This window comes from Colletes latitarsis, chromosome 1 (genome assembly GCF_051014445.1).
Source record: "Colletes latitarsis isolate SP2378_abdomen chromosome 1, iyColLati1, whole genome shotgun sequence".
NCBI lineage: Eukaryota > Metazoa > Arthropoda > Insecta > Hymenoptera > Colletidae > Colletes > Colletes latitarsis.
In genome coordinates, this window is record NC_135134.1 from 54,567,807 (window position 1) to 55,086,784 (window position 518,978).

Here is a 518,978-nt window from a genome sequence, read left to right on the forward strand (position 1 = left end):
TACCTGGCTCGGTAGAGGACGCCACGTCCTCCTCGGCAAGTGCTTACGTGCCAGACGACTTCCAAGACTCGTTCTCCCCCGTTCCCTTCTGACGCTCGCCTCTTTCTCGCTTATTCGTAGGCTTACACGCTCGCGCCAAGCTCGTCCTTTCACTCGCTCGAAGCGTTCGCTCGTTCGCTCGCACGTCTCCCTGGCTGCTTATTTACCTACTCACACAGCGCCTCGTTCTTTCGCTCCCTCATTCACTCGTTTTCTTTTCTCGCTCGTGCCACTTCCGCGCTCTCTCGCACGCGAGAGCTCCGACTCCCTCCCACTCGGCTCGCGTCCTCCGGGGCCCGCGTTACCCCCACTTCGTCGCGACTCGACGTTCCCACTCCCTCTCTCGTGGTGCCCCGTCGCGAGGCTCAACTTGGGTCCCCACCTAAGCAACGAAACTGCATGAGTAAGTGTCAGAGCCACTCAGTACAGTTACTGACGGCCCGTACCGTGAACGATCGCCGTCGTCGACCCGTTGTCACCGTTGAATAGAGTCGAGTTCGTTTCACCATGCGCTGCTCTTGATAAACACATGCGGTCAGTAAGTGGCGGTACTTCTCTGTAGCTTGATCCCCGTCTATCCTTCATTCTCTCTTTCTTTTTCTCTCGCTGTCCAGTCTCCGGGGGACAGATTCTCCGCGACTCGCGCGCACCGTCGCGGATGCTCGCAGGTGTTTCGTATTCCGCGCGAAGGACATCCTAGAGCCACAACAAGTAACGCGATAACGATCCTCGAAGGGTCGCCAGTGTGTCTTGACGCGATCATTCGGTCGGTTGTCGATTAAATTACGAGCGATCCGTCCGTCTGGTGTAACTGTTTGGAAAACGCGAGCAGCGATCCGTCCATTGGGATCGATGCTTTTCGGGTGCTGTTCATGGTTTTCGCAATATGTTTCGCCGAATGTCTGCTGTCTTCAGGGAAAATTTCGTTTTGCCGTTGACCTCGCGATGAATCGTCGTTTACTCAACGTGTCTACATAGTCGGTAGATAGAATCGTAGATTGTAACCACGGTTACAGATTCCTGATCGAATTCGTCTATTGCGCAGAGTCCCATTGAAAGATTACGATCAGATTAGCGGGAGAGTGTGGTAGAGGGGACAGAAAGAGTGATATCGCGAAAAGTTCGATTGATGGCTAGGTGTAGTTCGCGGAAGAAGTGACAGTGGTTTCGAATGTGTATATGGACGAGGTTACCACGATGACCGTTCCACCGACACTGCCTGCGAAGGCTCAGGCCAGGGATGCGAGTCAGGTTGCCCGACAGACTGTGTCAATCCGAACTGTTTCCAATCCCCCCACGACCACTCTGAGCACAGGGGCCGGAGCAACGGTATTTGTCGGACTTGGCGCTCCTGGCGTCGATTCCGCGGCAGCCTGCAGGAGAAGAATCCCGGAAGTGCAATCCGCGAACGGCTACGGCAAGCAGAACAGCGTGAAACCGACGGCGCAGCAGAGCCAGCAACAACAGCAGCAGGGACAGCAACAGCAACAGCAGCAGCAGCAGGCCGCACACGTGGTGAAGATCAGGATTAACCCGGATGGTGAGAAAAACGGCAGGGTGATATCCACCGTACGACTGACTCTGGACGAGAACCTCGGGCACGAAGTCGAGCAGGAGAACGGGATCGCGTGCGAACGTTCGAGCAACCGTGACGGTGGTGTGGTCGTGAGTGCGACGAATCTGGTGAACGAGCAGCGTTGTGGAAGTGCCGGTGAGGGCTGTGTGAGGATCAGTGTCGGCTGCAACGCTTTCGAACGCAACAACAATAACAACAACAACAACAACAACAACAACGAGAAGCGAAACCGGAACAACGACAGCTCGGTGAAAGACATGGTGCACCGCGACACCACGGATACCCTGAACTCCTCGTCCACGAACAACCGTTCGAGCGCCTGCTTCTACTACAACTCGTACCAGAGCCCGTTAACCGCGATGGTGATGGCCAGCGGACAATGCTCGCCCAGCGACACCCTGGACAGCGGGACCTGCAGCGACCTGGACGGCACGCCTCCGCCTCTTCCGAAAAAGAAGAACGCCAGCACGGTCACGTTGGCCAGCGAGCAGCACAAACGCACCGGAAGCCTGACCAGCAGCGGCGCGGAAGTGGACAGCGACGACAACGAGAGCAACATCAGCTGCGATTCCTTGAACGCGGGCGACCTCAACGATCGAATAATGCCACGAAACACGAACGGCACCGATCGAGCGTCTCCAGATTTTCAGGAGGCCTTCGAGAATGGTGTGGACGATCATCCAGCGAACGATACGGTCCTGAACCTGAACCGACTGGATCTGTCGAACGGGGGATCCGCGCCAGCAGTCACCACGCCGGAAATCGAGTCGAATTCCTGCTCGACGAGCGTCTCTCCCAGCGTCTCGCCGTCACCGTCCGCGGCGTCCACCTTGTCGAAAGCATCCTCCACGCCCAGGATTAGGAGCCCGGATCCTCTGATCGAACAGAACGGGAAACCGTCGTCGCCCGTGGTCAAGGAGTGCACCTACGAGGAGAGGAAGCAGGAGCAGGAGAGGATAGAGCAAGAGTCCATCGCGGCGGACGTCGACACTAGCATCAATCCCGTGACTGGCAAGAAGTACCTCTACGAGTACGACAGGTTTTACAAGTTCCACGTGAACGAACTGAAGGGCAACAATAAGGACGCGAACAGGGGAGTGGTGTTGGGGGATAAGGACACCGACGAGTGTTTTGCCGGTTACAAGATCCTCGATAAGGAAGCCATACGCAGTGCCAAGGGAACCGTGCGCGGTGTCAAGAACAGGGTACGCGCCGGCATCGCGACGTTTCTGCAGAAACCCTCCTCGCAGGTTGGTATTACTCGTATTCTGTTCACGGGCTACCAGGAATTCCTGTTGCGTGCCAATTAACGGCCAATCCCGGCCGCGGCGGAATGCTAAAGAGCTATACAGGGAAGCGAATGAAAACTTTAAATTAACCGATGTTTATCGCCGCCCGGGACGATGTCCGCCGAGCGTTATCCGGCTAGAACTGCGACTCCGTGTTAAAGGTAGAACGAAATAGTTGACGGAACGCGCGTAGATGGTTGAGCTTAGTTTTAAGATTGTTTTAACCCTTCGAATAATAGCCCAAGTACCTAGGCCGTGCTTGGAAATACCATAGATCGAGGCAAAGACGAAGGAGGGTAGTGAAAGGTGTTGCGGCGGATCGGAAGGGCACGGTGTTGAAAAATCTCTGAATCGATGATCTAGATTTCACCGAACGAGCCACCTTTCGATGAACACTCTCGAGACTACTTAAAACCGTGACTCGTATGCTAAGTTCGCACGTGAGTTCCATCGGAGCTAATTTTCTTATGGAAGAGCGAAGAAACGCATTAGATTTATTAATAAACTAGCTATCGCCCGGAGTTTCGCTCGCCTGTGCACCGGTTCGAAAAGATCCGTTAACGGATGCCAATTTATGGACGAATTCACGAGATCTAGACGGTGATGCTGTAATTGACCAGCGAATTAAAAATTCTAATTTGTTATTCGGAAATGAAAATCGCTCAACTCTGCCCATCAAGTCGTAGAGGCATATACGGTTGCATACTCCCATAATTAATTCTAATGTAAGCTATTATGTCTGCGAAAGAAAATTTAACGCATAATGATTACGCGTTCGTTCTTCATCGACTCTCCCAGAGAAGGGACGACACTCGACCGCGTGCATTGCGATGTCAAGCCTGGAGAGTTCAAATAGCGAACCAAGAAAACATAACGATTTCTCGGACCGATTATTCGAAAAAAGAAATTGCCCAGGGAAGTAGTTAAGGGCAAACGTAGGGACCATACGGAACGAACCGTGAAACACGGTCGTCCGTGGCCAATGATCGATGCGCTTTAAACGCAGACTACTGCCGGGTCTCCGTAAACGTCGCGTCGATTTGTTATGCAAATCGGTCGCCGACACCGCGACGGCCTGACGAGCGTTTCAAACAGGGTGGAATCGAATGGCGCGGAACGACAGGAGACCATTGGACGCTGGTGATGTTCGTGGTAGCCCTTCTCGCGCGTCCGATACACTTGACTCGAGCACGCGAAAAGCGTTAGATTTACAGTTAGATCACCTCGCGTCCGCGGGCGACCAGTTTGGATCGACGTTGACTGGCATCGATCGATGACGCGTACGTCGTCCGACACGCGTCCCCGTGTGGTCCCTGCTGCAAGGTTCCCGATGTTGCCATGCGAGAGGCGTCCTGCATAGGCGCGGGCAACGGGCGAATCGTACCGTCGATGCAGAACAGATCGACGTAACGGTAGATCCGATAAAGCGATATCACTGCAACGTGCTAGAGAGCGTGCTAGTTGTCCCCGGTCGAGAACCAGTCTTCCATCGGTGTTCCCGCGCCTTTTTACACCAAGGAGGTCACTGCGTGGAAAATGGATGTACACGTGCGATTGATACGACTGGAATTTTTTCTGCCGTTAGGAACGATATTAACCTTCAAAATCGTTGGTCATATTCATCAGGAATGCTCGCGTGGAAGCCAAGAGGCTCTTACAGTCCCATAACTGCCGGTACGTTTGGATGAAACGCGGGTTTAGATGCATTAGAGGGGACGCGAACTCTGAACCTGGACGTTTTAATTCGCCCGCCGACTTCACCGCTAATGTCCTTTCTGAACGGCTGAACGCACAAAGTGCATCTGTTGGTCAACTCCGATCTTTCCACTTCTTCTGGAACGCGATGACCTAATGTACATATATCGCGCGTCAGTCAGCGCGTTCAACTTCAGAACCGCGAGGCGCTTGCATCGATCAACTCCAATGCGCTTCGCCTTTCCTTCCGTCTACTAATTCCTTCACTTCATCTCCATCTGTCCACTATTCAGCATCATCGCTTACTTCTGCTCCGCCTCTTCGCTTAACTTTTTCCCGCTACCTTGCTCGCGGTAGTCAATTTAAACGTACGATCGCTCCTTTAACATTTTTCTGATACTCCTGACGTTTCGCGTCGATGCATCTTCGACGCTTCTTGCGCTTGGTTAAAACTGACTGCGTGCATTTATGTTAAATCTAGTATTCGGTTTACTGGGTACCCGATACCTTCGATCGAGATAATTTATTAGATGTTGCCAGTATTTATATGAATATTAATGGTCAACAGTTTGCGTTCCTCGCTATCTATCGCCCGTCAGGTTGTCTATTAGCGTTCGTGGATGTCGGGGAACTCTTACTCCACGGACGATTTAATTTATGTGGTCGATTTTACCGTTAATTTTATTAACTGCCGTGATCCTGGTGTGCCCCATCTTAACCGGATAATGTCTACTTTGTCTGTTTCGCAATTGTGTTCTGAATGCACTCGAGTCCCTCAAACTTCATAGAGTTTGCTTGATTTAATCTTAATCAGCAGTGATCTTGATACATTCTATGTAATAGTAAAAATTTCCACAGTTTATACGAACATAATTCTTGAACACAAAATAAGACGACACGAAATATAAAATTAAAACCAATTGTACGAGTCTAACTGCTGCCTAACTTAAAAATGGAATAAAAAATGTAAGGAGACGCGTAGTAAAATGTTTAAATGTTCACGGTGGAACGTTTGAATGCCTTCTGGAAGGAAGTAATATCGTAACATAAAATGCAAAGTATCTCGTAAACTATTGTGTCCTTAATGTTTATGACACGACTCTTTTACATGTAGAAAGACGAGAAGAAACAATTTATGTAAAACGAAAGAATATGCATAGTTCAGTTATTGCGATGCATAATTCATTTAGAAAAAGACAACTGGGTTTTCATACTTTTTTTTTCTGTATAAAATTTATCATCGCTATATGTTCGTTAATTGCAGTCTGGATAATAAGCGACTCGTAGATCGTAGTTCGTTATCATAGAAAAGTAGGACACCAACGGTCAACCGACCTCGTCTCTTCTTAACAATGACTGCACGTAATCCTGTCAGTTGTGTATAATAGACCACTGTTACAATAGTTTTATACGGTAAATGATCGATTAAAAGAGTATCGTTGACGTCCCAGAAAGGTTAGTGGCCATACATTCCACTACATTCTTTATTGTGTTGTCTTAGGATCACAATGGTGATCGAAAAATAGATGTTCCACAGTTCGGTATCGATGGTGTCAATGTCAAGGAATGTATCAACGCGATGTAAATGGTATTGATGTCAAAGGTCGTACTGACAACATATCGATATCATATAACGTACCGTCAAGATGTTAATGGTATCGATGTCAAAGGACGTACTCACAGAAGTCGTTGGCATTAATATTATATAAAGTACCAACTACGTATAGATGATGTCAATATTAAAGAATGACTGACAGAATACTGGCAGTGTCAATGTTATAAGACGTACCATTGACGTGTTGACGATATTGATAACTTTGGTATCAACATCAAAGGATGTGGTGAAAAGCCTTGAATAGGCGGTGATTGAAGGCATTCTCAGATCTGACATCAACAATGACCTTTGTCCCGGGATCGCAATATAATAAAAAGCGATTTGAACGCAGCGTTATGGTTAATGGATTTTCAACCAGTTTCTGGCTGCTTCACCCTTTTGCCTTTATTTGTTTCTATCATGCGTGTGGTCGCGCGGTTTATTTCGCGAAATTACAGACGCGAGAGAAACCTCGAGTGCACGTGCATCTCCTAGCCGCGAAGCAATCGCGGATTCACTACGGTCTGTCTCATGGGATTTCGCCTATTGGCTTGATCGACGCGTTCGAAAGAAGATGTTCCGTGACCAGAAGCGTCCGTTGCGAAACTCGAAACGAGAGGAGAAACCTGTTATTGCAGTTTTTCATCAAAGTGGTAAAATAGAGTCCCAACTCCACGTGGAACGAAATTTAGGTAGACTCGTGTTGCAGACAAAGCTGGGTAGAACACTATCTCAAACAGTAAATTGTAAATCCATTGTATTTTAGAGACTTTTAGAAAATATTTTAGAGTCTAGAGAATTTCTTTAGAGATTCGTATATTCGATAGTTTCGAAGGCGGTATCGGAAGGCTGAAGCTTTGAAGGGTTGTTTCATCCTTTAACCGTGAGTTACAGCAGCTACTAAAATACGTATCTGTTATTTTTGGCTGCTGTACAAACCCGCGAAGTTTCATCGTAATTTGAAGAAGGGATGGGTTTGTTGTTTCGTGGATGTTCCTCGTGAATATCAAATGAGAACTGCTAACGCGAGAAATAAGCAACCGATAAAAGTGAAACCTTTTTAATTAAGGACTCACTGTATACAGAAATAGGAACGGAATTTGAAAATAGGGAAGAAGGACCGATGAAGAATAAGTAGAATTAGGAAGCGATGGTCAGACACATTGAAGAAACTGTGTGTGTAACGACTGCTTTCCTTGGTACTGGTTTTCTTAATTATGTTATTGATTAAACACAGTACATATCCGTACCTTAAACACGGACACCTTTGATGCAAGAGAAGGTCTCAGTAAAGCAATGTAATGGCCGCTTTCGCAATGCGTTTCTTAAACCGTCCTCGCAACAGGTACATTTACGGGAGTCATTTACTTAGCGACAATTTTCCTTGGTTTCTTAACGCGTTTCATTAGAGAGGAAAAAGGAGAACACCGACACTGCTACGGTCAATGTTCTGGTACAACGAGTACCGAGAAAGAATCGCTTACAAAGCTAAGATTATAGCACTCGTTGGAAGTTGGTAATCTGTAACTGTTGCGTTGTAACTGTACCGTTTTTATCGTGGAGGAGAAATGATATTAAAAAGTATGCAATTCGTTCCTGCTTCTGGCGTTAAAAACGTGATTCGTTTATCTGGATAAAAGTGCAAATTCATTACAATCGAACAATACGTGCTATAGCGAAAATTATTATTATACAGCACGCAACTACAATTTAATTGGCTTAAATTACTCGAGCTTGACACGATATGGGAACTGCTTGGACGTAACACGTTAGACGTTTGTGGCTATTTTACAGGTCCGTACATGCCAATCCATTTGTCTCTAAACATGTTATTCAGGAAATTTTTCACTACTCTGCATTTACGAGGCGGGGCTCCATCTAGTTCAAAATACACATCTTGGATAATGGACAATGACTTTAAAACAGTCCTAATAGCACATTGTCAATTACATCACACTACACACACTAAAAATCGAGGTTTTTTGATTTGTGTTCAGTGTGACGTAGGAGGGCAAAAGATTATAGTAGCGCTTCGCGATCCGGGTAAAAGCCACCTGTAGCCTCGCACGGTGTTTCCGCGATGAGAAAACGCGGGATAGGAAGTCACGTGTCCGCTTCCGTGTATTTAACAATACGAAACTAACGTTAGATATCGCGGCGTCGCTGACATAACAGAACGCACACGGACGGAAGGCGCTGTCGTAATTTCCTGGTGTACGAGCCGACATTATGCATCGAGATGCATCGATGGAAGGAGATCCTTTCCAGTTCCTAGAACGCTCGTCTCAGTGTTATCGCGCATTATCGTTGATGTAACGCATTTCATGCACATCGTTGATGTAATCATCGCATTTATCGAGTTTCACGCGAACGCATCGGGGCTAGAAAGTTCTGTGTATGCGGCAGAATGGGAAAAGAAGCATAATTAAAGTCGATGCTTGTGAGTCAGAAGATTAAATTAAATACCAAAATCCTCGGTAGACGTGCATTGTTATTTATTATAAACGTTTCGACATCGGGGTTAAACCAGGTTAGGTCTTAATTACTTGCTCGTACAAGCTCTATATTTATTTTACTAGTTGTTCGCCGGAAATATTTTACTTTTTACAAATCTTAAAGTTTCTCTGTAATAACATTTAGCATTATACAAAAAGATAATTAATAATTTATTATTTTGGTTTTAATGATAACAGTCTAGCAACCGTTGTTCTTCGATAATGAGCGGGTTTATAGAGATTCGTTAGACCGAAGGAGCGTATTATTAATTTTAATTATCTTCTCAACGTTCTGGTCTCAGTTTTAGGCTCCCCTCAATACTATGTGTACAAAAGACGCAACAAAATCTATGTTCGGATAGGATGACTTCGTGTTAAGTGTAGAAACTGATAAATAGACGTTGGACGATCGTATCGAAGCTTACGTTAATTACTTTTCATACATAGAAATGGCTTTCTAATTTAGAAATTGGTCGGAACTGAAATGCAACAGAAACGTCGCTAATGATGTACATTAAAATCATATTAGTGTGTTTGAAATTAATCGTATAAACCAGAACAGTTAATTATATTTGACACCTCCATTGAAATCAATTATTGGAAATTATTCCGTTTAGTTTGATGGGTACTTCGCGCGTATAAATTCTGTGCGATGAATTTGTAAACACATTCCATAAACATCATAAAGTATGTTCCGTTACAGCGCGGAATGTTGGAGAAATATTATTATACGATACTCGATATACTTACTAGAATATTTCTGATGCACGTTTATGCAGCACTTCGGATTATATTGTTCAGATATTACAGTTACGTTTTAAGAATATTTCAGGAATGTTCTAAGAATATATTCCTATATATATTTGTATTTGCATATGTATATATTTCACTTGCACCGTTGCATCAAACAAAAAATTTGTATCGTCGAGAGATAACTTTACACAGAAGGATATAACCGCTTCACGAATAGTTTGTATATTTGCTTAGTAAAAAGATACAGCCCATTCTAGTGTCTAGAATCGCCGTGTATACTTTATAGTCATAGTCTCTTTATAACACAGACTGTTTTTGCAATATTTGCAACGCAACATTGCAAAGGTGTATCGCTGCAGTCTTGCTGTAACTGCATCAATAAAACTTTGTAGCAATATTCCGGTAGCGTTCCGTGCTATATGGGTTATTTCCATTCGAATAAATCTCTGGGGTTGCTGTATTTGTTTATGTAAAATATGCGTTTCAACTATGACTTTTTTCACCGAGTTGTTACTGTCCCGACCGGTACCAGTTACGTAACGAATATTTCACTACACCAATCCCGGATTACATGTAAAATATGTAGAGGCCGGGCAACACGATAAAACCCGTGTACGCGATTGAACGAAAAAGCGCACGCGCTAGTATCGCAGCTTTGGGAGCGATTAACTAGCATTACGCGTGTAATTAAAACGTCGGAACCTTACCGGTCGAGTAATCCAGTTTCGGAATGTGTGCACTAAATTAAGGCCCCCGACGTGCCGCGGCAAACGGAGACCGGTCGGTCCGTTTCGCAGCCGGAAAATTTAATTAAAAATCGCTCGAGGGTATCTCCTTGTATCGCGGGCGCACAGCAATTAAACGTAATTTGTAACGTAGTATAATTGACAGAATAACCAGCGACCGTCTCCCGAATGACTTCAATGAGTATTTCGCAAATAATTATCGATTGAGTCGGTACCTCGAGCCGGCGTATGTCGTTTCGCGATCGGTAAAAGAACAACCGCGGAGCAAAAACAAGAATCCAAGTTGAACCAATCGTGCAGGGCTATTTGTCCGTTCGTTTGGATTTCGATGGAAAATGTAAGACTATCGGAAGTTCGACGGGAACTGGCTAAAGTCGAATGTTTTCTGACCAGCGTTAATCGATCGATTAATGTGATTTTTTACCGGAGAAGAAAAGAGATCTCGTTGTTCCTTCCGCGATGAAAGTCATCGTGTGCAGCATAAGTTCCCGCGAGCAGCATAAATTTTCGTGAAACTAATTCGCACGGGGTACACGGCGCAACCCACTTCGCCCCGGGTCTGACGACCTCCTGACGAAGAAGGTGAAATGATCGATGATAAACGCGCCAGAAACACGACCCACTTCATCGTCGAACGGCAACTTTCTTTCCGATCGTTTCTGACTCCGCGCGGTTCGAAATCGACACTTATGGGCAGGCATGTCACGCTTCATGTTCTATTTCACCGCGATGCTTATTTGGCCTGCCGCGGAATAAAGATTCAAATGCTCTTTGTACTTCGTGCCAGCTGCGCGATAGAAGCCGCGGGGAAACCAGGTCGATGAGAAGTTCTATTGAGTGGGTATTCTCGTTCGCGAACCGGAAAAGAAGGTGCTCCTCGTTGAATATTTCCAGAGAAAATTATAATTTCAAGTCGTTTGAGATCGTAAATCGATTAAAAAGATAGGACAAGGCATGTCGAGTTGAATATTTTCAAAAAAATAATGGTTACGTTAAAACATGTTACCAAGCAAAGTTTAAATATTTCAAAAGGTATAAGGTGTCGAGGATCTGCATATTTTTTAATATTCATGAATGTAGTTTACCATAATCGCTCAAGGTCAATCAAGGTTATACGTACGAGCACACACACGCGGCGAAAGAGTTTAGGGGATAGCCAGAAGTGGAAACATGCTTTTTTGTTCAGACACGGTTTCTTTTTCCAGGTGAGAACAGTACTTCTGTTACGAAATAAAAGGTGAATTTAGTATTTGCTGGCAAATACACAAAGGACTGTACGTGACATTAAGGCCGTAGTTTCCCTACCCTAGAAGTTTCTTTATTGGCATGAAATTCTGCGCTTCTAGCGATCACGTGTACTTGTAGCATCTTCCTGCCTTAGCCTGGATAGCGATTGTGCTCGAGCATCTCGTTTCGAAAATTCCCGAGATACTTTGACAAATTTCCATTCCCGTTCCTCGACAAAATAATTTGCAAACACTTCGGCATTCCTGGTTCTCAATATAAACTTATTATAATCCGAATAATTATACCCTACATATATTATACGTGGGTCTACGTAAATCGTTTCGCGTTTTCGTTGGATTTGCGTTCCGCGACAAAAAGAGCAATTTCTCCGGCGATTGCGCCACGATTCGGGCCCGTGGCAGTGTTGTAACGCAAATTTATTCGTGTCCACGCTTCTAGTCGATGCGTTTCTTGCCGAACAATTTTCGAAAGTGCTCGTTCGGCGCGATGTAACCGCGCTCGAAGGTTGAATGAACCGCGAAGCGGCTACAACCGATAATCGGAATCGTGCGAGTACGGTCGACCCACTTCTGCGAACGGCTTCCGCCTTCTCGTTCTTGCAATTCCTCTCCGCGGAGGACGTTCAGGCAGAATTCTCGTTCGGTTTCCCATCTTTTATCGCATTTTCCCCCTCAGAAGCTGTTCAGAGTCATCCTCTTTCTCCCATTGTCCATTTTTCGACTCTGTGTTGCTCGATATATCTTGCGAGAGATATCTACTTAAATTTGTATCGTCTCTCAATCCTTGATGGCCTTTTACAGACGATTCCAGAGTTAATAACTTTATACCTTTAAAATCAGTGATTGTATACGCGTGATGAATTTCAGGGGCTCAGGTGTTATATATCTTTTTATATTAAATCCTGAAGGCTACCCTAGAAACGACGTTCCCACTGAGAATACCCTCTTAACTCGGAATCGGCTATCGACCGAGTCGAGCTGAGCGTAGCAGGTGGCAGGAGCCAGGCATCGTGAGTTTCCCGGATAAAGAAAACGCGGCAGGCATGTCCACGAGACAAATCGGGTGGGAAAAGAGAAAGCGGGTCAAAGAGGCCATCGCGGCGACAGCAACAACGCGACCGGCAGCTTTAACCTCCTCTTGGATTCGTTCAACCTTCTCTCTGGACTCCTTATTTCGTCTTCTTTCTCGGATGCTGCGTCTCTCACGGTAAACGAACGCTCGAGAAGCATCGCGAAACGCGTTCGAGTTCGCTTCCAGCGTAATTTTTGGACCCACGTCCACCGCTACTCATCGGCCGAGTAATTGCACCGGTAGTTTGCCATTTAACCCTCCATAACTCTGCGTGACTTCGAGGTCACGTTGTAATAAGTCTACATTCTCGAAGTTTAATTGCATCTTTTATCTCTGTGCATCGTTGTGCCTGGGGAAAAAGTATGCTTATCAAACTTGGAATGTTGTTCTTATCACAATTTATCTGTCTATTTATATTTCATTGTTGTTGATCGATGGTGCATCAAACGTTTCGCTGAAGTGTGCAACCTGCTAAGTTCTTTCAGGAAATTATGAAATTTAAAATGACTTGTTTCACTAGGAACGTGTCCTATTATTACGCATATTGCGATTATTGTGAAACAGTAGTAAGGATTGCAGATATCGTAACTGTAGAATTGTTCCTGGATCGTAGCTAGACAGGAAACGACTCTAACAAACAAAAACAGTAGGAATGAACTGTAACGAATACTGTACATTTATTAAGCTCCTTTTGTTTGTTTCGTTAAATACTTGGTGTCTCGTAACACATTAAATCGCACGTTTCACGCAGACTGGCCGCTGGCGACTTTCACAGGAGTGTTAATGTAACGAAAGCTTTCAAACCATCTGCCGATCCCGAATTCTTTACTTCCACGTATTGTAAATACTTACAAATATCGCCACACAATATTTCTGTCGTTTTCTCATGGATATCACGGTAAATGTCAAGCAGAATTTCTCGAAAGCTCTCGTTACAGAATTTTTCATGAATTCGAACTTCCACCGTACTCAAAAGTTTCCTGCATAGATGGGTGAAGAACCACGCATGTTTCTTTTGTTTTGCAGCGATGTCCGGTACGGCTGGCGTAAAAATATCCAGCGATGCATCCAATCGTAACCGTAATCGTAGCCATAAGCGTTTCAGAGTCCCTGACCGTAACGATAGTCGAAGAGAAACGTCGAGCAGTCGTGGCTTCGATTATCGTTGGTCGCGTTATCGACGAATCCCGCGTAAAAATGGTCTCCGATGGCGTTTCGATGAAGAAAGTAAGCCGCTTGACGAGATACTCGTCCGTGTACCGTTATTCAATGCCGAACTTTACATAACACAGGTGTACGCGGACGCGTGTATGCGGGCTCTCGCACTGGTAACCCAAAATTTCGGGAATCTGGACGCGGAACCGGTTTACCAAATCTATAACGGAAACATCGGGACATTCGAAATGTCGTAACGGGAACGCGGGCGTACGTCCTCGCGAGGATACAGCCGCAACACCTGACTTCTTCCCAAAGGTTTCCTTCTCTCCTGGATAATGAAGTTTCTACTCTATTTTCGAATGAAATAAAATTAAATAATTACCGTTCCGAACGGAGGAAACGTACTGGAATTATCTCGAGAAACCCTCGGCGCAAGACGAGCCGATATTTCCAGAAAGTCGGTGGAATCGTGGCTTCTTTTAACGCGCGGCTAACGACGCGTCTCAGCCGCGTGCTACATCATTAGCCTTACGTCATTTCGAGGAACTACGGAGCGTTTCCCGAGCCGTTTCCCACGAGACCGTGACTTTAGAATGCAAATTTGTCCGGCGATTAATTAACCTCTTCAAGCCGGGGAACGTAATTTGCATTGATTTTATGACTGTTTTTTGTTGCAAAATATATTTTACATTTACGGAGACGAGCGACCAAAGTCGAAGGGTGCTATTCTCGATTCCTCGAACCACTTTTGTACCGTTCCTTCGCTTACACGATCGCTTTGGAACGTTGCACTCGGTATCATTTTTCTCTGTCGAATAATAGTGTTTAGTTTCGTGTAAAATCTCTGCAGTCTTGGACGAAACGTCTCGCGCGTGGAAGAAGCGCGGTAATTGCTCGCGGAAAAACGAACAGGTCCGTGAGAAAGAAACGATTCCACGGCCGTCATGCACCAACAATGGACGCGTTCGCCACTTTCCATTCACGGCGTCGTTGACATTTCTGCGGCGCGGCTGCCGTCGATCGTGCATAAATAATTAAACTGCGTTTATGAAAGCGCGCTTTCTTCTACGAATTCGACATTCCTGTCGCACCGCGTTCAATTAACGTGGTTCCCTGGAATCGGCAAGCGTTTCGAAAACGCGCGAACGAAGTCTGTACGCGAGCCAAATTTGCATTCGATCGAGAGAAAGAAAGAAATCGCACGTTTTTTTTTTGCAAATTCGTGCCGCTCGTTAAATATGTGAGACCGATTGATTGTGCAGGGTGATTTATTTCAAGCGATCGATCGAGTTATATCCGAGACGCCACCCTGATGAACTATAAAAATAGGTAAATTCTATTTTTTTCCTCCCTGAGAATCGGAACAACTTAGTCACGTAAACACAGCTTCTTTCAGACTCGGTATGAAATATTAAATCCTCGATTTCGTTACGAGTTGGAATATTATTATTGCTACGATTGTGAACGATGTCTTTATTACGCAAATTAGAAGAAAGTATAAGCATCGTAACGGAGAGTAATTGCATAACTTCGTAAAAGCGAGGTACAGCGAGAGGCTGATTGGAAACAAACGTCAGAGCTGTTTCGCGAAATCGAAACGGGAACTGAGGAAAGTTAGGCGAAACGATGTATAAAAAATCTGAGAGTTCGTTTAAATGCAGAATAAGTAGAAGATTGTGTATACTACGTGACTCGCGAATAATTTGTAAAGAAATACCCTGGCAGAGCCATAATGATGCTTCGGTACAGGATCCTTTAATTATTTCGAACAGTATAATTTCTACCTGCCATGCAAAAGAAGCAGAAAGTATTTTTAATTCCGCCAGTTAATTGGCCTTCTCTTGTAAGATCACGGTCCGCGAACAATGAACTTTCCGATAATTAAACCGTAAATTGACACGCTATGAGAAATCGATGTTTCCGTCTGATTCAGGAATCAGTACGTTGATCGCGAGCGCGTATGCACCGGGAATAATGAGCAGCGAAAGCCCGTTGTTGGAAATTCGTCAAAACAAGACTGGCTTCGTTAAATAAAACGCCTCGAAAAATCGAGTTCATGCATATTGATTCCGCGCGAGCGAAATAGGTGCCGCGTCGGATGAACGGTGAAATCGTTAATTAAGGAAGAACAAGGAAGATCGACGACACCTTTTTCCCGTAAAAATGCACGACGCTTCGCTGTAACGAAATTGCGAACAATGTCTATACGGTCAATTCGTCGAAACGTTATTTTTCTCGCGACGATATTTCGAGCATCGATGGGATTTCTAATTTCAAACTCCGCTGGCGATGCTATGCCTGGAACTCTTTGAATTTGTTGGAGAAGTTCAATTTAAATTATACGACGGTATAGTTAGAACGATACGGTTCAGGTTACCGTGGAGGCGGTCAATTTGAGAAATGGGAGACTATGGATGCACGGTATGCGTATGTTGTAGGTACTAATTGCTTCGAAATACTGAGTGGTCTCAGTAATCATAGTGCAACCAGGAAAGGGGCGATCTCCTCGCGCAGAGACGAATTTTATTTGTATATCCTTTCGCTATCGAGAAATATGTCAGAACAAAATTAATTGGGTACTCAAGGACACTGACAGACTCTGTGTCCACCATATCGTTTCTTTACCTCCATCGTTCCGTCTGTCGAGTTCTCCATTTCCGAAACGCAGTGGCAAATTGGCACAGTTCAAGTAGAAGTCATATCTTGCGTAATTCATGAATGGGTGGAGTGGCCTTGAATGGTCAATTGAGTCAGAGATTCGACAATAACTATCTAAATTGGAGGAAAGACAACCATGGAAACTCAATTTCCCAGGAACCCATGGAACTACGTGACACAACTCACGCTTCCTCCGACATTAGTTGTGACGTTTGAGAAATGGCGATCAGGAAGATCCAATTTCGTACATATTGCCCTTTTAAATTACTTCTACCCTCGACACGCTCGAAAGATATTCGTTAAAATATTGTACGTTGAAGCTTAACCTTAACGTTTTCGCGTTAGTTCGACAGTGGCAAACGAATCTGACGAGGATCAAGTCGCAACGTTGCGACGTTCGTAGCGTTAAATGTAAATTAACCGGTCGTGTACAACCGCGAATAGAGATAATGATTCTTTATTCGTCGTTTTTATAAATCGTAGAGGAATGTCTGCTGTTACGACGTCGGGAAACTTTCTAACAACATCGGGGAAATATGGGAACGAGTCCTTGGGAAATCAGAAAAAACTAATCTTCGTCGAGTCAAAATTTAACCCTCCTGTATTGCAATCCAGATATTAAGCAGAATGGTGAGTCGGTGTTTCTTTCTAGACATTCCCTCCAATGCTGTTTTTTAGAACAATTTATTCTCCTTTTTATTTCTCACCGTTCTCGCGAATTAATTAAGGTATTTTCTGATCAACGCCTGTCGAAATGTTCCACATTCAGGTTAAGTAACTATTTATCGGAGGAATTTATCGATAGCTGCCAGTCGGACTTGAAGCTCCAGTTGCATGAACATGGCAGCCAATCAATAGTAGACGAGAGCAATGCCTTTGCTACACGATACGTCGAACGCGTCTCAACTGGAAAGTTTAATTAAAGGACGTATACGTTTAGGACATTGACTACCAATGTTAACAACGAATTTATTTCTACCATGGTGTATTTCTCTTCCGTCGAGCTTTGTAATTTTAATCAGATGGGACATTAAGTATTCATCAATGTTTTCTAAAGTAGGGGACGTCTCGCAATCTAAAAACTGAAATGACAGAGAATTCTAAATGCCCCCGTTTTTAAACTTAAATTTAGTATATTTGGTAAGTCGGAAAACGATAAACGACAACTTAGCTCTGAATAAATTGTCTTTTATAGAAACACGTTCCGTAAGACGTAAATTCGTTTCCTTTCTTACGTACAGCTATTTTCTTACGTTGATTCATATTAAAATTCTTTCCTGTTTCACAATATTGTCGCCACACGGCAAATCTTAAAAAATTCTTCATCCTGCTAAGTTTCATATAAATTCTCTGCAAACAGGAAACTGTTCAAACATTAATACCGTCTAAGACAGTGTACGTTGGAATAATTCCACTGAAAAATCCTCTAATGATGCCTAATTTGCATCGTAACAACGGCTTCTTTTAAACTTAATAAACCGAACGAACGAAAATAATTTACTTGAGTCGTAATGGTAACTGTATGCAGGGAAAATCGACGTTGGAAATTTATCGGTTACGGCGTGTAATAAAATACGACGTAGACATCAACGTAAGTAGAAGCAGCGAGTAATGGACGGACGCGCCAGACAAATCGCATTCGATCGTTCGAAGAAATTTTACTAAATTTTGATTCTCATATTTCTGAAGATGATCCCGAATTAGAGGATAGAAATGTAAATAGATATTCGTTCGAGACTTTCAAATTCTTCTTCTTTCTCCTAAATACAGGGTGTTCGGCCACCCCTGGGAAAAATTTTAATGGGGGATTCTAGAGGCCAAAATAAGACGAAAATCAAGAATACCAATTTGCTGATGGAGGCTTTGTTAAACAGTTATTAACGTTTTTTTCGTAACGTAATTTTTTCAGAACGATTTGAAATTTTTGAATTTAATTGGTATTCTTGATTTTCGTCTTATTTTGGCCTCTAGAATCCTCTATTAAAATTTTTCCCAGGGGTGGCCGAACACCCTGTATATGTTTCTTTCGTTACTGCTGAACATGCACGCACGCTTTCTCTTTTACTGAAATTCCTTGTAATCGTCGAAATCCCGTTAGCGTTATCAGTCTCGCGAATTCTTCGGAGGGAACGAAATTTTTCAGAACGAATCCTTTGCTACATCGGGGCCGTGGCCCAATTCCTTTGGAACTTAGGCACATTTATTTTTGGAACGTTGTCCGTCTCGGAGAAACCAAACTCTTTCTTGGCGCGCACTCTTGAAACGAAAGTCCGACGCTAAACACAAAACTGTTATTAGCGAAATGACAATGTGCTGTTCACGGTTATTGTACTCCGCACCGACAGTTATTAGAGACGCCCCAGCTACTCTATTTCAAATAGGAAAATTTGTGCGTACTGTCTGCTCCAGAAAAATAATTACATCGACTTAGAAATTGTGTTTGTAATGGCAGAAACACAGTCTCGAGTTCGATATTTAATATTATTCCAGTAAAGGTGGTGGTATCGCCGGATATTGGTTATTGAGAGCACGTCGGCTGCTCTGCATTAAAAAGTAAAACCTAGCATACGTTTCACTCGAATAATTAATAATTTCTAGTCTAGGGGAAACGTGTTCGTTCGTACAAAAGACTGGGTTGTTTCAAATTCTGTAACCAGAGAAATCGAACAGATTAAAAATTCTCGATCCAGCTCGTGCGTTTTAGAATTATCTTAATGTAATTAAGAAATGTAAGGCACGCTGTATTGTGTTAAAACGAGAGACGTCGTAGTTGCGTGATTTTCATGCACAGGCTTTGACTGCGCGCAGTTTATGAGAACGAGGTTTTTTTCCTTTCTAAAATATGAAAACGCTCGGCCGCGTGCTGAGCATAGCAATATCTCGTCAGACTCAATCCATTAAACTTGTGCGCATCGAGACGCTGCAACTCTCGAGACTTCGTCTCAGAAAATTCCAATCGCGAGGCGACTGGATCTCGCAAATAAACAGTATCCCACTTCCAGAGAAATCGTCGCTGATGTCATTTGTCTACGAAACAGTCGTTCCCCGCATAATTAATCGTTGATCCATCCTGATCTCTGCTCCCTCTGCCAGGCAAACGAATTCCTCTTCAATTTTTTAGCCGCACAGACGACCCGTGGATTCATATTTGGGAACGTTTGTTACGTAATTGAAAAATTCTAAACGAGAAACGATCTTGGCATAAGCTCGTGATTTCGTACGATTGTTTGCTAAGTCGACTCGTCTCGACGATCTGGCGTTAAATCGTGCCATTAGAAAATTACTATCGGCGCGTAAACGCAGGAAACAAAACAACCGACAGGATCCTACCGAGAATTCCTATGCAATTATAGTTTCCTTTTATCGCGTCGATCATGCACCTGGATCGACAGATCCGGTTTACACGCGTGTTCATTAGCGGTCCCGTTGAAAGTAGCCGCGCGGAGATCTATAATATTCGTTAGCCTTGATCGCTTTGCTCGCGGATTGAGTAACACACATACGTGAGAACTCCGGATTCGGTTGCTTCCTCTCCGAGAAACGGAAACGTTTAACTACGATTCGTACGCGAGCGCTAATTAAGTTATTGCGACGGACGATTCCGCGAGAGGATGCATGATTTTTCGATACCGTGGTCGCGGCGTCGCGATTTCCACGCGAAGACAAACGGTAGACACGTTTCTAAGCGCAAACTGGTGCATATAACTGGAAATCTCGATGTTCCGCTACGCGTTATGGGAATTCAGTGTATTTTCGCCGCGCGATATTCAAAATACTTATCACGGAACTCTTGGGAAAGGCTGAAGCCACGAACCAGCGTTAACTGTATTAAAATTACAGGACGGTCGGATAGCACTACTAATGGAAACTGGCCGTTCCGATAAAAACTGAAACGGTATTATACCATCGGAGTACTACGTGCTGAGCGTACTATTAAGTTTTAATAATGCAACGATATTGTCTACGTACTCTGATAACGATCGTATTTTTCTGAGGGTTCTGTGTTATTAAAATTTTTTATAATCTATAATGGAATTTGTCTTTGGTAGATAAGTATAGATCCGATACTGTCTACTCTGTTTCCATAATTTTATGCATCGTTGTCCACCTGTTTGCGCACTCTAATCGTCCCCCCGTTCCAATTACATAATAGGCAACTTCTGTGATCGCGTGTTATTCGCATCTCAGTCCCGTTTCTGATTCCACATGTATCACGTCGGCTGTCATTATCTTGTAACACCCACGTTCACGGTATGCCTACGTGAAGTCCATTACCTTCACTCGATCGTGTATCGTGAATGCAATATGTAAATAGAGTAGGTACACAATTACAGGCAACGTTGTTGAACGTATCGCGTAAACGGTTACCGTTTACGGGTTAATGAAATGGATTTAGCGATACAATGGACCGCCCGCGCGGATCGGAATATCCTTACGAGCCTCGGCCTGCAAACGCATGCAAATCCGAACGAGGATCGAAGTTTCAATGGCGCACGGTGCGTACGACCCGGCTCCAAGGCAAGATATCCTTCGTTAAAGGAAGTTCAATCGTTCCGAAAAGCGATATTATCGCGGCGATATCTCTGTTACCATTCGCGGTTCAATTTTCAATTCGATCGGTTTACGATAAACTTTTATGCGGCTTTATATTGCGATTTGCAACCGATCAACCACTATAACGATGCAACAATTGCTTAAAACATTGTTCTCTGAAACACTCGCAACAAGAAAGGGGTACAGTCTCGAACAAAGGATCAAATTAACCTCGAATTATTCATAATTTCTCATAAAACCTAGATTTCATTTTACTCTATTAAATACAAGTGCGTTTTAATTGAATTCTGTACAAACTATCTGAGCGTTGAATAGTCTCTATTTTAAAAACCTATACCAAAATGGTTGAACCTAGTTACGCGCCAAGAAACCTCTATAAAGTAAATGATCTGAAGCTTCCTGTCTCGTAACTGTCCACTTTAGCGTCAGTTGCTCATTGTCCGTCGTCTTTAACGACACGTGTAGACCGAAGCCAACAAAATGGCGCTCTCACGGTTGGCATTTGCGGGAACTTGAGTCCATCGAAAGTTGCGGACCGCAGCACATACAACGTTATTGTAAGCCTGATATTAAATTACAGGGGTTCTCTAATGGACGGTCACGATCGACTCGAAATTTCGACCGACGGACACACAATGTACACGTTGTCCGCGATATTTAACAACGACCGTGTCGTGTCTGGTTTCAGGCGTACATAAAGAAGGAGTTGGGCAAGGTGGTGGTTTACACGACGACCTCTGGCATTGTCAGGAAAACGTTCTACAACTGCAAGAAGGTGAAGCAGATCCTGAGGACGCACATGGTCAAGTACGACGAGCTGGACCTTTTCGGCGACGCGGAACTCCAGGGCGAATTGAGAGATCGTTTGGGATTGACGGCGATACAATTACCACAACTCTTCATCGATGGACAACACATCGGAGTAAGTAAATTGGATACTTATTATAACCATATTTTCTGTTACAAGTACGTTGACCTATTAAACGCAGAGTAGAAAAGTTACAAGGGACAATTGCAATAGACAACGTCAGTCTAAGATGCAAGTTACGAAAATAAGTTTCATCTAGATTGTGCTAGCGAACTTGTTAGTTGAGCTGACTCAACAAACCTTGCCTCAGACGCAGCTCTATGTTCCATCGAATCTAGCAATAGAACATTTGTGTTGCGATGTTTGTTAAAGCTGGAGTTAGAAACGTCCACGTGGAGTTCTGTTACGTCAATCGTTACCGAGGACAAGTAAAATGTGAGAAATGCACGTGCTCGCCAGGAAGGTTGAAGGTTACCAATAATAAATCCATGAATATCGCGGCTATATCGAAAAAGTATCGTGTACCAAACATCTGTGTCGGAAATTCAAGTATGAAAGTTCTTAGCAACGTCTATTGCAATTATCTCGCGGCATCGATTTATATCCGGACATAATTGAAAATTTCCTTATGCATGTTACTTTCTTGGCTCGCGCGTTTGTAGTTTGAGATGACTTACGTATCCTACCAATCTGAGCACGACACCTGACCTTCAACTTCAGGACCTAACTCTTACTTACACCGCAACCTCTAGCTTAACCAGCATCTCTAATTACCAGCATAACTCTGGCACACTCTCGCCTTCGTACTCTGAGGAGAACGCTCGATTTCACTTTTCATCTTCGGTCATCGGTACTTCGTCTTGTACTGTCGTCTAAATTGTCCAGTAAAAGTCGTAGCGTTTCACAAGTAGATTTCGAAATAAAAATAAATTCTGCGAGGAGCGATAACGTTTCTCATATTTTTATTATGGTCCAATACGCGTAACAGGACAATAGCCGCGTACTTGTAACAGAACTTATGGCAGGGATAGGTAGAATATTCGTGCATCGTGTAATACATGTCGTCGCGCGTGACTACATAATGCGTGGTATGTGATGCCTTAGATTCTCATTAGACGCGCCTTGAGAATTGCTAGGCCACCCCTTAAACGCTTTCAGATAAAATTTATTCCTATTTTTACACGTGTATCGGCTTCCATTCATTGAAACAGGATAATGTTACGCTGTGTTTCGTTTCTCGAAGATGTTACGCGAATATAGTGTGAAAAGAAGTAGGCAAGGCTAATGACATGTACGCTGAAAGGTCGCGGAACGTAACGCGATAACGTCAGGACGAGATTAGGGCAAGCTGACGATTCCAAAGGGCTGAACTCTGTTCAAGAGAATCTTTATTTCACTGTGCCGGAACGACGGGAAATTCGATCAATTCCGAGCGGATTTTGATCCTTAAATAGACCGTGCTATATCGAGTTTGCATTTGAAATCACCTTCCCCATATCTCTATTAGTCCAATTAATCACGCCAACGACAATTATCGATACTGAACGAAGCTGCCGTCAAACGCGATCAATTTGCCAGTTTAATTAGCAGAACATTTCAATCCTCGTTCGCCGTAGATTATTATAGTAATTCCTGCCGGCACGTGTCTTCTCTCGATAAGGCTTACGTTTTACAGCTACCAACGAGACGACGTTGAATAATGAAACGTGAGCATCTGTTGCTGGCCGGCCGTTGAGCTGTGTTCGACGCTCGTCAAACTCGACGACCGTCGTCCATCATCGATTTTTTCACCTTTGGAAAACTATAATTTCTCCGAAGATGTCACTTCTCTAAAGCGTAGTTAAAATATACAGGCTGCTTCGAAAATGCAATTTCAAACTATCGTATCGTTCGATTCCAAGGCATTCGACGCTCTAAATCATAAGTTGCTGCTGGCTCGGTAGCTTAGCTAGAAACGATACTGCTTCAAACTGGTTTAGCACATATCCCACATCTCGTACGCAACAAGTTATGATACTAAATCCATTTCCGACATTTTTTGCGAATCGTTCTGTCTACAGTGCCGTTTCACAGGCTTCCAGTACTGGGTCTAGAGTTATTCAACATCGCAGAACTGCCCTACATCGGTAGGACATACTAATGACAATCTTGCACACACCGCCTCCGTAATATTCCAAGTTGAATTGGATCTCGCGAAGATTCACGAATACGATTCTCACGGAGTACATCCCGATCCTCGCAAATCTTCTCTTCATTTCGCCAATTCCTTTGCACTTTCACAACCTGGTACTTTCCTTCCTGTTAAAATAAACCGTACCCTCTGTTCGACTCGATCATATCTTTGGAAACACTTGGTCCTACTTTCGATTCTGCACGGAACGTTTCGTCCCACGTAACTATCGAACAGCTCGCATATGTCGGAAACAGCTGTATCCTTTTAGAAATATCATCTATTTCCTCTGACAAAAATTGGTTGCGTTTGCGTCGCGTTACGCAATCGCGTGTATCGGACTGTTCGAGAAAGTCGAAGTCGAGAGGACGCGACCGGAGAAACCGACGAGCGAAATGTCAAAGATGATCAAACGATTCGGTGGCTCGTTTTGAGTAAGCCTGTAACCGGAAATTTGTAACACGCGTGTAGTTGCGCAATCGATCGAGATAACATTTCGTACACAACGGGCGCTTGCTTGCTTCTTCATCGATCAACGAGTTTCGATGTTTCATTGCCAGCAGGCTCCGTTGTTCTCGATTCTACCGTGTACTGGCGATTCGTAACGGTGTTGTAATTCCGATTTCTTTTTTGTCTCGTCGACGAGAAGTGAGGAAACCATTGAAGCAGAGTAACATTTGCACTGTAAAAGTTATGCACAGTCGAGACACTGAGAAACGTAAATGGAAACTAAATTTGACGGGGTAAAATGGCTGTACGTTTAAGACGTTTGGACATCTCAGGTTCCTCGTTCAGAAAAATGGAAGTAGAAACTATCGATCCAGTGAAAATATCAGAGTATTTATTTTCCAATGGATCCGAAAAATGGGTCGAGAAAAGTAATTTGAGGAGAAACGTGATATCGAGAAAAGTTTGCTTCTACGTTCAGGAAACTGCTCCATTACAGTCGAAAATTGTTTTCTGAATGTTTTCTTGACTAAAAGACAGTTTAAAAGTACGTCTCATTTTGTATATCAGGAAATAACAAAATAAATATTGACAGAAAATACACCGAAGGAATATTGAAAAATTGTTGTTTCACCGATGAACGTATACTCTCTGTTTTCGGGGCGCAATTATTCTAGCATGCAACTAGACTTTTTAACAAAAGTAACATTCTAATAAAATTCTATCCTGATACGAACCGGAGATACTAGCACGTGAATGTACGATACAGTTAGGTTTTCAGTTTCGGTGTTGCATTCAGCGGAACAGATTACTTTGCTTCGCTATTTTTCCTACGTTGCATTTGCAATAGACTTTTCGCTGTTGTTTGCAGTTATTATACGCGCCTTGTGTCGGTTTTCTGCTACGTTTACGACGATAGTTTTACTTGCTTGCTCGAGTGCGTGCAGAAAGTTCTTCGCAAATGATTTTACGTTCCATTTTTTTCGCACGCTACATATACTGCCGACGATGTTATTATTAAATATCTTCAAAAATAAGACACAAAACGTAAAATAAAGATATAATTAATCTGGAAAGCCCGGATGCAGAGTACAAATGCTTCCAATAAAATATTTATATGATTTTTTACAAGAAAGCATTAAAGTCCTGGTTATAAAGAAGTACTAGTTTTTAAAATATGCTAATTCGTTGCATAAAACGAAACTGATTTGCATATATGTTCGCGTGAGTTTAATATGCAGTATGTCTTTGTAATTTCTGGCACAGACACTCGTACTTAAAAGTAATTAATAGCAATCTGAATACTTGCAGTTTTTGAGATTAGGTCTTAATAACAGCAATTAAGTTGCACCTAACCTGTTCCGAACTTGCGTTTTTCTTGTTTTGTTCGTTTTCACGTTATGCATGTCATCTTCTACATTTGCGTAATAAAGACCTTCGATACACATTTACATTTTGATGTCACTATAATGTATGAGCACCACGAGTTTCCTTCTAAACTATAATATTAAATACAGTCCGAACAGGCATAGCTTACAGCCACAAATATTGATTATTAATAACTCGATAGTAAAATATTAATCCACCGAAAGTGATAGAATAATAGAATAAATTCAGATTACGTTTTACGATGAACGGATAATGGCTTGTCCGAATAAACATTAAGAATAAATCGTATACGCGAATTTTTATTGGTCATTTATAAAATTTTTCCTATCTCTGGCGACAACGAATTTGTAACTCCTAATTTACAAATAACGCCATAGTGGTGTCGGCAGCTTTCAACGCTTAATTGAGAAATAACGCTACACTGACGTTAGTGGCTTGTATAGAGTTAAGGCCGCTAAGTACATAATATATAACGTCCTTTGTTACTATGTTCAATACACTATATTCATAAAATGTTTCAAGAATAAAGTTCTGTAATATACGTTATCATAATTCCATTATCAGAATGCAGAACTTTTACAAAGGGGAGAATTTATCACTTCTAAAAGTTTGAATTGGTGTGTAATTGAAATATTTTGAATGAAAACAGCAATAATATTCGTATCGTGACAACTATATCAATCCGAACAGCTTTGGCTAGCATTTATTTTAAAAATAATACTCGCACGGACAGCTACCGAAGAATATAACAACAATGCAATCAAGGTGGAATTGATCCGTGCCTGTGGAGGGGAAAATGCAATAGAGGTGGATTTATTTTCCATTCGAAATTAAAAGGATTAAATCTCTCTGTAACATTGGACGTAGACATTATTTTATCATTAAAACGATTAACAGTTGTACGATATTTAATAATTTAAAAACGTCTGCAAGATTACTAGAAATCAATTGTTCAAAAATGTATTCACCGTGCTGCAATGAAACGATGCAAAAACCGTTCGTTGTTATTAAGCTCAAGTTAATTCTGTTCTATGATTATTTAATTATGCTTCCCTTCGCTATATACACGCCATGGATTAATATGCTTTACATTCGTAGGCATAATACGACAAGATTAATGAGAGAAACTCGGTATGAAATATTCTTAGCCATCGAAATAAACGATCAACGATTTCAACACTTTCTACGAATAAAAATAAAAGTCGCTAGACATTATTTTTATATACACCTTTTTGGCTCAAATAAATGTCAGTTACGTTTATATTGCTCTAATAAATTTCATAGGCTCTTTCGTCGCGTAAAACCTCGTAATTCTATTTCAATCGAGACTCGAACAATTTTTTTTATTTGCAGTACGCAATCAAAAACACGAATAGTCGAAAGAACCACGGAACATTTTGCTCGTAGAGCGAAAAAAGAACGAAGGGGAAAAAGTATGCACGAACCAACGCTACTCACGTAATTGTGTCGCATTTCCATTACGAAAGAATTCCATCGCGAATGAAATCGCGAGACCGACTCGATGAAAACCGGCTGTTTTATGAATATTTCAAAATTATTATCCGTGCAGTTAGTCAGAAGTACGAACACGACGCCACGCATTCCGTTATCATTTGTTTCCATTGACCAAATTCGGTCGCGAAGTGCCCGCGCGTCTCGCATTAATTAAATGGCTCCTAATACGAGGCGTTAATTGGGGCAAGGTAACGGCTGCTACGACTCCCAATCCGATTATAAGGAGCACGATACTTTTTCGAAACTTTAGTATATCCGTGACCCGTTCGAGGGTGTGAGGCGCGCTTAAACTATATCGGTCAACCCTTCGGTGGTCTGACTAAAAATGGCGACACAGTTGTTTTGATAAAGTTTCCCAGACCCAGAACATAACTTACAGTGGAACATCCCCATCTCGGAAACTCGGAAAGTTATGAAACTACGAGGATATATAGAACATATGTGGAGACGCGATACGCAATTTTTCTTTTGCTGCCCAAATTCACTTTGAAAGTTTGAAACCATTCCCTGGAAATTCGAATATTTTTAAAGAGACGGAAAGAAAGATTCTCAACTATCCAGCGTGACTTTATCTGCATAAGGATTTCTGTAGCTCCCTGTTGGTATAGTTTACCCTAAAGACATCGAGTACACGCGCGCAGCTTTGTTAGGGGTTGCGTAACATTTCGACTCGATCCGTTCGATCGGGAACGCTCGCAATTTCTTTGGAATTTTCTCTCGCTTCTCTGTGATGCAACTTATTAACCAGCACAGTACGGTGTAATTGCGCACCGGGTAAGTCGAAACACGCCTCTAATTACACAACACAGTTGCACGGTTTTTTTTTTGTTCGTTTCGAGTAGACTCTGTTTGCTTCCAGATGCATTAGAGATGGAATTCTTTTGAGCGAATGTACGAAACCAAGCGCACGGAAGTGTCATTATAGGGACAAAGAGGCTCGCCATTCTCCAAAAAGAAATCCAAATCGTAGCAGAGCTTTCACAGTTCGAATCTCTGTTATATTAAAGTTTAATGAAATCCCAATTTATTTTAATTAAAAAGATTGCCCACGTGTAGGCAAACACCTTTATAAAATTGTTTGCTCGTTTATTCATATTAGGAATTTACTGCAACAGTCGAAGTTTGTTTGCGCGATTTCCGACGCATTCCTTCGTGTTTTGCTGCCGGAGTCGCCGTTTCGCGAGATCTTTTCGAATTTATTTTGCTTCCTGAGCACGTACCCGACGCTATCCAAAGCGTGCTCGATCGTCGCCACCGGAATTGCTCAATTTCCCAGAACATCGCGATGCAATGAACAGTCAAACTATAATTTCTCGCTTAAAAATAGAATTTCAGCGGCAGATTAACCCCTTAACACCGACATTACTCCACTATTTCCCCTAGAAAATGGTCAATTTTATTTTGTGGATTACTCAGCGTCAGATTATACGAAGAATTAATTTCAGAAAACAAATTTCTACTACTCGAGATAACTTCCATGTGCTTAATTACACACACTCGCTATTCTCTTTGATACTGATGAGCAAAGTGTAATCTGATTACATTTCTCATCATTACTTCTACAAAGTAGTCGCTCCATAATTACAATGTAATTACAATATAATTATCGTTTAATTGCCGTGTAACGTTAATCGTAAATCATTAATCTATATAATTGCTGTTTAATTATATACAATGCTATTACTTTGTAAAAATAATTATGCCGAATATAATCAGCCGACTGCTTTCGAGTGAATTAAGACTTTAGTCATTAATGGCACAATGAGCTTCGATCATTTTTGCTTAAAACAACAGTCGAACGAACGAAAACAGTTGTTATATCCGAATACATGTTTGTCCAAAGACAAAGAACCGCAAAATCGAAGCTACTCTTACGCGGATCTCCTAGAACAAGAAGATAATTACAGTGGCGGAGATTTATCGAGTGAAAGAAGACTATCATTTTGCGGAGACGTTAAAGTTTTACTACAATAATCGAAAAGTAACACGCTTTCTGCAGAGATGTACGTAGAAAACGACGGTAGAAATCAAACCGTTTCTGAACGCACGTGGAAGTGCATGGCTTCTAATAGGCGTAATTTACAAAGTCGACACAGTAACGACAGTTTGGCTGCAAAAAGTGAAAGTGTTGCTATGAAAGAGTGCTTTCATCTTTTTATCAACGATGAGATCGTGGACATAGTTGCGCGATCACATAAATCAGATAGCAAAGAGAAGTTTCACAGGGCGGTAAAAATGAAAAATGACGACGCTCAGGGCCCGTGGAAATTGATGCGTCTTCCCGACTACTATTCATCGTTGGTCTTCAGCTTGTGGTGAAAGATCAAATAATAAATCCAGAGAAAATTTTGAACGCGACTCTTATTTACCACGTTGAGATCATAATGTGTATCACGAGCTCCTATTTGTCACGTTTGAACGAACGATATTACGAGAGGAAGGGTTATAGGCAACTGGGCGGGGCCGATTTTGGTTCATTAAGCGAGGGATTAGTGCGCGTCTGGCGCATCTCCGCTATCGCTGGCCACTCACGACGATTGTCAGCGGCGTCGGATAAGCGCGTAAAAGCGAAATGTCAAACTGCTGACTCCAAGGCCGGGAACCGAGAAAGACGGAGAACGAAAGGTGAAGTTGCTTGCGTTACACGGCATTACGGTCCTCCGCGGTCTCTCGCGAGAGCGTGCAAACGAAAGACCGTGCTCCGACTGCATTCCTGTTCGACCACGCCGCAGCGCCGATTTCCATACGCTCGATCATTCAGAGACTCGAAAAACTGCCGATCGGTGTCTTAGCGAAAGTCTTAGGTGAGAGTTGCTTAACGCCTACCAGCCACCTAAATCGTACCTTCTCTGTTTCTTTGTATCCACCGAGTCTGACCACCGTCTGTCCATGGCTGACTTTTTCTACTTACGCCAATGTCCAAGTCGTACTCTCCTACACCAACATAAAATAGGAATGAGGGTGATTATACGGTGAGAAAATCAATGGAAAGTGTAGAATAAAATTTGTCAAGGTTTGCTAGGTCGACCATTTTTGATAAATTGATTATTTAACGATTTCTTTTTCTATTGTGTTGTTTTTTTCATTCGACCGCACCTGGTAGAATTCGTAACGCGGATCGCGTTCGGTGAAAGGCATCAATCGTTCCTTTTCGTAATGTCGTTGCGACAGCCAACGCAAACATCGGACGGAAAAAATGCCTTTGGAAGTTTCCTCGCTTCGCGTCGTGGCGCGTGTCCTTCGTTTGCTTCAATTCTCGCAATGGAGACGGGCTTTTGCAAACCTAACCTGTTTTGTAATTACGACCCACGAAAGAGCATCGCGAATCGTCGGACGCTGATTTCGATTAAACTTTGCAGAAACGTTCGTCTCAAATCAAAGTACGAATAAACAAAGAAATGTTACCGTACGTGGTACGGTCAGTTCCTATTCGTACGTCACAGCTTTACAGTAACTCTCGCTTAATTGTCACTTCATTAAAAGTAACGGAATCGCGGAGTAGTATGGACAAGTATACTCGAAGCTAGTTTACCGTTCGACGGGGACAATGAACGAGACTGTAAAAGTAACCAAGACCGAGCGAGCTTGGAATTATCTGCGTCTGGCACTCGAACGCTTTGACATTTATTCTACGAAGCAGCATTCCTAGGAAATTATTTAATTACGCTCAAATTGATTCTCATCTTGCAACTCGAGGATTAAAAAGACAAATGTTAAAATGTTTTCACGGCGCATTTTCGTTCGCATCGTTAACTGCTTTCCTTGGAACGCGAGCATAAAAATATTAATTTGAAACTTTACAAATGAAGAGATTTGATTGTGTCATCGTTTAAGCCGCGAAGCTTCATAAAACGTTCATTACCACGACCATTGTCACGCGCGTTTATGCTCTACTGTTAAATGGTCGACGATAAAATAAGGTAAACCAGGTAAATTGAACGACAACAAAACCAAAGTGATTACGTCGCCTGTTATTCGTATCGTAAATATTTTAATACGTTTTGCCTCGTATGCGCGCAATTATACAGCCTTCTCGAAGTTTGTACCGAGCGCATCACAAATACCACAATTACGGCATATTTGCGATTATAATAGACTAATTTCGCGTACATCACAGTTCACACAGTTCAAATGAAAGCAAATTCTTAACTAGATTCTTCGATATTTCAATTTTGATATTTCGCGTCGTTAAAAGTTATTTCTTGTTACAGGGATTTGACACGGTGGAACGGCTCAACGAATCCGGAGAGCTGAGGGATATGCTTAAGCCTTACCAGGTAATTCGTAGTTGCATTTTAATTTTCTGACTCCGCAAAACAGGGTTCTTTCTTAAATCACCGTTTCTCGGAATCTGGGCTAAAATAAACCTCCAAATATATTTTAGTCTTGAAAGTTTCGTGTAAAATCCAGCCATGGTCGTTCTGAATAATGGCAAACAGCATTACGAAGCATGCATCATTCTCGTATCTCAAAAATTACTTTGCGCGTCGCGCGAACAAATAGTGAGTTGTCAACTGCACCGTAAAACAAATCGTAAATGCGCTGTTTCAACGTGGACAGAGATCGACGTGTAACGTGAAGAATAAGAATACGGAGTATCTGACAGTTTTCCGGCCAGAGGCAGCATACTTTATGGCTGAAAGTAAGAAGAAAGTGTCATATAAACTTCAGCCCATAAATCCTGTATTAAAAAGTTATAATAACAGAGCATAGAATTTTCCAACGATCAGTCTTGTATTGACAAGAATGGCTGACATTTTGAGAATGGGTTAGAAGAGTAAGTGATAAATTGAAATTACATTGATCACCTTTGATAATCGTAGTTTATACGAAAATAATTCATCGAACCGTAAGAAGTTTCGATACTTCATAAATATCCATTATTATTTTGACGCGTTTATCGCGCAATTACAAAATAATATACTCGCCGTAATAGAGCTTTTTAACACGCGTCTGGGAGGTATTTAATCCTTCCTTATTAATATATGAGTGCAGTAAGAAAACTATAATAACCTTGAGAAAGTAATTTATTTAGCCGATGTTTCGACTTCCTTCCTCGGAGCTCTCTTCGTATATAATGCAAAGATTCGAAATAAGAGGAAGCATTTTGTTTCGCTTAATGCACGTGAATAATAAAATGTTCCATTTTGTTAATACATAAGAAAACTATAGTAACGCGTGAACAGTAATATATTTCGCGTCTTAACTACCTTCCTTGGAGCTCTCTTCGCCTGAACGTCTCCGATAAATTATTCTCCACGTGTTAGTAGTTTCCTTATCGGCCTTATAAGATACGTAGGCTCTGTATAAATTATAAGCATATGTTGAACATTGCAAATTTACTACTCTCGGAAATATTGCATTGTCTATAAAAGATAATTCTATATATAATCTTTGAATCAAGACAGATGCTTTCTCACGGAAGAACGGTGTCACAGCCAAAGTAAACTAACATGTTTTCTGTAATAAGCTCGAATCAGGATAAATAGATCCGAGTGATAAATTTGTTACGCGTTGCAGGGTCGTGCATAGCGTAGTCTCGCGATCGTCTGTCATAATTAAAAAACCGAGTCAAGAAGCAACGGAGGAACTGTGCCAAAACTAAAATTTTATAAAAGCTCGAATCTTCTTTTTCGTTCGTTATTAAAATGAATTCATTTAAATACTGAAACGTCGAAGAACCGTTTGGAGGATCCATTATTGCAAGGACTGGCCATACGCGCGCGTCGACGTGTAATCCTCGGAAGAGTCCAGGGACAGCCTGTCGATATTCCACCTATTCAAGAATTATCTGACCCTTTTGGAATTCCGTGTCGGTTCCAAGAATTCTCTATGTAACTGCGTTCCATGTCGTCGGAATATTTATGCCGCGTAGAAGAATGGAACGACCGTGTGTGTCGGGCATATAACCGCGAGTTACAAAGGAACCTGAGCGCGCGTGCACCGTAATCCGTCGCGAACGCAAGGTTGTACGATCCTTTCACTTTTATCTGGCGATATCTGCCTCCACCTTCCTTTTCCAACGCGATCATAAATTTCGATGTCGTGCGATTGAGGTTTACCTTGCAGCGAGTAAAGGTCGTTTACACTGTCGCTGCCACTGTCACTTTCCTGATACTCCTTCCGCCCACCGTTGGGCCCTACGGACATCGTGGGCGTCCTTTCGAATCTTCGAAGGACGAAAACAGACTTCGCGAATCTCCCATGGACGTTCGAATGCTAAATCTGCGCTGCAACTGAAAATGCAACCTACTTTGTCGGGTTCTCTCATTCGGGAACGTTCCTTCTTCGACGGATCTCCAAATAATTTATCGTCTCAAATACACTGCCAGCGATTACTGATAACATTTCGTGGGAAGATAAGGCACCGAGAGTCGTCGCGATGAATCAGACACGACAGTTCGACGAAACTGCGTGGGTGTCCGACACCGTACGTTTCGGGGCGAAGAAAGCATTTGTCAAGTACGAAAAAAGTGTTTCTGCGATTCTGAAAGCCGAATAGTTCGCGCTGAGGTTCTCTGTTCGATGTAAAAGTATGTTATTAAACGACGCCCACGATGTATCCACAGGAATCTTTACGCAATTCTTGCATAACGTATCATCGCTATTCTCATCTTCCTGCGCACAACAAACGCGGTCTACGTGTGCAACGTGTACTTGTATAGTTTATTTCATTAACGCATCGGATGCCAATCGCGTCTCGTCACCTATGCAACAGTAAAACTTTCGCTGAAGAAACATGCATCTGTGTTATGTCAATATCCCATTAGAGCCTGATTATTCTTTCACGCCGGTCGATGGTAATTTTTTTTTAATTGGCTTCCACCGACGATCGAAAGGTTATTCAAGTGGTATAAACTGGTAGTATGAATTGATCAATCCTTTTCGTATTTAAGATTCACTCCTTCTACAAGTGTTACGTTCACATTTGGAGTTTGCCGTTTAAATAATTTTAGAACGAAAGGAAAGATATCGTGAGCGATCCCATAAGTGCACCTGTCTTTGACTCCCTGTTAACTTATTTCTGATTGCGTTTCAGAGCGACGACGCGTGCACGGTGTGCTTGTTCTGCGGCGGTTACCAATGGCAACTTTGTCCAGTGTGCAACGGTAGCAAAAGGTCCGTGCACCGCAACGACTTCACCGCGGAATTCGTCGCCCTGAAGTGCGCGAAATGCGACGTGAACGGTCTGATTCGCTGCCCCCATTGCTGAAGGACGATCATGCCAGGGGGTAACGACGCTCACGTGCACAGACGACACCATAAATCCTCGAAGCTGCGATCGGACAACTGGCATACACCTCTCTCTATTTAAGACTAAGGTGCTACGAGAGTATATTGCATTACACGTTAAGGAACACGCGCTGTCGCGTCGAAAGAACAATAGAATCGCTCGTCCGACGCTCAAATTGTTCGTTTCGTTCAGACGGGGAGCGACAGGGATGTTCGATTCTTGGTAAAACTTGGTATCTCGCGCACACTTGGAAATCTTTGAGTCGGATCTGCGTAATTTATATTTAAGACGAGGCAGCAAATTAGCTTAGAAATTAAGCGTCAAACGAATCACCGTTTATCAGTGATTTATCGTATGGTAGTCGATTTAAATAATGTCTGCTTTTGAAAATGAGCGTTCGGCTGGAACGGACATTCTCTACGGTTGGTAGATGCTATCTGATAACAACAGTTAAAAAGGAATATCCAGTAACGAGGCAGAAGCTCTGACAAAATACTTGCTTTTAACGTACAGAAACTTGAGAATCGATTTAAAAAATTCTTGATTAATCAAACTTGTAGGCTAGAAGAATCGAGTCAAAGAATCGGTAGTTGCTTTGAGATAAAGGTTCGTTTATTCGTACATCTATTCAGAAACGAACATCCCTAGGTATGGTTTCCATCGCTGGGAATTCCCCTCGCGAGTGACCGAGAGCTCGCGGCGCAAACACGAATTGGAAATTCGAGATAAAAGCGGCGCTCGTACGCTCGAATCCGGCCATCGAGCACAATTCGTAGACGCTAATGGCGCGACCGCGCCCGTGAACTGTAAAATATCGGTTAATAAAGCTTATCTAAAGTTTTTTAATACGCAACCGATCCGATCGCCTTTCTTTTTCACTGCCTTTCCCACCCTATCGCGACATACGAAAAAATATACGAATTTTTACGGTTTCAGCTCGACTCTGCACGCCACTTACCAGGTATCAACGAATATCGTCGAAATTATTTATTTATTTATAACTAACGAGACTAACAAGACCCATTTGGTTTAGTACACAGTTATATTATTGAACAGCACGAAGAAACTCTGAGTCCAACCCCTCTGTGGATCACAAGTTTGAAGTTTCGAAGGTCAGTGATATTCTGTAAATTTTTCATTTTCCATAACCATGATTATTCAATTTTTCAGAGTTTTTAAGTTATTCAATTCCAAGAGGGCTGTTTTAGGGTGGAGCGTAATTTTAATCAAGGTCGAGTGTCTTTCGAGATTAAAGGGTTACCTCTGTTTTCATTTTTAATAAAATTATACGTTGCTCGGTCCGACGCGACCACGTTAATAATTGCGATCTTGAAAAGTAGCTTGTCTCCAATATCGTTAGAACGAATTTATTTCCACGCGAGCGAAAGTCCGATAAGAGGAGTGGTTGGTTCCATAAAAGAAGAAAAACAGAGGCGAGCTCCAAATCTTGGAAGTAACTTACTCAAATCAGAATTATGCTGACATCCCCCTCGAAACGGAGTAAATCATAGTCGACCCTCCATAAATGGCTCTTCCAACCTTGGGTAGCTTCGTAGATAATCGTGTGGAAAAAATAAATCGAGATGCCCTGGGTAAATTTGTCGAAAATCAAAGCGACGAATCGAACGGGAAACAAAATTTTGTCCACCGTGTTTTCGGACAAATCTGTTAAACGATTGTGATAATCGGAGCACAGACAGTTACGCTGCATAATTAACGCACTTTCGTTTCGTACATGATCTGATTACGACGTAAATAAGTTTTACAATTAACGCGGTGCGTTTAATTCGTTACAGTCTGATAACGATGGGACCGAGACTGAGACATGTTTTGATACTCTTAATATCGTAATGCATTTTATGTCCATGGATCGAGGTTCTTTCCTAGAACGTTCGTTGGAACTAAGAATTAGAAAGTATTCACGTATAATTAAATACAATGTATAGTAAATAATTTCGTTGGAGATACTTTAATTTCAGAAAATGTGGAAAGTAGTCCAATTTAGACAGCTTAACTCAATTCCCGCGACTCGACACACTAAATTCGTTCCAATTAAAGCCGAGCGTTCGATTAACATAATCGTGAACGAAACGGTATCCGATTCTTGATCACACCACGACGTTTTCGCGTCAGGATCTTAGCTCAAGGTTGCCTTAAACCCAACATCATAAGTTCTCACGGATTACAAACTCGCTTAATCCGCGGTCTCGAGCAAACTTTGCCATTCCCGTCGTCTGCTACTTGGTATCACAGTTATTTAATCAATATAGTTACAATTGCGTTTGCTACGACGATTCTAAAACCGTTTGAGTACAAGATACGATTTCACATTAAATATTTTCTTGCGAGTATTCCCAAAGTGTAAGATCTCGAGAACATACGTTCTAAATATCAAAATTCAAGAAATTACAAAAGTTACACTACCTTGGAGGATGCGGTGCGAGAAGTTGATATCTTTGGATCGTGATTGGTATGGAGCAGAGGATGAAGGAAAACTTGAAAATTTTTAACACGGTAAACCTCCACTTCTGGAAAAAGTTTCGCGGATGGTAAAGTCGATTTACGAAGATATATCGATGGACGATTTATTAAAAAGGCTATGTATTTTTATAGAGAACGTAGAAAGAATCGATTCCTTTTTCTAGGAAGCCAACGGTAGATCGAACGCGAATGTCCATTTCTGCTCGAATATTTTACACTCCAGATACTCCGATGGCTAACTTCATCCCGAGCGGGCATTTTCGTAACAAGCCGCGTCACGCGAAATGGTCCGCGAGATCTGGTTCGTGATTGCACACCTCATTCCGCGAGGGAAAAAGGTCGGTTTCGAAGGTTACTTCGGTAGAAAAAAAAGACGATACAATGGCTTCGTACTCGGCCGCATTTAATTGCGGAGCCTGAATCGCGACGTAAAGTAGGTTTCGTTCTAAAAAAAAAAAAAAAGAAAAAAATATAGGACGGAACATTCTATGGAGAACTGTCGCAGCGAACTGTCCAGGAAAGACGTACTTCCTGCTCGCTCGTACCTTTAATTGCGGAACTTGAAATGGAATAGCGTGTTAGTTATTCGAAACTTTCTCACGCATGTGAATCTGTCCGTGGAAGAACAGACGGGGTTAGACGATGCGTGATATATACAGGATGAATCTTCTAACTTTACCTTAAGTTATCACGATTCCCGTAGATCGGGCATACCAAAATACACGCCACCTTAGATTAGAATATTTATTTATTACTGAAAACGTGAAAAACCCATTAGTGCACAGGGTATCGGACTCTAATCTATGAATGCAAATTACTCGTGGACTAGCAACGGCATGAAAAATGATTCAGACAGAAATTTAATGGTATCGAGGTGGAAATAATCTGGTGTAATTAGCTTTTCTGCAGAGGTCGTACGAAGGTGACGTACGTGTTCTCAAATGGACTTGTAAAACTTTGAATATAGTAAACAGTTGTAGAATGGACATAATATCGACTTTGACTAGTGACCAACACGAATATAACGAAAACAAATCAAAGGCAGAATGTTACAGTAATTTAGCTATTGCTGTGAATTAAATTAAACTCTGTAATTACTGTCGGAGATTCGATTTCATTTCGGTTACTATTAATTTGATACGCGGGTTTCGAAATTTCAGGTAATGTAAATCGAAACTAATATGCTCGTACGCATGTTGTATATTTTTAATTACAAGCCACGAAACGTGTAACGGAAGGAATATTTCGCTGCGTGTGTTTCTATTCCGTTAATGTACATTATACGAAGCTTTAATCGAACCGATACAAAGCGGTAATGATTTTAATGTTTGCTCCCCCACTGGGAGCAATTAGCCACCATTTCCGTTGCGACTCGCCTGGTTTATGACAGATTACCGACATTCGAATTGCAAAACGCGACGTCGTCCGTCGAACGCGCGTTTCTGTCGCAACGAAATCTCATTTGCTCGGTTCAACGATCGGAGAACTTCGCGGCGTATCTTTAACTTCGAATCGTGCTTCGATCGAGAGCAACCCACAAACTAATAATACGATCAGATGATTTTCAACCTCGAATGACCTTCGAACTCGTAATCTTAAGTGTTCGATCGCTCCGTTTGAAAACGCGCGGCCTACATACCTTTCCTACTTTCCTACCTACGAAAAAAAAAACGACCGATCGTCTATGTCAGCCTTGAAACCAAGTAAGGTTGGTCTCGCGGATTTTTTTCCATCGCCAAAAATAGGCAAGCTATTCAGGCGGCCTGTTCGAAACGCCTTACCCGGTATATCTCATTAACCAACGTTACACAATGGGTTCAATTATCTTCATTCTGGTCCAATTATTCTTCGCTTCGCGGAGAAAATTAATTATAAGGAACTCTTAATTTCCAGCCCGAAATTCCTGAGTGTCCCGTTAAGTCGCTTCGCAAATAAGGTACGGTTTAAAACGTCACCGACGCGCTTACGTAACCTGCGAATTGAAAAGAAAGAACCGAACGAACAGGACCCATTGGAGCCCGTTGTCAGTTATGCAAGTTCGTTAGTGACGGATCAACAGTTCTATTAAAATTCCGTTTATTAACAGTGGCGGATCGAGCGGTTCGTTATATTGGCACGCCTTCGCGTTGTCGATAGAACGTCGCGTGCAGCGTCGTGTGCACGGAGCGAACGACACCTTCCGAGCGGACATTTAATCCGTCCAGTCGATACACACGTGTCGGAAACTTAAAAATAAATGTCAATCGTATAATAATAATGATCACGAAAATAATACGTTTTTATAATACCGTGCTCGTATGGCAGGTCTGATCAAAAAGGGACTGGAGGACTCTATCCTCGAGGCTTAAGCTGTCGAACGAGATACGACACAAACCCCTAGTCGTTGTTCCATCAAACTCGTGCTCCGAATTTTAAACAGTTACTACCCCAAGTAGAAGTTCACGCAACTCCTTCCACCGACAGAATTTTTACACTGCCTTTTGTAAAATATATAATGATGATATTTAATGCTACTGTGGACTGTCACTCGGTAATTTTTAAGAGAAATCTTGGTAGCCTCGGTAAGTAGCCGCGATCGTCGACGAAGTTCGAGTGATTCGTCGCTAAAGTGCAACTACGTTGATTAGACCTCGAGTTACAAAATTACTCGAGCGAATCGATACACCCAGGGATGGCTCTAAAGTTCCATCCGGCTCTGTAACGCGCGGTTAATGTGCACAGTGCTCGTATGACAAGTATCGATTGGTACTCCTGGCCATTAAACAATTTTCGTTCGTTCGTAGGGCAGACTGCATCGCTAATAACTATTAGTTTGCACGGTGTCCTTTTCGTGATCCTATTAAAAACTTACGTCTATTTCCGCGACACGCGGTAGAGCGAGTCTCTTGATAGCCCTCGTTATTAAACGCGTCTCGTTACGACAGTTCACGGTGACATTTAAAGGTATTTCACCGTGATTCTCCGCAACCGCTGGCAACAGTTTTCGATCAAACGAGTTAACATGGCCGCGGAAAAGGTTATTTACAAATTAAAGACAGAGAACAGTTTCAAAAGAATCCGCTTTCACCGCTTGGCAAAAACCGGAATGCACCGTCGAGCATATTTTTATTTCTATAAACTTTTATTCCTGTCTCGTGGATAAAGTTTTACGCGGATACGACATTCATCCAGACGAAGGTATATTTGAATAATATTTTTTAGATTACAAGATAAAATAAAAACTTATTTAAGTTTAAGTATTATATTTACAACGATTCCAATAGCGATAGAATATTTTATAGTAAAATTGTGAGTCAAAATAAATATTGGTATCGTCAGACGACGAAGGTTCAAGTAGTACGAATTTAAATTTGGTCCAACAAGTGGAGGAAACGAGTGCGCGCGGGATTCGCGGCGAACAATCTTGAAAACGAACTTCATTCATTACCAGGGCTAATAATATCGTTAAAAAATAATGTCAATAAGTACTTTGTCAATTTTTAGCCCCTTTGAAACTTGTAACTAGTTGCTATTCGTCTGTCTCGCGAGACACGCTCTGCAAGCAGGTGTGACTTGTTTACTGGTACTTATCTTACTTAGAGCTAATTCCCTTAATTGGAGAGCACGTGTCTTTCCCGACAAGTAATTACGAATCGAGCACTATATATCTCCGTTGGATTAGTACTTCGTCGAAACGAATCGTCGATAATTTTATTTGGAATTTCCAATTCTTTGAGGCCTACAGTGAGAATGATTTAGTCCACCGTTGGTCAGGTGCGATTTAATTCAGAGCTAATCTCATTAAGCCTCGAACGCATGCCTTTCAAGACAAATAATTGCAAAACGAGTTCCATGCGTCGATGGAAGTAAAATTTCATTAAATGGAAATCGCCTTGCCTCAGGTTTTTCTTTACGTGGCTATTTATTTCGTATTTCTGAAAAATTAATTCTCTAAAATCGTCGAGTATGCGTATCACGGACTGGAGTATCAACTAATCGGATCTAAATATGGACGACTGCTTTTGTTCGTTCTATATTCATGAATGCAAGTGAGCTCGTAAAATGCATGCCCTTGTAATACATAACGCGCAGAGCTTTTAAAGTATTGAGTCGAGCGATAAAGATATTTAAGTAGGTTATCCTCCAATTACATTAAACATGATCGAGAATATATTCGAGAACGCAGTCTTACAAGCGTTACGAAGTGTCTCAGTTGCGGGAGATAACGAAACCCATAAACAATATTAGACTGCATATCGGAGTGCCTCAAGGCTGCAATAGGACCAAAGCGCCGACCATTGTTCATGTCTCGGAGGCACAATTAGTCTGAAAGTTGTTTATTTACTTAATTAAAAGTATTATGACTGTATAATAAAATATTATAATTATCGTAAAAGTATTACCCCTTTAATTAAATCATGTAAGAAAAAACAAAAATGATCTTTTATATATTATAGCTAAAGGTACCAATGTACCTTTAGAAAAATTGCAAAAAACGACGATGGGCTGTGTTGAACGATGGAAAATTTCCCTGTACGATATTTTTCCACCCCCGATAGAAATAGTGGCGAGACTTCGGTCTGTATTCGATACGTGGTGGGTGGTTCGAAACGGTATTTTGAAGTGGAATAATTTGAGAATCACTGGTCCAGGACACGTGGTCGTGGTTCCAGGTGTGCAGGTACACGTATTCGCGGCGTTGTCCCAGGCAACCCAGGGAAAAAGTCGCGGATGGTACGCCGGCATACAATGAACTCAAATCGATCGTAGCTACACTAGTTGCGCCGTTGCACGCGTGTACCCTCTGTACGCATGCACAAATCCAGGGAGGCGGCGAGATCATTCGATCGATGTTAAATGCAGCCGCAAGAGGCAGGGTGGAAGGCGTAACGGGAAGGCCGTTGGAACAGGGAAAGTGGAGCAGGAAGGCGTAGGGGCGGGTGGGTGGCGGTGTCGAAAATCAGAGGGGAAAGCCAGCGCAACCCCCATCCTCGAGCAGAAGCGAACGCAGGCCCAGGGAGAAACCGTCGACCTTGGGTGAACCCCGATCGAAGCGGTCCTTGAAATCCTTGCATCCTTAGCGGCCGACCCACGTGTCCGACGATGCTCGAGGAGCCAGAATCATGAGATCAAGGCGTCGAACAGGCTGCTCTGCTTCTCCGTTGACTGCTCTGTTGCGTGCAACAAGTCTCGCTCCTGACGAACCACGACCTCGCGCCACGTGACTCGCGGGGGTGGAGAAAAGAAATTGAAAGTGGATCAAGTTACAATTAAGTATCCTAGCTCTCCTCCGGCGCGATCGATTATTGATCGGCGACTCTTTCTTTCGGAGAACATCTTCCATACGTTTGTTTGCACGGGGGAGGCTGCAAGCCTCCAACCCTCGAGTGGTATCGTATTTTAGAAATGATGAAAGGCACTCTCTCGAGTCTTAGATTGCTTTTATTGGTCAACGTAATCTCGTAGAGAATCGTCGATCGTCAAGAAATTTTTTTTAAGTTCGCGTATCACTTTGCTGGATTAGTTATTAACTAGGATCCAACGCGAGGTTATGACATATTGTTTCGTGTTTGACCAGACGAAGACAACCGTATTCTGTAAAATAACGTACGTTCGTATTCGTACCGGAGCATGCGGTTCATCGAAATGGAAACTGAAAAAAAAAACCGTATTTTTCCTTCTTGCAAACATTGCACCCCTGAATAAATTGGGTATCGTTACACACGTTAAAACGTATTTGGATCGTTACGGGACGACAAAATATTTTCGACGCGGACCAAACCGGATTTCAGCTGGAAATATAGCTCCGGGAAAAGTTTGCCGTAAAAAAAACGAAAAAGAGACACCATGTGGTTCGGTTAACATCGATAATTACGCAGTTATCTCATTCGACCAACGGTATCCACGGACGGCAGATTGCTTTTCCCTTTGTTTACTGCGTCGAAAGAATCAAACGTGACGTCGAATCATAGGAGTTTTTCTTCGCTTTCCTAATAAATACATAAATAAATAATCGAGGAATCCTATATCTCCTTTCCCCTTTTTCAGTGTAATAAATCCATCTCTCCATCCTTGAAGAGCTATTTTTGCGCTTCCGAGAACAAAGTTGCTCGACAGATTCCATTCGATGGCCAGCCTTGGGTCCCATTAGCTTCTTCCCAGACATCTTTAAAACATGTTACACACCGTGGTGTGTTTTCTGGTTCAATGGTTGACTTCAAGCGAAGTTCCATCGTACCTAGTGTCTTTTGAACTTAGGGTCACATTCTTCGCAGTAAACGCCATGATAAGAGAACGTTACAAATTGTCTTAGAATTTAATTTTTGAGGAAAATAGCTTGCAGCACTTTATTTGGACCAATTCAAATCGCGATTAGCAGTCAAATATTATTATAATTACACGAGTATTTGTTGGACCATACAGAGCAGCTTATTAAGCTTATTAAACTATTCCGTATGGTCCAATAAATACTTTTCATATAACAAGTTATCAATGATGAACAAAGGAGTCATGCATTAATTGAATTTATGTTTTAGAAACTATTACGATTCAACGAATAAAAAAGACAGCAAATTAATATTTACAGTCTTCCCCCATAGCTGTCCGACCATTCGTGTTTAATTCCCATAATCCACATTCGCGCGTGCTAATCCTTTTTTGGTTGTCAGTTTCAGTCGTTTCGGGGTTTCCAGGGTTAACATACGGGGCTGAAAAATACGCTCCAAGGGCGGAAACTAGATAGCTGAAAAAGGGTGAACGCGTATCGGGGAACACGACAATTCGGGCGTAGTTCAAACACCCGAGTTTACTCGATACCATGAAGTTTCAAGGACGTACACGTGCCAGAGTTGCGTTGCGTTCGCGTTCTTGGAACTCTGCTGGACGTGAAAACACGGCTGTTTGCAAACACTTATCAGAAATAACGTTCTTCAGCGACAAGAGAAACTATTACTCCATCGAAAATTACGGAGAGATAGAAATCGAGACGGGACGTTGGAAAACCACGCTGCCTACAAAGGTAAAAACATTGTTAATAGTTCTATACGAACGTAAAAAAGAATTTTAACGATGGCTAGAATATTGGAAAAACCCGATACTGGTTAGCCAAACGCCGATCGACGTTTATAGAAATTTTCTTTTCGATTTTAAGAAAGTATAATAGATAAGCCACAAAAATATAACGGTTGACCTGCCGTTTTGACGTACGAAAAATAAGCGGGAAAAATTTACTACTGCATTCTATCCTCCGAATCGTCGATAAATATCGACGACAAGATTTCAGCGTCAAAACCATAATACATTTATATTCACGTGTTATTGATTGGAAAACGAGTGCACACGCGTCCGATTAAAATAGAAAATGCATGGATACAAAAATAGATAAACGCATTAACGCGATGTGGATGTCGTTTGAACGGTCGATGCTTCGATGCTCTTCAAAATATTTCCGCTCAAATTGATCTGCGCTCGCGAAGACACACTTCCGAATTGAATTCGAAACCATTTAGCTGCTATAACGAGTTAGCTTGAGCTGGTCCCTTTTTTTACTTCTACGTACATTAAACTTTATGAACATGAAATGCTGTTGTATCGCGATGGAAACGAACAGAAATACTTGGTTGATCGGTCAAAATTATCCCTTCCCGATGCGCAGAAAATTAAACGATGCACCCTGTCCACAACGGGTGTGGCCTAATATATAGGTTAATACGAATCTTGCGTGGCGCGAAGGGAAAGCGTCCATTAGAAAAATACGTGTAGTTCCCAGGTAGGTTTCATCACGGTAAAATGGTTTTCCCCGCCATAAACTGACCCGTGTCTACCGCGTACGCGTACGCCTTCGCCAGAGGGTTAAGATCATTAATGGATAGATCAGACGTTCACCCTTATTAAGATTTATCGACTCTCACAAATCACCCAGACATTTTACGAAAATTACGATTTTTCAGTGTCGCTCGCAGAAGCATTGGCTCCGCGATCCAATTAATCGTATCGTTTTCTCTGCCCACGGTCCAGTGATTAATTCGAAGCTTTCTGTTGAATTCAATTTTTCGAGAGCATCGTATAGTACGCTACAGTATTATCGAAATAAATAAATTAATATGCTTTCTACTATTGCAATCGCTCGACGTTCTACAATAGACGTTGATAGCTGTGGTCCTGGGGGATGCATCGTTTCAAACGACCATTAGCAAATTGTGATGCTCTTTGAACGGTTCTTGCAGCGGTGCGACACTTCGGGACGGTTTAAAAATTCTTTTGAAAACGCTCCAATTATGCACGGGACAATTTTTCACAGTTGAAACGAAACACGGTCGAGCGATGGGAGAAAAAGTACCAAGACTGTCAAAGACGAAGCCTCTACGAGCCAACGTAAAGGGTTGGAAAATTATTTTCTCATCACTGTACAGCACACGTATCGTTTCAAATGCATAACAAAAAAAAGGGTACCAAATTGGCGAAGAATCGATCGTCGACCGTGGTTCGTTTTCGTAACGTCGAAAGGGAAAAACGCGAGGCAAAAAGGTTGCATTATCGGGCACGGGTAGCCAGCCGAGACCTTCACCGAGACCCAGTTGGTCGACATTGCCCCTGCCTGTGTCGGTTCTGTCCTCACCCCTCTGTGCAGCTTGGCCGCTACAGAGCACCACCGACGAACGCGTGAGTAGCGACAGAAGCAACCCCCTACCGTGCCCGATCGTACACGCCGGGCTGATCCTAGCCAACGTTCACCCTGGCCTAGGGATTGCCTTGCATCCCCGTTGCCGTGACGCGTTGCCGCGGCAAGGAACACGGAGGCAACGGGGTAGGAAGTCCAGGGGGGTAGGATATACGCGAGGGTCAAGGAGGGAAGAGCAGGATAGAGGGCTCAAGGGTGACGCGAGGGACGCAGGCGCGAAACGCAGACGCGATAAGTCGGCGAAACGGCGCCGAGCATTCCGACGACGGCAGACTACGCGGCACGATCGAGCCGCCTAGGTAATCCCTCGTGCACCGATCCCATTGCGTCGCATACTCTTTCAGCGCGTAGTACTCTTTCCATCCGCGACCCATCTCGATCCCTGGACCAGTCATGGGGGTGATGAAGACCGCGTCGGAGAGCATCCTCGAGGAGACCGTGGTCCCCAGCGAGGAGGCCAATTACTCCGTGGTCGGTCACGCTGGTAAGTATTCGTTGGTTTTTTTTTTCTTTTTTTGAGTGCACAAACAAATCGACCGCGTCGGGGGTCGTGGGCAGGATCCACGTTCCGATCGAAGAACGGTGTCTGTTCGGGTTTAATCGCGGCGAGAATTTAAAGGCGAGCCGCCCACACGAGCCACTGCTAACAGGTGTTCGAAGATACAGATATACCGGCGGCTGCGCTTCCGTCTGTGTGCCGTTGCGCTCGCGGCGTACCAAGCGGTTCCCGACTTTGCCCCCGGAATTATTCAGGATTTCCGGCGCCTCGATCCTTCGCGGTGATTGTTCCTAACTCCGCGACACGGCAGATTAACGCTTTCGATCAACAGTTCCGGCGAGCTTGCGGTTCGGATGGCTTTGAGAGTCTTGGGGTCTCGTTGTGGGACTCCTCCATGGGAGGACGTTCATCTTAGGACGAAGGAAAGGGGCGGGAGGGTGTCTGGGTGGGCGGTTTTTATTTTTAACGGCGGTCGGCAATCGATGCCCTTGATTGGAAATTAATCGAGCGAGAGGGAAAGGGCGAGTAAATGTTTACTTTCCGTGGACAAGGTACGGGGAACTTAAAGTTGCTGATACGAACGCGCACACCGGGCTCCCGGGTTTGTTCACGGGTATTCGGAGTAGTAACTAATTACAGTGGAACGTTAATTGTCCGAAGTAACGACGCGATATATTCTCTCCGATAATACATCATTCGGATAATCGATCCGGAGGGGAACTAAAGTCGAAGTTTAATTGATCGTCTCGCCTTTGTAATTTCTTCTTTTGATTTTTCGATGCTTACAAGCTTGGTAAATGTTTGCACGAAGCACACGGTAAACACAACATAAAATGTAAATTAATAATTATCTGTTGTAACTAAGACTTCCATTTCGTTTAAGATTATATTTAGACTTTATTTTGTGGTTTTGCTAATTGTGCACTCTACCTTCCAATAGTGTTTCATTTTTTATTTGCATTATTAATGTGTTTAGATATAATATTTGCCCTACGGTAAACTAGAATGTTTGTAGGTATAGTATATCCCAGAGGTTAGTGAAATTGCTTGCCTATGGTTTCACCGTGTAAACAGTGTAGGATTTGTAATAGTATAGACATGTGTCCCATTTTGTGCTGCGATAATCTGTCGTTAATCGATATTTGGATTATCGGCGTTTCGATAATCGACCCTCTATACTAAAATCATTGAGCTTTCTTGATTTCTTTTATTATTTCCAATGTCTTCATTGTCGATACGCAAGTGTGGACGAATTACGAAGTATCACGCGATTTATTTACGCAGGTCAGTGCCATATTACGCGTGACGCACTATTCAAATTACTCGGCTGACCTATTTAATACATTTTGTTTGTACCTAGATATCAGCGTGCGTTGCATCGAATAAAATTAATAAAACCTGACATGCTCTGTGACTGACAGTTTTTCAGACGCGATAGCGAACGTGTTAGTATAAAGAATTTGTTGTTTATATAAAATTTAAGTTTGTCAGATGGCTTCTCGAGACTTCTGTTGGTCGATAGACGTTTCAATGCATCAACGTCGCCCCGTCTTCGCTCAGATCCAATTTTACGGATGTTCCTCAAAAGTGCTTCTTCGTGTCCCACGGGAAAATAATACGACTCTAGTTTTTCGCGTTGTCTTAGAATTTCATGTTTCGAGCGAGACAAAGTTCGCCAGCCGAGCCATGAAAGGCTTACGAGTCTGGTCGAAATTAAAGTCCTCGACACGATTTATCACGGTGCGTTTCGAAGCAATGTATCGAAAGCAAAATCGTGTGGGCGGTGCGTTTATTCCGAAAGCGGCACGCATCGACTCTATTTATATTTACGAAGAATCGATACACGGCCGATGCAAACTTTTTAAAGGAGCAATCGTTCTTACACCGCGGCGAAAGCAACAAAAAGAAAAGCTGCGTGCTTCGCGTTACAAGTGAACAAAACGTGATCTGTGTTCCACCGCGGTGCGCTTCTCTCTTCACAGACTTTCAAAGATGGTATTTTCATACCGTTAATCCCTCCTTATCGAACGTTTATTTAAAACGTTTCCAAGAATATTTATCCTCTATAATAATAAAACTCCATCGGAAGATACGATGGGTAATTCGTTCCTAGGATTCGTCGCGGCGAGAATGCTTTTTCTTCCGTGCTTTTCCGATGTAACGTAATTTCCCGTCTGTTTTCAAGGGTATCATGAAAAAGGTAAACCAGGATGCGAGTGCTCCCGGCGAGAGAAGCAAACCGACGTCATATTAAAGACGCGGAACAATGTGGTACAATCGTCCTTGGCCTCGTAAAAGCGCCTATGGCTCGATAGGAAGCTCATAGTCTTCTGGAAATAGCGAATTTTAAGCTCATGCTACCATACGGAAATATTAACGAGAAACGGGACTGATAATCAACTCGAGATACTATGAGCCTTTGATCCGTTTAAATTTCGAAACCACTCCGGATAATTCAGCGACTTAACGTTTTCCTTGTTCCCCTTTTCCATTTTTCCCTTTCGTTTTCATACCGCAGTTGCGGTCCTGGAAATTGCGTTCTACAGTTTTTGTCAATTTCTGCGGTGCACGGTAGTATCCGATCCATCCGCTTTAGTATTTTCCCCTCGCTCGTTTGTGTCATTTTTATTCCATCAACCTTCTTCGTTGTTCCAATTTTAAATAAGAAATCAAATTTACCCGCGTTCTTCGACCGAGAAATTGCAGCGTCGCCCGCGGCTGGAGGGTTAAATTATGGCTCGCGACCACTTTAGGATCACGGAGAGCCTGGAAAACCGTGAAATATGCTATTTATATTATAATATATTACTTTTGTTGAGAAATTTTTGTTTGCTGCTTATACAGGTGGTACGATTTTAGGAACCTGTTGCTCGAATCGTATCTCGTGCAGTGCTTTATAAAAAGGCTTGTATCTAAAATAATTTTGAAAATACTTCGCGCGCGAATGCCTCGACCACTGGATTCATTGATAATTCATTTATGCCTCCGCGTCACGGATATCTTATACGCTGCATTGTTTTCTTTATTTTTCATTTTCGATGCTGTGTACGTTTCCGAATTATTACCATTTTACGGCACAATTTGAAAGTCAACGGAACCGATTGATACGCTGTTCTATCGTCGTTATGCGAATACAGACACCGGACGTAAATAATTCAATGGGATCGAAGCGACTATAAATATCGACGTGTCTTTTGATTTTTGTTCATCGACGGTAGCGTAGAAAGAGCCTAATTTTTAGTCGTTTTCCCGTGGTCGATGGCGGGGTGCATTCATGTAAAAATTTGTAATTGGCGACACGCTGGGACGCTCGACTAGCGTCAGACGAACCAATTCGACTAAATTGGCCCTTTGACGTGTACATTTACGACAGAGTTATTTTCGAACCAAAGCAGCTTTCGCAGCTTCCGCTGCGCGAGCACGAAACGGTCAAGGACTATGATCATTCAGTTCCGAAGCTGTGTGAGCGTATCCACTGCACCTGGAAATGAACGTTCCGTCGACAACTATGCGTTTCCTTTTCTAAGAGACTCAATTAACGGTGCCGATTAATTCCTACCTTGACACTGAGGGGCTTTAATGGGTTCGAGACTTTGGAATATTTCCTGCATTCTTCGCGATGCAAATAAAATTAACGAGAGAAGCCCCACGGGAATTGAAATTTAATATTCTGGGGATGACAATTAAATATATTATTAGTCCACCGAATACGAGACTCAACCCCTATCGCGTACCACCGCCCACAACTTTCCGATAAAGACGTCCTTACCTGATCGAGCTATCAGAGACATCTCTTCAAACCTTTGTCGCGCGAATCCTATTCCTAGCATCAAAGAATTTTTTAGCGAGAAGATGACAGAACAATTACTTGGGAACTATATCTAATAAACATTTTAGTTATTTTTGGGAACAAATGATGTAAAGCGACGAAGCTCCGTGACCATAATCGCTGTACAACCCAATTTCCACTACGCACAATATCAGGTCCTCATTACCGTCTTTTATTTATTACCACGTGTGACCTAGAACGTTATTACGTAATACGTCAAAAGATTCATCTTAATAGCCACTTTCATACGATATAAATAGATTTATTGCTCTCCAACGAAGAAGATTAAGGTCACCTTTGTAAATCCAAGCTCGTTGCAAATTTCGATTAAATCTCGTTATTGCCTAGCAAAGATACAAACTTTTAAATCAAAACAAGCACCTAACCCAGACTCCCACGCGAATGGAATCCGAAGTATCGCGGTACAATTGGCAAAGATATCTTTATTCCGACGTCGTACGGTATCTGACCACGATAGGGCTGTCAAAGAAGGCTGGGCGTTTCTAATTCAGCCCAAGAGTCGATGCTCGCTTAATATTTCAAACGAGTAGAACGAAACGCGACCATCGCTGCAAGTCACGGGCGCATTATCGAAATCTTGTCTCGTAGTGATCGAAGAGAGGCCAGCGACGTGCGGGGCATTAGCATGCGGGGATCATCGGACTACAGGAATCCCGGAGACCTGGTTGGCTAAATGTTGTCGTTGTTACGAGGACGCCCTGATCAATTAACAACCCCGTTTGTCCAAACTTCGAGTTGCGTGTCGGTTCGCGGAAGAGGCTCGTTAAACGTCATCCTTGCAGCAGTCCTCGGTTGCGACGGACTCTGTTTCACCCTCCCTCTCGTGAGATATCGTGTCGTCGTAGGTGAAGCAGGGAGTGAAGCACGGGGTGACTCTTGCAACCCCACAGACGTCCAGCTCGCTGCTGGTTGACGTTCCGTCAACGTCGTTCTGCTGGGCCTGTTCCTTCAGCGTCCTCATTATCTCCTCGTCCAGTTCCTCCGGAGATAGAATATCGTTTTCGTACTTTTCGATCACGTCCAGGACGGACTGCATCGTCTCCGTGAAGTCAGGCTCGAACATCTTCCCCTCTGGATTCTCTTTGAACAAGTACTCAGCCTGAAAGAATCAGATTTCGATTTTAAGGATGACAACACTACCTTGATTAGTCAAATAGAACTAGGTCAGAACCAACCCTTAAATGAATGACACGCGTTATGCACGCTCTGTATAGATAACAATAGATGGAGGACAGATTGAGCATGCATATTGATAAAAGTAGGCTGGCAGTGCTCGTACGAAGAGTGACAAAAGTATGACAGCGCTGACGAGTACTAGTCCTAGTTACCCTTATTAAAAGAATGTAATGATGTGTCAAATAAATCACATACACTTCGTTCTATTATCAGACACATTCGATCCAGACGTTGGCATGTTCAACGGGGATTCATGACAGAGGAAGCTAGTGACGGAATATCTCTCTATATTCTTTCTCGGAGCACGATGCAGTCGTTGGACGCACAATGCTGTGCACGCGTTTACTGGTCCACTTAAAAATGGGTCGTGTCACGTTTCACGAGTTTCCGGCCCAGTTTTACCCTCTAATCTCGCCTACGTTACATTGTTTACTCTTTACAATACACTCCTACGGTCGTTGCAACCACTTCTTTCAATGTTCCCGGATCAAAGTCGACCGAACAAAAAACGACGCGTAGGTTTTTAAGTCGGTTACACGTAAACGTATAGTAGAATTAATAACTCCGACGATATAATGGACGAAAAACATTAAAGATTAGAACAGATGCAGTCATTTACTCTACACTTTTTCGAATCACAGCCTAACACAAAGCGCGTTAGTGGACGGTTTAGGGTAACATACAGTTTCGATTTTGTCACGTTCGCGTATTTCCAAAACCTTGCCTGTACTTACATAATAACATGGTAGGTTCTGTTATTTCGAGACTCGTTCATTATTTAGTCGACTTCTGAAAGCAGAAGCCTCGAATCGAAGCCCGAGAATCCTTCTTCGAGTGTTGTCGACTGCTCGTTTTTCGTTATAGAAAAATGGAGCTTCGTCGAGTACTCCGACGTTGGGACAAAGATCAAATTTCGTAAGCCGATATTAATCGAGGAAAAAATAATAATGTTGTGTACAAAGCAATGTTTTTTCGAGGGAAAAAGGTCTGTGTATTCGCATCTGTCGTTTCAATTAAATAAATTGGCTTTGTTCCACGTTACGCGGATCCCTAAACCGTTTTAATCCGGAAATGATTACGCAAGGATTTCTTGACAAATAGTTACCATTATACGTCATTTCATGGTTATTTCAAGTTCAATATATTTCTATTTAAACAATTAAATTCTGCTTTAATATCGCGGCAGCGTAAAACGAAAGTGCATTCTGCGAATTCACACAGGGTGACCTTCCACGTTCACGGAGGAACGCGAGTTATTTTATCAAACGAAAAATCAAGATGCGTATCTGTATTTAATTTCACAACTTGTACTCTCTATCGCCTTCGAACGCCACTGTACACGGTGGTCGTTTAAACGGAGACTCTGAATTCTCTTAATTTAGTAAAAAGCATTAAATTTACTCGTTGATCTAAACAATTATTTGCAGAACGTAACTATAACGTCTAGTATCACGGGCGTTTGTTTACTTTGGAAAACACCGCGGTTCGATGTTATCCCAGAGGAAATATCGAAACTAGTTTCAGTGGAATAGCAGTTGTTACGACGCAACAGGGGATGCTAATTATGTAAACGCGACGGAGACGTCCAGGACTGTGTCTACTCGTTTTCAAACGATGCAGAATAATCGAGGGTTCTTATGTAACGTTTAAACGCGAGACAAGACACCCTGTCGTCTTTAATTTTAGCGAAATGTGACAATGCGATCTCGAAGAAACCTAATGGTCCTCGTAAGATTGATATTCGTAAGTTGGACGTTCGTCGTAATTCGAATACGTATCTCGTGGAATGCAACCACTCGGTTCATCATTAATTTTCATCCCCGTTTTCAGCTGACTCTTCCGGTGTAATATCAAACGATAGAAGTTTGTTTATTAAGCCCTCCTACCGCGGTACGTGCTTCTGCATCGCGTGTACTATCTCGTCACTCGCTGAATGTCGTTACCATTTCGCGATAGTGCACCTGAAGTTTCCGTTGTGTTTGTTTATCCTGCCATAATGTGGCGCTTAACAAGACCCGGGAACTTCCGTGCATCGTATTGTCTGCTGAATCATTTGCAGTGGCTTTCCCTTAAACCCAGGATTTACTTACGAGCAAGAACATTTTAAAACATATAATAATTCGTGTCTTGATAAATTCAAGACACGGTCGTTTTGTCGAAAATCTTAAGATCCATTCTATTGTACTCTTCTTCGGATAACGAAGTTCCAAAACACACGCAGGTCAAAGCTGACCTGACCTAGACCACTCAAGAATTATGGGTTTTTAATCCGGTATTTTAAGAAAATATTTTTAATTGCTATCGCGTTATATTCAACGCGAAGCAAAAGTAAACAGTCGCAGAATTGTCTATTTCTTGGTAGATTACGTACACTGCTAGGCCACAGAATGCATTCTACAAGGTCTTAAATCAAATTTACCATGCCTACGCGAATGTGCATAGAAATCGTGGCAAATTGAATCCCTGTGGCTTGCTGGTGCGCTTTGCTCGCGAAGACTGTTATCTTGCACTTTATTCGCGCAACTTATTCACGACGCCTCGACGAAAAGCAGCTTCACGGAGCGTAGAGATCGTGACTTTGCCAACAGGCCTTTTCGCCATGAACTTCGCTCGTTCGCGCCGTCTCATGAAAGTCCGGAACACCAGCGAATAAGTTTCGTCGCTTTGCTTTCCACGGTTTTCATTTATCCGTCGCGCAATTATGCGAGCTATACAAATCAGAGGTTGAGTAAGTCCGTTGCTAAACTATAGTTTGCTCGTTGTTTACAGATATTTGGACAGGCTTTCTAATTTCTTCGCGGATGATGTAACAAACGTTGAAGTTAGATTTAAAAGTAGTGGATCGTCTTTCGGCAATTATGTAACTACTATGCGACGCGTTCGCTTTCTTCTAATTTGCGTAACAAATACAGCACCGAACAAGCGTTGATATTACAAATTACGATTGGACAAAAAACCGAGTTTTGCAGAGCAAGGGACGCCCTACCATTTAGTCGTATTTCATTAAATTCAGCAACGTCTACCGTAAAAATATTCGTGTTTCCACGTATCCCCGTTTGCGTAACTTTAAAGCGACCCTGCTCAGCGCTGTTTCGCTTACCGCCCTAAATGTTAAGCCCTCATTGACCCGATGGGTACAATCTTTTTGCAAGGATCGTCAAACAAACGCATCCGTGACACGAAAGTAATCTCTGTGTCGGTGGTTCTCGAACTTCACCTTCCCTTTTGGAAAATCAAAGCTATCGCCGGTTGTCTTTGGACCACCCTGTACGTTGTATACGGCGAAACGATCCCCGACGCGTCGAGTAAATCATAATAAATGCCGCGACGTAATATCACGCGTGCACCGCGTTGATTTTCCGCGATAACCGCGAGTCTGTTGCGAACACTCCGAGTTACAGACACCTGCGACGCGAACGCGAAAACGCTCCTCGCTGTTACATTTACGACCGCGTCTGTAACAGAGCCGCGAAACTTTCACCGTTACGAGCATGAGTGCGAACGATGATATCGTGAAATTACGAGCAGCAACACGTACGTTGACCCCCTGTTACATCGTTTGGACTACGCTGCAACGACTTCCAAACTTTTCAAGAAGAAAATCTTTGCACAGTATCGTTGTAATAATTTGGCAATAGTTTCGTGACCCCTTCAGAAATATTCCTGGCCTTTTACATTTACAAAATTTAACTCGAGGCCCCCAAGAAATATGGCGTGGCTCGCTGGGGAGCTATATCCTTCGACGTCAAAATGATGTCGCTCATCCAAGGTAAACGCGAATACTCCGCCCATATTTGAATATTTTCCACCGCACAGTAGCTATTCGCAATTTATTTTAGAACCATTTCGTATTTATTTATCGCGCCACAATATACTCCTAATTGGAAGTAAATACAAATAATACCCAAGGATATGTCTCCCGCTGTGAATGATTGCTTTATTTCTTAGACACCCGGTGTGTACGCGGGAGGGGGGGGGGCAAACATTAGAAGTTTCAGACGTTTCAGGTAACGACCAGGGGAATTGTGTGGCGTGTGCTGGAAAAAGGAACACCCGAACGACGGCTACACATTCGAAAACGAAATCTTCAATCTCGTTCGCGTTTATGCCGTTGACGAGCGCGAGTTTCTCGCGAGAAAAATACGGAAAATGTTTTTCAGATAACATCGAGACCCCGGTTCGTATTATCGACGCAGACACGACCGACATATAAAATTGTTCCGCGAAGATTGAAAAGCTTCGATCACACACGGTTCTTGGAATACCTCGCGCGATTCAGCCCCATTAACCCTTTGCGGTCTTTCGGTTTCATTTTACCTGGAATTTAAATGCTCCCACTTACGTCTATCTCACGTATTTCTACCTTCGTATTTTATCCGTAAACTCCAGATTGACAGGAGCTATATATTTAATCTCTTATCTCGCGAGTTTACTTAACACCGAGTGTACCGTAATCAAAGCCTCGACTCTTTACTCTACGTCTAACAAGTTTCGACGTCCGTTAAAACGACGAATCAGAAAAAGTTGTAAAAGGTGTGATACACCCTCGTGTTATGACGAGACCTCCATTATGCTCGAATGTTTGCTTTGCATCCTGAGGCTTCAGCCTTCCACTCCTTTTCCAATAACTCGTTTTTTCCAGCACTCGTTCTATCGAGCAATTATTCTCTCGTTTCCATTCGTTCAACGTTCCCTACTCGAAGGTTAAACGACTCGATCTAACAAATTTACAGTAGCACGCGGTTCGCCGAAGCGTTACGTTCTGTATACGCTTCTCCGTTTTACGAGTATGATCGTCGAAGGCCGCTCTCGATTTGCCATTTATTCATCCCCGTCCGACGTTTTCATTGCCTTGAACTTCCGTAGACTTCTACAAGGTCATCGTGACGCAAGATGCTCCAGAAACTTTCTCACGGATCGCATTCCGCGGAAATACGATTAAACGTACGTTATACGCACTTGCATTGGCGTACCAGACCGAACAACCATAAATCTCCTTCGATTCTGCTCCGGTTAACTCTACGATTCGATGAATTTGAGAATACAGTGCTGCGAATAATTACGAATCCACCCGTTCTAGAGTTTTCAAAGTGATACGAAACAAAAATGAGAAAATAATCAAGCCAACCCAGATTAAATTCCCTCTTAGCAAATTTATTCCCGTGTAATTAGTTCACAATTAGGTAAGAACTTCATTATTATGGATTCGTTAAAAACGATGAAACGTTTATTACGATGTAAATTATAAGTTTCAAAGAGATACAATTTACATATTAATTGTCCTATAAACCAAGATACCCATTACTGTCGACGCTAATCGTTCTATTCCTAATTTTCATTTCTTAATTGCATTTTCATACGGTGTTAACCGCGTAAGGAGATGTCACGCCTAGTCCAGTAATGCTAGTACAGTAATCGAATAGGAAGGAAAGGCATTGCAGTAGTTTTTTCTCCAAGGAAGAAATACTTAAAGGCGTCCATTATTGGTGCTTTCACCTTAATATGGATAGAACATAAAAGTTCTGACAGTTACTTTCTTCGAGCAAAAGGTTCTTTTCCCAAAGAATAGTATGTCTGATAGGCGATATATGTCTCGTATATGTTCCATCGCGTTTCTAAAAGATGGAAATCATAGAAAGCGTAATGTTTTTACGAACGTGGCGTTACCGAGGATTTATTGCATCATGTCACCTTTTAAACAGAGAACGCCACGTCGAAGGTCGACACGCGAATAGAAGCGTGAAACGCCAATTGCTCGAAACCAGCCGGGGGCACGTCGAAGGGTAATGGGAATTTACTTCCCGTCGATATTTCACTTTTCTTTTTCTTCGACTGTTCGCGGCGGCAGTTTATCTTACATAAAAGCGGTGATCGATACCGCTCGAACGCAAACATCGTTCGAGAGTAGCCTGCCGAGAGGCATCTTCGATCCCATCTAACGTTTTCGAAAGCACCTTGAACGTGAACGGGATCCAGGCGTCGACAAAAGGGTTAAACGCGACCGACTGACAGTTAATCCGGGACTCGTCACGCTCCCATTACGATCGCGGTTCGATGTCCCGAAGCGGATCGTCGTCCGATCGAAAGAACCAGATCCATCGATCGTTGATACCGAGGAATTTGTCGTCGCGAAACTCTGCGAGCCCGAGAAGAGAGTGTAGCTCCAGGTAATGACGTTGCAACAGAGGTGGGGAACCGTTTGACATCGGAAGGCCGCGTGTCGCTTCAACGATTTCTCTCTGAGACCCCAGCTTTTGTTTTACGATTAATTTCGTTGAAAGTAACACGCGCGCTGCCTTTAAATTTAAAAATTTTGAGAGACAATAACTTCTTTCCTTTCCGAAAATAAATTTTAACGAGCAGCGTTCCTATCGATCGACAACACGCGTACGAAATTTGGCGAGGGTTCCACTCCCCTTTGGTAAAATATTTCAGACACGGCCCTGGCGCTTCCACCAGTCGAAATTCTATACTCCCTTCTAAACAGGCAGAACCGTCTCAGTTTACAGTGCGGATCGATGCTTCGCCTAAAAAATATCCGCTTTAATACCAGCCCTCTGGCGATTAGTTTCCATCCGCGATAGGAGGAGCCTCGGATCGTTAGGGTGTTTTTTTTCGACGAATTCGATAAAACGGAAAATGCTCCGAAGGATGTGCTTACTTTAGAAAACTTTCAAACTTTCAACCCTTATTTACTTACGTTTTCTCCAAGCTACTGAAATTTTTCAAATAAAGCATCTCACCGAAAGTTTATAATTTCTGTAGAATAAATTAGAATACCTACGCCAAAAGCTTTTATTTCGTTTCCTCGAAAAACGTACAAACGAACGTACGTTTGATATTATAGGTACCGGTGAAGTTCCTCGCGAAAAAGTTACGGGATCGGGGAAGTTCGTGAACTGTGCTTTCTTTTTTACAACGCGGCTTTTACTATTTAATCGCTGGAACCTTTTAGCGTCGAATCGTTCCGCAGCGAGAAGGTTAGCGACTTTTAGATCGATCGGAATCGAATGGATATCAGGGAAGGCAATTCATCGGAAAAGCTTTCCATGCGTCCGAGTTTAATCGGTGCTGCGGGACACAGTGATCCCGATCGTCGCTCGAAGCTTCGTTCAAAACTAACGAACGTTTGTTTTATTCATACGTATAGACGCTTCTTTATTCTCGAATATCAGCGTACTCGTTTTCTTAAGAGTCGGAAAAGGCAATACGAATCGACTTAGAAAAGGCTATTAAATGTTTATGGCTTAAATGAATTTCACGACGGAATTGCGAAATTGCTCTTTCAATATTCATAGAGTAGTATTAATGTGGCGTAGTCATGCCCGTTCGTTTGCGTACCAGCGTGCATTAACTTTAATATTTCGAATTACCCGTTCGCGTGAAAAGACATTTTCAATGGCGAAATCTTCTTACAAATCGAACTTGTTTAACGAGCAACGGCGAAAGGAATTTATATTTTGTGGAAATTATTCCAAGCCAGTCGCTGAGAATAGTGAATACAGCATCGATGTTTGTCTTTGGATCGCAAAGTGATAATTAGAGGATCGTTTCTACACTCCATAATGTCACGTACGTTGTTGATATTTTGCCCGTATCTGGACTGTATTTGCTTATGCAGGCTATTCCAATAGTAGACGACAAACTGAAACAGAAGTCGATACGTGTATGCTTCGTAAAGAAACGTTTGCGCAAACTTCAAACGAAATAAAAATCTGTTATTTTAGAAAATGAAACGTGTTCGTAATCGTAAAGTTATGATGCTCGAAACATAGTCGAAACGAATAGAACCAAGCACGAAAGATTCCACAACGTATTGCAATGGTTTCTGTTAACGATACAATGTATGTCAACGTATATCTTCTCGTGTTTGTCTTACGTGACCGTGTATAATATCTGTACGCGTCCCAGACTGTCTGACGCTTAAATAGCGCGACGGAAGTCAGACCCTGAAACTTTCCTTATACCTTGAAAATGGAACCTCAGATTGTAAAATGGTAAATAACATTCTGACTCCATTTGTCGCGTGGAATCACGTGTCTCAACTTCTGAGCTTGTAAACTAACTCAACCGAAGCTTCCGCTAACTCCAATCTAATAAACGCCCACAAAGGTAGCAATTTATCTTTCGATAATTTCCACGACTATGGTCGACCCAACTGTTTCGACATTAAATGTAAAATGTGGCTCGATCGATAAATATTCTCGAGTCAAATACGATGCTGTCACGAAATCTGGAGTATCGTAGATCTAATAAACGATACGTTAGAGCACAGTGGAATATTGGGTGATCGCTTGGAAAGATTGTCTGTGATTTCAGCCTCTAAACAGAAGCGTAGACGCGAAAGTATGTCCCGTTGCTAAGCGTACTACTTTTCCGGAAGATTCGTGGCACAATAATCCTATTCCTTTGTTTGTTATGCGGCATTTTTGCAATTCTTATACGGCCTTCGGTAAACCAGATAAAAAGAAAACAATAACAACAAGTTCCCTGCCGTTTGTTCGATCCTCTGAACGATAACGGAGGTAAAGAGAGGAGAGTAAAAGTTTCGCAGATAATTACCGTCGAAACTTCGAACGCGTTTTAATAATAATTCGCGAACAATGGGCTTATAAGATAATTTCGATGGACTCACGAGAAAGTCGACGGGGTCGTCGGGTCGCAAGTTCGCAACTTCGATGAGGCCTTGCGTCAACGTCGGGAAGATGTACTTCACCAGGTAGTGTCTCAGAGGCATTCCCATAAGACTGAGCCTTTCCTCTTCCTCTTCCTTCAGTTTCTCCATCAAGCTCGTCTGCGAATAGGAAACTCTGTGGGGATATCGGTCTCGCGGAACGTTAATCTCTCGCGAAGGCTCGCGCCGTGTGCATTTTACGCTGATTAGTTTCGCGCAGAAACGATAACCGCTGCCGGAGAACAATTCCGCCGTTAATATTTTGTGTCTGCGTTGGACGGGGGTGGAATAGGATGGGTTGCTCGCGCAACGAATGATTTATACGCGGTCCCTTCGATTTCCGATATTCATCTATCGAAATAGGAAACCAATGATTGGCATTTTCCGATAGTTGATACGAAAAGGCATTGTGCAAGCGATTCTAATGGAATCGCTAATTCTATATTACAATTAATACCGCGTGTCTTCCATTTGCCATCGACGACTAAAATTGCCGCGACTCGAAGTGTTTCTTTTTTTTTAAATATTGAATTTAAGAAAAGGAACGTTTATGAATCGAAGCAGCTTCGAGCAACGAATTTTCTTGTATTTTCTACGGTCTGGAAACACGATCGATTATACGAGGGACAGATGGACGTTACCTCGGTGGAAGAATATTAAATTTAATTTGAGAAAAGAAACGAAGGACTCGTCGATGATCAAGGAATATATTTTCGTAAAGTTAAAAGCAGACAAAAAGAAGTTTGCCTAGCTTTTACGAGGCAGATGCAATTTATCGTGTTATTTTGACGAAAGCAAAGAAAAATCAAATTAGAATTACAAATGGTTCTGTCCGTTCTCCCGGCGACGGCGAAACCTGAAATTCGTTTTTGCGGGATACTTTTTCGTGTCTGAAAGCAACTTTTGGAAGCTGAAAGTTTCACGACCGTAACATAAATCTGCAATCCTCGACACGCGTTTACGAATAAAACACGGCTAAAAAGGATCTCGATTAAAAGTCATCCTGAGAGTTGTCGAACTAGGAATGTTTCGCATCGCGCGAAGATAATTTTAATTTAAGCCAGTAAAAATAATTTTATAGAATTTGTCAACGTGTGTCCGTGTTACAACCGTTTGGGAAACGACGATGGTAGAGGAGATCGATATAAATGCAATTCTCTTTTATCCATTGTACCCGGTTCTTTATTTCGTCATTTTCGTTCAGTCGTATCGAATTGTTCTGCATTCTACGTTTCCGCGCTATAACGATTGTTGTATCTGTAAAGCTTTATCGTAATAAAGGGATGTGCGTTTTACGAATACACCGAGCAGAGCAAAGCAAAGAATAGCAAGGAGGTTATGGAAAGTTGATACAATTGTATTGCAGCCTTCTTTAAACGTAATCCGTTGCACGAGCGTATTTCAGAGATTCTCTTCGCGTTGTTTCTGTAATTATTCCGTAATTTAATTTAATTTTTCTATATAAATTTAGAGCCCATCTACAGGTTTAGAGCAACCGTCTCGAGCTCCGTTCTCCAAGTCCCTATACATTCTGTATATTCTGGATTAAAGTGGATAAACGGAACGTACTGCAATTACGTATTCTGCGAGTAACCAATTTGCCTTGACTATTAATTCGAAACAATAAATTCTAACCCATTCCTCCATTTTCTCTTGGCGTTCCCTCTTGCGTTGCAGAATTTCTCTCTCCTGTTGTAGCTTCGCGGCGGTTTCCGCACTTTGCGCTTCCGCCTCGTTGCGTTTTCGCGCTTCTCTCGCCTCCTCCGCGGTTAATCCTGACCGAATAAAAACCGCTATAGAAATTCACACGTTGGGAAAATGCGGGAAACGAATTACTGTCCACCTAACTCGACGTTAAAACGAACGTAATTAAACGTCTGTTTCGCTCGAGTTAATTGTAATATTGAAATATAAATTCTACAATTTCTATTTAACTCTCTGCCATCGTGGAGAAACTCGCTGGTTTAGCAGACAATTTCGTGTGTGTAAACGACGGATAATCAATCTGTCTGAAGCATAAATAGGTTCACGGTATTCCGGTGCCAGAGAAGTTATCTCAATATTTTTTCTCGGCAAGAAAAGACTGCTCCCGTCTCCAACGAAGTGATAAATGACAAATTCGACCACATTGAAAGTATCTTGGTCCTCACCGTAGTTCCTCGGCGGGCCGAGTCTCTCGAGACACTGATGAATCGAGGGAAACATGTCTGGACAAACGTCCTCCTCCACACCGATGATGAGCGGGTGAATTTCAATTTCGTCGAAGAACTGCAAGGGTGTGTTGTCGTCGGTGTTTCTGCTCCTGGTATCGATTCGTGAGAACGATTTATTTCGACGATTTTCGATAGCTTAGAGTTGCCAAATTTTTAAAAAGGGAATAATTCTGGGGCCACGCGATCGCAATTTCGAGAAAGAACGATCCAACGAACGCGAAATCGCGTCGACTAAATCGACGTCTGCGGTTCGTCGGGGCGATATCGTTTTACCTCGTACCCTTTAAAAGGTTTCGAATTATCGACTGCATCGCGATACACAATACAGCGACACGCGAATAAACGAGCTTTTCACATGCCGTGTTACGTGTTTTCCGATTTAATAACATTTCCCGCCATCAATTACTTCGCGATTCGAAAACATCTCCCTTTGGACCGTGATAATTTTCGTCGTATTGTATTCGATATTACCAGGTGCGATTCATGGCGGCTGTCGCGCTATTCAAACTCTTTGGTTATTTATTTTTTAACAACGAGGCCACTTTCCTCGCCAGACAAACGATAATAAAGTCTTGTTTTATCTTATAAAATCCCCAGAAAGTGTCGTCGTCGGTAGCCGAACACCTTGTATAATTATACGAATAACATTTTCAGTTTTTATCGATTCGGGTTACGTAAATAAGTCGAACTTTGAATCGAACAAATCGTTCTCTAATCGCTGACTACGAGTCAAGCTCGTATCAATGTTTTACCACATTTTATTTAAATGCGTGCCAGGTAGTCGTAAATTCCGACCGGCTAAGTGGAAATGAATTTTTTGTCGGAGATCAACAAGTCACCTATAAATCTTCCTGTTACGTCAGCGTATAATATTACGCGACCCTACGAGCTATTAAACTCCGCGTACCGTTCAATTATGCCGTGGTTTTTTCATAATTAAACTTGTTACGCTAGTTTTCTCGGATTCAATTACCGTTTCATTCAGGGGATAATTCAGAAATTCTTTAAATGTTAGGTTCAGCTTTTTTCAGCGTTTGCCATACATCTGTGAAACATTCTGTTCCTCTGGCTGAAACCGAGCCTCGAAAGAACGTTCCCATTACCTGTACTCCTTCAAACGTCGTATCATGTGTTCCTCGGTGTAATGGGTACCCTGGATCTCACTCTCTGGTTTCTGGATGATTCGTTCCTTCAGAAATTCGTCGCTGGCATCCAGAGCCACCACCAACTCTGGCACGATCGAGTGACCAGCGTCGCCAGCGTCGGTGGCTTCTTCGTCGACGTCCTCGTCCTCCGCGTCCTCTTCGTGCAGATTCTCCCCGGCGAACAGCTCCGTTGCCTGTTCCAAGGTCTTTGGATACCCATCCACGACGTACCCTTGATTTCGCGCCTCCTTGGAGCGTAGCTTCCTCAGGAACAATCTTGAACGGAATTACGTACGCGTCGAGTGACACGACTCATTGAGAACTTTCGATAATAACTCGGAAAAGTTAATTTCCCGAGAAGCAATCTCGTGAATGAGACGCCAGTAAAAGGAATCGATCGCAATTATACGGTAACCCCGGCCTGGCATCCGGTTGCTTGACAACTCCCACGCACGTTCAACTTTACGAAAACGAGTCTCAACGATCGCCGTTGCGAAATGCAGTTCTATCGGGTCGAGTAATGAGTTTGGTTATTTTTAACGGGACGCCGACCCGCGTTCCACGTGGCATTTTCTTATTGCAAGAACGATAACCCAGTTTATAATAATATATTTAATATACGTAAGCGAAACAGTAACTTGGAGAAATATATTTTATCGTTATTTTGTTTGTTAATACTCTCTATCTGCTTCTCTTTCTTTTCCTTGCTCTTTCTGTTGTTTATCGAGATTCTGATTATCAGCACTGGGAAGTATTGTAATCCGTATTGGGTCAGACGTTTTAGCCAGCGTTCGTCGAGCGCGCGTCTGATCAAATTACTCGACACTGTCCACATTCTACTTACTCATGGTACCATACTCGCCTTAACCCAGGAGTTATAATGTTTATTTCTTCTAAGAGTATAAAGAAATATTATTGTATCTTTACTTTCTCGTTAAACCTACGTATTACAAACACAACGTATACAGTAAAATTCTTTTTCATTTACTGCATTGTATTCCGTGTTGGATTAATAACAGTAACTGCATCTTGTTTGAGCACAATAACTGCATATTTCTCTTTGGTATAATTTTCGCTTCAATTCATACCATGTGCAGCTCTGTTGTAATAAATACGCGCTATTATTGTTACTCTGGACAGAAACGTCAGTCGAGCAGAGAAATATAAAAGTTTCATTATGAAATTTAATACACTTTTTTCACTTACAATTGCTAAACGATCGATCACACATGTAAACGTCGACACAAAAGAGTGTTTTTCTCGTTCCATCGAGAAAGCTTTTATCTAGAAAACAAAAAAAATACACTTCGATCCAATCATATTGAAATTTCATAAAAGCGACTATTCTGGGCACGACCTCTCTTTGTTAACTTCCTGTCAGCAGGAATCAAAAAACGTAAAATGGGTGAATAATCGTTCGGAGCGTCCATTAGGTCGAGGCAAAAAATTTCTATTTGAGGAAGTTTGGTTATCGAAGTTTTATTACGGAGGGCAACCAGTGACGCGTTATAATATATTCCTGGAATCCATAAGGCAAAATAGGAGTCGGTTTAAATAGAAAACAAATAAAAAACTGTTTTAAATATATTAATTTTAAAGCGATTCCCATGAATCCCTTGTTTTACAATTAGAAGCGTTTAAATATTCGTTGAAATTGGCCCAACGACGACACGCGCGGGAAAAGCCAGACGAAGGCTATAAAAGTGATGGTTCAAGATACTGTCGCGCGAGGTTGCTCACCTCGGAGAAGCCCCGACGAAATTTACGGGCACGACACGCTTCAATTTTTGATGAAGTGTCGCAGAATCGTGCAGCCACGTCGAGTATCATAAATTTCGCCGGAGCTTTTGCGAGGTAAGTGAACTCGTGCGAGAGTGGCTCTGGCTATCCACTTCTGTGCCCTTTGCCCTTCTTCCCCGCGTGCATCGACGTTAGGCAGGTTGTCGCGTTTCAGGCGTATTTTACAGACTAACTTGTACAACGTTTCCAACTTCGTTCTCTTTAAAACGTGAATTCTTTGCTCTTTTCGCGCAAAATGTTACAGGTTATTGTCGCTAATGGCGACGGTCCATCTTTTATTATTCATTTTAAATCTTCTTTGGCCGCTTCTCCTTTCACGTAGCTACTCTTTGAATCGAAAACAGCCTCACCCGTACCTAATTCGGTCGTCCAATTCCTCTTTCGAGCAGCCATATTCCCGGGGAAGCTTAAGTTCTCTCGTCAGTTTCAAAGCGACGCTCATAGGGATTTTAATGCCGTTCTCTTGGATCGATTTTCGCGACTGTCGACGCATCGTTTGAACCTCGTTCGAGCAGAAGCATCGTTTCTCGGTATCCAGACTAGTCAAACTCTTACAAAAAAAGGAGGGAAAAAAGATCTTAACAAACTGAAGACTCTATAAAGCCTCTGCAGCCTTCCGTTCCCGTTACCACGCTCTGGCTGACGATTAAAAAAAAAAAGTTCCGTTTATCGCACGATACAACACAGTCGACGAATTAAATCGTCGACGTCCGTGAAATTAATGAAACCGTTCGATCCTGTTCTGCTTAAGTTTCTCGTCCCTCTCTTTTTAACGGAATCGACGAAGCGATTTTTATATTAGGCATTATTATCCTCTCGACGGGAAACTTATTGCCTCTCGTACGGAGTTTTAGTTCTTTGGAACAGCTCCGGCAATCCGAATCGATAGGGTGATTCTGCAATCGCAGATGTGTACCGGTGGTCTCTATTTGCTACGAGCACCGAGTATAGGCTGATTTATCTTGCGAATTTGAAAAGTTATTTCCAAGATAAAAATTTCGGGTACACAGAATCGAAGGACGAACGATACATGAAATAGTATCTTAATAAGATCGTTTTCTAGAATTGAGAGTGACTAAAATGCGCAATATCGCGCGAGACATCCTAATTTAATCGTACACATGCGGTGCCATAAGATTTAGGGTACTAGCGTGGAGTGACCGGTACAGAGGGTTTACGAAGGGCCGGCCAGTATCTCTCGTCCCTTCCGACAGAGCTACTTCGGACGCCGTGCCCAGCAATGGTCGGTTAAACAATAAAATCCCGCAGGGAAAGGCAGCTATTGCACGAACGTACGCCGTCTACACGGGATCCCCTCGAAATGAAATTTCTTACACGTGGGGAATGGAGCATGAGAGCAGTCTTGTAACCGCGCTCGCCCTCGTCGCGTCATTTGTGGCGAAGATGGGCGAAATTCTTATCTTAACAAGAATTTTAAGCAACGAACGAAAGTCGAATTTAATTCGAAATAGAATTATCTTGGATCAAAAGAATCAAGGACGAATTCTGATATTGTCAAAATTTAGATTTCAAAGCTAAACTTGACAGACATCGAAAATAAAAACGTTCTACTTTGTGTTCACCGCTTACAGAGAAATGGGTTAGAAATTAGATTCGTTGCAAAACAGTTGCATAGGAATATCAAAAGAGCTTATCGTGCATTATTAATGGGAGATTAAAGTATACTTGCTGGTAGCTGTGTTGCCCGATTACCACGAACTACGGTCGATAAATCAAATTCCGTCTGGACGAGCGAATGGCGCTACATCGGTCGCGACAAAGGACGTATGAAGCGGTTAATTAAATGAACGCGGTCTCCTAAATACTGGCTTGATGTCCAATTCATGCAGTACCTTATTGTTGTAAGTTAGGACGTTTTAAACATACGCGTGAAATTTCGAGGAACCATTTCTGGCCTCATATTAGATTTTCGGTAAGGAATTTTTTTCTCAAAACTGCGTAGGATTTCGAGGGTATGTGTAACGACCAAAAATGATTGTAATTAACCCCCTTAGCTAAAAATAATTTTTTTAGAACGATTTGAAATTGTTTTTTTCGTCGAAAAATTTACAGTTAGTTTACGAGTTAAGTGTTCAACGTTTTATCGTTGCTGGGAAACTTTCCGACTAACTTGTTCAAAAGAGAGTCGTCGAGACGGCCCTTGTTCCTCTCCATGTTCTGCTGCATTTCATCTAATAACTCTTGAAGCTCCTCCAGGGTTTCATCCTCTTCTGGGTCCTCGTCGTCCTCGTCGTCGTCGTCGTCCGCGCGATCGCCTCCACCCGCTTCTTCGGTGTCTCGTTCCGCAGCTATCGTGGCCTCTTCGATCTCACTTGTCTGTTGGAAATATGAAAAATATTTCGAATTTTCAAGCGCAACGAACGAGAATCTACTTCAAAAGCATTCGTTTCCCGACCCCAAGGCTTGTTCTATACCCTTCTGTCTTCCTAGCCATTAAGCTGGTTAATCGAGGTCTTACTTAGCGGATTTATCGTTCCACGGGGCAGGAAACCTGAATACGCCATAACGAGCTCCTCCGCTTCTTTTAAAGCCACGAAGGATTATGCGAAAAAATTGCTTCGTGCATCATTTTTTGTCGGGATCGATATATTTACGAATTACTATAATACGCAAAGCTTAAACTGACCAACTTCTTGATCGTGTCCTCGATGAGAGACTTGGCGTGAACGTAATGGATGTCGTAATGATTGGCTAGATATCGGGCGACTATGGTCTTTCCGGACGCGGGAGGTCCTAGAACGATTATTTTCACCGGATGCAGGTTCCTGGCTGCTCTGTATTCCCTGACGATGGCGTTAATATTGTCACGAAAGGGCGTTTCTAGGTGCCAAGATATCCTGTCGACGATGTACGCCGGGTCAATGTTGAGGTTCACCGTCATTAGGTCGTAGGTTTGTTGTGTGATTTCTGGCAATAAGAAAGCTTCCTCCTGCTCGATGTTTTTCACTTTTCCGGTGGTAAGCGCTCTGCTGATTTTCTGCGAGAAAAATCGAGACGAACGAATGAAAAATATCGTGGACGATTCGTTCCATTTCTCTGGAGAACGTGGGTACGTAGACACGGCTTCTTTTGATAATTGATACGAAGATAGAAAACGCGAGGTTAAAAGCAGCAATTAATCAAGGTAGTACACGCATTATCTTCCGTCACGAGCGTAATTCGCAAGATCAAGGTTAGGCCTTGTATACCCGGTGAAAGCTAACTTTAAATCTCGTAAGTTTTCCTATTCTAAACTTTTTAATTCAAGGTCATGGCGTGCTACATGACTGAACTTATCCTTGTGTCAACTATAACGTACGTGGGATAAAAATATAAGGTTCCGTTTAAAAAGGAAAGAAGAACTTAAATGACCTTGATAGCCTCCGCAACCCTTATACCGTTTACATTTTCATTGGTCTACGACTCGAAACGGAAGATAAATGTCGCGATATAGAGAAGTATTAGAGCATTTCCGTGTGTTTCGAAGCTGCGTAAGTCAAAGAGGAAGATGGCTCGTTTCCGAGGGAAATATATTCCGGCAGGTGAAAATTTTTATTACTCCATAAAACTTCGATAGCTCGTAAAACACGACCCTGAGGAAAATGTTCGCCTATCGGAATATCTACCCCTTCGAACAATCTTCTCTTTCTCTACCCCGGTTTCCCTTCGCGAGATACGAAGATACTCCGGCTATCTGCGTAGAGGCAAACAGCTCGTAGAATTGACAGTCAATAGGATAAGCTTCGGCAATTCGATTTACAAGCTCAATAGGAATCAGGGGCCAAAGACAAGCTGGAAAACGCGTTGACATGGTCTCGTAAATTGGACGGAAAACGTGTCAGACGGCAGTTTCATATTTAACCAACCGGATTATCCACGACGGGTAGAAAGTAGAGATTTCGTAGGAGGATAGGAAAAACTGAGACAGGGATTTGGTCCACGTTGGACGCATAATGTAAGACGCGAGGGAAAACAGACCGCGTACGAGCCCGAGGATGATCAAAAGGGGAATCCACGGGGGATCGAGAGAGAAGTCTACGAGAGATGGACGGTAAATGGCGAGAGATGGCTACGAGATACGTAAATAGAGCGTTACAGACCGCGACAAAGAGCCGTGACACGATCTCTGTTCATCATCCGCCGTAATACCTTGACAATGACGCTCTGCGAGGTCATTTCTTGTTCCGTGGCCACGATGTACCGCAAAGGGGGCCAATTTTGCACCGCGTCGAGCACCACTCTGCGTACCGATGCGAGCAACAATCGTTAAACGTTCGAACGTTCAACCGTTCGCGATCGTTAAACGTCCGCGCAGCCTCCGAGTCGCGTTATTCAACGACGAGCGTGTTCGTTGCGCGACAAACGTTACACCCGGATTCCGTTTAACGGTTAATTCGTTTCAGAGAACGGACCATTAACTCGAAACTGGTCCCACTGCTCGGAAGTGGCCACTTTCGATATTTCGCGGTCAAGAAAAACGCGACAGAAACGTTGCGCATCACATACGAGTCACAGTAACGCGACACGAAGGACGACTGTGTTCCACTTTTGACGCACAGACAGGGAACGAATTAACAATTCTGAACATCGACGAATCGATGGAATTTTGACCGAGTTTCAAACTCACGCGAGCAAATCGCGTACGTGCAATAGGGGAATTTTGTTGTCGCCACGGCCGAGGATGGGTAGAAACGGAGCGTTGCTCCAGGCCATTTTGAACAGATGGTGGAGAGGACCTTGCTCGTCGCCGTAAGTTATTCCGCAGCAAACCACAAGCGTTTTCAGCTTGTTCCTCAAGTTGAGCTTCTTCCTCACCAACGTCACCTCCTTCTCGCATTGAACGTAGTCCTTGAAGTTTGGGTGCGGCTTCCGTTTCCGGAAGTCCTCCTCGGTGAAGGGCAGCTCCGGCTCGTCCGGATCCAATGGCTTGGTCCGCGCCCAGGTCATCAGAGTGGATATCAAAACGAAATATCGTACGTCCTCGTTCCGCTTGAAAGCCTTCGGTGCTTTCTGCTCCATCTGTTCCAACTCTCTTACGATTTCTGAAAGAAACGGGGAACGCGGTGGCTTTTCAACGAACTTATGGGGTGTGTCGTATTATACTTATGCGCGCCTATTGTACGCGCGTTATAGCGCGCGGTCAACGTTTATGGCGTTACACCCCTTCTCTGGTAAAAAAAATTTCAGAAGCTGGTCACATTCTCGCGTTGAACGATACGGAGACCGTTTATGACGTTCTGAAAAATATTTTAAGAGCGTGTGAAACTACCCCTCGAATGTACGCAAAAAAAATTTCATTTTCCTATGTTTTGTTCCTAATAAAAAATTCGTTGCGATTCCGAATACGATATCACTGGGAAAAATTCATCAAATTCCCTCTTATTTTGTCGCCGGTCATGATGGAGTAACCCCTTGAGGGAATCAAGAGAGAATAATAGTAATAAGAGTTCGTGTAAACGTACGTGCCGTTTACTCTCTTTCCGAGTTACAGAAATTGATCCGTGTTCAAAAAAAAAAAGCTGAAAATAACCGGAAGCTTGAGATATTGTGAAACTCTGATAGCTTTTCACCGACCTCGCGGGACGTATTGTTTCGTATGGATGCCATTTAAGGGGAATGGAGATAGAAAAATAGTAAGGAAAGTTCGTGCAAACGTACGTGCTATTTACTTTGTTACGGAGATGTGGAAATCGATACGGTGCGGGAAATATACCTGTATTTAAAAAAAAGAACCGAAGCGACTCTTTTACCGATTCTTTTTATGAAAAGCTTGAAAAATATTACAGAAATAGTCACCTCAGATTTCAAATATATTCACTAAAATTTGATGGAAGAATAATATTGGTTCAGATCTGTCTAGAAAATGTTTCAATATTTAAATTCGTTTTCGATGATCCATCGCATATGTCCGAGTCGCGCTACCGGAAAAAAATAGGTCGCTTCTCCATTTTTGTTGCAGATAGGAACAAACAACAGTGGAGATAAACTTTGGAATGGTTTAACGAGCTGTAACTTGCTACAATTACGCTTTTTCCACAGTTGCAACGATGTCACTCTAACGTCTAATTCTACACTTTTGCAGACAGATACTAGATACTATTCTCCATGCAAAATTATCACAATACGATAATCATTAAATTGAAAAAATCAAATATATTTTCGTTACATTTATGAAACTAACCAACCAAGCTACTTGGTACATTCAGGAATAAAAATAAAACTCATCGGACATCTATTGCAGGGTTTTATAGGAAACATAATCTGATTCAATAGTTTTTTCGTAGATGAAGGCGTAGGGGAGACGTTGGGTCCTATCCTCCTAGAAGTTGTATTAAACTCTGGCAGCAAAAATGACCCAAGAGAAAACTTCCTTGCTCCAGCTATAGTCTGGCAGGTTTTCCGGAACCGACCCTTTATAACTTGGATAACAATGAGGAAGCTATAAAATTATTCCAAGTCCAATAACTCCCCGATAGTAGTACGCTAGGGAGCTCATGTTCGTGATGTTTGAATCGAGGATGTACAAATTTTTATTTTTACGTAGCCTCGAGATAAAATTCTTTGTTCTATTCAATAATATCGTACAACGTTTCGTCTGCTAATTTTGTAGAGCAAGATATGGAAAACATTTTCCTCGTTATTTTCAATTTCATATTGTAATCTCTTTCAGAGTATTCTCCGCACGAGCCAGTGCACTCGCTCCAACATTATTTCTTTTTTACGTGATCACTTGGGATTTTTCATTTGCTTCGCTTGAAACAATGAATAGCTTTGCTTTGATAGTTTTCTGTTCCCGTCGAAATAAAGCGAGGGGAGTTTTGAACAGGCAATGCCTTGTTGTGAAGCAGAGATTGGCTGATCCATTACAGCAACGTTTCCGCAAACACAGATCTGTTCAACAATTTTTAACATAATAACGTAGAACTTTTATATCAACGAACGTGAAAAAAATTGCATTGAAAACGATTCATTGCTGTAAACAAAGTCAACGAGAAATTGCTGGAGGGCATAAATAATATTTCCATTGAAGAGTTCCAGAACAAATTCAAACAGTGGAAAACACGTTCTGATAAATGTGTTGATTCGCGCAGATACTTTCAAAAAGATTAAAATATGAAATTTCTGTTGGATACTTCTTGCTTGGATCTCTTCGTGTTTCTAGAAGTCAATTAAAATATTAGGTTCTTTGAATTGTTATTTAACTTGATAATATACTGACGATCTATCATCTTTGAGGCAGCTTCGTAATTCTGTTCTTAGAGAAATTCCTATCTTTCTTAGGGAAAAACTGTTGCAGGTGGTTTCTGCAGTCGTTCGAGATGATGAATGTTCCACCGCTAGGGGAATTCGGTAGGAATCTAAACGAGTGATAATCTGAAGAGGGAGGATCAAGAGAACATCTCGATCAAATTCCAACAATTTTCGCCGTCGCTATAAAGGCATGCGAGGGCCTGACGTTATCGTGTTTGAACAAAGCTCCCCTTCTGTTGGCCAATTCCAGACACTTTTTGTCGATTATTGCCTACTAAAAACTGTTATCAATGCTATAGCGCTGATTCTTCCGATTCAAGGGCAAAGCACGCCAAAGGAATAATTGCAACGCGGCAGGCATTTCCTTCTCATAATGCGTCGTCCTTGAAGACTTTGGGATGTAGCGCTAATTTCTCTTTGTTTTTGCAGGGAATTAGAGTCCACGGCTTCCCGCCACAACGTTCTTCCATATTTCAAACGCGTTTTCCCCCCGGAGACTACTCATTTGTCACGGAGAAAAAACTTTTCCCTCCGACGAGCCACGGCTTTACCGCTCCTATAGCGACAATGGATAATTACCAAAGCAACGTCGAAGTCGGTTCCAAGTTTTAATGACCGAACACAGCTGGATCGCATTTTCAAATTTGACCACGCGACCGAGCGACACCGTATATTCTCTTGCAAAGCTGTCCACCGCTAACGCAATTACCTATGTGATTTGATTTCGCATTCGAAATCAAATTGTCCAGCGAAAAAATTGCATTGTTGGCGAGTGAAAGGCTGCTGGGCCTCGCTCGATGCAATTAATTCACTGTTCGAATCACGTATTCCCGATTCCAACCTTTCAATGCCCAACGCGCTTCGTCGACCTGGTCCTTGTCGTTCGTGATATCGTATATAACGATCCCGCAGTTCATCAGCTCGGCCAATAGGGCGTCACGATCCCTCGCGTCCTTTATAATCATAGTCACGTCCTCCGGCGGCGAGTTCTAAAAAGGGAAAATGGAATTTCGAAACGACAAAGGCGAATCGAAGTGTCGATGACTCGCGAGACTATTAATTCTTGGGATTAAAGTAATTTCTAGCGCGTAAAGTAAACAGAATTCCCTGAAATTGGCCTCCGTTGGACCCTCGACGAATAGGAAAATAAATTTACCGTGAAACGGGATACTTGGAAAAGGAAGGATGGTGGATTAGTGGGGGAGTAGCCAGTTAATCAGACTAAAAGGGAGCTGCAAGTATTATTTACCTCAGGGTCTGAAATGGTACCGATCACCTCGTACTTTTTCGAAGTCTCGTCTCTAGCTGCTGCACTGTGAAACTTTTCATCCACAACTCCATTTTCCTCATCGCCGATCCTTTCATCCTCCTCGTCAACCTCCTCTTCCTCTTCTTCCTCCTCCTCCTCCTCCTTATCGACACTTTGTGGATTAACGTACTCTTTCTCCAACAACAGCTACAATTTTAATTTTGTCCCCTTTAAACGAGACGCTACTAGTTGACAAATTAATTGACAGCAACAGGCATGGATTTCGTTATTTCGATTCCAGAATTTTATTTTTAAAGGCTGCGGTTATCGACACACGCTGCTTTACTCACACGCATAGACATTCTTCGATGAAATTTGTGACGTTATTAAATTCTACCCATCAAAGGGAACTCGCGACTCGCCGTTAAACATCTAATTAGCGTCGCGCTGACGAAGTGACGTTATAATTGTAATTAGCTTGTTTTTGGGATGGAAAGAGGAATTCGATTGTAGGACCGTAATAACATTTTCTTTTACGATATTTTGGAAAATTGCGTTCGAGGTGAATTAAATAGCGCTATTGGTAATGAATTGAGCGAACGGAACGTTGCACCACAGACGAGAATAATTGTCTATTGACTGAGTACCAAGACTTTCTATGTTCGCGGGTAATGAAATTTTCAAGTAGAATGTATTCTAGGAAACGTAACCTAGCATTGACATTAAATTATACTTGTAATTATGTGGTTGGTCAGAGGTACGCTTTGCAATCGCGAAAGTGTGAGTTATTAAAAAATTACAGAACTGTTCCATCGAATTAATCGAATTGGGGAAACTCTTGACCGTTTATAAATGAAATTTTTGAAATTTCCCAGAAATAAATTACTTTTATAAGCTGAAATTTATACTGAAATCGAACCGTGACACCAATGCTGTAACAAGGTTACCGTGTTACGTCGTGGATTTAATTATATGCATTTATTCAAAGTTTTATTGCCATAAAATAACGTAAAAACTAAAGAGATTAATATACATGGTGATTTTAGTAATTGAATCAGACTGTAAACTATCTTAGGCAAAGAAAATGATTGATGGTTTAATAACCTGCATTATGCTATGATCTCTCACCGAGCGGTTGCACTTTGTTAACGCACGGATGCACTTGTAGATATTAATCGCATCATAGGATAATAGAAGTCACTATAGTTCCACTTCCATTGAGAACAGAATTATACTTTGATCCAATAAAATGTTCAAACTGATGTTCTTTCATTGTATTTCAAATCAATAAATAAATATTTACAGGCCAATGTTTCATTTCTATTGTGATATTTGGTTAAACAACGAGTCCAATGTAGCGCGAAATATCAGAGCGTAATATATATTGGTATATTTTTAATCACAAAAATCCATTCGACGTTTGTAAACTTTTCCACGGTAAAATATGAAACATTAACGTTCCCAGCTGATTCATTCCGTGGATATCTCGATTCGAAAGCGTTGCCCTATATCGCTCGACTGGTAATTAGGGTATATGTTATTCGTTTCGGAAATATTAGTTTCTTGTCGTTGAGTTCCTGCAAATATTCACGCAATTTCCTTAATTGCTGCATTCCCGTCGCGAAACCTCATAAGGTCTTCCAACGTAATGAGTAACGAGCTATCAAAGCGACGACGAATTCACGGACCCGTAATTTGTACATAATTTCATTATAACTTCTTAGTATAACGCCGGTCAGGGACGCGCCTGAATATTTCGGCACCTAAGCTTCCAAACTTCTCGTGTTAAGACAAATTACGAAGTTCCGATGAATATTTATTAAAATTGTCCGGCACCCGAGCTCTCAAGTTTCCTTCTACTTATCGAAAGGCCTGGCCAGTAATGAATTTTAATTCTCCAACGCTTTATTCAAGTTCTAACCGTAGTCTCGCCGTGACATTCGTCGAATCAATTCTTCGTGACAATTATTGTACCATTCTTCGTGCTGATAAATGTACTGTCGTTCCTAAATCCCATCTTCTCGTCAGGATTTTTCAGAATATATTTCTCCCCTCGCCACTAGCAAATGGAACTGTATGAATTCAGAATCTTGGCGGTCCTCCACGCGTTACGATATTTAAATCGACGCGCGCGTGTCAATATCTTTGAAGAGGTTAAAGACTTGCATACGGATGGAAAATATCAGCCTACATCCTCTGGAAAATACGCCTGCACGTCGTGACGACCTCAATAGCAATCGACGCATCGTAATCCCACACACAGCGGAAAAGGAAGTCTGATTTACCGGTCGGTTTTCTCGAAGAAGGGACTCTTGTGCAACGTCTCCATAAAGACTGTTTGCAGGACGAAGGCATTACACCCGTAGGCGTTGTATAACCTGAAAACCGCTTTGGAATCGTCGCTAGCGTCCCCATTTACACGTATAATCCTCTAAGACGGTCTTGGAGAGACGATTATAAACTCGAGAGCTCCACCAAACTTTTAGAAATCACAACACGGTTAAACCTTGAACTTTGCAAGCACAAAATGTGGAATATTAAACATGAATATTTTAAGCATAACATATTTCATAAATCTCTTTTCGTCCCCATTACGTACATAAAAGGTGTTACTCGTTCAAATAAATAAGTACGCGTTGCACTGTCGTTAAAAAAAGCTCCTACCTGTAGGACGTTAAAGAGGATGTACCGGAACTAATTTGAAATCGATAAACCGAGTTCTACTGCGTTCTCTCTCTTTTTCTCAGGCTGGTAACGCGGCCATCGAGTCACGCCAGTAACCTAGACATTGCATCGTAATTTCTCGCACGCGGTAATAGCTGTATATACGCCGGGTACGTAGATGAAAAACGGGACGTCAGATTCCGACAGCGACGCAGGACTTACATCGGTCAATTTCCTCCCGTGATAACTGTCAACGTGATTGATAAACACGCGCCATGGCTTGAAAGGGGATTCGACAGGTTCCTGCGACGGAAGAAAGATCTTCCGTCTCTGAAACAGGTTAAAATCGCTCGCGGTGTTGGAACTCGAGTCTCGTCTCTCCTCTGGCTGTCGTATCGTAGTCTTCTTCATCGCTTTTTGTACGTATGGGGATACAAGAGTCGACACGAACCGTGATTCCGAGTTTTCTGGGTGTCTGAAGTTGAAACGATTCGATGGCACGCGCGACTTCACGTCTTGTGATTCGTTATAAAGGTTGTTTTTCGAATTATAACTTACCTTAGGTTATCTTCGACCACCCCTAACTCGAAAAGGACAGCTCCTTCGGATTCACACCTATTTCTGAAACACTCTGACCGGTCTAACAAGAAAGGACCGCAACAATTCGGGGTAGAAATGTTGATCGCGATAGTTTGGAGGGTTGAATCGTCACCGTGTATCCACTTGGAGATTGCACCGCGTGCTAGAAAGGTAAGGTCAGGGTCAGGGATATTTGGTCACGGGGGCGATCGTTGCGTCACGTAGCACCGCGGTCGTGAAATCGAATCCTGCAAGTAAAATTTATCGATCGGTGGATCGGACGCTGTTGCTCATCGGAGGAGAGTGGCTCGGGACCCTTCGTTAACCGAGACGAGCCTCGAACCGTGCGTATCGCCATCGTAAAAAGGAAGGAGCACGCCACAGAAACGCACGAACCACCCTCGACGGCCTCGCCGCCCACGCAAACCGGGATGTGAGGGTCAAGGCTGGCTGGGAAATCATGCGGAAGATTGAAAAGCGTGGTGAATCGATAATTGGACGCGGTTGACAATGGGGAATTCCCGAATTTAGGAATGAGAAGCGTTAATCGGAATTCGTTTCGCCCGTTCAAGAGAATAAATGGTATAGGCGGGTGTTAAATAAAGGGACGCTAAAAACAATGGCGTACCAAATGATATACAACGATCGTGACCAAATATTCACAGCGATTTCAACACTGGTTTCGCTTTGAAAAACGATAATTCCCTGTTCTTTCGTAAATATAATGGCGAACGTTTACTTTGGGCGTTAAGTAGAATAAGCGTTTTTGGTCAGACCTTTAGTCTCCGGTAATCGATACGGGAGAATCGTGCAAATGAATCGTAGAATGAATTGGTATTAAAGTTTTGGCCCTGCCGAGGGCCTTGTATACATTCTAAATTTATTGAATTTGCCACAAGTGTAGAAGGAAAATACGATTAACAGGTGCGACGAGGCACACGAGCGTGGACACAACGCAAATTTGTAGCGAATCGATAGAAAGATTTTTAATGATTATTTATTTTAAAAAAGGTTGCAAGGTTTAGCTTGCACTGTGATGTCGTGAATCGAACGTCACGTGATTTGAGCTGGATCAAATGGGTGGACAAAAAAATATTTCAAACGAAAGTTTATTGGTATCTCTGCTAACCTCTGTTGATCTTTGCCGATCTCTGTCAGCGTGTGCTTGTCTCTGCTGAACTTTCCTGGCCTCTACCGAACGCTACTGACCACTGCAGGTATTTCTGATAACCTATAACGATTAATACTTACTACTGCATGCCCCTACAAGTCTCTGCTTGCCCTTGCAGGTTTCTGCTTGCCTGTGCATGCCTTTGCTGGCCTCTCCTGAACTCTGCTGACCACCCCTGATGCTTCTGACATCGTATAACAATTACTGCATGCTACTGTTCGTCCCTGCTGATCTCTGCTTCCCACTGCATGCCTCTGCTCGTCTCTGCTGAACACTGCTGACCACCCCTGATACTTCCGACAACATATAACGCTTACTACTTGCTACTATTCGCCCCTGGTGATCTCTGCTTGCCACTGGTGGCCTCTGCTGACTACTGCTGACCACCGTTTATATTTCTGGCAACGTACAACGATTACTACTGGCTACTGCCACGCTCTGCTGACCTCTACCAACATCTCCCGACTTCAGCTAACCATCCCTGACCATCGCTGACCAACGCTGACCAACGCTGACCACTGCTGACCGTTGCTGACACGATGTAATATAATATAATATGTTTATATGTATTAAAGTGTTGTATAATGTAAATCTATGGTAATAAATGATATAATTTCAAAGAATTCTATGTGTTCTCATCATTTTTACCCTTCTTTTCCTATCGAAATCATTCCCTTAGTTATAAGACACTCCGAATCTTTTAAAATTTTCTAAGTTCCCCGGAAAGATTTCAAATTTCCCGCGATTTCAAATTACGTAATATTACGTAACATTACGTAATCTTTGCCGAAAAATTCCGGCCGCGAGAAATTTTAAAGAGCTATTACGTAATATTACGTAATATTACATAATGTTACGTAATATTACGTAATTTCTGCCGAAAAATTCCGGCCGCGAGAAATTTTAAAGAGCTATTACGTAATATTACGTAATATTACATAATGTTACGTAATATTACGTAATTTCTGCCGAAAAATTCCGGCCGCGAGAAATTTTAAAGAGCTATTACGTAATGTTACGTAATATTACATAATGTTACGTAATATTACGTAATTTTGCCGAAAAATTCCGGCCGTGAAAAATTTTAAAGAGCTATTACGTAATGTTACGTAATGTTACGTAATATTACGTAATATTACGTAGCGGCTTTTTAAAATTTTTGCCGAAAAATTCAGGCCGGAATCTTTGCCGCTGCCTGAAACTTCTTGGAAGTTTCAGGGATTCCGAGAAGTTTCAGGGACGCCGGTAAGTTTCAGGGATCCGAGATTTTTCAGGAATTTTTAGAAATGACGTCATTTCCAGGAATTCGAAATTTGGAGAGGGAAAGAGGGGTAAAAAATGATGACAATACATAGAATTCTTTGAAATTATATCATTTATTGCCATAGATTTACATTATTCAAAACTTTAATACATATAAACATATTATATTATATTACATCGTGTCACAAGTTGTCAGCAGCGGTCAGCAGTGGTCAGCGATGGTCAGCGATGGTCAGCTGACGTCGGGAGATGTTGGCAGAGGCCAGCTTAGGTTGGGAGATGCTGGCACAGGTCAGCAGAGGCTGGCAGTAGCAAGTTGTAATCGTTATACGTTGTCATAAGTATCAGGAGTGGTCAGTAGCGGTCAGCAGAGTCCAGCGGAGGCAGGCAGAAGTCAGTAGTAATCGTGATACGTTGTCAGAAGTAACAGGAGTGGTCAGCAGCGGTCAGCAGAGGCCAGCGGAGGCAGGCAGAAGTCAGTAGTAATCGTTATACGTTGTCAGAAATTCCAGGAGTGGTCAGCAGCGGTCAGCAGAGGCTGGGAGAGGCTAACAGTAGCCAGCCGTAATCGTTATACGTTGTCAGAAGTATCAGGAGTGGTCAGTAGCGGTTAGCAGAGGCCAGTGAAGACCTGTTGACGGGAGGTCGGATATTAGTTGTTCAAGAGCGAAAAGGGAAGTGTGAGCCTCTCTTTCTCGACTTCCACGAGACGGTCCGAACTTACTTTGGACAGCTTCGGAGAATCGAGAAAGAGGGCATGTGTCATTTTGCCTTTGTCGGGTTTCCAAAACTCCACGAGCTCACGTACGCGTGATCTGACATAGTGTGAGAGAGCACCTTCGGTGCCTTTCTGGCATCTCTGCTTTAGGAAATAAAATGACTTCAAGGATTGATTGGAAAATGAATTCTATCGAGGATATTTTTTACACCGATAAATCCTTCGCGCGAGACTTTTATTCGAGACATTTTATTCTTTAACTATCAAAACCAGCTTAAATATTCTAGCGATCGATTTACGACCCACCCTCGTACATATACGGGCACGCTCGACAGCCAGATTTGCGCATACCCATGATTTATACGGTTACTTTCGTAATATTTTATGCCAGAAAGTGAAAAAATCTTATACGAAGATTACATACTATTAAAGTGTCTAGTCAAATGCTGCCTTTAACGCTCTAGGATTCATATTGAACTATTACCTTTATTCATACTCAAAATTAGAACATGGTGGGGCTAGGGTGAAGGCTATCCTTGTTATAAGTAACGAAAACCGAAGCTTAGTTCCATAACTGTGGAATTGAAACTCAATAATTCAATAATAATCGTAGCCATACAATCGAACAAGAGTTAGATGTCCTTTGGACAAGTATTAGAACGAGAGACGACACAAGACAACCGTATGAACTTTCTTCGTTCTTACTACACACTACATTTAACCTTGTTGTTATGTTACCGTATCATAAAACATCCTGTACGAGCTTCCCGCCCATAAAATCGAAATACCCACCACCTACAGTAGCTCAAGCTGTTCCCTCTTCCACGCTATTCCTTCGACGAAGAAAATAATTTTCAACCCTCTCGATGTAACATTCAACGTGTTACTTTGCTGGATTCCAAAGTACACATTGGCATATTTATTTAATTCTAATATAAAATTTGGAAAGAATCGCCGATCGGAACAATTTAAATCGTCCAACGCGTAGTTCTATCACGATCCTCGACTCAGCGTCTCGATCAGCTGATTTTTCTCCGTTGTTTTCGAGATATCGAGTCCCATACGTGACCAGGAACGTTCCCCCTTAACGAGTTGGTCAAACAGTAGCAGACCTTGGTCGAGGGCCAAACAACAGACCCGAGTATCCATCGATAGTCTAGATATCTAACCAGGGGGAACATCTCGCAAATGAAAAATCCAAGTTGAAATCCTGTTGGGACTCTTATGCCGTTCGTAATAAGGTTCTCTGGGTAGAAGGTTCTCGAATTGTCGAAACATGAGGCGGTGTCGAGGCCATCGAGCACATATTTCGAAATCGATCGCGAAAGCACGACGAACGGCACGATAATAGACTCATAATGGCGGCACGTACAATTCCGAGAAAATGACATCTATCGCGGCAACAAGCGCGCAGAATACGTTGCGTGCAAATAGATTAAGGCGGAGGAATTGTTCGCGATAGAATTCACTGGGAACAATAATCGAGAGGAGATCGTGATTGTTCTACCAAACGTTGACACGCGACGAGAAATAATCTTGAGAAGCGCAATTGTTTTTATTTTCCTTCGTTTCCGACGGGTCAGAGTGCAACCTGTTCCCAATTGTTTCGCGCGCTCTGTGTTTCAGCGGTGAATTCGTTTACGTAAATGCGGCGTTTAACTAATAACGTTACCGTGTCCCGGGAAGCGAATAGAATTTTAATGGATCGATGGGGTCTCCACCGCGACGCATAAATCCTTCAACCGGCGATGAATCACGCCGGAACAGCGTAATTACTGAAATAAAGGAGAGGATATGAATTCCCCGCGGATAGGAATTGAAATCGAAACGCGAGGGGGCGTCGCCACGCGGAGGAGACGCCGTGGGAAATAATTGTTCCTCGCAAACGGCACGGACACGCGAATAACTAATGAAGCGTCTTACCGGTCGTTCGAAAACCCGTCTTATTTGCATTGTTCGCGAAGGTCCCGTCGTATTATTGCGCAAACCGACAGGCTGAAAGCACTTCCTGTCATGGGGAATTCCCATTAAGAAGCCGACTATTTACGCGGTTATTGGAACTTTTCTCAACGAAAAGCTCGAGGAATACAAGCACCAAAACTTTGTTCGAACACTTACTATGCGATATCGCCATATCGTACGAACACACAAATTTTGCCATTCGTATTCTTGTCGCCACAATAGATTTTCGTCACCCGTCGTTAAAGCGATAAGGACAAGACGTCGAGAGAATGTCTCGCGAACGAGGCGTCGCTGTTTGTCTATCGGAACAAAACTGCTGACAATGAGTCAAAGATCCTTATGGCTTTCTCTTCCTTCGTAGGATGTGCACACAATGCTGCACAATATATTGTCCGTTAATCATTAAGGCGTACGTGCATATAGTTTCCTCGAAACGTCGCGATTTGCGTGGATCGTCTTCGGGACGTTGCGCAAACCCGACGCCATGTTTACCTGTTGCCACAATGGGACGTCCGACTTCGATTGCAGCGTCGCGAATAAAAATATTATAACGTCGAAATACATCGTGGGACGCAACTTTTTCCCGTATCATTTTCTTGTAACTTCGAATTTAAAAAAGTGCTTGTCCCAGTTTCGAAAATCATGCTACTTCGACCGTGCGTTAAATCAGATTTCCTATTTCTATGTAAATTTTCTGTAGAATATCGCAATATATATTTTACACGTTATTTATTCTTTACTGGGTACCTTATAAAAAGACGTTGTAACGATTTAAAACAGAAGTACTTAATATTCACGAGCGTCTTCGGGATGGGGCACCTATTTAAACTAACCGAGGGTTTGATTAACTCAAGGTTCAAACGGTATCGCAAGTAATTAACGAACGAACCGAGCTGTTCTCAGAGATCATGTTCGCGGAAGGGCTTGAACAATTAGACATCGGGTGGTTGGAGGATTTTACTTTCAAATTGAACGCGTATGAAATCGAGCACGCACGCGACGCTAACGCGATGTGAATTTGTTCACAGAAGAATGGACGGAAACGTTCCCGTATCAGGTGCTGGTAGGAACAGGAATAGTGTTAATGGCTTTATTCCTGCTGGCCGCGGTGAGCTTCCAGTGCTCGTTTACCTGGAGATGGTTAATGAGAGTTAGGCGGCACATGAACGAGGAAGACAACGAGAGCGATTTATCACAGCAAAACGCTATACGTATCAGCCATTCGCTGCCGGATCTTCAATCAGAACCGATTACTCACGAGTACGTCCAGGAGCAGAAGGATAACAAAAAGGTACCGACCGTAAGAAGCCCTTGATAATAACGTAACGTCGCGAATTCCCATTCACGGGCTGGATAAAGGATGTCCGTGGAAATAGCTTCGCGGTTGGAATTTCAAGATAATCCCGCCGGATGTCCTGAGAAAAATACTTAACCCCGCGACCTTACGCCCACGCTACCGAACGAAGATATACGCACTGTCGACGCGCGTGACAATGACTCAACTTTCCACAGTTTTAATTAATTAAGAAAACTTTACGCGTAATTCGTCGTATTTTAGGCCGTTAAATAATACTTTGCTCGCTAAAGAGGAGTTCTCTCGTAAAAGCGAATATTCCCTTGTAAAAGACGCGAATGAAATTTTCATACGGCGAGGAAAGATCGCTGGGGAAAGTTCCCGGGGTAAAAAGTTGGGTAACGAACGTCTCTTCCTGGGAGATGTTTAAATATTGAAACGCGACTCGTTCGCCTTCTTTTTCCAGGTGCTGCGACAGACAACTTTGCCCATCGTGCCGATGAGACATCAGAGCTTCCAAAGGCAGCTCTCCCATCGGCTCGATCTGCCGAACATCAAGTTTAGCATCTGCAGCCTGGAGAATCGCAGCGATTCCAGTCTCGGGTTAATTAAGGTGCGCTTCGAAACACAGCGGCAACTCGTTCGCTCGTTTTCCCCGTCCGCAATCTTCTCAGGCCAACTTCCGCGTCGAGCAATTAAGCGGGGAACGGAATTTTTCTTCCCACCCCCCATTCGAGACGAAACAAATTAGCGAATTCAGTTTCCCCTCCCCCCCGAAGTTTGTCGTTTTTTCTAACAATGCGCGTCCGCGTTCGCAGCCGGAACTTTACAAGAAGGAGTTGGTGAGGCAGGAGAGCACCGAGAGTTCCAGCACCACGGAAATGGAGTACGCGGGGAAGCTGCATTTCGCTCTACGCTACGACAAAGAGATCGAGGGACTGGTCGTTAAAGTGAGTTTTACGATTTACCTAATGGATTTCCATTTGTTGCGCGAAATGATTCTTGCGAAGTTACCCTCGAGAATGGTCGGAAACGCGCTGAATGGCCCGAGCGAAATACGCGGTGGAACGTCAATTTTTCGAACTAACAGGATTGCAAATTCGTTAATCGATTTCTGCGTGTGTTTTACGAATTTTCAGAGCCTGCAACCAGATTTTCGAGTATCGACTGTGCTCGATACTAAATCACAAGCTAAGATTTCCTATATTTTATTTTCTTTATCTGATTCGCGGCCATTAAAATTTTTTTGCGCCGGTAATCGAACACCCCGTGCATTGTTGGAAAAGTCGGGAACGCAACGGAAACGTCTGTCTATCGAGTGACGCGCATCGCGTATAAAGCCACGCGCTATTCCAAGCATCTCAATTCCCGCTACACAACGAATACCATCAGCGAGCAGAAGCTGCAGGGAGCTTTTTCTTTAAGCAACGCACGTAACTGCGAAATCAACATGGGACACACAGAGGCATCGAGAAGAATGCTTCCCGCGCAAACGATGACCGACATTCGCGTTCCAGTTTCGTCGGGAGCTTGGAATTATATCGGACTCGATTTATGATATATTCGATCGCGTGCGGTCGCATCGATTAAGTCGCGGCTGCGTGTCTCGAGGCTACACCCTGCCGCGGAAAGATTTATTCGTTTCGGGGAAAGTGCATAAAAGTAATCGATGGCGCAGAAATTAATTTCGTACTCTCCGTCCCTCGATTTTCGTCCTCCGGCGACGTTCAATCCTTCGCGGAGCCCCCTACGTGCGCGGAAATTTTAATGAAATTTCATTTCCACGGTAAAAAAATTCAAACGAGATCCTTTATACGATGATAGACAAACTTATTCGACGAAAGTCGGTAGTTAATTAATTTTTAAGGTCGATGTCAAAGTTCTTTCCAAGTCTGATTTCTTCAAGTGTGTATTTAAAACTTTACACTCTATATCTTCGAGCTGTTGTTGACCGTCCAATAGAGTGCAAAGAAGTTACTATGATAATAAAGTGATCCGATAAGAAGATATTTCATCCAGCTGCTTCCGATTGAGAGCAAATTGTTCCCAGACTTCTTTCGAAGCGCGGCGTCTGATCGGTTACAGCATTATCTACTTGAAACTTGGTGTACTTTATTTTCAAACTATCGATGGACTCCTGAAGTGCAAAGTTGAGTTACCAAAACGACTAGCTCATCTTTTTAGCCATCGATCATTTATTATTAACATACGTAACGAGCTCGACCCGTGGTAGGATAGATAAAATAATTAATAATAAATAAACCTAAACTTTTTCCCGTAATTCAACGTACGTATGAATTCATTTATAGATTAAAATATGGGAAAAATTTTAATGGGAGATTCTAGAGGTCAAAATAAGACGAAAATCAAGAATACTAATTTGTTGATGGAGGCTTCGTTAAAAAGTTATTAACGTTTAAAGTTCCGCCCGTACTGAATTTTTTTCTAGAAAGTGGGTAGGATTTCGGGGTTATGTCTATTGACCAAAAATGCTTGCAATTGACCCCTGCAACTAAAAATAATTTTTCCAAGACGATTCGAAAGTCTTTTTTTTCACCCAAAAATTTCACATCTTCTCGAATTTTTTTCTCGAAAGTGGGTAGGATTTCGAAGGTATATCTAATGACCAAAAATGATTGTAATTAACCCCCACAACTGAAAATAATTTTTCCAGAATGATTTGAGATTTTTCAATTTAATTTTTTAATAACTTTTTAATGAAGCCTCAATCAACAAATTGGTATTCTTGATTTTCGTCTTATTTTGACCTCTAGAATCTCCCATTAAAATTTTTCCCAGGAGTGGCCGAACACCCTGTATATCATTTTTCAATTTTCCTTTCTACTTCGCCGGCGAAGAGGTCTGAAATGGAACAGCTTAAGTGTCTCGATTAGATTAATTGCGTCTTCATTAAGACGCTTTCTCACTGTCCAAATTGCAGAAAATTGTTAAATGCAGTAGTTCGCGAAAATTCAGGATGAAAACTCTAACAATGACAATCGATTATAGAATAGAATCTCAGAAAAATTTCGAAACAGTTTATACGTACTCCGAAGAGTGAATCGATTAGTAAAACTCGATGGATTCCAATTTACAAATGAATTTCCGAATAAAACGAAAACTAGTTGACGGCCGAATCGGTTGTTTTAATTCGTTATTCGCTAACGAAGTTTACCCGACTCTGTCCAACGCGCAGCAGCTCGATCCTCGTTCACCGTGCAAAACGTTTTCGCAACACTTCGCGCGCGTGGGCAAATTCAGTTCACGATTGCACTCTACCGGCTAATTACGTGGCCGCCATATTTAGCGCGAGTTATTGGATAACGATAATGAAGTGCAGCGGTGCTCGTGCGACGGACACACGCGTCCTTGGCATCCGTTTGATTACGATTCACCGTGGATTGGGTAATGTCGACGGAGTACCATTCCTGCGTCAGAACGGAATCGAGAGAGATTGAATTTGTTATAAATAGGACAGAACCCACGTTTTGTGACACAGAAATATAAATCGCGCGCTCGACGCGCAACGCGGTTCATTCATAAATCCGACCAAGGACGTGAATAAAGAAGCTCGCGCGAGCAACTGCCCACGAAGACCTGAATTTTTCTCCCGCGACCGTGTAATTATGTTAATATCCGTATTACGTAGAGTTTTGCTGGACAGTCGCGAGATTAAGAGTAGATAGAATTTTCATACGAGAATAGGTCGCTAGTTCTGGAGGAAAAGGATTTATAAAGAACGAAAAAAGTAACCCCATATCGTTAACTATATGTTTTCGATATTATATAGAGTATGTACAGAGATTATTAAGCACAGAGGTTATTAAGCATGCAGGTTGTACATACGCAGTCGAACTTGGTTTTAACGAGCATGGGAATAACGAGATCACGGCTGTAATAAGCTAAAAGCCATAATGATTTTAATTTATGGATATTCCCATACAATTGCTCGCGTCCCTAACGAGCCTGCTACACGGATGCACGGCACAAATTTCGGAAAATTTGAGAAATATCAAAGCGTAATCGCTTAAGTAAAACGTTTAATATTAAATGTTATTAAATAATATTATTCTCTCTGGTGGTACCGAGGACAGGTTTTTAATATACGAGAAAGGTACACAAGAGGAAATGAAGTGTTGAATAAAAGAAAAGAAAATATGGGGAGGAAGGTACACATGATCGACATTATATTGGAATATCGACTATTAGAAATAATATTGACCATCTAGGGTTGATACAGCGGATTGATGGAATACTTTGAAACAAACAGAAGGTGTGACATTATTGAAATCCTTTCAATATATTCAAACGCGTGTGGGCAGTATCGTGGTATATTAACTTTGCTCGTGTGTACTTTTGCATTATTTACATCGCTCTGCGACGCCGTCCATTCACGTTTAAAAAAGATTATAGAAATTTCTGAATACCATTTCCCTCTGTAATAATACACGACTCTATTTGACGTTCCAAAGACTGTCGAAGACGTTCAAACATTCCTGGTGTATTGCGAATATTATCGCAAGCGGAAGGGAAAGGTCTTCCTGTAAGAGACTCTGCCCACTCCATATTAGAATGCTCCACGTCCTAATAAGACTGTCTTGATTATCAAACGTTTACGTAGAAACTGATTTACTACGACATAGACTACATTCCACAATATTGATTTACATTAGGACAAACCTTGAATGAAAAATAATGTCGCGTTTAGGTGTTAGAAGCTCGAGAATTACCGGTCAAAGATGTGACAGGCAGCAGCGATCCCTACATAAAGATATACCTGTTGCCGGACAGGAAGAAGAAATATCAAACGAAAGTGCACCGGAAGAACTTGAACCCTGTGTTCAACGAGACATTTATCTTCAGGTGAGTACAGTTCTCCTGCTTAAACTTAGGTGCATCGTTAGTGTCTCCATTGATCCTGCTAACCCTTGCACGTTCTGTGGAGTCTCAAACGATCTAGGAATTAATTCAAGTTCCCTGACAAGTATTTATTAATATCTGTCATCAGCGTATCCTACGAAGAACTGAAGGAACGGTACCTCCAATTCTCGGTTTACGATTTCGATCGATTCTCTCGGCACGATCTGATCGGACAGGTTGTTGTCAAAGGATTGCTAGAGTGCACCGACCTTGAGCAAGAAATCGCCTACACGATGAACATTCTATGCGCTTTACAGGTAGCCTGAATTCGTAGCTCAAGTAGCGATACCGTAGTCGATTTCTAAAAGCGATAAAAAATAAACTGAGCCGTGGGTCGTATGTTCTTTCAGGAGAGGATGAACCTGGGAGAATTGATGCTGTCGCTTTGCTACCTCCCAACAGCTGGCCGACTAACAGTGACCGTAATTAAGGCTAGGAATCTGAAAGCCATGGATATAACAGGATTATCCGGTAAATTTATCTCAATTGTTCCATGGATTCTTTTGTGTTGCACCAGAACGGTCTCGCGGAAGATTCTGCAACGCGTTGCGCAACGTTGATTCGCGTACAACCTAACGTCAGTGTTGTTCGTTAGGTATTGAGTCACAGTCTCCTGTTGTTACTTTATTACTATTCGCATAGTAACGATATAATTAGCATAGTAATACGTTTTTGGCTTTGTATGCACCGTCGCGTAAAAATCTCCGAACAAACGTATACTCGCTCTCGCGACAAAATAAATAATACATGGGGAACAGTAATCATCAGTAAGCAGAAAGCATAGTGATTTGGTAAATTAATGTTTCAGCATCGTGATTATTAGCGAGCTTGATATTCTGTTGTTTAAAATGATTTCGTACACAAGGTTCGAAGGGATAAACGAATTTTCAGATCCGTACGTGAAGGTATACCTGCTCTGCCAAGGCAAAAGGATCAAGAAGAAAAAGACCACGGTGAAGAAGAACACGTTATGCCCGGTTTATAACGAAGTTCTAGTGTTCGACGTGCCGGCAGCCAACATCGAGGACGTCAGCCTCATAGTAAAAGTCATTGATTACGACAGGTGAGCGAGATGCGATTATTGAAAGAATCGCGAGACCACCAGAGCCACGATCGACGTCGTCTAATTACCTGTTCAGGATTGGATCGAACGAATTGATGGGTTGCACGGCGATTGGCTCCAGTTTCATCGGCGTTGGTCGTGACCATTGGTTGGAGATGCTGGATAATCCAAGAAAACCGGTGGCGCAATGGTACCCCCTTCTAGAAACAGTCGCTGGTCATATACCATCTGTGAATTCGGAGCCGCTTCCGATGAGCCTGAGCTGCTTAAATAAGAGGCGAGTTATATTTATCAAATAAGAAATTTAAACGTAGAGTGACCATTTATTTAACGTCTTTAATTTTTTAAATATTTTACGTCTTCGTCTTTTCTTTTTCCAGATGAAGACAGCACGGCCGAAATAAGTTTCGCGGGAAGTCGCAGTTTTTGTCGGACGTCGGCTTGGGCGTTGTTTCCTTCTGTCGTCATTTAATGCACACCGCTTGACTGACTTAAGTACAATTTCTATCACAAATGGCTCCGAAGAAAAAACAAAAAAAAACAAAACTCTGTGCTTTGGAATATAATCATGTGGCGAGCGTGGAATAGTAAACCGAGTAGTGGAAACGTTTGCGAGGCATAGTATTAAATAGAGAAACGACGGTAGGCGAGGTTGCTCAAAGTAATCCTGACGAACGAACGTTTCAGAGTAAAACGAAAGGATTGAAAAGAGAAACAGCCAATGCAAACGATAAAAGAGAGAGCGAAGAAGATAGAATAGGTTTATTTTTTGACAAAAAATAAGAGAAAAAACGGGTCCAGGCTGGCCCTGGACTCGCGCATACAGATGAATACGGACCGTTTGTCGACTGTACTCGTCATATTTTATCCAACGAGAGAGAACTATATTTGACTCAATGGACGGTTGTGAATGAATCAATTTTGTACAAGGCCCGTGTTTAAGCGCCGACTGTTTCACCTTCGATAGCTTTCGGCGTGTAAAATTGCAAAGATGTTCTACTTGCTTTTTGACCGAACGAAGCGGGCACAATAGCGAATGACGACTATCGACGGGTGCATAAAGTTTCCACGGATAATATTGAAAAATAATTATCCAACGGACCGGGATCTGGAACAGAGTCCTCGCTGCAGACAATGGTTCTCCCAGTAATTGTTGTACCGTGAATCGTCACGAAGGAAAAACGATCGAACGCGCAATGTTTCCGGTTCAAATTGCTTCCACGGTCGTTCGCGGCTTTTTTCGATAACCTCAGCAGCCATTATTTTTATCTATTCGGTCATTTTAACGTCGGGAACAGATTTTTATCCGAAGGTTAAGTTCAGAGCATATAATTTCACCGGTCATTACGGATCGAAAATGTATTTTAAATACAGAAAACACGACTTCAGGATATAAACTCGAACGTACAGTAGAACCTCGATAGTTGCAAAAAGGATCCCGTGTCGTCATTTGTTGCCAAGCGATCGTCACTTCCACTCGTTAACGCAATGCAAGTATCGAAAGTCACATGCAGTTACCTGGCTAAGGCTAGCATGCAAAAATTGAAAGGTTTGTTTGGGAGTTCGTATGCAAGCGTAGAGGTTTGTATGCAATTATCGAGATGAGAAAAATATTAAGAAACAGTTTCACTTGCACGATACGTCCCCTACTTAACGGCACTCATGGCAAAGTGACCATCCCTTCTACTTGGTAAGACAGAGCAAGTATCGAGACTCGAGATATACGACCAAGTATCGAGGTTCTGTCGTGCGCAGACATAGTTGCCTACTACATATACACAGGCGAAACAATATACGTACACTAAATGGCTTCCAACATTGGTTCTCGCGAGTCATCGATCTGCAACGATCAGACTCCTCTTTCGTGCTTCCGGGGTACCTCTTTTTGTCGATCAATTTATGCATGACACCGCGAAGAGAACGTTCTAACGACAATAAGCCATGTAACCAGGTAGACCTCTCCTTAGACTTTAAATAGCAATATTCCTAACAGTAACGCTGTATCGTTGTGCATCGTGCAAAAACCAAACACTAAAAAAAATAAAAAAAGCAAAAAAAAAAAATGAAATAAACAAAATGCAAAAATGAAGAATAGGTGTTTACTAATTCACGCTCTTCAGCCATTTTTTCCGTGCAAATGTTCTTGTATTACCGTGATACGTGTTTAGATTTAAAGCTCGTCGAAGGGCACCGTTTGTGATAACACACCTGGACAGGCGCGCGAAACGTGACCCGAGAAGAATGTGGATGGATGATGGATGGATCGACAATCGATCGTGTACTCGATAATAATGCGTGTGTGACGTGCACGACGAGTCGCACAGTAGAAAATACGCATCGTGAAAATGTGTACGCGTACGATTTAATTTCGAGAACACGGGTTTGTGTAACAGTAGCACAGAATAATAGAATAAAATGGCGTGATTGTTTTACTCGTACTCCGATGGATCACGAAACCGATGGTTTCTCGATCGGAGACTTCAATTTACAACACGAGACACAACATGTACAGAATTGAACGTGCATGGGCGTCTCTGGACAGTGGATAGAGTAAGAGGAAAGAAGATGTTCGATCGAACATTACACCGTTTATTTAATTGTTTGAATGGAATATTTCAGAGGAAGCAAAGCTGAACGGAATCCATAATGATTAGCGAAGAGGTTGTGCATGCATTTATTACCGAGTATGTGCATTAACTGAGTTTCCGCTCTACCTGTAACATACACGTCGGTGATGTTTTGTTTGAAGTTGTGACAACACTCTGTGTTCCAAGTAGCTGAGAGTAGTGATGGGAATCGAGACACTTCGAAACAGTTTGAAATAGGCCTGGGCAGAAATTAATGAAGATACGATTTGAAAACTACTTCGGTAGTCGAACAGCGATCGAATCGAATGAAAATTTGGATGCCCATCACTAGTTGAAAGTATACTCGATCTATATCAAGAATTATTATACAATTACGAAACGTAAGAGAATACCAATACAAAATACCTGAGAAAAGGTGATATTATAAGTAGCGAAACAAATGGAAATGTGCCAAGATACAAGTAGTCGTAGAGTAGCGTAGCGAAACGTAGTACACACGTATGCTTTCCATAGTTAATCCTCGATGTATATATTTGTAACGTCCTCGTACCAAACCGTACCTAGTCAATTTGGCCATGGCTGCCCGTCAGTTTTAACGTCTCGTCTGTTACTCCAGCGATGCCCATCACTTCGCATCACACGAACAAAAACAAAAAAGAGACAAAAAACACTGTATTTTTCGTACGAACGGAACATTCTACTACAGACTGAGCTTACTCGTGTAACTTTCGCGTAGCAAACGTAACGATGGATGCGTCATTTCACAATTGGAGTAGCCGTTTGAATGAGCTTGCTACGGTCGGCCCCTCGAAAGAGTCTACTTGATCGCTGGAGGATGGTGGGACATCAGTGGCCTTGACGGGATTAATCATTCTTCTGTGACTGTAGCGAAGGCATTGGTAAGGCTAGAATACTCAGGGTAGATAATTTCTGCTGATCAAGGCCACTGACTACCCACCCCTTGGCCTTTGGATCTCTCGGTAGGCAGAGAAAAGTTACGATACCACCCCAGAGAAAAATTTTAATAGCTCAAAGTCGCTGAGCAATTATCCTTATCGCTGGAGAAACGTGGGGATAGCTTGCGAAGAATCTTAAGGGTTAATCGATGTTTTTCTAACGACAGTGATCGCATCGTATAGACTAGTTATACTCTAGGAGAAAATGTTTACTGCTCAAGGTTGCTCAGCTATCCCCCCTACGCATACGATTTGGAATACTGACCACTCGAAGCGATCGACTACAATTTGGTTTTACCATGCAAAGTGGGAATACCTATCGATGGACAAAATTTACAATTAATCTCGTTTTAATTCTATAAACTTGTTCGATACTACTTACGATACGCTTAAACCCATCGCAAGCGGTGACCCAACAGAGTAGAGAGAGAAACTCTTCCAAGTCGATTCTTTCAGCGGGCCGAGCGTAGGAACATTTTTCTACATACAGGAAACGCTTCGTGAACTTTTAGAAGGTTAGATGACATTGGGCACGGTATATGATACTATTCCGTGCGAACAAAACGATTGTACTCAATCTGTATCGTTTTTTGAATACGGATAAGCGTTAGTCGAAGCTAGAGAAGACACTCGATGTACCTAAAGTCAAACTGTCCTGTATTCGTCGATGTACCGACTCTTTTAGTCTGGAGTTTTTTGTATTCGTTCCCGTGTATTATTAATGTGCGTAGCGTCGGTGTTCCGAGTTAAATGACGTTCTATTTTGTACGTGAACGTCGTCCGGCTAGCACCGGGACGCAATGTCGTCGACCACGCGTCGTTTCAATCTCTCCCGAGTAACCTTTCGCGACGCCCTCCCTCGCAGATACCGTTGCTGATCAACGACGAACAATAAACAATGTCTATGTGCGTGCATACATATCAACTGATGCGAACAGAACGGGCTGACAGCAGAGAAATCACGCTGGGGATGAAATTTCCAGAGGGTGGGAGAGGCGACAACGTTTAAAGTCTACTCTGATCATGAAAGTGATATTCGTAATCGTATTTAACCAAACTGCAGGCCAATGAAATGATTACCACCACGGTACCGATGATAGTATGCATTTTCTAACGAGTATGTATATCTATACTGTATAACCGGGCACGCAGTAGCCTCTTTGTGATTGTGAACGAAATAAATAAATCGGTACCACGTAGAAACTCTCGTTTTTCCTTCGAAAACCTCGGTAATATTTTATTCGAGCAACGGATAACCAATAAAATAAATTTATTCGTGATGTTCGTCGACGGAAAACGGGACCAGCGTGCCGATCGAAAGTAAAAGAGTAAAACCGTCTGCAACATCAAATGTACTTTTCATTTATTTGACTACTTATCTTTACAGATTAGTCTACCTTATGCTAAGATACAACTTTCCCATTATGTTACCTCTAATCGAAACATTACGATAATACTAAGTATAAAATAAGCAATAGAGCTTATATTGGTATGTAGCAACGACTTAAGTACCTCTACTTAATAGTACTCCTTTTTTTTTTTTTTAAAAAGATGCCGGGAATAAACCTGCGTCGTCCGTATCGTCGACGAAGAGACTGATCGACGTGGGTGTCGCGGTTACGAATTTGGTTTATTCATTTTATTTCATTTACGTATCGGAGAAAATCATATTAGACAAGCATCGAGGTTTCTTTAGAAGATTAATTGATTGCAGTCATTTGTTCGTCGATCGAACATCGATCCTGTTTTCTCTTCTACCGGTTCTCGTCTGCACCCCATCTACATCGTGCCGTGAATCGTAAAAAGTTAGGCCATATTGATGCTCCTCGCGCTGCGCGTGTCCTCGCGTCATGCAATTTACTCGGTTTCTTTTCAATCGTTTCGTCGTTTCTTTTTTTTCTCGCTCTCTGGCTAATTGGAAAATTTGTAACTACGCGTTCCAGGCGCTGGCTCGATAATTAACGATCGTGACGCGGCGTGTTAACGGTGGGCGGGTGAAATTGTTCGAAATATTAATTACGTTTACCGCGGGAACGATGTTCAGTCTTGAATAAATGCAACTGCAGCGATTAATAAGTCTCGCGGTACCGGATGGGCTTAAGCTTAATCCAGAGCGGATGGCTCAGTTTTTGCGTTGTAGCATTACGTGATGCTGTACAATGTTTATCGTTTATCGCTTATCAATAAGAAACGGGATCACGATTATAAAACGCTACTTGACGCGGATGAATCTCGATGAAATCTCGCGTTACGATCGCGCGGCACTACAATTTCTCGCTACTTTGTTTTTTCTCTTACTATTTCTCTGTGTTCGTTTTCATTTTTTTTTTTCTTGCCACCTTGTTTGCTCGGTTTCCTCTATGATATCGCGTGTATATTGACTTTTATCGATTGATTGGAAAATTACTTGGCGCGGCGCGGACGAAGGGCGCGCGATCGAAAGAACTCTTCGGACTCGCGACGATCTCTGGCGATCTCTGGCGTTTTGATTTCGACTCGATTCCAGCGATCGCGATCCCCTTGACCCGCCACGCTGTTAAATACTGAACGAGTTACGAATCTAACGACTAAGCGTCCGAGTAAGTGTTATTCCCGCGACATTTTGCGCGCGTCCCCCTCTCATCCGCCCCGTGATTACGCTTAGAAACGCGGAACGTTCGATTAATCTACACTTAAGTACGTTCTACGGACAGCTCCGTAATCTAAACGAACCCATCGATTCTTTTTTTCGCCTTTCGTCGTCCGTCTGTCCGTTTGTCTCTTTGCAACATACGTTATCCTGCATCGTACCTCGTCAGTTGCAAACAACGCGAACAACGCAAACGGTTGGCTCGACACGGGAACCGTTTGCACCGGAACCTTGAACGTTCCTCGAATATACAAATATCTCCGTGTGTACACTAGCGTTCAGCGATTCATCGTTATTAATAGTTAAGTACATACGTATCGAATGTAACACCACAAACGTGTGATAAGAACACTAACAATTATACTCGTAATTAATAGCAATTGAGAATAATAATTAATGTTAATAATAATGAGAATAAAGTGTAGTTTGTTAATTGATAATTATAGGCAAACCTTTGTTTGTAGCGTTGTACTTAGCGTTATTTAAAATAGTAGCGTTTAACCCTTAACGTGTGTGTACCGAAGTTCGAGTTACGGACAGAAATCGACTTATTTCTTTTTTCTTTATCCTTTTAACTTCCTTTATATATAATAGCAATATGGAGGGAATTCACTAACAACTTGCTCGAGAAGTGCAGCGTTCTCACACACCTATAAACAAATATAAAAACTCCTTTTGTTTTTGTTTTTTTTTTTTTTTTTTTTGTAATATTTTTTCTCCGCTCTTTTCGCTTGGTTTTTCTATTTTTTTTCTCGTGTTTTCTCTCTTTTATTTCGCGTTCTGTTTTGCGCGCGTTGCGCTGGTGTCGATTCCTGCGCGCACGCGTTTCACTCTTCTGGTTCGTCGACGTCGTTTCCGACGCCTCTTCGTTCTCGCAGTCTTTGAATCGCGCGCGCACATACGAATTTCTCGCGCGCGTCTCGTCGCCGAGCGATTTGCACGCTAGTAAACGCGCTCGAAGCTTCGCGTTCGCTCGCGAGGAAACGCGACGCGAGTCGCCAGAATGCAGGAAACGCGGGTTGAACGTCGAACGTGCCACAATTTCTTTCGTTTTTTCTTCGTCATCTCTTCGCCGTTTTCCGCGGCCTCTCCTCTCTCTCTCTCTCTCTTACATCGTAGCGAAAATAAGGTGTCGACAGTACGCGTCTGTACATATAAGTACGGATAAGTGAACAGTTGAACACGCGAGAAATTAACATTTATCCGAAGCACCAGGCACGATCCTCTTCCTCACGCATACACCGCAAGCGTGCACGATTACTCTCTTTCACACACGCTCCAGCTCGATCTCGCGCCATTTTTATCGTCGCAAGCGATGGAACTAATACCACACCAATACCGGATAACAAAGAATCATTTTATACGATACGCGTTAAGTATAAATTTAATATCGAACGAACCGAATGCCAAACGTACAAACGGCAAGAAACGAAGTATTAATCGGTACGAAACAAGCAGTTACAAACAGACGCAAACAATTTATAATTACAGTACTATCTCTCAGGTTGTCACAGAGTTATCCCCGCCTCTATAAACTGTATTACATTCACCCCACACATTCGTTCTAAACGCATACAAAGTCGAGCTAGCTGGAGAGATAACATTGACTAATTTGATCTATCCCCCTCGCATATTGTCACAATTCGGTCCTGAGCCTGTGAGAACCTCAGAGACAATACTGTACTTGTACGTTCTATTTGCTTGCTCGCGCTGCTTTCTTCGTAGCAATAAGAATTCGTTTCTTACCTTTCATACGTTTATATTTTCAACAACTATTTGGCTTACATGCTATTAATATCGATCGAGTGTTCATTCCACGAGTAATTAAATCGAAAATTTTTACCGACCGTCCGAGAATTCGACATTTTTGGATAATTGCCCTTAAGTACATCGATATCGAATTGCTCGAACGTCGTCAATGCGTAATGATATTAGTCCCCTCCCTATTTGTCGCTGTCGAGCTTCCTCACTCACGCTCGTTTGCTTCTTCTCTCGATTCGCGAACGGAACAATATGAACAATCATGCATAAGCACGCCCATTAACGAGTAGCGGTAATACACCATTGTATTTTTTCATTTTTTCGTAATTTTTTCTACTTCTTCTTCTTAACACGTTTGTCGCACACGTAACATCGTCCTACGCGCGTATAAATTGTACGATAACGAGCGATTCGATCCGCCGATCGATCGATCGGAGGCGAACTGTTGCACAATAAGATTCGCGTTTGGCTAATTATAACGATTACAGTTACATTATCGTGATTTCCGCAAGCTCAAAAGTGGATTGATCGCTAGAACGACGGCACCATGCATCTTATTTTTATATCTACCACGTAGACCATTATTGTATATGGATTTAAGTGTAATTCGACATCTAAGGAATTGAGACCGCCGGTGATTCGCGACGATCCTTCGCGCGAGTCATGACTAGATACGTCCTGAGAAGTTCGCGGTGTCCTTTTTCGTGGACTACAATTTTGAAACGATCCGTGTCGGTCGATGGACCTTCACAAACTCTACTTGCGTTTGAATTTTAATTTCAAGTACTCTGTCGGCCATATATTTGCATTCGACAGATTTAAATAAATTTTTAACACACAACATTAAAATAAAGTAATCTACAATGTACTGCTACGACAACTAAAATAATCATTGATAAAATGATTTAGTCTCGCGAAAATGTGTAACAGGGTCAAAATATTAAGCTGATACGATTATAGAAAATATGAAACAGAATGTTCCACGATCGTTACTTCTTTCTAAAGGACTATCAAAAAATCTGAAGATTCCTATAAACAGAAAGGCATCGATTATTTAAAAAGCTTTCTAAGCAAATACACTTAGTTTAAAACTCGCGTCAAACTTATTTTACAAATACGCATACGTATATTTTTAAGTACTCGACGTTGCAGTTAGGGTTAAAGAAACCTAACTAAAAATTGTAAAAGCAACAAAAGGGTAGTACGAATAGAATTTACCCTATACATGGCCGAAGACTATACCTTTCTCGAAATGTAATCGTGGAATCGAATTAAATTAGCGATCGACGCAAAGAAAACGCATCGCGACGACCACCGACGGCGGCCATAAACGCTCGCTTCGATTATTCTCATTTACTCTGCGTCCCTTTCACGCTCTTCCCATTTCGCGCCCACGCTCCCTTTGTCCTCCATTATTTTGTTGCTTCTTAGCACGAAAACTTTCCGACATTGCGAAACGTCACTGATCGTCACGAAAAGAAACACATCGAGATCTACGACGGCTAAGCGCGTGCGTGTGAAAACAATCGACTCTCGTAATCGGACAGAAGAAATCGCTATTTGCTACCCGGTTAAGTGAACGCAACCACTGCGTGTACATGCTATGCCAATCGAATCGCGAGTGCAAACAATCAAAATTATGCACACGCATCTCCTATGACGTGATTACGCTATCTACGATCGCCATTTTCACTGCAGAACGAGCGTTGGTCGTTCGTTCTGCAGCGAAATGGCGAACAGACACTATTCCTGTACCTCGCCTTGTTTCCAAAACGTTCTATTTTCCCTACTTCTCGAACTATTTATCCGGCGGCACTGTTCGAGGCTTTCGGGGGTAAGTTGCACCCTTTTGGACAAGTGTACACCGAAATTTCGTGGATGAAGTCTGGCCAAACTGTTTGGAAACACCATGCAAAACAATGGTGTAGTCAAATAATGATTAATTCTCATTGAGAAGTTTCATCTTAGGTAGACAATGAACACGTTAACTCGAAACAGGTTATTCTAGTTGTAAATCGTAACTTTAGACAAAGAGACAAGTGAGTTTAAAGGGCAAAAAATTCATCCCTAAAGTGGTTAACGTGTCTACTAAAGAGCAAAACGTCGGAACGCTTGTCCAAAGCCAGACAACATAGGAATCCAAAGCTTCGAACAGTGTCGACTGTATGAACCCGGGTCGTGAAAGTCTTGAATATCTAATTTATCGGACCATTTCCTTCTCTCGCGTGACTCTCCTCAAACCTAACGCCTACACCAGTCCCATTCGAATCGTCGTAAGGACGACACGCTCACACACGAACAACGTGAACTCGGGATGTGATTCCTCGTTTTTTAAGCCTATATAACGTTTTGTCTTGCTGATTAATTATACCTCGCGTGCGAAAATACCAAGAAATATCCTCGCAAAAGTTAAGCTGGACGGCTTTGATAAAAATTAGGATCTCTTTCGAAGGACGTGAACGTCGGGGAATTGGAAGTGTTGCAGGGCTGGTGGTGGATCATGATTGTGATGAACGGTGGCGTGTGTCTCAAGACGGGGGCGATCCAGCGTACGCGGCCTCGCGGGAAAAGCGTCGATCGCCCCTAGGCGGAAGTGCTTCTTGTGCAGACCTGTACGCGTTTTTTATTTTACGCCTATAAATTACGTGTACCGGTAATTCGCGTCCGATTGCCCGCGTACCGGGTGTAGCTCTCGCGGGTGCTTCGCCTCTATGTATATCCATGAACTGAATTCACTAAGTGCTTAGCCAAAAAGTGTGTTTGTATCACGAGCGGCAATTACGACATCGGCGCGGAATACAATGGAAACAATTTCTCTGTCGAAACGGTACGCGTTTCTCTCCCCTGTCTTTCGCTCATTCGCTCGCCACCCTAAGTACGGAATTATCCATACATATATGTATATTTTATACGTCGCAGAGATTATCGTATTTACAACGGGAAGTTACTAGCGTTAGAGGTGTCGGTTGGCCTAACCCGCGCAGCTCGAGGCGGGAAATACGAACGCGTCGTTCGCCTTGTAAGGGACTCTGCTCGCGAATTACTCGTCGCGAGCCGTGCTCTCCGCGACTCTGTCGTTGGGGGCGTCACTGAAAATCGGCCATCGAACGTCTCGCAAGCGTAGAGATAGATCCGAGTCTCCGTAATTGACTAGCGTTTGAGAGATACGTACGTAGGTTTCTCTCTCCGTTCGAAATTTTCACTCGTCCGAGCTCGGTCCCGAGAGCCAAACGCGAGCAACGCGCGCTCGAAGGCTCTGGGACTGGCTCGGGCCCCCCTCGAAGCTTCGTTCTACTGTTCGCTTGCGCGTCGATTCGCGCGCACGTCACGGAAGCACTGTCTGAATTGTTAAGAGTCGCGAAAGCGAATTATTGCTAAACGCTGAATATCGTGAATACCTGCTGCTCGGCGACTACGCTCAGCGGCCCTCTATCTGATTGTAATAAACGGTTACGAAAGCGTCGTTGCTCAGTTGCTCCTATCTGCATACGTATCGTCCGATTCCCTGTCGTTATCGCGCGATAAGTTTCTACACCTGTTTGTGGAATCGTCATTGGGTCTGTTGCAGCCGAGTCGTACACGTGGTTTGTTGCGGTCAGATTGTTCTGTGACTGTCACCGTTGCGACGCATCCATGGTTTGGGAGAAATCCGTCGGTGTTGTGCAAAAATGTCAGACAACAGCTGAGGCGTGCTCGTGTGAGTACGATTCTGCTAGACGTACGCGAAGCAGTCTCAGTAACGTTGCTGGAACTCGTGATGCCACCGATTGAAGTCGATGTGGAAGATCACGATCGACCCGTTAGCCAGACCGGCCAGTAGAAACCTGAAACGTGGGCCTTACAGTCGCGGACGGGGCAACGGATCGTTTCTCAAATAGGTGCCTGAGATGTTTCAGTCCATCCGTTAACTCCTTGTGTCTGGTGTTCACTGGAGAGTTCAACGCTTGAGAAGAAACTCTTTAGTGGACACCAGCTACTATAAAACACCGGTAAATGTAATCGATTCAGGCATTGCGTACAAAATGGAGTAGCAAACGTCCACTTTCTTGTAACGGCCTCTGGGATCCCCCCCTTTCTCTCAGGGTAAAATATCTCAGACAGCCTACCTTATCAACTAAAGGCAACGCGTGTCGGTACAGAGGGCAGCTTTACGCGCCTAATACATGCGAATTTGCATAGAGTGCGTCACTTCGATCACTTTACAAGTATCGTAAAATATAAACTATATTTGAATCTTTTCTATCGATGACAGGACGCGCAAGAGATCGTGGCCGTAAACTATATCGTTGAAAATGATCGATTGTACTCACTTTTGGTCGTGGGAGAGCGCCAGAGAACGCACACTGCTTTCACAAGCTGGGAATGCATAGAGGAGAGCGAGGTTGAAAGTTCTCCACACTTCCACGATCCGTTTGTCTCCACCTGTCATTAAGTATTCGCCGTCTCTACTGAGAAGCAGACACTGAAACAAATGAAAATCTATGTTTAGAGCATAAGTTCAACGATGAACCGAAATGCGCGTAGCATACCTGAAGATTATCGTTGTGAGACTCGTGACGAAGACGTTTCCCGTTTATAGTAAACGCTGCTATGTGTCCACGTTCGTAATTTACCACGATGACGCCTTCTCGCGACATGGCGATGTTTTCGGGCGAAGAGAATCCATTCGGGGCCTCCAACGACCTCAAAAGATCGCCAAAAGTCGCGTGCACTAAAACGGGTCCATCTGTAAAGAACAGCAACTTGTTAAACGTCGCTATTATTGCGTAGAATGTCTCTCAAGTTGATAAAATCTTGAAGAAGATGCATAATTACGTACAGTAAGACCCGGAAACAACCAAGCCCAATTCGGCGGATATAACGACAGCCGTCACTGGCTGCTCGTGTCCGGTTAAAGTCGCTCTGGGTGCTGGAGCTTCGCCTTCTCCAACGATTGTCTGCGTTCTGGCGTTCCAATGCCACAACAAAACGGTGCAATCCGCGCTTCCGGATGCTATGTAGCAATCGGAGGTGATATTGCATTCACTGCGCGACAAACACGTGACGACTCCATAGTGGCCAAACACTATTTGCACGATCTTGGCTGTAAGAGAAGAAACACATCGATTTCCATCTTACATTATCGTACAATTTCTGTTTCGGGCCCTTTTGCTCGACAGCATTACCAGTTTCGGTGGAGAACACGCGGAAACTGTTGTCCCAGAAGCCGCAAGCGACCAGGAATCGACTGTCCACCGTGGTGACGAAGCAATTACTTCGGATCTTCAGTTTCTGGCTGAAGTTGTCGCCCAAGTGTCGGCGCAAAGCTGGGTTAGAGCTATTCGCTGCTTGCGCTGCAACGAACGAATCCGTTGTGATCGAAATAAGTATTACTTAAAATACTTAAAATATTTCTTCGGTAATTATTGAATTAAACTGAATGTTAGAAGGATAAATCCTCGTTCCACTCACAGAGAACAGGATCCATGGACAGCGGTTGGTTCGCTGCTTGGGCTTGCGGAGTGTCCGCGTAGCTTGGCGACTGCACGGATGCTGTAATTTAGCTGGGCGTTAGTGGGATAATTAATTCGAACAGCAACGCGTTCCACGCGTCTGGCCAGCTTACCAGCGTAGTTGGTGTTCCATCTGTTGACGGCGAACTGCTGGCCAGTGGTGACCGTGACAACGGACGGTAACGGAAGTTGGGGATACGTATTGGCCGAGATGTGGCAGATAGGTGAATTCGATGGGAACTTAATGGTCATGCACACATCGTCCGGGATGCTCGAGAACATCATCGGTGACTGCAACACGGGTGGCAACGTCTTTTCAAACTTCGCGGTACTCTTCACGTTCGGAACGTTTGAACAGAAAGAAAAGCGTGCAATTGCACGTATGTATATACATGACTTTGATCGATCTGATGAACGCACTGTGCGGATAGCTACGCTGGAGGTCCACGAGGTAGAGTTCAGAGCACGAAACAGGATTCTATAGGACGTTTAATTACTTGCGATCTTAAGTACTTGGCGAGACGTTACTCTAATATTAGCAAAGTACTCTTCAAAACTCATGCCATCGAATAATCGTTACAAGCTCTACCTTACGACGAAGGTTCCTCGATACTAAATACCTACAATACATTGCACGCTCTTCTTTTCGCAAAGTTCTACGAGATACTAAATATCGACGACGCTCGTGAAAAGCGTGGAGTAGTGCGAAGTGAATATAGTTTACCAAATGCATCGCCGAGCTACGTGGCGGATGGGGTTCCATCAGCAGCTGCGACGGCGTTTGACCAAAGTTTCGTATTTGGTTTTCTATGGCTTCCCTTATCAGTGAGTCTGTTATGGTATCCAGGTCTACGCTGCCCTCGTACGTTAAATAGTAGAAAACGTTTGTTGCGCGAACAGCTTCCGGACCTTGAAGAGACAGAGCAATTTCACTCGCTGACACGATATTCGGTGCTTCTATTATCGGTAAAATTATTCCAGCCCGAATTCAATGGTCCACGCGCTACTTAATTGTTTTGGGAACACGATTGACCCCTTTCGCTGAATACAAAGTAGATTCTTATATCACACAAACGATATGGATGATGGTTTCGGAGTCAGGGCCGTGGATCACTGGCGTACGAGGAGGAAAGATGAGGTACACAAGCGTCACTATCACTAGCGGAATAGAAATCACAGTTTATTTCGAGTGGTCCGGTCAGCGGCGATACGACAACTGAGCTCAGTATCGAAGCGTTTCGGCTCGGTGCGATTCGAAACCGGGAGCAAAAAATTTGTCGCACGGTAAACACCGGTAACCGTCGAGACGGCAGTTTACTGGTCTAACCGTCTCGCGCGTCGCGTCTGTTATTGTCTTAATAACGGCGAATCCGAAACAGCCGCTTTCTAGGGTCTGCTGTCGATTGCTCGTGGCCGGTATTTCCGGCTGTAAACGTGTTACGTATTAGGGGTGGCACGCATTGTCGCGCCCGGCACACGTGCCTAATTGGTTGAGACAAGACAGAGAGGAAGCTAACTAAAAACTAATTCCTTCCATACGCGCGGCGAGTGCAGCCACCCTCTCAGCTCCGGGACGGCAGCTTCTTCGGGGAAGCGCCGGATATAGAGGCGCCACTGACAATTACCATCGGTGGAAATCTAATTTGACTCGACTCCGCGTGTCCCAACACCCGGTCCAGCTCTCGTATCGCTCGCGCCATTGTCTGGACGTTATATCGTCTCAATTTATGCGCGTACTTCTGAGATTTCCCATTGTGCAATTTATTTTAATTTCCCCATGCAACGCGTCTTATAAATATCTCGAAACTTTCGTTATTTGTTGCCGCATAAATACAGAATACTTTCGATTACTGACTCACCTTTCTGCTTGTAACCGAATATCAAGTCGATCCACTGATGTAATTGACAGGACACGAATTCCGACTCGAGAGCCTGTTGAATTTAGGAAACAAGACGAATTAAATTCGATATCGAGCCGTTCCCGTCGAACCATGACGTACCATTCGATTAATTCTGATAAATTCCTCGGGAGATGATGCCCATGGAGGTAATTCAACGTCCCCAACCGAACTACCGTCTTCCTGCCTACCCAAGCGATACCGATTGCTGTTTACCAGCATTTCCGGTAAGAAAAAGAACTCGGGAATGAGCTCCTGTTAACAAACCGAGTAATTTATTACTACGTTGTTCCCGAACGCATCGGGACACGGTACATCACGAAGAATTATTCTCGGACAATAACAATAGACGCGAGCATCCGTTGCTCGTGGAACTGTAACTAATAAGTGCAGGCATTCGAAACGAAACGAACCTTCACGTCGGAAGTGTCCCGTTGGCAATTCTTCCAGGATAGCGCGATCGAGGAGAACAACCGATTCGGATGATCGAACTTGCCGCCTTGAAGAGCCAGGAACATCGTCGTCATCGGCTCCTGAAACGTTAAAACAATTATCGTATTCTATTTTTATCTTCTTCTATCCGAATAACTTCCAGAAAAATTCCCTTCTATGTCCTCCGTGCCGATAACTTTTTGATCTACGTGTATACTTGATCAGCATCGTCGCTAACAATTTATTTTTTTTTGGTTGTTTAACGATTGGTGGCATCGAATTAATTTTATTTTCTTGCTTTGACTTTTAAACTCGAGCCTCTAGACGTCATCGATGGCAGTCAAACCTGTTTCCACGGGTTTATTAAGCAAATGAGTGCGCCATATAGGAATCAATTTCGTTACGCAAATTAAATCCGAGGCAAAAGTTGTCGGGCAAGCCTTCCTTGGATAACTTTTATGTGGGGTTTCTCAATTTACGAGGTTAAGGAACAACTTTTCGAATATTCTTAGAATTTCTACATATTCTTCGCTAAAATACGAGTCGTTTGCATTTTGAAACATTAAAATCCTCCAATCCGTTCAGGAGTTATGATTTTTTAAACATACGCATGACATTTCACAGATTATAGCTTCGGTAAGGAATTTTTTTTCTCTACTATAAATAGATACAATATTACAAAGGCCATACAAAAATTATATGTATCAAGTCTCAGCCACTAAGCAGAAGATGCAGTTCTGACTTCTCGAAAAAGATACTACTTGCGCCGAAAGGCTTCGAACTTCATTCTAACAAACACGAATGGACGAAACAAAGGATCGTCGTGCAACTGCGTGCACCCTCGTGAAACCTAAAGGTAAGCATTTCCTCATGAATAACGGACAATCTTTGACCCATCGTACCCTTCGGACGCTACTCTGTTATATGGTTTCGCGCTTAAAGTCCTCCGTCAGCCGTTCGTTCATCTGACAGCCTGATGAATGTTAACAGAAGACCTCCCGCGATCGACGTCCATTTCGCTCGTAGGCGTACGCGAACGACGTAACGTGATTTACGGTCGCGGACGAGATTTTCGACAACTTGTACACAGTAAGGATCGCCTACAATGAACCGACGGCGCGTAACTTCGTTGCTCTTTTTCTAGAACGGGAACTTGAGCTAACGCCGCGGCCAAGGCCGAAAATAGACCGAAAGAGACAACGAGCTAAGCAGTTATAAAACAATAAATTGTTTATGACGCAGTATATCCTCGCGGGAACAGCGGGGTGTTGTCCGAAGCAAAGCGGTAATAAAATGCTTATTGACGATTTGCATGTAAATGCGACGGATAATGCTAGCCCATTCGGGCCAAGCAGGGTCGGACATTTACATGAAATTGAATCGCTGTCGGGCGAATTCGCGCGGAATCATCATCGAGCAGAGACGATACGATCGATCGTGGAACGCGATAAAGCGAGTCGTGCAACGTCTGTGTATTTCTTTTTCTCCGTCCCCCCTCGGATCGTTTCGACCGGGCAATAACGCGAAAATTAATACAGTCGTTAACGTAATAGAAACGCGAAAGCTTGAAAGCGCGGCGCTCGTTCGCGCGAGGAACCCTAAAGAAAATGCAGCTGAAAACAAATGCACATATTTAACGGGAAGGCGGGCTTCGTTGACTCGGGGGCGTTCCGACGCCCCCAAATTAGTGTGCAGACACTACCGAATGCGTCGCTCGAATTTATGGTTCGAAGTGGACAGGTTTCTTAAATAGACGGTCCAAGAACCGAAGATTGTCGGGGTGTGTTCCCCGGGCGTTTCGAGAATGTGTCGAACGATCCTTTAAATTAAGTCTTGTTTACAAAATGGCAAATCAGTGGCTACCGCGCGCTCGGTGTACTTTCGTAGAAAATAATTAATAAATAATTTATACAATATTTAACTCGTGGTATTCTGCGTGCACGGTTCCCTCGGAATTAAGCTGTATCCTCGCCAACTGGTTGCACATTTATATATTCTAGATAGCACTTATAAAAAATTCAGGAACAAGACTTACTCGACTACTTAATACGTTCTATATTTATCAGGTGCTCACCACTCGTATCATCCAGTTCAAGACAAAAGCAGCCGTGGAATAGTGTGTGCCATAGTGGAAGGGCGGTATACTGTCGTGCTCCCAGCCTTGAAAGCGTTCCTCGAAGTAAGCCCTTCTGCTCGGATTCAATGCTCCGATCGGCTATTGGGAGACACGAATAGGTTAAAATAACATACTCGAGTCGTCGAGTGAAACATAAAAATTAATTGGCGTTTCTCTACCTTGGACAAGTCACGATAGTTGCTGGGTAAACTGAGATCCAGCTCCTTCGTCTCGTAGTTAGTCAACACCCATGGGAATACGGGGTACTGGTTCAAGTCGTTGTACGTTCGACCTGAAACATTTACCATAGAAATTTACCGATTACTTTTAATATTTCTGTTAACTCAGTCGCGGTTATATATCACAGTAAACAATAATGCAAAGTTTCGATATGGATCGGTCAATGTCGAAGGGAGGGTGCGAAGTATTCTGCCTAATAAGAGTAGCTAAATGGTGGGTCTCGCGTGTCGACTCTTTCGGTCGCGTGGACCAGTCCTCTCCCGAGACGAGATTCCTCGTCTAAAACTCCAAAAATAAACGAGCCATCAGCGTCTTCCTTTTAATGCGTATAATCACGGGCCTAATTTTTTGTGAGCCCCAACCGGCGGTCACTTTTCTTCCCGCGCCACCCTCTGCCGCCACGGTCTGTGACGGACGATGAAAAGCGGGTGGTACCCGGCCGCCTTCTAATTCTATTTTTACGAAACGCACGCCACGGTTTGGCTCCCGGTGCAGGGAGAAACGATCTCCGTTTAGTAAGCGCATAACTCAGACCGTGACGGCTAATCGTTCCTGAAATTGTCACTTCTGGAGGTCTCACTCTTACGCCCCCGCCCCGTACGCCCCCGGAATCCCGTTTCGAGACGCATTAGTGACGGCATCGCGGCTGCAAGCCTGACTTCGTCTAATCTCCCCAGTCGCTAATTAAAACCCGTCAGCAAGTTTGTCAGAGGACGCTCCTCTCGTCGCATCGTTTACGTACGCGTTTAATTCGTACTATTCTAGTGCCTTCTTTATTAGCGAACCGAACGTCGTAGCTAATGATATTATATTAAAAATACTGATAAAATTGTCAGATATTCGATCTCAGAATATTCAGAGGAGAAGGATAACCGACTGTTTGGTCCTCGCGCATCAGGATCGCGATTCCCAAGCAAGGAGGATGATCGGGAAACGACGAAACAGCGGGTTGGGCCGTCTCCAAGAAATTCACCGGATACTCGATTCGGCGGCGGTGTAGAATAAAAAAGAAGGAAAGGGAATAAGGACTCGCGGCAAGGCGGTCGGCGCACAAGCCCCGTCGTTGTTACAATGCGTCGTAAATCGTGACGCTGCACGACCGACGGTCGGACGTAAATAATAGTAAGGCCGCGTTATGCATCAAAGTGATTATTAATGGTAGCGTCGCCGTGAGTGAGCGCCCTCGGGACGCTTCACGACAGCGGAATGTCCGCGACACACGCGTCCCCTTTCGTCTCCTCCCCTTCTTGCCCGCGGCACATCCTTGCTTTTTACTCGCCTCGTCTCCTCCCTCGCGATCCTCCGGGAACAACGTTATAATAAGTGCTGGCCGCGACGAGAGGCTCGTTTTTAACTCGCCACTCGCCGAGATTTAGAGAGACGGTCGCCAACGCCGGAGAAAAATCGGCAGGAAGCCCGACGAAATGGCGTACAGCTCGGGTACGTCGCCGCGGCGACTTGGTTCGTTGGTTATTGAGATAGAACGACGGGGAAATTGTCTGGAGGGCCGTACAGTGCCCGGCACGATGGGTAATTTAACTCTTTCGCTGGTTAACGAGACGACAAAGTACGGCGAGCGACGAAACTGACTATAAAATTACAGCTCCAGTGATATTTTATTCGATACTTGTATTCAGTTTCTCGCAGGCTTGATAATAATAGTACTAATTTGTGGTTAATAGAGACATCGAAAAGCGAGTTTATATTATTGTAGATCTATCAGATTGGGTCATACTTTTCCAGCCAGCCTTCGTAAGGCTTGTGATAAAGCAGAAATTACTCGACGTCCGCGTTCCACATACTTCTGGTACCGCATTCCGCTTAACCCGGAACCGATCTTTCTCCTATAACAAATATCCGAAACATTTCTGGTAATCCACGTCGATACAATTAAACAAACCAAGAAGTCTAAACGTACCGACATTGCAAAATTTAAATGGCGTAGTGATAAGTAGCCATTGTTCGCGGACATAACGAGCATGCGAGCAATGATACGAAGAGACGTCGTAACCAAGGATATATGCATGATGTATGGACCAGTTTCGATCGAGAAATCGTTCCAAAGATTCCATTGCAGCCGCTGTCAGTGCATCGAATGAAACGCGCTTTGCATTAAAATTTTATTTCCATTTGTCATTCGTTGTTTATTGCTGAAACAAAAGTTTACTCCGCGCTTTGGTTCTATTATAATTAAATTTCGATCGGCGCGAGGCCTTTTCACCGACCGAGAGCAAAGATCGAAGCCGATGGAGCCGGTGGCGGCGTGCATCAGCGGTAGGTGCACCGTGCGGCGCACACCCACGCGAACCGGCTCGCGTCACGACACGCAGCCTATCATATTTACATCGGGCTGGCTGTCATTAATTTTTAATAAACCGATGCGACCGAACAAATAAACGAACGGACTGGATCGCATGCGGGAGCCTGGCAGCGGGACCGGTTCGTTCTCGCAACGCGTTCCCCCGCCGGGCCTTGCCCAATTGCACCGTACGGCCCACGCCGCCGTCTCGTTCCCCCACCCCACCCACGGGCCCACATCCCCACCAGTCTCGCGGAACGACTATTTATTCGCGCAATTAATATATAACGCTCGTAAATACACGGCCACCCTCCGGCGTCTCGCGGCGTTTCTCGTCGATATACAAATAATTACGCGTCCGCGATGATCCTCGTCATTAAGGGGGCCCGATCGCGCGTGGGCCAGCATAAATTCTCCACTTACATAATTCTCGATAGGCTTGTTTACGAGCGGCCTTTAAACGATTCGCTATTAGTGTCCGCGAGCGATCGTCTTGGGGTGTCGCGATCGTGATGATTTTAAAAAACTAGCGAAATATCGTAAACACGAATCCCGATATAATTCTATTTCTGTACTTCTGATTTATGACTGTCGCTGCTGTCGTTTCCAACTAAGGTAGCTGTCCGTGGGATTAATCTGGTCTTAACACGTTTCCTCGCGTTTGAGTTTGATTGAAATTTTAGAGAAAAATCGCGATCGTATTGCAGGAGATAGGCCAGGAAGCAGTCAATTTCAGTAGAGAGCAACCTGCTAGGGAAACTCGTTTCGTCGAAACAAACTGGTCGCGGAATTTTTCCCCATAGACGATCGGTGAGGTCTTAGTAACTCACGTTGGGCTCGCAGGTGTGTCAGAAATTTACATCGAGTATTTTAATCCGAGTCGGAGTGGGATACTTTCTACACGATTGGTAATTCGTTGTGCTCTTCTGCTAATGCAGAGCCCAGCGTGTTTATACTTTATGATTACACGTTTAATCCAAACGGGGGGTCCTAATACTCGTCTCCTTCGATTTTAATAAATCGATTTCCGTTAATTGCTTTCCCGTTTGTCTCGGTAGCTATCGAGAACGCGGATTCGTTTACGAAAGAAAAATGTCCACCATTCGCGTAGAACGTTCGCACCCTCGAGCTCGCTGTTTTCCGGAATGGTTGATCCGGTAAAAAAAAGAAAAAAATAGGTAAGGGGCAGGAGTCTCGAGTTTCGGTGATTTAGCTCCGCGACGCGAAACACAAAAGGGTGGCTGATATTAAACCGAAGGAGAAACAAAGGCACGTTTCCATTCGGCTGGCTGCGTGGGGAAGCTGAGAGCGCCGGTCCCTCGAGGAGAGGATTACCAGGGCCCACGGGTTGGGGATTACTCGTATGGGGTGGCTAACGGAACACGGAACCTGATTGAGAACATCCCTAATACGCCGCGACAGATTCCATCCGCCCGTGTGCAGCCCTGGACGCTCCCTCCTTCTTTAACGTATCATTTTACCTTCGTCCTCTCTTTTTATCCTGCTCGGAACCGCCGCGAAATCGAGCGACGATCGACCGTCCGCAGACGTCGCATTTTCTTTCCGCAACCGGTAAGCCGATACGATTTTTTAGATCGACAAGCATCGATGGTGCGGCCAGAAATTTAGCAAAGGGTGTGCTCTATGCTTGATTTTTGAAACATTCGAGCAAAACTTCACTCTAATGTGAAATAAGTTTGGCTTACCTGCAATCGTGTTCAAGAACATCAGGTATTCGAAGTTCGATATTTCTCTGCGCTGCCACTTTTGCGTCATGTTGGAGCTTCTCATCAGCTGTCGGGGCGACATCATCGACGCCCTCCTGGAAGAATAGTGCAATTTTTACGGTTTTAAATATCAATTTGTATCGCACGTAACCCGATCGAAAAAGGAAGAATCACCGACGGTACGGTTACGCGTTAAACAGTCAATGCACTGTGCAAAGGGATCGAAGACCGATGTAATAACTTATTCATGACTTTCAGGCCGAATACGTGACGCGTACGTATGACTGATATATCAATACCTGTCCAAACAATCCGCGCTATCTGCTCATCAACGAAGCAACACACAGATTGATCGATGCGTACGCGACAGAAGTTTGTGGTAGGAAAGTCGTCGAAAAGAACATTAGCATATACGTCACCATGTTTGTCAGTATACTTGCAATTTACATCACGGAGATCGTTAATATTCTGTGCTAACTCGAATTAAATTATTTACAACGTGCGATCGAGTACGTCTCGGAGGCAGCGTTTCGTAATCGATTAGAGAGACAACCAACTCCAAAAAGTTATGAAACATTTGTTCTGCTCTTCTGGACACTGAAATCGAGTTCTCGATCGTCTCTAAATGTGACAGGAAGAATTTGACACCGTTATGGTTTCCCATCGACGCGTTCTCCGGAGAAAAGCTGATATTATCAATGTTTCGAGCGAACCGGCGTTGCGTTTTTCGAACTTAATTGCTGAAGTTAATTGGCTGGCGGAACGAATGTCGATAAAGATCCAGATTGGCTCTCGTGAGCAATTACGATAACGCTCAACAGTGGCACATCCAGTAGGAGCGATAGACGGAAGTAAATGCACCCTCTCTCTATGGTTATTAATATATACTCTTAACCACTACAATTTTTTATGTGTTGCAAAATAAGATCAAACTTTAAACGACTATATTTACGGTACACTATGGCATGTTCATCTAAATGAAAGGTTAAATTGATTGTGAAAGAATTTGTCTCCGTTAATTTTGACTTGCACCCTCGTTTTTCAGTTCCTGCACGAGCCACTGACGTTCGATATTTGTGGTTCGATTAAAGTTTTATTAGAAAATAGATGAATTATAGCGGGTAACGTTTCAACAAATATATTTTTGCTCTCGATTTGTGAAATCTGCTACGTCGGCACGCGATTTGGTGCTTTGCATTCACGTCGTAAAATTCAGCGAGGGATTTTACGCACGCCAACTACGCTGATTTAGAATTTATACGGGAGACTTTAACGGGCGTACGCAGTGAACGACATTAAAAGTGAGTAGTACGCGACAACGACCGGATGTATAAATTCTAGGGTTGCGCGCATCTCGCACAAATCTCGCGGAACTATGAAAATCTTTTACGCGATTTAGAGGCAAAGGAAAATGGGACATTCTTCATTTTATGTCGCGTGAAGATGGCGGAGATACAGCGAACTTGGCACAAACGAAAACAGCGTGATTCGTCAGAAAATACGTAGAAAATATATTATTTAATAGGCAGACTTTCAATGGCGCGGTAGTAACGCCATTTTCTTTTCGAATTCGATCGTGAACTCGACCATCATCGAAGGTACGAAGGGAGCATTGTCGGTTTTTCCAATACGATCGACGTCGTGGCACATTTATTTTTCTCGCGACGCGAGCGTGGTACGGAGCGTCACGACGTAGATGCACGTTTTATATACGGATTATTTTTGCTAGCCAGGAATCTCCCTCGGATCAGACGTCGGAGTCGGCCTCCGTATATTTATGGTCGGCGTATCCTTTTCGCCGACTCCCTTCTACAGGGTGCTACAGAAAAATACTAACACTTATATGGAAGTAACTTTTTCGGGGAAACCAAAATTACACGATATACCATAACGATGAATGTATTTCGTCTCGAAGAAATCGCCACTGTTGCTAATTTCATTCTTGAAACCATCTACAAATAGTCTTCGAATATTACAGTAAGAAGTTAAGAGATTAATGAGAGACACATAAACAGAGTATCGTGTTACCAATTCTGATTTCTCTGAAAAAGTTACTTCCATATGAGCGTTAACATTTTTTTGGAGCACCCTGTATATAGGAGTGCTTTAATGGATGGATCGAAGCGCGGATCGCGAACCTCTGTGTTCTCGCCGCCTGTCCTCGTCGAGAGCTGCGGGAGAGTATTGGTATCGAAGAAGGATACGACCCAAAGACGCGGATCTTTGCGATGATTTCAACGTCTTGTGGTTTCAATTTGTTGCTCGAATTAACGACGATGCGTTTGATCGACAATTGGGGAAACCTTTTAGCAAATATAAATGTGTTTAAGGAACTATGCACGAAAATATTGCTAAGGTTACAGTCTCAAACAATAAGAAAACTTGGAATCTTAATATTTTATAGTATTGTTCTTTCAAAAATAGCTAATTAGAGACTATCAATATTTGAGGATCCGTTCGTATTCATCGTGCCCTAAATTTGAAATCTGATGACACCCAAAACGCGCTGGTCCCGTACGTGTCCACGTTATCATAAATTTACGTCGACAAATCTCATGTATTTATATTATTCAAGAAAAAAGCAATCGGGGGGGAACGAGTATCGGTCAATAAAGACGAGTCGAGCGACACGGTGCATTCCTGTCGTGTTAACGCTACCCAACGTTACCCTCTGTCTACGGGATTTTTCAATATCTATCCTCGCGTCCTTTATCATCCGATCTCTCCGAACATTTCGCCCGGACAAGAAAGCCCTGGATCCGATCCTGATCGCGAACGGAATCCTGCGGAAGGGGACAAAGAAAGAGCGGAATGCGAGGAGCGTGTACCAGGGTGAGCCCGAGGCCGAGATCCCTAGATCCAGATGTTGGTAAAAGGGGTTCGGTCCTTACCTAGTCTGCGGAATCCCGTATTTGATGCCCACGCCGACTCGCGGTAGCGCCTTGATCACCTTTTTCACCGTCGCCTGGTCCGGGAACGCGAACAGGATCGAGGCTGTGGACAAAAAGGCGTTAAAGTGCGGATTATAAGCGAACCCAATTTCGACGACGGATCGTATGTCAATCATTCGGGAAGGATGGCGGGCAAGGACGAATTTCTTACTCGCATCGCCGACTCTGAGTGGCTAGGCAGTGGTTCGGCCAGAATCCTTCCAACGCGTCGCGAACATCAGGGACGGGCAAAATGCATTTCAGAAACTATCGCTAATACGGAGAACGAAGCCACTTTCGACTAGTCGAACCGTGAAAATTACCTCGCGAGAAAATTGGCGCAGCATAAAGCTTTTTCAAGAGGATTAAATTCGTCGCTTAGAACAAATTCAACCGGCTTTGCACCCACACAAACGCCACGCGTTACGCCGTCCATCTCTCGTGCTTCTACTTAATCAAAGAACATGATTCATTGAAAGAGGCTTCGGCGTTGGACGCGCACCGTAAACGCATTTAGGGCGCGAAGTTAAATGCGGAAATATGAAAAGAGGATACGCGATGGACTTAATTTCACGGCTTTAATAGCATCGGCCGTGGCTCCCTCGAGAGTTCAAAGGGTAGCGTGCGAAGCGACAGTTACCATAAATACTTGCGTGTAATTTATGTAACTCCGAACACAGGGCTGGGGATATACGAGTCGGTCTTAATCAAGGAAGAAGGGAAGCAGAAGGCGGGATCACAGGGAGCTGCGAGAGTCAAAGAATCTCCTAATCTTGTGTTTTCACTGCCCATTAGATGGCCCACTATGCCACTCTGATTATTTGCGTACGAGTAGAGAGCATCTTGGAAAATGATTCTCTCGAAAGGTGGCCAGGATAAATGAATAAGTCTGGTCGTAATAATAAGACCACTAAAAACTGTATATTAGATCTACATTAGGAACGTACCTCTCTGACAGTGAAATATAGAATGGATTAAGCGTTCTTACAGGACTGCCTCGGCGATGCACTTAAAATCAAATGATGCGAGGATGGGGGAAACTTGGCTAAATCATTGCGGATCGAGCCCACTTTTATTTCAACATTTCGGGTAAAAAGTATCCCGAGAACACGCAATTAAGAATCTTGCACGCCGTTACGGAACATCTTACAGTTCGCGTATCCTCTCCGCGTCTTTATAGCGTAGAAATAAATTAACAAAGTTAATCATTGGCCGCGACCGACGATTAAAAGTTAAGATTATACTATATTCACGGGACGTCGTAACGATCATCGTCGCGAGCACGGACGAGAAAAGAGGAGGATTTTTCTCCCGGGCGAAATTCAAGGGTGCAGCCGTCTCGTAAAGATCCATGGAAGTTGCAGCGTCGTTCGGGGCATAAAGTAGCTTGTTCGTATATTTTTATTGTTTCAGGATTTATCACGGCGCGACAGGAGCCGTGGCATTTTAGCCGTGCCCGTTAACGAACGCGCGCGCGTTTCCAGTAATTTTTTAATGAACGACGAAGGCTCCTCGCAGGGATGACACATTCCGCCTGGGACGTTTCACGACGCATCGAATGTCGAGATCAGATTAGAATCGAGGGACGGCCACGGGGATATTTATCTGCGCCCGTGGAGAAATAATCAGCGGGGATTGCGGCCCCAACGGCCAGGTATAAGTAATTCTCCCACGTTTGTTTAAGCGTACGCAACGACCGACGATCCTCTTCAGAGGAACAACTATATTTCAAGCGAAACCGCCGCCGCGGCGTCCCGATGCTCCACCGGACCCGAGGAATGTTTTAACACCTCACAATGAAATCGAGATAACGAAGCTGCTTCTTATCCTTCGTTTTCTCGTTCGATGTTTCTCACTGTGCACCGAGCGACCAGCTTCTCGTAACAGTTCCAACAAGAAATCGGGAAAGAGTTTAACGAGTGGACGATAGCGTGTCGTTCGAGTCGATTTCATTACCTACTGTTCGCTACTATTTGTTGGCTTGGTTCAGTTATATTTATATTATTTCAGAGGTACGTTAAAAATTCGATTCGTTAGTGGACAATGATGGCCGAAGAAGGGAGGACAGGTGGAATCGAACGATAGGTCGCGAAAAAAGGGATGCCGTAATGCGGGCCAGATATTTATTGCGTAAAAAGCAAACGGGGGCGCACACCTCGCGGCGCGCTCGGGATTCCGTTTCCAGTTTGCCAGATTAGATCACGTCGTGTGAAATAATGCAGAAAGGCACGGGCGACCGAGCAAGAAACGGAATGCGCGTCGATTCGAAAAGGGCCCGCCGCCTCTTTCGGCAGCCTCCTTTCGAAACGAACTAAGCGAATCACACGACTTACTTCTGCTGGCCAGGAAGATCTCGATGGCCACGTTCTGGAGCAGATATCTGCGCGAGAAGATCGCTCTGACCTCCGAGAAGTACCATTTTCCGTGCAAATGGTCGCAGTATTTCAACACCTGAAACAGCAGAAAAAACAACTCGAGTTAATAAATTAGTTGCTATAATTTCGTTTGTCTTATTAATTAGGAAGAACGAAACTGCTCTACGTAAAATATATTCTTCAGAAATACGCGTTTTTACCTTATCCTTGTTGAATTTAAGCTACGTAAGTTATAACAGCGGAAGTGTAGTAAATTAACGTTCAAAAGATTCGAGATAATTCTGGAAACTTTGATACTCGGTAATTCCAGGAATTTTTCTCGAAGTCGTCTTAATCTTTGATCGCAAATGTAATTAATAGTAACGTCTTCTCTAGTAATTACCATAAGTAATAATATCAAGTTAATATTAAATTCATGTGGCAACGTTTACCGCGGTCACAGCCGAGGACATTCTACTTGAGCGTCTAGCTCTGCCACGACTCATTCTCCTTAATTGGGCAGCCCGTTCTTTCACAAAAACCTGAGTACCAAATCATATTTTCTCTAATATAAGTTTTATTATCTATGAAGATGGGATTATCGAATGAATTTTAATACCCCTTAAATCTAGTTTTGAATATTCCATAAACAGGACGCTGGTACATAATGAGCAAATAACTATTCGAGACTGTAAAGTTGGATGATTCACTCTGCGGACAGCGTCGATCAAAAATAGTTTTAGCATCGGGCGTTTGAAAAAGCCATCGATGGAACGTCGACGGGCATAAACGTCGGCCGTCCAAGAAAGGCTCGAGGATTGTAAACGACCGGAAGCAAGACGTAGCCTCCGTCCAGGGTACATTCAGGGAAGATCCAAGGAGCGGTACAAAGTCAGAGTGCGATCGCATGGCTGACTGTAAGTATGCAACCTGGATGCAGTGAAGTGTGATGTGATATAGTGAGACCAGTGCCGGTTGCAAGATGGCCGTCATGGTAGGAGGAGCCTCCTGCTGAGCCGGGAATCGATCCCAGGACTTCGCGGACTTGCGCTCTCGAACGAGTCGTGAACAACTCGTAGGCGAAAAGGGGGAGGCAGAAAAAGGACGAGACGCGCCGTTGCGGAGAAAGAGGCGAAGGACAAGACAAAAGATGGACAGAGCCAAGGGGAGCCCGATTTACCGCCCTGCGGCCGGCCCAGACCTTTCAATTTTTCCCTCTTAATGAGCGGACGCCGCCGTCGCGGTGTCCTTACGCGCGGCGAATGAAATTATCCTCGTTATAATCCAGCGGAACGAGCCGTTCCGTGTTTAACGTCTCCACGACGAAAATGCCAATGAGATCTTATCTGTCTCAGCGGCGTCGAAATTCTTGTCTGCGCTTGGTAATAGGGGCTAGCGGATGCTGAGGATATCGATGTTCGCCAGCTTCGCCGATATTAATCCTCACGACCCAAAACACGTTCGATGATCGTGGATTTCAATAAAGAAGCCGAAGGAATAATTGATCGATAGCTCCATAAGCAATGGACGAAAATTAATTCGAATTTATATAAAAGGAGAGGATCCGTCAGATGGTAGCAAGAATTGCGAATAAAGTCTCCCGAAAAGACATTCCGCAGTCACTTCACGTTCAATATTTGTTAATACATCAGTTTCTTGCAGCGGCCTCCGGACCCAACAGAAGAAGTCCTTGCAAACGCGATGTCCTTAACGTTTGACCACACGGTCCGCCGAAACGTTCAAGTGGAAGTATTAAATAATTCATATCGAGTAATAACAGAGGAAAAAACTGGCTGCACGGAACGAACAGAATGCAAGGCAACGAACCACGTCGAACACAAATGAATAGGTTTTCGCGAATAATGCCGGAGGCGAGTGTCGGTGTGGGTTCCCTACGAGTCGCAAGAGATCAAGTAAATACGAGAGATGACATTAGGGTGGCGCTCGCATGTCGAAATCTAATTACAGGAACATAAGCGGCTCGAAATCTCCGGGGACCATAAACGTCGCGTCAACTCGCAAGGATTAAGTGCAGCGCGTGCTGTTTGTATCATTAAGCAGTCGCAGCGATCGTTAATTTCGTCCACGAGGATCCTCGTGAGAACTCGATGTACGTTCAGGTGAGAAACATTTAAAAAAAAATTACATTTCGGACTATCGATCGTTGCAAACGCGTGTAGGAAACCATATACGAGTCGATTCGATGCGCAAGATTCGAACAGGGGGGGTTGAACGGAGCCAACCCCTAAGAACGGAGCGCGCAGACTCATTGCAAACACTGCGTGAAACTGATAAGAGTCGTGTCGTGATACGGCATTCGTTATTTGGATACCTGCGATCAGAATGTAGATACAGCACGTATTGAATATCGTAGTATCTCTTAAGAGAAGACTATTAATTTTCTCTATATTCGATATATCATGCACCCGGAGTACTCGACCGTTCTCTGGGTGGTTGAACGTCAGAAATATTATATCTTTCGTTTCTCGTAGTCGTGGTTAGAATTTATACTAACTTTAACAGACTTTAATGCTCGCACAGAAAAGGAATAGATGATTCGGAATGGCTTCTGCCTCTATACACGTATTCGACCGTATTCGAAAGTGAGTCGTCGAAGCATCGGACACCCCTGGTGTCTCACAGATCGAGCATCAGAGAGATGCACCACTCTCGCGCGACTAATATGTTTACACATTCGATGAACAGTCCTGCAGCTAGACGCACACACGTTTGCGTAGATGGGAGCGCGGTTAAAAAGAGATCCTGGTCTCGTGGAGTGTCAAGTGGTACACGATTAGTGTTCCCCATGCAGCGTTCATCTCTCACCGACCGAGATCGTCCCGACTCAGCAGTGCGCCGGGGTTCCACGACGACAATGGGGCGTCGTGATGTAACAACATGTGTCGCGTTCACAAGGCCCCCTCGCTGGCTGCTGCCTCTATGTACACCATAGGGCACCGGTAGAATGGGGACCACTTAGCAGCCCGCCAGCGGTATACAACAAACAGATTAAGCACCGGACAATAATAGACCCCCCGTTCTCCAAGCTCTCCGCGAGAGCACCCTCTCCAGATCCTTCTTCCAAGTGCGAACCACTCGAAATCACGACCGCTCGAGGAGGGGGCAACGTGGTTTATTCGAACGGCCAAACTGGCCCGATCATTAATTACCCGCGACGGGGGAAATCGTGTATCGGGAATTTTACGAGAAGCTCGTTTCGGAAACTTGTCCGCGCGAGGATCGTGTTTTACGAAACTTTAGTATCCACGGATATAATGGCCCCGCTAACTGGCGATTAGCTGTCATTGAGAGCAGTGAATCATTTACGAAGCAGTGACTATTGATCCACAGTGGAAGCCATGCAGTTGCTGCGTTGGTAATTGATGGCTGGGAATTTATGAATCGTAAATGCTACGAAATGTTATCTCGCGTGTGACATTAATCGCATTTAGGGGTTGGGAGTAACGCGAATGTTCGTTTCGGTTTCGGTGCTCCTCTTTTGCGGTAGTATCAAGCTGCTCGGACGCGAGAAGAATTCGATCGACGCGACGCGATAAATAATGAGCGCACTTTCCTGTCGCTACGAAGTAGCTGATCGAGCGTGATCACGGTTCTTTGTAGACACACTCTATCGAAGGAATTCTGTGGAGTAGTATTTAATTTTTTTCTACTGTGACTTTATCATTTGGTCACAGATTAATTCTAATGAATTTTCTTGTTGCTCAGCGACTCTCGTGCAATAATCAAGTTACGAAGAAGAGAGTGAAAGAGTAAGAGCAACTAAGAAGCGGTTAAGGCAAGTACTGTGCAGAGATTATAAGTTATCGAGTATCCACAGACTTTGTCGAGGAGCAAGGGGATTGGTTACATACTCCGCCTAATCTCCTCCAGAAATCTCCGCCTTCAGATTCTTAACGATTACACTATCTCGACGTTACTTCTTTGCGAGTCTACTAGCGCGACTGGAGGTGGTAAGGTTAATTTGATTCGAGGACAACTTACGATCTCTGCATAGTAGGAAACTGCGTGAACCAGCGACGTAAAACTTTTAGTTTTCTGTTTCGATAACTCATTAGTAACCCGATACTAACAATCGTGCGTAGCAGATAACGCTGAGGCTGGCTTCCAGCCAGCAATTTCAAGAAGCGACCACGCGACAGTCATGGAGCAGACTTGTGTTTCAGTCGTTTTAACTGAAAAAAATCAGAGCAGCTCGGAGAAACTTCTGCCAAACACTCTGGAAATATTGAAGCCGTCGACCAAACCCGCTGCAACCTTAATTAATAGTCTGAAATGGGTGGCAGCCCGTTAGCATCTGTCGTCGAAATCGGTCCGCGTCGAGCGTTGTCTCGCGATATCTCGAAAGGCCAAGGTATGAGTTAATCAAAGGAAGAAACATTGTCGTTTAGCGTGTACCGAGCGCCATTAACTCGGCTCGTTCCGTCCAATTACTTTCGTTCAGCGGCTAACGACGTGGCCCGCGTCCTCTCCCCGAGATCCACATTCCGAGTCTGAGTACGCGGAACCCTTGCCCCTTAAAGGCTGCCACATCCGCGGTACACGGTGCTCTGGACACCTTTTTATCCAGGCGAATTCGAGGTTTAATAAGGGCGGCGGGGTTGGTCGCATCAACGGGAGCCCTTTGTGCGCCGGACGCCGCGATGCGTTATCTCGTGTGAGATACGGTAATAAAGGTATGGGAACTAGCACGTGGCACGCATAACTCATTGCCAGCCCGGGATATCGTCTCTTGATGGCTCTCGAACGTTTTGCGCGCATCGGTCGACACGCTCACGGCAACGAAAGCTGCGGGCTGGTCGATAAACCGAGCAGGCGTGTTGTTTTTAGGGGCTTCCACTCCGCTCGTGATGTAGAGATGGGAAAAACCAAGCTGTAACTTTTAGCGGACTTCAGCACAACGACGTCTAGAGTACTCAGAACGATGTCTATAATCTTTAAACCCGAACACCACCTCCAAGTATCGAAGTCTCGTCTCTGGAGTCGCTCAATGAAAGATAGACTCGGACCAAAAGGGACCCGAGTAAGTACGAATCCCGAGAGATCCTCTTTTCACGTGTCATTAACCAAGGAAACCGTGAAATACGCACTGCGTCGGTGCACTCTCCAGTTTTGCCGGCTGTTGAAGCTCAACCACCGAGCCCTGGATTATTCGGGATTACGCGAGAGTGTTCATTCGAGCTTATTTACAAGGCCGACTCGGTCCAGGATCCTCATCGGTTCGGCTGGCTCGCGTCGTCGTACCTTCGCCGAAAACGTTACACAATGAGGAGACGTCACGCAATAGGACGCCGCCACGAGGACCTCTTATACCTGCGTAAAAAAAGGTCCAGAGCCGTGTTTTGGCAGACTTGTATTCGGCCAGGACTGCTCTTTTCAGCGAACCGGATGCCAACGAGACTTCCAGAGGACCGATCGGCCCATTAGATATACTTCACTGAAAATGAATTCGATAGAAACTTCTCTCGTCGGTTGTTCGGGAGTTGTCTGCACGCTATGAACGTTCCGCGATAGTGTTTTCCAAAGCAGGGGGCGCGATCCCTGAGGGGGTAGTTTTACATCCAGGGAGGAGGCGAAAAAAATGATGTCGTAGCAACTGGAAACGTTAGAAATCTTGGACAATGTGTATATACAACGATATACGGGTTTATCTACAATTTTTTAAAACTCAAGTTATCTTGCGAGTCCAACCATGCATTAAACGATCTTAATTTCGCGTTCCACGCGAACGACCAGTAGAGTTATTACTAAAACTTTCGCTTTATTATAAATGCATATATTGTTGCATAACCGGAAACTTTTATATTATTTTATTTCAAGAAGTATGTTATATTTTGTATCTTTTTATATAATTAATAGCCAGTACATCGATTTCACAATTATCAACTCCAGCCATGCATTAAACGATACTAATTTCTCGTTCTACACGAATGGTCTGCAGAATGATCACTGAAAATTTCACGGTATCGAACATATAGGTGCGAACTCTTAGATTATTTTATTTTAATAATTGTACCACGTTTGATATGCCTTGACCAGCTCGATGTGGATTTACCGAATGGGAAACTGCCACTCTTTGGAGCGTCTGCAAGTGAAAGATGGCGAAAAGCGTCAGCCCAGGACCCCGAGTATCGCGCGGGTGTACAAATAATTTAGATGATAAACGAATTAAGTCGAAATGGGATGATGAAAGGCACGTTTAGGGCGCAAGAAGGCCCCCTCTCCCCGGCCGCTGCATTAATACAAGGGCTGATCTAGCAGAACGTTTGACCCCTCGTCCCTTACGCGAAAACATTGCTCCAGAAGAGGACCAGTACGGGGTGAAACGTAGGGAGGAAGATGCACGTGCTCGACTCATGAATCAAGTCGTATTAGCGAGGGCATAGCAGGACTGGTAGGCGCCAATCTACCACTCCAACTTCAAGTAGATTGGATTTCTGAACTTTATTCAATTATACGAGAACGAGGCAACCGAAACGAATAGGAGCGCGTCACTGCTGACTTTACGCGAATGACGCGCTGTTCTATTACACAGAATGAGTAGTATAACTTCTTCGCCTCGAATAATTCCTAAAGTATTCTATATAAAAATTATAAAAAGTAGAATTCATATCGAATCATTCAAAACACCCCACTGAAGCCACGAATATCCATCTAAGTACCTCTGGTCTACGACGACGCAAATGTAGATTTCTCTGGATAACAGAAAGGGTTGAAAAGAACTCACAGAAGAAAGAGGACTATACATGGTCATAGAGAAGTTCAATCTCCAGAATCTTACGGAGAGAATGTTCGATGTTCAGGGGATATCTTGGACGGTTATCGATATACTCGGACAGGTATTCGCCATGCATGTTTTTACGATCGAGGCATAAAAGGTAGCTTGAAAGCACCAGTATCTTGCAATGCTAGCCATTTTTCTTCTTGAACATCTGCCGTTGCTAGGTACGGATCGGCGTCGCAACTCGAGGGGTTGTTCCTCGTCCGCGAACGAAAAGAACAATAATGGTGATACTCATCGTTGCACATTTATTACACATGAATTTATTAGATGATACCATAATTGGTTACCTTCTTTAAATTAACATTTTATAGCGATAACAATTTTTTAACACGTTTTCAGCCTGAAATAATACTTCCTTCTCTCGAGAATATTGACTAAACAAATGTTATTACATAAAATAATAGACGAAACGTTCCAGAAGTTTATATAACTCTTTTTTGCACGAGCGGCCACCGACGGTCTTACAACATGGCGTCCGGAGGCAGACGCGTTCTACACTTGCCTTCTCACGGTCTCATATACAACGAAGACGTTAAATAAATACTAATTAAAATCACTGCTAGTTAAATCGTTTGTTTACTGTACTGTACGTTTTAAAAAACACGGTGGCTATAAAATTAATCTCGCGTTAAAGAGATAAGCGTCATGGTGCTCGTGGCGATGCAGTCTCTGTTTCTTATTCGAATGTCGAATATTCAAATGACCCTTGCGACGGGATTATCGACGCGAATGATCGTGCGCGGAATCCTCATGCGACCCTATTGTCAGGACAATACGTTCTTCGGTGACTTGTTTCTATTCTGAGAATTCATTTGCGGAAAAGTCGCGGTCTGGCGCGATACGGAATGGCGCGATCATGTCTCCTCGCGGCCATTAATAATAAAAGAAAGACTGGAAGGTGGAAATTATCGCTTCCGTCCTTGCGACAACGCGAATTTATAACCTCCCTCTTTATCGCACAATTTAACTTACGTTCGAGTATATTTGTCACGTTACATTTTCGAACCTGGAACATTTCTTAAACAGTGTTCCAGGCTAAAAGTTAAATCACAGGTAAACGAAAAGAATCGTACGAGGACAATCGAAGTCAAAAGTTGGGCACTCGATGCATTTTCTGCGAAAGAAATGGCCAAAATGTTTCCGTCCGTCCCGGATAAATTGACGCGCAATCGCAATAATTAATCTCATAAACAAAATTGGAGTTTTCATACCTAGGGAACGAGTGGAAAAAATAAATAAAGAGGAGAGAGAAATACGAGGGATCGAAAGGGTGAAAATGCGCGCGATGGTGCGCAGCTAGCGGCCGCGCGTCAGAAACGAACCCGGGGGGGAGGTATAGGAGGAGGCGTGGCGAGGACGCGCACGCTCCACGTGACCCTGTCGTTTCGGAGGGCGGTGCTTACGGAACCCGGCACACAACTACAACGGCAGTAGAACGGGTCGGTGGTCTGTCTGTCGTCGCGCGCGCGGAACACCTCGAGTTGCGCTCGTTCCGCGTACAACACCTGCCGATTGCTCGGTCTCGTGCACTCGATTCCCATTCGTGACATTTCAACAGTGCCGTAGCCCGCGAACGTCGTCATCGAGCGTCGCGAACGCGACAAAATCGGGTAGGAAAGGACGCAACAACATGGACGATAACAAAACGCTGACAGAGACAACAACCCTTGTCCACGCGACACAACGAGGCTGATCTCCCCCCAAAAAAACCGAAACGCGCCAAAAGCAACCCGCGACTATAGAGTGAAACGCAGCGACATGTTGCTACCCCAAGACATGATGGCAGCCCAGTCGAAGATGCTCTATCAGATGAACAAGTACTACGGCGAACGGGTGCAGGCTCGCATGGGCCAGGTTCAAAAGACCATCCGGGAAGTGTGCAAGGTGGTGCAGGACGTGCTGAAGGAGGTGGAGGTTCAAGAGCCGCGGTTCATATCGTCTCTGACCGAGTGCAACGGCCGCTACGAGGGCCTCGAGGTAATCTCGCCCGGCGAGTTCGAGGTGGTCCTCTACCTGAATCAGATGGGTGTGTTCAACTTCGTCGACGACGGCACCCTGCCGGGCTGCGCCGTTCTGAAGCTCAGCGACGGACGGAAGAGGTCCATGTCGCTCTGGGTCGAGTTCATCACCGCCTCCGGTTACCTGTCCGCCAGGAAGATACGCTCGCGATTTCAGACCCTGGTGGCGCAGGCATGCGACAAGTGCACCTACAGGGACTCCGTGAAGATGATAGCTGACACGACGGAAGTGAAGCTGCGTATCAGAGAGAGATACGTGGTACAGATCACGCCAGCGTTCAAATGCTCGGGCGTGTGGCCGAGATCGGCGGCCCACTGGCCGATTCCCCACATACCCTGGCCGCATCCGAATCTCGTGGCCGAGGTAAAAACCGAGGGCTTCGATCTGCTGTCCAAGGAGAGCGTAGCCCTGCAAGGCAAACAGTCCGCCATGGAGGGCGACGCCTGGGTTCTCTCGTTCACGGAAGCAGAGACCAGGCTGCTCCACGGGGGCTGTCGCAGAAGATGCTTGAGTATACTGAAGACGCTAAGGGACAGACACCTAGATCTTCCTGGCAACCCAGTTACCAGCTATCACATGAAGACGCTGTTGCTCTACGAATGCGAGAAGCACCCTCTCGAAACAGAGTGGGACGAGGGGAGTCTGGCGGACCGCATCAACGGCATCTTCCTGCAGCTGATATCCTGCCTTCAATGTCGAAGGTGTCCTCATTACTTCCTGCCTAACTTGGATTTGTTCAAGGGGAAGTCGCCCAGTGGGCTGGAGAACGCCGCGAAGCAAGTGTGGAGACTCTCCAGGGAGTTGCTCACGAACAGTCGTGCTTTGGAGAAGCTTTAGCCGGAAACCGCGTTGCCTGGCTAGGGGATGGGAATTTCGCGCGTTCGGAACGTTGCTTTCGCGGCAGTTTCCTTTTATCCGCTTTTATACCCTCGCCGCAAATGTGGACGGTCCGCTTTCACTCGTTATTTTCTATTTGTTTGAACGTATCGGGCTAGGAAGAACGTGTAACCACGCCTCGACACTTAATCCCTTGCTTCGCGATTTAATTTGAAACGCAGCGTGTCTCGGTGAGATAAAAATTTGGAAAACAATACAGAATCGCGTTTGACGGGTATCGGCCGCTCTCGCGTTCGCGTGAATTCCATAATTCCATCGATCTCTACTGAATTTTGTACGTAAATTACAACAGTGGCCGGCGACAGATGGACAATTAAGTGTTGAACGTGTTATTTCTCTTCTTGTTCTGTAAACGTCAAGCTTCGATTGGCGTACAGGCGCGCTTCGTGTCCGGTGCAATATGAAGTTATGTTTTATCGCGCGAAAACTATTGTTGCTAGGTTTTAGTTTCCTATCTCGCGTAACCGAAATCGATTCATGGGAGGGAACGTTAAATTTTTAGCGAATCAATCGTGAACGTCGATCGAGTTGGTAGATGATCGACGATCCATTCGAAAATATCGATCACCGTGTTTTTTATACGACCGAAGCTTCCGCTTGAAACTGGAATCTCCGCGCTTACTAACGCAGATTAAACTGCCACGCACTCGAGCGCCGAATCGTCGACATAGCGTTACAATATTACGAGCGATTAATTAACTATTCCGTTAGCTACTCTTACCTGTTTAATATGGCTGATGTGAATATCGTCGTGTGATCCGTTGTCGTTATTAATCTAATGTTTATAATCGGTTAGCAGCGAGAGCTTCCGACGGTAGTTGGACACTACGCATTGTTATATGTACATACTTTTTTATATTATTTAAACGATATTTATTTTTACTCGAATCGCTGTTCGAACACATGATTGTAAATAATCAATAAACGCATTTTGTCTCGTATTCAACGCCTGCGACTCAATCGAACGAAACCTTCCCACGCGCGAAATAAACGGAAAAGTATTAACACATAGTTTCAAAACCCAACCCTTATCAGTCTTCTCTACTCGTAATTAGATATCATTACAAATTAGCAACGGAAGTAAAAATATCATGGAATTCTACGAACGACGGGAACAAATTTGTTCGTGCTACAACAAATATACTCCGATGTCATCGCTAATTAGCTTGTGCATCCAACTATGGTCTACCAATCTGAAGTTGAGGAGCTCCTACGCATTTCTGATTATAAGAACAAGTTTCCCTTGCACCGTACAAGGTTCGAACGTATTCTACAAGTTTTCTTTGCCATGTAAATTAGAAGAGAGTGGGCATATCGTATGAAAATAATTATGCAATTGCACGAAGACAAGGCGCGTCTGGAACAGGCTGGATTCTATTTTCAAATATTCTGGTCCTGAAAATACTCTCACCGTGTTTGCACGTATCCCGCGGATGTAGATATAAATACTCTCATGGTGTTAGTATGAAAATAGATTAAATCTTTCGGTACAAAGAACACTATAAATACAAAACAATGTAAGCGAGGGAAAGATAGTAAGAAACACCTCGCGTACAGAGTAATTAGAAAAATAAAATAGTAGCAATCTTCAACGGAGAGCAAAATAACTTGTATGCGAGTAAAGAGAAGTATAGATTACAGCTACAAGCAATAATTAACCTAGCCCCGACGGCTAACTAGTCCCTAGAGGAACACCCAGTAGAATTTATCTTCATAATTCGTTATTAGGACGGCCGACGAATTGCTGATAATTTTTCAGCATCCAGTCGATTCGTGGCTCGCGATATAAAAGACGGGTACTTAAAACCATCGGGCCCGTAATTATTATCTATGATATTAACACTTCTATACGTGCTCGTGGAGATTGAAACGCCTCGTCAAAGCATCGCTACCGAGTTTCATGGCCGCTACACGCCCACGAGGACCGGTCGTGTCCTTATCTTAATTCACTCCTGAAATTTCTTCGCTTATCTTTTCCGCGGCAACGACACGCTGCCACTCAGTTTCCGCGCTGGCTGCAATCGTTACGGGATTTACGTTATTATTATTGCCCCGTAAAACAAAGTAAGAGAGAGGGGTATTCGCGGCGAACGCGCCCCAATGAAGCACACTTTACGCGCCGTATCTCGCAGTTCCCTCCGCGATTTACAAGCCTTAATGGTAGAGTTATCGGTGTCGTCGTTAAACGTAGATTTTATACCGACTTTTTGCGCCGGCGACCGGCCGGTTCTGAATAAAATGCCTCTAAATAAAACCAGCCCGTCTCCTTTCACGGTCCTTCTGATAAGTCAGGATACTGCCCTCGGACCGAACGCGGACGAATTTCTTATTTTAGCAAACCGAGAACTCGCGACGCAGCCTCGAGACCGGGAACAGGAACCTCTGAACTCCACTGGATGCAGGATTGGCTTTCGGAAATTATTTATTCGATGGAAGGGCATTTCACTCAAGGTGGTCCTTCAACGATGTATCGAACGAAAAAAGACTATCTATGGAATGGAGAAAAGAGGACTGTCTACTACTCGTACGAACTACGTACTGCACTATGTAGATATATCAACAAGTTTAGAGTGAGCTTGTAACTGAGGCAGTGGCTTAGACGCAGATAGATAAGTGGCAGGAGTGAGGCCAAACGATTAGTCCGACGCCTAGCTAGCGAGTGTCATTTGATACTGTTTAAGAGAGAAAGAAGCAAGACCACAAAAGGATGATAAGGAGAAACGATGAACCGTGCCTGGGATCTTATTTAACTTGTTGAGCTATACCATTCGATGCAACAGCTAAAATACGTATTGCCTGACCATGGCTTTATAAAAATCAGTATAATATAGTTACGGAGTCAGCTCATATTTTGTGACGACTGTAACTAAACATAGTTTCTGCAACTCCTAAATACGGTAGTGATAAATTATGGTAGAAATATAAACGATATTATGTATCTACACAATGGTTAGATCACTTGTCCTTTTATCTTGGGACAACTGTGGTATCTACACCCTCAAGAACAATATGGAAATTCCTTCTATTGAAACTAAAACTGTATAACTTAAGATATGAAAATATCGACCCATTTACTTGAATTTACGACTTATTCTTACCTAACCATTACCATTATACGTTCGCATAGACTTCTTCGTGGAAAACTGTGCGTCCTTCGGACGTGATTTATGCGAAACCACTATATTTTGCAATTACCCAGACTCGATTCCGTATACACACAGCTCAAAAGTACTTAATTGAAAGAAAATGATAAACAATTGACAATCGACTACCGAACGAAGCGACCCCATCGAACGATGAACAAACGTATGTCCGTTATTGGGCAAAGGTACCTAGCCAAGCGTGATTCGGGGATCGCGCGATCTCCACCATAACGAAAATTTCGGGGCAGCTCGAAAGGGGTTGCGGAGGAATGGCCGTGCCCCGCGCGTCCACGGGCACGAAATAAAACGAGTCTAATCTGCATAATTCATGGGGGAAGAAGGGCTCGAGTTTGGGGTTAGCCGCGCCGCTGCCTTCGTCCTTCGAAGAGCCACGTAACGTATAGGCAAACGGAGTCGCGGGATCGATCTTGTCGGTCCGGCACGACAGGCCACGCCTCGTTTCGAGAGCCAGTTGTACGATTGGTCGAGCGGGTGGCCACGTGGCGTGGCCTGGGTTAGGTCTCGGTTAGAGCTGGTTTCTCAGCACGCCTTCGCTCGACCCGCTAGAGCGGGTGGCGCGGAGGAGGTGAACGACAGCGCAGTCGACAATCTGCTTCTGCACGGAGTCGCTCGCACACCTTCTCTTCCCGCTTATCGCTCGTGTCTCCGGCGCTTCACCGGCGTCCCTTCAGCGACGCGACGCGCCGCGCGAGGAAAACCGACCGAGAGGTACGAGTCTACGGAACGGGTTTTCAGTTTTCGTCGGTCAGGCAACGACCGAGTCCCTCGGTCAGGTCGCACAGGGCCGTAACGACCGCGTAGGCTAGATGGAACGTCAGCTAAGCACGGCGTCTCGCTGAAATCGCGAGGATTCTAGGTCGTCGGAGGCGTCGATCACGATGACGCGGTGATCGGTGGGAAAGACTCGACAGAGGAGCCGCTACGAAGGCTTCGGGCCGCCGCAACGATGCTGTTGCCGGCCGATATGCTCGCGGCCCAGTCCAAGATGGTGTACCAGATCAACAAGTACTTTGGCGAGAGGGTGATGACCAGGAAGAGCCAAGTGATGAAGACGATACAGGAAGTCTGTCGCGTTGTGCAGGACGTGTTAAAGGAGGTCGAAGTGCAGGAGCCTAGGTTTATCTCCTCGTTGACGGACTACAACGGTCGGTTCGACGGGCTGGATGTGATCTCGCCGACGGAGTTCGAGATCGTGATCTACCTGAACCAGATGGGGGTTCTGAATTTCGTGGACGATGGTACGCTGCCCGGCTGCGCGGTGCTGAAGCTCAGCGACGGACGGAAGAGGTCCATGTCCCTTTGGGTAGAGTTCATCACCGCGTCAGGCTACCTGTCCGCCAGAAAGATACGCTCGAGGTTTCAAACCCTGGTGGCGCAGGCATGCGACAAGTGCGCTTACAGGGACTCCGTGAAGATGATAGCCGACACGACGGAAGTGAAGCTGCGTATCAGAGAGAGATACGTGGTGCAGATCACGCCAGCGTTCAAATGCGCCGGACTCTGGCCCCGATCGGCCTCCCACTGGCCCATAGCTCATATACCTTGGCCCCATCCGAACATCGTCGCGGAAGTAAAGACAGAGGGTTTCGATATGCTGTCCAAAGAGTGCATAGGCTTGCAGGGAAAGCAATCCGCGATGGAGGGCGACGCCTGGGCGTTATCTTTCATAGACGCCGAGAATCGACTGCTCCAAGGGGGCAGCAGAAAACGTTGCCTGAGCATCCTGAAGACTCTGAGGGATCGACACCTCGATTTACCGGGCAACCCTGTCACCAGCTATCACATGAAGACCCTGTTGCTTTACGAGTGCGAGAAACACCCGCACGAGATCGAGTGGGACGAGACGTGTATCGGCGACCGTATCAACGGGATTCTATTGCAACTGATCTCCTGCCTGCAGTGTCGCAGGTGTCCTCACTATTTCTTGCCAAATCTCGATCTATTCAAGGGAAAGTCGCCCAGCGGGCTGGAGAACGCCGCGAAGCAAGTGTGGAGACTCACCAGGGAGCTGCTGACCAACAGTCGCGCTCTCGAGAAGCTGTAGTCGAACCAAGCGACCAGACGACGAGGATTATCCAAGACGACATCAACGACTCTGTGCCCGCAGACGTGTAGTGTGTGCTCGCATCGATCGTTGACGAGATCAATTGCGCGTGCATGTGTGATTCTGTGATCCACGGGCCCCGCGGACGATCGAATCAGTGCCATAAAATACGCTGACGTTCCGCATTTCCTTTCGTTCCGCGGCAGAACGTTCCTCGACCCGATACAGGTCGCCGACGGCAGCTCGCGCCGAATCGCGAAACATCGGCGTTTGCTCTTAACCGGTGATAATCATTATTCGTTTTCAAATTGTATCGTACACGTTGCTCGATGTTGCACTCGAGAAACGCGAGATTAAAACCGGATCGAACGCGATTTCGAGAGTAATTTAACGGTCCATGGTCATCTTCCGGTACCGACGACGTTCAGCGCGAGTCACCGGTTACGGGTTCGCTTAGTCTTTTTCTTCTAATTGACTGTCCTGTCCCCGCCGCAATGTAAATACATCTTAAAAGATATTTATTGAAGTGTAAACGAAATTGTGAAATACAATGCTATTTATATGGAACCGTAGACCACGATGTTGCTATTGTCGTCATTTCGTCTCACGAGCACCACCCACCTCCCTTTACCTACGAATCTTCGAGAGATCGAGCCACCGTAAATATCGATCGTTAAACGTTCCAAGGTGGAACCGGAGCTAGGCCTCGTAAATTTTACGCCCGATTCTTGCGCCTTTTTGTGCGCCTCTCCACTGGAGATCGAGTGGAACCAGTCCGGACGAATAAAATTCCGACGACGAATTCCAGTTCGAGGAAACGAAATGTTTAATGCGCTCGCCTGTCGATTTCGCCGACGGTAATAATTTTCCTGGTGTTTTGTCTAACCGAATATTTTGACGTGCACAGCTTTGAAACGATGTTCTAGTAGGGCAAGTCGCTCTTTGGCCCGACGATGAATTCGATATTATCTCGAGGAAACGGAATACTTAATTGCCGCGATAAAGAAACGCGTAGCTTCCGCCGTGTTTTGTCTACCAATGTTTTAATATTTTTAAAAATCTTGGTTCGTAATTCTACTCGCTGAGTAAACGCACGACCTTTTCGTAATTTCCAGTGAATTTGATTTTGATAATTATAGGTTGAGTTTCTCGGTGGTGAAAGTGTCATTCTAGTCAAACAACGTCGATTGCCTTTTTCAGATCGAGTAGATAGGATCGTTCTTCTTTCTATTTTTCTCATGCACGTCTACACTTTCAACATATGTGAAAACCTATTAGTCAGTCAACTAATAGTTTCGCACCACGATAAGCAAATATGTGGTTATCTGAACAAGTCAACTGACTGCAAGTTATTTACACACCAGCTAATATCTCTATTGTAAAATTCGAAGAACGGTCGTTACGCGGCAATCAACGGTATTTATCGTAAAATATTACCGCTCGTAAAAAACGTGTTTTATGCCAGTCGTGGTTAGAATCCTAAAATCATGGTAAGTTCAGTGAGAATTAAAGTGTTTTTCTTTTCTGTTTCTGCTCTTGTGCGAATCGAAAATAATATCAAATAACAGTTGAACCTTAACCGATGTTCATTAGCGGGTATTCTAGTCTACCTTATTTTTTGTTTGCAATTTCTTGTGGTCTGAGGTCTCAAAGATAAATTTTTATTAAATTCGTATAAATACGTTAGCTACACAGTAGGGGATCTAGAAGATCTCTAATGTATATCGTCATATATTTAAGGTCAGGTTCGACAACACCCTCTGACTTTTTCGCGCCATTGAGCAAATTATTATTATATAAAAATTATATGTATATTGTACCTATCTATACAATAAAGACGTTTAATAATAATAATAATAGCAGCTTCAGTGGAGTGTGAAGGGTTAAATGCCTAGTCAGAACGTCTGAAACTACGATACAACGGTGTCGCGTTGTGCATAAAGATAGCGCAATCGACACGAGCGCATACGAAGTTGTTTACGACTTCGTTTTAATGGCATTTGCAACGTTGCTTAAGAGAATATTCAAATATTTGTTCAAGAAATGTTATTATCGGGCCTTTCAAAGCATTTAGACGATTTTTACGTTCCATTCGACCCGTGATAACATGCAAAGCCTTGCCAAGGCAGAGATAGAAGGTGCACGTGTCTCTGAATGTCATGTTATGCAGTCAAGTAAAAGTAAAATAATTGAATTTATTAGGAACAAAGACACGTTATTGAACAGAATTATTAACGTACTCTCCTAGAAATGTTTCTTCGTTGGTAGGATTCGTGGGTAGACGAAGTTCGAGAAATACTGTATTAAATGATCTACTTGACACAGCACGAAAGCAACAGAACAAATGAGAGGCAGATTTACGCGTGTAATCGATTTCGACCGTCCGATGGGAACATCTCCGCGTAACTGACGCAAACGAGCGCAAACCTGGCAGGAATTCAAACAACAATTACTAATATCCGTGTTTACCGTGCGTGCATCAGGGAAATTTCAAATAGCTTCGTGAGGGAAAACGGAGCGCGTGCATAATCCGCGTAAGCGAGAAGCAGAATCTGCTACTCTGTCTTAATAAGTGTCTATGAACTACCATTGATTAGCGATCGCAAGGTATCGACGATATAATTAATATTAGTGTCTAATAGGCGACAGGATTCGATAAATCATAGCTAATTACTATCTGGAAAAGGTGTTGGGATTCTCACGGAAACGAGTTAAGCGGACTTGATCTACCACTTTTCAATTTTTCACGCCTGGTAATTTGTTATTTTATCACCTCACTTCCTTGAGAACTATTCAGCTTTACGAAGGCTGCACTCATACCCATTTATGTCATTTGAAAAGTGACACTTTTTTACTGTTTTAGGTTTTCTGTGTGGTCAATACGTCATACAGAGTGTTTCAAAACGCATGGAGGTAACTTCAGAGTCGAATCCAATATGCTAAAGTTAGAAAAAAGGTTCATAGAAGTATAAGTCGGATATAATCTTGCTTTCGGGTTACATTGATCTTTATTCTAATGTTACGTAGATAAAATGTGGACTGCAGACTGTATCTTTAACTACAGGTAGACGAATATTTTAAGATAATGGAGTATTCTTGTCACGATCGAGTGGGGATTTTAAAAGGCTCTTACTGCATAAAATTACTTTGGGACCTCTAACTTTTCACTACCTGAAACACACTACTACATCTTTCTATTTTAGGGTGTCTGTTACTACTTTAGGACAGATTTGCAAGGTACGTTCTCACAAAAGAAACACGTAATCCTTAGTGATTTCTAGTGACATGATCATTCATTAAACATCAATATATTATTCGACGTCTCTTGAATTAGAATACTTCGAAATTCTTCTTAATATCAATTATATTCCCTTTCCGTTTTGACGCTTGCACAGACTAATCTATGAATTTAAATTTTCAAGCGAAAAAGCATGAGACCGCACAATAAAAAAATGCGTGGAGCTCGCAATACGAGTTTATGGTTGTGGGAGGCATCTTGGATGATTTTTATCGTCGCATAACGCGAAGTAAATTAAAATTTCCCGGCGTTGTTGGAACACGTTTCGCGAGATTTTATCGCCCGACAGATTTCATCGTGCGAATTCAGCAATTAAGGTTATATTATAATATTTAGAATAACCGCGACACGCTCGTATCGTTTTCCCGTTACGCGACCAAGGATCTCGAGAGAGACACCGGTCGACTTTTGTTTTCTGTTTTATTTCACGTCAAAGTCGCGGTAATTGTCAGATAAACATGCAAATTTATTCATCGGTGTAATTTGTTGCATGCATGACTGCTTAATATTTAATCCACGGACGAAGGACCGACGATAACGTATACGCTAAAGAATTCCGAATTTAACAACCGTGTTATAATGTTGTCGCGCGAGTCGTTTGTTTTCTCTGTTAACCGTGGAACGTGCCTTTTCTTAAGAAAACGGCCACGTTCTCGAACATGTATTTGTTTTACGTTTGCTTGTTCGTCGATTTTGAGTTCCAATCGATTGCACGACTGTCCAGGAACGCTAAAATTCACGTAATGTAATGTACCAACCCTTGGTAAACGTTGATAGGCCGTCAATAATTCGTAAATATTATGCAGGGAAGATTTTTAACGACAGAAAACGCGCGCAATAAAAATCAATTTTGATTGCAAGCGTTATTACAAATAAAGAAGAGGAAAATAGATTGGATAAAAGATTTTCTACAGTGGCGTCGAGTTGTGCCGCTTTGGAGAATCGATTTTTCGAAAGATTTGTAATAGAATACCCCCTTTATCGAATAGTCTTGTTTGCCGATTAATAGGGCAACGAAGGCTCTACTGTAATCATTCGACAATCGCGCTATCCTCGGCTGCGTATATACCGGCTCGAAGATGTTTTGGAAACGAGCTCCTCGATTTATGGACGAACAATCGAATCGATTTAAAGCAGCGAACAAGCTGGATTACGAAATCCACGGGGCCCAGATAGGGCCCCGCGCGGTCCGGCGAAAAGGAAGCGGCGAAATTACGGCCACAGAATCGTCGAAGTTATCGAAGCGACGAGAAACACGGTGAGGCGACGAGCAACACTGAGGGAAAAGGAGAGACGAAGAAACGCGAGGGGCGGGGAAGAGAAGATCCAGACATGGTATGCTAATGAGGGTACCAGCTTTCCTCTTTTTTGTCGCGACGTTCTTGCGGGCCCCGTACAGATTCTATACATCGAACCGCCTCTCACGATCCGGTCTTGAAATTCGTCCTCGCCGCGCTGAATCCTCATGGCAGCGGGAAACAAAGGCCGAAATCCATGGAAACGGAGTGGACGAAAGCGTGGACGAGGGAGGAGAATCAGCTCGAGGGGGTACCCTCGTTCGAAGAAGTCTATTTCCTTTTGTATTGGATAATTTGTATACTCTGTAAATGTGTTCCTAAAAGGTGAATCTGAGTTGCATGTACGGAAGAAACAAATAGCTACAGTACCGAAATGGGTATGGAGCTATAAATATCAAAATGAAATCAGTTTCCAGATTTACACCATCTTCGTAATTACCACGGCTCATGGAAAGCTGCTCTCGAGAGTAGAATTCTCATCTAGTTGGAGAGCAGAAGGTCTGCCCGCGAGTGGAATCGAAGGAGCGTAGGCAGAGAGGCGATGGTTGCGCGCTGGCCGTGTCGGGCCCCGAAGTCTCCTCGGTCTTCGGGGCGATCCGGGGCCCGGTCCCCACGGCTGTGCCCGGGACCTCTGCTATAAAACGCTCAGATAAAGCCGCGATGTTTATATGCGGGAATCGCAGCGAGAGAAGAGAGGAGTGCCGTGTAGAAGGAGAGATATACCTGCGGGCCGCGCGCCGACAAAATAATAAGACAAAAGCCGGGGGTGGACGATGCGAGCGAGCGTGGTGAGGGGAGGGGGGTAGGGGGCCTTTCGCGGCCAGACGAAGGGACAAGGACGCGAGACGGGGACCGCGTAGCGAGACCGTCGGAGAGGGAGAAAGAAAAGACGAGAGTGGAGAGGGGACGGGGGGCGAGGGTACGAAAGAGGGAGGAAGGAACAGAAGGGGGGGAGCTCTGCGTCGTATCAGAGACGGTAGATAGGTCGAGGGGAGCCGAAAGGGGGGTAACCAGAAAAGGAGAAAACCGGACAGGAATGCATGGATGAATGCGCTGCGTTGCAGGCTACACCCGAGCGCTGCGCTTATCTCGCGAGAGCGGACCGAGCTCTCGTTAAACTTCTCTCTGCGTGGCTTCATCGGATTCGATCGATCGCGTGGTGTGGTGTGCGTGAAGGACACATCCTACGTATCGGTGATTCGACTGTGCACGAGGATGTCCCTGGTGTTCCTCCGACAATTCGTCACCGAGGGTACGAACATTTAAAATCGAGTTCGCACTATCCGTCAAGTGATCAGCCATTCAAACATCCTTCAATGGGTTTCGTACGTGCTTGGGCTTTAGGGTGGTCTTTAACCGCGCACACTTTGGCTGGTAGACCTCCGTCGGAGATTGAGAAAAAAGATCGAATGATAAAGGTCGCCGGAAGGGTTAGACTTTTCCGAGAAGCTCACCCCGCAGCTTCGACGAAACGGAAACTGTCAACCTAGCGATAAATCGCCGGTCCAGCGATGGCGACGATTGGACGGCGGCGAAGCCAACGGTTCAGAGAATCGGGACGAATATTTATCAGATCCGCGCTATAATTATTTCAACGGGACCCGTCCATTCGTTTTATTGTCCGACGGTGTCGCGTCCCCGATATCTTCGAGTTTTATTGGCCGTCCGGCGTGCACTCACCCTTCACCCCTTTCGGACCCTTCCAGCAAAGAGGAGAAAAAGAGAGGGAAACAAGACCCTTACCTACCGATCGGTAACGCGATACCCCACCAGCGATTCCTTTTTCTCGTGATGCACGCGCATCTCGGGTAAGACCAGCCAGCGACACGCTGAGACCGCCTCGGCTCCGGAGCAGGCAAAACGAGATTATAAAAATAACGCGAGTGTCCCCGTCACGCGCCCCCTCGGTCGACCCGCGACACCAAATCATGTCGAAGGGAAGGGATACGGACTTTGAAATCTGAAACTTTTTCAGAATGCTCGCTAGGGGTGGGGGAGTAAATACGATCGTCGGAGAATAGATACGACCTCGAGATAGGTCGTCCTCTCTTGTGATTTCGCGGCTACAGAGACTTCGATTCATCCGATCTTTTTACTCTTTGTGCAATGTACACGATGCATAAAAATTATTGTATATCATTTGAAATATTACTTGGAAAGTTGTTTATCTTCAGCAACTAGAATTTTACAAGCACGAGCAGAAGAAAAAATATTCAGACGCCAATGGCTTAATCAGAATGAATAATAAAATAGACGCGATTTATGTAGATTGACAATTTGCTAATGCGTTTCACATATCACGTCTCGCTTCGGTCGAGTGTGGAAATCGTAGGTTTCGATCGAACGTGAAAAATTAAAGTCATAATAACTTGGATTTTTGCATCCAGTAATTAATAAAATCGAGATTAGTGTCAATTGAATTTTTAAGTATGCGAGGGTATATCTTTTGAAATTGCGACGTAGAATTTATGGAAAGGAGGTGCGTTGATCTCGCCGAAAGATTGAGAAAACTTCATTTGCAATTTTATTCGACCCAGATTGAGTGATAAGTCGTGCTGGAATCACTTTGAGAATTCCACGAACAAAGATTCCTAACTCCTTAATTTTCTTAAAGGAAGCAAACATATTTCGAAGTCTGTTTAAAAAATAGAACCGTTCGAAAGAAATTCATAAGAACGCCGATCTTCTCCGACCTCGTTTCTTAGAGCCTCGATCATATTCTAACAGCATCCGCATTCTAATATTTATTCAAGGTAATCATTGTGATATCAACGCATAGTTGAGAATTATTTCTAACAATTTACTAGGACCTTTCACCTCGTCTGCGAGATTAGATGAACCGTAGCAATTTGATTTTAAATTGCATACTAAATTACAGAAAATGACACGTAGTTAAAAATTTACATATTAAATTATATGAATGCTAAAGAACAAGAAAATTGCATGGTACAAAAAAAGACATCTTAACGTTACCGTGCTCTTGTTAAGAATTATAGTTCCAGCATGGATCCGGTGACAATATTCATCGTTACCTGGAACTTCTCCAGTGTTAAGAAACTTTTCCAATGCAGAAAAACTGAAGTCTACAGTATCATTTTATACGCTTCCCTCTGATGTGAATTACTAGTAAAATACTCAAAAAACTGCGTGTCATTTCCGAAGTAGGAACTTACAAAGTCAAAGAGTACCGATTGGATCGACGACGATCAACGTAAAATTTCATCGAACATCTGACGGTTCAGTGACGTTTCCCTATGCGTGCCATACTACTACAACTAAGTACCACGTTATACGATCGTTTCCCGAGTACACATAAACCGATAATAACAACTTGCTGCGATCCCATCCATTGCAAGAGGCAGAAGCACCGAGGACTTCCCTTTAACGAAAGCATTCCTCCGCGGTAGCTTCTTCTCGGGTAGCATGTGGTGTTCCCGCCACCGCGATACTCGCCCTACTACTTGAGACCACTTTACCAGCGACATTATCCTACGAACCGTTACAGCTTTATGAGCAAAACCACTTAGTGTATCGCTGGTGCACGGTGGTTGGGGTCATCGCATGCGTATGAAACATTGACAACGTCGTGGCAGGGGTGACACGCGGACGCGCCGAAAATATCGTCACGCGAAATGCCCAGGAGAAGAGAAACAGCTTAAGAAACAACGAACGTTGCTCTGTGATCGAGCCAGCCCTGCTGGGATCGTTGGGGACGCGTAGGTAGACGCGTTCGGATCCGCTGAAGGAACGTTGTCACGCGACGCGTCTCCTCGGAACGATCTCGCCTGCCAGAACGTTTTTCCGCCAATTTCTTTACCCGCGAGCAGATTCCAGTAAAAAAGAAGCCACGAAAGACCAGATGCAGGTACAAGCGAAACGGCTGGTGATCACGGATCCGCGTTTCTGCTACCGAGACTGCATTCTGCCCGCGCGCGACACACGCGAGATTACTAATCACCTACCTCGGGTAGCCGCGCACACATTTAAAGGATTTATCTGCCGTGAGCGGTTGATATTAACGAGCCAGATAAGCAGAACGAGCTTTTGGATATCGAGGCTTAATAAGATAATGTAACTCGTCGGGTAATCTCTCCTTTATGAAGTTCGCCACCAGCCGTTATCGTCATGGAGAACGATCGCGAGTCGTCCCGACGATCGTCCCGGCCCGTATACGCTCGGAATACAAAGTAGCGATCATTAAACTTCGTACTTCACGATCTTTACCGACCAATAAGGATCGATTCCTGTCCTCCATTATTGATTTCGTTTTATCCATTAGGCACACAAAAACGTGATACAATTTTTCTGGAACGGAAACGCGTGACACTTAACAACTCCGGTGCCAAGCCAGTTGGATAGAACGGTAAATGTGTTGCAATGGGAAAAAATTTACCGGTTGTGTACCTATTCACGAATATGTGAGAACGTGTATATGCGCCTATCGCAGGCAAAACGGTACCTAAATCGTTACGATTTTCAGAATCGTCTGATTTCTTATACGAAAATTTGTAACACGTATGGTCCCTACGAGGCTGTCGTAGGGACTTTTTGTGTTATTTCTGGCAGCGTGTATGGCCCGTTTAACTCGGGGTTCGAGGATCCTGTCCGCGATAGCGCCATGTTCCTCGGCCGCGTGGCTTTTTGCTACCCCCGCGGGACGTGAAATTAACGAGACTTTTTAATAAGAAACGGGCACGAAGGCCCGGTTTTACGGCCCCTGCGAAGATAACGACGGCTCTCGAGTGGGTGAGAAAAGTGTCACGGGCATCCGGTGATCTGGCTAATGTTTGGTAGCCCAGAGGGCCCGGTCGAACAGGCGGCACCCTTTGTTCGGAGTCTAAACACTGCCACGAAGCATCCAGGGCTACTCCTACGCGTCTCGTCGCGAGATCCATCGAGTCGAATGCGTTGAAACGTGCCTCGATAAATCACCGTCCCAGTGATCTTCCGGCCACTCACCGAACACGACTATCCCCCTCCTTGAATCGTAGTTTTAACGCGAACGCGTGATTTTAAGTGGCCGGAAACCCGGCTAAGTGCTACCCGCTTTTAAGGACCGCCACCTAGGACGATGATAACGCGCGAACCAATGTTTCAGCCGTTTATTATTAACGCCGCCGGAAGCTGGATGCGCGGAAAACGGGAACGGCCGTCGCGCGATTTAATAATTCAGCGACGGCAAGCAACGACGGCGGCGTTTCCTTTACGACAAGAAACACTCCTGGTTATTACAGTCGAGAACAACGCCACGCGACTACATCATTTTTTTAACGCGATCCCGTGGAAAAGTCCGCTCCCCGCGGACTATATTTCATAGGCGGGGTGTTTTCGGTAAATTGATACAAACGATCGCTGCGCGCTCGGATGTTCAATCGGGTCGCAACGTCGAGAAAGATTCATGAATCCTTGCGATTTCCAATAGTGGATTGGTTCGAAATTATCCATAATTTATAGAAAATATTACAGTACTCGGACCTTGAGTATCAATTACGTTTTTTATCCTGCATTTCAAGAAACTGCAAACAAGCTCCATTAGTCAAATGTGAAATGAATTGAATTATTAATTCGGATTAGTTATGTAAATGTATAAACTGGTTTCCAATAGAAAATCAGTGGTATGAAACTATTTTCGATAGAGCGTTTACTAATCCAAGACTCGATGTTTAATCTTATCGCGTTGTCAGGACCAATGGTTTTTTAAAATTGTCCGAAATTTTATAGAAATTGAACAGAGTACTATCACCGAAATATAAACCCTCTCTGTTCGTTTCGTTGAAAGGGGTACGTAAATTGAATCAGGCTCCCGATGACGACCTTTGTAACGTCGTTACCAGTGAAAGGGGTAAAGGACGAGCTAAGTGCAGACAAAATACAATTTATCATCGATGAAAGGAACAAATAGAACAGTGTTCTGTCACATTTCTGCCGAGCATAGCTTCCACTTCATCAAGAAATATAACGGTGGAACCTCCATTAACTAAATTAATAACAACTGCGGGGTTGAGAAAAATATCCTGGAGCAAATTGGTTATTTTTCCGACACTGATTATTTGATATTTTCGCTTTTTGTTCGAAAAGATTAATAATGTTTCTGTATCGTAAATCTGTGTCGTGAATTTAAGAAGATTAGTACCCACTGAACCAGTGCGAGTCCAGTGTGTTTCGTCAGTGAAAATCGGTTGGGTTCCAACAACAATTTGATTAGTTCCGGACGCGCCGGTGGCTCGAGCTGAACGAGCGGAGATTTATGTCGAAGAAGTGCCAGGTCCCGGGGGCGGGGGTGTCGCGTGGCAAGCGGCAATAAGGGAAAATCGGTAGTCATCCAGTTTTTTCCCTAGGGAGAAAACGGACGAGCCTGTGGGAACGATGGCGGAAGAAGGACGACGAGAAACAGCGGTACGAGCATCGCTCTATTTCTGGACGAACCGATGGCGAGAGACGAGAGGGGCAGAGGGCCATCAGGATTGATGCGTCCTTTTGCTTGAATTATTACCGAGTCCTACGATTCCCTTCCTCTCCTTTTTCCACAACTTTCCTCCGGTTCTCCCGGCGCTCTTTTCGCTGGACGATCAAAAGAGAGTCGAGTCTCGGGTGAAAAAACTCTTAAGGGGTTTCTTCTGGTCCCGGCCGAACAAAAAATCAATTTTCTTGAATCTTGGAATTTTATTACTTCAAATTCTAATTATACGTATTTATAGTTGAGACGTCAGTAAATCGCGATGCTAAATTTAAGTTTCGCGCGATAAGTTGTTTCCAAAATATTCGTTTCATTGTCGAGCAAAACCAGAGCCCCGTCTTAATTCTCTAAAATCGCCGCCAAGTATATCGACTGTTTACGCTCATAATTTCGAGAGTGCGACCGCGAGGCTATTTCACCAGGCACATTCCTCCCGAATATCGTTGGCGAAAACCGTGGAAACGATCGTGGCAGACGTAACTGTATATTTGTCGCGGCTAATTCCGCCCGCGGAGGCTCGCTCGCGGGTAAATAATGTGACTTACTCACCGACGTTGGCTCGCGAACCACCGACCTTGCTCGTTGGCGTGGCAAATTGTTATAACAAACAAAGTTGCTCGATTACTCACCTGAAATCAAAATAAGAAGGGTGGAATTAGAGTCGTGAATGATCGAGCGCGGGTACGGTGCACGAGAAAGATTAAATCACTGACAAAGACCACAAACCGGTGGTAAACGGGGAGCTTTAACCCTTTAAATAGTGTTGGAATATGGAAATTCGAGTATAGGGCTAATCGCGACATCTGTGTTATCATTCCTCTCTGCAGTCTTATTATTCTACCAACCAACAAATAATATTAGAGTACTGTATGTTGAGTGTCTTAGACTGCGAAATAATTCAGATTCGGGTCGTACGTACGAATACTGTCGCAATTCGATTTAACTTGCACGAAAAGCTCTGGAACGAATTGTCCACGCAAGTAAGTCAGCCTGAACTCCTAATGTAACGTTCAACCAAGGGTCTGTGTCCATCAGTTGCCAAGTTACGTTAAGAATAAACACCGCATGAACTTACAATGATACGGCAGTCTCGCCATTTTACGTCTGTTTCTTCGTTGTGCCCCGTCGCTTTTACATGGATTCTATAAACATTGTTCAAATTGGCAGTCGGCCACCTGCGGGCATAATCTCATTCAATTCTCCGATGAACCTTGCGAAACGAGAAACGATGAGAAACTCTATGGTTCGAATACCTCCGCTGACATTCAACTTGCGTAGGTCTACCGTAATCGTTGCAAAAACCGAACACGTATCGGTAGAATAGTAGTAGACTCTTGGAAACATAGAAATGGACTGTGGATCGCAGACAGTCCACATTCGCATCAATAAGTACCACATATCGCCGCGCTTGACGCGAAGACTAAACGACACTTATCTCGGTAATGGATGGAAATAGACCCATAATGTACGTGACTTTTTCGTTTAGAAACGACCCGTCAGACGTAGTGTGAAGGCTTGTCAATTACCATCGAGGACATCCCATACATCAGATTCTAACTTCTGGGTCGTTTCGAGGGGTAATTTCAAATTAACTGTCCTTTCCTATGAACCGATTTCTTAATTCCATAGCGTTTAAGAGGAAACGGTTGTAGTCAACGTCTGTCCAGCATCGTTTTACTTTTCTGCAATTTGCCTGATATCCAGTCGAAGGCGAAGCGAAAGGGTTTCGTGTAAAGTGGTACTTACGCCGGAAGAAAAATACGAATCATGCGGCGTTAGGTACCGAGGGAAGGGGCGGTAAATGAAAACGGACGCGAGTTATAAAGCACACAGCTGGCTGGCAGGAGTGAAAGGCCGCACGAAAGCGAGACAATCCACGGCAGAACGGTTTGAAAAATCGAATGCCTAAACGTTTTAAGTTATTACGCCGGGGAATCAACTTGTTAATGTCGTTTCGCGCGTGAGCGACTACCGGTCACCACGCTGCTGCGCCGTGACTGCTATTTTTCCAGAGGAACGTCCATAAACCGGACACTTTAGACGTACGGCAACACACACTACGGTCTATTTAGCATTCACGGCGTTGCGACGCACCGGGACGAGGGACGAATACCTTAGGTCTCCATTCGCCGCTGCTGTGACCATAAAGTTTATTTTTACCAGTTACGGAGAGGAATCGATGAGATAACACCGCGAGCACGACCAACAAAACCACGAAAAAAAGTTATTAACGCTTTCCGATACGCGTCTCGATTTTGATCAAAGCGACACGGAAATGCATTTAGCTGCATTAATTGCGGTGACATATTGATGAGTTGTAAATGATAGCTCGACGAGTTTATAATAATGCAGCGCGAGAAGCATGTGACTGCTGTCCAGACCTGTAGCCGCTAAGAGTTGCTTTGACCATAGAAGCACGACAAGGACCAACGTCAAACTGACAACTTGTGAGTACAGGGATCATATTTAACTCGTTGAGGTATACGTTCGTTGGCTATTCGGATCCACGTGCCTCGAATTTTCGAGTTCGACGTGACAAACGACGCGCGTGGAATCCTTCCTCGCGATTACCGTTGCTGAACTCATCGAGACATTAATACAGTTCTTCGTTTGCAAATTGAGAACCTACAATTCCGGGTACGACTCTTAATTATGTGTCGATCTTTCAGATTTCGTCGACGGAAGAGGACGGAGCAACGTATGCGGCAAAAGAAGGATATTTCCCGGCGGTATCTCGACGCACATCAACGAGCTGCCAACAATTAATCCGGATGGACAACGGCGCAGAACGGGACCGTAACCCTATACTCTAGGACCCCCAAGTTCGAGCTTAAAGATGAAGCAAGAAAGGGTGGAGGGGACCAGAGTTCTGATCTCATATCATATTTCGTGTTATTCAAATGCCAACAATGCCATTAAAGGATTTCTCTGGTAATCCTTTGGCCGCAGTTGGCGAGAGAACCCGGTGGTGCGCGCCGAAAACACCAAGAGGCACAAAGAGTCGGTCGTTTCTACACAGGGACGCAAACAGCTACGGGACAATGCAACCGGGTCTATCTGCGTTCTTTGTTCTTTCCGATCAGATCGTTCCCTCTTCCATTCCCTTTTTCCACGCGTTTCCCTGCCTTGAAGGGAACAACCTGCGCGGTCCTGTCGCCCTCTTGTTGACACAAACAGGGAGTCCTGTTTGAGGAAATTTTGTTTACCACTACCGAGTAATGCTACCTTTGTGTTCAATGTCGCAGAAATCATCGATTACGAGAACTTTTCATCGCATCTACAGGCTGCCCTATAAAGGATTTTACATATAATAATACTAAAATAGAGTCCTTGCTATCTCTGAACGGATGTAGTCTTTCATCTGGTTGATATTGTTTGGTTTGTTATCGTAGACCTTGCTTTGGAGGTAACCCCGGAAATCTACGATCCCTTCGAGAGATTAGTTTCTCTGGAAATATACTTTCCACAATCTCCAAAGAATTATTGAATACACGAGGGGTTGCTCCGTTTTGTTGGAACCAGGTATCGGAGTAAAATCGGAAAAATCGTTCGTCGTTGCGAAGTATGTTATTAGGGAAGGAGTCTGGTACTTTACCAGAGTTTCTAAAATGGAGAGGAAATCGGGATCAGATGGGGATGAAGTCATCATCGCTGGAGTGAAGCAGCAGCCCCAGCCGGGCCGTTCGTTCGGAAACAATCACATTATACTTTGTACACCGAGCCCCGTATCCCTCGTGTTACGACAAACTCCCCTCCCGCTGGACGGAGTAATGTAATGTAATGATTCCCTATTCCTTTAAGCCGAAAGGACTAATGGCTCTTCGAGCCTCGGTGCATTAATTAATGTAACAAGGTAACTATTGTAAATAATAATGGAGAAGTCAAGAGTTCCCATTTCTCTACTTCCTCCGAGCTACAGAAAATATCTCGAACAAAGAATGTTCGCGTAACAGGTTTCTCCTTTCTTATCTACGCCCGTGTACCCCTTAAAACATTGATACAAAGTTAAGAATCGGTGCATATAAAAGAAACCGTATCAATTAAAATACCAAAGACAGTCGGAGCCTGCACGATGATACAGATTCAATATCGTTTACTAAAAAAGATTCCGATGTCGTGCATGTTTTAAGACGTTGCGGGTTCCGAGAATCTTACACGGATTAACATACTATGCAATTACAAAGTCACGATAACGTTCCACGGTTCAGCTTCCAGGCCTTCATAATGTATTCCCGGACTCGGGGCCATGTTTTTCTTCTGTATCAGCGGATGTTCAATTTGTAATAAATTCCAGCCGAGAAGACGGGCCAAGGGTCATTAAGTCCGGTATTATAAATGCATTAAATACTCCGGGTCGATGGGATGAGTCAGAATCCGCACTAGCAGCAACGGGAACCCGGATTTCGGGAGGGTGGCAGGTGGCGCCAATTTTACGGACCGACGGCTATGACGGATGTAACGAGACGCGGTTCTGCGCGAGCGTTCGTCACACGTGGTCGCTTCGCTGGGCACGATGTCATGGCTGGTTTTATGGGAACCGGGGGGATGCTCCGTCCAAGAGATCAAAAATCATCCCCCTTCGGTTCGGACGGAAGAACCCGCGCGCGTGGGTGCGACCAGACACGAAGAATCCAAACGCAGAGGACTCGTTGCGCGAGGATTACGCGTCTCCACGTCCTCGAGGACTACGATTCGGTGCATTTATTTCATGCGAAGGGGAATTTCATGCTTGGACGTCCCGAAATAATGGGCATCTTCGGGAATTTATAACGGGATACGTATTCGATTTACTTTTAAAGTTAAACAAGTTTTTTTGAAGTAAGAATAGCAAACAAAGTAAGAAGGTCTGTCTTAGCGATAACAGAATAACTATGGTAGATATCGTTATCATTTTAATAGGTGGATATCGTCATCATTCTAATAACAGGGATGTGATCTCATATGCCCTGACAGATAGTGCAGAACCTAAAAAAAATTACCTTGGGAAATTTTTCTTCACTCTATCGAACGTTTACTAATAAAATCAAATCTATCAAAGTAGTATACAATTCACCTACATTGTTGCTAAACACTGTATTTCGTAAATATTCTCTAAAAAAATAATTTATTACAATCGTCTTTTCCAACGATCAATTATCCAGTTGTTTTGACTTGTATACTGTTTTGTAGACAAGTCGACAGCAGCGATCGATCATTAAGCAACCACTTATGTCATTACGTTTATGTAAACGAGCATTGAAAGCTAGTTAAAAAGAACTTTGTTTCAGAGTGAGTTTTAAGCAGAATGCTAGATCGAAATGGGATCCAGGAACCACATAGTTACGAGTCTAGACGCACGGAATCTCCATAATAAACGCGAGCGGTTGGAGACGTTCTCCATTAGGTCCATCGTTAATCATCATCGCCCGACCTTCCGTTAAATGGTTCCATTTCACGATATACTTCGGTGTAGGCTTATCGATCTGCTTCCCATGGAATCATGCGCCAGACCTGGCTGGGTTGCGTGCACGTTATCGCGGTGCCACACGAGTTTCGGTGTACACGGTACAATACACAGATACCCCCAGACGGGGGCCATTGTGGCAGGTATTCGGTCAGTTTCCTAGGTGTTGTATCGTCGTAGGCAGAGGTATAGATGGCGCGCGTGGCTCATTAGTACTAATGAGTAATGAGCCGATGATTAGAGGAGGCGGTCCGGAGGCGTGGCGCCACCTTGATCTTGCCGACGTAGCGCAAAGCAAACCTCTTCGGCCGTTCTTTTGCCTTTTCCTCCTCTTCCTTTTTCACCTTCCGCCTCTTCTTATTCTCCAACGTCGTGTTCCTCTTGTTGCACGGCTGTTCCCTCTCGCGATGTTCCCCACGACCAGTTCACGAGCCGGTCAGCGCTGAAGTTCTACTCTCGATCTCGGCTATCGCGTTACCGCCTTCCACGAACAGGCGTTTCGCCCTTACGTTTTCCTCGAACCCACGAACCTTCGAGACGCGAACCAGAAACAGATGGGAAAGCTGGAAAATCTGGGGTCAACGTTTCGTCTTCGAATTGGAAAAAATAACTCGTCGAGGTATATCGGTATCCGTATCGGCGAAGATGAAAGATGTCGCTCCTGCCGTTAAGGCCCGAGGCGTCGAGCCCGTGTGTCAAGATGATCGCGTCAATTCCGCCGCGGCTCTTCTGATGCCGTTCTGCTCTGATTAGGTCGTTAAGCTTGCTAATGCGCCCATAAACTCCTTAATTTAACGAACGCGTCCGGAGCGCCTTGTCTTCTTGCGGTATTGGCACGCTGCATTCAACCACGAAGAAGCGAAATGCAGAGAAGGTCGCTCTTCGTCGTATCCACCGTGGATATTCGTAAATCTATTACAATGTATTATCGATCGATCGGTTAATCGATTTCGGACCGCTCCGTTCGCGACCCCTGGATCCTCCGGCGCGTCACCCCCGATTCAGGATTGCGGGTCGATGACACCACGCCCACTTTTGTGGTCGGCATTCGAGCTCGGTAATAATAACATAACGACCCACGAGAAAGTCCGTTCGAGGCGGAAAGAAGGCGGTTAGAAAGGGAAAGAAAGCTCCGGGGCCACGGAGTCGGTGTCCCGCGGCTAGTGTCAACGTTTGACTTTACGAGGGAGCTGGCAGGCACAAGAATGGGAGAAAGGCCGTGGATCGCAGGGGTCCACGGGGCACAATGGCCACCCGTCGCGGTGGGACCAGCCCCCTCGACTCCCGAACGAGTTAATGTTATTCCGCGCCATCCATGTATAGTTGCGTTTCTATTAAATAGACGTCAATCATACGATCCAGATGAGATTTATGTTTCCTACTAGACGGCCGGGGTGGCCTCGGAAGGAGACACAATTTTTAATCACGCCACTCGCGATACTCCAATTATACAAATTTCAACGATAAAAAGACATCTCAGGGAGCAACTGGATAGTTTGAAACATACAGAGAGAAACAGTGGAGAAACCAGAATAGCAATGGTAGATAGTATTTTCGCGAAATGAAAATTATAAAATGAATCGAAGTCAAGCTCCGGTCGTTATATTTCGAAAGCACATTTCTAGAGGTCCAGTGGTCCCCGTTTGGGGGATCGGGCCCCGGGATTGCGTCATCGGCGAGAGACGTTTCGCACGGTCGTGCCCGGAGAGCAACGCGGCGCGGTCCACGGCGAAGCGGAAAGAAAAAAGTAAATAGCGTAAACGTCTTCACGTGCAACGCGCCGGAAAAGGATCGGTCGGTCCCCTCCGCGCTGGTAAAATGTTTTTCAAACACGCCGCCGGTGGCGGGAGATCCTCCGAGAAATGCCACTCCCGGGGCCCCCTTTTCCTTTTTCCAAAAGAGTAACCTGATCCTGTTATTCGCGCGGCGGAGCTCACCAGCTCTGCACGAAGAGGAGACGCGCCCGTCCTTTTTTTTACCCGTACTGTTTTCCCCGGAGTATAATATGCGTGAAGAAGATCGGCCGGACGATAAGTGAAACCCTTGGGTTACCGAGTCAAGCAGGTATCGAGGATCTACCGGCGACCTAATAGAATCTGAAGTGCGTATATTATCGGTAGCCAGGAACCGGGAATCGTGATACCCACGGCACGCATACACCAAATAAATAACGACCCAGGAACGAGGTAAAATTTCCAGCCGATACCAAATTGCTTGGGAACTTTGGGAAGCGATCGTACCGAAAGCAACCGCCAGAAGAATGATTTTTGCTACCGTACGCCTGGCCGTCGTGAAATTCTCTTTCCACTTGGATTTTCAAGGCATGAAGCTGCAATACTCTACTCGTGAAACGATAGTTAACCGCGTTGATCTTTAAAATTCAGTCGAGTCGGAGAACAAACATTTCCGTTCTACTTGGAACTACGTACGTGTATCATAATTAATCGTGTTCACTCTACCTGAAACTCTGGACACCGGACCTCAAAATAAAAATTGCCCTACATATTCTACGTATACGTTTACTTGGAGCTCGATCCAACATTCGACATTCCAAGTCAAATATTTGTTACAAAACGAACGGAAGCAAGAGCACGGCTGTTTGTATTAATAAGCAAAACAAAAATTGCTTTCGTTCTGCATCGTCCATCGGCCAGTATTTGACCTTTCAGAAGCCCAACGAGGCTCGACGATGGCGCGAACTTTACGTCGCTATCCCAGCACCTGTTGTGCAAGCGGCATTTACATTTCCCTTGCGATCAATGCACCAACGGCGCAGTTCCCTTATCGAATCCTTATCGTAACGGTCCTGCGAACGTTTCCAATCCCGTCGAGCGACGAAACTATTTTATTGCCGCGGAATAGGGTCCCGTTTGAATAAAATACGTACGAGATAAATTCGCCGATGGGCACGTAGGTGAGCCCCCTTATCAATACGGCCCTTACGAAATCGCATAAGCGACGCGGAACGGCGCAGTAAAGACAGCGCGCGCTGAATAGCAGATCATCCGAGATGGCTACGCGACGCGCTGTCCGGCTGTCCGTGGAACGTCTTATTCGACTCGCGCCACGCCGGGTCCCACGTGTGTTCGTCTTTTTTTCCAGTCGTGTTTCGTTAACCTGTTAACCGGGTAGGACGAGTCGACTCGTCATTTTAAAATGCCTTCGTAATGGGCGGGACGCGTCACGAAAATTTGAATACCGCGCTCGTCCGGGCAGCGTCGACGTAACATTTATCTTTCTACTCCAATTGCGATAACCAACTAATAAAAAACTGGATTTTCGATCCTGCGACGCTAGAGTCCTCCTTTGAAAAGCCTTACACGATCACCGACAGTTTTTTCCCCGGCAAGGTGTCGCGCCCCCAAACTTCTTCACGGAGCATCGGTGTAAGGTCTGGTGGAAGGGCTGCCAGGTGACGGCGGCGCCTCGCAGCACATCCATCTTCGTGCTGAGGGCCTGTTTAGGTCCATCTCCGTGGCCTTCCATCCTTGTGCGGCTTTTGAAACACGAGGAGCCCGGAGAGCAAGGGAGACAAACGGTCGGAAGACTAGAGAGGGACGGTAGACTCGAACTTGGCGGTTATTTATTAGAGGACCTCGTTAAGGTCCATCCGCGTAGCCGAGTCTCCGGTCCGTGGATACGGAGAGCTGTCACACCCGCGTTATCTGGCCAGCCGCATTGTTTTAATCTCCCACCGAAACCGTCTTCCTCTCTCCGTATCCCCGTCTTGTTCTTCCCTCTGGGTCTCTAGTCGATGGCCCGTTTCGACGTGACCAACCTACGAGCAACAGTTCTCATCGGTCGTATGGCGCAACCGCGAGTTCCTCTCCTCAGATACGATCTCGTTGCGGTGGTTTCTGGCCAGAAACATAGGCGTCGAGCAAAGATACGAGCCGCTGGTCGCCGCGGAGATCAATCACAATGCCATTCGACGACCGAAAATAGAGTTGACCGTCGCGTATGTCCTCTTAAAACATTTGGATCGGTTACCTCTATTACCGCAGGAACGTTCAATCCCCGTTTTCTGCAATAATCGTTGAATACTGAAATACTTTTCACTTGGTACGCCGATGTATTGCAAGAATATCGCGCGCGAGATTATTGCAACATCCGATCGCGGGTCCGTGGTGCACGGTACCGTGTCTTTGGCTCGAAAACAATCGGCCAGGGGATCGTGAAGATCGCGCGATGGGCAATATCAAAGCGAAACGGACGGCGCCGGTCGTTTCGGCCGAAACCTCGCCAGGATTGTTGCGCGTTACAAGTTTAATATACAGCTTATTGTATATCACCGTACGGTCGCGGCGCTCGGACGTTTACGAGCGTGGCTGAAGGCACCTTTTGTAGGACAGCGACGGTACAATGTCAGGTGTCCCCAGACCAGGCTGGTTCACGTGGGCACTGTGCCGTTTCACGACGCATCCTCCACCTACTTGTGTCCCGCTACCCACCACCGCCCAGACCCGGCCGACCGCCCACGCAACAAATCAAGCGAATCTTTTAATTGCCTGACATCTTTACGGCTCCTATAAAACAATGAATAGGCAAGCTTCGAACGCCAAGATACGACTGGAGACGTGTCCCGCGGATTCGACGCTCGTATTGGTGCGCGTCCAATGACGGTATATCATGTTTACTGTGTCTCCAGGGTTTGGTCCTCCCTTGATCCGTGAGGAGATCCTTAAGAGGCTACGACACTCCGACGGACACAAAAATAATGCTGCCCTTGGAAATTTTTATTCAATTTATGAAATATCCGTCGTAGAAAAGTTTTCGTGTTGGTTCAAAGTTGAACGAAAAATTTAAACTGTTACTTTATACGACGGAATTTGTTTCGATTGTTTTTTGCCGCGATGGTAAGCCGTTAAATATCGTCCCAAGGATGGACAACGCATAGGCATTCTGGCAGTGGATGGTATTCGAGGTGCTCTCGGATCTCCGGAAACCCGAGATGCCCGTGGACTGGGCCCCTTTTCTACGACGAGGGCCTTTCGCATGTACCTGTTCCAACTCCTGGCGATGTTTCACGGTAATGGCTCTCGCCGGGGATCGGGAACGCGCGCGCAAATCGAGGCGAAAACAGAGCCCGCGCCGAGGATGCGTGTAGTCGACAACTGGCCGCGCGGAATACGTGTTTTACGGTACGCCGCGGTCTCCTTGTACCTACAAGGGTTCCGCATCTTTCGATTGCAGGGGAGGCACGGCCGTGTAACGTTCGATTCGCGGGCATCGTGATTCACGTCGCTTGGACGCGCGTGTTTGCCGCGGGGAAATGATTCGAACGACGGAGAACCAAATGTGGTAGCAGTGTACGCTCCGAACATTGGATTTCAAAGTGTAAATTATCCCCAAGATTTATAATTCTTCGTCCAAGGTATTAAGACCACCAGGGAACTCTTTGAAAGAAAATGGCGAGTCTGCGATGGAAAAATCTCCTTAAGTTTTCTGTGTGAGTAATGGAGAACGCGCTTCTGTACCAAAGGGCACGGGAATCATGGAATAGCTGATCGTATAGATGGAATACCCTCGAGCGACCAGTTGATTTTGGTCCTATTATAGATCCATTAACACTTCAGCAATTTCAGGTAAGAACGGTTCGAGGAGGAGGAAGGTGACGCATCCAAAGTGGCTTACGAAATCGAGAGTTAATGTTGGTGAAGTATTCGCAGGCACGGCCAACTGTCTCCTGCGACTCTGGAGAATGGTGACTCAAGCCTCGCCCACGCGCTAGACGAAGAGTACCTATTAACACTTTGATGATTAGAGTTTGTGGGAAGAGTAGTTCGAGGAAAGAAATAGGTAGATAAGAGAAGAGTGTATTTCTTTAGCTGGCTAATGGAGTCGTCAACGAGACTCGCGATGTTGCGGTGAATGCAGTCATCGAACAATTAGTTGCATAGTTAGCGTTACTGATTGTACTTAACAAACAAGTTGAAAGAATTATGTCAACGCAAGGTGAATCGAAACGGGAATCCGCAGCAACTCTTTTCCGTCGACCTGGCAGCCTTGTCTTCGCTGGGTATCCGAATCAGTAGCCACGGCAACAACGACCAAACTCACCGGTAACCGCTCGTCCGTGTTCTTTTGCTCTTGGCGCGAAACGAAAGTTCAAGGTCAGGGGATAAATCAATCGGTTAGCGACGGGAACCGGTTGAATCGCGTTCCGCGCAATGATACCTTCCACCGCGGTACGATTAATAACCCACGTAATTAATGACCAATCGTGAGACCGTTCCGAAACGAGACTTCACGTGACTGGTGGACGCCGTCCGATAGACAGACGCGCGAGCCACGATCGATCGTTCCCGCGACATGATCGATATAGAAGAATCCGTTTCAACCGAACGCCGACGATCATCCATCGTTGAAAGACAACGCGCCGGGGGCAGGAATCGGCCGATCATTCGACTCGATGCCGGTTTCGCGACGTAAAAATTACTTAACGGGGTGTTCCTCCTTTTTTCCGAGTCGAAAAGATCGATTACTTTTAGTAAATATTGTAGTGCTTGTAGTCTTCCCTAAACTCGGTTCGAGATACTCTGAGATTCTTGCGAAAGAACACGGCGTTGTCTATTTTTGCCCCGAAAAAAGCGAATGTCTGGTTGAATATCTCCATCAATCACGCTGATATTTCCCGGATCGTAACAGCCGTCCCAGTCGACGGTATATCACGCGCACAAAAGGATGACCAGAGACGCACGCAATAAAGGAGAAAATCAAGTTTCCGTAATTCGATCGTTATGTAACGAGAATATCAATAAAAACGTTTCGAAACGTTCGGTGGAAGGGTCGACCTCAAGCGGTGATAGTCCCGGAGATAGTCCATGCTTCGGCATTATGGTTGCGGCGTCTGAGACCGCGGGGGGCGCCGGCGCCGGCGCGTAAAATCTCTGCCTTATGAGTCCCCTCTCGCCCCCCACCACCTGTCCCACCTCGTGTACCGGGCCCCACGCCGTTCGCCTCGGAATCTCCGCCACCTCACCTCCCCGCCCCTTATTTCTCTGTCTCTCTCGTATCGTTCGCCCAGTCCCCTGGAAGACATCCTCGGGCTCCTTCGTGGCCTTTTGTTTTAAGGCATCCCAAGGATCCCTCGGACGTGATAAATGGTACCCTTCCCGGACAGGCCCGATCGGTAACTTCACGTGCGACCATGCGGTGACACGCTAGCCGCGCGACTATTCGCCTCGGACGAGAGTTCAACCGGTCAACCGAGATCAATCTTCGAGATGACAAAAGGTCCCCAGCTTTACGAGCCTGTTCTCTGTGCGGCCAGTGCCGTTGAATGGCCCTCCCTGTGTTTGCGTCCATGTTCTCTCCTCCACCCGAGTGGGTGTCCCTCGCAATAAGATTACTCAACGGATTGCCGAGATAGTTCAATTAAAAATTAAGTCCACGCTTCTCGAGTGACGAAACATTTTTAAAGTAAGGAACCTTTATCCTATACCGATCCCCAAAGATGTCGAACCTCGCTTCCATTTTCTGCGCCACCTGACCCTCAAACCACGTTCTCTGGCTTTGCATTCTACACGCCCCAATTGGTCCTCCATTGCATTGCTTCTCCCCATCCAGAGACTTAGGCCTTCGATTATTTTTATTTCTCCGGTTCCCCTCGCTCGAGAGATATCAATGGTCAGCAACATCTGTTTTATTCGATCAGGCGATCGTTGAAAGCCAACCGAACGGGAGGATGTTATACCGTGGCGTTTTTAAACAAACGGGATCAGCCACAATCGCGGCTGATTTCATGTTTGCGAGTCCACAACATCCTCCTGACCCGACTGCTCGGTTCTCTGGACCCTGCGCCCGTCTTCGTGTCCCTGTCCGTGCACGGAGCCGTGGCTCGGTGTGGGTTCTCGGGGAGGTATAATTGAATGTTTTGTATAATTAACCTGCGCCATAACTCAAGGTACGTCGCGCCTCCAGCCGCGGGCAGGCCTCCCTCCCTCTCCACGAACGCACCTTCCTTTCAGACGAGATATTTGTGTATTCACGGATTCGCTTATCCGCGTCGCGCTATCACGGGATCTTGCTTCACGGTTGAATCGTTCGAAAATATCCGAAGAACGCGACTATCGACACGGAAATCGCGAACCATCCTTTAGGGAGCAGTCTGCTAATTTCAGATCAAGATCTTTTTCGCGTTCTCTTTAAGATTTAAATTCCCAAGTGGTAGAAAGAATTATCCTGGTGAAATTTGAAGAATCAGCTACATTATAGGACTTTGAACTCGAACTATGTGCTCTAATGTAATCAGGAATGCAGCTTTTTGTCATCTAAAATATGCATTCATTCAAGTTGTGAGAGGCTTAATAGACTTTTCATTCAAATGATTTGATTCACATCAAGATGTGCATTAATTAATGTCTAACTAGTCTAAGACTATAACCTGAGTAGTTCGTCTCAACTCGTACTGTTTAGAGAGTGCAACACTATAGAAGGATTGACAAGGATTGGCGCGAAACAGAATCCAGAGCTAAACTAGTAGTTTCAACGCCGTCAGGTGTCAACTGCTGAAACATTTTAGGTTCTGTCGCAAAAAATTCGACGTAACTACATGTCCCGCATCTGGTGAGTTTCAACCTTGTACGATAAAGAAACAAGTGGTTCTATAAAGATAATTCGATCATTCCGCAAGAACCAGACAAGACACGTGAGTTTTTGTAAAAACATTCTCTTAAATGGTCAACTACGGACACGCTTGCCTTATACGACACGTGGCAACGAACACGTTAAAAACAAAATACACCTGAGAACCGACGGAAACGCAAGAAATCGGACGTTATTTGCGCAGAGTAACTATCACACAGTGATAGTTGAAACAGTTTTCGTTTGTTCACTGTCAACGCGTTCTCGGAATCAACTCCTGGTGGTCTGCAGATCCCCGAGGCATGTTCCTTTCACTATTATGGCAATTATATTTGCAATTTTCTGTTGGAGATCTTGCACATCACGCGACTTCGTAGCATAAACAAGTACTGTGTTGATCCCTCCGCAAAAATCGAAAACTTTAACCGGACCCCCCATGTCTCTGAAACCAATTCGATGGTTCTTAATCTTTCTTTTCCGTTGATCCGAAAATCTAGGGACCACGAATTATTCTTTTCATCTAGATAAAAATTTCGCCCGTTGCCTCGCAGCGATTCGAAAGTTGCTCTGTTGGTGGACCGTTCGAAAAACCTCGTGCTGACCGAATATTAATGAGCAAAGACGCACTTGCTGTTAATAAAGGTTCCCTTCTGTTCATTGCGAACGATCGGTCCTAACGAGAATTAATCGAGGGATATAGTTTCGCGACCGTTATTCGCGGCTCGCGATAAATCGAGCCTCGTATAAACTGTGAATTACGCGACACGATTTTCGCGCGCTTCTTCTCCTCTTTTTCTCGAACGACTGTGCACCATTTTTGGATCGCGACAAAATACGAAACGAACGTTGCATGGGATCAGATAGAGGCGACGTAGCGTCCGATCCGAAAAAATGATTGTTAATTGCCGCAGCGAGCGTCTTGTATCTGATTTACGATAATAAACGTCGTGTTACCGTGCTCCGTTGTACCTGTCACGAGGGTCCAGGTCGACCCTGTCATTACGTAACGCGTATCACGTGCACCTTTTTTCCATGCATACCTGTCAGGTACACTGTTTAGTAATTTATATTCACGGGTTTTTTGTTGCAACATCTCGTTCATGACGTCTTTCCTTGAAGGGATATTTCGAACACGAGTACAGGGTGTTGAATTTTAACTCTGATTTTATGCAAATGTCATTGAAAGTAAACTTAATATCCTCTTTGTAATAATAAATTAAAATATCTTCTTGTGCTTTAACGAGGAGGATCGATGAAAACACAAACGGATTCGTGGTTGTTAGAAGAAATTATTTTAATTTATTACTAGTGACGTTGCCAATGAAAGTTACGATGTTTCCAGGAAGATTTCATACCGAGTATATGCAGGGTGTCTGTGAGATTTTTGCCCCGTTTCCAGCAACTTTGTTGAATATATTTGATTAACAAGTTTCTTCGATAATTGTTATTGGCTCGCCATGTACGTTATAAAGCGCTATATTTCTTGTCTGAAGTCAATGTGCTAAAACAAGACGCTCCGTAGAGGTCTGAAAATTGCAACCTTGTAGCACGCGATGCCCACAAGTACGCCTCGGTCCCGAGCTCGACTACAGAGTGACCTGAAATTCGTGTGACGACCTTAAATCACACGTTCCCGGCGAATCTTTCGATGGTCGTGCAGTTCAAAGTATGTATTCATTACAGAACCTCTAAGTGCCCATTTAAATAGCTATATATCAGAGCGTAGCCGTAAGGCCAACAACCTGTCAAGAGATCATACCCTTGTCAAAATAATCGCTAAATTATGGGATGCGTACAGTTTTAACTACCAGCTCGATCCCCCGGGTCAGTAACATTCCCGTTTCCTGCCTATCCGTTCGCCCCATCTTGTACCTCCCGATACCTGGCTTCCTCCGTTCTCTGTATGTCTTTCTTTATTTCTTTTTCACCCGGCGCTCCTCTTTCCACCGACTTCTCGTTTTTCGGCCAACAGTCTCTCCTATATATACACACACGCATACGCGTCGAATCGACGAGCGTCCATGCCGTGAATGAAAATCGCACGGGACAGCTGACGCGCCCACTTGCAACATTATCGGGCCCCCTATGATTAATGGGACGATAAAATTCACCTGGAAACGAGGAACACCGCGGGCCCGTGTAATTGTTATTTTATTCCTATTTCTCAGAATTTCGACAACGGCGACCGTGTATCGACGCACAGTCGTTAATTTTCATCAGTCTCGTCGACGCGACAACGAGACTTCGGGACACCGATGACTTTCGTCGACCACTGTGATAGACGAGAGAGTCCATCGAAGCACGTAACTGGTCCGCCAATCAAGGAACAGGTTTGTCTATTGGAACGCAACGCGAAGTTTATTGGCCATTGTCGACCGTTCAGCCATCCGAGGGGTTAATCTACTTCTGCATAGCGGTAGATTACATGCCCTTCTACGTGCAAGATATTAAATGTCACAACCCGATAATTTTACAGGTACAAGAAATTAAAGTTACACATGTACCGCATACCATAAACATAAATTTCTTTCATCGAAGTGGCTATGGCGCAGATAAACGCAGGAGTTCTGCGTTCAAGAGCGCAGGTGTTAGTCTCTTTCATGGTATACTTTCTCCTTTTTTAAGGGAATTCATTTATAAATACAACAACTTGTTATGCTGTAAAATTAATTTTATTCCAGGAAATATTTAGTAACCGTCAATCAAGTTGTTTTCCCCTGTACAAGTAAAAAGTGAAAAGTTTAATTTCAGTTAGCAAGCATTGTGCGTTTACGATGTTGATTGTTTTTGCGTTTAAAGCGCATACACGATGATTACAATCCGGCGTCATGCACATGGCTATCGTAATAGTAAAACAAATCAATTCATCTTTTTCTAGGCATGCAAATCAAGCGTACGAACGTCGGCTTCTACCATCTGTGCTACGATCGCTTCGATGGAAGATGGCAAACGTTGATATTCACGGTGCAAGGTAACAGTAACTTTAATTGCTTCTATTTCTAAATTATCAGAGTTGTGACAACACCATTCCACGTAGTTAAGTTTCTATTCTCTTTTTTCGAAAGAGTCAATTTTATTGCAACGAGTTTGCAGAGGTTTCTAGCGGTCCACCCTGTATAGAAACCGTGTTTTAAAAAATGCGGTGTTATAGGAGGGTTACTCGTATTTAATGACCCAAAGCAAACATGTCGTAAAAACGAAGACTCTCGGAGTATCAACCATGAACGTAATTATCACGCGGCATTTTTGATCGAGCAATTATCCAAGTCTCTAATTTTTGTACATTCTTGCTGGATAAATAGACCAGAGGGGAGTAAATAAAGTCAATCTACCGGTAAATTGCACGACTCGGCGAGAAAAGATCTCGTAAAAGTTCGAGTCTGAGCGCGGACTGGGACCACGCGATCGTCATTTTTCTGTATAGTTTGTTAGCTTTTAATTTCCTCGCGGTAACTGGATATTCCAGTTCCTACAGGGTAACGTTTGAAGAACTCACACACCGAGTTGCGATTTACGCCCGAAACCGTAACATTCTCGCCTTTTTTTAACGACGCATTTATGGGTCGTACGAAACCACCGAATGTGTCTTGTTTCCCAAATTTATCGAGCCACCATTTTACTGTTTGACGAAATAGACAACACAGAATACATTGCTACACAAAAAGATGTATAGAACTAATATCAAAACATGCTCCATTCTAAACCAAATTTTGCCATGGAACAATTTTTCTATTTCTGCAGGAGCGCATCCTTGGTAGAATCCTTTCAGTTTAACATAGACATATAAGTCGAATACTTTGGCGTAAGTGTATAGATGGTATATAATTTTAGTTTTAGATACAGTTATGGTTCTTCGAGTTAAACGTAATAGCAGCTTATTCCTGAATAACCCTTTACGCTACATTATCATTTACATTCGCTCCATTATTTAGTTTCTCTTCTGGCGATGTTCCCCTCGGTTTTGCGTTTTGTTGCGTACCCGTTCGCAATAAAGGCGTATCATTATTATTTCTTCGACGGTCGGTGATGCATGCTCGCGGAAAATTATACCCGTGGAATTATGTCCACTTAGCAGCGACGTACAAAATAAGCGTTTACGCTGCTGTCCGTGGTTGATTTGCGCGTTCGTTGTCACGGGCGTTCATTAATATTAATCGATTCGTTGTCACGCGGCAGTTTCGCAATGCTTGAAAACGCGCCTCGGGCGCGCCGCGTGTCTGCACGCAACCGTGATTAATGGCAGAAAAGGCGGGAAAGGTTCGCGCAGGTAGATTTTCCCTTATCTCGCGGTCGATTCGCTCGCCGTTTAGTGCGTCGCAGGTGCATCTGTTCGTTTTTCCCATCGTTACGTGCGGCGACCAGCGGGAATGCTCCTCGACGAGCACTTCCCCTTGGCGTAATAACGCAGATAAAAATAATTGCGCGTTGGCTGCGCCGTGGATGATCATCCCGCGCGTTGGTTACGGAATTGCCTTCGTTACGCGGGGGAAAGAATCGAATCGATTTCCTCTGCCGGCGATTGCATCGATCTTTTCATTATCTGTCAGTGACTGGGGCCGATAATTGCCGGAAATTCTTTTTACTATCGCCGTTTATGCGTTCCGAACGATCGTGTTGCGTGATTTTCTAAGTTACGTACCGTCGAAACATCGTTTCAACATTTTCAGACACGCTTCACGAGGATCGTATTAGGCCGCTGAGCAGAGTTCCGTTTGTCGCTTTGTTAGCATAATGGTTCTATCAATTTTGTCGGTTGTAAAAAGACCTCGATATAAGTAGTCTACGGAGGGGCAATATAATCAAATATTGCTATTTCATTTTATGGTATCAAAATCTTTGAGGCGTCGAGTTGGTATATGGTCCAAGCGAGGTGTGGAAAACGTAATTAGAATAAAGTTCTTATAAGTGATTATTGCAACTGTTTACGCTTGTCGATGAGTCGGAAACGTCAGCCTTGAAAACACTTCGTCGAGCCAAGCTCTCTGGAGCAGGGTCGACAACGCGAGGCCCGCGAGCTATTTGTTGCCCTCGAGGCATTCCCAGACAACCTGCCAATCATTCGACATCAGTTCTATAGCTGGATAGCAAACAGCGAACTAACTCTTGAACTACCAGGTACTGATTTTCATAGAGCAAAAGATTAACGCAACAATTAAAGTATTTTAAACTCGACACAAATTGTGCAATAAATACATTAGAAGAATAAATGTAAAATTTCAGGATGAAATTGCACTTTGTTGATGATCCATATGGCGTACGCAAGCAGCGATTCGCGACGCGATACACCTCGCAGGATAATCACAGGGCTGCGGTGGATCCGCAGACCATCGATGGACGTTGCATCGAGGGTGACGTGAAAATAGACTGGACGTTCGATCCGTGGCCCCTTGAAAAGCGTATAAGGTAGAGAAAGGGGATAGAGGGGCATAATAAATATCGGGTAAGGACGAGATCGGGCGCTACTTACGCCGTCAGCGATAATGATGGGGTGTGTTCGGACTGTTTGCTTAGCGAGCAGATTAGTGAATGAATCCACAGGTGGGCGCCATCCGTCACACTCTGAATCGGATCCAGCCTGGTCGGCTCCGCCTATTCACCGACTAGCATTCTTCCACCCAGGCTCGTCTCAAAAGGGTAACCGAGCGCCCCGCGATACACAAATTGCCATCTCACGGGTTCGATTCAATCGACGCGGCTAATTTGCACCCTTTGTTCCCACGAGGGATCCTGCTGCTCCCGTGCAAACGCGAGCATCGAAACAAACTGTACCCTATATACTCTCCGAGGAAAAAAGAGTATCGGTAACACGCGAGACACCGATGCTATTAAATTTTTCAAGACAAAAATCTAATTCAGTTTCCTTTCGGTTAACCAGAAAAATACTGTTGGAGCAACCAAATGGACAGGTTTGAGAAGAGTTATGAATTCAGGGTCGATGGCACAACGTATCAATCATGTTCTACTATTTGTAAATGCCAAATGGGTGGAGCGACGATATAATTTAGCGATCCGTCAAATGACTACCTATGCAACCGGTGGACCCGAATTCTGACTATGTAAAATTTCAAGAGACGCGTGACACGATTCGATAAACGACGAAGATAAGAAACTTGCGAATTGAAAAATAATTATTGGTGGTGAAAAGGGGGGTTAATGCATCACTGGGTCCGCGCGCATCTGCGCCTGCGAGCATCCACTTTGCACGGTGCTCCGTTGGATCCACGGAACGGGTACACCCACAATCTTTCCGCCTACCTGCAGCTGCTGACAGCGTTGATGCGGCACGAGACAGTTGCCTATGATATCCATCATCGCTCCTTTCGAGGATAATCGTCGGTCACGCCTATAACGACCGATGAACCGATATCGTACGGAAGGGAGATTATCCACTGCTGAAGTCAATTGCAGAGGATGCTCGATGCCAATGCTGTCAACGAGACAACTCATTTGAGTTAAAGTCCTTTACAACTTTCTCTAGTTATTTTAGGATCCCATTGAAAAGTTCTGTCATCTCACAGTCAATAGTCAAACAGCAATGTCATCGAGAAAGAAGCGTCTACTAATTTTGCAGCGAAGGTAGCAAACGTGAGCAAATTAATTGTTCTTCGAATTAAAAATTTCTAAAAAAAAATACACGAGGATTTATAGACTGGCCTGGATGGTAGCGACCATCATTGGGATAAATGCAAACAAGCGGGGACTTGTTGCACGCGAGGAGAGTGTGGTCTATTTTGTGCAACGTGAAGGAGGCCCTTGAGGTACCGATATGATGGAGTGCTAAGGAGATTGGCGGACCACCGGAGTAATGTCCGCACTAATAGCAGTGATTACCCTGCCTTGTTGAGAACGAATCCGCCCGCTCCTTCCAGACTGCCTGTTGTTCAGGTTCTACCTTGTTTTGCCTTACGGTGCCCTGCCCACGAATTGATGGATGTTTACCAAAACCAACTGCCTTTTCTCTGTGCAGCCTGGCCGTGGGGCATGGGCTACCATAATGTCGAATTCCATCCAAATCCCCGGCCTCGATTAAAATCTGAGACAACACGTGATCCCAGTTGCTCGTGTACACGCGTCGCGTGCTGAGCTTCTACAAAATAATGGCTATCGAGCAATCGCGGCGACGGCCGTCTAAATACGATCAATACGGAGGGAACTGATAGGATTTTAGGGTCCTTTCGAACGAAACAGTTGCGTAGTACTATAGTAGAACTTCGGTGGATCTTCGTTCCTTGGCTACGTTACAACAAGTGAAATTGCAAGTCTCTTATTCGAGATAAAAGTAGAAGATAGTGATCGAGGATTAACAAACATGAGTCATGGATACTGAAGATGTATCTGTGTCAAGAGGTCTTCTTTTTTATATAACTAGTATGGGTAAAATATTATCAACGACCCTCTTTGTGAAAATTATAAATACTAAGAGTTTAACCATCGTGGGAAAGAGATTCGAATAGTTTATATTTTGTATCTTCTACAATTTTCTTTCTTTCGTACTGTATAATCTGATTCGTCGACCAATCAATTGTAAACCACCTTCTTTCTCACAGGGAGCGCGAAAAACATGATTCATTTGTCTCTGAAGATGAACTGTTGTAGCTACAACGTAAGAACTCGGAATAAAAACATCGTCCATCATCCTCGTACATCACCGTTTCCACTAGTCGTTTCTCCTTAATCGAAGCTTTAAAAATTTTGCTAAAAAAATTTCTAAGGGAATTTTATCAAACAGTACAGAACTGTCCAAAGTTCGCAATTTCTCGACCATCCTTCGTACCCTGGAATAGTTATAGCATATCGGGTTTATTATTAACGACGACGAATAGTTGAAGGGGCACAGTTATGGAGATATTATGCGCGCGTAATAGCGAGGATAGAGACGCGTCGAATTGGAGAAATAAAAGGTTATAATACAGCGCTATTTACAGAGCGAGCAACCGACCGTATTACGAGTCAACGGGACCTATTATTTATCGACGTGTGCTTACAATCCGTAGATCGATAGATAACGCGATCAAACTAGTGGAACGAATTACCGATTGCATTTTCAATGACTATGTTTACGAGCTCGTGCACGATTTTTGAATCGTTCGTATCCAGCTCGGGATAATTGCGGTTGCATTATTGCTACGTCACCAGCGATATATCACGGGGATATCATACATATGCATTGCCACGGAAAGGCATAATCGCATAACATTAAATCGGCGCTCGTTCACAGTTACTTTCCCGCCTTCCCGCCATTTCTCTTGGCTCGCATTGGATCGCACACGCCCTCCGCGTACGTTCCTTCTTACGTTTGCAGCTTTCTTTGTACAACAAGTTCGAGACAATGAATTCATGCGAGATATAATTATACGCGCGTTGCACATGTTAACTTGTTAATTAGCCGCTCGCGATTTGCGCGTATCGTGAAAATGATCTCCGCGGTGAATCGTTGAGACAGTAATGCGTGTAACGTAAATGGAAAGTTGCGTAAATGATTCATGCCTGAATTAAAACGAATATATTTTCTCAAAAGGACATATAACGCGCATTTAAGCCACTCTGTATGCGTAACAGTATCCACACGAGAAGGATTAATCAACTGCTGGCCAGCTGTCAGTCGCGATAAGCCCGTTACGCTGTCAATGAATATGATATCTGGGCGCCTGATTAATTTCGATAAAAAATCCACGACCACGAGTGTTTTGCATATATCAATGAATAATCGTAGGAACTGGTTGGGAAACCACGCCCGGTAACAACCAGCTATCTGAAAAGATGAATGTTGCAACGCGTGCGTTCAATTAACAATTAACCTTGCTCCGCGACAGAGTAGACGCGCCTTGCGAAACTCACGAGCCTCGTTATTTCCTAGTTCCCGACGAACCGCGCTTGGAAGCGTACATTTTTTCGTACGTGGCAAATTTTGAGTACCTATACCGCTCGTAAGCGTTCCTACAAGGTAATTAATAATTAACCCGAGTTACGAAAGAGTAAACACTCGTACGCCTCGCGAGTCCTGAAGTTTATTCGTTCACCATTGGTACGTAGGGTAAACGACATGATCGATAACCTCTCTCCTTCTACAGGTGCATCGATGCATGTGCAACGTGCACTTACAGTTTTTCTTTCTTAATGGAAATACCTGTCCCTTTTTTATTTATGTTTCTGTATCAGCACGAGGGGATCGTAGGTGTTCTAACGGTTGGCTACAGTAGAATGAGGTACAAAGTCTGACCAATAAAGACTGCATTCCTCCTAGGATCGTTTTCTTCGCTATCAGCCATAGTGTATCTAGAAAATGTTCCAACTCAGGCGTGAAATTGACAATTAATTTTGCCCAGAGAAGCGTAGAAACTCTCATCCAGACGAGCCCCAGAATTTTCAACCGCTCGACGAGCATTCCAACCCGTCGCAGGAAACGGCGATTCTTTCCGTCGCGGTAATTGTGAGCCAGCAAATATTCTCTATCCATAAATCGAAAATCTCCGTCACGATATGATATATGACTGAACATCTCGTCGCGGCCCGGCTGATAAACGATCAGATGTTTTTCGATTTTTCGCGATATTGTACTCCCGTTAATGGCGCCTTACTTGCCAACGAGTATGCGCCAACGTACGCCACGGACCACCTGTCCGGTGGGTCTGTTTCCCTTCTTCTCTCTCTCAGCCCTCCCTCCTGTCTTCCCGTATCTCTCTCGTACCGCATAAGTATCCCGTGGGGATATTCGCAGCGTGTGTCTGCGATAACTATAGCACAGGCTGGGAGCTTTAGGCGCCGGCGGGTTTCCATAAAAATGCGCGCCGGCCGCGACACCGCGGAGTTTAATGTCCCGCGCGACCTACCCCTCGAAAACGACCGCCGATTCGACGACCCGTTATATTTTCCAATAAGACGACGTGCCCCGAGCCAAGGAAATACAATAATTTGTATTCAAACTGGCGTTCTTTTCCGCATATTTTATCGCGAATTTTAATACGGGCGCTTCGAGGTCGTTCGTATTCGATCGGACTTTCCCGCGTAGGTGTAGGTGGACAAATTTTATTAATAATTTTTAACAATAATTTTGTCAATAACTTTTTAACGAAACTTCCATCAACAAATTGGTATTCTTGATTATCGTCTCGTTTTGGCCTCTAGAATCTCTCATTAAAATTTTTCCCAGGGGTGGCTGAACACCCTGTATAAAGAGGTATATTATTTATATTGTGGAATAAGTAACGCGGTAATGAGTCACCAAGAGCATAAATTACAATTTCATTAGATCAACGCTTCAAATCTGGTTGTGGATCTTCCCCAAGGAAGTAATTAAAATTGCAAAACAAGAGTTTCTATATAGATTGGCGAAGTAAATTAGAATGTACTTTTTATTTTTAGGGAAGTATAGACGATAGTGGAATACTTTGAAAAAAAGGACGACAGTTCGGTGGAATAATACTGTTACAAAACCGTGAAGAGTTCGAGCAGGGAAAGTACAAGTCGATCGGATCTCAAGCGTGCCGGAGTAACAAGAGTGCCGTGCGTGTCTGAAAGCATAGCAATTACGGAGCTGCCTCCTTTCACGAAACACGCGAGCCCACGTACGAGATCGTACTGCAAACATTGTAAAGAGGCATAATAACTGCGTAAAGGTAGAGTTTTAACGGCGTCTTGCATTCGTCTTCGCCAGTCGCGCAGAAAATTGCAATTGCTCAATTGAAAACGCGAAATTTTCGCTCAACTATGGGGATGGAGGCGCACAACGAACCGTCGGCCGATCAAAAAGAGACTTAATCGTTGCACGAGAGAGCGACTCGGAAAATAATTTATGACCGCGAAAGGAAAAACAACAGGCGTAAGAAGAGAAGAGGAAAGAAATAACTCGGTATCAATGGGAGTTCCGATTCGAGGATGCGCAGACGGTGCACGGGTAGGGGAGGTGTAACGGTCCATTATTTGTTTTAGATATTAATGTTCCCCGCGGACGATCAATAATTTACATCGGACGTAATCGCACGGTGTGCATCCTCTATCTCTAGCGCAGAACCCGTTGAAAGAGAGACTCCGGCCGCCGGGAGAAGGACAGAGGAGCCCGAGAGAAAGGAGACCCGTGTAAACAATAAATCACGATAAATACGTTTGCCTGGACCATTATAAAAGCTGGAAGGAGGGAGAAATCGACGCGATCGGCAAGGCCCAGCGAGGCAGCGAGAGTTCACCCGATATGCAAGTCCCAAGTCCCTTGCCCCGGGGCCACTCCCGATGCAGCCTCCTCTGAGGCCGCGCATTACGATCGCTTAAGTCTCGGCTCGACTATCGAGTGATCCATCGCCTACGAATTCGACGAAGCCTCCCGCCTACCCTCGGGACATCCTCGACTAATGAGCGTGTCTCGATCGCGAACGACTCGTTCTCTCTCTCTTTTCCTTTCATCTTTTTCGCCTATCTCTCGCTGCTGTTAAGTTCCTCGTCTCTCCTCCTCGTCTAGCTTTATCGCTCTTCGTCGCTATTTCTGTCTACCAGCTCGTTCTTGCCCTCCGCGGTTCCAGGTGCGTTCAGCGTTTCTCTTTAAAAAGGATTCCAATTAAGAGGCCGAATGAGTTCGTGCTCCTATTCACGGCCGGACCGAGATATATCGGAGACGACAGGTGGACACGACCAAATCTTTAGCAGAGGCCATGACGTTCGCGACAACCCTGAAATCGGACGGACACCGAGGCGAAACTTTTCCGTGGATCAAAACTCGAGAGTTCGGATAGTTCGTGCCGAGGACGCGTCGAAGAAACAACGCTCGATGATCAGACTTCGAAGACAGTGTTTGTTAACTCTGCGAATGGGATCGTATAAGGAGCCTGAATAGCGTGTAGTGTAACCTCGTGTAAGTTTTAACCTCGCAGAAGCGAACATTGCAACGATAGCGATCAAGAATTTAACGAAGGAAAATAAATGTTTTAATCCATACGAAGTGACCTTTATCTTCCGCTGAATCTAAGATCAATAAAAACTCGTTTTTATTCCACGATAATGACGATCAAGGGAAACGGTTAAAGAAGAAATATTTAACGCAATAAAAATTGTGAAAAGGAACGAGCCCAGATAATAATCGAATGTATGAACTTTGTCTTGAAAGCCAGTGTGTTATTCATATCAGTAATTCATAACACGCGATATCATCTATTACTTAATTATTTAAAGGCACGCTTTGCTTCTCTTTAAATTTATTTTTCTCAGTAAACTCACTAACAAAAAATTCGTGAAAATTGTTAGTAATCTAGAATACTACAAATCCCTATTAATATACAGTTTCCCAAAAACTACACAGACTCACCCCCCAGTATCCAGACTCCAATCATTTATGCAATCCTCCTGCCAGCATTTTTGAGAATGTTCCCTCTTGGATATTCGATTACAAGCAGTACCACTCGAACGCACAGAAATTTTACTATCTTGGGTCCTAAATGTCCAAGACTTGACGTTACGTCCCTCGTCAAACGATCGCAGCAATCGATGCCGATTAACATAAAGAAAGACAAAATAGAAAGGATAGAAACTTCGTTCTCCGATTCCCTCGGTATCCACGAAATAAAAAACCTTGTAAACACTTTTGCGAACGTGCAACGGGGAATTCGATCGCCGATACGTTCCCCCGATCCATCTGTTCCCATCGGATTGTCAAGGATCGCATAAACAGGATGTCGTACTAGACGTGCGATAGTTACTAGATAGACGGAGAAACTGTGGTAGTTCGAGTGCATTCCTGAGGAGCTGCCTGTTCACCTATGCCACCGATGTGTGGCTAGTGCGTGGCCAAGGCGATGGAACGCGAGGAGAGAGAGAGACGGAAGAGTGGGTAGGCAGATACTGGGCCCTGCGGGGGGCTCATAATTGCCGACCCTGAAGATCGGCCGACCCCATGGGGCCCTTCCCTGTTTGTTTTATTCCCTAGTTATACAAACGCGAGATCTACGACCGATATATGATAATCGAGCCTCCAGTCCTTCCAAGCCTTCTCACTCCGGTTCTCGGGGCCTTATCTTTGCCTCTCTCTTTTTTCTCTCGGGATGACCACCTTCGCGGAACGTGACCACATTATGGACGCTGATAGACAAGGACACGTCCGAACCAATTCCGACTCAGGCCCCAAACGCGGGGTCAGTATCGTGGAAGCTTTCGCCACGTCTCATCATTTATGATTCGCATTTATTCAAATTCCAGGCCGCGAGGTATGATTGATACAATACTTGGCGATACCCTGTCGATCAAACGTATCGAGGCCCTTTGTACGCGAGAAAATTACTTAAACTGATTCCGGTTTTTTATCTACTTCGTATTACGTAAATATTTCTCAACTATTTTTCTATGAAACATTTTAAATCATAACCGAAGCATATAGAAAGTTTATCTGAATATTAATGGCAATGTTCAATCGTTCCGTTGTTGCATCAGTACCAGGGTGTATTCTAGTTTAAAAGTATTCGATTATCTGTGTTTGTGTATTTTTTGAAAACATTTCTCGCGGAAAGAATTCGCAAGAAGGTGTAGCGCGTTTGTGCGTGGTCCTGGATTTCAATGCGGGGTAACGTTATCTGCGAGTCAACCGGCGACCATATTTCAAAGAGATAGCTTCGCAAATGCAACAAGTTGCTCCAAATGCATGTAATAGACGGTATCTTAACGCGGTTGGGACTGACACAGTGATTAATTATTTAGATTGCGTATGACACATGATAAATGCAACCAAGAAAATGCAGTTGGGAATTATAATACAATAAATTGGCAGTCGAACCATGGATTGTCTTTCGCAATTCGGGGAAGCCTTACGTATACGTCCAACTCTTTCGAACACTAAGCTCCCCGTTATCACCACTGGCTACAATGTTAGTCTGAATGATTGTTCACTTACCTCAGTGTCGATCTTCTTGAACTCTGGGTCGTCCTCGTCCACCTCGAAGTACAGTTCCGTGGACGTAACGGAGATAATTCCAGGAGCCATGATACCTGGCGCGATCAATTTCCCTTTCGTGCTGATGTTCACCGGGCCTGGCGGAACACGATCTCGTTGCAGCTTAAGTATGTTAAAGTCGGGACGGAACGACATGCAAACGGAGCGTCACGCTTCGCTAGGCAACGAAATCGAACGAAACGAAACGATAGATCTCACCTGTCAGGTCGTTGTCGAGGTCCCTGTCGTCCGACAACAGCTCACTGTCGTCCATGAGATCCGCCGACTGCAATTGCTGCTGATGTGCACGCGAGGCTGCGAGATGCGCGTGAAACTCTTCACGCGCTTGGAGGATCGCATCCTCGGGTGCACCGTGCTCGAGAGCCGCCTTCAGTGTAGCCTCGGGATGGCTCGAGCCTAGTGGATTGTGCACGAAACGCTTACGTCTACGTGCATCATCCTCCCAAGCATCTAGCTTCCAGTATTCGGCCAATCTGCGATTTAAAAATTCCAAAATTTCAGTGTCCCGTCCGAGACAAAAATTATAACTTCTAGAATAATCAATTTTCGATCTGAGACAAATTGTATATCTTCATTTTCATGGTTTGCAAAAGTAACATGATCCTGCGAATAAATTTTTATAGCGACTATCTTGCAGAGGTGCTTACTTTGCAGCCATTGGATCCATGTATCCCCAAGCGCCATGTTTATTGGACAGGATGTTTCGGACTTTCTCCAGTAATCTGCTGGCAATCACATTGTCTCGTCTTCGGGCAGCTGTGATCAAATGATCGCACATTCGTTCCTCTTCCCGTCGGTCGAGCAACGTTTGCGCGCACTGTGACTGAGACGGAATTTTTACGATAAACATTTCGACCATAACTTTGGAACCGGACTCGTTACCGGGGTACAGGTAGGAAATAGACATCGTAAAAATGTGTACGCGTAAAAATTAATTGCACGAGGCGAAAACAGGTACCTCGAAGTCGGCGTGCTTTAACACGTCGTCCGCTCTCATTCGGTTCAGGATAAATTCTGCCTCGTTGGCGACTCTGACTATATGATCCTTCATCGCGTGAGACAGCAACCTGCATAACATAAACGTAAACTTTTACGATACGAACCAGCAGACCGTTCGCCCGCGGTAGACCGCGGCCACTATAACTCTGTCGTTCTAACGATGATCAAATGAGCCTTCTTACCTTCCTTCGTTAATGAGCTCGATGAAAGCGAGGCCCGCGTGTTTCTGCAAGGAGTTCTGCCATTCTTGAGAACAAAGTAGCATCACCAACTCCACGACGGAGTTGCTGTTCTTGAAGGTGGTCAAACCTAACGATCGACAGGTGAACGAATCGTTAAAGAGATTGTTCTCGATTTCATAAATATTTCCCTCTACAAAAGTGTTGACCGCTCCTAAACGAGAACGTTCGGAAAGCGAAATGCATGGGGCTCGAAAAGTACAAAAAAAATAGAGGAGACGCGTCGAGTGATTTATAAACGACGCTCAATGTATCGAGCGTCGTTGAAAATAAAGCGCATCGATACGCGACACGACCGTCATTCGCGACGTTCCACGAATGTAAAATTCCCGCGCGAAGTGCCGCAGACCGCGCGCCGCGCGAATACGAATATCGAACGATTATCCGGAATACGTCTTCCATCTTCCTAAGCGAAACTATAAACCGACTAATTTGAATACCTTCGGCGAGGCGGACACGAAAAAGAAAAAAAAGAAAGAGACTGACTACAGAAGCGTCGGAAATTTTGACAAGTTTCCTTGTCTTGGACGCGAATTCCTCGACGGTCGTACCTTTTCCTTCCATCAGCAGCTCCTGGCCGTGAGAGCCGACGAGAGTTTTCGAGAGGAACGGGGCGAAATCCACCATGATCTCGCGCAGAAGCGGGCAAACGGAGCCGAGCGCCATTTCCAGTTTCTGCGTGAGGGACGCCTCGCGCGAGGGCGTCGGCACCGGTAGGTGATCGACGAGCCCTTTGATCGGCAATTCGTCGGGCCTCGGGGACGCGGAACTCACCACCAATCTGTCCGGAACGCGGACCACAGAAATCTCCGCCGACGGTTTTTCGCCGCGTTCGACATTCCCCAGCATCTCTTGCTCCAGAACGTTACCTTCGCTGTCTTGGATTTCACCTGCGCAGCGTGCGAACACGGACAATTTACACGGTCTCGCGCAAAAATAATCGAAGATCTTGAGAGCAGAAGAAACTGGTATGCTCCGGGGATAAATCCTTGATCTTTAAAAATAATGAGACGAAGTCTTACCGCGAGTATGAGCCATATTGTGAATGTTTCGCGGGTCTTCTCTTTGATTTGTAATTGGGATCGAGTCCCCGTCCTCGTTCAGGTTCACGTCGGTCCAAGCCTCCTCGGAGGAGTTATGCTTGTTCTCATTGTCGGTGGTGATATCGGACGGACTAGGGTCCGCGGTGATGCTGCGATGAACCGTTTCCTCGCTGGAATCGTTGCTCTGAGAGAAAGTTGAATAAAGGGGGCGAGATTAAAGCCACCGTACTGTGACGAGCGATTTTACGATTGTGCAAATACACCAATCAGGAAACTGTCGAACGCTTAGGGAACTTTTAAGGTACGAGTGTGGGTTCGACGCGTCTGTGCGCTGTACCTTAAGAAAAAGTGGGCTGATGTATGATTTCGGCGATGGTCACAATTTTGTATTTATTCTCTTCTTTAGCATCAAGGTTTATAGTTCGGTTTATAGTATTTATGTGAAGGTAGGTATATCGAAAGTTGTGTCTGATAAAATCATTTGAAGTTACGGTAATTGGAAACAAAACTACGACTACTTTGCTACGGTACTGATTACTTCTAACGAAAGCCTAGCTTTCGTTCAACACGCTAGTCATAAAGATCTATAACAGTCTTAGGAACGTTTACTTGTAGGAACCAAACGATACACAGGATGCCCTAGGATTTACTGTCCAAATTGTACCGGCTTGTTCTATGAGAAGAAACGAGACAAAAGACAGGTATGAAAATTGTACACGTACTCGATGCTTCGTACCTTATTGTAGATACCACTGATATAAAAAGAAGAATCATTATTTATATTAGTTCGGATTAAAGTTCTTGTTAGAGTCGAGGTTAGCTTAGGTGTATCGTCATTATACTGTAAATGTATAATTATCTTCGCTTCCCTATTTATGTTTTACTCAATACTCCATTTCATATTGCAGACAGCTCTGGCGCAAAAAGATGAATCATTATTTAAATTAGTTCAAACTAAATACATATCATTTAGCTATTCTTATCTTGTAATAAGAGCGAGTCCATCATTCCCTTCCAATTTCATATTTCTATAATAAATCTGTAATAAAGTATTTACGGGCCTGTGTTTATATGTCATTTATTTCTTCTTTCTACCCATAAAACACACTGGTACAGTTTACCTGAAAAATCCCGGGACACCCAGTATACTTTGCAATTAACTCTCGCGTGCTATGCATTTTACGTTACTTTATGTCATGCAATTAATCGTACACGACTAATACGCAATCACCTAATACGTGTAAACATGGAATAGAAGCTTCCTAGACTCTCAAGCTCCGCCGGCGAACGTAATACCGCAATAACTACGTGGATTACGTCCATCAGCCGCACGTAATAAAAACATAACTACGTATAAAATCACGTGGATAAACACCGAAGAAATACGAGTCAAATTCTTTCAGTTCTATTTATACTGTTCGCTAGCTTTATTGCGTACCCGTCGAATGGGCATTCTAACGCGTCGTCGTTGCGTTTCTTCTTTGCTCTCGGACAGAAAATTTGTAAACGGTTAATAAACTGTTGACGATGTACAATAATCAGAAATAGTTTTCGAACGCTCCCAAAAACACGGATGATTGGTGGAGACATTATTAGATGGCGAAATAAGTTTTCAACGACCCTTTTGCTTTTACTTGTTCTCCCTTTGCGTTGCTCTAGAAGCAAATATATACATTTAAATTGGTAACTAAAGGGATGCGTACATGATTAAATCGTTTTAACTGCAACTTGCTTTGCAGTGATCCTCGGCCCCTGCCCTGCGACATTTAGAAAAATATCCTTGTACTGGTTTCTCGGCAAAGGAATAGTAATAAATCAAGCGTGCAGGTATTCATTTGCACGGTTCGTTATTTGATACGATTTTGCATACTAAAAGTACGGTAATGGTTTTTACGTGGAAGAAATCGTTATACTTGAGTGGCCTAGAAGGAACAATGAATCTAAACTGTTAATTTCTTCAGGTATGTTGGTGTCTACGCGTACAATTTTTAATTTATTTTTATTGTACCATCGATAGCTTTTGCAAATCGTTGAGAACTTATTTGGCCGTTGTAAAGTTTTCTTTGTACAAGGAAATTCTCGTTTAAGGTGATTCTTCCGAGTCCGTACTCAAGTCAAATTTTACCTGGATAGTTCGTGGCAGTGGTTCGGGTCTTGAAGAGCCAAGCGTTGGTTCTGACGAGGTGTAATCCTCGAGAATTGTCCGTGGCCGAGGTACACCACTGTGACCTCCCTTCAGAACCAGTAGTTAGTACGCATAGCAATGCAAGCAGAGGAAGTTAACGATGAGAAAAAATCAAAGAATAAAGGTGTCGCATGCTTGAAAATATTAGAGATCAGAAATTACAGATAGATGTACTCTTGTCGGGAGTTACGAAGATATAAACACAATCGGATCGGGCCTAAAGTATTTTCAAATGTTGGATTTATCATGGTAAAACTTTGAACCAACCTTTACCGTGCGATAATAAAACTGTCAATATACATATAGAATTACATAATATCTTTATTCTGGGCTACGAAAATGCAATCGAACGCTAAGTAAACACTACATGCTGGATGTAGCAGAAACTGTAATTTACGGTGAGTTACAGATTTGGATCCAAAAATTACTCAAGGGTCGGACCTAATGTTTAAACTAAAAAAAATCAACTACTTCTAGGAGAAATTCTCAGTCGAAACTAGCGTCAAATGATTTAACAACACGTAATTCGTTTCTTTTCCTTCTTTCGTCTTTTTTGTCTCGGATCAACTATTTATTAAGTTATTAGTACTCGGGACGCATGCAGTTCGTTCGTTCTTTACGTCGAGGATTCTATTAAAAGTACGTAGATTTTAGGTTTGAAGTGTTCTACGGAAGAAATATCGAAAAATGACAATTCAATTAACGAATGCAAAGCGTATCGTGTGGGCGGAAGGTGTCGATTTTACTACGATCGTAGATCGTGCGTGATGGAAAGGTGCAAAAGTCATATTGCCATTGAAGTATCATCGAAAAGTATGAAATATGTACAACGTAATATACAAGAATGTTCCACGATAAGTGATGAAATCGAAAAACAAGTACTTTTACATACAAAAATAAATCGGAAACGCGGAATACAATTTGTTCTGGTCATAATTTACAAGTGAACTGAAATTATTGAAGAATCATGTAAGCATGCAGTCTCAAGTAAAGTTATTGATAAATAAATATTCTCGTAAACGACAATTCGTAAAGTATACTCTCGTATTCTCGTTACTTTCACGTATAGACAATATTGAGCAAAGATTCAGAAGGCTTTTTTTACCTGAGTAATATCGGATCTATAAATCCCGATCTGCGTGTCTTTCGTATAGGCAGATCGTATTTTGTTGCACGGTTTGAACGAAGTATGCGGTAAAAGTTGCATCTTATCGAACAGATAATGAAACGAGAATCGCTGTTTGGTCGCTTACCTTCGTCGATGGTGGCCCGGACGACGAAACGTCGTGATCCGCCAGGATCGATGAATTGTTTTCATCGACAATTATAACCTCGTATTCACCGTCGTCTTGAGAACCAGCTTGGCTCATGATACCTCCGCTTCCTGAGAACACATTTCAACAACGTGAATATATGCCGGAAAGTTCAAGGAAATTATCTCTTGCAAAGCACATGACACGAACGCTGACGCGATCGACGATTCTCGCGAGAAATTTCAGACTCCCGGAGCCGAATCTGTTGGATATTAATTTCATCGAGGACAATTTACTAATTTGATCCGACGCTCGCGTGGAAATAATTTCAGAGTAAGTTCGAGGATATTTCGCCGATCGCATCGTGTGGGAGACGAGATCAATTAATAGTGCAGGAATTTCAAACGGAAAGGAAACAAAAACGAAGCGCAATAGATACGTAATTGAAGCATTCAAAATTGTTCAGCGATCCGAAGTTCGAGGGAACGGTTTCGTCGCATTCGATCGAATAAAAAATGTTTGAATCGATCGGATCGTCGGACTTCAGTGTCTGACGATAACAGTTTCCTTCCACTTCGAGTAATCGAAAAGAATAAAATAACGTTTGAATACTGTAGAAAATATAAGAAAAAATTATAAATTCGCAAGTAGTGATATACTCAATTCAACGATAAACAAATTTTGCTATCTACGTAAGAATAGAAAATTGTTAGAAGAATTTTTTTAATACGAGTCGTTTAAATTTTCAGATAGTAAAATAACTATAGAATACGTGTTTCCTTTTGCAATAAGGAGAACAATCCTGCGATCGGTGTAGAAAAAATTTAACGTCATTGCGTACAATTACGATGCAACGAACATGCAGACTCGTTGTTTCACTCGCAAATAATATGCAAGTAGTGCACATTTTTCATTCACACTTTATGTGCAAACAGTTTATGTGTCTCAAGCGTTCAGATAATATTTGACTGATACACCTTAACGAGCGTATTGCATATGCATAAGTTTTGTAAACAGAACTTTTAACGAGCGAAACATTTGTTCGGAATCATTTGTTATCCTTAAATAAAGAAATTTCATTCAAAGAATTATATTTTTTTCAGTGGTAAAGTGGAACCAATTCGTTCGTGTTTACAACACATGAATCAAAGAATCTATTAAAAAACAAAGTAAATTAAGGTTCAGAAGAAATTAAAACTCAACCAAAGAAATCCCATTCCTGCGAAACAAAAAATTGCTGATCGACAAAATTATAATTATGCGAGTGTGTTTATGTGCGTGCACGTGCATGTGTGTAAGTGTAGATCAAACCTTAAGTGCTGTTTCTGATGAGACACTCGGTTGCCTTGATCATAACACAACAAAATGTGTTACTTTGATAATAATTGCAACATAGAGGCGAACCTTTTTGTGACCAAGTGTAACAGTATTGACTAATACTTGTCTAACTAATAGAGTTACCCGTATCTCAAGACTGAAAGGAAAACTTAGGTGATTTCGATGCAAACTCTAAAGAAACAAACGCTTGGGAGCCTGTTTAGCTTAGGACGACAGTATTGGATTCGAAATAACTAGCTATCTGATTGATTTTGAACTCTTTTAGAAATAGGAATCGATTGAAATCATAGAAAAAAGAATACTTGATCGTAAAGAGTAGACGAAAATGGGATTGATAGACAGTTGGATAACTGGGCCACCGAGTGTCTCGTCCGAAAAAGCCCCAATCGAGCTCAAATTCATCAACGAGCAGCGACGTGCGGAACATCGGCATATCAATACGGAAAACGTAAACGAAAACGTGGAAGAAATAACGAAACATAGTAGTATCGATAGTTTTGTTCGTTGGCAGATAGACGGCAAGTAAATAATCGAGCAGGCCAAAGAAAGAACTCGAGCATTCCGTGGAACAACGTTCGGGCAATCGAGTTTACCTTGCAGACCGACACCGGAGTTTCTATGACAGAGATTTCGGGGCTGATCGATATGCTTTTGAAGCGTATGATGGTGATTGTTGTTATTGTGATGATGGTAATGATGATGACGATGATAGTTATGGTTATTTGGATGATGGTTGTAATGATTACTGTGGTGATTCGGGAGATAATAGTTGGAGGGGGGCTGGCGATTAGAGTGCCTGGCAGCCGGTAGCGGGTGCTGGTGGTGGTGCTGGTTGATGTGGTGGTTGGCATTGACATTGGCATTCGCATTGGCGTTAGGGTGAGATCCCGGGAGGAACTGTGGGTACACGTGGTGAGACCACTGTGGAAACAGGGGCCGCCCTCCTCCACCACCATTCCCATCTGCTGAGGAACCACATTTACCACGTTACCACGATTCTCGATCATATGCCCTCGTTTATGGCGTGCATTTCCTTTTGTCTCGTGTGCGTTATTTCACCATTCTCTACTGGGTTTCACTCTATCTGTCACCAAACTATTACTCGACCCGTTAGCGTGGATAACTATATCACCAATAATTACCGTAATATTTCGTTTGAACTATCAATATTTGTACCCTATCAATATGCTTTACTATTTTTAAGTTTGTTAATCGTGGAAATATTATAGATATAAGTGTACCTACTTTTCTGGAAATCAAGTTTTATCGAAGTAAAATAGAAGACTGCAGTAATGCATTTCCCAGGAAAATTCTTCTTCTTTCGAAAGATTCCTCTGTTTGTAACAAATTACAACTATGTATCGAAACGAGAATAACACTGTATAAGTAACTTTTCCACAGTAAATTAACATTATTATGTAAAAAAGCACATTGATAACAAGAATGATATTCACACGCGTAGGTAGCACTCGAATTGTAGACTGGTTGCCAGTGTTGCCACCACATAGTTTCGCGCGCACAATATACGACGATTATAATAATTAAATACTCTTCAATTCTATTAAATTTTGTTTTGCCATTGATTAATCTTACGTTCTATTTATTTATATTACTTGTTTTTAGCCTTTTCTGTAATATATTCAAACTATTTAAAAAGTTTCTTTTTTACTTTCAAATATGTTGCAAATGCAATCGGTTGCGCGCCATTAGGAACGCGTTGCATGTGCGAAGAACTGCATATTCGTTACAAAAGTGTGCTCTATTTTGTTTGAATAACTGTGAAATTATCAGTGAAATTGTGAAACAAGAGTTGTATTTACGCTGCAGATGATCATCATCTTGATTTGCTTAGCTGGTTACGTCTTTTTTTAAGGTAAGAACAATTAATATACATACAAGAAAATTGGTGCCATGCTTCAAGGAATTTCAAAGTTTCTCCCAAAGTTAAAAGCTGTTAATACAACAGAGATTTTATATTATGTAGTACAACAATTAGTACGTATAACTTCAAAGTTGAAACTTCATATTTTCAAATGTAAAGTTATGAAATGGTTGGTAGAGTGAAACTCAGTAAAGTAAAGACAATGCATTTTACACTTTCACACGAAACAACTAAATTATTCTATTATTAGAAAGAAACATAGAGTACTGAATTAGGAGCATCGCACAGTTTAAAGATAAGACACATTATTAAAGTACAACATTCAAGTGATACGTGTCATTGAACATTCGACTGTTCTTGAAACAACATTTAATGTAATTGATGTAGATTATATTATGTTATAATCCTCTGCAGCTTCTATCTTGTCTTAAACATTTTTTGTATGAAAAAATTTTATATTTTCGCAATGTAAAATAACTGTGACATAATAAAAATGTATCTAAACGCAAAAGAAAGTGCTAATGCATTCGACAGACATCAAAACTCTCACTGTCAGATACATATAAAATAGTTCATACAGTGCAATTGAACATGCTCTCTATTCAGTGTAATGTGCTGTTGTTTTTGCAGCTACACAATTAAAGTGCACAGTGTTCCACATTATCTACATATTTGCACATACATTTGTGTTATGTAATATAGTCTTATTTCATTTAATTCAATGGTTAAATATCTTATTTCATTTAATTAATTGAATTAATATTGTAGTTGGAAACTTAAGCTATGAAATTCTAATTTCTTATGATTTTTTACATGTCCAAATATCATCAGAAACATGCTCATATAGCTGCAGTCATGCTACAGTATTGTGTCACATTTAAAGTGTAGAAAGAAGTAAACTTTGTCATTTAATATGTTTTAGACAGAACAATTAGTAAGTACAACAACACATATCTGACATGTAAGAGTTTTGAAGTAGTAATTGGATATTATTGACTTTAATCATTCTTCATTATACTATAACAGATTTTTGTGTAAAGTTTGTTAGAGGGTTAACACATATATATGTTTGAAATTCGACATGCATGTTTTAGTATCAACATCAATTTAAATAAACCCTGTATGTTCCATTAACTCTTTTCAAAAGCACCTGTAAATAATTCCAGCTGTTTACCCCCTATAATTTTTAAGCATTACTATTTGTATTGACTCTTTGCATTGAGTGTATCATAGTAAAGATATTAATTAAACAGGCTATATAAGTTATTATATAAAATGCTCCTGGATTATTTACCTAAAATTACTAGTTACATAATATTAATGTCAAAGAATTGTTTCTTTTGCATCATTTCTAAAGATGAAATGTTTAATTACTTGTGTCAATAACAAATTTGATCAAATTTTGTTAACACATTTCGTTGTTGCAATAAGGTGTTTTATATAATAATGGTGTATATCCTACCTGAAGGGCTGCCTGGTCTGAGACCAGCACCATTAGTTTGAATTGTTTGAACTGGGCTTGGAGGACGTTGAGATATTGGCGGTTCCAATATATCACGATATTTTGATACCATTAGTACAGAGATGAAGTAAACTATAGCCAGGGACAGAAACTGGGCCTGCTTGGTTTCTTCCTAAAATGAAAAAATTGTATGCCCTTTATTACTCCTTCATTTTTATTTATTACATTTTAGTTTGAGTATATTAATATACTTACAACATCTCTGTATATCACAGCTCTTAAACGATTCACATCCATGTCTTGCAATAATTTCTCAGGATCCTTTACAGGACTTAATTGATGTGCCAGATTGTCCACTATGTTCTACAAAAATAGAGATTACATTTTATTCTAGTGTTCAAATAGTTAACATTAATGGCCATTGAGAATGCTATTTTCTATGCAGTATGGCATTGGGCACGAATATATTGTGTCGATATCGATGACAATAATAGATTTGTCTATATAAATTAAGTTCGATCGGATAAAACATACCTTAGGTGATGTTTGAGCTCCACGTATGAGAGACTGTATGTGCTGTGATTTATTACTAGAACCAATCTGCCGACCTAACATGCTGTACGATCTGCCACGTTCTTTACACTCTAAGCAGTTTCTAACAGCACATGTACAGACCTATAGAAGCATTTCATCAGATGAATATAACAAAAAGTATAGTGTAAACGTACATGTTGAATTTCTATATCACACATATACAGAAGCTGAAAATATTACAACTATTCAACACACTGCTGATTTAAGAACTATTTCTATTAACAAGAGTCTGGTTGTAGACTACAAGAGTGTTGGGGTATTTGAGAAAATTGTTATATTTATTTAAACGCTTTCCATGAATTTCTTGAACTTGAGAGATTTCTTATTCCGTTTGGATCCAATTTCACGATACTTTGATATTATTTTTATGGTAGCTGCTGATTTTTCGTTGTATGTAATGTTTCGTGTAGTTAGTTTTATGTACTAATGTTCTAAAAAACACATAAATACGCACATACACGTATGAAAAATTATCACGAAGCATACTATATGTTCTGTCTATTACATTCCTAGTCTAGAGGAATCTTTCGTACATGGAAAGCAAGAAAGAGAAGAATAAAAGTGGAATATGATACCAATTTTCACAAAACGGAAATAATTGTTGTTTCTTATTAGAACATATTTAAAAATTAACTTGTACAGTAGACAAACAAAATCAGTATAATTAATAACGGGGTCAATTTGGAATTGGTGTTCGTGTCATCTGTAACAAATTTAATTTGTGTAGTGTGCATAGATACGGTGAATCTAATTAATGTGCATCACAAACATTTAATGTAGTTCTGTCCATCTTATACTCAATGATAGGTCTATACTTTTCCACAGAATATCAATCACGTAAACTATTTCGCGTGAAATCAGAGGGTAGAATTTTATGGAGTTTAAAATTGCATAGTGTGGTAATAGTAACGATGTCTGTCTCGAAAATTAAAATACTACGTGGACGATAATACAAACCAGTCGTAAACACTGCCTTAGAATACCGCCACTAGACATATTCTTCTCGGCCTCCAGTTCACCAAAATTTAATGAGCTGGCGAAGATAAGTACATCAGCCATGTTGACTAGTCTTTGCAGAAAAGAAACCGCTACCTCAATTGGCATCCCCTGAGTCGGTTCAATTACATCCAATTCGCTCTATGAATATCCAAGCACCAATTAAAAAAAGAATCCGTCGAAAAGAACTTTCGCCCGGTTATGCTATTCTATGTGTACGAACGGTCTCGTAGAAAAATTATATTTACATTTGGCGAGGTCGCCGATGCTAGAAGCGGTAGCAATCCTCCGCAGGCAATTATAAGATTGTCGGCCAGTTGCGAAATCAGATGAACGGTATTAACAACAAAAATTGCGTTTTCGCTGCTGTTTACAAAATCCAACACCGACTTCGTCGAATGGCTGGAATAAGAGCGTTAAAAATTCCAATTAACTAACCGTGTTATTTTATTTTACAATTTGTGGAATGCATGTACCTCCTCCAGACTTGAATGTCAGTTTCTAACGAGAAGAGGACATCCGAGAGTAACCTCTGATGTATGTAGGACCACTTGAACTCTGGTATTCTGAAAGGAGGTCGTGTCGGTCCCGGACTAAACATTGGTCTCGTGGAAGGATTACCTTGCTTTGATCTTTTTGATTCTAAAATAAGAAAAATAGTCGTAGGTATTTGTGAAACTAAAGGACTCAAGGGACAATCTTGCCTGCTAATAGACGAAACGAAAAGTTTTTTTACCGAAATGATTGGGATCCACTTGCGTGGATGTTGAGGCACTCCTTGGTCGTTTCTGGGGTGACGATGTTTTTCGTAAGGGTACAGGTAAAGAAGGAGATTCGTTACTGTTTAGATTATCATCGGTGGCCGCTTCGGAGGGTACAGCCGGTAAGCTGGATCTGCGATGAGTATCTACGTGATCTGGAGTTAAGTCATTCAATAACGAATTGTCCCTCGCAACCACGGTAGGACTAACGATTTCAGGCACACCGTCGGGCATATTTTTATTTGCATCACAGACCGTAGATATTGTTGGAATTTGCTGCTTAGGATTTGGCACTTGCGTCACATTATCTACAGAACTTTGTATATCGCTATTACTACAAACACTATCTGTTACTTCTACCTCGTCAGTTCTCACCGGGTTGTCTGACGTATTATCACTTACGTTAGTAGAAATAGTGGACGGCTCCCTTGAATGTTTTTCAGTTACCTTCTCGTCGTTATCATTAATAACAGCACTTTTGTCCTCCGTTACAGAGTCCGCGGCGCATTTGTCACTACTTAACTCACTAGTCACTACTGATTTCTCCTCTTCTACGTCTACCTTTTCCTCGCAGACTTCGGTACTTTCTATTACGCTAGTTGAGCAATTGGGATTTTTCAAGTTTTCCTCGGTATCGTTCTCGCTGGTCTCAACGTTCACAGTCGCATTCTCCGTACTCTCAACAATGTCCTCCGCGACACTGTCCGTTATTTTCTCCGCGTCCAAAATCTTGTCCTTCGCGTCCCCCAGGTTCTCTTGGTTTTCCGTCGGTGTTAAATACGCTTCTGAGGTATCGCTGTCGTTTATCTCTCGGTCGTTCTCCAATTGTAGCTTCTCCATGTCTTTGATATTCGGTGGCTCCGGTGTCTCGCTAGAGGAAGTGACGTTCTCCGAAACAACTTGCTCTATCGAGGCGACGATCTCCGTTGGAGTTTCCTCCGATATTTCTGTTTTCTCGGAAGGTTCCTCCGCGGTAGAAGCAACATCGTCATCGGCAGCAACGTTATCCGCCACGTCGGATATCTCTTTGCTCGTCTCCTCGCTTTCCGCGGAAGGTGCTTCGACATCTTTTTGCGGCTCTTCAGCGATCGGAGTAGCTGCGTCTGATTCATTCGTGTCGTCTTTGGGTACTGCATCCTCTTCCTGTTCAACGTCTTCTGCTTGCGTACCTTTCTCCGTTTGCTTGGCGGGAGAGGATTCGGGAACGGGGTCCTGCGATTTCTGGTCCAACGACTCCTCCTCTTTCTTCAGAACCTCTTGCACCACCATCGAGTCAGGACTGGAACTCTCGATCTTGTGCACCTCGCTGTACAAATCGCTCGAGCTCTCGAGCGATATCACCTCGCTGGTTTCCTGTGTCGTTGGTATGGATACTGCTTCGCTGTTAGCTTCCTCGAGGATCGTAGGTGTGTCCGTGTGAATCTCTCGCGCCGTCGTCGGTGTTTCGGGTTTGTCGCTCAATCTGGAATCCAGGGATATCACTTCGCTCGACTGGGGAGTGTCCATCGTTTCGCTGTGCGACTTGACGATCGCCGGGCTACCGTCGCTTTCGGTGTTGTCTATCGAGTTCAAGTCGCAGCTACAGGATTCCTCCAGTCGGTCGTTTCCCTCGGATGGGTCGAACTCCTGAAAATGGAAAGTTGGTTCAAAAATTCCTGGAACAATAAGATATATTTTAAAAAGAAGTCGAATCGAACCTTATAGTTCCTCTCAATGTGTTGTGCGTCGTGATTTTGCTGATTGCCCCAGGGGGACGGTTTGGTGTATCCATTATTCCCTGAATGTTGCTGATCCCAACCCGAGATAGTGCTGATTGGCCTCTGTTGTCTCAACTCGGGATCCGTAATGTTATCTGATCTCTGCCTTTCGTAATGCTCGTACATCTGAGCGAACTGCAGTTTGAATTCCTCGTAGGATACCTGAATGACCGGGGCTCGCGTAAATAAATAGCATTTACGACGCGATTTCGAGAGACTCACCTTGGAATGGACGATGGCCAGCGTGTCTACCCACACACGCCATCCGCCGTACTCGTGTTTAATGGCATGATGCAGAAGCATACGAAACAACGAGTACACCATGTCCGAGATCTTTTGCTCCTCCGTGTTCTTCGGATGAATGTAAGCCATGGCTATCAGCCATTCCTGCCACACGGACATCTGTAGAACCGTTCGTCGATTTTCTCGATTGTTGTTGCAAAGTAACGTCATGTCGGAGAGGAATAGCTTCTTCACTTCCAACAGCTGTTCCGTCTGCTTTGATTGTCGAATTAGCGTCGCTACCACTTTCAGAATCACTGAAACAACACGCTGGATAAGCAGTCTGCGTTAAAAGATGATTCGTTGATTCGTTGGCTTACTTGGATTTTCTAGACGACAATGGGATTCTGGTTCTGGGTGTCTGGCGTAAAGGATCTGCTGACTAATTTGTTCCGTCATAATCTGAAAACATATTTAACAATAGTATTAGAAGAGGGAATCTAACGAGGGAGCATTCAATGTTTCAATGAAGTGAGAAGGATACCTCGTATAAAACGTTGTACGTCGGCAGCGACAGCGTCTCCTCGTTCAGCAGTAATCTTTCGGCCAGCAGCGTGTACAGATTATGGGGGCTCATAACGTCGTATTTTCGTCTGTAATTTAAACTGTCTCACGTTTCAGATCGATAAGAAATTTTTATCGTTGATTAGTAGTTTCTCTTTGTCTCGACATACTTATGTGTACTGCGACTGAGGAAGAATCCCAATAGCTTCAGGGCCTGCAGACGTATTAGCTGGCTCTCAGCAGCTAACAGTTTGAAGATCGTCCTAACGCCCTGCTTCGCGTCAAAGGCAGGCACCATGGACGATGGGTGTTCGGACATTAACGATATAAGCATTTGCAAAACGTCGTGTAGGTTATCGTCCTGCAAACAGAAGCGAAATATAAAAACGCGTGGATGTAGTGGAAAAAAGGTTTATAGATTTTTCTTAAGTATTCATAGAAGAACCCTCACCTCGTGTATTGTCGTTAGGTAGTTCAAAATGCTCTGCAACTCGTCATCCTTCACTCCGTTCCCGATCATTATCAGTTGTTTTAGAAATAACAAAATATAAGAGCGTATTGTCAAAATATCCTTCTGTTGAGGTCGCGGTCCATCTGAAATTAAAGAAACGTACGATAGAATAACTAGCAGAAAGATAAGTATGGAAGTATTTGTTCATTTGAGGATGAGAAATAGCTCACCAAGTCCTTTCGGAGTTATGCCACTCTTGGCTCGTGGATTGGCGACCCAATAATAATATTTAAGCGTGTGCACTGTTTGTAATACTGTGGAGACTCTTCTTACATTAGAATATATTTGCGTGTCACTGAGAAATTCTGTGGCCAAGTACGAATAAAGCCGGGTCTGTACTGGCGCCGGCGTATATATCCATAGAGCGGGATTAAAAAGGACGTGATCCAATAGCTGCCATGTTAGGAATGAAAAGTAAAACAACTACATCACCATAGATCTGCCTGTTCTTCGGACACACCAATCTAGCCGACTTTTATGAGTTCCTATGCCTCCTTACTGTACGCCTGCTTAGCTCGGGTATTTTCATAGTCTTTGGAGAACGTTCAACAAAAATTCTTGACTCCAAACAATCTTACCAGTTGCAATTTCGTGGTCGTATATAAATTGAAATCTTGTTAGGAATTTTACGTAGGAGTTGAACATTTACAGTTGTGCAAGGGTACCGGTATAGAAAACACACGGGGAAGAACCGAAGAATCGAATGTGCCAATAAATTCATTGTAACAATTTGTATAACAAGGATAAGTATCAAGGACAATAGAGTGACACTTCATGCACCGAAATTAATACTGAGATCTGGTAAATTTTAAGGCAATATTGAGACAAATATTGAATTGGATACACAGGGATTGTAGAACCAATATTAGTATAGACATCGTCAAAGATTTTGTTGATATTATTTACTGATATCTTTCGACACAAACACCGAAACGACGATCTTCCTTTCTTTCATGATTTAGCTGCTGCTCGCGGGTTAAGGATGTCCCAATATTTGTACAGTGCGAACAGAAAAAAATAATTATAAATAGCTTCCTCGAAGGCAAAAGGCATCCTTGGTAGAACAAGAAGCGAAATATTAGAAATTTCAAAGTTAAAAATAAAAGATAGTATTCTCATGGTACATGTTTGCAGCAATTTCTTAAGTAGAGAACTTAGAAAGATTTTATCACAGCAAAGATAGTATTCGTCAGCATTGCAAAATAATAGTCGGAAGTTTTCATATGGAAGCAACGTAGTATCAACAAAAAAAATATTTTGCATAGCCATATTATGAAATCAGGAAGCCTAAAAGTCGGTAGATTGCATGCGATCCAAAGATTCGATGAACATAATTAATGTCGTTCATGAGAAAGTATAACCATGCTTAACATATTAAACGGTATAAACAAAAATACACATACATACATTGTAAATAGCATATATGTATAACATTCCGAGCATCTACGAGCAGTTTGTCGCGCAAGCTATGGCAACGAGTATTGTATAGAATAGCTACAGAGGAAACTATGATAGATCTTTCGCTCATGCTATTATACATGATTGTAGGTGAAACGAAAAAAGGAAAATGGAAATGAGGGTTGCACACTATCAATGTATCATGGCATACGAGGGTATCGGTTTGTACAGGGATTTTGCTAGAAAATTTCAGTTTAGATCTTGCTGGGAAATCCGAACGTGAACTACTCGTTAGAGGTTCAAATCCTAATGACCTAATATGATTTTCTAGTTATACGATGATTCATTGTTTCTGGTTCAGGTTATTGTTATAGTTATGTACTTGAATCAAATTCAAATCTAGTTTGTATGTTTGGGTCAGATCAGTTAAGATAATTCGTCAGATAATATAAAATTTTCTCTTAGTTTTTGATTTACTTGGCAAAAATTGGCATATGATTTCAACAGTAAAATGATGTAATTATCTTAACTTGTTTGATAACTTAGATACAGGATGAGACATTTATCTATGTTGATAACTCTGTAAGTATTAATTTCAACATAAATTAGATCTAAAGAATACTGCATAGTTCAAAGAGCGTTTATCTAAAGCGCTATTAAAACTTTTCAAAACCAGATATCAAAATACTCTTTAAAATACACAATATTACACGTAAACAATTTTTGTTCACAATTAATGATCATTTTCTACTCTCGTGCAAGCTATGTTCTTCGATTCGACTAATGTCTTAGAATCTACTTCGAATACAATTGAACTTCAAGTCTAAATTTTTTTCTACTTCTGAGGACATTCTCCCTTTTGTTCCAGTAATTTCATTGATACTAATAGGCTTAACTCTAGTCCGTATTAAAACCGAACTAATGACTTCATCGATACCTGTTTTAATAATAAATCGCTGTTTGCGCTGAGGCAGGTCACCAAGTGCTTCGTGAGTTCCAAGAAGGATGCAAGGACCTCTGTGGTCAGATGGTCTCTGCTTGCTCTCTGTAGCATGTAGCTAATTACCAAAAATCCTCTGTTTTGTACCATATGTTGCTGCACGGTTTGCGAACTTTCCACCAAGTCGCAAATAAACCCCAACAGTTTCGAACTGATATTCAAAATCAAGAAAAAGTTGATTTCATTCGAACCATCGTAATATAAAATTAGGAATTCGATAAGGCACTTACCATAACGTGGGATCTCGTTTAACATCGTTAGGTGCTATGCAATCGTAAGGCATATCTAGTTGCGAGAACAAAGGGAACAATACTTGAATGCCACCGATCGAATTCAACGTACTATGAATGGAATGCGTGATGACAGCTTTTACATCCTGTAAATAGGCAATAGAAGATTCGATCAGCGGTTTTTGAACTGTCTGTTCCATAACCTGTTGTGTGTGTGTGTGTGTTTGAAATCGTACCTGTAGCATAAGGGCGTGTGGTGTATGTACAAAATAGGAGACGTTGCCTTTCGGTGCACTTTGCAGGCAAAGTTGAGAATCCGTTGCAACCGGGTTGTACATGAACACGATTGCATTCGACAGCTTACCATCGTAAAGCACCTACAAAATGAAATTGTTAATATCGTTCTTCTCATACGCTGGACGAGCTTTCTACGATCGCAAGTGGTGATTAATCTTTGAAAGTTCACTTGAAACAATTGCGTACAATTTTATTCTCACTGCTTCCTTTAAGGAATTACACGACAGTGCAAACTTTCGAAGTTTATTCATAACTACTCAAATCCATTACTACATGGTTAAACAAACGTGCCACACATCATAAAAAAGTTTAATGTGATTTTAGTCAAAATAGTCTCTGGTGAATCTTCGAGGAGACATTCACGTTTATAAAGGTTTCCTCCAAACTCAGTTTACCCATTAGTCATGGTGTCCATTGCTATCAATATCAATGCTCTTTAAATTAATAGCCACAATAAATACTTATGCTAGCTGAGTGTGAAACAAAGTGAAACCTCGTTAATCTGGAGTAGGAAGACGAACGGTACCGTATTATCGAACATCCAGATTAACGAGGGTTCATCGTATTAATAAAAGAACCGCGACTACGTATTACAATTTAAAAAAAAGACTAGGTACTGAATGCAGGCAGCAAAGAAATTTAGATACTACTATATCAAGCGGATAAAACTTAATTCGTGGTTGAAACGAACGTCGTACGAGTGTGTAGAAAACAAAAATTCACAACAAGCAGTCACGCAATCGATAGATACAAACTTATTTGTCGCAGTCAACGTCCAAAGAAATTGATTGTTCTGGGAAAATATATTCGTAGTGATGGTCGATAATCAGGTAATTACCTCTGACGAACTCGAACGCAGTAACAGAGTGATTAACAATGTGCAAATCAAATGTGAACGGGAAAAAGAAAATAAAAATGCTTACAGTTTGCATACTTTGGTCCACCATGCTCGTGAGCTCCGGCTCATCACTCACCCTTTTGTGATTGTCAGGCAGATTCAGGTAACACTCGTTGTCAAAACGAAACTGACTCTGTGAACGAACCAAAGAGAACACGATATTTAATATCAAAATTTTTCCAATATTTGGTTCGTTAAATGCAGAATAAATTCTGTTATTCATGGGAAATTTCGATATTATGTACAGCAAGGATCTGTTTTCCGACATACCTTATATCCAGGCCCCAGTCTATGCATAGCGCATATTTGATGCGTTGTCAGAGCTTCGCTGAACAGATATATTGCACTCATTTGTCCGCAAAATACACGCTCTTCGTCCAGTTCCGGAGTAGCTCCGATGTAACATTTGTCAAAGGGCTGCAAAAAATTTCGAACGTGTACTTTCCTTGGGCGAACATTTTTAATACACAAATTCGTACATCCGTTTCGCGAACTCGATGATTTTAATATCGTACAACAAATACGCAAATTAATAACCGAAACGGAGGATACGTAAATTAACTCACATCGTTTGTCGAAACGAACCACGCCATCTCTGTGCTCGATGCCAATTGACCGTTCACCAAACATTTAATTTCGCTCTTCGTCCACCTATTATATATGTACACTACGGCGATCATATACCACTGCGAAAATAAACGTGACTGGGTTTGGCAAAGTCGCTTCGAACAAATTTTCCGTGTACACTTGAAAACAATCCCCGGGTGAAACTGAAGGTTTAGAAAGAGAAGGACCTATACTAGGATCAACGAGACGAGCCAGCAAATGTATACAAGTGTCCCTGAATGTGACTCGTAAGTATCCTTCGGCAGTCAATGACCGCAGCCATAGATATCCTTCCTCATGGACTCGGCTCGTTGATCCGAGTATTATTCGAATTGTTTTCAAGTGTCTTTCGTACCAACGCGTACCAGTACGCACCTTTCGTGGTTGAAATTCATATTTGACACAATGCTGGAAGCCCTTGCCCTTTACTTTCATAGAGGTGAGGACCAAGCAGTTCCCTACGAAATGCGCAGAGTATCCTACTCCCTTACTAGTTTTAAAACTAGAAATAGAGGAAAGAAGAACAATTTAATATATTTTTAACGAACGATAGTGGTTCCCATTTGGATATAGAAGGCCTAAATGGAACGTATTAGTTGAAACGAACAGTAATAAGATCTGGATTTTACCTATTTTTTTTTTTCATTTTTATCGATCAAATGCTAGCGAATTTTGTAGGGGGAAACAACGGTTGTCAACTATATGGAAATCGAATTGTTTCCGCGTGAAAGGATGTGATTAAATTTGTGTAGGATGCGACTGCTCCAATAGGAGGCTTTTTCGCGTGAATGCGAACGAAGCTACGTTTAATCAAATTCGACCCTGTCGACTGAATGGATTCGGTGGAACGTGTTTTTTTGCCGAAGGTCAGTAACATAAACGATTCTTTCAAGTAACTACTTGGACTCGAGCGAGTGTTCGCGGAAGGGTGCTTGATGCAAAGAGCACTTACCAGTAGAGGTACGGCTTTTCTCGTTCGATATTAACGGAGTTGATGGGGTCCAAACGAAACCACGTGGTAAACGTGAATCCATTCTCGTGCGGCCACCTCGCAAGTGGCGGCAGGACGATTGCCTGAAGAAGTTAAGTTAAGAACAGTCAAATACAAAACTAATTTTCTTACGTATACATATAATGGATCTCCGACCAACAGTATGTTTAATTTCGATCAATCACAAGCGTTTATACAAATTTAGAGTTTAAGTTTTACGAAGCAATAACTAGAAGATTGAAGGAGTTTAAAATCGAGCAGGGGTCGTAAGAGAGACTTTTGAGTTAGGTAAAAAGGTGGAAAGCAGAAGGTGGAATTGACTTACCGATCCTTTCCTACCGGGAAAACTGAAAAACACGTCAGGTCCGTTTCGTTGCGGCATTTGACGGAGAACATTTAACAGCTTTGCCGAATGCCGTGGCTGTGGCGCGAAACAAAAAAGAATAAGATCGTACAGAACATACGTAGGAGCAGAAAAAGCGGCGAGCATGGAAGGAAAGTTTACAACCATATTAGAAGTTTCCTTTCCAGCCTGGCCGGTCGGAAACTTTGTCGAAACGGAAAGTTTCCTTTTCTTACCCATTTTCCTTTTACTGCTTTCATAGCGCCGAATAAAAGTTTTAATTCCTTCACCGTTATACTGTAGCTGGCTAACACTCCGAGCATGTCGATCAGCAAGTCTGTCGGAACAGGGAAATTACTTTCGCGTTAACTGCATGCATCGAACGGGATTAGATCTACGTGATAAGGATTTACCTGCGACAACAGTTTCCGCGCGAGACAACCGATGCAACACGTGTTCTATGAGGCTTACGTCTGTACATGCTTGCAAATTCCTCACGCTTTTCCTCAAAATAGCAATAAAGACGCTCCATATTTCGGCCTGAAACAGAGACGCGTAAAACGTTGATGATATACGATACGCGAGAAATGCAGATATTGAAAGACGCGTTCGCGAGAATACGCTCAAGAGGAATCATTTAATTCTGCTCGGCGTTGTCTCCTACGACGCCAGGTATCAGGGATTTTATTAAATTCTTCGCCGCTGCGTTCCTAGACCGTATTCCTAGATCTTTGGTCGGTACTAGTGTCTGCGATTTTTCTTTTGTCGGATTTCATCGGATATCTTAAAATATGTAGCAATATCGCAAGAACTCTAAACATCGTGGGTCAACAAATTGAGTTTAGGGGCATAGTCGGGGAGCTAGCAAATTATAATTAAGGGTTCCAGGACATTGCATAGTTGATATCGAAACTATTACACCGGCGGCGATAGTTGAAGTTATTTAAGCCCCGTCAGAGAGATCGGAGATCAAAAGTGAGCTAACCGACGAACTCGTGTAATCCGTTACTAATATGCGGCCAAAGTCAGGAAGCGGGATAACCGCGAAAAAGAGCGAGAGAGATAGGATTCTCCGACGAGTATCGTTGAAATCCCGAAAATGCCGTTGAAATTCGCCTGGCTTGGAATCTGCGCCGCGCGGGCCGAAGTTTTAGCGTACGAGAGTTAAGGGTATCCGGATAATGTAATATAGTGGTTTTTCGTGAGCGTGTAGTGGGAGTCCCCCGTCCCACGCGAGAGGGATGTCGCGATTAAACTTAATCCTTCCAGGGAAATATTCCCTCGGGTATTCGACTCTTGGGGGATCTCGTTGGCGACACACGGGTACTCATTGGAACAGAAGCTCACTGGGATAGACGATCCCGAAATTTGGATCGAGGCTCTCGTGGATAATTACATCGGTCGAAATCTGGATTACGTTCTTCACGGTCGACGGAGTATGAGCTCCTTGCCCGGATCTTTGTGACGTCTTTTTCATCCACCGTGTTACGAACACTCGGCTCTATTTTATACGTTATTAAGTTAAACTTCGCTTTTTCATCGTTCCCTGGAAAGCCAAGGGAGCTGAAATTCTAATTTACGATGCTCCGCTGCACGCTGTCGTTCGCGAGGATCCGGATAGTAAATTTAGATAAATAGCGTATTTATGCTACAACGACGTAATTAGTTTTTGATCAAAGTAGAGGGAAGTGTCTTGTGCTTTCAGCGGATTCAAAGGGAACAGGAGGGAAAATGGACTGGCATTAAGAGACGTCCGAAGAATTCGAAGCAAGCAAACGTTATTACGTTCGATATCGATTCGTTCAATGGATATCTCACGGCAATAATACAGAAGCATTATTTCCCTTTATATCGTTATTGCAGCACAACCCGTAGACAGTTGCATTGCCGCGTTATGTATATTGGGACACGTAGACAATAAAACGTAACCGAAACGAGATCTCGTTCGCGTAACACCAAATCCAACGCGGGAGTTACGTGGATTTAGGTGATTAAACGTAATACGGTACTAGAATTTAATGATTTGCTTTAATCCCTGAAGATCGTCAGACAACGGAAGCGTGTTTTAGTTGGCCTCTTTCTTATCAGATCGTTCCACGAGTAATGCCACCTCCCCCAAGTTAATCTTAGGTCTAAGAGGATTAATACTAATAGCTATTTTTCATCATTATTCATTCGGTGAATGTACATACGAGGTTCTGTAAAATTAATTAAAAATGAATTAATCGGGCAATTATAAACTGTAGGGCAATGATTGTTTCATATTCTAAAATATTTAATGTTTCGATATTGCGCGCAATATTGACGTCATATAGGTATACTTCGTCTGTATTAAATTCGTTGGTTTATTTCAAATATTGGATTTCAACTGTTTGCTTAATATACAATTCATTTGAATTAATCGCGCAATATTCAGTTTCCAATATAGGAGAAGAAATTAAAGAACGGTGTAATTAATGAATCTCATATTGCTTATATGTTTTCACAGTTTTTTTAATAATTCACTCTTAAGGGGGAAAAATGTTCTCTGTACTAAAAAATTTCCACATCGATAAATCAAATTTTTATGGAACGCGGAGTGCCTAGGATCTGGTCCTGATCTCGCACAATTACGTTATCCATGGGAATATTCGTTCCCGCGAATCCGTCCATTTTGCTTCGTGCATTAAAACGTACTTGTGGGGCTGGCACCTACTTTTCAACAACCGTGTCACGCTAAAAGCCACCGCCAGTATACGGCTTTTAAAGCTGATTGCGACACCGAAGAGAGCTATTCTTCCGATAACTTTGCTGTGTTCGGTGGCCGTCATGTTGCGTGTCCTTGCATTTAAGAAATCATTCATTGATTAAATATATAGTATTAATTTATTGTGTATCGTTTACTTTCGCGTAAAACCAAATGTTCAACACATTTCTTAACAAATTACGACAGCGTAAATTCCACGTGTACCACGTACTCTTGCGTTTACGGTACGAACCGATGCGAAAGCATAATTCTATTTGCGATATGCCCGTTGACAGAAGGAAAAACATTGTGTAGAATAAAAAAGTTAAAGAATATAGGTCCCTTTTCAAAAGCGATTTAAAGCCCACGAGAAATCCAATAGTTGAAAAACCACCCTGCAAATGAATTTTCCTTGAAAAAGGAGGCCGTAACGACAGATGGAGTTTCCGTGGGTTCAGAGTCGACGCAGTTTAGGTTTTTGAAATTTCTCTGCTCGGGTCGCATTGGTCCACCGTTGGATGTTATCAATTATTCCCAGGCATCGTGCGCCCCTGCTCTTTGCATATTTAAACACGCCGTGTCGAGGGACTCTTGATTAAGTATTTCGACTCTGATAACTCCAGGACTCGTCGTTGTGTCGGATAACGAGGACCGCGGAAGTATCGGCTGCAAAAGGAGGCGAAACGGAACGGGAACGCTCTCCTTTTTTTCTCTTCCGCTTCGTTTCTGTTAATTATATCGTTATGAAATCAGCGGCTCTCCATCGCCGATGGGCTCTCTCGCTCTTAATCAGATCTTCTTTTCGCGTTTCGTTCTCGATTCTTTCGCCGATACAGTCACCGATAAATTCAATCTGCGACGGCGTCGTTGACATCTTATTTAAATCTCGTCACCCGCGATTCCGTTTCCATCGCTTATCATCTCGAATTCCGATATTTCGTTTCCTTTTATCGTGGATTGAAACACAAACCTGAAATATTCCAGTCGCGATTGCCAGTTCCACGGGTTTCGTTTCCAGCGCGATTATTGGATTCGGGACAAGACGCTGGTGGATCGTTGGTGTGTTAACAATATATCTTTGAACGGTAATCTATAAATATTACGCGTTTCAATGTACCAGGATTAGTAGGAGGGTCGTTCAATAAGTCCTTAGAAAATGATAGAAACACAAATTATTTTAGGCAGATTTTTCTTTATTTTTCAATATAATCTTCTTTTAGCTCTATAGATTTCGGAAGGTCCTCAAAATAGGCATCTGATTGGATGGTGACTTTCCCGTGCCACGTGAACCGTTGCCAACCGAGTTCCAATATTAGTAGATAATGTTTGTATGTTTTTCGAACCAAGTTGTTGTTATCCTTGGCTAAAGTCGCGAAGAAGAGCATCGACTTAGCGCGACAGTTAGGTGGGGATTTTTGGTGGGGATTAGGCAGCGCGAGTTACCTGTCTATCCCCTGGTACCGAAAAGTTCGCGGATGCTCGGCAACTTTCGGTCTCAGTACGGTAGTAGCTTCCAAGCATTCGAGATAATAGTTGATCGCGCTACAAAAGTTTCATCGTGGCTGAAATGGTATCATGGCGGATAGCTGAAGTTGCGAGTATTCTTCAGCTCTTTCTAAGCTTCGGGGTGACAGGATGCTTAACCTCCAGTACCTGAGCCAGTTTACGACACGTAATCATCGCGATGTAAGTGCTCTCCTTACATTGCAGATAAAGTTTTAGTTTGTTAATTGAACTGTAGTTAATTAAGCTGAGCACTGTCCATGCAGAGGTAAGCTATAGGTATACAAAGGCTTTGCACCGAACAAGGTGGATATATGGAACTGGTAACTCAGTATTCTACTGAAACTTTGGACTACAATTGTAGATGCGCTGATTTGATGTATCCCAATCCCGACACCCAAAGGGAGTATATGCTGTAATACGTATAAAGCCTTTGCATATCTATAGTATGTACATCAGAGCTACCTAACGATTCGACGATACTCAACGTACGTTCCGTAATGCAGATTTAATAGGCATAATAATGATACACGTAACTGAAATCTGTTTTAAAGCCGTTGTTTCAGGCGACCAAAGAAAGCTACTATCCAACGAGAAACCTTTAGTTTTCTTCACTTTATTTTATGTTTCCTTTATCATATCCATGTTGCTCGGAACAATTGATTCGTGACTATTGTGCTGCGAATCAAGTACATGAATCCGAATATGGTTGGCGTGTTGGTAACAGGGGTTACGGAGTCGTTCACAGTTCACGTGATAAACGATTAACTTCGGGCGGAACATTCAAACTCGATAGCAGTGAACCGTGAATGCGGTGCAGCGTAGAGCCTTTACGACATCCTTCCTTTGGAAGTCTGATGTACTCCGAACAGCTGGTGTATATAGCATACTTCAGATTAGAGTCATGAGGGCTCGCATCAAAGGCAATGCGCGCTACACGCGCGTAAGCACGTGCACAAGAAGAACCCAAGTTCTGTTTGACAGGGTCTAGGAGTCTTTCTCTATGCACGGTTGCGCTGACGATCGCTTTTGCAAATTCTGCCAGCCACAAAGCTTTCTTACGTTCGCTATGAAACTAATCTTCTCGTAACTTCGCTTCTAGATTACTCAAATTAGAACGAGATTGCTCTAACGTCTTATTCGAAGCTCGCAGAATCTTTATTCGTATGAAATAGCTTGTATTGATGCATAGTTTGTTTGTGTTGAATTTTATGAAAATGTGAATCTTCGAGTTTCCATAAAGGCGGATGGAAAGTAAAGTTGTAAAGCCAGATGAGTTTTTTGGCGAGCGAAGAGAAGAATGGCAAACTCGAGGTAAATAAAGAAACGAGGAGCACCGGTTCATTTAGAGAATGGGGCAAACAATTCCGACTTCGTCTCAGACTTATTCTCGACAGCGCTCTGTCAAGTTCCTTTTGATCAACTTTTCGACTTTAATTAACTTGACGACGATTTCGCCAGTTGCATTTATAATCTTCGTCTTCGGAGCATCCTAAAATATCAGCAATCTAATATCCGCAACACGATTACGCGGTGGAAATTTCGAATTGTCTCTGCCAGCGTTCCCCGTGAGTTATAAATAGCTATTTAAGCCCTGGATTAAGCTCGGAGCGATTTTAATTATCAGCGTGCCCGTAAATAGAAATCAAGCACAATAATATCTCAATGATTGCAGTGTAACGTGAAAGGCAATTACGCATTTGCATTAATATTAGAGAATGAGGGGAAACGTTTGAACAAGTAATTTGCGGTACAACGATACTAACGAATAGTTTTGCATTTGCAAGGGAAACGTTCGTGCCTCGAGAAACAAATAAATTTTCGCACGAAACGATTTGCATCCCCACAGTATCCGAGGCTAATGAACATAAAAAGCTCTCGTTGTGTAAATGTTTGAACTGGACTCTTGGGGAAAAACAAACGAACGCTTTCTGAATCGAGTTACCGAGCTCCAAACATTAACAGACGAAACGTTTTCCCTTTGTAAGTAGAGAATGTTAGTGAAACAGTTTCTCTGAAGTATTATTGACTTAAACATGGTACAGAACTCCATGTAAGTGCCGAATAATCGAGAGTTTCTGTACTTTGAAACCATTTCATTATATGTTCAGACTAAAAGGAGACGTCAGTGTGTTCTATTTCTCTTGACACGTTCTGTTTAATCTTGAAAGTCACGTTACGCTTCCCACTTTCTATGTAACACCTTTTCTAAATAGTACTTACAATTAGAGTAATTCCAGAAATGCTAAAACCATTATATTTTTTATATTCTTGGAAAGTTTCAGCAGAAGCTTGCAAGAATTTAAATATTCTTAATTAACGTGCACGTTTCCAGCGAATTCAGATTCAGATGTTCCTTGTAGAAGGATTAAACATTTCTTGAATACCAAATTGCAGGTTGTGCAATTTGCTAGTAGAAAAAACGTAACTAAAAGGGTAGCGTAACGATGATGGAAACATAATTTTCACCGCAGTTTCTTTTCCTTACGACGACAAAGAAAGAATGGAACTCGTTTATTATTCGCTTCTTTTTGCTCTTTTTAATAATGTAGACAGCAATTATCCTTGTACCCGTGGAGAAGTCGCTATTAAAGCGACGATATTAATTCGCTGAGGTTTCTTTCGTGGACAATTAACTGAATACGAGTCATCGAACTGGTGGAGCTTTAGATTGGTAATATTTTAGTAACGATGTACAACTCAATACTGTCTACTATCTACAAACTATCTCGATTTTGTTATTTTGCATAGACTTTCTGTATTGAAATACAGCATGCAATAAATTTGTGAAACTGTGTACCTTTCGTATCCTATCATGATTGAATAATATCGGAAGCGGGAAACGAGAAAATATGGATGGCACAGAAAGGACGAGACGGAAAATGGTAGAAATGACTTCGTAAAACCGAGAATTCAAACGAATTCAATTTATTTGCTTCGAGCGATACATGCGCCCCGTTGCCGGGATCTGTATTTATGTAAATTGTAGGTTAAATCGGGGTGAGATGGAGCGGTATTACCGCTGATGGCGAGATCGATGGTTAGAATAAGCTTCGTGGTCTTCGCGAATGGCAAACATTTACACTGTACCGGATACATTGCATACGGTTTCCATTTACATTTTCTATATACGCTCTCGCGTCACAGCTTACGTTCCCTTCTTTCATGCATTACTCACGGTTACCCCGTCTTGTAGTTACGGGGGTCGATATTCGACTTTGCAAACATTGTGCCAAGATTTGATCCTAGTATCACCGATAAATGTTCGAAGAATAATTTAATTTACTTTACGCGCCAGTAGAAAGATCCATTTCTTATTAGCAGAGACACGAACATTGATCGCGTGGTCCCTGTCTGAAAAGTTTCGCGAAGAAAGGTGAGGTCTTTCGAGACGTAATTGCAAAAATGGCGAGCAATGGAATGGCCGTTTCGTAAATGGTAACAATGAAATACCATTCGGTATTATAGACGTCATAACTTAGCGATAGCGCAGAGGCTTGTGGCATTCTCTGGAATAACCAGGAATTGGCTTGAGCATGCCGTGCATTCCTGCGTTCGTCCATCCTGACGATTGCCCCGTCGACACCGTCGTCGCGAGAACTTTGCTCCGAATTGCGATTCGCGGCCATCGATATTTCTTGACGCGGGCGAAAATTGTTTCCGGCGCCACCGATATTTGTAGCACGGTTCGAAACTGACGTCCAGAAGCAAGATGTAGCGATCTCTGGATAACTCATACGATTTCTCCCCGGATAAGTGAAACAAAGTCCCCTATCAGAGAGAGACCAGTTTGTAGTCGATGATCATAAAAGAGAGCACTGCTTTCCAAATTTTAATTATTTTCGTACATCGGAAAGTTATTTGCATCTACTAATCGATAGAGCTTAAAGCAACATAGCTTATAGTTACTTAATAATTAACCCGTGTTGAACAGCACATAGTGTTTGCGTAATATCGGTAATGATCATTTTGAAATGACAACAGAACCTATGTAAACAGGGTGTCTACTCAATTAATTTGCTATAATATCAATCGATCGAATATTTGATGCTTTCAACGCATAGGGTGTCTTGCAATGAACGTACTATATGCGAAAGTAAATCGCACGTAGTACCGTACTTTACAATCATTTCGTGGCACTTTTTAATCTCGTATTGGTACGAGATTGTGGTAGTGACGGGTAAGAATTTATTAGTTACGTGTCTGCGAGAGAAAATAGCACGTCGAACAATAGGCGACGCTCTCAAAAGATATGGCTCGCAATTAGCCGCACGGGTGGTCAAGGCGGCACGAATAATTTTGACTAATGGTGCATGCATACCTTCCAGGTCTCATCTCTTCACTGGCGTTCTTTATTTTAAGGCTGTTACATTGAGAAATATAAATAAATCGAAAGGGTTTGAGAGCATATTTGTAAAGCCATAAGGTACAAGGGTATGCAAAAAGGAAATCGATTCTTTGAAACTGCTAACTCAGAGCAGCCGCTTAATGCCTTCCCTCGCGCCTCGAACGCTATAAAGGAAATCATTCTCTGTACGGCAACTCCTTGGAGCATTCAATCACTTGCGTAACATCGCGAGCGTAATTCGGATGGCAGCAATTCACCGGGAAGTGCCCACAGCAGCCGTAAATAAATTTTCAATTTCAAAGGTCTTGGAGAGGCTGTCGATGCATCGTCAAAGTCCGCGTGTCCCGCGTTCGCCAGCTCAAGGGAAATAGAGTTATACGAGGCTGCCACGTTTCAATTACTTTGGCGGTGCTCGTCTCCCCGTCGCTCCGCAACTACCTAAACCGATATGCGAAATTTGCCTAAACCCACGGGTACGCTGTCGCGGAGCTAGATAAATATGACGCTGCTGGTTGCAGGACCTTGAACCGTTTCCCTCTTGGCGAAACGCAATTTAGATTCTATCTCATCGCGGGAGCGCGCGCTACCTTCGAGTCTTTCGGTCGGATCGCATTTTTCCACCCCCTTCCCTCCCCCCGTTCTACGCGATTTTCGTTTCTATCGGTTGTATTTCCAATCTCCGTAAATTGCAGTCCCCTCCTCCCCTCTTAAAGAGCGGACCGGTACATTGATTTACTCGGATAAAACGTCCGTTCGGCTTACGCCAATCGTCGAAGCTCTTTCCGATCGTTCCGTAATATTATTTTTCGATTGTTTGTACCTCACGTGCCACCGATTTACCGACAAGAGGTTTTCGTTCCGGAAAGGAATTCCCTGAGTCTCTTTTCGCGAAGAAAATAAGTCAGTTAAGTCCGTTCTTTCGCGCAATGTAATTTTCTATCGACGGTGCAGCGCTCGTCGGGGTTCCGTGGAATTTGGTGGAACGGTCGATCGTGTTTACCGTATTTTACAAACTATGCAAACAGGGAGGACTTTCTACGGACGCGTAGCGTGCGCGAACGAAAGTCAGGAATACAATTACTGTCACGTTGGCCGGTAACGAGATAACTTGAAAGAAAATAGAACGCTCCGCGCTTCTGTCAGCCGCGTTCATGTAAAATGAAGACGAGAGAAAAGACAGGGGAGCGAAATGAGGAAAAACTAACGGAGAAGAGGAAATGGGATCGTGCTGTGGATTAATGACGCTACTTTCCTAGTGATTGGAACGTGTCAATCAATACACGACTGGGTAGACGTCCGCTATCAGATTGCACTCATCATTACCGAGGATCGCTCGTTGTTTGACTCGCGTTTTCTCGTGCTCGATTTCCACGAAGGTGTCTCGTTATCCCTGTTCCTTTTTCCGCGTCTCTACGTCCCCTCAATGATCCCTTTCTTCCTCTTAAATAAAGTCATTCTGAGATACACCAGGTGGGCAGGATCGACGCGCGAATTTTCGAATTATTTCTTCCCTGCTAAGAGCGTAAGACGTCGATCGCTAGAGGTTAATCATCAGTTTTAAAATTTAACTACATTATTCTTTGTAATTGTATCAGCCTTGCGAAAATGACGCGCTGTACTTTTCCAAAGAATAATGTCATCGTCGAGAAGTTTGCAAGTTCGACCCGAACGCAGAAAGTTGTTCCTTGTAAGTGGCCTTAATCTGTCCGCAGACAAGTTCTTCATTACACTAAGGAGACCCTTAACGAACGCCTGATATCGAATTTACGTCGTCGACAGCCTCTAAGAGAAATTTTAAAAGCCGTCCGGTAAACTGTTTGAGTTATTAAATTTTACGAAACGTGTGTTTGCGTTTGTGTTTGAAATTTCGCTTCGTCGGCAGTTCGACAAGACGTCACACGACGTAATATCACAGGCAAAGATATTTATAAACGCGTTGCAATGCACAGTGGCCTAATTCAAATAACTTTTCGATCTACGATGCTCGAATTGCGAGGGTGATTCTATACGCGGCCATAATTCAAATCATCGCGGAAAAATGTTGCGGCGCGCGTGATACACACAGTTCGATAATAAAGTGGGCGGAGTGGATTGACGCGATCAGGAAATTGCACGTGGAATTGTCAATTACCGTGCGAACGTAACCTAATGATGCGGTTCGGATCGGAAGATATTGGATCTGTGCCTTGCTGGATGCATCGCAAATCGGTCGAGGTCTCGTTGTAATTCGAAGTACGCGGCCCTAAAATTCTAATATCGTGTTTTACACAATTACAATTAGCGATGTCGGCCTAATGGTCCGTTGGATGCACTTTCTAAGCACCGTGCAAAGTATACATTCGAGTTTCATGCGATTTTAGCGAACGTGTCCACTTCTGGTGGAAGTGAAACAGTTTAGAGCGATGACTCGTAATAATTTTTATCACGAGGATTCGTTGCCTTATCGAAGTAACGGACGTTTCTGCGAGCGGGCAAATAGTCGTGAGCGATGGTGTACCATATCACGTGGTGCTTACGTGCGTCGCGTGGTAAACTCTTTGAGACGTAGATTGGACAGCGGAAAGTTAAACTGCTGACCAATGAGTTTCTCGTTTCACGTTGGGATAAGAGACGGTCGTAATACTCGCAAACGTGTCGCGGAAGATGGACGAGCCGCGTGAAAGCGCTCGAGGAAATAAAGCTACGACAACCGAGCAAGTTTCGAGGAGGAACCATTGAAACAGTAAACCAGAGGTTGCTATCCGTCCTTTACGGTGTCGAATCTTTTCAACAGTTCAACGCACAAGACTTCGTTTAAGCGAGAAAGCTGTCTTGAACGATATATAACAAACGAGATAACTGAATTAAGAGTTCAGTTCTATCATTGGCGCAATATTCTTTAGCTGAACGAGTATCCTCGCGACGAGATTCTCGAGCACAATCGTTACACATAATAACAGAGCTCGTTAGCGAGTATTACATCGGACTTGGAAGATTAAAACAATCGCTGCGTTCGCACAATATTTGCTGGAAGATTAATACAACTTGCGCGTACAGGGGGTGAATAAAGTCGAGCAAGGACGGCTGAGATTCGGAACGACTCGGTTATAATTTCGCGACTGAGCTCCGTGTCGTTACAAACATCCAAGATTACACTCGAGAGTTGCATTTCGATGTAGCCTTTCCTTTCAGAGACACTGTCGATGGTCTCCGGAGAGGAAAGTTTAATTAACGCTTCGCAGCGAACAACTCGTGTTAATTACGCTGCTCGAAACAATTAGAGGATCGCGTTTCTGATCGAGTCAAGAGTACGAACTAAATAGCAAAATTGAAGACGATGTTGTGTACTTGATACGCTAATACGCTAAATAATTTAACTCGAGTCGAAAGAATAGATTCATTTTTGGAATGTTTCGCGAGTACTTGTCATGTATCGAAGATGAGGATGATTGTTTAATAAGAGGATACGTGTTCGAGAGAGCTTTACGTGGTAATAAAATCAGTGAAATTGCCTCGATCAGAATGAAATCGAGCGAAAAGCTATCACACGCAGGACTGGCTAGCTCCGTTTGCTCGACTTCATCACCTCATCACGGGCTTATCGACTTCATATATCAAGGGGATTTATTCTTACGTATCTTGACCTTCGTCGAGGCTATCTCGTTGAAAGTACCGCACGTTCGGTGATCCACGTTTAGATTCATGGCATCGCGGCAATCTTGTGCACCGGCTCCCAAGCGCGACCGAAAGAAACTACCCCACGTGTGCAGTTTAGGAGATTGAGACTACGGTTTTACGAGCGTTTCAACGAACTGCTGGAATTGTTTTCGATGGCGTAGCTTGCAAAAGCTCGTTTTATTAGTGTTTAGACTCTAATAATATCTCTACACTCGATTATTCTGTTTACGAATCTGCAAGCGTAATCGATATCAATAGGAAAATATAATATATCAAAATAATTTAAGCGTGGTGGATTATTAAATTATCGTCGAACAAAGGGAGACCACAATTTTAAAGGATTACCAAGTCCACGCATGTGCACCCGTTCAAACAAATCGAACAATCGATTGAAAACCACAAATTAAACAGTTTCGATTAATCATGATCGACGTATCTGTAGAGAGAATAGTACTTTATGGCGCTACTATTAATTTAAATATTTATGTGTGTTCCTATTACACGCGCAGTCGATGGAAAATTTATTACACAGCGAATTTGTGTCGTATGTCGAGCGTCGTACAAAGCAACGACATTATCGCATAAAATTTCATATTGCACGAATGCTGTAGCTCGTTGAAGTATTTGTAGTTTTATTTGCAACGAAATGCATAGAGTATCTCATAATTCGCAGTTACGAGAAACGCTGAAAGCTTAATTTCATGTCCGACAGCCAGTCGAAAGTATGAAAAAAAATCTTTGCATGGAGCTTTGTGCATCTCGAAATATGTAACTGTGACTTAAGTTCTTCGTACCAAACATAACAAATATAAAATATAAAACATATTTTCGTACGGTAAAGCGAAATGGTGACCCTGATCGCGATTACGTCGCTTGCCACACCTCATACAACACTCTTTTCGAGTTCACTGGCAAGAAAAGACTGATTGTCTCTGGGAAAGATATATAGAGAGCGAGATTGCAGCAAAGAATTTCCACTTTACTGCGTATAAAAGAAAATTCCAGCAACTGAAATAGGTAATTTTTCACGTGGACAAGGATGAGAAAGATAGCGTCAAGTGCCATTATCGGCCATTCCCATGAATATTTCGTCTAAAATCTTTCGTTATTGCTTCCGTTTGCTTGTTAATTTTGTTATCGTCGGACTTTGAGACACGTTTAACAAGAAATAGTCTGAAATCTCACGCAGGAAAGAACTTCCCTTGTAGACAGTATAACGTACGGAAGGGGAAGAAAGTAATATCAGAGATTAAATGGTTTGGTTTGCGAAGGGAGTACACTGGAGAAGGGAAATTGTATAAACGTACCGACGTCATTCTGCCGAGAACCAAGGAGATAAGTTCTTGAAGTCAAAGAACTTTTTGCTGCGTTGGCTAATGAAAAGGATCAGGCGAAGCAGAAGATACTCTATCAAGAATACAGACAGACGTTCTGTTCTCAAAGTCTCGGCATTTAAAGGAAATATTATTTTTAAACGGTTCTTGCGACCGAACGACTATAATACAATTGCAAAATCAAAACGCTAGAAAATTGAACACGTTCGAAGCTATTTAATACCAGCTGAATTTTGCAATAACGTAGTCAGCTTCTTTCGTCGATGCTAATCGTAAGTACATAAGAGCGTTCGCGTTCCTGGATTTACATCGCTCTCCTAATGAATACCTCTCTCATTCTATTCACGATCGAACTTCCTCACGGATTCACGTTTTTAAGCTCCGCTCGCAGAAACTCCATTTCTCCTAATGTAACGTAACAATTGAAAGTTATTAAAGTTAACGCCGTAATGCTTGCAAAGCCAGCGTTAAATCTTCTTCGAAAACATTTTCAAACGCGAAATCTGTGTACGGGGGCTTCGTTCGCAATTTCGTAAAATACTGGTAGCGCTAAGCCACGATAATGCCGCGATCTCGTTCGCAGGAACTTTCCGCGAGGTGGCTGATTTAAAATTATAATCAAGAGAAGAGTAACTGGCCCCTGGTGGCGCGTTCTGCTTAGAAACATTTTGTCGCTGTTGCTTCCAGTTATTTTCTATACGGGTCCTCGAGATCTCCCCGGGCCGAAGTCAATTTTGACAAGATGGAAATTTTCGTGGCGATCGGTCTCGAGCGTTCAATTTTAACGGGGATTTATGGAGATAAACCGAAATAAGATTGAACGGCTTTCGGAAGTCGAGGCACGTTGGTGGATATTTCGTGCGCAGGGTTGTCGACGGGGTTTCTGCGCGCGGCACACGTCTCGCGGCCTTCCTTGCACTTTTCTTTTTCGAATTGAAATGCAACTTTATAAACGCGGACGAGTGTGAATGCCAAATAGAGGCTGGATCCGCCGCGGGCGGTCCGTTTGTCGACGTTTTACGGGAGAAATTTTCGACCCGGTGCAATGACTTCTGACTTCTCGATGTTGGAGATCGTCTTCGAAGGAAACTTGATCGATCGTAACTTGGAAAAGTTTTGATGGTGCCGTCCTGTCGCCGGTTTGCCGCTTTCAGTTATTCATGGCGCTTCGATATCGGTGTAAATCGATTTCGACACTGATTTTACTTTTACCACGACTTCGGACAGATTACTAAGAAGTGACAGGAGAAATGCTCGATACGATTTCGTATTAAAAATATTAACTTTCGCTTCGTCCTGAATGGGCGTTTCTTCGTTTCTTTCCAAGCTTGTCTTTGCGTCGCGTGTAAAGTGGAACGGTAAAGTACGTAAGAAAATAAATTTGCTGAAATATGAAGTGAATTTGTAGTGTTCCGCAACGCGACCGTGTTAGTATGCATCTGCCAGAGTATCTTCTGCTTCCATTGTTAACGGTACCGTTGGCAAAGGCAAATGGACGCCGCAAACAAAAAGCTGGCGAATAAGGGAAAAGACAATCTCTGGAGAAATAGGAAGGAAAAGTTTCTCGTGGCTGCTATCCCCGAGGAGGCATCTCGCATAACGGGGAGCCGCTCTTAGGTCATTTGGTAATGAATTATTATTCTGGACCGCGCCCCGTCGAGGCAAAGCGATATATTAAAAGAACCGACAGCAAGTTAGAGACGCCTCTTAGAGATGAAACAATAGAAACATTATTATCATAAAGTTTTTATTATCCAAATTTAAAAAAAAAAATTGTACATATCGTAATAGAAAATTAAATTTTGTAACAACATTTTTAGCTGGACATTTTATCCACTTGCGCGTTCTGGTTATATTTTACTTTTATATACTTTACTTTTATAACTTTTAAAATATTAATTAAGCTTGACGTTTTAAAGAGTTTAGTAGAAGCACACAAGGGTAGAATTGTAAGAATATTTTAACCCAGATGTACCGTTCTTTTCGCTAAGTATAATTACATTGCTCTAAAGAATTTTACTTTGAGGATAAACTTTCACCAAACGCCTACAAAGTTTTAAAACAGAGTATTATATTCTCGACTAATATAACAGCTTTCAATATTATAATATTCCACATTTAAGATGGTTTGTAGCTAAACTAAATAGCCTTCTTGCTTCGATAAGCAAGAGAAGTAACAACAAACTATTATACATGTCGTATTATGTGTCTTCCTCAATCCCGTGCAACGTTTGCTTAAAACAGTTTCTCGTGGAACGAACAATGGAGTCGTTTGAAGTTTCAAAGTTAGGTGATTCATCCTGTATACTACTTTAACGAGAGAAAACTCGAAGAGGATTGATTTTCCCATTTTATTTCCTTTCTATCGGAGTTTAACGTTTCATTAAATCTTAGATGCGTCTAAACTGTAATGCTCGGTGGATCTATATTCTCGTATTATTTGCTTCTGCTACTTTATTTCCAGCTAAATTGCAATTAACTCCAGACTGCTAAGACTAAGGAGTACTTCTCATATAATTTGTGGAGTGGAGTTAATTGGACCTCGATAAAAAAATAGGAACTTTACCTAAGTAAAAGAGTAACTACGTTTACGTTTATTTCTGAATTAATTTATTATAAAAATTTACAGCCATCTCAACTAAATTTAAACCACATTACGTCGAACATTGCTTTATAAAGCCACTGCTGGTTTGTTTTATTTCTACAGGCACGATTATTAAAAGATGAACAGTAACCAAATCGATGTCGCGAGCAATATTAATTACACGCCTCTGAAATAACCGAGCTTTCGCACCCGATATTCTACACGTAGCAACGGGGGCCTGCAATCTCCCATCCTGCGAAAGTAAATTAAAATCGAAGGGGGACAAGTTGAGTGCTTCCCTTGTTAAGACTCGCGCAACCCTCGCCTCTCTGGCCGTGTTTCATCTTACGGCATACTTTTTCCAGACAATGGAAGATGGCGGTAAGTCTTGGTGCAGGCTCGGCTCATCACGCAGAAGCGATTTACGAAAACGCGAATCGCGAAAAGGGTGTCGAGCAAACACGTCACCCTCGGTGGATTCTTCCGCGATTCGTGGCAAGTCCTCGAGGTTCTCGAACGTCACTGGGACGCGGATTGAAAGCGGGCAAAAGTACCGATTGTACGCGGGAATTTCGTAGCTTCGAAAGTTTATCGCGTCGAACTCTTAATCAAACGCCGAGCCCGTTGCACGTCGAATGCAGGCCGCGCAGTTTTCTGTTTCCTCGAACGTTCAAAGAAGTAAACGGATGGTAGAGAGGGTCTGCCCCCGGCGGAATTTCCACTTCATTTCGTTCGCGAATTCACGAGCGCCATTTCTCTTCCCGGCCTCTGATTGGCAATAAAGCACGGCCGCGATCGAGCTGGGTCAAGACATTCCCCGAAGAGGTGGAAGTAAATGAAAACCGTCTTCCGTTTTTGCTTGTAAAATCGGAGTCGCGTCGATTTTTAAACGTCAACTCGCGTTCTAATTGCTCCCGCCGCTGAACCTGACGGTAAATCGTTTTCCCGTGCAAAATCGTTTCTGTACACGCGTTAACATTTCGTTGACACCAAGCACAATCCCGTTTATTCCTGGTTGAACGAGGCGATCGCGTTTTACAATGGGTTGCAATTTTACGGAAATTGAAGTTCGTTTGACGCTGTGCTCGTGAAAGGGCTGGAAAATATTAAACTTACAAAACGCAAAGGGGAGTAAACTGTTTATTATCGAAAAGCATCGCTATCGGATGTGACGCAGAAGTATTAAAAACACTTTCTAAGGGGGTATATTTGCGTAAAGAAGGCTTCCTCGAGGCCAGGACCGACAAGTTTTTGTGCCCCGTAACGCTGAGGATGCCTCGATAATTCTAGCCTCTCCATTAACCGCGCAAAGCTCTCTGTTAGGTGATCTTCCGGGCCGCTGCCTCGGTTTTAGAGGCCTACGGAAATTTCTGAGTTATCGGGAGCGTGACGTCAGCCAGGTCTCGCGTTATCGCACAGCCGGTTTCGCGGGTTCATGGATCCGATCGGTGGATCCACGGGACTTGACGCCGAGGATGAGACCTAGCCGCCCTTCCATTCTGCTCTGGCTGGGAATAATTTTCCGCTGGGATGGATCCAGCGCGAGTCGCGAAGTATTCCAGACCGTGCGGATCGGAAGAACGATTGGGGATAACCGAGAACAGGGGATGGGAAGGGACGACGTGGATCAAAGTGCATCGACGGTCGAAGGCACGCAAAACGAGATAGAGATAGTTAGGATACCGGGTGCGGGGGGTCTGTTTCTTCGGTGGATCGCGTAGACGGCGATGCCCAGAAACCAGGGGAGCGTGAACCTGGAACTAAATCCTCATCAGCATATCGAGCGTGGTGTCTGCTCTGTTTTGGGGGTCTCTCGGGCCCAAGGCGATTGTTCCCGTTGCGTGTAATTGCTTGATTCTGGCGTAAATCATTGTCACTCGTAGTCCGTTCGTTTCCTGTTACGAGGAAATAAACTTGTTGTTGGCGCGGATTGATTGTAACTTTTAAATATTAGTTAATAGTAAAGTAAGTTCAATCTATTAATCCAAAGCAAAGAGGCATTGTTGGAACAATGAAAAGTTCGATAAATGGACTTCAAGAACCTGATGAAACAAAAGGTACCGAGAGCTAAGGAGTCTCGACTGAGTTGTGCGATGGAAAATAAATTCCATTGTAGTCTGATATAATGGAATTTATTCCTGTGTAGATTGATCGTTAAATGAGAGTTTGGAAAGTGCCATTTTATAAAAATAATGTGGCTCTAATGTAGGATTAATTTTTGCAAAGGAAAATTCCATGGTATTTAGTATTGTGAAATGTATTGATAGCTTTATTTTAACGATATATTTAACGTAGTGTGCGGTTGGTTTTCTAAGGGATGGGCGACGCTGTTAATTTGCATTCGGGCAAAAGGTCACTTGAGCGTGAACCACGTGACTGTGAAGTTGAAAATGGACCTACGAGGGGCGTTTGCTTGCATTCTGAAAGGGTCGTTCAGTTAGAATATAAATTCAAACATTGAACTAGAATACAGAATGCGGTCCATAACTAAACTCATTTGAATAACTCAGTTACATATTGTTTTTAATAAAAATTGCTTTCAACAAATATTGCATGTTAGCAAAGCCATCGAGTCCAGTTTTTGTTTTTTATTAGATGGAATAATTCTCAAGTACGCGTTTAAATGCATAACTTGACTGAAACGTGCAATAACGGAGCGTAAAGTACTATCCTTACACCGGAGCGTCTGCTGTTTGCAATCGCTTTTTCTTATTTTCCGTTTCCTTGCGTTTTATCCGCCCGACAAACGCATGACTCTTCGGAATCGGAAACACTGCCCGTAGAACTACCCTCGAATCCCGCTGTGTTCGTCGACTTGCGTTGTTTATGCGATGTTGCAACCCTCGCAATCGTTTCTCTCGGTAAAACCAACTTGCAATAGCGTCGCGTAAATCGTGATCAAAGGCTCTTGCGTGATACCACGCTGGCGGAATATTTTCTTCCCTTTCCGCGACGCCTAACAAATCGTCCCTCATTAAGACCGATTTGTCTCACTTTTGTATAACAGATCGGGAGTATCTGATGGAAGACACTCGTTCTTCTCTTGATACTACGGCGCGAGAGGTCATCAGTCACGATTTAGCTCTTTTACATGGCTTTCATATTTCCGCCGCGAGAACTAATTCGTCCTCTGCCATTAATAAAGCTCTTGTAAATTCGTTGTACACCAAGCAAGGAAATTTGCTACAAATGTAATTTATCACCGGTAGTTTTAGAGTAATATATCAAGTAACTAAATGCTCATCTTGAAAAGTAAATGGTAAAATCAATTTGGCACAAAGAGTTTCGTCAAGGGCCTATCTATCTAAATGTTCAAATAATTCTGTCCAAAGATCGTTTATTCTCAGTGGGTAATAGATTTTATTTTAAAGATATTTTAAACGTCTGGGTATAAGTAAGAACGCGAGAATAGAAGCGAAGATTTACTGGATAGCTTTCTGACTCTAGGGACCTCCTGAAACTCCTGCGAGTCCCTGAAAGCTCTGGGGCCATCTAATCCTATCGAAACCCACTGTATAGACCCCTAGAAATCTCTGTGTCTCTAGCAGATCTCTAGGATTCCTCAATGCCATCACGATCACCAAGATTCCCTGTCCTTTGAGAAACCTTGAAGATCTCTGAGATTTCCCATACTCCACGGATCACCTGATAACGCTGAGACCCGCACATAGGGTCTCTACGTATTCTAATTAGATGCTTTCTGGCTCCATGATTCGAACGTCATTTGTATTGAAGTCTAATCAATTAGGGTAGGGTGATACCGCCGGTTAGATGATATCTAGGTTATCGGTATTGACGCAATTGTGTCTTAGACGACAGACACTCGGCCCAATAATATGTAGATCGTTGATATCGGCTGTGAATTATAACTACTAGATTTTCTGTATTGATTGTTATTGATAGACGAACGATATCGTGCTTGATACTTGGAGTAGGAGGGAGGGAGCCATGGATGTTCTTTGTGAATTCTAGATAAGAGATATCGGGTCCGTTAACAATGAGTTCTGAAAGGGAGACGTGTCAGATGATTTGTAGGTTCTAGATATCGACTCTATTGAACCTTAGATGAGCGATATCGTCACCTATATTGTCGCTATCCGATCTACCGAGTCCTGGAAGGGTCAGATCATATCGGATATTCCTAGATTCTCGATATTGGCTCTATTCGGTCCTAAGTGAACGCTATCGTCGAATACCTAGGTTATGTATGTATACATATAATGATATCGAGTCTATCGAATCGTGGGGTGGCAAGATCGTGTTGGCTGATCCCTGCGTTCAACGAAGCCGAACTATTTACGTATGACTTACGTGCGAATATCGTAAAAATACGTGAGCGCATTCTTTCGGTTTCGTTTTTGTTCTCTCATTTTCCACGGAGCGAACACTCCAACGGAGCACCGAGAATAGCGCGTCGCGACGCGCCAGGGCGTTGTCCCGTGAACGATTTCTGTGGCAGAGGCGTTCTCTTCCCGCACAATCGCACCCCGTCGACCAGATTACGTTCAGGCGAACCGGGGCTCGAGGACTCGCGCTATCTGAATAGGTGCTCTTCATGATAACTCGCGTCGCAGCTCGCGGTGCGCGAGATTGTTAGCGACAGGGTACCAGCAAAAGGAAAAAACCGAGATTCCGCATTCAACGCGAGAAAATGGGTAGCCTGACCCTCAGTGTCCTGCGACCAGACCTGCATAAAAATGCCATTCAAAACGGCGAGTGGTAAATGTCACCGGTCTCTTTATTTCTACGTCTAACTCGCTGGAATTTAAATAAAAATTCAGATACCATGTATTTTCGCGCGCGAGTAAATTTTGATGAGTTAGTTCTTATTCGTAAGATGTCGAACTATTGACGAATAACAGTACATAGTATGAAAAGTTTCTGTCCTTCGTTTATATTATTTGTGGTACGGACGTGAGAAGAAGGCTGTCTTTGAGATTAAGATTTTATCTCAGGGTTAGCATGCAATTAAACGCTTAAGGTATGTCCTTGCGAGAGGAAGCGTAGTTTGCATCTCCGAGTGTTAAAAATATGCTTCTCACGTCCTCATTAGCCGAAAACGTGTCATAAAAAGGGGAACTTCCGAAGGATAGCCTTGACATGCATATTTTTCTTCTCGTTTCATTATCTAAGTAAACTGCATCCAACGAAAATATCATTTAACAACGTTAGATAACAGAGAGACAATAATGACGTACCACACTGTTTGATAAATGATATTTACATCGGTTGGAAATTTGAGTCTGCAGGTACGCATAATGTTGTAACAGCGATTGGACGCGTTTCTACACCGCGATGGCCACCGTAATCCTCCAGTGACAGAAACCACAACCACACGCGATGATGTAGCTTAATTCAATCATGCTACGTAATGTTTTATCACTATCTGTTTGTGATAGCGAAAATTGTAACGCGGCGTGGCCGAAGTGGACTCAAAATTCCCTAGTGATTTGACACGTCGAAATACGTAAAATTAGTAAATTTTTGCTTACGTTACTAGATCAAATATAAATGTCTCACCTAAAATAATTGATTAGTGTATAGTCATTAAATATACCTCAAGCGAGTATAATATATCCCAATAAAGCTTCTACTCGAGTTTATACGAGCAACTTGCATCGTATCAAGTATCGTAGAATCGCGTAGGGTTTCAAGTAATCTATCTGGGGTTCTTATTGTTTATGTAACATATACGGATGTACCGTTCGTTTTCACGGGTATCTAACTAAACTTTTCTAGTTTAGTTCATCTCTAGAATTTTTCAACCGCGTTTCCTCTAATGCCCGTCTCCCAATTTGCGTCGCAACGTGAAACCGGGCTTAAGTAAAAACGTAACTTTCGGACGCCACAGGAGATTAACATTATCTTCGTACAATAATGAGGTCATGTCGTTAGCAGTATTTGAGAAGATAGCGTAGCCGTAGGTAAGAACGACCTTAATTACTTTTCTTCGGTCGTTTCGGTTCCCCTTTCGGGATTTCTTGCGGCCGCGTATTTATCCCCGAATCATAAATGTCTGCCATTCTTCCTCTGAAAACGCCCCATAATGTCGCATCATTCTCCTACGCTTAAAGAGCTTGTCGCGAAGTAGATGGTGATTTAGATTTCATCTTAAGCGATGCCTTGAAAATCCTACGCCGCCTTCGTGGCTTGAAGTTTATGGCTGTCGAGGATGGCGACGCGGATCCAGTTTATCTTTGAGATTTCAAATTTGTATGACTTTTTACGACGACGTTTCCAATTCATTCTATCACAAATAGGAGGCCCCTAGCTTTTACTCAGGAATGTTTAATTTAAAAAAATATTAAACATTCACAGGAAATTAAAAACGTCGACGGACTGGATAGTAATCTGTTTTGAAAGCTAACGAAACGTTGAATAACTAAAATTGTTATTTTGCGAGAGATACTAATCTTCTTTTAAAAACCACAGATTGAGAAACACTGTACTAGACGACACCACAGCGCGAAATACTCGAGGGTTAATCAATCTTCGTCTAATAAAAACAGAACGATATTTTTAATTTAATCTTGCGCGTAATTTCTTTTATTGTTCGTGGATAGCGAAACTTAAGATATCCTGATCGGTGATCGGTGATTATCTTCGATAACGGACACAGTATTTATCCACGCTGCTTAACAGAATTACCTCGCGTGACTGAGAAAGATGCATGCCCAGCAGCGTGATTTACGACTTACGGTCTTCAACGAACCTCTCGTGTTATAACGTCTAGCAGCGAACATTAATATATCCAGGCATCGGGTAACTTTGTAAAAATTTTTTGCGAACTTTTGACCCATTCGCGAACTTGGGTACTCGTGATTCCGCCAGGCGTTAATAATAAATACTATTCAGGAGCCGGTGTACAAGTTTCCGTTGCGTATCACCAGTCTATGTACAGTTCGAAACTTTTCAAACTAAATGAAAAAAGAAAGGAAAAAAATTGTTCGTCCAGTGTATGGACGAACGGAGAAATTATTTCGCGTAAAAGCTACGTTATTCATTATAAACTTTGGAAGCATCGCCGTTGCATAATAATTCCTCATCGCCGCTACGTATGAACCGCGAACATTTATAAATAACTCGGTGATGCAAAAGCCAACAGGAATTTCGGGCGAGGTATAGCAAAAGACCAAATAAAATGTTTCGCGTTTCGTTCGGTAATATATTTTCCATTACCGTTCGCGATTGTTTGCACTTCGCGCTGAGAACACCGATTTCAAATCGAAAAACAGCCAACGTACAAATAACAGTAGCGCGTAGATTACGTATTATCGCGATTTCCTTTAATCCTGATATACACGACAACGGTTAAATATATTCTAATTAATAATATTGCGTAACGGTGGGATATATAACGTGAAATATCGAAAGAATAAAATGTTTTCGCGATTCGACGCCGCTTCCGAGGTCGTAGCTTTTTAGCGATTATATTTTTTCGCGCAAAATTTTAACGACCGCGCGCTAACGATGGAAAATATGTAATCGAACTGTTCGGTGTTTTAATTTGAACGTAAATTCTTTGTTGCTGGCGCGTCGAACCCCCAGCAATTTGACGGTGACTCGGGTTGAACAGAAACTCCGACCAAGCTCGGTCGACATAAATTCGGCCCGACCGCAACGCCAGTGTCGCCATTATTGCGATACTTGTCACTAATCGGGATGAATATCCTGACCAGGCTAATAACCAAAGACATTCGTGCTCGTGCAATTTCGATGTTTATAGCGGCGGTGTTACATGCTTTAATTTAACAAATCTCTATAGAGATAATGTCGATTTTCCCTTTTTTTAAGTAGCGTTAACTCCGTTAATGCCAAAAGGAAGTAGTTGCTCCATGGCGAGAACAGAGTGCATTGCATGCACGTTTCATCATGCGATGGGCGCGCGGCGAAGTTGAGTCGTTAAACTTGACCCAATATTTCGTGGCTGTGCCAGAGCTTTCAGCTTCACTTCCACGTTACCGTATTATCTTACCACGTACTTATTCAGTATTGTGCACGCGAAATACTGCCGGTGACATGCAGTACCACCTCGGTGGAATGTTTGGCACTGTTTCCGTATGTAGGACACACACAGGGTAGTTATCCTCCGCAGTTACACGCGTCTGTTAAATTGTGTGATTAATGAGTTACTAACCCAGTCGAGCGAACTTTCGTAACCTGGGTCGTTTGTTACTGAAGAGATCGAGTTATTCGACAGCGAGAATAACTGCTTCGGAGCGCAACAGCGAAATCACGAAACTGACGGTTGTCGCCATTATCTGTTATAGAATAAAATATCCGCGTCAATTTTATAAGAAGATTAGCAGCGGTACATTTTACTCTCTAACGAGTGAATCGAATATTTTGAACGTCCTTCGTCGAATTCGAATTCGGAACTGCCAACAATCGAACCTTCCCTGGTGCATCTAAACTCGTTCTATTAATTTGTCGCCGAAGCAAATGAAATGCATATTGCAGTCGACAGTGCATAATTCACGGAGCAGAATTAATGCGTCGCGCAAAAGCTAAGGTCCGAAGCCTTTGTTGCTTAATTACATTACACTGCTCTCCGCGCTAATCGATTTTACCTTTGACGTTTCATTTCAAAATACATCTTCATTTGCATGCACGACCGATCGAACGTACCCAAGAATAGATAGGATTTCCTGTCGCGAAAATTTGCTGGATTAATTGGTTGCATCGCGACCAAAGCTCATGATTTCTCTCTAGAGTTATGTTGCCTACATCGTACTACGTGAATGTTACATACATATAATCAATTTCTGGCGACGATGTTTTGTGCGATTATACAAGATGATATCTGTCTACTGTTATTTTGAAAGCTCTTACTTTTTAAACTTGTAATATTCCAGTAGCGAGCATCGACTGGGAGAAGAGTGAAAATAGTATTACAAAAGTATGCAACGTTCTGTTTCCCGGTTGTTTCCGCGATTACGTAATTATTCGCCGAGAAATTTTATCGCCCAACTCCGTACGTCGCCCATATTTATTTTGCTGTTTGTTCGAGGCATTTGGAAACCGTCCAATTTCAACGGACGACCCAACATTGTGGATTTATGCAACGCGTTACGGGCTGCGTCTGTGTTTTGTTAGTCTAGTTTCCGAATTCTGATAAATGGATGTCCGATGGTATGCGAATCCATTTTTTCCCCTCTGCTCTCCGCCGTTCTGCGGAGAAAGAGTGACGCATTTTAGCGACGGTATAGTGTCTATACGTTTTCTACGAGAGACCGTTCCCGACGAATACACCCATAACTCACGACGAAATTTATGAAAGCCGCTGCAAGGGTAATCCTGCGATATCCAAGTTATAACGCTTAAATCATGCCGATAGTTCGCGAACCGACACGACGCCGCGAGTTATTCATGGACTTCGCGAGACATCGCGAACTTGTTAAATCTGCCCGGGCACGGCTATCGATGTCAAATTGTTCACATAAATACAGCGAAACCAATCCAATTTCTAACGCGAACCTCTCTTTATTGAATTTAATAGTTTGCCCACATTGATTCAACCGACGCGTAACTCGGTGCAATCTGTTTTCAACGGGGCAGATTTTTAGTTTCGAACCGTGTATCGATGGTGGTACGAATCAGTTTTACAGGATGGTTCCTCTAGAGGCAGTTATGACGATGGTGATCTAAAAGTGGTATTTTACACTTTTAAAATAAATTTCTATCGTTTCAACTGACATCGAGCGCACGACATGTTCATATTTTTTTTTTTTGAACGAATGTACGATATAGCGACAGCGGTTTCAGTGTAGTACCATCGTTGATGCAAGAGGCATATGCATGAGACAACCGGGTGGCGCGCAGGCTGCACTGGCGTGAATGACGTTTGCAAGCAGTTATCCAAATTTACATTTCATCGATAGGACAGGGGTAACTGCATGTATCTGAAGTAGTTTCGCCTAAATACGGTTAACCGTGATCCCTGTTCCACTCTATATCTATCATTAAACACAGTTAAAATCGGTGAGATTGTACAGGGCGTTGAATATATACGGTTCAAGTATCGTACGTATAAATAAACGAAACGTTTTGTGAAAACCAGCCTAAGCTGTATTTTTTTGAAATAAATATTTCTCGACTTACCAGCAATTGTCCTTTTACTCTCTATATTACGGACTAGATCTCTACAAACGGATACGATTTTATTCCAATTTCTACGTATATAATTAATCGGATTTGGAGATAACAGCTTCCACAAACTCAGTAATAAAATGCATCTCGATGTTTCGCTGGCCAGTGAACAAAAGCGGATAACGTAACGGAATTTTGAGGCGCGTTCGTTATCTGATAATGCCGTACAAAGAAAAGCAATGCATGTTAAAGCGCGAAGGGAGTGGGTTTGTAACGGTTGCCTGCGGTTTGAGCGATTCCCTTTGAGCAGACGGCCATACGATAATGGACAGAGCGTTCTCGATTCGAAGAGTATTGGATCGACAGCAAAGGCGAATTTCCTTAATGAAAAGATTCAATATTATACTCTCCTGGCGATAGCTGTTTCCGTTATACGCCCGGTTTTATGGCTCTGTACCGAGCAACGATATTTTCTCATCCGTTGCTTGATCCCTTTCGTCGCTGAGCGATGTCTCATCCATTTTAATTGCCCTTTTGAAAGCCTTTCCACGTTGTAAGGAGGTTGTCGGTAAATAACGAAGCAATATACTCGAGATTTAATTGTATATTTCTCGATCTCGTCCGGTATCTTCAGCAAATGTTCAATCGTTGCTTCTGAGGCAACGTCGATCATAAATTGGCGCAAAGTCTTTAACGCAAAAAGACTCGGAATGGGAATCATTCGAGAGTTATTGCTTCCTCCTTCGTATAATATATACATTTAGTCGCGTAACATCTGCCATCGAGTGCCATTTACTTGATGACTTAAGTTCGACTCGCGTAATAAATCATGTTCCGATCGATACTATTAATTTAACTGCTGTGATTCGGTGCCGATTAATTTGAAACGTCAAAGTCGCGTTCTGGGCATTTTAAAGAATTTCGAAAGCGTAAGAATACGTGAATTGTTCATCGCGACAACACGTTAGGGATATATATTCCGTCCTGTCTGGGTTAGGTTTCAATGACACGGATAGCCTCCTATGTGTACATACATACGTATGTACGCATTTCTGCGGACATTCGTTGTATATAAGAGACACCCATATACAGGGAATCGCCATGTACAGTTAGGGATGGCAACGTGGAAACTCCCTTAACAGTATTAACATTTCAGGGACGTGCTTGAACGGGATTCTGAGGACGCCAGAAATCGATCCCCAACAGATTATATCAACCACAACCAATGCTATCGAGATGACACAGGGAATTCACGCTGCGGGTTCGTATCACTAGATCATTATTTCCTCGGTTGAGAAATGATTCGACTTCCTCTAGCATGCTTATTATCGAAATATCATAAGTACAAACAAACTTTGAAATTTTACTGAAACAGCCTGTATACCGTATTTGAACTAAATTAAAATATAATTTTAATTTCCACTTCAAACCATTTCTAAGTAATAGTCAATTAACGCGTTAGAGACGAGAATTCATTTATTAACCAGTTCTATAGATCATTGATGTTTATATTCATCGTTTGTCTACCCTTCTTATAATCTACTAACAGAGTTTTCTAAATATTCTGAATTGACCTTTGATTTTTGTTGGACAATACAATAGACGATCATATATCCTGCAGAATATCATCAAATTTCATTTCTTCTTAACTAAAAAGTATTTTTCAGCATAACAAAATTGTATCCTCAAGTGAATTCAACCTTTAGAATCCCAAAAAGTTACGTCCAGAACATTTTGCAGTGCAGAATCGAAATTACCGTATCCCGGGAAACAGAATCGGCAGTCGCAGATCTCGATCGCCGCGAATCAGTCGACGTCCTTCGATCGTCGCGAGCAACATATTTCACGATCGGAAAAAGCGCCAGAGTGGATTCGCATCCGGTTCGATACGAATCACGGGCACCGGTGTTGACAACGCTTGATAAATTCACGGGGCTGCAGACGGGGAGAGAAAAAAATTTGTGTTCCGCGCGGCATTTTTTGTCTCGGAACGAAATTTGCCGCGTAATGGATTTCAATCCCCTTTGCGCGCGTCCAGGGCTTTGAACTCGGCCCTTTTTTTCCGCGGCGAGCCCCGAGAAAAGGGACCCGACCGGCACCGTCTGGCCACGGTCGTGGAATTTTAAGAGAAAAATCCCGTTGGTCGCACGAACGAGAAATTAATTACGCGGAAGACTCCGTTTGACGCGTATTGATCGTATTGAACGTGTGTTCCTTCGGAGAATCAAATTTGCGGCGGGTGTATAACAGCCGAGCCGCTTGGATAATTAGTTTGATCGGGTCGAACGTTACGCCCACTGCTTACCTGGAGATTGGGCGGGCAATGATCGAGGAGTTCCAACATGTGCCTGATGTTCTGTGCGTCCTGAATCACGAAGTTCAGTTCCATGTCAAATTCGCCGCCCACCAGCTGCAAACAGAACGAATCACGTGTTATTAAACATGTTATTAAAGACTCTGTGCCTGAATTCCGAATTTCAGTAGAGTAACTCGAGCATTGATCGGACAGCGCTCCGTCTTCCTCCACAATTTTACTTTTCCCGAGAACTTACAAGTAGAAATACCGTGTAATGGTCAGACACTGTAGCACAGATACCCAACGTTCAAACTCGGTTTTCTCGAAAACGAAGCCTCGAATGGAAAAATTTTTCTCCACATTTTCCATTTATTTTTAACGTAGAATACGACCAGCTATGTCGCTGTCAATCGATCTGCCCAACTGCGTATTCTCGTAAGTCGAAAACGTTCGGTACATTACCCGAGAAACACGTAGTATTTTCGATCTTGCGACGTTCGTGTCGCGCTAAAAAATTTATGTGCTTGCGCATCGTGCACGGGAAACGATGACTTATCGACTCTGCGAGTAACGTCGATAAATCGTTCGTAGGACGCCGGGAGTTTGCGAAACTGCGTACGTTTGCGGCGTCTTCTTACGCTCGGAACGGTTTATACACGTGGAAGCGCTGTCTCCGTGGAGAGAGCGTAATTTCCGGCGAAGTATCTCGCGCTCTTTCCCGCCACCAGTTTACCCAGTCTTCTTCCAAATGCTAGCCTCGATATCGATCATGAATTGCTTATGTCCCACCTACGGCGCGCGACGGGGTTAGGAGCAACTTTTACGATCGTCTATCGGTCGTAAAAATTCATGGATAGGGCGAGGTCGTTTGTAAAATTGATAAAAAAGAAAACAGGTAAGCGTATTCTCTCCAGAGAGGACTTATTGAAGTAGAAATGGTCATAATACTGCGCGAGAGGAACGTGTTCGATACGATTTATGTCTCGTCTAGGGTTTAGTTAAAAAATTTCTTTTCCACAGGTTTGCTATTGTAGTTCGAGCATCGATTATTAGAATACGAAGTATACTTGTTAAATTTTGATAATGTATATTGATAAAATACATTCGTAGTTGTGCTCGTTCGTAACATCGAGCAGTTGTTGCCACGTGTTTTCGCATAGCGTTTCGGGGGTGGCGGAATGGCGCGCATAAGTTGCAGGTTTCGCTGTCACGTAGTCGTCGTTCCGAAACACCCCTCGAGGAAAATAAATTCCGCGGGAAAAAAGAACGGGGGTCGGCGTTATTGCTCGCAGACAACGATTCCACGTAGCGACGCCGCAACCATCCTCGAAATGTGACCTACGTCGCTCCACGAAATTCTGAAGAATCGTATAGTAGGGATTAGAAGGGCGGAGGAACACGATGTTGAGAAATAGAAGCGTTGACGGGAGAAAATATCGATCCCCATCGTTTGCCAAAATGTCTACGATGCATGCATGCGAATACGGGCTTTTGTTAGCGTGATTTTTTACTTTTACACACGAGTTTTACAGTGTTTTATTAGTTTTAAACGGTTTCGTCGTGGTACGAATCAAGTGTGTTGTATACGAGAAATAGAACGATCTTTACTGCAATAGGTAATAGCCACCTGAGGTCTGATTATTAAAAGTTGTGAAATAGGTTTGCATTAAGGCATCTTCTCAGAGAAATTTGCCTGATATTTTTTTCGTCGTCGATAGAGAAAAGAGATATTATAATCTAATATATAATCCAATGGCAAAAAGACATCCTGTATAATAGCATTGATCCCGGAAGGAACGTGACGTTACAATCAGCCCGTCTCGACAGGCAGAGCATCAGGAAATAGCTTTCCCGGAAAAGTACGGTCCCGGATACTCTGTTTGCTCTCGACGAGCACTCACCGGTAACACTACTGCTGCAAATTGATTGCGATGGAGCAAACAGACTCGATTGGCAGGATTGTTTTTCCATGCAAACGCCCGTGAACGAAATTTCCATGCACAACGCGTACACGCGGTGCACGGATCCCGTCCACCATGTTAGACCGCCGAAAGAGACGAGAATTAAAACAGAAATAGACATTTTTGGATTTCCTGGATTCCGACGATCCGATTCGCTTCTTACGTTGAAGGATGTTTTTTATTTATTTTCAAGTGGAATTTCATTACCGGTGCCTGCATAAAATTTTTCCCGATGGGGAAAAGTTTTCTAGACGCGGTTCTGACACGATAATTTATAGCTGCATCGTCTCGACTGCCCGCTGCGTTTACGAGAGTCGTTATATTTCTACCGCCAAGTACATGCGTGTGTTCGATCGTGCCGCGTTCACATACGAACTCGTGGTAGAATGAACGCGCGGGGGAAGGCAGAATGGGATTCGGTGAATTAGGGCTGGCCAGGAGAGCCGACCGCTAATTGGATACCACTTGCTTTTACACCTTCTATGTTTCCGCCAGTCGAAAACAGCCAGGCTAGTACAGTTCGTGCCAAATTTGCATATTCAACAACGAAAACACTGGCCGCGGTGCATTCAGAGTTACAGATATGTCGCCATCGCGACCGCCAGTAAGAAAATAATGAGACCAAGAATATCTTGCATCGCATCCAGTCTTATTTTTTATTTGTCAGTAAACTCCTCCGTGCTATATTTGACGCGAGTTGTTCCAATTTGTTACAGTTACTTGTGCCCGATAATCCGTGTTAAGAATTTCTTGATCCTATCTTTTTCTGTTGCGTTGAAATCAGCTTTGACATTTTTAATATCTGACTTTACGAACTTTTAGACTTTGCGACGTCTGTGACTTCTCTGACTGATTGTGTATTTTCTCTATGAACGTAGATTATCATGTTAATAACATCGTTTTACAAGACAAATATCCTATCTTCACTTAGCACAAGATACGAGCTGTTTACAATACAAATAACACGTGATGAGGTTTACAGACCTCAGGGCCTTCAAATCTTATAGATAAACAGCAGACTAATATCCGATTATGCTGTCTATATTTGAGGAAGGATCCCCGGAACATTATACAGGCTGTAACTAGAAAACAAGGTCGTATTAGACTTATGCTTAGGATATTATCTTATTATTTCTGTGCCTTAAATTCACCCCTGTAGCACTCGAAACACGTTACGAAATAATTTCCATAATTTTATCCAGTCAAAGGGTGAATCTTATCATTTCTTATTTTAGATTCTCTTGTACATTTTACTTTTAGAACGAATTACATAATTATAATACATTTTTCTGAGTTAAAAATTTTCCCTGAGTGCCCTTTTGAATTATGAAGAGCCTCCATATCTAAGAGTGCTCATCCTCCAGTGAGAAACATTTCAAAAATTCGGGTAGGTTGTGAAATTTCTCGGAGAAAAAAAAAATTTTTCAAATCGTTCTAAAAAAATTATTTTTGATTGCAAGGACCAATTATAATAATTTTTGGTCAATAGACATACCCCCGAAATTCTAACCATTTTCGAGAAAAAAATTCCTTATCGAAAATATAATATCTGGCCAGAAATGTCTGCCCGAATTTTCATGCGAATCTTTAAAACGTCATAACTTCTGAACGAATTGTTTAAACAACTAAAAGTTTTGCAAATCTCTTTACACCATCAAATTCGCCGTTTAAAAACATAAATTTCATCCATTTGAAGCACACCCCTATCTCTAATAGTTTCCGAGATATTCAACAAAGTAGAGTTTTGAACCCCCAACTTTGAGGGCTAATTTCAACCCCTTAAAGTGAATATTAGCAGCTCCAAAAAAGTACGTGTCTAATAGATTTATGAAAACTACATAATTGCAAAGTTTCATTAAAATTGGAGATTTACACCTCGGGATGGTCCCTTGTAAGTAGACTTAGCAAAGGAGTGCAAATAAATGTTGCCGGAAGATCGATCCCTGTTGGCGAAGTTGTCGGCATTTGACGGTGCTACAGATTCGATGGAAACTGGCTCGTACTGTTCACGTAGGAGGTCTTGATCGAGTTACCTCCAGACAGCGTTCGAAGCTTGTTTGCAGCCTGTGAAAGGTTTTCAATTGCCTCTCTAGAATGCATCGCACAGAGGGAACCCTCTACTTTACCTCTGCGCCGTATTGTAATAATAACACGCGAAAAAAACGCAGCGTGCGCATTTGCTCTCGAAATCGCGTCGAGTTTATATACACTGCGTCGAGCACGTCGTTATCCGAGAAACTTATCGAAGAAATACTGGAATTCAATCTTCGCGAAGACACGTTTCTTCGCCGAGAAAAGTATTACGTCGATTCTTTGGCGAAATCTAAAAAGATCAATCGATAGAAACAGTTTGCGGCTTGCATTCTTCGAACAGAAAATTTTATATTATTCCTGAGACCTACGCCATGCATCCGTCTACTTTTGCGAATACCGTAATCTAAATTCTTAAACATCTCGTACGTCATCTTCCATAAAATGCCGAATGAATGTTTGCTAGTGACAAATGTAAACGATGTATAGCGACACCCGGATATTTCCCACGAGTTCCCAGCGGATGGGACGTACGAACAAGAATATTTGAACGTGTGTTTCGAAACGTCAGTTCTCTAGTGAATCACTGTCAAGAAGCACGACCGGAACAATGGTCTGAATTTGTAGTATTCATGCAGGGTCGTGTTCACCGAGCACATATGCACGCTATCACCGTGAGTGCAATACGAAGCATCGCGTTGCACGAAACGATGTGCTTGCGCGCACTTAAATCTATTAAGTTGTTTAGATTCTTTTTGAAGGTGTTTGTAAAATTTCGTGTTCATCCATTTTCAATTAACGCCGATACGTGCGAGTGTTGTTTACAGAATAATATTTTTAATCGAAAAAACTTACGTAATCAGTTATTACGAAACGTTGAAATGCTCAGTCGAAAGAGTCCGAACGAAATTGTTATGAAAGTTTCGCAGGAAGCTTTCCACTTCACGATTAATTATTTCGCCATTTTAAAATCGTTGTTTGATCGCACATTGCTCGGTGCATCGGAAAAATCCCCGCGGAACAACGAACTAAAATAACGCAATTCGCGTATATCGTTTCTTAATCCACTCAATCCGGTCGAATCCTCTGTATGCAGTTTTTTCCAAAGCTTGAGTTCACTCGATCTGCAAAAGTGAATTCTCTCCGGGCGTGTGTGCCGACGGTTATTTCGACAAAACATTTGCAAACTGCGATCCCGTTTAAATTTCGTCGGACCTGTCTGTCGTGTAGCTTTCCTTTTTTGATAGTCTGGCAACCGACGCTAAAGGGTTTATTTTTTCCAATCAATCGACGTATTTTTTTTTTCTTTCAGCGTTAAAATGATTGCGAAACGTTTCGTTTTGCTGCTCGTTTCGCGGAAAACTAGAGAAAGGAAACGAAACGACGACGAGAAATGGCAGATTTGCGTTCGGTTAAATATTTCATGAATTATTCAGGTTTTCGCGACGCTGGCTGCAGCGTTGGCATCTATTTACTTGCATTAATTCCTAATCGTTCGTCGAATTGGCAGACAGCCACTAGCCAGTCGGTTGATGGGTGACCAATTTGATGAAACCGGCGGGATGTCAGACCCGGATCAATCTTCATCCTCGAGTGCAATTAGTGCTCGCGGCGAATCGGTGCGCTTCCATTATGGTTCCGCCTCCACTTTATCGTATATGTCTTGGCGGTTTGTATACGAGTGAATATATTTTAGAATCCATGAATTATGTGCCCACAGTTGACACTAGTAACAAATTCTTATAGTATCGAGGATGAACAATTTTTGCTCGTGTAGTTCCCATTATAATTATTACTTAGTTGCGTCAGTCTAGAGTTATTGTTCTCATGTAATCATAATACACAGAGTTTGAAGCAATTTAGAGAGAGAGATTACAAGGTTGGGCTCGTTACCTACAACTCATGAATCCAGAATGCCGATTTACTGCATGTTAGTAAAGTTTATAGCCCTGACCAACTTCCCTTAATTACGCTTGCTCTTCTAGAAATCCTACTCTGGACCCATTCCCCCCATACTCAAGAACATTCCCTGTGAAATTTACGCTACGCGTAAGATAATTTTCGTTCGTTCGAATTAAAGATAGTCTTCTGATAGTATTCCTTTATTTTTAAGGATTCCAATAGTTACTCGAACAACCGTAAAATAACCATGAATATGAAAATTTGAATTATTTGAAGCTCGTGTACGCGCGTCAGACAATTTTCTTCGAGCACACCGTTCAATGTCTTCTGCAAAGGTATACACGCGCCATGTTGGTACATGAATTATCCAATAGACAGGGTGCATTATGCACGGTGACGTATGCATCGCTGAAGAACGATAGTTCTTCCCTGTGGAAGCAGAACGAAAAAGCGAGACAAGAAGCTGGCTCATTGGGCTCCAGATTGTCTCTTTTCCTCAGGACCGTGTTTCTACCCGTACGACATTCATATTTAAGCCGCGTTCCTCCTAATTAGGCCGCCATCTTGACAAGCTCTAAATTCACAAGCATTGTTCTCGTCGGTCCGAGTCATGCTTTCGAGTCGACGAACGTTGAATGCTCCACCTTTGTCGTCGGACTTTCCGTTTCTCTGCTAATATCGTCCGCAAGAAGACGCATTATACGCTTTGAGCATGATTTTTGGTTCGACTGGCGTCGATTATGTAACATTTCGCTCGGAATATCTCCTGTGAAAGTCGAAGTTTCCGCGTCGACGCAGATTCCTCAAAGGCGTGTTCGCTCGAATGCTTCTTGAACTAGAACTTTTTATTATTATTAGATTCATACGAAAGTAACTACCGTTTTTTGGTCGAGTATTTTTATTTATAGCTCCTGAATCTTTAGAAAAAAACACTAAACACTGGAAGAGATGTTGGCAACGCACTCGTATCAACAAAATTAAAATTTAACGTCCATTGCTTTCACGTGCGCTTAATGGTGGACTAAATTTTCGGAAAATGAAAATTTTAAATATCGTCTCGTGTCCGTATCCAGCGAGAGTTAACGATGTTGCCGAACAGCCCCTTCAGCGCGTCGGCGAAGGCTTGTTAATGGTTTTCGTCGTTAAACGCGGCTGCGTAGCGAGATGAAAATTAAAATAGTTGTATGGTTGTATACGTTCGAGGCACTCTCCGTCGAGACGCTTGGAAAAAGTCTAATGCAAATCTTTTTGCGAGTAAGTTTGCTAAAAGCATTCGGGAAAGAAAAAGAAGTTGTCTCTTAATATTCAGTTTTTATTTGTTCGCGTTTTATATTTGCTCCGCTATGAAATTGCTTCTTGTTCCGTTGTGGCTCTTGATTAGACGTCTAGAGGAACGCAGCGGGACAGAAAGTATACAAGAAATATTCTTGCGAAAAGGAATGGTTTTACTTTCGAACAAATTATTCTCGCGAGACAGAAATTTTACTAAAACGTTCGTCACTGTCGTTTCGAATGAAACGTCAGACCCCGTCGGTTCGATTCACCGTTATCAACCCGTGTTCCGAGTTCCCAAAGAATGGAGATTACAATTAGAATAGTCTTTGAACTCCTCGTTACCTCGTGCTGCGGAGTCGTTTGACGAATTTTTAAATGAATCGCTATCTCGACGTGTTCCGAGGACGTCTGCCACGGCGAATCGAGATACCCTGGGAGAGGAAATCTCGAGTAGAATTGGACCGCGAGGGTCTGCTGCGCAAGCATTCCACAGCTTTCGAGTTGAGACTAATACGACCCTGCGTTGAGTCGCGGCTGGCATCCTCGAAGCCGCATCGGAGAGTATGATAGGAAACCGTCTCGGTGTAAGCTCCGATTTGCATTCGGCCCGATGTTCGAACCAGACTCGATCCGACCGATCGAGCACTCGCAGCACTCTGTGTCTGCGTGTTGGGAAATTCTGAGTCTCATCTGTGTATTTGCGAAACGTCCGAAGTTATGCTTCCGTGGTATTGAACGGTCCAGCGGCGGATGGTCCGAGAATCGAGCTTGGTTATCGCTGATGAGGGTTGCTGCGCGCCATAATTATCTTTCAAGAGCAAACATATTTCGCTCGTCGCTGGAGATTGTTGCTCGTTCCCGAACCGTGGTTCGTACATCGTAGACGTGCCCGTGTTTGTGTAAATACGGGAAGTCTCCGAGGATACGTATACGTACGGGAAGTGACTAACGAGGTTATCTCCAAAGTTTGAGGACATACGGAATAGAGGCGACCGGTGTTCGGTGGAAATGATTGCTTTGTTGGCGAGGGCGTGAAAGATATCTAAATGCATCCTTGTTTGTACCTTTGCTACTCTGGAGAAAAAGTACAGGTCTTGCGAATAAATTTCGAGTCCCTCTATTTCCACCTGAAATAGTAGAATAGGATGCACGATCCCCCGTGTACGTGTTCGTGAAAGATCTCATCTAAGGGCGGGCCAATTTCGTAGAAAGAGAGAGAGAAAACCCCGCGCGAGGAGACAATGCCACTCATTACGCGGAGTAATTGATAGCCGGGAAGAAGCCGGTGTACGTAGACGCCGTAATAAGGGCAGCCTAACGATAAAAGGGCTCGGTAAGTGGCACGTGTCACTGACTTCAGAAGTTCGCCAGACGAATGCTGTCTCCGTCGTCCTTGAAATATTACCTGCCTCCGTGGTTCAGGTACTTCGTTTCACCAGGGTCCGTCTTCCCTCGCGCGTCGCGACGCCACTCGTACTCACTCGAAGGTACCTCTGCTTAATTAATGAAACTTCTGACACAACACCGCGGACCACGTGCCATTCTTCCTATCGTTTTCACGAGAGCTCTACGCGCGAACCAAGTACACGTCAAATCCTCTGTCGAAGCTTCTTCCGGAATCGTGATGGTTTTTGTATCCTTTTTTAGCCACGAAAAACAATGAAAGAATCGAGTCTGTTCTACAGTGTATATTAGTAAACTAAAACACTTCTTTTTAGTTAATTATCGAGCCTTCTACAACCTGAATTCTTTGAGCGCACTAAAGTGCACTGAAAGACAATGTGTTTTAAAATTGAGTATAAGGGAATATTTAAAGTCGTCGTTAAAAAATAACGACGTACACTTTTCTCGCCCGGTGTAATTAGCTGCGACGATCCACCGTTTCCATAAAACGCTTTCAGCGCTGCGATCCGAGTAGAAATTTATCTGCATTAAGTCGGGTGTTAATTACGCGTTTCGAAGTCAGCGAGCGCGATGAGAAATGTTGCGTTTGTTGATAAAAAAAATTAAAAAAAAAAAGAAAAGGGAAGAAGCACTGCAGTTACCCCGTTTCATGGTGGATAAGCTGCGAGTATCGCTAAACTCGAAACTGAGCTGTCAGCCTCTAATAGACTGCAATTAGTAAGCTTTGAAACGAACCAACTCCTAACGCTAGACGTTACTAATTACGGACATTACGTTCGCGCAATCATCGCGTAATATTCAGAAAAAACCCGCGACGTTGTCGTTTTTCAACGAAGTACGCGCAATTACCAAATGTTCCGCCGAAAATACTCGAGCATTTAGTTTTCTGGAGAATATTATAGTCGTTCCATAAGAGAACATTATAATAGACCATTAAAACATAATATACTCCCAAAATCCTACACAGTTTCGAGAAAAAAATTCTTTACCGCAAATATAATGTGCGACCTGGAGTCACATCCCGGTAGGATTAGGGTTGAAACTATGTCACGTGTATGTAGACACGAGAAATGTAAGTCGAGCACAGTCGACAGTAAGGTAAGCCACCTGTTGGTAGCTTACTTTGCACGATTTCTAACATGTATACAAATTTCTTCGAAAGTATTGTGTAATTTTGTACCGAGTCGAATCGTAGAGTCCAAAATATCGTATGTTTTGGTTTTAAATATTCTGACATTTTAAAAAGATATCGTTTCGTTGGGTTAATTTAAGAAACCCGTTTTTTTTCCATTCGGCTCGAACTCTTTAACTAAAACCGATACACGAACCGTTTACGAACCTCGCGCCTCCATCTGTTGCCACGCTAATTGCGAATGGCTGTCAGTGCGAAATGTCCACGTAGAATGAAATATGAGCCACGGCCACGACGCGGAAAAGTGCGCGTAAATTGTTTCTCTTCGTTTATTCATCGACTCAATTATCCGCAAGCGCTTTGACAAATAAGCTGAAAAACACTCGTGTACCAATTACCGCGATTAATGGGGGAACAAGGTTTAAACGTTGATTGCAGCACGATTGGATTAATAACGTATACGACCATTTGTTACATTAAACTAACATTATAACCATGCATGATATCAGACTATTGATAACCGACTATTACCAACGAATTACAAACATATTTGCGGTACGTCCTCGACTTACGCGGTTAATTCGTTCAAAATTATTTGGTCCTCGTATAAACACAATATACAGTCGAAAAGTTTCTTGATCCGTGGCTACTGTTACCCAATCTTTTAAAAATAGATATCTCTTCATACTAGTTTGATAGTTTTAATTAAAATTCTGTACACACGGAGACGTTAACGAAATATTCCCGTCGAATCTAAGCAAATAAATGGAGGATTTCTTTATGACGAAAACACTGGTGCACAAACAACCGGTGCACCAGCAATCGATTCGTCGTTGTTTTCACACGCGACTCGTTCCCACGTATCAATGACGATAACGATCTTTCGTGCATTTGTTATTCCAAAGAGAGATCAGAGTCTGCAAACACAGGCTTTCACCGTGAAATTCGAGCTTGAATTAATATCACGGACAGCGAATGGCATTAATGCATCCACTTGCACACGGAAGTACCTATATCGATTGCTCCCGGCTATTATTTCCAGAAACGACAACCACAGTGTCCTTTCATATCGAAAAGCATCGAAAATATCGTCTGTGCAACCTACTGTCGCCATTTCGATTCCAAATTTCCGTGTTTGATAACCATTTTCGTAACATTCGTCGAAAGCGAAATGGACAAATTGTTATCGCGGTCCCTAATCTGTTCGTAGTCGCGCGAGGGAGGTGTAGAATAAAAATAGAAGAGTAACAATGGAAGTAATTTTCCAGCAGCTATGTAACTCGCGTTAATTGGCGAGGTAATGGCGATCGCACGGACACTCGATTCCTTTGTGTCGTTTCTGTACTTTTTCCACTATAGCTTGCGTCTCGTTATCGGGTCGGATATAATGACACATCGATGGCGAATCGTGCTCCAATCGGGACGAGTAGTTCGCTTCGTACCGAGAGCGTGGCTCTCGAGTGGTCCATCTCGACGCAATGAAATCTAGTGGTTCAATCTGGAGGCAGCGGCCAGCCGCAGGGCTGTTTGTGTTCGCCCGTGTTAGCTCTGACCGGTACACGAGGATCATTCATCCCCGGAGTGGAGTTCTCGTGCAACGCAGAATGCTTTCCGGCCGAATAGAAATTCAGCCAGACCCGCCTTGTTAACTATCATGTCCACGCAAGATGGTCAATGTACACTCGACGGTTTCACCACTGATGGAACCGCGTCGAGTGTACTTCCATAACTTCTTGGACGGTAAGCACTTTCTTCGAGAAGAACCATTCCGTGTGAAATCTATCTGAGATATCTCTTGGAAATATCGAATAGAAATTTCATATTTTCTGCAGAATTATTTAAGCAGTCTATTCTATTCTGTACTTATTTAGGTATAATAACTATTTCGCATTTAACGTCGTCCTTAGTTTGCTGTTGTAACCCTAAACCGTGTTATGTGTACCCACGCTTCGGCTATAAACACATGAGAACTTTGAAGAGCTTCTGGATAACCGATTTGATGCTTTTGTCGCAATTAATATTAATGAACATCAGTTTCTACTTGAATAAATCTTAACTCCGTTGTTATAGGCAATGTTAACGCACTTAAATGTTAGTACAGTGATGCTCTTCGAAATTTCCACGGCCTAGCTTCGACATTTCTCCGCTACTCGATCGATATCGTTACGATGGTCCACGAAAAGCTAAAAATTTGTATTTATCGCGGTTTTCTAAGAAAAAGTCGTGCCAACTCTCGCAATAGATGGCTAACGACTATGAACTTTCGCCTCTATTCAAAGGTGTTCCATCAAGGACGGAACAAAGTCCGGAAGCCTTCTTGCCTCAGTCCCCAGAGGGCTCTTAATCACGCTTTTTCCCTACTAATCATTTCTTCTGGAGACTCGACGATTTTTATTTATTTTATACAAGCTGAAAATGTCGGACGCGGAAAGAACACGTCGCACGTCACGGCTGGACGTGATTAATCGTTCCTCTAGCAACGACATCCCTCCCACCCTCCGCGCGGAAACTCCGTCGACGGCTGAAAAGGAGCCGAAGAACCGGAGGAAGTCCGCAAGCCCGGACACGGAAGCCGCAAAGAAGGCCATTAGAACGAAATAGGTCAATTAAGCAGATTCGTATCCTGTCGTAAGTATCTCTGCGTGACATAAGGTGGGAAAAGGGAATCGTGAGAAACGAAGATGGAGGCGAACGAGATGTAGAACCAGCGGGGAGTTCCGCGTCACGAGGGCACCCGTCGAGTTTTGCGGAAGGTCGAGCAAGAGGGTGTGTGTGTGTATGCATGTGTGCGTGAAACGGAGGACGAGCGAACTAGGGAGAGAACTCGGGTTAATTGGGGACGAGAGGAGGCACGTAATTTCACGTCGCGACGCGAAGGCACCGATGCCCAGGCGCCGGTAATTTGTAATCCGTATGCTCAGACACCGACTACGTCCCTGACAGACCAAGATCAGGGTATTAACGGGGGCGCAATCGCGCGTGGCATCGCATAACCGTGGCATCGATTCGGAATGCGAAACACTCGTGTCGATGAATACACCGTCAGACCATAAAACGAGCAAATATCACACTCGCAAACAGATAAAGATAGTACGTGCTATCTTTAGTTTCGCAGCTTGCGATTACTTAAAAATTGTCCTCTTGTCTCGACTTAGGCAAGTTCGCGAAACGATGGCGCGATCAAACTTTATCGTCACGACGGGCAAACAAAATGGATACTTTGCGAGGGATATTACGAACTCGAATAAAATCGGATTCGAGGCAATTGGACACGGAACAAAATTAAATTCAAATCTTTGCTTGCGTCTGACGATCGGTTTTCCTAAGATCCAAAAACAGCGGAACGACATTCGATTACGCGTAAAGCCTTTTCGGAATGTGTACGAGTTGATACGAATTTGTATTAAAGAAGCGGATTACGGTTTCCTCTGGAAAGAAACTCGTTTCGGGGTCTGCACAATTTCAGCTTGAGATCATGTGCAGAACTAAGCTGCAACTATTACCAGACCCGCGGAATCTCTCAAAGCTTTTCGCTTGTGCACTTTTATTCCGTAAAGGTACACGCGGATAATTAAATGGAAGCTTGCCTTCCTAAAAAAAAAATAGGAACGGGGTTGTTTCAGAAATTTATCGACAAAGTATGTTGCATTTCATATAAAATTTGTAATCGTCATTTTTCTTTAACAGAACGTTGAAGCAATTTTATACCCTTTGTGTTTCGTTGGCACTTTCATTTGTACGTTGCGAAACGTGATATATTACACATTGCCGTTGCTTTAGTAATTTCGAGTAATTGTCAAGACTCTGGCAATTTACATCGGAATACAGAAGTTCGTTCAGCGGAGGGAGACGACGGCAGTACATTTTTAATTACACATTAAAACGCAATATTCGCTGACATTCAATCTTCCGCGATGGAGATCGAAATGAAAAACCACTTATTGAGGTACAGCCCAGGATTACAATCCCCCGACTATACTCAGCATTCTTTGAAAATCTCATTGTGAGCCGATTCTAAGTACTTACATTATCTTGGAGCCGTAATACCGGGAATAATTTTATTTTTCGCAAGCATTGTCAGCTAGCAGCAGAATATATAATCATCTTCTGCATTATTCAGAATACCCAGAAAAATTCCAATTATTTCTTAATAAAGTAGATCTTCAAGTCTGACTCTCTCACATTGATTTAAAAATATTTTCCAAAGGAATCGGATAATCGGATATCCTATCATGTTTACAATTTCCTACGAACAACAACAATCGTTCGACTGTATGAAAGATTGCGATAAATTATTAGCAAGCGTTGCTATAACTGACGTTGAACGGCACGGACACGGGCTACGTGCCAGTAATAGAAAAGTTTCTCAAAAAATGATTGATGCCCGGTTGCTTTACATGACTGCACGGAAGATTAATGTCGGCCAGATATGGTATATCTGCATTAAGACGTGAGTAATAGTTCTCGGCGTAGCTAGTAGATCTTCCTGGTATATGACCGCATCACGAGCGAAAATATACATATATGCGCGGACATGTACGAAGATCGATTCAACAAACTGGGTACAGAGGTTCTTATCGCGGGTCAGCCTCTACTCTAGTCTCTATTACTGACGGTTCTCTCTCGAATTCAAATCAAAATAGCGTACTTGCCAGGGCTACTCGATGAAAATTTGTACAGCGTTCGATCTGATCGATACCCTGTGGACAAGTTTACTTTGTAACGTGCATGCCATGCGTGCAAAACGCGCAAACACATGTTCGTTTCAATTCTACGTGGGGCCCTTGTACCGTGGGCGTTGTTGACGATTTATAGACTCAACTTATCAATAATTTAATAACTTTGTTCAGTGTTGTATTTTTGGAAAAATTGAATCACACCTCGACTCTAAGAGATACATAATGACCAATTTATTTTTCTTGAAAAATTTCCACTCTAATTTAATTTCACCTATTTTCAATCTTCTTCTGTTTTAACGCTATCGATTGGCCCAGTTTCGTGGGGCACCCTGTATAGTTTACGGGTGTGAAATTATCTCACAGCCTCCCTCGTTAAAGTTCATTTTCGTATGCTTATAGATCGCGGACAAAATCCCACGGTGTCGGCGCTATTATTATACTATACTCCTGAATCCCGTCGTTGGTTGTCTAAAATCAATAAAAGCCTTCGGGCGAGCAACGGACGGACTAAAAGCATGCACATGATAAATATTAAAAGGACGTTCGTCGATTCGCGTCTGCCATGGCACAATACGACGGGAATATAGAGAATTCTGTTCCATTTTTCTTGATCCTCTTACCGATGCGTCTACAAAGAGGATGGAAGCGCGGGAATCGAGAACAGGGGCGAGAAACAGAGACGGAGTGAAAATTTCGTGTCGACGGTGTTAGTACATTCGAAAGTATTTTAAAAATCCATTTATCGATTTCACTCTCGATCATGCGTACAAAAGACTCGGTCTAATGCGTGCGATCACAATGGTGCAACGAACAATAGGCCAGAATTCGATCGTAGTACGATAGAAATAATCGATGCTGAGTAATTGATGCCTGATACTTTATTGTGTTCGCCTCTCTATTGCTTAATGTATTCATGCTTCGATACATATGGTCATTCTCAACCAGTTACGTTTCTCTCCTGCTCTATTCATTACTAAATAACCACCCCCTTCATCCACAGTAACGTAGAAAACAATATAGAGGACTTTGTCCGAGCAAAATTGAATGGTTAATAACTATAAAAGAAATTAGGAACGCGTTCGCAGATTAGACAAATTATTTATCGAATACTTTGTTGCTAAAATTAGTCAATTAATTTCGTTCCCCAGTGAGTCGCGCCGGAAGGAACTCGTCGGTTTGAAGCACGTGATAAAAGAAAGGCCAGGCGAGCGTATGAAAATGGGTGGGTGGGTAAAAAGTCGAGAGGGTTGGCGGAGGCAGAGAAAAGAGGGTGGTACGGATGCACGACGATAAGTTGCGAGAACAGGAACAGCCGGGGCGCGACGGTACCAGAGAAATGCTCGGAGGATGAACGTTTGGCTCCGAGATAGGATCAAACGAAACGCGGGGTTGAAACGTTACATCCACCCCCGAAGTTACTTCCTTCCTCCCGTCTCCGGCCTATGCGCTTCCTCCAGTTTCCTGACGTTCTCTCTTCCCCTATTCTTTCGCGTTTCATCACGCTTCGAGGAATAAGACGTCGACGCGGCGCCCTCGAACTTTTAACGCCGGCAGAATTTTACTTTTTCCCTTTGCGGCTGATTTAAATACTTCTTTCGGTCTATTAGCTCTTTCGTAACTTTTGTTTGCCGAACAGTTGCTCTCGCAAATTTTGTAATTACCTAGTCGAGATCGAACGCGAATTCTGCCTACGTAGATCACGTATTAATCTTTCCGTGTTGTTATTCGCGATTTTGTTACGCAAATTTTAGTAGTTTAGACTATTCTCATAATTCGAAACGTGTAGCTGGTTCAGTGGGATTGAAGGGGTTACGAAGCGCAGACGTAGACAATTGGACGGTACGAAAAATACGCGTCGAGTAATTTGAATATAATTTCGGCGGTAGGTGCAAAGGATTTGCTCACGTACGCGTGTGACACGTACATCGAATGAGATCCAACGTCTCCGTGCTCCAATAAACTACATACCGCGTTGCATGCGCGCTATATACGCTCGCCTTTTTGTCCCGTTTGTTGCATAGCGCAAGAGGGAGTCCATTCCAACGTTCCGTGACTGTGTGGCTTGCGTCAACGCCGAGGGGGACAAGTGCAGAATGGTGTCAAAAAGAGAAGGGCTTTTTATGCAAGCAGAAATAATAAACTTATTGTTTTGCATTCAAATACCACGGGTTTATGGAATTCTCTACGCGTTACGCGGGATGAGCATTGTAAATTAATCTTTTGAAACATTTACATAGAGACACTTCGGTTTCTAAGTTAATAACATTTTTATTGCTAACACTTGTATTTTGTTTTAGTATGAATTTCGTCGAAATTTGAGATTGCACGTCAGAGAACCCTTCGCGTCGAAATCCGAATAAATCGACGTTACGTGTCTCCATTGTTTACGAAACAATGCACGGCGAAATACAGAATTTCTTAGGGTTGTGAGCATCGTAAATTTAACTTAGCCGTTTCCTCTATGACTGGCAACGTTGTGCTCATGTAAGGTGCTTTCGCGTAACGCGGACCTTTGTATTATTACGTTGAAATATTCCTGGCATGCCGTGGTTCGCTTCGCGACAATGGAGAAATCCCCAGTGGAAGAGATCAATGACTCGCCGGGCGGCAGACATGCGTGCTCTTAGAACTGCACTTGATACTCGCTAAATTTCAAATTTATCTACTGCATTGTGCCCTTTAAATGTTGTTCCCGCGATACCTTATCCCGAGGGTGAATTGACGGTAAATCACTATTGTCTTCCAACAATTCCTTCGTTCGATAAAATGTATTGCATGATCACTAATATTTTGTAACCAGCAGTGAGGAAGTTGAACAACTTATCGTACCTTGTTGACGGTCGAGTCGATAATTTGTGGAACGATGGTGAAAAAGCGCAAGAGCTGCAGAAGGGGAAATCAAAGGTGGTTCACTTTCTGCGGCAAAAAAGCTCGAACGAACAAAGGAATTTCGAGGATAAATGTAGCAATCCTATCTTTCGTGCAGATTTTTCTCCCTTTTCGGTCTGTCTCCAACCCTGTGTTTCCCACCACGTTTGGCGTTCCCATTCTCACCCTCCTTCTTCTCGATGCGAGGAATCGGCGAACGCAGATCGTGAATCGCTGGCACGACTAATAGTTTCGTTAATATGTAGCAATTTAGATTCACCGCAACTCAATTTATATTACTCCAGCTCCCGATGAGATATGGAGTACGAACGACGTCGGAGGATGGGAGACTCAGGCGCACACGTCGACTGTGTGGAGCGAACCACCCCTATACAGGGTGAACCATTAGAAATTGCCATCTAGAATAATTTTGTATTCGTTAACGTTCGGAGAATCTGTACGCGAGACAAGATTCGTTTGGGGAGGAAACTCAAAAAATTATTTCTAATATCGAGGGATGAAAAGTTGGTACGGAGCGCAGTTTCTATCAAATCACCCTATATATCTGCCCACTTGGAAGCTCTCTGTGTTTCGTTAGCTCGCGGTTTCGTGAGTTTGTGGGTCGGTTGGTACATGCCGCGCCAGAGAACGCGACCTGATAAACGGAAATGACCTCTCCCTTATCGTCGCGATTATTAATTGCGTCTGGTTGTCATTATTAACCCGAGAAAAGCGCGCGTTCCGGGGTATAGTTGAATCCGATTAATCCGATTCGCCAGTGTATCTCGCGTTGTCACGAGCACGGTGATTAATACGCTTTCGTTTCAAGTTATTCTGCTGTGCGAAATATGTGAATTTCTCCTCTCTTGCTGCACGCGATTGAATTTCAAAATTATTGATCGTCGAGCATCGAGAGCGTTTATGTTTCGCGTATCGATCGCGTATCGAAACCGAGGACCCTGATTTTACTGAGATATTTTTGGTTGCGAGCAACAGTTACGAGTCACATTTTTTTTTCCATTGAAAATAATTTCTAGTTGTTCGACCTTTTTTCTTTTAAAAACAGCTCTCGAGGTATTTCAACATGCGCAATGAACAGATTCGAGTGGAGAGTTCGAGTTCAGGTAGCGAGGGGGAGGCTCGGAAAAACTGACTTTTTCCAAGCACGTCGATGGAAAACATGTTTTTCGCGTCTAACTTTCTCTTGTCATAGCGCCACTCGAGCTTTTAATGAAAACTTCGAGGGTAGACGTTGGCGCGATTGCAAAATGCACGGCGAAACGATAATGTCGGGAATAGATTGTTCGAGGGCCGGAATTTATTAGAAAATACGAGTAGGAAAGATAGCGTTGCGTCGTCGACCCTTAATTTTAGTTTGCTACTGCAGCCTTCCGCGGACCTATAATTAAAACATAAACACGGCCCATCATCCGGTCGCCTGTGTCGCTAGTAAATCTTCTTTACTGATGTTAAAACTTTATCTTCCTGGAGTCGTCAAGTTTTAGAGAATAATTTCCTATTTCTTGACTTCGTTGAGAATATTGGCACACGATAAAACGTACCACTAGAAATTGTTATTTCTCTCTAGCCCTCGTAAAAAATGTCAAACACTCAAAGAAAAGCAATCTAAAACCCTTCAACGCAATTATAAAGAAAAGAAATAACAGAATTATAAAAAATACCAGAGTTGCGGGTACGAACATCGTCGCATTGCCATTTTTATTTTTCCGCTAAAATTACGCTTCAATTCATTTGCACGCGACTTTCAGCGCTCGTACAATAAATCCCACTGCAAAAGAAACGAATCCACCCCGTTTCCTCTTCGTCCTTCGCGCGCGGATATTTAATCCCGTCGCTCGTAACGCTCGCCCATCGAGGCACAATAAATTTTTATTCTAAATCTCTCTGCCTATGTCCGTGCATGCTCGAAGGTTTCAGCCTCCGACAAATCAGCGCTACACGTGTTACTCGTGGTTATCTCGTTTAACCTCGTCTGCATCCCCTGCGAGTGCCCCTATACATCCCTCCCAGCTGGGGATCCAGATACATCCAATCGCATCTGTTTAAAATTTCTACAGAAACTCGTTTCTGGCGCGATTGCAAATTATTTGATCTCGATCGTTTCGATTCTTTTCTAGCCCTTGACGTTGGTCCAGCTCGCTCGACCCCGTACGTATCCGTCGAACGAGACTCCCGTTACGTGGTTGGAGGGTGGAGGAAAGATGGCGCCGGAGATTTATCGACATTTTCAACCGTGCTTCGGTATTTTCAATTATGCCTCGGCTCCGTGCACCGGCGGGATGATAATGTAAAATCAGACCTCTGGCGTCGTGCATCGTTCAGTTTACATGCCCGTCCATTTCACGTTTTCTTCCCCTCGTCTCTCGCTTTTTCCACTTCCTGCGCGAAGCACGGCGACCTCGACGCGAGTCGACGCTATTATCCGGTGTCCATTGTACGCCGTGAAAAGAGATCGCGCGTTCGGGACGCGAGTTCCACGGGGGTTGCCGCTACCCCGGTTAACGACGATACGCCGTGGTTGTGTTAATTATGCACGTCTGCCTGTTCGTTCGCTTGTTCGCGCAACGACGGATTTGTCCAGGGACAGCGAGCCCAGGGAACCGCGTAGCTGCGTTTTATTATCACGGTGCACGGGACGGCGAATTTTCTACGGCATCGTCCATTACACTAACTCTCGACAGTTTCGTTAAGAAACGGCAGAATTTATTAGAAAACACGAGTAGGAAAGGTAGCGTTGCGTCCTCGACCCTTAACTTTAGTTTATTGTTGCAGCATCCTGCGCGCCAGCAATTATCCCCCGAACGGCGGATTATCTCATGGTTCGCCACAAATTCCATTCGAACCGTTAAGGACTTTCCGATGCAATATCCATGAATTTAATTAGCCACGGTGGCAAGTCAGTTGCTTAATGAAAAAACCTAAGGGGAAATGCTGTTACGGTCGATTAGTACTTGGGGGAGTCAAGAAGGTGTCGTTTAAGTGCTTCTCTTTGACGTTACGAAGTGTTGAGAGAGGTAGTAATTCTGAGTTTAAACTCCTCGATGGTGGAGTGGCCAGGGGGTGGATAACACGCTCGTGATCTTCGTATCAAGTGGTTATACGTTCAATAGCCTCCAGGTACACTTAGCGTCGCAACGCGGAGCAACATTCACTGTCGGTAATCTTCTTCGTTACTCGCCCCCGGCAAGTAACGTAACGCATAATTAAATAAGAAATATTCTATAAAAAGTGATACACTACATTTTCCACTTGCTATTGTACGAAGAATTACTTCCTAAGTGATCATGTACGCCCGTCTCTTTGCACGGGGAACAAGGAACACATCCAGTGACAGCTAACATAGGGAACACGTGGGTGGGTTTTCTTATCAAGGCACGCTAGGAGGCGAATTTTCAGCGAGATCATTCGTTACCCTAACTCCCGACAGTTTCGTTAAGACCTAATCCTGGCTCGTGTAAACTGGGATTCCCAGTTCCTGTACTCGTAACGGAGGTACTGTACAAATACACAGGGAGATAGAAGACATCGTGTCAAGGGGAACGAGCCGGTAAAATTTTACGATACGGAGACCGTTGTACGCGATCGTCGCGAACGCTGGAAGAGCCTAGACTTCCTCCCAAGAGATATCATCCCCTTTGTGCAGCGAGGCGTACGCTCGACGATTTCGTAAATAACGTTTAAATGGTCGCGGGATTTTCTGTGACGCGTTCATTGCCGTGTCTGATATCGGATCGCCGATCTTATAAAACAACGAGCACGCATTTACGGGGAAAATATTACATTGTACCGATATTTCTGCGACTATTAATTTATAAAATTATGTGTCACGAAGCCTCGCTATGACGTTTGATTCAATACGGCTGACAATTCCACCTGGCACCGATCTTTCTTTCCCCCTCGCGACACTTTGACGGCGCCAGGCGCTACGAGTCGGAATAACAAAAAGTCAATTGTGTCTACGGTGTCAATCGTTGCACGACTCGACGTCGGAACGGCTGGCACGCCGTCGACGAAAGCGTTAACGATCATCGCGGCCGAAAGAACCTCGGAGGGATTCGTTTCGCGCGGCTGGAATCATTTAGAGCAACCGTGCATGACGCTCCGAATAAAAGAACAGAAACGCTCTGGGAGGCAGCGGGGTTGGTGTGGATAACCTGACGAGGAAAAAGTCAACGTCACTACGCGGTATTTGTCATGGGTAATGGTGCTGCGTTGCGTCGACGAGAGTTGGCCTCCGTCGTTAACTCGTTACCTCTCGGTAATCCAATGGCGCTATGCGTGCAGGCGCCATCGCGAAGTCGCCCTTTGTCACGGCGCCCTCTTTCGCTTCGTCTGCTCGCTAGCATCGATTAATCACGTTCCATCCCCGCCCTCCCATCGTTTCCCTCCCCCTCCTCCGTGCACCAGTGTAACCCCCTTTCCATCTATCCGCGTTTTCCGTTCTCCATTTTTCGCCTTCTCTCCTCCGTTCGCCGTTTCCCAACCCCTCTCTTGGCGTCGGTTTTTCCTGACGGTGTCGCGCGCGTTCGCCATTCCGGAAATGGATTTATCCGGTAAAAACGTAATTCCGTGGACCAGCTCGACGGCGAACGCTCCGGAAACGGTATTATACTTTTCTTTCCTCGACCTTGCTTCGACGCAGAAATCCTTCTGTCGCGCGACCGTCCCGATAAACCTTCGAAAACGAATTTGGTTTCGGTCTTGGCCCACGAACCACGGAGTCGGGGTCCATTTTGACCCGTGTCCGAACTTGCACTTCACTACGAGAGTTGAATCTGTAGACCTAGTGACTCTGAAACGAACAGTTTGTAAAAATTCACGCCCTGATTTCTTTAAAAGGTATCCCATAAACACTGTTTAGCCGTCTTGTTAGTCGTGAAACTCTCTTTGAAGAGGTAATAATCGCATTTTCTGAATAATTTCCGTTACACTGTCTCCAGGAGACGATGGGCGTTGAAGTTTCCTCGTGAGCAGCAAGTTTTTAATTTCAGATAGTAGTCGCCCTACAAAAGTATTGGGTTACGTAACTGACTTTGAAACGGGACTCGGTGTTTCTAGTGTTACAGAAGCGACCGGATAAAATGACAGTTCCTTGTGCCCTACCTTCGCATATCTTTTGACGGTTAACTGACAAGCAAAGTGCAACCGCGTCGTGTGACGAATCTCTTTGATATTCGAGGGTAGAGCGTCGTCGTCTAACCCTCCTGTTTCTTTCTGCTCTGCTTCGTTTAATTTTCAGCCCGCTGTTCCGTCCACGCAATTTTATTCTATTCGAGTCAAATAACATTTCGTTTCCTTTGAACTCCTCAAATTTCCATTTCAACAATAATATTAATTTAAAGTTCCATTTGGTAAGATTGAAAAAGGTAATATTACTGTTATTAGTACATCCACTAGTCCATATTTTTGTCAGAGTTTTTAAAGACAAATATTTCAAAAATGGGTTTTCATTCCTCTTGTACGGTCGTCTGTCCTGAATTTTTCGTTTCACTTTATGAAACCTTCACCACGGGACACGACGGTTTTTCGATTTCAATTTCGTTCGATTTACATCTACGAGAGTGAGAGACTTCCCCAGAGAGGGTTTGCGTGATTGAGATGTTTAGGAATAAGGTTTCGCAGTGTGTGTCTGTATGTCTATAAACGTGTGAACATTTATTGTCCATTTCTGCGAGTATCTAGTACGTGCGTTCAAATTCTTCGACCTCCTTTTTAAATCCTTACGTAAAGACTGAACAGGAAAACGGCAATGATTATTCAAACGTAGCGGACAAATATACAAAAAGATAGCAGAGTATTCATCATCTCTGTTCATAAAACAATCCATCTAGTGGTTCGTACCTCGTGCATCGTACCTAGTAAATTTTTAAAACACAGAGAATATTTCAGACGATGAAAGTACACGGTGCACATCCTGAATGAAAGCCCTTCCGCGTTATTCCAGCTTTCGCGACGTTAATGTAACAACAAGCGCATAACATCTTTATTATTCCCTTGTCAGACGAGAAAACAACGTGACGCAATTTCGTAAGTAAATTTACATAGAGGAGCTGCACACCGACTCGCGGTTAAAATTGACCGTACAGCGACTTTAGAATTACGACGCGTACAGGGCGAGTCACGAATTAATCGCTTCAAATAAAATGAAATGTAACATTAAATAAAATTCCAATCGGTATCGTCGACGATTTCGGTGAAAACTAGTTTGCAAAGCTGGTGCATCTAATGTATCGTGCTTTTATAATCTTAATTAGCGTGTACAGAGAAAGATGCGCCGCGAAGGTTGACGGACGTATTGCGTCGAAGCGCGAAACGAGTCGCGGTAGAGGGATATTTCATTTAACCGTTCCAGGAACGAGTCGCAAATTCCAGCAAAGCCTAGTCGGAGTCTCGAAACGCTTGCGTGGCCATTTTATTCGACCGTCGAGATACACCCGACGTAATTTACTCTCTGCCGTGGTCAAAGGGAGAGAGAAGGGGTCGGGAGCGTAGGAGAGGGGAAAAAAGAAAACTGCACGTAAAACGGCTTACAAATCCGGAATTACTTCCAGCGGGGGTATCTATTCTAGCAGCAGGATTTAGTTTCTGTTGTAGGCGGTAACGCGGCGGACAACAACGAGACCGGGGGCGGAAGGTGGATGGAGAGAGGGGTTGGGGGACGAAGGAAGGGCCGGAACGGTGAATTTGAGGGAAACGGAAGGACAGAGAAATACCGAGTCGCTAGAAAAGGAGAAGAATAGATAGGGCACAGGATTTAATTGCAGAATTCCCAGTGGTATCGTGTCTCTCTCGCTCTCGGCCTTCGTCTTTTCTGCCCGTCGTGCTTTTATCTTCATTACCCATCAACTTAGCTGGCTCTCTAAGAGCGGCCAGTGCCTCCCTTCTTCCTACGCTGGAATTGGCGAATATTTCCACCCAAATATATCCTCGCTGTGGAGAGTATAGTACGGGGAAATCGTGATTCGACCTCGAGCTTTAACTCGATGGGACCCTTCGCCCGAGCTTTGAACTCCGTCGGCCGCGTTTATCAACGTTACTCCGGCTGCATGAAAGAAAATGGAATGCACCGATCGATAGAGAGAGAGTTTCCGAACAATTTTTCTACTTCCGTTGTCCTCCGCCTTGCCCTTCCGGGCGCGCCAGTTTTGAGGGACTCCGGGGCTTCATTGAAGCCATAATTCGTCCGCGCTTTATGAAACTCATATCGCGCGATTTATTGCCGCCGCGAGGAACGTAATGAGTTACGCTGTCGCGCCCCCGTGTAATAATGGTATATTTCTGTCGAGAAGTAATGCACTGAATGTGGTTAAATAGGGAAGTATATCGAGAATATTAAGTAATAATTTTCTAGAATGTTGTACTCGATTATCAACCACGAGTTGAGTTTGATATTTTGCGATGCGTCGAGTAAAATATCGTCACGTTTCTCGCGTGGCGTTTAAAGAAGAATTTAAGCGAATTACCGTAAGTGAAGTAAGCTTTAAAAATTGGCAACTTATTCCAAGAACGATCTGTATGTTTCAAACATCTGCATGATAATGTTATTGGACAGTACTTAATGTAACAGTAGGGCATTATCCTCAATGGATTCGATAACGCATTTCCGAGTTGTAGTCCAACGGAATGATCATTTTCTTCGCGGCGTTTCCTGCAGCCCGATACCGCATGAAATTTTCCAAGTCGTTAGTTTCGATTCCAGGTTTTCGCGCGTACGTTACCTCCGGGCTGCATACCGGAACTTGCAGTTTACCCAAAACTTTCCGACTACTACCTTCCGAGTTTCGCGTCCCGTGTAACGCGCCACTTTGTCATTGAAAATACGGCTTTCCCGCATTATCGTTAATAAGAAAGTATTTCCCCCTGGAAAACTGTGGTCAATTTCATCGCATACCATCGTCATTCTTTTCCATACGCGCATATATACTCGCGATGTACTAAATTCACAATTTCATGTATTTGTACTGTATTTTATTTACGGTAGAAATTTTGTTTCGTTGTCAATAGCCATTATTGGTTACTCGAAGCAAAAAAAAAAATATTTCCGTCATCGATAACGGTTATTTGTAACCGAAATAAATTTTCCTCGTCGATAACAGTTATGAGCGAACGAAATGAATTCTCCTTCTCGATAATGGCTATCGGCAACGAGAAAAAAAAATTTCTGTCACTTGTAACTGTTATTTGCGACTGGAAAACATTTTAATCGAGAAAATTATTGTCGCGCTATAACTTCTTTTTACAATATATATTTTTTTCACATCGTATAATTCAAATTCTTATTCAGTACGAGCCTGCATTGTTACTCGAGTTCAGTAAACGTTGTTAACTGGTATTTTTGTTCTTCTCTTGTGTCCATTACGGTCCAAAGAGTCGATTCATCGTATCGATAGTCTCATTGAAGTCTGCGATAGATAACGTCTGCTCATGGTCGTTCAAAGCAGCAGCAACGAGAGCAATAAATCGAGCCAAGAAAATCGATAAGAAACAAAACCACGCCGAACTTGAAGTAAGCAGCACTTGACAAAGTTGCTAAGATTGCTCGTGCACTCTGTGTTCTATTGTTTCAGATTTACGCGAAGCAATTGGGGAGAGGCGGGAGTGGAAATGAGATGCATTAGCTACGGTAAACAGGATGAAATTTATTTGCAGTTTATTGACAACTCGATATAAATGGGACTATTGAACGCTGGTTCCAATGGAACCATTTTCTATGGCCAAATTCCTCGCTCGTGTATTTCCCTCTTTCTTCCTTGCACGAACGATCGCAAATTATCGGGGAACAATTTAATTGCATCGCGATTCGCGATACAGCAATGCGGTATTTATCGAGTGATCTTAATAGACTTGTTCAGATTATTTCAGGGAATTCTTTCCCTCGTCTGCATACTGAATCGCAATAGGCGAGCCTTAGAGCACCGTTTCTCATATTTTATCTCGCAAATACTTTTGTAAGATAAAAAAATTTCGCATGAGAAAGCTTTACATTTATTAGTTCTCGACATCGAATAATAGATAAAACCAACCTATATTTATTCGTGATTTTTACTCGTTCGAACGACCAACGGGCAAACAGTAGATTGAAATTTTGTCCATCCCTGGAATAATTCCACGTAAAAACTCAGTTGAACGAAAATTGGACTTACGGACGTATCGTTTTCCAGTCACATCACTTCGCGTACGAAATTCGCTCCAATTGTGAATTCAACGTTGTATTGGACTGTGTGGCGTTTTTTAAAACCACGCAGAAAGCAAATAGAACTGTAAATCGATGAGTAAATTGTCGAAAAAATTAAGCGAGACCGTCCAGTCACATCGGTTCGATCGAGAAATTTACGCGGTTCATAAATAGACCTCGATATATTTTCCCATGTTTATATCCTTCGTTGTTGTTCGAATTCCAAAGTAACGTTGAAAATAATAGGATAAATGTTCTTAATGTATAGAAAAAAAGAATCGTAGGACCCCGGGTGGATTTCTTCGCGTAACTCAATTTCTTTTACAAGAGAATACGTCGTTCTTTGATTCGATCGATGGTCCCGGGTCGGCAGAGAATTCCCCAAACGTGCCTTTTTTCTCATTCGCGTCGAAAGATTTTCGTCCCTTAATGACGAAGGAAAACTCGACCAAGGGAAAATATCTGATTACGATTTATTTTATTCCATTGTTGGAAGCTTCAACGGAGATCTTTTCGCGTAGAGGCTTAAGAAGAAGGCTCGAATATGTCCGACTACAATGGCAGTGGAAAAGCCTGATAGCGTTCCATTCTTTCCCAGATGTATTTGTTCGAAAGTAGAGTAGACATTGTGTGCGCTGCGCAAATCGCGAGGAAAAAACAGTTCCGTGGATATAGAATGGATACGTACGTTGCTCCGTATATTTTTGCGAGTACATAGAAAGTCTTTATTGTTATCCGGAAACGTGTCCTCGCTGTACTTTTACGGAAAGTGTATAAAAGCACGCGAATGTATATTGAAACAGCCGGAACTCGAAATTCTAGAAGCGGGAACGGAATGATATTAAAATTTTTACATTATTAAACTGAAAAATATTTTATATTTTCTCCATGTTCTATACCGTGTTGGTATATTATTTTTTGTGCTAGAAAATAACGCGTTCTGATCGAGGATAACAGTAACCGAATCAGACGTCGAAAGTTCTTGACGTAGGTGGACGGAAAATGTTCCTACGTGAAAAAAAACGAGTCGAAAGAGGGGAAAATAAGTGCAAGTGTCTTGACAACGCCCCAGAATCGTGACTTTTCACGCGTCTCTCGCGATAACTTGTTTACGCCGCGACGTGCGAGCAAGGGAAGACTGCTCGCGACGCGAATAGTAATTAGTTCCACACTCGTGGGGCTCGCGAGAGCTGCAAGAATCCATTCAATCAAGGAGCAAAAACAAAATTAGGGGAGTCGGGTTTCAGCGTCGAGGAAACAACGCCGAGAAATAGAGAATTTCATAATTCATTTTGAAATACTTAAACAATCGTCAAAACTCGACAGACTTTACTATAGAAAATTTAACTCAATTCGACATTGAGACGTCCAAGTGTCTTTTCCATTACCGGGAGAGGCACGTTAACTTTATACAACTCAATCTTTATTACCCCGAGAAATATGGAGAGCTTTCAATTTATAGAAGCCGCGTCTTCTCTTCTTTCGTCCTGTTACGAACTTCCACGCAAAAATTACAGTCAACGTCAGCGCAGATCGACGAGTTTCCCTTTGAGGATGTAAAACTTCTCCCGTGTGTAATAAAAAAGTTCGTCGCTATTTTCGAATCCCGAACTTACAGAAGAAACGTAAACGCTGGTCGAAATTTTATATCCTATTTAATTCCGTCGTTTTTATCCGACCGTAAAATAGTCGGGGATTGTTGCTACTTTCGATTCGGGATCCCATGAAACTTTCTCCATCGAAACGAAAGGAGAATCGTAATCGTGGATTATCTACGCGTCACGCGACGATCCTTAGACGATGTTTTTCGATCCGCAAGCGAAGGAGGACCGCGTAAATATTTAAATGTTTATAGTTCTCGATAAAAAGGTTCGCTGGATTTTATTGTACTTTCCACTGCTTCGTTCGGTGGGGTGTTTGAATTTTCTTCTCCATTGTATCCATGAAATGAGTTACGAACAAAAAAATCAAAGGATTTCACGGTGTTTTCGGTAATATAATGTAAGTAAAACTAGGGAGACTATCTTTTTGCCGCGTACTGTGTTCGAGTTCGAAAGATTTGGCAAAGACGCGGGCGCGTGCTTGTGCATTTGCATGCTGAATCCGTATGTCGCATAAATGGAACACACTTTTCAATCTCTATCCCTTTTCATATCTTGCCTACAAAAAGCTCGAAGAAAGCTCGTGTCAGGAACAGCGGATATTTCATCTTCGTGTTCCGCTTACGTGTACGTAAACGGATTGCATACATCTCGCGATTTCGTTCCAACGAAATAGAATCTGCCGTTGTCGTCTTCCAGAATGGCGCTATTACTAAATTCTGAACGTACGGTTAATATTTCCAAATGCAAAAGAATCGACTTTGCATTACCCATTACTAGGTCATCTACTTTCTTTATTTAATTTTTTAGGTTTAAAAAGTTTCAGATTCACAACCTTTATTAAATTTGTTATTTTTAATTACAATCAGTTTTCACAACGAAATTTTTACTTCAGTGTTCTGTGGCTGTACCTATTCTATCAGCTCCAAGAAATATTTCATGTTCTAGTCACTCTGGTGACTCGGTGTCAAAATGGGTGATAATTGAAATACCTCGGGGTTGCGAGAAATAGATATTACTCGAAGTGGTTCCTGGAACTGGCAGGATAGATAGGACATGGAATGTCATCCGAGCGCAATAGCGTCAAGTATAGAAGATAGAATAGTCTCTTGCAAGATAGATGAAATATGGAATATCATTCGAGGTTCATAGGATGACTGATCCAATCAAGTAACTCTTTTACAAGCAGGGAATTTTATTATCGTATAAAAAGAACGCTGATAATTTCTAGCAAGCAGTGGTATTTATAATCGCGCAAACAAACGCTTCGACGACGATTCTTGGAAATGCAGGAACCAAAGCGAAGCCATCGAAGATAATGAACTAAAGCGGAATCGCAGCCATCGAAGCACGAGAGACGAAACGGGGCAAAAAGACTATCGGTTGTCAGGGAGCGGGGGGTGGAGGGGGCAGACTGAGAAAATACGGGTTGGAAGCGCAAGAAAGTTGAAGCACAGGTCGCGAAATCGTATTACAGGCCGTACGGTATCGGTTCCTGGACGAAAGGGCGCACTGCGGGAGTCGTAGTGAACCGAAAGGGGATCGAGCACACCTAGAAATATCGGACGATGTCCGAGTTGATCGTCGTGGACGGTGGTAGTAGTATCAGCGTCACAGGAATTCTTTCGATGGAACGGAGAATAAAGGTTAAGGAAGAAGCGGACGAGACGGAAAACGAAGATTGGTGGGGGATGTAGGTATGGCGAGCATTCACGTCACGCGCCACCTACTCCAGCTTCTATAGACAACCCTGTGCTTTGGGTAACCTGTTCGTCTTCCTCCGTCTTCGGCAGCCTCGAGTAAATCAAGGATTGTCCGTGTCTTTGTCCGTGTCCTCTTCCCCTTTTTCATTCTTCGCGCTTCATCAATATCCTTCTTTGCTCGTCTATCTACTCGGTTTACACGCTTACCACTTGTTCCTCTCTGTTGGTCTAACCGTTGTTAGCTCCTCTTTTCGTGCACACCACTTCCGTAGCTTCGACCATTTTTGTCCAGTTTAAATAAAACAATTCGATTCTTTTTAAATTTATTATCAAGGCGTTTGGGCGCGTAATAGTGTCTGGAGTCTGTGCGAAGGGGTTGTTGACCCGAAAGGTTCCCTAAAGGCTGGGCTAACAGTTCCACCACGGTTTCTCCGTTCTCGCAATACGCTGAATCGGCATGGTATCATTGCAGCAGCTATTGCACCGCAAAGTGTCGTCATGTATATGTGTGCGCGGCAAGATGCCCGTGCTGCAGGCAACTCGAGCATCGACACTATCCCAGGCGCTTGCATTTTGTCCTTATTTGGAACGTGAGTCGCGGAAAGGTAGGACGATCGTGTCTCGAGGAAGTCATAATGAAAACGGTTGAACGATAGGGGAATACTCCGAAGATGAATTCGATTGGAATCTTGTCTGGTAATAAATTGGAAAGTGGGCGTCGTTAGCGACGAAATAAAAGGCCCTATTCGTATTTGTTGTATCCCTAAGTATTATACTGCTTCGGTCGTAAATATCGACCACAGACGTTGAAATGTCCAACAACATAATCGCTCGTCTGCGAAGGCGAGTAAAAATCTGCGAAGTAAAAATGTGTAAACAAAGCCGTAAAACTGTTTACTTCGGTACCATTTAGTAAAGAAGAAACGAAGTGGATATCTTTATCGATATCTGAAAAGACGCTATAACGTTTTAGGGTTAATCATTTTCGTACGGTGTCGCTGCAATGCCCCTGTTAAACGATCAAGATATTATTGATTAACCTTTCTGTTCTGCAGCTCCTCGAATCCCAAGCGCAGGAACTCACCAACTTGGAACTTCACGTACAAGTTATTGTTGTCAAATTGAACGTCACCGCTGACAGCATAACCGCATTAGGATCATTAAAGTTCGCCGCTGCGAAGAGTTGCTAACGAGTGCTAATGAGGCCGCGGATAAACATTGAAATTACTTTAGATCGAAACTGTGCTAGACTCCATCGAATGTCGTTACGTCGTGTCCAAAGTTCCCCGGAAGTTACGCTCCCCTAATCGCGCTTGCTGAAAATCTACGCCCCGGAAACTATTACCATTATCCGCTTATTTTCACTTCTCCTAACTAAGTTTCTCGTCTTCCCTCCCGTCCCTTTCTCCCCTTCGATCGAGCCAATGCGAGGGCCATTCATTCCGTTCGACCAGCCAAAGCAGAAATCCGCTTCCACTTCCGAGATTTCCGTACTTTCGACCGACTTCCTATCGAATCCTCGCAGCAAGCGTGTACTTTTATCTTCCCCAGGGATTAATCTATAGAGTTTATCTCCTGATTTGTTCCTGTTTATACAGAATTCTTACGAAACTGCGAATCGAGCCACAAATTTCTTAAACATCGGTACGAACGAATTTTATTTTACGTTTCCACTTTTCTTTTTGCACGAGGAATTAGCCCTTTTACGGTTGCATCACGATCGCACGCGGCCCCTGTATTTATTCATTTACTTTCGCTAAATTTACAGCTGCGCGGAACTGAGGGTACAAAGCAGATGATAAGAGAAGCGTAGCGAAAAACTCGACAAGCCTTGCAATTAAGTCTGCGGTTAAGTGCCGGCTTTGATGGCGGTCGCCCAATGAATTTTCAATTTTTCAGGGCTCTTCGAGTTACAGAGAACGGCTCTTTCAAAGCAGACTTTTCTTAAGCCGATACTTCGTTAAGACGATCGAGTCCATTTTGCTGTAACCAAGCAACGAGACTACAGTTTTGCGTGTCTCGAGAAACAGGAGGAATTAATTACTCGGAAAGCGGGTTCGCCGATCTTTTCTCAAACGAAAGCATATAATCGATCATTGAACTCTGCTCGATTTGGTCGTTTTCTGGGCTGGTTTCTTTCAACTATCTTTCCCTGCAAAATTCTATAACAACGTCTCTTACGAGACAATTAAACGCGTGTACTCGTTGTTTCGCTGGCTGACAGTCGTCGTAACGAAGTGCTTGAAAACAATGAAAAACTCGTCGTAAAAATAGTCGGGGGAGAAACGAAGGAGGAGAATAAATCAGAAATATCGCGCACGGAGCGTAAATTCCGCGACTCGCGTCGAATCGAGGCGACCGTCGCGGTTATAAATAACAATAGCGCGCGTCAGCGAGCGAAAACGAAGAATTAAAGTTGTCGTTCCAGAATCGCTGCGCATTCCATGTAGTCGGCATACCGTCGGCTTTTCGTGGTTTATCATGTGGGAAATATGGTAACGCGTTTATCCACGGCTCGGTGTACGCACTGCAGAGCCCGGTTACCGCAGTGGTATAAATCGAGTTAGGCACCGCGCGCTCCGAAAGCGCATTTCATTAAGCATATCTATTTCCTCGCGAAGCGCGGTTTAATGCACTTACAACGCTGGATAAACCGTCCCGTTCGGTGGGAAACGCAGCCGTTTCCGCTCCAGTCTGCTTGCTTACTCGTGCACGACGCGAACGCTACAAGGAATTCCCGACGATTCGTCGAGACAGGATTTAACGAAAGACCAGCGTTCGTACCATTATCTATACAGAACGTCCATAGAACCGTGGACAATGAGCGTTCGCTGTCGACGCCTTGGTGTACCGAGGCTCTTTACAGCCTATAACTACCATGATCCGGAGATCACAAGCATGTAATCTACCCTCTGGCCGCTCCACACCGAGGGCCCAGAATTATTAGCCCTCCAAAGAGGCTCCGTATCATCGAGAAAGAGCACTAAAATGACCCAATCTTGACTATAAGTACCGTTGTATGTGAGAATGTTTTTTTCTTTTGGGTGTAGTCTTTGTTTCTTTAGAGCAACCGTAGCTGTATTGGAATATTCTTTTTTTTTATGTATGTGTAGGCTGACCCATTTGCGTGGTTCGTGCGCCGTTGTCAAAGAGCAGCGCAAAGAATGGCGAGCAACTCTGAAAGGCGGGAATATCGCGACGCACACGGCCCGTGCAATCAATTCGAATTGTTTCGAGCAGCGTTTATCGGCTAGAAATTCGAACGATACATTTTGTTTGAATTTCGTATCTTTTTCCGTGCCAAATACCGTTCGTTCTCCTGACCGTTCATCTTTTGTGCGGGTCTTTCATTCGAATCGCAGCCCCCCGAACGACACGACGAAGTTAAAAATAGGGGATGGTGGAAGAACACCGGGCGACGTTCGCGACGTAGACCGGTTTTCAAAGCCGTGGAAATTTCGTTTTGACGGATTGCGTCGCTTATTTTTATGCAACTTTCACGTATCACCGCGCGGAAGTGGCACAAAGGACATAATTGTTCGCTGGAAAGGAGGTTAACTGGCTCTACCCGTGTATCGCCGTTGTTTCGTTCTCTTCGTTTCTTTTTGTTCTCTCTGTTCAGCCACTTAAAAACTAGCATGAGCACCGGTTCAGAACTTGTTCGCTTTTATGTGTATTATGTCTGCTTTTAAAAGGGTCCATTATAGAGAGAAACCGTCCGCTCTTGGGTGTGACGGAATTAATCAACGCCAATGGAAAACAAAGAGCGCCAACTTTTCGAATATAACAAGTAGTTCGTGAATCGAGAAAATTTAGTTAGCCTTAGATTTCAAAATCTCTTCCCGCTTTACTCAGACACCTACTCCGAGGATTTGTGTAAATCCGACAGATTTTCATTCGTCGAGGACCCACCCAACGCTCGAAGAGCGATAATTCTTTCTTCGACGAATCCGCCGTCGAACGCTTATAGAAATTCCATAAACCGCGGTTGCACCGTAAATACTGTACGTTGTTAATGCATCGAGCGTCGCGACGCCCCGGTGATATCGAGGCTTCCGCAGGATTTCACAATTTCACGCAGCGTCACGGCGAATGGGAGAATCGCGCGAGATAACTCGCCATTCGCGTAAGTTTATTTATCGCGTCGGGTCGTATTTGAAATTCAATATAACAGGCCAGCAACTCCTGCGACCGGGCTTGGAATCCTCGAGGTGGTGGTTTGCATACATTTCGCCCACTCTACGCGATCGAAAATCCCCGCGTCGAAGTCGCCGGTCGTGCACACGCCGTCGGGAGTTTACAATTTCCGCGAGCTATGCAATTACTATCGTTAAGCTCGGTCGGGTTCGGGCCATCGATGCTACGAAGTACGAAGTTCGCTCGCGGTTATTGCGTCTGGCCGCCTTATCGGTCGCAACCGAGACATTAGTACCTTTTGGTAATGACGTCGGGGGTTAGTGGCGATAGAACTCGATCGGAGTTGTGCCTGTTCGATGGTGGAAATCTATCGCGAATGAAAGGAGAGATAGAGGAGATACGGTGTGGCACGAAACTATAGGGTACTGACGTAATTGGCGTGCACTACGCCCTCGCAGAGATTGGTTCCGCAAAAAGAGTTATTATACAAATACTTCTACCCTCGAACGAGTTTAGCAAAATTGGATTCCACGTATTTCTAATCTTTTCTTCTAATTGTCCGGTTTGATAGATGTGTTCGAAGCTGGCTGTGCCAGCCTGTATATCGAGCACGAGAGGGAAGTATTATTCCTGGACGCGCGGGGGTGGAAAAAAGAATCGCGCGGACTTTGTTGCCTTCGGTTCGTCCATTGGCGGCAGCTTGTGGCTGGCGTCCGGAACTTCTCAACTTCTTTCCGTGAGCAGATAAAAAACCAAGCTTGTATCTCTACCTACGTACACTGCCGCTCAAAAGTTTGGAGCAACGTTCGATCTTTAAAATAAAACGAACCTGTACGCGAACGTTTCGCTGAAAGTATTTACTCGCGTTCCAGTTGAGCTTTGCTCGAGTATAATTCGTTTGTATTTGGCATCGGAAAAACTTTCTTCGCGAACCGAGAAACGTGAAATTTTGTTGGTAGCAGAGCAACTGAACGAAATCGCAGACATATAGAGATTTTGAATTTTATATTTATAACGAAAGAAGCTTTATTTTTCCAAGGATCGAACGGTGCTTGAAATTTTTGCACAGTAGTGTATATTCTTTGGTTCGAAGCGAACATTCGGTCAGACGTATCGGTCAGCTTCCAGTGGCAGGTCCGATGGTTAACTTATTCCCCAGCGATGGAGTTTGTCGATACTGACCGCTTGGCTAACTTCGTTTCTCATTCTACGTCTCGGTTTACAGCAGCCTTCCAAAGTAGGGAGTGTAATCTCCGAACGGGGATGCCTTAACAATCCAGAGAGTAGACGGAAGAACGTTTTTCGCATAGAATAACGCGAATAACTTGGCCATTTATTTCTATGAAAACAGGAGTGGTTTTTATGAACGTACGCTTTCTTTAAATATTGTTTCGTACCCCGCGAGCTATCGAGACACTTTTAGAGGAAGAATTTTTCCATGCAAAAGGCTTTCCAATTTGTATTTTAATTCAGAAGCTATATGCAATTATCGGGAAATAAAACACGAGGATAGGAGCTTGTTGTCGACGATAATGGCTTTGTAGGCATCGGATATCCGATATTCACGCGCGAGTGTCTACCTGAAGAGATATTGGTACGAGATTCTAATCGATAACCGTGCCGCTTTAACGTCGAGTCAACGCGTAACCTCTCTGTTCCGCCTAATGTACGCTAGAAATTGAAATTCATTATAGTATGCCGGTTAATCTGCTGCTAACTCGGTTGCACCGTGCTAGGCGACGCGGATTGAAACACGAATCGATCGTCGGCGCAGAAATTTTCTTGTCTCGGCGAAAACTCGTGTCGGGAAGTTCGAATTTCTCACGCTTAACCGTCGACTTAATGGCTGGCCACATTCCGGCGAAATTTAATAACGGGAAAGCGTCGGGTTAATACCGAAATCAACTACCGACGCTTTTAGAAGAATGGGAAGAGCACCAGAGAAGACTCTTCGAATTCGCAACACCACCCAGGTCGGGGATCAGATTCTCTCCAAGAATAGAATAGACAGAATCCGCGAAAATTGAAATCGACTATGTAAAGGTTTGTTGATAATACTCGATTTTTAAATTACCAACAGTGTAGTCTATATTTTTTTAATTAAGACGTTATTAAAAACGAGCAAGGATGATACTTTAAGTTACATTTCCCACGTTGTTTTGCTTTCTGACGGAAGACGGGTTCGCGTGCGCGAAGTAAAAGTGTTGGCCCGGTACGTGCACGGTTTACTTTCATTTATCATAAGGGGCCGCTCGTATCGGGAGATAAATTACGGCAAAAACAAAAGTGGAGTTTTTAGGCGAGCTGAAAGAAGGAGGCTGCTCTTTTCATCGGTGAAAGCGTCCGTACGGGGAAACGTAAACCGGCGTATCTGCACTTTGCATTGGCAACGACTGGGAAGAATCTACAAGACGGGAGTCTCACGCTTACCGTATCTCGCGCGCCCCTTTGTGCAAAAACTTTTAGACGGGCAGACTTTTAATATTACGTCGCGCGCTCGCCGGAAAGTGCAACCGTCGGCGTATCTGCTTTTTAGCTTACGACTACTGGACATCTTCGTTTCCGTCTCGAGCTTCAGAATTATAGTTATTTCTTCCCGCGGTGAAAGAACATTTTATTCGAATCTTTGCGGTTCTATGCAAAGACCATTCATCAAGAATTAAGTGTAAGACAATCTGGGGACACAATCGTGTCTCTAATATATTTTTTAATCACATTTGCGCAACGTTCTAAAACAGGTTGAATGCCCAGAAATTCTGCTCTCTATGTTATCTAAATTTTTCTGCGTTAAACATTCTCTTTCGCGGCCTCCACGTTGCAAAGCACTGTCCCCAGCCTAACTCATACATGGTTTTTGTTCCCCGCGCGTCGTAAATCCGCTTTCAGAGACGATCTCGCCTTTCAAGTCGCGCAACAGCGTTTCGTAGCGATTCGAGGGAACCGGATGTGACACGGGACGGCGCGTGACGTTAGCTTGCTCTGTCGAAAGGGCTGCAAGTGGAAAAAAGCGTTTCGCGACCTCGTTTCGTCTGTACGACCCTTTCTCTGTCCCCGGTATTGCGAAACGTGCCTCGAATTACACGGACGCTACGCGCCTCCAACGTTTTTGTCACTCTGGGTCTCGCCTGCGCAGTAAAACTCGAACCACTCGGAAACGAGAGTGCGAACTACCGAGGCTGTTTGAACTGTGTTATGACTACGCTCGGGCAAAAGATTCTCGTTGTTACTCGGCTGGTCCGCAACTTTTTCGCCTCCTTTTTCCCATGAAATATACGAACGTAACATAAAATATGAACGAAGAAAAATTATCGCAGAATATAAAGATCGTTATTAAAAAATAATATAGTAAGTAATAAAAATTGTCGATCTTTGAATTACCGTAATTTCGTGAAAAAAAATCATACAGAGATGTTCCTGTGCTCATTTTTTAACGCAAAGCCTCTATTTTTTCATGCCAGCATTGAACAAATTCGAAGACGTTTTTTTTATATGTGTTTTGGAATGAGAAAATGAAGATGGCTTTCTTCTGTACAAGGACTCCTTAAAAATTGATGTACGATTTTTCGTTGCCGAGTTATCATACTTTGAATGGAAAGTGTACCGCTGGAATTTGTTGAAACCACTCTACTGACTTTGCATAAATATTTTACACAGTATTAATAATTGAGATCATGTTAAGTAATAGTACAGTGTCTCAATCAATTGATAAAGCTTTCTGAGTAAACTTGACTCGTAATCACTACTGAATACGAGGCTGTACTACTGTGTCTGACCATAGACAGAATCGAACACTTGTCAACTTTATTTTCGATTTCTTCTCCTTGTAAGTAGTACGCCCTAATATGTCCCCACCATAATGTATGCCTGATCAGCACGGACTCGAATACTTGTCGGCTTTATTTTCGATTTCTTCTCCTTGCAAGTAGTACATCCTAATATGTCTCGAACGTAATACGTAAAAAATTTCAAGGTAAAAACTGACATTAAATTAACAATTGTAGATATGAGGTGTATCGAATATTGAAAGAAATTGTTGCATAATTTAAAAAAATTATAAATAATATAGTGGTGTACTTGAAGATGTGACTACGGTTTAAAATAATATTAAAATTCAAAATTTAACTCTTTACGGTTGAATTAAATTCCAGATTTAAGACTTAGTCGACGGATGGAGTAAAAATTTACGTTTCAGCGTGCCATGTAAACCATGAATATAGTCTCGTTGTACGTTTTCCCAGCTTGGTTCGTGAAACTGTCCTGTTTCAGTTTCACCGTTTCGGTACAGTGTTTTCGTATCGTTGTATCCACACGACGAAAAACTGCGATTCCGGCTTTCCTCGTCACCTAATGCCGTTTTAGTGGCGATTTCGTTTTGTGAGCGACGCAGGCTTCGATACTCGAATTTATCGCTAGAAACGAATTCGCTGACGACCGAAACAGATTCGAGTTTTACGGATCTCGGGGAGGAAATACGTGTATACCGTTTGCCATAGGCAGAAGTTTTTTTCGTGAAGGAATTAATACCGTGTTAATGAATCACCTTATTCGACAAATATTAAACCTATATCAATGAGGTGTATTTATTACTTGAACCTAAACGTGTTCGGACCTATGGTTCTCTTTCCAAGCATGACTAGAATACGCCATGGCCGCATATTTCAAAGATACTCTATGGATAAGAATAAATTCTAGAATTTGAGATATGGGAACAGGTTCGCTCGAATATTCGAACAAACTCACTATCGTGCTTCTGATTTACGTTTATGATTTATTGAACCAAGTTGCACCCCTCCAAGTGGTCCGGTTAATCGGTGTTCTAATGTACCAAGACAGCTAAATTTAGGGTTGTTTTCGAACCAGCATCGCCAAGATAAATGTCTCACCCTCTGTTGCCTGCCAACTTCTCGATATTTTCGAACAATTCAGTGAAATATACGTATAAGTATTCCTTTTAGTAAAAGCTCTTTACAATTACAACAATCACGACCATTAATAATTTCTCTCAGAAACACCGGGTTCCGGTCGTGCAAAAACGCTTTCTCATAATTCTATCTTTCGGTAGTAATAAAAGTTGGCTAGAAAGTAAGCAATTACATACGATACGGGACCGCAACATCGTGCATCAAGAAATCTACTTTCGCGACGTAGACTTTACTATAACGTTCAGCCGACGCTGGAAAATAAAGGGAAAAGAAAACTCGTGCCTGTTCGTTTTACTTGGAGAACGAGTCGCGTTTCACCGTTTCACGGGGGAACAAGGAAGAAATGGAACAGCACACGGTGAGCTACTTTACGACCGCGATTCCGAGTTGTTAATTACCGTCTAGCGCTTGCGCGTCCAGAGTACACCGTACAGGTTTTACCTAGGATTTTTCCGGGACGCGAAAATTAATTTCCATCGCTCACTAACGCGTCGAGATCGTTAACTCTGCGTTCGGATGGCGAGTTCCAACCGTCAGAACACTATGAAAACGTAACAACGCATTTTTTGCGCGCCAACTTGATATGATTTTTCAAAATTCACGTCGCAGAAAATTGTTCGTTTCTCTATTAATCGCTTTCCTAATGGGAATCCGTCACTTAAGAGTATAAATATGCAGAACATGGTCGTTCGATTACATGGAAAATATTCCGCGTTGATTTCGAGAGCCCGTGGCAGCGTACAAGCGAAGGGAAGCGTGCTCGATATAAATTCCGATCAGAGATATCCACTTCGCGGGGAAATTCTTCCGCGTGATTTATCTCGCTGAGAAGCTCGTTTCAATTTGCCACACGCACCCATTTCCATCGCGTGTTACGGAATCGTTCGCGAGAACCACGAAAATCCCTTGATTATTCCGTCCTTCGCAGCTGTTGCGGCGGTTTCCGTCGGAAAACTCCGCGAATCCGACGGGAAATTAAAAGTCCGCTTTACGAGTCACGAACGGATTCTCGAATTTCGAAAATTACAAGCACCGAGGGCTTCCCTTCATCGACCATCGGATAAATACTATGATCAAAATTTTGTCTCGTTAAACGTTTAACCGCGCAAGACTTCTGTTCGAATAAAAATAGCAAAAAGCGTCGCGAGAGGAATCTTGGCTAAAGCAAATCGTTCCCCCGCGAAGTAATTTGTCAGAGTTTTCGCGGGAGGAAAAATATTTCACTTTCCTCGAAGAACATCTCCCCTCGTCGCTGTTTTTTCGTCCGGTGCTTCGTTCGATCGTCCACTTTGGAAGCAAGAAACGGTACACTCGAAGAAAATACAGTCGTTTGCAACAAGAAACGCTGAACGATCCATCCGGATCGTATAAACTCTTTATTATCAACGCCGCGAAGGACACTTTTACGGGACGTAACGGGCAGATTTAAAAAAATAGAACGAACCCCGATGGAACTGATTTTAATTGGAGTGATCGTTATACTCGTAGTTGGAGCATCCTCGTACCTCGCTTCAGTTAATGAATATTAATATCAGAATCGAAGTGTCTGCGTACTCGCAGTTACGAGTATCGTGCCCAATTTTACGTAAAACAGCGAAACTGAGCGTCCTCTTCTCGAAATACCGATTAAAACGAATCACGCGTTAATAACGTTAACTGCTTTCACGTGTACCGAAGAAAAATATCGAAAAATGCAAACCCTTTGCGTCAAGGGTTTCCAAACTGTCTCCATTTGCAGCACCCTTATTGCATCAGGTATCGTTCGATAAAATGCAAAACAAAATTAAAAGAATCTACTGTAACTGCAATTTAATGCGCGATTCTTTTCCAACGACCCGTCAGAATATGTATCACGGTTCCGTTTAAACGCTCGGTCGTTTCGGTTTAATAATCCGTTTGTACTTGCTAATGAGATATCGACAGCGAGTTAAACGCGTTTCGACGAAGCTCGCGAGAAGCTTCTTTAGAACACCCGGGCCAGCGTAATGGTAATCCGAGTTTAACGATGAAAACGTTATTTCATCGACGAATGTTCGGCCTGTACTGTTCAGTAACTGTCCCATTGACGTCGGGTTTATATTTTCTCGTTTTGCGCGGAATATTCTCGACAGGCGAGCCACGCGATTAATAATCGGTGTACAGGTGCTGGAGTTACATAAAAAAATTGTGTGCGCTCCAGTTTTACGCGATGTAACCGGTCCGAATGGACGAATAAAGCCAGAAGGGAGATTAATCGTTCGAAATAATCATCGCGATACTCTCGAAACGTGATCGATCGTAAAACGAAAGAGGCGATTTCGAAGATGACCATCCAATCGGTTTTCGACTCTTGTTTCGTTTGGTTATCGAGTTAATTTCAGTCGACTCGGAAGGATTTATCATTAAATCCTGCGTCGTTATTTTCCGGGGATCGCGAGGCTGCATAAGGAGCGGATCGACGGTCTCGCGGTTTAAGAGCAAAGTTTTTCCATTATGGACTTATAATCTTGGCTCCGTTTCTGAAGAAAGTGAAGCGCAGCGAACACTAAATCCTAATCTTTCCTACTTATCAGGGTAGCGAAAACATCCTTGATAAGAAGGTCAAGGAACTCCTCGCCGAGCTGTGCAATTACGAATCTCCGAGGTGGTCGATCGAACTTTTCCCGACGGTTTCGCGCAGAGCTATTGTCGAAACTTCGAGTCAGCTACCAGACTTATCACGCAGAGCGACGGGATTTAAAACTTTTTACCAAAACTTGGCGTTAAAAATCTTCCAAAACAGCTACGATATCCATGAATTTAATTAGCTAGCGATAGACTAACGTCCTTCTAGATTTCTATTTTATATTTTACGCAAAAATAATTTAAGTCTTCTTTGAATCTTCCACGTGTTTCAACGAGGAGTCTTGGATTCGTGATTCACCGCTAGCAGAAATTCGTTGGCAGCGTGACACTTTGGGTCGTAGCAGGACCCTCGGCGAGCAGCGAAGCGTCGCGACGATGCTGGCTGGATAAAGAATTTACTACGACCATCTATCGAGCCCTCGAATAAGACGCTATAGGTATCCGCTTTGGCACGGAACGGGAGAAGAGATCAAACGATCGGGAACTTTTCGAAGCGTGCGCCATTAAGCGCAGCTGCCGCGCTGGTTACGTGATTTCGCGGCGACCTATGTCGTGCTAAAAATTTTACTTTCCCGCAGTTACCATTGCACTTGGCCCGGCTGTAAACACCGTGTGTGGCGAATTCGTAATTGTCTGTAACGAGAAAATACTTCATAAAGTATGGAATGAAATTATCGATCAACGTTTGGTCGACATATTTTAAAATTCCATTGAAAACGGACCGTGATTCACGAAGCTTTTATTTTTACACGTTCAACTTGTTTTTGCCATATTTTCGGAATACGCTACAAAATTCGCCCTATTGTTTCGCTCGAAACGTATTTTTAAACGTGGATATAAAGCCGGTCCGATATAAAATTTTCCAAAATTGTCGACCAGATGAATTTTCCCACAGAGCTTTCCGTAAATAATTGCACACTTTTAATTTCGTGCGAGGTAGAGAACCGTAAAGTATCAAAAATTCCGTCGTTTTCGGGCACTTATCGGCGAAACTTCGTCAGAAAGTGCGAATCCTCCGAAAAGGGGGTGTTTTATGGGACACTTTAGTCCTGATTTACGTCCCCGTAAGCTAGGTAACCGGAGGAAACGTTCGAAACGAATGACACGGGCCGGAAATCGGCGAGGACGTACGAAAGAAGATAGATAATCAATATCGATACGAGCACGGGTCCCGGGGATCAGTTCCCCGAACAGAAGTGGAGTAATGGTCCATTCCGGAGCCATCAAATCTGTCGACCTTACCGTCGTCTCTTTCCACCCTCTACCATTTTAGCCATACCGCGTTCCTTCGGTTCGAGACTGTTTTCCACTTGATTTTCCCGCGCCCTTCCACGTTTCGCTCTATTTATCCAGGCTCCGTGAAGGGTTCCACGAGAGAGGTCCGAACGTTTTGCTATTTTCTGCACCCTTCGCCGTTACGCTTCGCCTAAAGCCCGACGCGCGCGTCTTTTGTACGGTCTGGATCGGATAAACTCGTCGAGGATCCTCCTTTCGCGGAGAATATAGGATAGGAATATACACCCCTCTAAGCGTCCACGAGCGATGGTTAAATTGTTGCACGGAGGCACACCGGCCCTCGGAGATTGCAAACAACTGGCTAGTTTCCGACGGACAGCTTTTGTTGCGCCGAGTGGGCTCGCGACGAATCAGCAGAGCACAAGGGTCCCTGGTGATTGTAAATTATTGAGAAACTTGGTCGTTCTTTCTCTCGTAGAAATATATGCAATGTGTCCCCTAAACTACAACGCGAGTGATAAACTTTCTTTCTCGTACAGACTACAAATACGCGTCTACAAAAATTAACTCTGGATCAATGGATCGAGGTTGCATAGCATCGAATGAACAAACCAGCTTTAATGGATATTTTATCAGCCATAAATTGACGCTTCGCCATTAACGAAGTTATAATTTACTTACTTCCCGTAATAATTTGAGCATTCACTACATGTGTACAGCAATCAAATGAAACTTTATATCGTGCAGTAAATTGGAAAATAGTTTCGAAAAAATACACTCCCACAGAGAATGTTTGTAAAAATCAAATTACGAATCTATATTTCATCCATCCAGGGTAGTCGATTTCGTGGTTTTTATCGAACCTGTCTTGTTGGTTCGCGCGAATATAATAGAATATTTTATTTTATGAACAGTCAAATATTTGGAAGTTTTTCATTCGATACGCGGTTTAAGCTTCACGCGAAAACACTGACGTCACCGTATCGGAAACGGATTTACGCGACGCGCATTCATGCTCGTTCGATTATATTCACCGCGTCGAAAGTCAACAAAAACTATGCGCGATCGTACGTAATCAATGGAAATATGAAAAGATTCGGGCGGAGCTTTCAAAATTGACGTTGCTCGCGCGGCGCAAGATAATAGGAATAAAAGTCGAAGTGGTCAATAAAACGGCATTCCGGTTTTATAGGAAAAATATCTGAAGCCATAAAACTTGCATAAAAGGGAATCACGGGCGAAGACTTTGTGCGTTTGATGTACTCTTTTCTAAACTTCTGCAAACCGCATGCAACGATTATTTGAAATTTAAAACGTAACTCTGAATCTATAATTTACGTGTGAAAATTTAGGAGTTTAAAGATTAATCGTAGCCTTTCACGGTGATAATTTAAACGCTTACGTCCAAAACTTGCAACGTATGTGTCTTTGTCGACCTTGTCCTTTCTGGACACGGAACATCCAGCTAAGAATAAACAAGCGGAATGAGTACGTGTTCGAAGTGTTCTGCAAATATTTGCATCAAGTTGCTGGAATTGCGCAGCGTGGCGTTAACGAATGAAACGGAAGTGGCGAGAAAGTATAAAGCCTCCTCGGGAATGGTACATATTCGTGTAACGAGAATAATTGAACTTACCTAGGGTACAGTATGTTCTATCAATTTTGAATGCACTGTGTCTTCACACGATAGCGAATATTAACGTTTCGAATCGATGTCGAGGTTTATTTTTATTTAACAATTCGATGAATCGTGAATCCACAGAGTCGCCAGATTCCAAGTGGAAACTATGGGATTGCAGGCCGATTTTCCAAATCAAGGGCGTGTGCAATGTCCCAGGAGATTCTGGAAACCGCAGGCAATATCACCAATGGCTTCCCCCCGTCTTCGTCTCTGCAGCCCCTTAAGAGCGTCTTGAGGGTAGAAATTAGAATATTCGGCCTGACATTGGATTAGTTTTGGAGTTCGAATTCCTTGTTTGTTCGAAAAGCTGGAAGACCGCGACGGTACTTCGGACTTTGGAGTTAGTTGGAATATCAGATTTAATCTTCGGGGCTTCAAAATTAATAGAAATCAAATCTTTCGACTGTAGTTCTCCATTTTTCAGCCTGAATATTAGAACTGCTGGAACTTTGAATATATAATTCTGATGAATTTTTATCGAAGAACAAAGGCTTCAATGAAATGATTTGAACGCCAAGTGTACGTACATCGAACTTCATTTTATTTATCTCATTAACAGATCGTTACGCGAGAAAATGTTTCAACGTGAATCCTTTAAATCCTTACAACAGTTGAATATATTCCGTAATCTCTGATTTTTCACAACAATTGAGTATTTCACTGAGTATGTTTCGATTGTTACAACGATTGAATACAGCATTGTGTGCAATTCAATGTTTACATCAATGGAGTAGATACTTAACGAGTTATATTCGCATAGAATTCGAAGAACAACAATCCACGAGTACGAGACTAAACAATGTACTATTAATAAATAAGAATTACACCAGTTGGTAACAGAAGACAGGGTTTTTTGAACAAAATGTGCTTAAAACGTGCATAGAAATGCTTGCTGTGCCTCTAGGGTCGTCTACAAACTCATTCGCGCACACCGTATAAAAAGAAGAGTGTCTTATCAACCGGTAATCGGTTTACAATTCTTTTTTTTTCCATGCAAAACGGCAGTGTCCGCCGCAATCGATGAAAACTGTTCATTAGATTACGTAACTCACTGGTTAACGAGGGATGATGAGTGACTGGACGAACGTCCCTTCTGCGCGATCTGTCGTCGAACGAAACGAAGGGCAAGTTTGCGTAATTTGTCTGATTCGAACCAATTAAAATAAACGATCGACGGGCTAATCGTTCCAATGCGTATCGACCGGAGGAATAATTGGCGGCGAAAGCAGCTCCGGCGAACGTCGATCATCGATTGCGGAACACGACCCGGTCCACGCGGTCGTTTTACGAAAGCACAGTGACAGAGAGAAAGTGAGTAATATGGTAAACGATTTATTTGCATTCTACGTTCGTTTACAGAGTGTTAGCCGAGCTTTTGTTACGCGCTTCGGCGGCGTCTCACCACATTCGCGTCGCTCGAACCGCATCCGTCGAGCCCTCCATGCTCGTTCGTTTATACGTACCTGAAACACGAAAACAAAGAGGGTTAGATTTTCAATGTTACGTGGGTCCGTGCTTGTTAGTTAGGAAATTTGCGTATATCAACCCCTTTAGCGCCCACGTTAACATTTACAGACATTTAACGCAAGTAGAAACAGCCAGTAGTGGGCGGACACGTTAGACGAAACATACTCATAATTTTATTCTTACTCTTGGACCTTGCTCGTGAAGAAAGGAAAAGTGCAGGTTAAAGATATCGGATTATAAATCGCACGGAATATGTATCTGAGACGACTGTAAACATGAAATGAAATTAATAATTAATTACGTAGCTGATCCTTTCGTATTTTACTTTACGATCGAACACGTCCGTGTGAATTTGTTCAATGGTAGCCGTTAACGGCGGTAAATATAACGATACTTGTATAATTAACGAGATTGCTTCCCACGAAATTCAGGGAACAACTGGAAAGGGAAATTGTAATAAATTCAAATAATTGTTTCGTTTGCTCGAAAGGTGGAATCCGATCAGTTGGAAAACATTCGTGTATATTTAATTATTTCTGGCGAACGGTCCATGTACTTTGTCGTAGTTAAAATTCCGATAATTGTAAAACGGTGACAAAAATGGAATTATTTAATATTGAATTGCGGTTGCTCTTGTATTCTTTCAAAGATCTTTTAAATCGAAACGTATGAAATATATACATTTGCCTGTGCAAGACTGAATTTCCTCGAAGATGGGAATAAAACCAAACGAACGAGTGGGATACGTCTCCATTTGACATAATGCCATCCAGACAGAGGAAGTCGTTTGCGGCAACATTAATTGTAACGAAGAGAGGTCGGGAAAAAGATATACGGAAGCGGATTTCATTTCGAGGCAACAGAATCGTCGGTCGAGCTTCAGAATTATCACTCAAGCCGCCATAAAGCGGCCGAAAGCATCGTTTCACTTCCATCTTTACGAGCGAATTATGCAGTGCAGTGGATCCGAGTTTTACTTCCCGGAAGAATGGCCAAGAACAACGTTCCTTGATGCATAAGTTCGAAGAATGAGTCGTATAAATTCCTTGCCGCGGGATTTTCGTAACTGTTCCGCAAGCACGTGCTTAGAAGTTTTTACAGGCTCCGGAGGCCAATCCTTTTGTGGCCACGAGGCGCTCCACGACCTGCCCTGCTTCTGCATGAATGAAATCGAGCTATACAGTCGCTGGCCCGAAGTTAAACCAGCAAATGGAATGGCGCTACGATTCTGAAATTCAATTCCTCGATTTTCCTACGAAAATTACGTTGCCCGTGAACGAGCTGCTGTTAGTTTTTGCAAAAATTAACTTATAATGCAAGACTCGTCTATTCTTCCTCGAGAATCGTAATCGAAAAGAGTGATCCCTTGGAGTAACCTTTTATAGATAAAATACATCTAGACAGGAACAGGAAATTACCATAAAACGGCAATAACCGAATCCCATTTTCGTAGCAGTTAGTTTGAAATATCGATTCGGAAGAACACATCCGACGATAGAATTATAAACGCCCACGTGCAAAGCGATCGTCGTTTCATTCGATAAAGCAATAATGTCGTCCAAACAGTGGGCGGGAATCAATTATTGAAAAATTATCGATTCGCGGAACGAACATGTTCCACGCATGTACATGATGATCTGAATCCTGTTGTACCAATTACAACCATAGAATTCTTTATAGAACGAAACTAAGAGAATCGATACTGTCGTTTTAACTATCCGAGAAAAGTTATGGACTGTCTATTTCGAGGAGTTTGTCTAGCTTTTGGAATTGCCAGGGCGCAACAGCTCGTCCTTAACGATAATAGCCTAATTACGACAGCGGAGTCGCGGTCGCCGGTCGATGTTGGTATCATAATTTCTGAACGGTGGCGGGTCTTTCCCCGCGACGAGCATCGGGCCAATCTGGCTGCCGCGAAAACGATCTTGAACGAACAACCCCGCCAGACGTCGACTTTTTTCGTCCCAGCCACCTTTCATCCCCGTGAACGACAATCTGTCACCGAGGACAGGACTCGAGAGCCAGCGACAAACCTTCGAAGAGGGAGTGTCTGAGGAGTCTTCGTGATCCAACGCGAACGACGTCTGCAATAATCCTTGCGTGATGAATCCTCTTGTCCTTTAATCCGTTCCTGTCAATCACGCGGGATTAAACTTCATTACCGGATAATAATAGAGAAATAGATGGATCTTCTCCGTCATCCATAACGCGCTCGTCCCCGGCCGAAGCAGTATAAATATCGCCGATGGCTCTTGAAAACAGTCCGGTGAATTTACGAGCACGGGATTGTTGATCCTTGGTAATTTTTTCCCCCCTCTCCAAACGAGAAAGATAAATCTGCAATAATGTTGACCGGGGAGATAAAAGGCTGGCGGAAATTAAAATTGGAAATACCGTGAGAGAGGTCTTTCTTGGTCGTCGAGGATGGATGATTTATGCGAGCAGTTATGCAATAGTATACAGGAGTTTCACACGCTCGATAGCCACCGTTTTCTACTCAAACTCTTGTAAAATTGTCTATTTGACTCACCAATCATTTACCTTACTACTTGCTAGCCGAGTCACCTGTCTATACTACTTGTCGGTCCAATTTTCGATTTACTCCCCTTGCTAGACTTACGCGCACCTGTACTACTTGTCGGGCCAATTTTCGATTTACTCTACTTGCCCGACACATCGCGTACCTGTACTACTTGTCGAGCCAATTTTCGATTTACTCCACTTGCCCGACTCATCGCGTACCTGTACTACTTGTCGGCCCAATTTTCGATTTACTCCACTTGCCCGACCCACGCGTACCTGTACTACTTGTCGGCTCAATTTTCGATTTACTCCACTTGCCCGACCATTTCTGACTTGTTCTACTTGCAAAACGTTTTAACTCCATCCATGCTACTTTTTGAAGGTGATTCTATTCCTAGTCATCTTTACCTTATGCATACACGTAAGAAATATGAAATGAAAGATAAATTAGAAACAAAATCGAATCTATCTCGTCTTACTATTTATGTAGCTAAGTTCGACGTTGAATATTCATTCTCTGGTGCATCTCACAGAGAGCAATCCGTAGGAAACTCGAACCTGTCGTGTCCCTCGTTACAAATCAAACGACCAGCGTTCGCCGGGGTACTCAAATCAGGCCCCATTAGAGCAACGTGAACACGCAACGTCGAAACACCAAACGATACCCTTAATGCATGTTATCCTCAGGTTTCCCCTCGTTCAAACCAATTTGCAGGCATTTGCAGTTCGCGCAATGAAAGCTGCGCAACGTCCGCGAGGGATTACTGCAATCCACGCCCGTTTCCACTCAACCATCAGATATTACGCGACACGATTCTCCCGATGGAAACTAGACGCGTATCGTCTGGATCTCGCTATCCGTTGAAAGGATCATAGAATGTCATCGATCTCTGTGCATCTGCCACGAAGTCTGACGAATGAAAGGGATCGGTAACGCGACACCTACACCGAAAGGTGACTTAAAGGAGCTTGAACAGCGGAGAATAAGGAGCTGCGACGACGATTTATGGACCCGTGGGATCCTAACTTTCGATAAAGGGGAGAAAAATTGCAGTCAACGATACTAATGGATCCCAATAGGTAGAAACGTACTGCACGAGGCAAGAAAGATCGTCACTGTACGACGCACGCGATACGAGCGAAATTTGTCTCCCCGTCCATAAAATGCATTTTCACGATCGTGATTCTGTCAGCCATTAAAATATCGATAAAAGTTCTCATCGGTGGATCCGAGTTTCATCCAGGGTGCTATCTTCCCGGCTCTCAGGTATAGCGTTCGCCAGGCAGAAGGGCAGTTTGCCAGGCGGAAGGCAGGATCGAACGTTTTATCGTTTACGAGCGCGTCGCGCAGTAAAGTTCGGCTCCAATCGCACGGAAGGGCACCGACGGGCAATTAAGCAGCCCTTACAGGCGATCGAAGGGACACGATGTAACGTCGATGTTCTCTGAATCGTGCCTCCCCAGGAGTTAATCGTTTAACGGAGTCGCTAGCAGGAAATTGCGGCTGACAATTGATTTCGTGGCCTCGGTGCCTGTTCAATTTGTCCTCGAGCGACAGCGGATTGGCAGAAGTATCGCATGCTGGAACGAGGGGAAGTCGTCGGACGTGGGGTCCACGAAAATCGTGCAGTTGTAACTGTTTCTCGTTTCGATTCCCCTCGGGAGAAAAATAAAGGCAGACTCGTTTACCCTGGTCGTGACGATTAGACGATTTGGATGACTCGGTTGGGGAAACGAAGCAAATGAGTTTCCTATTCGGAAGGAATACGTTTCTGCGAAAGTGTTTTAAGAAGATAATGTCATACAACGCGAAACGAACGAATCAAAGGTAAAACGATTACGCGATCCGCGATTCTGATTCGATTGCAAAACATTTTCCGGGTTTGGTTCGTAATTGCGGCTGCAAGTCGATTTCCGGGGTCCATAGGCCGTGAAAATTTGTAGCCGGTGTCGCGCGTAGGCTAAAATGCTGCCGGCCAATGATGCGTGGCGGACTGCATGACGTATGTGTACGAATATAACGAGATCCGAGCGGGGCGGAATTCTCCACGTGCTTCGAAACTCGAGCAAAGGGCTCGACGCGCGATATCGATGATGCCCCGGGAATCCGATTTCCCGCCAGCGGGCAATTCACGGAACAATCTGCCTTCTCTTTGCTTCCCGATCAAAGAAATTTTACAGCGAACTATACGCGTGGGAAGACGGCCGTATTGGACGATGATTCTGCGTAAAAATAATATTCATTTACACCGCGGGGCTCCCACGGAGTTCGTAGAGTCGATTATCTATCGATCGATCTAAACACGCGGTATGTGGAGGATGTTTAAATCAAAACGTGAACAAATAAGTAATTACGATACAAAATCCAAGGCAGGCTGAAGCAAATACACTTATTGTGGCAAGCGTGAAATATCATAAATGAAGCCGCTGAATTAGTGCAGAGTAGACGAATACAAGAACAGATGGTACAAACACAGTGAAATGGATTTTATTCTGTCCTATCGTCTCTAATTGCTCGTCCGTGTAATGATTAAATAAAAAGCAACGTTGAAAAAATTGGTTGTAGCGAGTGAACAGTGATGAAGATAAAAGATATAATCTACCTCAACGTTTCGGCCTTGGGTTATGGGTCTCCTCAGAATCTTAAAAGAATACAAAAAACTTTTTCATATAAACTGTGAAAGAACATAAGGGTTATAGATATAGTAATTAGGGTGAAATAATATTGAAACAAAATGTAGAAAAGAATCATGTACCGAATTCCCAGGGAACTTTAATCAGTTATTCTCTACATCAAACTGGGATCTCCCCACTCTTTCAGGGGTATAGACTACCTGCGATTAACAGAATACAACAGTCTTCGGTTGAACGTTTAAGCGATCGAGTCTCGCGAATTCGGGGGCTTAGCTCTGGCTAATAGTGAACCGTGCTGGCTACTGGTGCCCACTGTTGACCATACTGACCACCGCTGACCACTGCTGACCACTACTGACCAGAGGTAATAAATATTTGAAAATCTTCTCCCATCTTTTATTTTCTTGTCTCGCTCCAATTTAACTTTATTTAACTGTGTGATTCGTGTGCCATTTCTGTCTCTATGATATTTCGTGAATTTTGATGACACTGATTAGAATAGAGAGTCAGGGACGCGGACATCGTCGGATAGATCGAACTTTTTAGTTATTTCATCGAATTGGCAATGGTTCGTTCGGCAAGAAATCGCCAGTGATTCCTCGTGCGCCTTCGTGCGTTCTACTCCAATTACGATGGATAGCATGAGGAGCAATTAAGCAACCTGCACGATGGGCCGAAGGGATTCGACTCTATGGCCAGCGAGTGCCAGAATTGCACGGTTTCAGTCATTACATCTAACGGAGACAACGGCAGCTTGGCTACTGGGAATTGCGGCCAACAATTGATTCTACGGTCCAAGCACGCTTCTAATTTGTACTAATGCCAACGAGAACGAACCGAATTTCGGGCTCGGTAATAGTCTTTCGCGCTACGACCGATAATCGATCGATCGACGCTCGTGGTTGAGAACAAATTTATTCGCGGCCCGTATCTCCGCCGAGGAACACTACTAGATCAGCTATTTTTCTCACAGTAAAAATAGTTATTTCGAAATATTTAGTCTCGGATGCAAGCATATATTTTTTGTTGGACGTTGTTTCTTTCTAGAAGGGCTTGGATCGAGTCTAAATACTTTCAGTGAAATTTTCACGATATCGACACACACTCTCTTTCGTTTCTCGCCAGTTTCTTGTCATCGAAGCGTTCCCATCAATAAATCAAACCGACGCAAGGCTTTCGTACGCATAGAAATAAAAGAAATCGCGCCCGTCGCTTCCGGATGTTCGGTGGCTGATCACTCTTAGAATTTTTCCCCTCCCTCCCATCTTCGGGCTTCAGAACGCTCGACAGCTCGACTTTGATGCTCTTTCGAGCGACGACGCGTGGAAATGCGATTTATTCTGTCAAAGCGTGAAACGAATAACATTCGACTTCGCGAGCTGGATAAACGGGGACAGCCTCAGCGATATCCGGTTCGTTGAAAAGGCGAGTTTTTTCTCCGTCGAAGGAAAAAATATTCAAAGGACGAGATGCACAATGCAGAAAGAAATTCAAAGGGAATTCAGAGCTATCGGATGACAGTCATTTTTTAGACACTTTTCGATCGATATTTTAAACCAGCGTTCTCCAAACTAGAGAACCCAAATGTGGATAATTCGACATCCACTTTTTATTAACCCTTTCACTGCTGACAGCAACCGTAATTCCTAATTTTGAGCGAATAAACTAAACACGAAGAAATCACGTATAAATCACGTAGACAGAAACTCTCTTTTCTTACGAGTCTTTGAGAAAAGTTTGGATTTTCTGTTGTTGGAATACGACAGGGAACGTCTGTTAAACCGTTTTACAATGTTTTAAGAAATACGTGCACTCTGACTGTGATTTAACTTTCTTGTTGCGAGTCTTCGTGTTTTCCTTCGAGTTTCCAAGGTACTCTCGTTAAAACTTTGAAAACAGCTGGGTTTATGATACGACCGTGACTTCCATGCTATTTTTGCGAGTGAAGAATTTCTGTCAACGGTTATTGCGAGATTCGGGAACACCAAGCAGTCAAACAACTGACAATACTGCACCGTTGTACAACGAAAGAAAGTAAGTACCTTCGCGCGCCAATTTGTTATAATGCGACTGTCTGAACGGTGCAAGTCAAACAAGTGCATTCAAACTTTGTTATTCGCAAGAACTACGTTGCTCGTCACGTTCCAACACACCGTGAGTGGTATTCCAGTTAAATTCAATAAAAATAATCCCCACGAAGTTAGAAAAATTTACTTCTCTTCCAAATAAATTCAAACTCTGTCGAAATATTAATAAGCAATGGGTCAAAAATATTTTTAAATCCATTTTTACGTTCAATCGCTGATCAACGGTCTTTTGAAATGCTATTGAAATGATTTCCCAATAAAATCCGATTTTGTCAATTCACGGAGAAATTGAACAAATATTGGCAGCGCCATACTGTTTTGTTCATTCCTTTTTTTCGTAAAATAACGCATTCGGAAGCGCTCCCATTGTTGATACAACGGATATTATTTGTCATGCAATCATGGCCAACGGGAGCGTCACGAATAATCTCGGTGAAAGGTTGATCCGTCGGTTTTTCTTGATTCGTTACTAAAAATATTCGAAAGCTCGTGTGATCGCGCAAAGCCATTGTATTCGACCGAAATGTCTGACGCGAAATTGATTCAGACTGTAACGAATCCCGTGTTAACGGGCAACGGTGAATCAATTAAAATCTCTATTTAAATGGGGGAGAAAAAAGACGAGCCAAATGACTTTCGGATTTGCTATTCGTTGTGTTGCGTAAAAAAAAAAAAAAAGAAGAAAACTCGTGACAATTGGAAAAGGGGAATTAGATCCGTTGCTACGAATTGATAGGGAAACATGACTGTTCGGATTGTGGAGGATTTTCGGACGACAGTGGACTGGATTTTAACGCAGTTAGATTCGTGACGCGTTTATAGAATTTATCCATCCGACTAATATGCACGTTTGAAGCAAAATAGCTAGAAATTTTCCACGAAAGAAATTGTCGAATAAACGTCTTTGTATCGCCAATATTTGTCAAGACGGTATTATTCAACAAAAACGTGGAAAATTCTACGCGAATGTTCATTCTATGGCCTGCGACGTGTTTTAAAAAATCCTACTTCTACCGCGACAACTGGGTTATTTTGGACCCGGTCTTATAATGTCAGACTTTATTATTCGAACGAAACTTTTCAGACAGCGAAGAAGATATTATAAAGCCTGCGTTTAATAAAAAAGCTACGTAATACTATGTACGTGCTCGGTGTCACGGATATTACTGTGCAGGCTCGTTTCTATATAGAATGGTAAACAATATGCAGGGTAAACAATGACTTTGTTCGTAAAAAATATAGCTTGGATACTGAATGGTAACGCGACTATACATGTCGGTGGCAACTTGGAAATCGATACCTAGCTGACATTTTTCCATTATGTTTTTGCTTTTCACCCTTTAACCTGAATATCTTCGTGGGGTTCTTATAAAAATGTAAACATCCACTCGGGGCTTGAGGAAGAGAGATCGCAGATGCTTTTTAATTAAGCGAATCTTTTAAATTACTACGCTCGTACGCTGTCGATAATTTATTTCGATCTAAACCATTGGAAACATATAGTAACATATTTCTACGAACGATTCTAGGAGCATATTTCGAGCAAACTGCAGAAAATATTGACTTTCTCGAGGCAATAACGAAAGTGGTACCTTAAGGAAAATTACGGCGAGTCAAGTGGCGCGGTTTTGTAGATTTCATGGTAATGTAATCACCTCGTAACGACGTCGGTTGAACGTCTGTCATTAAAGTTGCGGGCTCATTGCCAAGAAGAACTATGTTTCACTCGATTTGGATCCTGGCGCATTCGTAGACAGGCATATTGAAACGTTTCCATGAATATTGGCCAACGCGCGAAAGGAAATTTCATCCAGAAACGGAACGACTACTATAATTTACATTCATCGACGTTTTATTGGGTACATATGGCTTCGTTTACGTTTAATTATATGTCCGTACTCAATTATAGAGTAATTTAAATTTGAATATTTCGTACTGAAATTGTACACGAGGTACTGTACAATTGAAATTGTGGAACACGAAACCGTTTGATTCTGATTAATGTACGAACGAACTGTATTTCAATGCACAAAGTACAAAAATGATTTGTAAAATGGAGAAACCCCCACGGCTTCTGCGAGTAACTTTTCGATTCTCGTATTTTGGCTCGTAGGCGTAAACCGATTAGGGAATCGTAGTCCATAAGTTCGTCGAACGGCCGCATTCCTCACGCAATTTCAGGCGACGTGCGCCGCTGAAGCTTTATCAATGCAATTTAGCTAGGATTCCCGGAGCATCTTCATCAGTACAGCCGTCTACATCGCGTGTTCATTGTTCCAGTTTCGCGAGGTGTACAAGGGATAATTGTTGGAACGAGTTCGAGCATCAGTAGCGTCGAACACGGCACGGCCATCAGGTCAGGAGACGAGGAACGAACAAAACGGAGCAGCTGTTTTCATTAACAAATGGCCAACGAAACGGGTGAGTAGGGTGATTCAAGGCGACTCGCTTTCATTTACCAACGCGTACGCGCAACGATGTCGGGAAACCGGTTTTCTATGCATTTGTTTCTCCTCTGTTTATTCTTTTTCAGACACGACGTTCCTTTACCACGCGTCGTACGATTTTTGTACCTTCGAATAAATTCAGTAAATCTTTTGTGCGATCGGCCGATGTCATAATTCTCACTCTGGTCATCTGTATTTATCTTCGTTTAGGCGAGGCTAACGAGCTGCGGCATAGAGAGACGTTCTCTGGTCCCGTTGTTCCCTTTGGCCGTCGAAATCGTGCGTTTTGTACTCAAAATCAGATTACGCGCGACAGAAGGTTGGCCCTGTCCGTCGAAATAAACAATTATTAGCGGACGGAAGCTGCTTCCGGTTACGCGTGTGCTCGCTGTTCGCGCAGAGCCCCGTGTATATGTATTCCATGCATAACAAACAGCTGCGATTACGCGCTTATCAACTAGCCGCACGCCGGTTAATGCGCGCTGTTATAATATGCGCTAGCATAAACGCAATTACCCCAACGGGTATCTGTAATAATAGTAGAATTTTTAAGTCTTCGACGGGGTTGAAAGTGTCCCCTGTATGGTGGTCGAACGCACTCGCTAGGGAATTTAACCTCTGATCGTTTTAAAAAATTCCTATTAACCCGGGCGGGTTTTTTGTCTCCCGCCTAGCACGTGTTTCAGAACGTCCTGTATAATTAAATAAAGGCGACGTTCTTACGTCGACGCACACGGCTCGTAAAGCCACTCAGCCTCGAATAATTCGACCGTTTAGAAGTCCAATATCGCGTATAAGAGCCCTCTAAGTATAAAGGAAACGGCCGTCTACGCGTCGAGGCTGTGTCGCTGAAAGGTTAAGAAGAACTTGGAACGCGATTACGTTGATCCCAAGGCGAGACCGTGATTTCGAGATTTTACATTTACGCGTGCGGAGTTGCTTTTTCGAATTATTTTACGGTTCGAGTTCAGCGACGACGATTCACACTCGTTAAGTGTCAAACGAATTTGGAAAATTGCAGAAACGTCGAAAGCGTTTTCGACGTCTCGTGTAACGCCCACTTACGGATCGAGAGCGGCGAAAATTACACTTTCAGTTTTAATTGCGACAGCCGGGTTTGCTCGTCGTTTCGCGACGTACCTTTTTTTTTTATCTGACACTTATCCTTCAACGATGCTCGTCAACATGCAATCGCATCTGAAACCCTTCGACGAAACAGAGATTCCGTGGCACGATCAAAGCGTTGACATTAGAGAACGTTCTCGCTCGTATCAGTTTTCCTTGTTGGTAGAACAATCTTTTCAAGGTGTCTAATATCTTCAGTGTGACGCTTACTATACGGCACGGTATGCATAATACAGTAGATTATGCTAAATTGTTCATATTCGTGTTCGTAAAAATTAACGCGAATAGTCTCCATGAAACTTTGCATAATCTAATGTATTCCGCAAACTTCAATGTACTTTGCATATTTTGTACGCTCTATAAACTCTAAAATACGTGTCGTCTAACTAAAATGCGTGAAATATAAGTCATTTCATTATTGGATATTGCGTATTGGAATTTGTTTTTCACGAAAATGTCACTTGGACTGTATTCTGCGACGAATGGATAATATAAATAAATTATAGGCTGAGCCAATCATGGCTGGAAGGGGCCCGAAAAAATTGGGCTGCGAAGCGTCGGCTAATGAACACGTATTTCGCCATGCATCGATAATAAGCGCACGCTCGCGATATTTACGATCTCTGGGCTCGCGCCGCGGATAATCTGTGCCCAGTTTCCCGTAATTAAGTTTAGTTATGCGGGAAAATCTCCGCAGGTCGGATACGCGTTATCCGATGTAGCGGGAGCGCGTTGACAATGCACGACGTTATCGATGACGCAAGACTTTCCGTTCGCCCTCGTTTCCCGTCGATCGAACGACGTTTACGATAATCACAGTCGCGATGCTGCGGCTGGGAAACAGCTAGACTTAACAAGACAGTTCCCCGCCTCGACGAAGGCAAGAAACAGTAAAATAGCCGTCGCGAGAACAATGGGATCGAGAGCTTTGAAACTCGTGGACATCGAAATCGGGGTCGTGGAAATAGTCGAGAGATCGTTTAACCGGCTGCAATTTAAAATACGAGGACGCGATTATTGTTCTCGATCGAAAGATTTCGAAACGACTTATTATTTAACGATCTATAAAATGGTCCACTTCCACTAAATTGTTCTTCTTCTATACAAAGGATTTCATCCATTTCCGTCGCACGATGGAGGATAGATTTTTAGAGAGAACGAATAAATTCTGAATGACGCTACAAAAACGATACGACGCGAACGTTTTCCGGAGGCACAATGAACGTAAAATTCTGGGAATATCATACATGTTCGAAATAGAGGAATTAATTTCGAATAAACGCGCTATTAACCGAATTCAAAACCTTCCATGGATTCGTGCGAAAATCCTTTGTTTCGTCCTCCGGTTTCCAACGAATACTCGAGACTATATCAAACCGGAGGAAACTCTGGTATCAAAATCATCATGGAATTACCGTGCTTCGGAGAAACGTGTTTTTGATTATATCTAGAGTTTCCATCCCACAGAAATTAATAGCGTAGAAGGGATTCGTATTCGATTATGATTTTACTAACTTGGTTTCTTAGGGCACCTAAAATAGATAAACGAAGGAAGATTATTTCGTCCACGTATGGTCAATTAGCTCTGCCGAGCTCTGCAAGCTCGAGAACAAAGCGTCAATTAGAGACTAATTTTGTTCATCGAGTGTTACGAACAAATTCCCATGCTTCGATTATTTATCGCGAATAGTACGATCGTTTTAATTAGAAGTATACTGCAAACGGACATGCGACCGCGTCTTAATTTTAGCGCAAGTGCGAATCGAGGGCTCATCGCTTTTAATGAATTCGCGTCCGATCGCGGGAAACGCGTACAGCCCCGAGAGATCCGAATCTAGGTCCCCCGGCTTTTGACGCTCGTCGAGCTGTATCGAGTTCAGATACGAACGCGTTTCACGCTTTTTTTCGCGACGCCCGTTTAAGGCTGGCGTCGTAAAGCACCGCGCGAAAGTGCGGGGGACCGTGCTCGCTGGAGGATCAACGAGTTCGGAATTTACATCCGCGAGATTAATTTTTAACGCGGGAAAACGTACAGGCTTTGAATTCGTGGCCTGGAAGAGCTTGTACCGTGGTTATTAAATTTGTATTCGACGGTGAAAATGGGATTGCGAGGGTACAGTAGTGCCCGGATGTACGGAACAATTTCTGCTCGAATGTAGGAAATTGTTTCTGAATCTCTAACACGATCTCTCGGATGTACGTTATCATTTCTGTCTTAAACTATTTTTCTTCGAACGTGCAGGCTGTCAGAGTTTCTGTAATAGTCTCTGAGAAAATGATTTTCACAGGGATCATTCTGTATCAACTTTTATACGTATGCATCGAAATCAAGCTGGCTTCTATTTTTATTTATTCGTATGGAGTCTGTGGCCGCTGGCCAGAGCCACCCTTATCGCACGCAGGATTGAATTTCATCGAGTAATGAATATTCAAATTTGTGTATTTTTCATTATATCTAGAAGACAAAATTTATATTCCGATAAAAAGTTTCCATTACATTCGCGTATCGAATATATTTTATTTTAATTAGTTTATAGTTAAGAGAGTCGTGAAGTTTTGAATTTTAAAAACTAAATTGTAGTAGGTCAATTTACTATGTACCGATTGTCTCTGTTGAGAGTTACCCGAGGATTCTTGAAAGCCAACACAGAATTACTAGATATATATGCAGAAGATACACCGGAGATTAAAGGACCTTTGTGTTTGTCAAATGGGGTCTAAGCCACTAAGGGAACCCAATTCATTACATTATCGTGTAACAAAGCAATTGTATGCAGTTGCGTTAAATTTCACAGTTTCGTGCGACGATTTAACGCAACAGATATCACTGATCATTTACAGGACGACCATACGTCCTGATTTATTCGAGAGATATCGATAAGCGACCTATTCGATTCAGCTTTCATTTCGTTCTAGTATTAAATAATTTTAGTTAGTGCTTGGAGCCTCTATTATGGTCCACAAAGGTTGCAAACAGGTAGACATTAATATGTATTTCCAGCAAGCTGAAGGATGAACCGAGTAAATTAAATGACGTAGAACTTGCACGATATACAAGATTTAATTCTAAAATTCAATAATTTCTCTGTGGAATATTTCGTGGCAACAATAATAGTTGCGTTAAAACGAGCCGAGGTGATTATGGTAAACCTCCACTTTGTATTTCAAACTTTGACCGCAGACCACAAAGGTTGCAAACAGGAAGACATTAACATATATTTCTATAAAAGCAAAGGAACCGAGTACATTTAGCAACGGAAAACTTAAACGATACACGAGATTAAATTTTAACGAAACGTTGCGTACTAGGATTAACAATTGCGTTTAAATAATCCGAGATAATTTTCCTAAATTTCGCTTTGTGCATCCGTGCATTTACCATGGCCTATACAGGGGTTGCAAACGAGTAAATTAATTTGAATTATTTCTAGCCAACAATTCCGTTAATGTCGTGCGCTGGAACTATACCTTCCCATATACATATACTTAAAGTTCATCGTTTCTCTTTCAAATCCCGCCTTTCACAGACCTCCGGACTAACCGAGTAATCGATATATTAATGCAAAAGCTATCGGTGAACGATGAACAAAATGGGAGCACCGAGGCATCGAAAGCAAAAAGAAAAACGCGCACGGTGAAAAAAAGCAAGCATCTGGCTGCGCCGCGGAATCAAAGATTTCAATTTTCGAATGGCGGAGGCTTTAAAACCGACAATTTCTTAACGGAACGCGGCCAGAGGGCGGCACGGATTCAAACGTCGCGGAAATCAAGCGGGCTTTGAATACTTAAGTGGGCCGGCCACCAAGAGCCAGGAATGTTTATTGGCAGCGGATCGGTGTTTGCGCATCCGCCAAATGAAACCGTCGATGTCGTCCTACGTTTGCTCAGCAAAAACAACACCGCCGCGCTTCCTGAACCGCATTCACGATGCTTCAAATTTCGGCATGCAATTTCTGTTTACAGTGCTGGCGACGCCATTGACGCGCTGCGATCGATCGATTTTTAAACGTTCCCGCGCGACTCTGGGATCGAGGAAAGCCCCGCGTTCGAAAAGAAGCTTTACAGCGAAACGATTGAGAAAATTTATTGACTTTCGGCGACGACTTTCAGAGACATCCATCCCCCATTTTGCCTTTTGTTTTTTTAAATCAATTTCGAATCTAAAAATTCGTTTGACACTCAACGTGTTAATAAAATCGTTGGAAGATGGATTCCAGAAGCTGGAACGATACCGAGGCCTTACAAGTAATAAAACATTGGAAAAAATTAGGCCACGAGCCAAACGAACGCAACTTCTCGTCGATTTTCCGCTGCAATCGGGTATTACGTTCGCGATAACAATCTGGAAGTCTCCCATTTTTCGCAAAATCCGCGTGTGCACTCTAAAAAGAGATAGCGAGGAAGAGAGAGAGAGAGCGTTCGAACACAACGCACACGAGCTTTTGTCTCGCGGAAAAAGGTTTTCCATACTTTTGTCTGTACCCTGCAAGAAAATATCTCGCGATATAATACCGTGCAAAATAGTCACCGGGAATTCCATCTCAAATTTCAGCACGATACGCGTGGTAAAACTCTTTTCCGCACGCAGGAAGTCCCGGAAATAGGAGACCAGATTTTAACTAAATGCGCATTGAAACAGTAAAACTTTACACACGCGCATTTTCGAAACTACTAGTGCTTTATCTATAATTGAGCCACTGTTAGAAGCGACAAACCTTCCTCTTTAAAATGGCGTTTGGTTTTTGGCGATCCGACTTTCCGTTTTCGAGATATCACAATTTATGTAAAGGAGTAATTTTTAAGATTCCACTCTCCGTCTTACTAAAGCCTATTAATGCGTATTAAAAATGCATAAACTTTAAACGCTTGCAGTTCCGAAGCCTCTCATGTTTTTTGGATAACTAAGGCATCGTTGGAAGCGGCAAACCTTCCCCTTTAAAGTGGTTTTTGGTTTTTGACGATCCGACTTCCCGTTTTCGAGATATCGCAATTTATGTAAATGGTAATTTTTCTTAATTCGACTATCGCTGTCTCCGTCTGACGCGTCGCGCCGGACCTCTCTTTCTCGCACGTGACTCGTGACCGTCTGGCCGACTGACCTACTTTCTCAATGTGCGCGCGCGGTCAACGGCCTTGACAAGGCCGTAGCGAAAAAGTAAACAAAGTTCGGACCCTTATATTTCCGGAACTAGCCACCGCATCGACGCGAAACTAAAATCGCTATATCTCCGGAACTAATTAAGCTATCGACTCGTACAAACGCTCATTTTAAAGGGCATTTCATCCCCTATCATATGAGCCTAACAACTATTATAATTTATGCTGTCTTCTATGTTTATTTTCACATTTACTTTGACGCTATATACCCAAAGGAGTTTCAGCAATTCCTATTGATCATACTATCGATGAAAGAATTTTTGCAAGCATAGTTGCACGAACATTACGCTTCCAAGTAACAGTACGAGCAATTTAAAAATGATTTAGTAAGTGATTTATGGGAGACAGTGTTCGTATCAGATTTTACGAGTAACATTAAAAAGGTGGTAGACGATTTTCAATGCACATAAAACTCCACGGTGCACTGCCGCGTTATTAAATTATACGTCTAGCGTCGAACGGGCCATCGTACCAGGGCGTAGTTCTTTACGAACCGGGGCTTTTATCGACGCTGGAAAGACACGTGATCGCGTATCGGCACGCTTGACACGTACACGTAAAAGACTCCGCGAGAAGTCTCGAGGAATTACGAACGGGGCACGTAGAATGACCCCGAAAACTCGTAAAAATGCTACGGTCGAGACAAAGGAAAGAATTTACTCGACTGATGGAGACAGAGGTGGTCAACATTTAGAATCTATTATCTTAAATTCGATCTTTCGATATTTGTCCGTGTCAATGTTAGTATATAAAGGGTTCGAAATATCTTTTATTTTAAAGATACGTGTTTACAACTGGCGCGACAATTAGAACCCCTTAAATGGCAAACCGACGGTGCAAGAAACCCGCGAACGCTTGGTTTAATTCCGTTGCAGTAGGGGGGTGGTGCGTCAGCGGTCGTCGTTTAAAATACAATTATTACGCTCGTATATTACGGAGTCGCAAAGCGGTTTGTACGCGCGTCGGAGTTACGGAACCACCTGTACCGCTCGCGAGATGCTATGCATATAAATCTATTATTACGAGAACACCCACCCCGAGAAGAGAGACTGATGGAACACACCTGGAACGAGGTCAAGCCTCGGAGATTGGAACGTGTGCTGCCCACGCAGGCAAGGAACGGGTGTCGCAGATGCGCGCACCCGACCAGAATCGAGAAATAACGTCTCTCGAGCGCGAAAGTGAATGCACCGCGTTTGAAATATCGTCTAAGTTTCGTCTCGTAGGCGGTGTTCCGCGAAAAGGAAAGAGCAAAGTAGAAGTACGAGCTACAAAGAGCGGCTCCTTTAATTATTTTGGAACAACGACGGAGACACCAGCCACCGAGTAATTAACGTCGTGGTATCATACAGCTGGGGTCACGGAATTCTGCATCATGCGCGTTGCATGTGGTTCGCTTCTTGTTAATTTTCTATTAATAGAAATAATTTTACACGACGAATTCGAGGAACATAGCGGTGCTTTTAATTAATTTACATCTTCAGCGGTCGCCTTTATCGTTACATATTTTTTAACTATGTTAACTGTAATGATTCGTTTAGAATTAGCCCAATAAATAATACTGTCTGGTTCCCTATTAAATCCGCCCTTGGATGCTGGTGGATTAAATCGGTACGGTTACATCAGTAAGGCTGATCCAGCAAAACGTGACTCGATGCAGCGTATCTCGCAGTTCTGATAAGCTAGCATTCCTTTACATAGGAATCAATCGCTACGGAGTCGCATCGAAAATTTGCTGGATCAGCCACATTCGCGAAGTCACCGACACCCCCAAACGAGACGTAAAACTTTTGATACAGCGTCCCTTAAATTAAAGGCTATGAAACACGGAGTAACAAAAAGTAATATCTTACTTATGTCAATTAAAATCACCCATTAATATCTAAGATAACCTACAAGATTGAGATTACAGAAGCCGATTGCTACCGACAGATTTCTGTCGTGAGTGTCCTTTTGAAAAATGATTCCAACACCTCGCTAGAATAATATAATACTTGCCCTTTCCAGGTGTCCGAAGATAAACCGACGCAATGTCAGCTGCAATGCCCGTGAAACGTTGGCATCATTTATCAAAAAGACACAAGTTACGACCGAGAGCCTGACAGTCTGACTGCCAGGGTTCTCAAAGTTTCAACCATTTCAGTCTTGTTCATTACTCTAGCTAAACCAGTTTCTACGTAGTTAAATTTAGAATCGAAACAATGGACTACGGAGGACCTCGATCTTAATTATGTATAAACTCTGATTGTTTTACCTGCTAGATTCGAGGTCTGCAATTCCAGTGATTTCAAACTCGAGTTTCGTTTATTATTGACCATTTACTTGGCCCATTCGGAAGTCTCATATACACTCTCTATAGACTCTCAAATATTAGAAATCAGTATTTAAAAATATGGTATGAATTCAGTATTCAGTATCAACGACTGTCAATATTTAATCCTTTTACTGTCTGTCAAGTCAGCGATTTCGTTTCCTGTAACTGTCGGGCCATCAGGACAGAACTTTATTAAATCTGCAGGCTTCACATTGACGTCTGCCAATCTTATTTTATCTAAGAGTCTGTATAACGATTTTTATATATAAAATTATATACAGTGACTCGAGTCTTGCTCGAGCCTTGCATCTAGGAGGATTTTTCTCCCAGCCTCCGAGAGTATCTAATTCAAAGCATCGCGCGATGCAATTCGCGAATTTGTTTTTCGGTATGTAAATAGGAAGTGTACGGTATATTTTCGAGTCTCTCGAAATTTAAAATACACAACGAACAAGCGTCGGAACGCAGACGGGACGCGACGACTTTCCCAGACGTAATTCGATTTCCTGGTTAAAAGCGGGATACCGTGTCGACGCGACGGTTCGATAATAGTCGTGTGAATTATTTCTTGATATTCGTATGGAGAAACCGCACGTTATGGCCAGCACTTTTCGCGAAAGCTGCTCGATTATTTAACCTGATTTAATTCATTGTACTCGAGCCTGCGAGTTGAAGTCCATTGTCGCGCGTTGGCGACGAAACCTTTTGTGAGCGTCGAAGTTGGGTGTCGGATGAATTTATATTTAGTTCGTTATTTCAATTTACATTTATTCGACGCTCAAAGGAAGCGGGAACGGCACTCGTTATGTTCGTCGAAACTTGCGTTGGGCATAATTGATAGAAGAATGGACGAAGGCAAACTTGAGTGTCTTAATCGAAATTCGTACGAACTCGTTAGAAACGCAACTCGCGGGAGAATTTTATTACGAATCGTGCGTTTGGTACGCGCATGTATCGAACGCTTGGTGCAAACTAAATCACCACGGGCCGTCGTATTAACTTTATTAATACGAAGTTTCGCGTCGACAGGAAGAGCGGGGCAATATTCGGAGAATTCCCAGAAAAATTTACTTTACGATATTAGAAGTTCCAGCGTCAATTTCATGGAAAGTTCATAACTCGGTATTGCGGCTGATCGCGCGCTATCCGTGCTAGGGACCACTTCGAAAGAAGGATCAGTCAGAGGGATGATTCCGGGGAAACGTGATTCATTGTTAATCGAGACGGGAAATCCAATCTCGGTTTAACCCTTCGACTTCGAACGCAAGTTATACGCGAAAGATTTTTTTCACGCGTCATCGAATCGAAGACAATTGGAGGAGCCGACTTTCGATCATGAAACGAGGGACTACTGTATAACTCAGCCGTCGTTACGTCATCGCGGCGCCAATCACTTTTATCGTTCAAACGAGCTCACCGGGGTAAGTGGTCTTTTCTTCCAGGGGGCCATCGCGATCCGTTCGTTACCCGTAGGTCCGTAGCCCGCGGCCAGAACGGATAAAAATTCATAGCCAGTCTCATAGAGATGTTATCGTCACCTGCCTCGCACCCTTCGTCTCGGACGCGCGAAGGAAAACGAAGAATGCCATCCACTCCGACGCCGAGGAACGACAAGCCGACGTCAACGCCGTCGTCGACGATAACCGTCATCAGCCAGAGTACACCACGGGTATTTTAAGGGCCCTACCTCGATGAAAACACCAGAGGCTTCCGGGGTAGGGAGGGCCACCCTTGGCTAGGCTACCACCCTTGCCTCTGTTCCGGTAAATAGAGCATCGGTTGGTTGGCTCGCCAAAAGGCGCAGGCACGAACGATCCGCTCTTCTTAATTCGTCTCGATCGCGTCTCAACGTCGTTAGGAAATAATTATTTTAGTGGAAAATCAGTAGAAAATCGCCCCCTTAATTGTTTTGAAATTATTCTATTTTAAATATTGTTTACGCTGCGTGTAAAAGTGTGCCATTTAATTTCCTCTGTACCATTTTCTTGTTCGCCCTCGTAAGTCCTCGTAAACATTTATTCCGACCAGCTACAAAAATGTAGCACGTATTTTACATCTGGCTCGCAAGAAATTACGCTACTAAATCCGTTTCAGACATTCTCTGTAAAATACTCTGCGTTATTAATGCGCGTGCTCATAACGCACGACTGTTTAAAGTATTTGATCCTACATACGCTGTCCCTGCATTATTCGAATAAGAATCGGATTTCTCGAAGATTCACAAATGGTCGGTTTCTCACGAACCTGAATCCTCTCAAATCTTCTCCGTTCCTCACCTGTGTTCTACACTTTTACGATCTATCGCTTTCCCTCTTGTTAAAATAAACCACACCCTCGTTCCACGCAACTATGAAACTTTTAGTAGTCTGTATATATTCAAAACACTCGCGTTATCCAAGGAACGTCGTTTTATTTCGTCAGAAATTACGTTTCCCCAATTACTCGTGCTCTCTATTCTCGATTACCCGACTAGCGTCAACCTGACCAAAATTTTCACGTATCGCGTGAAATATGTATAGAATTCCTGTCTTCGTCTACCTTTTTCCGCATATAAGTATTCACCTGGCTGAACATCATGCAAAGGTGGCTCTTATACCTTCGTTGTCTCGAGCATAAAATCCTTCTCTCTGGTAGACCTTTCTATCCGCGCAATATAATACACTTCAACTCCGTTAAAGCAGCGAGAGGAAGGTAGAAAGTGGGCGCCAATCCGAGTTGAGTCTTTTTTCTGATTAAATGTACTTTGTACTGCTCGTTGCATATGTAGAAACGTACCTTCGCGTAGATGAAAGCTCCAACAGTGATTGAATTTGCATACGGGAACATTACGAAAGAACACTCTGCCTCTTAACATTTTTCATTACCATATAAACAGTTCGTGCCAAACGAGACTCGCGATGGTCCTCAAAATACATCTAAATTAGAGAGGTCACTCCAGGTTGGTTCACCCCTTCGTAGACACATTTATTTTCATATGGAATGAAAATGTTATTGTTCGTTCGAATCGACTTCGTCCAGCAATTAAATTACCGAGCGGAGTCGCGTGTCGGGATTACAACGCGGAAACAGCGCGACACGCGAAAGTAACAATTCCCAGAAGGAACCGATTCAATCCTCTATCTCTCGAAATTAGTTGGACGAGCTCTCGGTCGGGAATTATTCCGTGCAAAAGACCCGCGAGTAATTTGCATCGAGGCGATGCGATTAAAATTCTTTGACCCAGTTGGCCCTCGGGGATTGGGCGACGGGGACGCGGGCAAATAGAAAATTTCTTTCGAACCGCGGGGGAGGAGTTTCTTGCGACTCGAATCCACACAGATTGTCTCCTTATCCGACCGTTGAAAGCTGTTCGCGCGACTCGCAGGGACGACGTAGCTCTTGGATAATTCTGCTCGGCACCGAATTCTCATTATCGACGATTTAACATCGGGTTTACGGCCCTCTCGCTCCTTCATTTGCCTATCCCCTCGCGAGAAAATGCCGCGCCATATGCTCAAAGGGGGCACAAAATTCGAAGGGACTTTCTAAATCGCGTCGTTCTCGATAGTAAAATATTTATCATCGATAGTCTCTGCCAAATTTTAAATTAGAAACGTGTATCTTAGGGGATGGACGTGAGTCAAACCGAGCAATTCATTTCTCAAAATCCGTGCACGTTTCTATAGACTTTCCAAACAAGCATTGCATTCAGAAGTTTCAAGACTATTGGAGAAACTCTGATTTCGAACAATATTCGCGAGCGATTCGGATCGCGGGATTGTTAAGTCGTTGAAAACTTTTCAACCCAGAGATTCGAACGCACATCGCTAGTCACGTCGTTCCGCTGTTGTCCCGTGATACCGTTTCCCTCGATCAAAGGGGGAATTCAAAGGGCAGGAGATTGAAGTGTCCTACAAACGAAACGTCGGGACTACCTTCCGCGCATACAGCCGCGAAGATGGCTTTGTTGTCAAACGTCTATGTAGTTTCGGAGCACCGGTGTGCCTTTCGAGAGTGTTTCAGGTTTCGTACGGGTGTGCAAGTTTTCGATTTACACGGAGGAATTTGTAGACCGGTTCTAGTAAATTGTGGTCAAAGGTGCAGCGCGCGTTAACGTTCCCCTGACAGATTTAGCAAGACAGGTGTCGAGGACAGGGCCAACTCGAATTCGATCGTCCGTTATCGAAATTGCAATTCGAATTATTTTCTAGTTAGAACATACGGTAACAAAATAAAGAATTTACTTTGATTATCTCCGAACTTCCGAATAGAGGTTGGAAAAGTCAGGAGTGATTGCAGAATTTCTGTATCGCGAGCAGCTTTGAAATTCTAAGCTACGCGCAGTCCAACCCTCGAATTATTTCGAGCAGAATAGAGTATTTTAAACGCGATTAACCTGCTCGGAATACAGTACGATAACTTGTTTCGGGCATTACACAGCGTAGAGTTGTTAGCAACCCATCGAGAGCTTCTCCAAATACATTCGAGGTGTAGATGGATGCTGTTCGAGACTCGAATGAATATTGATTTTGAACCGGGTTTTCCGCCCACGCAGAAACTGATTGATACCAGCGGAAAAATTTCATTGGAGGACAGGAATGTATCTATTGTCCGAGGGTTGAGATTTCATTGGATGGAAATTTTGTGGGTGGTCTGGCGCCGTAGGGACGGAGGTGGGCACAGATTTATGTGTTGGAAACGCCTGAAGGGATGGTTAGATTTCGTTTCGAGCCGGATGTATTGTTCCGAGACTTCTAATAGACGAAAATATGAAAACCGTGACTCGCGTTTTGCTTGTTCGCGTTTCGATGGCACGGGATAAATAAAAAAAAACTTCGTTAACCGTCGATAAAAACTATAACGGAAACAAATTGTAACTCCTACACACGCAATTTCGATCTGCAAACAATCGAGCACAGAAACTACGGAAATTCTTCTGACGTATTTGTGTTAATCAAATAATAAAATCGGAAGCGAGATAATCGTCGAGTACTTTGTAAAGAAGAAAATAGTTGCTATAATTTATAGGTTACAATTTTATTTCATTACTTTCCGCTTTCTACGAATTGTTCTTGCGTTCCAATTACGGGAAGTTGAGAAGTTCTAATCTCTAATTCTACTTGAAACTTCCAGGACGAATTAATTACACGACTAGTTGCTCCCTACGCAACGATCTTCAAGAGTTAGAGTCTTTGTTGTGTTTCCATTTTAAATATTCCGTCTATCCATGTTTAAATTAAAATTGAAATGAATTATAAACGAATCTAGAACGTATAAAATGAGTATACCTCAAAAAGAGAATCAAATATTTCTCTATGAACTTTTATGTATTATTTTCACGCATCGAATACAGCATAAAAGTTATCTTTCCACTGTATAGAATATTCTGCTAAAAAGAGAATTTGAAAGGCAAACGAGAAATGTTAAAACAAGAGAATATCTCGAGGATGGAATATTTTTTATTCAAACCGGGACGAATTTTTGCAGAATTGAAAAATATTACAGAATTCTTTTGTTTTTTATAACAATGGGTTCAAAGGGATGAAATATCCCTTTAATGTCCGCCGAGCGAAATAGCCCTCCAACGATTAATCCCAAAACTATCCGTCGAACCAAAAAATATTGCGACGAAAATTCAGTTTTTAAACGTGTAATTATGTTGGAAACACGGAATTTCATTTTAAAATATTTTCCAAAAATTCTTTCATCCTCTTTCTGTTTTACCAAAATAAACAAATTCTTTTGAAGCCTTCCATTAATTTTCATTTTCAAAAAATGGGGCCAATTTTTTAAAACAAATACGAATAAAAAATTTACCTACGTAAAATAGAAAGAAACCAATCAAGGTTTTAATATCACGAGACTTTGAAGACCGTCGGTATTCGAATCCTCGCAGTTTTGAAAGTTTCGAACCTCTTTCAAGACCCAGATTCGAAGGTCCATCGATGCTTACGACTGGATCTAGACAACCCTGACACAAAGATCCAATCTTAATCTCATTCTCTAACCACTAAATGCATCCTGCATCTTTCAATTCTAAACATACCCCCGTTTTATTTAACGCGTTCCACGAATATCTGGCAAACAATTTCAACATTGTTTCCCATCTGCTCGCGTGTCCGTTAAATGGAGCAGGTTTCCGTTGTATTATCACGTCCGATCGAATGTACTTAAACGCGTACCCTATTGCGGATGATACGATCGCGTCAAAAGGAGTATCTTTCTTACCGAAAACGCTTTCAGGAAGACGAGGCACTGTATAATGCCTTCCATCGTGTCCCCCGTCAGGCAGAACGTGCCGGTCAGGTGACGACCCTTCCGGCCGATCACGGAGCAAAGGTTGGCCTGAACGAACGCGTTCTGGGATCGCGTGGCGGCCGTCAAGGCTGGCTGGTGCGATCCTGCGCTCATCAAACGCTCCAAAGATTCCATTTCTCTTGAATCCAAGTGGTCTCCGATGTCCTCTCTGACGAGAAAGAAGTTCCAAAGACTCGACTGACCGTGTCGAGCGTAGAAATCTAGCAACGACTGATCGAAACACTCGCAGGGGTACGTGAAATTACGCGCGAGCAGTTTCTGCGCATTTCAATGTTCACTCGATGGACAAGTATCACCGCGCGACACACGCCACGTGCGGGTTAGGCTCGCGACCCGGAAGTTTTCTTCGCCTCGCGCTCTCGGAGCTCGGACGCTACATTTTTTCTTTGGATAACAGTTCGGTGAAAACTTGACTCGCGCGTGTTGGTCGACACGCGGAGGACTTCTTGGAGGACTCTGACCAACTCCGCTTCAACGGCACTCGCGACAGCGACGCTTGAACGTTTCCAGCGTGCAGGTATGACCAGGTTCGCCCGATGTTCCGCCCGACTTGGCTCGAGCGTGCATCTTAACGGCGAACAGAGCCTGACGTCCCGGTCTGCGGAGGATTCGGGTGGCCGGAAAGTTCCGTACGCGGTCCGTTGGTCGATCGGAATCGCATCGATCGCGATAAGGTCAGCGTGGGTGATCCTATCGGCGCGTTCGCGTCGACTGTCTATCGATCCGGCGCTCCATCATGTCCGGTACATTTGTCAGGCCAGGGCGAATCTCGCCCGGTGCTTCGTCTCCGGAGATCCCCCGATCGGATCGGCGTTATCCAAGATCACCAGCGTCGACGTGACGGATACCCGGCGCTCTGTCGAGATCAGTTCTCGTTCGAAGATCGTGTACGACGATTTTACTGGGGGCAACAGGCTGGACGGGTCTGCATCTTGTGGGAGATCGAGAATACGCGCTGCGAGGTCGGCGCTGCGGCGGTTTCCAGAGACCGACGGGGCTCCGTGGTTGTTTGCGGCGCGGCGTAACGCCTGATCAAGTCGCACATCTCGTAGCAGAGGAAGCAGATGCCTATTATCAGGAACGTATCCATCGTATCGATTATCGTTTCCTCGTAGACGCGGGGTATGGCGAACCTTCCTCCTCGCAGGCACGTTTCGGAGCCTCGAGATATATCAACGGCCGTCGACGTGGCACCCCGGTGGTCTAGGAGCACCGGCGGCGCGCGTCCCCTCGTAGGCAGCGTCGCGCGGTCATTGCACGTACGTTCAGGTTGTACGACGACGGACACTCGCGCGTTCAAAGGGTACTCGTTCGCGTGAACGGCCGAGAGGGAGCCACGCAAGGGCGGCGGGGCAAAACACCGACCATGTGCCCTCCAGAAGGCTCCTTCGAGACGCTGATCGCCGCGACACCCGCGATTCTCGCGCGTTACTCCCCGGGTTTCCGGCGGCGCTCGATCCCCGCGCTGCCGACTTCCGGCCGAATCTGGGTCAGCGCAGCCACGCAGTTGCTCCACGAGATGCGACGCGACGCGAGAAGCGTGTGCAGAGTGCCGAGAGCGAAGCGAGCGAGAGAGGCGCGGTATATCGGCGGGCTCGCAACGGGCCAGCGTATGACTACCAGATACTCTCGGCGTGAGGGTGCGCCTTTACTAGGGTGGGCGGGTGGAAACGAGGGATGCTGGGCGACGGCGCGGCCCGCGGCGCCACCCCCGACCCCTCCGTGCTCGCTAAATCCACCGACACCCCTCCTTCCTCCCTTCTCTACCAGCACTCTATCCCGTTCTACTTTCCGCCCGCCGACCCTCTGGTCCCCCACGTCCTCGTTCACGCCGCTCTTCACCCTCTTTCTCGTTTACACCGCACACCTAACCGGCCTTATTCTTCCTACGACTCGCGGATAGATGCTCCTCGATCTTTCCTCCCAAGATAACCTGTTGGGATTTTTTATTTCAAATCGTTCGATGGACGCAGGCAGCTCCGATATGATCTATCCTCCGATCTTACCTTGCACCTTTCATGCTGCAAAAATTCTTCGATGCCTTTTCTTCTCCCAATCACTCGTAGAGTAACAGTAATCTGTTTACTGTTTTTTTAAACACTTTGCATGCAGGAGTTTCCACTGTGAAACTAGAAAAATTAATTCTCAAGTTGAGACGTCGAGGAAAATAAATTTCGATAGGATTTTTGTGAATTTTAGTTTCCCAGTAAATTGCACGGTTTTCGTCTGACAGTGAATGTGTTGAAAAAATAATCTCATCGATAAATAAACCCTAGCAGGCTCTGTCTTAGTCACACAATAAATTCAGAAGTTTAAACAAAAGTTCCTGTCTGGATGGAACTTCCCGTTCAGCTTTGAAAAAGTAAAAGTTGCATTGGTTTGACCAAGCAAATTCCCCATTGAACGGGGTCGGGAGATCAACTCGGTATTGTAAGTAGTACAAGTACCAGTAATAGGTTTGCCGACAGTCAACCACGCAAGACATTATTGTAAGTTTGCCCGCTGGAAGTAATCAGAGGGTTCGTGTGCAAATTTTAGCGTCCCAATGAATATTAAGAGCGGAATATGTCACGGTAGAATAAAGTTTTTTTTACTCCCGCGTACCTTCGGAGATCTCATATACGTAATCCAGTGCTATCAAAACGTCTTGTTTATTCTAGCGTCCCTCGTCCCCCGTTTCGCGTTTCCGTGGTTAAATTTTGCCTCGTCGCGTTTGAATCGTCGGGGATGATTCTGGGTAGCTTGTTTTTGTTGCACCCCTCTTTCGCTTCCTCCCATTCTCCCTTGCGTGGCTTTTATTCTTCGCGATCGAACTCGTCGCGTGCATTCCATTTGTCTATTGTGCGCCTTGCGTTTCGGTAATTATCTGGACTGTTTGCGAACTGTTTTCGAAGCAGAGAGGACGACGTGCCTTTTATTGTTCTCGATAAATCGCACGAGAAAGGAAAGTGCTTCCAAAGGTCGTAGTTTCAAAGAATTCCGTATCAGAAATTTGTCAAAAAATAATTACAGTATTTAAAGATCTCTTGTAAAAAAGAACAGTAAATATTCCATTATTCATCCTGACGGTGTAATTGTTTTTTTCTTCCATTTATTGCTGTAGAATATTTACACCATTTTACGTTATATCCGATTTCCACGGTATTTCTGAATTACCCGGAGCCCCGGATCGGATATCGACGACTATAAGTCAGCAATAGTGTATTATTGACACGCACAACGAGCACAGAAGAGCTTTCGAAAGAATGGATCGTTGAAGATAAAATCGAAATAGATAATGACGCATGAACTGAAGTGGATCGCATCGAGTGGGAGCAGTTCGCGAAGCAATTCAGGAAAAATCATTTTCGTTCATGAAAATAAGTAGATTATTCGGAACACGATTCAACGTCCTTCTGGCGGTATAACTTTGTCTCTTGACACGATTCTTGGACATTTCCATACACGCTGCATCTCGTGTTTTGGAAAATAAAATAAAGTTGTTACAACGGGGAGTTAAGCGGTGGTCCTTGTGTACGGGAAAAGACATTTTCCAGTCAACGATCGGAGACCGTGAACCAACACGTCGTCCGTGTAACCCTCTTTCGCTCTTTGCAGCTAACTGTTCGACATATCAATTTCAGCGAGTGCCACGCGATATTACATTACCACCGACGCCATTACGAAATAGAAAGTCTCGAGTATCTTGCCGCGAATTCCTCGCGTTATTTCTCGTTCCTTCGATCGCCTCGTCCACGCCGCCCAGTTTCCTCCCTTTGTACCCTTTGTCCTGCTCGGGCCACGCTTCATGGTTCTCCGGGATCCGTCTGCTTTTCACGCTTACGCTTTGCCAACCGACTACAGGAACGTACTACTTTTTACTCCTTTTTCCTTTATTCACGCTTCCCCGTTTCGTGCTTTCCGTTTCTTAACCATTTTTCTATCCCGACCTCTGACCGCTTGGCACGCCAACAGAAACGCTTCCAGTTATCTGTCAAAAATCGACACGACTTTGCTCGATGGTTCCTGGAATCTATTCATTCATTAATTCCCAATCTTTTTCGCAATCAAAGCGTTGCGCGATCTAGAATCAACGAGGATCAAAAACTTCCACGTAGAGTATCGTGCAAGTGTTAAATGCAAGCGTGTCTGGCAACAGCCAAAACTTAGAGTACATATGTGTATTCTGAACCGCGCGAAGAATCACTTAACTGCTCTCGGTATTTGAGCAGACTTTAATCCGTTTGTTGTATCAAACAACAAGTAACAGGCGTCAACGAAGATTGGCCTAAACTGTTGCCATATCATTTGGTTACCGCAAATTATATTTATTGTACTGCAAACGCGTTATATTTTCCTCGACCGCGCACGATGTGGAACGTTTCGAAATTTTCGAGTAGAACTACCCGCGAAAGGTCGGACAGGCGATGGTTAATAAACTGTAAAGTAATAATCTGGTCGGGCAGGTCAACTTGAACGAACGTTGGAGGTTTAATACGAGAATGGTGTCCCAATATTTTCGCCCGAAACCGCGACTGTTTCATTTCCTCTCGTTTCGTTGTAACCGCGGACATTTCAAACTTCACGTGGGGAAAAAAAATCCGCCCGTTTTCGATCGGTAGCCCGATAGCGGCGGATTTCACCGGGAAAAGGACCGACTTCCCGTTTTCAGCTGCGGCCACGTTTGTTTCAGGATTCAGCAGGGAGGAAAAAAGTTTCCATTTCGACTCGGTTCCCGTCGATTATTTCAGGGAAAACGCGACTCCTCGTTTTCCGTCGGAGGTCCGATTGTCCCGGAAATACGCGAAAAAAGCGACGTCTGGCGCGGAACGGGCTGCGAATAAACGCGCCAAACGATAACTTGCAAATTCCATTAAACGACCTCCGCAGTTACTGCTGACGCGAACGAACCGTGCTAGGTTGCTCGGTAATACGTCGATTAACCTTTTATTCGTCGTTAATTTTCTTGAAACGATCGATCGAGTGGTTCTTTCCGTTCTAAATTCCTGAACGTGTCGTTCATTTCGTAACGCGAAACCCTACTTTTAACTCTTTGGAACGAGGCGAGCGCGGCAGGGTGGTTTTCGATGTAATTTCCGGTAAAATGGCCGATCTCGATCGACCGTGGTCCGCGTACGCGCTACCAACCTGTCGAAACTCGATCCGCAAAGGAATAAATCGCAGGCGCGTTTCCACCGCGAAGGTTAACGTCCAACCATTTCGGTCCAAGCTTCGGGTCACGGTTTTGAACAAGTTTTCGGATGGAGGGGGCGGTTTTATACGCAACTTTGGCCCGCCAAATGCGGCACAAAGCCGCGACGGTCATGAATATGGAGAAAGTGACGGTTGGTTTCAAGTGGTACATGGTTCGGCGGATTCGAGTCGCAGCCATAGACGAGTTTACGGCGCATTGTTACGATGAAGTTTCGACCAGTGCAGCAACGCGTACCCAGGGCATCTCGTATAAATCGTTAACTGCTGGAGGGTGTTAATATTGCGTTTACATCTGTCGAATGTAAATTGTATCCCTCCCCGGAGATTTTGAAAGGTTAAAATGTCAAAAACGAACCGAGCTCGTAATTTTAGAGTGGTAGTTTCCAAGTGAATCCCACTTTGGGGAGATATTCTTTAGAAACTAGTCTGTGTAACCGATTACCTATAAACAGCCAGTTGATTCGTGCGAGTTTAATTGCGCTTTAATGAACTCGTTAGTCCGGGGAAAAAGTCCTCCGGCGAATTAAGTCCGGCTACAGGACTACGTATTTAGAAATATTGAACGAAACTCGATAAACTTGAAAAATATAAACTTTTTTCTGGAAGATGGAATGTAGAATTTCAAGGGTATTAAATTTTCTCAAGAGTATCGGCAACGGAACGTCGCATAGTCACATACAAGGATTCCGTCTTCGAATCACGGTAAGCTAGCGTAATTATAGGTAGGCTGCGAGCAGTGCTTCCTGGTAAGCCGATAATTGGTGTCTGTTCGACACAGATAAGGTCACTAGCCCATCGACCAACCCATAGAACCTACGAATTTCCACTTAATTGCTTCATATTTCCAACAATATGATTATTTGTAACTGTTTAGCGACGATATATCGACGATAGATACAGATTCATTGTCCTTGCGCTATAATTTCGCAAAGATCCTCCAATCTTCGTAATGCAGGACTACGGGAATCGTAGAATTTATTTCCATATCCTATCGAGGCGCTTTTGCAATCGCAATGCAATCAAAGAATACCATAGAATATCTAAAACGTCTGAATATCTAATGCGAGCATGATTTTTGCGATTCCTCTGCTTTTCCACCCCAACCGTAAAAGTTTCATCTCATCCCTCGCGATCGAAATAAACGATCCGGAGGATCGGAGAAACGGCGACTTCCGGTTAAAAGCAATATTATAACGCGTGCGGGTCGCTGATATCGAGGAGCGTATTTTAATCGAAGCTCGAGGAACGATAACTGCTAAATAACACAATGAGGGATTGGCAAACTGGAAAAATTTTCCCTGGCACGCTGGACGAGCTTCTTCGTCAGAAATGCACCCTTCTACTTGGAAGTTGACCCAGATAGAAAGGTAGACTTTTATCATGAAAACTACGTTCAGTTTGGTCCTCGAAAATGTTTTATCGCGCAGACAGAGATCGGAAAAATTCAACTATTGGAAAGGAAAGAAGTATTTTATCGTCAACATATACCAAGAACAAATTGGTACAATCAATAAATAATTTCTGATCAGCTAATAGCCAATCAACAGTGTCCATGGCATCTAATATTCAAGAACTTTAGCACTCTTTCCGATGAAACACGTTTTCGTAATATCTGCTGTATACAATATTCACGGATTCGTTAATATTAATCTTCATCGTATCTGTATCGATTCAATTAAAAATATACGGCGGGATTACAGGCGAGATCAGTTCGATATTGATTTCAATAAAAACTGGTTCCAAACTGCATCCCGCATAAATCTTCCGCGATAACAAGCAGGTGACCTGCTCCGCGTTCGTTTAAAACGCGATTTCAAACAAATATCAACTTTCGGAATATGAATCGACCAGCGCGGAGAATGCACGTATATTGGACAGATTCCAAAGAAATATCGCGCAAAGAAACTGACGGATCGGTCGAAAATTTCGAGAGAAAAATGGAAGAAGTGTCCCAGTCACGTCGGTTCGATTCGACCCAAGATTTTCAAACGGTAACTTCGTGCAATCTTTTCGGATTCTACTTTCGCTTCGGATCGCGCGGGCGAAAGGTGGTTCGTTTCGCAGAGGCGTCGTGGGAATATTTCCGTTCAAAAATTAAAACTGGAACGCGCAAGAAAGCGATACCGTATTTATGCCGCGGTCCGCGTCCAGGGACGGTCGGATTTTTAAAACGATTCGCATACGAGACCGTGTTTGCCCCGTACAAAGAGTGCACCCGGAAGAATTCGATACGCAGCGTGCATTCGATAATCACAAAGCCCGGAAAGGTTTCACCTCATTGGCGGAGGCTTTCAATCAATACGGCCGAACGAATTTAACAAACTCATTCGCCTGTTTAACCGGGAGAGTTTCAGCAGCCACTGCAGCCTCAACGTGGCCGAGGGCTCGTGGCAAAGATTTGCAGTGGTCTCGAGCGTGCTAGAACCGATTCGATCGAGCATGCCCTCCAGTTCCCCGTCTACAGTAATTTCGTAGTCGACCTCGACTAATCCGGTACACCGGCGCGACCACCTTCGCGTTTAGCTTTGTGCCAGGAATCTTCTTTGCTCATACCGGAACATCCCTCGAATCTTAAAGTACCTCGCCTGGGATTCGACAGTTTTTTACCCGAAGGCTTCGAAACTTCCTGCGCCGTGTAAATTGGAAATTCACCCTTTTATTCTCGAATATCTGTTACTTATTTGGCCATAATTACGCAGAAGATACGAAGGTTTAGCTTTGTACGAAAGAAGTTTATGGAATGGGTGGTCTCAAAAGAGCTTTTTGTAATTTTACTACCCTGTTGCGCGACAAATTCCTTCGGAAAAGCTTCAAACAGTCGCTAAATCAAACGCAAAGAGAATATTCTTTAAACTTTGCTTCGCTAGAACGGGCTGTAACAGCAAGGGTAGTCTCCCACATTCCACGCTCAAAGAGGAGACACCGATTTTGTGGACACTGTCCTCCGAAGAAATAGTAATCCTGAAAGACACGGTAGCTTCAAAGACATTTTCTTTCGGTAAGCTTGCTCCTCCGGACAAAGGGATTTTTCTACCTCTGTTATTGCCCTTGAAAACTTGAAATTCCTTAACAGCAATCTGAAACTGTAGCATTCCGAGCGCCGAGTATCGATTCCTTTATCAAAATTTCTATCTATCTCTCTGTCGTATAAATATTTTATTAATATGGCGAAGTTCGTAGTACCACAGGCGAGGTATACGAGTAGACCTTTCAGATTGGGTCACGAAAGTCCGTAAGATGTAAGGTCTACTCGTATACCTCGTCTGTGGTAGTACGACTCATCGTTCAAGAAATTTTTCCCGAGACTAGCGAGATGCAGAATGCATTTTTAATGCACTCGAAGTTGGCGTAACCTCCCCACTCGACGTACATTACATCGCAGAGGTTATCAAGTTCCCAGAAAAACAGTAGCAACTTTCATAAAACAATTTAACACGTCGTTGCTTCGGTTAAACCGATCCATAACGAGATCGATGGTCCCTCGAGCGTGCCCCTGGATCGGTAAAAGCTTAATCTTCGTTCCTTCCCCGGGCATACGCTCGCTGGGGAAGTTACCCAGATGTTAAATTAGTTTTTTCAAAATAAGGCTTGAAAGTTATGGAACTCCTTGCAACGAAAATGTATGCCATTCGTTTGGAAGATTTTTACGCGCAAAGATTAAAAACTAAATCCGATAAAAATGGGTCCCGCGGTCGAGCAAAAGGCCTGTTAATCTCCAGCTGTCGGTCGCGTTAAAGCTAGCCCGATCCATCGAAACCTGGAACGGGGTCAGTTCTGCTAACTAAAACCGTTTCATCGATAACTAGACCGGAGGCTGGCGTCGAAGGTGGGATATTTAACACGTACGGGCGCGTCTACACCGTCTACACACAAACGGGAACATTGTACCCGCACAAACGCTTCGCAAGCACCGCACAGAAACGTCGTCCCGTTCGACTATTGATATATTTCGACGTTTACGACTTGGAGTAACTTTGCCTAATATACGGCCGTACTTGGATTGTAAATTTCCTCACTTCCGAATATGTACCCCGTTCCAAGCCATCCAAGCATTCTCTATAACCCCTGCACTCTACTCTGTATTTACCCGCGCGACCCTAAACTGCCAGCCGAACGCGCGATGGACAGAGAGGGAGATAAATAGATTTATGGCCCGGGATAATATTCCCTTGGGATATAAAGAGACAGCGATAGCGGCAATAAGAACGTAATCAATTAATCTATGTAGCAATAACCGTATGAATACTAATGTTAACGTCGGTGCCAACCGCCGGGAGGATTTATCGCGCGTTACCCTGCGTGGGTGTTCGACTCCTCGACTTGTTTTTGTTCCGTCGTGCTCCTCCTTAAAGCTTTACCCAGGGAATACAAATGTCGAATCAAACACTATGAAAGCGTTCGCTGTATCTTTTTATTTTCGATAAGATACAAATTTTGAGAGTGCAAAGATGGAGTCGGGGGAAACGGAGACAGAAGATTTTCTTGATTTTCCGATTCACGAGGCGGTCTTCCCTCGGCGCGGCTCCGTCATTCACCGACGAATTTCGCCCCGAAGTTTCCGGGTACCGAATATTTTCGTACGTTCCAGAAACCCCACGGAGCCCCGACCGAGTTTCCGTAGGGTTAACTAGACGATGAAAATTGCAGCTTCCGCGGAAAACGGTCGACGGGAACGTAACTCCCGGCGAGCGAGCAAAGGAACGCGAAAGGAGCACGGAAGTCGGGGCCACGATCGAAATTTCCCAGGTCGCGCGAAAGTCTATCCTGCTCCGTCGAACCGTTGTCGATCGCGAGGACCCGACAAAGCGGCCCTGATCCCAATTATGATAGAACTCATTAGAGAAATTATCCGCGCGCCCGGACCACCGAACGGGCACGGAACGACGGAGACGTTCGACAAAGTACTTCTGTCAAAGTTGCCTGGCACGGACACCGACCGTTATAATTCCAAAGACGTTCTTCCGCGGGAAGAAAGCACTGCCGAGCCGTAATTTATGACGAAAGCCTCTCTAAGTAATTAACGCCGGGGCCAAACCGTTTACTTTCTTGCGCGGGCGTCGTTATTTCAGTTGTTAATTCTGTTCGGGGCTACAGGCTGGACCCAGCCGAAACTTCGACGCGAGACAATGCTCGTAAGAACCGTGAAGACAATACGAGGCGAGTTGCGCCGCGTGGTAGCGTGAATTTCTGACTCGGGGAACCGTGGAAATTATTTCCCGAGAATGCTTCAATTTTCTTTCGAGACGTTTGAAAACTTTACTCGTTGTTCAACAGGGCTCTCGACCCTTTGTTAATTCCTACAGTCGGTGGTATATCTATACGACATTTGATCTTTGACGAAGTTAGCCACGCTGGCGAAACGTGAGAGGCATTTTTAGCTTTTAACTGTTTGGACTGCAACTTTCGTCGAGCATACTTCGTGCTGAGATAAGGCTATACGTACAAACTGGATGAGCGAAGGTTATCCGGTGTATGCGAGTTATCCTGATGAAGAGAAGAACCCTTAAGTGCAGTGTCCTAGTTTTAAAGGTACGTGAGGGCGCATAAATAGGGAAGTCAATAATCGACGATATACTTCCCTCTGGGAAGCATCACTTTTTCTGTGCGATCGTCTACTCCTCCCATTTTCTACTTAAATTTCGTTATATTCCGGATAAACGTTCATAAACGTTTCGAAATGATTCATACGCGATTGCAATTTCACTTCGAGCCAAATGACATCAACCACCCGCGACACAGGAATACCACCAGTCAGTAATAAAAGTTATTACGGAGGAAATACCGTGCAACTCAATTAGTACGCCAGGAAATTATATTTCGCCGCTGTTTTGTCAAATTCCCGCCGAATTCCCCGCTCATTTGAAAATTCCGCCACAAATTATTCGCGCGTAGTAGTTTTAACAAGCTCGAAAAACCTTGGTCGTCCATCTTTCCACCCAAATCCTACCAGGAGAGGCTTTCTCCGAATTGAAACATCTTTCCATTTAAACTTACGCTCGAAGGAGGCGGTGAGATGAATTACGGAGGACTGTCGTCGACATCGGGCCTGTTTCGTTTGGCTGCAAAAAGTCCTGCGCCTCCTATCTCTTGTTTATCGTCGCGCGGCGGCGATAAAGGACCTGAGGGGATCCATTCATTTTCGAAAAGTACGCCCCAACGTCCTGCGCGACCGTTCCGCCATTGTCACTCGGCGTTAAGTCACCGTTCGTACTCGAAGACCGCGAATTCGAGGCGAGTTCCAATTCGACCCTGTCATCCGCGAAACGAGAAACGTTATAACACGCTTGTCATTTTCCTGTCCAATAATTTCCGGCGACCCAACAACGCTCGCGATTGTTACGCGATGATATGGGATCCGAAACAGTTTTCGGTAACCCCTACTCCAGTAAATTCTGAGCTCGTGTCCAGCTGGTGCAGTATTCCCTCGCTTATTGACCGAATTTTGCCCTCGAGGACTCCGGTGAAGATTACGAGTTTATCAGAGTCCCAAAATCTTAGTCGACCCTTCGATAAAACATTTCTTTCTCAAATTTTCTTCGACCGACTCTCTACCCCCGTTCTTCCGACGGTATCCTTTTTCCCAGCGTTCCGGTTTTACGCGCACCAGTTACTTAGGAACCCTTTGAATTTTGAAAGCGCAAAATGCCGCCACGAAATCTCATTTCCCGCGACCAAGACCTCCGAAGAGACTTGGCAAGTTGGGAAATTTATTATGCGCTTTCTTCCGCCCATCGTCGCGTACGTCGTTCGTTACACTGTCTCGTGTTTCTGTGCACGCGTACGAGCAACACACAATTTTCCGCGAATGGTGAAAATAACACGATTCACGGGGATCCCCGTTTCACGTCAGACAGCAGTGGACATCTACCGGTCAAACGTTTCCCTTTATTTCTATTACTAATTTGATCGTTACAGAAGAATGGAACTCTTGACTTTACGTACAATTTAATTTTGAGTAACCAGAATATTCTATATAGTTTTTACCACACGGAAGTGCTGGTTTATAGTATCAGAGATCGGTATTAGCTGTATTCAATTTGTGGTTATTGCAAATGGCACAGTGTTAGGGAATTTAACACAATTATAATTTAACGCCACACTCCAAAAGTAATTTACGAGTATCGGGTCGCATTAAGTTCGTTTATTTTAAATCCAAAATCAAGACTTTTCAGAAAAAGGTTTTTCATCCTCTATAATCTTTTTCAAACGTATCGTCTGCAAGGAAGTAAGCAGTTCGTGTGTCAAATATATAGGGTGTTCGGCCACCCCTGGAAAAAATTTTAATTGAAGATTCTAGAGGCCAAAATAAAACGAAAATCAAGAATACCAATTTGTTGATGGAGGCTCGTTTAAAGTTCCGCCTGTACTGAATTTTTTTCTCGAAACTGAGTAGGATTTCGGGGGTATGTGTAATGACCAAAAATGATTATAATTGATCCCCGCAACCGAAAATAATTTTTTCAGAACGATTTGAAAATTTTTTTTTTCGTCGAAAAATTTCAGTGATCATGTGAATATATGGTCAGACATTACATTTTCGGTAAGGATTTTTTTTCTCGAAAATACGCAGGATTTCGGGGGTATGTCTATTCACCAAAAATGATTGTAATTGACCCCCGCAACCGAAAATAATTTTTTCAGAATGATTTGAAATTTTTTAATTCAATTTTTTAATAACTTTTTAACGAAGCCTCAGTCAAGAAATTGATATTCTTGATTTTAGTCTTATTTTAGCCTATAAAATCTCCGATTAAAATTTTTCCCAGGGGTGGCCAAACATCGTGTATAGTTCGGCAAGCTTTCAGAGTCGGACGTTTCTAAAAATCCGACGTCACGGGGCGTTCTACCGTGAAACGTCTAATATCCCTTGATATTAGCTTTCTGACGAACTTTACGGTTCGTTCTACTTTTATTCGGTAGGAGTTGCGAATGGATCTTTTCACGCGAAGTGAACGACAATGCAGCTTTCTTCCGCAGACGTCCTGGCGCTCGGATACGGACTTCCCTTTAATTGCCATCCTGCCGCGAGCGGTACAAGAAAAGGAGACGATACGCTGATAAGAGGAGAAACGATGATAAAGGAACCGGGTGGATGTGTTCGCGTGAATCGTCGCGGATGTCAATATCTTGTGGACCCATTCTGTGGCGCTTAGGTCAGCCGTGTCGGGGCGATAATGTTACAGAATCGAAGACGTTTTTGATATCTTACTCACGCGCGGAGCGAGACCGTGTCCAAGCTTTCTTTCGATTTTTCATACGTACCTGAAACAAAATAAATACATTTCTTATTATTCACACTCGAACGTACGTCGCGTTTGATCGTTAAGTATATTCAATCGTTGCAATTGCTCGAGTCAAACGCATTCCGGCGCCAATTCGACCAGCATCGAAATATTAATTTATCGAGGAGCAGCGGCAAACTGGCGTACGAGTTTATCGATCAACTAATTGTGATTCTCGCCGCAGCGAACGTTATTTTAGAACGTGCATCGACCCCAGTCTCGAAGATTAAATCGCTCGTGCCCACGGTTGTACAACCGTGGCGAAAATAACTGACCGAGACCGTGAATGGTGCAGCTAGCGGATTTCTATTCGCGTTAATAGATTTCTGATGGCCACGCTATCGGGCCGATCTCTCTATTAACAGATCCGCTTATCGGAATCCGATGTCTAATTGTCGCTGGAGGCTTACGCGCGGAATCGGAGTTTATATTTAGATCTCCGTTTAATCCGGGCATATTCAATATCGTCTGGCGCCAAAGACGACCAGCCACCGACGCGAACCCCGCTCACAATGGAATTCCACCAAACGCAACACGACGATTTTTATTAAATTTTAAATTCGAAGTGCATGAGTTTGTGATTTACCCAAGGAACTGATTTCCAAAGGATTATTATCGTTCGATATCCGGCATCGACTAATCGTTGGGGACGGTTAGGTTGCCCGCAGCACGAAGCTTGACCGTTGTTCTTAAAGATAGCCCATTACGCGTAATCCACAGAGTCTCTGTCAGTATCGAAGTTGGCTCATTGATCGTAGTTCGAGCGTAATCCGCAAGCTGGTGATCTAGGCGACCGCGACGTCTGATCCACGTTAGGGCAGATCTCTCGAGCAGCACAGTTAAACCTGCCGCTTCGTCCACAGCGGGGCTGGTAACAACCAAGGCCCCCTGTATCCGTGACCGCAACTTTCCAGTCAGCCAACTTTGTACGTGGCTCGAGGCAATAGGTACTTCCGGTGGACAACTAAGTTTCCCGGAATCGGTTAACTTCCATACCAATCGGTGATTGCATCGGTTCAACCTATTTCGAGGGGCTTCCTGGGGCATCCAACGTTGGACACCGAATCCCTGGATAAACCATGGATAGCTGCGAAACGCGCTCCAGCTGCGACGACACGACACGGATGGAACGAACCGGAGGATCGGGTTTGCCCGAGCGAATTCGCGAAAAAGGACTTTCAAGGGATTCGGATCGAGTTTCTTTCAGCTTTTGCCCCGAGACGAAGCTCTCGAAGATTTAATGAACGTTTATTCGAAGGATATTGCAGCGATATTTACAATGGATCTCCACGAGACTCCTAAAGGAATTATCCTGAGACCTGAGTAATGAACATCAAAGACTATCGATAGGGTCGTTAAATTCTTTAGTAAAAGAATATCTTCTATCCAGAGACTTTGTGTGCTTAGTAAATTAACGAGCAACGGGGAATATGATGTGCTACGAAGACTCCCCATGGGATTTGCATAGGAGTTAGTTTATAACGTAGAGACTCTCGTCTAAGTCTTCCTAGAGTCGGTGAACGTCGAAGAATATTCATGAGACGATTAACTCTAGAAATACTAAGGGTTGAATTGTTACTAGGATAGTTGCAACAATCTGTTATTTGTTTCTAAGATCGATATCCTTTTTCAACCCGTGATTTTATGTCGTCAGGGAATCTATGAACACCAAAGGAATTGGGGCTCGTAAAACAGTCGTTTTGATGCAGAGAAAGATATATTTTCCCAGCCTGAGGCATTATGTGTTCAGTGAATTCTCATTAAGAGCATGTTTTTCTAGCTCCCGAAATAGATTATCTTTCGCGAGTAAATGTTTCCACTAGTTGAAACTCTTCTGTTCCTCGTACGTGTTAAAGCTTATTCCAATATTTAGGTTACTAAGAGAACCGAAAGAAGACTATTTCCTCTCTGAGAGTATCGTATCGCGTGTTCGATGAGCTCAAATTCGAGGTACAGTAAAACCTGTAACACTTTCTTTCGCGGCAAATAAATCTTCTTCAAGATAAGATTAACTTCTTTTAAACCGGGAAGTACTTGTATCGAGAGCGCTTTTAAATAGCTGCCGCGATAGTTCCATTTTCCTAAGGTAAATCTTTCTCTGAGCGGGGATCAAGTTCTTCACTGCTTTTTCCCGTGTTGCGCGTGAGACAGCTTACCGAGGTTGAAGATTTATAGCTAACATAAACGTACACTCGACGCAATACCTAATCCACATAAAATAAAAAACAAGGAATTACTCTGCAACTTCAGGTGGTACTGGATAACATTGAAAGTACACACGTTTTGTTCTGATACGACGCCTTACTGTTAGGAATCGATACTAACTGAGAAGCGGTGTTCCCGTCACCGGTCCCTTAGAAACCCTTCCGTACACTCGAAGAAAGTATCGCGAATCGAGAACGCAATAACGTTACATGTAATAAATAGTAAAGAACGTTTCGTTCGGGAATAACTGCCTCGCGTCAGGAACGAAGAGTCGAGAGTACATATGTTACAATATTGAAACCCTCGCTGAACATTGCTACGCGTATTTGAGCCACTACAGTGCGCCACGACGTCGAAAAGCATCCCTTTGATGCTTTGTTGAAAGACTAATAATCGGTGGATCGTGGCGAATCAATACGCGCGACATTCTCGTTTCGTTTCGACATTGTTCGACGTGGTTGCATCAGTGGGCTTTACAGTAATCCACGAACGTGTTTTCGTCGCTACTGTCGAGACTGCCTGAATAGGACATCAGTCCAGTTTCAACCTAAACGCATAATACGTAAACGAACCGCAGAAAGAGTCTTAGGGTCGCATTTCCCTACCACGGTCTGTAAATCTGGTATATCTCCGCTTTTGGTAGACAGAGCAAACTCTGTACAATTAAGCTACGGTATACTACGTACCATCCTACGATTTGATCGTTCTGTCTTGAGACACGCGTAAAATAAATCGGAAGCCAAGCGATAAATTCAGCCTCGTGGTTCTTTTCACCTTCCCGAACAATGTTACAAAGTTTTTTTAATGGAAGTCCTGTCGTCGGTTTTCCAACCGTTCGTCGAGCCCTTTCGTGTTTCGATAGGGCCCATGTCAGCCCTTCGATGTTCTCCTATCCAAAGTGTCGTGTTGACGCAGCAAATTAATCAGATTCTGTCAAAGTCACGTGGTCTAGTTTACCCCGAATTTCCCATCAAACTGGATCAAGTATAGAAGTGTTTGCTATACAAAGATGATCTTGCACTTTCGTAAAGATCGCACAACAACGTTCAATATGAATTTGTAAATTTGAAGACTTACAGTTCTGTAGTTTTAAGAATGATCCTTCACGCGATCTCGTTATACTCGCGCGACGTTGACACCTTGCAAGTGTTAGTTCAACGCCATAACACTAAGGAGTATCATGACCATCGAAACCTATAGAACCTAATTGATCCCAAGATCAGGAGCATGTTCCACTCTCTGGTGCTCGAGTACCAGGCTCCCTCGATTAGCCTCCCGTCACAGCCATGTCCATAACGCGAGTTCACATACGTCAATAGATATTAATTACCCAACCAAACGCGAATTCAAGTGGGAATTCGAAGCACCTTCGACGACGAACACAGGGAACCTCAATATTTTTCAAATCCTAAATCCCCGACAGATAGAAATCCGAGTGTTTCGAGCGCCAAGTGGAATTTGAAGTTCCCTCGGCGACGAACGACCGTAAAAGTGGCCGTGCCCGGAAATTCCCGGCGAAACGTTCGGTCGTCATAAAGCCAAGTCGCCCGGGAAATCCTATTTTCGAATCCTGGACACTTAGGAGAGTGACGTGTCCCGTAAAATGGCGTACGAACAAAACGTTGCGGGTCGCTGGGCGGCTAACGAACGACGGAAAGATTTATGGGCGAATAGTCTAACGAGATGTTGACCGGCGACAAATATCAGTTAATCAGCGCGGTACGTGACCGGGAACGCGGCGCAGTCCGTGTAATTCGCCGAGCAGAAAACAATCTGGCGACGTCTCCGCCCGGAGGAATTTATCGTGACCGTTTCTCTAAAATTAGCAACATTATTTTACGGGCACCGAGGCCGACGCTGTCGACGACAACCTTGCAGAGATTGCATTAACGCCCGCAATTTACAGACGCATAAAGCCGAGGCGCATCCCTTTTGTGCGGCTCCTCAAATAGCCGTTTCGAGGTAGCCGAGTTTAACCCTGCCAGTCCGCCTATGTCGGTTAATGAAACGCTGACACAAATGTTATATTTTGCGACCGTAACGAGACACGCATTCACGGTTCCCTGTCGGCGATAGAAATTACGAGCTAAAGCCTTCCTTCCGCCTCGCCATTTCCATTCGATGAATGAGTCGCTAAGTAAAACGTTAAATGCGATTCTTTTCATTCGGTCCCCCCAAGGGAGGCTTCTGTTTCGTCTTCCTTGGAGAAAGTAAGAAACGCGCCAAGGATGTTTCCAGTAATTTGCAGCCGTTTCGTGGCAGCAATGAGATTAAAATCTATATTTTAGCTCGAATGGACGCTTCGTTGATTCGATCGCGCCCTCACATCGCATCGCTGAATTTGTTGAACGTGCTGTTACGGGTTTCGAATCGATTCGTTCGCAATTAAATTTTGCGCGCGATGGATTACATACATCGTTACGTTATTAAAAAAAAAAGATGGAACGACCCGCGAGATTTACCAACGATTAAAGATCAAAGGTACGATTAAACCAGCGAAAGGGGTTGCAAGAAAAAAAGCGTGAGACTAACGTTTCTACCAAGGATTGTACGAAGATGTGGAAACACTGTTCTATGTTTTCTGAAAAGATCGTGCTCCGAAAGTTCCGTTCCCGAGGGGTTAATAATAAGATATAATAATAAAAATGGCCAAGTTTCCAGGACGACTTTCCCGGAAAGTTTCCGCGATCGAGGAGAATCAAAGGCGCGTGTCCTCGCACAGTGGTAGCGCGGGCCAAAAATGAATCGCCAGAAGTTTCGTAGTTTCGACGCGAACTCTATTAAGTACGTACCGCGAACTACGAAACTTGTACCAATCCGAGCGGTGATTGCGATGTAAATAGGAAAGTCGGGGGCGGAAAGAGGACAGCGAGACGAGTACGGATTCGAGAACGGAGCGAGTTTCGGCGCGCTTTTACGCGCACAATAACAGAAACGACTGTCAAACTGCTAGGAGAAAAATTTCCAAGTCTCGGTGAATAGGACGTCGACCGAAACCAGCGTGCCTCTAACGACGTAAATGGAGCAGACGTTTTCACGTCGCAGACGAGGGTGGTTCGAGCGATCCGCGGATACGGTAACCCTCTGAATTAAAGAGGGGCTACGACGAGGACACTGAATTCGTTCGAGTTCGGACTCCTCGTTATTTTTCTGAATATCTTCATCCACTTCTCTCTTTTTCGCGTGAGAAGATCAAATTTTAATCAAGATTCCTCAACAAGTATGCGCCCCGCGCTCGATATAAATTAGCAATCGTTGTACGCGTTGGGAAGATAAAGTAACGATTACGCGTGGAACAGAATATATTGACCGCTCAAGATCACCGACAACGAGTGATTATCTCCGCTCTGTATCGCCTAGTTGATCTCCTGTCTCTAATCTTATCAGCTCGTCTCTTATCCCTTGCCTACCTAACGGCAAACTAGAAACATCACCTATCACCCGATAGTTTACACGGAATTTAGTGTTAATTTTTAGTATCCTGATGTAGATTAACTGAATTTACTCGTTTCAAAGAGACCCTTTCAACAGCGAGACCGTATAGTGATCGCGTTAAATAGGACACTCGGTGTAATTGTTATTTAAATATTCAAATTTATTTCGTAAACGGGACAAAGTTTCCCTCCGCGTCTAAAGACCGCTAACGAGAGGTCTTAAAGGGGTTATTTTCGGAGCGCGATTGCATAGTTCGAGGCGAAGGAATTCCACCGCAAAGAACGAGCGAGTCAGAAAACTCCGGTCGTATTAACGGAGCAACGAAAATTCGATTTTAGGTTGAAAAAGACCAAAGTCATCGCGTTTCCTCCTCGCAAAGGCAGGATCCACAAAAGGCTATTCGATTTGCTTATTTACTCGAAGCTGGCGCAGACATACCTTTGTGATCGACTGGTGCAGCTGTAATGGACGTTCTTTGTTTTCAAATTCAGTTAACGTTCCGCGCAGCATCCTCCACAACCGCGGGCCATTGAACCTCGAAAAAGGAACAATCAACAATCTCCGTTTACATGGATTGGAGAAGCTGCTTACGCTTGTCTCGTTGCCTGGGTTAGAATAAAAGCAATTGCAGCCAGCTAAGTTTATATCAATTTAACAATCGACTCTCGTATTTTTAACCAAATTACAATTTTATTTTTCCGTCCACGGTGGAAGTTGGTGATTATTCACGATCGACACGGACGACGGAGTTTACAACTACGGGAAACGCAACATGTTTTAATTATCCCCGCTCGTCGTCGCTTTCTTTTCGTCCCACGATCGCGTTCTAATTACAGAACGAAACTATAAACCGTGCAACAAAATTTCCGAGCGCCGACGTCGCGTTAACGATTTCCCAGTTGTCGCGGATTACTTTCCCTCTAATTCTGTCATCGTCAACCAGAACCACTCTGTCTCCATCCAGCTATCTCCATCTCCGTCGGCTTCCGGTCCGCCAACCGTCACCGACGTCGACTCATTTAAAACTCCGGGGACCGGTCCTTAATTAAAAAAGTTTACGCCTTTTATTGGCGGGTCTCCGCGTCACATTGAGATCTAATTGAAAATTACGCGGTGAACGAGCCCTCCTGCGAATAGCCTTCGATCCACCGTCTGCGTTAATTTCTGAACCAATGAAGACGCCGACTAAAGTTCCCATTTTTTAGCCCTCTCGTCACGATTAGCATATCGAAACAATTCAAATATAGAATAACCATTCTAATCTGAAAAAATATTAATCACGAAGAAGACTCATCCTACGAGTCCGCTGGTAAAATACGCGAACGCTGGAAGAACGAAAAATAAATCCTAAAACCTCTCTTCCGTTTCCCTTCTTTCCGCTTTCGAGATGCTGTCAAAACAAGAACTCGAACGGTAACGATTTAAATTTCCAACGAGAATTCAAGATTTACGCGCGGATCGAATATTTTCTTTCGCCCACAAAGTGGTTTCACTAAGGATTTTAATTAAACTTCGAAAAAGTTACGGAGTCTAGGTCTTCCGCGTTCGTTCGAGAATACTTCTGTTCGAAGGAATTTTTCTGCGCTGCTTTGGAACGAAATCTATTTGGAACGCTGAATTCCAAATCAAAAAACGATGAATTCAGTTTGAAACGGTCTGTTGTTCGTTCTCGTCGAAACGAATGAAACCCGTCTGTAAAAAAAAAATATTCACTCGGCATTTACATTGAACGTGTATAATACGCGTTTCGCGAAACAGTAACGCCGATATGTGCTCGGGGATTGTGCCAAATACGACGAACTTTCATGCGAATGAATTTTATTTACATTCGTAGTATGCCGGGGTTTATTACATTTCCATTTTTCTCGTAACGTTTCGAAAATATTCCTCTTTCACGAGAAAATTAATTAGCGAAGGTAAATTCAGATTGGACGGAGCGCATCGTTTGAAATTCCATCTCTTTCCTTTTTAAAAATCAACAAATTTCGTGGAATCTACTTTTAAAAGAATTATCGTTGAACCGTATAGTATGCACTTGAGATTTTTATTATTAAAAATAGAAAAATGATTACTTAAAGTAAGAGGAATCCATTCGTCTTTGAATCCTAATCCGTAACGTAAGCTAAAATCTGGCCAAAATTCAACAGTGTCTCGCTCATGATTAGACTAACAAATCGTGTTACGATTTATGCTTACATGCTCGATAAATATTAAATTACACCATCTGATTTAGAAAGAAATTATTGCATCGTTTGCGTTCGGACAATTTAGAATTTAATTTTATATTTTAGATTTCTACTTTTGTAAAGAGCACTCCTGTAAATGCACCTAAGTGCACGGGGGTTGTATGAATTTGTAAAGAGCGGTTACGTGCGAACGTGTGTTGTGAATACATTTCGCCAAAGTCTGTCCCAGTAAATTAACTGGGAATGAAGAAGAGTACGCAAAAAGTGGTTCTCCGTCTAATTTTCAGTAACGTAAATAAACTTTCAATTACGTGTTGCCATGCGCTACGGAATATAAAAAAGAACGTAATTAAAGGCACTTAATTATAAAGTGCATCGTTTTCCAGTTTCTTCGGTTTACGTAACGTTTCCAGATAGTACGAGATGCGCTTTTTGCCATGTTTTCTTGTATTCCCTCGCTGTTGCAACCTTCTTGGCTTCTCTCGAGCTGCGTTATTTTACATGTGATTTACATTTCAACTATACGTTGCTCGAGTACTCCTCGTACATTGTACTTGAATCATATTTCAAATTCAAATTATTCAATATTCTCTTCTTCGATTGATTCTAGATGGGTACTCGTATCGAAGTATTACCATTATTTACGCGTTATCAACAGCATATAACGACGAAAAAATTTTTTAAAGCCATCGCGAAAGAACTGACACTCCTGTGACTTCGACTTCGTTTTCCTTTAATTTTGGAAAAGTGTGGGAATCGCATGGGACCAAGTTCGAGCTACATGGAGGATGAGGTAAGACTTTAGTATCAAACTTCTCAATTGCTTCTCTGGTGTTTCGAGCTGCGCGCAGTCTGGCGTTGTCATGTTGGAACAAAATTTAATTCTTGTTACCGCGGGAGTCTTTGAGCAATTCTTTCAACGATTATAAGTAACAACGTCCGTAAAAGACAATTATCATAAATTTCTTCTATCGTGTATTGATTTTGTACCGTAAAGGAGGCCAGAATACAACTGGTCGAAGCATCGTCGTTGGAAATACGAATAAAACTTGTGTTTTCTTTTCCACTTTCAACAACCAACGAGAGAAATCGTTTAACCAACGACGATCGTTACCAAAACGCATCCAACGTAACAAAATAAAAAGTCAATTTCGAGGAACGGGCACCGCAACGATCCGAACCGACGGTTTTCTCGAGAGTCAAACGGCGACGTTTCATTGCATCCGAGAGCGCGACGCTCGTCGTCGGAGAAGCGTTTTTGTTTCAATTTTATTCTTCGTGGATCGTTTATGCAAAGTTGGTCCGTTTCAAACGTACAAACGTTATTACGTCGAGCGACCCACGTCGTGGAAAGTTATCCGCGGGACTGCAACGTTGCACAACTCTCCGGTGCATTCACGGACGGCCAAGGAAATATCCAGAGACACACGGTGCACTTAAAGCGAGAAGCGTTTGATAAAAGCTTGACTAAGGTTAAATGCCACCCGGAGGAGCTGTTTGCGTTCGTTTCTATTTAGTTTTTTCCCCCAATTTAACGCTACAATTTCGCGATGTTTGCGAGCTCGTTTATAAATACGCGATTCAAGCCGTATCGAAATCGTTAACGAAATATACGAAAATACACGTTTCCATGGCAATTTACTTTTTAAAAAGTAACCCCGTCGCTGTATTAATTAAATATGCATCGAGAACACTTGACGCGATATTTACGCTTTACAAATATTGATATAAAACGCTATCGTAGCATGGGACCAGATTTTCCAATACCAGGTTTCCAACGGAACTCATTTTTAATTTGTCGATCGCCTATTTGTGTACCCATATTCGCGTTACTCGAATCAATGTTACGTATTGCTACATTTTTAATGGTCAAATACTTTGCAACGATACTGAAAATTATTTAGTTAAACTTTCGTCGGTATCATGCATTGATTACTGCAATAATTTAATAATGGTTCCACCCGTTTTATGCACCTGAAATACCTGGAATTTCTCATATTCCTCGCCCTTCTGGCGCACAATGACTAATACAGCGCCAGTTCTGGAGTATTTTCGCTGATATATAAACTGTCCGAATATCGTTTTCAAAAATCACACACACGGTCCGCGTTTCTGCCTTGACGCCGTTAACGAATGCGAATCAGAAATTAATTAGCCGTCGCGAAAGGAAATCTCTCAAACGCGACGAGCGCTCGAATCGCTCCGGTGCTCGAAATTTCATTTCGGAGCCTCCCAAAGGATTAAAGTATTAACGCATAGCGCCGGAACTAATTGAATTTCGTCCCGGTTTTTCATGCCCCTGTCTTGAGGAATTACTTTCGTGCTTGTCCAACGGTTTCCCGATCCTTTCTTTCAACGACGTTCCTCCCATTGCCTCGCATTCTCCGCCAGCGTGGAAAAAAGAACGAACTTGGTATATTCTGAGAGCAAAACGAAAACGCGCGTCGATCCTTGGTATCCGTCTGTCGTCGTTGGATCCTGGACGACGTTCACAAAGGCGTCGCGGCGCTCGGACCGAGGGTGGTTAGGTCAAAGAACTTGCAACCTCGGTTCCCTTTTACTTCCCTTTCCCCTGAATTAACTTCGAGCACCACGGTGAATTTTACGTTCTTGAAGAAGCATCGTGTTATTTAGGAGACCAAAATATAATAAAAGATTTTTATTTTAGTTTGGGAATCCCTATGTCACACGCCACAATTCGATTTTAGCTTTCTCTGTAAGGAAAATAATGGAGGAATGAAAATAAAGTAGAAATCGAACCGGAAACAAATACGCGAACTGGCTCGATCTCTAATAGATTAGAATGTCCGGTATAGCCAAGTTTCTTCGCGAGTCGGAATCAATTTCCATCGGACTCGGTTCCAATTTCCATCAGAAAGTTTCTACACGTGTGCGTCCTCTTTCAGAAACTCACGGAAGATCCTATATACAGAACGCTTCTCGGAACACTCGATCGTTATGCCAATCCCCAAGTGGCAAGGACTCGATGAAAAAGTGCAGCAATTAGACGCGAAAAGTTCTTTAAACTTTCTGATTTGAATTTGTATCTAAGTTCGTTAACGCTTCAAATCGTTGCATCGCGTTTCAGAGAACTCGCCCACGTTGAAACTTTGAACATTCGCGAAGAATCGAAGCTCCCGGATTTTTTGGATGGCTTTACCATCGAGGATACTTGGATGCGTTTAAGTATCGACAGAAACGGTTGAATCGTCGGCGTTCGAGCGGTCGAACTCGCGGAAAAGAGCGCGCTGAAATCGAACCAGATAAATCAGCCATTAAACGAAATTGCCAGAGGTCAACTTCCACTTGACTCTAACCGCGGCTCTGTTCACAAAATTTCGATACAATCGAACTACTTAAAATCCTTAAGTGGGTCAAACTCTCCGCGATTCCGTTCAACGATTATCGAGCATCCCCATCCTCGCTGTTTCAACATCGATGCGTTAATCTCGCGCCTTACTACTTACTAAAATTTCAGTTACGTTCAGTAATTTTATTTACGACGAGTCGAGGAAGGACGAACGTCTGCGTAACCTGGTGTGAAAATCCCAAATCGTGGCGAACGCGATACAGTGTTACGACAAGTATACGTCGGAGAATTTTGAATGAGCATCGGGGATGCACTCACCAGCAACGACCCCCGAGTGCGTTTGTCTCGTCGCGTAGCAAATTGCGTTCGCATAAAAACCACCGGAGACAAAGGCAGAACCAGACGAAGGGGATGGAAATTTTTATGCAACGAGTCCTACCCGCGTTCCACGAACGTGTAAATCTCAGATGCAGATCCAGCGTACAGGGTGTGATAGTTGTCTTCGACCATTCTAAAATGTGACTTTCTATGATTCCGATCATAGACGCGCGTGATTATTCTGTAACTATCGTTTCCAAGAATTTATGTATAGGGGAAAAATGCCATCAAGGAAAATTCTTTCCCTGTTTTTCCCTCCCTTTTACAGTGGTTAATACCATCAAAGAACGTGTATGCCAGGAGCTGTGGTTCTCTTTGTTTTTTACAACGAAGGATCCCAACCCCGAGATCCTGCTTTATCCTCCACACTCACCGGACCTTGCCCCCGCAGATTAGCATCTGTTTCAATCTCCGTAAAATTCCCTCACCGAACAGAGTATTCGAAAATACCATTACGCTTGCATCAGTCTTTTTTGCAGAGAAAGATTTTCAACGGTTAGAAAATAAAATGAAAAATGCATATGGAATAAACATGTTTCCAACGTGTTTTCCAAGATCCAAACGTGCATTTGCTTCGAGAAGAATACTTTTGTTACGCCCTGTACCGTGCGTTGTTAAAATATTATTTATAAGCATGACGGGACGATAATGCGAAACGGTTGTAGTTCCGTGTCCCAGTTCCACGTAAATCAACGGGCGCGTGAAAAACATCGAAAGTGATAAAAATCGGGCTCGTGGTTGGGACTGCAACCCGCGGTACGAATAATTTATTATTTTCATTTGTTGTACGTTGTTGCGTCGAGATTTTATGACTGCCGCGTGTACTTTATTAGCGTGAAAGCTTGTTTCGTGGAATTTCTCATTCGGTGGTTTAAGCAAGCATATATGCAGAGCTGAAAGCAGTAATTTTAACGAATGCTCTTTTAACAAGGATTCCTTCCATAAGCTCAGAGTTTTGTAATTTCACGGGTCGATAAATCTTGTTTCGCGCGAAATTTCAAATAAATTGCAAGCTTCGTACTATTTTCACTTCGCTTTTTAATCACTTTGTATCTTCGAAATACTGTCCCAAATCAACGATGCATTGTCTAAGTCGATCAATAGCGGATCGCAATGCTCTTTCAACTACTCCCGGTGTAGTAGAAACACGAGACCTAATTATTCCGTCTGTCGTGTACTCTGGAGTAGCAGTTCCTCGATTGTATTTCCTTGAGCCCCCTCTGTTGCTTCAAGTAACGCAACGTGAAATATTAATCGATGCACTCGTGGATTGCCTTAGTAACGGTACCTAGATCTTGCACACGATCGTAATATATTAATAAACGCGATTACGTTCAGTCTGTCATCTCCGAAATTTGGAAAATCGAAGAGAGCACGTTCGATTTTAAATTTTAAATTCAGTATCGGTTCAACATCGCAAAATTTCCGTGTAATACTTTTAAATTAACGTACGACTCGTGATTCGATTTAACAACATTCGATTACAAGAAAACCAGTTGGCAAATTCCTTGGCAGAAACTAGCCAGGATTGATGGAGTCGGATCGTGCCAAGAATTATCTATATCTGTGGCTTGCTCTGCAGAAAATAGACATGTTTTCTTACGTAATGAAAGTCAAATGCTTTATCTTTCCGCGGGTACAGTTTGCAAAATAAAAATTGCAACTGAACACATGCAAGCACTTCACTGTACCCGGTGTTCGACTCGCACGCGTGGCTGCCTCAGCGTCCATTGCTCGACGAAGAAGATGGCTCTCGATACGAAGAATAACGAGTCGCTGGAACTTGTCGTTCGTCCGACTGTACGATTTGATTGCGCCGATCTATATGTGTCCGTGCAATTACCGGCTCTTGTAAACACGTCGTGCCGCGCGGCGCGAATATAAATGGAAATTAATCGAGAACGAAGCAGCCCGGATGAAAACGTCCCATCGGTCGGATCGCGGAGCATTGGCGGATAGAGGCGGGCTACAGGGGTGTGCCAGCAACTGGGGCCAACAATGCTCCTTGTTAAAGTGCCGCTACGAGCCTCGAGATCGATGCACGCGGCTTCCGTCGTTGCATCTCCACCGTCACCAATGCACTTGCAAGAACCAAAGAGTACGCGAGGATCGCGCCTACAGGCAAATTCGCGCGCCATTCACCACCTACAACCCCGTCGAGACGTCGACACGCACCCCCACGGGCATATCGCGAGCTATACAACTGACATCTACGACAAAAGGAATCTTCGTTATATTTATTTTAATTGAAATTTTAAATTAACCCTCGGTATTGTTGGTTTCCAATAAGTGGAATTTAATAATCGTCGTAAATGTTTATCGATTGCTCGCTGCTATTCGAAATACTGTTCGATCTGTCGCGTCACCTTTGTAACGGATCGCTACAATGCAGGTTGAAATGAAAAATAGCGGCCGAGCGGACTCGTTGCATCGGAAAGGACCTAGTTTACTTCCATTCTCTATTTTTTCCTCTTTTTTTTTTAATTTCAGCATCATGTATATTTAGAAGGTGTAACGTCGGCGCGTTTACTGGTCCGTCGGGCAAAGCGGTTTTCGGCGCAGCGAACGCGCCACGTCGGTGTAGAAATCTGGTGATTAAAGTCGTAAATGGCCCAGCGGGAGAGGAGCAAAATTTTGGACGGGAATCGACGCGTTAAATATCCGTATGTAGGTCGTCCCGTTCAAGCGTGGCGGAGTTTTCCATTTTGCGTTACACGCTGGGGGTGTCGATCAGTGAGCTGAAATTCTGGTTTATCGCGAAAGAGTGGGTTTAGTTACAAGAGAATCGAACTTTCAACTGTGTAGTTTGGTATCAGTAACGCTCTGAGGGACGCGTTGATAGATCTGTCGGTGACGAGTTTACAACTTCACTCTAACTAAAATCAATGGCTTTTTTTAAATTCAAGAAACTGGCAAAATTGTCAGTGAACGTTCGTCGAGAGTGAAAAGCTTCTGAAATTGTCAGTTCGAGCACGAATTTTAATTCTGTCGGTCACGGGGGTTCGCGAGCGAGAAAAACAAAACGGTCAGGGGAATAAGTGTGCGTGGCGTGTCAGCCGCGGGCGGCCCGCATTGAAGTCCAGCCAGCGTGGAAACGGGCTAAAAGGCACAAAGGGTCGAGGAGAATCGAGGCAGGATCAGCCACGGTCGCTGCAAACACGGCTCGCGTCGACGAATATCATCCTGTCGGGCTCGTTACGCCGGCGCGAAAAAAAACTGCATAAGAAACGGACACACACGCGGCGGTAGGGGCTAGGGGAGGGGAAAAAACGAAATAACGCTGGTAAATACCGAGGGAAAAAGACGCGAACAATGGCCAGCAATCGCGTGTTCGTCCGATGTACTTTTTCCAGCGGGTCTCGCCGTTTCTGCGATCCTCTGTTTCCGGTCTGCGCACGTACACGTTCGCTGGCAAGCCTCGGGCCGTGGCTGCGAGGCACGGAGTTACCGTGCCATCTCACGGATTGGCGAATCTGCGCATAGAATTTAATAAAGGACCCCTCTGAAACCCACTAGCCGACGATGCTGCAGCCACCGGGATGAGATAAATTAGAGGATGCCGCGAAGTTAAGCCAGGAGCCGAGAGAATGCGATGCTTCGGCAAACAGCTTGGGTTCGGGCGGACTTTGTACTTTAAGAGATATTCGCTTTGCGATGGCACCTTCCGCACTGCTGGACCAGCGGTTCGCTTAAACGCTCGCCAAGAGTCTCTGGCTGATCGTCCTTTCGAATAAATCGTCGACGAAAGCAAGAAAACTTGTGCAAGTTTATAGCGGTGAAAAGAAAAAGACACCTAGTTGGTATAGAGTGACAGCGAGCGATACGATTTAACGTAGCGGTGGTTTCTCGTGTAACAACGAATCGAAAATGTGGGATAAAATTTTTTTATACGAAGCTTCGTTTTCGAGAAAATTGCTTTCGAACATCCTTGAGACGTGCCAGTGATCGAGTTCGGACACTAGTCAGACGCGTCTGATCAATACGCATTATTTTTACTTGAATCGATGTGGACATTGATGGTGACGTATGGTATTGCCTGTTTTAACTTGTTACAATTACTTGTACTACAGTTACCGTACTATTGCAGTACAGTATATATGTAACCGACGTACATATATACCTACTTTTACCAAAATATTCCCTTCAGAGAAAATGTGAGAGACGTTTCTTGTCGCAACTGGAAATAACAAACGTGTAGTTGATTAAGGGAGGTTCAATAATGGCAGACGATGATTTCAATAAAATTGGGAAGGCGTAGGAGGTTGAAATACCTCGGATGTTCGTTATCAGTGCGACTTGTTTAGAGTGTCTGACCGTATCTCGTTAATTCCACTTGCACGTTCGATCAATATTCGTTACTTCTACTTGTGTCTGATTATCGATCGTTATATCTACTTGTCTGTAACATAGACGAATACTTTTTATTATCATTTTAATTAAATAAAGTGGCAAAACAATGGCCGAATGGTTATCCACAGGATTGTTTTTCCGCATTGCAACATTCAACCATTTTGCTACGTGTGACCTGCGGGTTTGCTATGCGGAAATGTTGCAGGAAACGTAGAACCGAGGGTTGCACCTCGGTTTGTGCCACCAAGTGCGCGCACCACATCGTGGGTTTATGATAAATCGTTATTCCTGACGAAAATGCAAGACCGTAGAAGTGTACGTGATTTGGAATGATGTAAACTCCTTTCAACGATAAATCAACTTCCGTAGACTCGACATCTCGTTAGACTGTGACTCGAAAATTTAATTTCGAATAAGAACCATCGTTTCTGAAAAGGAATAGTCGAAACGTCCGTGTCGAGAACCTAGTTTCCGGAATATTTCATTACGATGTAACATTTTATAGAAATGGCTGCTTGGATACAGCTAATGTTACGGTTCGTTCGCATCCAACGACCCCAAAAATTCTGTTCCGTTCAAATAGCGCTCGTCGAGATCGTAGATTTCCCTTGTCGGATCGAAAGGTGACAGCGTGATAGACGGATTCGAGGGTTTATCGGGGCGAACGGATCGCGGTGTGTTGAAAAATTGATACATGAATAATTCGGCGCATCGCTATCGGTCGATGTACCGTAATTAAAGCGACGTTACGGTTTAACGTACGACCCGTATCAACGCGCGCGTCACCGCCGACGAAAAGCGATGACGGAATTAAAGTAATTACGCCTCTATTTATGGGGCCCGACAAGCGGGAGCCACAACTTACCGAACGATCCATTTTCCGTTCATCGGAGATCGCGTTACGTAAAGCGCGCATCGAGCCTATGTTTACATGATTTAGGGGCACCTCCTATCTCCAATGAACCATTTTCCCCGGGAGCCTTTCACGGTTTTAATGAAACGGCAAACAGCCATTTACATGCACACGACCGCGGCGCTCGCTGACAGGGAAAGCGTTCGGTAAACAGACTCGTTGAAAAAGAAAGAACTCAAATAGCCAACGTTCGGAAAATCTGAGAAAATCACTTTCGCCCATATTTACTCCGTGGAGGTTGATTCAGGTCGTGTGTCCATAGAATGGTATTTTATTTCCAAATAAAACTTCCACGTTCGTAAACTAGCTATCGATTATTTAGTAATTTACGAAAGTTAATACGACCCTTCCGCAGGGTAGTTTCGATTTCTAAAAGTCGTACGATAGAATCGGGTAGAAGTTAATAATTCACGAGAGCGAAACAAGGCGCGGAGAATCTAGAAACGCGCGGATTTTACCCCGTTGTTTTATTTACCGCGACAAGCGTAATACGCGCCCGGGCTAATTCGCTGGTCGCGAATTCATCGCGATTTATGTCGCGGTTCTTCGTTGCGTTTCCCGCGCGTACCAACAAATTTATGAACGTCCGCAACGCTTTTATGATCGATGCGCGCCGCGGCCGTGTGCATTTGTCGTCGAACGATTCAATCGCGTCGGGGGGTTGCAGAAGGGTGTTGCCAGAGTTTGGAACGTCGAGCGTGTAGTTTCCAACTTGAAACATTTTGCAAAACGCAGACGCAACCGTGGCCAAGCAGGACGCATCCATCACGCGGTCGCGTTCGTCTCGTCAGACCGCGAGCTTTTGCCTCGAAATCGATAATCGATGTAAACGCTTCCGATCGGATGCGTCGCGGTCCTGGGGGAGACCGTCCCTCTCCTCGGAACTCTCTTTAAGTGAAAAAGTTTTAATGCCTCGAACCTACCGCTGATCAATCTGGAATATACGGGCTGACCCGTGATATGTGGGACCCAATTACGCCGATGTTCTTCCGGACTCGGACGAATTCTGCTGCTCGACGGGCACTTGGCATAGGTTTTTCCTTCGCTCTTCGAACGAAAACGAATGGTCAAAGCATCGGGAAATTTAACAAAAAAGAAACTACGTCTTCTTCACGGTTTAAAGACGCTATTATTCCGATATCTCGGAAGTAAGCTTCCCAATATACATATTTACTCGGTTGCTTAAGCTGGGTACGTGACGGGAAGTCACATCCCCCGATAGGATTAGGGTTAAACGGTTCTCCCTGCGTATCGACGAGGGTTTTGCCGCAAAGAACGACTCGCGTGTCGAGGGTCAATCGTCGTCTCCGTATCGGACGCCCGACAAGTGTAAGTTGCCGCGAAGACCATCGGCGCCGAAGGGTAGTCGATGTCGCGACATACTACCTTGGCTTAACGTACTTAAATACGTCGCGACGCGTTCTCGAAAAAAACATTTAACGCGCCCGGTACGGTTTCGAGCGTCAGAGATCCGGCTTCGTCTACGCGGATTAACTTTTCGCGAAATTTGCAAAACGATCAAGCATCCTCGAGGACGATCAAGCCCGACAAAAGCTCCCCAAGTTAATGCTCGGTAATTCTCAACGAAGGCTGTGTACCGATAACAGTGATCGATCGTTCGTTAACGATCGCAGTTAAACGTTTGAAAATCTATGCCAACAATCGCCAACACCTTCGCAAGCCAGCGTTCGATCCGATCGAGTCGATGGCTCGCAAAAACTGGACCGTTCTTTGTCGAGAAGGTAATAAATGGGCGTGGCTCGGATAGTCTGACCGATGCTATTCACTCGGGCAGCTCGCAAATTATCGACGAAATCGTTGCATACAGTTGCGCGTTGCACGGCTGGAGATTCTGGAGGAGCCATTACTATGGCTTATTACTCGTTATATCGCGTTTCACGGCGCGGTCTTTTTGTCCGCGACAGTGGTTCGATAGCGAGCTCATTAGCAATTGAATGTAAGGGCAAACGTTCCGGGATTCAATCTGGATGCTCGATAAAACGAGACAGTGCCGGGCCAGGTCGTTTGGTGCTTCCCCTTTGTCGCTCTCTTTGACCAGAAAAAATTTATCAAACTTTGAAATTTATCTGTTAAAACGATTCGCGCGCAATATGCGGAACAAGGTGTCTAAAACAGACCGTTCGAATAACTGGCCTACATTTGACGACAGAAACGAATGCATCGAATCAATCCTGCTCGAAGAAACCCATGCATTTTACCAAGATTATGAAATACGTTTCAAGAATAAGGAGCGAAGAATAACAACGTGCAATCGACTCGATTTCGTGACGCAACTGCGAGAATAAGAAAACCGTGCCAAGAATTAAGAAAAAGAACAAATATCCGTGAATGGAAGGCACCTTGGCCTCGCCGGAAATGGAATTTGCTGATGACGCAATATCGAAGATTTATTGGGAGCGAGAGCATTGCCGGGTTCAAATTCACCGGCACGGCACGGACGGCGCGAATAACAAATAGCAACATTCTGCTAGAATTATTTTTCAACTGCGCGTATTGATCGACCGGCGAGATTTCGAAACGTTCACGCGTCCGGAGTTTTTCCACACAACGGAATTTTTCATCCATCGACAGTGACAAGGATCGTGCACGAAACGTCCCTTCTGGAGTTTTATGGAACTTTACAGGTTCGCTGGTTTTCGAACATATCGTGAAACGAGGAAAATGAAATCGTATGGTTCGTTGGCTAAACGGGCGGAAAGTTTACCCAATAATGGCTGAGGTCTGCAGTGCTCCGCAGTGGGGATCTTCCGCTGGTAAAATGTTAATAACATTTGACCTGGTCCATGCGGGAAAGCACCGGCGTATCCAGATTAGCGTGCAGATGTGGAAACAACAGTGTAGGAACGTGTGGTGTAATAAAATTTAGAATACCGGCGCGAAACGACTGCTACGCAGGGGTTATGAGGAGCGCATAGCTGAACACCCCTTTAATCCCTTTGGTCGAGTGGTTTCTGAATTTCGAGAATAGAATAAACGAACGAACGTTAAGATTCCGGGGAACAAATACGGGATAAATAATACGAATATAAAATCTTGTCTTCAATTTATTCTCTCGACTAGACATTTCCTCCGCAAACAGTGAACACGGTTGAGTCCTAAAGAAGGCTCGCGAGGCCGCCAACGGAAGTTATTGGATTACTCGTTTGTAGACATAATTCGCGAACACAGAGGACCGTTTCGATGCCGGTCCAATGGCGTTGTTTCATGCAGGGCGCGTCGCTTAATCTTCATTGGCATGCGTGAAGTCGCTTTGAAACCTGCCTCGGCCAGGCTGGCTGGCAGCAGTCTGCGGATTCTGGCCCCAGTGTATCGTCCATAAATTTCAAAGCAGCCTGATGCGACGTGCAACACTTTCAGTGCCGCGTTATCCGCCCTACCTGGTCATCTGCTTTTTCCACCGACCCGTTGACGCGTGCTGGTCCCGCTCGTTTGTAATTTACAAACGCATATTACTCGGTTCGAGGGGTTATGTAATAATTTCCGGTTATCAGCAATTAACAAGGGCTCTTATTTTTCGTTTTGTCTGCCAAGAAATCGATTGTTTCCTATTCTATTCTCTCGAAAGTCAGAATTGCAACATTTGCGAGGCGTTATTTACCGCTGGAAACGCGGTGACAATTCGCGATGTGCGTGTGGCCTCGGGGGTTGTGCATCGTTGCTCCGTGCACGACGAAAGGCTGCGTCCGAAAGTTACGCTCATCCCTGTCCGTTACGAAAGCATCGAAATCCTCCCTCGACGAGTCGTTTCTGTTCGACTGTTTCGCGAACAAAAACCTAGCGTCGAGAAAGCACTCGAACAGTTGCTTGCATCGAGTGCTGCCGGGGGGTAATCAGTTTTTTCCACCCCTTTTTCTCCGAGCGATTACCGAGTGGCACTTCTGAATTCACGGGGAGTCATGCGCGAATGGTGAACAACTCTCGTCGATCCGCGGAGTCAACGGCGTGAATTACGAACACGGCGATGCTGTGCGCACTGGATACGAAGTAATTGGATTACTTGACGCGACCAACTGCAGGTTCATATCGATTTCGGTACCGGGGGTGGTCGCAGCGTCTCCGAAACCCTTAATCAGTGGCCTTTAACTCGATAGAAATTAAGGAAGAGTGCTTGCTCTGTTAGCTGGATGCCAATTTCTGACAGTTGACTCTTCTCAGTGTTTGCTTGACCTTCGCTATTTTAACTTGAAGACTCAAATTCTTGACAAAATATCTAAAAAAAAGTTGATTTTCCAACCTCCAAACTAAGCAGGCTCCTTGGCAATACAGGAGAAACCTGTTTCAGTAGTCGAATCCACCCCATCGACGCGGAGGTCTCTGTTAAATCAACCCCGTCATTGTTATCTTTCTTTCGTCGGCTGTTTTTCTACGCGAGTTCGCTATCGTTTCCGCTTGCTCGGCGAAAACGAAACTCGGTTCCTAGAATACCAATTACAACAACAGAAAGCTCGAAACGCCCCGTCGATATTGTTGAGGGATGACCAGGCCGCCGAGTCGAAAAGCAAATTATTCGCCCCCTCGTCTCGGAAATTATTCTCGTATCACAATTTTTCAACATACCGAACAAACACCGCGTCGTTGTTTTAGAGCAAGTAACAGCGGTTATTTGCTCTGTAACTAAATGTTTCGTTTGCTTCCACGTGGCGACGTGTTTGCGGAAACCGCGGAAGTTTGCGCGCGAAGGAAGCTCTCGTCGCAGACGGTGGTTAACGCGAAATTCTCGTTCGAAGTGTCATCGAAAGGCGGAGATGCGTCTGCGGGGTTGACGGGCGAGAAGAAAGGATCATTACGCGACGAAAATCGCGACCGATTAAATTAGGGGACGCTTGGGACTGTCGTCTGCTGCACTCCTGGCAACTTGGAGTCACTCGGAAAGTTCCACTCCCGCGAACGAAATTTCACGGGGAGCTAGAAACTTGCCAAGATCCGTCTAATTCGCGCCACTCGGCAGCCACGGTACTATTATATGTTCATTATGTATCGCCGACGTGTATTACGGAGGGAAAGTGTCTGTTTCTCCAGTCTGCAGCGTTATCCTCCCTGTAATTGTGCCTCTGATTGCCCGCTCGCGCGAGTGCAGGCGAGTTTACGGAACGCTGTGCTTTCGCATTGTTTGGAGACGCTCTTCGAGGACCTCGTGATGGCGAAAAAGTCTAGAGAAAAGTTGAGAAGTTTCCTGAGAAAAGAACGAAGAATATACTCGAACGAAAGAGGACCTTTTATTTATATTTGAGAAATCACTTTTCAGCAGAACTTTGAAACCGTAGACCAGCGATAGAAAATACTTTGTCCGTGCTGTCGTGTTCCAAGATCGTTCCCCTCAATAATTGCTCGTCGATATCCAAACGGTGTTCAAACTTAAAGTTGTTAAGCCGGTAAAGGAATTCAGTAATATCCCGATCGATCGCAAACCAATTTCGAATGCTGTGCGCAAACATCCGCGAGAATCTTGACTAGAAATTAAAACTTTTTCCATGCATACTGATATCATTCGATCTGATACTTTCTCAAACTCGGTTTTTGTTTGATCAAACAATGAATAGTATTATACGTGGGAGTTAGCAAATTTCATTTGCATGTGGTGTACAATTCCTGTCTTACCGATTTTGCTATCTCCAATTGTAATGGAGAATATAACATCGACCATTCGGTTACACCGAAATGGCCACCTCGATTTCTTCTTAACGTTTACACACTTTCCATACAAAAAGTCTTATTTAGTTTTATCGTTTTGAAACGGTCTCGCCTAAACTACTTCTTGAAACGATTAAAATTGGTGGTAGAATTATCTCGTTCTCGCTGGAACTGGAGTAGCCACTCATTTTTATGTATATAACATTTTTCTCGTAACACAAAACCATTTTTAAAATTTTTCTGTTTCACCTAACGGCGGAGTGTCCCGTAAAAACTTGACATTAACGGTTAATTAGATGAGAAAAAACTAGGCCAATTAAAAGTTTAATTCTCCATTTGCCAGAGTGTTTTTGTGTCCTTAGGTGCAAGAACGAGGATTGCACTGAAGATGAAACATTGAGGCAACGAAGGGTTAGGATAACACAGAATTTGCAAAGTTTCCGTGCAACGTTTACTTCGCTATTATCAATACAGAAAATTGTTTGATATTTCTAGCTTTACAAATATTATTTTAATTAAAGGAATTGCTTATTGAATCGACGAGTCGTCTTCAATGGAATTACTCGCTTATTATCCTCGAGCTGCGAGTCCGTTTCGTCGGCATTGTGCGTGGGAAAGAGGGCAATTAAACGCGCGAATTAAATCGTCAAGGTGATTTAATCCGTAGTCGTAGCCAATTCGATCCCGGAAAGTTCGTCCACGGTTGGCTCGTCGAAGTTCAGATGTCTGGTCGCGTAAACGCGAAGCGATCCTAAATACGAGCGACGGAGACGGCTGGCGGGCGGCAGCCGCACGCAAATTAAAACTTTTCCCATGAATAGTAACGTCGCATCGCTACTTGGCGAAAGTCGCTGATTTTTGCTTCGCGAACGAGACGGAAAGACGACAACCAGCGTGTCCCGCGCTCTCGATGCTATCCACCTTTTCTTCCGTCCGGTCCCCGGTCCATCCACACCCCCCGAAACCCCGTGGCCATCTTGTTCTAGATGCAGAGCCGCGTCGTGAATTAAAGTTAAGGCTCGCTCGATATGCAAAACCGGACCGAGGAAACAAATGAACGGGGCGGGATCCAACGAACTTCCTCGGGAACTAATGAGTCGAGTGGAACTAATCGGAGACGGTGATTAATCTTTGATATCTTCGGTTGTTTCCCCCTTTATCTCGTTTCTCGATCCTTTAATCGTCCAGGCTATTAAACTTCCCTTTGGACGTTACGAAAAAATGTGATTTTGTTCCTCGACTGTAATGTTGTAATAGTTGTAGAATGTTCGTATACCCTTTGGCTGAAAACAGGACCGATCACGGTGTTAATTCGTTGGAACAGTACGCAAATATCAACGTGTATCCACGTCATGCTAACATTCCGATCGCGCCATTAAACTCACTTACACGCACCGAAACATCCAGTCGCGGCGACTTTATTTCGTACGAATTACACGGCGTGCACAATTCACGGCATTCGACGAGGAATTCAATATCGTTGTTATCTGCGCGTAACATTCATCGAGCGATAGTCGATTCGACGTTGGAATACCAATATTCCGTCTGAAATAATACGTAATGAAGCGACGGGCATCGCGTGCTATCCACGTCTATTACAATTTAAAGAAATTTGTCGATCCACCCTAACCGAAAGCCTGCACGCCATCGCGTATTCGTTAATTGGTTGGAGCTAATATATCCGTGCGTTTAAACTTTTAACCACCGTTCCGTCTCGACTCTGGAACATCCCAGCAAGGGTAGCAGTATTATTTCATAGATATATTTATGAGTGTAATTATTAAAAAATAATTTGTGAAATTAATTCAGCACATAAGCTTTTACTGTCGCTGATTAATTCAACAGCGAAAAGGTTAACGGAAATTAGGTGTGTAGCGGTGGTTCCTTAGAGTTTGAAGCTCGTGGTACGGTTGGAAACACGATGAAAAATAAATGTATTCTAATAGTATATTGGTCGGCCATGTTGCTCGAGTTTCCTAATTTTACAGCTCCTGGTAAAGTTCGCGAAAAATGGAGCAGTTATTCATAATCATGAATAATTTTAGCAAGAGTCTTAAGAGCTGTAAAAAAAACTAAAAATTCATTATGTCTCTGGCTAAACATTCGCGGCACGGTGTTATCTCCAGTGTGCATGCAGAGCATTAAATCTAATAAACTCTTGCCGACGCCTCTTAATTTTCCCATAATCATGGCGATTTGATAGCACCGCCGTAATGGGCTGTAAAATTTTATTACGCCGTCATTAACAACCTGACGTTATCGCCCGCCGTGTGGGTATAAATGGATGGATTTATTACGGAAACCCACTCGTTTCCGACGTACGGATCGCCGTAAATAATTGGAAAACACAGCATTAGCGACGCTGCTCGGCTACACTGTCTCGGTTCGATGAAACTGTGCGATTCAATTTTTCCGCTGAAACGATTTCTGCTTAACAATCTATCGTGCCGGCTCGCTGTTCCGTTTTCAATAAAACAGTGATTAATTTTTGCAGAATCGATGAGTGTTATCGTTGGACAACGCGATGAATTCTCATTCTACTATTTTTCAAATAGAATATTTGTTTTGATTAACAGCTCTTTTTTCATGTATTGTGGGAATTCTCGTGTCATAGTTTCCCTGAACTGCTGCCAGAGAACCGCTTGGCATTCTTGGTGAGCCGCCGCTCCACACCGATGTCACTGAGGCGGTCTCGCTTAATTTTGCCCAAAATTAGAACGACGAATAGCTCTGCTTCCGTATGGGGTATCAGACGTTAACCAGAATACGGTGGAGCGTCGATTATCCGATCTAATAGCAAGACAATTTCGTCAAATAATTTTGAAAGACGCCTTCAAAAGTAAAAAGAAGAAAATCCAATCTAATTTCATTGAGCGTGACTTTTAAACAAAGTGTCCATCGACATCCATTCTCCTTCCCAAACGAAATTTTCCACTTCGAAAATCGTGAGAGCATTTCCCAGTCCGGTCGTTTCATTTTCGACAGTTTGCCCGTAACACCGATTCCTATGAAATCCTTTTCCCAGCGGAAGAACCAGCTTCGTTTGCGCGTGGCTCCGCGTCGTTACTCGAACCCAGACCTAACTCGAATTCGGGCGTGGAACGACGCAATATCCGCCCCCCCCGCCTCCAGGCCGCCGACCGTCCCGCCAAGTTCGCGTAAGAATCAGAAAGTAATTAGCAATCGTGAAACGCAAATCCACCCCTAACGAGCGCGTTACCGCGAGCCGGCGCGCGTTGCGGTGTCGTACTTGCGGCGGCGTACCGCTCTTCTAACAAACGGACAATTAAGCACGGCGTTCCGAACGCCACGGAACGCTCTGGGATTAAATTTACGTTCAACGAGGCGCGCCGTCGCACTCGGAAACTCCGGACAAGACCAAAACTATACAACAAATTCGGAGAATTGAACAATTTACGAGCGTACAGACTTGTCGAACCTTTCAGGGCGTGCTTCGGGTCCATTTCGACCCGTGGAAACGTTTAAAGTAACAGTTGCAAATAATTCTTTCATAGAATACGGGTACCGTGGCCAGGACCGAGATACCTGAAATTAAACTAGACGAGGAAGTACTTCCGAGCGCGACGTTTGAAGTGCCGACGTTCTAAATGCCAATCGCAGGCAAACAGATTGAAACATGTCGAACCGTACATACTCAAAGGGCGAATTGTCTCTGAATTTCGACAAAGTACCACGTACAGCGTAACGGATTTCGTTGTTTCCCTGGCACAGGCACACACACGATCGTAATTCAAATACTTCGTGTACGGACCAAAATCGAATTCGTGCCCGTGCGCTGGGACAAAGGGAACCCGTGATCCCGATCATACTCGAGCGTTTCTATGAAACAATACCTCGATTATCTGTCACAAATCTTCGTCCTGACGTCCGTCAATCCGCGGTCGAGTTTACCGCGGCATTGTCGTTCGCCGGTGCCCGTGGAAATCGAACTTCTGACTCGTCTAATTTCACGAGATGGAAACGGAATCGATTTCTTGGAAAGAAGCAAGGATAAAAAAAAATAAAAAATAATTTATACCAACGTTGCTAAAGTTACAAACGCTTCGATTAAACCGATCGATTCGATGATAAAAATATAATTATCGATCGGTTTCACGACAAATGTACAATTAATTGTTTTAACGACCACTATGATTTATACGGAATTAATGGAATTTAGCTTAACCTTGTTTGTGCTAGTAATTTAGATTATCCTAGTTGTCTGGACTCTCATTACAATGCAAATTCGATTCTATTATCGGTTCTGTTCTTGCAACGCATCCGCACAAACAATGGTATACATTATTTGGTCGGTAATAGCATCGAACAATTTTAGTTAAATTCTAATAAACAACCGCTGGCAATACCGTGGTTAAACGTTTCGGTCTACTGTTTCGTATCGCGGCGCGTCTCAAAATAAAATCGAAAATAACGTTAGAATTTAAGGGTCGAAAATCGATAGTTTCGATCGATGCGTACATATTAATCTCACGAACGACTCGTCACAGGAACAGAAGGTCCTTGCAGGCGCGTTAATTAAACGTTCCATTTCGATTTTCGTCTAGCGGATAAAGAGATCGATCGACAATTTTAATTACGTACAGTTACAGCGAGCATACGCGGGCTGGATCGCCTAATCGTATTAAATTAAGACGCGTAACTGGCACGCATCTCGGCTAGGTCCTCCATCGATGCTCGTGAAATTCCTATCCTCGTTGAGAACTTCCCTCGAATTGCACGGTTCCGCGGTATGTCGTCCCATCGTTCCAAATTGAAATCGATCCAAAGAATATCGCGGCTCCGCCGGCACGGAAAAAAGTTTATCCGTGATTCCGTGGCCAGAAGTTCTCGCGACGCGGCGGGAGGCTCGCGTAATTAGTCGCGGAGCACAATGATCGCTAATTAAGTTCGTTAGCGGGCGTGGCGCGCGATTCGAATAATAGAGCCCGGTACCAATGAGTGGAAACAACGTTTACGCGTACCGAAAAAAGAGAGAATGGGCAAAGAATGAAACGAGAACGGAGTCTTCGAACGGGGAGAATCGTGTCGCTAATAATGGAAGTGGGGTAACTGCCCCGGTAATCGAACGATTTAAAAAAATAACACTTCTCGCGTGCTCTGGCAATTAATTAACACAATCGTTTCTACCTGCGATTCTTTTGCAACGTGTTCTTTCTATAGACAATTGGTCATGTGGTGCGGTAAAAGTCTAAAATACCTTTTTATGTATTACTCGTACAAAGTGAGTCTAGTAAATGGGAACTATAACAAAAGATTTTTGGCTCGAATCTAAAAAAGACTCGGTAAAAGCTAGTTGAAAAATATGTCCCTTTGTTGCCTGCTCTTAAGGAAATGCAAAAAAAGGAACAAAGTGTACGACGTACGCTCTTTGACAAGCGTCCATCCTGTGAAACGACACGACAGAAACATGGACGCTTCGACGCAGACAAGCTAGGTCAGTCTTGTCATTTGATTAATGGATGACGCTTTGTTGCCTTGTTGCTGCTAATAACGGTGACCTTAGCTTTCCCCTACGCGGACTATAAATCCCGATCGACGGATTATGGGGTGGAATGTGAAATTCACCATCGAGATTAAAATGGATGATGCTGCATCTTCTTAGAGAGGCACCATTCAATCTCCTCGTTCCTGAATATTTTTATTAGGACGGTACAGTATTATTAAAAACTAATATACTCCAAATTACATTTACGCTACGTACCATTGTTTCATTTTTCCATGGAAAAGCGCAGCAAGTTCGGCTTAAAAAACGAATCTATCAATGACTAACGCGAAATATCAATCATGCGTAGCTTTTAGCGGATGTCAGTGGAAACAGGCGATGCCCGAAACAATGCCAACTGGGTTGCACTATGACACAGCACAGAGAACTTTCAACAAATTGAAAATCCGTACTCATGAACGATGTACGAACGTGACTTTCGATTCGATTCTACCACCTTTATAACCGATGTAAACAATTCTGCTACGATTAATCTAGCGCAGTCTCTCGTGCAGTTCTCAATCCCTTTGTCCTTTGGATAAAATTTACTAGAACTCTCCGTGCTGGACGAAGCTTCACCCGATGAGTCTGACTATACAGCAGAACCGAGGCGAAACGCAGAAATGCTTGGAGACATAAATATGTTCCCGAATAGTGCATATGTAGGGTAGCTTGGGGAAATTCCATCCACTCAAAAGAAATTAAAATTAAATCCTTAATTACTAACTCTGTGAAAAACCTAGCTTTGTAATTGCTACGAGTCTACATTAGTCCCTGGAGAAAAGCATATTCAAAGTAAAAACATTTAGGTTAAATTTAAAAGAAGATAGGTGCTGGACGAAATTACCCCGGTTAAAATTGCGACGAACGTAAAACTAGGGTAGTTTCTACCCAACAATATTTAAAACCACGTGTGTATTCGCAGAAGATTCATATCATAGCAAGTATTTCACCTAGAATCACTTTTTTCTAATATTAGATCCAACAGTTTCTATTTTTTCACATCTTCCACTCATGGTCCTCGAGAAATGCAGTGTGGGCATATGAATCCTGAAAATTCCTGATGTATCGAACCTGCCTGGAGATGATTTGCGCGTCGAATTACGCTTTAGGTACCCACAATCAGACGAACCTAGAGTCTACGCGGAAATCTCGATCCAGATTATTCGACGGAAGACGAGAGAACGAGGAAACGGGAGCGCCGTTGGGGGTGTTCCTCGAACTCGAGTCTCGAGTGCATCATCGGGATAATTATCTTGTCGGCAATACGCAGCTAGTGGCTGCGAACGTCGATAAGAGAATTCGAAGCAATACGGGCCCTATTGTTCGAACCCTTTGAATATTTCTGCAATCTCTTCGGTAAAGAATTGTTTTCTCGAAAGTGAGTAGGATTTCAGGGGTATGTCTATCCACTAAAAATGATTGTAATTTACCCCTGAAACCAAAAATAATTTTTCCAGAATGATTTGAAACTTTTCATTTTCGCCGAAAAATTTAGGCACCTACCCCCTGTCGATTTTTCTTATAAATTCGTTTTTCATTTTTAATAAATTTGTTTGACGTCCTACGGAAATGTTGTTTAATACTTTTATACCTCGTCTGTCTATAATACATACATCTGAGAACTAATATTTTGGTGCTCGCGAAATATTACAGGTGGTCGTACTAAGAACATAGATCATATTAGGTACCTTTACTCTATTCCTTATTTTTAACCTATTTGCAAAGCTACAAAGTTTCACCTCGGCCTTGCGGAGGTCCACGTACCGCGAGGAACTAGAAAGATTGCCCGAGTTTTGTTGTAAAACGCGATTTCGCAATGGTAGTGCTAGTAATCATTGGTTCGTGCGATACGAAATCTTGACAAATATTAAAATAATTTTTTACGAGAGCATCGCTGCAAGTGAACTCCATACAGAGTACCTACTCGACGATGGTGTGAATTATAAATAAAACTTAGCATTGTTTAACATTCCAACGCAATAGTTTAAACAATTCTTAACAATATGTGGTATATGAATAATGAAAGGGCCCATCAGTATGCGTAAATAATAATTTTTCGCGAAATAATTTGTCCATCGGACGCGTAAAGATGGCTGACACACGCTGTGTTCTCCCCACTCCTCCGCCACTACATTAAAGGCTCATGCGGAGACTTACGTGTCTCACTCTCGCGGGGGGGGCCAAGGGTGACGGACTTCCTGGCTCGGTGGGTCTCCCGGGATCATCCTAAGCTGACCAGTGGCGACCAGGGGGGACCACTAGTGACCAGAACTGACCACTGCTGACCAGGGCTGACCAGTGCTGACCAGTGCTGACCAGCTGACCAGTGGTGAGAATACGATGACCGATACTGATCAGTTGTTGACCAGTGGTGAGTCTTGTTTAAATATCCCCTCTCTCTCTTATTTTTCTGATTTGAAGCTTGCTCGTTTATGTTTGACTACCGTTTGATGAAAAATTGGGTTTGTTGAATTTATCGGTTTTCGTTTCGTTACTATGAATATTTCCACCATTTCAACGTACAATGAGATATTCTATTAACTGGTTCTTCTATTATTTCGGCAATTGTTGCGTTACGTTGACCATATAAGACTCTGAAAGAAAATGATTTGGGGTATTCTCTATGGGGTATTTCCTTCGATGGTTTACTGTTCCTGTTTCCAATTCTTTCCTGAACTCGTATCTGTCTTTGTCGATTAATCTGAATTTTTATCTGGATTTTGTTTGCGAAATTGCTTTGTCGATTTCACTACTTGTGGTATTAGTTCAATTTGACTTGGTAAGATATTCCTCATTTCGTAGAATATTTTTACTGGTCAGCTAAGTTCACCAGCATCGTCTATCAATTAATCCGAATTTTTATTTTGACCTTATTTGTGAAATTGTTCTGTCGTTTGGACTGAGCGTATTTAATATATTTTGACTGGCATTGTTTAATTTCTTAGCTTGTTCGATACATCAGCTGAACAAATTATTTCTCCACTTGTCGAATCACAGCTCGATTGGTTAGGGTTTATTAAATATTCCTTAATATGATACTAATACAAGTATTAGTTTTTGTTTCAGGTCAGATCTATTACAGATCGATTCCAAGGACATCGAGGGAAGACGCCACAACCGCCGAGGGATTCATCCGCCGAGGGAGTCATCCGCCGAGGGACATAATTCCAAGTACATTAGTCTTAAGCTTCGTCGCGAATCTTAAAATTAACGTCGAAGATTTATTTATTGTACATATTTCCGCGTCCTACCAAGCAATTATTCAATAAGTAGCTTCTCGTTCTCTCGTTCCCTCGTTGCTAGCTTCGGTCACCACTGTTTCATCGATTGAAACATGTGATCGGCCGTGTATCTGGTCCGAAAGATCTAATCGCCTTCCCTTGGTAAGCTTGATTGAGGGAAAACGGCACTTCGCTGGAAGGTGTGGAGTTTCCGTATTCTGCGGAAACGCATACCTTCCAGCGGAAGTCGACTCCGTCTCAGGTACTCTCTCTTTGTCAGACAGCCTAAGTCGGGTCCTTCGGGCTCCCGGCGGGTTGCGTTGGAGAAATGGAGACCTCGATTCGGGGTTGCAGTTCTCTGTTTTCTTGTTGAGATCGAGTTAGCAAGGGCAGTAGGTTCGATCCTCGGATCCGCTGCACGGTTCAGCATCGCGTCGCGTCGCGTATCCCACGACTTAGCTTCATCCCTCTTTTTAACCATATAATTGCTTGGTACAACATCCAAGGAACTTTGTTTCCTTCTATCGTCCGAATTTTAGATTCAACTTGACTAGACTTGAGCTTCGACGTTAATTTTAAGTCTCTAGTGTATCTGCGTATGCCAAGTAATTATTTAACAAGTAGCTTCTCTCGACTCGTCCTCTCGTTTCTTGCTTCGGTCACCACTGTTTCGTCGAACGAAACATGTGATCGGCCGTCCAGTTTGTCCGAAAGATCTAGTCGCCTGCCAATGATAGATCGATTTCTAGAAATAGAAATCAATCTACCAAGGGTAGTGTTGATTCGATCCGAAGATCTGCTGCACGGTTCAGCATCGCGTCGCGTCGCGTATCCCATAATTTAGCTTCATCCCTTTTTAAACAAAATAATTACTTGGTATTTAGACTTAAGTCTTTAGTGTAGCCGCGTGTCCTGCCAAGTAATTATGTAACAAGTAGCTTCTCTTTCACTCGTCCCTCGTCCCCTCCGATCACCACTGCTTCCATGTAGAAAGCAAGTGATCGGCCGATTAGCTGGTCCGAAGGGTCAGTTGCCGTCCTCTAGCGAGACGATCCAAGGGAAAGGGTATTTCGGCCGCAGAGGGGATCAGGGACTGTTCCTGTCTACGGTAGCCCCAACTCGGGATCCCTCTCTCTGTTAGACATCCCGAGTTGGGTCCATTTGGCTCCCAGCAGGATGCTTGGGGGAAATGGGGAACCCGTGTTGGGTGCGTCGATTCCCTTACCCTTCGATCGGACTTGCCAAGAGGCAACGAGCTGACCCTTTTGACCTCGCTATTCGGTTCGCGTCCCTCGTTCCTTGCACTATTGCATGGTGCATCGCGTCGTATCGCGTCGCGTCGCGTCACCCACGATTTAGCTTCGTCCCTCTTTTAAACAAAATAATTACTTGACATGACTAATCTAGTTTCTAAGGATGTAAAAGGGAGATCGATGGAACTTGGATTCCATCTATCTCCCTTCGGGTCTCCACTCGCAGCAACCTCCACGTGGTGAGACCTGGTAATCGGCGTTACCCACGATAAAAAAGCTTTTCTATCATGGGTAACGCCGAGCTAATGGCTGCGAATTTAGAATTGTTTCTTGATATAATAAACGAATTTAGATTTATAGTTTATGGTTAGGCATTATGTTAGACAGGTTACTTTTATTTGAGGACAAATTCTTTTGAAAATTCTTTCAACTCTCTCTAACCCAGACCTAAACACAATCCTGTTTGGCCCAACTCGCTCTCTTCAAACAAGCTCATACGCCAAAGACATGTATCTAAAAATTGTCCAAACTAGACCATGTTTGGACTCATTTTCATCAGGGAAACCTTACCAATGTATTAGTAATATTCACGCAAAGATACAATGAAAACTGGATAGCGTTCGATTCTACGTGAGATGGTCTGAGTTAGGTCTGGGTTATTCGCTTAAATAAAGAGGAATAGCTGTGGAGGTTTTGTGCATTCGGATAGAAGATTGTTTCGTTTATGTAGGTAATAACGTAGCAGACTGCTCGTGCAGCAACACATTTCGTTCCGTGGCCATTACGTTGATCCAAGTCGTCTCTTTGTCGAGCGATTTTGATATCGGGTACCTACTGGCTGTGCAACCCTCGAGCCGTTCAATCGATTCCCGGGATCAGATTGTTCTATCCGAAAGGGCGTGTTTCCCGTTTTCGTACGCGGCAGGCCGAGGCACTTTCCACAGCTCGGTTTGGCAAGACACTCGAACGAATGCATTATCTGTGGGCTACGTGGGGGACGGAATGGACCGCAAGGACCGTTCAGAAGTTAATAATGCAGACCTACCCGTGGTCGCGAATTCTCTCGTAGGAGTGGAACGTTTCGTAAGAGAACGCTCTTTAAGCATTCAGCGGACCCAGGGAATTCCATTAAAAGGGAATATCGAATACAGATCGATTTTCTAGCCGAAAAATGTTAATTGAGGACGTTTCCCATGAATAAAATGAACTTTTTGATACGGTACATTTGTAAATTCTTATAGAATAGAGTCTAGAGATGAATAAACAGTTTTATACGGATACCGAGATTTCTTCGAGAGCTTTGTATAGAAATGAAATACTATTCGAAAACAGTAGTCGAGTCTTATTTATGCAAAATCCAGCATTTTATATGCAGAGATGCGATCAAGGAGAATATCTTCAATTCTGGGAATAAATGTAACGGATTTGAATTTTATATTCGATCCAATATCGATGCATGTATGGCAACTTTTGAAGTGTTTTTATCTATGCAGTGGCACAGTGCAATATTTACACACAAACGTGTAGCTTTAGAAAGCCAGATAAAAAGCGAACAAGTCAACGTTGATATAATATTAAATCCTACCGTTAAAGGCTTCGCGTACTGTTTGTTTAAGAAAGGCGGGACATGGATAGCCGATTAAAACCTGAAACTTTTGATCGATGCAGTCCAGGCCATAAACGAAATGATTATAAAAGAATTTCGACGCAACGGGGTACGGAAAGTCTGGATATTTAAATACCGTTGCTGCTTACAAAGCGACGATATTAAACTATCTATTGAAAGCCGCGTTAAAACCGAACTCTAGCGGCGAATTTTAATTAAAGTCGCTGCTTGTCAGCTTGAAAATTCGTAGAATTCATTTCGAACAAATGTACCTTCCACCCTACGCCGCCCCCCGGCGTCCCTTCACCGCACATAATGCCGCGTTAAACGCGATTCCGTATTAAAATTCATTCGTCCACCTAACCGTGCGCGATTCCCAGGTACGCCTGAATATAATTAACGACTGTAGCTCGGTAATTCTCCGAGGATGGAACAAGGGAACATACCGTGCGAAAATTCCGTGAAAAAATCTCGCGTGTAACGAGTCGATGCTTGCGGCTACGAGAGAATCGCTCCACTCGTCGATTTATTCGAGCGCCGCCATCGCAGATTGTGATATTAACATTAAACCAACTACAACCGGTTGAACAATTTATATGTTTTTGTAAAACACATGAAAAGGGAGTATCTTCATTTTCCACTGTCTTAGAGAGTCTCATAACGCGTATTAAAAATAGTAAAACTTTAGACGCGCGCAGTTCCGAAACTACTAATGTTTTATTCATTATTGCGCCATCGTTGGAAGCGGCAAACCTTCCTCTTTAAAGTGGTTTTTGGTTTTTGTCGATCCGACTTTCCGTTTCGGAGATATCGTAATTTATGTAAAGAGGTATTTTTTAAATTCCACTGTCCACGCTCTCGCCGCCTTAGAAACGTGTATTAATGCGTATTAAAAATACTAAAACTTTAGACACGTGCAGTTTCGAAACTATTAGTGATTTATTAATAATTGAACCACCGTTGGCAGCGGCAAACCTTCCTCTTTAAAGTGGTTTTTGGTTTTTGTCGATCCGACTTCCCGTTTTCGAGATATCGCAATTTATGTAAAGGGGTAATTTTTCTTAATTCGACTATCGCTGTCTCCGTCTGACGCGTCGCGCTGGACCTCTCTTTCTCGCACGTGACTCGTGACCGTCTGGCCGACTGACCTACTTTCTCAATGTGCGCGCGCGGTCAACGGCCTTGACAAGGCCGTAGCGAAAAAGTAAACAAAGTTCGGACTCTTATATTTCCGGAACTAGCCACCGCATCGACGCGAAACTAAAATCGCTATATCTCCGGAACTAATTGAGCTATCGACTCGTACAAACGCTCATTTTAAAGGGCATTTCATCCTCTATCTAATGATCATATCACCTATTATAATTTATGCTATCTTCTATGTTTATTTTCACATTTACTTTGACGCTATATACCCAAAGGAGTTTCAGCAATTCCTATCGATTATACAACTAGTCTGCGATAAACCTGAATTATATACTACTGATACTGGTGCCAGAACTAATGATTAAAGTTTCCTATTTATCAATAAACGAAGTCCAATAAAGAATGAATAATATAGTCGAGTCACAGTGAAATTTTGGTGTTTTTGCCAATTTCCGGGAGTAGAGAGTTATGCAAAAGTGGTTGAACGGTCGCTGTAGTAAACATGAATCGTACCATCGCCACACAGTAATTACTGAGAACACGTGGGTGGAGAAACATCAGCCGCTGCTCGATAAGGGTACGAGGGAATAATGAAGTCTCCATTCGCCAGAGAGAGCAAAGGTCCCGAGGTCGTTAGCAGGATTATGAGACAATGGAGATTCCTCTCGACGATCGACGTTCGTCGTCGGGACGCGGACGATGCATTCAATGATCGTAATTCCCGCACGAAGTACAAGCACGAAACGGTCGTGCACCCGGTGGGATAATTGGAAAAAGAGGAACGAAAAAGCTCGCGAGAGTTACGGACAATATTGGAAACGTGAAATTGAGCGAGCATAAAGGTGGCGGGGCATCCACGATCCTCGTTCTCCGGCTTCAATTTATCCTAATCATCGGTGGCGGAGAATAGGGGGTGGAGTGGTAGAGGACGTCTGCTTGATTTCCACCGGGAGTGCAGCCACGATAAAAGATCGACCGGGCTCTCCGCGAGGCTGCGTTCGAGCGTCGCCCGCTTCTTTCCGCCCTAACAATTAGCTTCGAGTTTTCCCGGTGTGTAATCGGGTTGTCGCGCGTCCGTTGCTCCGATTCCAGTCACGCTTGTCCACGGTAAAGGTATTTACGAGCATCGATAGTGACGTTGTGTTTGGCAATTAGCGATGAATCCGTTGCCTCCAGTAGACTCCACGCAATTTGTGCGATAGCGTGACTCATACTCGGCCAGATCGAGTTTCGTTCTACTTAACCACGCTTAGCGTACCTAGGCTACCCTTCATCCACTCGATCCGAATTTTTATCTGACCACTCCAAAACCAAAGGTATTTTGATTCCCAGGTATATTTGATTGTAAGAACGTTGGATATTTCGCTTCGAATCCAGTCTATTTTTCATTTAACAACTCATTCGGGGAATATTGCGAGTTAAGTGCCGCAGAAGAGCTCAACGGGCCACCGCAAATTAATATCTGATTAAACAATAGATTCGAGAAAGTCGTTCGAACGGATACTACGAAGCTCGTGAAACTGTCCACGTCGGAAACGAACAAAGCAGAGTCCGATAAAATGCGATCGTCGAACAAAAATAGAATTAAAAGTAATTAAGACTGCGATCCGGGCAACTGGTCGTCCAGGAACGGTTCACCGAGGCAGCTATCGTTTTCGAGTCGAATGAGTTTTCCCTCCGTTCGACGACCACCTCTGCCCTCTCAAGATTTCTCTCCGTTAGCCGGCAGCTAGGGGGAGAAATCGTCGAACGAGCCTTTGTTTTCGCCCACTTGGCGACAAACTCGACGTCGAGAAATCGAAGGGCCCCTGAGTCAGAGATGCCAGACGGAGCCCCGGATGCACCGGGGACACCTCATTCCACTTTCTCACACTATGCCAGATTACGCGTACGTGAGCTCGTAGAGTTTCGGACAGTCGACAAAGGCAAACTGCAACATGCTCTCTTTCTCTGATCTTTGTCAGCGTGTGCTTGTCTCTGCTGAACTTTCCTGGCCTCTGCCGAACGTTACTGGCCACTGCAGGTATTTCTGATAATGTATAACGATTAATACTTACTACTGCATGCCCCTACAAGTCTCTGCTTGCCTTTGCAGGTTTCTGCTTGCCTGTGCATGCCTTTGCTGGCCTCTGCTAAACACTGCTGATCACCCCTGATGCTTCTGACATCGTATAGCAATTACTACATGCTACTGTTCGCCCCTGCTGATCTCTGTTTGCCACTGCATGCCTCTGCTTGTCTCTGCTGACCGCTGCTGACCACCTCTGATGCTTCTAACAACATATAACGCTTACTACTTGCTACTATTCGTCCCTGGCGATCTCTGCTTGCCACTGCTGGCCTCTGCTGACCACCACTTATATCTCTGGCAACGTACAATGATTACTACGACTCCTACCTTCCTCTGTTAACCTCTGCCAGCGTCCCCTGGCCTAAGCTGGCCTCTGCTGACCGCTACTCACCACTGCTGACCACCGTTTATATTTCTGGCAACGTACAACGATTACTACTGGCTACTGCCACCCTCTGCTGACCTCTGCCAACATCTCCCGACTTCAGCTGACCAACCCTGACCAACCCTGACCAACCATGACCATCGCTGACCATCGCTGACCATCGCTGACAAATTGTGACACGATGTAATATAACATAATATGTTTATATGTATTAAAGTGTTGTATAATGTAAATCTATGGCAATAAATGATATAATTTCAAAGAATTCTATGTGTTCTCATCATTTTTACCCTTCTTTTCCTATCGAAATCATTCCCTTAGTTATAAGACACTCCGAATCTTTTAAAATTTTCTAAGTTCCCCGGAAAGATTTCAAATTTCCCGCCGCCAGGAATTTTTGCGAATTCCTGGAACTTACCGGCGTCCCTGAAACTTCTCGGAATCCCTGAAATTTCCAAGAAGTTTCAGGCAGCGGCAAAGATTCCGGCCTGAATTTTTCGGCAAAAATTTTAAAAAGCCGTTACGTAATATTACGTAATATTACATAATGTTACGTAATATTACGTAATTTTTGCCGAAAAATTCCGGCCGCGAGAAATTTTAAAGAGCTATTACGTAATATTACGTAATATTACATAATGTTACGTAATATTACGTAATTTTTGCCGAAAAATTCCGGCCGCGAGAAATTTTAAAGAGCTATTACGTAATGTTACGTAATATTACGTAATATTACGTAACGGCTTTTTAAAATTTTTGCCGAAATATTCAGGCCGAAATCTTTGCCGCTGCCTGAAACTTCTTGGAAATTTCAGGGATTCCAAGAAGTTTCAGGGACGCCAGTAAGTTTCAGGGATCCGAGAATTTTCAGGAATTCTTAGAAATGACGTCATTTCCAATTTGGAGAGGGAAAGAGGGGTAAAAAATGATGAGAATACATAGAATTCTTTGAAATTATATCATTTATTGCCATAGATTTACATTATACAACACTTGAATACATATAAACATATTATATTATATTACATCATATCACAAGTTGTCAGCAACGGTCAGCAGTGGTCAGCGATGGTCAGCGATGGTCAGCTGACGTTGGGAGATGTTGGCAGAGGCCAGCTTAGGTCGGAAGATGCTGGCAGAGGTCAGCAGAGGGTGGCAGTAGCCAGTAGTAATCGTTGTACGTTGCCAGAAATATAAGCGGTGGTCAGTAGTGGTCAGCAGAGGCCAACGGAGGCCAGCAGAGACATGCAGAGGCAAGTAGAGTCCAGCAGGGGCAAGCAGTAACAAGTAGTAATCGTTATACGTTGTCGGAAGCATCAGGGGTGGTCAGCTGTGGTCAGCAGAGGCTAGCAGTGGCAAGCAGTGGCAAGCAGAGTCCAGCAGGGGCAGGCAGTAGCAAGTTGTAATCGTTATACGTTGTCAGAAGTATCAGGAGTGGTCAGTAGTGGTCAGCAGAGTCCAGCGGAGGCAGGCAGGAGTCAGTAGTAATCGTGATACGTTGTCAGAAATATAAGCGGCGGTCAGCAGAGGCCAGCAGAGGCTGGGAGAGGCTAACAGTAGCCAGTCGTAATCGTTATACGTTGTCAGAAATTCCAGGAGTGGTCAGCAGCTGTCAGCAGAGGCCAGTGGAGACCTGTTGACGGGAGGTTGGGTATTAGTTGTTCAAGAGCGAGAAGGGAAGTGTGAGTTTTTCTCTCTCGACTCCCACGAGACGGTCCGAACTTACTTCGGGTAGCTCCGGAATAATCGAGAAAGAGTGCATGTGTCATTTTGCCTTTGTCGGTTTTCCGAAACTCCACGAGCTCACGTACGCGTGATTTGACATAGTGTGAGAGAACGCCTTCGGTGCCTTTCTGGCATCTCTGTAAGAAAGTGGAATGAGGTGTCCCCGGTGCACCCGGAGCTCCGTCTGGCATCTCTGCCCTGAGCGCGGGAGAACAGCCTCGTTCACGGTCGAACAACTCCGCGAAGAAAATAAGAGAGAAGAGGCAGTTCCTTGGTACCGAGTGCCCGACTCGCTGATAGAACCGATATATCTTTTAAAGAGAACGCTAAAAGTTTAATACCGCGATAAAAACTCCGGATGAGGAAACATTTAACCACAAAATTTTACTCGACCCTTAATGTTTGTATTTGCAATATAATCGGTACTCCTTTACGAAAGGAAACAATTAGCTGTCTTTTTTACCGATTTCACCAGAGATCGTAGGGGCGAACTTGTGCGGATTGTCGAGGTTCAAAACGTAATCCGGACAGAGAACCACCGACGGTATTTTCATGGAAACGGAAACCCTCTTCTTTCCCCAGACTGTCGTGACCAACTTCTGATAGCTTTCCGTAGCTGAGCGTTTTCAGCGACGATATGCACGCGGGATGGGATTCTCTCGTGTCGGTGCACGGGCTCCTACGGGATAAGGCTTCTCCCGACGACGTGTAATTGGAATAAGGGAAACACTCGGGAGCGGAAAGTGAACTGCAGATACGGCGAAACAGAAAAAAACACCGTGCCCGAGCAGCGGTGAGCGAATCGAGAGAGAAAAGGTGACCTCCGAGCCGTGACAGAGGAAAAGCGAGCGTCGAATTTCTCCGCTCGGACTTGGCAAATATTTGCACGATGGTCTAATACTTTCTGCGAGGACATCCGAAGAAACTAGAAAGCTATATCGCGATTCGAGGAACCTCCGCTGGAGGTTAAATAGAATTAAAAAAAAAAATATAATCAATAGCGATGTCTGGACGAACGCTGAAGTGAAATGGTCGAAACTTACTTGACGAATTAATATCAGAAGAGTGTTGGAACATTCAAAGAAATTGCACGTCCGGGTAAATTCGCTTGTTAGTATTCTTAGAGCTTCGTTGCAGCTTGTCGATACCCCACGCATCCGTTTGGTTGTCCAGGTGACTGGGGTGGTGAACCCCTACGTGGCGCGTCACCCAGGTGGCGGATAGGGGCAGCCGCTAGCACAGGATGCGAGGATGAGGTCATCAACCTGAGAAGGCTGGTGCTCCCTCGGACCAAACACCGGTATGAATGCGTGTGTGAGTAGGCTGGAGCATGGGATATGTGTCGCAGGTTTTACCTAAGGCCGCAAGTTAGTCCCATGCCACAGAGCTGCGGGCGCTGGTGACCAGGTGCCTACGGTTCAGTGGGGCCTGAAAAGTCCCCAAACTAGAGTCCCCCGCCAGACGTCTGAGAATGGTCACCGTGGGGTTTTAGCCGGTAAGAGTACGGCACTACCCGCCGGTGGGTGTCCATGAGGATTTGCCCACGTAAAAAAGAAAAAATAAAAAAGCTTGTCGATACCAGATGCAGGCTAACTGGAAGTATCGACCCGGTTTAAGGATGCTCGACGACCGCGATGTCTTCTTCAATAATGCATTCGGAAAACGTCTCCGTATCGGTCATTCGTAACAAGCATGGACGATACCCTGCGGACGGCTGAAACGTCAAATCGTTCGAACCCTCGAATTTCCCCGCGGTGATGGTCATCGTGTATGGATGTCACCTGCGACCGTTCACATGCAAAGTCACGCTCCTTGGATCCCTCGTCCCTTACCCAGCTTTTGCTCGAGGTCTAGTTAGGCGTTTCTGGCCGGGGATCTCGCGTTCCGGCAGCATTACGTTACGGCTTAAGCGGTCGCTTATCATACAAGTTCTGGCACGGGCTCGCTTAGGGTCCTTGTTTGAGATGCATGCGTCCCGGGTATATCGTGTAGCTTTCTGCTATTATGTCAACGCGGTGTTTCGTTAATGCGGGTCACTTTCGAGGGACGAAATTGTCGCGCTAGGGAATTAGAGGACCTTCGGAGGCTCGGAATTGGTTTAGTTGCTGGACTTCGCGAGAGACTCTTGAGCTGTCGTGTACTTCAAACGCCCACAGTCCGCGCCAAACGACACCAAACACCGTATTTACCAATTTAAAGACGATACAAAGTACACTAGATCGTTTCAAATGGTAATCGATTGACTGGAATTACCTTTTGAAAATAAGACTGTACAGCAAAGTAATATTTGCACGAGTTAGAAAATTCTATACATTCTGGGTGGAAATATGTAAATGACTGGTCGCCTCAGGTGTATTTAATTTAATGGTCATTCTGGTCCACAGTATTTTACATATTATACGTACCCGTAGAGTACGGTTAGGCGAAGCGCAAGGGAAATCAGCCTACCCTTTGTCAGACGGATTTTGCAACCAGTAGATACGAACCGTATCTCCCACGCGAGACAAAAATAGTTTTCAATCTTCCCAGTATCGATGCATAAAATTGAAAACAATTGTTTTTATTGCGTAGACCGAGTTATTAGAACTGTCCTGACCAATCGTAAATATCGTTAGTATTTTCTTTTCGAAGCTACTCGGCAATAAAATATTCAGAGCGGGCTCTGATCGCGCCATAAGTACCGTAAACGAACCACCACCCCTGTGAAACGCGGTGATATTTTGCGCCATATTCTGCATTACTATTTTTTTTCTCTTAATTGTAAGGCTGCGGTTCGTTTCCAGTCCGGATCAGGTCATTTAATCGCAACCGTACCGATAAACATGAGCAGTTGGGCCAGGGTCGAGGTATTAAACAATAGGTTATCAAGGAACAATGTGTGCATCTCTTATCTCCATTTAGGTTTGCAACGCGCATTCGAAAACGTCAAGCGACTTGACGCAGGTTGCACCATTGTCGAGGCGACGCGATGCACACGCTGGAGGCCTGTCGTATTGTCTCTGGCAGAAACCTTGATCGATAGAGTCGAACAATTTCGACGAACGCCTTTGTTTCCGTCGCGAAAACAATTTTTCCAATTTCGAGTACGCTTGGCCGAATTTCGCGCGATATTCTGACGCTGCGAACACTGGACCACTCGCGGGAGTCGAAAATTGGGTCATCGAATTAACCCTTCGCACTCGAGGCCGCCCGAAAGCTCCAAGGTATTTGCAAATACGTCGGATTAAAAATAACGAAACGCAAAAGTAGACAGTGGTGGTGAATTTTATTTTACTTCAACGAAGATTTATCGAGATATCTGGATCGTAAATTCTATTTTATTTAGAACGCGAACGGCGTAGCGAATTTTATTTTATTCGAACGTGGATCTTTCTGTCGCGACGACAGGTACGTTTTTATATTATAAATGAAGACAATTCCTCCCGGGCGGGGGGGTTCATTTTAAAGGAAGACGCGAAGAGAGGAACATAGTTATGAACTCGTGTACGCCGGCGCATGCATTGGACAGAACTCATTTCCAAGTTGTGCAATTGCACATTTGATATTGAGCTCGCGAACCCGCAATCCTGCTAGACCTACGGCTTTCCTATGGCGCTGTAAAGAATCTATTTACAAAAGCTTATAAGCTGCGCGCGCTTCAAAACTCACTCGCCCGAAAACTTTTCGATCGCGTCGTAAAATATGTGAAAGCTCTCGCGGTTGCGAAGAAAAATATCTTCCGAAACGCGCATCATGGGAAAAGGTCCAAATTTTATTTCACAAAATAAAAATCAATACATGTACATAGAGTACACCTTTCTGGCGCCTCTATAATGGCACACAACGCAAATACAATTAATTAAATTAACACTGAATTAAGAAAACAAGTGAATAGAAAATTACAAACGGGACATTTAAATCGTTCCGCGGTGAAGGGTTAATCCGCGATAGAAAAACGCGAAAGTACAATGTGTAATTCGATGCCAGTCACGCATGAGGTTACGTACCTTTAATTAAATTCACCAGACCACGTTCCCCCGTTACGAAGTTCAACGCACCTCGGCATAATTACTTTGTGCCGCAAACCGCAACACTGTCTATCGAAAGTTCTCTAAAATTACGCACTTCTGCTGGCGGAATGCGTCTCGCTGGCAGACAGATTGTGTGCCTTGACAAACTCCGACGTCTGAGTAAGATAACGCAAATATTCGCGATATCGTTCGCGTGGTAAATTCCAGCAGAAACAACACTCGCGGGAACGAAGCTGCGCGTTAATTAGAATTCCCATCCGTATTTAAAATATTATTCTGGGTTCTCGTGTTCCACCAGTCCCGTTCCTTAATTCAGCCTCCCACTTGATTCTTTTCTTTTTTAAACGCGGATTAACTCGACGACAATTCCTGTAACAAGCTGAAGGTATTTTAGAGATGCCAACAAATCGATCCCTGAAATTTTACGATTCGTGCAAGTAACGTTTCATTCGACCACATAATTTTCAACGCAGACTATCTTCCATTAGTTTCCGCTGTCATAAGTGGATTTAACTGCTTTTTGTACTTTTAGTTCCACAGGAGGATTATGCTTAAAATTGCATAGAGTTTCAGCGGCTTCGTGATAATATTGATTCTTCTTTCGTTGAATTTCCGGAACGCGTGCATCATTGAAAACATGTCCTGTGAATTTTACAGCGACCCATAAAAAACTAGCGAAGCGGTAATGCTAATGCGATAATCGCGGAGAGGAATTAAAACTATCGATTTTGTTCATAACGATTAAAAGCTTAACCATTGAAAGTATATTCTCAAAGTTTCGCGTTGGAGTTTCGAAAAAATAAAATTATAAAATATTTTCAAGTACGCGTCCGCGCTCGAGAGCCACCGTCTGGAAAGTTTCAACGTGTTTTTCTCGAAACCATGTTTCACGGGGCTATCGACTCGATATCTGGGGAATTACTAAACTAATCGATCTAAAATTTCGTATACATATAAAGTAGGTATCTATTCATAGTACATGACGTGGGCCCAGGTTCGATTCTTTAATGAATATGGCTACAAAAGTTCTATGTTCTCTAAGAGACCGTAAATAAAATTGAATTTCTTATTTTTCCCGACTGTTTGTACAGAGAGAACAGACGAAAACACAAAGGGGGCAAGGACCGCAAGTCAACACATTGTGTAGAGCGACGGTTCTATCTGTCGGCTCGGTTGGCCGTGTAATTGTTTTGTATTTGCATGTAATCATTACGGCGAACTTCGGGAAAAGGGTTTGTGTTAATACCAGCCAGCCACTTGTCGGCAAGGTTGTCGCTCATTAGCATCGTTAGCTACGAGAAAAAAAGAAGAGAAATATAAAAAGCCCCCGGAGGAGCGAGGGACAAAGTGGTATCGTAGTGGAGAATTGGAGCACCGAACAACGCGGGCGCAAAGGAAGCCATGCCACTTGTTATTTTCCAAGTCCACGAAAATTACAAAAACATGGAACAGCCGGGTTGAGATTAAGCGCCGCAGACCAGGAAAACGTTCGTATTAATATTACACGCGTTCTGCTTGCCGACTTCCGCGTACGAACACGCGTTTGTAATTTCGATATTTGCTAGGCATATTGGCGAGGCCTGTGAGAATGTCCATCGGATGGAATTAAAATTCAATGGTATAATTTTACATCTCGAGAGTATCCATTTTCTCGTTTGTTCGTTCGTGTAGTGCGAATGGAAAACGTCGAGGAAGCATAACATTGAAACAAAATTTGTCAAAATTGCACTTTCGTCGTGCGTTGCTGCAAATAATAACAATGGCGGGAAGAGCTCTCGAGAAATCGGAGCGCCAGAATCGCTACGATAGTGAATTATGTTGAACGATAAAAAGGGAGTAGAAAAATCGTACTTTGGTGAAGAAAAGAAGAGATGCAGAGGACAGCGAGAGGGAGAAAAAGCTTTCGAACGGCAGGACAGCGCGTACAGATACATTGGCACGGACCTCATCATGTATTTAAAGCGGCCAAACGAACTGGAGCGTTGTTCGAATTCCCTCTTCAGGGGCACGCTAATTAGGGGCTGCCAGGGATTCTCTGCGGCGTTCGGGGCATTTTCGTATCAATATTTAAAGCAGACCCGACGAACACCGTCGGATGGCAGAACGCGTTGGACGAGCTGGCTACTCTGTCTGTACGGCGGCTGCACAGCGTTAAAGGATTACAACCGATTGCTTTTAATTAGAGATTATCGATTCCTACTGACGCCATTGTTCGGCAATCCATTCGATAATTGATTTACACTGTCGATCCCATGCAGCCGCAGCTGTGCCAAATATAAAAGAGTGAATATCGGAGTTTCGATTAACGAAGATAATACCGACGCTCGATGCGTTAAATTAAATACGGGATGCGCGATTTGTCGCAACGTCCACTCGTTGCAAGACGAGATAAGACGCATTAGCAACTTTTAACTCGAATTTTAATAAGTTATTGTTGCGCGAAGCGAATCGAATATAAAGTGGACATAGTCCCTATTGATTTTAGGCAAACTTAAAAATAAGGTGGGAGGATATACATAGAGAAAATTTGTGAAATACTTTTCTAAGCACGTTCTGGGTCGAGTATCGCCGAACGAAACGACAGAATTAATAAAGAGAAGCGCGTTAAGATACTCGAGTACTTTGTTATCCGGTTCGGTTTCGTTTGTAAAGTGTCCTCTGAAAATGCACTCAGGGAAACCTCGTTCGATCGAGCTAATTGCACGACATGCCGAACAACAGTCGCATCGATTACGTTCCGCAAACTTCAGATGTACAAAAGAGCGCTGTGGTTACCTATGTTGAGGTATTGATTGAGTCTAGACGCGAAACCGATACCACCATCTGGTGCAAGCTTAGTGAAATTCGAAACGTGCGTTTGAAAATGGCGCCACGAACGATGCAACTAACGTGGAAGGATGCAAGTTACTAGTCGGTAAATGATACTATCCAGGAATAGATATATGGTGAAACTAGTATCACAGACGAGGTATACGAGTGAACCTTTCACCCAATGTATTTTTTCGGCCCATTTTTCGGGGGCTCTAGAGCCCCATTACCATTTTCCTGTCACTCGCAACATTACCAACAGATTTAGAAATGAATTTCAATCCCTTCCCCATAGTCAACTCGCATGTATTTACGCACACGTTACAACTGTCCGCCCAACAATACTAATTCAGTGAATAGTTTCTCAACTGACCAAAAATCACCTCCGAATTTTCAGGTCGGTATGGCAGTCAGATTGGGCCACAAAAGTCCATAAGGTGAAAGGTCTACTCGTATATCTCATCTGTGCTAGTATCACAGACGAGGTATATGAATAGACCTTTCAAATACAATGTGTTTTCTTGGCCCATTTTTATGGGGCTCTAGAGCCCCATTACCATTTTCCTGTCACTCGCAACATTGCATCAAATTGTAAGGGGATCCTCGTAAGAAGGCTTTAATCTTCGTAATAGTTTTAATGGGTCGATGATCAACAGTGACTAACTTATGGTCACTGGTGGTCAACAGTGAAGTGGACATCAAGGTCAGCGGTCCAGTGAAGATCCAGAAATGGTCAAGAGGTGGGACCAATTGAAATAGTATTGTTCTCTAGACGAAGCGGTTCTTAATTCTTCACGTTGACACTGTCTCCCCACTCTTCGACTTCCCCACTCGAAGACTACCGCTGGACAAATTCTTCAGTACCCCTGGAGCATCCAGGGGGAACGGGTCTCGCGGGTCTGAGTCAGGCCATTCGTGGAGCGGTGACCACTGGGGGACCAGGAGTGACCAGGACTGACCAGGACTGACCAGGGCTGACCAGGGCTGACCAGGACTGACCAGAACTGACCACTACTGACCAGTGCTGACCAGTGGAGATCCGATGACTGACCACTACTGACCACTACTGACCAGTGCCGGACCGTGATGACCACTGGTAAGAATTATTTAAAATTGCTCTCCCCACTTCTATTTTGTTGTTTGATACCAATTCAACGTTATGGAACTGTCTAACGCTTTTACTAAATTACGAATCGTTTCTTATGTTACAGCTGGACCTCTGGTGCTGCTTCCTTGGTAATGGTAACTAATGCTCAACAAGTAGTAAGTTCACTTTACTTGTTTATGTTATTATCACAGAATTGACCAGTTTATTTTATTTGTTTGGTCATAATTCGGTGTTATTTTACTGTCTGGTTTTATCTGGTTATTATGTCTTCCTCCTCTATTTCTACTTCTGCCTTATTTTTTGAATTGGCATAATTGTGTTGAATCATGTACGATTTTTGTTTGTATATTATTTTATAAATTTTGATGTCAGTAATTAGAATAAGATTTTTATTCTTGTTCTATTTCGCTAAGATATTTTGTTTAATTCTTGGGCATTTCCATTCCTTGATATCATCGTTGGATTTTCAATTCTGGTCAATCTTTGGTTCTGTTCGTCTTTGAAATTTGTATGGTTCTTGGGATAAATTTGAGAAATCGTTTGCTATTTTACTTCGACATTATACTCTCGTTATGCAAGTATAGGTAGAATACTTTGTTCGTAACATGTGTAAATTTTGTACATTTCCTTAGGTAGGTTTAGCATCGAGGATCTTATAGATTCTCACTCTTAGGTACATCAGCACGACTAATTATATACATAAATTTCCTTTCGTATGTCACTAATATGTGTATCAATTTTAGTTTCAGATTATTCGCAGGACATCGAGGGAGTACGCCACATTCGCCGAGGGACATTTAATTCTAAGTCGATTAGTCTTAAGCTTCGTCGCGAATCTTAAAATTAACGTCGAAGATTTCTTTATTGTACATATTTTCGCGTTTTACCAAGCAATTATGCAATAAGTAGCTTCTCGTTTTCTCGTTCCCTCGTTCCTAGCTTCGGTCACCGCTGTTTCATCGATTGAAACATGTGATCGGCCGTGTATCTGGTCCGAAAGATCTAATCGCCTTCCCTTGGTAAGCTTGATTGAGGGAAAACGGCACTTCGCTGGAAGGTGTGGAGTTTCCGTATTCTGCGGAAACGCATACCTTCCAGCGGAAGTCGACTCTGTCTCAGGTACTCTCTCTTTGTCAGACAGCCTAAGTCGGGTCCTTCGGGCTCCCGGCGGGTTGCGTTGGAGAAATGGAGACCTCGATTCGGAGTTGCAGTTCTCTGTTTTCTTGTTGAGATCGAGTTAGCAAGGGCAGTAGGTTCGATCCTCGGATCCGCTGCACGGTTCAGCATCGCGTCGCGTCGCGTCGCGTATCCCACGATTTAGCTTCATCCCTCTTTTTAACCACATAATTGCTTGGTACAAGGAACTTTGTTTCCTTCTATCGTCCGAATTTTAGCTTCAACTTGACTAGACTTGAGCTTCGACGTTAATTTTAAGTCTCTAGTGTATCTGCGTATGCCAAGTAATTATTTAACAAGTAGCTTCTCTCGACTCGTCCTCTCGTTTCTTGCTTCGGTCACCACTGTTTCGTCGAACGAAACATGTGATCGGCCGTCCAGTTTGTCCGAAAGATCTAGTCGCCTGCCAATGATAGATCGATTTCTAGAAATAGAAATCAATCTACCAAGGGTAGTGTTGATTCGATCCGAAGATCTGCTGCACGGTTCAGCATCGCGTCGCGTCGCGTATCCCATAATTTAGCTTCATCCCTTTTTAAACAAAATAATTACTTGGTATTTAGACTTAAGTCTTTAGTGTAGCCGCGTGTCCTGCCAAGTAATTATGTAACAAGTAGCTTCTCTTTCACTCGTCCCTCGTCCCCTCCGATCACCACTGCTTCCATGTAGAAAGCAAGTGATCGGCCGATTAGCTGGTCCGAAGGGTCAGTTGCCGTCCTCTAGCGAAACGATCCAAGGGAAAGGGTATTTCGGCCTTAGAGGGGATCAGGGACTGTTCCTGTCTACGGTAGCCCCAACTCGGGATCCCTCTCTCTGTTAGACATCCCGAGTTGGGTCCATCTGGCTCCCAGCAGGATGCTTGGGGGAAATGGGGAACCCGTGTTGGGTGCGTCGATTCCCTTACCCTTCGATCGGACTTGCCAAGAGGCAACGAGCTGACCCTTTTGACCTCGCTATTCGGTTCGCGTCCCTCGTTCCTTGCACTATTGCATGGTGCATCGCGTCGTATCGCGTCGCGTCGCGCCTCCAACAATTTAGCTTCATCCCTTTTTAAACAAAATAATTACTTGGCATGACTAACCTAGTTTCTAAGGATGTAAAAGGGAGATCGATGGAACTTGGATTCCATCTATCTCCCTTCGGGTCTCCACTCGCAGCAACCTCCACGTGGTGAGACCTGGTAATCGGTGTCACCCATGATAGAAAAGTTATTCTTCGTGGGTGACACCGAGCTAATGGCTGCGAATTTAAACTTGTTTCTTGATACAATAAACGAATTTAGATTTATAGTTAGGCAGGTGTTTGGTTAACCATTATGTTAGGCAGGTTATTTTTATTTGAAGAGAAATTCTTTTGAAAATTCTTTCAACTCTCTTCGTTGGTTATGCATCTTGCATTGGTTGCACGTTCATTTGTTTCTTCTTCGACTAACGATCGTTGGTCACAGAAGATCTTTATTAATGGAGAGTGGTTGAGAATCGGTTAGTGCGGGTCTCCATGTGGTGAGACCTGGGTAATATTATTTAGCGTTTAATTAATAATCGTATCACTCTTAGCTGAGTAATGCAATTATTAATTAAAAACTAAGTAATATTAGCAAATTAGGCTGCGATCCGCTTTGCATAGGTCATCATAAACATAGAGCTTCTTCGCTAAGTTAGTTTTGATTCTCATTGATTCATAAAAAATTCTAGATTATTGTCAAAGACGAGGTATACGAGTAAATCTTTCACCCAATGTATTTTTGTGGCCCCTTTTTATGGGGTCTCGAAACCCCATTACCATTTTCGTGTCATTCGCAACATTACCAACAGATTCAGAAATGAATTGTTATCCCTTCCATAGTCAACTCACATGTATTTACGCAAACACTAGAGCTGTTTGCGTAGCAATACTAATTCAGTGAATAGTTTCTCAACTGACCAAAAATCACCTCCGAATTTTCAGGTCGGTATGGCAGTCAGATTGGGCCACGAAAGTCCATAAGGTGAATGGTCTACTCGTATACCTCGTCTGTGCTAGTATTTTCGGTAGACTGGTGCGAACTGAAATACCGACTTGTGGAAAAAATGGTTCCTATTCTGCATAGGCGTAACACTAGTCTACAGGGCACAACTGACCCTACTGCTTTTCCACGTTTGCTAATTGACCAATTTTAGTAGTTCGATTAGCTATAAGTTCTCAAGATCGCAATACTTTAATCGAAGATGTCACTCAAACGCTACTGATTGTTTACCAGAGTGGTATTTCAGTTCGTATGGCACCAACTTCCATAAGATAGTTCCTCCTACACCTCGTCTCTGTCAATACTCGGTCCCAGTCGATACCAACAGCTGGTATTAGGCTTTCAAATGTTACCAGCAGTCCATAACATTATCCAGAATATACATATTTCACAGAGACGCCATTGCATATGAAGAACCATTAAAATTCTTTACTTTAACCACAGTAAAATCAAACGATACAACATAAAACTTTAACGAAAAAGGAGAAACTTTGTGGAATCGACTGCCAATATCGGATACTCGTGCACCGTTACAACGGGTATAACAGGATGCAGTTATCTGCCGTACCAGCATCGCCATTTACCACTAGACTAGGGATAAAACTCATCCCATCTGGTGGTAGAGGGCACCCGAGTCTGGATAGTTACTTCGCGGAAGAGCTTGCAGGGAATTATTCGGATCAGCGTACCACGTGCGCTTGCGAATATCGCGGCAATCCGACGTAACGGACTTCCACGCATTTAACAGATTCGAAACGGCCAGATTCCCGCGTCGAAAATCTCGAAAATCAAAACACGATTCGTTGTTTGCGGAGCAAATATTAAAACTGCTCCGTGCCGTTGTAAAACTGTATATCAACAAACGACTATTCGTATTTACCGAAAACAAAACTTTCTCGCAAACGTCAAAGGTAGGAAAAATACACCGTGCACGTTCCCAAACGTCATTAAAGTTGGCCAATTTAAAATGTTAGCCAGCGGGAACCGAATGGCTGGTAGGAGTTTTTGCTCGCTTCCATCCGGCCCGCCGTACACTTTATCCACTTCACCGATCACCGCTATTGAGTTTTAAAGTAGAAATGGTATTCATCGTTCTCCCGCCGTCCCGTCCCTTTTTATGAACGAGTTTCATTCAAAGAGGCTTCCGCGATTTACCCCCGGCTAGAGAAAGAAATCGAACGCTGACGAGATTCGCTATGTAATTCGCTCGGCGCGATTCACTCGCTGCAACAACGCGAAGCCCGTGACTCGACGAGCAAATCGATGATTCGTATCGGTACTTGACGCGTTAATAGCCGTGTTCAACCCTTCACGCGGCGATCCGACGATGAGACTACGATTAGGCGTGCGTCTAATCCTAGAACAGCGATTCTCAAAGACAGCCGCGTGGTTCTCCGATGGGTCACGCTGCGGTTATCGAGACCGTTTCGCTAAACCAGCCGTTTATTAGGAAAGTGGTTTCAGTCACGAAACCAAAAAATTGCAATTTTATCCACCCGTTACAAGCAAATTAAAACAATTAATTTTAATAACAAAATTAGGCTTCGAACGAGCGTGCAAAATGAAACATTTGGGGGTTCTGCAGACTAGCTTCGTCAAAGAGGGGAAGGGTCAAGCAACATACTAATATGGGTACGTGTCGGGAAACTCACTATTATAGCGAGGATTGCTCATGTTCCGGATCATTGCTCGCCAATAATAGCTGTTCACGTTCTGGTTCGTTGCACGTCGATAAAATTATTTTTATAATCGATCGGCTGAAAAGACAATTATCACGCGAGAAGCAATTATTATAGAAGGTCTCCTAGACGTATAAATTTAGCGTTTGTCATTAAGTTCGAGAGCTACCGGTTTCTTTTTCGATTTTGCCAGGAGTTGTAGGCGACCCATCGTTTCCCTGGCTCGGACAACAGGCAAATCTCCCGAAAGGGATCAACGGGTGAAAAATTCGTAACGCGATAACTGGTCGTGGCAATTTCAACCGTTTCCACGCGAAACCCGTCCTCGGGGGAAAGTATAGACTAAACTTTATCGAAGTGTGCGATCCCGGTCGCGTGACGCGCTCGTAATACCCGGCTCTGAAATCCTTTTACCAAGCGTCACACTCTTCAGACTGTCGCGCAACGCACCAAACGAACGTTTAGTTTCGAATCGCCGTTTTCGTTCCAGTTCGAAGCCATTATCGCGGGATCGTTAGCTTCCATCGGTCTGCCTCGAAACTTGTATCGGTTTCAGGGATCGGTCGGGGCCAACGCAGTTTATAGAAGCAGAACGACAGAAAAATATCCGGTATTTGACTAGGCGCAGTTTTTAATGGAAACAGTCAATTACTTCTCTCGCGTTAGGAACGAATTCTGGTCCACTTCGCGGGGGAGGCCCGGTCCATTAACGTCGAGTAATCTCGTGGTTCGATTGTTTTAACGGGAGTTTTATTCGGGTCGGTCCGCGAGGCTGCTGGGGAGCGATAAATTCGCGGAGAAACAGCACGCGAAAGTCGGAGATCCGCTCTCTCGATAAATTTCTTTTCGACCCCGAGGAACGCCTAACCTTGAAACTTTTCCGAACGTTCGATCCCTCCCGCGAGATTTCCTCATAAATTATTTACTATTACTTAACAGCAATTAGTGGTCCATGTGTCTTTTAAAACAACCTAGAATCCGAGGTCTCGATCGTTACTTTCTCACGATCAACTGTACGGTGTTCTACCCTCTTGAAAAATCCGAAACAATATTGATGCCTTTAATGCTCGAGGAAGACAATGGGGAAACAATACCTTTTCAGAGACAATAGAATTTTTACGCTGAATACAGTTCGCGAAAAAGTTCTGTAGTTCGCGTTTCAGAGGCATTTATCCCGTTGTGGATCGTCGAGATCGCGATGCTGACGTTTCGATCAGACGTCGGGAAGCTTTTCGCGCGTTCGTCTATCGACCAACGATGCTGACACGCGCCAGCGAAGGTAATTAGACGTTATTAAGCACGTCGGGAATAAATATCGATTATGCGCTACCGACCCTCTTTGCTTTGACGTATACAGTCGCATGCAGGACCTTGGACGTTTTACACGCTGCAATCGATAGCGTGGGCGACAAGAGCGATGAACGACTGCCGGACAGTCGCGCAAAATAATCGTTCGCGAATCGTTTACGAATTTTGACGAATAATTTTTAAATATTCGTCAAAACACGATTCGATGCATCGTCAAATCGGTGGACCACTCTGCAATATTTATTTCCGAGCAAAATTTATTTTTGTTGTTACGCCTCCAATTTCTATCGTTAACATATATTTATTGACATGCCCCACTACTTTCCAGTGTTTTACCGTTCCGTTACAATTCTGATATATTGCAATGGATTTTTCCCCACCAATACTACCGGAGGCAAATAGAGAAAAAATTCAATAAAACACGAGGGAACTATAGGAAGCGTATTATGACGTCGCTGGAAAAGGTCTGTATGCTAGTGAACAAGGAATAAAAAGTATACGAGGTGCTCTGTTTCAATCTGCAGATAGAGTACATTAAATATCAAAAACTGAGCAGCATATGTCAAACAAGGACAGGTCAGAAAATTAGAATTTCACGAAGAAACGCTGTAACAACGAAGGATTCTGGAATATTGATGAAATAAATCATTTCCAGGGACGTGTATTTTTGGAACAAATCATCGCACGAACGTCACAGCTGACAGCATGATTTGTTAACGTTGACAAAAACTGAAAGACATTCATTTTGGAGACTGTCACGTGGTCTCTTTCAAAAAGAGAGGTTGATGGTTGTTGATCAAAATAATGTCAAAATCATCCTGATATAGAAAGCTACAAAAAAACGAAGACTTCATTTTGTTACTTCGTTTCCACCATATTGTTTTCAGTCCTGACAATGAATTATGGGTTATGCAGTCCACATAATATCTTATAACTGAATATTGCATTACACTCAGTGAACAGAAATTAAATCAGAATTATTAATACACACGATTGTCAGACAGTCTACCATTGTTTCCCAACAGTTTGTATTAAAACAAACAGAGATAGATTGAATTTTCTCGCTGGAACACGTGGATATTCAATCAACCTCTGATATTTTACTTTTTATTTTTTAAATTGTACACGTAACAATGGTAAACATAATATCTGCTCATTAATACTTCTACTTATACTGACTTATACTTTTCGAGTTTTGTCAGAGTCACCCTATGCCATTTCAGAACCCCAAAACACACCCTTCTTTTCTCAGACATTAATGCAACTGGCGCTCGAGTTCGTCACCCTCATTTTCTTTCCACCCTATATGTCCTCTCCGCCCTAAACCTGACGTTGAGTTCGAATAACTAAAATGACTGGAATCAACGGGTTTCCCTCGTATTTTCCGCTGTTCAGATAGAAAACCAGGAATATCGATTACACGGAACCGGAAGTACGGTCGTTAGAAAAGACTTGTGCTGCTGGAAGGGTATTGTATATTTCATTTATAAAACAAATAATATATATTATATAACAATACTTCGGTTCTATTACGCATTCAGATCCAATGAGAGATCATAAGAGATCAGATTTTACCACTAAACGCACATTAAAAATAGTTAAACTTTAGACGCGTGCAGTTTCAAAACTACTAGGGTTTAATCAATAATCGAGGCATTGTTAGAAGCGGCAAAGCTTCCTCTTTGAAATGGTTTTTGATTTTTGGCGATCCGACTTTCCGTTCTCGAGATATCGCAATTTATGTAAAGGGGTATTTTTTAAGATTCCACTCTTCGCTTCACAAAAGCCTATTACCGCGTATTAAAAATACATAAATTTTAAACACCTACAGTTCCGAAGTCGCTCATGTTTTTTGCATAACTAAGGCATCGTTAGAAGCAGCAAACCTTCCTCTTTAAAGTGGTTTTTGGTTTTTGTCGATCCGACTTCCCGTTTTCGAGATATCGCAATTTATGTAAATGGTAATTTTTCTTAATTCGACTATCTCTGTCTTCGTCTGACGCGTCGCGCCGGACCTCTTTGTCTCGTACGTGACTCGTGACTATCGTGGCCGACTGACCTACTTTTTCAATGTGCGCGCGCGGTCAACGGCCTTGACAAGGCCGTAGCGAAAAAGTAAACAAAGTTCGGACCCTTATATTTCCGGAACTAGCCACCGCATCGACGCGAAACTAAAATCCTCATATCTCCGGAACTAATTGAGCTATCGGCTCGTACAAACGCTCATTTTAAAGGGCATTTCATCCCCTATCATATGAACCTAACAACTATTATAATTTATGCTGTCTTCTATGTTTATTTTCACATTTACTTTGACGCTATATACCCAAAGGAGTTTCAGCGATTCCTATTGATTCTACAACTAGTCTGCGATAGAACTGAGTTAAAAATGGTGTATTTAATTGAAAATTAATTTAAATTTCTTTAGATTTCTAAAATACACTCGCTACCGTCTCGCGGAGTAATTGTGATGCAAATCTGAGTCGATTCTTCGTTAATTCGAAGCGTAACTCGTCCAACGTCGTTGTATGCGCGTATTCACGACTCGATGGGCTCGTTTAGAATCGCAGTGTCACGTCGCGGATGCGGTTCGACCTACACGGAAAGCTTTGGAACGAATTAACCGGGAACTCACTGTACCGGTAACAACTTAGGGCGGTTTGCCAGTTCGCTGGCGGACGATGCGGGGGTGATCGTGGCGCGTGGGCGTCGAAGAACGCGAAAAAGTCGGTGAATAAGAGAAAAGAACCGAAAGAAAGTGCGCAGCAGGGTACTAGGTTCCATCGACTTTTAATTACCTCGCATCGTCTCCCACGAACAATCTTCGCGTCTCCGTTGATACGGTCGTAGCTTTAAAAGCTTTAAGCCAATATCGCGCGGCTAGAACGGTTCGCTCGTATCGAAAGCGCTCGGCAACGTTTAATTCTGTCGCGACATTCGTGAACGGCGAAAAAGAAAACGACGAACGAGTGCCCGGGAACAATTCTCGCTGTACAAAACAGCTACCAGGTCAACTGGAAGCGTGTACAGTGCGATTCCGAAGGGAAGATCAATATTTTGCATCGGTGATCGCTCGAATTTTGATCCAACAATTTTATTCCGGATAATAAACGACGGACGAAAGCACATAGAATGCGAATGTATTTAAACGATTTGGAATTACAGATAAATTAAACCTAAGTCACTTTCTGTTTTACTACGTTTAAAGTTTATATATTTCTCTGTTCGTACGCCGTGCAAATATTTAAAGGGTCATGGTCGTAAGCACTTTTGATCCCACGGTGATAATACCAGTTTCCAGAACACTGACCATTCTCTTTGAATCGCCCTGTATATTCCGGCGACCGAGTATCAAACGACGACGAACGTATCCCACCTTTCCAACGAGTTTTCCAACACGGTACTCTTTTATTCCGCTTCGCAGCCGCGTGTCACGCGAGAAGATTGACCTATCAAATGTCTACTGAACCGTGAAAACTGTTCCCAACTGAACACCGTCACTTTTTCATCCACAGATCCGATACACAAACGAAGCACATTCGCTACATAAATACTTTGTAAATTTTACAATTCGCATTGACCACGTGTATGGAAAATACTCGATCGTTTCCAATAATAACCGACCATCGAACATTGCTACATTTAATTAGAAACTGTATTATAATACTTTGGTACAATTACGTGACGTAGCGTTTACGCAATATATTTAATTTTGAATTTCCAATAAGCAGGAAGAACCGGGAAATGGAAAATGTATTTTGAGACCGTTGTGTAGACGACCCCTTTTGAAACAAATTGCCTAAATTATAGAGTTACTCCCACACTGTAATGGTGATTTCCTATAAACGAAAAGAAATTTGTTTTTCATGAATTTTTCTCTAATTTTCTGGAATTTTGGTATTTAAAACAAAACTATTTTAATGAAATATCGTGAACATTGTTGAACTCTTCCGCGATAGTCAACGAAGCGCGGAAGCAAATCGTGTTGTCCACCTCTCTGCATCGGTCGTCGTTCCATCGAGCATTTATCAGTGCCATGTTCGACGACTCCCTGAATTTACGAAATATTATTCAGAGGTATAATAACGACGAAAGTATGAAATAATTTAACTTCGTCGATTGTTTCCATCGACTCGAGCATTCTGTTATGATTATATTCGACTTTAGAATTGGAGAATAAAATTCAATGCAATTTCATAAAATTTTAAATACCCCTATGCTTCGGTATATCAACATTCCATTGTCTCGGAGTGAAACAAAGCGAATGAAAATTATAAAATCCAGAATTCTCTTACGGGTACACTCTGCTAAATCTTTTCAATAGGATATTTCGCGCGTCCATTAAATTCTGGTCGGGCACATATCCGGTCGACGAATACTTCGGTAAGTCTTTTGATAAAAACAGCTTTGTAAATTCAATCTATCGGCATTTCGGAAGCTCGTCAAAGCAAATGGACCCGCCGTGTTTCGAAAACCCACGACGAATGTGGGCATTTCCAGCGCGCAGAATTACGCGGTTGCTCAAAAGCGAACCGACGATCAATGGGTCATTAATTTATGCACGGAGCGACGATCTCGATAGCGCCGGTGGAAAAACTCAATTTCGGAAAGTTGACTGCCCCTCCACCGTTGAACTTCGACCGAGAGATATTAATACTCCATTCTATTCAGTGACGTAATCGATTGGCCGCAAAATAAACGTCCCTCGGTCGCGAACACAGCCGTATTGGATATCGCCAAACCAGTATTCGACGCTGAAGTACCTCGAGAAAGAACTCTACGTTGAATAAATTGTTTTCGGTTCGCACTTTTTGCTTCCAGCCACGAACGTAATTGATAATTGATTCGGTTAATCCTTGGACCGATCTTATGGAGGTTATTCGTTTTTTCTGGAGTCTAATGTAATAAAAACAAGCCTGATTCTACTAGTTTCTGCGTGGTAACATCTTGCTGAACCTGTGATCAAGGGATCAACGACGCTGTTCGCGTTTTGGTCGAACACGCGAAAAATGTTCCACGTATTTCTCCGTGACTGTACGTCAATATTTTATTCTTTGAAAAAAAAGTTTGCGGTTAATGGGCGGCCTCTGTCAATGGCTACCCAGCGTTAAGCCGGTCCATCGGGAAATCCCCTAGTCGGTGGATGGGTTCAATTCGTCGCTGGCCACGCATCATGGATATATCCAAAATGAAATCGCGAAAGCTCCTATGCTGTACACAGGGTGTCCCTAAAATGATTGCACAAACTTTACCTAACCCGTTTTGCTAAAAACTCCAAGAAAAATGTCATCTTTTATGTAATTTTTGAGGAACCAGCTGTTTCTAACAAAAATAACAGCATCGAGAAATAAACACGTTTCACGATGAATAATAGAAATTCGCGAACCGTGTCTTCTGCAAGCAAGTTTCTATTAGATTCATCAAGAGCCTGATGATCCACCGATAGAAACTGCCTTCACACTTCAACGAACTTCTAAAACAAGACAGAGCTTACACCGGTAATCCTCAATCAGCATCAGCTCTAAGTACGCGATCCACGAAGGCTCCAAGTACTTTGTACAACATAAGCCAGCCGAAACTGCAATTCTCTACCTAGGAACATAACAAGTACACAATTTGTTCGACCCTCGGCGATTAGATTTCCTATAAAAATTTCGTTGCATTATTTTACAAGGTTTCTCGACTTCGATCGATACTATTTGGGCGTCCAGGGCGTCTATTATTAATTTAGCTCGGATCTATAAAGATATTGGAGTGGTGGGGACAAGATTGCAGTCTCCAAGGTTAGGCAACTCCAGGTGGCGGCGGAAGTAATGATCTCGGAGACGCCGGAAGATGGATCGGCTCCCGCCGGGGTAGTAAAACACGACGAAGTTCGGGTAAATATTTTCTGAACACCCTGTGCAGGGCGCGCGACTAACGAGTAGGTATTTGCGGCTCGATCCCGTCGTTACGTATCAGCGGTCGCGTTTTCAATCGACGACTCGCGGGGGATGAAAGTTATTCAGACACCAGGCAACGCGAGTCGAACGCCGACTGGCAACTTCTGAAGGGGGCCGATTAATCACGCGCCATTGAAGGGAACATTAGGCGGAGTTAATTAGAGCGTTTTGAGATATCGCCGATTTCGCCGTGCTCGACACCCAAACGCGTCCCTCGGTGCACGCGATTATTTCTGTCAAAAAGTTCTCGCAAACTATATCTCTGAAACAATTTATCGAAAAAGTTAGTTACGAAAAAGAGAACGCATGAAATATTTCTGCTAGGGTCGAAGATATTTTTTTCCAAAGAAAATTACTTCATTATACAAGTTTAAATTTCTGTAGAGCTTCGCTAAAGTTAGATATAATTGCAAAATCTTGCAGTTATTGGCATGGGACAACCAGAGACTGTATACACTCGGTTTTTCCGTCTGTTTCTGTTCATAAAGTACTCGTCCACAGGCCTGTCGCCGCGTCGCAAGTTCTCTTACCTATCGACCAATTACTCGTGGAAGCTCAAGAAGCCAGAAACAAAAGTTACCAAAGTTTTCGCTGAAATATCACTTGGAAAACTTCAAGAACAGTTACTAACGAAGATCTGTTACGTATGATCCCTATTTCGCCAGACTCTAAGTAGTTGACGTCCCCTTCGCACAATATGAGAAGTAGCTTTTCCTCGGAGGTCCTGTTCGGATCCTCAAAGAGGCAAAAGTATCTTTTAATCAGCTTGAAGCTTGATCGAGCGGTGAAGAAGAAATAAGTACCATCGCCTCGATAAAAGCCATTAGGAAAGGTGAAGCTAACGACCAGGATGGTTATTAAATCCTCGACTCGAGCGGTTAATTCTTTCCTGGGCTCCTCGTATGACTCAAATTATACAAATATAATATATTGCAATCGTGGACAATGTCGAGTAATAAATCTTCGTTAGGAAAATTAATTAAAATTGTATACGTACGGTATTTTATGTCGATGGTACGTCACTTTGCTCGATAATTAATTACGTACGCGTTCGGATTATTGATAATTCGAGTGTTTGAATGGTGATCACGTTTCTGGAAAATCTGTGCAACGACCTAATATCACGTTATCGTTGGAATCGTACTTCCGCGCAGTCGGTCCGTATCCTGGACTCATCCGATGGCGCACATCGTCGGGGAATACTCCACGATGCTCTTAATCACCGTAATTGAAGGCAAAGTGCGGACACGCTCGAATCCTGAATGAAGTCATCGAACGGTAATTGTCGAATATCAATCGAAGCTGCGCCGTTCGTTGACTGGGAAGCCCTCCTCGTCGAACACTCTAATATTTACGTTCCTTACAATGAGGGATTTCAGCTATTTGGCCGTTAACTTCGAACAATTTCCCAGCGGTAAATTTAGGAAAGTAACAGCTCGATCCTTGGTCAAATATTGAACGCAAAAAAGCATCGAACTTAGGATGCAAGACAATTATTAAGAGAAGCCTGACGGTTGCTCGAGCTGCTTATGTCGAACTTCTGCTTATAATTAGCGAAACCGCGAACGTAAGGGTTTCTATTGCAAGTATAGCGGATGTATTATACTTTCGTTATTGCGACTTTGCTTGGTTTAAATATTTAGAGAATAAATTCCAGACATATAATATAATATTTTATTACCGTTACTGTGGGAATCACGTGTCAGGCAGCCGTAAAGATCATAACTGTTTTATGTCGTACGAACACGTTACAGATAGGTAGATTAAAAAACCATCCTTGATAATGGGTACTTGAAAAATATTCTTTGGGACAGGCCTGGAGTATTCCAGGGTTAAAGTTAATAACCGTGAAACCAAAATTCCTATCGCGTGTCTGGGCGAATTTCATAGAACTGGCGATCGTTTGGCGCGAATTTTATCGTTCACGGGGACCGATTAATAATTAACGCGCCCCTCGGAACAGAGAAAACGTAGACGCACGCGAAACGTTGTAAAAGCGTCGGCGACGTTTATGCAGCACCGGGGGCAAAAAAAAGAGAGACACGTGAAACACGTTGAAGCTAGGTAAAGCATAATCAATACTTTCACGTGCTGTTGCTCTCAGATGATCCTGCTTATCTGTTACGACACCCATCGATGCGAGCGAAACCGTGAACCGAATAATCTCTGTTACGAACGCGTACGAATAAAGTATTTTCGATCGAGAATTATTCACCTTGCCAGACGTAATTATCGATGACGCGAGATTATAACGACGCGAATTTCAAAGTACCGTCGCTCGGTGTCTGTTAATAAATTTTTTTTATTCTCGTCAACGTGCAAATCGCCGCTTATGCGGGGGAAAAATAATCTCGACCGCTTTCGATCGATAAAAATTCACTGAAATTCATGGGCTCGACCGATGCTGAACGATTGTTTTCGAAATCTACAAAGTACGATAAACATTTCATAACTGAATCGTGTGATTATCGCTTCGTTAGCTCGGTGTTTCTAATACGGCTGAAACAACTTTCCAAGTTCACAAATAATTCATGGCTTTCGGTTTCTGCATTATTATTGGGAACAATCCACTATTGTATTTCATTCACAGTTATTCTTAAGGGTAGGAACTCAAAATGTCGAACTTTGGTCGAAGTCTCGAGAGGCTAAAAGAAAAATTCAGACAATGCTTCCCCGTTTACCAAGATGCTTCACTGGAGCCCATTGTTTGTTGTACTGAGAATGTCTTGCTATTTATCTTTGGCAACAACGTCCTAAATAACAAAGAATTTACTGTTGCCAACCGTGAATACCACTAATGGACGCAAAAATGTCATCGAATAGAATATTTTTCAACCATGCAAGCGCACTCGTACGGCTGTCGGAGAACAAATACACGCCCCGCCAATAGTTAAAACTGAACCCAGGCACGCACAGTGCGTGCCATAAATCTTAATATTCAATTTCATGCGATACACTTACCAAAGGCGTGGGCAGCCTGCCGGAAAAATATATCCGAATAAATCTTCGTTGCGTCAACTTACCTGTAACAGATGAAAATACCGTTAGAAAAAAGCACGATAGAACTTACAGAGAAATCACGGACCCTCAGATTTTGGATTTTATTTAACTTTCATTCAACTCGACTTCCAAACTTATTAATTCAATTTCCCAATTGCGAAGCGTTTCTCGTTATTACAACACGACGCGGACGGATACGATATCGTTCGAGCCGGCGAAACGACGGGATGAATTTCTTCGCGGAAATTATGCGCGCGGAGAAGTTTTAACATCCGGCCCGGAGACGACGGGAATAAGGAATTCCGTCGATCCCGGAAAGAAGGACGTGCCGCGTAAGAGGTTATTTATCTTTCCCCTCTGTTAGCCGCGCGAAGTAAAATTGAAGAACATTTTCCAGAGACAGTCACGTAGTATAATAAGTATAGACAGGTCCGTAGCACATAGGGTGTCAGAGACAGGGGTGGAGAGCAGTCACCATGATCCACGCTCTTGCTTCGCGAGAGTGCTTCTGCATAACGACCGACACTCGACTCGAAAGTCGAATCCGTCATAAGTTTGGCAGCGATATTGTTTGTCTTTCGCGCGAAATTATTTTCTCCCGAGCATGGTATTTCCTCTCGTGCAAAGCATACTCCGTTGCAAGACGAGTCTCCGAGAACGTAATGAAACTGGAGTGATTTATGAAGGGGCTTTAGCCTCTTTAAAACAGCAGTATTTTAAATTAAACGTCAAATCTTCGATATTTCTTGCGTCCCGAGCAACGCGATATATTTGCCACGTATTAATGTCATTCTCGCGTTTCAATTTAATTGAAAGTTTCTTTCGTAGCATCGCTACTATTATTACCTCACTCGGTATTATTACGAGTAACTGAGAACTTTAATTTAGGTCCTCGAGACGCGTCTCCTTGTGCGATACAACTTCGATATTGGTATATGCATTTGTATTTAAGTTCCGGGTACATCTGGGAAGCAAAAATGCTTGCTGGAACATGGGTTTTAGCTCCACTGTGTACTATCGCAGTCGAGACTGTTACAATACGTGTATTTGATTATTATTATTTTGAAGGAAAGCTTCGTTTTGAACGAAGGTGCAATTTGCGTCTTTATAATGCAATATTTCGCTCGGGTCTTCCAGTAATTAAGGGGATTGTGCAACAATGCTGAATAAATGAATCTCCTTAAAGACTATTCCATCAAGATCTCAGAAAGATTTAACGAGTAGCGTCGAGCAATTCGTGGTATTTCGCACAACGCGATTACAACGAAAAATAATCGTGACTAAAAACATCAAAGTATTTACTTGGAAAAGCAGTAGAAATTCAACGTTAAATATTCATTAGTAAATGTACACTAGATATATGTTTTCACACGGAATAAGAGATAACACTGCAACATATTTTTGGTATCGATCCAGTGTCTATGTTATATTTTCCTTTCCCCTCGACACGAAAGCTTTCAACCCTCGAAGTACGAGAATTCGGTTAACGCTGGCCCGACATCCTTTCTTTCCTCTTGTTCTCGTCCCTTGAATTACTAATATTTTCTTATTACAAATTTAGACTGGTCCCGAGACACCTCCGGAGGAGAATGTAACTTTAAACGCGTTCCATAATGCAACTTTAACAAGAACTCGAAGCAACAAATTCAGTCACGTCTATGGAAGTTAAGATGTTTACAGACCGAATTTGTACTGACAGTATTCCGCTGTTGCAACGCGCAAGGTGTTTCACGAAACTGGGCCAAGCCACAATGTTAAAACAGCGGAAGACATAATTTCATTAGGCAAAATTAAAGCGACGGATGCGACTTTTGCGTAAGTGCAGGCGTTTCGTAAACTTTGAAACCGTTTCTGTTTTCTCAGACGCGACTATGTTCGTCTTTTGTACGTCTCGCGTACAGCGACCGAAACAAATATAATTATATATTATAGTGGTACAGCACGTCGTTGCAGATTTATATTTATATCTTAAAATTTCAAAATACCTTGGTGCCAAGATAGTCCGGAATCGATAGCCGCGCATATGTGGCTCACCCTCGTATCTTTACCTCGTGGCTTTATCGAATAAAACGACGTAACTAAAAATTTTAGAATTTCAACGATCATAAATAAATTCGAAACGAAAACGTGAGAAACCCTCAAGTTTCTCCCAGTTAGGATGGTACGGAAATAAACTTTGAGTTTGTACTGGAATTTCGATATATTATTATCTGTCTTCGAGTACACATTGCAACAGAGTCGTAAATTGGCGTTTCGAAGCAGCGGTGCTCAATCTTCTTGACATTTTCGAATAGTGTTACCGTATGTAGCGGGTGTACGATATTCTTAGGAGATAATTCTTTCATTAAACGTTCGCGACGCGGGCCTCGAGCACGCAATAAATAGTCGAGGGTTCGCGACCCTTTCTTCGCGACACCGTTGGGTACAGAAATTTCCCTCGACCATGCTCGAAAATCTGCCCCTCCTTCTCCTTGGGTTCACCCTCGGCCGTGTACTTGCAAGCTGTTTAAGTGCACGGTTCCACCCGTGGAAATTTCATAGACGTAACAATCTGGAGGCTATTACAAAGTCTATGGTCTATTATGCGCAGCACTTTGAGGGCCCCCTATACACGGCTGCGTGACCCCGTCTGGTGGACACTTTCCAACAAAAAGTAACAGACCAGAGAGAGAGAGAGAAAGAACATCGAGATGCATTGTATTTCGAAATCACCTCTTCGGTCCTGAATCCTTTTCTTTGGGCAACAAAAATATTTTAAATTAAGAAAGCTCAGAAACGAGTATAATTCCTTGCGATACATTGTAGCCCCTCCTGTGTTAGACCGCGAGTTTTCTCATTAATAATGAATTACTTTGTAGTGAAAATTAACCTCAAAGACCAAGTTATTGGAATGTTCAGCCGTTCAGAAAAGCCGGAGCAACGACATAAACGAACGGAGATCGCGGAACGAGGCAATAGTATGGCCGACGGGCATTTAAGAATCGGCCTGGAAACGGAGCAACGATTCTACGACCTGAAACGAAGCGCAATTATGCTGGTCTCTTTCCGTTTCTCTCCTAAATATACCCAAGTTATGCCTACTGTTAAACAAAGTATGGTGGTTCGAAATTAACTGTCCAGGTAAAAGTTTCGATGCATTAGTCCGCAGCGTTCTCGTGCGTGTACGCAACGCAAAGCACCATTCAATTCCGGTGAAAATCAAGGGGAACGAAAAGTATGAATGCAGAAAGATCAAACATCCCTCCTGGATGATCCCATTTCCACTTTCGTCGAACACACTGCATCGCCGACGCTCTCATTAAAAAGTACGTGTTTGAGTTGCTCTCATCAGTCGAGCCAACCTAATCTCTCGCGAGCACGACAAATGCAGAGGCCCGAAGCTTTCCGGCTGAAAAGTCCGTTCGTCGGGTGTACACGACTTTTTGAAGTAATCAAGGAAATGCGATTCATCTCCCCCCCCCCCCTCCTGCCAAACGTTTTTGCGAACGTTAGTACTCCCTTGGGCAATGGTACCTTGTCTTTGAATTTTATTGGAGAACATTCGACACATCCGAATCGGATTATCCCACAACAGAGGGATCGTAAATTGCTGGATCGTAAGTTTCACATCCCATGCTTTGGAATTTAACCGACAACATAAAATAAATTGTATGTACGTTGCTGTGAAATACTCGAGGCTTAAAACGTTGCACGTACTATCTTGGGTCAATCTTCAAAAGGATATTCGAAATGACGTTTAACTTATCGCGCCTCCCGTTCCCTGAATCCTGACATTCTTAATGCGTTTATAATAAAGAACGGCCTCTCATTATCCGGCACATTAAGTGTTAACTACCCCTTATCGTAAACGAGATTTAAATGAACCCGATTACACCTCAGCCTCAAGGCAACGCTCGGTTAAACGAATTACGCGAACATCTTTCCAGCGCAACGGTCGGCTTTAATCGCGTCCGACAAAAATAGTTTAACAATTAGCTCGATTTAGGATGAATTAAAGTAACTTTGCCATGATTTTCAGGCGTTATCCGAACGATTAATGTCCCTAATTTTCGCAGATTGTCTTCGAGCTTTCTTATCAGCGACCTTAATAGCGTTCACGCGCATATTATAATTCCCGATTGCGTACAATTTATTTTTAGATTCGTATCAAACACGTTCGTTCCGTAAATATTATTTTCCACGATCGAGAGTCTCTGCAACAACAATTTTCAAACTTTCTACGCAGATCTTTATATTTATCCGAATTATTCAGAGAGCTCAAAGATCATAGATTTTTTCAAACGTAATCCTACCGGGATACCATTTTCAGTCGTGTACCAAGTTTGAGTAAAGGGTCTGTAAGTAAATTTGCATACTAATGACGTTCTAAATAAATTTACGTACGGACCCTGTTGTTAATCAAACTTGGTATGTGACCTAAAGTCGCATCCTAATAGTATTAGGGTTAAATGAGATTGCATATTTTATCATCAGGGCCGTAATAGCCAGGGTCAAGGTCAATTCGTAATTTTCTCACGTCCTCGAGTACGAAAAATCCAAAAATCTATTGGAACAGCGTATCAAAATTTAAAATTTTAAATATTTCGAAACCGCGTCGACGTCTCTTCGTATTTTCGTACGACGTGTTTATTGTAAATGCAAAAATAATATCGATTCCAGCAGCGCATCGTGCAAATATACCTTTTTAAACGACGCGGTCAGTGTACTTCACTTTTTATCGACTAATTCATGGCGAACTACGGGCGCACCGTGGAAAGGAACAAAAGCAAAGCAAACAACGCATTGTTGCTTTTAACTACACGCTGCGGTGCACCGCGGACTGTACGATTTTATTCAAAACCTAGTCTATAACAGAAACGACCATTTCGAGAGCATCGATTGTTTAGCCACGAATTTCTAGTAAGATTCGACGCGAGTTCTCCATTGCCTGGCAAACAATCGGTCAATTATCGGAGGATCTGTATAATGGCGAGGTTAATTAGTGTTTGCGGTTTAACGGAAACTGCACGGTGCACAGGAGGAACTTAATAACCGTACACTGATATCGTCGTTGATTCGGAAACACAAAGTCGTATTTTTTGCTGCACTCCGCTGACGTTAACTTGGAAACAATAAAGGCTCTTGCAGTTTTAATTCGAGAGCTCTTCGAATTACAAATAACGAGTCGTCAAACAGTACAGGTAATTCGTGTACAAAAATCAGATGTCCCGACAAATATTTGCGTTATCAAACAGCAATTGCAAACGATGTATTTATTATCGCGGAATCTCGTGTAAACGATAGAGTGAGCTCGATGTAGCGCAAGATCGATTCAACGCGTAACCGGGATTATACATCGATTTATCCAGTCGCTGAATATAATACCGCGTGTGGTAATCCGTTAATGGCAGATGATTATAATCTGGTGTGACATTAGCAACTCCGTGATCACATCGGAATTTGTCAAATGCGGGGAATCAAATATCACTGAAAGAATCCCCGACCATACGATTTATCAGAACATCGTAATCGTTATTTCTCTCGTATTGATTCCAATTAAAATCGATACTGCGTGTAGGGAGAAACAAAATAATGGCGTACGAATTTCGAAATTGTAACGTTCCCCTCGGAGAATGTATAATAATGGCCACGGCGAATGTAAACGAGTCCGCGTCGATTAATCCACGTTTTACACATTCGCGAAAGACCAGGCGAAGGAAATATCAACGGCCAAAGTATCCCCCTCTACGGTGGATTTACATAGTAACGTTTTTTGCATTTTAATCTTCGTAACTCAATTAATTCAATTCGCGGGGAAGTTATTTCATCGCGCAGCGTTTAATGTAAACGCTGCTGTTAATATTCATGCCTCGCGATTTTCTACTTCGCGGTCGGAACATCATTTAAGAGGGCTACCTTGATTAAAAGTAACGACAGTAGAATTCTGTTACGGAACGATGGCGTTAATGAATAAAAAAAAAGAAAAAGAGAAAAATGAAAGTGGGAGCCCGTTATCTTCGGCGTTAATTTCGCGGGAAATTATTTACGACGGACACGACGGAATATATGGATGTATTTTACATGACAGAGTGTATGGATGTACTTTATAGTCTGAATATGCAAACATACTATGTAACGTGAATATTTTACGACAACGTAAAACGTAAATAATACTGGAAATTATATAGGGTGCTCGACGAAGTATCGGCCTGGGGGTTGAAATCTGCGCCCAAATATAATATTGAAAGTTTAAGACTATTAACGGTTATTAATAAAATCGAATAAATGGGAAGCTCTCGAGGCTTTTGGCACAACTGTCGGTGAAAGCACTCTCCATGGATCCCTTTACCGTGGTCAGAGTACACAGTTATTGATCTAGATCTCTTTGCTTTCGTGCTACACATCACACGGTTCTCTTTTCTCTCGACTGGTATCCGAATGCATATTGTTGAGGAACCATTAGCGGTTGAAGCTAGACATTTTTTACTTTTTTCCAGTCGTCTCTCAACGGCTCAATTATCCTCGTAGCAAATAAGCATCTGGTTAATTTTTTATTACATAAATCATAAGGATCCTTTTCGGTATTTTGAAAGATTGAAACAATATTGCGACACATAAACGAGTACAAAGGAATCGGAACCCAAAAAATGAGTGGCTACAGTGTTCCAGTTTTTTCGTTTTCAACATTCTCGTTAGCCAAATTTCGCATGCATCGTTAAAACGAGAGTGGCTTTGCGATAAAAACACAGGGGAAAAAAACAGGTCTGGCGACCTCGTTGTCAGCCAGCCACTCAGGTTCAGCGAACAGGAAGACGCACCTCCTCTATCACAATTAATTCACAAACACGCCTATCCCCGGCGTAGTCTCGTCATTTCTCAGTCAGCTACCGGCAAGAAACTGCTGGGGCCCTCTTCACCGGGGGCTCGACGCACGTTAAATAAGTAAACAGCTTGGAAACATCGCGAACCAATTAGGCAGACCTGACTTTGGGGAAATGCATTTTAAATCATGCCACGTCACCGTGCAGAGACTAGTCGATAATCTCTGCGGATGCTAGTCACCATTCGAGAATCTTGCTAGTCTAAATACATATCTTCGCTGAAAATTACTATTATTAACCCTCGAGGATAAATTACATTACACCGGATCGGAATGAGTCGCATTGAAAAATCCTTTTACATTGGAAAGTACAATTCACGACCACCCAGTCGCCTTTAACTTTGTTAAATTTTTGCAGGAGACTCGAGTTCCCAACTCCACTCTGTACATTTACTTAGCTTTACTTTGCCTAAGTTAGGTGCACCCTGTAAGTGATCACGTACAAGAATACCTCTTGTCCAACTTTCCCTGATCTACATCCCAACTTACGTCTCAGCCGTCTTTCGAAGCTTCATCAATCTCTATTTCCGAAAGTTTCCCTCTAACTTACGAACCGTTCGTGTACAGGATGTTCCTAGAATGTTCGGTTGCCACCGCGAATACATTTCATCCGAGTCAGACATAGCGAGCTTAACCCTTCCATTTTTAAAACGACGCTAGCAATAATAATAGAACAGTGGCTGCCGACAGAGAATTTCTACTAAAAATTCTAGTAAAGAAAGAATGAAATCTGCGATCATACATACGTACCGCTATAAGACTAGACAAATTTATTGAAGATATTGGCTCTGAGCGTTATATTTATTATTCAAATCTCACGAATTTCCTCAAGGATCCCATTCATTCTCAACGCTGCCATAAATTTCTTGGGATGAAAAATGGCGTTCATTTATCTGCCTCGAAACCCATCAAAATTCATTGCTGCTAACGTACTAGAATAGAAATAAGTGCGACGTGGAACGAACGAAGACCGGGTGCTCTTATGAAATACAGGGTGTAACTGAAAGATACGGCCAAACTTTGGGGAAGTATTCCTTGCATCTACAGGATGAAAATATACTGTACGTAAATCCGAGGCAAGCTATTAGACGTAACCTGCGCTTAGAAAGGATAGTAAATTTAAGGATAGTAAAAATAAAGAAGATTTTAACGTTTCAAAAGGCAAACAACGCGTATTTTAGTGGAGAATATGTAGAAATTCTAAAAATACTAGGAAAGTTGTTGAAAAAATACATTGGATGTCAGGTCTACTCGTATACCTCGTCTGTGGTAGAATCATCCCCCAAAATACCATCCACCTTTGGTGAAGCAATCCTGTCTACAATTAGGCGATAAATAATTTCAGCAGCTACACCTCAAACGTATGGCGTACAACGGGCAACCGTTATCGTAAACCCAGATTTGAAAATCTTAACAACGACGTGGCAGCGACGACGTTCGGGAGTAGATGGCTCCAGCGAACGAGAATCCACGAGTTCCAGTGAGATTGCTTCGCAAAGTCCAGCGCCGAGTCCATGGAAACAAGATTATTTCGCGGGGGAGAGAAAAGCGAGGGGCACCAGTGCTTTTTTATTCCTTCGAAGAGCATTACGGCGAAAAGAATAAAGAAAGAAAAGTGTCGTCAGTCGTTAACGGCAGTCGTAAAGCGGGAGAGCCCGAAGGAGCGTGGAACGACGATGTACGTAGACGGACAATGCTTGGATCCGGTCGGAATACGCTTGATAATACCGGGTGGGCAACGGGACGTGGATAACGAAATGTTCCACGCGCCGATGGAAACGATTAAAACGACGCGGTGATCTGACGGACGCGATGGATCAGGAAAGTTAATACCGCGATCGAATTCCGTACGATATCGCCCCGCAAAAACCGTCGCGATGCGGGAGGTGTGTTGATTAATAAAACGAATATGCAGGATTATTGTCCGCGGGATATCAGGACGAATCGATCAAAATTATTTTCGGACGTCGCTGCGATAACGTTATTTACGACTCGACCCGGGGGGATGGACCGAATAAAACAGAGGCTACTGTCGCGAGCAAATGGCTTTGCTGTCACGAATCTGGCGTACCGAGTGTTCCGTCAAGGGTCGCGTCCCTGGGGAAGTTGTACGTAGACTCTGACAGTAAGAAAGACCCAAGAGCAAACCTCCTTAGAGCCATTGCACTCTGGAATCAAGTGGGACTTCCAAACCCGTTCCTTCATGACTTGGGTAACGAACAGAAAGCTAGTTATTCCGAGTTCAATAACCCCCTGCGGCGGTGCGCCAGAGGATAGACGTTCTTGATCTTCGGGATCAAGGGGGTTTTAGGATCCACAGCTTGGATGCTCCTGAACGCTTCGGCGTAGAACGGACGTGCTCGCTGACAAGGGAAGTGCCGGTATTTTATTTAATATTCGGTACAGATTTAATCTAAAGCCATGCAGTTCTGTGTGTTTTGTTCAAACTACTCCATATATCCGGATGATACACCGTAGTCGCGAAACATACTGACACGGTTTGATTCGATCGTCGGTGAAACACCTTCTGCGTCATTATCCATCCATCCCCCGACTATCAGCGACGAGCAACAGTCCAGTTATCGCGCGCTTGGTCAGCAATTAGTTCTCGCGAACGACGCCGACTATTAAGCCGGTTCGCGGGATGATAATTCGTCGAGCAATTAGAGCAACGGCGGTCCATTGTTGGGCGTTCGTAAACGTAAAAACGCCGGAGGAATTAGAAAACGCTAACCGGCGGTAGCAGTTTTCATCCTTTGGCCCGTGACAAGGCTGATGAACGGTGGTTGCAGCTCGACTCCACTCAATTGTGATCCTAAATGCACCGAGCCATTCAGCCTCGCCACGGTTACTACCCCTTTTTCCTCTCTTTTTCCGTGGCAACACCCAGGATTACTTCATTCCTCTTCTCCCTTTATCCCTCCACCGCGCCCTCGCCGCTGGCCACCCTCGTTGTACCATGGAATCGTATTGGCTTTTGGCGGTGGTACGAGTGGCTACGCGGGACCAAGCTACCCCCTCGTTCCGTCGCTCTTCCTTTCTTCTTTCCCCGCCAAAACCTCCAACCCCTTTTCACCCACCGTTCCACCGCCTCTCTTTCTCCAACCTCCCTCAATTTCCTCGTTTTATTTACATCCTGGTTGCTCCCATAACAAAGCAAGCAAATTATCCCGTCGTAGCGGGCACACGTCGCCGCACGTTTTCGGACTAATAGCCGGGATTCCCTGAAAATTTATCGACGTACGCTAATTTCTAGCTGGAACGCGCACGAGTCTCGTTCGTTGGAAATTATCGACACCATCTGGGAATGGTATCGGCCTCGAATCCTTCTAAATGGTTACCGCGCGGTTCGAACGAGAAAACGATCCGTGTCCCGAGCAGAATGATCCATAGATCGACGGCCACCTTATTGTAGGTCAACGAATTCGTCACAAAATGGACTATACGTACGTATACATTGCAAATCACTTAACACTGTTGCACCTGTGTCCATAGAATGACGCAACATCCCACTATCGCGCATAGTTGTATCTTCGATTGGATGATGCAACGTGTTGAAGTGACGCGAGCGTACAATGCGTAAGTTTTTTCTCGGTTATAGCAATCAGACGATTACTCAACTTCTTAATTACTTAAAATGCTCGTCAGAAACTAAATGTACGACAAAAGTAGAATCCACGTTGGTCGGGAACGATCGAAAGATCTCACGAACGTTAAATTTTATTTCTTCTCGCGAGGTATAGACGAATACGTTTGTACTAACAGGAGTGCTATCTAACCTTTGTCGGTTTATGTCAATAAAATATATGGATCGACAGACAAAGATGGCGTCTGCTGACTTACGCTCTCTCTTTAAAACAAATATTGGGCAGATCGAACGTCGGGGATCTACGAAGAGTGGCTGAGGCATGGTGAAGCTTACCCATCAATAACTCTGACAAGCCAAAGTACATGAAAAGGATTATAGTGCACTCTTTGAAAAGATTATTCTAGCAGAACATGGATTTGTCTATTATTTGGAAGCAGTCTTTCTGTTCTTTAACAAATTACAACTTTAATTAACACTGTAATCGCTACAATTATCAATCGCGTGTCTCCATCAATTGAGTAGCTGCTTAATGTTCAGGCGCCTGGAAGTCGAAGAATTCGAAGATGGTGTTGCAAGACTTTCTTAAGAACCCAATTCATTCTTCTTTAGAAGCCTTAAAATCCTGTAAAAAATATATGTATCCCCTTTAACGTGATCAAAGGTAATTTTGTCGATTTTATACCTACACTGTCGGCAGATAAGTGAATCTACGTACAAAAATAAGTTACCAACGTGGAATAAAATTTTGTTTACAGAGCTTCGTTGTCGGGAAGATCAATTTTGAAGATACATAGACTAAGTGCGCGCTTAGCTGATTAAGTTGAGACTTCACAAACCTCCCCGCGACGTTCTCTTATCGTGTTTATATGCGGAGCATACAAAATTAATTACAGGAAAACAGTATGTCTAGTTATAAATTGTTACCTCCACATTTATTGAAGTGAGTTTTTGGTAAGTAAATTATTCTCCGTCTCCAAGAAGAATGTTGTTACATAGAAAAAGGAATCTTACGTTAATGTACTACTTCTCAATATGATTGCCTGGCACTTGTTGCAACGCGGAATGAATTTATGGATTACGTCTGCAAAGAATTTCCGTGCAATTTTCCGACATCATTTTAACGATTCATCCTTTACTTCGTCATCCGTGTTGAATAAATTTCCAACCGTATCTTTCATCGTTTGGGAAACAAGTGGAAATTGTGATAGGTCTGGACCGTAAAGTAGATATTCCCAGATGGTATCACTAAAGTTTACGTAACTCCTGTGTTCCAATCTCCAATTTACTCGATGCGTTTTAAATTCTGATTGTCGCTACGAAGTAAACGTGACCCAACGTATCCATGAACCCCGATAATACCTAAAGTCGGAAATAATGTAAACGTACGCGTGACTTGTGAAATTTACAATGGTACACGTCACGTGCGAATATTAAGTCTCGCTGTAAAAGAAACATAAAGATTAAGCGCGAAACACAGAAAAATAAAATTTACTGACACTAGCGATGTCAAATTTTTTGTTATCGCAGTCGTGATTGCATTGCATATAATACTTGTAATATTCCAGGTCAACGTTTGTCGACCATGGTAATTTTCCGAACGCGAGAAGGTTTAGGTACAGTCTTACAATCAATTTTCGTACAGTAGTTTATATGTCTTCGCGAGATATTTGAGGTTAGTCCAGGTTTTACGATCATAAATCGTGCCCTTTAACCTTTTCGTATCCCTCGGGCGATCATTCCAGCCCTCTCCCTCTCTTTTTACGCGTGGGCATTAATTTTGGCCGTTCAGGAAACAAATAACAACACGCGACGCAATAAAGAGATAGCATGCAATTTTGTGGAATTAACGCATCACGAGGTAATAAACCACGAGACCAATTACGTTGCATATAAAAATAACCAAAATTAGAAAATATCCGCGACTCCAGATCGTCGCTGGTTAAAGTGATAATTTTATCGTTCGCGTAGCATGGGTGGAACTCTTGCAAGAGTCTTGACAAAGTTTGAACGCGTATCTGTAATACTATTTCAAGTTTACATAATTTAGCCATTATAACCATTGTCATGTGCTGAATACATATTTCCCACTTGAACCACCTGAAGCTCTTACACAATACGTATTCCCCTTTCGCCAACGGAATCTCCTCTTACCGAATACATATTCTCCGGCTACAACCACTTTCGTTCCAGACCCAGTGACACAAAGGTCCCCGAAAATGCCTTCCACGGTTCTCAATATTGCTTTCACCGGCAAACTTTTCGAAACGTTGCCTCGAATGCTATTACGCCCACGAGGGAACAATTGCATCGCCCTAAAATATAACCCACCCTCACATGCGCACGAATAGAGCCCGAACGCGCGCGCCTTCGAGTACGCGTACATACGTTTCGAGCAAGCCGCAAACAACGAACAACAAAAACAACCGACGAGCAAAAATGGGCGAACTCCAGGCTCGTGCATTATTCTAAGCGGTTTCTGTCGGCCGTGTTTCCATTATCCGCGAGCGTGACGGCTCGGTACGATGAATAATCAAGGTCCGGTAATCCTGGCCTCACCTTTGTCGCGACCCCGCCAACGAACCGCCACGCCGTTCCGTCGGTGGACGAGTTATGATAACGAAAAATGGATAAGGGTCGGAGAAACGGAGAAAGAAACGGACGATGGAACCGACCGTAGAGAAAGCAACGGTGAAAAGAGCGAAACGCATGAATAGAGTTCAAGAGCGGCCCTTGTGCCGGCCGTCTAGCCATTCAATGTAAGCTCGCAGACTTTTCAGAGTTGCGGCATTACTCTTCCGACGTTAATGCGGCCGTATAACCGAGTAGGTAGCCCTCCACCGGAACAGAGAAGCATTCTTTTAATGGGAAACTTTCATTAATCTCGTCTAGGAAGTTAAGGCGAGGCGAATTTCGGGCGTCGAAGCCGCGGGGCCACCGACGCCTCGCGCCTCTCCAACAACCTCGACGCACCAACGGTAGGTAAAATTAGAAACGAACACCGTCGAATGCAGGACTAATCGTATATATGATGAAGTGTACGAGAGCGGTACGGGAAATAAAAAGATCTTCGTTCGCGAGACTATGAAATTTGAAATTCGTTTTCCTTTTATTCGTTGCTCGAAAGTTTTATCCGGATGAAAATTTTGCTCGTTCCTGGCCTCCCGCGCGTGTCGTTTCGAAGCAAGATTGCGCGCGCGGAACGCTCCACTAAGAGCGAATCGAATCTCCGCGGAAACTGTCGAGTTCCGCGCTTCCCTTCTTCGATCAAAGTGGCTATCTCCGCGCGCGCCACTTTTCCGATATTCCGACTTCCACGCGTCGACTTCCTGGGAATTGAATTCGAGACCGTTTGTAACGGTCTATTGGTGGGAATTAAGGAAACTAGGTGGACGTAGCGTGAAAGGCACAGAATCGGGTCCAGAGTTTCAAACATCCTGTGTCGCTTTTCACGATTACAGGTGAATTCATCGATTTACGATTTAAGGGAAGGAAAGAGTTTCGCTACGCGTTTTTTTCTTTATTCGCGTTGGTGTTTGTGAACATTCAGAGTGCCATTATCTGTTTTCCATACTATCAAAACGTCTGCAAAAGGGAGCCAAAGTAGAATCGGCGGGTACTGGTCAGACACAGTAGTCGAACCGTATATTCTTTGGATGTATTTTTTATCAGGGTTACATTATCTAATGGATGGATCGTTACTTTCTTAGTAAGTATATCGGAGACGCGCAAAAAGCGTGGGGTGTTACACGGATCTTCGAGCCAATCCGCAACAGCAAAATCCTAGGAATAATATTTTTGCTTTCCCGCGTTACGCGAAAGTGATTTCATCCGTCTCTGAAAAATCACATTTCTGGATCGTGACGCGCCCGGCGAAGGAGCACCTTGATATTACAGCATATGAAAACAGGAGCAAGTCCCCTCGTAAATTTGCATCGAAGTTATTTTACCGCCCCCGATCCAATTCAAGACCGTACCTCGCGGCCATCGTATGATTTACTTTTCTTCGGCAGAATAAAATTTGGGAGCTCGTTTTTAAGTGGATCCTGAATAATAATCGTTTTCTAGAGTGCAATGTAAATTATGGAAACCTCTGGAAATATGTATAATACATTTCTACAAAATTATATTATTTCAGTGGATTTTTCAATGGAAGTCTGTAACATTCTTTCATTCATATCTCAGAAGGTACAGAGATGAAAAGAGCAGGGCACCATAAATATTTTCTTCGGAATCAGAAGTAGAGTTACAGCGGAAAGAATTATTCAAGAGAAACATTACAACTTCGTAGACTTTCCAGCGTTGACGAGCCAGCCATTAATATTAATCATATTAGTCATGGCTGGTGTTCGATGAGTCACCTTACACAAATAAGTAATTTTAAAAATGCAATGTTTAACGAGTCTCGATTTATTCATAAATTCAGTACGCCGAGTAATGGAGTGGTAAACATTATTAATTCAAGATACGAATTCTTGAAAACCTTATCATATACCATTGTAAACAATTGTACCAAATATTTCAAGCGTTGAATTTAGATGTGACAAGCAGTATCGTATGAATAGTTTATTAAATTCAGTATTCTTAATGTTTACCAATGCATAACGTATACCGCGCAACGAGTTACGACTGTCGTGTAATTAATAATTAGTTTTCACACGTAAACATCCAAATGCAGACAATGCAAGGCAAAATGGTGCACCCAGTGCGAACGAAGGTGGTCTGGAAAAGCGAATCTCGCAGCCTCTGTTTGTTTGAGTTCGAGCTAAGGGTACCGTTTGTTAAAGAGACATACGAAATTTGTGTCTGGATGCGCACGTGCTAACGTGTCCTGTATACTTAACTGGTTTGCACGAGCAAAGCTCTGCAGCGGCGTGACGCTGTCCTCTTGGACGAAAATTACGACAAACTAGAACATTACATTGGTGTAATTAACGCATATGATACACGTGCGCTATCGTTGTATTTACGAACTTTGTCCAGCAGAGTTTGCGAACTTTGCTCGAAATAAAAACTCTAAGGAATAGTTTGCTTCCCCTATCTTTTAATAAATCGAACATTTCACGTTCGCGAAACAAAAATAGAGGGATATCACGGTCACGATTATCGAGTTACAATAAACTGCAACTGTCGTGATCCGTGAAATTTGTCACTGTCCGAAGATAATACAGCGAATACACGTGTACCGTGGCCATCCCATTAGCGGCGACTGGCACACAGCCGGCGCGGTCGCTGTTTTATCATTATTATCAAATTGTAGCACGTAGTACGTGGTTTACGATACGGAAATAACGTGTGCATAAAACTGGCGTTACGAGCCCCGGTGCGTCTGGTGCAAAATCGAAATTTGAAAGTCAAGTAAATTCTGGAACCGAGCGGTACCAGAGTTCCAAATATATTCCCGCGAGAAACAGAAAACTAATGTAAGGCGCGTTGAACTTGCCAAGAAACTCGGGACGTAGGCGAAGCGAAATTCCTCGCGAGTCAATTTTTCAACGTTCGCAAGGGATGCAAATTCCTCCAGCATCATCCATAATTACACTCGCGCGACATCTCACACGTGGCTCGAAACGAAGCATCTTTGTATGCAATTCGAATAAAACGGGTATAATAGCGTGAAAAGATCGACGATAATTTGTTTCGTAGGGAACATTGTCGCTGATAGAAGCGACAGAATCGCGTAACAGCACGTGGTATTAATGCGTTTCTACCTTAACTGACAGAATGATGCCGAGGGTTTACACCATATTATTCAGAGGTAGTAAATGGATTTAAATTTTCCAGCTAATTTGATACGAATGCGTGGTCAGGATGTCATAACCACTGTTTACCATTTCTCTATACCATGTGATTTCCGAGATGGACGCGTGCACATGCCGGTCTGTCACGCCATATGTCTCCGATTATTTAACAATGTGTTCCTCTGCTGTTTGGTTTTTAAAACTCGAAGGAGCGTTTAAAATAAATCTTCTCGTTATTTTTCCGCCGTTATTGTTGCAATATTTCCAGGCAATCGGTGAAATAGATACGGCACAGACCCGAAAAACGCGATGACATCGTACGATGCACACAAACTGCCGCCGTGATATTCAAGCAATTCGATACATCGATAACATTTAACCGAACTCTTCAATTTCCTGCGGCGAAGGAAATGGAAAAGTCACCGTTGCCGTACAATTTATTCCGTCGAAACCAGCCACCGTGCACTCCGCAGAATCCTCTTCCATTTTCTTCCCATTCGTTCCTTTTTTTACGTCTCCGGTTTCTCTCGCGTCAATCGCTTTCCGCGAATTGCAGAAACCTGTATCCACATTATGAACCGTTTCTCCGTCTCTGAATTAATTTATTGCCAGACGATGACGCGAATTGAAATTCTACGTTATTATTATTAATATGAACGAGGTACACAACGTTGAGAGTAAAAAACTGAACGGATGGTCGAATACGATTCTTTTTACGACAGCGTCAACCGAGCCTATTAAGTTTCCAAGCACATAGACCGACAATTAGGATTATTCTGCGCAGTCAGTTATCGCAATATTATCGATTTCTAATCTCCAAACGAATATCCCGATGCCGCTCGAGGCGAGCTGGATTTCAGTATTACTCGCACAACAGTGCCAACTCACGTCTACCGTAATACTGATTTGTGTTCTGGTCGAATCGTGAACTGATTCTCCGAGTTAGTCCTGGATTGTTAATGGCGGGATCACTTGGAATCCGGGATTCGCGTTATACGAGACAATACGCTTCGCCAGCGGACCGACAAAGCTCTTAGACGAAAGGATATTTCAAATTCTCCAGCTCGACTGATCCTTCGAGTCAAGACAAAAAACAATAAATGCGTCTCCGGAAGGTATTGATCTTCGCAATTTTATAATCGGTCGATCCGTTTCCTGTTGAACGTCGAAGGAGATTCGCTGAGCAAAATGATTCTCGACGGCGTGTCTAACCGACGAAGCTAGAGACAATCGACGCTTAAGTAATGAATGTAAACGCAAGAAGAGGTACGTGGGCGAGAGAGTCTGCTCGAGCCGAGGTTTCCGCGAGCGTAAACTGAATTTCGCTCAAGATACAGGGAATATAGTGTTCTCGCGAACGAAACATCCGGCCTGGAGATCCAAGAATACGGAAAGATGGCGAGGGTAGAATCGAGAAGCTGCTGGCTGAGGAACAAGAGGGTGCGGAATGGGGTTGCAAGCTGAAAAACAGAGGAACAGGAGGGCGACGAGAAGACAAAATAGCTAAAACAGTTTGGGGGAATAGGAAAAGGGTTGAGGGTGCATCATTAATAGCGAAAACAAAGGCTGGATTTAGAATATAATCAACGTGATCTATCTATAATCTGATACTGGATAAAATGTGAAACTGTTCGTGTCTAGATCCCGTGATTATTAACAGTTTCTCGACGATTTCTGCGAATATTATCGTAACGAGAGAAGCCAGGGACTTTCATGGAACACGCTAGGAACCGGCAAACGCAATTTTCTTTCCAGCATTTCCCGTTTCCGCGACGCAAATCGCGCGCTAACGAGTGTATCGCGGAATGGAAAGGGCTGAGCATTCTTGTCGGGGCGCGATCGGATGCTGCTCGATCATTTTCACGGCTCTTACGACGCATTAACGTCGCGGGGGCTATTGTTGAGCGTGTCGTTAGGATGACGAGTCGTAAATTCGTCCGAATGCTGCACGAATATGCTGTCGCCACTATTAATGAATATAATAGAGTCGCGTCGAGAGCGTGCTGTACACGTAACTGAATAAGACTCGCATAAAGGCAGAAACGAGGAGAATTTTTATGATTGAGAACTAACAAGTATTAGATGCATCGTACGTAAAATTTCGAATATCGAAAAATACTCGAGGAAGCGATGCGCGAAGAGCAAAGGGGCGACAGGATGGCGGCAGAGCCGATGGACCGAAAAAGTTCAAATTTCTTAATTAACCGGCGGATTACTTATCGCTGAAATATCGCGCATAATATAACGGAGGCTGACGAAGTTCGCTGGAGCAGACGGAAAGCGTTGAATATTGAAATACGAGGAGACGGAGGCACGGCGGATCGTTAAGAAGCGCGAGACAGAGGTAGGAAATAAAGACGTTAAGACGTAAGGGAAACAGAGACAGCCGGATCCGGAAACCGTGGAGAATCCTCGGCTCGAATCGTAACGATCGGTCCAGCTTCGACTAATTAATTTTTCTCCCCGTTCCAATAAGAATGGAGGGAGAGTCGGGGGCGGGAGAGTACTTGAGAAACGACGCAGCCTGCGACGTTTCAACGCCACCGCGGACCATTATCCTCTCTGAATATAATTTAACATCCATCTGGGAGTGCGTTGCCGCGTAAAGTCGTTTACCAATATCGTTTTAATAAAGAAGAAACATCAGGAAGATGAGGGAAACCTATCACGAACGTCTGTTGCGCGGCGAGAGGATCAAACGCGAAGGCGGACGCCGCGTTAACGAAGTAACAAACGTAGGAACGGACAGAAGCAAATATTTATAGAGTTGAAAGGAATCGGGGAGGTGAACGAACTCATCGGGTCGCTGAGAAAAATCCCCCAGTGCTGAAATACTGCCCTAACGAGGGATTCGTAGGGTTCTGTGTGCACAGTGTTCGAAACTTCGCGTGATGAACTCTGCGCCAAACTCCCCTCGAAATGAACTAAAAAGTGTGGACACGAGTTCGAAAATCTGCAGGATCGGGATTCCGAAACGAAAGCACCAAGAATCGCCAGATACGTCTTCGTCGAAGATTGCAGGGACCCTGAAATGCACTTTTGTTTCGACGGTAAGCTTGGAATTTATTGTTTCAATTTATTGGAATCGATATCCGTCCAATTCTCCACTGTCCTCGAAGTAAATTTCATAAAAATTGTTATTTCTTTATCGTGAAATATAAATGGAATCTTTGTTTTTGTTCGACCAGTAATTGGCCAACAGTTGCTTTTATTTTATTCGTTGTTAGACTCTTCTTTGAAAAATGGAAGATAAACTGGTGCGTTTCGAAGCAAAGCTTGCGGCCACGAGTTTTTGAACACCCTGTATGATTAAGCATGAAGCTTTTTAAAACTCGAGATGAATACTCGCGTCTCCAATCGGTGGAATTTTTTTTTCTCCATTGAAAGCCAGTTACGTATAAATGAAACAGGTAGGAAAGTGGATGGAAAACATGTTGAATGAAAGACGACGAGGAAAATACCGGGGAATACCCGCTCCGACACAATTTGTATCGAGGCAGGTTCCGTTTAATGACGTCGCCTTCGACAATCGTATTTTCAGTCTGATTGAGAGGAATCGTGAAGCGAGAAAAATAAGTTGAACGGCTTGAAATCATAACGACACGACGAAATGAACCAATTCTATTATCATTCAGGTATCGAACTTCGTTTAACATAGAAATAATTGTAATCGCGAAAGAGTTCTGCGGTACCCCGTCTCAGAACTGCAAGCACACGCGAGACTAAAATAAACAAACCAAATGGAATTGAAATCGAAAGATTAATAAGTCTTAAACAATTCATGAATATAAGCAAACCTCAGAACTGCAATCGATAAGCTATAATCAGGAAAGTAGTTTAAAATTAAATAGTTCTCTATTTTATTCTATTATGCAAATTAAATTAGAAGCGTAAATATAAAGAGATCTTTGGTTTCTTGACCTACATACATAGTAAAGAGTAATCAATATTATTCAACCCTTCCTTTTTTGTGCCTGCATAATGTGGGTGTGTCGTCGAAACGAGAGATACGACAAAAAGTGTTCAGGCAAATTTATGAATGCTCCACCCTTCTACGGCACACTATCATTCTCATTTCTTATTTAAAGTGATACTTTACTTCTTCACACTTTGTTAGCCAAACATTTTATACAATATCTAACCAAGTAGATAACAAAATACGTGTTTAATATTCATAGAAATTCATAAAAATTCATAAATTCTGTGTTCTGTCTATTCATAACTTTTTCGAGAACAGACTGCATTCGCCTACGTGCAATGGTACAAAGCAAGTTTTGCAAATACATCTAGTTTCGCCGCGCTCTGCTTTCGAAGAGCACACTCTACATATTCTAGTGGGATTCCTTTTTACGTCAGTGACTATTCCTTCTAAAACATGATCTTTTAGTTTTCCTAAAAGGTGACTCTTTGTAAGGAGTTCTTTTAAAGGTACCGGAAGCCCTGCCAGGCTCTACGCTAGACTCATTTCAATCATCGGTTATTCATTCTCTAACCATTTCTATTAGAAATTTCATTTTATTTTGTGGTTTGTAGTGACAGTTTAAATGCATCGAATAAAGTTGATCGAGAAGAATTTACTGACTTTGTGAATTTATCGTTGCGCAGCAACATTTGTAACAATAATAGAATAGCGATCCCAAAGCTGAATATTCGAGGAAATAATTTTTCCATTCATGCGAGCTTAACAAATTATAACATGTGAAAACACCAGTTTGCTCGCGACCGGTCAACAATGCATTAATATGTTAATCGATATAGCTTTTTGTTCCATTCGACGAGGTAACAAATATAAAAAGGAATACCTCGGTCTATTATTTATGATATGGTGGAAATTTAAATATCAGTTATGGTAAAGTAAATCATCAAAGAGTATTCCGTTTCGAAATGATTCTAAAACTACAGACTTACTTCCAAATGCTGGTATTTGCGCGTAGAAATAAGTAGATGATTATTTCTGCTCGACGGAAGTAATTTCCCGGGTGTACACGGTATTTAATTTTCTGAAAACAAGTCGTTCCTCTCGGAAACGACCATTGAAGTCCGATTATGAGATCGTAAACAGGAGTCGAGCTATTTACAACGCGAAATGAATCCTTTTCCCACTGACCAGGATACTCCTATTTATAGCTGGCGTCATAATTGCCACCATTCGCTATACAACGATGTTTGTCCCCTTCGAGAGAGAGTATTATGATTTCACGGTGCAAATAATACGACGAACCATCCCCCCTGGGGGCAGGAAATCCCGCGAGGGACGCGATTCTTCTTTCTCAGTCGCGTTTCGACGAACGCCCCGCTATATAGAAGGAAGTCATGCATAATATAGTGACTCCCGTTTGTAAGAAACCGAATTGGTTTTGCTAGTTTTTCGCAAGTCCGGTATGGTGGTGTTTCTTGTTCCCGAGAATCGACTTTCTTTGTTTAATTCGTTTCGGGAATGGTAGTTGTTAAAAATCGTGAAAATCGATGCGTTCCATTGTTACTTCGCTCTATAGCGAGCTTATTTCTTCATTTAAAATGTGGCGCCAGAGACAACTACCACTATTATTCTATATCACAGACGTTGCCATTGTGAGCTTCCTGCTTTCCGTCTGGCGACGTTCTCACAGTGTTCCATCGACCATTTTTTTCATCATGGACTGGTTTTTTTAAACCAAAGACTCGTAATCTAGTTTTCACTGACCGAAGTGATGAGCCTTGACTTAATTTATTTTAAGAGTACTAGTAATTCGAGCTCGATATCGTGTATACTCGTTCTTCCATCAAAGTCGATACATCGATCTAAGTTAACGCATTCACTGAACCGAATAATAAATTCCCTGCACAGCCTTAAAAATTGATCGGAAGATTAAATCGCGTGTTCGCGATATTCGAAGATATCCAGAAGAGCGTGGGGGGGTCAAAATTGTTTCTTAGAAGCAGGAGGCACTGTACCATGCGAAAGAAGAAACGCGATTTTCATTTCTGCCTCGTCCCGTCTTCCCACTCAAACTTTGCCAATCTGGCCTACTTGGCCTCTATGTTTGCGTTATAGAGGGTGTTGGAGCGCCAAACCCTCGACACGGTAATCGACTGATCCGCTGTAATCCGTGCTACAGTCACGAGAAGAAAGACAACGCGACGATAAAAAAACGAAAAGGTGAGATTCGGAAGGAGAGGCCGGGAAAACGAATCGATACGAAGTTACGGTCACCCGGAATCTGTTTAAAAGCCAACCGTAAGCAAAGCGAGCAAACGAGCAATCTGACTGTAAAATGGAGTTTCTAGGGAGGAGATACAGCATCGACCAGACATCTTCCAACTGGTGTATCCTCTTACTGTTTCAAGTAAATCCAAAAGTCGAAACGGCCGCCACGATCGATTTCTGCAATCGTTAGAGCCTCGTGGAACTAACCATTTCATTCTTCTGTCAAACAACAGGATCGATTATCCTCTAATTACCGAGAGGAGCGTCTATTCCGTTTAATTATTCTCGCACAAAGGGCGGATCGCGTTCCGAACTCGGGTCTTCGACTTTTGTGCACGAAAGTGATATGTAATTTTATAGGGCTAGTGCCTCCGCGCGAGTTGGCAAGCCCCGAACACAAAGGCACGAAAGACGCGGGTAAGACAGGATTCATGCTGCTTGCTCATTATAAATGGGACGCGTAATCTCGAAAGCCTTGGGCATGCAATAAGGTCATGCAAAGCCAAGGCAAAGGACACACGAGCGTATTCGAGACTGCTTTGAGCGATACACAGTCGCTAATTAACCGCTAACAACGGCAGACGGACTTGCCTCGTTATCGCCGAAAGAACGAATTCTATCTTAATGTCTGATGTGTAACAACGCCAATTACTTAAACGATTATCATCGGATCGTAAAATAACCATCAAAACGCGATTTAACACGCTGATTGTCCCGTGAGTTATTCGCCAATCGCGCCTAATTGTCAATTTATATATTATACGCGTCGTGTGCAAATTTACAATCGGTACGACTCAAAATTCTGTTTGATGTTTTAGAAAATAGAAACCAAGGTAGACCTATAGTAGATTGTACCGTCCATGATCAGACTCCTTAACCGCTGACCTAACACAGTGCTCTATCTCGAAAAAAGTTAGAAGATACTGATAATAGAGTTATATCAGACTTGGAAAACGTTATACGCCCATGTACTTCGTATTCGCGCGGGGGTGTAGAGGGTTAACGTTCGTTACGGTGTACGTATATATATATTTTATTAAGTTAAAAATGTCTTCCCGGAAACTTTACTTTCAGGACGAGACTCCGGAGGAAAGTAGCAAACTCCGTAGCCGTCGCTTAAATGTAAATCATCACGCGATAACCCATATTCATCCTCGTATTATCGTCATCCCATAACTTTCGCGCACAAGAGGCTAAGGTGTTGAGAATATCATAAAAATCGCATCTCGTTTCGCGTCGACTTTCAAGATTTACGAAGCCATTGGGAGGGTGAGGTGGAACAATCGTATTAGTATAGTTCGCGATGACGATCGATACACGAGCATCGGTCACATGCAAAGCGCGTCGTCTTTTTGACGCGTAATTTCTGCGGCGTCGATCGCTCGATAACGAAACAATTTGCAAACGCGATAGATTGAATTGAAACCGATCGAACAAAACAAAACGATAATCGACAAAAATATTCGTCAATCGCCCGACACGACGATAGAAACATAAACGATACAGTAGACCGATCGATCTTATCGCGAAATCGTAAAATTGCATAGCAGTTGCAAAGTACGGATGAACTCGAAGAGTATTAAAGATATGCAAATAGCCAGCAACCCTGGCCAAGTGTATAACTACTTGTTTAATCGGTACGTCACGTTTTAAATCGATTTCGCAATGTTCTGATAACAGCTTTCAGCTACGGCGCGAGAATGAAATTTAATTCCAAAGCGTATAATAAAAGGCCAACAACCGTTTGAAAGACAATTTTGTTCAAACTGAAGGCAACAAGGTAAAATTACCCGTTCGAGATATTTCACAGAATAACTTTCAACAGGCTTCAACGCGATAATTAAACGACAATCCTTTTTAATCGCTTTATATTCGATGAAATTCTCTAAACTTGTTCGACGACGGAAAATTAATACATGTAAATTGAAAGAATAATCGTTTCGTCAATAACGAACGTCTGGATGCCACAAAGCAAACGACGTTTCTCGTTCGCCTATGAAACGAAGGCATTATAGAGATAAAAAGCAATATTTCTAATTTGTTGTCTTTGATACAGTATTGAAGCAAATTATTATTACTATACCACAGGACAAGGGAATTTTGTTCTCTACTTTCATAATTACTGGCACATATACAGTCATGTGAAATGTGTTTTAATATATATCATACCAATTACCTGACTGTTTACTTACTTCGCACACCTAGTTGAAAATTTAATGCAGGAATAGTTCGACAAACTAATAATCAACAAACATTCTAATTAACAAGCAGAAATTATATTAAATTTTACAAAAGCCACTCAACGCGTTGGTCAGACCTCTGACAAAACGCGTATGTTAAAATTACTAAAATAAATTTTTTTCAAAACGAAAGAATTAAAAATTAAACGATATTTAATTTAGAATAAAATTTAATTCAATTTTTCCTCGTGCATTTTTCGGTGTCAGCGGATCGAAACGATCGAAGTGGGTTAGACTACCTATTAAATTATTCAATCCAGTTGTCAAACTCTCCTTAAATCAGTCCATACGACAGCGGGCGGAAACTTGAAACATTCACACGCTGCTTTCGTTCATAAGTTTCAATTCTCGTGCTTAGGAAATTGCTCGCAACATTCTGCAATTTTCCCAAGAGACGTCGAATTTCTCGCGGAGGTTTATCATGAATCCAGAATCTGTAATATTGGATTAAGGATTCGTAAAGGGAACAAGTAAAAATAACCAGTAATGGAGAGACACGTTTGAAACGTAGACGTATCAATAACGGATTAATCTAGTGTTTCAAAATAATAACTCGAGCTGTTTTCCATTGTACCAAGACGTAATCCGAGGAGATCCAAAAAGCTAGAGTTTTTTATATCGGTCAGATTACGTAATGGGAGGGTCAAAGAGTAGTAAACGCGCGAGACGCGTCGGATATCTCGACTAATGAGTCGGGAATTCGGTAATCAGAGATGACAAAGACGTCGAAGGAGCAGCCGCGACGCGAAGGCGCTGATGATAACAAGGTGACATCGGTGACGATGATGCAGAAGAGGAAGAACGCTCGAAGGGTGTTGTACGAGGAAGGAAACACGAGGATGGGCCACGCTACGTCGCCGAAGGGGCGCGTATCGACCGACTGGTGCTGTCTGCCCCTCTGCCACCCTGTCTGTCCCACCGTTCATACGTACCAACAGTACGGACACACAGTGGCGATGCTATTACAGGCCACCTACCCCTCGACGCTCCTTCTCACTCTATCTCACTCTCTCCAACCCTTGTTCTTCCTTTCTTGGCATCCTTGTGCACTGCCTCTTTGCTTGGGCGTTCGGACCCCGACGAGGGTCCAGCTGGAACACTCAAGCGTGCCTCCAACGTCCCTTCCTGCCGCTATTTATCGGCACGTTGAATTTAACTTGAGCCACACTATGATTTAGATGCACAACTATGTAATACATAATAAATTCACCGAATCCAGGCGACCGATCCCGCTACCAAACCGGACCAGAGACTGGAAATCTATACGCTTTCATAATCGTAATTTCCTTTCAACCCTTTTACCTTTAATGGGGTAACACGTCCCGTGAAATTTTCATTACAGCGATTTTTCGACTCTAAAATAACGTAAAACCCCATTATTTCGACGCTCTACGGCTTCGCTCGAAACTTGCGTATCAATATAAAAATACCATGTAATTTTGAAATTTGCAAATTTCTACGCTTTCTGCAACTTTGTACATTTATCCATCGAAGCTGGTGTAAGCAACGTTTCGAGATAACTCTCCTTGAACTGCGCCCGAAAAGCGAAACAACTTATTACTCAAGCTAATAGGTATTTCGTCCGCAACTTCGAGGGTACTTTTCACCCCTCAAACACGAGTATCGAGGAAAAAGATTCCTGTCTAAAAGTTTCACGTCTGCTATATATTTATTCAATTTACTTTCAATTCATCATTTTTCCTACACGTCCTTCCACTAATAAATAAACGATTTATCTACCCTTAACTGTATTACTTTCGATAGACGTACCTTGAATTCTTTTACTTCTTTTCAGTTTCCAATAACTGTTCCTACGTAGATTCCGTCTTGATTTTAAGTCATAACTTCATCATAGAAGTTGGGAATAGTAAAAATATGTAATTTCTTCGAGTAAATTGCTCCTCCGCGACAACATTGTCCATCTTTGTACTTTATTCGGAACATGCTTCCTGGAAAGGACCCGGGGGAAGCACGTTTCGTAAAGCTCGGAAATTGGCAATCGGGGGCGGCGTTCCTTTGTCAGTCACAGTTCGCGAACGATCCCGATCTGAAAATTCTCGACGGGGAACAGAAACGTGCCTTCGAGCCGCGAAGTTCGCGGAAATTCGGCGCAACGCACAATACGCTCGCCGGGATACATTTTCGCTCGGTTGCTCTCGACTGTCTCCCCCGCAGTACGTTTCTCCGCGCTAATAACCGTGGAACGAGTTTTATTAGCCGCGCGGCAAGAGCAAAGCGGAAGTTTAACCGAGGATTCCCGCAGGAGGCGAGAGAAAGAGTCCGCGGTAGCCGGGGTAATTCATAGCGAAGTAAGTCCCGGGTAAATACCAGCTTCCGAACTCTTTAGAAATTTTACGCGAAGCTTTTCCGCCCCCTCTCGCCCTCGACTTTTCGACGAGGGGGATTTTTATTCGTCGGAAAGTAATAAAATCTCGAATCGAAGAAGTCCTCGGTAGTGCGATGACGGACCAAGGATCGAGGCGAGAAACAGTCCGCTGGAATTCGAAAAGGAACAAAGCGTTCGACGTTCCGTTATGAGCTGGGGCCGCGTAAAACTCGTGGACCGATGATCGATTAGGTTGCCAGCTATCACGTTTGCGCAAAAATGACCGCCGAACGAACCCTCGCGTCGGACCTGGGAATTCTCGGATCATGCGTTATTCTGTTAATTTTAATTCGAAGATGACGGATTCCGTAAATTTAATAAAAGCAACGAAACTTGTTTTGAAATAAATTATAATCACGTCACTCTATTCGCGCTATGACACGTATTTCCACGCGCGATTGTATATCACGCTTTCACGTCGACCTGGAATTTTATGCTTGCGCGAGCTTAAAAATGGACGAATCGCTTATGGAACAAGCCAAGAGAGACAGGATTTCGTTCGGTATAAAATTACCAAAATGCATGGATTAGAAAATCCGAGGGGAAGAAATTGGAAATTAGAAATATCTAGATGAACTAAGAGGACAATGTACCATGAAGGCTGACCGAAACGTCCGACCCAATACGATCCGACACTCCTTCCGGGCCTAATCTTTTTTTCTGCCTACATTACAAAAGTTGCATCGATCTTTATTAGAGCGTTATTCTTTCTTTCTTCGCGTGGACTCGAGAGCGAATGTGTGTTCCTAGATAGGGGCTGATAACGGACTTCCACTTATTGGTATAAGCGGAGCCATTCAGTACCTCTTAAAGCATGGTACCATAAAGGGGAATCGTATTCCTCTTCACCCTTTGAAGAGCGAAGTATTAAAAGCCGACGGTGCATCGAGAGGTCTCATGGCAAAATGCATGCACTACCGACGGCAAAGTAAATCCCCGGGCATGTCGGAAAATTCGGAAGGAAAACATTGATTTTCCTGCCAAAAGAATATTCCATTTCCAAAACACTCGTATGCGCTCTTTGCGGAGAAAGACTTCCATTCTTCTCGTATCTACAAATCTAAGAATTAAACCACGAAATCATCCCAGTATTATCAATGTGGTAACTCGACCTTTCAACTATCCTGTGTTTCCCAATATTTGACTTAGTTCCTTAAAATTTTTAAAGCATCTCTGAAATAAATTCACATTCAGTGGGGCATTTTTGGAGAAATTTAACGAGACACTGATTTTTAAAAAAACATTGATTTACCTAACATTTGAGAACGTTATTCCGTAAAATAGGGTCGTGAACTCCATCCGAGCGCTAAGAGGGGTAAGTAGATAAAAGGTTAAGAACCACTGCTGCAGATTAGTACGACCGACTGCAGTTCTAAAGATGCTACCTTTGAACGTCTCCCAAAGATTGGATAAAAGAGAGGTACAACGAAGTCCGTTGCAAAGATAGATTCTTATCATCCAATCTGCTTTTGCTTTACAACTTCTGCGTTTCGGATACTTTGTACATAGATTTCATTTTAAAAAATGGTCCCCGAGAAATTCTAATTCTATTTATATAGATCATTGTAACGCAATCTCCCTTGCCAGACAGTCGGCAGAAAAATTTCGCGTAAACGGTCGCGAAAACAATTACGCGTTCGAGGGTGATCAGGCTTCGCCACATAGATATTACACGAAGCATAACCACGAGATTAATACCTCTCGCGGGATAGATAAATTACGGTTATTAATAATGGGTCGGCTACCTGTCCAAGCCAGTTCCCAGATAGGAAGGAAGTTCACCGGCTGATACCGCAAACGCTGCTCGCTAAACGCCGCGCGAGCTTGAAAACCAGATAGAGGAATTGCTAAACTCGCTGATAACGGGCTTGGCAGGACCATAGGTTTTCTCCTGCGAACATAATTCGCACCGGTGAAACATACGACGCGTACACGATGCACACAGACTGCTTATCCACGTAAAATGTAATCTTTCCGGGTTTGCCCCTATTTTATAAATAGATTTCGTTCGCTATTTTATTTTAAGGAAGGCGAGAAAAAGTCACGAAAAGTTGGAGCGATCGATGTCTTTCATACTTAAAGGGGTTCCCCTGATTTAAAACTCACAGGATATCGATTCTTTTCCATCGAGTTTCAGGTTTCGAGAATATAGCGCGCGCTGTACGTTCGTCCGGTTTCTTTCGCGAGGACGCGGACGGAGGCTGAACACACAGCGGTCGTGCTGTAAATTTGTAACTTTATACGAAGGAAGTTGCGGCCGGAAGATCGTGAATCTTACAGGCGAATGTTGCTCCGCGAGTCGTCCAGGTTTGAGAGACGCGCATAATAAATATTCATTTTCCGTAGGAAGGAGCCGCCCCAGAGACACGAACGGGGATGCGCGAGATGTAATAAAGAAATCGAGAGCTCGTAAAACGGACGTTAATGTCGCGCAATGATCGTGAAAGCGCGCGCCCGTTACGAGCTCGAAGGAACGAGATATAAAGTTCGCCGCTAGATCGGAAACGTGTCTTCTTCCGAGGAATACCGAAACGCGAGGCGAATTGGAGTGGTTCGATCAGACAAGAGTGCCTCGAGATTCGGTCTTCTCGCAGACGGATCGCGCGAAATGGCAACTTGGACGATTACTTTGCTTTTACCGACCGGATAATTGCCGACGCTGCCTAATTCGTTCACTATACGTCGACTAATAATATAATCGATTGCAATTCTATTTTAGTTACTCGTCGATTATTATTCCAACCGTTTGTACTCGTTACCTATTGTCTACGACCTCCGTTATATTAACCGAATGAAATTACTGCCAAGCGCAATAATAATTGCAGTTGTCGAATGCAATTTCATTTCAATACTCGTTCCTGACTAGAACCAAACGTAAAAAATGTGCTCCACGCAATCCGCTGAGAACACACACGCATGACACTACGCACAGAAGACAAATACACGCGCGTACGTACACCACGGACATTGTAATTATTTAATTGTTAATTACGCTTCCGGTTGACGATCGATCGATCGTGACTGCTCCAAGCAATTGACTTTCGCAATTAAAAACGTCGACTGTGAATAGCGATTAACGATGGATGATTTCAACTATAATTGTACATAGCGAATGTAGCGTAATTACATTTTGCCCAACGGTATTTCAAGCGAAACGAATGACGCGGGTGTGCAAAACAATTAGAGATTCGCGTATGCAAGTTGGCCTGGGGAATTAAATAAATGTCAAGGATATAAAAAGCTATTTCAATTCAACTTTGCACGAGGAGGCTGGAATACGTGGAATCTCAGATATTTATAGGCGTAATTTTCTCTATTTTTATTTCACCTGTTTGATATCAATATTAAATATGCGCTTGAAATAAAACAGCACTGTTCCCGTTCGTAATTAAACTGAACTTATTTATTTATTTGCTTATTTATAATGAATTCCATGTCTGGTAACATCTGCGATCAGTATTATATTATAGTTTCGCACAGCAACGCTTGAAGCACCGAAGCTGGAAGCTTATGACCTCCTGATCCGAAGATCATGAACATTTTTCTCTCCTCTAGCTCCGCCACACGAAGAGGATGGGACAACCGACTTTCTCATCTTTTCGAATTGTAGAAGATTAAGTACTCAAGCACTCTTCTTGACTTTAAGTATATTTGACTGCAAGGCCGTTTTCTCTTGGGCTTTTCTTTCTGAATAGAGTCTACATTATTTGTACAGCTCTCCCAGGAACGAGACCCGGAACCTGCTACAATAGTCATTAATATAACGCTCAAAAACCTTCTTGGTTTTTTATTCCAGACAATTCCCCGAATCTTGGATAAAATATAAATGAGTAAAAAAAACAGACGCTCGAAACGTGACGTTACGAAAGCTAAAGTAAAACTGTCTCGTAATTTTCCCCGCGACAAGCTCCCCCCCCGAAAGGAAAACGGTTAAAAAATATTTCCCCGCGTCGAGCTTCAAGCTACAGTAAAACGTCGATTAGAGAGCTTCGTCGTGTTCGACTCATCGAAGTCGGGAAAATGTACAAGCGAAAAGAGAGCAATATCGAAGAGGTACCACTCCGATGCAGCGAAAGATTTCAGTTAGAGCGCATCCCACCCACTGGGAAATCAGAATGCTTCAAGATTTACTGCTTTAATCGATATCTATGAAAATATTACGGGCGTCTAGATCTTTGTCCGGTCACAGCTCGTTGCTCTTTCGTACCGAAATTTCCATAAGATTAAATCCATTTTATCGCGATCGATGAAAGGGGGGGGGGGGGGGGGGGAAGAAGGAAAAAAAAAGGAATAAAAATGACGGTGCTCTCTGTCCTATGCAAATAAGGTTAGCCGATACTGATAAGGTCCGATAAACCCGATGTTCCAGATACGGCGTTTCTGCCATCTGCGCGGATAAAAATCGAAAACGCTTCCACGAGCTGCGCGCTTTTTCTCTGCCATCCATTCTTTTCTCGTTTTCTTTCCTGGCGATTTTTCTCTCGCTTCCGACGATCGTGGCAAAAACTACTCGCCACTTTATTTCCTCGATCGAACCGTTATCGCTGGCGAATGAATACAATCGAGTCTGTAAGTAAGATTGCTCCATTCGTTGAGATCCGTCAAGATCTTCTCGATCAAACATCCAACTAACTTCCCGCTCTTCCCGACGCGTTGCACGTTCGTTTTCGTCGCCAATTAACCCGCGAAAAATCCACCCTCTCGACACGACGAACATTCGTCGTGGAAACGCGACTAACAGATATCGTTTATCTCATTCCCGATGCAGAACCTTTCATTTCGAACTGACATTTTCGGCGACTCGGGGGGCAACGATATATTATCGCGTCTATTCCGACGGTTTCGTTGGAACTCGCGGAGAATTGCAACGGCAGTTGAACGTATACTCGGTGATGATACGTGGACAGGCGTCTATGTTGTAGAATCTATTCGTTTAAACTTCCCCCGGGCGAGTCTGTGTAGCTGTGCGCGTGTATGCGCGTGTGTAGGAAACGCTACCGAGCTTTTCTGACATTTCAAAGGAAACGCATGCCGCTCGATTTCCGTCGGCGGCGCATTCAAATCGGTATATCGACTGTCACGGTGTTTATTTATTAAACCGCGGCGAGTATTCGCTCCGCGAGTTCATTTTGCGGGCTCGACGCGACTCTTCTGCATAGCCAGTTTTCCACGCGACGAACCAGCAACGATTCCTCGATCCTTCCTCAGGCAAGACCACGTTTCAGGTCCTCGTGAAACGGAAGGAAAAATTTTATAATTTGAACAATGACCGTAGTTTCAAATTGTACGTAGTATTTTTTACATTAAACGTTCCATTATTCTATTCGTCTCCGATGAGAAGATGCATCGGTTAAGACAGAAGAGGAGCATAAAGAAGAGGAGGTAATTCTTTGTCGACACACCTATCCTACCGGGATCGTAATTATAGGGCGCTAATTGGGGACGGTCTGAGAAATCTTCATCTTCGTCGACGAAACTTTAACTCGAAATTTCCGTCGTGCTCTGACATTTTCCTCTCGTGGAATATCTAAAGCGGAACATATTTCGTCCCGTGGGTTCGTATTCTTTGACGGTCTTTAATTTCCAACGATGCGTAGGCGACCGAGAAATTAACGTGCTACACAGCGTAATTGGCATCATTCGGAAAGCGAGAGACGAAGGAAAAAGTAACGAACGCTCGCGATACTCCAAAACATTCGCCGCGACGACGCGCGGTTTTGCTTTCGCGCCTGTCTCTATAATTACGCTTCTGTTTCCTTGAAACACGCATCATTATCGAAGAACATCGTTAAAAGTTTACGTAACAATATGTTATTTACGCTATCGGTTTCATTGTTGAAACGGGAACTTTTTTAAAGTCAGCTTTTCTGTGGTATTCATTATATTATACGTAATCCATGAAATCCTGTTGTTGAAAAAGGAAAATTGATGAGGCTCTCGTCAAGAAAAAAATTCAAACGATAACACACATCCACGAAATACTCCAGAGGCCATAATTCTTTCCGCTGGCAAAAATAAAACACGTTGAAACCGACTGCCACGGATATCCCAGTTAAATGATCGATTAGTCTCTCGAACGGAGATACGTTCGTAAGACCACGCTCCCATTTTAAATACCACTCGCACCTTCGTAATATCAAACGTTGTACAACTGCGTGTACTCGTAATTAACAAGCGTAAATTTTCATTTCTTGTAACCATTCGCAAGATACGTATCGAAGCGCGGATTTCGAATTCCAGAAACGAGCCGCGTTCGTCCACGGTCGATTCCCGATAAAATTTACACAAATATATTTCTAATGTTGTAACAGCCATAGTACACGTTCGTGAAACGGTGTCCCGAGGTCAGGGTCGCAAGTATTCCCGTCTAGACGCAGCTGCGAATGCGCGAGCGTCAATTATTGCTTATACCCTGGTGAATTAGCGCCAGCTTAATTAAGCTGGCATATAGAATCCAACGCGAGACAGGTACTCCTTGGTGTGCCATCGCATTGTACGTGAATTCTAGAACCAGTTTCGCGTAACGCATTATGCAACACTTGTCTGGCCAACCGAGATGCATCTAACATCACCGAAACAGGATACGCGAGATCCAGATGCAATTGCAACACCTACTTGTTCGCAGAAAAAATTCAACTAACAGTCTTGTACTTACTTTACTCTATATTAAACGTAATTATTACACGTTAACGTTTAACATATTCGAAAGTTTGGAACTCGATCGCGCGAGTTTTCATCGCTCAGACTTTGCATTCATGCTCGTAACGTTTGAATTATGTGAAAAACCAAGTTTTATCGACAATCCCAACACACGTACACCGCAAACAATAACTGTTATAAACGTGGACTTACATAAGCGACTGTGTTATTGATCTTTGTTCGTCGACACTTTGTTTCAACGCATTACTCGCTATTTTTACGTACGTATGTACGTCGTTAAACCAATCGCGCGAACACGTCAACGGTACACGCTCGTTTCTACTGATAAAGCAGCTGTTCTATAGGGTGACTGTCTAGAAACGGTACAGCTAATAATTTCCTTTATTTCTGACGAGGCGAGAACGTGTTTGGAATGGTTCCAAGGCGAGAATACGATGGAACGAAAGAATTCGTTTCAAGGACACCCAGGTGGGACTCTGGGTCAGTATCGTATAATATATAAATTTACAGACCCCACGGTTACTCAAACTTGACGAACACCCTGTACAGTAGTTAACGATGCGTGTAATAACGCATAAAACATTTTCCTACCTAGACTTCGTTCACTGATTAGAGAGAACGATTGAGATATCAAAGTTCGCGATTGCATCAGTGACGCATCGTGTACAGTTGACATTTAACCTACGCATATTATTTTTATTAATGTTATTTACCATGAAAGAGGTGTAGCTCGGTTCACGGTTAAATATTCTTTTACAACTTTGTGCACAGCCCTATTAGGAGAAAAGACTTTGTATTTAAGGTATTCTTGTCAACGTGGCGCGAAGGAGCTTAGTCCCCGAGTAAGGTTGATTCGACCGTTCTATCCTGCCACTCGAAACACTTAGCTTCGCGGTGTTGTTCCGTGCAAGAACAAACGACAGTTAGAAACCGAAACTGTCTCCTTCAATTCACGACTCTGCCGGAGAACTTTATCCGATTAAAGCCGCCCTCCGCAGCATCCCTTTCCTTTACTTCGTGTCGCGCCAGGTCGTCGGGAGCTTTTTGATAACTTCCTTTCCTGGCTATTGAGAGTTCGGTTCGACGAGGAGTAATCTCTTCAACCTCGTCTTCTTCCTTACGGGAGACAACGAAGGCTCGAAATAAAGCATAATGGAGAACGAGTAATCACGACGTTGCAGGGGCACGATAACGTTTGCGTACGTTGGGAGTAATAAAAAATAATTTAATTGTACAACGAAAATCCCGCTCGTAATGTTTACTCGATTTAGCCAGCGTGAAATTGATATTTCAAATATGTATTTCTCATTACAAACCCTCAACGACCAATTGAAATAATTATTTATTTCATTATACGCGGGCGAAACGAAATATTTGCATATAAATGTAAACATTAATATCGCCGGACTGTTAGTAGCCAAATAATACTAATAATCAACGCGATATATTAGCCCGTTCGGTCGAAATAATGAGATAGACTTGTAACGCATGACTTGAGCCAAAGTGCGCATCGATGAGCTTCCGAGGAGATACGTTGCGTTTCGTTTCAGAATGAGCTTCGATTTTCATGTCATCGGTTAAGAAAAAATTGAGAATACGCCGTTGTGGTTTAATAAAACAAAGAGACGCCTGAATTGGGGCACAATATATATAATAGAATCTATCGAGAAAAGTGGTTTGGCACTTGACTCGTATGAACTCAATCGATCTTGCGGTGCTTTCGAAAGACACAGCTTTCTATAACATCTCGTATCATATCCAATTAAATTCTTTAATACCGTTACTGAATATCGAATTCTCCGCTTTATTCAGCCGAGATTTTCTCCGTCTAATTTTTACTAAATCCCTTTTCGCCTCCTTACGTTTCAATCCTGACCCTCCTGTCCCTTTGACGTGGATCAATCGCTATTGACGAGCCGGAGCTCCGTATCCGCCTAATCAGAATTCGTAGTTTTCCCGGGCGTAAATGGCTGAATTGGATCCGCCGATTCGAAGAAGGGTCGCAGAAATAATTAATCTAAAAAATTGCAGAGGAGTCGCGCCCCAGTCGTAAATCTTAACGGGTTGTGCTTTTTCTTTTGCTGGCGCGCCACTGGGACATTTTTCTGGTAGAACGCGTACATCACGGCGGAAAAGCACGTAAGCCGCGCGCCCCGGACAGATTTCAATAAACAGAGAAACAAAGCGAAAGAGGAATTGAAGGAAGTTTTGCATGCATCTCCCCGTAGAATCTTTGCCCTCCGCGGCGAAACGCCGGGCCGCTTGTCTTCCTTTCTTGAGGTATGAACACTTAAGAGCATCTGATGGAACTAGGCAACAAACACGACACGGACGAGAAAATACCTCGGGCAGAATGGAGACTCCTTTATCTCTTCAAAGATGAATGCGTGTAATTCAGCGCAAAGACGCGACAAAACCTTATAAAATATCAACACGACAACGACCAAACGTAAAACAGATCTGCGAGCGACGATTGTACCTCTCCGTCGCGTTCGCTGTGGAACTCTGAAAGAGCAAAACATATTTATACAATATTGAAAAGCTCTTTCACATGTCAGGACAACTCAATTTTGGGCCAACTCTGGCGCTCTTTAGGAACGCTATTATTCGAGTAACGAATAACAGATGAAATTTTAGAGTAACTAAATTACCAGTTACCCGAATGATGGATGTTATAACGAATGCAATTCTCTACTCGTGACGGCCGTAGATCGACTGTGTCCGCTCGAAAGCTTCGTAAATTTTCCGCAGGGTCGACGACGACTGTTTGGGGGTTGGTCGAACGCGATTGGCCTTTGGAATTTCTGAAGGAGAAAGACTGACGATTCGTCGAGGACAAAGCGTACGTGGAACATTTTAGCTAATTAAAAGGGTCGATGTTTAGCCAGTTATAGGGGCTGCCTCGCCAAGGTCGTGTTATACAATCGTATTGTTTCGCGAATCAAAAGGTACAACGAAAATACCTCTGCGGAACAATACGCGTATTTTTCCTACCTCGAACGAACTAGTTCATCCCAGTATTTCTCAACCTTCGTCTACCAAATTTTATTCCAGCGACGTTTCTGATTTGAAAAATTCTAGATATAATAATTCGAAAGGATTATTTGCCTGGATCCGTCAATATCGTATTCCAACATGTACGCCGTGACTGATAAAAAATGAGGAAATATGAGAAAATAACCCGTCTGACATGTATCCGGCAACCACTTGTAAGGGTTGACATATGCAACGCCACCCTTTCGTCTGGGGTGTGTATACCTTCCGCATCTCCATACTTCGCGTTTACCCTAACCCTAAGGCGGTGCTTTCTAGCTTTCATACGCCGGCACTTTAAACGTCTCTTTTTTTCCATTCTAGCCATATTCACACAGAATACAGAAGCTACGATACGCGAACCTTCGCTTGTTCTGGATCAGGATCCATTTAAATTTATATGGAACCCGCCATCGGATTTTGACGCTGAAGAGGCTGAATATATCTTTCGCGTCGACAGCCTCACAGTGTCGCAATTCCATATCACAGGGATGGGTAGCAAGTTTTCGTTGCATACAAACTTTCAGAAATCAAATTACGTTACGGTAACATCCCCTGTAATTTTGCGGAACACGTTATACTACGAATGCCAATACTTAGGAGTTTATCCTATAATCATCGATGGTCGAGTTTGTTACACAAATTACGCGTATCGCGTATCGATCCCTTCGAATCGTGATTCGTGAAAGATTGCAGGTTTTTCCGAGGCCCAAAATTAGAATTTGCAATTTTCCCCCGCTCGCGAGCGAACAGATTGAAACTGTCGAAGTATAATCGCGTCTCTGTCATTAACCCAGTTCCTGGCTGCGGTCCTTAACGAGTTACATTTCCAATTTTACCCGACTAACGAAAAGATTGCGAGCAGGCGGACGCGCATCGGTTTAAATTGCGGGAAGCGAAGTCGAAAGTTTCCACGAGCTAGCAGAAGCTGGCACGCCGGAGGATTATCAAAGCAGAAAACCTCTCTGTAATTTTCGCGTAAATCTAAAACCAAGGGAGCTCGAGCACGGAATCGCTGCTCATAATTTCTGCAAAGGTTGAAACGATCGTGCCCAACCAGGAAAGGGTGTAAACCGCGCAAGAAAGTCTAAAAGACGCGCCGCAAGAGATATCTAATTTAATTAACAACACTGTAATTCTTTTGGGAACGGCGCTCGGTTAGCTACTTAATCTTACAGGTTAAAGACTTTTCTTAAGTACGCTTCAACCTACAGAAAATTTCGCAACACTCGTCTGAATAAAAATTTCGAATAACGAATGAGACTTTAAAATTGAACCGATATCATTACGTTGGGAATTACGAGTTCTATCGTTATAGAAAAGCTGGTATCGACGGAGCCATTTGGTAAGCTCGTCAGGATGGGACAAACGCGAACACGGAGCCTTTGGCCGGCGTTCCTCGCGAGAATCGGATTTCAACGACGAGAATAAGCGCGCAGTCTTGACACTTTGGATTAATCGTATCGCACGAGCGTGAATCGGGATTGTGAAACGGGTTGGAAATCCGGGGTACGGGATACTCCGACGCAAGGCTATTAATCACGAGCAGGCGAGACGAGTAAACCAAGCGTGCAGTCGAGAGACGTTTCGGATCTTATATTACCCTCGATATCCAGGGGTCACTTCACCCTCTGGCCAAGACCTTGCTTCTTCTCGAATACTGTTTTTGCTCTTCGATGGCTGTTCGTCTGAGAAAAGAGGTACTTAACGCACCACACTGCCTTCAATAAGGGACTAGCATTTTTACCCTCTCGTAGAACTCGTTGCTGGCTCCTGCTCCTACGATACAATGAAAGAAATTAAGCAATAAGGCTTCCTCTTAGGCACTTTGTTTAACGTTAAGCGAAGAACCACCCCTTCTGTCGCAAATTTTATTCGTACCCAAGTTATTCTTAAAGGGTTCAACTAAGTTAGAAACATGAATATCAAAGTCATCTAGAGATTTTGTTGTTCCAAGTCGTGGAATTCTTTTCCTTATCGACTAGAATCCCATACGTGAAAGTACACCCGAACCCTCATAAAATAAATCGATTACCTATAAAACTTAGAAAATAAACTCTCAAAAGGGACGATCAATCAATCCACGATTGCTCCGCTCGGTGTATAGTCCAGACTTTAGATCGCTTTTCCCCGAGCAACGGCGTACTTTCTCGGTAAAAGGTGATTCGACGTGATAGTGTCGAAAGTAAACGTAATATTATTTTTATTCGTAACATTCGGTGTTACATTAATAATCGTTTCCAACACGAACGTGGAAACGAATAAGATTTATAATCAATGTTGGGGCGTCCTGGACCCGGTGCTGGGGGGTTAAACGAAATTAAATCATTTTTCGATTCGAATCACGTTCCCGGCCTCCGCGATTATTTTACGAATCATTTCCGTAATTGCTTTCGACCATTGAAATAATAATTTGCGGCGGACGGTGAAAAGTTAAAATAAAAAAAAAAAAATCCCCGATACTCCGTATTACGTCACGACGCATCGAGTTTCCATTAACTCAATTTTCCAGACTGAAACGACGGACGAGCGCAGCTGGCGTGAAAAGGTCGGGAAACAATTCCCATGGAAAATGTGATTCGGGGGTGGGGTGGGCGGTAGCCGAAATATTATCTTCAATAGATAAACGCTGCGACGCGGTTCCGTCGTAACGCGGCTCGCAGAACGAAGCAGCAGCTTGCGATCGTATTTTCGCGGTACGCTTTTATTAAAAACTTGTCGAGCCGTGGGACGCGAAAGTTGCCCGGTGTCACCCAGACGGCTCTATCTCATCCGCCAAAACGCTGAAAACGTGCGAAAGATAAAGAACGAAAACGTCCCGAAATTAAGTGTCGCGCCGTCCGCCTGCATCGGACAGTGGAAATGCAAACGATACGCATGATCGTGGAAAGCTAACCGTGTCGATTCGCTCGAGCGATTCTGGAACGTCCACGACCAGAACGAAACGCATCGACGATCATCGCGAAGCAACCATACGCGACGATCTTTGACCCTTTCGATACCATTGTTACCCAACGGAGTTTGGTAACAGCTATACTTGTACACTTTTCGTAACGTTAAATCAAGAAAATTGATTTCTATCTATAAATGGACTCGAGAAGACGAAGGCGTCAAGCTTGGCGCCACCGACAGAGATCCACGACCTGGTACCGCCTGACTGACCATGGGGTAAGCAACCTTGAGCGACCAGTTCGCATAATCCCTCGTATAGGCCCTCCCAATAGCACGTTATCCGACACGCAAGCTGCACATCTGATTACAACTCGTATCTCACGGTAATGCCCGAAGGTTCTTACGTACCTTTGTCTCGCGTTGCCCATAATTAACGGCGACGTGGAACGGGAATGATAGAACGCGGCTGAAATGAACGCGGCCGCAACAGAAATTCGCGGAAACCGTCCAACAACGAATCGTAAATCGTCCCGGGGTTAAGCGCGCACAGGTGAATCCCGTTGAATTAATTTCGGCCGGTAGAAACGAGACGGTGGAAAACAGGAGAAAAACGGTACGGACCTCGGAGATGAGCCAAGGAATTACGACAGTCTGTTTACATTAATGAAAATGGAAATGTCGTGTTAGAGACGAGGGGGAGGGCCGCTACTCGAACAGAATGAACTTTCCACGGGCGAACACCGTTTCTTTTTCACCTCGTGTTCCATCTTTCCGTGAGCGCGAGTAATCTCGACGCGGGCGTGCACACGCTCGATTACATTGCCGCGATTAAGAGCAACAAAGAGCATCGTTGCTCCTCGCTTATCGCTTTCTCGTTCGCTCCAGTTGTCGCTGCGGCTTTTTGTTCGTTTTACCGCCACTGTAGATTAACACCTTCGTATGTGATTACGACAAATACTTTCCAACCTTACTCCGGCCGAAATTTTATGGAAATTTATCGTGACAATTTTTGAAACGCAGATACAATTACCACGGGTATTCAACTCTGTTGCGATACCGTAATTAATTGAAACGGTCGTACGAACAAAGAAAAAGTTCAACGCCATAAGCGTAACATCCGAGACGCCGCGGGATTATTAATAAAAGCGAAATATCTGCAACGCATACAATAGAGTTGTCGAAGAACACAGAATTTGTTTCTGTATTAAAACAAAGACTGCCCGGCTCTGAAAAGCGTAACTCGCGACCGTGTGTACGAGAAATCTCCTGGCTTCTGCCGCCTATTCGTTGGCTCGTACATTTTTAAACCAACCCCGTGCACGCATCCTTTTAATAACAGGGGAAAAAGTCTCGTTTCGCGTTTTAAACATTGGTAGAGAACGAAGAAGCACCGGTGCGCTATTTTCCAGGCAAACAATCTCATATTCACCGCAAATATTTTAACGCAAACAAACTACAGCCGCGGTAATTGTATCACAATGCGCGCCGCGTGCGACACGGCTTTGCCCGCGACTTTACCGCTAATTATTTACTCTAAATCCCGCGGAACATCTAATGAATAAACCCGATAAAATTTAGTAGCAACCTCTTTGTTGCCACAGGTGTTCCAGCCTGTTTAATAACGCAAACCTGCAAGATACTGACTTTCATTAACTCATTGGGTGTTTTCAATATTAAGCTCGCGCGTTTCTGTTATAATTTCGTGCTTTCGAGGATAACCTAAAACTTTAGGCCGAAACATTGAACGCGTGTAGAATATTCAAACGTTATGGACCGGTGCTGACCGGAAACTAAACCGAGGATCGTCATTAATGATTTGTTAGAAACCTCTCGAATAGAAAGGCCTCGTAACAACGATTAAAAATCGTTGATCAATTATTAATAAATCCTATAATGTACTCGACCTTATCAGGACTTTCCGATCGATGGAAATGCAAACGTTTCGATATGTTGGAACGAAGGAAAATGGGCTTGCACCTCTTTGAAAGTGGTCCATATATCATTACCGTAGACCGCGTACGAACGCATTAGCAAACGGATGGTCGGTTCAGAAGGACGAGGAACGAGATCATTATTAACCCCGTGAAAGACCATCGATAAACCTCACACGCTATCTCGTTCTCGGTGCAATTACCAGTCGACATTTAAATCCTGGTTCGAGTCAGTAGTAAGATCGCAACGGAAGCGAGCGGGGGTGGCCGCCAACGGTGCCGCAGAGCGAACATCGACGAGCAGATTGCTCCAACGTTTTCTTCGATTTACCGGCGAAGCGTCATCCAGAAGCCCACTTTACGATCCCCGGGACGTGTCCGCGAGAATTTATGGTGCCGTTACAAAGACGCGCTATAAAATAAACATTTCCACGCGAAACAACGTTCCGCAGATAAGAAACATCTTTGCAGAGAAAGCACAAAAAGACGCTGAAAGAAGCGAACGTCCAATGAATTGAGATCGAGTTTGTAACTTGAAACGACTGAAAATTTAGATAACAATGGCTTTAAGAACTCTAGAGCGGCATTTTTATTTAGATATATTTTTGACTGTCGTCGTTTGACTCTTTACTCCCTCGACGACCATCGTATATTTGAAAATCTGTCTCATCGCTTGACAAACTTGTTGCACGTTGCCTGATATTCGCTGGAATCACTATATTTCTAATAAAACTTTGTCTTCGTGCATGAAGATTTCCACCCTACCGAATGACTGGAGGGTATATACTTTGATAACTTGATTACTCATGAAAGGTATCCAATACTTTGAAAGTTCCAACACGCTATGCAACTTAAGGAGTTCGGTAAACTTTCATCTTTGCCATTTGGTTCGTTCCGAAACGTGAAATCTTGTTTTGTAGACATACAGGGAGTCAACAGGTGTTTCTTCATATGAAACAATTGTTATAAATCGCTCTTGAAGTAATCAACAATCACAAGGAGCAACTAAACTTACAATATTTCTAGAATAGCTAATAGGGAAATCGCATATTAATATTATAATTTGACGAAGCGCTTGTAGAGAGCTTTCAGGTGTTCAAGTAGTATTATCCTTGGATAAACTATGAGAATTAGAAGTGTTAAGAGACTTGTAGAATCACTTCGCTTCATTATCTCCCGTCGGTGAATTCGACGTTGCTGGAACGATTCCACGAAAAACTGCCATTGTCAACGAGATTAAGAAAAATCAGAGAACACGCTCGACTTCGCGCGAGCCGAAAAGATCGCGGAGTTATGAATGGCTGAATGAAATGTGGGTCAGCCCGAGAAACGACGAATACTAACTCTACCACACCACCCGAGGCATCGTAAGAGAGAAAACCTCTCTAACGAAAATAATTCATGGAACAACATCCACGTTTCTCATTTGTTCTCGGTTGCGTTATGAGTCCACCGACGCGATAAATTCTCCATCTCCGCGAGACGAACATTTTTCACTTAAAAACTTGTTTCCCTTCCACACGGTTGATTGACAAATACTAAATAAAATGTTCAATTACAGTCGCTCGTTGTTTCGCGGCGTAACAGCAGCGCCTACGCGAATACTGAAAATGAAAAATATTGCGTACTTCAGTGTTTCTCAAACTTCATTTTTCAGTGTCATATCGATAAACGAAATTTATTGGCGTATCCCGGATTGAGAAACGCTGACGCGAATCGCTGCATTTTAATTTTGACCGGAATGCACGTCAATGCGATTCAGCAGTCCAACGAACTGACGTGATTACGGCTGAATATTAAAAATGTTTAAGCTATAACTTTGTTATGCCGGGTATTCGCGAATGTAATATCGTATCGACGTTTTCAATTCGCTGATCCGTGCTCTGCGAAAATAGGGACGAATAAAAATAAGAAATATCAGCTAATAAAAGTGCCAAGTGCCCTCTTACGTTTCACCTTGGTCGTACTCGAAATCGATTATCTCAGAATGTCACGCTGAATTTCCTAGATTACAGTTGGTATTTCTGTTACGAAAGACGGGAGAATTTTCGAACGTTTGACCATGTTAAACTTTAAGTTAGATAGTTGGTTTAGATTACTATCCTGAATAATCATTGAGGAATATTGTATTAATCTGTTTTTAGAGCTTGATGTTGCATGCCAACCGATTGAAACCGCATCAAACCGAGGTCTGTATGCCAACTGATCCGCACTGCATCAAACCGAAGTCTACACGCACGGATCTCACGGTATCTCCAAGAGCTTGGAACGATCCAACAACCATTTTGGTGTATTTTCGATGCAGCAGCGTACGAGGTCGTACAAAACAAGTGCATAATTTATTTATTATATTATTTTTGACTCGAACTACCGAGGTGTAATCAGTGTAACCCTGAATTAAAACCGTAAGCTGTCTCCTATTTTATCAAACTCCATTTAGACTTTTATCGTATCGATTTTTAAAATACTGAACGATGATTATCAAGTGTTTAAAGCGTATCAATTATTTCAATGAATATCAATTATGGCAGGAAAATTGAAAGGAGATTTAATATAACGAGTTAATATTTTCCACTCTTCATTATATAATAATAGATGGGCCATTATTAATGGCATACGGAGTACAGATATGGGCACGTGTCCTGGGTATTACTTCCACATTAACCTGGCACTTTATTAAAAATTCTATGTCCAATGTCCATCGTAAATACAGAAATTATTAACGTCGTTTAATTTAGAGTCGTTCGTAATTATTCAAAGAGCAGTGCGTTCAATCGTATAACTAATTTTTAAATACTATGCATAATGAATAACGAATAAATTTATGGGTATTCATTTTACGTAACATACATTGTTTAGCAATATCAAGTTCGTTTACGAACTGTATTTATATATTTTTCGAGACGTAGAATTAATTTCGAATAATTACGGACGCTTTCATTTTATACCTGAAAACAAATGCGTTGCTGACGGAACGAGCGAAAAAGGTCGTTTTGCGCCAAAGAAATATCCCCCCTGATTGACCAGTTTCACCCGAAATCAATAGGGCTCGCTGGCCGCTCCCTGCCAGGAACTTTATACTGAATCGTTTAGTACGCGAAACACGTATAAATACACCGATATAAATAATAATCATTCTGCAAAAGCTCGTATAAGAGGATCAGCGTGAAACAGAATAAAACGGCCGAGCAGGTGGTACACTACCTTTACGATACTGGAAGATGTAAGTGATTCTCAGCGATGTAACGACAACCATAAAACGCCACGATGAGCGTAAACCAATCAGGTTCGAAGCAAACAACCTGAGTCAACAGTTGCAACAAAAGTCTAATGTATAAAGAAAACGAGCAGAATTTTATGACCAGAGTTCTTATCATTTTTCCAGAAATAATTAATTACTAAATATTAAGTATGTTCAACAGAATTATAAGGTATTAAAGGTCTCGTAGACGTTGTTGATGTTGTTAAAAAAGTATTCAAATCGGAAGCTTCTCTTATCGGATATACTAGTCGAGTTTTCTTTATTATTGATATGGATTTAGGTCGAGAGTGCAACTCAGTCGATCGCTGCTATTGCTGAAAGGCGCCGCCACCTTAGTTTATAGCGGCCATATTGTCACTACGCCGTTTTGTAAATGCGTGTCATTATACTTGATTTATCGCTGAATACATACTTCCGTCGTATTGCAAAATATAGCGTCGACTTCTACCGTTTTACTCAATTCAACTTCCACGTAATGTTTGCCTCGACATTTAGCAATAAAAAACGATGTTCCTTTTATTCCTCTTTTACTACAGCACGATGACTCATTTATCTACCACCTAGTTCAATTACCAGTTAAAATGGGGGTAGGAAAATGTGCTTGTTTTCCACTTCGCAACTAAAAAATAATCCGTACGTTCCGTTAATTTTCAATCGATTGCTGACTGGCTCCGTTCGAATATTGGAATATTTCAGCACGGGAGCAACATTCCGACGCCCCGGTCAAAAATTCGTAAAACGTAGAATATAAAATTTGCGAAACGGATGGTCGCGGTGATGAAAATACAGGCCGGAAAAAAGGGAGAACGCTGCTTCGAGCTGAATGCATTAAATTAAATATGGGAGAAATGCCGAGTTACAGACAATCAGAGCGCTCGGCGTTCATTTAAATGCGGCTGGTTCACGGAAAGAATGTTTTTGCGTTCGCGTGCAACCGTGAAAAGCAAAATCGTGCAGGTCCCGGTCGTTTAAATGAAATCCACGGTGCCGGTAAAGCTCGCATTATGCACACCCGAAGAGCTTTTTACCCAGAAGACGCATCTGGCGCTTGTTAGAACGTCTGCCTTTCCTAAAAACCGAATCAGTCCGTTTCCCAATACCCAGTCACAATTACACCCTCCCTTTGCCACGAATATCCCCTCGACTGCACAGAGTGTCCATCTGTATTCCATCCGCGTGACTATCCTCGGAAGTATCGAGGGTGTAAAAAAATGTTTCGAACCAAGTTGAGTAACTCTAAACGGTTATTCTGCCGTTTCAGGTTTTAGAATCGTACGTGCACCGCGTGTAGCTCGAGGAATTTTAGAAATTTCAGTTTAACAGTTTAATAACACATTTTCAAGACCTTAAACCGTACCTTAGGAGATACGCGTTCGAGCAAACGCTAGACGTCAATTGCTACTGCGCGGATTCCGCGGCACCTCCAGATATGCTTGGAACATTCCACGAATGGCTTCGGTATGTTTTTGACGCCACGGCACATTTGTGTGAAACGAATCTACGATCCTCTAGCGGAATACTATTGTAATATTTAAACGGAGCAACTTTCTTTCTGAACAAATTATCTGTCACCCCGATATACTCACTATATCTATTTTTCAAGATCGTGCAACAGCGTACGTTCGCCCGCTGAGATCGTCAACCTACTGACAGCGGCGTATGGCTTTTCGAAACGGGAGCAACAAAGTGACACGTCTCTATCGATTATCATTTCACCGCTGAAAATCATCTGTACACCCTGTGCAGGTTCTAGCGTCGATATCCACGGCGATAGCGCGATTCGTGCCCCCGGACCGTGAAATTGAAGTTTCCGCTTCTGAAAAGATTCGAGGGAACGGTGTCTCTCGGTCTCTGCCATACGACAATGACTCGATCGACGCCCGCGTCTTGTCATTCACCATTCGAGTCATTAACCCACTGTCGAGCGTGTAGAAACGTGGCCTCGCGCGGCCATACGTGTGGCTGGCCGGGTTGGTTTACGATCGATCGATCCTTCCGACTGAGAATGCACAGACACGGTGTGTATAACGTGTTTACTCTCCCACGTCTCCGTACGAGCGCACGGAATTTTATTTAGAAATTAGGCCGTTCAAACTCGCCGCGTTCGAAGTTTCCGGGTCACCTTTCTCCCTTGTCCGTCAATATTCTTTAATTATCGCTGGTCGCTGCGATCGAACGCCCGCTGAAAATAGACCTATTCTTGTACCCAGGCGCGTTTCCATTCAATGAAAAACGATTCGTTCGCTCGGAGATGTTTCTATCAATCAAAATCAAGGATAATTGGTCAATGTTTTTTTTTTCACCCCCGACGAAAAACCGATTGTCCGTGCTGCTTTAATTGACGTTGCAACGTCGATGGATCACGCGAGGCGATAGGATCAAGTTCAACGCGCCTCTACTCCCTGATACGAATCAATTTCAATATTCATGGTTTACTTTGCGAGTTCGATCACGGGAAAAAATTTCTACCGCGTTACTGAATCATTACGATTATGTCAGGTTCTGGTACACGATGGTGGAAAGTCAAGATACACAATGAGTCGCGCTCAAAATTGCACGCGGTTGGAGATGCGACAAGCGGAGGTCGTTTTTCGCACTTCGACGTACTAAGTACTGTAAATGTTAACGTACTTAAGTCATCCAACGCCATCCAAGTAAAGAACGGTTAAAGCCAGTGCATTATAAAAGAAGCAGTTCCCTCGTTAAGCGTTTCCATCAACTTTGCGTCAAATTTAGGTGGATACAGGGAACTTATTAAGAGGCTATGACTCGGAACATTATAATCTTCGCGGGGAGTTAGCGGGCGGCTTATCAGACTCTGCTCCGACCGCTGTTTCGTTTCTCGTGCCTCTCAAATTGAATCCCCGCCAGTTCCTGGGCAAACTTTAAAGCCGCAAAACCTTGGAAACGAAATTCCATTCCCCTCCGAAACGAAGGAATGCCGGTCTCGCCTTTATCAAACGCGATGCTATCGACAGGCGGCGTCAATAATTTAATGCTCGGTTTCCCGTTAGGCTGATGTCCCACTGCCGTAACAAGCGGCGCAAAAACCCATTGAAACGATCGAAAACGGTCGATTTCGATCAGTTCATAATTGATCATTAACACTGAAGCTACCAGATGGTCAAAATGAAAATGAAATATATAAAGTAGCTCTTTTTTCTTCTTTTCTGCGTATAAAACTTATATGGAGTTGGATCATTTTCATATCTATGTATTGATAACCTACCTGTTGCTTTAAGGCGAACAAAAAATCCCCCAATTTTTCCACCCCCTCGATTAGACGACCAACCCTTGTCCCTATTAGTCGGACTCTGTTGTATATTTATTTGATTATCACATATAAAGTCGTGAATACGTAAAAATCAATGCGTTTATCACATCTGCTCAATATGTATGACAATATACTGGCCGAACGGAACAAGATCCGCGCTCCACGTTTCCGACGGTCGTTCCAGTTTCCTTCGCAAAACATGATCCGGCGACGCGTCAACAAGCAGCCCCTGGTCCATTATATAACTTATGGATCGAAAGTAATACGCTCGGAAAGGATGATAAACGAGTTCGTTCGTGTCGCGATTTTTCAACGCCCGAGATTAAATTGAAGTCCCTTCGATGGAGAAATTTATCGATGCCCGCGGTAAATAAGCGACCCGCTGAAAAAGATATTGATTCGAACGCGATAAATGCCAAAGCTCCATGTCGAATTGCTCGTCGAACGCGAACGAATTATATTGAAAAGCACACAAGCCCGTACCGATCGGTAAATTTAATGCTAACGACGAACGCGTTGTAAATCCTATCCGACATGCATTTATAAGCGTCCAGAATCGCTCATCGGAGATAAGACACCTTCCATCCGTTAAACAGATAATGTAAAACTATTATAATAAGGTAACTGTTCCAGTGATTTCAGTTTTTAATGTTTAGTTAACTTAGTTTACGAACAACAAATATATTGTCGAGAAAATTGATCATCCTATTATCAGACGAAGTTCAAGATAAAGTTAGTTCTGAATATATTTGAGGGATTTACCCCCACCATAAATCATCGTAATCCTATTTTTAGATAATAGCCGAGGAAAAGTTGTAAGCTGTCATCTCCGCACGATAAATTACTCGATGAAATTTTTTTGCTCTACGAAACTGTGGTGCACTCCTACCAAGTTTAATCTCAAACATTATTTGAGGCCGCGATTATTAATTAACTACGAATTAGCTCGCCTTCGCTCAGAAATAGTTCACCCGAATGACAGAAACATGATTTAAAAATTATTCAAACTGTTTCGAATCGATGCCAATTATTTTGAAACGAATTGTTAAAAAGATTTCGGACGAGAATAACTGTTTGTAAGCTGCCCGCAAACAAATCGCAACTGCCCCCTGCAATTCTTGAATGCAATGCAAATCCGATTAACGGTAGATAATTACTTATGCAAATTAATGAAAGGACAAATCTCTGAGTACGCTCAAAGTTTATACCCATTAACGTAATGAATTCGCTGATTTTTTCTCCCTTGTTTTTTAGGAAACTGCGAGCAAATATCCCCAGTAATCCAACGATAACTATTCAACGTAAACTGTCCACAATAAATTATACCCGTCGAAATAAACATTTCCAGCGTACGCAATGATACTCGTAATTTAACTTCGCTATCCGTACTGCGTTTCCGCGACGCGTCTCTCGTTACATTACATCATTAAATCCACAAAGCGCATAGACAAAAAGTTGAGCCAGCACAACGAACGTATACGCCTATATCACAGATCCTTCACAAATTCCGAGACAAAGCGTTCGACTACGCAAACTGTAACAAAAAGTATTTATCTCTATTTTCATGGATGAAACTACGCGTCCGAATCTGTGGAGATTCGTTTGGAAAAGAATCTTCAAAGTTTAATTTTTCTATTTCTACGTATTCTGCTCGACAACAGAATTAAAAAGTAAAAAGGAACCATGTACCACGAATAAACCATTTTCTCTTAAAAGCTTGTTACACTTTTGACCAATTAGATTGCGTAATGTTGCTCCTGGGAGCAAAGTGCTTCCTCCATTCGCGTTACTGTACACGTCACGTGACTACATCCCTCTCTAGGTGCCATGATGTTTGTTTGGTGCACGCGCATTTAACGAAGATTTAAAGTATTCACACAGCAAGGACGCGTTTTAACGAAAACTGCTATATTTTCTGTAGAAATAATTATATTTACGTATGTATAATTAGCTATACATATATAATCAAAATATTATAAAATACAGAAATGACAGACCACTTTATTTCCGTACACTTGGTGCTCGAATACTTTTGTCTCTCACTGTGTATATCTCAACAAAAAACAAAGAGGACGAAGCACTTTTGCTTCCAGAAGCTACTCTCTGCAACCTAATTGGACGTAACTTTAACGACTTGTTGCGAGAAAACGGTTCGTTTGCGAGATATGGTCGCTTTTGAATCTTGTATCCTATCCTCGAATAGAATACGTAAAGATAATACAAATTCGAAACATTCGTCTACGAAATCATTAATAATTTTGTATTTTTACAAAGGATAAACTGAACCTCCCTTTATTGCTGACTTTAAATTCTACGAGACATTAAACGGAGATATTACACCCTTAAAGATATATCCTGAGTACAATGTTTAAAAGCTTCGTTACGCGTTAACAAGATTTGCGTTGTCGGCCCGTCATAATGGACGATCCAAGCAATTTTCCACTCAACGATACTACGTATTTCTTTCCTTTTTATTTTGCTGTATTTGTGACACGCTTCGAGGGACAACTGTGTCGTCTATTTTCGCGCGTTGTGACGTTCACCGAGTCAATCTTTTGAAAGAAAATGCCGGTTATAAATACACAGAGAAAATCGTTTATCAGCATTGAATCTTGGTGGATTTATCGTGTTACAATTTTATTCAAATAATAGATGTCAAATAAAATTAAAATTATTTATTACTGTTTAGAGTTTCGTGTTGCCTCGTTTCATGATATCACAAACAGTAGTACGCATAAAACGTAATCTTTATAAGACCAAGCGTACAGTTGTTGTTTGAATAAACAACTTTATTCTTGAAAGACAAATATGTCTTCTAGCACTCCTGTACCCCAGAAGTATAAACTAGAGCACAAGCTATTCAAAGTTTATTCCAAGATCGTTAACTGGGACACGCCTGTTGATTCCTATTACCATAAAGATCGGAACGTACTTATCATGTACACATAAATATTATGATCATACCGTATTGTTGCTTAAAAAATGTTTGCGTAAAAGCTGATACAAATTCTAATTATTAATGTCGTATTTACTGAAATTAAATTATAGTAAAACAAGAGCTATACAGGGTGTTCGGCCACCCCTGGGAAAAATTTTAATGGGAGATTCTGGAGGCCAAAATAAGACGAAAATCAAGAAAAAAAGCAATTTGTATATTTTCGATAAAGAATTTTTATTAATATTAATATTTGCTATTAATATTATTATTTTTAGCCCGACAGATATGTTTCGTAACGTACAGAGTAACGATTAATAAATTTTCCCGACACGTGTAACCATTCGTATAATTATGATCGGTGGTGTACGTATCCTGCGAAATAGAATTGTAAAACATTCCATTAATTTCTGTTCAGTAGGAAGAAATACAACTAATAACGTGAAAACAGCAATTAAGTTCGTCGAATATTGTACAAACAACACTCATTGTTTGAAAATAATTAAAAAACGTAATAACATGGATTTATAATAGCACCAGCTGAAGAAAGAGAAAAGTATTTTCCAGCAGGATTCTTTGCCCATACGTCGGAAATGATAAAAGGCTACTTTGGAGCTGGAAACGCACCAGCTCCATTGTCTAGAAAGGCCTCGCGACCTAAGGATTATGAGCTATTTACGAAGGCGGCAAATTAAAAGAGGCAATTTATTCATTTTGTTCGTGGGAAAGCCTTTAACAAAATTACGTTAAAAAGTTTACTTAAGAGGATGATCGAGGTAGTTCGGAGCAAAAGAGGATTTTATTAACGCCATTAGGAAAATGAGTTTCACCACTTATATTGAATTTTAATATGCTTCTATTCTTCGAGTTATGTGCCTGACAATTTTATCCCACGTCGGTTAGATCGTTTACAAACTAATTTTATTATAATTATTGTGTTAATATTTTCATTCGTAGCACGAAACAGATCACTAGTCCTAAAAATTATCTATCGTTTCACCGAAGAGAGAATCGACTAATACGAACAAACTATTTTTCACCACCTTTGCTGACCGACATCGTCACTTAATGGCTCTCGATCGAAAGAAAAGATTTATTTGAACACTGCTCGCGACATGCTCGATCCCATCGCTAGTAATCGCTAAAAAAAAAAGGGGTATGCGAAGAAGTCCAACAGAAATGACCGATAAAAAGTTTCCGGGTCAATTCTTTCTTCGGTCCGACCATAAAGGCAACCTCCACTTGCTATACTCACTATACTCCCTCATTTCGCACTTCTCGCCTTCGAGGAGGCACGTGCAAACACACTGGCCACCTTTGGTGCTCATTTCCGAAAGAACCGTCACGTTCGACGCACCAAAAACTACGACAACTCGAGTCTACCGAAAATACACGAGCTTGGCCTGATTAATTCTCACTGACTCTCCAGTCTGTCGCTCGATGCACGTCCCCGATATTAATTACACGATCGTCACGTATCTCAGGGGTCTTCAACGATTCGTAAAAAGAAGAAATTGAAACATATCGTCGCGTTGTCCTCTGTAGCGACACGTACTCCTCGCGTCGAAACCTCCGTGTACCGACTATCGACTCTGAAAGGACCCGTAATCACCATCTGAAGAGCGGAGAGTATCGACTCTGTCTCCGCGTCACGTGAAATTGCATTATACAAAGGAACACACCGGGAATTTAGCACAAGATGCGCAAGGAAAATGGAGAGAAGCGACGAGGAGAACCTGCATCAGCAAAAGTCCAGTGCAGGTGGAGGCGCCTGTTATTGACCGAGCCACTGCAGGCTCCCGCTAATACGGACGCCTTCGTTTCGTCCGTCGAGCTCCTAAAGTTAACGAGTTTTCCTAGCCCTGGAAGTTGCCACTAGCAGGACAGAAAAATCTCCGCGGCTAGAAACAGATGAATGAACGGGAGAGGGAAGCGCGGCCGCACGGATGAAAATGAGGGCAAAAACGAGGCGGAGACGCGAGAAAATGAGAAATTGTGCTCGCGCTTCGATGGCCTCAACGACTACGACCGTCCGACACTCGCGAACATCCATTAATAAAACGTCAACCGACGAAATTTTTAACTAAATTATATGATTGATTGCCCCTTCGATAGAAATTCCTTCTTACTTTCTACGGCGTACACTAGCAACTGTAAAATTACACGAATCGTTTTGGCGAATGTTTCGCCAACACACCTTTTCCTTTGCATCCACCTTCGAACTTGGATTAGTTTTTAATGAAACTACCTTGAATCTTGGGGACTCCTGAAAAGAGCGCCGCGGCAAACACACCTGGATCAAAGCCAAACGCTTCTATCGATACACCGATACCAGGGTTCTTGATAACAAATACGTTTCAAAGACACGTCGCGCACAAGAGATAATTTCATTTTCGAATGCCGGTGACGGTTTCCATTCCTCGAAAGATATTTCCAGCGAGCGTTCGGTCACTGTACGACCATAAAACGCGGCTGGGAAAATTTGTCTCCCGAGTCGTTGGCCTTAAACGGCAGAAAAATTCCCGCAGCAAATGCACGTGGACCGTTGCCAAAAATTTCGATCGTTATAGCGCCATTACTCGGTCGGTAAACGTGTTAAAAGTGGAGTTTCGAAGGTACGCCGTGGCTGCAGGTATCTGTCGCCATTTACAATTCAGCTGGTCGCGCGTTTCAATTACTCGATTCACCGGGGTAATAATATTTTTCTTTTTTTTTATAGTCCACATGGAAGAATATGTCTCTCGAATGGAATTTCGTGAAAAAGCGTAACGTTTCAATCGTGGAAAATGCACGTTGTTCCGCCATCTCTCGTAATTATCAAAGTAAAATCCCACTGCGTGTATTTACAATTCAGATTTTAATTTTAAAGACCGGCGTACTTTCTCGTTGATCGTAACTCGATATTTGCAACGTTTAGCAGTTGCCTGGTTCGCGACAAATTCTATTTTCTCCAACAAGTATTCTCGATGCAAGAAAATTTCATATTTTATCGAATTTAGCGTACGTTTCGCGCCGATTATAATCAGCATAATATGCCGTCGAATAATGCATGTGCACGTACACGCCTAAATGACTTTACGCGGCAAGATACGCCGCCTAATGAGACCATGCTCCGACATAAGCACGCTGTGCATCAAATCGAGAGATACCCGGCTATTTGCCCAACGAGATTAGCGCGATTAAGCATGCTGTATCGATAGCGATTTCGCTTATCGCCGCAATTTTTCCTTCGCTAGATACAAGAACCGCCAGACCACGCTTACAGGCACTGGCTCGAGAAAAATACATCGAAAAACCATGTCGTTTGATCGTTTAATAAATTACTTAAATAAATTTTACCCAACGCGCGTTTTATTTAAATTCATAACATAAGTTAAAGTCGACTTTACTTTTGCATCTAGTTTAAACTTTCTAGGGGCTTGAAAAACGTCTAACAATAACTGATCGAACCTCGGGAGTAGAATATTTCTGTTGGATCAATGTATCTCTCATTGAACGTCTCCAGAGAGCGTTTCATCAATCTCTATATTCTTCCAAGTTCTTGACAAACAACCGATTCCCTCGTGCAGGTTCGCCCGAACGGAGGGTTTGAGAATCCAGAGACAGTATTCCCAAAAGTGGGCGGAGAATGCGCAGGTAAAGTGGTTTCACAAATCAATCTCAATAAAAGAGAATCGAACTTTCTATTCTAGTAACGTAAGTGATATTGCGGTCAGCAACGCATGTAAATCTATCGTATGGTCCAAGCAAAGCGTTACAAGCTGTTTTCTCAGGAATTCGCAACAACCACATTTTTTATTATGCATAGTTCGAAAGTAGTTGGAGTACGTGTTTAATTTTTCGAAAGCAACTGGTAGGCAGAGTGAAGGGACAAAAGGTGGAGCAAAGGGGTAAAAGGCGGAATCATGCGTTATGGTAGGGACAGCCTTGAACAGCCAATATTTTCTGCTGGAAATACAGCGACTCCTGAACGAGATATCCTTTCGTTCGCGTCCTCCACTCGTTGAAATCTCCGATAATATTTACACTGGGTCCAAATGATCCCGAACAGTAAACGGACCCGCCATTGTAGGCACGAGAGAATTTTGCAAGAGCCAAGCGCGACTATGATATTTACAAGGTAAGAATACCGGAAATGTTCCTGCCTCGGAACGACTGTGAAGCAGCGAGTAGTGCACGTGTGCTTTGCAGCGACCAAGTGTCATCAACGAGTGTGTGTTTGCGTTCTTAAAGGCGGTCAGTGTGTTGTTTGAGCAGCGTACAGAGAATATAGCGAGTGCAGAGGCTATCAAGAGTTTCTAGAGCGAGCGTTTAAGCAAAGAATAGCGACGAAGAATAGCAAAGAATGTTTCAAATATTAAGGAAACCGTTATACTGATCGTAATGGCTGCATCATTGCCCTATTATATCTCGTATACTACGTTAACGAAACAATAAAACCTTCGGCTCTTATCGACTACTCGAGTAGAAAATTATCTAAGAAATGTCTTATACGATAAAAGAGGTTGTTGACCAATATAATTGATCCTACCTATCTAATTTAAACGATAAAACATCATTCTAGGTTGGAACGTGAAAATTTTGGATTTTTTTAGCGTCAAGAATTTCTACGTCTAATCGCCATTAGAACTCGATGCTCGAAACCTATTACGCCTTCGGATATTTTTACCTCGTTTGTGCCTTCATCGAGTTACTGCATCGTCGACGAGGTATCGAAAAGTAATTACATTCTACGAAACAACGAAGACGCGGCAATATCGCTTGAATCCGCATCATTAGCGGAGTACATTTCCGTTTGGAATTCGTCCCAGATTTCCAACCTGCGATATCATCTTGATAAGCAACCTGACCTCCAAATTGTCCCTCGTATGATTTGATAATGCCACCAACCAGTGCACGCGTGTAATCTGTATCATCGGAACACACTGGCGAATGCCGCCCAACCTGTTACTGTAACCGCGATGAATTTATCGAGTTAAGACGCAGTTATGTCATCACTGTCCCAGTAGCAGACGTACAGCCAAATGCGTCGCGCATTTCGCTTGTCTCTCCGTTGTGCTTGCATGACAGGCCGAAAGCAATTTTCTCATTGAAAAGGGAAACGGATCCTCCAACCCCGGACGCGCAAAGTTTCGCCCACGTGACTGATGGTGCTTTCAACGAATTGAGAAATTACGGACTTCCAGTGCTGACGTATCTCTATAGACGTGCAATTACTATCGCGACAACCCGCGTAAAAAGTGTTCGCGTTGACCTTCGAGATTAAAAAACAACGCTTTTATCGGTCTGTCGGAAATTTAAATATTGACGAACGAAGGTAATCGGTGCTAACATAACGTTGAAGCAAGCACAAAGAACCAAATTTGAAATCTAACGGGAATAGGAATAATCCTCCTACCGTTGAAGCCATACACGAAACTGTTGGCGTTGTTTTCAATATCATTATAATAAATTGCATCGAGGAAACCGAATACGTTCCAACTACGAGACTTACTTTGCCTTTCGATCAAGCGTGTATTAATTACTCTCGTGCAACAAGCTTTCGTGCGATCGTCGCGCGGCTTGAATCGTTTCGAGGTTACAAACAACGAGAGAGCGCAATCGTTGCAATGCGGACAAATTAGTGGGCAAAATTAAGGTGCACGCCGAGATATTACAACGCACGCGTAATTAATCATCGTTTATACCGCGATGGGTTGGGGGGCGGGAAGGGGTAACGATTGTATCGCGCTCGTCGAATCCGCGAGCAGACCGAAATCGAATTTCGAAACACTATCCCCGTTGGAATCAGTGCAACGAATACAGAGACAAAGAGAGGCAAAAAAAAAGGAAAGAATACAGGACCCGAATAAAACGTAAACGTTAACGCGAATTGATGACCATCGTGTGTCTCTGCTACTGTTTGTCTGTTCGCTTTTTTCTACCGACTCGCAACACGTGTTACAGTTCGACAAATATTTTCGCAGCGCTTTAACCGTCCATAGCGCGAGTTCGATGTTTCGAAACGAGCCCCGGAATCCCGAAACTTGATGATCAAATACTACGGTGGGGCTTCCCTGCAGCTCCAGTTCTCCAGGTACATACCTCGTGGAGCAGGACTATGCGTTTATGCAGTTTACCTGCTCGGATACATGTCAAATATTCCAACGATACGGACGAAATTCGATTAAGTAAATTAGAAACGAATCCGTGTCTTCTTTTTGATATTTTATTACTTCAGAAGATTGCAACGAGCACTCGAATGTATCTCTTAGACGTTCTGTTCTTTGTTTCGAGCGATCACCGAGATAAAACGACAAAAATACACTTTGTTTCGTAGGAGATCCCACCGGAAAAACATGAAATATCTCCTCTCGCAACTCACAACACGTGTTACAGTTCGACAAATATTTTCACAGCGCTTTACTGCCCGTAGCGCGAGTTCGATGCTTCGAAACGAGCCTCGGAACCGTGGAACTTGATGATCAAATACTACGGGGCAGGGACTTCCCTGTAAGTTGCATCTTCATGTACAGGGTATAGGTACACCGTGTGCATCGAACCTATAAATATCGAAGTAAATATCGTTGGAACGTTTTGCGATACTTCGGGTACACGGTAGCCTAGAATCGAATGGTATGGGACAAGAGTCGGCAAACTTTTTCTACGAAGGAACGGATAATAAATATTTCCAGCTTTGCCGGCCAAGACACAAATTCGAGGATAGTATACGCGTGCATGGGCAAGGGAAAACAGAAATTGTACAATTTATTTATTTATACGATAGGTGAACAAGTTTCTCTGCAAAGAGTAAATAAGGAAGAAGAGCAACGGATTCTCTTGCAGACGACGATATTTTACGGTCGAATATAGAATTTATTTATTAGGTATCCACCTTTATTTTAGATCCTCTTCAGACGATTCGTTGAAATATTAAATTGGTAACTTTGAAGATGTAACTTTTAGCATTTGATCCTTCAGGGAATATTATATTTTTAAAAAATAACATACGCGACGGAGATATTAAGAGAAAACTAGACGGATGAATAAACCAAAGAAAAAAAATTGTGTGGACGTTGCGTGGGACATCAAACTGATAGAAACTTTCAATTACTTAAGTACGATAGTATCGAAAACTGATCTAACGATAGTATGGACGGTCGCAGAATCTAAAATAAAATTTTTTTAAAATAACCAATGGGTAAACGAGATCGTATACGATTTAAAATAGTGTCTACGACGTCTAAATCGATCGAGAATACCTCTCGATTCCAGATTTCAGTGACCAGTAGATTTTGATCCGACTGTAACGCGTAGTGGGCCTCGAGTGACACTTATGAGGACGAATTAGCAGTTCAACAGATTAGTTTGTTGCCCTCAATTACGCAGATTACTGTGTACGCAAATTTCCTCGTCGAGCTTAATTCACTGTTTTCCCTGAAAGCACAATCTCTATACTAGACAAAGTCTTCTCAATATTTAATAAATAAACTTGCTACAAAACACAATTCAGACTAGCTAGGGGAACATTACGAGAAAGCTATCGACCTTTAAGGGTTGAAGGTATAAAAATTTCCTTAGTCGTGGCAAGAAAGACACTAAAATGAATTTACCAGCGGTAAGACGTATCGCGGCTATTCGTAGCAAGAAACGACAATTACGAAACAGGATCGTTGTTTTCTAGGCTTCGTTCACGACAGCTTTCAGCATTCGTAACAGTCTCGCCCACTGACGTTTGCGAATTTCACCGCCGAAAGCAAATAATACGGATCCCATCGTCCAATTAATTACTGACCACTCTCGCTGTGACAACAGACTGCGAGCATAAAATTGGTCTCCCGGCGAAATGACTGTCAACGCGATCGTCCCTCGAATTACGGAAATTGCGCTGACTGATTATAGTGCCTATCGTCGACACCAATGACGCGCGCGAGTTCGAGTCGATGACGGATCCTAGGCGCGAATCGAACGCGTCACGGTGTACCAAAGTTAACCCTTCATGACCAATCCAAGCTGTCAACTAATTTTGTTTACGAGTACCGAAAATCTTCAATTACCCGTCTTCTGCATCGATGGATAAACAGAAAATGATTAATGGAAAAGCTGAGGGACTTGAAAGGAACTTTGTATCTCTCGATACGATCCCTATCGGAAGACGCCGTACGAGACGATCTGTAAAGTGCGGTTTCCAAAACAAAGTAGCGAGAATAAATCATCCCCTTCGACGGCTAGGAAGGGTAATTGAACTAACCAGCAACGACGGGTGCCTGACAAGGGTATGCAGAAATCTGCACATCAGGCATGCCAATGTCCGAACATGAACGTGAACGTGAAAAGGGTTCAAGTTTCCACAGGATTTGGACTGCCAATTATTCTGCGAACAACATCAATATTTAATATAATTAGGTAATATTCGTACATGACTGACGCCTCTATTATCGTTCGATGAAACTTACAGGGAATCATTATTGACGTTGTATCGCCGATCATTAAGTATTATGGTCAGTATTTGTTTCGACCGCGTTCGTGTACGTCGAGTAAATAATTTTGGCTTTATATAGACAATTTCTTGTTCCTTGCAGACGTTCGTGCATCGAAATACTCGACCACCTAGGTTTTATAGATCCCATAGTCCTACAAAGGCCGAAGTTTCCGTTTTACAACCCTACCATACCTTTTCCCACGAGCATACTGGACAATGCCTACAAAAAGAGCGATCTTGGATAGATTCAACATAAAACACGGTCTCTAAGCAAGAAGTCAGTCAACTCTCGACTTCACAAAATCCACTCCCTAAACTGAAGAGTCCAGCCAATAACAATTGCAATAAACAACTGCTCTGATAGTTTCTCGAGTCTACAAACTCAAATACTATACAAATTTCCAAGTTCCAGAGGTTGTAATTTGTACGTGCGCTATAGATTCGGGGATTCGAGAAGTTCGAATTCCAAGAAGTTTCACTAAAGTTTGTACTCCGGTCTATGTAAATATTCAGGACCTTCTATCTTTAGCGTAGACTACGGTCTTCTCTCCAATACGTTCTTAGAGAACTTTGTCTAACGCGCGAAAGTGTCAGACCGCCATTAAGGATTCTCTTAAACGCCCTTCGAAATCTCGCTGCCGCGAAGAACATATAGATGCGAATATTAACGCGTGTTCCGAAGTTCGTAAAATCTGTTCAACGATCCAAATATTTAATTACGTTCGCGCCAGAAATTTGGGCTCTCGAAAGTTTATATCGCGAAAGCATTTCCAAACCGATTGCAAATTAGAAGGCTCGTGACACTAAAGCTAGAAATTTCAGCAAATTTTCGTTGGGTCGAGTGCTTAGAGTTCTAATAAATAAATAGAACGTTATCTCTGCCGTTAACTATTCTTTTTCTGATCGCAATCGCGAAAACGTTTGGTCCGGGTCGAAATTTTTTACCATTCGGTTTGTCCACATTCTTTTTATTTTTTTAATCGAACCTTCGACGGTCGAACGAGAACGATACAGCCGACAATCGATTCGCGGCCACCGTTGGCTGGCGATCGATGAATTCACCTAACTGTCCCACGGAACGCGAATAGAAACGAACGACGACAATAGGCCGTGAATTCCGTTGGGCCGATCTAGCGACACGCCGAATCTGCATTCCCATTTATATGGAAATTACGAAATCGCGCTTTTGTCCGATCAATTAGCAACGATCGACCGACGGAACGGACCGGGGTCGTGCATATTATTTACACAACTCCGGTCAGAATTTCGCGGCTGTCGCGTGGCATTCGGAACAACCCCTTGCGAAATTGTATGCTGACGGAAACCGTAACGAGGATCCATCGATATCGAAGCAATCGTACAATTTTCCAGATGTCGCGCAATTTGTAACGATTTGAAAAAAAAACCCACACACGAGCCTACGTGGTTACCCGAGCAATAATATTTAACCCTGGAAAGACCAATCCACGAGCCGTCACGTACCAGACCAAGCAGGGGACACGTCGAGCCCACCCACGCCTTCCACATTTCTGATTGGAAAACGATCTTTAACGCGTTCTCAGCCGCGTGGGTCGCGTACGGAGCTCGGTTGAACTCGAAACAAAAATATTCGAAATAACAGGTTCTGTACAGTTCGAGTAAAATAGTATTTTAAAGAAGAAATGAAATTTTAAGCAGTGGTTCCTAAATGAGAAGGGCTAAATGAATGAACCAAATGTTAAACGTTTGGATAAGTCGCTCGTGCAATCGTCTTTGTAAATATTATCCGTGGCTGGAGGAATAAGTGACTGCATATAGACGGTGGAAAGATCAAATGTTTGAATACTATGTGTAACTTTTGATATTATTGTTATCGAAGGTCATTAACACCTGTTCTAGCCTGCAGTCAGAGCACTATCTAATCCTGAGTTCAAGGTTTAAGTATCACGTTAGGAGACCACGCGCCAACTAAATTGAGCCTGATATTTCAGAGCTACAAACAGAATGTCCATCTCAAAATCTTAATGAAATTATCAATCTTCTGTAGTTTAAACCTCCGATTTTAACGTTTCGATTCGAATCCGAGCCCTTTTCCGAACATGTCAATTATTTACTAGATTATAATAAATGAGAGTCAATGAATATCGGTTAATCTATCCACGCGTTTCATCGTGTATTGTACACGCTCTACGTGTAACAAATAATCTGATTACATCGCAAGAGTGTACCAATATTATCGACTATTAGTACTGCTACTCCAATGTTTCAAACATAAAATTGATTTCAATTTGGACAGCGCAATATTTTTAACAGAACGTATTTCTACGGTCAACGCGCGGTGGTCTAAACTAAAATAACTTTGCTTCTAAGGAGGTCTCGAAAAAGAGGAACGAAACTTCCGTTTAAAATGCTTTTTCTCGGTTTACCGGAAGTGCCTGAAGAATCGCGATCATGGTTATATGGGACACCCTAATGTCACGGTCTATGAGATGGCTAACCAACCCTTTATATTTATACTCGATTAATCTTCCGGATTAAACAATTTATTTCTCCTTTTACATACAGAATTTCTAAATAATTGATTATTAACCCACTTAATTTTTAATCGTGCTAATCAACCTTGCACGTATAATAAATTAAACAGTTCCTTTCCTATGGCCTTTACCTACGTTAACAAGATACGGAGTTCCTAAATAGTCAACCAATCGATTACTAATCATACTCGAACGTAACTTCCAATGGTCAGAATTGGATCTTTATGTCCAGCAGAACCATTGTCGTCAAACGTTGTTACGATGAAATCTTATTAGGATTCGTCCTACATCTTCAGCTTTCTTTGACGAAAATAAATACACCGGCGATGTAATTGAGATATTTGTATAGATCGTATCGATTATGTTAGCCATATACGCGCCTATATAGGCGGGAATGCGCGCAGGGAACCTGCTCGAAATTCGCGAGAGTCCGCTACGAACCATAAAAGTCAGTGGGTGTGCGAATTGTATGAGCAATCAAGATACGATTGTGAGACGACCAAATCAAATAAAATCTGCCGGCAGGCGATCAAAATCATGAATAATGTATTACGCGCGTAACAATTTCTTGAAATAAAACTGATCGAATTAAGCCTTCTACCGATCGCAGAAACATAACTTCGTATGGGTATGGTTTTAGCGACTATCTAGAAACTCTGAAACTTTTAATAGTTGAAAATGGATAAAATGTATAAGAAAATAAATACCACATAATTCTCGATCCTACGTAACTCGATGACTCAAAGTACATTGATACTAGTTAATACCATGCTTGCGTAGTATACCAGTATCATCTTCTAATCTCATTATAGCCCAAATAATTCTAGTATAGCCCATCTAATTCTAGTCTAACGATAATGTGTCAAGCACAGTAAATAAGAATAGATTTTAATACAATAGTTTGAGATCCAAGATAACCAAAGTTTGCATGGGTCTGAACGGACCCATGGTCCACTGGGCAAAGGTTAAATCGGTGTGTGACGCTAAACGAGTTTCACGAATGGTAATTAGGTATGAATCGGTCGTGTCGAACAAATAGTGAAACGCGTGAACACGAAACAAGGCTGAACGATATTCTAGCGGGAACGTGCCAAAGGGATACAACGCGTTCCTCGTTTGCATTAATTATCAATTGCTAAAAAGCTCTGTCTCATCGTTTAACAAACCCGACGAGCATTGTTTAGCGTGATTAATTGTGCAGGAACGCAACAAAAGCCGATTCAATGATACACGGTCCGGTAATGTAAGCGTGATAAACGATACGCAGGATAACAACGATTGTGCACAGGTCCTATTTTCCTCGAAAATATCATATCAGAGGGAAAGAATGAAATATCGATGTTAACCGCAGCATGTTAGAAAGGACGCGAATTTCGAATCGATTGCCATTCGTACCGTGGTACGTAAAGAAACCAAGCAAAGAGCGTAGAGGGATTATTATAATTTTAAAACGAACTATAGCACACATCCAACGTAAACGATACTGAGGTTACGTTACGTCAACTGTGACAAAAGCATCGGGCTTCGTGTGTAAAGTCACGATCGACTTTACGAGTTTCAGTATATTACGAGAAACTTGCGTGTATTAATAAACGTTAATCGTTCGATACCCTACTGATCTAAATATAAAATTAAAACTGTAGAAACTGTTACGCAATTTATGCAACTCGGTTCACTGTACTCCGTATCGTGACTCTTACTTAAATATAAATAACTCGGCAGCAAGGATTATCATCAATCCGCAGCTTCTTTACGGATTATACGCGGTCAAATTAAATCTCGATGTATCCTCGGAAAAATCTCTTTTAATTCGTTGTCAGATAATTCTCGAATCTTCCCAATTTAAATGTAAATTAATGAATGTAACCCGTTCTATCGTGCTTCTGGCATTCACAATCTCCACTGACAAGTATTATAATAGCCTTCGTCTCTTTTTTCTGGCGTTTAAGCTTCTTTGATAAAAAATTACTTGAAATTCCAGATGATCTACGCGATCCAACGAAGCTAAGATTTAAGTTATCACGACTTACACCACGGTAGACTATTCAATTATATATATGAAACAAAGTGATACAACGATTGTGTTATTAATGCAAAAATACTACGTGCAATTTTTTCCTGGCAAAAAAAGACCATAAAGTAAACACGCTAGAACATAAATTACGCTCACAAAAGTAGAATCTCATTGCGAGAAAAAAGTAAATTATCATCGAGACGCCTAAGTCCAACGCGTAATCTAATCACATCAACTTTATCTACCTATCTGCGATCCGGCGACCAAAATACTTTACGTTTCGAAAGCTCACGTGGTCGTGGCTCTACGTGATGGCTCGATAATCGGGATACGTCGAAAAAGACAGAGATAAAAAAGGAACGCCGCACGGTTACTCAACTAATTAGCCAATTTCCTTGCTCCGTGTTCGCAAGGACTCTCGCGAGCGCTCTCCGCTTGAAAGCGAACGGATAATCCACCAGGCGGAAAAACTCGAAACCACTTCCACTTTATCAGTTACTTATGTAAATTTGCCCACCAAACGCTGCTATGTACATATATTTAGAGCAAGGTTAGGCATAGACGGTCTTCTCTCGACTCGAAAACGGCGCATTTTCGCACGACGATAAAAACACTGGCAACACGTGCAATACCATTCTGCGGTGGCGCGAAATTCCTTGCATTAAAAGGCTAAAATTCTTTATAGCTTACAAAAAGATACTAAGAGAACCGCTAGCTCGAATAACTATGTCGCTCGGTATCCCATCATGCTTGAAGAGCTCAAATGTTACGTAATATAGAGATTCAATAAAAATACTGCTATATCAAATATCTAATATTCCTTTCACTCGTAATATTCGATTAATATATAGTTATGGAATTAACAGGTTCTTCGGTCTGAGAGTGTTTCCGTAACCTCGGTTACGTTCGCGGTTAGGCTGAATTCATTCAGAGTCTTATTAGATTTACTAACGAGAAAATACTTGCGCGAGAGAAAGTAGACACTTGATGAAAATCAATTGAAAAGGAAACTGGAGAAACTTGCTCTTCGTGACGTGAGATCGTGGGATACATAAATATTCGATTATCTTTAAAACGCAGTTGCTTGGACCCGTTACGAATTCCACTGATTTACAAAAATTGGTGAACATACGTCCAAAGTTAATTATATCTCTGGATAATTTTTTCACAGTATTTCCGTTTGCATATTCGAACAATGCCTGACTCTGGTTAACGCAATAATTTTAAAGGATGCTTGTTGGTACCGAGGTTGCAACATTCTGAAAGAGAATACTGCGCTCGCCTATTAGGCCAGGAATCTCTACAAAATTCAGCATATTTGCTGAAATTCCTGTTCCTTTGTGCTCCCTCTGTAGACCGTGTCCGCCAATGACACTAATTAATTCAGGATGAGAGAGAGTCGAGCAAACGTTTGCTGGCGCATCCGCGCGTCTCAATCGTCCGGCGACGGAGGATCGATGGAAAACGACTCCAATCGGTATCGTCGACTAATTCTCAGGGCAGAGATCGAAAAAGCGCGCTCGTAACTCGGTGCAACGTGCACCAATGACGGCCGACATTAATCGCCGCCACGTGTTACGTATTTGTCTTCGGGTAGTTCGGGAACAAGCTGCCTTTGCCCGCGTCCGTTCGCACGCTGGAGCTTCGGAGGCAATTTAACCCGAAATCTTAACGAGCCTCGTCGACATGTTCAAACGACACGCAGTGTGTTACGAGCACCGAAAAATTCCACGAAAAATCGGCATCGTTTTTCACCACAAAATCGGCGAAGAATGCTTCCAACAGCAAACTTTGATTTCTTTATTTATTGCTTGTTTTAATTCGGCTCGCATCTTCAAAAACTTCTACTACCTTTATCAACGTTCTTCTTTTTACCGGTACACCGTGTTATCTTCCGTAGAAATGTGAAAAAAATTTGTTTAGAAAACTCCCTCGCGTCTCTAATACTTCTCAAGATAGCACCACAGGGATATAACTTTGTAGGGTAGTTTCACTCCTGAAACTTGACTTACCGGAGCTACGAAAAAATACGCCCCCTCATTATTAACTACTCTGAAAACCTGCAAAGTTTCGTCAAAATCAGGGGGAGGGGGGACATTTCACAAATGTTCTTTGCGAGTTCGAGGTGTTTAAGAGAGTCGAAATTATGCAGCGGGAACTCGAGGTCCTACGAATCGTTTTCGGAACTAGTGCTCAAAGAGAAAATAATAATAGAGCAGTTGGAAAGCATTTTAAAGTATTCGACGATTATAGAAAAGTGTAAGAAGCACTGAACCAGATCTATGTTAATTTTGAATGCTTTTGTGGTTCGATGACTAGCGACGGAATTTTTAACGACGCACGCTGATAAGCGTGTTTTTTCTACGTGGCGTCCGCTATGGCCACCTTTCGCGACGGAAATCCCGCGAGAAATAAGGACAATATCTGCAGCGCAATTTCTCGACGCGTAAAACAAACATTTTCCGCCGCGGAATGCACGATCCCAGGCAATAAAAACGCGACTCGCGATTGTTCGTTTTCACGCGACATAAAATCGGAACCTTCAAAGTAGAAACCAACAACCAAAACTAACGATTTCTATTCCACGGCAATTATCACCGTGAAAATTTAATTGCGGAGATGGACAAAATTTGATTCGAGTAATAGATAATGAATGAAAACGACCTACGGTAATTAATTCCTGACGTTTATTCGATTGAACGTTTAAATTTGTATTACTTCGCTGTTGAATATTCCATTCTATAATTCAATATTTAGTTATAGCAGAGTTAACTCGCAATTGACAGCCAAATCGCTAATCCAACACCTAAGTGAACGATAAATTTTACACGACGTTGTTTTAACACAATACTTGGACACGAACAAAGGCAAAACAAACGCAAACTACACGTCCAGATTGTGTGTCGACCACGTGTATTACATAACCTTACATAATCGGTTTTATAACATTGAACTATTCTTATTGATGGAGACGATATTGCGAAGCATATAAAAAATCAATATACTTACAAATAACTGTACAAAGATAGGCTTTTATGCGATTGTGTGACACGAAAATGGACCTTAAAATTCTAGTTTTTCTCGTACGCATATATTCCTCCGATCGGAATACAATTCTCTGTCGACCTCGACGATATCAAGAGATATGCATGCACGCGGTAAAAACCAATTAGTCGTTAAAATACGGCAATGGCCAGGAGCGAGACCAACTCGGAGCGTAAAAAGGCGCAAAAGAAATTACGACCAAATAAAGAATCTCTTTTCGTAGGCAAACCACGAATGAAGACACAATCGTAAAACGAATTGGTGGCAATAAAATGCTATGCTTTAAATTTTCCTACGTAACTGTGTAACCATGCAATACTTAACGTTGCTGTTTGTAATGTAACGAAATTGCTGTAGAATGGTATGGTATACAATTGAACTGGTAATAAACAGGATGAAAACGGAGTTCCATAAACGCGGTAATACCACAATTACGTTGTTGAATATGAATTTTAGTATTCATAATGCGGATTTCAATGTGCTACAGATATTTAATTTGACTACGATCGTTAAGCACCTAACAATTCTTAACAGTACGTTAGGTGCTGCGTTTAAATTACGTGCTAGTATAGCACCAACACGATACTAATTTAGAAACGGAGTAACAGTAATATTACACTGTTAATGTCGCTCCAAAATAGCATAACACTGCCATGGAACTTGTAGAACTGATACTATTAATATAAACAACGACATAGTACTCGTAAAATAGTAGTTTTGCAGCAATACAGTAATTCTATAGTATCAATATAGTATTATAATTTAAATTCCACAATGATAATATAATAGTAAGGTATCAATACGATCGTAGCACATCATTCGAACAGTACTAGTAGTATAGTATTGCTGTAGTGTCGTCATAGAGCAATTTACTACCGATATGGTAATAATATATCGACACAGTGCTAGAATACCAATGTTACAGTGTATGTCCAACACCAACATATCACTGGCATACCGAAACGAAAGGAATTACGAGCGAATGGGTATCTGTTTTCCTACACGATACGTGCGCGAAGTTTCAGCCGTAAAGCAAACTGCGAGCAGTGAAAACACTGTACGTTGAATTACGACAGATAAACCGGTCGAAATTGTTCAACGTCCGTCGCAATTTCGAAAATCATTTCGAACGGGTCAACTCATGATAGGACGAGTACGTGTCCGTAAAAGTGTCGTAACGTTCGAGGAAACATTAGCGTTTAAAGTTGACTAGAAACGTACGCTAAAGAACCGTCAACGATTCGCAACGTTCTCGGTTTTGATCAACTCGGATCGTATCGCACGCGATCGATAACATACATAAAGATATTTCACAGTGTGCTCGCGGTGCATCGAGGATCCGGTTTGACAGTTCGGGTTGACAGATTTGGACCGATGCTCCAAAATCGGCGGGAATGATCGTGAAACGCACGGCCGGCTCGCGCGACATATATATGAAAATTCATGGTTACTCACCAGGTGAAGCACGGTGTTGACAACTTCCCGATTCGACACCTGTCCCACTTCGATCAGCCCGATCAGCACGGCGAATTTCAGGCCGTCGTTCATCGCCATCGCCACCACCTCCTCGGGCCGTTTAATGTCACTGAACGGTGGACTTTTCATGTCCGCCATCGCGACGCTAATCTAAACTGGCAACACGTTTTCTCCGCGAGGAGAATCTACGATAGTTTACACAAAGATCGTCTTATGTACGAGAGCTTTTCCCCGTCACATGATAATACAACACAAATTGATCTGCCATGTTAGAAAGTAGACACTGTTATGAGGAGCCTGCCAGCGAGGCAGCGCGAAAGACCCTAGCATCACCCATGCAGTACCGCCATTAACTGAGCCGCTAAGTTCCCACTAGCGACAAGTACGCCGTGCCTGGTGGGGGTAGCGGGGTTTACGAACTACCGCTCGGGACTATTCGATTAATTCAATACTGGAATATTTTATAAATATTCCAATACTACTAATAAACTTTGGATATTACAATATTCGATCATTACTATTCGGAGTAGACGAAAAATTAAAGTTTTATTCTTGTTTGCTCTTCGATATCCAATGGTAAATGGCGAAAACAAAGAAAGTTTCTTGACCCTTAGAGCAATGCGTTTATTTTGAAATTAATTCTACGACTCAAAAGTATGTATTCAGTCATCCTTGAGGAATTAAATATTCCAAGAAATTATTATTTATAATAATTACAAAGACTCGATCAGTTATTTACCTTACACCGTCTGCTACAATGCAAATACAAAAAGATGAAATGAAAATTTTAATAGGATACGAATGTGAATTATTTTCCCGGCGAAATTGCACAGGGTATTTGTAAATATTTTATGTTTCGTTACTCGTGTAGATATAATCGATAATAATCCTACTGATTCATCGCAGTCATTCCATTTAGTGAATGGTCATTTCTAAATTACATTGCTTCATTTATTTGTACGCGAAATGTATGAAGTTTATACTATATGAACAGACACTCGTTTTTACGTGAAACGTAGTAACATCTTCGACTTACACACGTATATTATGAATCATAAAATTATGAGGCACGTATCTGTTGTACTACAGAGAACCATAGTATGAGTAAACGCACGCGTCACTAGTAGTAAAAATGGCGGCGGCGGATGTTGAGCGTACCAAGGTACGTGTCGTTTTACTTAAATTTTACATCTATGTTACGTTGCTTCTGACCGTTTTTCTTACTGAGAAGGACTGTTCGAATGTCCTTCCTCGTATGCAAGTATAAACCTAAGCGACCGTTGATGTATGTGTAGTGTTTACAGCCTGAAGGGCGTTGGTTGTTTCTTGTGTCACAACAGTACTGTCGATGAAGCGTTGTCGCTCCATTTATAGACAGTACTGTTACAATTCGGTCAAGTCACTGCTCGTAACATTTATGGCTAATTGGTACTTACAGTTGGAGTCCTCGTTCCGTAATTTAAAATTATCTGGTCATGTTGGATTTGACAGTCTTCCAGACCAATTGGTGAATAAATCTGTTCAAAATGGATTTGTGTTCAATATCCTCTGTATCGGTATGGGAAATACTTTGTCATCTAATCGTGTGTACGTTACAGACTTTTGCATGTAGTTATTATAATTAAATATTGTTACAACAGGGGAGACTGGACTTGGAAAGTCTACTCTCATGGATTCCCTTTTTAATACAAACTTCGAATCTACTCCAAGTACACATAATCTTCCTTCTGTAAAACTTAAAGCACATACATATGAATTACAAGAGAGCAACGTTAGGCTAAAGCTTACTATAGTAGACACAGTTGGGTATGGGGATCAGATTAATAAGGAAGATAGTTTCAAAGCAGTTGTTGATTACATAGATGCTCAGTTTGAAGCATATTTGCAAGAAGAGTTGAAAATAAAGCGCTCTCTAGCAACTTATCATGATAGTCGTATTCATGTTTGCCTGTATTTCATTTGTCCTACTGGTCATGGATTAAAGTCCATTGATCTTGTCTGTATGAAAAAATTAGACACAAAAGTCAACATCATTCCAATTATTGCTAAAGCTGACACGATATCGAAAACAGAATTACAAAAGTTCAAGGTATGTTGAAAATACTATATTACATTTTTAACTTTGTGATTACCATTTAATGTTTTTTCCATTTCAGAGCAAAATTATATCTGAACTACAAAATAACGGAGTTCATATTTATCAATTTCCTACCGGCGACGAGAGCGTGGCCGAAGTAAATTGTAGTATGAATGCTCATGTACCTTTTGCAGTAGTTGGTAGCACTGATTTTGTTCGAGTTGGAAACAAAATTATGCGCTCCCGACAGTATCCGTGGGGTACAGTACAAGTAGAAAATGAATCCCATTGCGATTTCGTTAAATTGCGCGAAATGTTAATACGAACAAATATGGAAGATATGAGGGAAAAAACGCACTGCCGTCATTATGAACTCTATCGTAAAAAGCGGTTAGAACAGGTAATTGTTTCTGCAAGGTACTAATTCTAAAGGGTTTCAAAATGCTACTATCAATCTTCAATTTCTTGCTCTTAGATGGGATTTAGCGATGTTGATAGTGAAAATAAACCAGTTAGTTTTCAACAGACCTGCGAAGCAAAGAGATCCATCCATTTGCAAGAGCTCCAACAGAAGGAGGATGAAATGCGGCAGATGTTCGTGGTACGCGTCAAAGAGAAGGAAGCTGAATTAAAAGAAGCAGAAAAAGAGGTATGAACATATTACGTTATGAACGTCGGATATTTCAGGTTTCTCTTTTTTTTAATAAGTTTGTTCGCGTACGTATCTTTCAGTTGCATAATAAATTCGATAAACTGAAAAAAGATCACACGGAAGAAAAGAAAAAGGTGGAAGAGAGCAGAAAGAAGCTTGAAGATGATATTTTAGAATTGAACAGACGCAAAATGCAATTCACTCAACAACTGCAACATCATACCCTAACATTAGGAAAGAGCAAGAAAAGATAAAACGTTCGCCATTGACCATACATTTGTAACAAATAAATTACGACGCCACACATACATTCTAACTACACGTAACCGAGTATTATTATTTTAATTACTTGATACTTGACTGCTGAAGTTGATTATTAAGTTATCCAAAGTTTACGAGCGCTGTAACTTTTATCGTCTTCTTATATCAATTATATATAATTATAGGTTTTACTTACGTCAGACTGATTATCATAACAGTGATGTTTACCAAACTTAATTTACTTTTTGTATTAACATATGCACCTTAAGAAAAATAAAAATATATTTGTTACTTATAAATCCGTTTGCTTTTAAATTCCACCGAGAATTTTCATTTTTACGAATATAAACACGATTACGGCTATCCCGTAATTTATCGAGAAGATTCATAATTAAATATTTTATTGTTCAACAAAATATAACAATTAACACAATAGTATCGTACTTAAGTAAACCTAACGTTATTAGCCATACGTGTTACATGAAGTATACGAAATGATTATAACCTAGGTTTTACGAAAGCATGTTTTGATTACAAACATTAAGCGAGAACTGAAAATAGGATATGCAGTATGATCGTATCACAAAACTCAAAAAAATAAATTCAACATGGCTATCGTATGATGAAATATTAATAAACTTTTGTAGGTTTAATATTTTACTTTGTAACAAAAGTAGCAGCATTACGTAAACTATTGCTTCAAGGATAGTGATACACGATAGCAACTTATAAATGCTTTACGAAATTCGTAAAAATTAACTTTCGTTTTACGAGGAAAATATTTTCAATACTCTGCGTGGAAGAAAGCAGGTACAAAATAACTTAATCAAACTATATCGACAGACTTATCGAGTAATACGTTTACAATAATATAATATGGCGGAATTGTTTCATTCGCGCGTAGCAAAGATGATATTACAAATAGTAGCGAAGTGAATTTATCGTGTTCGCCGTTACGTCGCAATTCATCATTTACAAATAAACGCAGTCTCTATGCCAAATTACGAACGAAATGTGTAACGAAAGAATAGATTGCGTACTACGCGTCGAACAATACGAAATAGAAGGCTATGATACAGTTAATTTAGGGGGAAAAAGTCTAACAAAAGAAAATCCTCGAACGACAATAGCCTCAACGTGCCGACATTACTCGTCGCGCATTTCTTTGCTTTGGTATTCCTTTGCACATTCCTGTGCCCTTGCATTTCTGTGAACCCAACAAACACATTGCGTTGTAATTTCGACAATATCGTCCTTCGTATTTCTTATCCTACGTATTTATTATAAAAGTACAAAACATATATTATGGCAGTTATCATGAAGCATTTTGCAAGATAGCCGATTTAATTATGTTATCGATTATGTGCCAAAGTGTAATAATTGCTTCAGGGTCGGTGGATATGACGACGATATATGGAATGAAAAAGTATTTCAAAAATATCCTTTGAATTTCGAGGCTTACTTCTACAAATTCTTATAAATAAGAAACTATCATTCGTGTCAATTGCTTGATATATCGTATAACGATATTTGACCAATTATTGATTAATTATATATGCGATGTAATTCCGAATACTGTAACCGACCCTGTCATTACTTACAAACCTATGTATCTTATACTGCTTATCGCAAGAGATATTTAAGTGCACTACGAGATTCGCCTTTGCAGGTAATAGCAATGACCAAGTACAAATAATATCGAATATTCGAGTTTCGCGCAAAATAGATTGTATCTAACAATCTGGAATCCGGACAGAATTACCTTATCCCTTAAATTGCATTTCTACCAGACGGAATCGTTCGTTCGAAATGTACAATTTCCTGTAGCATTAAGAGGACAAGTTCTAAATTTAGGCAGACATTACCTGAGTCCTTAATTGCACTTCCTTCTAATCACATGCGTGGATCGACTTTGGAGCTGAAATAGTTTGCCATCGGAACGAAATCAATTAGCCGCTAATAACCACCGACTGGAGCCATAAACATCACACCGCTATGGTGTCCCATACCACTCTAACCACAATTTTTCCGCGCCAAACTGTGGTGGCTCGCCCTCTGTGTTTCAAACTGAAAAGCAAGCTGTAATGGCGCGAAGCAGAGATTGCTTAAATTTTATTCGAATAATAGATAACAAATAAAACCAATTTATAGCAAGCAATTTGATTTACTCGTTGCGAAAAATTAATTCTATTGTTCAAATTCTAATTTTTATTTGTTATTCGAATAAAAATTTTCCCAATTTCCGGCATAAAGCGGTGCTATTTGCGCGTGGAGCCCCTCGCGAAATTTTGTCGCTCTTTACCGCCTATATCGTTCGGAATGATTAAAAAATAAACAATCACTTTCACAAATGTATGTGCTCGAAGCGTAAAACTATTTTTTAATCAATCCTACATTTGTGTAAAGATCGCACACTCTAATACAGAGTGAGGGTAGCGGTAGACTACAGATCGAAATCGTGGCCCTTGATGGCCAGTTGATTTTGTTCCGACTGTAGTACGAATGTTACAATGGGAGCAGAGAATATACCACGGATGGTTATCTTCAATGTAAGCGACATTCCGATAACCTATAACTGGCATCGTTTCAACATACCACTTACGAACTTTGGTCATTGCGGTTGTAAAGCTACCTCTACCAGGTGCATTGCCCTCCTACCTATTTCTGTTAGACAATTTCCAAATCAAGCGTTAATATGCCTGTCATCTGTGGAATGCATGACACCTAACCCTTTCGATGCTATATAGGATTTGAACGCTTGGCGTACAACGTGTGCGGATGACCTGTAGTCTTATGCGTAAGCCGAATTCCTAGAACGCCGATAGGCGTTCAAAGCACAGAATACTTTGATAGAAAATTTGTAAGCGCCCGTAGCATCCAAAGGATTAAACGTTTAAGCGACGAAGCGAGTGAATATTGTTCGGAACATAATCTTGTACTTTTGTTATACGATTAAGGAATTAAATAAAGTACAAATAAATATACATATATATTGCATTTATACACGGGACAAGTAACTTGGAACCGCTTCGAGAATTGTACAATAATCTTTGTTCATAGTTTAAAAAATTTTCAGATCGTCCTCAAGTTTCGTAAATGAAAATCAATTGTTTTAAACAGTGAAGCGAACTCTGTGTTAAGTAATACGAACATATTGTTACTTAAGTGTCAATAGTAAAACAACAGATGATCATCACCGTCCAATCGTTAAGAAAATGTGGCTTACAAAGAGTCTTCGTAAAGTAAACTTCGTTCGCCGGAATATTCATCGGAACCAATGTTCGGAGTCACCGAAGCGGTTCCAGCCACCTGTCCCACCCTGTATATTGCACGCGTTCTGAATATACGCGACGCGTATCCCGACGATAGAATACAAAGGTAAACGATTAAATGTAATGTTTATACATTTTATCAATAGTAATTGATAGGAATACTCGAATACCGGCGACACTCGATCGAGTCTTCGCGCAAGAAGATGGCATATTAACACGCTTGGCAAGGACGTATGTACGTGAAACGTTAGTGCTCCCCAACCGTATTACATGACAGGTAATAAAAAATAGTGCCATCCCCTGTATATCTTATCGATCTATGAAATAGGTGCACTTGGTACCAATGTGTACATGATTACGAGAATAGAGAAGATGTAATCGTGAGATAGCATAGGCGTAATATAAACCACGCATCCTTGGGACGTTCGCTGATAGTCGACTACAAAAACGAACAGCGGTATCGTTGTTCGGACGAGACCTGTAAAGAACCCCAAAAAATCCCTCGATATCATCAACGCACCGACGGTGGTTGGAAAGAAGGAAAGGTGTAGGTTTTGGGTTCGATTCCGTTTCACAAAAATTCAGTCGTTCATCGTATGAGTGTATCGCCGTCTATCCTATCAGCGTAGTTCCCCCCGACTCGTCACGGTTCAGTCACCTTTGCGCACAAACAAACAGCGTTTCGCATCCGTAACGCCACCCTGACGACGCGTCGCGGGTGCCGTGTACTCTACTCGTACGAGACGGACTAACAGCAGCATGAACGTGAAGTAGCGTGGACTTGTAACAGGCACTGTGCTTTTAGGCTAGCGGGCCGAGACGAATTCCGGCGGAGGGCTGCGATACTTGGCGCGAATGGGAAGAAAGTTGGTGTGCTTGTTGCCGTGGGGTGAAGGCGGCGTGCTCTCGCGGTTGAGGGTCCTCACCTGACAGGGGTCATGCCTCGCCAAGAAATGCTCCAAGGTGTCCCAACCACCGCCCACCCTGACCATCATGTGTCTCCCCTTCAAAAGCTGCGAACACGAAAGTACCACGACGGTCATTAGCAGTTGCCGCGCCTTCAGCCGCGCGCGACCTTTTACAAAATCTAACGAGCTTTCTACGTTTCGAGTAATTGCGGAAGGATTTTCAGCGACGAGTCTTTTCAAATTGCTTAGTCGCGTTAAGACTCGGTCTCAGCCGCTGAAAGACGAAAAGATGGAGGAAGGACTGGACCTGGTTAGCGAAGTCGACGGTAATTTATCATAGGACGAGTTGATGCGACTCGGTGCAACGACAGTTATACCAACTCGTACACTGGCCTCATAGAAACTTTGCATAGTATACGAATGTGTAGGCGCGCTTCGACTTCCAATTGATAGAATGCGGTTGGTTACGCAAGCTGACTGACGATGACTCCGGCGCGTTTGCGATAGTATAGACAAGTCTGTTTTGAAGTCTTTATGCATACATACATTCGACAAATCGTACCAAAGAGTACTCGAAGAAGAAATAGTGCATTGTTTTCTATGTCACTGTCATTATCGAAGACGACAGTGGTAACTGATAAACGTTATAATTCGTTCGCCTTAAAATACATTAAAACGTCTTCCACGATAAATTTTATACTCCTTCTTTTATCATTCTCTTTATAATTTTAATCACTAAACACGATTTCACTTTATCTTTCGCCTATGTAGTCCAAGTTATCTAGAGCGCCGTTGTTAATCGTTTAAGCCTCGTTCTAACGGATTTTGATATAGATAGAGCTCGATTAGGATGGCATCGTAAATATAAATAAGACGATTAACTTCTAAGAATATCTTGATGAACGAAATTCTTCGAAATGCTGTTCACGGTGCTCGAAACTTACAGTTAGTCAAGTATACTCGCACCCTACGGAATTTCAAACTTGTTTCTTTCGATAAGGGAACACGATACGAAAACATGTTATGCTAGATCTTCGATTTATATCTGCACAAAAGAATGACCCAATTTCTGGCTGTACTACGATTAATGGAATCCTCTGATGGGGGAGGAAGGGAGACGTCCAAACAACTTTATTAATCTCTTTCTTTCCACTTGGACCAAACGGGAAAAGTAATAAAATCGAAAATCAGGTTACGTACTCTGATGAAGACGTTTCGTCCCGCGATGTGGTAACGGCCTTCCCCAACCTTGCGCACCTTCAGCTTGGAGCACTTCTCCGAGGGACACTGGCAGAGTCTTTGAACAGCCTCGGTAGCTCTTCTTACCTAAAAACAGCAAAGGGACGCGGCGCGGTGTAAACATTACCCACGAAACGGTAGCGGCGTATTTTTACGTCCGACAGAGGACGAAGAACGATCGACTGTCTCCGGAGATAAGGCTGTCCAAAGCTGTGGGGGAGGTATTGCAATCCCCGCCGGCCCCCACAGCATGAACCAACCTTACCTCCGGCGTTGCCGGCTGACGAGGTTCTGGCTAAGCGAATATGGGTCGAGTACAGTCTTGGGACAGGAATCTTTGGTTCCAGGATGAGTTAAGACTCTAGAATAAAAGTCCTTACAGTGCAGTAATAGCTTGGAATCAAAAAGGGTCGGTAACTAGCCTACCTCAATGATATGGCAAATCATTGAGAGGGTTAATAGTTCCAGGTTTCGTAACTTGGCAGTGGTGAAAACGCACCCAACACCGCTGGGATAGGCACCTAGCCTCAGTACGGCAGAGCAAGGCAGCACCAGCTGTATCCCCCGACTAGCACACGATAAAGAAAGACAATAACTGTCTTCAGAGATAAATCGCGGCACCGTTTCTCGCGGGGAAAGTCGAAGATGTGCGCAGCCTCGTAACATCCGTTGTTTCGTATGCAGGAATTCGACATGCATGGGTCCGCGAGCGTGCAAACGCATACTTGAAAAAGCTTAAACCGAGCCGTTTGCATCCATTGTCCCTTTCTTTATCCCTTCCTTGCTCTCTGCCATTCATAGCGAACGTGACGCGATGCGATTTGCGCGTGCAGCCTCGCGCACGAGTACCGAGCTATACAGATTGCCCCTGACAAGAAACATCATCTACTTGACGATCTCGGATTTTTATCAATCTTGCCACGCGACGAACCATTGGAAAATACTCAGCAGTTATTATTTAGTTACGAACGAGTATAGAATCAACCTTATTCCGACCCCAACTTGCTACTCGCGGGTCGAGTCAACGTCCTCGAGGAAGGTTTACTTAAAAAATAATTTTATTTTCAACTTTGATCGTTATTATACCTTGCGATCGAGTTCCGTTATGGGCCCCGTGTGTTCCGGCGGCTCAGCTGGCGAGGGCAAAGGTGAACACGACGGCGATGGAACCTCGTCGGGATCCTCCGCGCTTCCACGGGACCAGTCGTCCTCTGTGGTATCACTGGGCACTCCGTCGCTACCCGTTGGGCCATTATCGCTCACCGACCGTCGCATTTCGGGCTCGTGGGTTGTTCCAGTCGTTGGGTCCAACCATCGCGTCGCCGACGACGCAACTTCCGACGCCGAGCTGAAAGATATTCGTATTCGTATATCTCAAAGTCGAGAGTCACGTTACGTTTCCTTTTACGAACGATAGTTGATCACTTATGTGTCAGTTTCTCTATTGCACGGAGCACGAAAAATAGCTAATGTTGATTTATTACACCACTTTGGATATAACTATCGATCAAGTCGCGATACAAACTCAATTAGTATTGACATCAATATAAATTATGGTTAGAGAGAAAGCATGTCGCCGATCGAAAGCAATGCCAAATACGTAGCCGCGAAAAAGATCGTGAAACGAAACTACATTACCATAAATGTAAAATAGCTATCAGCGATGAGTACGCCATAAGAGCATGTAAATTGTGTGCGGTAAAGGTATTATAAGGTACTGACGATAAAGAGATTTAATGCTGGGTTGTTAGGAGAGTCAGCTCCCGTGTTAGTGTTAGGAGCTGCGCTGTACATATTTGATCAACGTAGGTCTGGGGTAAAAAGAAGTGAAATCGATTGATCGTTTCGTATGAAGGATGCTCCGAAGAAAGGCTCGAGCAATGTAGAAACCTTTAGTGTTCGCCAGAGCAGACGAATATATCCAGTCAACATAGGTCCGCATCAACCCCAACGGATATACAGATAATTTACTTTATTTGCAGACGCCAATTGAATGCAAACTATATATCTTGACCCATGTAGTCGGATCTGCACTATTTACTTATCGAGTCAATAGTCTTGTGTACTGAACATAGGCTCGCAAATTAACCCCAACGGATATACAAGTAATTTACTTTAGACGCAGACGCCAATTGAATGCGAACAACATAGCTTGACACGTACAGCTTGATCCGCAATATTTATTCATCGTGTCAAGAATCTCGACTGGTGAACGCTATCAATCTTAATTCGGATGTCTTAGCAACTGTACGATCGTACCATTTAGTCATCTACTATAATAGTTTCTTGCTATTGCATCGTTTTATTTTAACCAACAAGCAAATATATCGATATGTGGGACATTTATTTTATGCACCTTTATTTTGTATGCGTTTTGAGTTTCATGTACCGCAATTTCTATAACGTGGAACGAATCCCTCACGTTATACGGAGGTACACCATACATTCATCTTTCCCTGGCGTGTTTCCAACAATGTTGATATGCGTACCTACGGTAACACTGCTCATCCATTTTTATGAGAGTTCTGTGCGCTTAAATTCCTGCCCCTTGTTTAGCCAATCCTGGCTCAAGAAAACACAACGGTGCTTCAGAAGAATATTTACACTCGTATGGAGCATTCAAATATATATTTTCTTGTCTTCTCGCTGCAGTTAACCGAACTATAGCCAAGCCACATTTACTAGAGTCGCTCTACACATAAGTTTATGCTTTTTTCGATCGACCTGTGTAATATCATTCGGTAGAAACGCTTAAAAAGAATTTTCATTTCACTGCTGTGGTTAACTGACGCACGCGCCAGTAACACGATACATCAATTAACGTCTTCGTTAAAAACTATCTCCGCGCTGTTTTTACGGCAACGGTAGTTAAGAGAGGCGCGCGCCCGTTCTGTTATTTATCATAATTATACCGGTGTATCGTCTACTGCTTTGGCGTAAATACCGTAAGCTTAACACGCTACGAAACACCGCCACTCCTACGGCATTGCGTTACGGTTGAGGTAAGCGTACGGCTGTCTTTCTGAGAATGTAACGCCTCGCAGATTCGCCCATTAAGCGAATCCTTTTTCAGCAAACAGAGAACCTCCTCGTCCTTCTGAAACCGCGTTCCCACGTCGAATCACGTTTCACCGCGATTCGCAAACCCGCGTACGCACGCTGTCAGTCGTCAAACCTGCAGTAAGCTAAATGCACCACTAGTTGACCATGTGCCAATAGCTGACATTTCTAGGAAATTAACTGAGCCGAATATGGCACAATACTTTCCGACGCCTCGCTCTGATCTTACTTTGAGATAACGAAGATAGAGAAAGCGTTTGTCTAACTTTTGCAATTATTTAGAAAAAAAATTCCTCCAGTAGGTCAGCTACCGATACTTTTATTTTACTATTGAAAGTTGTTCGAACAAGCAGTCACCGATGCGAACCGTTCGAATAGTCATTTTATGGATGGTCACTCGAGCTGAAAAGAAGATCATCGAAAGGGAAACCGTGGCCCACGTACCTGCTGTGTTTGATTTTCTCGGACGGAGGCCTGGGCGTCGCGGTCGGGGACGGCGATTGGAACTGCCAAGAAACGAGGCTGCTATGAGATATACCACTATCGGACAAGCAATGAAGATCCCTTTCTTGTTCCGCGGCGATTTCCCTCTCGAGCTGCACGAGTCCCGGAGGCTCCACGGAATATATCGAAGCCAATCGAGCCACTTCCAACAAACAGAGCACCACGTTCCGTGGTTGTCCGTGTAAAACTAAAAATTACAGACGTCGTTCCGTTAAATAATCATATATTGAATTCGGAGCATGGATAAAGCCCTAACTTTCGACATTCTCCCTTCGAAAAGTCGTTCCCCAAGCTCTGGCGACACAAAGAATCCCCAGGAACCGGACACGTGACTCGACGAGCCATTTCCACGCGACCCCGAGGCTCCTCTTCTTCCCCGATTGCATCAACGGGGCGTGTATTACTTTTCAGGGCATTCGAAGTCGTTCGGGCACGAGCAAAGAGCTCTCGTGTTCTTTTCATCGCTCCCGGAGACGCGTTTAATTCGCGGCGATTACTCTCGCCTCGGGAGTGTTTTGAATTTGCATATTCGCGCGCGGGAACGCGATCCCGCGACGTAATTGGCGGGGACTTCCCTTTCAATCGTCACGGAACACTTGAGATAGACCTCGATCGCGACCGGGTAACACGCGCGGAAGCGAATCGATTCGAATAACTGCTAATATTTACCGAGATCGTCGCTCTCGAACAGGAGGTTCTCATGGACGCCTAGACGCCGGCAAAACTGAATGAAATTCTCCATGTTGTCGCGGGAGAAGAAGCTGCGTCTCGCAGCATTCTCCCAGCATCGTCCCCTTATCAACGGCAGCGGCTGGAAAGTAGAAAATGTCGATCTGTTCTCTCCAAGACAAATAGGAACGAGTGGGAGTAATCGTTGGTAGTGTGGTTAAATTGTGTAAGCGGGGCTCTAATTGAATCGGTAACTCCGATACTTCCAACAGCCCCTTTCTCTGCAATTATCGAGGTTCTACTCTACCGAGAAAGACCTCTAACAGCGTAATAATTATTTACCCCTTTCGCTCTTCCAGCGTCGATCGCCATCCTCGCCTTTTCCTGAATGACCCTTGCCAGACGACACACCACCACGCCATTGTCCAAGGAATCAAAGAAACTGTCTCCCGTCACGTAATCGCCGTCTGAAACGCGGTAAAGGTCGATTTTTCTATCACGAAGCATATTAATTTGTTTTTATAGTGATTCTGCGATGGTATTAGCGTGTTTTAGACGGGAAAATAATCTGTGAGACGAACGGCGTAACATATCGCGTAAACGGTCGCTTCAAAGCAGTCGACGAAGTGGCGTCATTGTTGGGAACAATGGACCAACCCTCCTTACGCTCTCCAGTCGAATTCTTTCGAAGCAATGGTAGGGTGACTTCTGCATTGTTGCAGAATTTCCACGAACAACTTCTCGCAAAGCGTGCACGCGTCTCGGCGACCAGAGGAATATAATTGCGCTCTTTCGTGGACTTTTAGCGGAATTTTTAGATACCATGTTACAGATATCGAGGGTTGTTCGTGGAACTGACCAGATAAAAATTCTGTCCGCCTGTTCGTTCACAGAACCACCGGGTGCAAGAAATCAATCTTTTCCATAGCAAGTCGTTACCAGTTAAACGGAATTCACACGGAAATCGGCGTCTAATTACCGCTTTCCGATCGAAAGCGTGCCCTTAAGCGGCATGGCGAGCATCGAGCCGCATTATTACCCGACGTAATGTCAAACATAAATTAGACCCGCGCCCGAGTATCACGCGCGAAGTTCCGGGTGACCGAGTTGTTGTTCGTCGCGCGGCTCGCACTTATATACGCTCACGCCCGTGATCTTTCGCAAGATCGAAAGAGGGTAGAGGCATATCCTACGAGAACGGCCGTTATCACGAGCGGCAGCCTGCTCGATTCGCCATTGTGTCCCAGGCCATATGCGAACAATATTCGCGATCCAGATCCAACGCCGGCATCTGGCGGTGCACGTACCGCCGCGTTGCGCGTGTGTGTCTGCCGTAGGAACGTGTGATGGACTTTACTCCATAAGCCTTGCCCGTTAAAACGCTTTTTTTTCGCTTCCTCCGGTGGTTCTGCCCCGGGTGCAACCCTATTGTTACCGGGTCGAGTCACGAGCCTGCGCGCCGGTTCTCATTACCATCCGTATCTGCGAGGCTTTATCGCTCCGTCAGCCCAACCTAGTTCCTATTTCCCATCGTATCCCGCCTATATCTATATACGTGGCACGGATCGTGTCGCGAGTTTTCCTCAGATTCTCTCCGCGGCCGTCGATCGTTCCCCAGCAGCGTGGGAGAACGATGAGAGGTGTCTGAGCATTTCACGAGCCGCCTCTAGCGCGTGCAAAGCGCCCCGTGCACCACGCAGACGTTTATCGGAGACTCGGCCCGCGGGCTTCATCGATCAGTGGCGCAGCCAGGGGGATCAAACGCTACGAAAAGCTCGATTCTTCTAAATGACTCCTTGTTCGAAACGCAATCGAATGTGTCTACATCGAGGTAACCTCGTTTTGCAAAATTAAGAACACTTTTTGAAAGAGCAACTGTTCACACGAATAAAGGGGTAACTGTCTCTAGTGGAACTGCAGGTCAGAAGCCAATGTCGTTGCTTTCGCAAAAATCACTTGCCTCGCTGGGGAAAGATCCTGGCCTTGATCCTGTTTGCACGTGGAAGCTGGCGAACGAAATTGAAATGATTTCGAGGCAGTCACGCACGAGTTGACCTATCGTGAGAGTGTCCTGGCTAGATTATTTCTCGCTTGACCGAGCAGCGAACGGTACGAGTTTCTAGTCGGCTACATTTTTCGACGATCGATCAACGAGGATCCAAATCGAAATTCCTGCCTTTCCATTGCCGTCTACCAACCCCAGCGAAACTAAATTTTACATTCGATCGTGAACTGGCATCCATTATTGATGGAATTTTAAAAATTGACATCCAGACGAGCGAAGCTGCGGACAATGTTTACTGATTCATTAGAGTTCAAATTTTAAAAGAAATTTCGAGGAAACATTTCTGGCCACACAGTATATTTTCGGTAAAGAATTTTTTCCTCGAAAGTACGTAGAATTTCGGAGTATGTGTATTCATCAAAAACGATTGCAATAAACCCCCGTAACCAAAAATAATTTTTCCAGAACGAATAGAAATTTTTTTGGAAAAATTATTTTCTTATTTATTTTCGTATTCTTGATTTTCGTCTTATTTTGGCCTCTAGAATCTCCCATTAATATTTTTCCCAGGGGTGGCCGAACACTCTGTATAGCGGCAAGATATCACCCTCGTATTGACCTCTTCAATCTCATCGTTCGTTAAAATTAATTCTAGCCTATTGCTACGCAGCCTATTCTCCACTTGTCTCTGTCTCGCATGATTAGGCGATCGGTAGTAGTTATTCGAAGAAAGGCACTTTAGAGAGAAGAAATAATTCTATATTGAAATGGTAAATTAATAAAACATAATATACGTGCACCGATAGAGGGTGTATCGTAACATGTGGGATCCACTTCAGCGGTGGATCGAGGACACAAAAGCAATGAAAAAAAAGTTCATCTAAACGCAAGCCCTATTTGACCTTGTTCCCACGTCGTACCCATTTTTGTTCTCTGGTAATGCGCAGCTGCTTACCTTTATAAAAGGTACTTGAAACGACCACCATTTGGACCAAATGTAAGCCCTATAGTCATCGTATCATAGAGTTCGTTGGCAGCTCTGTTATATTTCTGATAAAGTTTTTAAAGGATACGGGAGGTTTCGTAGGTAGCGGTTTCACAGATAAATCTGAAGCGATTCGAACGGCTCGAATCGTTTCTCACGTTCCCTGACACGGCCGTGTCATTTCGTAGACCTCCGTCGGTTTTGATGAATCCCGATAACGATTTATCGTGCGCCCGTTCGAGGTTAATTTGCCTCTTCGTGAGGCCTACTGCTACACGGACCGATTCTTCGATTTTTGGATCGATCTTCGTCTTCCACGTTTATCGCGTGTGCCTACTACGACCTGGAAGTCTTAAAAGATAAAGGTAGTACAAAATTATAGAACATAGTACATTATTTAAATTTGTCTAGATGTATTTTCTATCCGAAACACCCTGTATGAAACGAGTTAAACAGAACTCTTCGTTGCGCATCGACGTTTACGTGGCCTTGCACGCGCCGTACCCGTCGTTTCATGGAAAAGAAAAACTTCGAGTCAGTTTTATTGGCAGGACTCGTTCTTCTTCTCGCTCTTAATAAGAGCTGGTCGCGTGTATCGATAACCACCGTACACCGTGACCTGCATTTTCTTCATATCCTTGATATGCTACCCTTCGGTTTTAATGGTCGCTCGACCTCTTTAGTGCGATTCGAGCCTTTTTCAGTACCATCGACGTCGTCCTTGGCATTGTTCGATCGATGCATTAATTCGAACACGATATATCATTGCGACCGCCTGTTACCATAAAACATACCGCAGCATGACAATTTTTATTTCATCGCTTGGAGTACACCCGAGGTATCCTCAAAACAAGGTCGCTCGTTGGTTGTACGTTCGAGTAAATGTGCGAAGAGAATTTACAAATTACCGATACTGTACGCCTATGGGCGTTAATCGTACTCGGTCCACCTGTCCGTTGCGCATTTGCAAACGCACGGAGCGCCGAAGTTTCCATTAAAAAAATGAAACGTGTAATCATGGCTGAAAACTTTCAAGTCCCCCCCATTTCTCCCCAGAGCGAAACGTTTCAAACGAACCAGTTAAAACGCTCGATAATCAATACGTTAATTTGCTCCCTCTCTATGTTCGTCTCGTCTCGTTGCGTCCGAAGATCGACTCTAGCCCCGTTTTACACGATATTCGAGCGAATCGAGGGACTCTGGATGGTGGATAAACCATCAGACGTAACCCGGAGGTCTCGTCTCTACGATTCACGGCTCGCTGGGCGTCCATGGCCACTGCCAAAGAACCGAACCGTTCGCGAACCTCGTCTCATCGGATCCACGATCACAACACACGCGCAAGCATGTATTAGGAAGGCGTAGCCGCCCATTTATGCGTAATGCGGCTTCAGGTACCCGCGATGAAGGGAGAAGAAGTGGCACGAAGGAAGAGGGGTGCCCGGCCGACTTCCGGTTGAGTCAGACCCGTTCAGACCGCTGCGGGAGACGCAGGGTGTGGGTCGTAAGGTCCCGACTATTCGTGCCTCATTTCAATAATTTCCGACAGACATTTTGGCGATTCGTTGAACCCGAAAATCGACGCCCCGAGTCGAAACCTGCGTGGGACGATGAGTTTTCTACGGTTTGCACGCCTATTTAACCTATTAACCCTTCCGCGTATTATGGGTGTACAAATGTACAAAGTTTAAAGTTCAATCCCGAACATTGAACCATCGATGCCGTAATTTTGGCGTCGAGACAGAGGCCAGCGATTTACATTCGTTTACGTATTCGCGCGGAACATGGCGTAATTGGATGTGCGCGGACCCGAACCGAAAATGCATAATTCAGGTTTAAATACCAAAACTTCGGTCCGCGGTTATTTTTCCTGCACAGCGAACGCAAACACCCCGATGTGTCTCTCACCCTCGCATTAAAGTCCCCCTCGATTGAATGCAGACGGGAGAGCTGACCGCCACACGCTGCATTTCAAGCGATCTACGGGTCCGGGCGAGTGTGGGTGTGCGCTTGAATCGTACACTCCTGAACGAGAATAGTAACTACACGGCAGAGGTACCCACACGATCGTATAGCAAAGGCTGCCGACCTATCTCCGTTGTTCTGGCTTTGAAGCTGCACGAAGAGTGGCAGCATGTCAGCGTGATATTGCGACGCGATATAATTAGACGCGTCCGAGGAGCGTCCATATAATGCACGTTCGATTCGTAGCCAATATTCGGTGACTCACGGATTCGTTCGCATAAACTCGGAATAATAACTACCGTAGAACAGGATCTCTCAACCTTTCCTGTCTCGCAGCCCACTTTCGAGCATTATTTATCTCCGTGGGGGCCCCTCATGGTCGCTGTTAGTCGGTAGAAATCATAATATACCGTTTAATTCTAGTACAGTGAAAACGCGTAAGTAAAACACGTTTAAAAAAACCTTGTGAAAGTAAATAAAATATGTTAAAAAATTTCTGTAAAAAGAGACCCAGAGTTTATCACTCGATTTATGGACAGTATTTACATAGCCATTTCTATCAAAACCCGACATTACATCGACGAATACATAAAATTCGTTTTCTTTCTTTATAATAACGATAAAAATATGAATCGTAAATTGCTAGAGAATAACGTTTACGATGTCTGCAACTAAAGTTTTAGATTCCCCGAGAAAAGTTTTGGCCCTTTTTGGAGTAACAATGTATGTATTTATTCGTGCGATTCGAAGCAAACGAGATCGTCCCAGTGGTTTCTCGGGACGACACGGTGCCAGGTTATCCGCGTATTAGTTGTTTTTCACCGAGACCGACTCGTGTCGCAATCTTTCACGGTGGTCCAGATCTCGCGGCTGGATTCCTCGAGGTCGCGCGAAACCGCGCTCGTCCGCGCCGTTCACCAAAATATATGGCAACGCTACGAACATTTCGTACGGAGACAACCTGCACTCGCGTCGATAAGAAGCCGGTACGCGGCTATAGAGATAAAAATATCGGAAAGAGCAAATCGATTTTGATTCGACTCCCTGATTCGAAGCGGTTGAACCAGTTGGATCTACAGAGCGAGCCATTTAAAACGGGTCGCCCCCGTGCGACTATACTTTGCTTTTACAGATAGGAGAACGCGTTTAACCAGAATTTATTCCATCCAGAGGATAATATCTCAACGCTAACATTTTTTCTTTTTATCTTTGCCAAAGGGTCAAGGTCGATCCAAGGTCACGCAATTGTCACTTACTTTCCAACGTACGAGGTAAGAAAATATTCTAATCGAGAAAAATAATAATACTTAGAAAAGAACAGGTTTTAACTAGATGTCGATAAAACTTAAATTTTGTATTCCCATCTCGAGATCGAATTATACTTTGAGCAAGATCTGCGCAATGCACCGCTGAGGTTGAACTCGTGTTATTCGATTCTTAGAATACGACTGTGCAACAGAGCAAAGTCGCACGATGTCCGATATATCGGGGCGGTTCTATTTCACGCATCGACTCGTATTGGCACCGTATTAGGAAAGTACTAGTTCAGAAAGGCGGTCACACTAATGCCTGAGATCGAAATAAATATCGACGCGAAACGTTAGCTTGTAAAAACGATAATCGTTCACTTCGATACCATAAATCAAACTTTCAGCTTGCTTGTTCCAAATATATAGCTTTTGATTTCGAGTGTTAGATTAAAGTTATACAATTTTAGGGTTTAAACCGACAACCGTTCGTGTGTAAGTCTATGGCAGCGTAAACACAGGAACTTAAGGCAAAAACGTAGCCGGAGAAATCAGAAGCTGTAACGATTTGGAACGAAAAGTAGGTGAAACGATCGAACAACGACCAGGGAACGAGTCGTATATACATACTCGTCGAACTTACCCCTGGTATCTCGAACGGAACCAGAAAAAAATTTTCAGGTTCTTCTAAGCTCGTTGCTGCTTTCGAGAACCCGTCAGTTTCATGCTCTTCGCGAGTAGTCTAATTGAGAAAACTTTCACCTACTTTGAAATTCGTTCGACGTATCGCATTAGGAATCAGTCGTATAAGGTATCGATGCTTGCAGCAGTTTGGTCTATGAAATTTTGCAAGAGAACAACCAATGAAAGTAATTACCGCTCATCGATCGAAAGTAATGCATCTCGTATACTTTTTACTGCCTTTCATAAACTTCTTTTTATTACTGCTAAGAACCGTGCTGCGATCTTCGTTATTTGAACGTTTCATTATCCGCTTAATCACAGGATACATGCAATATATATTCAAAAACTTCAAAAGAAAAATAATTCTTACTATTTCTGGCGTGTAGCACTATTAAGAATGGAATCAATAAATAATTCATAAAGAGAATTTAAATATAAAAATTAAATTTATACGTTTCCAAGATATGCTCTGGTAGCCATAATTTTCTCTCGATTCTATTATTATCTAGGAGCAAATTTTCTCTAATAAATCGTGATTTTATAACTTATTTCTCGTTCTTTGTAACGAACGTTTGATTTAACCATTTTTGTACACACTTGTGTACACTGAACTACGCGTTAAATCTGTTTCGTATGGCGTTACATCTGTTTCGAATTAACATATCGAACACATACCGTATGATTTGCGATTCAAGAAGTTCCCGGGACAATGAAGGCCAAGAAGACCGAGCAATTTTTTCGCCTCGGTCGTCTCGCGTGACCGTCCGAAAACGCGACGAAACGAAAGGCCAAATGTTACGAATATCCTTTCCCACGTCGCACCAGATGCGAGCCTTTTGTGCGGTACGAAAGCTGTGCGTACACGAGGATTCTACACACGCCGCATATCCTATGTGACACGAATGGTTGTTACTTTAAAGCGAACACACGACTCGCGAATAAAATTCGCGACCGCTGACAAAGTCTTCGCGCGTTACGACAATTTTATTCCGCATCTTGCGACTTCAATTACTCGATCGTGTTCTGAAAGCTTCGTAAAAAGCATTTTTCTGATAATAATTTCAATTCACAGCAACCTAATTAAAATACTGTACGCGGTTACTTGAAATACCAAAACGTCGTTTTTCGTTTTTCACGGGGTTCTTCACGCTACGCGAACAGAAGTGGGACGCTTCACGCTTGGCGAGCAAACATGCGTAGTAAAACAAACTGGCACCGGCTAGAAAAACAAAAGGAAAAACGATAATCCTCTTCAAAAATTCCACCGTTTCGTACCAGTCAATAAAGAACCTGTTACGCGTTAAAGCATTCTCGATGCGTTTAATCGATATCGAATCGCTTCGATCCATCGTTCCTCGAATACGTGCGAAACGATAAGAATAACGGACTTTAAGCTTTGCATTCCATTAGTTAACTCGTCGTACTATTTTTATTATTATGTATCTCTGAGTTATTGAAGCAGCTGTTTCAAGGATTTCGGAACGAAACCAATATTTTGTCAGCAGTGCAAGACTCGTAATTATCGGACAACGCAATCACGAGGAGGATACGAGTAATTTCCAGCGACATGCAAAGCGAGGTGAAAAAACTCTTGGAAATATGCGAATGGTATTCATAGCAGCTGAATGAATCGACGGGAGTATCGAATAGAAACGCAGTTGATCATTATGACAAAGACGATATTCAGTGAATCCACCGTAAAAGTGGAATTACTGAAATTATCATCTGCAAAAGGGCAAACAAGAGGCAAAGATATCTATAATACGTGTAAATGATACGCATTGTCGGTAGAAGTATGACTCTGCGGAAAATAAAATCGATCACCACGGACGGGGCACCAGCAATGACTGGCAAATGAGTTCGTTGCACTTTGTGACTAAGATGAATCCTTTCCAAAGTGAATATGCCTTACCATTGCATTATTCGAGAATCCTAACCCTGCAATATTACGCGTAGAAATCGTCTCGTTAACGCTGCACCAGAAAACTGTATACCTGGACGGGTGGTGAGCAGCACCAACGATACACAAAAGGTGTGTTTTGACGCGTTCCGGTTACAATGTGTTAGCGATAAAAAGTTTGACCGGCGGATATCGAGTAAATACTCACTCAACGTTTTATTGATCCAATCGGCCAGGTCCTCCTGAAGTGGCAGCAACTGTCTGCTCTGAGCAGAGTGCAGACGCTCGTGATAAAAGTCGGCGTACTCTTCCTCTTCCGGCGAAGGTTTCGGTATGTCGACGCGGTTGAACACAGTCACCGACGAGGGTCCCCAGCTGCTGCGATAACGAGTGTGCTGAGAAGACGGGAATCGATTGGTGTACGACATTCTGGAGGCAGAAAGGGCTGAAGAGTGTCCCGGTGGCCCGCACCGGCCTCCCTTTCGTCTTCGTTGACGTTTATTCCCTCCACGGACGCCGATGTCTCCTCTATTTAGATGCCACAAGGATCTCGCGGCTATTAGACTACTGAAGAGGTACCGGCGACGCTGTGCGATGCAGCGCGTCTGGCGATTACGTGAGCCTGAGAAAGAACAGAAAACGTACATACATACGTGTTATCTTGCGTATGGAGGAACGACCGTCTCGATTTTCTATATCGAAAATAATCGTCATGCATCGAGAAGACGTCGTACGTGTTACCAATATTTAGACCTGGCTCCAAACAGAAACAATAGGAACGTCAAGCTACCAAATGATCATAACCACATTTTTGGTTTTCGTTAGGTTAAAAGCCACATGGAGGAGCAACAGAAAGAGGGAACGCGTTATAATGCACCAGGAACACGGTTTTTATCACTTTTGTTTCATTCATGTAGAGCTTCGCAAACGGGCAATCTGATAACTGAACGAGCCTTCTCTTCGAGCGAAAGAGAAGAGATTATTCGTGGGATCAAACTGTACGATGATGCCGGAAGACATGCCATCGTGGCTCGTTCAGAAGCGAGCCGTAACCATAAACGGGATGGAAGATTGAGTGGTTGAAGACCTCCGGAACGCGCTTTGGGTACGATGAATGACTGGCAGCAAGAAAACGGAGCACGTTTCAAGTGTGTTTTGGGAATGAATGGGTTTTATGTTACGGAGATATGTTTATACGAGGCTCACCGACAATGTTTCATAACAGCATTGTGCGCGTTTAATCTCGAGAGGGATGAGACTGCAGCCCAGAGGAAACTGTCCCTTCACTCACGTACAAGCTGGTAAAAAAGCCAGTGGTCGATTGAGAACTACCGAAATCGGTAAAGCTAGCAAACGTAGAGAAATCATTATTAACAATTGCATTCGATATTTAAAGAAACTATTCCAAATTCGCAGCCATTAGCTCGGTTTTACCCTCGAAGATGAGCTTTTTGTCGTGGGTAACACCGATTACCAGGTCTCACCATGAGGAGGTTGTTGCGACCGGAGACCCAAAGATCTAATGACTGCAAATTAAAAATAGTTTCTTTAAAACTATGAAGAAAGACCTCTACGTTTGCTAGCTTTACCGATGCCAGTAGTTCAATCGATCTGATTTTTTCGAAAAAAATCGAGACAAAGAAAGCTAAAATTCATTAATGACACCAACTCACTCAAAAATGTTGCAACTCTGGCGTCGCTGGATCAACTCGAGCCACCGTTCTAAATCCGTTCTCCAAGGAGTCGATATAAATTTTCATAACGCGTATGCAATATCCACAAACGCCTCTATATTTACACGATATTCAAACCAGTGATTACCATTAATCAACATCCTCTCCGGGAGATCGTAAAATAACTCGCGCAAAAGCGTCACAATTTTACTGAATCCGGTGCGTAGGACTAAACGATTAATCGGAGGAAGTAGTTAAAAACCAAGGGGGGGAAAAAAAGCTGAATTTATCGATAAATCCTTCCACGGTTCTCTGAGGACACGACTATCGTCTCCGATGATGCAAATCCACCGACGATCGCTGATGCAAGTGAACGCTTGCAGATCGATGAAATGAAATCCCAGTAATCGTCTCGTGTGACTTCGTCCGACAAACCTACGGATGTCCTTCGACATCGATCTATTAACGTGTCGTCACTGACTCTGGCCGCCGTAATGCAATCCGTCGTAAACAGGTGACGATCGCAGCACGCGTGTCCAGGCAACAATATTCATCTATTTTTCCCTATTTAGAAACGTTTAGAACAGTGGTCGCCAACTACGAAGGATAGAGAACAGCGTTATTCAATTCTCTCGCGAGCGAGAGTTACTTTTTTCAGTCGAACGACCACGCGATTATCGATTGTTTCGAAGAATCGCTGATAGTTGTTTAGACCGAAGTTCGGGTCAAGTAAACTCGAGCTACCAAATTCGTCGCTGCGGGCGACAGATTTAGCGTCCCGAAGCGAATAATAACTATAGCGATTTTTCTGGAAGCGATGGAGGAGTAAGATCCGACCGCGAATGTCACGAAACTCGATAGTTAGTCGATTCTCCGTGGAAGATAGGATTCTCGGAGCGGTCGCGGGCGTCTATTTCTCATGGTTAATGCGGTCGTGTGGGCGCTAGATATCACCTCGAGCACCGCGATGAAGTTCTTCATAAATCAGCCGACCACGGTGATCGATTATGACAACGACAGCCCGCCAATTAATGGCGTTTTCGCGTTATCGTGACAAATGGAGCAGAGAGCGTGTCGGGCCCAAGGTAAAAGCGCCGATGCAACGAACAAACGAAGATAACGAGTTCGCGACAGGCGTTGTTTGCTTTGGCATAGGTATCTCTTAATTACATGGTCTTGTAATATCACGCTAGACAGCTAGGTTTAGAAAGATTTATTTCTATCGTCCATAGATATTGGGCGTACAATCCTTCTATCTCTGCACGTGGTTATTACGCCTTTAATCGGAGTTGCATTGACTAGGACACCACGTGCAATGTTGCACTTGCATTTTATTGCAACTTTGTAGGTGGATAGTGCACTGAAAAATATACGACCCGTATTCAGCCAATAGTACAGGTCTAAGACTAAGAATAATTTTGACATTTACAGACCGAAAGGTCTATTACGCCTACCGGCCCAAATAATCGTAGCAAATTTTCTCTGAAACCAACAAATATATCGACTTTACTTTATTTTGGATTTCAGATTTCATTCATAAATTCTTATCAGGCCATCATCTCTCCTTGCGAGATAAACAATTACGAAACTATGATGTTAGAATGATTAATTGAGTAAACTTGCACGAGGACTGTTATACTCGAGAAGAAAAATGTATATTGTTGTCGAAAGAAACTGTCCTACATATTTGTAGTATAAATGACGTATAGCTATTTTGTTGAGATAACAAGCCATATTATTGTTATATATGGCCACGCTCAAGTAAAAGTTGCAGAACTCTTGTTAAGTGCAATAACGTATAGGCACTTTGACGTTAATGTTTAACGTTTCCAGATATGGAAAATAACGTGGTCCGTCGACTAGACGCCTTTCCTTGCAAATGCTGAAAATAACATTACGAAACCTGTTTCTTATCTTTTCTTGAAATATTATTACGTAACATATAGGTTAAGAGTTCGTTCACTCGTGCGTTCATTCCTCGACCACCGCAGGAAAACAATTTAATTTCTTCGAGAACCATCTATCCTTTTATCTGCTGCGTTCCACTTACTAAGTTTCATGGCGCCCACGCTGCATCCAGAATTAATTTCAACGATTTACAGACCGAGCAGAAAATTATAAAATTATATATTTGTAAAATTGTTGCGCAGAAACGACTGCAATGTATCGTCTCGATCCTCGAGTACGCCGATGACGTTAATCAATTTTACACGGAATGTCATTCTCGCCCACAGATTGACACAACCTATCTGATTTAGATACGAATACGGTCACGCGCAAATTTATTCGAATTAATAATTAATTCGGAATAATAATTGCTCGTATAAATTGTTTTAATTTATAATTCAAACGCGAAGGATGAAAAGTTACACTACTGCTTGTTTACGAGACTGCAAGGTTTGGTCTTCGTTTATCATACTCTCAAAACTTTCCATCGATGTATAGTTAAATTTATCGAATAAAGGATACGAGGTATTTATCTCGTACCACGATCGCGGGATCGGAACTCCGATTTGCTTTTAAAAAATTCGTTAATTGACTGTCTAACATGATCGCTACAAGCATGCCTCGCCTTTAAAAGTGAGAATATAAAGAAAGTGAGAAAACACTTTATGAAAGCTACGTAAGAATCTTATTAATAGTACGTGTAGGCGGATTGATGCACCGACAGATAAGAAAAAAAGATTATATCAAATGCTAATACCTAAACATTTTCCTTAATAAATTCCATGTACACACACTCTACGACCAACAGATTCCATTTCCAAAAACAGAGATGTCCTTGTATCCTAACGAGTATCCGCCATTTTCTCTTCAAAATCATAACACCGAATTGCCTTTTAAAAATAAATTGGAAATGTAAACGAATTAGAAAATTTCATCTTACATCTTCGATCTATTCGTAATCGAGGACGAGTCTTCTTCTTCTAAACCAGCGATTATGTTAATCCGATCCAAAGTCGCTGTGCCACTGTGTATGTGCGACCTCTAAGTTTAACAAGATAAACGCGCTTTTCAGTGAGCAAAAGACAGCTCGAGGCAAACATTCGACGTCAAACACTTTTGCAAATGATCCGCCCACGTGCTAAATAAATTATGCCGATTTCAATCGAGCACGTATCGTAAATGACGCCACGCTTAAACGCCGTGGATTAGACGGATGCCGAGCTGCGTCCAGAGATGGGCAAACTTTAATTCGAATGATTGATAACCTATGAAACCAACCTTTAGCAATTTTGTGTGGCGTTTCAATTTTTATATATTCACGATACAGCATCGGTTATTAAATTTTGATGTTCCGGGTACTAATTTTCCGAGTCTTTTTTAAATCTTTTGGAATTCCAAGATGTCAACTCCCACCCTCACTCGAGGGGTCACGCCTCTCACAATTGAAAACGTTGGTCTAGGCGTTTAAGGTACAGATGTAAATAATGGATTAGGAGGGAAGATTGCTTTAATTAAGGCGCAACCCCATTTGTTCCCACAGCACATGGGAAAGTGGAAAAATCTTTGTTAGAGTTCCCTCGTTAGCATTTTATGATTTCGCTGGTCGCATACCTCGAGGCACTTGGAACGCCGTGACATAACCATATTAAAAATAAATCAATCTTTTCTCTCTACTATATTTGTATTGTACAAAAGAAATTCTTCAAAGCATTTTTAAGGACACTCAGAGTACTGCACATTTTACAGTACAGAATTGTTAGAAAAGAGAGATTGTGCCGTAGCATGTGAAGTACTCTTTACGTTTCTATGAAAATACAACAAAGCCTCAAAGAACATTTAGAATCTTAATACTGTTGCGTGCATATACCTATGACCCGAGACTGATGTTTAATTCAAAGATTTTTCAATGCATAATTGCATCTCGGTTACAGACTGGAAAAATTAAATTATCTTTCGCAAAGTTTCGAAAGTGAAATGCTCACAGTCGCTTCCAGACAGATCTTATCAACTATCATAATAACCTAATACGTACATTGCGAAAATTCTAGCCATACAAATCGTTTACAACACTGCATCGTAACACTCGATAATAGAAAACCAGTGATTACAACAAATTCTTTGCACTCTCCCCTTCACTTTCTCGTTCCACCGTCGTACAGGTACCATTCTCTAAAAAAAATCAACGCGTCTACGTGCTTAACTATTAAACTCTGAAGTGTGTTGCTACCGAAGAGGACCCTGATTGTAACATAGAAATGCAAGTATGGCAAGTGATTCGGAGCGTCGAGGGACTGTAAACACGACGTCCCAAGAATGACACGCTCAAGAATCATCGTCCGCAAACAGTTGGGCCCTGAAACGATCTCGCGGGCGAGATAAGCAGCGAGCATCTCGTTATTCAATCAGGAAAACCGCGTCAAAGTCCGCGTACGAAGAGCAACGACCGCCTAACAATTGGACTTGTTGGTAGGATAATCGGCGAATTGGATCGTCGATAGCTCGTGCGGCTTCACCGACGGTTCCCAGAAACTTCGTCGTCCGCGAGCCAGCAAAACGGACTCTGTTGTGCGACTCGTCACGCAAACATCCGCCGGCGCACGTCCGGTTTTGTAGTACGAGGACTCACGTGCCTGCGTAGGCGATAACCCATTGCATCCAAGCACGTGTCACACACTGACACCGCTACAGACAACAAACGTACTCATGCTGCTCATAATCGAACCGCGAATCCCCGAGGCACCTTTGATACCAGCCAAAACTTTAACTACACCTACAGCTTACGTACGAATTATTTTATCGAATCATTACGAAGGTATTAAACGTCTAGATATACAGATTTATTCGAGCAATAGCAGAGGCTGGTGTCGAGCGAAGAATGTTCTTGTTTGAAAGTGTGCGCAGTCAAGAAGTTCACTGGGGAAACGTTTCGTTGTCGCGGTCCAATTCACCCGCGTTGCATTCAGCGTTCATCGTGCTAAATTCAAAAGCACCTTTTCACTACCCCAAAGGAGACGGAAAACCCTTAATTAGAGCAGCCGAGTAAATCTTGAAGATTGCCTTTTTATCTGTCGGGAAATACCGCTCGCAACGGAGCAGCGAAATAAGTAAATAAGGAAAATCACATTTTGATACAAATTTTGATAAATCTTCTTAATGGTTAGAACTAGGACTTTAATAAATCACTCTTCGTGGCATGGTGGAACTTTTTTAATCGACAGGGGATAGGATGCGAGTATAATATGGTCGATTTTTAGTGTGGTATACTGGAATCAGACTGAAATATGACACAAGCCGTTCCTCGGATGTCGCAGATTTCTCGATTAAAAGGAACAAGATATAACGTAATACGAAATACCGTGCTTCCGGCGGATCTCCCGCATATCGCTTTCATCACGTTCTCCCTCGGGCTGCCACGCGACTTTGTCGGTTCCTTTTAGGGATCAGCCCAGCGACAGTATCTTCCCGCGTAATCCGCCACCCACGCGTCCGAGAATTACGCGGCTGGCAAAACTCGCGCGGACGTAAACAACGAGTGCACACACGCTGAAGGAGATACATCGAAGTCGTAAATTAAGCGAGGTGAGAAGGGCGCACGTTACTGAACAGAGTGGTCAAGAAGAAACAATAAAAACAAAACTAAAAAAGGTCTTTAGACCTGGAATAAAGGCTCCCAAAACTTGTTCGCATCATGGATTGTTGCAATCATTAGTCGAAACGTGGGTTAAAAATTTCATAATGCTTGATTATGATCCAAAGCGTTGACTATGTAAGATGAGTCACGAGAAACAAAAGACTTGAATATCTCCTTGAATTTGAAGACATAAAAAATTGTGTGGGACACGATATTGAATTAACAATGGTTGAATTTTAAATGGTTCCGGAGGACGAAGGTGACAAACGTAATTTTTGTCTCTGACTAATGCTTTTTTGAAGACACTGCTCTAGTCCCTACTCATTGCAATACCCAAGCGATATAAAGTATGCTACCCATTTTAAGAAAACATTAGAGGCCTAGAAAATCATTGTATCGTGTAATAAAAAGTATTGCATGCTATATGATACGAAAAGAATTGAGTACTATCAGAATTTAAATCCTTTGTAATTAAGATCCAAAACATTAATCTGTAGAATTTTTGAAAGTATTCAATTATTCTTTTAATCGCTCTACATTTGTTGTCGTGACTTTCGAAATACTAATTACTTCCGTTGAACACGTCATTTTCGAATTAACAAGTAACATGTATAATTCAACTTTAAACCTTAAAACTTTCACTGTTCTATTTTTAATTTTTACGATTCAGACCATTTCTAGGTCATATTATGAAACAATTATAACGAGTTATACAGCATTCAGACAACAAAATTTGTAACAAACGTACACTGGGAAATTATTTATTCATTTTTTAATGCTTCCAATACACAAGACTATGTGGAATCCTCGTATAATATGTGCAGATATTTCAACAAATGAGAATTGCACTAATTGTGAGTTATAAAGTGTAACGTTTAATCAAATAAATTAGCGTTTCAAATCTTTTATGAATATTAGTTAGCTGTCTGTAATAAAAACATGCTTGGAGAAATTACTAACCGAGATTCCATGATTAAAATTATCGTTCGTTTGAATCCACATTCAAATGGTGAGATGCATTTGTATCTGAATTGAAATAAAATCATAATTTAATTTACGATACAAGGCCCAGGAACATACTGTTTAGAAAACAACATCAATCAGTAATATCCATACCATGATCAAGTAATTAAGCAAACGATTAAGACTATTAACTCAAACCATTGAACACCTGCATATTTATCGTGTTCCTCTTTTCTGAATCGCGATTGCCGTGCCATAAACGCGGTCGGGAATCATTTGGGCTTGGCTTCCTCACGTCCCTCCGCTTTGGCACCCTTGACACGACCAGGTGGGCGTGCACAGTAACCTTCAAGACACCCTAATTCATGCACAAGGTCACCATCATACATACGCGATATTATATTTAAGTAAAACACGATTCGCAGGCTCTTAAAGAGCAAGCAAGACTCATGGAAAATATTTTTAAACGCTTGGACTATTCTTGAATCAATTGGACTCTTGAATTCATAGACAATTGTACACCTAGACAACTAGACTTGGATTATTAGACTCTTCGACAATTAGACTCGGATTATTAGACTCAAACTATTAGGCTCGGATTATTAGACTCAGACTATTAGACCCGAACTATTAGGCGTGGATTATTAAACTTGAACTATTAAACTTGGACTATTAGATTTTTAGACTGTTGGACTGTTGGACAATCGAATGAAGTTCCAGTGCAAAATTGGTACAAGCATACACGATGGCCTGATATATCTCGGTTTGGTTCGGTTTCAAGAGCACAGAAAGCGTTATAGGAACGGAGATCGATAGACGAATCTCTCGAGCGACCCAGAACAGAGAGGTGCACTTTTTATTTCAATGTCAGTCAGTGAGAAAAGAGATCGAAGGAATCCGGCGATGTACAAATCGTCGGGCTCCCCGAGGGCTAATTAAATCGCATAAACAGAGCGTGCCTGTCCAATTACCGTTCCAACGAGACTATGCGTTTCTGCGTGGCTTGACCAGCGTAGAATGGCCACCGGGCTGCTTTGCAGGCTCCCTCTTTTCTACTAACGACGTTAGATGCACGAGTTATTAGCGACCAGGCTGCTTGCTAGCAGAGAAAAAGGAAACGGAGAGCGCGTTTCCTTCCTGACAGAAGCGTCGGTGAACGTAAATAAAAGAACGGACAACCCTGTCACCCTTTCCAGCCGCCGTCTAATGAGCCCCCGGAGGACTCGTTGAAAGCCAGAAGGGAGAAAATTACAGTTTATAACAATCAGCGACCGTCCAGTTGATTGAAACCTTTTAAACCCTGCTCGAACGTGATTGCTTCTATCAATCACCCTCCACACCAGCGTTTCCCAAACATTTTTCGTCTCGCAGCGTGTGATGGACACTTGAGTTAAGGTTTTCTTTAAATAAGTGTAAGAAGAGATAATGAGAAATCAAAGTAAATAAATCTACTTATTAAAGGAATTTCATTTTAATTTAATACCAACTGCTTGAAATTAGCCGAGAAAAATAATATATAAAATAAATACATTTATTTCATTTGATTTTTCTGTAATTTATTTATTTAACGTTTTCATTACGCCAATGAAGATACACGATTACGAAGGAAATAAAACAAGAAGTAGGTTATTCAAGAGACCAGCTGCTGTTAAAATGCTGTTATTGAAGCTAACCTCAATTAAAACCCAACCTCGATGTAAGTTGTCCATCCACTTCTATTCATTGCTTACGGTGTGAAAACAGAGGATTGTAGAAAATTGCACGGAGTTATTAGATCACTTTATTATTTGAACGTATGCATCGTCGTTCGTAAGCGATGAACACGGATAACTTAAATTACTGAAAAAGAAAATCTTTGAAGAAACTACAAATCTATTTTACATAATTACTTGCAGAATCTGCAGGATTTTAAATGCCCTGATAGATACAGGTTAAGAAACGAAAAGAGCGATCATATAGTCTTGTTAACGTTGAGAGCGATATTGTAAGCATCCACACGTTCGAGTGGTTACCCCCACTCTACCAGCCACCTCTTTACATCTACGTAATGTGGTCCTCCATGTGTTTGGTGTGATCAATATCTTCCACGATAAATGAGAAGGTACAGTATCCGTTATAACGCGATAATATTTTGTCGAAGGTCTGGCCGTATACCATTAATCGACATCCACTAAAAGAAAATTGCATAAGGCGAGGAATATAGTATATGTTACAAAATTTGGGACTACACCTTCTAATTTTAATCGCGTATATTATGTATGAATAATCTTACGTAAATCATTTCCTCCTTACACGCAACCGAAGAATTAACACCTTTCACGGAATAAATAAAAAGATGTACGAGCCTGGCTTCGAGCGAATAAAACTCGTTTCATCGAACTGAATTAAATACACGTAACTCTACGAGCAATAGGTTAAGTAACTCGTAAAACTTCGGGTATCTTACTCAAATAATCTAGCTACTCTATTTTTTTTTAATTATTTGAATATACGCTCGATTCAATTTGCTTTCTCCGACTATAAGACAAATTCATAAGTCTTTGCCAAGCTTATGTATTTTTACGTTTCGATTCGTACGCTTGAATTATCTTCAAAAGTGAAACGCGTAAATGACTGGGAACAGACCAATTAAAAGTTCTATGTACACATACTTGATGTGAAAAATTCATTACATCTACTAATACTACGCAATACATATAGTAATCTATTTTTTGTTAATTCGAGTAATTGATTTATTCTCAGGCCATTTATTTGTTTCGTTTCTGAAGGCGATCCAACCGTAAATATGGAAATACTAAAACGTAGAAGCTAGCTTAAGACTGATGAATTGTGCTTCATTTATCATAAACGTTACGGCGAGTATACGTTGGAGTCCCGTTCAATGGTTGAAAATGACACGGAAGCACAGGAGAAAAATGAAAAACGATATCCTCTCGCTGATCAGTCCATTAAGTTCATTTGCATGTTTCGCGATTTCCGTGGGATTAGAAAGTCAAAATCGTGCTTGTATAATTTTCGTTTAAAGCGTTACCGCGCGCAGGAGGTGCCTCGGGGACTCGGAGAGAGAAATAGTTATTCTAAAGCGCTGTAATGCTCCGTTAGCGGTAATAAGATTGAAGTAATAAGTAACAGTTTTGGAGCGTGACCATCGTGAGCTCGTGTATGTGTATGCGATGCTAAAGAACGTTCCACTAATCGCACGAGGAATTCCTTGTGGTACGGGCAAGAGAATTTAGAAGTTACGATTAAAAGCTGCGCTGCGAAAGTTCATGAATTAATAATTCCCTCCTTCCTATTCGTACAAACAGGAATTAACTCTGAAAGTTACCGGCACTTCCGGTGAAAGGATAAGCCTATTTTTTGCGTTTCCTCAACGTGGGTAAATTTTAATTAAACGGGACAGAAATAATATTAATATCGATTCAAATTATTTTAGGCCTTGGACCACGGAAGTGATCGCCAGAATTTTGAATAAATTTCCTAACGCTACATCGCGACAATAAGGTTAAAAGATATCGTGGATCGGTATCAGTTCAAATTTCTGTTTATTTCCGAACGGACATGCGACAAAGATAACAACGACAGAACTTTTCATTTTAAAATGTTTCCTCGGACAAAGATTACGTGAATTTCCAATCATAGGAGGTTGTATTCGACCTGCAACGTGAGCGCGTTTGTTGTCATTTGCATGCAACAGACATTCCATGAACGAGACCGTTCAAAGTCGTGACTTCGTCAACCGTGCACTGTGATATTTTCATCGCAAACGTGCGTTCTTACGTGAAAAGTTCAATCGTGATTGCCTGTCACAAATCCAGACAAAGGACTAACAAATTTCATCACGTTGTTGCATTGCTCCATTTTGGAAAGCACTCTCTTCGACGATTGAAAGTTGGAAACCACTGATTTAAGATATAAATATAAACATAACCCCGTTAACCAAAGATGGACGCAACCTCGTGCATTCAACATTATCTAAAGTACTTTCCGATGTAGTTGCTTACTTCAGTGACATTATTCTCTTTACGGTGCAATAAACCCGGTATTATTATTCGGCGGATTAAATACTTGGTATAACTAAGAAATTATTCAAAGGAGTAAGTTAAGCAATCCATTAACTGAATGCCTTTGATTGAGTAACAGCATTGTTTCCAAGAAAACTGTTTCAAAATGTCTCTCTTCGGTGTATGAATATATTTAATTGACACCGTGTCGCTAATGAGAACGTAATCTTTGTGAATCATCGAAGAGTCGTGTCTGTGTGAAATGTAATCGAACAAATATTTTAGGTGTGGTGAGAAAGTTAACGAACTGATATCTCTTTATCTTTGCTTTCTCCTAATTCAAGAAGTCGTGTTTAGATATTACTTAAATTATGGTACTCTCTTTATCGCGTGCAATTGCAAAAATATTGCCTACTTTCCTTTCATTAAGGCCAAAATGTCAGAAGTATCGTTAAATTATCCTCCATTACATTTATCACCGGTCTCGGTAGGAAACAATTTTCATATCAGGAAGAATATGTTTAAAATCAACAAATGGAACAATACGACGCGTCTATCGTAAGGTTAAAATAAACGCAGCGCAGTTAGAAGCATGCTGGGTTTCAATTTTCTGCCCAACGAGCGTGGCCGCTCGTCGAACATTTGTCCCAGTAATTTATCAGCGACAAGAGGTGCACGCCGACCGCATTAAAGGCAACCTCAATTACAGAAGAGGACGAAGATTCGTGTACTTGTCGCACGTACACCGAGCAATGTGGAAGATATGCTCGCCTATATGTACGAGTAATGAGGCTCGTAGTGGCAGGCCGTTGTCCGACGCCTTAGAAATTCTTTAATGACTTTATGTCGCACCGCGCACACCAAGATATGCCATTTAAGCTTCGTTCGCCCCGGAGAACTACGTTTGCGTCGCGTCCTAAAGACCCACCGAAAAAGAAAGGTAATCGAGCCACTTTGACGACGAGATCCGCCACGGGCGTTAAGTTCAAATTACAAAATCGGACTGACATATACATGGAGGAATCTTTTTCACAATATTATCAATTTTTCACCTTTCAGAACTCATTTCGTGACGAGAGAGATCCACTCTACCACGAAGCATCCTCTTAAAGAATTTGGAACATGGGAATTGAGATCTTAATATGGAATTATAGGCCCAGAAAAATTAGAAAATCGATCGAACGCTTACGTAATTGTTTCGTGGCGCGACAAAAGGTTCGATAAGATTAAAAATTTGAAACGCACGATGAATAAATCAATATCCGACGACGAAGCGTTCGAGGAACAAAGCCTAACAATTTCAGTTTCCTCTTGTCAACGCAAGGTTACTTTCTTCTTAAACCGCGACGGTCGTTGTGCATATTACAAGCTATCGTATCGAGGCAAATAACGAGTGACAAAGCGACGACAATCACTATCAATCGATGCATCGCTCCTCCATCGAAAAGATAAACATTTGCCAACAATGAGTGTTAATAAAGTACACGAGGCTTCGGTTCAAATAATGGATAAGCACGTGGGGACGAGATTGCGGCTTCTATTCACGTACGACCACCGACGAACAAACATTAACACGAAAGATAAATCGCACGTACCTCGTCTTCCTATAAAAGACACATTCGGTTATAGGCAATTTTTCATAGGTTTCGTTACCACTTGGACAGACAGTTTTTCGTAATGCGCTCCGATTGCGTTCAATCTACGTTAAACATTTTATGACACAAACGAAGGGTGATCGCCGATGGGGTTACTTCTACTTATCGTTGCCTCCTCGACGATGTCAAGTACCGGTATAATCGTACCACTCGTCGATTAATTACTGACAATTCAGACACCGATATCGACCGAGCCAGAATCGAGAATCTCGCGACGCATGGACCCACGTATCTCGTATATGCAATTTAATCGGAAACGTCACGGTAAAAATTTAACGAAACGTTGATTTGAAATAACTATTTCACGTTGATAACGACGCGATAACATTCGTAAGTTACGAGCTTCGAGTTCCCGTCCTGTCTGTCACTGTTTCTGGGAAACAAACGTAAACCAACGCCGCATGTCGACGCGCGTCAACGTCCATCGAGTTCGCGTAGTAACTGAAATGGTGTTTACACCACTTACCGGACGGATCTCCGTACACATCGCTCGTTTCCGATCTTCCACGTATCCTTCGGCCTCAACGTTGCAGTTTCGACTCACCATGGACGGCTCGCGATTATCGAGACGACACCTGACATACCGAGCGAACGTTTCACCGATGCGCACAAGAGACGCGCACTCGTCGATCATCAGATCGCAACTGCAGCCCTTCGGTGCCGGTGCCGGTTCTGTTGCCTGCGGTCGACGAGAATCAGTCGGGCGGAGGGAGGGCGGCTGTGAGGAAGCGAGACGGTCGGATGCGAGAAAAACAAGAGCGACAAGGAGGTGTTACACAGACAGACGAGCGTCCCGCTGTTCCTCCAGGCGGTCGCCACCGTACGAACTAACACGGTCGCTATTGTGCGTCAGAGATGGGCAAAATTTTACTCGAATAATAAATAAATAAAAACAAAAACACCGTCCAACGATCTATTCGATCCAACAGTCGTTTCGCAAAAGTCTGTTCGTTGCTCGAAATTTATCATTCAGATCAGAACGTTACTCGTTTCTCTTGTACGACTGTTCGTTAATATATAAATAAATATAAAGTAACCGTAAAAGCGTATAAATTGTAATAGGTGAAGTCCCATTTCTGTGTACCGGGTGCACGCGAAGGACGGATCGTTCCACGTTGCGAATGCTGGGCCAAAGGATACGCACGAGGACTCCGGAATCGAGAAGGATGCGCCGGCACTTTCGTTCGGTATGTACTTTTCGGTTTTTTCGTTATCGAACTTTTTGCAAACTTCGGTTGTTTCCCTGTTGCTTTTGTTCTTGGATCACCGGGGAACGCCACGTGCAGAACAGCGCGTACCGGCTCAGCAACCGTGCACTGTAAATACACGCAGAGGATACATACGTGCATGCATGCGGGGGCAGAGACCATGGCACGCATGCGTGGCGTACGCACCCACTGCGTGCAATCCCCGAACAACTGCCTCGGCCAAACACCCCCGCGACCCCTGTCGGTGCTCAACCCCCGCCGAACCCCCTCTCCCACTCCATTCATCCCGTGCATTCGGAGAGGAAATCCCCTCGACTACGAGGATCCCTCCCGACGAACCCCTTAATCAATACTCTCGCCGTTCTCTGTCGGCCAGGAATATTATCCTCCTGGTCCTCCTCCTCCCTGGACCAACTTTTGGCACGTTGCTTGGTCTTCTTGTCGTCACCAGCGTAACTCGATTTTCTTGCTCGCGTCGATACTGCCACGTACAGATTTAACTCTCCGAAACTAGTAAAAAGAAAAATTACAAAACACACAGCTACGAGAACGAGACGAACATCTTCGTAAGAGAATGATACTTGTATGAACATAATAGGCTTTCTTGGCTTTGTTCGAACTGACTTCTAATAAATATTCGAATACACGATAAATGCTCGCAGAACCGTGAAATTGACGTCTATTGATACTGTGGACCACTTTGACGCAAGCGCATGGCGTGTACGAAATACATTTTCACGCGTTAAGTACATGTATATACATTCTGAACGCTCAGAGGCGTTTGCCGTACACGGTTAAGCGATCAATTGCGCTCCTATAGACGCTATTTTTAGCCAAAAGAATAAGAACAAACTCTTTTTGACGCAGAAAGTATTTTCTTCTTGTATCTACAGATGTATAAGCATAGTATATATGTAGAAGTGATTACAAACAGGGATGAGAAATTGTATCGTGCAGAGAAGACTGATAATTGCAAAGCTTCCCTCTCGTTCGCGTCATTTGAAAACAAAGGTGTGGATACCTTTGAATTCTACAACACTTAGGTAATTACTGATTTAACGTGTAAGTGGAACGAGAAAAACGTTGCTCGAGGGAGCAGCGGGAGGAAGCTATACATATACGATTAAATGCAACGTGCGTGAAGAAAACTCTGAGGGTGTGAGATGGTTCCCTGAGGAATAACGTCACGATCCTGCAAATTATTTTATTATCAACGCTACTTGGCGGTAGCAGTTTCTTTTCGTTATTTCTGTCGCGTTATTAATGCAATACTGAAACAAATTTTAATTTAATCCTGTGACAAACGTGTGCGTTCGACTACGAAACTCATCGACGAAAGTATAATCTTTATTTTGAGCTCGGAACCTTTTCGTCGAGAAAGTAATTGCTATCCTATGATTTCTTTTATTTTGGTAGTAACAGTTAGGGTCGCTGGTTGCACCAGGTACCAATATTACGGTACTTTTGGCCTAGACACGTGCATCTACTTTCTTAAAATTATTCGCGAAGAAAGGTCAAAAGGAAAGTAATGCCTCCAACTTAATAATTTTAGCTAAATAAGGATGTTATGGGAAATAAAATCGGGGAATAATCCCCCAAGCGAGTTCCTCCGATACCTGGGTCCTCTTAGTCCTTTCTGCCTCTTCGTTTCGAAATAGCGGTTAATACAAGTTTGGAGACAAAATTTATTACATCCCACAATAAATGCTTACAGTATAACTCTCGTGTTGGAATACAATCATGGTATCGACGAATCAACGTATCGTAGGCACGAATACCTATAAAATAGTCGAATAATCCTAACCCCGTTTAAAGTAAATACAAAATGTATGTCTTTATCGAAAAGTAAATCCGTTTGACGTAGACTAATTATATCCTTCCGATTATGCAAAGGGCGTCGTAATCCACAAATTATTAGCCCTTTTTACAGGGAACGCTAAGTATACTTGGGGGTTGAAAAACGTGTCTACAGTGCCGCGCCCAAGTATACTCGTATGCGTAGTAGGCGTTTGAAAAAGTCTTCAGAAACTTGGGGTTCCGAGCGTTTTAACGCGTTTAACGTTCAGATAATTAAGGAAAACATTTTCATTCCGAAAAATAAATTTTCCCGGATGAAGTAGCTTAAAAATATAGTAAATCGAGCGTTGATAAAAATTTATATTTTCCACTCCATGCTGAACAGCAAGAAATATATCATGTTTCTCGTGTTTGTGTCGAGATACGTTTATTATTTGGTAACTAGCCTAAGTAAGGCGGTAGTAGAGCTTCTTAAGAAACGAAGTTAAGATAGAAACGATGATCCATCGCTATCGGTGCCAGGAACCACCGATGTCGTGTCTGAAAACTCAGACCCAAGCTCTGCCATGCACAGATTATTACAGGTTTTATTGATTATGCCTCGAAACGATGCTATTTTTGATATTCCGTCACCGAGATCAGGTTGCGATGGCAATCCCTCTAAACTGATTATATAAGTCATTGGGTTTCACATCTAAGATGCCTAAATTTCATTCAGCATACACCTTTGCTTACTATTATTTACTCAATAGCATATGCTCTTCATATAATATTATTGGTTTTTTATATGACTTCATACTTTAATGCTTGCTGAAGTCATCCTCATTAGTGACCGAATATCTGCGATAAGATATCTTCAGATGAAGCTAGTTTTAATGCCTACTGCTGATACAGCGTAATAATCATGTTCCTTCCTGAATTGATAATGTTGCATGCGATGCAGAAGTGGCAAAAAATCCCAGACTCATCGCTTTCCTAACATAGGGTGCGCTGAAGCTAGTGACATTTTGTTTGATCGGTAAATCAGTGTCACACGCAACGTTACCAACAGATTTAGAAATGAACACGAGAAGAAGTGAGAAAGAAAATGAAATTACAGAAATTTCATTATTTTTTAACGAAATGAAAGCTGTATGGTCCATAATTGGGCATTAATCGATTAATTTCATTGGAGTAATCAAGCGATTAAGGTTATTTAAAAATTTCAAGATTATTAAAATACCTAAGGATGTATCTCATTGATACGTACACCGCAAATCCTCTATTTTTCGTGAAATAGTTCGTCTTCTTCGACAGTAGATAGCGCCTATTTCTCTATCTCGAGAAATAGTTGCGGTGCCATCTAGCGTTGAAGAAAACGTACTATTTCCCGACAAACTTGGACGTTTTTCCACCAGAGGGTTCGAGGTAGAAAAATGTGGCGCCATCTAGCGTCGAAGATTACGAATTATTTCACGACAAACTTGGACGTTTTCCCACCAGGTTTTTTTACATCGTAGTTTTGGAAAAAGAATTTTTTTCTCGAAAATGCGTAGGATTTCAGGGTATGTTTATTCACCAAAAATGATTGTAATCGATCCGCGCAACTAAAAATAATTTTTTCAGAATGATTTGAAATTTTTTAATTTCGTCGGTAAAGTCCACCGCAAGGATGCGGGGATGGGGTCATCAGCCTGAGAAGGCTGAAGTAAGAAGAAGTAATAATCGTTATACGTTGCCAGATATATCAGAAGTGGTCAGCAGTGGCCAACAGAGGCCTGTAGAAAAATTCTAGACTAGTAAAGACTAGACCTATCGTTAGTGGGATGAACGTTATCGCTGTACCACGAGTGTCTTATAACATCAGATACTCTCCTTCAAAGTGGAACAAAATGTTAAAAAGACCATGCATCAAATTGTAAGGGGATCCTCGTAAGAAGGCTTTAATCTTCGTAATGGTTTTCATGGGTCGATTAATGGCTAGCTTATGGTCACTGGTGGTCAACAGTGAGGCTGACATTAAGGTCAGCGGTCCAGTGAAGATCCAGAAAGGGTCAAGAGATGGGAACAATCGAAATAGCATTGTTCTCTAACAGTTCTTATCTCTTCATGTAGACACTGACTCCCCACTCTTCGACTTCCCCACTAAAAGGCTACCGCTGGACAAACATTCTTCAGTTCCCCTGGAGCATCCAGGGGAATCGGGTCTCGCGGGCCGAAGTCAGGCCATTCGTGGAGCGGTGACCACTGGGGGACCAGGAGTGACCAGGACTGACCAGGGCTGACCAGGACTGACCAGAACTGACCAGAACTGACCACTACTGACCAGTGCTGACCAGTGGAGATCCGATGACTGACCACTACTGACCACTACTGACCAGTGCCGGACCGTGATGACCACTGGTAAGAACTATTTAAAATTGCTCTCCCCACTTCTATTTTGTCGTTTGATACCAATTCAACGTTATGGAACTGTTCAACGCTTTTGCTAAATTACGAATCGTTTCTTATGTTACAGCTGGACCTCTGGTGCTGCTTCCTTGGTAATGGTAACTAATGCTCAACAAGTAGTAAGTTTACTTTACTTGTTTATGTTATTATCACAGAATTGACCAGTTTATTTTATTTATTTGGTCATAATTCAGTGTTGTTTTACTGTCCGGTTTTATCTGGTTATTATGTGTTCCTCCTCTATTTCTACTTCTGCCTTATTTTTTGAATTGGCATAATTGTGTTGGATCATGTACCATTTTTGTTTGTATATTATTTTATGAATTTCGATGTCACTAATTAGAATAAGATTTTTATTTTTGGTCTATTTCGCTAAGATATTTTGTTTAATTCTTGGGTATTTTCATTCTTTGATTTCATCGTTGGATTTTCAATTCTGCGTTGGATTTTCAATCTTTGTTTCTGTTCGTCTTTGAAATTTGTATGGTTCTTCGGACAATTTTTGTAGTCATTTGCTATTTTACTTCGACATTATACTCTCGTTACGCAAGTATAGGTAGAATACTTTGTTCGTAACATGTGTACATTTCCTTAGGTAGGTCTAGCATCGAGAATCTTATAGATTCTCACTTTTAGGTACATCAGCACGACTAATTATTCCATCCCTTCGTCTAGTTTGCATGGTGTTTATTAAATTTCCTTCCGTATGTCACTAATATGGGTATCAATTTTAGTTTCAGATTATTCGCAGGGCATCGAGGGAGTACGCCACGTCCGCCGAGGGACATTTAATTCTAAGTCGGTTAAATTTAAGCTTCGTCGCGAATCTTAAAATTAACGTCGAAGATTTTTTTATTATACATATTTTCGCGTTTTACCAAGCAATTATTCAATAAGTAGCTTCTCGTTTTCTCGTTCCCTCGTTCCTAGCTTCGGTCACCGCTGTTTCATAGATTGAAACATGTGATCGGCCGTGTATCTGGTCCGAAAGATCTAATCGCCTTCCCTTGGTAAGCTTGATTGAGGGAAAACGGCACTTCGCTGGAAGGTGTGGAGTTTCCGTATTCTGCGGAAACGCATACCTTCCAGCGGAAGTCGACACCGTCTCAGGTACTCTCTCTTTGTCAGACAGCCTAAGTCGGGTCCTTCGGGCTCCCGGCGGGTTGCGTTGGAGAAATGGAGACCTCGATTCGGAGTTGCAGTTCTCTGTTTTCTTGTTGAGATCGAGTTAGCAAGGGCAGTAGGTTCGATCCTCGGATCAGCTGCACGGTACAGCATCGCGTCGCGTATCCCACGATTTAGCTTCATCCCTCTTTTTAACCATATAATTGCTTGGTACAACATCCAAGGAACTTTGTTTCCTTCTATCGTCCGAATTTTAGCTTCAACTTGACTAGACTTGAGCTTCGACGTTAATTTTAAGTCTCTAGTGTATCTGCGTATGCCAAGTAATTATTTAACAAGTAGCTTCTTTCGACTCGTTCTCTCGTTTCTTGCTTCGGTCACCACTGTTTCGACGAACGAAACATGTGATCGGCCGTCCAGTTTGTCCGAAAGATCTAGTCGCCTGCCAATGATAGATCGATTTCTAGAAATAGAAATCAATCTACCAAGGGTAGTGTTGATTCGATCCGAAGATCTGCTGCACGGTTCAGCATCGCGTCGCGTCGCGCCTCCAACAATTTAGCTTCATCCCTTTTTAAACAAAATAATTACTTGGCATGACTAATCTAGTTTCTAAGGATGTAAAAGGGAGATCGATGGAACTTGGATTCCATCTATCTCCCTTCGGGTCTCCATTCGCAGCAACCTCCTCGTGGTGAGACCTGGGTAATATTATTTAACGTTTAATTAATAATCGTATCGCTCTTAGCTGGGTAATGCAATTATTAATTAAAAACTAAATAATATTAGCAAATTGGCTGCGATCCGCCTTGCATAGGTCATCATGAATATAGAGCTTCTTCGCTAGGTTAGTTTTGATTCTCATTGATTCATCAAAGATTCTAGAGCATTGTCAGACGAGGTATACGAGTGGATCTTTTACCCAATGTATCTTTTCGACCCATTTTTATGGGGTCTCGAACCCCCATTATCATTTTCGTGCTATTTGTAATATTACCAACAGATTTAGAAATGAATTTCAATCCCTGCATAGTCAACTCACATGTATTTATGCACACACTACAGCTGTCAGCCCATCAATACTAATTCAGTGAATAGTTTGTCAACTGACCACCAGCCATGAGAAGAGGGTGCTAAAATCACCCCTGAAATTTCAAGTCGGTATGGCAGTCAGATTGGGCCACGAAAGTCCATAAGGTGTAAGGTCTACTCGTATACATCGTCTGTGTCCATACCTCGTCTGCGGTTTGTCCTTTCGTCCGTCGGTCTGCTCGTATGGTAAAATAGTTTTGTTACACTTGCTTGCGTGATCAACATATGATACATTCCCTTTGCAAAAACATACTGATCAACAAATGATACATTTCGTTTTTATCAGCAGTGAACATTAAAGGTAGCTGTAAAACATTAATAAATATGTTTTACCCATATGTATCGGAGTTAGAACGTCGTTTTTCAATATCTTCTTGCAGATGACTCTTCGATATCGTACAACATACAAATGTTATACATAAGTTGTTTATTTTGGATACAATTTGTAAATTATCTAACTGAACTTGCAGCTTACAATCTATACTAATAACACCTAACTTTATTTGATCGTGTACGATGATCTGCCAAATGATCAGATAAAATTTTCAATCATGCTGCACGTAGAGCACGAATGCGAGCTTCCAAAGGAGGGGGACGTTCTGTTCCCTCCTGGGCGAGGACTCCTACAAAAACTGCGCGACCTATTTCGTCAGTCGTTGATGGCATCGTGCAAAAATCCAGCTGCACATAAATATCTACGAAGCAGCGCCTCCATTGTGTACGAGAAGCGTCGCCAAATGCAGAACTACACATATATCATTCACCCGTTCAGTGTGTTTAGGTATGTGTCGCTAAGAACACCGATACCTGTAAAGTTCATAGGGTTGGCACAATGATAAATCGTCTTGGTAATTCTACGTAAGAACTTGGATTGTTTCAGACACTACTGGAATTGCCTGATGATTTTTGTGATGACCGTCGTGTTGATACTAGTCCCGTATCAATCCGCGTTTGAATTGGTTAGGCGATCCTTGGCTTGGAGCGTCACGAAAAATTCCTTGCTGCTGCTGTGTTGCTTGGACATGGTGATCAACTTTAGGACAGGGCAAGTAAATCTAGATTCGATATAGAATCTTTGCCAAAGACAACCTCGAATGTCGACGTAAGAGATTGCTGATGTTGTCGAGTCAAAAGCTTGCCGGAGAAAATTTGGCTTAGGTTTCGTTTAAACGTCAGGTACCTGGACAAGGAAGCGCACGCTGTGATATTGGAACCAAGAAAAATAATTCACCGGTACGTAAAGTCCAGCACGTTCTTCCCCGATTTACTAGGCTCCTTTCCGACTGATCTGTTTTTCCTGACCACGTGGGTCGAGTACAAGGTAACTCGCAAGATGATATCCATGCTGTGCATCTGTCGAGTATTCTCCTTGAGACTGTACATAAGCAAAATAGCGTTTGCCTATGACACTCCGTTGGCCGTCTACGAATTTTGCATGATAATGTTCCTGCTACTGCTGTCGCTGCACTGGCAGGCCTGTTTCTTCTGGCTGGTGCCTATAATGACAACCTCGATGTCAGTGGTCAAGCGTCCAAGCAACGATACTTGGATACACGCCTCGAAACTCTGGGAGTCTCATAGGAGCTACCAGTACATGTCCTCCATGTTGCGCGCGATCGCCGCGTTCCTGAGGTCCGGGATTCTACGCACGAATCCCAAGTGTGCGGGGGACCTGTCCGTGATTATCGTGTTTCAACTGTTTGGCATCCTGACACCGTGGATCCTGGTGGCCCACGTGATGCAGTTCTTCAAGGGTACCAATAGCTCGCAGCTTAGATACCAGGCCACCGTGGCTCAACTGAAACAGTACATGAGGCACATGCAGTTGCCTCACCCGACGCAGAAGAGGATCATGGAGTATTACGAATTTCGCTTTCAGCGACGATTCTTTCGGGAGCTCGACATCATTCATACGTTGTCGCCGCAGATGCGACACGAGATCAGCATGCACTCGTGTCGCAAGCTCGTCGAGAACGTTACTTTCTTCAATAATCTGCCGCTGACGTTGCTCGGACGGATCGTAGGGCTGTTGAGGTCGGAAGTGTTCCTCACGAACGACGTGATCGTTCGCGCGAACCAGCTGGGCGACTGCATGTACTTCATCGCCACCGGCACCGTGGCCATTTACACGACTTCGGGCAAGGAAGTCTGCCACCTGGAGGATGGCGCCCACTTTGGCGAGGTCGCGTTGGTCATGCCCGATGAAATGCGGGTGGCCAGCGTGGTCGCTGTCGAGGTCTGCGAGTTGTATCGTTTGAATAGAGCGGACTTTGCCAGGACCATACACCCCTATCCTATGTTGTGGGAGAGAATCAAGCAAATCGCCATCGAGAGGCACGAGAAAACGATGATTCTCAATGCCCAATAAATCCAGTGAATCCCTTAAGAAAGTGTCGTAGATATCAATAAGTAGAGGAAGAGCTGTTTCGTCAACAAGACATTTCTCTCAACCTTTTCGATGTAATTGCAACTGTTGCAGATTGTTTCTAACTGGTCTCTCACGTTCTTTATTTCTAATTGATGTCCTCCCTCTATGTATGTTATTTTCTTTCATTTGACGAATAAACTTGTTAAATAACAATTTTCTTGCGATTTATAGGGTTACGATTATCGAGCCTTCGTTTAACACGTCACAATCGAATATATTGTTACCATAATGCCAGGCTATGAAGAATCTCCGTTAGACCATCAAGTTCAACGAATCGTTAATGAACGCAGAAGATAATAGCAGAGAAAATTGTTAAAGCTCCATTACATCTCGAAGATCTGATAACTGTTTCTCCCGGCCTGGCATTAGCGCGGAAGATTTATTGGCGCAATTGCGATCATTTTTGCGCGCGGTAACAGTAGACTAGGATCTCGCCGCTGATCGAGAGGATCGCCATGTTCTGAACCGACAGGACTGCAATTTTCAGCGCAAGCACGACCCGTTACAACCATCGCGAAACACGCGTGGAAATAAAATTGCGCATCGGGAGTGCCGATTTAGTCATTTTTCGCAGAATTTGCGCTTGGACAAGCAAAGTCGTCGAATTATAAATGGACATCAAGGTGCCTACTTGAAAACTATATTGAAACAGATTGGAACAAATGCTTTCTTCTCGAGGGAAACCGAAGATCGAAAAGGAAATAATTAGGCGGCAACGATTTCACTCTGACCAGGCACAAATAAGTGACTTTTTATTTTATCATGGATACGTGTCTCGCGGCTGATTGTTCGCGTTGTCTTCGTACATTACATTCCAAATGCACGCTTACGAAGGAACGGATCTGATTTAACCGGCCAACGGCGGGCTTATCTGTTAGATTCGCGTGTCCCCGACCGTTCCGACCGGTTCCGCACGGATATCACCGTCGTGCGATCCAATGATACGCAGCCCGTTATTAATGAATACGGTTTTCACCACGGAATCGTCATTTTGTTTCCACCGTAACGAGATTTCGTGCGCTCGGCTGTCCTCTGGGAATCACGTCGCCCGGAAAGGGGACCTTCGTCCAGCCTGGACGTAAATCATCGACACACGCAGTCTGGATGGAATCTTTAATTGGGAATTCATTATCGGGGCCGCGCGACTCGCCGTATCGTGGCCATCGAACGATGATGTATTTATCCGCAACTCGCTCGCATTAAATCGCGAACGAAACGTCCAGGGGACTGAATCGGCAGACCTGTCATCCCTTTTTATTCCCCTGAATTATGAATTTATTTTATTTTTATTCGTTTCAGCAGTTTGTTCGCCGTAATGAGGCGAAAGAAGATAAATACAAATTTAAACGCGCGAGTAGCGAAAGCAAGGTGATCGGAAGAGCAACAACTTTGGACTTTAGCGTAATATGGTGGATCTTTAAGTCCTGAGAATGTCAGGAACCTGAACAGTCTTGTTTAGGATAGTAACTCGTTGCATTAGGTATTGGCTAGCCAATTTCTACGTTCCCCGTAAACTGCAAACACGATGCCCCTCGCTGGAATCGAAGCGGTCCTCGAGCGGCGCAAGAGCTTCGAAGGCGCCGATGGCGTCGCGATGCGGAGAGGGCCGCCCATTCCGACAAAACAATGGTCTGTGCGCATCGACGCATGGGCAGAGAGCCGACGGTGGATGACAATGAAACGCTTAGGAGGGCTGGCCATTGTAATAGGTCGGCGATGCGCCTGCTTGGTAGCTCGGTGCCGTACGCGCACCGCGTATCCCTACCTCGAGGCAACGCGACGGCGAAATCCGCGAGGCGGAAAGAGGGACAGAGGGAGAACCGGTGGGTGGAAGCGCGATAACGCGTGACGGTGCAACAGAGAGGGCAGCACCTATTGTTATCAGCGAAGCGAGCCTGAATCCGCGAAAGGGAGACGGAGCTACGAGATTATCGGCGAACGGAAAGGGATCGAGCTGGTTAGAACGCGCGCTACCGAACGCGACAAGGCCCGAAGAGGACAGAACGAGACCGTTAGAAAGAGGAAAGGAGACGATGCGGAGAGAGATCGTTGCGGCTATGGTTATGTAGCCACACCCCGCGGAGCCAGCCAACGGGCTCTCTGCCGACCGACGACCCACCTGACCCCACAATGGCCAGATCCGCTGGCACGTAGCACGCTCGGTGGATGCATTGTTCCCTGCATAGCCACTTGAGCGGCGTGCGCGCGGCCCAAAGGGCTACGGATCGTTGCACGAGACGCGACGAGCTAACCGAGGGTGCATGAAAAGAGACGTAAGCGAAGGGTGGTCGCGCTTCTCCGCGAAGAACCGCCAGGACAAACGACGTAGAATCGAAGGATGCGTGGCTCGTGCGTTCCTCGTGGCTGGGACCAGCTCGTTAACGCGTTTAACGGACCGCGACGTTACCGGAAGGCTACCGGCGATCGTGTCTCTGGCAATTCGAATCCGTCGCCTCTTCTGCTAGACGTTTCTCTGCTCATCGCCGCACGCGAGAGACGTCTCCGCCGCGAAGAAGGGAAAACAGGCAAGACGACGACGCCACCCGCTAGGTGGGGTGACTATCGGCACAGTGGTAGGGATGAAGAGCAGGTTCGTCATCCGGCTAGGTCCTGGGAAAATGGAAACTTTGACAAGGGACGGGAAACAAGATCAGCAGGGGTGTCTTTTGAGAAAACGAGATGTGGTCACTGGTTGGTACAAAGGATTCTTAGTTTTGGATGTACAATAAAGAAAAAGCTTCGCTCGATTATTGTGAACTCCCAACCTTCAGACAGAGTCGATGATCAGAATTGTTGGAAATGGTTTGCGCTATGTATTTCACGAAGAAAGAGTATTTTGTTGGCATTGTGAACACGAACGTTCGGTAGAATTATGTTAAAACAAGAAGATAGCGTGGATGGGAGAGCCATTCGATCGTCTGTCGTAGTAGCTTTCAGCACGTCCCTCGACGAACTGACGGCCGATGAAACGACGTTCCCGTTCCTTCGTATCGCGTCTGGATCTCTGAAGGTCTTCACGCAGGTTCCTCATAGACGGAAACGCGGCACACCTATAGCAACAAAACCCGGCGACGGCGACCCTAGCTACGTTCTCCTCCACGGTGGGTCGATACTCTGCGGGCCACCACCCTCCCCCAACCTGCTCCGCGCTCTCTTCCAGTGAATCGCCTCTCCGTCTCTGTCTCTGTGCCTCTATTGCGCGCGCGAACTCGCTCCGTTCCACCCTTTCCATCCTTCCTCTCGCATACCCATCTTCGCCCACCACATCGTACCGTTCTCTCATCCCTTTCGCCTCCTCCCGTCCCGTTCTCCGTGCTCCTCCTCGTCTTCCACCTCCTCGTCTAATCATCCACCTTCGCCCCGCCACCACCCCGTCGTCTCTTTTACCCTTCTCGCTGGCCCCGTCCATAGGTGTACCGATTGATTGATCGTTTATCGATACGCCAGGAGAGACCAGCCTGGCGAGTTGCGGGTAGTACGTCCCACCCCGCCTCTCAAGCATACGCATTACACATTTATAAGGGCGTTAAACACGAGCCACATCGACGGCATAGAGTGCTGTACGACATGTATATATATCCGTGTATCCTCGTTTTCCCTCTGCCACCCCGCGTAGTCCTCCAGTCCGCTCCTGGTACACCACCTCCGCCTCCGGCCGACCTCACCCTGCCACCCCCCGTCTTCCTTCCCTTTCCCACCCTTTGAAACCGACCGGCCGCCTAGCTAACGGAGCCCCCTGGATTGGTTTTCTATAGGAAAGGCCATGCTCGATTGGTGTCGGTGTGTTTGTAAGCGCGCCGGGCAACATCAATGTTTCGACTCGGGCTCGTCCGCCCCCATTATTTCACCCCCGGCCGCGGAACCGCCGCTACCACCCCCGCCGACCGCCTGCTCGTACAAGCCAACCCAAACCCCTCGCCTCCGCGACCGCATCTCCCGTTCTTCCTGCTTCTCTTCTGTCTGCGTGTGTATGCGTGCGCGTGTCTACGTTGGCCCGCTCCACTACCCCCTTTCTCGTTCCCTCTGCCTCTCGCCGACGGTCTGTCGTTATCCTCGCCGCGGCCGTAACTTTCTCCGCTCACGAATCCCGGTGTACAAGCGATAGTTATTGATATGGGCTTCCGTTTACCGTTGACTACATACGTAACTTAACCGTCGGCCCCGTGCACTTCCGAAACTACTGTATCAATTTTTAACTGCGCGCCGGATTTATCGTGGCTTATATTCCGTTTGGTACGCCAAAGCCTCGGCCCCCGCGCGCCCCTTCCATCGGATCAGGGATATTTCAACCGCTCTCGCCTTGTTTTCACCCCTTCTGTTTCTTTTTTTGGTTCGTCGGGGACGACAGAGTTTCGAGGAACGAGCCGATAATTCTTCGAATGATCGGGACAAATTGGATTGAAATCGATGCGGTGACCGGGCGATCCGACGAACCCGTTCCGTCGATTTCGTCCGGAGTTTGATTAGATTATTCTCGATTACCAGGGGTCGCTATCAATCATTCTTTCTTTCGCGATTCCCCGTGCAATTTTGCAGCGGTGATAATTACCGTGCAACAAACGTTTCTAAATGTGAGTGTAATTACAAATTAGTACAAGAACAGACTTGTGGATGATCGTCTCAAAAATTTCTGCTCAATCAAAATTGGCTCGATGGTCAACGCGTCAACGGACAACTATTCTTGTTTGAGATGATTTTTAAGGAAATTTGCTAATTCGGAGACTCCTGAGAGCACTGGTCAGTTACGTAAATTTGCACACGCACGCAGGATGATCAGGATCGTCTGAAAGGCAACGGTAGCAGCCAATGGAAAGGAATCGAGCTTCTACCCCTATCTACTGTTGGCTCCCGACCGTGACACGGCATTACAGTGTTGACTGTCCGTCACACATCCCCGAGCCCGAATGACGACGTTTATAAGGTAGTGTCAACAACAGTGGGTAATGATGTGCGGCCCCCATGGACCGGCGACCATAGGAGCCTGTCAACGGGTGGTCGGGCACCCGCAACGTATCATCCCGTCACGCTACATTGAACGTCATTGTCCAAGCTAAAGTCGCCGTTTATCGCTCAACGGGCGACGGGATATGAACGTGGAAACCGAACGGCGACGCTGCTCCCCGGTTTTCCTGCCTCCCATTCGCCGGACGACGCGAAAAAATTGCGAAAAAGAACCGTACGCCCACCGAGAGCTCGCAACTTCTAAAGGCACATAAAGTACGGTCCGCTTTTTCGCGATTTTCGACGGCTACCGGAGAAATTAATGAAACTTTCCGCCGGCGATAATTAACGGACCGTAAACGTTGAACGCCTGCTGGTGATAGAAATCGATTGTGCGACGAACCGTTACACGTACTAGATTATTGGGCTTTTCGGAGAAGAAATAGCTAAAATAAATTTAATCAGAGAAATTCGGTGCTGGCTGCGTCTGGTTTCTCGTCAGCGTGCAACCTAACGTAGCTGGAGAATTTGCAGAGCCCACTCTAACGCATCCGAAGGGACACAAACGTCGTTTGTATCGGCGTGCTTCGAGTCGCCCCACGCGTACCAACTGATCTGCATAATTCGACGCTGGTCCCGTCTTTAGAGTCACCCTCCGCGCTAACGAGACTACCGTCAGAGGGATGTTTCTGCAATTCACCTTCATCCAGCGCTCCGCGCAGCCAACACTCGATTATCTTTGCACTGTTAAGGCATTCACTGCAACTGGTGGGTAAAACGGAAGATACGGCCCCGAGGCATGATTTGCAAGAGCCACGTTTTAAACGGGCCGTGATCCGCGGAAAGAAGCGGCACCGACGAGGGGGGGACCGAACAAAAGCCATCGGTTATTAATCTATGTCAAAGTTTTCTCTGAACGATCGCTTCGACGGCCATTCGACGCCGCTTTTCTCCTCTCGTCCTGAGAGCAGAAACGATTCTGACGGAGTAAATACGAATTGGCAGCTGGATGGAAAGTGGTACGCGTTAATGAAGTGCCGACGGAAACGTCATAATCGACCGGTTAAAGGAACGTTATCGCGACCCGGCGGCCAATAGCACTCCAGTCGAAGAAACTAATTAAAATTGTACATTTACCACGCAAGATGAAACGATGAACGAGATAATTTGCCTTTACTCGATACCATAAATCCTCCTTTGGATCAACCGACTTTTTGTCTATTATAAATAACGTGTAATTTTTCCGACGTAGCGTTTGTAGGATTGTTTACAAACGCGAGCTGATTCGAGAGCGTAAATATGTGTCGGATAATTAAATTAACAACGTATTTTATAAATTTACGAGACTCCGTCTGAGTGCAGAATGCGTACAGGATGCGATACGGGATATACGGTAGTCTAAAGTGGGAGGCACAACCAAAAAACACTCGTGGAGCTTGTACAAAATACAAATTATTCCCGTTTATTTATTTATTCTTTAAAACGCGAGCGTATATTAAACGAACCGTCGTCTAAGAAACAATGCAAATGTAATAAGAAAGTACCAACCGAACAGTGACGATACCTGTGAAAGCCGTAATTGGCAGTTTTAAAGATATACTTAATTAAAGTTACGTGTCCAACGATGTATTATGTATAAATATAGGTGTCTGATGGTGCATAACCTCGCATCATGTCGCTTCGCTGTCACGGTTTCTACGAGCAGACACCTATATTCATAGTTGTACCTATTCATAATTATACCTGTAAAACTATCAAGCAATTACAGCTAGTACTTCACACCTTCGGAAATACGTATTTTAACGTCCCACGAAAGACCGTTATAGTCAAAGTACGGTCGGGGTCCTCCCCTTGTCAGATTGCATAAAATAATCCAGCGGCTTTCGTACGAAGAAAAAATCCAAAATGAGCACCGCGATAGGTCGTGCAACGAGAGGTTCGACGGACCTTACCGGCGAATAAACGATTAAGACATAGATTTCGATCGATTGTGAGTCGGCCGAGGAGGAATGCGAGGCGACAGCTGGAATCATAAATGAAGTCATTTAATCGGCGTCTCTGCAACGGGCACGCCGAAGGAGAAAAACCGAGCGGCCACGGGGCAACTATCCACGATCCTGATTACTTTCATCTCACGTAGATCGTTTCATTGCGAGCGCGGCGGAAATTACTCGCGGCGCTAGATTTTCGCCGCGTTCTCAATGCGACTGCCCCGTCCGACGAGCGTCATAAAGAGAAGCGTCAGAATGGGGGCGAGCACTCGCGAAATTCATAAACTTCTGAAGCACTCCCTCCTCCCTCTTCCCCTCCCTCTCTCACTTCGTCTCTCTCTGTCTCTGGTCCCCTTTTCTTCGAGGACGACGACGTATTGCCCGGGCATAATGAAAGCAGACGGATATTCGTGCTCTTTAGAAACTATGACTTGCAGTACCGTAACGCCCTCGAACGAATAATTCGCCATTACAAATGGCTGAAGTTCCGAGGGACTCTCATTTAGTTCATTATCGACTTCTTCGGGAAGGACTTTCTCGGTCGGGACGATCGATCTGTTGCGACTCGAGAGACTTCTCCTACCTCCGGCCAACAGATTGCTATTCAACCAACTTACGGAACGCTTAACGTTCTACGAAAGAGAATTTCAATTTCTCGAAATTCCGAAATGCAACTGCGTCCGTTCTAAGATCGTAATCTAACCGTATTATTTTTCACTGTGGGGTTTTAGGATGATAGCGTCAGGGAAGGACTTTGGTCGCTTCATAAATATAAAGATAGAAATCTGCTAAAGTTGATTGTCCGAGGTCCAAGGAAGCTCATAAGCGTGGCTCAGAAGCGATCCGGTTTCGACGTCCGAGCGTTCGCCGGTCGGGCTGTTAATTTTAAAACACCCGGTAGATCGGGACTCCGGTCTCCTTAGCGTACACCTCCACAATGGCTCTACGGTTACTCGGTTCCGTACGACAACAGGTGAGAAGGAACTCCGTATAATGGAACAAGCGTGACAGTCCAGCGCGTATTTCACTGGAATGGCCGCTGGTAAAGGGACGAACTCCGATCCTGGACATCGCGGCGTACCTTTAATTGCTTTCGGCTTATCCCTCGTCACGTGCGTGATTTCTTTCGGCGCGGTTTGCACGACGTCCAGCGGTTTACCCATAACTCCTTTCGGCGGTCGCCCTCTTATATCATGTAACTTTATTCCGCGAGCATGCGCCGGCACGGTTTATCATCCGGCACGAATCCGACGTAGCCGCGGCTGTGTCGATAACGATGCCCGAGGTGAAAAGAAGAGTCAAAACCCGAGTCCACGCGGAACTCGCGGGGCCGCCTTCATTGCCAGGACTCACGGAATCGCAACCATCCGCGACTCTCCGCTAAGTAATTTTCAATGTAACGCACCGACAATTTTACGAATAACTTCATTCCTCTTCTTTAGATAGCCTCCCAGTTCAAAGATAACTTTCCTTGCGTCTAAGGCACACTTCGATCGAGATACCTTTCACAGAATTCCACCAGCCTTACAATTTTGCGACCCTCTGCGTCCGATGATCCGAAAAACGACAAGCGACAACCGTGTTTTAATTTTGACTCAATTAAAATGCAAATTCGACGAGCAATACAAAGTTCATCAACGTAATGTCACGGTCCAAGACCAAGAAGGAGCATCGCTCGACCGATAGAAGTCGATTTTGAAAGGCCTAGCTTTAGTTTTGCAATTTCTTTCGCTCGACGTTCCGAGCGAGCCACGAAACTAATCAATTAACGTATTGGACGCACGGTTTTGCCGCCGCGATTCTTGACGAGACTTCTGAAAGCGCAATCCTGTTCCCAATATAATTACTCCTATTGGCTATTACATTTCTTAATTGAAAGATAACTGCCGTGCAAAGTGTTGTGCCTGCGAGCTACTCGCCGTAACCGGGGCTGATGTGACTGGATCACGTTCGGTCGAGAACTGTGCCAATTATAAAGCACGTTTAATTAGAGATCTGTTTTATACGTGTCGTATCGCGGGTTGCTTTCGTTGCGTTGCTTCTTCCACAGACTATTTTCTATCTTGACATACCTATACCTCAAACAGGGCTCTTACTGATCCTGAAGTATAACTCGGGTTAGGTTAACGTCCCAGAGTGCTGCCCGTCTGGAACCTAAATCTCCAATCAGAAACATTTGACCCGTTCCACGAATAATTTTCCCCCCGTGCCGCCAGCGGGTAACTTCCCCAAGTATCGACTTTCGCGAGAAGGTTGACGTAGCTGCAGCCTCAGCAACAAATTCGGCTTTTTACAATGCACGCGTTGACCCCTTGCTAGGGATCCTGCACGGAAGTTCCCGTCGTTTCTTCGCGTCGACTATCTGCGAATTTACATACGACACAGAACACAGCGTAAGCAACGACGGGGTCGTCAACTCCGCGGAGAGCGTAAGCTTCTTTTCCTTTCTAGTTTATTTCGAATAGCGTGTGGTCGAGAGGACACAGGGAAACGGCAATGGTGGACAAGGGTAAGCGCCAAGTCCCTCGTGTACCGGAGATGTTCAGTCGATCCTTGAGGATCGTGTCGATCGTGTCTCAATTGATCAACTACTTGTCTCAACTTCTATGCTGCTTGTTCGAGGGCTTCCGTCCGCGTCATCAAATTCCTCTCTCTCCGAGTGTCACGGTGTAAATGGCTGAGGTTAATTAAGGGTCACCCGAGTGGGTGACAAGTATTATATAATTTGTATGCGATACGTACTTGCTCGGACAACTTCCATAACTATTATTTTCTACTACTTGTCGGTACTTTCTTTTACTTCCTTCTTCAAATATCTCTGAGTCCATGATCGAAGCGTTTGCGCGAACAATGTAATAGTGAACCGTTACTCTCAACTAGTGAGCGATGGAGTACTTGCAAGGGAGCGAATCCCTCTGCTGGCGAGTCCAAGAGCGTGTACCATGTATGGAAGCCTTTATCGAGGGATTATTGGTACCATGGGATTTTTGTTTGCTCGGAAGGTGATCCAGGTTGTTCGTGGCGAGCGTTTCGCGACAACCCACACCGAGGGTCGTAGTGTTAAGGCGGTAGCGTGACTCCGTCTCTTTTTCTCTGTCCCGTTTGCATGGGAGAAACAAAAGTGTCTTGCGGTCCGGCCAGGTTCCGTGACGACGCGCCACGGCCGCGAGACCGCAGGACCACCCGATGAGCCGGGCATCTGAATTAATTATTTGTTTTAATATAAAATCTGCGGGGCGTGATTTAGTTGGCCGCCACGGGGCCAAGTAGTCGGGCCAAGGGCATAAACAAGTCGGGGCCGGGCATCTGCACGCTAAAACAGGCGAACGCGGTTCGACGTGCGCGCTGCACGCGGAGGCTGTTCGCCCCAAGGGGTTAATGAGTCATCGGCATTGGCTCGCTCCAAGAGGCGATCAGCGTGAAAGAAGTTTCGTTAGGTGAGAACGATGCTCGCGAATCGGGGAGAAGATTCCCGGCAAATATTCCGGATCTCCTTAAACGAGATCTCCATTGCTTGGGGGACACGTAATGGAATTTTGCTCATCGTTCAAGATTAACCACTTAACCCGCGAGCTCTCCACTATAGCGAGTCTGTTAGATGTGAAAATACAATTAAAAATTTTTAGCAAATCAACAACGAGTTGGGAGCACATTCTAAAATTGCGAGAAATATTTTTGTACGTAAGGGATTAAGGAGACGATTGTGGAAAGGAGAGATTTAGGGCTCATTACGGACGCGTGTCTAGATTTGTCGCTAACAATGTGACTTTCTAACAACTCGTGCCATAGATGCGGAGAAATTGAATACTAGGATGGAAGGTCTATTTGAAGAAACTAATAGCCAGAGTTCGACTGCGCTTGGTCAGTGCTTGGATGTGTAACTACCTAGAAACTCTCGTGTGCTCTTGGTAAATCGATAGTTAGGATCCTACCTAGAACTGCAGGTTAGATGGGCTAATGATCAGTATTAGTTACTGCCGGTTAAGAACAAAATAAAGCGACGATCGAAAAGGAATTGTTAGATAACCGTCTAGAAATATCAACTGAAAGTTAAAGATAATTGATCGTACCAAAGTCGTTTCATTTATTTTTACTTGTAGATTGCACTACTGATGTACGAACGAAAAAATGCGTGTTACCCTATGCAAAGCAGGACCGAGAAACGTTACCTACACGATGACTTAATACGTTCGCAGAAATTAAGGCTGCGTCCTCGAACAGGGAAACGTCCGAAACGAAGTAACATTCTTCCTGAAATTTCTGGCATTCGATTATCGTTGTAAACTAAATACACCGGATGTCGTATCCAATTAACCAAATGAAGCATCGATAAAAAGACACGGCGATTAAAGGAAACGATGCACCTTTCGTTCATTCGAGTCGCTAAACCAGCGGTTGTCATATCACGTACAATTAATTATCGCTGGTATACCGGTGATTAAGTATGTCGTCAGACGTAACTAGACAGGACCACGAGGTTCAAACCGAAAGCGTATAAATTCTACCCTATCGTCCGATCGACGCTGAAATCGAGCATAAATAAACGGCAAATTGCTTCGCCAGCTTTCGCGGCCGACGTATTAAAAGGCGGTCGTAAATCTCTCGCTCACTGTCAATAAGGTAATTAACATAAGAAGCGCGGACTTTTATCCGCAAGACCCCAATTAATAGTTACAGGTATTTTTATATTAATGAATATTAATCGCTGGCTCTCGCAATGTTCGTCTTGGTTAGAGTGACGTTGTCCACCGATTAATTGCTTCTGGTTTCGCAGTACGAGCGAGAAATAGCGTATGGGCGCGGATCGGTGGAACGATCGAGAATAATATTCCCGTGGAAGTCACGTAGAATGGGAAGGGCCTAAAATCTGCGTCGACCTCGGTCTGGGAAGCTCGTTAATGGAGGGAAGGTCGCATGTAGAGGAGAGTAACGTTTAGAGCTATTGGCCGGCATCGGGAGGTCGGCAGCCCACTAATCACCGCTAATGTTAATATTATGCAGCGACCACAATGCTCTACGTGGAACCTCGATAAACCACGAGCGAATCTCGCCGAGATGCATGCACCTCTCGCATGCAATCCCCTTGTTGGGACCACGAGATGCTTCTTTCTCGTTTCGCGTTACACGCTGGGATTTGAATTGTTCGCCACTTCCGTATTAGGGCTTTGCTGAAAACGATTAACGATTCTTATTTCCCGACGACTTACGTTTTCGGATCTGTAACCTCGTTCGATTATCGAAATCTTTGCACGTCTGTCCACACTGGATCGTAGACCCACTCTTATTTATTCGCACGCGCATCCTGGGACAACCTGTACAGTTCCAAAACTGCAGATAGCATCTTTAGGTGCTGTACTTGGGTGTGTCGCTGGAGAAAGCATAATGCATCTGCATCAAGAAACATGAATCGAGTTTCACAACAGAAACCATTACTATTGATAGGGTTCTCGAGGCAGCTAACAACTTCCCATCTAATCTCTTCATCGATTGCACAATTCTCTATTCTGTGCAGACAAAAGAAGCGATAGTAACCTTAGTAAACACGAGTTGGAGCTTTAATATTAGTTACGTATGTCTTCCAATTAAAAATAAATAATTTAGTGCACCAAATGCTGTTTTTTTTTTTATATCTACAACGGTGGCAGTGTTATTATTATTGTAATATTCGGTACGTGTTTTCCGTCGATCGACAGATCCGTCGCGGAAGAGTTGATAGGTCAACGTTTGATGAAGTGGCGCGTCGCGGCGGACACGCACGGTATCGCCGCGGAATCGATGCATGTATTCAATTTACTGTCGGTGCCCATCCATTAACATTCAGCCGCGCGCTGGTTGATTACCGAGGACGTGGAAATAAATGGTAATTTCCACCGGAGTATTAATTTCCCTCCTCGGGTCCCGATTTCGTGGATGGGATAGGCGCGTAAGCGATGTTAAATTTCCTGAATTACAGAACCCGCAAGCTGATCTATGAACCCTCTCGCAGACCACCCCTATTCTTCCCATGGGTAACTGAACGGGCGATGTTGTAATCGAGAGAATAGCCATGCCAGACTGATGTCCGGATGCCTGCCGCGATGGATGATGCTCGCCAGGCCTGTGAAGAGCCGTAGTCGAGAACGAAAGCAATTTTGTTGATGCTTTTACGCGCGAGTCCATCTACTTTTTAACCTTTTTCAGGGACCAAATTAGTTTGGTTCGAGTAATCGAGAATTCAAACTGGAACATACCCACGACTCGCACGGAGACGTAGTGGAAACTTTTGTACCACCAAGGAGATGCCTTCGGAGCTTTCGGAAAATGTTTCTACACATTATAAATTGCATTTTTTAATTATCAAGTTTTAACAAGAAAGGATACTCGTCGAAGGGGAGGAATATTAAATGGCTAGGACTGCGAGTGACTGCGAAAATAATTATCGACTCTCGCACTATAACTTTTCACTATTTCTAACATTAGCATAGTCCAACAATTCCAATGGACCCCAACTTCTTAGGGGTTTCAACCACTATACGCTCGGTGACAACGATTTACGCGTCTGACGAGTTATCGTGGACAGTCGAGAGATTATCTTCCGAAGGCTAATAATAGCGTACGCGTCGTGACGCGTAACCGCGTACACTATAATGTTAATTACAGCGTTCAGCTGATTAATTCGAGTTGCGGCCGTTTTCCCTCCCCGCCACTCGACGAGGAACCGCCTTCGTCCGCGGTTCGTTTAATTGCATTTGCATTCTTCGACGTCGTCGAGTTTACCGTTACAGCTTTCCCAGCGCGTCTTCTTCAACATCGCATTAGCGACTGTTGGCGAAGTAAATTGAGCGTACAATGGCCTTAACGTATGGGTAATCACTTTATTATACGGTAACGTTACGAACTGAGCGCCTTGGACACCTGCGTGCCGTATTTCCTTGGGCCTTAGAACCTGCGGGCTCTAACTCACCACAGCCTGACACATGCGAATTACACGCTCCTAAAACGAAAATCGAACCCTCCTATTTTTTGCTAAATTATTTATGGATCTGTTAATCACTCGCTATCACGTCCAACCCCTATAGGGGGTGGTTTTAGAAACTGGGCCAAGCTGCAATTCTTTTCTAATTAAAGATACAAAAAGTTCGTAGAACGTACAAACTGAATTTTGCAACGATACTTCCAAGTAAATTTGCGTTGTTTGTATGTTAAATACGTTTCCTTTAGGGAATGAAAATCTTCTATTGTTCTGCGTATCTGCACAAGCTATTCCTGAATCTAAGTATCCTTAATTTAGATCTAATTAGTTCTACGTGTTATTTAATTACTGGCAGAACAGCGAGCATTTCTAGAGATTACAGAATAACCACAGTTACGTTCTGCTTTACTGTTAGCGGATGGTTTATACATTAGAAAAAGTTTTACAATATTAATTTTATAACAGAGTTGCGATTTGATGAATCTGGTTCGCGTGTTAAATGCATTAAGATACCTATTAATTCTATTAAAATGCATTCTTTAATCTTCGCGATAAGGCTAATAGATATAACACTACTTTTTCCATGTTCGAGGAACATTCGAATGGCAAGGATTCATTTAGAAGCAGAACATAATCGTATCGTTGCGCTTCATAGCACACTTTACACAGTTTGCTACTGACATACACGCGAAACTTGATAATCAACTCGCGAACTAGATACTGCTGCCAGAAGGCATTCTTCAATGTATGGTGTACTTTGCCATAAAATCATATGATCGCGATACCATCCTAGATATCTATGATTACGTACAATAAGTACGGAAGAGAGAAGAGATCGAAGAAGGTGTGGTCTCTTCGATAAGCCTCGACACCTGCCATTTTGAATGAACTACGTTTCCAAGGATTCTAAATCCGTCAGTTTGCACGTGCCATCTTCGATTGCACCGTGAGCGTAATGGTAATCAGCTTTTAACGCGTGTCGCGAGTTTCTGAACGCCTCCGTCCGCCGTGAGATCGCATTATGACGTTTGATCGTGGCCCGATGAATAACGACAGCGGCGTTCTCATTGCCGTTTCTCCCTTGGGTCGCGAGGAGCGGAGCGTTAAGTTCCTCTCCCGTCGGGGCTCGGAAGAAGAAAGGCAGGACAAAGAAAAAAAAGGTGGCCTCCGCTCGAGTCGTCGCCGGGAAGAGGACCGACGGACCTCAGTCTCCGGTACTTATCTTCCCCTCGCAATCGGTGCAATATATTCAGGGTGCAAAGCGTCGTTGTCGTTAGCTGAATGGACGTTTTCACTTAAAGTCGCGTTGCGCTCGCCGGACAAAGGGATCATTACCCGGGGGTAAAAGAAAGGCTGCACGCCGCGTCGGACACTTAAATACGCGGAATTCACGCCCCGATCACGTGAATACGGAAGCATTTCGTTGACAAAGCCGACGTTGGCTGGATGGCCGCGCGAGGACTCGCTGTGTGTCTCCAATTAAGGTAGCCCAATTCCGAAATTCTTTTATCCCCGGCCAGTCTCAGGGTTCCCAAACTTTTTCTCCCGGGCGCGACCAGAAACGTATATTCCCATTTACTTTCACGCGTGCATCCCCTTTGTCATTGCGCCGCCTTAATTAAGACGCTCGTCGAACTTCTTTGTCCGTCCCGATGAAACGTAGGAAACCGATACCATCTCTGCCGGCGCGTTCGATTCCCTGCGTGAGATTCAATTTATCGTGCAGCGTGCAGTTGCAGATGGATACTGATCGTTCCTCCCCGGGAAGGTATCCACTGCTCGATGAATTAGTGTCGTAGAGTCGGTTTGTGCCGGCAGTCATTGCGGTTATGAGACTTTCGTGGAGAAGAATCTTGTCTCGATTGGCTGAAGCAGTTGCCTGAGTGTCGGTCCAGCAATCTCATGCTACGAGTTTCCTTCTCTCGTGGACTTATCGGATCTACGATCTACTAGAGATCTTCCGATTCTGCGTGTTCGTGTTCAGTCTGTGTCAAACAGCCCCAAGCGCCGGAAGGTATAAAGATCATTGGTGCTATTTGTAATTCGGTTGGTCGATTAATTCCTGAGAATCGGAGAGTCTCCGGTTAAGTGACTACGTGGTCTTTACAACCCTTCCTCGATCGACCAAAAAGTTTCGAGATTTCTTTGCGCCTTGACAAACGTTCGACAGAACGAAAGGCAGCAACGCGATTAGATTCAGATACGCTTAATTTATGCAAAATTTTCGATTTTTCCGAGCTTGGCAATTACCCAAACTTCCTTTGTAAGCAGATGTAACGGAGATCGCGTTATCACGCTCGAGCAGACAAAGTGCCCGGGAATTCCGTTCTTTCGCGTGACGGATAAAACCCGATTCGAATTACAACGAGCCGGCCGCGCGTTATCAGCCGTTCCCGTCGCGTATCAGCCCGCCAGAGAGCCTGTCTTCCCGAGCAGGAAACCGGGAGATCGATTCGACGAGTTTACGGCGGTGACTCGTCGAGCAGCGCAGAAAAAAAAACGAAAAATTAATTAACACCCCCGGGTCCGATAAGCCGCTTAGAGTCCCGATAATATTAGCCGTGGCGCGGCCACTCCGACGCGTTAATAGATGCAGTCGTCGCCGCGAAACTGGCACGAACGCCACTGGCCGCGTGTAAATAAACGCCTCTAAAGTGGCTCTATTAATAGGATTCCGAGCTTATAAGCCGGAACGCTTTTTTTTCACCGTGGACCAGATAGAGCGCGACACGGTATCGCGCACAGCGACTCGTACCACCGTCGATCCAGAAGCCGATCTCGCTGCGAGATAATCACAGGGAGATCGTCCCGCGGCGTTCTGAGAGGCGGATCGTGCGAGCCGCTAGCTAGCCAACCACCAGGATCGCCTGAGACGAGTCTGACCTACCGATCTTTCGCGCGAGGATCGACGATCGTGGCTAATCAACGCCGCGGACGCCTTATCTCGACTCGCCGTTGTCGCGTTCCATGTTCGAAAAGTGCCGGCCAGAGTTATGGTCGCCTAACGGTCCGAGATTAAACCACAAAGGACTTCTACGGAAGCGAAACTCTCGATGTGTCCACTTTGCTACTGTGCAGAGCTCGAAAGGTGATCAGCGTATGCTCCACCCAATCCCTATCTTCGTCGCTCTTCGGTAGACGCATGACCACTTTTCTTCTCTGTTGCATTATTGTATTTTGGTCGATGGCAAACGACGAGTTATCTTGAACGAAAGGAGAGTGGGTTCGTCGTCTTCCTCTGGAAGAGGATTGATGCTCCAAGATCCATATTTGCTATGATCCTCTTGGTTCCCACGAGGGTAAACCCTTGCATCGGAGTTCTGCCCTTGCGTGACTTCGCTGTAACATCTACAGACCACTCGAGGAGAATGACGACGCACCGCAGAGTGTCCGAGACTGCTTATCGTCGTTCCCGCCATTATCTGTTGCAGTTCGACCACCCGCTACTTTGGAATTCGGCATGCGAGACGTTGCAGCTCGAAACATCCTGTTTCTTATTGCCTGATTCCTATTTTCTTACATGCGTCTTCAAGGAACATCGTCGTGAATGTATATAACTGCATCATCTCAGTGACATCGATAGTTGAACCTTTGCACTTTGCAGTCACGCTAGAGGGGACAATGGAATTTCTACTTTCATTGTCATATACATTGTACCTAAGAACCATGAGATCTCGAATAAGCAGTCTTGTCGTCTTCGATTGTTAATCGTCCTGCTGAATTCTAGTAATTCCTGGAAACCTAATTACAATTAGCTACTGCCTAATGAATCGATATTCGCAGGTAATTAATTGTGATAACGCTGTTCGCGAATGACGCCTCGTAAAAACATATTCTTAAGTGAATTTCTCTGCCGTTGGATAGTCTTCGGGTGAAATTTCCTATCCACTTTATGTCGTATTGGTTAGATAAAGTAGCCAATTACATATATTATGCGGTCGTATAGTGTGGTGATTATGTGTAATGTAATTGACGATTGGCTACTGTTGAAACACCGCATGAAAGTTAGCGCGTAGGTCTCGGAAAGATATTTCCCAGACATTGGGACTACCGGTGCTTTGACTGCCAGAACAGTCCCTTAAGAAAATTGAACTCTTTCGATTACGGGCCCTGTTCAAGAAGATAGCCTTTTTTCGATTATCGCATTTTTATAACCTGGAAATCGTGCCATACGTGTCTCTAAATTGCCAACGTTATACCCGTTATAACCGTTTTAGAACGAGTATTGTTAGATTCGAAACAACAATCTCATTACCCAGTGAATCTGTGTCACTGTATATACTTAAATTATAATCTGATATAAATGCAAGAAAGCAATTACAATAACAGGTTTGTTACGCGCGCGTTTGTTGGAGATACCAGCGACGTATGTAAAAGAGAATACGCGCCATACTTAAAAAAATTTGCCAAGGGCGCCAATACCGTGATCGCAATTACACAGAAATTTCAAGCCAGATAATCGGGCACGATAAACGCATAACGCATCAACATAAAATAGCGATTTATTAGAAAAGAAACGTTGCACCGTGTTTATTTCGCCTCGATTCGATTCCTTGAATCGGATAGTCTAGGCGCTATCGATTCCACGGTGCATTAAAAGTAACGCGCGCCAAACGTTTATTGCGAGAAAACGATAAGTTCCGAAGGGCACCGTGAAACAAACGTCGACGAAGCTATTACGAGAATTCGATTTTCCTCCGAAGATCTATCAGGACCCTCGGATAAATCGCGCGACAGAAATGGCCGTTAATTCACGTTTCCGTGGCGCAAACATTATACGGGTAACGAAGGACTATTAATAGAGGAGGCTGTGCATGCCAGAACGCGAGTGTCTCTCTTTCAGAACCAGCCTGCAGCGTGGCCTGAGCTCGCTACTACATATTTGCACGTACCTCGCGTACGGATAGGTACCTGGCGGGGCCTGGTAATTGCGGAGCCGGCTTAAAATAATGAAAATCTATTAGTTGGTAGCGCTCTCTTAGCGAGTGGTGGCACTCGTTTCGAAGCACGCAGCCGTGTAACGAGACAGGCGAAAAGACCGCGAAAGACAACTTCGCCGAGTGAACGCGATGGGAAGCGGTCCGGGCAGTTCCGTTTCGCGTTAAGTGGACATCTATGAAATTGATGCGCGACCGCTATCCTCGCGAAGACCGCGGCCAAATATGGAACGCGTGAAACCCTTTTGCTTTCCTATCAGACGGGATCGACTATTTTTAAAAGAGAAATCTCTTCCTATCGACGCTAAACCCTCTTAATCCGTGCCTTATAATGTCACGCTCGTGGCAAACATCAGTGATTCTCAACCATTTTTTAACCCGCTGTTCCATTCGTGTTGTTCTTTGCATAGTGGTTACGAGAACATTTACGATGTCTTGATAGTGCGAAGGAATGTGCTATAAAGAAACGTGACAAATCGAGCAACCATGAAATTAATTGCGAGGGAGTGGAGATTCTTGACAGAGAAGTAAAGAATCGTAAAAGATTTATATCTGAAACGCTGGATATAAAGAGCTCCGAAGGTACTGCCTTGGATTTACAGTTAGACATTGAAGGACTGATAGTTCTTACCAGAGAATTATATCTATCTTTCACGGTGAAGATTCCAAATTGAACCAATAGTCAATTTTTGTCTCATTATACGTAATAAATCTCCATTTAGAACAGTAGAATCGATCGAGGATTTCTTGCATCAAGGAAGAAACAATCAACGATTAAACGTTTCTCAGTTTTGAAAACAGAGACGGTGAATGAAACGAGCCCATTCACCTGTGTAATTACAAACCCGGTGCCGCGTTTAATGCGTAAATGAAAATCGATATCCTGTGCGAGAAAATAATCGTGTACACCTGTCTTGCCGCCAAGACTTCTCTCGCGTCAAGTTTGATATTTACTGATGCAAGTTTTAATTCCGTCGTGAGAGCATTAGGCAATACGCAGCCACTCGGAGAGTTTAGAAGCAAAACGGCTAATAGTAACTCCGAGCACAGTTACCTTAAAACGATGGATACGCATCTGATATACACACACCGCTACGACCACCTTCTTTATCACGCTCCATGTCACGCGGATGACCTACGACCCTCGATATTTATCCGCAACAAAACTCGTATTAACCGACCGAGAACGTTCTTCGTCTCAACGATGAAACAAAATTTAATCGGCTTACGCATTCAACAGATTGCTGTGGGCCATACAATGGCAATCAATGCGTTAAAGAAAAAAAACTATAAAATGAGGGTAAATCGGTGTCCTCTGACGTATACGTAAACGCGAGCGGAAATCCTCGTTTAGGCGTACTTCCTCCGGGTCGTTGGCGAGATCTCGGCACAAAGGTTCCCTCGTCCGACACCGAACACGCGAAACGGTACAAAGAAACGGTGTCCCGGAGGAATGCGCGGACAAAGGAGGAAGACTCCGCGGAGCATCGTCGGGACGACGCTGTCGACGATAGCGGTGGTTGCATCGAGGCGCATCGAGCGAGCGGCGCGGCGTCCCGCGTCGGTCGGTCGGTCGGTCGGGGTCGCTGACTCGAACGGTCGCCGATCCGTCAGTCGATTACTCCGGGGATCTTACGTGAACATGGAAACAGGTTCTTGGAATCCGGTTCTCGATTCTACATACGACTCTAATCAACGCGGCTAGATTGCTGCATCGTATACGCCGCGCGCCGCGCCGCGGCGGCCTGCTATGCCACGGACGGTTCGCTGCATGCGTTACTTCGTTATTTCCCTCCGGTGCAGCAGTGTTCGTTTGTTCGCCTTGCATCCCGGTTTACGCCGTTCTCCCAAACCGATCAGACCTCCCGAATTTACCGGTAGCATCCCATATTTGACGCGGAAACTCCCTTCTATTGGACACTGACAGACACTGATCAAATTTTTAAGAGTACATAAAAGTATCGCAAGTTAAATTTCCCCCTTTCGTACGAAGCATTTCACAAGCTCCGAGTAAAGAGCATTCAATATAAAAAAAATGAACCTGCCACCGTAAGTACTGCAGGAAAAAAATGTTATTTTTCATCGTTGAAAAATGACGATGTACCAAAGACAAATCAACGACAGTAATTTCGTAACGAAAAGTTAACGATGGAAGTAGCTGGTAAAGCTGTTAGAAGCGACGAACCGGTTACGCGCGGGTCGTGCTAAAATGGCAACATTGTTGCCCCGCGAACCTGTTGTCCTCGTGACGTTCGGGGTACGACCTGGTCACCGATCACCGATTTTATATAGCCGATTCGCCGCCACGGTAGCCGCCAATTATCGTTAATTGAGATCCCGAAACGCAACGCCCAAGCGGAAAGCGGCTACTGCGATAGAAACGGTCCCCGCGATCCTCCGCCGGCGACGTTCCTGGGGCAGAAACGTCCCGAGTCCTGCAGTGTGGCATCGTAAACGCTAATTTATATCAATCATAGACTCTGCCTATGACGCTGTCTCTACGGGAAGCGATCGCTCACGGCGATTCTCGTCTCGTACGCTCTGGCTGCATGCTGCACGCCATTAGTTCCTTATTGATTGAGAACGGCGAGCGAGACACTCGAAACGTTTCGTAGCGAATTTCAGAAATAGAAAATAAATGATCCCATTATCCTGAACGCAGGTACGCAGGATACGTCACGCGACGGAGATAGGTTGCTCCGTTCTATTCGTCCTTAAAGATGAAATGGAATAGCAGAGGGCAGCACCGTGTAGGTTCGTCGTCTCTTAGCCTCGCTTGTACTTTTCTGATCGAACAAAAAGTGTACGACACGGGTTGACGCGCTTCGAAAAGTATTCAGACGAGCCTCGAATCTGGTATTCCAATTTTTCCTTATGATTTTAATTAGCCGCCATCGACCGTCCAATCTGGGCGCATCGCGAGTACTTCCGGAACGTAAGGACGGAACGAGAGGTAGCTCTGGCTAGATTCCGTGACGTTATCCGACGCGACGTCTTCATTCGAAGCGACGCGACGGATCGACGTGGCGTGCGGTTAGAAGCCGCGATCGAGGACTCGTGACGGTGTTCGTGCAGGGGCGTGGACTACTTGGACACAAGGTGGATCGTGCGGAATAGATAACGTGGCAGGTGGACAACCTTGGATCAGGACTCTGGTCCTCGCGCATCTCATTGACACCGATAAGCCGATCATTACACTTTTTCCCCGTTCCATCTAGCCGGTGCGTGTCTCCGACCGTAACGCCAAACTTATTTCATCGAGCAGAGACAATAAAGACGCGATTATAAACTTTTTTAATGGGTAATCTCGTTTACGCGTTTAATTAACAGGATGTAGATGCCTTCGCGTGCAGACGAAGGAACGTTATTAGAGAACTGAAAAAATGATTTCCTTATTAGTCGAAACCTCGCGTAAACTTGCGGTACAACTAACCTGGAAATAATTATAACTCAAATCAGACAGAAAGTGGTTATCGGAATCAGATTCTACGATCCATACGAGCCCTCCGTTCCTAATGAATAACTTGTAAGCGACGGTGCTACGCATTTAGTTCGCGTTTTGATGGATCCGGACCCACTGTACGATAAAAATAACATTCACCTGCCCGCACACGTTTCGTTGATCCTGTCGAGGCACTCAGCTGTTGTTTTCAGATCGGCGTGACTTGGAAATTACGAGGATCGTTCGTCGCGAGTCGATATAAGGGCGAGGAGGCGCTGCTAGCAAGAAGACCAATTAAATTTCGTCCGCCACGAAATCCCCGGTTAAAGAAGCTACTTATTTAAGGCCCCCTCGAGAATAATGTACTGCATTCCAAATGAGGAGATTTACACAATCCACGGTCGGAGCAGCCCCTCAGACCTTCAGTCTGAAGCAACAAGTCTTTTTACGCGGAACTGTTCCGATGATCTTTCTTTCATCGCGGCTTTTTCTGCGAGCCACCGGCGTGGCAATTAGTAAGCCCTGATTTTTGAATTACGAAGACCAGGTGTTTTTTCGCCGGCAACAATCGCAACTCGACCGAGGAGTCGTCGATTTCTTTACCGGGCAGTAACGATCGGTAAAATTTACTTCACGGCGAGAATTAAAGAGGCATTAAGCGGTCAGCGTTGTTTCGCGATATCTCGTTGCTCGGAGCGCGCGGGAAACAGGTTTGAGTATTAAGTGTTTTAAAATATCTCGGGGGCTATAGCCAATGCGAAATTACGCATCCAGCGAGAAGTGGATTACGATTATCGTAAAGTGCTAATGTATTAACCGCTCAGGAATGCCAACTGCGTTCAGAGATCTTCTTTATTCGGTTGCTCTTGACAATGGAGGAACCTCTCGCGGTTGAGAAACGCCCGACAACGCGGTACCAATTTGTATTCGACGGAAAGAAATTCGCATTTCGAGCTGTAAATATTCATGGCCTTCAAAAGTCTGAAACAACACCTGTTTCTTGTAACGCAATGATCTTCTGCCACATTACGCAGGTACAGGTTAATTACTTAAATAAATTCTTTATGGTTTCTAAAGAAAATAACTCGATGTAACGTCAATGAAAAGTATTAATAAGAAAATCAGAAACTGTAAAGAAGTTGTTAAGAAAACTTCCCTGTATCTTTAATGATCTCCGATATTGCATTAGAAGGGTGAAACTTTGAAGGGTACTTTCGTCCCTTGATCTTGAGTTTCCGTAGCTGAAAAGGAAACTTGTTTTCATTTTTTGCTTGGCTACAAACCTTCGCGCACTCGATCGAAGGCTCTTTTTCTTTCTAAATTCTTACATTTTCTTAGATGACTATTATGATCGGAGGAATTATGACCGTAAGTGCTATCCGAGGTAAGCGCTACTTTCATCCCCCGCATAGAAACAACCCTAGAGAGTAACGGACGCGCGTGTGTCCCTGTAATAAATGAAGATTTGACTTTGCAAAAGTATCGGCAACCCGCTGTTACCATTGAAACTACGCTCTGCAGCCAACCAGATATTCCTACGTGATGCATCATCGCAGAAAATGCATCGGCGCACGGCCGTTTATACATGCCAGCAGGTGTCTGCCGGTTTACAGCAATTTTGCGAACCTGGTTGCAATCCTCAAACGCAAATAACCAGTGAGACTCGAGGGGAATGATTGCGATAACTGCATTCGCCGCGGTTCGAAATCCGTCCGACGCTTTCGAACCTGTAATCGCGAGGATTGCAAGACACTCTGTCGTCTATGTTACGGCTCGGCGTTGAAACACAATATATCAATCGGATGGATATTAACGGCCACGTAAAAAGTTAATGGAATAGTTTCCTTGTGCACAATTCGCGACTGGCGTAATAGCCTCGGCGCTATAATATTTCGATTACCGCGACCGTAACCTCTTCTTTTCTTCCCCGAATGACTATTTATGGCGTTTTTAGCTAAAGTTTTATTGTTGGACGATCACGCATTGGTGCGTTGAAAAATTGAGGATTGGAAAGAACCGTTGCTTTTCATCAGATTGAAGATCGAATCGATCCTACGGCTTTATTACATCTATAAGCACACCTTAAAACCTCTATTACATCTTGTACTTCATGCTCAAATTCTGCAAAATGTCCTCGTGAAAGCTTGCGGGATTCGTTTTCATGATAGTTTTATCGTTAGATAAACGTACATCCGTCGATGTAATGAAATTATGTTACACAGAATGGGAATGATGATGAAATTGACTTCGTGGTTTTTCGATAAAAAGGATTAAATTTAATAGGTTAGATTAATGGATCAATTTACTGGGACTAGGCGATTAAACTTTATATCTATCGATGGATTTCTAAGATCATAGAAACCCCAAGTAAACGTAGTCGCGTGAGGTATGTACCTAGGTAGGACACAGATAAATGTAATTTGATGTTAGGTTTGAATAACAACGTTGCAAACGAATCGCGCTTTTATATTTATGTGTCTGTTTCCTGCTACTCGAGTAATAGAGCCGTTTAAAAAAATATAGAAATGCTGCAATCTAAAGTATGCAACAACTTTTGAAAAGTAATAAAAACTAATGGTCGACCGCGGTACTGACCACGTTCTAATTTCTATCGATGCAATAGAATAATTGTAGTTAAAATCGTTACTACGCGAGTTAATACGCCAATACATAATTTTATCGTAACATCATGGCAGTATTTATACAAATTATAAATTCTAATTAGTGGGTACATAGAAAACAAGTCCATTTCTAGTAGGGGGGCATAAAAATAAACGTCCTCATTGTCGTTTATGTAACCGAGTCGACTCGATTCCTTTCCCGATCGTCGATCGAAAAGGCGTACAACTGTTTTCACATCCATCAGGAGGTGTGAAACGTAATTACGGCGAGCCATGTTGCGTCGAGTTTGGTATCAATTAACGAGATCATCCGTAAGAGGCATCGTATATGGGAAAGTTATTCGCGATTGCGTGTTGTTTCGGAAAAACGAACTTCCGCGTTCTCCTGCGCAACATATTTCTCGTTAGTATATTTATTTCATACGATCTGCTCTCCGTGGCGGATAAAGATTAGCTTCGTCTCGATCTACTTCTTCGATCCAAGAAACAACAGAAGACCACCAAGAATTAAAATCTGGTTTCCTTATTTTTCCTAAACAGTCTCTAACCCAGTGTCCGCTTTCTCCGACTTGAAAGCATTCTTCTTTAAAAATCGCCAAAAAAGGAATAAAACAAGCGATCCTGGATCTAATCGACTGTGGCGCAACGCGACAACCAAGACGACCAGGAAGCATCCTTATTTGTTGCGATGACGAATATCGTGGAATTTATCAGTACGTTAGACCCTATTAGGACTGTATTTATTTCTGCTGGCAATAACGAATTGCAAAATTAATTAGAAATATAGAACATAATTCTAAATTATATTGCGAAATAATTGTCAAAGACCTTATAAATAATTTACGCAGGCATGACCATATTTGATAAATAATTAACAATGATAGCGAACAATTAGTAATAAATTAACAATAAAACGAGAAGCCCGATAACATCGTTAATGATAATTTTGTGTTAATTCACACGTGAGTACGCAAGATAAAATCCCACAATTCTTTCTTTTATCTACTAATATACATAATTCCATTATACAACTTCTGGTTGCATACTGGTTTCCCTAACCACGATCTGATGGGGACCTAGATCAGCGTTTCTCAACCACGAGGGAATTGGGATCACTATCAAACATCAGTCTTGAAAATGTTGATTCGTACGCGACGAACCAGGGGGTGAAGACAGCCTATAAAATAAGGAACATCGTCATCCCAGACCCATAACATTTACGTTCGAAGGTCCATCCACGCTCCTGATCCTCTACGCTCGTTCGCCAAAGCGTTCATAACTAGAGCCATGTTTTACCGTGTCTGAAACTCATAGATTCCGTTCTCATAGCTCCTTTCCACGCTCGTCCGGCAAAAAAATGGTTATTTACACGACGAACAGTACCGAATCGTAAGCGTGGAGTCGCGCGACTCGCCATTAGATCTTGCGATTCCCCACCGCGAGCAGCAACATCGTGTAGTACCAGCGCCGTAAAGGATGTTCGATGAGCGCGCGCACGTTCGCTCGCGGCGATATGTAAAAGTGAAACAAGTTGCCCGGTGCCCGGTGCCCGGGGTCGAATCGCGCGGCGGTATCGGCTCGCGTGGACTTCTGACGCGACCCGGGGTCACGGAACGGTCGATGGAACACGTGCAGCTCGCAACGGGCAGCCGTCACGCGGAGTCCGGTGCGTGTCGGTCGCATACCTGTAACAAGACGGACAATAACAGGCGTTACGGCGTCGGTGCGGATCGGAGAGATGTTCGACGTCGAACGCGCACACAGCGCGTCTATCGCGAGGGCCCACGAGGAGAAGGAGGACGATGGGAGTTAGATGAGAGAGGGCTGGAGGCAGGAGGAGCGCGATCTCTCCGTCGCGACACGACCGAACAGAGAGCAGCTCGCCGAGACAAGGGAGAATAAGGGAGAGAACGGAGAGCGCGATACGCTCGGGCCCCGGTGGGAAAGAAGAGGCCCAAGAGTGGATCGAAGATGTAAGGAGGCCCGTGCATCACCTGTGTCGGTCCACGGCCCACAGGTATTGCCGCTGGCGTGCCGACGCAACCTGGCGGCCCGAACCAAGGGGCGAGGGGTGCAGCGGCCAGAGAGAAACAGAGAGGGGAACAGGCCCCGTGTTCGAGGGGGCCGGAGGGGCCCAGCGCGGTTCTGTCAGCCGAACAGGGAGCGGAGGGGAGCCGCTGCGTGTGTGACAAGTGAGGCCCCGGTAGGTATCAGCAACCACCACAGCCGAGCGGGCCCGTACGTGCCGCGGTGGGACGGGGGATACGGACGAAGAGGAATCAGCTGGAGGAGAGACCGATCGGGCCCCGGGTTGGACAGAGCGGGACGCATGGATCCGAGTATTCTCTGTTACTGCGATGCCAGAGGGTGGAGGGAGGACGCGTTCTGGAAGCGAGAGAGAAGCCGCGCGCTGCCCTCCGGCGCTCGTCCGACGGCATTCCTTCTACCGAACGAGTCGCCTCTTCATTCTTCTTATCGGCTTCTCTTTCTTCCTCCCCTTTGTACTCGGGCGCTTCTGCTTCCTCGCCACCCCGAACCCCACCCCGTCGTTCGCTCGCTTAGGTCCCAATTTTAGCCTCCAAAGACGCCTAAACACCCGACTTTGTCACCTGCCGCCCCCTTTACCCGACCGGACCCACGCTTCTCCCACTACTCGATCGTTGCTCGTCCCAGGAACGATCTTCCTTTCGGTGGACGGTAGGTTGCTTAAAGATTTTCGTCCGTTATCTAACAGCACGGTGGCAGGGTAACTGGAATCGGGAGACTAATGGCGTTCTCTTCTCGTCCGTTTCGACATCGACAAATACCGTCCCGAAGTCGCGCTCGAAACGCGTGCATGTTCGCGTATATACGCGTTCGTCACGCCGTCCAAACACGGCGACCGAAACAGCGGAGAAAGTCGCGGAAAAAGAGAAAAGTTCAATTGTCCGACTGGTTTCGCTATCGTTCCCTCAGCCGTCGGGATTCGTGTTCGAAAGAATGTTCACTGCGGGGAAAGAGAGAGCGACAGTCTAACGAGATCCTACGTCCGATTGTGAGATCAGGGATTAATAAGCAAATCGAGCCCGACCCACGAAGCTTTCTAGATAGCGTGTAACACCTTGCTCGTATTTAACCGGGACGCAGAACGTTTGAAAAACTGATATAAGATTCGAATGAAAATTCTACATTTTAATCGTACTCGATCGGGCACGATGCAACCGTCGTCTGCGCGGTTGCGAGCGTCGAAATTTGCTTGAAATTGAGGTCCTTTCTGTAGGACGCTTCCTCAAAATTTACAACAATGACCACGCGTTCGTTCGGACCAACACGCCACGCGACATCTGCTTGATGAGATGTTGCCCGGTGTTTGGTGATCGATAGTCAAAGGCTTGACGGAGAGTAACTTAACCAGATAAGATCGAAGAGTCTCGCGTTTCGCCGTGTCGGCAGACCTCTGAAGAAGGAAATTATTCTACGATACCTTAAAACCGCCACTTGTCCCGGAAGCCTGCAACACTATTACCATCAATTAACAAAAGCGTACACCAAATTGCAAATGGATTCCATCGGTAGCCACGATCTTCGGATCGCCGGGCGAGCGGGCCAAGAACGTTTCCATGAATTCGCCAAGATGAACGTACGACCACGGCGAGTAGATCTCCTCCGTGTAACGGACAGGTACGAAGCCAGACAGATCAGCGATGAATCTTCCCGGCGTAATTAAAAGTAATTTCCTTAAGCAGCGCCGTATCGGTCGGTGGCTGAAATTTCAACGCGAGATAACATCAACGGCGCGTAATTTATACGAAGCGCAGAAAAACAAATACATTTCCGACGTCGGACAGGTCATTATACGTTGCGTTATTTATCCTTGATGATCATGAAATACCGGTTCCCCGCGGCCGGGTCTTACGTACAATAATTAACGTACGATAGTAATAACGATAATTCGAGATCTCGCGCAGCATTCCGCGCTACCGGACAAGCGGTTGGCGCGCTGGCTTCATTCATCGATCTCGATGGCGGTCCGCCTAGGGTTAGGTCCTCCAGGCTCCAGCCGCGGAGAGTTATTCGACGCGGTCGCTATCAGCGCCACGATGGCGCGTTTCGATTCGGTATTATCTAATCGCGGCCGGCATACCGGTGCTACCACGCGGGGATTCGTTCTCTGTCCGTCCCGCCGCGGACGCTTATACCAGCCGGATACCCGCGTGCACGCGCGCACGAGAAAAGCTGCAGCTAGCGATGGCCTCGACTCGATCCGATCCCGCCACCTTCCAACCTTATCCTTCTGTAAGAACACCCTTTCTCAACGATTCCAGGACAAGTGGAACAAGTGGACAAGTACAACCCATCCCAGGAGTCCTATTCTTTTGGCAATGCAACCAGCCATACTCTGAACGAGCAGGACTCCAATCATCAAAGATTCGAGATTTTCGCGTGAAAGGTCCATTCTTATAGAAAAAGGTACAGAATATCGGACAAACGAGAAGGGGATGAACAAATCGAAAACCAAGGATAACATTTTTTCGTTCGAGGCTTCGTACTTGAGATAATCGAATCAAACAATTTGTCGTATACGTGCTATTCTGGTACACGTCTGTCCACTGACGATTGTTTCTACTTACGCCTAAGTCCAAGTCACACTCTATCGAATTTTTAAAGTCGATTTTCTGGAAAACGAATCCTTGAATACCTTAGAGAAATAATCCAGGTCGTTCACCTGACCTTACTCAACTCGATTTCTTTCTGCGAGGAAAACTGAAGAATGATGTTTAGCGTGAGCAACCAACCACCCCAGATGAACATGCAAGAGATAATAATTAGCACTTGTGCATCCATTTCATCGAAAACAATTAAAATACTTCGAATTCTTACGGAACGTTTAAGTGCTTATATTACTGTTGAACATGGCTATGAAATTAGAAATAGACACGGAGCCATTTTTAGAAATACAACAGGTTTAGAGATGAAATAAGAAATTGATATTTTCTCATATATTTATGTTGGGCTGGTTTCTTTAAAGTGATTTTTCGAGTTATTCGTTGAGCGAATAATGACACTTGCTAGATAACTGTAATTGTTTCCGTCTATATTTGTACGATGTAGTTATTTAACAACGCTATTTTTCAATTTTCCATGTACTTGACCGCACTAATTATCTAGTGGAACAAAGAGTAGTAGAAATCACTCTCGTGGAAAATATACTGTAAATTTGATTGTTTACACCCATATTTGAAGAACCGAGCTGTTCATTTGAACGTTTATTTCTGCTGCACGCAATAGCTATTAATCTTAAAATGGAGGGTCAAGATTGACTCAACATTTGAATTCGAAATGATTGAATTTTTGTTCGAAACTGTTTAAAACTTTCATTTTCGAGAAATATTCCTAGCGATTTGAGTTTTTACATTATTATATTGCCTGAAATCTCATCAGGATGGCGGTTCCTACGCCCATCGCTAGCAGGAGAGTCTCGCGCGCGCGTATGGTTGTGTGAACACACATACCTGCGGTTCGAACGCCGCGGGTCGTTTCCTCGGTGATTTTTACTCGCGGCAAATAATAAATTATCGGCCGGCCGTGCGTAATCGGCCCGGAATATAATCTGCGCATGGACAACCGTATCGCGCTGCGGTAGCAGCGGAGGCTCCCTCTTAGCCTACAATCTGTCTTACATATTCATTATGGCTGGAGGGTGAGCAGGTATTATCTCAGATGGTCGGTTTGGAACAACGTATAGCTTGTAATTTTCAGGGGGCCCCATGGACTGCCCCTCTTTGCTCTTCCACGTCCTCGTCGTACTCTTTGGACCTTTCTCCTCTCCCACACCTCACTCTCCTCATCCTCCCCCCTCCCCATTCGCTTCAACGAACCCTATATCTATAGTAGATTTTGGCAAACTTTACTTCCCAAATAACGAATACAAATTATTCACTTTTGAATTTCATATACTTGAAACTTGAACGTACTTCGGTGAATTTTTTACGTATTTAAAATCTGCGCAAATTACACCACAACCGAAAAACCTAATTTCAAGATTAAAAGAAACCGGGGTCAAATAGTCGAGAGTCTGGTTTCGTAATTTCAGACCACTGTGTGTTCCGGTGCTCGTGTCCACGCGCACGCCAGCCACCACCTGATGATATCGACGGTTGACCGTAATTGCCGACCCTGCGTGGCCGTCTACCTGCTTCGCGAGGGGCCCGACGACGATCCTGGCATTCCCGGAACTCCGTGCGGCGCCTTCCTCGGTGAACAATCAACGTCCATCGGCCTTGCGATCGTTCTTGCTCCGTCACGGTTACTCGAAAACGTGCGCTCTGCATACGAGTCGATGGTGCTTTCCATCCACCCATTCAAACGACATTTAAAATAATAACTACCACGCGTTTCAAATGAAATAATCTTTCGGGCACGATAAATATTAAAAATTTCCATACGCGAGTTCGCGGACCCGCAGAAATCAGAGCCAGCGTTAAGAATCACCGCTCTGGAAAGCGACGGGGCTGTTTCCAGAGTTTCGCGGCGAGAAGGGGGTGGTTACACCGTCTCTCGAGCGGAATCGCACTTTGATTTCGCGGCTGCCGATGGCGCAGTTTCTTGACATCAGTGGCACTCGGCTGAGCATAGCTTCGGCGTTCGTTACACAGGGAACGAGAGAAAAGGAGAGAGAGAGAGTCGTGGCACGGAGCAGGTGCCACGTGAAGTGAATGACTGGAGGGACGATGGTGGTGGCGGCGTCGGAGACGGAGAAGGGGAGAAGGTTTAGCGAGTAGCGTGAGTGAGGTGTGTAACTCGAGTGAGCGGATAACGCGAGTTTGGTGAATGAGGCGAATGAAGTGAAACGCTCCAAGTCGACGGCGCGTGCAACGAGTGGGTGATACGCTTTCTAATTATCGAGATTAATCCGACGGGAAATAGAGGCGGGCGTGTGCCAGCTTGACGCGCTTTGCCCGGCCGCGCCATTCCTTTTTTTTCCCTTCGGTACTCGCGCGCTTTGCGCCGCACCAGACTCGACACCGGTTTCTGTTATTTTCCCGCATGCCTGCAACCCTACACCGCACAACATGACCTGCATTCTGACTTGTTTACGCCGACGTCGACGCTGCCTTTCCGGAAAATGGCCGCTCTCGACGCTTCCGTCGTCTCCTCCCTGGTCGCCCTGCCTCGAGATTCAATTATCTTTTTTCTAACACTCAGACTGTGTATTCTAGTAACTCGGGGGTGGAGCTCGAATACCAAAATATTCTTAGACAACCCAAATCTTAATCTTCTAGCCAAGGGTCAATTGCGACAATCAAAGAATCGAAAGTCTCTGGTCCATTTAGGGCAGAGGTTCCACCCCCCGGAAAGCACCGGACAGATTTAATGTTTCCTGCTTACTAATGGATCCGAAACTTTCCCACGGATGTAATATACTGAAAATGATTTCTCCGCAAGAAAATGACAAAGCAAATTTATCATCCGAGTGGTAGATAATTTTACATTGTGGGTGGTAACGTGCCTTGCGTAAGCTCGTGGCGAACGAAGGAGAGACTCAGGTGGAAATTCGCACTATTACTGATTCGCCTCGGTGTGCGTGACAGATGCTATTTCCTTCTATCGAGATAATAATCTAGACTGAGACGTGGCAACTACACTGTCTTTGTCACAAAGTAATACGAAAAATTGAAAGTTTGGAGCTTCGTGTGTTCCACCCTTAAGCTGTTGAGTCCGATAACTGTTTAAATTATTATTTTCTAAACTACAGCGACCTCTAAGGAAGGATCTCAAATTTTCGTTACTCAATTATGTTTCAACTTGTGCAAGAATTGCAAGAGGGAATCTCCTTGACCAATTATAGTTTAATTTGCATCTAACTAATGCACCGACGACATGCATTGACAGTTACGCTTGGCCACCGACCGTTACGCTTCAGACTTCTCCGAAGCAATTATCTATGCGTTACCATCTACATATGTGTCATTCACAGTCAATCGTTAGTAAACCTAGTGTAAATGAATCTCAGTTTCACCTAACATGCTTTTTAAGTTTGTGTTGATTGTTTTAATGAAGACGACGTGCCCAATAAACACTTGCAACCTCATTGATTAGAAAATCTTGGCTTCATCTGCTATGCAGGTTGATTATAATTTCTATCGGAGTAACTCAGCTTTCGAAATTCACTCCATTTTGTGCTAGAACCTTACATGCTTATCTATCATATAAATCTTGTAAACATCTAATGTCTTGGAAATTTTGAAAGTTTCGAAAGTATCTTCAGCGTCACTATCGTTCAAATCCATTATTATTTTGTAATATTTCGACAGAGAGAATAGCATTTTCAATGAACACCGACGCGAATCGGTAATAGAGAAACTGTCCACCTAAATCTTCGTTCTTTCGTCACAGATTTGCACAAAGTAAATTACCACCTACAATGTTGCATTATTTTCCATCCATGCAATGAATTTATTTTGTCATTTCCTTATAGAGGAATCATCTTCCGTGTGTTAAATCCGTGGGAAAGCTTTGTCCCATTAGAAGACACGAAATCATTCGATCGGTACGGGGCTTTCTCGGTTTATGATAAACGTTTTTTAGAAAAATTACGAATTTCTTATTGGAATAACATAGAACGAAGTTGCATTAACGTTCACATGCTGGTATACATTTAAGAAGTGGTCTAGGATATAAATTAAATCTTTTAACCCTGACGACGGTAAAATTAACATTAAGAGCAGCATTTCTGAATATTGGGGGGGGGGGGCAATTTTTAATATTGCTAGACTTTTAATTCGAAGGAGACGTTTTCATAGGTGGATGGTTTCAAAAGATTTAGTAAGAAGATGGAAAATTTTTGTAAGGTTTCGAACGAGTAATTTGATAGATCCACGAGAAAGTGGAAGGCAAGGTGAAGCAGAACGTTCCTCGAGACAACGCTGGGTTCCTTGCACGGCGTCTTCCTAGCTTTCGGGTCGCGGCATCTAAGTGGAAGGCAAGAGGGCACAAGGTGGATCGTCGATATCCGCGAAAGAGGAGGATAGAGGGCGAGGAACAGACGGAGAAAGAGGAAAGGACCAGGAGAGGGGGGCAGGGTTGCAAGGGGGTACGATCGAAGTACGTCGGACAGCAAGGAGGCGCCGGTACTGCGCGCCACACCCCAATGCAGCAACTCCATTGATTATTGTTGCCGGTGCACTTCCTACCCCGCCTTAGCGAAACGACAAGTATGCCCTGATTCTCCAGCTCCCTGCCAGCGACCCGCAAGGTGTTCCGTGCCAGCAACATTCCATGTTGGGAAATTTGTACGAGACCGTCGGTACAAAACGATGCTAATGCCCTTTGATGCTAATTCCTCGCCATTCTTTTCAAGTCGACGCCATACTCGAGCCATGCTCGCGACACGCACAAGACGAGGACAATTTTAACGAACCGATATCTTTGTTCGATACCAAATCCGCTATTCCCGAAAAGAAATTTATAATTGGAATTAAATATCTTTAATTTTTCAAGCAAGTAAACGATGGTAACGATTAAGTATTTTCCCCTAATTATTTTAAACGACATGCAGGTTAAATAAAGTTCGATGCTCGACGCTGCTTTAAGCTGGCTCCGTAAAATAATATGACAAACGATCTCTTGTTCTAGTTGCAAAAATTGATCGTGTCTGAATTGGTTGAAATAGCAGAGATCGGTTTGAGTAGACAGTACAAGTGCCCCGCCCTTTATATTACATACCATTGGCGTTAGAGACACACATGACGTGAAATTGATTTAAACCGTGGGATAATTGCCGGCTACCCGGCGAACGCTTATCGGCATATTAAGACGGTTAAACACAGGTTGTCACCGTATCGACAAATACGGGCTTTCGGGTGCCGGCGGGCCAGGTAAAAGTGCAGGTTTCAGGTGGCTTTGGGACTGGTTCCGCGGCGAGGGCGCGCGCGTGGGTGGAAGACCAATCACTGTGGCGCGGGCACAGTGCATCGCTGAGTGCAGGTGCAGCGCAACGGAACAGTGGCAAAAGAAGCGGCGTTGCGCTGGTCAGCGCTGACACGCCCGGTTGCCCGCGCTTCCGGCGCCACCGTCCAACACACTCTGTTCACAGCCTGCTGGCGCCTACGAATTTGCAATCGCGTGCATTCCGCACTCTCGTCGATCCTCGCGTCGCGGTCAATTACCAAATCGACTGAAATAAATGTCACAGTGGTTTTCACGATCAAGGAAAAGATATACAAAATTCAGATTTACCGATGCAAGAATGAAACACGGTTTATTAGAGATATTAATACGTTTACAATCCAATATTATAGCACCTTTTTATCATTTAAAATTTATATATTCATACGTTGTAGCGATTTTTCGTTCCCCTCGAGTAACCTAATTGGTCATTTTGACCACCTACTCGTTCACTGTCTAATTCGTTATACCATCAAGACAAGGTTCAGACAAGTAGGCGAACGACTACTCGATTCCGGTTGGAGCAATCTTCTATTTCAGGGCTTCTACTAATTCCGGGTAGAAAAACAGTCTCGAAAACTCTGACATAATGTTGAATCAAACGGACGCTTCTAATGCGCGCATCTACTTCTAAAATGCAGCACGTAATTAACATAAATAACGTATTCGCTGTTGCCAGTACAGTACGTCGCGGATATAATATTTAAACGACAGCGCTTTCTATGTTACCTGCAATTTATTCAAGAAGCAATTACCGTTCGGCAAAGCTATACGTTATTACAGCTAATTGGAAATCGACACTATCAAACGCACAGAAAGCACATCGTGTCTTATAATTCCAGCGTTAATCACTTTAAGTGGAAGTCGGTAATTAGCGCTAAGCGCAGCAATTTCACCTTCGGATATATATTCGCTGCGCGGCCTGCGGTTAACTTTGATAAAGTAAAACGCGATTACGTCCCTGTTCGTTCGCGTTCGGCGCGATGGCGCTTTCAATGAAATCGCTGTTGTCGCTGAAAGCATTTTAAAATGCCAGCGGATACGTGTACGCGTATAAAGTTTTCGAGTTATTCGGGATTTGAATCTCGCTTTATCGCCAAGCGAAACATGATTATTACTGGCTTCGAGCATTAACAATTTAATCAAAATTCTACGTTTTTCCGTTTCCGCGCGATACGTTGTCGAGGTAAATAATTTATCCGGATGTTAGAATAACTGTACGTATGCCTCGTTAGATCGCGTGGCCAAGGTTATTTTATCGGGTCAGTGAATCTATTTATACGAATCACAGAGATTCTAAAATTCTTTCTTTGCATTTACGATCTGAAAATCTGTTGCTGACTAAAGAATTCTTCCTCCACTTTGCGCGTAGTTAGGATGCGAATAACGTTCCGAGTAAAAGCACAGCAGACTGGATAATGGACGCCGAGTTCCGTGAGAACGAAAAAAAGCAGAAGCAGATAAGGATGAGTCCGTAGTTGCGTGTCACCCCATCGAGAAGCGCCTAAGTGGTGTCTAAAAATGTTCTTTATTCAGGGGGGACAATGAGTGCACAATGGCGGCGCGCGGTTGCTCCTCCAGCTGGTACAATCTGGGATTTCGGGCTACTGAGCATTTAGGTTTGCAACTCATCGTGAATCGGAAAAATTCCCCGAAGTCTACGTGGGAACGGGACACGCTTCGAATGCTAACCCGTCGTCCCTTCGGGACCGTTGTCCCTCGCCGCCTAAGTGGGAACGAAACACTGGACTTTCTGCTACGTTTTTTACCGGTAAAAAGGTAACCGTTGCGGCACAGAATCGCCATTCGACGCGCGGTTGTTCGTTTTTGCTGTTACGACTAATTAATTTCGTAAGAACCGATTCGAAGCTCGACCATGTGAAACCGATGCGTCGTTAGGAGACAGAGGAAGTTCGAACGAGCAATCTTTATCGTCTTTGTACCGACGCCATCTTGGTTCTATCGAACGATGTAAAAACAGGTTCGTGTATAAACGATTAGACCGAGAGTATGATTTTTAGCCTCAAATTAAAAAATTTGAATCATTGAATTCATTTCTTGACCGGAAATGGTACAGCTTAGACGTTCGGACGCAGGTTATGTCATGAGCGTAATTGGTATACGCGTAGTAGTTGTGAATGATTTAAGAGTGCGCGTATCGTAAATTAGATGTAATTATCGTTTCATTGTTCTTGTAAACATTCGTCATAATATTAATGAGAATATCTTTTATCATTAAGAACAGTATTACTGAGTTTCGGATCGAATCTGCCATCCTCTCTAACAGATCCTGTTTTTACACCCGAGTACACGATCCGATTGTTCTTGATACGAGATGAATTCAAATAAACCTCAATTGGGATAATCATCGTAATAATAGCTATTAAGCGTCAAGAGTTTCGAATGAGAAAGAGAATGTTGTCAATCCGATTTAACACCAGTCGAAGAAAGGAACTATCGGTGAAATAACTAATTTCGAAATTAACGACTAAACGGTTTTAGCGTTCCTAATAATTACGGTTAAGTAGCTCGATGTAATGTCGCAAAATTACCCGGTTGAAAAACAGTAACTACATATGGGTATCATTAAACGTAATAATCGTTACGCGAATTAATGCTGGCGCATTTATCCGTTACGTGCGCTGTAATTAATAACAGAAGCGGAATAGTATGGCGCGTAATGCGTGCGCCATTGATCGCGGAAACCGTAGAAGCGCCCTCTTTATATGCTCGACGCAGCAACGCTGTCTGGTTTTAATTGTGAGAGAGCCAAATCGAATGATCGAGCGCGGGCATCTTTGCGCTTTGACTATCTCGACGAGCATTTGCCCAGCGACACCGTTATCTTTTCCACCGTTGATCGATCGCGGCCCAAAGTAAGATCGTTTCGCGGGAACATTGGTCGAACGATTGATCGATCGACGTTAAGTACGCTCTTCGTCTTGTCGGTGAAAATAAATGTCATTCCTCTGCCGAGTCGCATTCTTAACCGCGTTATATCATTACTCGCGCGACCGGAGTCTCCGGCGCACGTTGTGTCTACTATCGAGAACAGATCTCGCAGATCGATCGGAAATGTATCTGCCGGTTGTTTGATGTCGGTGTGATCTACTGGCTTAGCTACTGGATTAGCGAGCACTAATAGTTAACATTGAATCTGCAAGCTAACGAGCCGCAAGTATGCTACGGTGAATAATCGACAAATTCGAACGTATCGGTGGAAATTACGAGACATATCGGGCCAGATGTTTCAGTCTTCGATAATCCGCTGGAGAAAAGTTATTGGATCTTATAGAAAGCAATCGTCAAAGTAGGATGCTAAAAATGACTTTAAATTTAAGACTGAACAATTTGGCTACAGCTCGTCGCGGCATTCATGATTGACCTTACAATTATTGTTATAGGCAGCCAATCAGTGCGTATCTAAAAGAGCATGCGTGGTCTTATTCGTAATGACAAGCTGTGACAACTTGTCTGCTCTATTACTCGATTAGATTGTCTGCTAATACTCTCATAAAGACAC

The 518,978-nt window shown here is 43.5% G+C and overlaps 9 protein-coding genes across 34 annotated transcripts; 6 read left to right on the forward strand and 3 right to left on the reverse strand.

Annotated features, from left to right (window-relative positions):
• The first annotated feature begins 464 nt into the window (after positions 1 to 464).
• LOC143340782 (uncharacterized) lies at positions 465 to 35,296 on the forward strand. Of its 3 annotated transcripts, none has more exons than XM_076763088.1 (5): positions 474 to 573; positions 1,177 to 2,865; positions 21,565 to 21,798; positions 31,417 to 31,482; positions 34,245 to 35,296. In XM_076763088.1, the coding sequence occupies exons 2-5, from the start codon at positions 1,219 to 1,221 to the stop codon at positions 34,416 to 34,418; spliced, it is 2,121 nt and encodes a 706-aa protein (XP_076619203.1). In that variant the 5' UTR covers positions 474 to 573; positions 1,177 to 1,218; the 3' UTR covers positions 34,419 to 35,296. The 3 variants fall into 3 exon arrangements, with proteins under 3 accessions (XP_076619185.1, XP_076619203.1, XP_076619193.1); XM_076763078.1 differs by having other exon boundaries at positions 483 to 577; XM_076763070.1 differs by having other exon boundaries at positions 465 to 2,865.
• A 10,525-nt stretch (positions 35,297 to 45,821) lies between these two features.
• Positions 45,822 to 93,869, forward strand: LOC143345552 (synaptotagmin-10). The gene is made up of 10 exons (XM_076772811.1): positions 45,822 to 46,063; positions 82,822 to 83,084; positions 83,554 to 83,700; positions 83,906 to 84,037; positions 87,796 to 87,950; positions 88,096 to 88,264; positions 88,358 to 88,478; positions 88,899 to 89,070; positions 89,147 to 89,347; positions 89,451 to 93,869. The coding sequence occupies exons 1-10, from the start codon at positions 45,973 to 45,975 to the stop codon at positions 89,452 to 89,454; spliced, it is 1,455 nt and encodes a 484-aa protein (XP_076628926.1). The 5' UTR covers positions 45,822 to 45,972; the 3' UTR covers positions 89,455 to 93,869.
• Positions 50,692 to 76,620, reverse strand: LOC143342716 (adenylate kinase 7). Its single transcript, XM_076766879.1, has 12 exons — positions 76,323 to 76,620; positions 73,437 to 73,643; positions 73,029 to 73,176; positions 69,564 to 69,978; positions 69,037 to 69,176; positions 67,584 to 67,993; positions 67,068 to 67,273; positions 63,095 to 63,412; positions 61,929 to 62,080; positions 61,414 to 61,553; positions 59,740 to 59,898; positions 50,692 to 51,027 (listed from the first exon to the last, which is right to left on the reverse strand). Exons 1-12 carry the CDS (start codon positions 76,509 to 76,511, stop codon positions 50,692 to 50,694), a joined length of 2,820 nt encoding a protein of 939 aa, XP_076622994.1. The 5' UTR covers positions 76,512 to 76,620.
• Positions 93,870 to 93,960: 91 nt separating the features above from the next.
• Rg (A kinase anchor protein rugose) lies at positions 93,961 to 435,606 on the reverse strand. 20 transcript variants are annotated; one of them, XM_076772431.1, is made up of 54 exons: positions 435,243 to 435,606; positions 271,458 to 271,496; positions 220,542 to 220,646; positions 192,410 to 192,536; positions 192,233 to 192,333; positions 191,979 to 192,074; positions 191,615 to 191,736; positions 191,038 to 191,164; positions 190,623 to 190,742; positions 190,327 to 190,473; positions 190,082 to 190,189; positions 189,098 to 189,238; positions 188,862 to 189,007; positions 188,569 to 188,782; positions 186,404 to 186,656; positions 186,174 to 186,316; positions 185,893 to 186,083; positions 185,703 to 185,823; positions 185,539 to 185,620; positions 185,159 to 185,475; positions 184,877 to 185,098; positions 183,155 to 184,805; positions 182,895 to 183,060; positions 182,667 to 182,820; positions 182,380 to 182,559; positions 181,363 to 181,503; positions 181,084 to 181,191; positions 180,829 to 181,000; positions 178,078 to 178,449; positions 176,147 to 176,277; positions 174,834 to 174,941; positions 172,688 to 172,892; positions 172,217 to 172,555; positions 171,609 to 171,735; positions 171,386 to 171,494; positions 171,075 to 171,250; positions 170,626 to 170,900; positions 170,368 to 170,504; positions 116,472 to 116,589; positions 114,100 to 114,202; positions 111,188 to 111,303; positions 107,122 to 107,234; positions 106,901 to 107,041; positions 104,808 to 104,927; positions 104,497 to 104,649; positions 104,356 to 104,428; positions 103,221 to 103,405; positions 102,610 to 102,829; positions 102,456 to 102,536; positions 102,170 to 102,337; positions 101,824 to 102,087; positions 101,534 to 101,730; positions 101,315 to 101,466; positions 93,961 to 100,828 (listed from the first exon to the last, which is right to left on the reverse strand). In XM_076772431.1, exons 1-54 carry the CDS (start codon positions 435,399 to 435,401, stop codon positions 100,738 to 100,740), a joined length of 9,927 nt encoding a protein of 3,308 aa, XP_076628546.1. In that variant the 5' UTR covers positions 435,402 to 435,606; the 3' UTR covers positions 93,961 to 100,737. The 20 variants fall into 20 exon arrangements, with proteins under 20 accessions (XP_076628546.1, XP_076628631.1, XP_076628682.1 ...); XM_076772516.1 differs by lacking the exon at positions 271,458 to 271,496 and having other exon boundaries at positions 185,703 to 185,811; positions 190,133 to 190,189; XM_076772567.1 differs by lacking the exon at positions 271,458 to 271,496 and having other exon boundaries at positions 102,610 to 102,787; positions 178,078 to 178,446; positions 185,703 to 185,811.
• On the forward strand, positions 124,569 to 127,143 carry LOC143341883 (protein mab-21). Its single transcript, XM_076765264.1, has one exon. It carries the CDS (start codon positions 125,053 to 125,055, stop codon positions 126,148 to 126,150), a length of 1,098 nt encoding a protein of 365 aa, XP_076621379.1. The 5' UTR covers positions 124,569 to 125,052; the 3' UTR covers positions 126,151 to 127,143.
• On the forward strand, positions 129,863 to 131,990 carry LOC143341651 (protein mab-21). The gene has a single exon (XM_076764636.1). The coding sequence runs from the start codon at positions 130,321 to 130,323 to the stop codon at positions 131,416 to 131,418; it is 1,098 nt and encodes a 365-aa protein (XP_076620751.1). The 5' UTR covers positions 129,863 to 130,320; the 3' UTR covers positions 131,419 to 131,990.
• Positions 435,607 to 436,350: 744 nt separating the features above from the next.
• Septin2 (septin 2) lies at positions 436,351 to 438,557 on the forward strand. 3 transcript variants are annotated; one of them, XM_076774802.1, is made up of 6 exons: positions 436,351 to 436,425; positions 436,702 to 436,819; positions 436,904 to 437,352; positions 437,420 to 437,740; positions 437,867 to 437,989; positions 438,049 to 438,557. In XM_076774802.1, the coding sequence occupies exons 1-6, from the start codon at positions 436,396 to 436,398 to the stop codon at positions 438,244 to 438,246; spliced, it is 1,239 nt and encodes a 412-aa protein (XP_076630917.1). In that variant the 5' UTR covers positions 436,351 to 436,395; the 3' UTR covers positions 438,247 to 438,557. The 3 variants fall into 3 exon arrangements, with proteins under 3 accessions (XP_076630917.1, XP_076630744.1, XP_076630825.1); XM_076774629.1 differs by having other exon boundaries at positions 436,358 to 436,425; positions 437,816 to 437,989; positions 438,049 to 438,556; XM_076774710.1 differs by having other exon boundaries at positions 436,366 to 436,425; positions 437,816 to 437,989; positions 438,073 to 438,554.
• Positions 438,558 to 439,373: 816 nt separating this feature from the next.
• LOC143346309 (growth arrest-specific protein 2) lies at positions 439,374 to 471,227 on the reverse strand. 3 transcript variants are annotated; one of them, XM_076774338.1, is made up of 8 exons: positions 471,031 to 471,227; positions 456,900 to 457,313; positions 448,248 to 448,372; positions 447,906 to 448,047; positions 447,177 to 447,423; positions 444,759 to 445,020; positions 443,634 to 443,759; positions 439,374 to 442,538 (listed from the first exon to the last, which is right to left on the reverse strand). In XM_076774338.1, exons 2-8 carry the CDS (start codon positions 457,117 to 457,119, stop codon positions 442,332 to 442,334), a joined length of 1,329 nt encoding a protein of 442 aa, XP_076630453.1. In that variant the 5' UTR covers positions 457,120 to 457,313; positions 471,031 to 471,227; the 3' UTR covers positions 439,374 to 442,331. The 3 variants fall into 3 exon arrangements, with proteins under 3 accessions (XP_076630453.1, XP_076630541.1, XP_076630617.1); XM_076774426.1 differs by lacking the exon at positions 471,031 to 471,227 and adding an exon at positions 458,365 to 458,806; XM_076774502.1 differs by lacking the exon at positions 471,031 to 471,227 and adding an exon at positions 457,898 to 457,919.
• Positions 471,228 to 478,767: 7,540 nt separating this feature from the next.
• Positions 478,768 to 480,584, forward strand: LOC143345074 (potassium/sodium hyperpolarization-activated cyclic nucleotide-gated channel 1). The gene is made up of 3 exons (XM_076771842.1): positions 478,768 to 478,997; positions 479,097 to 479,261; positions 479,393 to 480,584. Exons 1-3 carry the CDS (start codon positions 478,768 to 478,770, stop codon positions 480,582 to 480,584), a joined length of 1,587 nt encoding a protein of 528 aa, XP_076627957.1.
• The last annotated feature ends 38,394 nt before the right edge of the window (positions 480,585 to 518,978 follow it).

Bases quoted from the DNA above. Each gene is read 5' to 3' on its own strand.
- LOC143340782 (XM_076763070.1), top strand. From the start codon at position 1,219: ATGGACGAGGTTACCACGATGACCGTTCCACCGACACTGCCTGCGAAG. The intron at 21,799-31,416 runs GTAAGTAAATTG...TTCTTGTTACAG, and splicing joins TCGATGGACAACACATCGGA to GGATTTGACACGGTGGAACG. The intron at 31,483-34,244 runs GTAATTCGTAGT...ATTGCGTTTCAG, and splicing joins ATATGCTTAAGCCTTACCAG to AGCGACGACGCGTGCACGGT.
- LOC143345552 (XM_076772811.1), top strand. From the start codon at position 45,973: ATGGGGGTGATGAAGACCGCGTCGGAGAGCATCCTCGAGGAGACCGTG. The intron at 88,265-88,357 runs GTAGCCTGAATT...ATGTTCTTTCAG, and splicing joins ACATTCTATGCGCTTTACAG to GAGAGGATGAACCTGGGAGA. The intron at 89,071-89,146 runs GTGAGCGAGATG...TTACCTGTTCAG, and splicing joins AAAGTCATTGATTACGACAG to GATTGGATCGAACGAATTGA.
- LOC143342716 (XM_076766879.1), bottom strand. From the start codon at position 76,511: ATGAAGAAGACTACGATACGACAGCCAGAGGAGAGACGAGACTCGAGT. The intron at 73,177-73,436 runs GTAAATAATACT...TTCCCTTTTTAG, and splicing joins GTACCATTTCAGACCCTGAG to AACTCGCCGCCGGAGGACGT. The intron at 69,177-69,563 runs GTGAGTTTGAAA...ATCGGTACGCAG, and splicing joins CACGTACGCGATTTGCTCGC to AGTGGTGCTCGACGCGGTGC.
- LOC143341883 (XM_076765264.1), top strand. From the start codon at position 125,053: ATGTTGCTACCCCAAGACATGATGGCAGCCCAGTCGAAGATGCTCTAT.
- LOC143341651 (XM_076764636.1), top strand. From the start codon at position 130,321: ATGCTGTTGCCGGCCGATATGCTCGCGGCCCAGTCCAAGATGGTGTAC.
- Rg (XM_076772413.1), bottom strand. From the start codon at position 291,029: ATGGAATCTTTGGAGCGTTTGATGAGCGCAGGATCGCACCAGCCAGCC. The intron at 182,821-182,894 runs GTACATGCATTC...CTCTTATTCCAG, and splicing joins GACATTCAAGTCTGGAGGAG to CCATTCGACGAAGTCGGTGT. The intron at 181,192-181,362 runs GTATGTTTTATC...CTATTTTTGTAG, and splicing joins GAGCTCAAACATCACCTAAG to AACATAGTGGACAATCTGGC.
- Septin2 (XM_076774629.1), top strand. From the start codon at position 436,396: ATGGCGGCGGCGGATGTTGAGCGTACCAAG. The intron at 436,820-436,903 runs GTATGGGAAATA...TTGTTACAACAG, and splicing joins GTTCAATATCCTCTGTATCG to GGGAGACTGGACTTGGAAAG. The intron at 437,990-438,048 runs GTATGAACATAT...TTTTTTAATAAG, and splicing joins TAAAAGAAGCAGAAAAAGAG to TTTGTTCGCGTACGTATCTT.
- LOC143346309 (XM_076774338.1), bottom strand. From the start codon at position 457,119: ATGTCGTACACCAATCGATTCCCGTCTTCTCAGCACACTCGTTATCGC. The intron at 448,373-456,899 runs GTGAGTATTTAC...ACCGCGTTTCAG, and splicing joins TTGGATCAATAAAACGTTGA to ACGGCGATTACGTGACGGGA. The intron at 442,539-443,633 runs GTACGTAACCTG...TCGTGTTCGCAG, and splicing joins GACGAAACGTCTTCATCAGA to CTTTTGAAGGGGAGACACAT.
- LOC143345074 (XM_076771842.1), top strand. From the start codon at position 478,768: ATGCTGCACGTAGAGCACGAATGCGAGCTTCCAAAGGAGGGGGACGTT. The intron at 478,998-479,096 runs GTATGTGTCGCT...GGATTGTTTCAG, and splicing joins CACCCGTTCAGTGTGTTTAG to ACACTACTGGAATTGCCTGA. The intron at 479,262-479,392 runs GCAAGTAAATCT...TTTAAACGTCAG, and splicing joins GTGATCAACTTTAGGACAGG to GTACCTGGACAAGGAAGCGC.